Genomic DNA, 576,716 nt, shown 5'->3' on the forward strand with positions numbered 1-576,716 from the left:
GCCTGAAGTGTGGGAATCCATTGCAACTCAGACAGAAATCGTCCCGCCAGACAGAGCACCTGCTTCAAATCAGATTCGCCTTGGACCGCGTGGACCAATTTTGGAATCAACAAACAGGATGAAGCCCGCCCTAATGGCACAGACGCGCTATTTATATCTAAACAGAGCCTCAGACTTCGCCATTCTGGTGAGGCACTCTGTGTTCGTCCCTTCAGAGTTGCGTCCTTTGCTGAGTTAACCTCTTCTGCAAGAGACGCTGGTCTTCAAACTGCCGTGGAATCAGTGAGCACTAAGAGTCATTCCCAAAAACTCTGTACCAGAGAGCTTTCAGCTGCAGAGAATAGAGAGTTTATCCTCCAGAGTTACCACGCCCGAGAAGCGAACCCCATGGAGCGAGAAGAGCAATTCTTCCACTGTCGTGACCTCCAGGAGGAGTTTGAAGAAGTGCGCGCTTAGCAAAGGGCGTTAGAAGACCAAGTCCGCAACATGGACGCTAGGCATGCTGACCAAATCCGAACTCTGGAAACAAAGTTTGATGAGCAATACAGAATTCTTCATGACAAATACCGTGCTGAAATGAATTTCTTTCTTCATCGAGTTCACTCATTGCACGAGCAGTTCAACAACCTCAGTAACAGATGCGCTCATGCTGAAGAATCAATTACAGCCCTCAGACATATGATGGAGAATAAATTCAAAGAAGCTTCCTCCTCTTCCAGCGCCAAACCAAACGAGGCTGAACAAAACCTGGAGGACTCCACAGCGCGAAAGATCAGCCACATAGATATTGACTAGTTATGTGTTGCAGTTGCAAGTTTTGGTGTTTTCAGTATGTTCGAATCTATAGTAGTAAAAGATGTTACATAGATAGAAGCAATAGGATCAGGATCAAGGAACAGAACTATTTTGTATTTCCTTGGGTCTATAATGCTCTAGAAGCACTTCATGTATGGCAAGATGCCTCTCTCTTTTTTCAATCGAATATATAGCAACCGAATTTGTCAAAAAAAAAAATATTCGCCATGCCTGGTGAGAGATTCGCCAAAAAATTATATATACATATCATATTATTGATAAAATCGCCTTCCATTTTTCCTATATACCATGGAGATTCGCCCATTTATTATACATGTAAATTTAGGGTGGGTTCTTAAAATTTTCCCTATAGTGAACACATTCATAAGATTTTACAGCGCAGTGAACAGGTCAAAACAGGGGACCGATACCTTTACCAGTCATTCAAAGAAATTAGAGTGTATGGTTTAGAGTTTCCACCATACAAACTACTTAAGTATTTTCCAATGAGAATATTTTCCTTGGAGTACATATGAGAATATTTTCCTTGGAGTACATCACTTTAATAATTTAATAAATTGATAATCATATTAATAAAAATTAATTAATTTTATTTATCAAACAAATTAATTAATTTTATTAATCAAAGAAATTAATTAATTAAGTAATCAAATCAATGAATCAATTAAACCAATTATTGAAAATAATCAACGAAATTATAAACATAATAATTAATTCTATAAATAATAAAATTAATTAATTAAGTTATCCCTTTATCTTATTAATAAATTAATTAATTAATTTTTGCATTAAACTTATTAATAAAAAAAATATATAGTTATATATAAATATTGAAATTAATTAATTAATTAATTAATATTAAAAAAATAAAATAAAAATAATAATAATAATAATAAATAAATCTAGCAGGATAAGAACCGGCCTATTTCTTATTTCTTTTCTTTAATAACCCATATATATATATATATATATATATATATATATATATATATATATATATATATATATATATATATATAGCTCTTGATACATCATTAAGATTTGGAGAATATCTATTGACGCATCCCCTGATGATGGACTCACTTGGTAGTCTGAAACGTTGGGTACAAAAAACTCTATAGCAGGTCATTCCTACTCTTCTAAAAATAATTCATTCTGATAACATCCATTTCGTGGAAGCCAAGACGAAATCTCAATTCCGGATCAAAACACAAATGGGCCCTTTCATCTGCAACAGTAGAGAAGCAAGAGAGGACGTTGACCTCCTGCTGAAACAAATGAACTTCCCTCTCAAATTCACTTGGTTTTATGACCCCTTTGGGGTAATTTCCAAGTTAAGAGTGGAACAAAAATCCACACCCTATGTGCATACTCAGAGGCCATAAATAGAGAAATATATGAACCAGAACCCTTGGGTAGAAAATACATTGCAGAAGTCCGAGAAGCAGGTACTTTCCAGGACAGCTTCAGAGACTCCCATACCCAGAGAGAAGACAGATAAAAGACCAAGAGAGGATGATTCCCCATCAGTCACAGAAGTATCAGCCAAAGAATTCAAAATATACACTAAGAAGATTAAAATGGGCTCTAAAATAGAATTCCCATCACTGGACGACACACAAGGCACTATTGTGCTCTCAGGTTTGAAGACTTTTAAACTGGACAGTGGTACCACAGAGTCCCCATCATCCTCAGTTACTAAAGAGATTCTAGCCACTATCCCTCAGATACCATAAACATCCATGGAGTAGAGGCAGTTGGACATTTTTCAAAGATACAAGGAGATTAAGCAGAGAAATGAAGCCATTCATGATAACATATCTGCTCAATTTAGAAAGCAATCTTCCTCCATCCAGCACAGACTCATCTCAGCATATGATATAGAGAAGGGAAGGATGCATATGGCATTCTTGCAGGCCCAGGTCCCTCAACCAAAGTTAGCAGTAGATTTCAAACAAACCACTTTTGAATTTGAGGTAAAGGATATCCATCCTTTAGATCAAATAGATATGCACAGGCATGTATCAGAAATGGTGTATTCTAGTTTCACACAGACTGTTATCATTGCCTCAAAACTACAACTTACTTTGAATAATGTGCAGTCTCAGCTAAAATTGGAGAAAGTGTCCTCACTTGCCAAAGATACCAGAATCAAATACTTGGAAGAAATGGTGATTAACGCAGGCTTTGATCCAGACAATTCGAAATCCATGGAGGAGATAATCAGAAAGAAAAATGCTGACATAGCAGCATTAAAGAAGAAATTGAAGTTGCTAGCAACAGAATACCCCCAGGCCAAGGAACTTGGAGAGACAAAGCTACAAAAGGAAGAGATGCTGAAGCTTCTAGTGGAACAAGGTGCACAGATCAAATCAATGGAAGTAGAAATGGACAAACTAATAAAAGAAAAGGAATAGAGTTCACAACTTGTAGTTTTTCCTCTTGATGCAGTTCCCATTGCATCTCTACTACAAACAGGTGTCCCTATAACAACCACGATAGCAGGAACATCATCTTCTATCGTGCTTCCCACATCAGTTGTTGATGACTCAGTTAAGTTAGCTCAATCTATGGAAAACATGTCTATACAGGAAGAAGAGCTAAAGAAGCTGAAGCTAGAGGTAAAGATTTTACAGGAGCAGAGTACAAGGTTTGAAAATGCCTACATGACATAAACACAAAAGTCCTAGACATTGTCCCAAAGATTGTAGAAAATGGAAAAAGATTGTGCCATGGGCAATACATTGGCATAGGTAAAGGAAAATATCTGGAAAAGGATCAATGAAGACATGGAGGACATTTGGCCTTCAATCCAAATCATTTTTGAACAATGGGATCTGATTGAATGATCAAATGAAGCCATTGAGTAGGTCAGAAAGCGATTGGGAGATAAACCAAATGAAGCCAATGATCTTATAAAAATTCTCAACTCCATGAACAGTCAAGAATTGGAAGAGTCGGAAATTGAAGACAGGACTGAAACTGTTTTGGAAGTCGGGAAAGTGCTGACAAAAAGAAATCTTATGAGATAGCTTGAAGAGAAGGGTCGAATTATGAACACATGTATACAAAAATTATTTTCTAAGCTAGAGCCTCTCTACAAGAAAGGACTTCCAAACCTGTTAGTGATTAACGACAAGCTCAGCACGTGGTCAGATTACAGTGAGCAGATTATGACCAAGGCAAGAGATAGTTCAAATGTTATAGCCGGAAGACTCAATATGACAGGAAAGGAATTCCTGGAAGCATTGTCATATGATCTCAACATTCAGTATGCAATTCCAAATCTATTCATCACCCGGCCGACATTTTCCAAGTATACTAAAGTCGACGAAGTGTACAGAAAGTTGATGAAGATGAATATCCCAAGTGAACAACGTTGGGATAAACTTTGTGAGTTACTGGAGTAAAAGGTAGTTTCAGTGGCATAGCTCAGCGTTACAGCACATGCAAAATTTGAGCACTAGACAACTAACTATTCCACCATTTCAGACAGTTCGAATTTCCCTGATATTATTGTAATAAGTTAGATTGGTTCAGTTTTATTATCTTTAGATACATCCAAATCATTATGACGGTATATTTTTTGTAAATTAGTTATAAATACTTCATCTTCAGAAGTACCAAGCATTGGTTTTTGTACGAAGAAATCTATTATATATTGTTATGAAGCATCAGCAGATTTTCCAAGTAATACAGAAGCTCTTTCACAGGATTCATGTGTCAAGTTGTTGGAGAAGTATATCTATCTGTCTTATGTGTTTATACTTCTTTGTTTATAGCACATATTTTTTTTTCAAATCTGAATTATTCAATAGATAAATAAAGGGCAGAATTTGTTTAAATCTACACTCTGCACCCAGCTACGAATAATTTTTATGTTTTCTTCTGATCTTTGAATATAGATTTCAGGTAACAATTCTCTATATTTAAAAGTGAACCTTAATATGTTCTTCTTCTCCATTTCACAGACTTTAAATAATCCATTCGATTTGGTTGCCTTGCCCTGTGAGATCTATTTGTAGATACTATAGTTAATTTGTATTTTATGTAACATACTCCATAGCCCAATGGAAATGTAGTTATCAACCAACCATTCAAATACAAATCAAACCCCAAACTTCATAACTAGCCTAATATTCAATCAAACAAAGTTAAATCTTACAGAGAGAGCCCTCTCTGAAGCTAGCAGGGCTAGATCACAGATTCCAAAGTTGGTTTGTCATTACCTTGGTGATTTTCTTCTGCAACTTCAGCAAATTACTGAGTGCTAACATTCTAGCGACCATATTGGGGAATTAAAATAAAATCCTTCATTTCATCATCATAAGATTATTTCCCTAGTTTTTGCATCCTTATTTCAAGAAATCTAATGATCAAAACATTGGAAATAAAGGATTAGAGGTTATTTTTTTACTTTTAAAGATTTGGCTCCAAAAAGAATTTATACTCGAGCCAATCCTGATGCAGACCCACTTGAAATTTTAGACAATCCTGAAAGGATACTCAGAAGGAGAAGTTTAGTTGAAAGCCAGGGAAGCAATAGCCCCCTTTCAAGGGCCAATTCCTGAAAACCTCGACAACATTCAATATATTCAGTTCAACCTACCTTTCGAACATAGTCTTTTTAAAACTAAGTCTGAATCTTTTGTTGATCAGACAGTGGTTGATCAAGCCATTCTTCAACTCTATAAACCAATAATACCATTTGTTGAACCTTATTCGGATTAGCAAGCCCTTCAGGAGTTTGATAAATTGCAAGATCTTGTTTCGGCCCTTGATCAGGATGTACATCAAGCTTAAATACAGCAGATTGTTGAGCTTTCTTCTCTTACCATTGCAGCATCCGCTTGATCTTCCCAATCAGTTCATCCAACATCAGTTGGCCTTACCTCTTCTATAATTTCTATTGCTCATCCAGTAATATCATAAATAGTAACTCAATTAATTCCCACAAATCCTATATCTTCTCCTCCCTTAAGACCAAATATCATGGTTGCTCGCTATGCACCCCTGGTTTTACCTGCTCAATTGCATGATATGCCCCAAGACTATCAAACTAGGATTCCCCAATTTGATGGTAATATTGTTATCACTGCATAGTAGCACACAGATAGGATGAATAAGTTTTTTTATATTCATGAAGTAGATGAGAATGATGTAAAACTAAGGCTTTTTGCTTAGAGCTTAGGTGGATAAGTCAAAAAGTGGTTCAAAAACTTAGTAGCAGGTAGTATAACTGACCTTGTTGTTTTTCACCAATCTTTCCTAACTAGGTGGGAAATTAAAAAGAGTCCTCTGCAGATCCTTAATGAGTATAAAAACCTTAAAAGAGGACCCAATGAAACTATAGAAGAGTATTGTGACAAATTCAATAGGGTTTACAATGCAATTCCCCTTGCCATTAAACCACCCCCAGGCTTGGCTCTGATACATTTCCCAAAAGGATTCAATGTTGATATGGACTATCAACTGAGAGAAAGAGATCTCGTAACCTTAGAGGAAATGCAAGCAAACACACTTAAATTGGAGGCTAATTTATCAGCCAAGAAAGCTAAGTTGAAGGCTGAAAAAAGAGTAACAATAAAAGAGGAACCTCCATCTTTTGTTTCTGCTGATTATAAATTAGACAGTCTACTGAGAATAGTAGAGAAAATGATGGATAGAATTAGCATAGCTAATAGGCCTCGTCCGAGAGAAAATCAAACTGGGAAAATAAGGAATCCAAACTATCGAAGAAATCAACCCCAGATAAAACAAAGGGACCCAAAAGGTCCAGACCAGTAGGTAATACCTCCTTTTCAAGAAAATTATACATATGAGGAGGTTGAAGTAGCTGATGATACAGAGGACACTCAAATAAATCTCATGGGAGTAAATGATAATGACTATATTTTCCTGACTGAGGAAGAACAAGACATTTTCCTATTATCCCATAATGAAATAGAACGTGAAGAATCAGAGGATTACAAGAAAGGTTTTGAGAATGCCATTATGGAATTCCATAAGAAATACAACCTTAGGAGTAGGAAAACACCTGATACTCCACCAAAGAAACCAATTGAAACACCTGCCAAAAAGAATGTTGAGATTCTTACTAGAAAGAATCATAATGTTCTAATCCAAAAACAAAAAGAAAAAAAACAAAAAACAAAAAACAAAAACTTGATACTGCATCCAAAACAATTCAAACTAATGATCCCTCTACCATCCAACCAAGAGATATACCCCAAAAAGATATGGCTTATAAACAAGAATCTTCCAATTCAAATAAAGCACAGTCATCATTTAATATAGAAAATGAATTAGCAAAACTCAAAATCCCCATTCCTTTGACAGAATTGATGAATAAAAATACCTGTAGATCCTAGGTAATGAAAGCATTGAGCATAGGAGAAAATATTGATACAGTTAATGTATCATATGATCAACCTGAATTACTATTTGGCCTAGAAGTTGATGGCAAACTTCAAGAGGTAGATGTACCTCCCTTTTATATTAGCCTAACTATTCATGATAAAGTCTTACATAACTCTATGCTTGACTCATGGGCCTCCCACAATCTTATGCTGAAAGTAATTATGGATAAGATGGGATTAGATATTACCAGAAGGTATAAAGACCTGTATTCCTTTTATTCAAGTCAAGTTAAGTGCCTTGGACTTATAAAATATTTATGTGTAAATTTAGTCCAAATCCCTGCCAAAAGTGTACTTATGGACATATTCGTTGCTGATATCCCTCCCAAATATGGAATGTTTCTTTCCCATTCATGGGGAGCCAAACTCCAAGATATTTTACAAATGGATATGTCCTACGCAACAATCCATGTCTTTGGTCACAACAGAAGACTAAATAGAGAGAAACTCATGAAATTCATGGTCACCACTCAGGATAGGCCTAACAATTATCTTATATATTTTGTTCATTCTGATCTGGACTCATTTATTCTCTACAATGATGTAAGCACACAAGAATAAATTCTTAATCATGATATTTTTTTGTCTCAATGTCGATGGTCAAACATTAATCAGTGGGCGGGATAATTGAGATAAAGTTTTATGGAATTTGAGTTTTGATGGATCAATGAGTAAAGAAGAAGTTGGTGATGGTGTATGGGTTTCTAATTCATATACTCATCACTTAGAAGGTCACTCCTACAAATTGAATTTCCAATGTTCTAATAATGTTGTAGAGTACGAAGCCTTGATCTTAGGTTTACAGCTTTTGCATAAACTTGGTGGTAAACAGATTGCCATTCATGGAGATTCTGAGTTGGTTATAAAACAAATCAAAGGAGAATACTCTGCAAAACATCCTACGATGAGAGCCTATAGAAATGTTGTGTTAGGCTTTCTATATTTTTTTACTGAATATAGTATGTATGCGGTTTCAAGAGATCAAAACATACTGCCTAATGATCTTGCTACTACGGCAAGTACTTTTAAATTACCATTTCTTCCCACCCGTCCATATATTGTCGAAGTGAAAAATAGACCTATTGTACCTGATAACATTATATACTGGCAGCTTTTTGGACATGATGCTCAGATTGAAAACCTTTTGCAGTCTAAAGATGAATTTGAAGATGCTAATATAGATATGGAATTTGATGTAGAAGATATTATTGTACATAATAGTGTAAATAAATTAAAATTGCTTGAAATAGATGAAGAAAAGAAAGAAATAGATATTTTACAACTAAAATACAATATCCTACCTAGAGGGCTTGTTCCATTAGAAGATTTATTTGATTTCAATGATGTAGCTAAGAAGCCCAAAATTGAACCCACTGGAGTTGGTGTTGAGGAACATAATATTGGGACTGAACTTCAACCAAAAATGATCAAATTGTCCAAATCCTTACCCCCAGCTGAAAAGCTGAAGTACATTAAATTGTTCAAAGAATTCATTGATGTTTTTTCTTGGAGTTATGAGGACCTAAAATCCTATGACACCAGTATCATACAACACAAAATTCCCTTGAAAGAAGATCATAAACCCTTTAAACAAAAATTAAGGAGGATTAATCCAATGCTTATGCCTCTGGTTGAAAAAGAGGTAAAAAGAATGTATGATGCAAAAATCATAGTACCTTTGAGATATTCCAAATGGGTGTCCAATTTGGTTCCCACTCGGAAAAATACTGGTGAAATTAGGCTCTACATTGATTTCCGAAATTTAAATAAAGCCTCTCTAAAAGACAATTACCCTCTGCCCAAGATGGACCACATCCTATAGAAGGTGGTTGGATCCAGCAAGATTTCCTTGTTGGACGGATTTTCTGGTTATAACCAGGTCTTAGTACACCTAAACGATCAAGAGAAAACATCATTTACTACACCCTGGGGCACTTTCATGTATGTGAAAATGCCTTTTGGTCAAATGAATGTTGGAGCAACTTTTTAGAGAGCCATGGATTTTAGTTTTGCTAATGAAATGGGTCATTTCATATTTATATATCTGGATGACATCACTATTTTTTCAAAAACAGATGAAGAACACTTAAATCACCTGAGAAGAGTTTTTGAAAAATGTCAGAAATTTGGCATTTCCCTCAACCCCAAGAAAACATTATTCAGTTTGCAAGAAGGAAAATTGTTGGGACACATAATTTCGAAAGAAGGAATCAAGATAGATCCCAGTAGAATCGAAGCTATACTTAAAATTAATCCCCCCAAGAATATAAAGGAACTTCAATCTTTTAATGGACAGATAAATTTTCTAACGATATTAATCCTGAATTTAGCTGAACTTTTAAAGAATATTACCAATATGCTAAAGAAATATACTGAGGTGAAATGGAACATGGAAGCTAGACAATCATTTAACAGCGTGAAGCAGGCTTTAACTCGGGCACCTGTGTTAATAAGTCCAGATTTTACTAAAGATTTTCTAATTTTTTCATTTGCTTCAAAGCATACCATTGTCGCACTTCTCCTACAAAAGAACGATGAGTGCCATGAACATCCCATTGTTTTCTTTAGCAAAACTTTGAGATATGCAGCATTGAAATATGACATTATGGAAAAGCAAGCTTTTGCCCTGGTAAAGGCCATAAAAGATTTTAGAGTGTACATTCTTCATTCGCACATCACTTGTTTTGTTCCAAGTGCAGTAGTTAAAGATATACTGACTCAAAACGATCCAGATGGGAAAAGGGGTAAGTGGATTATTGTTATACTAGAATATGATATTGAAATCCAACCCACTAAACTCATCAAAGGTCAAGGGTTAGCAAAATTAATGACAAAATCTAACTTGCGTGGTTTAAGTATAAATTTTATGGCAATATTTAATGAACTAGATGAGTTGGCAACTCCATTGGTAGCAGAAGCTTTTGCTACCTCTCCCTGGTATGCAGACATTATTTATGTTCTACATAATTTACAAGCTCCTCCTAATTTAACTAAAACAAAGGCTAGATTTATTAAACTTAAAGTTGTTAAGTTTTGTATTTTGGATGAAAATCTTTATTGGAAATATGTTGGTGGTGTTTTACTAAACTGACTGTTGAAGAATGAAGAAGATAAATTCATGCAAGAGTTCCATGAAGGAGACTGCGGTGGACACCTGTATTGGAAGACTACTACAAATAATATTCTGAGGGCAGGTTTTTACTGGCCCACCCTATTTTTTGATATCCAAAAGAAAGTTACTTCATGCCACAAATGCCAAATATTCAAAGGTAAAAAGAAATTTTTCCTTTACCCTTGAGGCCTATATCTGTTGAAACCCCTTTCCAACAATGGGGCCTTGACTTCATAGGAGAAATCCACCCCACCTCATCTTCCCAACACAAGTGGATTCTGACAGTTCCTGATTACTTTACAAAATGGATAGAATCCATACCTACCAGACAAGCTTCTAATGCAGTCATCATAAAATTCTTGGAGAACAATATCCTGGCTAGATTTGGTTGCCCTAGGAAAATTATTACTGACAATGTTGTAGCTTTTAGGTCAAAAAGGATGGTATATTTTTGCAACAAATATCAGATAACATTGGGACATTCTATAGCCTATTACCCTCAGGGAAATGGACTAGCAGAATCCTCCAATAAAAGCTTAGTTAACATTATTAAAAATTTGTTGCGAGACAATAAAATATCATGGCACAGCAAGCTGGTTAATGCATTGTGGATAGACAGGCTTACTACCAAAAAGTCAATAGGCATGTCTCCATATCAGCTAGTTTATGGGATAGATGTTGTTTTTCCAACTTCGTTGGGAATTCCTGTTTTAAAGATGATGCAAGAATTGGAGGTGGAACCAACTGATTTACAAAGGAGAATAAACCAGAATATCCATTTGTATCAAACAAGAGAAGTAGTTCATAACAAAACTCAGTTGATCCAAGATAGCATCAAAAAACATTTGACCGAAGGACTAAAGTTGATGACTTTCATATCGGTAATCATGTTCTAAAATTGGATTTCAGAAGGGAATAAAAAGGAAAGCATGGTAAGTTCGACAACTTGTGGATGGTACCTTACATTATTGATTCTTACCGAGGTAACAGTGCATTTTTTCTGAAGAACACAAATGGAACAGAAATACCTAGAGGACCTGTTAATGGCAGAATGCTCAAGAATTATGTTTTTCAGGACTAACAAAGTGTTTTTATCACACCCATTTTTGGTACCATTTACTTTTGTACTGTCATGAGTGGGTAGCCTATGTCTAAAAGTTGAAGCCCGTGGAGAAGGCCCTTAGCTACTATTGAAAATGAGGATTCAAGGCTACTAGTTTACGATGTTCTTGACACTTCACTAGGAAGTGCCATCCCCAGTTGGAGCCACTATTAGGGTCCTATAATTTATAGGATCAAATGATCATTGAATAATTGCTCTCAGTATTTCATATTGTAAATAATATAGCTTTCTACAAATGATTTCCAAAAAAAATATAGAAAAATAAAAATGAAAAATGAAAAGAGGGTATAAATACAAAAAAAAGGAAAGAAATGATAAATGAACCCCACAAAAAAAAAATGAATAAATGTGAAAGTGGTGATGCTAGCTTAAGTGCCACTACTAGCCTTCTAACTTTGTAAAGAATAAATTTGTATAATTGTGTGCAGCTTGTTTAAAATGCCACAATCCCTTTCTGCTTAAGACATACAATTTAATCATGTTCAAGCTGATTTCAATTTATGTTAATTAGGTTAGAGTGAATAACTTAGCCAAACAGTGTTATCTTGGATAAGATTAGATAGGTAGAATAGGTGATTAAAGTTAGTCCAACTGTATAATCTGGATTACTGTAGTTGAGTAGATTAGTTTAGTGTTTGAAATAAATATTTTTAAATCTCTTTAGAATGAAAAATTTGACATGGTTTGTGCGTTTAAATGCACCCTCATTTTCTCTTGAAAAGCATTAAGATAGGAAAATAAAGGCTTTTGATATCATTGTCAAAAGTGGTTCATTCACCAAAGTATTGGACTTTGGGTTATAATACATATGCGCAAATATGTGGTGGGACCAACTGGTGTTAAACCCCGCCTTTTTTCACGACCCCCAAATCACCCATTGCATTGATTTGATGGCCCATGATTTATTTCGAAACCCCCCCCCCCTCCACTTACCGAATACCGTCTGCCCCGCCCTCCAAAAGTGGTATTGTTATCCTGCCTTAATTTGCCTTCTAGCCATGTGTCGCCTCCACGACCCATCGCACCTCCCATTCCCGTCACACCACCTGTCCCTACTCCCATCATTCCAGCCAACAATCCCACGCCACTCACCCACCAATCCCCAGCTTCCACATTTGCGACCGCTGCAACCTTCATAAATTTTCTTTCCGTTTTCCGAGTCAATTACAGAAATTAATGCCCTAATAAGACTGTTAATCCAACGGTTAAGGCTGGTTTGTGGCTAATAAAAATCAAATTCCCACCTGCAATCACACATTTTTTCTCTTTGCCTCAAGAACATCATTCTTACCTCTGTTGTGCTCTTATCTCACAGCGACATTTTCGTTGCTAGTTTTTGATAAATTTACAAAGGAATGCCACTCTAAGTTCCCGCCAATTATCCAACACATTGCCAAATCCTCCTGTTACACCCTTCCTCTGTTCATTATGCAACTACAATGGCACCTAAAGTCGCCCCTATAGTCAATCCTATGCTCACTCCCCCTATCGACTTAGACCATATTCCACTTGCACACAAAGGCTACAAGATTGTCGAACACAGTGTGAATTCGACCTCTTCGAATTACGTTGTTGGTTTCGGGATAATTTTCTTGATCAATCCGATGAGATACACCTCTCACAATCCAAACTTCCTCTATTTGTTGTCCCCTAGTCCTATCATTTTCCCGAATTCTTTCTAAGATGCCAAGCCTCTTACCTTTCAAGCAAGAGGGAAATTATTTCCCCAAATGGTGAAATTCTCTTCACCATCACAGCTGACAGCATAAATCAAATGTTGTAGGTTTTCCACTGTGATTCCCTCTCCCCTTTCTCCCTTGAATCTCTCAAAGAAATTTACCAAAAATTAACCTTCCCCGAGAGAGCTGCCATCTTTGAAATTTTCCTCCCTAGAGACTTTCAACTCCCTAAGAAAAATCCCCCACATCCTTCTTCTATGTTCCCTCAAATGACAAGACAAATTATCTTTGTCTTTTCATCCATTCTTGGTTACTATTTAGATGAGTAGGTAGATGAGTCTATTCTAGGCTTTCTATCCACCCTTTCTTCAGAAGAAGGAACATCAATCACCTTTGACTATGGTCATTTATTAGCAAATGTAATTCATGAATAATTCCTTCAGTTTTTAACTGAAGGAATGTTTAGATATTCTTAAATTCTTATGTACATGTTTATTTTCTTTCAAACATATAAGTTTCCATTCGCAAGGAAGAAGCTTGACCAACATGGAGAGTCGCAGTCAGTTGTCTTATGGACTTCCTTAGCCATAAGACAATCACAGGAATTCAGCTTCTCAAAGTTCATAGACTAGTTTGTGTATCCAACAACTTGTTTACTGAGTAGCCAGAAGGTTCCAAGGATTAGTGAAGTCATTCATAATATTTTACAGCTCAGTGAACAGGTCAAAATAGGGGACTAGTACCTTTACCAATCATTCACAAAAATTAGAGTGTATGGTTCAGAGCTGCCACCATACAAACTGCCTAAGTATTTGCCAATGAGAATATTTTCCTTGGAGTACATCAGGAAAATAATTTGTTCTGATAACATACATTTCATGGCAGCCAAGAAGAAATCTCAGTTTCGGATCAAAACACAAATAGGCCCTTTCATCTGCAACGATAGAGCAGCATGAGAGGAAGCAGACCTCCTGCTAAAAAAATGAACTTCCCTCTAAGTTTCACTTGGTCTTATGACCCCTTTGGGGTAATTTCCATGTTACGAGTGGAACAAAAAGCCACACCCTATGTGCATACTCAGAGGCCAGAAATAGAGAAATATATGAACCAGCACACTTGGGTAGAAAATACATTACAAGAGGCCGAGGAGCAGGTACTTTTGAGGACAACTTCAGAGACTCCCATACCTAGAGAGAAGACAGATAAAAGACCAAGAGAGGATGATTCCCCATCAGTCACAGAAGTCTCAGCCAAAGAATTCAAAATATACACTAAGAAGATTAGAACATGCTCTAAAATATACTTCCCATCACTAGAGGACACACAAGGCACTATTGTTCTCTTAAGTTTGAATACTTTTAAACTAGACAGTGGTACCACAGAGTCCCCGTCATCCTTTGTTACTAAAGATATTCCAGCCACCATCCCTTAGACACCAAAAACATCCACAGAGTAGAGGCAGTTGGACATTTTTTAGAGATACAAGGAGATTAAGAAAAGAAATGAAGCCATTCATGATCACATATCTGCTCAATCTGGAAGCAATCTTCCTCCATCCAGCACAGACTCATCTCAACATATGATACAGAGAAGGGAAGGATGCATATGGAATTCTTGCAGGCTCAGTTCCCTCAACCAAAGTTAGTAGCAGATTTCAAACAAGCCACTATTGAATTGGAGGCAAAGGATATCCATCCTTTAGATCAAATAGATATGCACAGGCAAGTAGGAGATATGGTGTATTCTAGTTTCACACCGACTGTTATCACTACCTCAAAACTACAACTTGCTTTGAATAATGTGCAGTCTCTGCTAAAATTGGAGAAAGTGTCCTCACTTGCCAAAGATACCAAAACCAAATACTTCGAAGAAATGGTGATCAAAGCAGGATTTGATCCATACAATTCGAAATCCATGGAGGAGATAATCAGAAAGAAAAATGCTAACATAGCAGCATTAAAGAAGCAATTGAAGCTGCTAGCAACAGAAGACCCCGAGGCCATGGAACTTGGAGAGACAGAGTTACAAAAGGAAGAGATGTTGAAGCTTCTAGTTGAACAAGGTGCACAGGTTAAAGCAATGGAAGAAGAAATGGGAAAACTAATAAAAGAAAAGGAACAGCGTTCACAACCTGCAATTGTTCTTCTTGATGTAGTTCCCATTGCATCTCTACTACAAACAGGTGTCCCTACAACAACCACGATAGCAGGAACATCATCCTCTATCGTGCTTCCCACATTAGTTGTTGATGACTCAGTTAAGTTAGCTCAATCTATTGAAATATATCCATACAGGAAGAAGAGCTAAAGAAGCTAAAGCTGGAGGTAAATATTTTACAGGAGCAGAGTACAAAGTTTGAAAATGCCTACATGACAGAAACACAGAAGTCCCAGACATTGTCCCAAAGATTACAAAAAATGGAAAAAGACTATTCCATTGGAAATACATTGGCACATGTAAAGGAAAATATCTGGAAAAGGATCAATGAAGACATGGAGGACATTTTGCCTTTAATCCAAATCATTTTTGAACAACAAGAGTTGATTGAACGACCAAATGAAGCCATTGAGCAGGTCAGAAAGCAACTAGGAGATGAACCAAATGAAGCCAGTGAGCTTATCAAACTTCTCAACTCCAAGAATAGTCATGAATTGGAAGAGTTGGAAATTGAAGACGGGACTAAAACTATTTTAGAAGTTAGGAATGTGTTGACTAAAAGAAATATTATGAGATAGCTTGAAGAGAAAGACCTAATTATGAACATAGGTATACAAAAAAAAATTCCAAGTTGGAGCCTCTCTACAAGAAAGGACTTCCGAACCTGTTAGTGATTAACGACAAGCACAGCACATGGTCAGATTACAGTGAGCAGATTATGACCAAGGCAAGAGATAGTTCAAACGTTACTACCGAAAGACTCAGTATGACAGGAAAGGCATTCTTTGAAGCATTGTCATACAATCTCTACATTCATTATGCAATTCCAAATCTGTTCATCACGTGGCTGACATTTTCTAGGTATACTGAAGTCCACGAAGTGTACAGAAAGTTGATGAAGATGAATATCCCAAGCGAATAGCGCTGGGATAAACTCTGTGAGTTACAGGAGTAAAAGGTAGTTTCGGTGGCACCGCTCAACGTTACAACACATGTAGTATTTGAGTGCTAGACAGCCAACTATTCCACCATTTCAGACAGTTCGAATTTCCCTGATATTATTGTAATAATTTAAATTGATTCAGTTTTATTATTTTTAGATACATCCTATTCATTTTGACAAGATATTTTTTGTAAATTAGTTATAAATACTTCATCTTCAGAAGTATCAAGGGTTGGTTTTTGTATGAAGAACTCTATTGTATATTTTTTTGAAGCATCAGTAGATTTTCCAAGTAATACATAAGCTCTTTCATAGGATTCATGTGTCAAGTTGTTGGTGAAGTACATCTATCTGTCTTATGTGTTTATACTTCTCTATTTATAGCACATATTTGTTTTTCAAATCTGAATTATTCAATAGATAAATAAAGGGCAGAATTTGTTTAAATATACACTCTGCACCCGGCTACGAATAATTTTTATGTTTTCTTCTTATCTTTGAATATAGAATTCAAGTAACAATGCTCTATATTTAAAAGTGAACCTTAATCTATTCTTCTTCTCCTTTTCACAGACTTTAAAGAATCCATTAGTTTTGGCTACCTTTCCCTGTGAGATCTATCTGTAGATACTATAGTTAATCTGTATTTTATGTAACATACTCCATATCCCAACGGAAATGTAGTTATAAACCAACCATTCAAATACAAATCACACCCCAAACTTCATAACTAGCCTAATATTCAATCAAAAAAAGCTAAATCTTACAGAGAAAGCCCTCTCTGAAGCTGGAAAGGCTAGATCCCAGCTTCCAAAGTTGGTTTGTGGTTACCTTGGTGATTTTCTTCTGCAAACTAAGAAAATTACTGAGTTCTAACAGGGAGAATGATGGTTTTCAAGAAGAACCTAGCTAGTTAGTGCAACAAAGAAATTCACCAAGGAAGGTGAACTCCTTCAACCATGTAGAAAATGATACGTGTGGGATTCTCTACCAAACTTGTGGAAGGATGTAGCTCTCTTTGTGAAAAAGTATTTGATATGCAAGGGTCTATATAAGGTACTCTTTTCCTATCACTTGAAATTTATATCACACTTATGCCATAATCATTTGTTAAACATTATGTATTTCTTGCTTAATTCACTTCAACGTATGACTCATGCTACAAAGGGTGTGAAGCACCCCATGATGACAAAATTGAACCATGGGTTAGCTGAGCTATTAATCCTCAATTCCCTAATGAATACTCAAAGGATATGGAAATAGTTCCTATAATTATTAGAAGAATCAGTGGAAAGGAAACAAGCTGAGCAAAGTGAACCTATGTTGAATGAAGAAGGGTATTGTGATCAGATGATGACCCTGAGGAATCTGAATGTGAACAGGAGCTGGGGGATCCCATTTCACCAACCTCGGAGGAGTGTGGTGCAGGTAAATTCTCAGTGTGGACACAAATAGTTCCTTTAGCTCGAGAGAGCGGGTCTAGCCACAAACAAACAATCTATGGAAAATATCCTTAAGCAAGAATCAATTAAGAGGGCCTACCTATTAGAACATTATTCCGCTTGGTGATGGTCCTGCTTCCTCACTGCATCTAACTTTCATTTCCTTCCTTCAAATACTTGAAACAAGCAAACAAAAACAACAACAAATGTGATAGCATGCAATATTGTATTCAGCCTACTTAATAGGTCAAGGAACATTAAGCCATAAATATGTAAAATGACACTTCATGTAGGAAATCAATCGATAGTTGCATTAATATAAATCAGAAAGAGATTACAACAGGTGCCTTGACATTGTTTGTATCCTCCGACGTATCCTGGTTCCCACACTTCTTCTAGCACTTCATGGATATCCCCAAAAGTGGAAGTTTTAAGGCCTCTTTCGCTCTAGTCTCAAACCAAACCAAAATCACACTATTCTCCCTCAAACACACACTAGAAAGCTACAAGCTATAAATGACTTGTTGGTTATTCAAACTAGCTCCAAAACTCCAACTAGATTTTTCTTAGGAAAAATAGAGTTTTATATAGCTTGGATGGATAGGAGATGGTTCCTCTCATAATGGGAGAAGGTCTTATCTCTTAAGGTTGTTTCATCCTAATAGGGGAAAGGAGCCCAAATTGATTTCCTCAGCTCTATGCGACCCAACCATCTACCAGGCTTCCATTATGGAGCTTCTAGACATGGAAGCTTCGGCTCCTTATTTAAAAAACCTTCTAAAAGAGGATCGACGCAACTGGAAAAGGGCTAGTTTTAACCTCTATAAATCGGCGCGATGAGAAAACTGTTCAGTAGCGTCGGTCATGTAAACTAGGATAGAAGAAAGATTCTTTGGAAATGGTGTAAAGGGGAATTATTCTACTCATGAAGAGGGACATACTGGGAGTTTCTTCATGATGGGAAAGAATGTCAAGTACACTGTAGAGGTCCTCCAGGATCGTAGACGAGGAGTACAGGGAAAGTGACAAAATTTTGTGTAACAGATGCCCCCTAAAATGTGAAAGCTGACTAGAGTGAGGGGTGAAATTCTTTACAAGTGGAAGTGGGGAACTGAAGTCCATCATCAAAAAACCTACAAGCAAGAATAGATACATATACATCATTGAAAACTATAAATAATGATACATGAATCATGGTATGGATGTAGCCATCCTGTTGGGTGTGGAGCCTGATTATCTTCTGTATTCAAAGGTTTCAGCTGGATGTATACCCCAGGAATACTGTACACCCCTCCACGCGGGAGGGTGCGGGGGGGGGGTAAATCCCCCCCGACTGGAGGGTTCAGGGGTAGCGCCCCCGAAGCTAAAAATAGATGTAAAATTGCCTTGTAAAAGTCTAGTAATTTCTAGTCAATCTGGGCCGTTCATTAGGCGGATGATCAGACGGTAGAAGTTGTGTTTAATTTAGGGTTTTTCGCCCTAGAAGGCAACCCCCTCACTATATATGAGGGAATTGTAATGCGTCTATGTATATCTATATTATGAGTGAGGAAGGGAGAGGAGATTGAGAGCGAAGAGGGTGTTACAGCAGATCTGTTGTAGGTTGTATCTCTTCAGTTTGCTGGATAATATAATAAAATAAGGACTGGTTGTTTCTCTGTGGATGTAGCCCAAACTGGGTGAACCACGTATATCTGTGTCTCTCTTGTTTTATCAATTTTTTGTGTTTATATTTCTGCAATATTTTATGTGTTCCATTGCTCTATAATATATAATTTTCTAACAACTGGTATCAAAACCGAAGGTCTATTTGGCTGATAAACTCGCAGGAGAGAAGGGTTTCTGGTTCAAGTGGGAGCAGTGGTGGAAGATGGTAGGTTTAGGGTCGAAAAAATCAATGGCCAAAACTACCAGCTGTGGAAGATGCAGATGGAAGATTATCTGTATCAGAGATATCTGTACCTACCATTGAGCGGAAATACAAAGAAGCCGACGAGTATGACAGACACAGAATGGGATATTCTGGACAGAAAGGCACTTGGAACAATACGGTTGTGCCTAGCGACACCGATAGCGTTTAATATTTCAAAGGAAACGACAACACAAGGTTTAATGTCAGCATTGGCCAAACTATATGAAAAACCCTCGGCCTCAAATAAGGTATTTCTTATGAAGCGTTTATTTAATATGAAGATGTCAGAAGGTGGATCTGTTGTAGACCATTTAAACGATTTTAATGCAGTTACAAGTCAGTTAAGTTCTGTAGGGGTAAATTTTGATGATGAAGTTAGGGCTCTGTTATTTCTGTGCTCATTGCCAGAAATTTGGAATGGTTTAGTTATGGCCATTAGTAACTCTGTCCCTGGATCTAGTACTTTAAAGTTTGATGATGTTGTCGGTGAAATCCTTAGCGAGGAAATGCGACGGAAAAGCTCCGGTGAGACATCAGGTAATGCTTTGACTGCAGAGACTAGGGGAAGAAAAATGGAAAGAGGAAAGAGCTCAGGATATCGCAATAAGTCAAGAAAAGGCAGATCCAAGTCCAAATCGGGGATAGTGCGCTCGAAATGCAGGAAGAAATGACACCTGAAGAAAGACTACAAGTCTCGAAATGGAAAAGAAGGAGACGCGCAACAAGAAAACAATCATGAAGTGAATGTAACAGGTGATGTGTTGCAAGATGCTTTGATTCTTTCATTAGAAAATATTATTAATGCCTGGGTGATAGATTCATGGGCCTCATTCCATGCCACACCTGATAAGAAACATTTTCATGATTATGTTCAAGGAGATTTTGGACAAGTTCGATTGGGTGATGATAAACCCTGTAAAATCATTGGAATGGGTACAGTTTTCATAAAACAACAAAATGGAAATCAGTGGCTATTGAAGAAGGTAAGGCATGTTCCAGATCTGAAGAAAAATCTGATTTCAACAGGGCAGTTGGGAGGTGAAGGTTGCGTAACTACTTTCACAGATAAAACCTGGAAGGTCATTAAAGGATCCCTGGTAATAGTGAAAGGAGAAAATGTTGGTACATTGTATTTATGCAATGCTATTTCTAATTCTGTTAATGCTTTAACCTCTACAGGAGAAGATACGACATTATGGCATCATAGGCTCGGGCACATGAGTGAGAAGGGGATGAATATTCTTCACTCAAGAAATTTGTTACCAGGTTTAAAGCATGTTGATTTAAAATTCTATGAGAATTGTGTTTATGGAAAACAGAAGAGAGTTGGATTCCTTAGAGTTGGGAAAGAAAAGAAGAGCGAAAAATTAGAGCTTGTGCATGCAGATGTATGGGACCTGCTCAGGTATCATCTCTTAGTGGCTCTCTTTATTATGTTACTTTTATTGATGATGCAACCACAAAAAACCTGGATTTATTGTATTCGAAATAAATCTGATGTATTTGATACTTTCAAGAAATGGAAAGCTTTGGTTGAAAATGAGACAGGGAAAAGGTTGAAGTGTCTTAGATCAGCTAATGGAGGTGAATATTGTAGCAAAGAGTTTGATAGGTATTTTTCAGAGAATGGAATTCACAGAGAGAAGACAGTTCCAGGAACACCACAAGAAAATGGTGTGTCAGAAAGGATGAACAGGACAATCATGGAGCGTGAAAGGTGCATGAGACAGGATTGCCTTTACAATTTTGGGCAGATGCTGTAGACACTGTTGTTTATCTAATAAACAGAGGGATTTCAAGTTCCTTGGATGGTGGTATTCCAAAGGATGCGTGGACAAGTATAAAGGTAAACTACTCATTTTAAAGACTTTTGGTTGTGAAGCCTTTGTCCACATTAATAAAGAAAATAGAACAAAGCTTGAGGCAAAATCAAAGAAATGTACCTTTATTGGATATGGTGTTAATGATTTTGGCTATCGCTTATATGATTATGAAAATCACAAAATCATTAGGAGCAGAGATGAAATATTCAATGAAAATGTTTTATATAAGGATCAGCTGCAGGAAAAGAAACAGGAAAAAGAAAACAGATAATACACAGTGCTTGACGATATCACAGGAAAAGTGATGGTGCCTGAAAATCATAACGATCAACAGCCAAAAAAACAACCACAATAGCAAAAAGCACTTCAAACACCTGAAAGTAGTGTTAGAAGATCTACCAAGATAAGTAGACCCCCTGAACAATACTCTCCTTCATTATATTATGTATTGTTGACTTATTTTGGTGAACCAGAATGTTATGAAGAAGCAGTGCAGATAGAAACCAGGAAGAAGTGGGAGCAAGCCATGAAAGAAGAGATGGACTCCTTAGCACATAACCAAACTTGGGACTTAGTCAGGTTGCTTGCAGGTAAAACAGCATTGCAGTTGAAATGGGTTTACAGGCTGAAGGAAGAAGATGGAGGAAAATAGAGGTACAAAGCTAGACTTGTAGTGAAGGGGTTTGCACAGAAGAAAGGTATTGATTTTGATGAAATATTTTCTCCTGTTGTTAAAATGACTTCAAACAGAACTATTTTAAGTCTAGTAGTAGTTGAAGATTTGCATCTTGAGCAGTTAGATGTAAAAACAGTCTTTCTCCATGGGGATTTGGAGGAAGAGATATATATGCAACAGCCACAAGGATATGACGTAAAAGGGAAGGAGAAACTAGTGTGCAGGTTGAAGAAGAGATTATATGGCTTAAAACAGGCTCCAAGGCAGTGGTATCTAAAATTTGAGAGGTTTATGTCTGAACAAGGTTATACTAGATGTCACTATGATCATTGTGTTTATCTCAAAAGGCAAAATGATATCAACTATATTATATTGTTATTGTATGTGGATGACATGCTTGTTGCAGGTTCTAACATGCAGGAAATAAATGTTCTCAAAAGGAAATTGGCAAACTCATTTGCAATGAAGGATTTGGGTGTTGCAAAACAAATCCTTAGTATGAGAATAACTAGAGACAGGAAGAATCGCAAATTAACATTGTCTCAAAGTGAGTACATAGAAAAGGTGTTGAAAAGGTTTAATATGCAGAATGCAAAACCAGTTGGTATACCTTTGGCTAGCCATTTCAAATTAATTAAGGAGGTGTGTCCCAAGACTCAGGAAGAAATGGCTCATATGTCTAAAGTTCCATATGCATCAGTAGTTGGAAGCTTAATGTATGCAATGGTCTGCACAAGGCCTGATATTGCACATGCAATGGGAGTTGTAAGTAGGTACATGAACAATCCAGGAAAAGAACATTGGATGGTGGTGAAGTGGATTCTCAAGTATTTGAGAGGTACCACAAATCAAGCATTATTCTTTGGTGGTTCAAACATTGCTCTACAGGGATATGTTGATGCAGATATGGCATGTGACAGAGATAATAGGAGGAGCACTATAGGATATGTATTTACTGTAGGTGGAATAGCTGTCAGTTGGGTTTCAAAAATCCAAAGTGTTGTTGCACTTTCAGTAACAGAAGCAGAGTATGATGTTGCTACAGAGGCTAGTAAAGAAATGATTTGGTTATGAAGGCTTCTGGATGAATTGGGTAAGAAGCAGGAGTTGGGCAGGTTATACAGTGACAGCCAGAGTGCCATACATCTTGCAAATAACTCTGCATTTCATTCCAAGACTAAACATATACAGCTCAAGTACCATTTCATACGGTCAGCATTAGAAGATGGACAGTTGAAGCTAGAAAAGATACACACTAGCCAGAATCTTGCAGATATGCTAACAAAAGTTGTAACCAGGCAGAAACTAAGAATCTACTCAGTTTCAATTGGTCTTCAAGTATGATGAAGAAGATGAGAAATAGCCAGGTCCAAAGTGGAATCATTGTCTAACAAATGAAGCAGCGGTGGAGTTGCTATAATCAGTCTCCAAGTGGGAGATTTTTGGGCGTGGAGCCTAATTATCTTCTGTATTCAAAGGTTTCAGCCGGATGTATACCCCAGGAAGACTATACACCCCTCCACGCGGGTGGGTGTGAGGGGGACTTGTCCCCCCCAGGGGGGGTTGGGGGCCAGCAGTCCCCTGGCGGGGTTCGGGGGCAGCGCCCCCGAAGCTAAAAATAGATGTTAAATTGCCTTGTAAAAGTCTAGTAATTTCTAGTCAATCTGGGCTGTTCATTAGGCAGATGATCTGATGGTAGAAGTTATGTTTAATTTAGGTTTTTTCGCCCTAGAAGGCAACGCCCTCACTATATATGAGGGAATTGTAATGCATCTATGTATATCTATATTCTGAGTGAGGAAGAGAGAGGAGATTGAGAGCGAAGAGGGTTTTATAGCAGATCTGTTGTAGGTTGTATCTCTTCAGTTTGCTGGATAATATAATAAAATAAGGATTGACTGTTTCTCCATGGATGTAGCCCAAACTGGGTGAAAGACGGTATATCTGTGTCTCTCTTGTTTTATGCATTTTCTGTGTTTATATTTCTGTAATATTTTATGTGTTCCATTGCTCTGTAATATATAATTTTCTAACACATCCAGAGAATGATCATGTGAATGGATCTAAGGCATGGGCGCAGCCATCTGGTAGAAAGGATCATAATTAAACCAAGGTATGGTCGCAGCCATCCAATAATGAGAAGGATCACATATAACAACTCATGGTATGGTCGCAACCATCCATCTGAAAGAAACATGTATATCAACATGACCATATCACATCGCCTCGCAACCTGGACTTGTGTAATCTTATCCCAGGCTCTTGCGCTCCAAACAACCCGATCAAAGTACAAATCCTAACATGTGAATAAATGTGTTGAAGTCGAACATGTTAGGAAGTCACTTGATTACCGATCAATGATGTGAACCGTTAACAAGTGCGAGAGAAACCACCAATAATAACAATAGCTCTCAAGGTACTGGCAGCACAGTTCACGGACTGTGAATAAAGGAACTGATGTCGAACTCCCGTAAAATCACCTGATCGAAAGCAAATGATGTGAACTTGTCGTCAAGTGCGAAGAAATTGTCATTAGGGCATGCAAGCTCTAAGGTATTGGAAGGGAGTCTCTCAGCCAGCTTCCTGGATAATGAGCTGAAGTAAACAGGAAGTGAACAAGTTGAAGGAGGGCCATGATGTATCCAACATCATTGACATGAGACAAATGGATGTGAATGATTTCAGATGATACAAAGAATCAGGAGTAAGTGTAACTACAGAGGGACTGACTCTTGAACATATCGGCGACACGATTCTAGAGTTTGGCAGCTGTTGGATCCATAGGATCGGTGGTCATGATGACGTGGCAGAGATCAAATGGAAGGAAAAAATGAGTGGCCCAACCCAAGAAGGTCAAATGAAAAGGAGGATATCCCAACCCGACACGAAGCAGAAAGTGTCATGTTCAAGAGTGAGCTGCCGACACGACTGATAGAATTTCCAAATTTTCCCCCACCATTTCTGGCAAGTACCCCAATTATTTTTTATCGCAAGCTTGAAGGGGATAGCATATGCTTGCACTGTAAGTTCATCCTTCGGATGAATATGACCTAGTAATTTTAATTAACCCTAGGAAGGAGAAGCTCACATTCGTCATGGCAACGAATCCAATGTCGTTTAATGTTTTAACGAGTCTGACAAAGGGGTAACTCGGTATCCTTTTGATGTTTAGAGACTTGTAAAAAGACATGGAAAAGAAAACTCCACATGGTCCCTTTTCATACATTTGTGTCTCTTGAGCCCGAAAATGTATAAAACTATACTTGAGAGAACCGCTTGGCCATTTCAGTCAAGGAGTACCCTTTTTCGTAAATAGTGCAACCTGACCCGAAAAAGGGGTAAATGTATACTAGGTGAACGACATTTCGCAGCCTTTAACGAGTTCAAAATGACAAGATCTTGGAAATATTTTCATGTTTAAAGAGTCGGAAAAGAGCTTGAAAGTGGACCCCCCATTTTTATTCTCTTTTACGAGTCAAAAAGGGAAAAATACTCGGAAATCTTTTAATCTTTTACGAGTCAAGAAAGAGCTTAAAGGTGACTCATCCTGGAGGAACAAGTGGTATTAAAGGGTAGCAACTGGTTCCAGCAATGGAGGAACTGCTCAAAACATGTAATGGTCAAGAGGTTTGCTAATAGAACTACTCATTACTGCAGTTCCTCAAGAAAGGTAAACACAACCAAGTGAAAGCATATGATTGGCCAAAGAGATGGTGGCGATGGAATGAAACAACCAAGGATCATCTAGCATAAACAAGCTGATAAAAACTGTAATCATGAGATGCTTGGATTTAGTTTCATGTTTACACAAGCTTGAAATGAAAAACTATGCTTGAGATAAGTTTGCATGCCCCTGACATAATGACTCAATTCGAGGTACATGCCCCCCAAGCTTCATTTCATTCAGCTAGGTGGATGGAATGAAGATTCAGTTTCGAGATCCAGGAAATACTCGACTGGGATTTTACGAGATCTTAATCAAAGACTTGATTTGGAAAAGGTAATTTTTTCATTTTTTAACAAGGTTGACATAGGAAAAGAACTATCCTCAGACATCTGTTTCATTTTTTAACGAGGTTGATACAGGAACAAACTATCCTCGGTCTCCTTGATTCATTTTTTAACGAGCTTGACAGAAGACAAGGAACCATGCTCCAACTCCTTGTTTCATTTTTTAATGAGGCTGACACAAGACTAGGAACTATCCTCATGACTCATAAGAGAACATGGCTCCCAAGAGGTCTTCACTAGATGGAAGAACCATGCTCTAAGAGGAATACATGTCATTTGGTACCAAATACAGATCAGGTTCCAATGCCCCCAGTACATAATGTAAAATAACGTCTATGTGATCATCAGCAAATGCGAAGATGGAACAAGTATGTGGTGGGGAAGGTACAGCTTGCAAACAAGAGTCCATATGATCCGGATTTAAACAGGAACGCAAAAAATTACAGAGATAACCATATACACAAAGATGCAGTGGAAATAATACTTCATTTCATTAATGGAAAATACTGAAATATGCTTACAACCAGAAATGGAAATAAACCAGCTAGGGCGATGGTAGCTTATCTCTGAGAAGAGATGTGATGGCTACATGCCTCTAAACTGTCTTACAATGAGGCTCGAAGGCCTATTTATTGTTGAGAGACAATGAAAAACCCTTAACATTCCAAAACCTAACCCTAGGAGATGAAACGCCAAACTGTGGGCCCCGTTTTGGGGTAAATTGGTACATCAACTTCCCGGGGTCGTAACTTTGGCATATGATCTATGTTTGACGCGTACAATAGTTCATTAGAAAGATCTATCCAAGCACTATCATTGTTGTAACAAGCAACATCGGTCCATTCCATGGACCCATGTTGCCCCCGGATTCCCCAAAAAACGTCGTTTAGGGCCTCAAAACGGCTCCGGAAGTTCAGGACCCGAAAAACTGCTAAAAATAGTAAGTTGTGCTACAATTAAGGAAACTGAAAATGCTGAGAAAGACAATGGTGGGGGTCTATGTGGACTTGGCAGGTGGCCACCAATATCCACCTGGATCATTCCTCCCCCCTTAGGAAGCAATGGTCCCCATTGCGTTGAGCTCCTCCATGAGATGGGGAAACTTCTGCTGAACTTGTTCCCTGGTGAGCCACTTGCCCTGCTGAAGGAGTTGGCCTGCTTTGACAACTCGATACAGTTGGATATTCTGTTGGCGAGTGTTCTTGATCTGTGTGTCCATGATCCGATCAGTTGCAGCTTGTTCCATGCAATCTGGATTTAATTCTGTGGGTTTGAGCTGTTCTGCAATGTCGGATGTGTCTAGCAATGGTGGAAAGTATGGCCGAAGGCAGTCCACATTGAACACTGGGTGCAGGCCAAGGAATGGGGGAATGCTGAGCTCAAATGCATTGTCTCCCATAGCCTTAGTGATGGTGTAAGGACCATATCGGAGTGGTCTCAATTTCCGATAGGCTCCAGTAAGGCGTTCCTTTTGCAAATGCAACCAGACTTTGTCACCCACCTGAAACTTGGGTGGCACCCGATGTTGATCATGTTGCTGCTTGTACTTGGCATTTGATTTCTCAAGAATGTCATGGACCTGCTGGTGAATATGTTGGATGTGCTCAATGAAGTTGGTGGCCTTATCTGTTTCGGACTGGACATGAGCTGAATTCATGTGAGTAGCTGCAAGTGGCATGGCCACATCAATGGGGCATAGTGGCTGGAATCCCAAACCCACCTGGAAAGGGCTATGGCCAGTGGAGCTGTGAAGAGCTCGGTTGTAGCTGTGCTGAACATAGGGGAGGCTCTCGTCCCATGTGCGTGGATTCTTTGAGTTATACATGCGCAGAATGTGCACAATCATCCTATTGACAACCTCTGTCTGGCCATCAGTTTGAGGATGGAAGGCTATGGACTTCGTGAGTTTGGTGTCCAGTCTTGACCAGAGACTGGACCAAAATGTGCTGAGAAACCGACTATCCCGATCTGAGATGATAGACTGTGGGATCCCAAAGTGCACCCACACTCGTTCAAAGAAGAGTTTAGCAGTGGCTTCTGCAGTGATATTCTTCTTGCAGGCCACCATAATGGCCATCTTCGAGAACCTGTCGATGACCACAAAAACACAGTCATTTCCATGCTTAATGGAAGGAAGGCCTGACATGTAATCCATGGAGATGGACTCCCAAGGTCGGCTAGGGGTAGGCAACGGGGTATAGAGGCCGTGCTTCTTAATGGTCGGTTTGGCAATGGCACAGGCAGTACATGATCGGATGTACTTCCCAACATCCTGTCGAAGATTCGGCCAATAGAAATAATTTTGCAGTACTGCCACTGTTTTCTCAACCCCGAAATGCCCAGCAGCCCGACTGTAGTGTGCTTCCCAAATCATCTTGGCACGCTCGCTTGAAGGAACACAAAGGTGACCGAGGTGGCATAATAGGGCATCCTAGAGGTGAAAATCTGCAACATGCCGACCCTCCAAGAGTGTCTGGTATGTGTGGCCGAATTTTGGGTCGCTTTTGTAGAGAAGTGGCCAATCAGAAGTCTCATGCCCACAAGAGTTGAGCACGGTGGTTAGCGCCATGATCGGTGGTCGACTGAGGCAATCTGCAACATTATTGGTGTTGTCCTTTTTATACTTGATATTGAAGTGAAACTGTTGCAGGTATGTAGACCACTTCTGATGGAGATCATTCTGCAATTTCCCTTGGGTCTATATGAACTGCAGGGGTCGGTGGTCTGTGTGGATGACCGTTTCCTTCCCCAAAATGTAATGCTTCCATTGTCGGCAGGCCTGTACAATGGAATACATCTCTTTATCATAAGTGGGGTACTTCCGGATTGTGTCTGAAAGTGTTTCACTGTGATATGCCACTGGATGTCCATGTTGAGTAAGGACTGCCCCAATAGCATAGTCAGAGGCATCTGTCTCAACCTCAAATGGTTGTTGTAAATCTGGTAACGCGAGCACTGGTGCCGTGTAGAGGCGATCCTTCAACTCCCTGAATGCCTTCTGTTGAGATTCAGACCAGAAGAATTTTGCTTTCGCCCCTCCCTTGGTGACTTGACTCAAGAGCCAAGAAATATGAGAAAACCCCAACACAAACCTGCGGTAGAAGTTGGCCAGACCTAGAAAGCTGCGGAGCTCTGTTAGAGTGGTTGGAGAGGGCCAATCCCGAATGACTTGGACCTTGGCTGGATCGACATGCACCCCCTGTTCATCAATGATGTATCCCATATACTGAACCTGGGTCATGCCAAAAGTGCATTTCTCCAAATTGGCACATAGCTTGTGTTGCCGCAACGTTTGGAGAACCTGCCGGATGTGGTGGAGGTGCTCTTCCCAACTCTGGCTGAAGATCAGAATTTCATCCAAGTATACTACTACAAAAGAGTTGGTGAATGGCCGCAAGATGTCTTCCATTAGCCTCATAAAGGTTGCAGGAGCATTCGTCAATCTGAAAGGCATGACCAACCATTCGAAGAGGCCCTCCTTGGATTTGAAGGCAGTCTTCCACACATCGGAGGGTTCGATTGGTACCTGGTGATATCCTGACTTCAGATCGATCTTGCTGAAATATTTCGCCCCCTTTAGTTGGTCTAGGAGGTAATCAATCCGCGGGATCGGGTACCTATTACGGATAGTGATCTTGTTCAGCGCCCGATAGTCAATACAGAGTCTCCACGTCCCATCCTTCTTCTGTACCAACACGATCGGGCTCCCACAGGGCGATGAACTCGGACGAATGTGACCTTTCTGCAGGAGCTCCTGAATCTGCCTCTTGATTTCATTGTTCTCCAGAACGGAGCACCGATAAATTGGTCCATTGGGTAGCGGCGCACCTGGGGTCAAATCGATGGAGTGCTTGACTTGACAGTGCAGAGGAACCCCTGCCAGGGAGGTGAAGATTTCCTCGTACTCCTCCACAATCTTGTCCATCTGTAGTTGTCGTGCAGAGGGACCTCGTTTGGAGGCCGCGGCCACTGTCTTCTTCTTTCCTTGAGGACGTATCATCAGGAAAACAAGTTTCCTGGTTTTGGAAATGATCTTACTGCATTGTTTTGCAGTAATCAAAGAGATGGCGGCAGGTGGTGCTACCTCTGGTATCCTGAACAACTTATTTCCCAATGTAATAATAACAGCACGGGGCCTTGATTCATATACAGCATGTCGCTTCCACAAGTATGGTTGTCCTAGTAATACATCACAAACTTCAAGGGGAGCAATGTCACACAATACCTCATCCGTGAAGGGCTTGATGTTGTATGGAAGGCGACACTGCTGGCTCACGCGAAGATCTCGTCCTTGGTGAAGCCACCCAATGGTGTATGGTTGTGGATGTGCTGTGGTCGATAAGCCCAACCGCTTCACGACCTCTGCCGAAATGAGGTTCTTTTGACTCCTGCTATCAACAATGAACTGTATCGGGGAGCCCTTTACCCACATCTGGGAGTGGAAGAGACGCTCCTCCTCCTCTGGATCTTCGAGTTCATTTTTCTGGATCTTTGCGGTAGCAACAGTGGCGCTGGGATCCGCATCAATGATCTGCTTCCCTTTTTCATACCCCTTATCGGGTTCGGACTCAGAGTCGGAACATGCATCTGATTCTGAAACCTTTAGCTCAGCCACCAGTGACTTCTTGGCCCGACACTCACTTGTGTTGTGAGTGGAGCTCTTATGGAACTCGCACCATTTTCCAGTGTCCTTTCTCGGCTTCGTGGTGCTGTTCTTTTCTTGCAGCTTCGGCTGGTTGTCTTGGGCTATCCCGCCTTGGCTTTGTCCTTTGTTCTGTGGTTTAGGGGCACCTTTCCCCTGCTTTGGATTCACAGATCCAAAGTCTCGCTTCTTTTGTTTAAACTTCTGCTTGACCTTGACGGCATATCGGTATGCTGTGCCGAGCGAGGGGATGTTTAGGAATTGTATTTCTTCCTGGATGTACTTGTGCAGGCAGCCACGGTATTTGAGTATCAAATGTTGCTCCAAATCCTTGATACCCAACTTTGTGCGAAGGGTATGGAAAAGATTGGTGAACTCCGGCACGTCTTGGTCCCTTCCCTGCCGCAGCGTGGTCCATTTTATGTATTCATCCTCATAGCTTCCGACAGGGTAGTACTGCTCCTTGATGGCATCCCGGAACGAATCCCAGGTGGGTGCGGCTGAAAATAGTGAGCCAGTACTTTCATCCTTCTACTCGCAGTAGGTTTCCCACCAGTCCTTGACGTGGGGGGCTGCTTTAAGAAGAGAAAAAACAATCTTTTCCCGACTCGAAAATTCATGAACAGAAAAATAACCCTCTAGCATATTTAACCATTTATCTACGGCATCTGCGTCTATCTGACCCTCGAATATGGGGATTTCAAAATTAACTTGTACCTTAAAGGGTGTGGCGTTTCCAGAGTAGCTGCTGGAAGCCGATGCGTCGCTTCTGGGTAGCCGCTGAAGGATCTGGGCAAAGTTGTCCATCATCGCATTCCGTTGTCGCTCGAGGGCTTCTTCGAGCAAGATTTTGATGGGATCTCCTGCCCCCTCGTCTTTCTTCTCGTCTTCCATGGGAGGCCATCGGGATTTGCGAGGCTAGTCTTGCAAAGGTTCAACCAGTTCAAGCCCTAACTCCTTATATCCCGACCTTGTTGGGGACATGCAAAGAAAAACAGAGAAAAAACAGAATATTGAAATCTAAAGGACCTTGGACTACCATCACATCTATATAGACGGTCTTTCCTCCCAAAGTAATAGATAATTTTGGAAGGATCCCTAAGGGTTGATTGGTTCCTCCATTGAAAGCCAACAGATTCTGGGTGGCAAGCACAAGCTGTGGGGAACCCAAAGCTTGCCAAGTAGTAAAATACATGATGCTAACAGACGCGCCTTCATCTAATATAGTGTCATGTACTACCATATTATAGGCTTGTACTGTGATTTGGAAAGGCACATAAGATGGAAGGCGGAAAGCAATCAATTTACTCCAATCAAAAGAAATGACAAAACTACTTGGTGGGGATATCATATGATTTCCCCATGCTCTGCAGGAATAGAAAAAGGACTCTCCTGAACAAACGGGATGGGAGGGTCACTCTTTGATTCATGAGAATCTGAGGAGATGAGAAGAACATGAGCAGTATGATCACCACTCTCTTCTGGAACAGAGTGAGCAACTGGTGGCGGAACCAAGTCGACACTCTTTTCGACCAATGGTTGGTTGGAAATAGACACAAGAGAGTCTCGCTCAGGAAGAGCAGGACGGGCAAGAGATGAATCCAAGTCAATCTCTTTACCAACTAGGAGAGGGTTAGAAGAAAGCCTCTGATAACCAACAGGAAGTTGGGGTTGAGGAGATGCAAGGTTTTCCAAAATTGTGGAAGATTTATCCATAAGAGGACAAAGGTGAAGAAGATGCTCCCCTTCACATAACCTACATGGGAATCTAATATTTCCCTTCTTCTCACCATCACTAACGAGGGTGCATCATTGACATGATCTCCAAAGGTCAATCGGGATGGTCGATCCAGATTTTGAGACCATACCTCTAAGACTCTAGGAATGCAAGGATGGTCTCGAAGGAGATGGTCACCCTTACACAACTTGCAAGGGAATTTGACCTCCCACAGAGGATTAGAAGGCTTTTTGATGTGAAGCGCATTTAGAACAATAGTTGCATGGTTGGCCTCTCACTTATCTGACTTCTTCTTCTTCGCCTTCTTCTTCTTCTTCTTAACCTCCTATTTACTAGATTTGAAACTTTCATTAGGCGAAGTAGAAGAGGAAGGTGAGGAAATAGGGGAAGAAGGTGATGGTCAACTTTAGAATCAACGTGATGTGATTCAAATGAAGAAGATGTTTTAACAGGAGTCGGGACACTCAAGACCACCGAGGTCTAAAATAACCAGACAGGTAAAGCAATGGTTAACCCAGGGAGGAACAACATTGCCATATAAGAAGCACAAGCCTTTTGAAAAGAAGGAAAAGGACCAGGATTCCCGTACGAGGGGAACCCTTGACTGGTAGACTCTGGGAATGTTTCCATTGGAATCGACTTTTAAAGAAACACTAAGGAAGATAACTTTAACCAGGAATATTTCGTGGGCAGTTAATTTTAAGACATTAAAACAAAACTTTGCCTTTCCATATTTTAAGAGTTGAGAAAAGGATGACAGGTGACTCTAGTCGCTTTCGGAATTAATGAGCTCGAAAGGACATGTGTTCGATGACCTTTTCAAATTTAAAGAGTCAGTAAAGATCAAAAATGACTACTCAGGGTACTCTAGGCATAAGGATTACCAAGTAACCATGAACTGTAGAATACCTCCCGGTGAACTGAGAAGTACGGGCAGGAAATATCCCCGAATGCTAGGTTCAGTGTATCATGTTTACAAGGTGGCAGACTCAGCTTCCTACAAATAAAGGATTGAAAACCTAGTGGGGTCTCTAGCACAAGTTCGTACTAGCGTTGTCTACTATCGAAGCAAATGACAGCGGTTAGGTTTTAAGACATCGGAACACGTCTCTAGCCTAGACCTCTAAATGTAATTGTTAAGTTTCAATGCTTCCTTAGGTTATTTAAATAAATTTTAATGGTTGATCTTGAATTAGGTTTCAATTACAAGGCCCTACCATTGTCAACTGAAGAAAAAAAAACAAAAACAAAAACAAAACAAAAAAACAAAAAACCAAACAACAAAAAAACCAAAAAAAAACTCGTACATGCAGCTATATGAGAAAAGAGATCTTTGTCTTCGATGAAATTTAACACTAATTGAGAGATAGGAAACACAAAAACAATGAAACAATCAAAGAATGAAATATTTCACTAATACATGTCCTAAATGCACTTAATCTTCCTTAACAACAAAATAAGTTCCATTTCATTTCCATGCCTATGATGATGCAATTCTAGCTTCTCAATAACGCTACTAATGCAATATTTTCACTTAAGTAAACTAGAATGATGTTCTTCTTTTCATAAAATGCAAAATGAATTTTTCACATAAAGCACTTTAATGAAAATTTTCACAGTTCCGAACAAACAAGCATCAACCAAATCCAAAGCATGATAAATGGAATTAAAAGCAACTTTTTCCCTGAATCGAACAAACCAAACACATAAATGCTTCAATCGACAAACCGAGAAATGTAATATATGCCGAAACAAGAAAAGAGACACTTGAAATAAGATAACAAACGAGACTCTTTCACTCATTCAATTGAAAATGAAGATGTTGCGACTGAAATATGGATTAAATGAAGTAGAAAATCAAAAACTTGATACAATGAGTAAACAAACAAATGAATGGTAATTGACCTAGATGCCCTAGGGTCATAGAAACCATCCAAAAAACTCAAAAAGTCAAGCAATGAAACTTCAAGCCAATCAATCAATCAAAAGCAGAAAATAAAGCATCCTAGTCACTTCTGGGCAGAAGAAGAGAGTCTGAGGGTCAAGACACACTAGCATTTGAATGGGAGAAATTATAATTTTTTCTTAACTCAGAGATCAGAGCGACTACCTAACTGAAAACTAGCGTCGATCGGCACGACTGGTTAGACTACAACCAGCACTGATGGGCTGATCGGCGCGATTGGCGAGGCTACAAGTAGCGTTGATCGAGGGATTCAAAGAAAAAATAAAAAAGAACTTCACACAGGGCTAGACTTAACACATCAAAGGGTGGGCTAAACCAAACAAGCACACAAACCAAGCTAATGAAGCTTTCCAGTCAGGGAGAACACAGGAAAAACGAGCTAAGAGGCAAAAATTAAGAGGGCAAGACACACTGGCTATGATCTAGGGTAAACCCTTATCTTCACCTACAAGAATCGGCGCGACTGCCTAACTGACAACACGTGCCAAAAGGAGGTTGGTGCGACTATTTTTCAGAAACTCACGCTGATCGGCGCAACTGTCAGAAAAATAAACGCACTGACCAAGGGTTCAAGGAAAAAAATAAAAATTTCCAAAGGCTAAGACTAGAGTTGTCACTGTAAATTTTAGGCTCAAAGCAGTAAACCAGGTAAAGCAAAGAACACTAAATGGAAATGGTGATACGAGAAAAGTTCACACAAAACCATAAAATGACAATCAATCAAACAGAGGGATTGGCTCCCCAATGGAGTCGCCAATTTCTGGTGCAAGTAAATTCTCAGTGCAGACTCAAACAACTCCTCTAGCCCGAGAGAGCAGGTCTAGCCACAAACAAACAATCTATGGAAAATCTCCTTAAGCTAGAATCAATTAAGAGGGCCTACCTCTTAGAACATTATTCTGCTTGGTGATGATCCTACTTCCTCACTCCAACTATCTTTTGTTTCCTTCCTTCGAATACCTGAAACAAGCAAACAACAACAACAAACGGGATAGCATGCAATATTATATTCAGCCTACTTAATAGGTCAAGGAACATTAAGCCATAAATATGTAAAATGACACTTCATGTAGGAAATCAATCGATAGTTTCATTAATATAAATCAGAAAGAGATTACAACCGGTGCCTTGACGTTGTTGGTCTCCTCCGACGTATCCGGGTTCCCACAATTCTGCTAACACTTCATGGATAGCCCCAAAAATGGAATTTTTAAGGCCTATTTCCCTCTAGTCTCAAAGCAAACCAAAATCACACTATTCTCCCTCAAACACACACTAGAAAGCTACAAGCTATAAATGACTTGTTGGTTATTCAAACTTGCTCCAAAACTCCAACTAGCTTTTGCTTGGGAAAAAGAGAGGTTTATATAGCTTGGATGGATGGGAGATGGTTCCTCTCATCATGGAAGAAGATCTTATCTCTTAAGGTTGTTCTATCCTAATAGGGGAAAGGAACCCAAACTGATTTCCTCAGCTCTATCCAGCCCAACCATCTACCAGACTTTCATTACGGAGCTTCTAGACATGGAAGCTTCGGCTCCTTATTTAAAAAACCTTCTGAAAGAGGATCAACGCGACTAGAAAAGGGATCAGTTGCTCTGATCGGCGTGAGGGCTAGTTTTAACCTCTGTAAGTCGGCACAGGGAGAAAATTGGTCAGTAGCGTTGGTCTTGTAAAATGGGATAGAAGAAAGATTCTTGGGAAATGGTGTAAAGGGGAATTATTCTGCTCATGAAGAGGGACATACTAAGAGTTTCTTCATGAGGGGAAAGCATGTTGGGTACACTGCAGAGGTCCTCCACGATCGTAGATGGGGAGTACAGGGACAGTGACAAAATGTTGTGTAACAAGGAGAATGATGGAAACAACGGGAGTAATCCTCTGGAGGAAAATCCTCAAGTGCTTGAAAATAGAGAGATATCGGTGGTAACACCAGCCACTTCTCGGAAGAGGAAGAAGTATGTCAAGTATTTTGTAGCATTCCTACCAAGAAGGAGAACAAGGTCAATGGGGCTTGAATTAGACAAAGCACCTCCTCTCACACCACCAGTATTGAGGCGACAAGATGTCAGGCATGTTACACAAGAACTAGGTGTCGGTAATACTAATTGAATTTATGAATAATTTGTTGAAGTCATTAATAATATAATGGACATTGTAGCTGCTCCACAAGAACCAGCTACAGTAGATAATGAAATTTGGCCACACAAGAACCCGACTTGAGTTGACATTATAGATGCTCCATAAGAACTAGCTACAGGGCACCTGATTAGCACAAAAATCAGTTAATCATATAGAAGAAAGTATAATTTGATGACATAGCTACAAGAAATAGTTATGGTGCAAGGTGGTGAAGAATGGGATGTTATAGCTACTCCATAAGGAATACCTACAATGGATAATAATGAAGGGTTTGACACACTGACTATTCCACAAGAACTAGCTATGGTGGAAGCTACTGAAGATTTGGATGTTGTAGTTATTCCACAAGAACCAGCTACAACTAAATTTAATGAGGAATTGGATACTATATTTTCTCCACAAGAATCAACTACAACAATAATTGATGAAAGATTTGATATCATAGTTTCTCCCAAGAACCAACTATAGTATAAATTGATGGATCAGATTTACGAGGATTTAGCATGAATGGTGGAAGTGATCATGTAGTTGGTACACAAGAACCAGTCACAAAGAAGGTGGTGTGCCAGACCTACAAAATTATGCAGTGGATGTGGAGGTTGATGTTGTAGTTGTGACACAAGGAGTAGCCATAGAGGAACTAATTGATGTTGAGGATGTTTTAAATAATGCAGAGAGGGATCCTAGTATGAAAATTTTCAGAAGCAGTGAAAAGAAACCCTTTGTCCTAATCATGCAAAGAGTGAAATTGAAGAAGGAGAATCAAAGATTGAAACGAATGATTAGGATATTGAGAATTCAACTGAAGTCAATGAAATCAATACTCTAGCCGAAAAGTCAAAAGTAAGGAAAATACTCCACCTCGCAAGTAGAAAGCCTTGAGCTCTACAGTTTAAGGAGGCATTTACACAAACATGAACAGAAGAGGAAGAGGCTGGGACTTCTGCTGTTGGATCTTCCTCCCCTATGTTCTTGCAGTAAGAGTGTGTTAAATGGAAAACACTAGTGGTGTCCTACCAGAATGGCATTGTTCTTTTGGAAGAGCATCAGTGAATCGTTAGGAACATGGAGAGGAAAAGAGAATATGATTTAACCATGTTTAAGGTGGAGAAAAGGCAATGGAATGAATATTTGGGGAAATTTTAGGTCGTTCGGGAATAAGTGGAAGAGTTAAAGAAAGAGAAGTAGCAGATAGGGATACTTGTTCAAGATTTGTTGAGGTGTCGCCCACCATCTCTAATCTATGCCATGTTCTTACAAAAACAATTCATTTCTTTTAAAATTAAATATGTTATTGAAGATAGGCCTTATCAGTTTCTGTATGTAAAATCCTTTTGGAGGGCCTTTTATGAAGCTGATACTGCTACACAGAATTCCATATGTGAGTTTTATTTACATGAACTTATTCTTCCTTACGAAAGAAATGTCAAACCTACCCCTTATATAGGAGACCTTTAGCTGAGGGCATTTGTATCTGACCTCATGCACCAAGTTAAATAGAAGATAAGAGAATATGGAACGAGCCCAAGCTACTTGTGAAATAAGAATTAGAGTAGAACATGTTTGTTCAAGTGAGCACATCAGAATCCAAGGTTGCATCACTAGGTCACCTGACTTCTCGAGGATGGTTGTGAGTCTTCATACATAGGTTATTGAAAAACGTTTATAGATTATTGATGGCATGGCCATTTATGCCCTACAAGGATCTGGCAGAAGATGGAAATTGTCTACATTAGCTATTTAAATGGGGGAACCTTTTGGATATTCAAACCTTCTTAGATCCATGGGGCACTTAAATAGATACTGACAATGCATAGAACAAAGGGGATCCCATTGGATAGGTTTGAAATTTCATTTTCCCTTGATCTCATTGCCCTTAGACAAGTATAAACGAATGTATGAGCTAAAGGAGATAAAGCAATTTCAGGGAGTAGAGGTTAGGATGGCAGCAAGGTTTAGAGCACTAGTAGAAGATACACAAGAAATATATTAGCTCGGTACTTTGCATGAAACATATTCATGGGAAAACAAGGACCTTAATTGAAGTTGGTTGCATCGATACATGCAACAAATAAATTTGGGGGAAGATGTTGAGCCCTTGAATTTTCCCCTTCATATCCATTTATCTTGAATTGAAACTATCTTAATCGTCCTTTGTCACTCTTTTTCTTTATATATTTTGTTTATCATCTATATTTTTTACTAAGGAACGACATTGTCTATAAATCATATTGTTCAAGTGATAATATAGGATTGTTAAGTAGTCTCCACCTACTTTTAGGTTACTCACGTGATGGTTTGGAAGGAATGCATTTGATTGGTTTCATATGCTTGGAGGATGGATACCATTACATGAGCTTTCTTGGCGTATTGTTACTTTCAATGTGTTACTTGTGTTGTCACTCAAAGCATTATGAGTTTTCAATTGTCCAAAGTGCCAAAGAGAGTAGAGAAGTTTGAAGCCATCTCCTGAGCCACAAAATCTCTTAAAGCTAAATTAGACCCTCTCCATTGGATAGTTCTCGAAATAAGCTTTCCAGTGGTAGGTGGAAATCCAAAAATGGATCTTTGAATCATAAGTTAGAGCAGATTTAAGATACCCTTTAATAGCTAGAAAATAAAGAGGAAAAGACCAAGGGGAGGCTAATCGCAATCGTGGTTTCCTAAGAGTAGCAGCGGGGAAAAGGACAGATCAACTTGCGATGAGCGATTACCGATATCGGTGATCGCGAATGATAGAGGTCTTTAGCCCATAATGTATCGCAGATTGGAGGTCCCAACAGTCAAGCATATTGACGATCGCACTTAGTAACGGCATGGCATTCGGCGCTTCATGTAGAAGAGCTCTGATATCAGCAAATCGAAGATCGGCAGGTCCAATGGTGTTGTGGGGAAAAATTCCTATGCAGGACGATCCTATCCACCTAAGATGTGACAGTGCCTTAGCAACAAACGAGTACAGCTATACTGGTTTCTTCCTTTATGAAATGTGAAAGAAGAGAGATCAATAGACTTACCGGTGTCTTCTGTTTGTCCCTCGATCCGATCTCCCTTCTCTTTGGGTGTTCACAGCTACTTGCCTTCTTGCTTATCCAGCTACAACTTCCTGCAAGATCACAAGAGAACAACTACTTGCGACAAGAGAACAGCTACTTGAGACAAGAGAAGAACACTACACAAAGACAGATATTCACATTCATAACTAGTTTAGGATTAGAAATAAACCAAATACACTAATACATTCATACATCAAAATACATCAGCATATAGGAGAAACCAAGATAGCTTTATTGATGAATAACAAGGTTCAGGAAGAGATACAACCCAGAGGGCTCCAATCCAGCATCTCCTTCCCAGCAAAATGGAATTCCTCTCTTTTCCCCCTTCAAAGCATTAACCACCCAATGATTCCAGTCTCAAACCAACAGCAATTCTTTGCAATAACAAAATTCCAACCCCCAGATCTCATGGAGGAGAGATCCATATATAGATGTTTTGAGAGAGGATGCATCAGCTTGAGATCTGACTAGTGTCCTCTCCCTCTATCAGTTCTTGAGTCCACTTGGAGGTTCTTGCTTCGACTTGGAGATTTGGAACCTCTTACTCATCACCAGTCGAATTCCCTGAGGCAAGTGTCATTTTGGAAGCTTCCTGGGTCTTGACACCTTGAGAAATGAGCCTGCCACTTGTCCACTCTCGTTCAGCAGAATTAGCCTTTGTTCCAGTTGACATTCAACGCAGGTAGCTAGTGTAGCCACTGAAATGATCCTGAATTGACTTGTTTCTGAGCAGTTTCAGGTGGAGAACTTTTGTGAATTGCTGTGGTTTGTTAGCCTTGTTCCTCCAGGGGTAGGAACAACATGTTTAGGGACTTTGGATCCCTTAGATTATGGACATTTCATGCTCAATGCTGTAAGGCACAAAAATGTCTATAACAGTTGCCCCCTAAAGTATGAGGCTGTTTATCGGGCGAAATGCTTTATCAGGGGGATCCGAAGTTCATCCAATGCTGGGAGGAGACCTGTAATACAATACAATACAATACATTATTTTTCATACTGCTTTCATGATCTAGCTGAGGCGGGCATTCCCATGCTCAGCTTCATAAATACATTTTTCTGTACATAGAACAGACAATCGTTTGATGGTAGACTGATAATTTTGATGAAATTATCATCCTTTGAGTAGAATGATTATCTGCTGCAATGATGTACATGTCAAATGTCTTTATCTTTCCTGAATATATATCGCAGCCCGGATGGATGAAACTAGATCCGGGGTCTTCAAACTCGTTCGATCTTCACTCTAAGTACAAGTCGATCCATGTGAGAAATGTTTTGAAGTCGAACATGGAAAGACATCGCTTGATTACCAGTTAATGATGTAAACCATTAACAAGCGCGAGAGGAATCACCGATAATGATAATGACCCTCAAGGTACTGCAGTACAATTCACGTGGTGTTAATAAAGGACTTGGTGTCGAACACCACGCAAAATCTTTCGGTCGAAGGTCATTGATGTATACCTGTCGTCGGAAGTGAGAAACTTGCCATTGTGGCATGCAAGCTTCAAAGTACTGAAGGGGTTGTTCCTAGATCAACTTCTTGGATAATGAGCTGATGTCGACAAGAAGCGATCCGTCACAGGAGGGCCTTAATGAATCCCACATCAGTGACACGGAACGGAGCTAATGATTTTAATGGAGGTGAAAACGATCTGTGACATATGATTCAGGGTGGCGGTCATGAATGGATGAAGGATAATGTATGGCAGTGGATGGGACACGGTTGACTCTTTCTGAACGACTTCTCTTGAACATATGGCGACACTGATGCGATGGATCGGTAGCATTACCCCAAATATGGATGGTATGGCGAGACCATGGTGATGTGACCGGTGAATGAAACAACCCAACCCGATTGTGGTACGGAGGAAAAGTGTCATGTTCAAGAGCGACTTGCTACCATCAAAGTTTTCTTTAGTTTCTCCCAATTTTTCCCCAGTCGTTGCTGACCAGTACCTCTTTATTTTTGTCAAGCTTGAGGAGGATAACATATGCTTGTTCTATAACCTGCCCTTCGGGCAAGCCCATCCTATGTTTTAACGAGCCTAGCGATAGTGAAACTCGTTCTCGTCTAAAGACAAGTTTGTCGCTATTTAATGATTTTAACGAGTCTAACGACAAGGATAACTCGGTCCTTTTCATTTTTAGAGAGTCTGAAAAGGTACATAAAGTCAACTCCAAAATTCCTTTTTCGTCATCTAATCCCTTAAGTCTGAAAAAGTATAAAACAATACAGAAGGGATGAGTTTTCGATAGTTTTAACGAGCCGAATAAAACAAGCGCTCGATCTTTTTGTGCAATAATCCCTCAGGTCCAAAAAGATTAAAATCTAGAGGAGGGATAGCTCTTCCGGTCGCTTTAACGAGCTGGAAGGCCAAAACTCGGCAATCTTTTCATATTTTACGAGTCAGTTGAAAAGAGCTTAAAGAAGACTCATCTTTTGAGGAACGAGTGATAAACAGGGATAGCAGCTGATTCCAGGTACAGGTTGGAATTTTCCAATCACGGCAGTGTCACAAGGATGGCTAGGTGAAATCACTCTTCGCAGCTGTTCCTCAAAATGGGTAAACAATCATATGGAGGTGAACGATCGGCCAAATGAAAAGTGGAGGTGACAGTGCAAACACGACCAAGGCTTTAACGGCTGATGATAGTACATTCACAGTGGTTATTTACCGGGATAGTTCATTTTTTAATGAGCTTAAATGCGGGTGGAAACATTTGCTCGGTCTTATGTTTATTTTTTAACAAGCATGAACTATGCGCTAAAACTGCTCGGATCTTGCGTTTATTTTTTAACGAGCATGAACTTTGTGCTAAAACTGCTCGATTACCCAGTCATATGATAAGAATGTCTCATGTAAGATTCCATTTTTTATGGAGCTTGCGCCTTACCAAAGCTATGCCCCGCATCCTTTCTTTATGCAAGTTAGGAAACGGCTAACCCAAAAAAAAGGTGAATAACTGCTCTTTGCTTGCACTCCAAAAGGTTTGCCTGCCCCCAGGTATAAAGTACGATTTCAAGATTACCCCAATTTACAGATAAAACATTTGTTTTACCGGGAGAGGCCTACCTCTTTTAGGCTACCCAAAGATTGTCTCGTTAATCTTTCAAACAAAACACTTCCTCGGCAGTGTCTACCGAAATAAACAAAGGTGAGTGACGAGACCCGCCCTCTCACATAACTTTGACAAGAGAATCTTATTCCAGAACAACCCCTCTTCCAACCACGGACGGGGTACGGACTAGTCATATTCTCCCGCGGAAACCTACCTTATACCCAAAGTTTTCCTGCCGAAGCAGGCCAGGACGCATGCCCCCTGGGTTCCAGTCATATCCTCCCGGATTACTCGTGCTCATCAGGAGGACAGACCGTGGGTTGAGACACTTCTTGCGTGAATGGACCATTTAGGGATGGTATATGACTATTTGCGATGCGTGATCCGGGAAATGAAAGTTGGTCCACGAGCTTGACCACTCTTCCTTCATGCGGAAAACACATTACTCTAAAGAGTGAGGAGACAATAGCTCCCATGCAATATATATAGTCTCGTCCAAGGAGTAGGTTATAATCCAAGGGTCCTTGAACGACCATCACGTTCATTTGAACGGTCTTCCCTTTCAATGTTATGGGCACATTGGGGAGGATCCCTAAAGGTCGACTGGTTCCTTTATCAAAACATAATAGATTTCTCATTTCAGGCAAAAGCGCTGGCGAACCAAGCGCTTTCCAAGCAATAGAGGAAAGGATACTCACAGATGCCCCCTCATCAATGATAGTGCCAGCCATTACCATTCTGTATATTTGAACGATAATTCTGAATGGTATGCTTGCTGGCAACCAGGGTCTGCCTAGTTGGTTCCAGTCAAAGGACGCAACCAGGTTGCTTGGTGGTGGGACCGAATAAACGGCCGGATATCGCTCTGACGAACTTCCTTCCTGCGATAAAGGAATGGGGTCATTGCCCCCTTGTTCATCAGAGTCAGTGTTGATGAAGAGAATTTGGACGGTGTCGTCTTTATTCTCCTCTGTGATGGTATCATTCGAAGATAGAGCCTCTGAAGGCGAAACCGGGTCAACTGCCGTATCAACCTTTTGACTTTCGTCAGGCATGGATCCAGACGGTTCATCTTCAATGATAGGTGCTTCGGCTGACCACCTGGGCGGGCCAGCCGGGTTCTCAACTAGTGAAGGACTTGGCAGGAGTTTTTGATATCCAGGAGGAAGTTGCGCTCGTAAAATCGGGCGATCTTCCAGAACTCTTTTAGCCTCGTCTAAGAAGGGACAACGGTGGATGGCGTGGTCGCCTTCACACAGTTTGCAGGGAAATCTAGATTTCCCTCTCTGTCCTGGGACTTCACTTTCACTAGTCGACGGTGAGCAATCAACATGGCTATCAGAGGTTGATGCTACCGAATTGTGCAAACGGGGAGACCAGGCCCTTAGTATTCGAGGGATACAGGGACAATCTCTGTGGAAGTGGTCTCCCTTACATATGACGCATGGCGATTTAGGCCTGGTCAGTGCTGTGTGTGGATTTTTGTCAGACGACTCTCGTTTGCCCCCAGTCGCCTTTGGCTCCTTCTTCTTCTTTTCTTTCTTCTTCTTCTCCTTCTTCTCCTTAGGAGCCTGGTTTTTGGTTTTACCAGTTCCGTCAAGTGAAGAGGAAGGAGGAGAGGAAGATGAAGTAGAAGGCTGGTGGGCGACTCTGGTCTGGTCTAACTGTTGACTCGACTGTTCAGGAATGGTGACGTTCTGAACGACATTGGTTGAAAAGAGCCAGACTGGCAGGCCAATTGTCAGTCCTGGAAGCGACAATGTGGCCATGTGGGGCGCACCAACATATCCCCAAGAGGAGAAGGGACTAGGATTTCCACCAAGGGGAATTCCTTGGTTGGTGTGCTCCATCTTTCAACCTAAAGATCAACGCAGGAATTAAAGGGTGATTGTTCCGTTTAAAATAAATTTTAACGACGCTTTAGACACAACTTGCTTTTTCAATTTTAAAGAGTCGAGAAAAAGCTAAAGATGACTCTAGTCTCCTTCGATGTTTTAACGAGCCCGAAGTGACAAATGCCCGGATGGACTTTTTCCATTATAGAGTCTGAAAAAGGCCAAAAGGAACTGCTCTGGAGTTCTAGGCAGAGGGTGTGCCAAACTTTTCGCAAAACCGCAGAATACTTTTTAGGGTACGGGCGGTCAATCTTCCTGAATGTTGTGTTCAGTGCATTGCGATCAGTAGGGCGGCCGACACGGCTTCCTAAGGATAAAGGTTTTATGCCTATAGGGGTCTCCCAATATATACGCGACAGTACGTGGGAGCACAATCCGTACTGGCGCTATCGTCCCTCAGGAGGAATCACCCACCTTCCATGAGATCGACAGTCACCAGGCTTAACGACGCCCGAACACATCTCTAGCCTAGACCTCTATGTTGTGCGTTATGTTGCAAAGCGTTGTTAAGTTCATTCAATTTATTTTAGGTTGATCTTTTTAAAGTTTGCCTTTCAAGGTTCACCACGAGATGTATGATACAAATTCCTAAATGCAGTCTAAAGATGATAAGCAAGCTTTATATCTTTTCAACTTTGAAAATCCTAGCTACTAAGGGAAAAGAAAGACACCATCTTTTCTCAAAGAGCAATCAGCACACTCTAATGCACTTTTCCTAAATCCAACATGCAAACTATCAAATGCAAAATGCACAATGCAGGTATTTGTTTTCCGCTCTCTTAGTATTGATGCCTACAAAGAAAGCTTTTTGTACAACTTTGAATTTGCTTTTAAATGATCAATACAAACAAGTTCACTTTTTCGAAATCAGAGAGGGTAGAAGAGATTACACTACTTAACGATTTTCGAAATGAATACTTGTTTTGACACTTAAAAGAGACAAATTCAAACCAATAAGCAAAAGTAAATGTATAATCAATCTGCAAACAGCCAATGAACTCTCTTCTAAGATCACAATCAATCAGATCTGAATCAAAGGCTACAGGATGACTATTTTACTCATGCAAAGGAAAACTGTAAATGACGCCACAAACACATAAAAACACTCACAGTCTTTTTGTACAAAAGGAGGCGGAATGTAAGCAGAGAAAAGGGGTTATTAGACTGGTACCTATGCTGGTTACAGGCTGCAAAAATCAGAGATCAAAACAAGGCAAAACAGAGCAGAGAACCCCAGCTGCACAAGAGCAAACTGGTTCAGCGCAGGTTCAACACAGGGGTTTTGACATTCAGCGCAGGTATCCTTCACGGGACCTGCGTTGAAATGCAGAATCCCTTCACTGGGTCTGCGCTGAAGGAGAAACTCTCGTTTCCCTCAGGTTCTGGGTCACAGATTGCTATTTAATTCACTGTTTTAGGCCAAATAAAAGCAACAAGCAAGGTGTAATCAAAGGGATGCTTTGAGAGGCTACTAAGATCTATCACAAGGATCATCAAATCATTTGTGAATCCATTTTTAAGATCATAGACAAGTCCAGCAATTGGATCAAAGCAGCAACTTTCTACTTTGCATCCGGGAAAGATACAGTTCGATTGTTGTTGTCAAGTCTATGATGCAAACAATGATAGAAACACAAATAAAATGACTAAACAAATCTCTCCCCAGCGGAGTCGCCAATTTGTTGTGGGGAAAAATGCCTATGCAGGACGATCCTATCCACCTAAGGTGTGACAGTGCCTTAGCAACAAACGAGTACAGCTATACTGGTTTCTTCCTTTATGAAATGTGAAAGAAGAGAGATCAATAGACTTACTGGTGTCTTCCGTTTGTCCCTCGATCCAATCTCCCTTCTCTTTGGGTGTTCACAACTACTTGCCTTCTTGCTTATCCAGCTACAACTTCCTGCAAGATCACAAGAGAACAGCTACTTGCGACAAGAGAACAGCTACTTGAGACAAGAGAAGAACACTACACAAAGACAGATATTCACATTCATAACTAGTTTAGGATTAGAAATAAACCAAATACACTAATACATTCATACATCAAAATACATCAGCATATAGGAGAAACCAAGATAGCTTTATTGATGAATAACAAGGTTCAGGAAGAGATACAACCCAGAGGGCTCCAATCCAGCATCTCCTTCCCAGCAAATGGAATTCCTCTCTTTTCCCCCTTCAAAGCATTAAGCACCCAATGATTCCAGTCTCAAACCAACAGCAATTCTTTGCAATAACAAAATTCCAGCCCCCAGATCTCATGGAGGAGAGATCCATATATAGATGTTTGGAGAGAGGATGAGTCAGCTTGAGATCTGACTAGTGTCCTCTCCCTCTATCAGTTCTTGAGTCCACTTGGAGGTTCTTGCTTCCACTTGGAGATTTGGAACCTCTTACTCATCACCAGTCGAATTCCCTGAGGCAAGTGTCATTTTGGAAGCTTCCTGGATCTTGACACCTTGAGAAATGAGCCTGCCACTTGTCCACTCTCGTTCAGCGCAGGTAGCCTTTGTTCCAGTTGACATTCAACGTAGGTAGCTAGTGTAGCCACTGAAATGATCCTGAATTAACTTGTTTCTGAGCAGTTTCAACTTAGGAACAACATGTTTAGGGACTTTGGATCCCTTAGATTATGGACATTTCATGCTCAATGCTGTAAGGCACAAAAATGTCTATAACAAATGGGCCATTCTTAAGGAATTGCAGAGGAATACATCGATAGTGTTAAAGCAGCAGATGAGTTCCCATGCCGATTTATAAAGGAAATCAAGTGCAAAACCAGAGGCAAGCTGGCCTTTTCTCTCTCCCCTAGGGGGGCCACATGGTGGAATACCATTGGTCCCAATGAATACACATGGAAGTTGACGTCAACATGATGTGGCAATACGAAGGACACGTGGCACGAATATTTGGAATTTTCAGGGATCCTATGGAGGCATATCTGGGTGACATGTGTCACCACTCAGGAAGTGCCACGTGGCACTGATGATGTCATCAATCTCGCGGATCGACGATCGGTGAAGGTAAAAGGTCGCAACTCAACTTAAAATTCTCCGATTGTGATTTGCAATAAAGGGGCCTCTGATAAGAGAGCTAGCCCACGATCACATGGATGGATGAAGGACTAAGGTCTAAGCACAAAAGGGGCCAATCCAGCACATCGGCAATCGCACAGGTCAAAGTTCCTCCTTCATAGAAGTCCCTTCCGACTTGTGATTGTGATACATGGTAACTCTCCCAGATGCGATATTTTATGTGACATGACTTATGGAAGTTTCACGTCTGGACAATCGGAAAGCTCTACAAAGTATGATAGGAAGGCCCTCTCCTATATTGCAATTGTGATATCCCAGGTGGGCCCATTCCCACAAATCGGCAATCAAAGGTGTCAAGGGGAGATATGAAAGGCGACCGCTAGAAACCACCTGTTATGCTCGTAACCTGCAAAGTAATACCCAAACACAGAATATGCGAAGAAAAGATACCCAGAACACAGAATAGCAATGATTTTATTATTCAGAGAGAAATGTTCATAGGCCTCTTTGAGGGGGCAACCTCCAATAGAGCAGAGCTCGATTACAAAAACAAGACACGATGCTCCTCGCAGGGAGTCTCTATCCTTTATATATGACTCATACATGCAATACCACGGGCCAATACCGTGGGTTTTATTAATACCATCTATCTAATACTACCGCCCATTTGCAACTAACTGTGGTCCCATCATTAATTGCGGGTTAACCACTTACAAATATTAATATGGGCTTTATTGACTCTTGACTATGACGTGATCCCATGACATAAATAAGGGGGTTAGGGTGGGACCCTAACACCACCAATATGTGGGATTCTATGCAACAAAGGAAAAATACCCCCGGAGGGGAGTCCAAAGGCCCTAGCGCCCGAGGACTAAGCACTTGGTCATAGCCCCTGGTCAGATGAGAAGAAAGGCAGAAAAAGGTTAAACCAAGGGAGGCTAAAGGAGATCGGGACTCACTGTTCTGTGATGCCTCTTAGCATAAATGTCCCAATGCAGCGATGCCCTGATAGCATGGTATAAAGCTTTAAAGGCAGATGAGTCGGCAGCTGAGATTTTGAATAGAAGTATGGGGTAGTGGCATGTCGATATGGGCTAATCCTATAGAAGCCCCTACAACATGAAACCAAGGACTACACGGGCCGCTGAAATGAATTCGATTGCTTCGTCACACGACTTCAGATAGTAAATGGAGGCATGGGGCTCCACCCCGATACACAGTGAAGGATAGTCAGGATATGATCCATTTCTACTCCGCGATAGGCACTCACAATCAACCCACTCCCAACTCCAGAGAATGAGTTATTCAAGCAATTAAGGTGAAAGCGACAAGGACCCACTGAGCAGCTAGAGGGACGCACGATGACAGAAACGTAGCCTAACGGGGGTTTTCATAGAAACAGCATAGGGATAATTCCTCCCATCATCTTTCAGTTTTCTTTATTTCTGATTATTCTGTAATTTCTGTTTATTTCCAAGAAGGGATCAAATCCTTATTGTAATCATTTTTGGCAGCAGAGCCTTGCACACTGAGACAACAAGTTTGTGAGACAACTGGAGCTCAGGCGAAGATATTTTTTGTAAATTGTTGATTCAAAGCTCCCTCTTCTCTGTATAAATAAGGGGGAGAAACACTTAATAGAGGTTCTGGAATTTCGCACCCGCCGGAGTCTGAATTCTAAGATGCGATTCTTGATTCTAAATTGCTTGTTCATGGGGGGACTTGGCTGATACACTATTGAATGTTATGGATTGGTTATTTGGACCCTCCAAATATTAATGAAACTATCCTGGTGATTCCAAGCAGATCAATGCGCAATATGTTTCCTCTTTGTAAATCTCATTTCATTTGTGTTTTCTTTTCTCTAAAATAGTGTAATGAAGCGATCGGTTTCTCTTTGATTCATGGATTTATCTAGGCTGCTAAATAAGAAAACAGTCCCTACGTTTAAGACATAGTTACTTCTATTAGTCTGTAACCTATAGTACCTGTACAAGATAGATTTACTAATGTCTTAAACCTACGGTACCTGTGTGAGCCCATATTTACTCATGTTGTTTGGCGATAATGGTACCCATGTTATATCTGGTATGAAACCTCAATAAGCACTCTGTTGTTTCTACCTTTCCACCTCCTCCCTCTTCCATATTTCTGTTGGAACATTGTTGCTTAGGATTATGTTCGATTACATCCCTACGCATCTATTTCCCTCTCCTCCTCTCCACCTTTACTACAAATTCAGTATTAAGTTGTCTCATTGTTGTGTGTCAGCCACCAGAACAAGACATTTCTCTTTGAGGTCGCCTCAATTTACCCCTTGCATTTGGATACATGTATTGGCTTGAGTATACCTTAATGAAGGCTTATTGAACCAAGCCCTTTTTATTATCTTTTAACTACGTGACAATTGGAGTGTTGCAAAAACCCCTCACTGATAATCTCTTATGCACTCCTCTATTCAAGATGTCCTAGGCACTGGTCTACAATCAACCCAGAGGCTATCTCTAGGAAGCTTTCTATGTCTCCTGAAGCACTTGTGCTACGGGTTCCATTAAAAGCGACAACATATTTCTGGCGTCGTTGTCGGGGAACAGATTAGAATATTTTTCCCTGGGTACGACAAACTTTGACATTCCCTCTGTTAGGTGAGCAAGGGAAGTGTGGGTTGAAGATATTTCACCTTGGCAACTCCATTGTTTCATTCTATGGTAAACATCCTGGCGACTCCACTATTCATTTCCCTATTTAATCGCTCTGGCTTTCAAGCAGTCTCATACTCGCTCTGATGCTAGAGCAGCCGAAAACTTTCCCTGCCTTAAACCCGAAATCACTTATCTAGGGAAGTTTTCAAAATGGTCATTCCTGGATTCCTGGCCAACAAATTTGCCCCACTAGATTTTTCTTCTATTGTTGGTTATCCCAATCATGTCCCTTCGTTTCATGAATGGTATCCCTATTTGCCTAGATTCAGTGGAAGCACAAATAGAAGGCCTGACCAACACCTCAAAGAATTTCACAAATACATGGAACAACAGGATATTTTTCTTGAAGATGTACAAATGTAATTATTCATGTATTATTTAGATGAGGATGCTAGAGTTTGGTACAAAACAATACCTCATGGCAGCATATCTTCCTTAAAACGTTTTCATATAGCATTCAATCACTATTGCAAAAGACTATATCCACTAAATGCTCTATTTGAAGATTGTTGTGCACATTTTAATGATGAAGACATTCCCGAGGTCGATGACCTCACTGAAGGTGTTTGTGGAGCTCCGCTCCAAGAAAAAATCTACTTGCATCAAGAAGCATCACCCAATGAGCAAGAAAGAGATGAAGGAAACATCATCGAGCTACAAATAAACCCTCAGAGGTCTTATTCGGCCAAATTTGATGTTTCTCCTTCCTATGATGTATATGACTCTGATGGAGAGTCAAGTGATGCAGAGCCACAACAATCCCAATCATGGGAAGCTGCACAAGGAGAGGAAGAGGTCAGCAAAGAGGCTTCAAGTTACAATGCACATCCTTCATCTGGAGATAGGATCAAAAACCTCCTTTGATTTATGATGCATATGATTCTTAGGAGGATGAGATGGTCAAGGATTGTCAAATGGATCTGTTTACCAGCAAGTGGGGAGAAAGCTTCTAACAACAAGTTTTGCTTAAAAAATCTAAGGTTGAGGAGATTGACAGTATTTGTAGCTGCCCTGACCAAGAAGATATTAGTCAATGGAATTTCTATGAAAAAGAGGCAGCTACAAATGTTTCTTGTCATTTTTATGACCTTATAGTTGATTACATGACCACATTCTTAGGTCAACAGCAGAGGTTATTCCTAGAGTATGCATCAAGTTCTTTGTTTGAATATTTTTTATTGTGCATGCTTATTTTAATTTTTAAATTTTAGCAGCATGAATGCATTAGGTCCAGAACCCAAATGCTGGCTTGGATCCATTGGAGGGTTGAATTCACTTAAGTGAATCGAGCCCTGTATATAAGTAGGAGTGTATATAAATAAGCTCACTAGTTGAGCATTTACTTTACATTTTTAGAATTTTTATTTCTGCATTCTAGGTTGATGAGGAAAGTACTCCCAACAAATGAAGTCCCATGGAGATTTTCTGGTTGTATAGATTCATTATATTTATAACTCCATGCCTAATGGTGAAGGATACTGGTCTGCAGGTTCTCAGCACCTTGCCAACAAGGCACTGTCCCCAATTGGAGCCAATGTTGTCACTCACTACATTATGAGTTTTCAGTTGTCCAAAGTGCCAAAGAGAGCAGAGAAGTTTGAAGCCATCTCTTGAGCCACAAAATCTCTCAAAGCTAAATCAGACCCTCTCCATTGGATAGTTCTCGAAATAATCTTTCCAACGGTAGGTGGAAATCCAAAAATGGATCTCTGGATCAGAAGTTAGAGCAGATTGAAGATACCCTTTGATAGCTAGAAAACAAAGAGGAAAAGACCAAGGGGAGGCTAATCACAATCGCAATTTCCTAAGAGCAGTGGTGGGGAAAGGAAAGAGAAACTTGCAATCAGTGATCACCAATATCATCAATCGCAAACGACAGAGGTCCTTACCCCATAGTGTATTGCAGATCGGAGGTCCCGGCAGTCAAGCATATCGGCGATCGGTGATCGCACTTAGTAATGGTATGGCATTCAGTGCTTCATGTAGCAAAGCTCCGATATCGGCAAATCGGCGATCGGCGGGTCCAACGGACCATTCTTAAGGAATTGCGGAGGAATACACCGATAGTATTAAAGTAACAGAGGAGTGTCTATGCTGATTTACAAAGGAAATCAAATGCAAAATAGAGGCAAGTGGGCCTTTTCTCTCTACCCCGGGGGGGCATGTGGTAGTATATCATTGGACTTAATGAATACATAAGGTAGTTGACATCAGCATGACGTGGCAATATGGAGGACACGTGGCACGAAGATTTGTATTTTCAGGGGTCCTATGGGGGCATATACTGGTGACATGTGTCACAACTTAGGAAGTGCCACGTGGCACTGATGATGTCATCAATCTCACAGATCAGTGATTGGAGAAGGTAAAAGGTCGCAACTCCAGTTAAAAGTCTTCGATTGTGATTTGTGATAAAGGGGGCTCCGATAAGGGGGCTGGCCCGCGATCACATGGAGGGTTGAAGGACCAAGGGCTAAGCACAAAAGGGGCCAATATCGTACATCGACAATCGCATAAGTCAAAGTTCCTCCTCCATCGGAGTCCCTTCCGACTTGCGATTGCGATATGCGGGAACTCTCTCGAATGGGATATTTTATGCGATATGGCTTATGGAAGTTTTGCATCTAGACAATCGAAAAGCTCTATGAAGTATGGTAGGAAGGCCCTCTCCTACATTGCAATTATGATATCCCGGGTGGGCCCATTCCCATAGATCGGTGATCACAAGTGTCAAGGGGAGATACCAAAGACGACTGCTAGAAACCACCGATATGTGGGATTCTATGCAACAAAGGAAAAGGACCCCCGGAGGGGAGTCCAAAGGCCCTAGTGCCCGAGGACTAAGCACCTGGTCATAGCCCCTGGTCAGATGAGAAAAAAGGAAGAAAGGGGCTAAACCAAGGGGGCCCAAAGGAGATCGGGACTCATTATTCTGTGATTCCTCTTAACGTAAAGGTCTCGATGTAGCGATGCCCCGATAGCATGGTACAGAGCTTTAAAGGAAAATGGGTCAACAACTAAGACTTTGAATAGAATTACGAGGTAATGACAGAGCGATATGGGCTAATCCTGCAGAAGCCCCTGCAACAAGAAACCAAGGACTACACAGGCCGCTGAAATGAATTTGATTGCTTCGCCGCACGACTTTAGATAGTAAATGGAGGCATGGGGCTCCACCCTGATACACAGTGAAGGACTGTTGGGACATGCTCCATTTCTACTCCGCGACAGGCACTCACAGTTGACCCACTCCCAACTTCGAAAAACGAGCTATTCAGGCAGGTAAGGCGAAAGTGACAAGGACCAGCTGAGAAGCTAGAGGGACACATGATGACAGAGACGTAGCCTGACTGGGGGTTTTCATAGAAATAGCAAAGGGATACTTCCTCCCATCATCTTTCAATTTTCTTTATTTCTGATTATTCTATAATTTCTTTTTATTTCCAAGAAGGGGTCAAATCCTGATTGTAATCATTTGGGCAGTAGAGCCTTGCAGAAGAGACAGCTAGTCTATGAGACAGTTGGAGCTCAAGCAAAGATATTTTTTCTAAACTGTTGATTCAAAGCCCCCCCTTCTCTGTGTAAATAAGGGGGAGAAACACTTAATAGAGGTTCTGGAATTTCACACCTGCGAGGGTCTGAATTCTGAGATGTCATTCTTGGTTCTAAATTGCTTGTTCATGGGGGGACTCGGCTTATACACTCCTGAATGTTATGGGCTAGTTATTTGGACCCTCCAAATATTAATGAAACTATCATGGTGATTCTAAGAAGATCAATGTGCAATATTTTTCCTCTTTATAAATCTCATTTCATTTGTGTTTTCTTTTCTCTGAAATAGTGCAATGAAGCGATCGGTTTCTCTCTGATTCATGGATTTATCTAGGCTACTAAATAAGCAAACAGTCCCTATGTTTAAGACAGAGTTACTTCTGTTAGTCTATAACCTACAGTACATGTACAATACAGATTTACTAATGTTATTTGATTAACATGTGGTACTTGTGCGAGCCCATATTTACTCATGTTGTTTGGCGATAATGGTACCCATGTTATATCTAGTATGAAACCTCAATAAGAACTTCATTGTTTCTACCTTTCCTCCACCTCCCTCTTCCATATTCTGTTGGAACATTGTTGCTTAGGATTTTGTTTGTTTATAGCCCTACGCATATATTTCCCTCCTTCCTCTCCTCCTCTCCACCTTTACTACAACTTCAGTATTAAGTTGTCTCATTGTTGTGTGTCGGCCATCAAAACAAGACATTTCTCTTTGATGTTTCCCTGATTTACCCCCTACCTTTGGATACATGTATTGTCTTAAGTCTACCTTAATGAAGGCCTATTGAACCAACCCCTTTTTATTATATTTTAACTACGTGACAATTGGAGTGCTGCAAAAAACCCTCACTAATAATCTCCTATGCACTCCTTTATTCAAGATGTCATAGGCATTGGTCTACAATCAACCCAAAGGTTGTCTCTAGGAAGCTTTCTATGTCTCCTGAAGCACTTGTGCTATAGGTGCCATTAAAAGTGACAACAACTTCTAAGGCCATGACATATCGTTCCTATAATCTCATTGGTGCTTGAACATCTGGTCTTTGACCAATGCTCAAGCGAGAAAGTAAAAAAAAACCATCCCAACAATAGACAAAATCTAAAGTTGTTATAATAATCTGGAACGCACTATAACAAATTTCTTTTTGAACCATTTATGTAACTGCATTGATATGTGCAACCATATTTTATCTTAATATGTACTATTTAGTTTTGATATTATGTTGGGTCACTACCCATTTGACTTGTATAAATCAAGGAGCCTTCGAGGTAGCTTGGTGATTGAACAATTAGTGAGGAGCAAGAGTTATTTCAGAGTGTAGTGAACCATTGTGCCACTCTTTTATATAATATAATATGTCATTTTCCATCTTCTAAAGTTTTAGTTTGTGAGTGATCCTTCACAACCCTGATTGGTGAAGGAGGGCCCCCTTCACTAGTCAGGTGTTGCAACTTTGTTTATTAGTTGTATTACTCCAGGTATTTCATAGTCTCTTTATGTTTTGATTATGTGTGAGTAGTTGTCATTTAAACAACAGTTGGTGTATGCACTTTTTTCCTGAAGTAGATTATGCTATATTGATTTATGGATGAATCGGTTATGTACTAATAATGGTAGGATGATTTCATTATTGAAATTGTTATGCTCCTATACCAATAGGTGTCATATATCATGATTGACTTGATGAGCTATGTAATATTTTCATACCTTTCCTTGTTGCAAAGGTTTTCCATATTTTCAAAAATCAAAAAATTTAAAAAATGTAAAGAGGGTATACCCTAAAAGAAAAATCAAAGGGTAAAAAGAATAAAAGATGTTCAAAAAATGAAAAGAAAATGAACCCCAACAAAAAGAAAAGACCATGAAAGTGTGCAAGTCTAAATGCCACTACTTTTTTGCTTTTGTATAATAAACAATTGTGTGCAGTTTGTCACTTATGCCACAATTTATGAATAGTCAAACAGTTTAAGCTTGGCTAGTTCATATTTCGATTTCATGTTTTAGAAATAGAGAATAAAGATCTGACCAAACAGTTTAATCTTGGCAGATCGGTAGATAGGTAGAGTGAAAAAGGAGCTCAATTGTTCAATCTGAGCCCTTGGATGTACTAAGGTTATATTTAGATAGATATCACTATGTAAAAGAAAAGAAAAGTTGAAAAGGGTTTGCCAGTCTAAGTGCACCCTAATAAAGAAGTAAAAATGCTAGGTTAAGTAGGTAGGGTAAGTAGATGATGGTTGCAGAATAAATATGTGGTGAATGATCAGTCTAAATGTGTAAATATTTTACTTTCATCACTTGGACAAAGCATGAATAACAATGAAGACAGCATATCAAGAAACAAAGTCAAATGAATTAACTCCCCCACTCATTTTCCCTAAAAATTTTACTAATTTCCCTTAAGTGTTAAAGGTATCTACAAACAAGTTAGAGGGGCTCAGAGCATTTCTCTGACTTTTGGAGGGACCGGACCCTCGGCCCAATAATTTGGAATACCTAAAGTACTTAAATCCCCTTCCTCAAGGATTACCCCTTCATAATTTCACTCACTCCCTTAAAACTTTTCATAAGTAAAATCCTATTTTACTTAGGAAAATTACAACATTTTCCATAAAAACTCTCTTTTACACTTTAGCCTAAGTTTTAAATACACACATCAAAATGTTTAGACTTAGCGCTTTTCATTTCATTATGTCATATTAATTACTAACTTATATTATATAGTAACTCCCTTATAAAAATTTACCCATTCTCGTATTGCTTTAACTATGCAAAAACCCCGAAATTTTATATATATCCCGCCCCTTTGGTTAAAATATAACCTTAATACATCATTAATTGGGATTAATTATTTAATTTGTAACTAATTAAGAGCCCCGACCCCCTCCACAATAAATAAGTATTAATTAACCCCCACAGTTAATTAATAACTTTCCCAACCAATCCCATTGCTCCCGATATGATTAAAAAGCTTTAATTACATTGGGCCCGCCCTCATTAAATTCTCGTCACCTCGCATCCCCATCAGCTGTCCGATCAAGCCTCCCAGATTTAACGATTGTCATGCATTTCGCACAGCCCTTCACGACCGAACGTTAGCGTGCGATCGCGGAGCGGTTTTGTGAACAGTACCCGTGCCACTCATCGCCCATCCTATGGAAGCGCTCGCTCAAGCCCGAATACCGCCCCCCCTCCATGAGTAGTGCGATGAAACCCGCTTACCACCTCCCATAAACGACAAAGCATCACATCCTCAAGTTGACGCCATTTTTCCATTGTTCATTCAAAGCTTACCCGCCAATATCAACCGTTTACCCGTTTAAACACAAAAACCCCAGTTTTGATCGTTTTCACCTGATTGTGCAGGTAAACCCTATGTAACCCTTTTGCACCACCTGAAGCCTCTGTTAGCTGATTCAAGCATGGTTTACCTCCCGAAAATCATTTTGGACTCACTCCACAGACCTCTCAAGCACAAATGAAACCTTTTCGACCTCCCCTGCGAACCAATGTTTTCTTAACAATTTGTTTTGTTTTACAGGTGATCAGAAGACCACATCCTTGGATAAACAGTCTTAATACTAGTCATAGGACCTGTTTACTCCAATATTGTTATCAAATCTATTCAAACATAGATGGAAAATAAAACATACAGTTAAAAGACAAGCAGAGGAAACATGGAATTAAAAGGATTTATTGTTGAAATAGACAGTAAAAACCTAAACTACACATTGAAGGTAAAAGAACACAGTAAAGAATAGTCAAAGTGTATTAGGACTAAAGAGTATCAGATTGAAGACCAAGTCAAGTAAATCAGCTATCATGAATATAAACAGCAGGGAAGACAGTTACAAAACAGAGTATACAAATTCATGTCAAAGTGAAGACAGATGAAAAAACAGAGCGGTAAAAGTAAAAAGTAAATAGTAAACAGTAAAAGTAAACATGAAGACATTAAGGGTTAAACAAATATGAAAACATTTTCACCAGCTACAATGAATTTTATCCAAATTAAAAGTGAAAAACAGTCAAAAGAAGTTCAAGGTTAAAAGATGAAATTAGAGCAAAAATGGTACATTCTTCAAAAATTTCTTGTTTAAGTCATAGTTTTTCATAAACTATTGTGGCCAATCCAAGACGTATTTCAAGAAACTGGAGGAGGTTTTTGTTCCTAATAGGCTTCTCTACAACAATCTCTCTCACTTTTTACACGGGTATTACCAAGAGGGAGATAAGGGCACGTCTTCACAATCTATTTTTCAGTTTGTGCAAAGTCCTGTTTTTGACATCTTTTTGCAGAGAATTTTGTGAACAGCTGGAAATGAATTTTGGGAAACTGAGAGAGGTTTATCTCAAAAACATTCCTATCTACAAAAACCTCTTTCACATTTTACATATCTATTACGGATTAAGATATACAAGCGTATCATTGGAACCTAAGTTTGCAGAATTTATGGGGCAGAATGCACAAAGGAAGGATGCAATTAGTGACTGGGATGCCTCATCATCAATTAAGAGTTGCTACCAAATTCGACTTTCTCTTATTCATCACCATAAATCCATAAACATAGTTCCAAATAGATTCATTATTTTGAATGTCCTTTATTTGATTTCTATTATTGTAAAACAGTTTGAGATATTTGTAAACCAATCTTGATATTTTTTCAAGATATTTCAGTTTAGAATTAGTATAAATACTTCTTCATTTGAAGTATTTTGGGTGGATTCTTAGACATTGCTGTAATATTGACTATATTGGAATAAAGTGTTGTTGGACCAACTTTTGTATGGCTTGTTGGATGAAGAATTGAAGCAAAGGACTTTTCACAGATTTCTTGAAGCAAACACCGGATCAATAAGTCCTCTATACCTTATGTTTTAAAGTTTTCCTTGTTTATTATATCATCTATGTTTCACATATGAATGGTAAATGAAAAAGAATAATTCAGAATATGCTTGATTGCACTCTATTTTCAATCATTATTATTCTCCATGTTTTCTTCTGAATTAGTATAAACAGTGAAATCTTAATTGCTCTTGTTTTCTAGTTCTTTCATTTTGATTATTTATTAAAGAATACTTAACTGCTCTTTAGTAGTAATCGTTCAAGTTCCCTCTTTAAATATGCTGAAGGATTCTTAACTGCCCTTCACCCATTTTAAGCCCATTCCATCTATTCCAAGTTGTTATTTGTTCCTTGTTTGACCATCTTGCCCTGTGAAACCATCTTTTGTTAAGAAACCAAGTCCAGTAAAGCCATCTTCTTTGACTCCATTAGCCCAATGGACTAAGCTACTCAGTTTTACCCCTTTGCTATTGAATCTCACCACCCAAACTCAAACAAAACTCCCAAACTTCACAACTAGCCTAATATCTTTCAAAACCAAGCTAAATCATAAAGAGAGAGCCCTCTCTGAGTACAGATTGGCTAGATTCTGTACTTAAAAGTAGGTTTGTGGTTACCTCGGACCCCTTTCCTCTTCCAACAACTTCAAGGAAAATCTGAGTGATAACATAGTGGCGACTCCACTGGGGATCTGAATAATTTGTTTGTTACTATTTTTTACTTTATAAACTACAAGACGGAGCCTGAAGTTAGCCAGGTAGCCTTTGAACTGCTCTTGCTTTGCAATTGCATATTAAATGAATGTTGCTTCAGTCTATCTCCGGTCTAGTTTATGGTTTGAACATTTGGTTTCAAACACTTGATGAGTTTCTCATATCAAATAAATCTTTAAGAAATTTTAAATCTCATATCTAAAGCCTCTTAAAGAAATCATAGAAGTTGTTTTGAAAATTCATAAAAAGCAAAATAATCATAAAATACTCAAAATTTGGCTTCCTGGAGAGCTAAATTTTTCTTCAGAATTGTTTTACAAGTTTAGATCTGATCTATGATGGTGGACAGGGATCAGACACACAAAGGTTAAAATCATCCACCTAGCGACCCCAAATTAATTCTACAATAAAGACTCCACTGGAGGAATGAACCTGAAAGAGCTGTGTGAAAAGATCAGGCTTTTAAATTGGATTGTTATCCAAGACATTATGTTCTTTCTCATTGATAAAATGTTTCAATGTATATTATATTTGAGAGATGATTTTAGATTAAATTTTTATTATTTTCCTTTGACAAATGTAGATATAAAGTCTCCTTACACATTTGAACAACAATCTTCTAATTCTTATGAAGATCATTTTCCAATTAAGGAGAATCAAAAAATTAAGACTAATCATACAATCCATGTACATATTCCAATACCTCATAAAGTTCCTGATAGATATAAGCCCCTTATGTTACCTGCTACACTCCATGTGTTCCCTAATGATTATCCTAAGTATCTCCCTAGGTTTGATGGAGAGAATGATATCACTACCCAAAAACATATTCAAACTTTTGAAGATTATCTTAACTTATTTGAAGTAGATGAAGAGGATGTCAGTATTAGGCTTTTTGCTCTTTCTTTGCAAGACAAAGTCAAGAGTTGGTTCAAAACCCTGCCTAAGGTAAGCATCTCAAATATCCAACAGTTTCTCAAACTCTTCCTTGATATATGGATAATCAAAGTCAATATTCTTGTAATCATAGAAGAATATAATCAGTTAAAAAGACATCCAGATGAAACAATACAACAATTTTCAGACAGATTTAATCAAGCCTATTATTCAATACCATTAAATATAAGACCTCCCCCTGGTTCAGCTCTTTTGCATTACCCAAGAGCATTTGATTCAGAGATAGAATTTCATCTAAGAGAAAGAAACCCATCAACAATGGAACAGATGTAGAACATGGCAATAGATGTAGAAGTTAATTTGCAAATTAGAAGAGAAAAATTGAAAGTAGAAAAAGAGGAAAAGCTCAACATTTTGATAAAGAAAATAGAGGAAATGATGCATCAGGTCACGATGAAAGTTGAATTTTTTGTTCAAAATCACCATGACATGTTTGTTTCACAAAAATAAGAGTTTGACATCCATGAACAAATCCATGTTAATTCCAACTACCATAGATCAGAAGATATATTCATAGAGCAATATGTGGAGGAGCAATCTCCTGATCTAATGTGTATGTTTGATGACATTACTTCTTTTGATGATTTTCCCAAATATGATCAGTATGATGATAATTATGATCTTCAAATCCAAACTAACTTTACAGAGCAATCAAAGGCTAGTTTGGGGAATAAGGAAGTTCAGGTTCAGCAGCTTGAAAATAGTGATCAACTTGTTCATTTCAGCTATGAGAATGAGGAGGAAAGTGCAGAAAATTTTGAAATCAGTGAAGGAACTTTACCATTTTGTTTTGATTCATTTCAGTTTATCAGAGATAACTATCATGCAATTAGAAATCAAATGTCAACAAGTCTTGATATTAACTATCTAGAGGGCAATAAAATCTTTGTTCAAGACTTCTCATATCTAGATTTGCAGCCCCAAAATGCCATTGAATGTCAAGTTGCAGAAGAAGACTTGGAAGCTGGAACATATGATCAAATGATCCAAGATGATTCCCTGCCTCTTTGTTTTGAATCATTTCAATTTTTAAAGGAAATGTGGTATAAAATTTTTAAAGAAAAGGAGGAGAAACTTGTAGAAATCTATGAAGTTCCATTTGAACCTATATGTAATAAGTTGCAACAATCCTTCCAAATTCTTTATGATCCAATAGTTGATAGGTTGAATGATGAATGCAATCATAATTTTTCTCCATTAACAGACTATGAGAGTCAAAATCAAGATGATAATGGTTTCACCAGACAGACATTACAATCAATAGAAATATCATCACAAAGAGCAGTTGAAAGCATGCAGGGTGATAAAGATAAAAGTGACATTTCAGTTTCATGGCATGGAGGCTATCCAGAACAATTACATAGTCGTTTGAATCAGCTCAAGAATAGTGTATATATTTTACAAGATCCTTTTGTACAGTTTCTAGATTTAACAATGGAGATCAAGAATTTCCTTATCTTCTCAAACGTTAACAAAGCTATATTTGATTTTAAGATCTCAATTTTAACCACCAACAAGAATAGGCAACAAAAGTCACCAATGTATATGATGCTTGAGTGGTTGCATTGGTTGTTTCATTTTACCTGAGCAACAGTCAAAAAGATGATTAGAGTAAGTAGGTAGGATTTCAGTTTGATTTAATTTAGTTTTAGTAGATCATGAAATAAATCCATAAAGATTTGAATCCAATCAAAAGGCCTTGAGATCTTGATGAGTTACTAATTTGGTTTGAAGGTTGCAACACCTTTTAGTTTCAAGTCAGATCTCAAGTTGTGCAGGAAAAGGTTAAGAAGATTTTGATAAAAGGACCAAGGCTAAAAATTCCTACCTAAGTGACAAGGTGCTCAAGTGGGATTCAAGAAGGAAGAATAAAGGTTTGGTGTTGATTGGATGGTAAGATTGTGAAGTTGAAGCCCGAAGAGAAGGCCCTAAGCTCCAGAAACATTACTGTCATACATACAAATAAAACAAAAAGAAGAAGAAGATTTCATAGCACAGTCAAAGTCATTCAGAGGCCATCTGATCTGTTGTTCTTGACTTTCCACCAGGAAAAGCCATCCCCAAGTGGAGCCAGTGTTATGCTCCTATACCAATAGGTGTCATATATCATGATTGACTTGATGAGCTATGTAATATGTTCATACCTTTCCTTGTTGCAAAGGTTTTCCATATTTTCAAAAATCAAAAAATTTAAAAAATGTAAAGAGGGTATACCCTAAAAGAAAAATCAAAGGGTAAAAAGAATAAAAGATGTTCAAAAAATGAAAAGAAAATGAACCCCAACAAAAAGAAAAGACCATGAAATTGTGCAAGTCTAAATGCCACTACTTTTTTGCTTTCGTATAATAAACAATTGTGTGTAGCTTGTCACTTATGCCACAATTTATGAATAGTCAAACAGCTTAAGCTTGGCTAGTTCATATTTCAATTTTATGTTTTAGAAATAGAGAATAAAGATTTGACCAAACAGTTTAATCTTGGTAAATCGGTAGATAGGTAGAGTGAAAAAGGAGCTCAAGTGTTCAATCTAAGCCCTTGGATGTAATAAGGTTAGGTTTAGATAGATATCACTATGTAAAAGAAAAGAAAAGTTGAAAAGGGTTTTCCAGTCTAAGTGCACCCTAATAAAGAAGTAAAAATGCTAGGTTAAGTAAGTAGGGTAAGTAGATGATGGTTGCAAAATAAATATGTGGTGAATGATCAGTCTAAATGTGTAAATATTTTACTTTCATCACTTGGACAAAGCATGAATAACAATGAAGACAGCATATCAAGAAAAAAATTCAAATGAATTAACTCCCCCATTCATTTTCCCTAAAAAATTTACTAATTTCCCTTAAGTGTTAAAGGTATCTACAAACAAGTTAGAGGGGCTCAGAGCATTTCTCTGACTTTTGGAGGGACCAGACCCTTGGCCGAATAATTTGGAATACCTAAAGTACTTAAATCCCCTTCCTCAACAATTACCCCTTCATAATGTCACTCACTCCCTTTATAAACCTTTTCCTAAGTAAAATCCTATTTTACTTAGGAAAATTACAACATTTCCATTAAAAACCCTCTTTTACACTTTAGCCTAAGTTATAAATACACACATTAAAATGTTTAGACTTAGCGCTTTTCATTTCATTATGTCATATTAATTACTAACTTATATTATATAGTAACTCCCTTATAAAAATTTACCCATTCCCGTATTGCTTTAACTATGCAAAAACCCCGAAATTCTATATATATCCCGCCCCTTTGGTTAAAATATAACCTTAATACATCATTAATTGGGATTAATTAGTTAATTTGTTACTAATTAAGAGCCCCGGCCCCCGCCACAATAAACAAGAATTAATTAACCCCCACGGTTAATTAATAACTTTCCCAACCAATCCCATTGCTCCCAATATGATTAAAAAGCTTTAATTACATTGGGCCTGCCCTCACTAAATTCCTGTCACCTCGCATCCCCGTTAGCTATTCGATCAATCCTCCCAGATCGACGGTTGTTGTGCATTTCGCATGGCCCTTCGCGACCAAACGTTAGTGTGCGATCGCAGAGTGGTTTTGTGAACAGTACCCACGCCACTCGTCGCCCATCTTATGGAAGCGCTCGCTCAAGCCCGAATACCGCCCCGCCTCTATGAGCGGTGTGATGAAACCCGCTTACCACCTCCTATAAATGACAAAACATCACATCATCAAGTTGACGCCATCTTTCCATTGTTCATTCAAAGCTTACCCGCCAATATCAATCGTTTACCTGTTTAAACACAAAAACCCCAGTTTTGTTCGTTTTCACCTGATTGTGTAGTAAAACCCTATGTAATCCGTCTGCACCACCTGAAGCCTCTGTTAACCGATTCAAGCATGGTTTACCTCCAAGAAATCATTTTGGACTCACTCCACAGACCTCTCAAGCACAAATGAAACCTTTTTGACCTCCCCTGCAAACCAATGTTTTCTTAACAATTTGTTTTGTTTTACAGGTGATCAGAAGACCACATCCTTGGATAAACAGTCTTAATACTAGTCATAAGACCTGTTTACTCCAAGATTGTTATCAAATCTATTCAAACAGAGATGGAAAATAAAACATACAGTTAAAAGACAAGCAGAGGAAACATGGAATTAAAAGGATTTACTGTTGAAATAGACAGTAAAAACCTAAACTACACATTGAAGGTAAAAGGACACAGTAAAGAATAGTCAAAGTGTATCAGGATTAAAGAGTATCAGATTGAAGACCAAGTCAAGTAAATCAGCTATCATGAAGATAAACAACAGGGAAGACAGTTACAAAACAGAGTATACAAATTCATGTCAAAGTGAAGACAGATGAAAAAACAGAGCGGTAAAAGTAAAAAGTAAACAGTAAATAGTAAAAGTAAACATGAAGACATTAAGGGTTAAACAAAGATGAAAACACTTTCACCAGCTACAATGAATTTTATCCAAAGTAAAATTGAAAAACAGTCAAAAGAAGTTCAAGGTTAAAAGATGAAATTAGAGCAAAAATGGTACATTCTTCAAAAATTTCTTGTTTAAGTCATAGTTTTACATAAACTATTGTGGCCAATCCAAGAAGTATTTCAAGAAAATGGAGGAGGTTCTTGTTCTTAACAGGCTCCTCTATAAAAACCTCTCACACTTTTTACACAGCTATTACCAAGCGGGAGATAAGGGCACGTCTTCACAACCTATTTTTCAGTTTGTGCAAAGTCTTGTTTTTTGACCTCTTTTTGCAGAGAATTTTGTGAATATATGGAGATGAATTTTGGGAAACTGAGAGAGGGTTATCTCAAAAACATTCCTATCTACAAAAACCTCTTTCACTTTTTACATATCTATTACGGATTAAGATATAAAAGCGTATCATTGGACCCTAAGTTTGCAGAATTTCTGGGGCAGAATGCTCAAAGGAAGGATGCAGTTAGTGACTGGGATGCCTCATCATCAATTAAGAGTTGCTACCAAATTCGAATTTCTCTTATTCATCACCTTAAATCCATAAACATAGTGCCAAATAGATTCATTAGTTTGAATGTCCTTTATTTGAGTTCTATTATTGTAAAACAGTTTGAAATATTTGTAAACCAATCTTGATATTTTTTTCAAGATATTTTAGTTTAGAATTAGTATAAATACTTCTTCATTTGAAGTATTTTGGGTGGATTCTTAGACATTGTTGTAATATTGACTATATTGGAATAAATTCCTCTATACCTTATGTTTTAAAGTTTTCCTTGTTTATTATATCATCTATGTTTCACATCTGAATGGTAAATGAAAAAGAATAATTCAAAATATGCTTAAATGCACTCTGTTTTCAATCGTTATTATTCTCCATGTTTTCTTCTGAATTAGTATAAACAGTGAAATCTTAATTGCTCCTGTTTTCTAGTTCTTTCATTTTTATTATTTATTAAATAATACTTAACTGCTCTTTAGTAGTAATCATTCAAGTTCCCTCTTTAAATATGCTAAAGGATTCTTAACTGCCCTTCACCCATTTTAAGCCCATTCCATCTATTCCAAGTTGTTATTTATTCCCTGTTTGACCATCTTGCCCTGTGAAACCATATTTTGTTAAGAACCAAGTCCAGTAAAGCCATCTTCTTTGACTCCATTAGCCCAATGGACTAAGCTACTCAGTTTTACCCCTTTGCTATTGAATCTCACCACCCAAACTCAAACAAAACTCCCAAACTTCACAACTAACCTAATATCTTTCAAAACCAAGCTAAATCGTAAAGAGAGAGCCCTCTCTAAGTACAGATTGGCTAGATTTTGTACTTAAAAGTAGGTTTGTGGTTACCTCGGACCCCTTTCCTCTTCCAACAACTTCAAGGAAAATCTGAGTGATAACAGAAACTTACTGGGTGGTTGGAGTATTCTTGTTTATAATCTAGTTCATTTCATATTCTCACAGAGTTGTCTCTTGTTACTTATGGCATGAACCAAGTGATGATTCGTTGATGATCTGTTCGTGTTACTCGTAGCATGACTTAGTGACATTTTTTATTCACTCGTATTACTTGCAGTTTATCTTGTTTTACAGAATGACTTGGTAATGGTTTACAACCTAGCTGCTACTTGCAGAAGGTTGTTTCAATAAGATAGGGCTTTACTTTTAGCATGATGATTTTTGTTTATATCTTTTTCTAGTAAGAATTTTGTGATTGGTTGAGCCTTTGATGCTTGGATTGAGTTGTTTTAAGTTCCTATCTTTGATTGTTTTAGTGTGGTTGGGTTTGCAAGTGTGAATTTATTAACTACAAGACCATTGAACAACCAACACTAGGAAGGAATCTCTCACCTGCATATATTTTGCACACAAACTTGAAATAGAAAGACGACCCCTAGTTTGATAATTAAATGTGAAATGTTACAGTTGTCATATATAGACGATTGTAACAACCAATAGTTGAGCAGACATAATTCTTTGGGGCATCCGGAGTGAGCTTGGGCAGTTGAGTGTTGGGCAGCGATCTTAGAGTTGTTTTGGATTAATTTTTTTTCTCATTATTCATGGAGAATATTCCATCAATGTGGCTGTTGAAAATAGAAACAAGAAATGTTAAAACTTGCATCTAGAAATTCCAATTTAATGTCCTTGAATTTAATTGTAAGTTAAAATTGTAATTATATTCTCATAGCAACTTGTAATAGTTAATTAAGTTAAATTGACTTAATTGACTTAGGAAATTCGATTTGGAAGTCTATCTAGAGTCATGTAGAGTGATCCCTAAATTTTAGGGGTCCATATTGAGTTATTTGGAGTTGTAATTAGACAACTCAGTCTAATTGAGTTATACTCACGTAAATTAGTTCTAAATTATTGGAGGAACTAGTAGAGGTCTAGTAGTGGAGTAGTGCACCAATGCATCATCAGTAACATACCATTTAACTGAATATTCACTCATAAATAACTCATGCATGTCAGTTTAGAGGAAGACCCAATTGAGACTAGAGTGCAGGGACAATGTACTATCAGTTGTATAATTTTCCAAGTTGTACAAATGGTGCATGCAACCAATTAAGGACCTAAGTTTGGATTGTGTAGTTATGGAGAGGGAATTTCCTCATTAAATAGAGGTTGGTTCCTTTAAGAATTGAACAAGGAAGTAGGGGCTTGTCAGGCAACAGAATTGGCTAAGTGTTGGCTTGAGATGGCTTGTGAGGTAGGGAGTTAGATCATGCGCGTGCATGTATTGTTCTATTGTGAACAAGCATTGTATTTTCTTCTCAGATATTCTGGTTAATGAAATATAAATTGCCAGGGTTTTGAGCCGTGGCTTTCCCCAAAGAAATATCATGTTATGTGTGATTGATATTCTTCCTCTTTCTGCTTATTGTTTTCATCGATCATTTTTTGTTTTCGCTGAGAAGAGTAGAGTAGATTCGTGTCTTGTGTTTTAGTATATTGCATGAGTTGTTGAATCTACAGAAAAAATCTACATGGTATCAGAGCTGAAGACACTATAGAAGAGGAGATTTCGAGTTTGTTGTGCATGTGAAAATTGAATTTGTAGTTCATACTTCAAAGTCAACAATATGGCTTTCTATGGTTTGAGACTTTAGTATGCCTTGGATGACAACTCAAATTACATAGCCTGGAAGGACAGAATGGAGGTAGTGCTGGAAGACAATGGCCTCAAGGAATTCATATATCATGACATTCCTAAACCTCTAGCATCGGATGCTAAAGATCTAGCTGAATGGAGAAAGTGTGTTGCAGAGGCAAGGTGGATTATCCTTGAGGGAGTTTGAGATCACATTGTCTCGAGTCTCCATGGCAAGGAAACTCCATACTCAATGTGGAAGGCATTGACGGACCTGTTTTAGAATAGTAGTGACTATAGGAAGTTGGCACTGAAGGACAAACTCAGAAAGATCAAGATGGAGAAGGGTGACTCAATTTTGAATCACTTGACCAAGCTCACCCATTGTCAGGATGAGCTTGGAAGTGTTGGGATTATTGTTATTAAGGACGATATGGTGAGCATAGCTCTTGTAGGACTTCCCAAGAGTTGGCACAGTTATCAAGACTCTGCCAATGGGAGGGAGAAGCTACCATATTGGGAACGGTTGTCGTTGGATTTGGTACAAGAAGAGATTCAGAGGAACACCAAAGATGGGAACTCTTCCAAAGAAGTGGAAGAGGACTTTTCATTAGTCAGCAAAGGAAAGAAATCCAAGGGAAAGAAGTCCCAAGTCAAGGCGGGTGGCAAGAAGATGGACTTTTCGAAATTCAAGTGTTTTCACTATCTCAAACACGGGGACTATGCCATGAATTCCCCACAAAAGAAAGCAAGCAAGAAGGATCCAACAGTAGCAGCAATAGGTGAAGCTATAGCTTCACAATTCAAACTTGATTTCTCTCTCATTGGATGCATGGCCAGCATTATAATGGGAAACGTATGGTATCTCGACAATGGCACCTCATTCCATATGAGAGGGAATAGAGATCTCTTCAGTGACTTTGAGGAGAAAGACATCAAGCAGAACATAGAGTTTGGAGATGAAGGGAGGTATAGCGCTACCGGGATAAGTACAGTTACCTTTCAGAGGGAGTCTGTCTCCCCTCTTAGAATCACATATGTGATGTATGTTCCAGGACTAAAGAAGAATCTTGTTTTTGTCACGGTATTGGAAGACTGTGGCTATGATGTGATTTTTAGTAAGGGAAAGGTTTTCCTTAGACACATCACCACGGGACAGGTGAAATAGATCGGTGTACGAGTCAAGAACCTGTATGATCTCGAGGTTGAAGATGCATGAAAATCCTTGAGGAGCAAGGCAATTGTTAGATACTTGGTGGTTTAGAGGGAGAGCGATATACTTCTCAACATGCAGCCCTAGAAGAAGCTTCATAAGCAATCTCATAAAGTTGTGGAGCAGCCACAACTAGAGAAGTAGAGAGGAGACCGAGTGGAGAGGTCTACTCAAGAAAAGAAGAAACAGCCTCAGAAGCAGACTCAAAAAGTTGTGGATTAGCCACAACTGGAGAAGCAGAGAGGAGATCGAATGGAGACATCCACTGAAGCAGAGACCTCTAGTAGGGGGAAATTTCAAGCCAAGTGGGTAGAGGGAGCACATCCAGCCATACTTCTAAGTGAGAGGTGGGGCAATGTGAAGTGATAGTCCAAAGAATGCATGAATTAGGTAGGGTCCATTGAGAGGTTTTGTCTCTTGGATCAATACCTTGCTATGGGAGACCATAGTACATAGTAGCAGGATGGATCAATGACGATTTATGCAGTCAGATATCAGAGTGACGGAGGCAACGGCTAGCATTAGTCCAATATTGGAGAGCACAGAGTAGATTTGACAACAGTGCAGATAGGGAGAGTCAGAACAAGCGTAGATTTTTCACTCGATAGAGGCAGAGCTAGTAGCAGTTAGAGACTTTGATAACATATGCATCATATTGATTCAGGTTGGATTCTTTTTGGTTGTAGATGTTGTAGTAGCAACAGAAACAGTGACAAGAGATGCATGCAGAACATTCCAAAGGTTCGGGATCGATATAGAGTTAAATTCCTTTCTTGTTGAGAGGGAGTGTGGAAAATAGCAATAAGAAATGTTAAAAATAGCATCTAGAAATTCCAATTTAATTTGTCCTTGAATTAAATTGTGAATTAAAAATTGTAATTCTATTCTCATAATAACTTGTAATAGTTAATTAAGTTAAATTGACTTAATTGACTTAGGAAATTCGAGTTGGAAGTCTATCTAGAGTCATGTAGAGTGATCCCTAAATTTTAGGGGTCCAGATTGAGTTATTTGGAGTTGTAATTAGATAACTCAGTCTAACTGAGTTATAGTCAGTTAAACTAGTTCTAAATTGTTTGAGGAACTAGTAGAGGTATATTAGTGGAGTAGTGCATCACTAGTAACACACCAATTAACTAAATATTCACTCATAAATAACTCATGCATGTCAGTTTAGAGGAAGACCCAGTTGAGACTAGAGTGCAGGGATAGTGTACTATCAGTTGTATAATTTTACGAGTTGTACAGATGGTTCATGCAATCAGTTGAGTACCTAAGTTTGGATCACACAGTTATGGTGATGGAATTTCCTCATTAAATAGAGGTTGATTGCTTTAGTAAATATGCATGGAAGTAGGGACTTGGCAGGAAGAAGAATTAGCTAAGTGTTGGCTCTAGTTGTCTTGTGAGGCAAAGAGTTAGATCATACTTGTGCAGGGATTGTTCTAGTGTGAACAAGCATTGTATTTTCTTCTTAGATATTTTGGTTAATGCAATATAAATAGTTGGGGTTTTGAGCAGTGGCTTTCCCCAGAGAAATATTGTGTTATGTGAGATTGATATTCTTCCTCTTTCTACTTATTGTTTTCATCGATCATTTTTTGTTTCCACTGAGAAGAGTAGAGTATATTATGTCTTATGTTTTAGTATATCACATGAGTTATTGAATCTACAGGGAAAAAAAAAAAAAATCTACGGCAACTAGATGTGGTAGTCCCAGATTTGGGACGACATACCCTCAGGTTACGACAGTGGGAAAATTTGATGACACAGGTCAGGGCAGGACCAGCCGGGTATATCTATGACGTTTGATTCATGGAGGTTTGGCGGACATAGATAGGATTGATTTACTATTATCTGTATGTTGGTATGAATTTTTGGTTTGATCCGGAGATGAAAGTCAGTCTGAAGATGTCATGGCAAGAACAAGGTATATCTCTATCTTTACCCTCAATCAATTGTATGCATTGTATTTCTTGTTACACACATTTACACATATGAATGTGGACTGGCTCTTTTCTGGGTGCTTGTGTAGATATTGATCCCCATCCACCAGTTCCATTTCCCCTGGGGTGAGATGTGTCGCAGGATGTAGCTGTGGAGGCAAAGTGTACGAGTGCAGAGAGATGCGTGAAAGTGCGTCATAATCATGAGGTGGGACCATCCCAACCTCCTCCTTTAGGGATGTCAGCAGTGGATTGATTAGTTGATCTATACCAGATATTGGGGGGTCTTATGGAGGATGTGGCCCTCATAGGATGGCATCTTCTAGGAAACTGACAGTTAGTGTACTATGTGTTCGTGCCAGCAGGAGTGCCCCTAGTGTGGTGGGATATTATACGTCGGGTGGCAATATCGGTTGAGGCATGGTGGAGTCAGAATCAGTAGAGGGAACAGCTGAGGCAGGATAGATCGCCTCTAGGAGATTGTGGTCTATGGGTTGAGCGTCAAACCATGTTTAGGATAGATCCTCTAGAGGAGGAGGAGAGAAGGATATGTTGGGTATATGTACTCTAGGGTGATAATCCCCTATATTTGTTATGCCAGCAATGGGGCTTCATGTGTATGGAGTCTCCATCCTAGGAGTTTTATATCATTCATAATGTACCATTTTGTTTTGAGACACACACATATATGTACAAGTGTGTGTGTGTGCGTGTGTACGCATGATTATTTTTTGGTGGCACATGTGTTGTTTGAATGATATGTGACTCATTGTCTTTATTTATAATGCTTTACTGGTTACATAGCTTTTCTTATTATCTTTATGCATGCAATATCATGACGTGTGGTACTATTATAGATACACACACATGTGTATTTATAGTAGATACAATTAACTATGTTGTAGCTTTTAGGGTGCTTCCTTTAAAATAAAGGAGAGATGCAACTCTATTACAAGATTAGCTAGGTAATCGACATATTGATTGTTCCTTCGATAGATGTGGACAAAGGTAACAGTGTCGAAGTGGCAACAAAGGGGTTGCACACAGAGGTATCGGCAGAAGAGATGTTGATCATGGACAAGGTAGATACCATTTAGTTGGGTGACCAAATGCTAGGATTCCAAATGAATGATTAGGAAATCAATACAAAGTTGGATAGTGTTAGCTAACAAACTGATGACAATGTCATATTCAATCTAATTGTCTTTTGTTGGTCTTAAGCATATACTGCCATAACATAAGAGATAACGTTATAGTGTGTAGATTTCCCAGGTGGATGAAGTTATATTAAAAATCCCTCGGTAGGTGCCATTAGAAAATCCAAAATAGAAGGATGTCATCTACAAGAAACAAGCAAAACATGATAAAAAGCACTAAACCAAAATAATGTAATGAAAGAAACTAAGTATAGGTGGTGATCGAAGTTTGTGAGTTCCATGGGAGGAAATGTTTCAAATACAACCCTTTCAACAGGTGGAGAAGAGACGCTCCATCGTAATTGGACAAGACATATTCCCCCTTGGGGATATATTTGTGGACAATGTATGGTCCATGCCATTAAGGTTCGAACTTGTCGGGGCCAACTTTTGATGTTGGTTTAAGATAGGCGAGAACAAGGTTTCCTTCATAAAATACACAAGAACAAACCTATTGGTCATACCGAGCCTTGGAACGATGCTTCATGGCTTCATTTTGTTGTAACGAAGCACGTTGGTTTTCATCCAAATTTTCCAAGGTAAGTAATCTTTGCTCAATGGGGGTTGTTTCTAGAAGAAGTTCAATTGCAAGTCATAGTGTTGGTATTTCACTTTCAATGGGAAAGGTAGCTTCAACACCATGAACCAAATGAAAAGGGGTGAAACACATGCTTTTTTTAATGGTAGTTTGGTATGCCCATAGAACGAATAAAATCATAAGATGCTAATTGGACCAATGTTTATACAAGAATGTTGTTCACTAAGTCAACCTGCCCATTCGATTATGGGTAGAGGGGAGTACCAAACTCGAGTTTGAATTTGAGTTAGTCTGATAGTTTTTCAAAGAATTCATTCTCAAAATGGTTTCCATTATCAGACATAAGTTCCTTCGAGACACTGAAGTGTGCAATGACATGGTTAAAGAAAAATTAGGTTGTCGTGTCACTAGAACAATTGAATGTTGGCATGGCTTCAACCCATTTGGTAAAGTAATCAACAACCACAATGATATACTTATGACTACCAACAAGTGTAGGGTTTCACTCCATAAAATCAATCCCCCATTTACAAAATGGTCTTGCAATGATGCTAGGGTGGACTAGTGCTACTAGTGAACACAATTTGCATGAAAAGGTTTGACAACTTGTGCAATATTTGATTGCTTCAATGCAAACTTTGAATAAGGTGGGCTAGAAGTAGCCAGCATGAATTATTTTTTGGGTGGTGGCCATGCCAAATATTTGGCCTCCGCGAGGATCATTATGACAATCATTAATAACATGCTCTACCTCTTGATGAGAGAGGCAACTTTTTAATATTGTATCCCCTTCTCCACAATATAAGGTATTGCCAACAAGGAGAAATTTAGGGGAACGATGACGAATTGTATGATGATCATCGTAGATAAAATGGGGTGCAAACTTGTGGGTGCACAAGTATGTCAAAATGTCCCCATACCATGGATCATCTGATGATATCTGAAAAATATGTTCATCAGGAAATTAGTCATTCAACGAAGGGTATGTACTGCTGCTAGGCAATGTGGTGATAAGCTCAGCAATAGAAAGAGCTTCCTTACTCTTAGGGGTTGTAAATTCCAAGTCATATTCTTGGAGGATAACAACCCATCGAATGAATTTTCCACTAAGTAGTCATCTTCCTAAGATGTATTGCATAGCATTTAAATTAGCAACGACTTTTGTGGTGCATAAAAGGATATAGTGGCGAAGCTTCTGGATAGATAATACACCAACCATAGCGAGCTTTTCTTCGTGGCTATATCACAGTTCCCATTTAGATAAGGTTCTGCTAATATAGTAAATGACATGTTTCATTTTGACATCATCTTCTTGAACTAAAACACTCATAATGACCCAATTAGAAGCGAACACATACAAAACAAAATCATGATGAAAATAAGAAGGAGAGATTAAAGGGGTAGAAACAATAGCTTACTTTAATGCATCAAATAATCATTGGTCAGTGTCGTCCCAATGGAAGGGGATATTTTGGCACAAAAACTGAAGAGATCCAAGCACCTAGGTTGCATAATTTAAGATAAATTGGCAAAGGAAATTGGCCTTTCTTGGGAGGCTTTGTAACTGTAGATGAGTTTGAGGTGGAGGTAGTTCAAGAATGGCTTGAAATTTTAATGGGTCTACCTAAATTCCATGTTGGGAAATAATAAATCCCAACAAACAACCGACAGGAACACAAAATATGCATTTAAGAGGATTTAACCGAACATTATATTGGCAACACCGAAGGAAGATAGTATGAAGATCTTCGATCTGGGTGTGAAAATGCTTTGAATATGTGGTAATATCATCAAGGAAGGCAATGATGATCTGAGCCAAATCATGAAAAATATAAGGCATAGCACGTTGAAAAGAAACGCCAACATTCTTGATCCCAAATGGCATAATGCAATAGGCAAAGCCACCCCAAGGTGTGGTAAAGGTTATTTTATATCGGTCACTAGGACATATACGAATTTGGGTGTATCCGAAGAAGCCATCCATGAGGGAGAGGAATTCATGGCCCACACATGTATAGACAACTTGGTCGATGAATTGTGCGGGGTAATTATCTTTGAGCAGGTTGTGTTGAGATCCTAAAAATCAAAGCAAACATTTATAGCATCTTGTTTTTTATTAAGGGTAATAGGGTTATAAACCCATGAAGTGTACTCAATAGAGTAAATAAAGTCAGTTAAATACAACTTATTAACCTTTTCTTTAATGGATGATGATTTTGTGGGGTTAATAGCCCATTTATTTTAGTGTAAGGGTTTATAATTTGACCAAATATCAATGTGATGCTCGACTATTAAGGGGTCAAGTCCTGGCATCTTTGAATACTTCCAAGCAAAGATGTCATGGAATTCTTGGAAGAGTATTATGTAACCGCTCACTTCATCGAGGGAGCAAGATGCTCTGGGGATAAAAAATCTTGGGACATCAACTGTCTATGAAATATAGACTTGAATAGTAGGGGAGATATTATCTAAATTTCCCTCTGCAAAAGCGTCAGGAGTAGGTGTTGGATTTTTAAACCAATCAACATGGCCTGGTGAAATAAAATATTTAGTTCCATAGCGCGTTGACTTCTATACCTATCAGCAGGGATGAATGGGTTGGGTAGAAACATGGGATGATGATGCATGTCATCCTAGGGATGGTCAGGTGTGGTGAGGGCCTCTGAAATATCTTCATTTGATGTGAATGTGGTTGAGGGATGAGGTTTTTTAAAAGGGGTACTAGGGACGACCATATCCTCTAATAACAATGATGGAAAATCAATTGTTGCTAAGAAAAATATAGAGTGATCATCATTTTCACTTGAATACAATGGATAACAATGTTCCACGGGAGCCTTTCCATGATCAAGTTTGAATGGTGCTTGAACTTTGTTTGTTAAGGGTGAAGAGGAATTACTTGGTTGCACCCTCGCATGGCTAGGCGAATGAGGGGGAGAATCACCCTTGGTCGAGAGAGTAAGGTGCTCAAAGTAGTATATCTATTTGGATCCATCAAAAGAGACGTAAAAGAGATCATCAGGGGGAGTGGGGGGGACTTTGTCTTCATCGGGCTCGTCATCAGAGAAGTAAAGGTTTTGCGTTCTTCCATGTCAAAAAAAGGGTGTAATCTTAGAATTTAGGAATCGGTTGGGGTCGAGGTTCACACAAAAATATGGGATGGCGTAGGCAGTCATAGATAGGGAAATTTTGTCTATAAGGGCTTATAGGCAACAATGGCAAGCTATAGTGGTTTCCCTATCCTCACCCTCTTGGGGGCATGAAAATGGAGGTTGTCCTTGCGGGGTCTGCAAATAAGTTGAGCAAGAGACACTAGTAAGGTTGTGTTGCAAAGGGAACTATTCTAGTGTATGCTCATTTTTATGGCATCTAGAACAAGTTGGAATAATACAAAAAGGAGTATGGGGTGCCTATATGCGTGGAAGCCCTCTGGTTGGTTACAGACTCATCTAGGACCACATCGGACTGCTATTAGAAGACGTGACCATGTTGCCCGTAGTATGGGAGGAGACCCAGGTGGACGTTGATGATTTAGGTAGTGGTGGTGATGGAAGAAGTGGAGTAGTAAAATGAGGTACATTGGAAGAGGATGGGCCTTCACTCTATGAAACCTAATCTTCTTATCAGATGGAAGAAATATAAATAATTTGGTTAACAAGATTGTTAGCCTGCAAACGATTATAGCATTGCAAAAGGGATTGCGTGGGTTGAGTTAGAGCAGGGAAAGTGTCATTATATCTTGGTAAATACAAAAAATGGTCAGTATAATGACCATATACACCACAAATGGAACAAGTATGGTTTGTATGTAACCCACGAATTTGTGAGCGGATTTGTAGGTGAGGACCAGATAGAATGGGAGGTAAGTTTAATGTCTACCGGATTATGGGTATCTCAGGACAGAGATTTGTGTTTTGTTCAATAACACCACAAGTGGCATATGAAAAACAAGTAGAAATAGATGGTCACAATAAAGTTTGTGTACTTCCGTTATTTGGAAATGGATCCTGGTTTTGGGGAGTCTTCCCTTGATTCCTTCGTATAGTGGCCACAGGAGTTGGGGAAGGAGGTTGAGATGGGTAAGGGCTCAAAGGTTGTGAAGTTGATGGTGTTTGGTATAGTTAAGAACCATATGCACGTATGGTTTTGACGAGTTTTCCAGAGGTGACACGTACCACACTAGAATTCCAAGAGTGATATCGGGGAGTGTAAGAGTAACAATAATCGGTATTTTACTCGACCTAGTATAGGACACAGAAAAGGAACTTGAAGGATGGGAGGATCATTAGTGTCGTGAGGAGGACTCGCAATAGGGGGAAATGGTGGGAGAAGGCTCTGGAGCCAAGGGAGTCTTATCGATGCATGAAGTACCATTCATATCAGTGGGAACTAGCATTGGACGTTCAGGAACGAAGGGATTTGCTAGGTTGTTTGAAGGAAATTCTATGGTAATGAATGAAGGATTGTCTATAGAAATGGGACTGCCATAAGGGGTTTTGAGATGGGGGATGTGTCTTCGATAGTTGTAAAATTATTCGATTCCAAGATTTTACATGTAACTTTTTAAGGGTTTGATGATATACGGTGAGGAGCATCTGGATAGACTTTTACTAAAGTAAAGTCTTTAAAAAGTCCAAGTCCAACATCCTAAATAGGTAAAGGAGTTGAGCATTGCCCGATTATGGGGAGAGTATTATCAGCATTGATGGAGGAACAAGGCCCATAGTAAGTGATTGGGACAACAGTGACAGCATGTCCACCAAGTGGAAACATCATGACGCGAAAGACAAAAGAAGCAACTACTTTCATTGGATACATGAAACTTCATCCCAGTATGATGTTACAATATAAGAGGGAATCAATTACCTTGATTTCTACAAGGGCTTTCTTCTTGGCCAGTTCAACTAGCGCATTTTGGTATACCTCATGTGGTTTAGATGGTCTTCCATTATATGCTCATCATGGAATATTTGAAGAATTCAGTTCAGGAGAACCTAGCTTCTTGCAAACATCTATTGACATAGCACATGTGCATGCACCTTCATCTACGATGCAATGATGGATGATAAGGTTATAGGTGGTAATGGATAACTGGAAACAAAATGCAGATGGTAAACATGGTTCAAAATTATCCAATTTGAATGTCATTAAGCATGAATCGCGAGGGTCAATCGTGCACAAAGTGTTCAACAATGATTTGCACTAAGTAGGGTGAGATTTAAGAACTTCAAGACAATACAATGTTACAGGTGATTGTGCCAAGTCATCAACAATGTTATATTGTTGAGCAACCCTGGCATGGGGGTTATGTGCAGTTCGTCAAATAGGAATTCTAGAAATTCACAATGCGGGGTTGGAGTACGATATTTGTAATCAGATATTCGTTTCGGGGATGGGGGTCTCTTTGTCAGGAGGGGGGGAGATGGTGAGTAATTCTAATTACGGGTTTGTAGCAAAACCTAATATGATTGCATGAAAATATTTTGATAAGATAGATCCATAGACTGATATATAGATGGTTCATCTTGGTTTTGGATCACGCCCTAAGACAGAAATGGATTATGCAAGATAGCAGTTGAGGGTTATGACTATGCCATAGGGGAGCGATTTGATATTGCCTGGCCTCTTGATGTTCTCAGATTTCAGGTAATTGAGGGAAATGGTGTGTATAATGTTCCATGGACCCACAAATTGTACAAGGAAAATTGGTCCTACGTCTTGATTGTCCCTATCCTCTTCCTTGTCCCTAATGATTATCAGTCGCGAGAGGAGAAGGGTATTTTGTAGGTTGATGGTTATCCACATTGGGCCAGTGTTGAGATTGTCCCTCTTGGGGAAGATTTTGGTTTCCTCCTATGTTTCCATTGCAATGTCATCTTCTCTTCTAATAATTAGAGGGATTCGCAAGGCTAAGTTGCTCAAAGGATTAAGCTTGAGCTTGAGGACTTGTCTAAGAAAAATTAACCCATGTATGGGGCTATGTAGGAGGTTGAGGAGGCCCTAAAAAAAGGGTAATATAGGTTAGACATGCAAGGGAAAGTCTAACCAATGCTTATCGCTCCATGAGTATGTGAAGCAACTAAAGTGGAAGTGACAGGAGGTTGTTAAGGTGGAGCACAAGAGGGGTGTGCTACGATAGTTTGTCTGGCCCTGTGAAGCAGGTGGAGTCACAGGGGTAGTGACAGAGCAAATGAGGCCATCAGTTGCATGAGACGTTCCAGGTATAATTTATTCAAGGGTATGGTGTCAAGATGCATCAAGGGGGATAGTGTATAAATAGTCCGACTGAGAGTAAATCATGTCGTATTGTTTTTCTTTAGTGATGGCCTCGTCTTCAGTAGTCGGCATGGTTGATGTGACATCTTTGGTGATTTGGGAGGAGGGATTTTAAAAACCAATCAAGGAGAAATGAATCATAAAGTTTGATTTTATAAATATTATGACGTCTTTTCCATTTGTGAATGTGATCTGAAATGTGGATGGTCATATTTGATGGAAATTCAAAATAATTCCAATCCCTACGTCATGGAAAATAGGTAATTGATAGTAGTTCAAAAACTCCAAAGCTAATGAATTAAATGTAGAGTGTGTTTCAACAGTTTTGTCAACATACCATTTGGTTGAATCATGAGTGAGGGTTCACTAAAACAAGCGAAGGCGAACATAATATTTTGTATAGGTGTTGTACAAACACCACAGATTAAAGGATATCATGTGATTTGCGACGTCTTCCTCGGGTTTAGCTTTAACTTTTGGGACGTCTACAAGAATTTTGGCTAGTATAACAAGCCAAATAACATCACAATGGATGGAATCATTGATGAGATTAGTCGGGTCTAGAAGGCTCAGACATGCCATAAAAGGTAAAATAGTAGGACCAGCAAGATTTTGCTATTGTCTAGCCATGTTGGTAAGCAGAGGCACTCCTAAAGGAGTTGATGTTAAGGTTGAAGGTAACTGAGGGGGAGTCCCTTGAATGGATCAAAGTAATGAAGCTGCATGTAAAGAGGATTAAGATATCAATGGCCTAGATGGTGATGGTTTAGTTACATTTTTATGAATTGGAAGGGGAGAAAATCCCCCTTCAATAGGAGGAAGACTTTGAAGTCTTCCGGACTACCATTTTGGGCCAATGTCCACAAAGATGAAAATTAAATTGAGTGCGGGGAGATGTCAAGAAGATGCAGTTACTTTTCCCAATTAATACACATGCTTTATTTTAAATGACAAGCAAAACATATGGAAGAAATGCAATTAAGATGTTATAAACAAGTGTCAAGTACTTTGAAATCCACACATATGCACAACAGGAAAAGAAACATTCCTAGACACCTACTCATCCTGTCTACTCAATGCAAGTCAGTGGAACCTTTCTGTAATCCACCATTGACGGGGGTCTCAATCACGTCAGATGGATGGTACTCACATACTCAGTGAAAACTATTTATAAAGATGGAGAGTAGGGAGTGTACTAGTGACCACCGAAATCTGATCTAGGTTTCGTTGATTCCCAAAATAGTCACCTATAGGATAAGATAATTTACCTAAGACTAGTCACCATGGCATCTTCACCAGACGGGCAAGAAGTATTTGGTCGTCGAAAGGTATGTGATCGAATAAAACCAAAGTGGTGGGTAGCCACTAAGTGAGCGCATTAACCAACATACCTCAAGTTTTACCTCTTGGTGACACGGCCTCACTTCTCCCGGGAAATATTTTATGCTTGGTGATGAAGGATTTTTTAATCCCCCTACTCAGTTGACTTATGTTTCAAATGTCAACAACAAAGGGGTATTATTTGTATGCCAATTGTGGAGGTTTAATGTTGGTGAATTAAGAAAATGGGTTGATTTTAAAGTCAATTTTGAATTAAGAAGTGCTGTGTGGGAAGTGTGATATGTCTTATAAAAGCAAGATCCTATAAGAAAAAAAAAAAAAGCAATGAGTTCTAAACAACTTTGTTGATACAAAAAATTGCTTAGTTGCTTTAAATAACACAAAAATTCTAACTACTTGAGGGGAGTCATGTCCAAACAAGAATATAGTGTTATTTTCCAAAGATCACTCATAAGAGTGCAGGGCAAAGAGCACATATGGTATTCTCCTTTGGAGCGAGACCTATTTTGTTTCTAAGGTGTATTAACTAGAATTATATGGTTGCTTGAAACAAATTATATACTTTGTTTAAAGAATAAAAGCAAAAGAGATCTAGTTAGGGTGGGATTGAACCGCCGATTAAGTAAAATTTATGAATCTAGCTATATTTTCCCCTACTTAGACTATCTGCGGTAAATTTATACTTAACACTTTATTGACTATGGTTGTTAACTTTATGGGTTGCAAAAAACAAAATGAAAGGAGTTTTGGGTCTCAAAGAGGGAAACAACCACTGTCAATGAGACTAAGTCAAATAGTACAGTTTTATCTCAATCGGGCAACTATTACAAGGATTATTTGTGCAATTTCACACAATTTCACACGACTATTCAAAGAAATTACACGCAGTTGCACAATAAGTGACACTTTTCTTGCATGGCAGACTTCCATGGTTAATCAAGCTCCACTTCATGCAAAAAGTTAGCAAAATAGCATATGGGAGAAACAGTGGGGTACTTGCAAACAAGTGTGAGAAAGAAAACTATAAAATATGGGAGGAAATGAGAAAGAAAGTAGATTCTAAAGCTAGCAGAGTCACCACTCTTGTTGGTAATTATTTCCCTCAAGCGCGTACAAAAAGTTGAAATAAACGCTTTGTTAATTGGTAAGATACAACAAGTTGATTATTAGTTAGAAATTAGATAAGATCCATAATCCATAAAACAGTAAAAACACAAATAGTTTCTACAAAGTAAATAGATAACAATATTATTTCATGAGGATAACCCAACAAAAAGACAAAAAAGTTTTGTAGTAAATAAGTTTTTTACCGTAACTTCACCTTGTTGTTTAACTGACTACAAGGGGAGAAACTCAGTCTCTCCCGAGGGATGGGCCTTTGTATCTCTTCTCTCCCTCTCAATCTTCCATTCTTCTACACAATATTATCAACATAATCTTTCCCTAAATGTCTCTTTGAATTTCTTAGCCTAGCTCTTATTTTATAGACCCCAATGGATGATATTTTCTAGAAAACCTTCGATAACCATTGTAGGTCACTTTTATGGAAAAAGTGGAGCTTTTGGGTCGATTTTTCCCCCACATAAAGGTGGGAAAACCAATGTGCGTGATAGGGCATTGTCAAATCCATCGGTTGGAGCATTAAAATGCAAAAACAACTATAACACGGCTTTTCTGCTGATATTTGCACAGTCGCACGAGTTTATTGAATAACATGCACACATACTTGTGTGCCTATTCAGAAAGTTGTGTGGTGAATGAAATTTTGTTTTCCTCATGTAAATCTTCATATTTTAGGAAGTTGTTTCACCTAATATTGTTTTCTCTAAAGTTTCAACCTGTTTTTGTCATGCCATTGTACTACTACTATCTATATGAAATTTTGGGATAACAAGGACTCCAGATCCAAGGTGCAATTATGAACCCCTCTATAACTCAGCCATAATCTTCTCTCAAAATATTCAAAAGACCCATTTTCTCTTTGGATCATATTTAATATTTGATATTTGGTATCCCTTGCTCTATAGTAATCCTGGTACTTGTTGTTGAAGGCTTGTTGCATTTTTTCCCATATGGTGATGTTATCTCCTTTTATGATCATGAACCATCGAAGGGTTGCATCCTTGAGGGTGGAAGGAAACAATTTGAGCTTCTAGTCATCAATTGTATAGACATAAGTCTTGCATACCACGACAAAATCAAACATGAAAGTGTTAGGATCCTATGTTTTTCATTCTAGCCTCTCTATATGTTTCTCTAATGGGAAATGTGAACAGTTATGGATGTATATCTTTAGCCATGGTGTTGGTAAGGTGTGGAGGTATTTCTCCTTTTTAAAACTCCTCAAAGATCCTCACTTACTCACAAAAAGGGCCTCAAAGGTCCTTTGGGTAGGGAAAGAGGCTCAAAGTCAGCTAAAAAAGGTTGGTTGCTAATGGAAGTGGGGGTTTTAGGAAGAAACATTCTTATTTTATCCCTAATTCTTTGAGGCATAAAGGAAAATAATGTGTTTTCTTTTTTTAGTAATTTCTAAAAAGAATATGTTAATGTGTTTTTTTCTTTTTACAAGAGATGAAATGAAAGAAACATCAAATCAACTAAAGAAAAAGGCAATACATACATTGACATCTCCTCAACAACAGTGCCAAAAAGTGATGTCCCTCATTTTGCAACAACAATGTTGCAACTCCAAAGGGTCTCATCTTTAATTGTCAACCTGGGGTTCATACAAATTTAAGAGGGGCCAACACTAAATGTGTAGCAGGAACTCTCTTCCTTTTGTTGATTTTTATGTAGGTGGAAATACTGAAATGAAATCTAGATGTATAAAGACCAAGTTGACTAATCTATGTTATAGGAAAATTGCAATTGCAGGAAATAACTTTCTAAAAGGAAAATGACATGCAAACATATGCTACTTGCAATAAAGGAATGTGCACTTCTACAGTATCTACAATTTAATGAAAGCACACTTGCAAAACTCTATTCTATCTTGCAAGGAAAGGCAAAAACACTACTGAAATGAAAGCCTGTAAATTGAAAACCTTGATTTAACAAAAAAAAAATCTAAAGTAAACTAATCAAAATCATTTACAAGGTCTCTATATCTTCAAGTTTCATTATCAGGGTTCCATGTGTTGTAATATAACAAAGAAGACAGATAATGAATTTATTGATAATATGAGTGAGTTTGAAAGGTCGGTTACAAATTGTTACAGGAGTCCTTGTTTTGCTGCAGGAGACAGTCCAACAAGTGGGTAACCAAGTGAAATGAAAGTTTCATAAGTAATGAAGCTAGAGAGGAGCTATAAAATGATAAAATAAACCTATTCAAAGCATCAAAAAATATGGTTGCAAGTTTGACCTGGAAAAACTCAAATCTATGTGTTTCATGTAGCTACAAATGAGGTTAGAGTGCAGGAAAACAGTAAATAGTAAATGAGTAGCAACAAAGGAAAAGAAGTAAATGCAAAGTTAAAATGTCATTTAACTAATGTAAACATTGCAACTATGATAACCAAGTGCTCAGATGACCTACAAGAAACGAATTATCGTGAAAACCTTGTAATTAACCATGCATGAGTGTTATAAACTAAAGTAACTTTCAGAAATGCCTTGTAAAAGTAGATTGATGCATAATATTAAAAGAAAATAGTACAATACGGATCAGGGGCACCTTGGGTACCCAAGGAATCTCAAAATCCTTATAAGAAAACCAAACTAGGAGCTAAAATAGGACACCATTTGCATTAACTGAAAAATTGCATGTACATTACAGAGTTACAAAACTTGCTTGGAAACACAAATCTAGACTTTTCTCCTATTCTTCACACTCTTCTTTACATGTATACTAGGTTACTTGAGCCTCTTGTTTATATAATGGGTAGTAAGCAACCTCCTTGAGGGGAGGACTATATTTCCCTCCAAAAATACCTAGAAAAGTTGATATTGCTCCCTAAGCTACCTCGTAACAGTGGGAAGGGGCATTAAATGCCCTCATATAGCCGAGTTGAGACTCTCATACAATAGGGAACAAGTCCCACAAATATCTCTCGCCAGATCTTATCTGTGTAAAATATCTTCAAATCTTGTACAACACACATGTTAAGGCATATCAAATACGAAAAACCTCATTAACTCTCCTAATAACTCATTAAGCTAGGTAAGTGTCTCATTAAGTGCAAAAGGTAGGTTTAATATAGCTTGTATGTGCCTAGGAGCGGTTAGATGGGCCTTATGTTTTACCTATTTAGGAGCTCTGTTAGTTATTTAATGTAAAGGGGTTCACTTTATAAGGTGCTATGGGTAGTTGGCACCAATTATTCATAGGGCCACAACTAGTTAGGGTTTTTTCTATTGAAAAGTTATTTGAAGAGATACGAGACTATGAAGTGTTTGCCTTGTGTTGTGTATTTGGAGCTCTACTCAAGGAAACATTTATTTGGATCATCCTAGGAGAGAGGTAGTTAATATTTGGTTGAATCACTCAAAACCTCTCAAAAAATAGATTAAATAGCTATGAAGCAAATGAGAAAACATGTCTCCTATCAAACGCACCACAAAAATTATCAATAACAACACAAAACTATTGAAAAATAATGATATACCACCTGATCATTCTAGGCCCATTAAATAAACTAATTGCATAGTGCATCAAAGAATAATTAATTCATTGCCCACACACACACATGCATGTGCATTCTCTCTCTTTCTCTACACACACTCACATGCATGTGCATTCTCTCTCTTTCTCTACACACACATACATGTGCACTCTCTCTCTCTGTCTCTCTCTCTCTACACACACACACATGCATGTGCATTCTCTCTCTTTCTCTACACACACACACATGCATGTGCATTCTCTCTCTCTCTCTCTGCACACACACACACATGCATGTGCATTGTCTCTCTTTCTCTACACACACACACATGCGTGCGCATTCTCTCTCTTTCTCTACACACACACATGCATGTGCATTCTCTCTCTCTCTCTCTCTCTGCACACATGCATGTGAATTCTCTCTCTTTCTCTACACACACACACATGCATGTGTAGTCAGAATCTGGTCGATTTTGTACTCATTTTACTTTGAATTTCGCAAGGATTTCACAGGTTCAGTCAGATTTGGGATTTTAGTAGCCCATTTTCATGTCACTCCTAGATGTGAGGTATAAGCATGTATTTTTCCATGTACTTGCCTTTCATTTTGTTGAGATAATATAGAGGCCTCTCCACTTTGAAGTTGGGTTGGGAGACGTAACTCACACATTGTGAATGAACTTCGATATCATATATTGGTGCATTGTATTTATTGTCTCCTTTTATGTTGCTTCTTCATTATGGTTTATGGTATTATATGCTCTTTTTAAGCAATTATGTTTAAAATAACTAAAGTAAAGATCCCAAATCATAAGAAGAATATCATCCTTGATTGGATTCAAGGATTTTGCAAGTTCCCTCTTGCAACTTTAGTCCTTCTTTGGAAATATTGTCTACTTCGATTTTTTTATCCCTATAAACATTAGCAAAAGAGATATGGTGAAAGCTAATTGCAAATTATTTATGTTAAGGAACAATCAATGTGGAATGAAATTTCTTAAGGTCAATTTTCCTTTCATCCATTGAATAATTCAAAGCAAATCTAAAAATTTGAATTTGTGTAACCCCTCTTTCTTAAAATATTATAAGAGCCATTTTGAGAGGCATAAGTTCATAGAAGTTATTTGTTGTAACCACTTCCATATTTAAAGGAGATGGCATGGTTAGGGAAAAGTTAAATAATCCTTCTTTCCCCACCTCTAGAGGGAGAACCTTGTGAGGCTCCATCAAAGAAATATAGGGTATTTCCTTATTTATATGATTTTTTGAAACTTGTTTGTGAGGAAGAGAAAATGAAGTTTGACGGAAAGTATGGATAATGTTAAGATATTGAGCAACATGTTTAAAAGGAAGGGTATCCACACCTTAGAAAAAGATAGGCATATATGGCCAACCATATTCCTTGAGCATGAGTGAGAGGGAGGGCTTTGTACCTCTGTGTGACCTTGTTTTGACAACATCATCTAAAATATTCTTCAATGGTGTCCCCTTTCCAAGCATTGTGAAGACTTTTTAATCCTTTTATTTCTTTCCAAACTTGTTTTGAGTATGAGAAAAATATGATGAGGTGGAAATTCGTTTATAAATCAGTTGTTTTGAAGCTTCTTTTCTATGGAATGTCCCAGGTTAGGGCCTTATTTTTTATAAGGAGCCACATAAAGCTTTAGATGCAATACACCTAAACTTTTGTATTTGCTTCCACCACCATATTATTGGGTTCTCCTTGCCTTCTTATGTAAGATCCTTCTAACCAACCATTGGTTTGTAGCCCCTAATTGTGTTTAGAGACTAGATAAGTTGATATTCCTTGTCCCTTCATTTGATAAAGAATTTTCTAAAGCTATCAATATAGGATTTCCAACTATCTGCATATTCTTCCTTGAGATCCAATTCCCTCTAGGGGAACCATTACTATTGTTGATTGCTTGCAAAGCGTCCCCTTGCTTATGTGCCTTACAGTATGGTAGTCTTTGAACCTTAGGTCTTATATGAGAGGAGTCAATAATTTGTAAGAGTCTTTTCTTCCAAATCCATGATTCCAATATTTCATGAAATTTGTCTCCCTTTCCAACATGCCAAACCACCAATTTTGCAATCGAGGGGAAAGTTGAGGTATTTTCTTTCCAAATGATTAAGGCATTCAACAATTTTTTGACTCAGTTCCTTCTCTAATTCTCTACAGAATTTGGGGTTAGGGATTTTTCCTTTATGTTCTACACCCATAATGTTAGGTCCCTATAATACTAGTGATTACCCCATTACTATTTTAGTTGTATCCCTTATTAATATTGTGTGCCCCTATTGTGCCCATATTGTTATTACTGTGCCCCATAGAATCCCTCTATTGTTATTTTTGTGGCTTTATATTATTATTGTTAGGTCGGCTGGGTTATATTGTGACTCCTTACACTCATATATATAGAAAGGAGGTTTTGTCATTTGAATCATCCAAGAATTGTTCATTTATGTAATGTAAAGGAGGTTGCCCCCTCGAAGAGGCTGAATTCTAAGGCGTTGATCTATCTTTTCTATCTTTTTGTGAGCTGGTTTCATAACATTTGGTATCAGAGCTTTGGATTCTAGGGTTTCGCTGCTCCAAATAGGTCATCGTGGCATTTTCGCTATAACTTTGTTTTTGCGATGTTTCAGAAGCTAAAAAAAAAAACCATTTGAGACGAAATCGTACTGAACCTTGGGTCTAAATTTCAGAGCTTTTTGCACTATATTTGCGGAGATATGATCTGAGGAAGTTGGTCTTTTTGCAGACTCCTGAATTACATTCCAAACAGGTGACCTGGGTAAAATCGTCATAACTTTCTCTCTGAGCATCGGATTGAAATTTCGTAAGAAGGTATAGAAAGAGGACGGACTGTAGTTTCTTGTGTATATTTTTCAGAGCCAAAGGTCGAAACAGTGACTCGTGGCACGTCGTACAAGTTCGCTCTATTGAACTAGTCTATAATTAGGTCACTGTGGGAGATTTGGCATAACTCTTCCCTGGAGAATCCAATTTGGATCAGACTGGTGGCATTGGAAAGAGGACACAGAGGGCTACCGCAGGTCACAATTTCAGAACTGGATGATCTAAAATTACAGAGATACATCAGATTCAATATCAAGCTCCTACAAAGTGAAAAAAGGTGTGTAGTTTTTTTTTAATTTTTGCATAAGCTTGGTTTGAAAAAATTAGTTTGAAGGAATTCAAAGGGCATAGTAAAGCATTATTATCGGTAATTGATGCCCCGAGGAAAGAAAATGCAAACACCTAGTAAGCAACCTGAAAGCTCTAGCATGACTCATGAAGAAGAGGAAGAAATGCAACATGATATATCAAAAGTACGAGACCAAGTGCAACAAGTGTCACTTGCACAAAAAGTAATAGAATCTCAGATGGATGGTTTAAAGAAAGATGTAGAAGCTAAGATGGATGGTTTAAAGAAAGGTGTAGAAGCTAAGATGGATTGTTTAAAGAAAGGCGTAGAAGCTAAGATGAATGACGTGGAAGCTAATTTGAAGACAGGCATGGAAGATTTGAAGACAGATTTGACAAAGTTTCTACAAGAAATGCTTACTAATGGTGAAAGGGTAGTAAAGGAAACTCATGATGAGAACAAAAGAAATGTTAATCATGATTTCATAGACTCTAATGTTGGACAGAAGACCCACCATATTCCAAAAATCGATATGAGGAAGTTTGATGGCAAGGATCCCGCAACATGGATATTACAGATGGAGCAATTTTTCGATCTCAATAATGTGCAAAACACACAAAAGGTACGTATTGCAACTTTATATTTGGAACCAAATCAGTTTGTATGGTATCAATGGCTTTGCTCTCGTAAACAAATTATCACTTGGGCAATTTTTACGAAAGAATTGACAGCACATTATGAGGAAACAAAAAGCAACACTTTTTTTAGCCAATTGATAACTCTTAAACAAAAGGGTTCAATAATGGAGCACATTGAGGAGTTCCAAAAATTGAACATAAGGGTAAAAAATATTCCAGAGGAGCATAGAATTGATGTGTTCATAGGGACTTTAAAGGATAATATCCAACATGATGTTTGCCTTTGGGAACCTGATTCATTAGAGAAGGCATTCAGGTTAGCAAGAAAAATGGAAAGCAAAATTATGGCAACCAGGAAGCATACCACTCACAACTATAAAGATGGAAGTGTTGTTGCCCCTAGTCTTCCACAACCTATAAGGTTAACACCACAGCAATTGGAAGAAAAAAGAGCAAAAGGGCTTTGTTACAGTTGTGATAGCAAATACACTAAAGGTCATAAGTGTGCTGAGAAGAAATTATTCTACATAGATTGTGAAGAGGAAGAAGAAAAGGAGCAAGAAAGGTCAAAAAAAGAGGATATACTCCAGGAACAAAGCCTAGATAAAGAAGAAATGAATCCGACCATATCTTGTAATGCATTGGCTGGAATTACCACTCCTCAAACCATCAAGATAGAAGGAGAAATCAAGAAGAAAAAGGTAATAGTGTTGATTGATTCAGGAAGTACCCACAATTTTATTCATTGTAAGCTAGCAAAAGAATTGAATTGCTTCCTATATCCAGCACCAGAGTGTCAAGTGATGGTTGCAAATGGAGGAACAATAAATTGCTCTGGAAAGTGCCATAATATCAAGCTATCCATGGGAGAATATGTATTGACTAGCCCAATGCTTTCCATTCCAATGGGAGGTGTTGATGTTGTACTAGGAGTCCAATGGCTACAATCCTTGGGTACAATAGCTTTTAATTTTCAAGAACTTTTCATGAAATTTTCTACGGAAGGAAAGGAAGTTGAATTAAGGGGTATTGCAGGGAAACCGGGAAAGATAATCAGCTCTAACGGTATGACAAAGCTTCTAAAAAAGGAACAAAGAGGTGTAATTGCACAATTATGTTCGCTAGATGTTTCCACATCGGAATCATCTATTTCTCCATATCTCCAAAAAGTCTTGGACAATCATTCCAAGATATTTGAGACTCCCAAAGGTCTCCCACCTATTTGTGATCATGATCATGCTATTCATCTGATTCCAGGAAGTGTTCCTCCAAACATCAGGGCGTACAGATATCCCTATGCCCAAAAGAGTGAAATTGAACGTATGGTTGCAGAAATGCTAGAGGCTAGTATAATTCAACCTAGTCAAAGTTCTTTCTCTACTCCAGTAGTATTGGTGCACAAGAAGGATGGATCATGGCGCATGTGTCCACATTATAGGGAGCTCAACAAGCTCACTATTAAAGATAAGTTTCCCATTCCGGTCATTGATGAATTACTGGATGAATTGCATGGATCAATTTACTTCACCAAGTTGGATCTTCGTTCAGGATATCATCAAATCAAAATGAAGACTGAAGACATTCTGAAAACAGCATTTAGAACTCATGAGGGTCATTATGAATTTTTGGTCATGCCTTTTGGCCTTACCAATGCACCTTCTACATTTCAAGGTTTGATGAATTCCATTTTCAAACCCTTCCTTAGAAAATTTGTGTTATTATTTTTTGATGATATACTAATCTACAGCAAGTCTTGGAAGGATCATGTTGAACGTGTTGACAGGGTGCTACAACTATTGGAGGAGAAACAGTTACATGCAAAAAGATCCAAATGTTTCTTTGGAGTACAAGAGGTGGAATATCTGGGTCATATTGTATCTCATGAAGGAGTTAAGGTAGACCCTAGCAAAATTAAAGCCATTAAGGAATGGAAAATCCCCACATCCATAAAGCATCTGCGAGGATTTCTCGGGTTGACAGGGTATTATCGCAAGTTTGTTAAGAATTATGGGAGAATAGCAGCACCTCTAACAACATTATTGAAGAAAGATGCATTTTCATGGACTCCAGAAGCAACAAAGGCCTTCGAACATCTTAAAGGGGCAATGTGCTAAGCACCGGTCTTAGCTACACTGCACTTCACAAAAACCTTTATTGTGGAATGTGATGCTTCAGGAAATGGAATTGGTGTTGTTTTAATGCAAGATGAAAGACCCATTGCTTTTGAAAGTCGTCCAATCAAGGGAAAGTTTTTACACAAAGCTATTTATGAGAAGGAAATGTTGGCAATACTACATGCACTTAAGAAATGGTGACCCTACCTAATGGAAAGACACTTCAAGGTAAAAACGGATCATGATAGCCTTAAATACTTTTTAGAACAAAGATTATCCTCTGAAGAGCAACAAAAGTGGGTCACAAAGATGTTGGGTTATGACTTTGAAATCATCTACAAAAAAGGGAAGCAAAATGTGGTGGCAGATGCACTCTCAAGAAAGGATGAGGATGTGGAAGCATTGTTGTGCGCCATTTCTATTATCCAACCAGATTGGATAAACGAAGCAAGGGAGGAATGGAAGAATGACGAAGAGGTGTGGGCACTTATTCGAAAGTTACAACAAGATTCCAGTACATCTGATACATTTAGCTGGCAAAATGATTCGTTATGGTACAAAGATCGCTTATACCTCTGTAAGAATTCCCAACTCAAACAAAAGATTCTTATGGAATTTCACACTTCTCCCTTAGGAAGGCACTCAGGATTTTTAAAAACTTACCACAGGGTTAAGAAGGAATTTTTTTGGGATGGCCTTAAATCGGATATTCAAAAGTTTGTGGCAGAATGTTTGGTTTGCCAACAAAATAAAGTTGAAACAATTAAGACCGCAGGTCTATTACAACCTTTATCCATTCCAAGCCAACATTGGGAGGAGGTTTCAATGGATTTTATCACAGGTTTACCCAAGTCTGAGGGAAAGTGTGTCATCATGGTGGTAGTTGACATACTTACCAAGTATGCACACTTTTGTGCATTATCACATCCATTTAAAGCCAGTAAAGTTTCTAATGCATTTATGGAAACAATTCAAAAGCTACATGGAAACCCAAAGATTATTGTAAGTGACAGAGATCCCATTTTCACTGGAAATTTTTGGACAGAATTATTTTCTTGTCTTGGTACTCAATTAGCTCATAGCTCATCTTATCATCCTCAATCTGATGGGCAAACTGAGATAGTAAACAAATGTTTGGAAGGATATCTTCGTTGCTTTGTATTTGATAAACAAACACAATGGGTCAAATGGTTGCCTCTGGCTGAATGGTGGTATAACACTTCCTTCCATACAGCAACAAAAATGACCCCATTTATGGCACTTTATGGATATCAGTCACCATCCATCACATCATATTTAAGAGAAAATTCTAAGGTTCAGGTAGTGGAACATCACATCGAACATCAACAACAAGTCCTCCAACTCTTAAAGGATAACCTCGTGTTGGCACAGAATAGAATGAAACAACAGGCAGATCAACATCGTAGCGAAAGAAGTTTTGATGTAGGTGATTAGGTATTCCTACGGCTACAACCATATAAACAAATGTCCCTCAAGCAAGCTAAGATGGATAATAAATTATCACCAAAATATTATGGTCCGTACAAGGTGTTGCAAAAGATTGGTATGATGGCATACAAATTGGAGCTTCCTGCAGCTTCTCGAGTGCACCCAGTTTTCCATGTTTCATGTTTAAAGAAGGTTATAGGCGACAAGCTCCCAGTTCAAACAATATTGCCAGAACTTGACGAGGAAGGAAAAATTATATTGGAACCGGAAGCATTCACAGAAACAAGAACTCGACAGCTACGAAATCGATCAATTTCGGAGTATCTCATCAAGTGGAAGAACTTATCCGCTGAAGATTCCACATGGGAGGATGAGAATTTTATACAGAAGCATCCAGAACTACTCAAGCGTTGAGGACAACACTTTTTTGAAGGAGAGGGGCATGTTAGGTCCCTATAATACTAGTGATTACCCCATTACTATTTTAGTTGTATCCCTTATTAATATTGTGTGCCCATATTGTTATTACTGTGCCCCATAGAATCCCTCTATTGTTATTTTTGTGGCTTTATATTATTATTGTTAGGTCGGCTGGGTTATATTGTGACTCCTTAGACTCCTATATATAGAAAGGAGGTTTTGTCATTTGAATCATCCAAGAATTGTTCATTTATGTAATATAAAGGAGGTTGCCCCCTCGAAGAGGCTAAATTCTAAGGCGTTGATCTATCTTTTCTATCTTTTTGTGAGTTGGTTTCATAACACATAAACAAGCACCTTGTGGGAACTTCCAAATGTTTTTTTGCAGCAAATGCCTTGGAGAAAATGAAGATATTTTTTAAGCCCAAACCTCCTCAACTTTTTGGAATTGCAATTTTCTCTAGGAGGTTAGATACATTCCTTTATTCTCTCTTCCTACAAACAAAATGAAATGATAATATAATTATCTAATCTACTTTAAGACACCTTTCAAGATCCAGGTGAGGGACATCTAGTAGATTGGGATAGCATTGAGGATTTATTTAACAAGAAGCAACATTTCACCATGGGAAAGTTGTCTATTGTGTCATGCATTGATATTTTTATTTTACCTTGGTAATTGCCCACCACCAATCACCTTAAAGATAGAGATAAGCTATTAAATAGAAACCTAAATATTGAAACCAACATCAAAGTCAATTACAAGATAGGAAAAATGTTGGGAGATATGTAATTTGTATGTCTTTGAGAGACCTGAGAATGAGATCATTAACTTGGTTAGATTAATCTTGGATTTTAGACATCTATGTTTTTAGACATTAGTGGCTCCATAAAATAATTCCATGATTTCTTTGAGCTTATCAACCATTCTCTTGGTTACATAATAAAGAATAAAGATTTCAACAAAGACCACGTCAGAGACATTATAAGAGTTTCTTACAAGAATGCCTTTGAAGCTGTGAATTTATACTTAGGATAGGGATATATTGAATCATTCTACTATGAAAAGAAAGAAGAATGGGGATAATGAGCATCCTTGTTTAATTCCTATTTTTGGTTTGAATAAGGGATAGGGTTACCCCATTGATAAGAACAATGAAAGAGACCAAACTAATGCAACTCATGGCCCACATAACAACTTGATGAATGAAGCCTAGATGGATGTGGAATAACCTTTAGAAGAGCCAACTCAATCCATCGAAAAATTTAGAGAGGTCTACTTTAACGGTGATTTCCCCTCAATTTATGAGTTTTTATTGAGTGGAGACCTTCTTGGGTAACACCAATTGGCTAATGGATTTGTTTCCTTTCTAGGATGCCAAATTGCTTAGGAGAGATCTCTTGAGAAATGATTCCTTTTAATCTTTTTGAGATAATCCTTGAGATTATTTTATAGATGGAAATAGGGTGAAAGTTTTCATAGCAAGAGATATTATCAACCTTAGGTGTAAGTGCTATAAAGGTGGAGTTGAACAATGCCAAATTTCTCCTACTGGTCCTTCAGGCATACATTATTCTTCTAAGATCTTGTAAAATTGTAACAACTAAGAAATGATTTACTGGGGAGGCCATTTGGCCCATGAATTTTTTCCTTGTGGAAGCCTTGAAGGTTTCTAAGGAGCTCATCTTTCCCCACATCTGCAATTTTAATAAATATAAGGAAGAATCTAGATAAATAAATAATTACTGCAATGACAGCTCTAAAGTAATCTTTGAATAAGGATTGGAATAAATAACCTTTCTCACATTTTGGTGGAATCAAATGGGAGTTGATTCATTAAGAGATTAATCGAAGGATTTCCAAGAGTCTTTGATCTTGAGTACAAAGTTTTCTTCTTTATCCATATAGGGTTCATTTTGAGGGGACTAGGTGGCTTCCCTTGGGCTAGGACCACCTATAGGATCACTAGCCTATGGTTAGAGTCTCCTCCCAAGAAAACCATTTGATAGATTCTAAGTGAATATTCAACGAAATATTTTGAAACTAAAAAGAAATCCAATATCTTTTCTATTCACCTCACTTGTCTTCATATTGGCCCATGTTGAGGTGAGTTTTGTTGGTTTTGTATCCAACAAACCCACCCTTTCTAAATTGCTTATGAAGAAATTAGAAATATTTTTCACTTCGAATATTGTCCCTTATTATCTCTAATTTGTAAAGGTAGAAGCTTAAATCTATTCCAATTACTACTAATATTTTATGGAGCTAAGGATTGTTAAAGATTTTTTCCTAATATGCAAAGGAAGGAGAGAGGTCACTAGCCATCATGTAAAAACCAAAGAGTTAGAAAGGGAATAACCATGTCTTCTGTAACCACCCCTTCCCACATTTACCCAATTTCACCAGCCTACCAGGGTAAACATGAGACAAAGAGTTATTATGATGTGAACCAACCTCTAGGCTCCAGTTAAGGAAGTGGGGCCTACAAACTGACCAAAACTAACAACTTGCAACATCCCTTAGGGCTACAAGACACTCAAGGGCACAAAGGACCACCCCATGTGACCAAACCTTGAGTTTGGGCTCTTTTCACTAACCTAGACTCCCAAATGCATGCATTACAAGGCATGGGTGCGGTTATAGGCCTCCAAATGCCTGCACAACACTACCTCCATACAGTTGTGACCCAACTTGCATAGTTTAGAGGGTTTGATCCAAAGATCTGAGCCACAATTCCAGGTCAGCCTCAAGACCACTTCCCACAACTGCCTGCGACTTTCTAGAATCATTATTGACATGAGGACAAAGATAAACATTCAACCTCAAATCAAAAACTTGACCTAGACTACCTAGAACAAGTTGAGAAATCTCAGGGTAGCAAGTTAGGTGATTTCTCTTACTTTGATAATTGCTTGTGATGTATTTTTCTTAACTTAATTAGCTTCTTCTTTCACTTCATTATATTTAGTGATATTTTCATCAAAAAACTATCAAATACCAAACCATAAAGAATATAAAAAATGGAACACAAGATATATACGATAAAATAGGGCCAAAACCTCTCCTCTTGAGAGGAAAATCCACAAGAATTCTTCTCTTCTTATAGAACTTCAACGAGCGAATTCCAAGACCTATGACCCTTGACCAAGACCCCTCCAAGACCAAGTCAAATTTTTCCTCCTTGATAATATTTCCTTCTGCCAAATTTGACCTCAACAACTTCTGCAATTTCATCCCCCCAGCAAATTCTTCTACAACTTCAACCTTCAGCAGTTTCTTCTGCAGAAACCCTAGGTGACACATGTGAGAAAATTCTAGTGATTTTTTCCTTCTTTCTCCTTCAGTTGAGATGAATCCTTCTTCTTATTAACTCATCTTACAATGGAGACTTTCTTTGACCCAAAACTCATCTCTCTTGTAGTGATTGCAATTTGGTACTTGTTGTTGCAAAAGAATGCCCTAATACCCTCTGTACGTGTGAGAAAGATGGCCCAAGATAGTCATAAATCTTGCTCTTCTTTTCTTATTCTTATCCTGATAGCCATAACATTGGATTTTTGACATATCGATCTTCTTCTTTTTCTGAGGACCAGACTTCCCAAACTTTCCTTTTCTCTTAGTCATGGCAACAAATGCTTGAACTTTCTCATTTGATCCTACATCGCATTTGCCTTCAACCTAGTTTCTTCAATTTTACGCAATGACCAAAGTTCATAGAATAGGATAGTTTCCTTATTTCCATAGATGCATGATACAAAGTTGCCCGATTCCTCTGGTAGTGCATTGAGCACAATTGTGGTCATCTCTCTATCAGACATTATTTCCCCCAATTCTTGCAGTTGATCCTGTATTTCTAACACCCTCATAAGATATGAGGCTATTCCTTCTTCTTTTGATACCTCCATTTTATATAGCTCAGTTCTTAAAGTATTACTTCTCCTGCAGTGCTTATGGAGAATAATTCTACCGACTTTTCATAGATTCCCTTTGATTTTTCCAATTTTGCTACAAAAGGGATGAGAGAATCCTTGATTGATTCTACAAGGATTCTTTGAGCCCTTATTTCCCCCTTCATATACTTTGCTATAGCTTGAGCTTCTTCCTTTGGTGGTTCAACAAATAAACCCTTAACATGACCAATGACTTCATTTTCTATGAAGATCAAATTTGTCCTCTTCTTCCATGCAAAAAAAATTGATGACACAGCCAAATTGTTGCTTTCCTTACAAAATGAATTCATTTTGATAGATTCAGACATATATATAAAGATACTTACTTGTCAAGTAAATATGCTTCTTTGATGATAATATCTTCAACTTGGTGCCTTTCTTGATGATGTTGATGGTAGAATATGTCTTCTTGATGAAGATGTATTCCTTCAAATATTCTTTGATAGTGATTCTTAACTCAAGGATAGGGAGATCACCTTGATTCCTTGATGATGATGGTAGTGATTCTTCTTGCTTCCCATGGATGTAGAGACTTCAGGATGCTTCAGTGTGTAGTCCTTATCTTGAGTGGATGTAGGGTCCTTGAGGTCTTCTTTTCCTTGTGATGGAGATTGTAATGTTTCAATCGTAGAACCCTTATTTGGATGAGATAGGGTTTTGAGGTTTATTTAGTTACTTCCTTCAAGATGATGAGTGGGTTAGTCCTTTTATGATTGATGCCCTTGTTGTTTCCTGGAAAATCTTCTCGTGCTTCAGCCCTTGAGTATCCTTCTTTAAGTTGCCTTTCTTTGATGTAGTCACCTTAGCTCTGGTACCATTTTAAGAAATCTAGGGGAAACAACTTAGGTGATTTCTCTTACTTTGATAACTGTTTGTGATGTATTTTTCTTAACTTAATTAGCTTATTCTTTCACTTGTTTATATTTATTGTTATTTTCATCAAGCAACTACCAAACCATAAAGAAAAATAAGACAAGAGGACACGGGATATAGGTCATCACCTAGGGCCAAAACCTCTCCTCTTGAGAGGAAAACCCACAAGAATTATTCTCTTCTTATAGAACTTCAATTGACAAATTCTAACACCTATGACCCTTGACCAATACCCCTCCAAAACCAATTCAAATATTTCCTCCTTGACAATCTTTCCTTCCAGCAATTTTGACCTCAACAACTTTTGAAATTTTGTCCCCCCAGCATATTATTCTACAACTTCGATCTCCCAGCAGATTCTTCTGCAACTTCGACCTCCAACAGTTTCTTCTGAAGAGACCCTAGGTGACACGTGTGAGAGAATGATAGTGATTATGTACTTCTTTCTCCTTCGCTTGAGATGAATCCTTCTTCTTATTAACTTGGCTTGCAATGGAGACTTTCTTTGACCCAAAACTCAGTTCTCTTGGAGTGACTACAATTCAGTACTTGTTGCTGCAGAAGAATTCCCTAATACCCTTCACACGTGTGAGAAAGATGGCCTAAAAATAGTCATAAATCTCTCTCCTCTTTTCTTCTTCTTGTCCTTCTCTTTTTTGCACCTTTTTCTTTTTCTTGATCGAACTTGTGTGTAATGAGTGAGTCCTCCAGGTGAGGTCAAAGTCTCCCTTATATATAGGTCTTTCTCTAGGTCAAATTGCTAAATTTAGGTTGACTTGTCTTCTTATAAAGGCCGACTTGTTCTTTGCACCATGATGAGGTCTTGGAGGGTATTTGACTCTAGATTTGACTCAAATAAATTTTGTTTATAATACATAACATACCCAAAAAGAGTCTTCCATACATGACAATGACTCAATTGACTTGTAGACACAATAATAATAAGCCCTAGAAGCACTCAATGGGTGCTTGACCTATAAATAAATTTCCCTTGAGCATGAAACCCATCCCTCAAGAATAAAAATACTAAATTTATTTTCCTCTTTACAATAAATAAATAAAATCACGATTACATATGTTATTATGAAGACCAAACCTAGTTACATATTTCAACAGAACACACTAGACATTTTGTCAAACACATGGAAAACATGTAAGGTACAGGTCATGAATGCATATATGATCATAATAGTCTAAGATTCATCTTAGAATCACTAAGAAGGCCCTATGCCATCTCCACATAGCTGCAACAACACTTATTAGTCCATACATTCATCAACCAATCAATAACTAAACCATTCATGAAAAGACTCATAAATAACGTACATCATGTAACCAACAAATAACCACTAAATTAACAATATAGAAATCATGGCAACTCAACCATAATATCACCAACATAATCACCACAAGTTTAAATGAATCATGATAGAATACTATATCTTATTTATATATGAAAATACCAACCAAGTTTGGGACTTCCACATACCACCCAGCCATAGAATGGGCTGAACCAAATCTCTCTTTCAGTTGATCACCCCCGCACCATATTCCAAGCATGAATGTTGGATCTCATGGAATAGCCAAAACAAAACCAAACCAGGGCTTCCAGAGGCCAAACCACCTCAACCCTCATCCACAATGATTCCACCTCCACGGTCAGACATCACTAACACCAACCAAATTGATCTCTACCCAAGTTGTCAAAGACTCCAGGAACTAGTAACTCAACCCACAACCTTTCAAGGCTCCTGAGTGTTTGTCCAACCGTTGTAGCGGCTACAAATACCCAACAAAATTTTGCCCATGCTTTGTTTTGGAGCCTCACAATAGCTCATCTTGCATTGATCTAGGTACTTGTGCTTTGATTGAGCCTCATCCTTTGCATCTTGGATTGTGTTTGCTTCAGCCCAAAAATTGTGCAAAAGCCTTTCTACTCAGAAGATGCTCAATGCGTGAACCACAGAGTTGCCCGGTTCTTCCCAGAACTGTGCAATATTTCCGGGAAATGCATGGAATTTTTCTCGAAAAAGAAAAAATCAAGAAGCATCCTTAGGAAGTATGGATCTATTATTAGTTTCTCGAAGGTGGCACGTTGTTATCTTTAGAAGTTTCTGCCAATTGCCGCTTTTGTCCTTCATCTCAGGCATGCACATCGTAAATTCCAATTTGCTCAATTCTATGTAATGGACACCTCTACAGCTCATTTGTACACTCAATCATCAATCTCTAGCATTCCCAAGGAGATGAAGGAACCTTTGGTGCAATCGTCGTCGCTTTGCCAGGTGAGTTTTGATTTTTTAGTCTTTTGTTGCCTTTTTTGTCGTTTTTTGTTGTTTATCTTGTGAGAGTGTTGTTTCACTTGTTTATTTTAAAGATTGTTGGTGTTTCAACTTGTTTTAGCTTGTAGAAGTGTTTTTTCAAGTACATTGTCTTTCCCAAGAGTTGTATGTGTTACCCTGTTTTTTCACCAACGGTCGTTTTTGTGGTGACTCTCTTCACATGCTTTGTTTTCCTTCAGTTTGATTGATTCCTAAAATTGTTTCACATGCATGCATCCACACTTAGTCAGATATGCACCCAGAAATCACATTTTCCTTCAAATTTGCTTGATTTTCACACTCCCCATGGGTAGATATGGGCTCCCCTTATCCTAATCTCACACTTCATTGCATGCATTACGCAATCTAGGAGCTCAAGGCCTCTGCCTTGGCTTCTGAAATTACGCAGAGCTTGTCCTCGCCTGGCTCCAACTATGCATTGTGCAGTTCCAAGAGCCAGTCTCCCAGCTTGGCCACTAAGACTGTGCAATGTGTAGTCTCTCCCAAGCCCTAGCCTAGATGGAATTGCGCATTGCACAGTTCCAGTCATCAAGCTTCCACACTAACTATTGGGACTGCGGAGTTCCCACAGTCATTCAGTCACCCCTGTCAGTCAAAATTGCGCAATACCTCTCATCATATGCCCTAATTACTACTTGATCATGTTGTGAAGTTAGATTTGTAAGAGTTAATGTTTGCTTGCCATGAGTGTCCTTTCTATCCCACAAGTACCACACTCGTGAAGCACTTCTCTCCAACAGTAATTGTACCATGGCACCAAAGAGAGTTGCTTCAAGAGAGACTATTAAAAGTAGCATTGGGAAAGCAGTTGAGCAAGCGCCAATCTACTCGCAAATATATGCAGACACTCAATTATTCATAGAAAATGAGTTAACACTAACATGGCAGCAAGTCCAACAGCAATAACAGAAGGAAATAATCCAGTACAAGATCCGGTAAAGAGGAAGTTGCTGACATAATAAAGGGAGAACAAAGCTGCAGAGTGAAAGTGGATTCAATATTCATGCAGGCAGCTTTGGCAGCAAAAGCAAAAGGAAGCAGAGGATACAGACAGCAGAACATAGGAAGAGAGAAAAGCAGAGCTTGCAAGTAAGCAGAACTGGGATCGCAGCAAGTAGAACAAGAACAGAAGGAAGGACGAGAGTTGAGGAGGAAAGAACAAGAGAGAAGAAAAAGCAAGAAGAAGAATAAAGGCAAGGCTCAATGATAGAGCAAACAACGCTAATATAGGTTGATGAACCGAAACAACCAACAACTGAAGAAGAGAGTGAACAGATGGAGGTTCCCTCACCAAAGCTAAACACAAGAACCAAGTTCGGCTAGAGATACATGACTATGTGGACTAGCTAAGACGAGAGGCCACCAGAGAAGACTTAGATCTGAATGCACACAACATACAATAGTACATCGATGGTTTAGTCAAGATTAACACCATGCTGCACTTGCTTCAAAACGAGTTGGATACAGGTTCCAAGACCATGTACCCGAATGCCATGGAGGCAAGATTCTGCTTTCAAAAAGACACCATCAAACAGTTTGGTGACATCATCATGCAACACAAATCTTGGCATCAATATGTGACTGAGAAGCACCAAGTGGACATTGTCGAGTTGGTCTTTCCCAAAAATTCAGAGTCATAGTGTTTTGTCTTGTTAGGTTGTCTCTAGCATATTTTCTCTTACATGGGTACATGTGGAAAATGCAATATTATTTGTAAATATGTTGTAAGTGAAATTCCAAGTGTCATTAGTCAAATGTGAAAGGTCATCATGTTATGTAATGAGTTATTTGTAAAGAAGTTGAAGAGTCATGAGGGTAGTCAAAGAGTCACAAAGGGGAATGTCAAGGGTCACCCTACCCTTTGTTATAAATAGAAGCTCATAACTCATAGAATGGACTTTTGGGAGCCAATCTTTTGGCTAGGCTTAGGCTTAGAAAAGGCTTGGGAGTATTGTGATGAGCCTTGACTTTTCCACAACGTAGAGTGAGTATACTTCTTTGGAGGAGCAGGTGTTCTTGACTGTAATGCTCCACTATTAGGGCTAGTGGTCATCAATGGTGTATGTATGGATGGAACTTTCACTTATAATAATAATATCATATCCAACACGCTTTCATGCATATGTCGTTATTGTAGTTGGACTACTTTGGTTGCTTTAGCAATGTATGTTGTTTAACTTACGCATCTGCTTATGAACTACTTTGTATGCAATTGTACAAATCATGTTGAATGTTTGTTGTTGGATTAACCCGTCACTTTAATTTGTGGACTATTTTGAATTTTAGCTTGTGATGTCATTCTGCTCATGTGTTCCTTTCAAGTTGCATACTATTACAGGCTTCTAAGGGGCGCACTTCCTTTTCCCCTCTGTGCGTTAGAACCTTCATACATCGCACTTGACTCTCCGTAGGGTAACATACTTGCTCTCACCCAAAGTTATCTTACTTACCTCTCTGCACTACCGTGGTCAAGGCATTACACTACCACTCACTATTGGGACTCCTACTCCAAACGATTTGAGGTCTAGTTAGGGCTTCTAATAGGGGAGATTCCATGAATGTTGGTGGTCCAACACCTTCAACATTTCTAGCACTAGAAGGAGGGCCAAATGACAAGCTAAGCCCTTGAAGTTTGTTTTGAATTTCTGCACATCTTTCATGACTTCTATCCAAATCACAACTCCAGTATGTTTCTCTAACTTTGTTGATTTCGATGTGTCAGTGAGTGTTATAGATGACTTGTCCAAATATAAGTTCAATGGTGATAACAGAACACCCTTGTTCAGGCACACAGTTTCCTTTGTTGGCTTCTATGACAGGCATGATGTCCCCTCAATGACATTGCCTGTGGGTTGTTCACTTTCACGTTCAAAGGGCGTGTAAAGCAATGGTGTCACACATTGCTCGCGACCTCTATACACTCTTTTGATCACATGTTCAGAGAATTATGTCATGCTTTCGTTCTTTATGACCATAAAGAACTTAATAAAAAAAATTGTGAAAATCATCAGACGAATCCCTTGAGCACTTTCATGACCGTTTTCTTCATTATTGTTATGAATTTCCTGAAGATGAAGTTGACTGGAAATTTTTGGAGGAAATATTTTAATATCTTGTTCACATTTCTGAGAATCCACATGAGTTAGAATCTTTCAAACCTCTCCCAACATACCTCAATGTTAGAGCTTCTAAATCTGAGATGGACAAGGTTGTTGTCCCAAGTGACCCTCCATCCCCTTCTCATCAAACAGCTCTAGCTCCACTAGTCGAGGTGGGAGAAGTTGAGAATCCACCTATTGATTTGTCACCATCTCCTCCTACCCCACTTACTCATGATTTCTGTGCAGATTTGGACTGTAAGCCCAATGGTTGTCGCATGGTCTCATCTCCTCAACCTCCATCCTTTGGTTCCTTTGATCCTCCATATTTTGGTGTGTTGTGTTCATCTGTCTCGGATATCAAATGTGATGTTGACGAGGATCAAGTTTTGGATGAAGTTGGTGTTGAACAGCCAATGTGTGCTATTATTTTTTATGAGTATGTATGGGATTAGGAACAAGAACCTGCGTTGAAGGATGACTTCCTTCTGTCTGCACCTCATCCACTTTATCCTAACGTCTTCCATGGTTCTGCCATTTCTGTTCCATCTTGTGAAAATTCATTTCCAGATTTTTCTACTTCCGATCATTCACAGAATATGTGGGATGTTGACCTTTCATTTGGTTGTGCAGAGGATAAATTTGTCTTCCTTGATCCACCCAATCTCTCATCTTACCTTTTTGAAAACACAGAGGGTGAAATTTCTTGTTTATTATCATCCCCTCTTTATGATTCGTCGGATCATGAGGATGTTGTTGTTCATCATATTGAAGTTTCTAATTGTGGTTGTCATGATCTTTTCATTCATTCATCCAATCACAATTCTAATTTTCCTACTACTGATCTTTCTAAGCCACCGATCTTTGATGATCCATCTTCTGATGAAGTGGAAACTCCTCAAGCTGTGGAGGCACTTCAACCTGAGCATATGGTTATGTCAGGTTCTCGTAGACTTGAGGTTAGTACCACTTCTAATCATAAATCTGCTGAAATTATACAGGCTCCTCATCACTTTGTTGTTCACATTGAAGATCAATCTCTTTCACAGTTTTCGCATCCTCCACCGGAATCACATGATCCTATCGCTCATGCATTGGAGGAGTCATACGTAGCAAACATTGTTGCAATACAAAAGTTTTCTTCTTTCATTATGTTTTCTCTTATTTCAAGTTTGAAGGTGTGTACATGATTGTCTTTCACGCACAATGTAACAGGACATAATGCTACATCCGCAGAGTGCCTTCCATGTGCTTTTCGTTTTTACTTTTCTTTGGATACATATAAGCTTTAAACGTTTTTGTATATTTCTTGTATGTTGGTTTGCTTGCATATCTTTCTTGTCAATGATGCTCTCACCTACATGGTCCAACCAATGCATTAATGACTTCATTGGAAGTGTCACTTCACGTGAGTTGGCCTATGCTATGCCTAGATTAGGAGTAGGAGTAGTGTTTGTTTTCTTGTTTGTTTCTTGATTTGCTTACTTTGTTTTGCTTTCTCTTGCTTCTTTCCTTTGTCATTTGCTTTTGCACCCGTAGGTACACATGCAACTGTGTTTGGCCTCTGGAGACAAGTAGGGTGAAATCCAAGAGGAGCTTGTGTATTCTCCCTCTTTATGAGAATCTTTCATTTCTTCTAGTCGATGATACCCTGATGGAAAATACATTCCTTTAAGAGGGAGTCATGGTGAAATCACGATGCTTGCACTCTAAGCTAGTACCACCCACTCTAATCAATTTTCTATATTCAGTTAACACTTGTCAAATCAGTCAAGTAGAGTAAGGAGAGGGGGAAAACCTTAAAAAGTATGATAGAGGTATATATAAGCATCCTTTTCTGAAGGGACAACCTCTTCTGCTCTCAATAAGTCGGGATCCCTCTTCCGCCTCATGAAATAAATAAGTGCCTATGCACAGTTCTTTGAAAAATGAAATAAAGGGTGAAAGAAGAGAAAGGATTCTTGCGCAAAGAGGTGAAGTAAGTAACTTTTCTGGGGTACTATCCAGCCTTGCTGGCAGCAGAGAAATGCTTGTGCTCCTGAAGTGACTCCACCAAGGTACTGTCCAGGCCTCCTGGCACCAGAGATGAAACTAAAACTCTGACAGACTATATTACTTGTGCATTTATGTACCCTCATCCCCAATCGAAAAAACTCAATTTAACTTGGATTGGTATGTGTGTTTTCAATTAAGAGAATGGTAAGGACTACATCTTTAACTCAATTTAGTGAATAAGCTATGACAATCGAAGAACTGAAAAATACTTCCAGAAGAGTTAGACTAGTTTTACACGAGACAAGGTCCACACAAAGAGCTACAATTCTACTAGTGCGTCACCAGTGTTGTAGCGGCTACAACCACCCTCCAAATTTTTTCCCATGCTTCGTTTTGGAGCCTCCCTTCTAAATTACAATAGCTCATCTTGCACTAATCTAGGTACTTGTGCTTAGATTGAGCCTCATCCTTTGCATCTTTGCTTACTTGGTTAACTGTCTAAACCACAATTCGATCTCTTGACTTGGTCTTGATCAGTTTTTGGCTTGCCTTAGAGAACTACGCAATCCTTGAGGGCAAATAGCCTTGCTCCAGGGAATTGCGCAGTCCAAGCTGACAGTGAGCCTTGATCTCAAGAATTGTGCAGCACTAGATGACAGTCATCTTTGAGTTGGGGAATTGCGCAGAACATGAGAGGCAGCCCAAAGGCACTCAGTACAGAAACCTACGCAGAAGTCTTTCTGCTCAGAAGTTGCTAAGTGCATGAACCAAAGAGTTGCCCGATTCTTCCCAAAACTACGCAATATCTCCAGGAAATGCATGGCAATTTTCCCGAAAAAGACAAAGCAAGAAGCATCCCTAGGAAGTATGGATCTATTATTAGCTTCCCGAATGTGGCACGTTGTTATCTTTAGAAGTTTATGCCAACTGTCGCTTTTGTCCTTGATCTCAGGCATGTGTGTCATAAATTCCAATTTTCTCAATTCTATGTAATGGATGCCTCCGGAGCTCATTTGTACACTCGAACATAAAGCTCTAGCATTCCCAAGGAGATCAAGGAACTTTCAGTGCGATTGTCGTCGCTTTTCCGGGTGAGTTTTGATTTTCTAGTCTTTTGTTGCTTTTTCTATTGTTTTTTGTTGTTTAGTTTGTGAGAGTGTTGTTTCACTTGTTTCTTTGAACAACTGTTGGTGTTTCAACTTCTTTTAGCTTGTATAAGTGTTTTTTCATGTTTTACATTTACTTTCCCAAGTGTCATATGTGTTAACCTGTTTTTGCACCAACGGTCATTGTTGTGGTGACTCTCTTCACATGCTTCATTTTCTTTTCACACTCCCCATGGGTAGATCTGGGCTCCCCTTGCCTGGATCTCACAGTTCATTGCATGGGAGCTCAAGGCCTATGCCCTGGCCTCTGGAATTGCGCAGAGCCTATCCTGGCCTAGCTTAACTGCACACTGTGTAGTTCCAGGAGCCAGTCTCCCAGCTTGGCCACTAAGACTGCGCAATGTGCACAAGTCTCCCAGCTTGGCCACTAAGACTGCGCAATGTGCACAAGTCTCCCAGCTTGGCCACTAAGACTGCGCAATGTGCACAAGTCTCCCAGCTTGGCCACTAAGACTGTGCAATGTGCAATCTCTGCCAGGCTCTAGCCCAGATAGAACTACACATTGTGCAATTCCAGTCATCAAGATTCCACGCTGATTGTTGGGACTGCGCAATGCGCAATTCCCATAGTGAGTCAGTCACTCCTGTCAATCAAAATTGCACAATCCCTCTCATAAGATGCCATGATTTTTGCTTGATCATGCTGTGAAGTTAGATTTGTAAGAACTAATACTTGTTTTCCATGAGAATCCTTTTTGTCCCATAGGTACCACACTCGTGAAGCACTTCTCTCCAGCAGTAATTGTACCATGACAACAAAGAGAGCTACTTCAAGAAACACCACTGAAAGCAGCACTGGGGAAGAAGTTGAGCAAGCACCAGTTTACTTGCCAATATATGCGGACACTCAACTATTCATAGAAAAGGAGTCAACACTAACATGGCAGCAAGTCCAGCAACAGTGGCAGAAGGTAGCAATCCAGTACAAGATCAAGGAAAGAGGAAGTTGTTGACATAATAAAGGGAGAACAAAGCTGCAGGGTGAAAGTAGATTCAATCTTCATGCAAGCAGCTTTGGCAGTAGGAGCGAAAGGAAGCATAGGACACAGATAGAAAAATAGAGGAAGAGAGAAAGCAAAGCTTACAAGTAGCATAATTGAGATCGTAGCAAGCAGAACAAGAACCGAAGGAAGGACGGGAGCTCAGGAAGAAAGAACAAGAGAGAAGCAGAAGCAGGAAGAAGTACAAATGCAAGGCGCAATGACAGAGCAAAAAGCGCCAATACAGGTTGATGAGCTGGAACAACCAGTAGCTAAGGAAGAGAGTGAACAAATGCAGGTTCCCTCACCAATGCTAAACACAAGAACCAAGTTTGACTAGAAATCAATGAGTACGTTGAGCAGCTAAGACGAGAAGCCACCAGAGAAGACTTGGATCTGAACGCACACAACATGCAATAATACATCGGTGGTCTGATCAAGGTTAACACCATGTTGCACTTGCTTCAGAACGAGTTGGATACTGGTTCCAAGACCATGTACCCAGATGCCATGGAGGCAAGATTCACCATTAGAAAGACACCATTAAGTAGTTTGGGGACATCATCATGCAACACCAAGCTTGGCATCAATATGTGACCGAGAAGCACCAAGTGGAGGTTGTTGAGTTGGTCTTTCCCCAAACTTCAAAGTCACATTGTTTTGTCTTGTTAGGTTGTCACTAGCCTATTTTATTTCACATGGGTACATGTGGAAAATGTAATATTATTTTTAAATATGTTGTAAGTGAAATTCCAAGTGTCATTAATGGAATGTGAAAGGTCATCATGTTATGTTGAACTATTTCTAAATAAGTTGAAGAGTCATGGGGGTAGTCAATGAGTCACAAAGGGGAATGTCAAGGGTCACCTCACCCTTTGATATAAATAGAATCTCATAACTCATAGAATGGGCTTTTGGGAGCCAAGCTTTTGGCTAGGCTTAGGCTTAGAAAAGGCTTGGGAGTATTGTGACGAGCCTTAGCTTCTCCACAGTGTAGAGCGAGTATACTTCTTTGGAGGAGTAGGTGTTCTTGACTGTAATGTTCCACTATTAGGGCCAGTGGTTGTCAATGGTGTATGTATGGATGGAACTTTCACTTATAATAATAATATCAGAGCCAGCACGCTTTCATGCATATGTTGTTATTATAGTTGGACTATTCTAATTGCTTAGCAATGCATATTGTTTAACTTGCACATTTGTTTATGAACCACTTTGTATTCAATTGTAAGAATCATGTTGAATGTTTGTTGTTGGATTAACCCGTCACTTTAATTTGTGGACTATTCCGCATTTTAGCTTGTGATGTCATTATGTTCATGTGTTCCTTTCAAGTTGCGTACTATTACAATATTCTAAGGGGTGCACTTCCTTTTCCCCTCTGTGTGTTAGAAACTTCATGCATCGCACTTGAACCTTTGCAGTTTCACACACTTGATCTCACCCAAAGTTATCTTACTTACCTCTACGTGTTACCATGGTCAAGGCATTACACTACCACCCACTGTTGGGACTCCTACTCCAAATGGTTTAAGGTCTAGTTGGGACTTCTTATCGGGGAGATCCCATGAATGTTGGCAGGTAAAGCACCGTCAACACCAACCCAACTCTAGGAATTAGTAACTCAACCCACCAAGGGCTCTAGAGAATTTTCCCCAACCTAGGCTCTAGGACTTGTAACTCAACCCAAGTTGTTCCAAGGCTTCCAGAGACTTTGTTCCAACCCAGAACCATATGGAACTTGAGCACCAATAGAAAAAAAACAAGTGGAAAACCCTCAACACCATGGATATCTAGGAATGGTAAGGCGAGGCTAAAACCATTGTCACTCCAGGCAAATCTCCATGCCAATGACAACATACAACCAGAAAATCACATGCATATACCATGCATAAAAAGCCAGTAAGGAAATCCCACATGCAACATATTACCTGCAAAGCAATCAAGTTGTAGTTGTTGATCCAATTATTCCCTTACGCTTTCCTGATTTCCTTTTCCTTCTTTATCCAAATCCATTGTATGCCAAAGTGCTCCAAGAATTCTCTAAGTGTGCAAGTGTGTGAGAGAATGGGACAATGAAATGGGAGCTCCAAAACTAAACTAACAAAATCTCGCACTGATAAAAGCTAGCAACTAATTCTCTGAAGTATTTTTATCGTTGAGGCCTCTATTTTCTTCATTTTCCTTCATTTTTCCTCTAATTCCCTTGCATGGAAATATGTGTCTCTTCGCCTTGATTTTTTCATATTTTCATTTATTTTAATAAATAAAATGTCAATCAATGCCACTTCGCCTTTGCCAATGCCTTTTCCAATTTCCTTAGCCATAAATAAACTGAAAGTGATCCCCATTATAATGTTTTCCTACCATTCAGCTTGGAACACGTTTCCTATGACCTTGGTCTTTTTTTTTACATGGAAAAACAACTAGGGGTTGTTACATCTTCCACATCATAACATTTCTACTAATTCTTCTCAAAGCATAAATAAGGCTAAAATCTCACCCCTTTAAGAGATTGGATAAATCTTGAACTACCTTTTCCCAATATGTCATCATTTCTTGTAAGAGGGTGACATAGGGATCATGGATCTCAATTAACCTTTTTAAAGCCAATTTCTTAGAGGAATTGAGATATCTTTGTAGCTCAAGGTTAATAAAATCATTTGAAAGCATCCATGGGGAAATTTCCTCCAAGGTCCCCAATAAAAGATTGTTGTCATCCATTTGTAACTTCAAATTTTACTCGCTTCTAAGCAAAATAAAGGAAATATTTCCTGCTTGTTTATACTAATTTAAAGCCTTTCTCTTGTGGTTGTCTCAATCCTCCCTAATTTCCCCTTAAGATAATAGTTGGTCCCATATTCATAGGTATTAGGTTACATGTGGTAGCCTTAGAGGTTTGGGAATCACCAAAAATTTTAGACCCAATATCTTCTAAAAGATGGAATAGGGAAATTTGGAGGCTTGGGCTTTACACTATGGGTTACTCCTACCACATCAAAGGGAATGAGAGGAGGGCGTTAGGGGATAAAGATCCATAAAATGCTAGGCAAGAAATCACTAAGTAAATATTAGGTTTTTTCCCCAATCGTAGCTCTTCAGACTAAAAAAAAGTGGTTAGACAAATTTATATATTTGCGAGGAAGAGTTGAATATTGCTTACATGAGATAGAAAATTGATCGTACCTTTGAAGATGATCCAAGGGGTTCTCTTGATACTAGGCTTGTATCTCTTTTACTTTTGTAGTTGATGTTGAAGTTCCTCTAAAAGACACTTTATAAGGATCCTTAAAGGAATCATTCTTGGGAAGGGACTGGATGGAGTCTTTTTGGCCTTGGGGAACTTTATGGACCCAAATTTTCTTTTTGAACCAAAGAGAGCAATCCTTAACCAAATTTCCATAGTCATGGCACTTGCCACACTTAAAAGGGATCCCTTCATAGTTGAGCCCTTGGTAGAAAGTTGTAGGGCCCTTTTGAATTATGATGGAATTGACCAATACTTTAGATAGGCCAAGTCCCACTAGTATGCTAGCCATCCAAATATAATTAAAGTCATGGAATCAGGTACTTGTCTATTACATAATACCTAAAAAATTCCCAATTTATTTGAAAAGTTATTGAGACCACAAAATTAAGGGGAATCATGGCATCCTTACTTAAATTGAAGTGAATTCAGGGTCAGTTGAACAAGCATCAAAGTCCAAATTATGTTTTTTAAGTTATAGTAAATGCAAACCCCCACTTCCACTTGCTTTGAAGTATCTTGCCTACGTGCTTTACAATCTTAGATGTCAAAACTATGTAATCCTTCACAAGAACCATGCGTCATCATGAGTATTACAAAAAGCACCCAAAGTTTCCTTTGACCAAGACTTTTAGGAGTCCCCTCTGCTCAAGAAATGATGAACTAGCATATAGTCCTCTAATTTCTTAATTTTGTGTAGCTTGATATTGTCACCAAGATGAAAGTTCATAGCTTTTGTTTCATGTTTGATACATTTCCTTCATTTTTAAGGGTTCCCTTATCCTCCCATTTCCAACCCTTCTTATTTTAAAGCATTAGAATTAGAGGAGGAAATGATGATCACAAGTTCGGTAGCTAATAACTTATTAACAAAACCTTGATTGTGATTAAAACATTCATCATTATTCCTTCCACCAAACTCTATGCCAAGTGAACCATATATCAAATCCAATGGTATTAGATCAATTGAAGTGAATGCATGAGGTAAATACCCCTGTGTTAGATTTAAAGTGATCTATATTGGATCATTATATTAATTGTCATCCATATTCATGTTATTAGAGTGGAAAAATTGGAGGAGTCAAATCACAGGACCATTTTTACCGATGGGTCCCAATTTGGTGAATCAGGGTCTAAAACCTTTCAGAAGTAGTTTGAGGCATCAAGTGATGTTTTTTGGGTTAAAAATTTATTGTTTAAGTGTGACACTTTCCAATGTTATTCTACACATATATACCTTTCCAATGGCAAGTATCAACAAAATCGAAGTCTATATGCAAAATTTATGCCACCCAAAAGTTGACCTTTCTATTTTGACCACCATGATTTGAGAGGGTGCCATGTCAGTCCCCATTATTCATGGAAAAGGGCTAGTCACATGATCATGATGAAGAAGACTCTAGAATATTCAATATTGTAACTCTAGTTAAGAGTTGAAGGAGTCAAACTTAACCACTAGTAGGCTATCAGGTTATGTTATAACAGGGCACTATGAGGAAAAGGGCTTCCATTATATTCGAGTGAATTTTGTTCCATGTATGAACAAAGTAGTTGAGAGTGGATAGAGTGAGAGACCATACAAAGAGGATTTGTGTATTGTATCAGTCCATAAGATATAAGCCTCACTCCTTTGTACTTGCATTCATTTCCACTGTGAGAAAGATAAAGCACAACAACCTCAACCTCCAACTAGGTTTTCTCCTATAAGCATTTCCCATATCATATATTTTGTTCATTATGGTTTGTAAGATTTATTTCGTTCTTCTCTACTTTCCATGTTTTATCTATTGAATTCATAAGCATAACACATTAATTAACAAACCCATATATATAAGGAAATATTAGCCTTCATAGTGTAGATTTCAGATTTTTCAAATATATTTTAGGAGATCTATTGTGACAAATTATGGAGTGGAATATTAATGAAATTTTACGGATCATATTGGAATTAGAGTGGGATTCTTAGGGTATATTGTGGGGAGTTGTAGGGGATCTAGATTAGTTAATTTGAAAGTCATAAAACCCCAACCACAACTAACGAATCTATTAATAACCCTTAAGATCCCGTAGAAAAGAGGTTTGCACGACTAGAAAAATAAGTCACAAATATAAATAGTAATGTGAGCCTCCTCATGGTGGCCCTGACCAATAAGATTGGGATATTTGAAAAATATGGAGGTTCTAACATGGAGGTTTGATTAGAGGGGAGATGTAGGGATCAAGAAAAACCACAGAGAGAGCCTAAGAAGGAACCTAAAAAGAAACAACCTATTTTGAGTGTTGTGAAACATTCATTGCCCATGTTCAAGATTGGAGCGATGGTTAACATCAAGCCATACTAAGGTGATATTGACGGTTTGAATGAAAATCATTGGTCACAACAATTATAGTTCTATTTTAGTGTTCAACACATAGAGGAAGAATATAAAATTTCATTTGCTTGGCTAAAATTATAGGGCCATGCCTTGACCTAGTGAGAACGCCACACAAAAACCTTGAGGTTGGAGGGAGATCCTTCAGTGACTAAATGGGAGGATTTAAAAACTCTCATAAAGTCACAATTTTACCCTATTGGGTATATACAGGACTAATGTATCTGACAATATTACTTCCAGCAGAGACAATGACAAAGTGTATAGGAGTACACCACATAATTTAGAAAGATGGCCATAATGTTGGGTATCTCCCCAATGAACCAAAATGTACTCCTCAAGTATTTGTGGGTAACGACAACCATCTATAGAAGCAAGTGATCCTGTTCAAACCCAGAATGATGCATGAGTCTCTTATACACGTACAATACTTGGAGAACATAGACCAAAAGAAAGGGAAAGCAAGTGGGTCAAAGCAGAAAGAGCATTGAGAAGCTTCTAAGGAGGGGAAGAAGAAGTGGAAAGGAGGAACGAACAAAAATACAAAAACCATGACACACCAGTGCAAAGATCCCAACAACCATTCAACCATTATAACGTTGATGGCCATACAAAGAAGAAGTCTTGGATGTTGCATCCAGAGCTCAACTTGAAGAGCTAAAAAAAAGATGCTAAGAATAAAAATCTCATGGCCACAAATTTGAGCAACCACGTGAAAACCAATTTACACATGGATGAGAACATTGTTTGTACAACAGAGTCGAAGGGGGTGAATCTAAGTAGAAATCAATAACATGAGGAGAATGAAATTACCAGAGAAAACTGATGCTTTATTTAACTCAGGATCATGGGTGAATCTCATATCAATAGGTATGGTCAAGAAACTAGGATTGGAGACTCATGCCCATCCTGGCCCATGTCCATTAGGATGGGTCAACAAGGAGGTAGAGATAAATTCAACCAAACAATGTAGAATCGAATTTGTTATTAGTGTTGAATTTATTGATGAGTAGAATTGGATGTAGTTCCACCATATGTATGTGGTGTTGTATTTGGGAATGCCTGTGTACATTCGGGATGTAATCTTCACATGGGGAGCCAACCAATACTACCTCATAAAGGATGGAAAATCGTTCATCATAAATATGCATAAGGGCAAGTCAAATATCTCAATGGTAGGTGCCAACCAGGCCAAAAAAAGATCAATTCTAGAAAAAAATATGTTTTGTTATTTTAAAGATAAATTTAGTCTGTAGGGGAGTCCATGAGAGCTAATTCATTCCTAAAGGGGTGCACTAAGGAACAAAAGCAACAACTATAAGAGTTCCTACAGGTGTACAATAGTGTATTATAAGAGTCTAATGAGCTACCACCCAATAAGGAAATGGAGCACGAGATTCAGCTATTGTCAAAACTCTTTGTTGCCAAACATTGGGTTGTATAGGAAATCCATTGTAGAGTAAAATGATGTGAAGAAACAATGCAACAATTACTAGAACAAGGTGTCATTCAATTAAGTATCCCACCATGTGGGTCACCCATTATCATTGTGCCATATACAGACGGGACTTGGAAAATGTGGGTTTATTACATGGCATTAAGCAATATTGCGCTCAAGAATAGGTACCCCTTTCCCAGAATAGATGGTTTGTCACATCAGTTGCAACAAGCCAAATACTTCACTAATTTGTACTTAAAGTCAAGATATCACTAAGTTTGAGTCAAAGAAGAATATACCTATGAGACCGCCTTTAAAACTAGGCAAGGTTTGTATGAGTCGCCAGTCATGTCATTTTGCCTATGCAATGCACTAGCTACATTCATGAGGTTAATGAATGATATATTTGATATAGATTCTCCCAGCTACAAGAATTAACCAAGATCTATTACTTCTATGATTTTAGAAGAATTTCATGTAAAAGAGTATGAAAAATCACATGAGAAGAGAAAACATAAAGGCAACCATCAAATCAAAGAACACACACAACTTAATAACAGAGCTCACCCAGCGTGGGTTACGTCTCCGGGCCTGGTGTCAAGAGTGGGGAGGTCGCTTCATTAATTGCTACAAGATGATGATGAATACATGATGTGTTCATAATCAATACAAGGAAGGACTCCCTCAACTAGAGTGGCATGTCTCTCCATGAGACATTCTTATATAAGAACTCTCACTCATAAAATCTCTCCTTCAACATGACAAAATATCAAACTCCCACATGAAATGGCATACAAGGATCTTCTAACAAAATTGCAAACAAGAATCTCAACATCAAATCATCATCTTAGCAAAAATCAAAAGACACGGCATCAATGCATCTTATACCTCCACTTCCAGGGATGGCCTGATAATGCACACCTCCGCTGAAAAAACAGACTACGTGATTGAATTCCTAGCAAAAAATCATGAAATGTGATTGTACACTTGACCCCTTTCTAACTCGATCAAATTTGAGCTCCCTCAAAATCTCAAAGGTTCCTCAATGATTCTCTTATGCGGGATGACAAAAATTTGGTTGCTCATATGAAGAAATTGATGTCACCATCTGATCCAGGTCCGGGTGTGACGAAGGACCCTTCCGAGACCTTTTACTTTCATGATGTGTTAAATTGCTTTTTAAAAGAACATGAATGAATACATCTGCATGCAGAAAAGAAGAGGAACATAATAATCATCAACACATGAAAACATAAGGATTGATAACAGAGTTTGTCCAGGAGGGACTACATCTCCGGGCCCCAGTGTCAAGATGGTGTAGGCCGCTGCATTAAGTGCCGTTAATAAAGGTGATGTACACAAGAGATGATGTCGCAATAATACCAGGAAAGATGCCCTCACGCAGGAGTGGCTCTAAGAGATGTTCCATAACTAGAACTCTCAATCAAAAGACTCCTATCAGTATGACACAAAAATATGCATGATGAACATCCCGCTAACATGGCATAAAAGGGATTTCAAAAACAAAACATGCATGATGACAGCAAGAGTATCCCAACAACATACAACAAGGGATCTCAAAGCATAACATGAAGAGTTATGACAGCAAGTACATCACATAGAAGATTCCCCATCAAATCAAGCAAGGAATCATGACAGCATGTAATAAAGAAGATCCTGCATCAACGTCAATCAAGGATCCATGCAGCATAATACATAAAGAAGAAATACATGAACAATAATCATATACCTCACACCACAGGCCATCTGAAGAAGTGGATGTTCATATCTTTAGCAAAACAATCCATGTGAACAACGTTGTTCACATTGTCGATGCGTAGGCAGGGCCTATTACCAATCTGGACTTTGGCTCCCCTTGCATCAATCGTTTTCTCGCTTATCACAATCAGTAATCAGGGGCATCTGAAACATAAGCTATCAATGTGCTGAAGCTTGCTCGGCCATCGATTTCACGCATCGATCGCAAGAAGAAGACTATTCTGGACTTCTCGACAATGTAGCTCTCTAGCTATCTGGTTTTATAGCGTGCTGGCTATGTCGCTGTAGTTTTGCGGCTCTGCCTGACCCTCTGGTTCTTTGGCTACCTTCTTGCGCTGCCTCAATCAAGCTCTATGGCTTTGCGGCTCTGCGATGCTCTACTTTCAAGCTTCTCTGAGTAACTAGCGGGCACTGTCCAGCTATCTCTGTCTTAGTCTGGCCCTCTCATTCCACGGCTCTCCGTCAGCTGCAGCCTCCTCATTGGCTCTCTGGCACTTCAGGCTCTCGGGCTCTCTGGCACTTCTCCAGCCTCATCTCTCTGTCACTCATCGTGTTTATAACATGTTTTTGGGACAAGGCCTCTTAAAAATCGGAGGTCTGTTGTTTAGAATAGAAGTCGTTTGCATAGAAGGATCGACGGGCACAACAAAAACCTCGGAATAGCCTTTTACCGTTAAAATAGACAATACACGCGGAAGCACTGAAAAACTGAAAACTGGACTTCAAATTTCATCAAATCGGGTCCATGAACCCATCTGATCCACACTATATCGCAATCTCATATCGCTGAGGTCAATGGCCCTATATATCGAGGGATCGTCGATCATCAATACGTTGATTAGATCTGGACCTTTGATCTATTCCTTGATCGAATGGTCTAGATTGCATCGCATCACCCCTTGGTATCTGGAATCGTCGATCTCCAATATTTCGATCGCTGATCTGTCGATCGTCGATCTGCCGATCACCGATATGCCGATATGCTGATATACCAATCGCCGATTGTCGATATGCCGATCGCCAGTATCGCCAACTAAATCTGGACTATTGATCTACTTTTGATCTGACGGCTGAGATCGCATCACATATAGCAATCGCTGCAGCCCGGGGGTTCTGCCTTTGGCATCCGTCGACGCCAATTTCCAATGCAAATCGCCGACACCGATCGCTGATGTCGATCGCATGACTTAAGCCCTGATATCGCTAATAGCATGCCTCCAACTCTGATTAATCGGAGATCGCTGATTGGGGGTTCTAAAGGCCCAGCCTTAAGTCCGCCCTTTGGACTCCTCTGATTGCGATTTGCCTTATAAGGCTTTAAAACCCATTTTTAGAGGAAATGCCTCCTTTTTCAAAGGAACCAAGGCAAACTCTTCCTGCCATAACTTCATCATGCGGAATCAGATTGGAGTGTCGTTCACACCATTGGAATTAGGGCAACGAGCACTTCGATCTGATCCTAAGTCGACATCATTCTGAACACTTTTATTTTCGAGCGTTCATAAACCTTCTTTGTCCTGTGTGCCTTTCTAGAGCCACTTGGATCACCATCATGTTCCTTGCCAAAAAATATTATAAAGTCGGCCTAATTCTAAAACTGTTATTTTCGAGCCTCCAAGGAATATTTCAAATTCCATACGGATTCCTGCATCAAGATTCCAACTTCATGGTACTGCCCTCAGCATTCTACTCCTGAAAAATTTGTTGCTCAGATCAGAAAACCGATCACGCCATCATACTCTTGGAAAAATTCTAATCGGTATGAGTATAAACTTGGCATATTTCTACCACTGTCAAAAATCAGCTCCAAAGGAATCTCCAAGATTCTCCATAAGATTTTGCATAGGAATATTCTATGGAATATACCCTCCTCGAACTGTATGCCACGCGGTTCCTCTTTTCTAGTCTAAGCATGGTTGCATCTCTGCTGCTTGGTCGAATGGTAAACTTGGGTTTTTTATAAAATTTTGGGAGTTATTATCAAAGCCTGATGGGTTGCCATTATGGTTGACCCACAATTCGTAAGCGTTTGGCAGGGGAAGGTCCCGTGGTCGACCCTCCATATGGCAGTTGTTTGTTTTTGTTAAGTGGAAGTGAGGTCACCGCAATGGGCCGACCGACGTGGGTTCAACTCCCGCCAACCTCCATGTGTATGGTGGTCGTTGATAACTGGGTCATGTGCCTTTAATAATTTTTTTAATAATTTTTTTATTTTAAATAAACCATTCAAAAACCATCCACCGATTTTTAAGGGTCACTAGAAATTTTAAGTAGGCGATAATTTCTCCCTTTCTAACTGCCAGAAACCATCGTCGTTAAGTGTCATTTTGTTACCTGTTTAACTTTCATCAAATTTAGCAAGTCCACTAGTTTTAGATAGGCTCCAAATTTAGTTGGCACTCTGCCAAATTTAGCTAGTGGGCCAAGTTGACCAAAACATTGACTGGTCATAAATTTTGCATACGAACTCGGATTGAGGTGTCGTTTATGCCATTGGAAAGATTGTGAATAACTATTTGATTTGATCATGGTTTTTTTGCAATCAAAGGACTTTGATTTTTGGGTTTTTCCAAAGCCACCTTTGATTTTTGAGCCTTTCTAGAGCCACCTGGATCAATATTGCACCCTTTTATAGTTTCATTTGTTATTTTTCACTTGGATGATATGCTAGTATACAATTCTACCTTGGAGGAACACATATCACATTTGATGTAGGTGCCATAGACATTGAAGAGGAATCAATTGTTGAAAAATATCAAGAAGTGTGAGTTTGCACAACAATATTTAGTGTATCTAGGATATTTGAAAGGTAGAGGAGAGCTAAATATGTATACTACTAAGATGGAGGCCATCATGAAATGGACAATACTCAATAATGTATGAGGTTAATTTTTTTATTGGGGCAACGCAATGCTTGAAGAAATTCATAGCCTTGTTTTCAATAATAACAACACTACTCCACACCATAACAATGAGTGGCAAGAGTATCTAGTGGGGAATGGGTCAACAAAGGGCCTTTGAGGAGTTCAAGAAGAATATTAGTCAAGCAATAGTTCTAGCATTAGGAAACATGTAGCAACCCTTCAAGGTGGACACTTATGTGAGTGGGTATGCTACAGGAGCAGTGTTGATGTAGGGAGGAAGGCTGATATGCTACAATTATGAAATATTTCATGGGGTGGTTCTTAACTACCATACCTATGATAAGAATTTTTATGCCTTAGTGTAATTCGCGAAGAAATGGAAACACTATCTTATGGGAAAGGATATAATAATCCACACATCACTAGCCACTACACTACTTGCATGTCCAAAGTAAGCTAAAGCAGATCACGCATTACAAGTGGATGGGGTTTTTACAACAATTTAATTTTATGGTCAAGTACAAGAAAGGAAACACAAACATGCTTTCAAGGCCACCTACATCAAAGATCACAACTTTGGGAACACTTATTCATATGTATCCTTTCATCCATGATGCATACAGAGAGGCATATACAGAGGATGAGGGCTTCAAGGAAGTGTTTCAACAGTTGCAAATCCATAGTGATGCGCACGATGATGACAACATAGTTTAATACCATCTCCATAATGGATTACTCTACAGATTAGATAATTTATGTGTTCCTAAAGGTGAGTAGTTGTAGTTGATTGGAGAGGTTCACATCTCCAAGGTTGTAAGGTGCTTCGGTGCAGGGAAGACAATGCCTAACTTGTAAAGGTATATGTATTGGCCCAAGATGTAAGAAGAGGTAGCCAGGTTCATAAGAGGATGATGCTTTGTTGTACAAGCAAGCTTAGTAACAAGACTTATACCCACCCATTATTTGTACCCACTCATCATTGGGAAACATAATCATGGACTTTGTGAGAGGTTTACCAACAATTAGGAAGCGACATGACTACTCATTCATTGTAGTTGACGTACTCAACAAGATGTGTGCTCTAATGCCTTTTAAAAATATCATTGTGGGCAAGAAGTAGTGAACTTGTTCTTTGGATAGGTCTAAGTGCACTTCGAATACCAAGGAGCATCATTTCATATAGGAACATGGGATTTGTTAATGTATTTTGGACTACATTGTGGGAGAAGATGGATACGAAGTTAAATAGGTCTACAACACTCTATCCACAAACATATTGGAAAATAGTAGTCAACAAGACATTATAGCAACTTTTGAGGGGTTATAATTAGAATCATCCAAATTTGTGGGATGAAAATCTAGGATATATATAACAATTTTATAACAAAGCATTACACGCTTATATTGGTCAATCCCCATTTGAAACCTATTTTGGATATTTTCCACCTTCAACTTTGGATATTTCATATGGGCAACAAGGAGGGGTGAGGGAGGATCTCACCTAAGATGCTTTAAAGGAAGAAAAAATTGTTGAGAATATAAGGTAGATCCATATACAGGTACAAGACATGCAACAATAGTCATAGGAAAAATATAAGGTCAAGCATGATTAACAAAAAACAAGAAGTCATTCATGGTGGGTGTCAGGTCTTAAACTTAGGTGCGCCTTTAACCAAGGTGTGTGCCATGGGTGACATCTCCACTGCACGATTTGCAATGAAGATATCATAAGAAATGTGACAAAAGAGGATGTTGGGTGAGACCACACTAATGCAAAGTGTCGAAAATTTGACACTTGGGGTTTCCATTATGCACCTATGGACAACTTAGTGGCATGGTATATATGGATGACCGAGCACTTGACTTGGCCTAATGATGGGTGAGGAGGCCCAAGGTGACACCATGAGAAGCAACATGTGCACATGAAGACATGGACCAAAATGACCCTAGACGAGTGACGAAGAAGTGTATAAGGTTGACACGAGATGAGTTGGACCGAAGTGGGGACGCCCTAGTGGAACACTGGTGGGTTGAGTCCCCGTGATGAGTGAGTTGAAATTTGATGTCACTTGGACGTGCGAGCCAAAATTTGATTCGTTGAGATGACTTGGGTGGGACGTGCCTAAGGCACCTTGGACAAGATGGATCGAAGGTATTGACTGAGACGAGATGGGTAGACTAAGGGTGTGGGCGAGTTAACTAGAGAAACATTTGGTGCCAAACAAAATGAAATTTGAGCTCAGTTGCAGAACAAGTGTCGACCCCACCAAGTCGACCTACACAATGAGAAAAAATGAACCACATGAGGGAGACCTCATTTCATATAAGTATGCACATGATGGAATGAAGGAGAGACAAATAAGACGAGGACAAAGATCAATAAAAAACATAACCGAATAGGTCAAGGAAGGATTGAATGAAATGAGGAGAGCTTGCATAAGTTGTTTGAATCAGGACAAGTTGTGAGATGAGAAGGGAGTAGAGAGTGAGCGTTAGGGCCTAGAATAGGGTAGGGCCTGAGTACGAGGATGGGCAAACTATGGCAACTGACCGAAGGGTGGAGAAGACTTGTGAAGGAAGAGGGGGAGACTCGTAGTAGGGTGGTAGGGTGGCCCAATGGGGTCATTAGATTTTTTTGTCTGGATTTCCTTGTATATTGTGTAGTTTTGGCTTCAAGTTTTAGTTGAGCCAAGCCATTATCTTGGGTATTTGATGCATATATACTTTTATAATAAAATAAGAAGGTTGGAGGGCCGTTTCCCTTAAAAATTTGCATGCTTATGATGATAATGTTATCTTGCATATCATGTTCATGATTTTTGTTAATGGAAGATGATGTGTCAAACATATTAAAGATCTATGTTTGATGGATTTCACACATTGTTACAGATCCATTTGGGCACATCAATCCCAACATCCAGATCAATGTTTTAGGGCTCATCAAACCCTAATTTCTTTTGCTTCATGCCCTAAACAAGTCACCCCTTTGAATGCCTCCTTCCCAAACAGTTTCATGGCTTGAAGACATCCAGAAATAGCCTCTAGAGGGACCAGCGCAGGTAAGCCCTTGTTAAGGTGCGCTGCAGAGCAGTTAATTCCACTGCCAGGGTGATCTACAGAGCACTTAGGCTTCCTTTCACCTGCGCTGGGCGAGAATGAGCGAAATTCACATAGGGTTTGGGGAATATTCTTATCTTTTGGAGTCATCTAGAAGGTTCCCTCCCTTATCAACTCCTATGAGCTCGAAAATGGATGAGGAATGAGTTAAGTTGCATCCTGTCCTCTCATCCCTTCCTCCATGGAACTAATTCTAAGTATGGAAGGCCATTCAATGCAACCATTTGTGACAAAACCTCCTTCATCTTCCTATAAATTGACCACTCATCTAAGTGATCAGGGGGCTAGACTATGTTGAATTGTAAGGAGATAATGTTGCTATGAGATTTGGCTTTGAAGCAAGTATTGTACTGCTACAAGTTTGTCATGCTTTTGATGTGATGTGGATGGGATCCAAACTAAAGGAATGGCTTTGAATCAGACACCAATGGTTGTGATTCCTTATTCTATCTAATAAAGTGTTTGAACCTTTCTCCCATATGTTTGTATTATTTCATAATGCTTAAATGTGTGAATTGTATCTGATTCCTTTCACTAATATTCAGTAGATCGTGTGCTTTGATCGGTTCTTTGTTTTTTGTTGTGTTTACAGGGTACTTCTCAAGCGTATTAAGTACGGGAATGAGCGACAAGATCGATACAAGGGAGATGAGAGGAAAGCGAAACTACAAGTAGGTATTCTCATCTTCTCATCTTATCCATTGCTTATAGGAAAAGTCTAAAACACTTTAAATTGTTGTTCTAGATACAACTACTTATCTATGGAATTAGTATTTATCCATAGACACCAAATTCTCCAAAACAAATTAGCTACTCCACTGGGGAAATATCCTCTTTCCTAGTAGTTTATCCACCTCCTAGGACATCCTTGCAGACCTTATTTGTGTTCATAGGTTGTAATTCAGCTCTTTGCATTGAAAAACTAGTCAAAATTGTGTCAAATTGCCTCTTGAAATGGCTTACAGTCACCAGCGCAGGCTTGTGAGGGACACAGTGTGCTACAGAGCACCCCTGGCTTAGGGACAGTGCTCTGAAGCGCACTGTCTCCCACTCTGGGCTGCACTGATCCTCCTAGGGTTAGTTTCCCACCTTTGGAAAGTGTTTTTGCCAACTTTTCTCTATTTGTTTGTTTGCTGACTGATCAATGAATGTCATGTCTCAGAAAATAAGTTTCTATCTCCAGGTCTAGCCCAACTTTGATTTGATTTATTAATGTTTCTTAATGTTTTCTTTGTCATTATCGATCGATAGTCAAAGTTAGAATATACTTTATTAATCTTCATTCGAAAGAAAGTGTCATAAAGTCTTCTCTTCCTTCAAATTAGAACTGTCGTAAAAGTATTCGTTCTTATGAAAGATTGATTGATTGTATGTGCATATTTCCTTTTGTTCATATTCACATTAAGGAAATCAAAAATAAATACATGCATGTTGCATTGAAAAATTTTGTGTGTGCTCATAGGAATAGTGTAGGGAAATTGCATTAGATTGTGCTCTTTTCTCTTTGATCGAAAGAAATCTGATTGCTCTATCCCTAAGTAGTTAGGATTTTCATCGTTAAATTGAATGGAAAGAATGCTTATCATGATAGTTGCATTCCTAGGAATTTCAGAATACATCACGTGGTGAACTTGAAAGGCAAATTCCTAAGCAAGATCAACTTAAAATTAACATCAATTTACCTAATGGAGCATTGTCATTAACGAGAACATTTAGTGGTCCTAGTCTAGATATGTGTTTCGGTGTCGTAAAACAAAGCAGCTGTCATTAACTTGTCTACAATACATCCTGAGTGTGATACCTCATTCCACGTACGTAAGCATATCACAGCTCGTCCACTTACCTTCGGGTATATAGGGCGGTGTTACAGTACGTAAAGTACATGGGAATGCTCTCACTGTGCGGTTTTGCATTAGACAACGCTTATATGAACTGGGCCTCCACGTACCTTCGAGTATATATGGGAGGAAAACACTAGGTTGCTATCCATCCTTAGCTAACCGAGTCAGCCGCCTTGTACACTGTGATACACCGAACACAGCATTCGGGGAGATTTCCTACCTGTACTTCTCAGTTCACCAAGAGGTATTTTGCATGTCACAGTTGCTTGGTAAACCTTTTGCCTAGATTATCCTTCTTTTGTTTTGTTATGTTACTTTGACTAAAATAAAATTAATTGACCGTGGATAACATCCTCCACACTCACTCTTTAATTGATCTTAGGTTGAAACATATGGCGACAAATTTGGAGTCCACCGATCAAGGAATTCCTTTTGATGGGAATCCTAGTCCTTTTCCTCCTTTTGAAAATATTGGTGCTCCTTATATGGCTACATTATCCCTACCGGGACTTACCATTGGCTTTCCAGTATGGTTGTTTTCAACCTCGTTGGTTCAAAATATCGTGATTTCTTCGCAATCGAGTACACCTCCAACTCGACAAAATCAACCTCCAGTTGATCCTAAAGTTGACTCTTTTCCTCCTTCCTCAGTTGTTTCTTCCTCCCCTTCTTCCTCCTCGCCTAGTGAAAGTATTGGTACTAGTAACCAGGTGGCTAAGAAGAAGAAGAAGAAGCAAATTCAGTAGAGGGGAAACCAAGCAATCAGTGCTTTGAATACAACATCTGATGAGAAACCGTTCGTCAAGCCTCACAAAGTTCGATATCCATGTAAACTTTGTGTGGGAGACCATCTTCTTCGAGATTGTCCTGATATTCCTCAAATCTTAGAATAATGGTCTTCTCGTTCACATCATCTTGTGTCATCAACTTCTCAAGATCATGCTGGTGACACACCATCAACTAGTGGTAGTAAAGTTCATGGAAATAAGGGTAGAATTAAGTTTCCTTGTAGGCTATGTGAAGGGAATCACCCCATTCACCTTTGTCCCTATCTGGATGAAGCCAAAAAAGTGTTGGATAATCGTCCTGCTTCACCGCAGCGACTTCCATCTGGTTACAGGATCCCTTAATCCTTCACTAGTTGATGAATTGACTGACTCAATTCAACCGTCGATCAAACCCACTCTCTCTAAAAGTGAATCCTATGAGTTTATACCCGACCTAAATCAACAGGTCAAGGAAACAATTGACCCAATTTCACCTTCAGTTAATCATACCTTTCTCGAAGAGAGTGAATATGATAACACTCAGGTTCTTTTTGTTTCTACATATTCCAAGGAGCTTGGGGCAATCCTCCTATTCGATCAAGGCAGGAAGAAAATCCTCTCATTCTCGTAACACAAGGGGATAATTCTCCCATTCTTATGGTACCCCCTCCAAGTAGTCTAGTCACTTCCTTTGATTGGAATTGACTGGCATGATTTCATCTTTCTTCTTATGTGCCTTTCCAAATCATAGTACATGTTTGTAATATGATTGTATCTGGCACTATTATAGATGAAGGTACATCTGTGAGTATCCTTTCCTCAACTACTTGGCAAGCGCTCGGTTCACCGCCACTTGTGCCTGTTACCCAGAATCTATTGGCTTTTAATAGAGGAACCAGTCAACCATTAGGGATCCTTCCTCAATTACCTATTACTTTGGGAGGAAAAATCATTTATCTAAATGTGATGGTAGTCCCAGGCCCTTTAGATTACAACTTACTTCTTGGGTGCGACTATTTTTATGACATGGGAGCTATTGTTTCAACACTCTTTCGGGTGATGTGTTTCCCGCATGAAGGCAAAATTGTCACTATTGACCAACTTTCATTTCCTGGTCCAAATATGGCTTCCAGTCAACCATCTTCCTTAAATGGTGCTTTTTTACCAATGGTATTGTCACCGCCATGGGTTAATTATGTGGCAACCCGTTTCGTGCCTACATCAACGGACGATCAATTCCGTGATGTTGTATATCATGTACTAGGGGCATTGGAACCAGATCTCTCCTTCCAATGCATTGTTCTCCCCTCAGATGAGAACCTCTTATGAGTCGTGATCGGGAATATGAGGAGAGTTCATTGTCTTGTGTCAACCTCGTTAAAAAAATGAAACAAGGAACATGAGGATAGTTCTTTTACTGTGTCAACCTCATTAAAAAATGAAACAGCTCCTGCAAGGACAGTTCCTAGTCTTGTTCATCCTCATTAAAAAATGAAACAAGGGTCTATGAGGATAGTTCCTTGTCTGGTGTCAACCTCGTTAAAAAATGAAACAAGAAATATGAGGATAGTTCTTTTATTGTGTCAACCTCGTTAAAAAATGAAACAGGTTCACGAGGATAGTTCTTTTATTGTGTCAACCTTGTTAAAAAATGAAACAGGTCCATGAGGATAGTTCTTTACTGTGTCAACCTCGATAAAAAAAATGAAACAGGACCATGAGCATAGTTCCTTGTCTTGTGTCAAGCTCGTTAAAAAATGAAATAAGGAATATGAGGATAGTTCCTGGTCTTATGTCAACCTCATAAAAAAATGAAACAAGGAGTATGCACATAGTTCCTTGTCTTGTGTCAAGCTCGTTAAAAAATGAAACAAGGAATCTGAGCAGAGTTCCTTGTCTTGTGTCAAGCTCATTAAAAATGAAACAAGGTCCCAAGTTCCAAGTCGAGTCTTTGATTAGATCTCGTAAAATCCCAATCGGGTCTTTCACTTGATCTCGTAAGTGAACCTTCATTCCATCTACCTCATAGTCACGACTAGTCTACTGAGGTGAATGTAATGAAGCTTGGGGAGCATGCACCTAATGGTAAAGTTAATTTTCCCTGTAGGTTTTGTGAAGGGAATCACCCCATTCACCTTTGTCCCTATCTAGACGAAGCTAAAAAGGCGTTGGATAACCCTCCTGCTTCACTGCAGTGACTTCCATCTGGTTACAGGAGACTCTCCCTTTCATCATGCTAGGGGCATGTAAACCAATCTCAAACATAATTCTTTTTCATTTTAAGCTTGTGTAAAAATGAAATTGAATCCAAGCATAGTTGTTCATTTCAAGCTTATGTAAACATGAAACAGAATCCAAGCATAGTTCCATATGGTTCAAGCTTGTGTAAGAATGAACCAATTTCCATTTTAACCCTCGTGATTGCCATTTTATAAACCTCTTTCATCAGATGAGCCTTGGTTGCTTTCATCCCATCGCCACCATCTCTTTGGCCAATCATATGCTTTCACTTGGTTGTTTTACCCTTTCTGAGGAACAGTTGCAATGAGTGGTCTTATTAGCCAGCCTCTTCACATAAATCAACATGTTTTGAGAAGTTCCAACATCACCGGAACCAGATGCTATCCTAAACACCACTTGTTCCTCAAAGTGGAGTCCTCTTTAATCTCTTTTCAGACTCTCTAAATATGAAAAGATTGTCGAGCGCTTGTCCTTTTCATCTCGTTAACGGATTGGAAATGACATCTCTCTCGTATTGTTTTATGCTTTTTCGGGCTTGAGAGACTAATTTGCGAAAAAGAACTTGTGGATTTTTCTTTTTGTCCCTTTTCAAACTCTATAAACATGAAAAGGACCGATTTATCTTTGTCGTTAAACTCGTTAAAACATCAAATAGCGACAAATTTTTCCATCTAGACAAGACCGAGTTTCACCTTCGCTAGACTCGTTAAAACATCAAATAGCGACAAATTTGTCCATCTAGACAAGACCGATTTTCACCTTCGCTAGACTCGTTAAAACATCAAATAGTGATGGATTCACCCAAAGAGTGAAATTAACAAACGAGAATATGTTATCCTCCTCAATCTTGATAAAAATAAAGAGGTACTGGTCGGCAATGACTGGGGAAAATGGGAAAAAGGGGAAAACCACTTTATGGTAGCAAGTCGCTCTTGAACATGACACTTTCACTCCATCACCGTGACTATCTGGGTTGGGTTATTAGCTTGATTGTTATCACTCCATTGGTCTATCATGCCATCCATCACTTTTTTTTGGGTCAATTCTACCAATTCATTTCAGTATCGCCAACATGTTCAAGAGAAGTCATCCAGTCAAAATTCATCCTTTGCAATACCATAAACCTTCATTTTTATGACCGCCATTCCTGAACCTTGTGTCATCAGTCAAATTCCATCTCTAAAACACTACACTCATTTCTTGTCGTTGATGTGGGATACATCGAGGCCCTCCTGCGACGAGTCGCTTCTTGTCGACATCAACTAGCTATCCAAGAAGTTGACTTAGAAACACCCTTCCAGTACCTTGAGGCTTGCATGCATCAATGCCACGTTTCTCACTTCCGACGATAGGCATACATCAATGGCCTTCGACCGAAAGACTTTGTATGGTATTCGACATCAAATCATCCATTCACACCATGTAGAATGTACTGCAATACCTTGAGGATAATTTTCATTATCAGTGATTTCTCTCGCATCTGTTATCAACTTACATCATTGGTTGGTAATCAGATGGTGTCTTCCCATGTTTGACTTTAGATCACATATTCACATGGTTAGAATCATACTTAAGCAAACGATTGAATGAGATAGAAGACCCCGGATCTAGTTTCATCCATTCAGGCTGCGATTTCGGGAGTACTAAATCATATGTACAATGGCTTTACATTGATGGTCATTTCGATCATGGGTCTTGTTGTGCTCTACAAAAACCCCCCATTTCATATCATCTTTATTCACAAAACTATAATATGAAACGGGTCCCTTTTTATTTTAATTGGTATCAACTTTGTATTATTCAAAAAGGTCCGAAAACAAAATGAAAACATTACAAAACCTTTTTGACAAACCAATCATTTGGTCTTATAATATAAATGATTAATCTTTTATCATTGCAATAAAGCGATCGCAAGATCGCATATCACAATGACAAAGGAGGCATAACTTAAAGACCCATTGGTTTTCTCCGACGCGACAACATGCAATAGGCTATCGGATATCGGCAATAATAAGTTTCCATAACAAAAGTGCCTTTCGCTCCGATGCGATGCGATCAAGTGCCTTTCGCTCCAATGCGATGCGATCAAGTCCCTTTCGTTCCGATGCGATGTGATATCGCTATCGGCGATCGGGGATGTACCATGCATGCTTTTCAAAGTGCCCATTTAATACTCCCGATGCGATGCGATATCGCTATCGGCGATCGGGGATTCCAAAAGGAACCAATATAACGATTTAAGTTTTCCCCCGACGCCCGATTGCGATAAAGCCAAAAGCACGAACTTCAAGAATTGTTAAAGCGGGGATATTACGATTAATTCGTATTAAAGGCCTTATCTTCCAAACAGTCATTCACCTGCGCTCAACCGCCAAAACATCCAAGGCACGCTTAAACAAATCATTCGGCCAATAAAATGATATGATGGGCATTTAAAGGATTGGCAGGTTTTAACGGCCATTTAATGAAATAGTAAGCTTAAAAATCTTTTCACAGATTGTATCCGCGGCCACTTTAAGTTAATCCTTCATTGTGCATTGATCAATATATCTCGCTCATATTTGATTTTCGCTACCAGTTCTCTGTGTTATGCTTATTTTCACTCCTGTTGAGAACTCTTCCGAAGTAATAGATTCAAGCAGAATGGGGAAGAAGTCTAAGAAAACTGCAATCGCTTCCGCTTCACCAGCCCCAGGACAACCCGTCGCTGATCCAGGAACTAAAAAGAAAGGATTGATATCTGATACTACATGTTCAGGACTCAGCAGAACTACTTGGAAAAGTACCTATAATTTGATTGAGGCCGAAGAACCAAAGGTGACAGCAGTACAAGCCACAGCAGATACCAATCGAAAATCTGATGGTACTTTAAAGGACTTAGCCGACTCTTTCCTTCATCAGATAGCGGCTCGGGAACAAATTCTCCCATATACGGATGTAGTGAGGTGGGCAATTGAGGAAATCCCAATCACAGACAAAACCTTCTGCACCAGAGATGGGAGAATCTTCGGTTCATTTCAGGCTAATGATTTGAGGCAAATGTATCATTTGCCTGCGCCAGAGAAGAAGTACAACAAGGCATTTCTGGAGAAATTCCGAAATGAGAACGAAACTGAATCTGAACCCATTCGGGATTGGAGGCAAAATCCGGCAAAACACAAGCATGAAACTTTTGGTAAGTACTATGTTGATTCCCTATGTTCTCCTTATTGTTATGCTGGGATAATGATGTGTAGATTGTGGGGGTTGCACGATTCCGCTAATTTCACTATAGAAATGGTTCCCTTGATGGAAGCGGTGTGTAATAGTGAAATAATGGATTGGGCAACTATACTGTCAGATAAGCTAGCAACAGCAGTTCTTGATTTTAGAACTAAAACCCGCATCACCGAAAGGCTTATTCCCCCATTCTACTACAGTGCTTATATACTAGATACCCTGTGTTTTAATTCTAAATTTCCCGTGCTCGGCTGGAGGTGGACTGCACAAGACTCCATGCCTATTCACATATACCATCAGAAATTGTGGAAAACTTCCTATAAGCACCATTTATACCAATTCTGCAATGGCTTTATGTTACCCATTCATTACTCTATTTTTGATAAACCTGCCCCCAAGATTTCTTATCAAGCAGGGATTGATTTGACATTAATAGGAAGATGGTTCGGAGAGGAAAAATTTACTTATATAAGAATTTTCGGCAGCCAAGCCGAACCTCATGTCCTTCCTTTGTACATACCTGATAAACTGCTGGCAAGGGAGATAGCCTATCAGATTATCTCCGAAGGAGTTACACAAACTCTAAAGAAAAATAAGAAGCAGTTATGGCCCTCTTTTCCTCTGAGATGTGGTGTCTACACTTTGCATGATTTCAAACATGCAGAGAAAGAAGCTACAAAGATGAATTCATTAACTCTAGCAACTCTCCCTAATAGGCGATTTGATCCCAACAAATTCGCTTATAATGCACTTGAACAGGCCAAATTGACAAATTTTGACCATAAAGAGGATAAGTTTGATGACCTGTTCTCCTCAGATGAATCAATGTACCAAGTTAGATCGCTGGCCATAATGGAATACAAAGATGAAGGGTTAGTTGAATTCAACAGACTTAGAGAACAGAGGTTGCAAACTCTACCTCTAGATCTGTTAGCAACAACCCCAGCAACAGAATCAAGCGAGCCTGAACAGCGACATACTAAGGAACCTCCGGTTACATCAAAAGAACAGGAGAAAGTGCAAGAGGAAACCCAGATGAAAGAGCAGGAACAGAGCAGCATAGAGGTGAATGTAGATACTCAAATTGACCCGAAATTGCTCCAGGAATGGCAGCAATTCGATTCAATTATCAGTAATCTTGAATGCTCTAAAGATACCGAGACATCAAAAGTAGCAGATACACAGGAGACCACTTCAACACAGGTTCCAAGTGGAACCAGTGGCGTACCCAGTTTGAAAGAAGTAGAGATAATCCCAAAGGATCCCTCCGATCAAATTATTTTACAGATAGAAGAAATTTCTCCCTTGGATGTCTTCTATAGCCCAAGACACAAAGCTGTGGTAAAACGACAGAGGAAGAGGAGAAGGACTAATCAACCTTCCCTATTCCCAGAACAAACGGTGATGGGCAATGTGGTTTGGAAGGAGGAATTTGACCCCTCTGACGACCTAACAAAACTATTACAATATGCTAGAGCCTATTCGGCAGCAACAATAGACAAGGCATCAGAGGTGAGTCTTTTATTAAAAACAAAAGACCAGGAGATCTTTTCATTGCAAGCACAACTAACAGAAGCACAGCAGAAGGCGGAGCAGGCAGAACGACAATTGTTAACACAACAGCAAATAAATAATCAATTAACTCAACAATTGCAGGAAGAGAAAAAGAGGATTGATCACAGTGCGGTCCAAAAGCAGAAAGAGTTGTCTGAGGCATTGGCACAACTGAAGGCAGCGAATGAACAAATGCTGAAGTCAAAAGATGAGCAGATTGCTCAAATATCAGCCCAGATAGAGAAGACAAAGGATCTTCCACAGATAGCCGAATTCAAAGTAGAGGCACTACAGATAAATAAGGCATTGATAACACAGATAAAGCTTTTATGTGAACAAATCGCTCAGGCAGAACCATTATGCGATTTGGCGACATCGATAAGTAAAAAAACAAAAAGAGCTAGAACAGACTTGGATCAAGCCGATGAAACATTAACTAATTTTCTTGAGTGGCAAGATATCGATCAGGGACAGGCGGCTAATTTACCAAAGATTTTAGAATCACATAAGGAAATATTATTTACAGAATGGCAGTCCCAATTAATGAAAGCAGAGAGAGCAGTTTCAAGATGCAAATCAACCACAAGTAATTTGGTTGAATTGATTAATAATACTCTCTACTTGTCTAACATGATTTCCCAATGCACTCCAGGTAAATTGACAGCGGCGAAAACATTGGAGCAGTCATGTTATCCGGATCTAGAGAAAAATGGGAGATTAATCGCAGGAATTAACAGTTTAACATGGGATGCCTATTGGTTCTTCTTAATCAAACCACACAGCCAGAGAGTCGCCCTCAAATGCCTTACAGATGCAATCAGATATATTATTCTCGATATCCAAGATGCCACCTACGCCGCCCAACTCAACTCTCGCCTCAACAGACCGCCCAAAGTGGAGCCAATGCTTGCAATATGTCAGCTCAGGTTTAAAGGCAAACAGCCTACATGATGATTCATGTCGTCGACTGCCAGATTGCTGAGAAGAAGATATTCAAGATCGTTTGATACCAATTAAATAGGATTTCAGTTTCATAGATAGTTAGCTTAATTTAGTATTTATAGACCCTTTCATGTATTTGGAAAGGGTCGTAAGTTTTGTACATGACTTAAAGCCTAAAGTTGCACTACTGTACTTCAGGCATATTCTTTTATAAAACTGGACCAATTATTCTGATTTTGGCAAGGAAGCTTTTATGCGAATGTGCACTATTGTCTTTGTTTGAAAGTATTTCTGAGTCGGAAGAAGAATCTCAAATAGCGATTGATATTGGGAATGACTCGTAGCTCATATGGTACTATTATCTATGTCTGAATTCATTCTTTTTATATGAATTGTCATTTGATCGCCTTTGCTATTATCGGATATATGTATGTGTTTTAACAGCATTTCTTTATTCCCTCCACTATTGGATGTTTATAGTATGCTTTTATCTTGATCATACATGTATCGATGATATAAATGATAAGTGTAGCAATATTGCGTTAATCACTTTGTTTAACTATTTGAGCAAAGTAATCCTTGAATGAATAAATGTCTATGTCTATTAGATAGAGTCATCTATATGCCTGTCAATAGACATTGATCATCAAGCGCTACATTTCAAAGTACAATAGTTCCCGGGATTAGTAGTAGTTCTTTTATTTTGTTGATAGATTAAGTTATTCGCCTATCATTAGATTAGACAATCAATCATTTATCCACCCTTTTTATTCATCACTGGGAAACTGGTCCCATTATCCCCAGTCAGAGCCACCATTCCAAACGGAAAAGGAGTTGTACTAAGGTCCGGACCGAGTGGTTATCCCCCAATGTTGATACAACGATTTTCGGGGCATCAACAGGTCTATATCTGTAGACGATTGTTTTTGTACATGTAATGAAAGTTTATAAGCTGAGCATGGGTATGCCTTCCCTTAGCAATTCATGAAAAATCAAATATCATGATATATGTATTGTAATTGATGTAGGTCACCTTCCACTTCGATACCTCCTCATCACATCGTAAAGCATTTCATTCGACATTGGCATTTTTCCAACTTCATGCTTTAGGGGGCAGCTGCTACAGATCCATTTGGGCACATCAATCCCGACATCCATATTAGTGTTTTAGGGCTCATCAAACCCTAATTTTAGTTGCTTCATGCCCTAAACAAGTCACCCCTTTGAATGCCTCCTTCCCAGACAGTTTCATGACTTGAATACATCCAGAAATAGCCTCTAAAGGGACCAACGCAGGTAAGCCCTTGTTAAGGTGCGCTGCAGAGTAGTTAAGTCCACTGCCAGAGTGCTCTGCAGAGCACTTAGGCTTTCTTTCACCTATGCTGGGCGAGAACGAGTGAAATTCACATAGGCTTTGGGGAATATTCTTATCTTTTGGAGTCATCTAGAAGGTTCCCTCACTTATCAACTCCTATGAGCTCGAAAATGGATGAGGAATGAGTTAAGGTGCATCCTGTCCTCTCATCCCTTCCTCCATGGAACTAATTCTAGGTATGGAAGGCCATTCAGTGCCACCATTTATGACAAAACCTCCTTCATCTTCCTATAAATTGACCACTCATCTAAGTGATTAGGGGCTCGATTATGTTGAATTATAAGGAGATAATGCTGCTATGATATTTGGCTTTGAAGCAAGTATTGTAATGCTACAAGTTTTTCATGCTTTTGATGTGATGTGGATGGGATCCAAGCTGGAGGAATGGCTTTGAATCAAACACCATTGGTTGTAATTCCTTCTTCTATCTCATAAAGTGTTTGAACCTTTCTCCCATATGTTTGTATTGTTTCATAATGCTTATACGTGTGAATTGTATCTGATTCCTTTCACTTATATTCAATAGATTGTGTGCTTTGATCGGTTCTTTGTTTTCTGTTGTGTTTACAGGGTACTTTTCAAGCGTATTAAGTACGGGAAGGAGCGACAGGATCGATACAAGGGAGACGAGAGGAAAATGGAACTACAAGTAGGTCTTCTCATCTTCTCATCTTATCTATTGCTTATAGGAAAAGTCTAAAACACTTTAAACTATTGTTCTAGACACAACTACTTATCTAGGGAATTAGTATTTATCCGTAAATACCAAATTCTCCAAAACACACATAATAAAAATATAAAGAACAACACATGTAATTACATTATGAGGTGTCATATAAGTGAATTAACACTATACTACACTAGGCAGTTATGAAACACATCAATGCCACATGTTCAAGGGATCACATCAAACCCAAAAGGTGTCTTGTGGCCATAGGAGGCCTTAGGGGTTGCGACAGTTGGTATCAAAGATGATACCCCACTCTATACCAAGAAGAGGCAGAGGAGCTAGCAACATTGCTCTTTTACCACCTAGAGTTGGTATCAAAGCAGGATGTCTCAAATTAGGTCATACTAAAGGAAGTGAGGCAGAGGAAGTGATGAGGTTCATCAATAAGTACATCATAAGGGTCACAATGCCATCCTACAGCATTAAAAACATCTCTTTCTCACATTTATTTACAAATTTTATTATATTATGCTTAGTGTGAGGGGTAAAAGATGTGTTGTTATGTCATGTGGCCTAATATGTTTTAAATGCAGGAATTGGAGCAATTTTGAGATAATTTGAATGTAGGAGCTCAGAGTAGACAACAAGGAGAGATTCTAGGAGATTGTCCACCTCCTTAACTCCTTCAATCAGTAAAAGATCACCACTTTATCTCTCATCAACTCGAGGTCATTGGTAGCCAAGCAGGACAAGGTCATTGGAAGCCAAGCCAGTGCAGTTCAAGGAAGATCTAGATCCACCTTTCTCGAGTTTGGGAGACAAACATCTCTATTTTCTAGGGAGTTGTTGGTAGCTACCCTTTTGTATAAATAAACATGCCAAGGAACTCATTAGGATTCGAATTTTGGTTGTAGCTAAGAGGCTATTGAGCTCAAGCACTTGTGACTACTATTTTTTATTATTATGTGATGTATTTGACATTTCTGCAATGATAATGAAAAGTTTCTTATTGATCCATCACTGAGTTAGTCCAAAGGGCTGAAGCTCTTGGGTTTGGGCCCAACCCCAGTAGCTTAGGTCCCTCTTATGTATTGATATTTCTTTTAGCTTAGAATGTTTGATTAATTGTTGCATCTTAGTAGAATATAGTTCCTCAAAAAGTTTGTGATTGTGGCCTCTATCTCATCTCTCTCATGGGAGCATGATTAGAGGACTCCACCATCACAACCCAAAAACATTATGTGATTTCTTGTTTATGATTTCTTGGAAAAGTCTACATTTGTTATCTTGATTTACATATGATTGTTGTAGCATAGAAGTTAATTCATTACATAGATAAGAGTTCTTAGCATCATTTAGATAGTTTCCAAATTCAACTCATATTTTCCACCATTGGTTGTAATATTTTGTAAATGAAAAGAAGAACATGTGCATGTGATGTTGTAGGACTGTTGGACCTATAGGCAAGGGATATTTTCATCATCTCCATCTAGGACTTATCCACTCTCTTTTGATGAATGCCAACCGATGTTCTTAATCTCTATTTTTAGGTCGCGGTGAGTAGCCTCCTAGGCCAAAACTAGCCTTCCTAAAGTGTTGAGCTTGGCTAGGGGTGTTTCTCACCTTCCACCCATCCACCAAAACCTTCATCCATCTTTGTTTTGGAGAATTTAGTATCTACGGATAAATCCTAATTCCCTAGATAAGTAGTTGTATCTAGAACAAAAGTTTAAATTGCTTTAGACTTTTCCTATAAGCAATAGATAAGATGAGAAGATGGAAGGCCTACTTGTAGTTCTGCTTTCCTCTCGTCTCCCTTGTATCGATTCCATTGCTCCTTCTCGTACTTAATCTACTGGAGAAGTACCTTGTAAACACAACAGAAGACAAAAGCCGATCAAAGCATACGATCTATTGAATATAAGTGAAAGGAATCCGATACAATTCACACACATAAGCATTATGAAACAATACAAACATATGGGAAAAAGGTTCAAACACTTAGATAGAATAAGGAATTACAACTATTGGTATCTGATTTAAAGCCATTCCTCCAGCTTGGATCCCATCCACATCACATCAAAAGCATGACAAACTTGTAGCATCACAATAGTTGCTTCAAAGCCAAATCTCATAGCAGCATTATCTCCTTACAATTCAACATAGTGCAGCCCCCTAATCACTTAGATGAGTGGTCAATTTATAGGAAGATGAAGGAGGATTTGTCATTAATGGTGGCATTGAATGGCCTCCCATACTTAGAATTAGTTCCATGGAGGAAGGGATGAGAGGATAGGATGCACCTTAACTCGTTCCTCATCCATTTTTGAGCTCATACGAGTTGATAAGAGAGGGAAACTTCTAGATGACTCCAAAAGATAAGAATATTCCCCAAACCCTATGTGAATTTCGCTCATTCTAGCCCAGTGCAGGTGAAAGGAAGCCTAAGTGCTCTGCAGAGCACCCTAGCAGTGGACTTAACTGCTCTGTAGCGCACCTTCATAAGGGCTTACCTACGCTAGTGCCTATAGAAGCTATTTCTGGATGTCTTCAAGTCATGAAATTGTCTGGGAAGGAGGCATTCAAAGGGATGACTTGTTTAGGGCATGAATCAACTGAAATTAGGGTTTGATGAGCCCTAAAACACTGATCTGAATGTTGGGATTTGATGTGCCCAAATGGATTTGTAACAGTTGCCCCCTAAAGCATGAAGTCGAAAAAATGCCAATCTCAAATGAAATGCTTTATGATGTGATGAGGAGGTATCAAAGTGGAAGATGACCTGCATAAATTTCAATACATATATCATGATATTTGATTTTACATGAATTGCTGAGGGAAGGCATACCCATGCTCAGCTTATAAACTTTCATTACATGTACATAAATAGTCGTCTACAAATATAGACCCATGATCGGAATGACCATCAATGTAAAGCCATTGTACATATGATTTAGTACTCCCAAAATCGTAGCACGGATGGATGAAACTAGATTTGGGGTCTTCAATCTCGTTCAACCGTTCGCTCAAGTACGAGTCTAACCATGTGAATATGTAATCTGAAGTCGAACGTGGGAAGACACCATATAATTACCAACCAATGATGTAAGTTGTTAACAGATGCGAGAGAAATCACCAATAATGATAATGATCCTCAAGGTACTGCAGTACATTCTGCATGGTGTGAATGGATGATTTGATGTCGAACACCATACAAAGTCTTTCGGTCGAAGGCCATTGATGCATGCCTGTCGCCAGAAGCGAGAAACCTGCCATTGATGTATGCAAACTTCAAGGTATTGAATGGGTGTTTGTAAGTCAACTTCTTGGATAATGAGCTGATGTCAACAAGAAGCAACTCGTCGCAGGAGGGCCTTGATGTATCTCACATCGATGACACGAAAAGACTGTAGTGATTCTAGAGATGGAATTCGACTGATGACACAAGATTCAGGAATGGTGATCATGAAAATGAAGGTTTATGGTATTGCAAAAGATGAATTTTGACTGGATGACTTCTCTTGAACATGTCGGCAACACTAAAGTGAATTGGTAGCATTGACCCAAAACGAAGTGATAGATGGCATGATAGACCAACGGTGTGATAACCATCAAGCTAATAACCCAACCCAAATAGTCACGGTGATGGAGTGAAAGTGTCATGTTCAAGAACGACCTGCTACCGTAAAGTGGTTTTCCCCTTTTTCTCATTTTCCCCAGTCATTGTTGACCAGTACCTCTTTATTTTTATCAAGCTTGAGGAGGATAACATATGCTTGTTTGTATAGTTTCACCCTTCGGGTGAATCCATCACTATTTGATGTTTTAACGAGTCTAGCGAAGGTGAAACTCAGTCTTGTCTAGATGGACAAGTTTGTCATTATTTGATGTTTTAATGAGTTTAATGACAAAGATAACTCGGTCCTTTTCATGTTTAGAGAGTTTGAAAAGGGACAAAAAGAAAACTCCACAAGTTCTTTTTCATAAATTAATCTCTCAAGCCCGAAAAAATGTAAAATAATACAAGAGAGATATCAATTCCAATCCGTTAACGAGCTGGAAAGGACAAGCGCTCGACAATATTTTCATATTTAGAGAGTCTGAAAAGAGCTTAAAGAGGACTCCAAGGGGGTTCCTTTTTCATTTTTAACAGAGCTCGAAAAAGAGATAAAAGTGTGCTCTGTGGTCAAAGGTACAACTTACAATCGAGCACGTTGAATTCTGTAAATCAGTTGCAAAACCTGCTCAAGGCATCACCAAATGGATTAAAAATATATGTTTCATAGGCAAAAATAGGTAAGTACTAATGTTTAATCGATTAATGAACATGAAATAAACATAAAACAAGTTTTTACCATGACATTTTACCATTTGGAACTTACCATTCAGTTTTGTGCTCTGAGCTTAGTTTTTACCTCGATCTTCACCAGCTGATTGTGAAAGATTCTGCGGACCATTTCTTGAGCCGTCCAGACTAGGTAGGAGCTAAACCTCTCTACTTTCTTTTCAAGTCATTCTTTTTTCATTTCATGCAAATTTTAGGGTTTTTTTTGGGCCCTTAGGGTTTCATTTTTTTGCCCTGGGATCAGCGCAAGCTTTCACATCGAAAATTGCACTGAAGATCATCTAGATAGAAGGTTGCATGGTCTATAGCGCATTGTCTCTGTGTCTAGGCTGCGCTAGGCACATTTCCCAAGTTTGTTTTAGTTGTTTGATCCAAAATTTGCCCTGTTTTTTGCATGGAAAGGATCCTAATTTAGCTTATGATTGTGTTTTAGACTTTCATCGGATCAGCATGTTGATTACATGGCAAGAAAGAGAGCATGAAGAACAAGATATGGTTTCCCTAAACAACCTGGGTACAGTTGAGGCCCTCAAAAAATGTGGGCTACTCAAATACTTTAAGTTGTCCAGAATGAGGCAACAAATAGAGCTACTGCAGTTCCTTGTTCGTGCATGGGATCCGACAGATTAGACTTTTCACATTAGGGACAAGATGGTTCCTATTACCATTGAGGATATTTACTTTCTTACCGAACTGTCGAGGCGAGATGCCTCCATCTCACTTTTTGGATTTCCCCATGGAGGTGAATCGGTGAGAGATTATATCAGACAGTTTTGTCGTCCAGGTACACAACCTAGCAAGGATGGGAAAATAAATATCAGGGATGTAGGTGATTTGCCTTTAAGAATGATCCTCTTCACAATCGCAAAATTGGTTGGCAGTGTGACACTCCATCTGGCGAACAGATCTTATATGCAGTATGCACTGGAGTGTCTAGAACCAAAAGTTTTCAACTGGTGCGAGGTTGTGCTTTCTTTGCTGAAAGAACAACTGACTAAGGTAAAAAGCGGTAAGATGAAGAATTTCTGCTATGGTTCAATCTTAATTTCTTTTGCCTTAGAAAGAATCCCATTGATGCAACCACAACATGTTTCACTGGGTGTGGCTAGTCCTAGAGATCCACGTATGCAGAGGTGGGTAGAATTGATGGCTCGACATGCGGGTCAGTCAACAATCATTTTCTCCCCTGCATTTTTCAGCTGGCTTGAGCAACAATATCTTGTTATCGAGAAGCATCCATACTAAGGGATGGATTTCCGTGGAGATCCAAATTTTATTTTACCAGTTGGAGCACAATGGGGTGCTATAGGTAAGTTGTTTGACCAAAGTGTTTTTTGTTTTTTCAAGCTTCTACATGTTTTTTGTGTTTTTAATGTTTCCAAGACTAAACTAAAATTACTCTTATGCATGCAGATGTGGGTATTGTTCGACCTGCGGGACACCAACAGGTTGCAGGTGGGCCAGCATAAAGAAACATCAGGAGAGTAGTTCTCTAGGACTTGGATTTGGCTGAAACCTTAGCAGAGTTGCAGGATCATATAGAGGGATTAACCCTTGGTATTCCAGATATTCGGATCGAGGAGTTACCTATGAGGTTGCAGCGCCACACTATTGGTGTTCCTAACTGTTGGGAGAGACTTTTGCGCATGATAGCACAGGCTATGACTTGTTACCATGAGCACCACTAGATCTACTTAGGATGTTGTGTATGCATTTTTGAGTTTTCGGGTCAGATGACCAAATGTGTCTTGGGCACAAATTTTGTAAAAACACCTATCTATTTTACTTTCAGAGTTTTCTATGGTTATATGCAATCCTATTCAATTGATGATTTGAATTAAAAATACTACTTTTACATGTGTTGCAAATGTCTATTTAACACATAATTTGCTAGAGAGTCAGTCAATGTGTTAAGATTTCTGAAAATATGTTGATATTGAATGTGTTCAAAACGTCTTTCCAAAATACGAACTCTAAGGAACATATTAAAAATTGTTGGATTTCAGACAGCATAAATGTCTATTAGTTGTAGTACAACAGGTTGTGAGTCCAGCCTAACGATGATTCAGCGAATGCCAAGTGAAATGGCATCAAAGAGTAGTTCAATCAACGCGCTATAATCAGCGATATTGTTTGTCGATCGACCGATACAAATCTCTTGGAAACTCACTAACTCGCTACTTGGAGCAAAAATAGCCCATGCTGCAGAAGGCAAATTATGCATACTACGACTAGCACCATCGGCATAACCAACAACAGGTTCTGAAGACTCCAACATCTGCAAAAAATGCAACGCAAATTACTAACTAGATAAAAATCTCTAAAAGAAACACAGACTCATGCAATGAAAGCATATATACAGTGAGTTTTACTACACTTAATCAAGCATAGTAATGTTTGAGGTACAGCCCGTTTCAGGGCTGCGACAATGAAATCCCATCATAATCTACTAACTCATAAGTACCTTTTTCTAGAACACGCTTGACAACATAAGGACCCATCCACATCGGTTTCGAATTTTCCTGCTCCAAGTTTATCAAGTATCCTTCTGAGAAGATACGAGGCTTGCCATTTCTATCATATTGCTCCTTAATACATTTCTTATGCACTTCGTTAGCCAATGCGACATCACGACGGGTTTCATCTAGATGGATTAATTCCAAGAAACACGCTTCTTCTTCAGAAGTGTCAGGTAACAAGTCAATCACGAGTTTGAGTGATGAAATTTCGCATTGTATCGGTAAGATTGCTTCCAAACCATACACCAACTAAAAGGGTGTGAATCTAGTTGCATTTCTCACCGAGGTTCGATATGCCCACAAGGCAGAGTACAGGATTAAGTGCCAGTTTCTTTTATGAACCCCTATCATTCTTTGCAACATCCGCTTCAGGACTTTGTTGATGGCCTCAACTTGTCCATTCGCTTGTGGGTAATAAGGGGTAGAACTATCATGTGACAATCCCAACTTAGCAGTCAATTCAGCCATCATGTGATTGCGAAAATGCGACCCATGATCTGTAACTATGGCTTGTGGTACACCAAACCGGGCAACCACATGGTTAAAAAAGAAAAGAGCAGTCGTTTTGCCACTGTTGTTCAATGTTGGCATCGCCTCGGCCCATTTGGTAAAATAGTCAACGGCGACTATAATATACCCATGCCCCCCAGCCGAGGTGGGGTTAAATGTGATAAATTCTATGCCCCATTTGCCGAATGGGCCAACAGCAACGACTGGATGCAGTGGTGCAAGTGGTAATCTGGTTTTTCGGTCATATATCTGGCATGCATGACAGCTTCTGACAGCAATAATACAATCTTTAAATATAGTTGGCCAGAAGTAACCAGCACGGAGAATTCTCTGTGCGGTTGCATATCCAGATAAGTGTCCACCATAGGCACCTGAATGGCAATCATTCAATGCTTTCTCGGCTTCCTCATGCGTGAGGCACCTCCATAAAACCGTATCGATACCACGACGGTAAAGTGTGTCGCCAATGATCAGATAATCTTTGGCTTGGTAACGAATACGTCGTTGTTGCAAGCGAGAGGTATCTTGCCGGAAATTTTGGGTCTGGAGATAGATCAGTATATCTCCATACCATGCGTCAGATGACGAAATTAGAAACAGAGACTCATCTAATATTGATGGTTCAGATGTTGAATCAATGGAGGTCGAGGGAAGGTCACATAGTAACTCAGTGAAAACTAGAGATTTCTTTGATTTGGACTTGATGAATTCCAAATCAAACTCCTGTAAAATAACTATCCATTTTGAGTATTTGGCCCCCAGCAATTGATGTGACAAAATGTATGTCATAGGGTTGCAATCTGAAATGAAAATTGTTTTACGTAACACGATATAATGGAGAAATCTTTGCACAGTTGCCAAAGCTAGTTTTTCGACATAAGAGTACTTACTTTCTGTGTCGTTGAGATTACGGCTCAAGTAATAAATCAGATGTTCAATCCCATTTTCTTCCTGGACTAAAACCATGCCAATGGTTGTATCTGTAGTAGCGAGATACAAGTAATAATCATTTTGGTAATTTGGAGAATACATTAATGAAGCTCTAATCAAGGTATCTTTAAGAGCGTCAAAGGAAGCTTGCGCGACCTGATCCCAATGAAAGGGTATCTCCTTTTTCAAAAGACGCGTAAAACCTTTAGCCATCTCAACATAATTAGGAATGAACCTCCTCAGAAAGTTTGCTTTCCCTTGGAGTCTCTATAACTGTAAAAGATTTGAAGGTGGAGGCAAATCCAGAATTGCCTGAACCTTTAATGGATCGAGTCAAATCCCCTCTCTAGACACTACAAATCCAAGCAATCGACCAAAACCAACGCAAAACACACACTTGTGTGGATTGAGTCATATCTTGTAGTGTCAACACCATAAAAATATTGCTCTCAAATGTTGCGGGTGATCAGTCCGCTTTCGTGAATGAGCAGGAAAATCGTCAAGGTAAGGTTGAACAATGTGCTTGATGTCATGGAAAGCATAATTCATTACCCTCTGAAAAGTGGCTCCAGCATTCTTTAAACCAAATGGGAGTTTTCTATAGGCGAATGTGCCCCATGGACAAATAAAAGTTGTTTTCAATTGGTCCTGTGGGCATATATTGATTTGATTGTAGTCGGAAAAACCATCCATAAACGAAAATATTTCACATCCGACACATTCATCAATAATTTGGTCGGTAAAGGGAGTAGGATAATTGTCTTTTAGACATGCCTGATTTACATCCCTATAATCGACGCACACTCGTATTGTTCCTTGTTTCTTCATGACAGGAATAATATTGGAAACCCAGTCAGTAAGAGGAACAGGGTAAATGAAACCAGCCCGCAAAAGTTTTTCAACTTCTGCTTTAATTGCAGTGGCTTTCTTTGGATGAACAGGTCGAAGCCATTGTCGAACTGGCTTGACATCAGGGTACATTTTGATTTCGTGTTCAACAATACTTGAGTCAATGCCTGGCATCTCCTCATAATACCATGCAAAGATATCTCTAAATTCATGAAAGAGAGTACAATAATTATCAAGTTCCAATGGAGAACAAGATTTGCCGACATGAATATTCTCTACAATATTAGGCTTGGTCGAAATATTAATAGAAATTGTTTCTTCAATATTTGACAGGTTTTGCTCAGATTCTATTGTGTCTATGAAAATTGAATTCGATAGGAAATCAACGACTGACGGGTGATATAGTTCATTTGAATAATCTTCGATGTTATCTGGAATATGGGAATGATGATGATAATCTTCCCAAGGTTCTTCTCCTATCATCATTGATTGGATGATTCCTTCATCCATAGAATGTATACGTGAAAAAGGATCCGAAGAAGTACCATATTCTAACGAACGGTCTACCCATACAATTGTTGAGTGCGAATTTGGGTTTGCCGCACAAGCCCAAAAAATTGATTGTTATGATGATTCAATGAGGCTTAACGACATCACCTCAATAGTACTATCAACTTCAACATTGTCGGTAATCCTCCTTAAATTAGATGAGGTGGAGGAAATCATATTACAAGTCTCTATTCTTGCCACTTCCGCCAAATCAGATGGTGACGGTAGGGTGAATGTACCCATTAGGGAAGGATCTTTAAAGAGACCTACTCCAACACTTTGAAGTGACAGCGGGGGTCCGTGTACCAATGGAATGCTTCCCGTAGCCTGTGAATTATTGGCAAAGAAGGCTAGCTAATCAATGATTGTGATTCCACCCTTAAAAGGGAATGCAATAGTACGAAAGTAAGTGGAAACCATAGCAGCCATAGCGTATACCCACGGCCTTCCCAGTAAAATGTTGTAATCGAGGGGTCCGTCAACTACCTCAACTTCAACAGTAACTATTTTTCCCCCTAGTTCGATTTGCAGGTTACTCAAAATCTCACAAGGAGTATATGTTCTTCCATCAAAAGCTTTCAACGTGGTTGGTGATCGTGACAACGGCGGTGAACCAAGTGTTTTCTAGTAGCTCATTAACATAATGCAAGTAGATGCCCCCTCATCAATAATAGTTCGGTGAACATTCTTATTGAGAGCTTTTACTTGAATTAGGAAGGCTAACTGCGTCGGTAACTGTGGTGTATATCCCGCATGGTTAAAAACCACAAGATTAGAATCCGTAGGATCTACCCCACCTATTGCTGACAGTAAAGCCTGCTTTTGGGAGGGATAGTTTTGCAACACCTCAAGTGTCGACATAACAGAAGGTGATTGAGCAAGATCTTCCACTATGTTATAATTTTGAGTTGCTCGAACCCGAGGGTTAAATGTTGATTTATGCATGACTCCCTTTGGAGGTTTATTGTCAATTCTGGTGCAATAGGTGGAACATTTTCAGATGAAGTCGAAGTCGAAGGATGAGGTTAATCAGTGGCCTGATTATTTGATGATGACGGTGGATTTCCATAACTGTTTGTTTCTCGTTGACACCAAAACTTCGTTTTGTGGCTTTGTGATAGATAACATGAGTACTTGGGATGTGGAAGCATGGTCTGTTGCAACCAAATGAGTCTCCAGGTTTGGAAACGGATCAGTGAACACTATCGATGTGTTTGAAGTCTTTAAAAGTTTAGAGACCTTGGAGCGGTGTGGACAATATCTTGTAAAATTCTTGTCATTACAGATTAAACATGGATAATGAGGTTTCCTTGCCAAAGCAAAAGAATCAGATGATTTCTCTGGAGGAGAATTATCTTGTTTCTTCTTATTTTCCCCTTTTTCTTGCTTCCTGGTTGCTTTGGATTTTTGCCTTTGTCAGATGACACGACATAATTTTGGAAGCAAGAGTATTTATTGATGCATTAGTAGTTTGATTGGTAACAGCAAGGGTTTGACCAAATGGCCTTCCCGCTGTTTTCATGCTCAAAGAACCGATCACACCATCGTCGCCATGAGAGTCCTTACTCGATGGAGGAGGAGGAATAGTGAAAGCTGGTCGGGGTGCATTGGGAATTTTATCATAAAGCGTGCTGGATTGTGTGTAAATCAAATGCAAGTATTGGGCATGAGTAATTACTTGCTCTTCTGTGACAACTCCACCTTTTGCCACATCCTCGATGATTGATGGCAACAAGGATTTTATGAACCACTTAGCTAACAGTTCATCGGGAACAAATGTCTTAACCATTCGACAATGATGCCGCCACTCATGAATATGATCTGATATATGGGTAGCAGTCGTCTGTTTAAAGTTGGTTAGGAGTTCCGTTCCAGTCTTGTGCCTAATGGGTAACTAGAAATGGGTCAAAAATGTAGTGGCTAAAGTGGTGAAATTGTCGAAAGAAGCTCTTGGTAACTCAATGTACCATTTAGCAGTCGGACCAGTAAGTGTTCTTTGGAAAAGACGAAGTCTAACTGAATCATCATTTAAGGAGTTTGATGAACACCACAAATGAAAGTTCATGACATGATTTAATGGGTCTTCTCTAGGATTTCCGTTAAATTTCGGAATGTCAGATGGTAACTTATGCGGAATTATCGGCCACCAAGGTGCATATAAGATTGGATCATTAGTGAGTCGATTTAAATCTGGTAATTCTAAAGTTGCTACAAATGGCAACTATCGATTCAAGTCAGGTTGAGCATACCCAGGATATGATGGAATTGCTTGAGCAATAGGTCTTTACATACCAACATAGGGCATCTGCATTTGGTAACCTTGGTATGGTTATTGTTGAACAAAACCTGCATAAGGTGGTTGTTGATAACCAGGTTGAATATGCGGTTGTCCATAACCTGCAAAGCCTTGTTGACCAGGACCTTGGTAAGCTTGACATTGACCAAACCCAGGTTGAGCTTGCTGGACAAGTCCAAATTGGGGTTGGATTTGCTGGAATTGGGGTTGTTGAAATTTAGGCTGCCACGGTTGTTGAGTCAACTGTTGTTGTTGTTGATACAACTTTTGTTGATTTAACAGTTGTTGTTGCCCAACAATGAAACATTGGCTAGGTTGTGAATAAACTATACCAGTGTAAGCTTGGGTCAGTCCAGATAAGGGTATACTAACCTGTGGTTGTTGTTGAAATTCAGAAACAAGTGGTTATTGTACGACAACTTGAGGAATTTGAACTTCTTGACCTGAAACTTGTGGTTGCAAGGTAGAAGGATCAGTTTGTACCTGTTGAGATACAACAGTTTGAACTTTTGACTATGTTACAGTAATAACAACAGGTGTAGTAGGAATAGCTGACACAGTTTGCATTTGTTGCGTTGGATACACAAGTCTGGGTTGAACTGGCATTGTTGGTTGCCATTGACAAACTCTAATTCCAGATTGACTTGAATACTGCGGGATATTACCATATGATGGTCCTCTGGAATAAGGAGGATACGATGAATAAGCATATTGCTCTCCATATGGTGGCAATCCAGTATTTAATGGATACATAAGTCTTTGTTGACCAGATTTCCCAGCTTGATATTGATATGCAGGATCAAACTGTTGAGTTCCTGTTAGAGAAGAACCAGGTAGAATTCTGGTTGAGGACATGGGTGATGACCATGGTGTAGAAGCAACCCCTGAGTGGGTTCTAGATAAAGATTGGTAACCAACCAGGACGGACGGTTCACCATACAGGTGTGACTCAGGTGTGGTAGAAAACATCGAAGAGGTTGCAACAAAAGATTTTGTGCAGCTGCATCAGATGATACAGTCTGAGATGTTGACAGTTGTTCAACCATAGTTAACTGACCCAAAAGTTGTCCTAAAGAATCGACGGGTACTTGAAAATAAGCAGGATCAAACAGAGCAGTAAAATGAGGAGTATGAGGATAAAGATAAAGCCTAGCTCCAAAGTGGAAAGGGGTTCCTGGTGTAGAATCTTCTTCCAATTCTTCCTCTATAGCAATTAGACCTGGTGGAAGAACTTCACCATCAGGTCCGTAAAATATTTCTGGTGTTGATAAAGTTGAGGTTTCAATAGTTACTGATGTCTGAGGGGTAACCAGTTGATCGTCCTCTGGTAAAGTAACAACTTCTGAATGTTCAATTTCGAAGTCCAAATGTTCAGGTAAATGAACAACAGTTTCAGTAAGAGGTTCCTGAACAACTTCAGGTTCAGATGTAACTTCCGTTTGAACTGGGATAGGTTCTGGATTAACTTCTGGTTGAACTGATTCAAGTTCAGAAGTACTTTCTTGTTGAGCAACTTCAAGTTGAGGATCAACTTGTTGTTGAACAACCTCGGTTACTATTTCACTAGGATCAGTGCTAACGTCCTCAGGTAATTGTGAAACTTCTTCTTTAGGAACTGATGTACCAAAAATAGTTGGAGTAACTCGAGTCTCAGTACTTACCGAAATAGATGATTCAAGTAATTCCAATGAAGAACTAGGAGTTCTTGATGTACTAGACTCAGTTAAGCGAGACCGCTTTTTCCGAATAGGTGTCACTTCGGGTGGCAAAGGCAGTTTGCTCGTTGTTCTCCGTGAACGACAGGATAAGGATTGATGTTCCTCCATGATTTCTAATTAATTTTATTATCAAAAAAGAAATAAAAAAAGGGGTATACTAGGCAAAAGGTTTACTAAGCAACTGTGAACTGCAGAATACCTCCTAGCGAATTAAGAAGTACGAGCAGGCAATCTCCCCGAATGCTGTGTTCGGTGTATCGCAGTTTACAAGGCGGTTAACTCAGTTACTTAAGTATGGATAGCAACCTAGAGTTGTCCTCCCATATATACCGGAAGGTATGTCGAGACCCAGTTCGTATAAGCATTGTCTAATGCAAAACCGCACAGTGAGAGCATTCCCATATACTTTACGTACTGTAACACCACCCTATATACCCGAAGGTACGTGGACGAGCTATGATATACTCACATACGTGGAATGAGGTATCACAGTCAGGATGTATTGCAGACAAGTTAGCGACAACTGCTTTGTTTTACAATGTCGAAACACGTATCTAGCCTAGAACCACTAAATGTTCTCGTTAATGACAATGCTCCATTAGGTAAATTGATGTTAATTTTAGGTTGATCTTGCTTAGGAATTTGCCTTTCAAGTTTCACCACGTGATGTAAGTTTGCAATTTCTAAAATGCAACTAATATGATAAGCATTGTTTCCACTCAATTTAACAATGAAAAACCTTAACTAGTAGGGTTAGAGAAATTAGATTTTTGACAAAGAGCAAAGAGCACATCTAATGCAATTTCCCTAGATATTCCTATGAGCACACACAAACTTTTTCAATGCAACATGCATGTATTTCTTTTCGATTTCCTTAATGTGAATATGAACAAAAGGAAATATGCACATACAATCAATCAATCTTTCATAAGAACGAAGACTTTTACGACAGTTCTAATTCGAAGGAAGAGAAGACTTTACAACACTTTATTTTGAATGAAGATTAATCAATTATATCCTAACTTTGACTATTGATTGATAATGACAAAGAAAACATGAAGAAACATTAATCAATCCAATCAAAGTTGGGCTAGACCAGGAGATAACAACTCATTTTCTGAGACATCTCATTCATTGATCAATCAACAAACAATCAAACAGAGAAAATTTGGCAAAAACTCTTTCCAAAGGTGGGAAACTGATCCTAGGAGGATTAGCGCAGCCCAGAGTGGGAGACAATGCACTTCAAAGCATTGTCCCTAAGCCATGGATGCTCTGCAGTGCATTGTGTCCCTCACAAGCCTGCGGTGGTGACAGTAAGCCATTTCAAGAGGCAACTTGACACAGTTTTGACCAATTTTTCAATGTAAACAGCTGAATTACAATCTATGAAAACAAATAAGGTCTACAAGGATGTCTTAGGAGGTGGATAATCTACTAGGAAAGAGGATCCTTCCCCATGAAATCGCCAATTTGTTTTGGAGAATTTAGTATCTATGGATAAATACTAATTCCCTAGATAAGTAGTTGTATCTAGAACAACAGTTTAAAGGCCTACCTGTAGTTCCGCTTTCCTCTCGTCTCCCTTGTATCGATTCCATCGCTACTTCCCGTACTTAATGCACTTGAGAAGTACCTTGTAAACACAACAGAAGACAAAAATTGACCAAAGCATGCGATCTATTGAATATAAGTGAAAAGAATCAAATACAATTCACACACATAAGCATTATGAAACAATACAAACATATGGGAAAAAGGTTCAAACACTTTATTAGATAGAAGAAGGAACTACAACCATTGGTGTCTGATTCAAATCCATTCCTCCAGCTTGGTTCCCACCCACATCACATCAAAAGTATGACAAACTTGTAGCATCACAATACTTGCTTCAAAGCCAAATCTCATAGCAGCATTATCTCCTTACAATTCAACATAGTCCAGCCCCCTAATCACTTAGATGAGTGGTTAATTTATAGGAAGATGAAGGAGGTTTTATCAGTTCCATGGAGGAAGGGATGAGAGGATAAGATGCACCTTAACTCATCCTCATCCATTTTCAAGCTCATAGGAGTTGATAAGTGAGGGAAACTTCTAGATGACACCAAAAGATTAGAATATTCCCCAAACCCTATGTGAATTTCGCTCATTCTCGCCCAGCGTAGGTGAAAGGAAGCCTAAGTGCTCTGCAGAGCACCCTGGCAGTGGACTTAACTGCTCTGCACCTCACCTTCATAAGGGCTTACTAGCGCTGGTCCCTCTGGAGGCTATTTCTAGATGTCTTCAAGTCATGAAACTATTCGGGAAGGAGGCATTCAAAGGGGTGACTTGTTTAGGGCATGAAGCAACTGAAAATAGGGTTTGATGAGCCCTAAAACACTGATATGAATGTTGGGATTTGATGTGCCCAAATGGATATGTAACAATCTTGACATCCTTTGATTCCATCATTATAACTTTCCAAACCCTCTCAGCACACTTCCTGTAGCATTTCAGGACTTCCTGTAGCAATATAGGAATCCTATGGCAACTTCCTGTTGCAGCCTATTTTGACCTGTAATGCTAGTGTAGCTTAGTATAGGAGTAGGTTAACCCCACAACTTGGACTCCATGATCAGAGGTGCCACCTAGGCCATTCCCTCCATTCCTTTTCCTTTACTGCAAGAGAAAATAACATTAATTTCTTCATCGTTGATTTGGCAATTAGGGCATTACTTAATCTGCAAGTGTGAAATATCTAAATGATGCATGAATTCTTGAGTTTTGAGTTGGTAGAATGATCTTATTTTTTCAAGCAAATTTGATAGCTAGAAGGTTGATTGCAATTAGTGTAGTTTCCTTTATGCAGGTAGCATAATTCTTTCATGGATTGATTTAGTAGCATTTACAAGTTGACAACATTTACAAGTTAGAGTTGAAAAGCATTTACTTTTTCTACACTAGGATGAGCTTTTGATTTATGCTTTTGAATGGTCTTGGAGCCCTAATGATCAAATGACCTAATTGAGGGTGCCATGAGTAGAATTCCATCTACTGTGTAAATAGAAACGTCACCTCGAAGTTTGTATGAACCCCGAGTTGATAAATAGGGTTGAGGAGCCTTTGGGAGATGCAACACTCTTGGTGCAATACCAGCGCTCACCACTTTTTGGCGTTGTTGTCACCATGGCTGAAAATAGGAATGAGGAGGTTTTCCCCATTAGAGAAACTATTGGAGAGGTTTCCCTTCCCCACTTCCATGGCTTAACCTCTGAGGACCCTAAGACTTTTATGTTGAGTTTGTTGTTGTCTGTAGGACTTATGACTATACCTCTAATGACCAGAATCTAAAGTTATTCCCATCTACCCTTAGGGATGCAACCTTGTGCTGGTTTATGGGTCTACCTGAGAATAACATCACTACATGGGCTAAGATGCAGCAAGCCTTTAACAAAAAGTACAAGGACTATTGTAAGTCCAAAGAAACGAAAGAGGAAACATTTAGAATGACTGTTGGGCCTAATGAATCCCTAGAGGTCTATGAGGAAAGATTCCAGCTCAATTATAGGAGGGTCAGATGCACACTTGATCCTGAATTACTCAAGTTAGTCCTTCTCCGAGTAATCAAGGAGGACATGCTAGAAACCCTCTACATACTGTATGGCGAAGACATCTATCAGTTATCCTATGAAGACATCAAAACAATGTTCAAAAACCATTCTAGGGTTGCTAGGAAGAAGGGTAGGGCTAGTCAAGCTTTGGTCAGTTCCTCTCCCTCCACATCATCCATCAAGAATGAAATTGGAAACATGTTGGAGGACTTTAAAAGTGAAATGCTACATACCTTTGCTTTGCAAATGGATACCATGAAGATCAAAAGGAGACAAGAGGAATCAAAAAGGGACTTAGTTATCTTTTGCCCTAAATGCACTAGAAGGCACCCCATAAATGAATATCCATTAAATGTTATAGAGGTCTTCTCAGTCTGTGAGGAAAACCATGCCACATATAAGTGTCCTTCTTTTCCTGGATTGAAAGTTGTATACCAAGGGGTAGAAGGTGGGGTTGAGAAACTTTGTTTCATCAATCAAAGGAGGCCTCAAGGACCTCAACCATACCAATAGGACATGCAAGGTGCATCCTGCTCTTATTACCATCCCAACCAGAATGCACCCTTTCCACCTTGGTACTCTTCCACTCATCCATCATGGTCCACACCTTCATCTTGGCCTTATGCACCTCAGTATCCTCCCCAACCTGTCAATCATTCATTTCATCCATATGCTCCTCTACATCCTAAGTGGAATAACCCATCACAAAGGTGGAGGCCTCAACTCAACCAACCTCCTGCTTTATTGCCTCCACCTCCATATCAACCATAACTCACTCATCCTTCTCCACCCAAGCAACCTCAGATGCTTGCTCAACCCAATCTGAACCCGAATAACAAGCAGGCACAAGAGGTAAATAGTGGAGGGATATCTTACCCTACCTATGCTGTGGAGATTCAAGAAATCAACCTCAGGTCTGGAAGAGTGCTCCCAGATAACCAACCTCCATCTCCACCTGAGAAGCTTGAAGAGGAAAAGGAAGAGAGTAACCCTCAAATAAATCCAACTCCTTTTCTTAAGAGATTGATCCATTCTAATCAGCACACCCCATAAGAGACTGAACTTCTGGGAGAATTGAATAATTTGTGTGTTAAAATTCCCCTCCTTTAAGCTATCAAGGATGTTCCCATCTACAATAATCTTATCAAAGAGAAATGTTTCAAACATCCTAGGAGGATGAAGAAAAACACCCCCACCATCAATGTTATTGGCTAATTATCAGATTTGATGCTAGGAGAGTGACTTGCGCAAAATATCTAGACCCTGTAAGTCTTGTGGTAGATGTACACATCGATGGAATAATTGTCCCTCACACCTTGATTGATATTTGGGCTGTCGCCAATGTGATGACTAAAGAAAACATGTTAAAGCTAAACCTCCAAGGATCCTTGAGAAATACCACTATAGTGTTGCAACTTGCAAATAGGTCTACAGTGGCTCTTGAGGGAGTTGTTGATGATGTAATGGTCTCTATTGACTCATGGGAGTATCCTACTGACTTTCTGGTTCTCTAGCCAAAAACCAAATTCAATGGGTATCCTCTCAGCCTTGGACGACCATGGCTAGCCATTATTGACTTTTACATAAGTAGCAAGGTCAGGAACATGACCATTAAGAATGGGAATTTGTCCAAACAATTGGTATTGTACCCTCCTGCTCAGCCATCCATCGAGCATGACTTACCCCTATGGTTGGAGGAGGAGGAGGAAAATGAATTGTATCATACAACATCCCATCAAATTTGTACCCTAGATGTTGTTATAGGAGGGGGGCAACCTGATGAAGATGACCTCGTTGACCAAATCCTCCAGAACCAACCCCCTAATACCTTGCATCTTGATGAGCTTGTGAAGGAATCTAAGGGTAATCCTTAAACTCAGTTATGCGTAGTTGATCCAGGTGGATTTTGGTGGACACCCACCTATCCCACCTGGACCCCCATAACTGTCTCTTTCAGTTTTTCAGTTTCCTTAATTGTAGCACAGTTTACTATTTTTAGCAGTTTTTCAAGTCCTAAACTTCTAGAGCCATTTTGAGGCCCTAAACGACGTTTTTTTTGGCAATCTACTACTAGTGATTTCTTACTAAAATCATCTTTTTCATCGTATTCCTCGAAGAGATCTTTCCAACGGGGTATCATGCACGTCAAACGGAGATAATATGACCAAGTCACGACCCCAGGAAGTTGGTTTTCCAACTAACCCCAACGGGGCCCATAAATTCTTGGTGTTACATCTCCTTGGGTTAGGGTTTTGGTTGTTTAAGGTTTTCTCTTATTGTTCAATAATAAAAAGGCCCTTGAGCCTCATTGTAACACAGTTCAGAGGCATGTAGTAGCAACATCTCTTCTCAGAGATAAGCTACCATCACCCGAGCTAGTTTATTTGCATTTTTGTTTGTAAGCATATTTTAGTATTTTAAATTTATGAAATGAAGTATTATTTCTGTTGCACCTCTGTATTTATGGTTATTTATGTACTTTATTGCGTTCCTGTTTAAATTTGGATCACTAGTCGACCCAAGTCATGCATATGTCAAACTTGTATAATTTAGTCCATCTAGAACCTTCAAGATTAACCCCTCTCTCTCAACCAACCAAGAAGAGAAGCTGTGCAAAATGTTGAGAGAGCACTTAGATTCTTTTGCTTGGAGCTCTAAAGAAATGAAAGGGGTGCATACTTCACTTTGTACTCATCACATCTACATCGAGGAGGGTTGCAAACATGTGCGCCAACCTCAGAGAATAATGAAGCCAACCCTCAAGGACATAGTAAAGGAAGAGTTACAAAAGTTGTTGGATGTAGGGTTCATATACCCCATCTCAGGTAGTGAGTGGGTGTTCCCTCTAGTTTTGGTCCCAAAGAAGAATGTGGAGGATCTGTGTGGATTACAAAGAGTTGAAAAAGGCCACTAAGAAAGACCATTTCCCTTTACCTTTCATTGGTCAAGTTTTAGATGGTCTTGCAGGGAAGAAGTTATTCTCTTTCCTCGATGGATTTAGTGGTTATAATCAGATCCAGATCAGCCCTAAGGACTAAGGAAAAATTACATTCACTTGTCCCTAGGGTACCTTTTTTATAGGGTCCTTCCTTTCGGATTATGTCATGCCTCATCCACTTTTCAAAGGGTAGTTCTGAGCATCTTTGTTGAGCTGGTCCATGACTCTGTAGAGATCTAGATGGATGATTTCACTTCCTATTGGTGTGACTTCTTGGAAGCTCTCTCTAACCTGGGGAAAGTCCTGAAGAAGTGCATTGAAATGAACCTCTCGTTTAGTCCTAAGAAGTGTGAATTCTTCATGAATGTGGGGACTGTCCTTGGCCATTCAATATCTCAGGAGGGAATACAAGTGGACCCAAACAAAATTGACATCATAAAAAGGGTCCCTACTCTTCAAAAGGAGAGGGATGTTATAATTTTATTGGGATTAGCTAGATATTATAGGAGGTTTATCAAGGACTTTAGCAAAGTAGCCTCACCATTATTTGGATTGCTGGCCAAGGACTCAAAATTCTACCGCTAAGAGGCCCTAGAGATCTTGAAAGACAAATTAACCATTACACCCATACTTAGAGGCCCAAATTGGAATATTCCTTTCCATATCCATGTTGATACATCTGACAAAGTTATGGGGGCAGCTTTAGGCCAAATATATGGTAAGTTACCTTACGCCATTTACTTCATTAGTAAAAAATTGTCTAAGGCTGGATTGAACTAAATTGTAACTGAGAAAGAACTCCTAGCTATTGTACACTCTTTGAACAAGTTCAGAGACTATATCACTGGATACCAAACTTTTGTGCATAATGAACATGCAACTATCAAATATTTGATGAACAAGCCTAATGTGAATGCTAGAATCATTAGATGGTTGCTATTGTTAAACGAGTTTGATTTAACTATCATTGAAAAGCCAAGAAGAAAATGTCGCTGCAGATTTTCTGTATAGACTTGCTTTACCTGCAAGCGATGAAGGGATGGTTTATGATAAACTTATAGATGAGAACTTATTTGTTATATAAGTGCTCTATCCATGGTTTGTTGACATAGCCAACTACCTAGTTGCTGCAAAATTTCCTCCAAATCTGTCATCCATGGAGAAGAGCATAATTGTAAGGAACAGCGCCCCTTTCACTTGGATTGGGGGAAATCTCTTCAAGCTAGGACCAGATAAAATCTTGAGGGGATGTGTTAAGGAATAGGAAGTCTTTAACATCCTCTCAGCCTGTCATGATGGGCCCTGTGGAGGTCATTTTGCTACGAAGAGAACAACTTTCAAAGCTCTACAAGCTGGCTATTACTGGCCCACTCTCCACCAAGATGCAAGAAGGTATACCAACAAATGTGATCAGTACCATAGGATGGGGAAACCCACACCTAAGAATGAAATTTACCTACAACCAAAGGTGGCTTTGGAGCCATTTGACAAGTGGGGAATGGCTTTAATTGGGCTAATTAATCCACCATGAGGGCAAAAAAAGTACATCATTGTGTGCACTGATTATTTGACAAAGTGGGCTGAGACAAAGGTTGTCAAGGCAGCAACAAAGGAGAAAGTGGTTGAGTTCTTAAGGGAGAATGTGTTCTACAAATTTGGGTACCCCAGAGAGATAGTCATCGATCAGGGAGCTCAATTCACATCACATCTAATCGAGAATTTGTTAAGGCAGCATCATATCAAGCACAAAAAATCTACTGCATATCATCCTCAAGCCAATGGACAAGTAGAGGTCACAAATAGGGCATTAGAGGGCATCCTCACCAAGGTTGTGAGCAACAACAAGAGGGATTGGGCAGATAAATTAGTGGAGGCCACTTGGGCCTATAACACAACTTGGAAAACAACTACTGGTTTTACCCCATATGATTTGGTCTATGGAAAGAAAGCTCTACTCTCTATTGAGTTTGAGTATAATACTTTGAGAATGGTATCCCAATTGGATTTAGATGTCACCAAATCACAACAAGAGAGGTTGCTCTAGTTAAATGGCTTGGATGAGTTCAGAATGTAGGCCCTCCTACACACCGAAGTTATCCAATTGCAGAGGAAGGTCTGGCATGATAGGCATATCAAGGACAAATTTTTTCAGGAAGGGGATTGGGCCTTACTATATGACTCTAGGTTCAAGGATTTCAAAGGAAAATTGATGACAAGATGGTTAGGCCCATACCTGATAGAGAAATGCCATGACAATGGAGTTGTTCAAATCAGGACCATTGATGAGGAAGGAATTCCCTTGCTTGTCAATGGATATAGATTGAAGGTGTACATAAAGCCTATGTCTAAGGAAGAATTCATCAACACCATCAACAAAGAGGTTAATGTGATTGGAAGTGTCATAAATTCTAAGACACAACATTCCTAGATACTATTTTTTGTAAAAAAAAAAAAAAAATGCATGAATGAAAACCTTTATGAGGCATCTTAGGCCAACTCTTGGGTTGAAAACCTCCCTAAGGCATCCCAAGAGTAAGGAAAAAGGAAAAAATAAAGATCCTAGGGTGAAAACCTCTCTTGAGGAGCTCATGGCAGGCATACAGGTTGAAAACCTCTCCTAAGGTAGCTTGTGTGTCTCAAAAATAAAAACAAACAAACAAACAAAGAAAAAACAAAGGAGAATCTCAAGGCATGGGTCCACAACATGTATGTTAATTATTTTTGTCATTTTGCAGGTTTGAGGATAGCCACGAATTCCAGAGCTACAGGGCCAACATCCTCAAGATTCTCTCCACTTCTCCCTCCATCCACTCCATATCCTCCATCCAAACCCATGTCCTCACCACTCTCCATCATCCCAGTAGCTCAAAAATCAAATTTCATCCCCTCTCTGGATTGCTATAGGAAGACTATAATTGTTATAGGAAGATCCTATAACACTACAGGAGGACCCCAAAAAACTACAGGAAGAGGATCTGAATGAAAATACCACCAAGCATGACCTTGCCAAAGGTAAATAGGGTTCTCCCACCTTGATCCACCATCCATCCATCATTCATACATCCTAGTTCACAAGAAAAGTCAATATCTTTCAAAACCAACCCTCCACTCTGTCTCATCCTGAAAATTTCTTGAAAAACATAGAGCACATCCTCTCCATTTTCACAAACCTACACTACTCAATCAGAGCCCTAGCATCATCCTCCAAACCCTCTACACCCTTTCTCATCACTCCCATGCAGTTAAAATACCTTGGAAGGGAAGAAAAGGGTTGCTACAGGAAGATAACCTCCTCCTGTAGCAGCCTATGTAACCATTTCAGAAAATTCATTATCCTAGTTTTTTCCTTTCCCATCAAGTAGAGGGGGTGATACCAACTCATGAGGTACTCTGTAGTAACCATACCACTCCAAGAAAGACTCTCCACTAGCAATAGCAACACCTGGGACATCAACAAAGGACCTGCACACATAGCAACAACAACAGTCAAATACCATGAGGAGTAGAGAAGATATACACATGAGAAAAAAACACAACAAGACAACTCCCTTGGTGACAATACAAAGGTCTATCACTCTAGCATGCACACCCTTGCATCAGTCAATCACGAGGTAGGCACAAGTATGGAAACCTCTCATCTCCTCCCTATGTGTAAATAATGAAAAATGTATGAATGTTGAGAAGAGGTATTTTTATAAGCTGGAGGTGGCCAGTTAACTTGGCCACCCTCGGTCAGTAAACAAAAAGTGATTATGAGCCCTCATGCAACGTGGAGGTGTCACATCAGTCAAGATTAGATCACAGAGAGTGGGTGGTGATTACGAGGGACAAGGGAATGATTACTCCAGGTGGGGACAACGGTCCAAAAGAGGAAACCTCATGCCTCTGCCAAGTCATCACAATACTCTAAGCCCTAGACAAAAGTGGAATATAATGTACTGAGGCTCAAATTCTCTTGCATCTATGCTCATTTCAAAAATAGTTAAGGTGAGGATGAGTTTGGGGAGCCATTGAGGAGAGCCAAACCTTGCTCTGCCATTTCTACATGAGGAAGCTACAAGAAGCTACAGGAAGCTACAGGAAGCCTGCAAATGCTACAGTAGCCCGAGAGATTGCTACAGGAAGCCTGCAAATGCTACAGTAGCCCGAGAAATTGCTACAGGAAGCCTCAAAGGGTGAAAGAATGCTTCCAAGGGTTGATTTTGTTTCCAATTATCCTTATCCCAGGCCATGTGGTAAAAAGTAAGTGCACCCTCTCATTCATCTGTCCATAACTTGTATGTTGGTGCACCCTGAATTCTAGAGGAAAATATCAAACATTTTGTGGATTGGAAGAACTTGTCTAGCTATTTAATAGAGGGATTATAACAAATTGGCATCAACTAGAAATTTCAACCCTCTACATCCATTGAATTACACATTAGAGCTATTTCAGGAAGCATCTCTTATTTTCCTAGTTAAAAACAAAGGAAAGAGATGGGAGGGGGATTCAATAGAAGGGAGCCTGCAAACACTAAAAGAATTCATCTTCACCCTCTTGTATTAGACATTTTTCAAAAACATGACACTATATATGGATTTTCCATGGCCCTAAACTCTCAGACAGGAGTCAGTGCCATCACTGTGGTGAGTGGATTAGCTATCTCAATCAGTCTTGAGCTAACTAGTAGGGTGACAAACCTTCCCATAGGAGTCCAATGGAAAAGAGAAGACAAAACCTCCAGTGCCATTTCCAACAAGAACTTCTTCACTATTGATGAAAAATTGATGCAGGAGCATTCAAACGAAGGAAAATCATTGTATTTTAGTAGACGTAGAGGGGTCATATGTTTTAAGGAAGTTGGTTTCCTAAGTATCAAATTAATGTAATATTTAGGCTTTTAAGTGATTAGAATAGGAATTAATTCAATGTGTGAGGATGTTTGTAAATGCTCTCGAATAAAGGAGAACATGAGTGATTAATAATGACAAGAGAGTTAGAAGTCAATTATAACTCTAAAGGTAGTTTCATGATTCGAGGAACCAGAGAGAGTTCTTAGGAATTAATTGAAGTTAGAAGTGGACAGAGGACATTTAGGAGTCAGTTCAGTAAATCTAGGATTTGAACTAGAATTAGTTCAACAGAACCTGTCTGGTATAAATGCAAGCCTACGGGTAGAGTAAAGGAGGAGGCCAATGATATTGAAGATTAGGCCTGTGTGAGATAGAGAGTCTCGAATGTAATAATTTGTTTATACTTATATATACAGAGGTTTATTCCCTAACTGTGTAATTGTGTGAAACAAGTATTTATGAATGAATTATATGTGAATTCGTAGGTTCTGTAACAGGGGTTGTAGGCAGAATTCTAAAGGAGACGCAGAGGAGCAGAATGATTCATAAGAATCATAAAGGGATCTTTGAATCTAGTTGAAGATCAAAGAGGAGCTCTGGAGAAGTAGCGAAGTGAGAATTCGCAAAGGTTAAGCTCAGAGAAAAGGCTGAGCAGTGGAAGAGCGGAAGCCGAAGCCCTAAAGGAAAACCCAAAACCACAAGGAAAAACATTGAATGACGAATTAAAGTTAAAGAAAAGGAATGAGAGGAGAAGTGAAGAGGTAGTACATAGGAACCGTTAGATCTCAAAGATCAAAGGTCATCGCATGAAGGAGCACGCGGAAGATAACTCGCGAAGAAGCAGTTTTTATATAGGAAAGTGGATTTCGGGTGGAAGAAGGACCGTAATGTAGAAATTTTGAATAATTTAACACATATTCAATGGAGATTATCCTGATCATGTACTATTGCGGAAAACATACACAATACATAAGCTCCTCTACATTGATCATCAATATAGCAGCATCAATAACAATAAAAAATCAAGAGCATTCACACATTAACACAGTATGTATCCCGAGGAAAGCATCTCGCTAAAAACCCCAACTATCTGTATATTAATGATTGAGTCATGTAACATTGCACAGCATAATACTTCTCACAAGTATCTCCACCTCTGTTACACACAATACAGCTCAAGTCTGATCTCCAAATCTCTTCCACTGCTTGCCTGCCTCCACTACTCAATACCTGCTCAAGAACTGATGAGAATGGCTCACCAAACTCGTTTTTCACCTGCAAAATAGTCACTCACACTTTGTTGGACGTGAGCACAAGCTATAATGTGGGCAAATACGTGGTCAAACTCATTGGCATACTCAATCCCTTGATTGTGCAAGATCTGGTGCACAACTATAGTCACAATTGATAGCAATCTGATTCTCTACCACCTGTCCCTATTGAACTGAACATGCACTGACATGCAACTGAGTTAACTAATGTATTCATTAGTTGTATTATGAGTTAATAACTTGTGAATTAATTAATAACTAATTCACCCAACTCATCTCTAGTCTATTTGTCAGTTAGACTAAATACAACCAGTTTAACAAAGCTAAACTGAACACAACTCCATCAACTCCACAATCAACTCCACCAAACTCAACTGATTGAGTTCTAACTGAAGTCATGCATGCAACAACTCAACTGACTCATAAGAAAAGCGTATTTCCTTCTGACAGCTGCATGTGCCACCTCTGTAGCTCAAACTGAAGTGCTCCAAGAGAATAAGATTAAGTTTATAGTCCAAATATTAATGTGAGATAATAATATTTGACTTTTCTATTTTTTACTTTGATCACTCACACTGTGATCACTCACACTTTCATCAAAAATAGAAGTCCATCTATTTTTTCCCAACTTGATCAATCATCCATAAACAGCAACCTGCAATCCATAGACATGATCCATATGTCTAAAAATAGACATAGTCTAAACATAGACTTGCGCCAAAAATAGCCTGCGGGCCCACTTAGTGAAGGCGACTCTTTTCACTAAGCTCCATCATCTTGTTGCAATCTCAACACTCCCTCTCGACAAGATATGGATTATCAGCAACCCCTATCCTGCCTCGGTGGTACTCGAATTTGCTCCTGGTGAGAGCCTTCGTCAGAATATCAGCATCCTGATCCTCCGTTGGAATGTACGAAAGTAACATGATCCTCCGCTGCACACAATCTCTTATATGATAGTACCTGATGTCAATATGTTTAGATCTATCATGAAATACAGGATTAGCCGAGAGTTTAATGCAACTCTGGTTATCACAGTAAATCACAGTAGGATCCAAATGAGAACCGAACAAACCAACCAGGATCTTCCTCATCCATATAGCCTCGCATGCAGCCAAACTTGCTGCCATATACTCAGCCTCCGCTGAACTGAGTGCCACGGATCTCTGCTTCCTGCGATACCAAGAAACTGTTGTCGATCCGATACTGAAGACCCCTCCTGATGTGCTCTTTCTGTCTGTTGGGCTACCTACCCAATCTGCATCCGTGAAGCCACATAGCTTCACCTCATCCTCCTGTCTGTACCACAAACCATATCCCGATGTGCCTCTCAAGTAGCGCAATACATGCTTGCCCACCTTCCAGAAGAGCTTGGTAGGCTTAACCATAGCTTGTGAAAGCTGGTTAACTGCATAGCATATATCAGGTCGTGTATTGACCAAATACATCAGCGACCCCACCAACTGTCGATAAACAGTGGCATCCACTTCTTCTCCCGAAGTGGCATCCTCCTTCCTCCAACCTCCAGGAAGAGGAGTATCAACAGGCTTGCAGCCATGCATGTTGAACTTCTCCAGTATCTCCCGAGCATACTTGCCCTGAGAAACAAACAGTCCACCACTGCGCTACCATATTTCCAATCCCAGGAAATAGTGCAGGAGGCCCAAATCCTTCATCTCAAACTCTGTAGCAAGATCCTTCTTGCATGACAGTATCAACAGCTCATCACCTGTTAGAATCAAATCATCAACATACAGTACAATGATAAGCAACTTACCCTCCACCACAATCTGGTATAGGTTCAGATCCGCCTCGCTCTTGGAGAATCCAAGTCCTATGAAATAGTTGTCTATCCGTGTGTACCAAGCACGTGGTGCTTGCTTCAACCAATACAGCGCTCTCTTGAGCCTGCACACATGCGACTCGCTGCTGAAGACTTCAAAGCCTTCGGGTTGCTCAATGTACACCTCCTCCTCAATGACTCCGTTGAGGAACGCAGTCTTCACATCCATCTGATGAATGCGCCATCCCATCTGCGCTGAGAGAGCAAGAATCGTCCGTATGGAAGAAAACCTTGCGACAGGTGCAAAGGTCTCCTCATAATCGATCCCCTCAATCTGTGAAAAGCCTCGGGCAACAAATCTTGCCTTGTACTTCTCCACACTCCCGTCAGCTGCCTGCTTAACATTGTAGATCCATCTCGAACCCACCACTGATTTCCCTTTCGGTCTAGGAACAATCTCCCATGCACTGTTTCTAACAATAGAATCATACTATTCCACCATGGCGTCTACCCATGCGAGATCCTCCACAGCTTCCTCGAAAGAGGATGGCTCAGTCACAACACACTTGCTCATAAGAGCCATGTATCCAGTGTACCGATCAGGTGACTGTCTCTGCCTACGGTGGGCTGTAGGTGGTCCTACAACTTTCTCTGCATCTTGAGCCAGTCGCTCAGCTTCTGTCAAGCGCTTTCGCCCTCTGATGGTTGGCGCTGCATGAGTGGTCTCTTCCACTCCATGAACCTCGTCCTGTGGCTGATCCACATCCTGAAGCTTATCCTTAGGAACTAATAGCTCCTCATCTGCATGCAAGTGTAGCTCCCTCTCAAGCGAACACTTCATGGCTTTCTCCTCCTGAAATTTTATATCCCGTCGCACAACAGTTTTACCACTGTCTGGCAAATACACACGATAGTTGTGGGGCGTATCAGTATACCCCACAAATATCCCAACCTCTACGGTCGGCTCCAACTTCTTCCTGGCATCCTTCGTCACATGCATGTAAACGTTAGCACCAAAAATCCTCAAATGAGAAAGATCAGGCTTCTTACCAGAATAAGCCTCCTCGGGTGTACTCATGCCAAGTATCCTATGAGGACAACGGTTCTGCACATAAACTGCTATATTGCATGCTTCCGCCCACAAGTGAAGGGGTAGGCCCTGATCATGCAACATTGCCCGTGTAGCACCCATAATCGTTCTGTTCTTCCGCTCAGCTACCCCGTTCTGCTGTGGGTTATGGGGAGCTATGAGCTCTCTACGAATCCCTTCTGTCTTGCAGAAATCCTTGAACTCGTCCGAGATGTATTCACCACCATTATCGCTCCTAAGAGCCTTCACCTTCTTCCCCGACTCCTTCTTGACCAGTGCTTTGAATTCACAGAACTTTGAATATGTCTCGCTCTTCTTCTGCATGAAGAAGATCCAGCACTTACGAGAGAAATCATCAACAAAAATCACATAATACCTGTGTTTTGTTGTCGAAGCAACTGAGAAAGGTCCACACACGTCTGTGTGAATTCTCTCAAGGATCGTCGTGGCGCGCCTATCCTTCTCATGAAAGGTGGCTTTCACAAACTTCCCCAAAGTACACCCCTTGCACTGATCTGACTGCGCAAGTGTGCCTTTAGGAAGCCCTGCAGTGATCTGCTGCAGTATCTTCAAGGCTCCATGGTGAAGGTGACCCAATCTCCTGTGCCACAACTTGCCATCATCCCGGCTCACCAATCCTTCTGCCTTGCCTGCCATTGCTGCGCATCCATCTACATGCAACTGATAAAGGTTCCTCACACGAACCCCTATCTTCCGGGTCTCACTAGTTGTCTTGCTGCGCAGGAAGGCCTTTCCCTCTCTGAAAACAACATCATACCCCTTGTCTTCTAACATCGCCACTGAGATGAGATTCTTCTTCAATCCTGGAACATGCATGACTTCCTTCAATACAAAGGGTTTACTAGACTCCCTCTCAAAGGAAATGGTACCGATACCGGTCGCACTGTATCTACCATCATCGCCCATCTCGATGTGCACTCCAAGATCCTTGTCCTCCAGATCAGAGAACAAATCTCTATCTCCCGTCATGTGAAAAGACGCACCACTGTCCAAGAACCACACTGATCCCATCACACTTGAAACCAAGCATGCGATCAATGAAAAATCAAGCTCAAACTGAGAAGCTAAGGCCTCTCCCCCTGCAGATCCAGCAGCTTGCTTGTTCTTCTTCTTCTGCGGACAATTTGTGGCATAGTGTCCGTGCTGGTGACAGTGAAAACACTTCACCTTGGACATATCCTGCTTCCTGCCTTTCGCACCAGACTGAGAAGCTTTCTTGCTCTTCCCTTTCTTTGCTTTGGCAGCCAAAGCACAATTCTCTTCATCAGCTCCCTTTGACGAAGATTCGTCCCTGGTACTCCGCCTGATCTCCTCCTGCACAAGATCTGACCATAGTCTTTCCCATCCTGGCAACTTCTCCCGACCATTGACAGAGTCCTGATAGGAATGCCAACTCTTCGGAAGACCAAGGAGAGCCAAGCTCACCAAGTCCTCATCATCGACAGTAACCCCCACACTTCCCAGCTCATCTCGACACTGATTGAACTTCGTGAGATACTTGGGAATACTGTCACCCTTCTCGCATTTGATGTTTCTAAGTTTATCTTTGAGCGCCAGCTTCCTCTAATCGCTCTTGCTTTGGAATAATTCTGTTAATGATTTCCACATCAAATATGGAGTAGCCTTTCCATGGAGGCTGGACACAATGTGATCCTTCACGCCCTCCAACAGAATCCTTCGACATTTTGCGGTCTTCTTTTGCCAAACTTCCGCCTCAGCAGCATCAGTAGGCTTTGGGATATCCGTATCTATGAACTCCTTCAGCCCATTATCATTCAATACTGCCTCCATCCTGTCCTTCCATGCAATATAGTTTGAGCTACCCTCAAGAGCATACTCCAATCGCAATCCGTTGAAAGACATTGCTGCGTTGTCACCAAGAAAACACTGCTGCAAATTCGAATTCCACCAGCAACCAACTCAACCGCCTCGGATCTAAGATTCGTGAGAACACAATATTTCTCGTACAGAGATTGACTGTATGGGCATTCACCGGATATCTCACCTTCCAAAGGAAGGATGAATCCAGAGGCTACCTGGCCCGATTACAGACTCTGCCTGAAGAAATAGAATGTAAACACTTCCTGAATAGTAGATCTGATGATCAACAGCTCCGATACCATGTAGAAATTTTGAATAATTTAACACATATTCAATGGAGATTATCCTGATCATGTACTATTGCGGAAAACATACACAATACATAAGCTCCTCTACGTTGATCATCAATATAGCAGCATCAATAACAATAAAACATCAAGAGCATTCACACATTAACACAGTATGTATCCCGGGGAAAGCATCTCGCTAAAAACCCCAACTATCTTTATATTAATGATTGAGTCATGTAACATTACACAGCATAATACTTCTCACAAGTATCTCCACCTCTGTTACACACAATACAGCTCAGATCTGATCTCCAAATCTCTTCCACTGCTTGCCTGCCTCCACTACTCAATACCTGCTCAAGAACTGATGAGAATGGCTCACCAAACTCGTTTTTCACCTGCAAAATAGTCACTCACACTTTGTTGGACGTGAGCACAAGCTATAATGTGGGCAAATACGTGGGCAAACTCATTGGCATACTCAATCCCTTGATTGTGCAAGATCTGGTGCACAACTATAGTCACAACTAATAGCAATCTGATTCTCTACCACCTGTCCCTGTTGAACTAAACATGCACTGACATGCAACTGAGTTAATTGATGTATTCATTAGTTTTATTATGAGTTAATAACTTGTGAATTAATTAATAACTAATTCACCCAACTCATCTCTAGTCTATTTGTCAGTTAGACTAAATACAACCAGTTTAACAAAGCTAAACTGAACACAACTCCATCAACTCCACAATCAACTCCACCAAACTCAACTGATTGAGTTCTAACTGAAGTCATGCATGCAACAACTCAACTGACTCATAAGAAAAGCGTATTTCCTTCTGACAGCTGCATGTGCCACCTCTGTAGCTCAAACTGAAGTGCTCCAAGAGAATAAGATTAAGTTTATAGTCCAAATATTATTGTGAGATAATAATATTTGACTTTTCTATTTTTGACTTTGATCACTCACACTGTGATCACTCACATTGTGAACACTCACACTTTCATAAAAAATAGAAGTCCATCTATTTTTTCCCAGCTTGATCAATCATCCATAAACAGCAACCTGCAATCCATAGACATGATCCATATGTCTAAAAATAGACATAGTCTAAAAATAGACTTGCGCCAAAAATAGCCTGCGGGCCCACTTAGTGAAGGCGACTCTTTTCACTAAGCTCCATCATCTTGTTGCAATCTCAACACGTAAGCGGTATTCTTTCGTTTGGCTCTGCTTCCATTCATAACCCGACACATAACGCGACACGTAGCAGAGTAGTGGAGAGGGGAAACCGCTTTATTGGGCGGTTAAACCCCATGCTTGTTATCCACCTGAAATCGGGGTGAATCGTCGAATATATTAAGGATAGATCAATGGCGGAGGTTATAACGCAAGTTGTTTGATCATTGATCAGAGTTTGAATGGAGAGCGCAATGGAAAGGTGATGGATGAGTGTGGACCCAATGACAATTATGAATGTGGGTTTATAATGTTTGAAGTCTGGCCTATGTGTTTCGCTCGGGTTATTCCTTTGTATTCCGATATAATTGAAGTCCCGCGGTTAAAGGTAAGTTATGCGTTAAAATATATGTAACCAAGGTTTAAAGAGAGAAAGGTTATATATATATGGTTAAGGGGTAACAAAGGTTTAGAAGGGTGAATAAGTCCCGATATTAACATTAATGAAGGTTATGAGGGGTTTTAAAGTCCTGATAGGAAGGACTTAATGAAAGGCTTTAATAGAGTCTTATGTGAAGGCTTGAGGGTTGATTGAGGTCCCGATAAGTGGATATTACCTAAGGGTTAGACTATGTTGGTTAGCCTGTAAATTATTACGATTGATGGTTGAAGATTTGACTCCTTGGTGAGTTAAATTTCTGGGACAAATGTACTTATGCATTTTACATGCATACTGTGGGTGTAAGTGAGGGTAACCCTAGCATCATTTGGTATCATAGCAGAATTGTAATTGAAACAATTGGTGTTAAAACAGAATAAAGAAACTCTATGTGAAAGAATTGAGAACAAAGTTATGTTTCAAAGATGTTTATGCAGGCAAGGAAGGATGAGATTCTAATCTGACAAAAAGTAGGCACATAGAGGTGATGTGTAGCAGAACTTGCAGATGTAAGAAATAGAGGACAATCCATTCAAGGTACAGGTAGAATGGTGAAACAAGATCATGCTGAGATCTTGAAGGTGAGGTGATATGTTCTGTTTTGATTTTAGAATGTGTGTTTATACATTGATATGCAGGTGACAGCATAAGAAGGTGTGAAGGTTGCAGCAATCTAGAGCAAGAAGTTCTCAATTGGTTCCAAAGGAAAGAACCAGAGAGATGCTAAAAGACTGAGCTCAAAGGAGAGAAGCTTAGTGAGGAATATGTATCAAGAAGGAGACTTGTTACTACAAAGGGATTGTTGCAGATCATAAAGGCAATTCCACAGAGGATGTGGGTAGAATTGCTAGGGTAATGAAGGAAGCTGGTAAGACGTTCTAAGTGAAAGGAGAGGTGGTCAGAACTAAGTATTTCATTGTGATTGAAATGCAAGAGGATAGTTGTGTTCTTGAGAAGTGCAGATGAGTTGAAGCCTGGAAGGAGAAGAGAGAAGTGCTCAAAGGAGGTTCCAGAGATAGAGAACCAAGGGCTTGCCAAAAGACCAAGTACAGAGGAAAGCCTGGTGAGGTAAGTTGCAACAAGGAGGACTTGTTGTTGTAGAGACTTTAATGCAGCTCATAGTGAGTGAGTGAGGAGCTCATGAAGATAGAGAAGAAGAAGATGGCTATTGATAGTCATAGTAGAGGTTCTGAGGAAGACCACAATAGAAGGAAGATGAAGAAAGAGGATGCCAAGGCAAATGGCAAGAGGATGAGTCAAGAGGAAATTGACAAAGAGATTACAGAGTTAAAAGAACAACTCGATGCATTAAGGAGAATAATTGAGGAAAGCCATAGACTAGGTTGGGTCTTGAGGAAGAAGCTAGTGAAGTGGCATAAGTTGCAGAGAAGGCTACAGTAGAGGCAAGTAAGGTGGCTGATGGAAGAACTCAAAGAAGCTAAGTTGGAAATGAAAATGGAAGTGTCCATTTGTGAAGCAGAACAAGGTGAAGTTCTGAGAGAAGATGAAGACTTGAAGACTGAAACTTCAAGTGAGGCCAAAGGGTCACATGGTTTTAAATCTGGCAATTTGCATATGTTTGCAGGTGCAACATGTGAAGGACAATTTGCTGATATTGTCATAAAGGAGGAAGAAGACAAGCAGAATCTAAATTGTGTTCTAAAAGAAGATGATATAGATAGGTCTCATATACAGTTGGAGAAAGATACCAAGCAAGCAAGTGAAGGGCTTGAGGAGATTGAAGAGGAGACGGTCGAAGAATTTCTGAGTCATAAAGAGAACTTGGAACACCAAGGAGATATGGTAGCTGAAACATCAAGTGAAACCACAAGATCTTATGTTTTTAAAACTGATAGTTTGTGTATGATGGCAGGTATTGCAGAAGAAATACAACCTTTTGAAGATATCTTCAGAGTAGATGAAGATCTAGAAGTAAAAGGTGACAAAGAAAACTTCTCAGAAGAAGAAGAATTTGACTACATACAGAAGAAAAAGTCTATGGATGAGTCTATAGAAGCTGTCATAGAGATGAGGAATCAGGATCTTATTCTGATGAAGAATGAAGGAATATTGTCTCAGAAAGGTAATCAAATGAGTTTGATTAATGATTTTGATGAAGAACAAATGCAGGAGAATATTAATGCAGATGGTGAGACAAGGGTAGCTCTTGGAGAAGGTAAACAACAAGAGATTAAAGGCAAACTTGAAGAAGAGACTATGTTAGCTGAAAACATAGTAAAGGATCATCAGTTCACCATGATGATAGGCATAGTGGAAATAACCATGGAAACTGTTGAGACAGTCAGAAAAAGAGAAGGACATCTACTGAAAGATGTTAAGAAGGAAGAAACCTATGCAAAGGATTTAACCTTGGGAAAAAGGACATCTGATGATTTATCAATAACAAAGGAAGGTATGGAAAATTGTGTGAAATTTCCAAATTCTACTCCAATTGAAATTATTGAGTTATATAGAAAATTAGACTTTCAAAGAAGGGAGTTGGAAAAACAAAGGATAGATGTTCAAGATAGATTGCTGAAAAAGGAAGACAAAAAAATTGTCATGAATGACAATCATAAGAAAAAGGAGATGGTAATGAAAGTTCAACAAATTGACACTGCAAAAGAAGGAGTTCACTACAGTGGACAAGAGCAGGAAGACATCATTAGAGCAGATGATGTGGAGGAGAGACTAGTTGATAGTCTCATGAGTTCTTTTGAGAATTCAAAACAGCATACTGATGTGCTGACAAAGGAGAAAGAAATAGAGCAGCAAACTGAATTGTTGCCAAAGGAAGATAAGGCACATAAGCCTTATGTTTTGTATTTTAACAAGTATTTTGTGAGTACAGGTTTTGTTACAGATGCTGAAGGAAATTTGGGACGGATGAGCAGCCAAATAAAGATGAAAGAAGAAGATTTTGAGGAAAAATTCAATCCATGGAACAGAGGTTCTCAATTGCTAGAGAGAATGCTGGAAAGTCATGATTCAGTGCAGACAGAAATAATCATGAAAGAGGGTAAGGATGAAAGGGTGGCAGCAAGAATAATAGAACAAGTAAGAATGAGAGGAAGAGTAAGAGTAAGTGATAGAATTCAACAACTCCAAGAAGAACAACAACAGATTGAAGAGTTGGTGGACAACAGAAACAACTTGAAACAAAGAGAAAGAGGCAGAAGTAAGTGGCAAAGTATAGACCAGTCCAAGGATGTACTGGGGATGGAGATTGAAGGATTATGACAGCTAATGATGAAACAGGGCATAGGGAGGAAAACGATAGCAGCAGGAAATATGATCAATCAGAATTTGAACTTGATTGACAAGGAGAGGAAGATGAAACAGAAAATAGCAGACATACAACAACAACAAATGTGCAGAGCTTTCAGACAGTTACAAACTAAAGTTTGGGACCCTAGAGGTTTTCTATCAACACATAAAGACACATGATCAGGAGATCATGAATATTTTCTACTTTGGGAGTCTAATGCGGGAGCATTCAACCAAAGGAAAATCATTGTATTTTAGTAGACATAGGGGGGTCATGTGTTTTAAGGAAGTTGGTTTCTTAAGTCTCAAATTAATGTAATATTTAGGCTTTTAAGTGATTAGAATAGGAATTAATTAGATGTGTGAGGATGTTTGTAAATGCTCTCGAATAAAGGAGAACATGAGTGGTTAATAATGACAAGAGAGTTAGAAGTCAATTATAACTCTAAAGGTAGTTTCATGATTCGAGGAACTAGAGAGAGTTCTTAGGAATTAATTGAAGTTAGAAGTGGACATAGAGGACATTTAGGAGTCAGTTCAGTAGATCTAGGATTTGAACCAGAATTAGTTCAACAAAACCTTTCTGGTATAAATGTAAGCCTACGGGCAGAGTAAAAGAGGAGGCCACTGATATTGAAGATCAGGCCTGTGAGAGACAGAGTCTCGAATGTAATCATTTGTTTATACTTATATATACAGAGGTTTATTCCCTAACTGTGTAATTGTGTGAAACGAGTATTTATGAATGAATTATATGTGAATTCATAGGTTCTGTAGCAGGGATTGCAGGCAGAATTCTGAAGGAGACGCAAAGGAGCAGAATGATTCAGAGGAATCCTAAAGGGATCTTTGAATCCAGTTGAAGATCAAAGTGGAGCTCTGGAGAAGTAGCGAAGTGAGAATTCGCAAAGGTTAATCTCAGAGAAAAGGTTGAGCAGCGGAAGAGCAGAAGCTGAAACCCTGAAGGAAAACCCAAAACCACAAGGAAAAACACTGAATGACGAATTAAAGTTAAAGAAAAGGAACGAGCGGAGAAGTGAAGCGATAGTACATAGGAACCGTTAGATCTCAAAGATCAACGGTCATCGCATGAAGGAACACGCGGAAGATAACTCGCGAAGAAGTCGTTTTTAAATAAGAAAGTGGATTTCGGGCGGAAGAAGGACCGTAAGTGGTATTCTTCCATTTGGCTCCAATTCCATTCATAACCTGACACGTAGCAGAGTAGTGGAGAGGGGAAACCACTTTATCAAGTGGCTAAACCCCATGCTTGTTATCTGCCCGAAATCGGGTTGAACCGTCGGATCTATTAAGGATAGATCAATGACGAAGGTTATAACGCAAGTTGTTTGGTCGTTGATCGGAGTTTGAATGACAGCGCAATGGAAAGGCGATGGATGAGTGCAGACCCGACGACAATTATGAATGCGGGTTTATAATGTTTGAAGTTTGGCCTATGTGTTTCACTCGGGTTATTCCTTTGTATTCAGATATAATTGAAGTCTCACGGTTAAAGGTAAGTTATGTGTTAAAATATATGTCACCAAGGTTTAAAGAGAGAAAGGTTATATATATGTGGTTAAGGGGTAACAAAGGTTTAGAAGGGTGAATAAGTCCCGATATTAACATTATGAAGGTTATGAGGGGTTTTAAAGTCTCGATAGGAAGAACTTAATGAAAGGCTTTAATAAAGTCTTATGTGAAGGCTTGAGGGTTGATTAAGGTCTCGATAAGTGGATATTACCTAAGGGTTAGACTATGTTGGTTAGTCTATAAATTATTACCATTGATGGTTGAAGATTTGACTCCTTGGTGAGTTAAATTTTTGGGACAAATGTACTTATGCATTTTGCATGCATATTGTGGGTGTAAGGGGGTAACCCTGGCATCAAACACCTATTCAAGCAATAATTGAGTTAGGAGGGAAAGCCTACCCTATCCATGGGATGAGATGGCCTACCATATCCTAAAATATATCTCTTGTGAAGGAAGGTTGAGTGTAGTCTATGGCTACCATTTTAGATTACTCCATGAACTAAGGTTTCAAGCAGAATTTCCCCTAGCCCAAAGACTCAGTGTACCATATTTCCTCCTACAATCCATTAGGGACATGAGCCAAAAGGTGAGAGAGGGCAAGCACCAACACCTAGGCCACCATGGCCTCATCAAAATGATAGTGGTAGATGCTTTGAATAAACTAAGGATCCCAGTCCTTTGGTCCAAATTCATGGATATGGACAGAGAGACCTTCATTGACACTCAAACCCTCACACCAGGTGAGACCCCAACCTCTAGTGTTGGAGGAAGAGAGGGGAAAGAAGAAGAAGAAGAGGTAGAGGAAGAAGAGGAAAGAGAGGGAGAAGGAGAGGCAGAAGAGGGAAGAGAGGGAGAAGGAGAGGCAGAAGAGGAAAGAGAGGGAGAAGGAGAGGCAGAAGAGGAAAGAGAGACAGAGGCAAAGAAAATAGAGGAAGACCCAGAGGCAGAAGTAGAGAAAGAGCAAGATGAAGAAGAAGAAGAGGAGCAACAGGAAAAACCAAGCCCTGAGAAAACTATTGCATCTAGAGAAGAAGGGGTATCCCCAGAACAAACAAGTTTGTCTCCAGGACCCAGTGAAAAATAGGTAGCTGCCACCTTAGCTACCTTGAGCACACCAGTCAAACCCAAAAGGAAAAGGTAAGGCAAACTCCCCTCTACTTTAAAACCAGGAAAAGCACCAAGATTAAGCAAGGAAAGCCTTAAACTCCCACAAAGGCCCCTATCACAATTGAAGAGTCCCCAAGTAAAAAAGAGGAGGTATGTCGCACTAAAAGGAAAGTTGAGGATGTCACTGTCCTTGTAATCCCCGTCTACAATCCTAGAGGACCTCTACAGTGTACCCGACATGCTTTCCTATCGTGAAGAAACTCCCATTGTGTCCCTCTTCATGAGCAGAACAATTTCCTTTTGCATCATTTCCCAAAAATATCTTGTTTATCCCAGTTTATAAGATCGGTACTAATGACCCATGTCCTCCTTGCGCCAATATGCATGGATTACAATTGTCCCTAGCACCAATCGGATTGACTGAGCCCTTTCTTAGTTGCATTGATCCTCTTTTGGAAGGGTTTTTAAATATGGAGCCGAAGCTTCCATCTCTAGAAGCTTCGTAACGGAATTTTGGTAAATGGTTAGCCCAGATGGAGTCGAGGAGGTCAATCTGGGCTCCTTTCTACTATTAGGATGGAACTAATCCAAGAGATAGGGCCTTCTCCCATGAGAAGAGGAACCATCTCCTCTCCATCCAAGATATATAAACCTCTCTTCTTCCCAAGCACAAGTTAGTCCTAATTAAGTTCTCGCCGAAGTTTTGATTTTGGAGTAATCAGCAAGTTACCCGTAGTTTTTAGCTCTCTAGTTCGTGTTTAAGGGAGAACTGTGAGTTTGGTTTGGTGTGAAGACTAAAGGGAAGAGCCTTGAGACTACCATTGTTCGGGCTATCCATGAGATGTTAGTAGAAGCGTGTGGGAACCCGAATATGTCAGAGGAGAACAACAACGTCAAGGCATTAGTCGTAATCTCTTCTTGAACTAATATAGATGCAACTATCGATTGATTTCCTAGATGAAATGTCATCTCACATATTTATGGCTTAATGTTTCTTGACTTATTAAGTAGGCTGAATGCAATTTGTATGTTATCATGTTTGTTGTTTGTTGTTGTTTACTTGTTTCAGGTGTTCGAAGGAAGGAAACGAAAGATAGTTGGAGCAAGGAAGTAAGATCATCACCAAGCGAAATAGCGTACTAAGAGGTAGGCCCTCTTATTTGATTCTAGCTTAAGGAGATCTTCCATAGATTGTTTATTTGTGGCTAGACCCACTCTCTCGAGCTAGAGGAATTGTTTGTGTCCGCACTTAGAATTTACCTGCACCACAAATTGTCGACTCCGCTAGGGAGCCAATCCTTCTGTTTGATTGATTGTTATTTTATGCTTTTGTGTGAAATTTTCTAGTATCACCATTTCCCTTTAGTGTTCTCTGCTTTTCCTGGTTTACTGCTATGGGCCTGAAATTTACAGTGGCAAGTCTGGTCTTAGCCTTTGAATTTATTTATTTTTCCTTGAATCCTCAGTCAGCGTGTTTATTTTTCTGACAGTTGCGCCGATCAGCGCAAGTTTCTCAAAAACAGTCGCGTCGACCCCCTTTTGGTCCGTGTTGTCAGTTAGGCCGTCGCACTGATTCCTATAGGTGACTATCAGGGTTTACCCTAGATCATAGCCAATGTGTCTTGCCCTACTGATTTGAGTCTCTCAGCTTATTTTGACTATGTTCTCCTTGGCTGGAAAGATTAATTAGCTTGGTTTGTGTGCTTGCTTGGTTTAGCCTACCCTCTCATCGGTTAATTCTAGCCCTATGTGAAGTTATTTTTTATTTTTTCATTGAATCCTTCGATCAGCGCTACCTGTAGCTTGGCCAGTCGCACTGATCAACCCATCAGCGTTAGTTGTAGTCTGGCCAGTCATGCCGATCGGCGCTAGTTGTCAGTTAGGCAGCCACTCCGGTCTCTGAGTTAAGAAAAAAAAACTAAATTTCTCGCATTCTAGTGCCAGTGTGTCTTGACCCTCAGACTCTCTTCTTCCGCCCATAAGTGACTAGGATGCTTTGTTTGCTATTTTTTATTGATTGATTGGATTGAAGTTTCATTGCTTTATTTTTTGAGTTTTTTGGATGGTTTCTATGACCCTAGGGCATCTAGGTCAATTACCATTCATTTGTTTGTTTACTCATTATGTCAATTTTCTGATTTGCTGCTTCATTTAATCCATCTTTCAGTCGCAACATCTTCATTGCTTCATTTTCAATTGAATGAGTGAAAGAGTCTCGTTTGTTCTCTTATTTCAAGAGTCTCTTTTCTCATTCCGAGCATAGATTACATTGCTTGGTTTTTCAATTGAAACATTTGGGTGTTTGGTTTGTATGATTCAGGGAAGAAGTTGCTTTTAGTTTCATTCATCATGCTTTGGATTTGATTGATGCTTGTTTTTTCGAAAGTGTGAAAATTTTCATTCAAAGTGATTTATGTGAAAGATGCATTTTGCATTTTTATGAAAAGAAGAACATCATTCTAGTTTACTTAAGCGAAAATATTGCATTAGTAGCGTCATTAAGAAGCTAGAATTGCATCATCATAAGCATTGGGAAATGAAATGGAACTTCTTTCGTTGTTAAGGGAAGATTAAGTGCATTTAGGGCATGTATTGGTCAAAGTTTTCGGTCTTTGATTGTTGTGTTGATTGTGTGCTCTCTATCCCTAAATTAGTGTTAACTTCCATCGAAGAAAGATATCTTTTCTCATATAGCTGCATGTAGGAGTTTTGTTAGATGACAACGGTAAGGCCTTGTAATTGAAACCTAATTCAAGATCAACCATTAAAATTTATTAGATTAACCTAAGGAAGCATTAAAACTTAGCGCTCACATTTAGTGGTCTAGGCTAGAGACGTGTTCCAGCATCTTTAAACCTAGTAACTGTCGTTTGCTTCGGCATTAGACAGTGCTAGTACACACATGTGCTCCCTGTACCATCAAGTATATAAAGGGATACCCCACTAGGTTTGCGATCCTTTACCCATTGGAAGTCGAGTCTTCCACCTTGTAAACATGATACACTGAACACAACATTCGGGGAGATTGTCTGGCCGTACTTCTCGGTTCGATGGGAGGTATTCTGCAGTTCACGATCACCTGGTAATCCTTATTGCTAGAGTAACCTGAGTAGTCATTTTTTATCTTTACTGACTCCTTAAAGAAAAGATCATTGAGCACTTGTCCTTTCGAGCTCGTTAACTCTGAAAGCAACTAGAGTCATATTTCGTCCTTTTCTCGACTCTTAAAACATGAAAAGGAAAAGTTTTGTTTCAGTGTTCTAAAATTAACTTCCCATGAAATATTCCTAGTTAAAGTTATGTTTCTTAGTAATTCTTTAGGGTCAATTCCAATGGCAACATTTCCAGAATATACCAGTCAAGGATTCCCCTCGAATAGGAATCTTGGTCCTTTTCCTTCTTTTGGAAACGTTGGTGCTCCTTATATGGCAACGTTGTCCCTTCCTGGGTTAACCATTGGTCTACCTGTCTGGTTGTTTTCGACCTTAGTGGTCCCGACTCCTGTCTAAATGTCTCCTTCATTCGAATCAGGTCACGATGATTCTAAGGTTGACCCCTCGCCTTCTTCCCCCATTTCTTCACCCTCCTCTTCTACTTCGCCTAGTGAAAGTTTCAAATCTAGTAACCAGGAAGCTAAGAAGAAGAAGAAGAAGAAGTCAGATAACCGAGAGGCCAAACATGTAGCTATTCCTCTAAATGCACTTCCTATTGACAAGCCTTATGATCCTCCACGGAAGGTCAGACTCCCTTGCAAGCTGTGTAAGGGTGACCATCTCCTTTGAGATTGTCCTGGTGTCCCCAGAGTCTTAGACGCATGGTCTCAAGACCTGAATCAACCATCCCCATTGACCTTTGGAGATCATGTCACTGCTACACCTTCAATTAACGATGGTAAGAAGAAAGGAAAGATTAGATTCCGCTATAGGTTATGTGAAGGGAAGCATCTTCTTCATCTTTGTCCTCTTATGGATAAAGTGATGAGCCCCTAATTGGGTAACTTATTGGGCTCATTTTGCCTAATTGTTCTTGATCAATCCACCATTTTTCATAGATTATGCATGTTTTTTGAGTATGTTTATGTTATTTTAACGAATAAGGGTGGTCACTTTACCAAGGAGGCTAATACGTGGTTATTTTAGGTTTTTTGGACAAATTTTGGAGCAAATCCAAGCAATTATGAGCCAAGTGGCAGCCAAGCATGAGGGAGCAAGGGTGAGGATTCGTAGGGAGGTTGTCTCTTGCATTAAATGGCCCATCCTCGAAATCTCCACCCTCAACTCGGAGCTCAGCAGGCCACCAAAATGAATCCTAAAGGCAGCCGAGCAGCTTTGAGAAAAGTGACTGTTTACTGGCAGTTTGAACAGCCGAGTCCCTTGAGTAAAGGAGGGCTACTAGGACACTCGTAGTGCATAAATAGGAAGGCCTCAGCCTTCGTAGTTTACTTTTGGAACTGTTGGGTTTTGCACCATGTGCTATCATTATCTCAGCTCATTTTTATAGCTACTGCTATATAACTTTCTTGTGACATGATTATTTTTGGATAATGAAAAGCAGCTCTATTTGGCATCAGCTCTGAGTTCTTCATAGGAGCCTGTAGCTCTTGGGGTTGGGCCCAACCCAAGTACCAAGGCTTCATTTATGTATTGTTATTTGTTTTTATGTCTTTGCAAAATAATTTATGTTAAGTAGATTAAAATCCTGTTGATTACCTAGGTCATTGCTGATTAGCAATAACGCTGCAACTCCTGGGACTCCCTTCTTTACTTTTATCAACCCGGTAATTCGTAACAAACTTGCAAGCGACGGTGCTGTATGCACAAGTACTAGCTCTTGCCGCGGCTGTCACTTGGTAAGCTGGCACAAGTCCGCTAGGAGCTTAAGCCAACTTCTATGAGCTCTTAGAAGAAGCTTTTTAACTGATGGACGAAAGCTAACTCAAAGAAGGCTAATCTACTTGCAGAAAGAAACTGGAAAGCTGAAAGGAAACGCAAACCCTAACAAACCCTAATTTTACCATCTAGCCCTACTTATGCAAGAAAGAGGATGCAAGCTACTGAAAGAGATGCCATTGACTTCTAGGAAGGTAAAATGCATGTGTCTAAGCTACTTCTACAGTAACATCTGAAAAGAAACATCTTTTTGTATTTTTGAATAAGTTGTCAGAATTATCATGCATGTGCTTTGACTATTTTGACTGTGCAGAGGTGGATTGGCAAGAGGAAATGCTTGCAGATGGTTGGGAAGGTTCAAAGAGGGCCTAAGGGGTCCCTAACACCCTTCCAGAGAGTTTCACAAAGTTTGGCTATCAAGAAACCGCGTTCATGAGCTTCTACAGGAAGTCTGCAGGGGTTCTACAAGATGTTCTGTATTTTCTACAGGATGTTCAGAAATGGGATTTTGGAGGGTGGATGGAGGGAGAAAGGTGGAGAAGTGAGTATGGAGATAGGATAAGGGTGTGAGGGGGTCTAGGACTTGGTGGATGGAGCTGAGGAGAGATGAAGATGGCTGGATTTCTTCAAGGGGAATGTGAAGCAATGTTGCACAAAAATTAGGGTTATGTGAGCAAATGGCAAACGTAAGGCAAGAATCCGCGTTAGGGGATGGAGCAGATGGGATTGATGTAGTATGGGCAGATAGAGAAGTGGTACGGGTGCTCTGCAAGTTGTTTCTTCAACTGAACCAACGAAGACTTGGAAAATCAGAGACCTAGTTACGTTAACCTAATCTGATCTAGCTAACAGTAAAGAGAATGAACAAAAGTTTATTTGTAATGAAATCATGTATACTAACTATGCAACGCAGCAATCAAGAATCTGAACATGTAACCAACTTCTGCAAATAAAGATCGAACACTAATGATTGCATGGCAAAGCAAAGACAATTTTTTTGGTGGCAGCAAGGTCACCTTGATCCCAGCTCCTGATCCCACTGAGGGAGTGGTGAAATCAGAGGTGCTTGATGGCCTTTTCTGAATATCTTCCCTGTGAATAACTTATCAACTCAGTCTGAACATAAAAAGCCTTTCTAATCATCAACAATTGTTAGCCTTTCTCTTTTCAATAACAATGACCTATGTAATCAGCAAGATTTTAATCTACTTAACATAAAGCTTCCAAAGTTTTGGAAAACCTTACAGCTCCTCAACCCCAACTTCATGTTGGTTATCAAAGGCTTTCTTCTAACCCTCTCCTAGTTGGTAAAGAGATTGACTTGGATTCATCTCTTGCCCATCCTGCTCTTCCTGAGCATCACTCTCTTGTGTCTATTCCTGACCGACCATTGGTCGAAAAGAGTGTCGACTTGGCTCCGCCTTCAGTTGCTCACTCTATTCCTGAAGAGAGTGGTGATCATACTGCTCATGTTCTTCTCGTCTCCTCAGATTCTCATGAATCGAAGAGTGACCCTCCCATCCCAGTTGTTCAGGAGAGTCCTTCTCCTATTCTTGCAGAGCATGGGGGAAATCATATGATACCCCCACAAAGTAGTTCTGTCGTTTCTTTTGATTGGATTAAATTGACTGCTTTCCGCCTTCCATCTTATGTGCCTTTCCAGATCACAGTACAAGCCTATAATATGGTAGTACATGGCACTATATTAGATGAAGGCGCGTCTATTAGCATCATGTCTTCAACTACTTGGCAAGCTTTGGGTTCCCCACAGCTTGTACCTGTCACTCTGAATATGTTGGCTTTCAACAGAGAAACCAGTCAGCCCTTAGGGATCCTTTCGAAGTTTCCTATTACTTTGGGAGAAAAGATCATCTATATAGATGTGATGGTAGTCCAAGGTCCCTTAGATTTCAATCTTCTCCTTGGACGCAACTATGTTTATGTCATGGGAGCTCTTGTTTCTTCACTTTTCTGTGTGGTTTTTTTTTCCCACGCGAAGGGAGAATTGTGACTATTGATCAACTATCATTCATTGGTCACCAAGCGCCTCCTTTGCAACCATCGTCCCCTATTGGCTCTTGTTTGCAAGCAGTACCTTCCCCACCACAGGTCAATTATGTGGCTACACGTTCCATCTCCACATCTGTTGATGATCACACAGATGGTATTGTACATTATGTACTGGGGGCATTGGAACTCGACCTATCTTTGGTACCAAATGACATGTATTCCTTGCAAAGCGTGGTTCTTCCGTCTAGTGAAGACCTCTTGGGAGCCATGTTCTCTTATGGGTCATGAACAGACATTGTGAGGATAGTTCCTGGTCTTGTGTCAACCTCGTTGAAAAATGAAACAAGGAGTTGTGAGGATAGTTCCTGGTCTTGTGTCAACCTCGTAAAAAAAATGAAACAAGGAGTCATGAGGATGGTTCTTAGTCTTGTGTCAACCTCGTTAAAAAATGAAACAAGGAGTCATGAGGTTAGTTCTTAATCTTGTGTCAACCTCGTTAAAAAATGAAACAAAGGGTGTGAGCATAGTTCTTTGTCTTGTGTCAATCTCGTTAAAAAATGAAACAAGGGTCTCAAGGATAGTTCTTTTACTATGTCAACCTCATTAAAAAATGAAGCACTTCCCTTTTCCAAATCGAGTCTTTGATTAAGATCTCGTAAAATCCCAGTCGAGTCTTTCCAAGATCTCGAAAGTGAACCTTCATTCCATTCACCTAGTTGAATGAAATGAAGCTTGGGGGGCATGTACCTCGATTGAGTCATTATGTTGGGGGCATGCAAACTTATAGAAAGCATAGTTTTTCGTTTCAAGCTTGTGTAAACATGAAACCAAATCCAAGCAGAGTTCTCCATGGTTCAAGATTGTGTAAAAATGAACCCATGCCCAATTTACATCTCGTGATTGTCATTTTCATCAGCTAATTTCTACTAGATGAACCTTGGTTGTTTCATTCCATCACCACCATCTCTTTGGCCGATCATATTCTTTCACTTGGTTTTTTTCCTTTCCTAAGGGACCGCAACGATGAGTGGTTTTATTAGCCAGCCTCTTAACCATTACATGTTTTGAGCAGTTCCACCATTGCCGGAACCAGTTGCTACCCTTTATACCACTCATTCCTCTAGGACGAGTCACCTTTAAGCTCTTTTCTGACTCGTAAAAGCTAAAAAGATTGCTGAGTATTTTTCCCTTTTTGACTCATAAAAGAGAATAAAATAGGGGGATCTGCTTTCAAGCTCTTTTCTAACTCTTTAAACACGAAAATATTGCCGAGCTCTTATCATTTTGAACTCGTTAAAAGCTGTGAAACGTCATGCGCCCAGTATACGTTTACCCCTTTTTCGGGCTAGGATGCACTATTTACGAAAAAGGTACTCCTTGACTGAAATGGTCAAGCGGTTCTCTCAAGTATCGTTTGCTACCTTTTCGAGCTCGAGAGACACAAATGTACAAAAAGGGACCATGTGGAGTTTTATTTTCCATGTCTTTTTCAAACTCTCTAAACATGAAAAAGATACCGAGTTACCCCTTTGTCGGACTCGTTAAAACATTAAACGACACCGAATTCGTCGCCATGACGAATGTGAGCTTCTCCTTCCCAGTGCTCGTTAAACTTACTAGGTTGGATTCGTCCGAAGGATGAACTTACATTGTGAGCACATGCTATCCCCTTCAAGCTTGTGACCAAAAATAATTTGGGTACCTGCCAGAAATGGTGGGGGGAAATTGGAAATTTTATCAATTTTGTCGGCAGCTCACTCTTGAACATGACACTTTTTGTTTCGTGTCAGGTTGGGATATCCTCCTTTCATCATTGGCCTTCTTCGATTGGGCCGTTCATTTTTGCCTTCCAATTTATCTCTGCCACGTCATCATGACCACCAATCCTATGGATCCAAAAGCTGCCAAACTTCGAAATCGTGTCGCCAATATGTTCAAGAGTCTGTCCCTTTGCAGTTACACTTACTCTTGATTCTCTGTATCATATGACATCATTTGCATCCCTTTGTCTCGTGTCGATGATGTGGGACACATCATGGCCCTCCTTCGACATGATCACTTCCTGTCGACTTCAGCTCATTACCCAGGAGGCTGACCGAGAGACCCCCTTCTAGTACCTTAGAGCTTGCATGTCCTAACGACAAGTTCTTCGCACTCAATGACAAGTTCACATCATTGGCTTTCGATTGGGTGATTTCACGGGTGTTCGACATTAGTTCTTTTATTCACATTCTGTGAACTGTGCTGCCAGTACCTTGAGAGCCATTGTCATTATTGGTGGTTTCTCTCGCGCTTTTTAATGGTTCACATCATTGACCGGTACTCAAGTGACTTCTTAGCATGTTCGACTTCAACACATTCATTCACATGTTAGGATTTGTACTTTGATCGGGTTGTTTGGAGCGCAAGACCTTGGGCTAAGATTACACAAGTCCAGGTTGCGAGGTGATGTGACATGGTCATATCAAAATACATGTCTCTTTTAGATGGATGGCTGCAAAGATACCATGAATTGTTATACGCGATCCTTCTCATTATTGGATTGCTGCGACCATACCTTGGTTTCGTTATGATCCTTTCTGCTAGATGGTTGCACCCATGCCTTGGATCCATTTACATGATCATTCTCTGGATGGCTGCATCCATACCACGATTCATGTATTATTATTTAGAGTTTTCAATGATGTATATGTATCTATGCTTGCTTGCAGGGTTTCCGATGATGGACTTTGGTTCCCCGTCTCCACTTATAAAGCATTTCACCCCTTACTCTAGCTCGACCTTCACGCTTTAGGGGGAATCTATTACACAACATTTTTTCAATGTCCCTGTACTCCCTGTCTACGATCCTGGAGGACCTCTACAATGTACCCGACATGCTTTCCTATCATGAAGAAACTCCCATCGTGTCCCTCTTCATGAGCAGAACAATTCCCTTTTGCATCATTTCCCAAAAATCTTTTGTTTATCCCAGTTTACAAGACCATAACTAATGACCTGTGTCCTTCTCGCGCCAATATGCAGGGATTAGAACTGTCCCTAGCGCCAATCAGATCAACTGAGCCCTTTCTCAGTCACGCTGATCCTCTTTTGGAAGGTTTTTTAAATATGGAGCCGAAGCTTCCATCTCTAGAAGCTTTGTAATGGAAGTCTGGTAAATGGCTAGGCTGGATGGAGTCGAGGAGGTCAATCTGGGCTCCTTTCCCCTATTAGGAAGGAACTAATCCAAGAGATAACGCCTTCTCCCATGAGAAGAGGAACCATCTCCTCTCCATCCAAGCTATATAAACCTCTCTTCTTCCCAAGCACAAGTTAGTCCTAATTAAGTTCTAGCTGAAGTTTTGATTTTGGAGTAATCAACAAGTTACCCATAGTTTGCAGCTCTCTAGTTTGTTTTTAATGGAGAATTGTGAGTTTGGTTTGGTGTGAAGACTAAAAGGAAGAGCCTTGAGACTACCATTATTGGGGCTATCCATGAGATGCTAGCAAAAGTGTGTGGGAACCCGAATATGTCGGAGGAGAACAACAACGTCAAGACTTCAATTGTAATCTCTTCTTGAACTAATATAGATGCAACTATTGATTGATTTCCTACGTGAAATATCATCTCACTTATTTATGGCTTAATGTTTCTTGACTTATTAAGTAGGATGAATGCAATTTGTATGTTATCATGTTTGTTGTTTGTTGTTGTTTACTTGTTTCAGGTGTTCGAAGGAAGGAAATGAAAGATAGCTGGAGCAAGGAAGCAAGATCGTCACCAAGTGGAATACTGTACTAAGAGGTAGGCCCTCTTATTTGATTCTAGCTTAAGGAGATCTTCCATAGATTGCTTGTTTGCGGGTAGACCCGCTCTCTCGAGCAAGAGGAATTGTTTATGTCCGCACTTAGAATTTATTTGCACCACAATCACCTCTCAAGAAACCATATCAAATACTCCTATAACATATGTAAGGAGGCCCACTACTAGATCAACCTCCTTTAAACAACCCAAGACACCTACCACACTCCAACAAAAAGGAAAAGGGAAGCTATAGGAAAAACAGAGCGTGCTACAAGAAGAACAAAAGGTGCTACAGGAAGAGAAAAATGATCAAAAGGAGGAGACAGCTTCCCCAAAAAAATTTGAGAAGGATTTCCTAGAGCTATAGGAGCCTAGTCCACAGCCTAGTTTGAGCTCTTATTATAAATTCATTGAAGGAGGGAGAGTTATTCCCTGAAAGTTTGCAATCCCACTTTTCTTTAAACTTGAGGCAGAAAGAGGAAGGACCCACATATGGATGCAGATTGCTAAATCCAAAAAGGTGGAATATGTGGGCCTCATGGAAGAGAAGGTCCTTGAAATGGGCAAGGAGTTAAGTGAGTTAATGGAGAAAGAGTCCACAATGAGAGAAAAGTTGCAGGCATAAAATAGATGGTTGAGGAAGAAATTGCAAGAGAAGGAAACCCAATTGGCCACAATGGCAAGCCTCTCCATGGAGGCACTACAATGCAAACAACCATCCAAGTATTATGCACTCTTTCTCAAAGAGCAGTGGATGTAATTCCAAATCAAGACCTTATCACAACATGGATCCATGCCATTTCAGGACTACAAACAATTCATTGAATTATTTGACCAAAGCACCATATAAAGCAGAGCCAAATGGTTGAAATCTACATGCATAACCTCACCTTGACTGATATGAATGTTTGGGATCCCAATGAAAAGTTGGGGAACCTGCAACTAATGGCCCTTGCATCTTGGATGACTCGTGAGGAGGCCAGAGCTGAGGAGGTAAAGAAAGTGACAACAAAGGAAGAAAAATAACCACTTTATATCAGGGCAGAGCAGATAAGCCCAATGGTTGTAATTAGTACTCACAACATCATCTCCAATGATGTTGATCTAGCACCTAGATACCTTTCCACCCAAGAGTAGGCCATCTCACATTTTGAAGACACACTAAGGCTGTTAGGGACAGAAAGCTAGCAAGCATGCCAGAGAAGATGGAATGCCTTACCCCACAATCTCTAGATTAGGGAGTATCACTCTCCTGAAAGGTTGAGGAATGCATTGGAAAGGACACCCATGTACAAAAGGCTCATGCAAATATTAAAAGTCAACTGGATTGGACTCAAGCTCAATCCACCTTTGTTGTTGGGTCTACAGGAAGGAAGGAATGAAGAAGAGGAAAGGAAGCAGTGGACAAACATAGAGAAGGATGTAGGCTTCTATCCTCAAGAAGGCACACCATCTACAGAACCTTGGGATGTCAGAGAGGCCACCAGGGCCATGAAAGACATGGACATAAATGACTGAGTTGCTCAGAGGATGAGCAACAGTTTTAGTAGGGGGCGATGACGAGGCTCATCAATAGGTATATCATAAGGGTCACAATGCCATCCTCCAGCTTTAAAATCATCTCTTTCTCACATTTATTTACAGATTTTATTATATTATGCTTAGTGTGAGGGGTAAAACATGTGTTGCTATGTAATGTGGCCTAGTATGTTTTAAATGCAAGAATTGGAGCAATTTTGAGATAATTTGAATGCAAGAGCTCAAAGTAGACAACAAACATAGATTCTAGGAGGTTGTCCACCTCATGAACTCTTTCAATCAATGAAAAATCACCACTTTATCTCTCATCAACTCGTGGTCATTGGAAGCCAAGTAGGACAAGGTCATTGGCAGCCAAGCCAGTGCGGTTCAAGGAAGATCTAGAACCTTTCTCGAGGTGGGGAGACAAACATCTCTATTTTCCAGGGATATGTTGTTAGATACCTTTTTGTATAAATAAACATGCCAAGGAACTCATTAAGATTCGAATTTGGTTGTAGCTAAGAGGCTATTGGACTCAAGCACTTGTGACTGTTATTTTTTATTATTATGTGATGTATTTGATATTTTTGCAATGATAATGACAAGTCTCTTATTGATCCATCACTCAGTTAGTCCATAGGGTTGAAGCTCTAGGGTTTGGCCCCAACCCCAGTAGCTTAGGTCCCTCTTATGTATTGATATTTCTTTTAGCATAGAATGTTTTATTAATTGTTGCATCTTAGAAGAATATAGTTCCTACAAAAGTCTGTGACTATGGCCTCTATCTCATCTCTCTCATGGGAGCATGATTAGAGGACTCCACTGTTATAGCTCTGATACCACTTGTTGTAGATCTAATCCCAAAGATATTATACGAGAATAGAAATAAACCCAAGAATAACAAGATCAAATATAGATAAATGCTTCTTTATTATCAAACCCTTAAGGTAGGGCAACACCATACATTCACTCCTTAAGGAAGGAGAACACTCCACAAGCCATATGCCTGTTCATACAATAATCCTTCACTCTCTTCACTTGGAGTCTCTAGCCTCTATATAGGCCTCATACATACAATACCATGGGTCATTACCATGGTTCCCTCATACCATCAACTAATACCATGGGCCCCTTACATTATTATTAACTACTTGTGGTCCCTTACATGATATGGGTTAACCACCTTATTTATTACTATTTCCCATCCCATTATTACATTATTACCTTGGGTACCTCCCTTGGTACCCCATATTATCCCCCTAGGTATATAACATTCCACCCCCCTAAGCATGTTTCGTGCCCGAAACATGGGAAGAACACAAATAATAAGATCTACTCAAAAGAGTAGTCCACTGGTACCATGCACGTGCATCTAGCCATCCAAGAGAAAGGTGAACCCTCGATCTCGCTGGTGCCTCGCTCGCTTGAGATGGAAGTTGACCGTGGCAGCTCTTCTGTGCTGATGTGTAGAAGGTGGATCTTCGCTCCTCGCTATCCATCATACAGGGGTTGTTGTCCTTGTGGCTAATTGGTTGCCATCTTGTTGGTTGTTTTCTTGCGAGATGATGTGGGTGATGATATGTTGAAGTTTTAACCCACGGTGTCTTTTTCTTTAATTCTCCCTACTGTGGTGCTTGTTGTGGTGTCTTCTTTTCCAATATGACTTCAACCACTGAGCCCTCCTCTGATGTATCATCACCTGTAACCTTTTCTTCTTCAGCCTCTGTTTGTGTTTGATTGTTGATCATCAAAGGCTCATCATCTGATAGGTCAGTCCCTGGAACATCTTCTGCTTCCGCCTCCATGTACTCTACCTGTTTATTGATGGAAATATCCTGTAATGTAATTTTCTTCTTTTTATACCAGAGCTTCAGGAATTTCTTCTGCACATTAATATTGATTGTACCCGCAGATTCCATCCAAGGATATCCCAAAACAACATCCATATTATCCATATCTGAAGCATAAAAATCACCATGAAACACATACTTATCCATAGAAAGCTTCAAATCCTTATAAATTTGAACATCCTCATCATCAACCTGTGTATTTTCAATTTGTTTTGCTGGAACTTGCAATTTTTTTGCCAAATTGACATTTATGAGATTTTGCTTGCAACTCGGATTTATAGACACAATAATTTTCTCCTTCTGAATCAATCCATGAACCTGCAATAAAGAGACACCAGTAGAAAATAACCCCTTACATGTCTCATTCTTTTTTCTAGCACGAGACCATTTGTCCATAAGGAGTTTTTCAAATTCTTCATCCGAAAATTTGGACAACTGTTTGATGCCAAGTGAGTTCCACCATATGGCAGCCTCTTCTTTCAAATTAAGCCATAAGAAACTTTTCCAATATTTCGGATGGTTTTTCTTAAAATCTTTTATGAATTCTTCAATAGTAGGACCATCATCTTTTCCTGTAAAATATAGAATCGCCATGAAGAGGGTTTGAGAAAAAATTCGCTTACTTGGCGAAAATTTGAAATTGTCACAGTTTAGTCAATATTGCTCAGAATCCCTATTATGACCTATTTTTAGAAATGGAACAATCATTCTGCATCTACCCATGTGATAGAAATCTTGATCCAGGCACTAGAATTCCAGATCTGCGCTGCAAATCTCCCGCCGACACCAAAATTTCTGCAAAATGAGTTGATTTTAAATCAGCGATATCTCCCTCATCCGGACTCCGATTCGACTGATTTTTTTTTTTGAAATCGACTATTTTTTCACATAGAATCCAGATCTACAATTATATTTTGCAGAGTTTGCACCAGGACGTCCAGATCTGTGCCGCAACCTCGCTGCCCTGAAAATTGTCTACAACCCCACTGATTTTTAAATCAGCGATATCTCCTTCATCCGGACTCCGATTCAACCGATTTTTTTTTTAATTGGGTATTTTTTCACAAATAATCCAGATCTGCAATTAGATTTAGCAGATATTGCACTAAAACGTACAGATCTGATCTGCAAACTCGCCGCCCCCGAAACCTTGCAAAAAATAAAAAAAAATTCTCCACGGTTTGCCCAAGAAAGTGCTCTGATACCACTTGTTATGGATCTAACCCAGAAATATTATAGATCTGATATGAAAATATAAGACAATGCAAATAAACCCAGAAATAATATGAAATGATTCTTTATTATCAAACCCTTAAGGTAGGGCAACACCATACATTCACTCCTTAAGAAAGGAGAACACTCCACAAGCCATATGCTTGTTCATACAATAATCCTTCACTCTCTTCACTTGGAGTCTCTAGCCTCTATATAGGCCTCATACATATAATACCATGGGTCATTACCATGGTTCCCTCATACCATCAACTAATACCATGGGCCCCTTACATTATTATTAACTACTTGTGGTCCCTTACATGATATGGGTTAACCACATTATTTATTATTATTGCCCATCCCATTATTACATTATTACCTTAGGTACCTCCATTGGTACCCCATATTATCCCCCTAGGTATATAACATCCACCATCAAAACTCAAAAACATTATGTGATTTATTGGAAAATTCTACATTTGTTATCTTTCTTTACATATGATTGCTATGGCATAGAAGTTAATTCATTGCATAGATTAGAGTTCTTAAAATTAGTTAGATACTTTCCAAATTCAACTCATCTTTTCCACCATTGGTTGTAATATTTTGTAAATGAAAAGAAGAACAGGTGCATGTGATGTTGCAGGACTGTTGGACTTGCAGGCAAGGGATATTTTCACCATCTCCATCCAGGACTTATCCACTCTCTTTTGATGAATTCTAACCGATGTTCTAGATCTATGTTTTTAGGTCACCATGAGCAGCCTCCTAGTCCAAAATTGGCCTTCCTGAAGTGTTGAGCTTGGCTAGGGGTGTTGGTCACCTTCCACCCATCCACCACAACCTTCATCCATCTTGCCATCCCTTGATTCCATCATTCTTACCTTCCAAACCCTCTCGGCACCCTTCCTGTAGCATTTCAGGACTTCCTGTAGTAATACAGGAATCCTGCAGCAACTTCTGTAGCAGCCTATTTTGCCCTTGTTTTGACCTGTAATATGAGTGTAGCTTAGTATAGGTGTAGGTTGACCCCCCATCTTGGACTCCGTGATCAGAGGTAACACCTAGGCCATTCCCTCCATTCCTTATCCTTTACTACAAGAGAAAATAACATTAGCTTCTTCATCACAGATTTGGCAATTAGGGCATTACTTAATATGCATGTGTGAAATAGATAAATGATGCATGAATTCTGTAGGTTTTAACCTAGTACAAAAATTACCTACATATGAACTCTAGAAAATAGAAAATAAACAATGGCGAGAGCATAAAACATAAAACAAATATACACAAAGATTTTCTCCTAGATCCCAAAACCCAGACTACCAGATTGATTTTTCATTATATTCCTTTTTATGCTACAATACATATATATACATGTCGAAGCATCCATAAACCCTAGATTAGAACATAATCACAGTTCCCTTGACCGGATCTACAAAATACCATGGACAGGAAACCATTATGCCCAAAACCATGTGCGAAATCCATGCACAAAACCATAGGTAGGTCAGCCCACCTAATATAGGGTAAAAAACAATCCTGGGTTGCTGCGTCGACACAACATACATGGGGTTCTACTGCCCCCCCGCGTGGGGTATCCAATGAAAGAATATAACACACACCCAAAATTCTCCCACTTGTTGTTTTCTTTCCACGAGAGAGCATAGCCATTGGTCCAACCCTGCAACGCCCATCGTTTCTCTACACCAAGAGAACTTCTCAGTGCTTACAAACTTTGTCGACGCATCTACAATATTCTTCAAAGTGTCCACCTTTACCAACAACACCTTTTTATCCTCAACCATATCCCTCACAAAGTGATATTGAACATCAATGTGCTTTGTATTTGAATGATAAGCAGGGTTCTTTGCCAAGAAAATTGCACTTTGGCTATCATAGTCTATCCTTATAGCTCGTTGTACTAACCCCATACTTGAACACAATCTTTGCAACCAAACTGCTTCCTTACTTGCATGAGTGGTTGCCATGTATTCTACCTCTGTAGTTGAAAGTGCCACTACATATTGTCTCTTACTCATCCAACTGACTGCACCTCCAAATAGGTTAAACACATACCCACTTGTAGATCTTCTCTGATCCAAATCTTCAGTCTAGTCTGCATCAACAAAGCCATAGATATCCAAAATTCTTTCTAATCTTGGTCTTCTTTGGTAGCACAAACCATAATCACTAGTGCCGCACAAATACTTGAAAACCCGCTTCACTATTGTCCAATGCTCCTTCCCTCGTTTTGACCTAAACCTGCTCAATACTCGCATTGCATGTGCAATGTCTGGTCTAGTATAGGCCATTGCATACATTAGCCTACCAACTGCACTTGCATATGGAACACGGGACATGTCCTCTTCCTCTTCTTGTGTCTTGGGACACTGTTCAACATATAACTTTACACCTACAGGAATAGGAACCTTCACCAGTTTACTATCCTGCATATTAAACCTCTGCAGTATTGTCTCAACATACTTCCTTTGGTTTAACCAGAGCTTCCTCTTAGCCCAATCTCATTTAATTTCCATGCCCAAAATATAGTTTGCAGCACCAAGATCTTTCATGTCGAATTTGGAGGACAATTGGGTCTTCAAATCCTGGATAATTTCTTTGTCATTTCCAACCAACAAAATATCATCCAAATACAAGACCAGACAAATAACACGGTCATTGTTTAATTTAAAATATACATAATGATTTGCTTTTATCTGGTGAAGCCAAGTCCCCGTATAAATGTATCAAATTTCTAATACCACATCCTTGGTGACTGTTTTAACCCATATAGAGACTTTTTTAACTTGCATACTAGTTCTTTCTTACCCTTCACCGCAAAGCCTTCAGGTTGCTTCATGTGGATCTCTTCTTCTAGATCCCTGTGGAGAAATGTTGTCTTCACATCCATCTGTTCTACTTCAAAATCAAAAGCAACAACAACAGATAAAATTAATCTAATAGAAGCTACCTTAGCAACAGGAGAAAAAATATCACCAAAATCAATTCCCGACACCTGGGAATAACCTTTTGCTACCAACCGAGCTTTGTATTTCTCCATCTTGCCTTTTGCATTAATATTCTTATTAAACACCCATTTGTTGCCAATGAGTTTCCTTCCAACCGACAACTCCACCAGATCTCAAGCCTCATTTTTGTGCAAAGATACCATTTCATCAACCATGGCATCTTTCCAGAGTTTGCCATCCTTTGAATCTACTGCTTCCCTCACAGCTCTGGGATCATCATCAGTAATAGATAAAGAAAAATTTTAACAGAAAGCAGGTGGACTATACCTTTCTGGGCTGCCTTCTTTCTTGAACTGATCTTCCCACAGCTGGAGTTTCTGGCTCTTCATCTTCTGATTCCTCTTCTGCCGTAGAGTCTGATTCTTCCTCCTTTAGATCAAACTCTATCTTCTCATGTTCCTTTGGTAGGAATTCATGTTTAATAACATATTTCACCTCTCTAAACACCACATCTCGGCTGTACACAACCTTCCTTGTTTTTGGGTTCCAAATCTTATAACCTTTTAAACCATCCTTATACCCAATAAATATGCACCTTTCAGATTTACTATCCAACTTTGTTCTTTTCTCCTTTGGAACGTGTACATATGCATCACATCCAAATACCCTCAGATGTGAAAGAGAAGGTTTCTTACCAGTCCATACCTCTTGTGCAGTCTTATCCTCCGACACCGATGAAGGTGATATGTTGACCAGGTAACATGCAATCTCCACCACCTATGCCCATAATTCTTGTCCTAACCCGACACCATTGAGCATGCTTCTTGCCTTTTCATCAATGTCATATTCATTATTTTTGCAACTCCATTTTGCTGAGTTGTGTATGGAGTAGTCTTCTATCATGCTATACCACACTTCTTACAGAACTTTTCAAATTCCTTCTTGCAAAACTCTCCCCCGTTATCTGTCCTCGGCAACTTTATCTTCTTCTTTGTATGGTTTTCCACCAGAGCCTTAAATTCTTTAAACCTGTCAAAGACTTCAAATTTCTTCGTGAGGAAATATATACATGTATTCCTTGAGAAGTCATCTATAAATGATACATAGTACACAGACTTACCCAGTGATGGAACCGACACAGATCCAAACACATCACTGTGCACAAGCTCTAATATTTGTTTCACCCTCTTAGCACCAAAGGGGAAACTCACCCGATTCTACTTCCCATATACACAATTTTCACATAAATCAAAATCCAAAGAGCAATTAAACATACCTTCTACCATACCATTACCATGAAATATTCGAAGGCCCTTCTCTCCAATATGTCCAATCCTTTGATGCCATAGCATGGTCTTTTCTCCAGAGACCACTAGATTTTCTACTCCACTTTCAGGAACCACATAACTGTTGCACCCATCAATAACAGTGCTACCCATCAATAAAATTCCAATCTGAACTCCCCACATCAATACCAGTGCTCCTTGCACCATCTTATAGGTATCTTTCTCGAACACTTTTTTTACACCTGCATCATCCAGCTTGCTAACAGAAATCAAAATTCTAGCCAATGCAGGAATATGCAGAACACCCATAAGTGTTCTAATCCTTCCACCTTGCAACTTCAACTTGACTTTTCCGCGACCAATGATTCTAGCCTTCCTATCATCCCCTAAGAAGACATTACCACCATCATATTTCTCATACTCGCAGAACCACTCCATGCACCTAAGTCAATCAACCATGCCTTGTGATCTACATGTGTACTTGAAGAAGAAGACAAGTACACATCCCCACCTTCATCTAGGGTGGTTTTCGCCTTTGTAGAAGGAGCATAATCAGATCCCTTTCCTTTCTCAAGAGCTTTAGATTTATAGTCCTTTTTGAAGTGCCTTTCCTTTCCGCATTTCCAAGACACATTTATAGGTTTTCCTGGAGATTTATATCTCCCTCTAGATTTAGATCTCCCACTCGAGGACTTATTTTTGTTTCTGTTCTGGGACCGTCCTCGTACAGAAAAGGCATCACCATTCTGGACCTCCATATTTTTCTGTCTCATCTTCTTCGACAGAAAGGATGAGACTATTTCATCAAACTGCAAGGTAGTTGCATTGCTACCTATTGCAACAACCAAACTAATCCATGAATCTGGTAGAGAACATAATAAATTGATGCACTTATCTTCGTCTGAAATTTTAATATCAACAGATAATAACTGACTTACCACAGTATTAAAGGCATTCAGATGCTCTGTCACCGAGTCTCCATCTTTCATCCTCAGGTTATACATCTTTTTTCTATAGGAATAGTTTATTCACCAGAGACTTAGATTGGTACAAAATTCCTAACTTGTCCCACAAAGTCTTCGCCGAAGCTTCCCCTGATACATTCAACAATACTGAATTTCAGACACACAATTGTATTGTGCTCTTTGCCTTATGATCCTACTTCGCCAGTCTTCAGTTGACATTGTCATTGTTTTAGTACCCGTATCTATTGTGATCCACTGATCTTTATCCACTAGCAGATCCTCCATCTTGAGTTTCCACAACTCAAAACTCTGACCATTAAATTTATCGATCTCTATCTTTCCACTACTCACCATCTTCTTTTACCACAAGAATCGATCCCGCGGATCTCCCAAAAAACAACTCTGATACCAAATGTAGGCTTTAACCCCATACAAAAATTACCTACATACAAATTCTAAAAAATAGAAAATAAACAATGGCGAGAGCATAAAACATAAAACATATATACACAGAGATTTTCCCCTGAATCCCAAAATCGGGACTACCAGATTGATTTTTCATTATATTCCTTTCAATGTTACAATACATATATATACATGCTGAAGCATCCATAAACCCCAATCCATTAACCCTGGATTATAACATAACCATAGTTCCCTTGACTGGATCTACAAAATACCATGGACAAAAAACCATCATGCCCAAAACCATGTGTGAAGTCCTTGCACATAACCATAGGTAGGTCCAACCACCTAATATAGCGTTCAAAAAAAAAAAAATCTCGGGGGAACCCCGTGTGTAGATTTTCCCGTAGTTTTCACAAGCTCATGCAATGTACTAAAGCAAAGGACAAGAATCTACTTCTACTCTTCATAGTAGAAGCACAATAATTGACAAGAAGAAGAGAATCCAATACACATAACACAATAAATATACGGGGAAAGCCACGGCTCAAAAACCCACTATTTGTATTGCATATATCAGAAAATCGAGATGAGATTACAATGCTTGTTCTCACAAGAACAATCCCAACACTTAGTAAAATCAATCTCCAACTCACAAGCAAACTCTTGGCCAACACTTAGCCAATTCTTCTTCTCTCCAAGTCCCTATTTCCTTACGCAATTCCTATGGTTGATTAGCCCATCTTAACAGGAAATCAATGCATCCAAAATTGCGAAATCCCTTATGGGTTCAATTCTTGATTGCATGCGCCATCTGTACATCTCATAAAATTCTACAACAAATAGTACATTGTCCCTACGCTCTAGTCTCAACTGGGTCTTTCTCAGAATCAACATGCATGATTTTCTCATGAGGGAATCTTTAGTTAACTGGAGTAGCAATAGTTAATGCATTATTGCACCAATTGACTATTAACTCACTATTAGTTCCTCAAACAGTTTGGAACTAATTTAAATGGACTTAACTCAGTAAACTGAGTTAACTTATTAAAACTCATACTTAACTCATCCTATACCCCTATAATATAGGGAGAACATATACATGACTTCATAAAGACTTCCAACTCGAAATTCCTAAGCTAATTAAACTTAATTAACTATTTACAAGTAGCTATGAGAATAGAATTCGATTTTAATTCATAGTTTATTCAACGACAAATTAAACTGGAATTTCTTGCTATCATTTCTCAACACTCCCTCTCAACAAGAAAGGGATTATCAGCTACCCCAATCCTGTCTCTATGAAACTTGAATTTACATCTTGACAATGCATTTGTCAAGATGTCAACAACTTGCTCCTCCATGGGAATGTAATCTAACAACATGATCTGCCTCAATACACAATCTCTAAGATGATGATATCAGATATCAATATGCTTGGACCGATCATGAAAAACTGGATTTTCAAAGAGTTTGATACAACTCTGATTATCACAGTAAATCGCAGTAGGATCCATCTGCTAACCAAACAAACCAACCAGGATCTTCCTCATCTAGATAGCCTCACATGTTGCCTGAACTACATCCATGTACTCTACCTTTGCCGAACTGAGTGTAACCGATCTCTGTTTCCTACTATCAAGAAACTGCCGCTGACCCAATACTGAACATCCCTCCCGATGTGCTCTTCTTATCGGATGGACTCCCTGGCCAATCTGCATCGGTGAAGCCTTGAAGCTTCACTCCCTCTGTCTGTCTGTATCGTAACCCAAATTGAGTAGTGCCCCTAAGGTATCTCAACACAAGCTTTGCCACATTCCAATACAGCTTGGTAGGCCTAACCATCGCTTGACTAAGCTGGTTAACTGCATAGCACATATCCAGCTGTGTGTTCACCAAGTACATGAGTGAACCCACAAGCTGCATGTAAACAATAGCTTCCACTAGTTCCCCTAAAGTAGCATCCTCCTTCCTCCAGTTACCAGCTAGAGGAGTCTCCATGGGTTTACTGCTCTCCATGCAGAATCTCCTGAGTATCTCATTGGCATACTTGCCCTGAGATACAAACAACTCCCCATCTCCCTACCATACCTCCATGCCAAGAAAGTAATGCATGAGCCCCATGTCCTTCATCTCAAACTCTCTTGCAAGGTCCTCCTTGAAATATTTGAACAACTTCTCATCACTTGTTAGTATGAGATCATCAACATAAAGTACAATGAAAAAACATCTTACCTTCCACCATTTTGTGGTACAAGTTCTTATCTCCTTCACTCTTCGTGAATCCCAACCCAGTGAAGTAGCTATCTATCTTGGTGTACCAAGCACGGGGTGCTTGCTTCAACCCATACAATGCTCTGTTGAGTTGGCACATATGTGACTCACAGTCAAAGGTTTCAAAACCTTTGGGTTGCTCTATGTACACTTGTTCCTCAATCATGCCATTGAGGAAGGTTGTCTTTACATCCATTTGATGGATCTTCCAACCCATTTATGTTGATAGTGCCAATATAGATCTGATTGACGAGTACCTTGCAACAGGAGCAAAGGTCTCATCGTAGTCAATCCCCTCTACCTGTGAAAATCCACGGGGCACAAATATGGCCTTATGCTTCTCCACACTACCACTTGCTTTACTTTGTAAATCCAATGGGAGCTCACTACTGACTTGTCCTCCAGTCTCGGGACCGCATCCCAAACACTGTTTCGAACTATGGAGTCATACTCCTCCACCATCACATCAACCCAAATTGGCTGCCGCACTACTTCCTGAAAGGAAGATGGCTCTATCACAACACATGCACCCATAAGATCCATGTATCGAGTGTACCTCTCATGTGACCTCCTTTGCCTATGCTAAGAAGTGGGTGCTCCCACATTCTTTTGTGCATCATCCAACAATCTGTCAACCTCTCTAGTGCAGTTTCTTCCCTCTCGAGAAGACTCTACCTGAGTGGATGTCTCCACTCCCAGAACCTTTGCATGTGGCTACTCCACATCAATCTGAGGCTCCTCAACCTTAGGAGCTAAAAGCTCCTCATCCGCATGTAGCTCAATCTCCCTCTCAAGGGAAACTTGCATGGCCTTCTCCTCATCAAACTTGATATCCCTGCGAACCACTATCATCCAATTGGTCAACATGTACACCCGATAGTTGTGAGGTGTATCAATGTACCCCACAAATATCCCCAACTCTGTTGTCGGCTCAAGCCTCTTCCATGCATATTTGGTCACATGGAAATATATCACTAACCCAAAAATCCTGAAGTGACTAACATCTGGCCTCTTACTGGAATAAGCCTCGTATGGTATCTTCATCTCAAGTATTTGATGTGGCTACGATTCTGAACATAAACCGTTCTGTTTCATGCCTCACCCACAAGTGTAGTGGTAGGCCCTAATCATGCAACATTGCCCTCGTTGCCCCTACTATGCTTTTGTTCTTCTTCTTAGAAACCCCATTCTGTTGAGGATTATGGGGTGCCGTCAACTCTCGTTTAATCCCTTCTACTACACAAAAGTTCTTAAACTCATTTAAGACATACTCACCACCATTATCACTCCGTAGAGCTTTAACCTTCTTGCCTAACTCTTTCTCCACCAATGCTTTGAACTCACAAAACTTTGTGAAAGTTTGATCCCTTTTTTGCATGAAAAATATCCAGCATTTACGAGAATAGTCATCAACAAATATAACATAATACCTGTGTTTGGCCGTGGATGCCGTCGAGAATGGTCCACACACATCTGAATGGGCTCTCTCTAGAATAGACTCTGCTTGACTGTCTCTATCTCCAAAGGAATACTTGGTGTATTTTCCCAAATTACACCCCTTACATGTATCAACTTGCTCAAGCGTACCTTTGGGAAGACTGATAGAGATCTATTGCAATATCTTCAAAGCCCCATGATGCAAGTGACCCAATTGCTTGTGCCACAACTCGCCAACGTCTCGAATCTACATATTTTCTGCTTTTTAACTCAAAGCAACACACTCCTCTACCTCTAACTTATAGATATTATTCACACAAATACCTATCTTCTTTACTTGACCTGTGGTTATGTGTTGAAGGAACGCATTTCCTTTCAAGAAGATCACATCATAGCCTCTATCCTCGAGCATGGCAACGGATACCAAGTTCTTCTTAAGCCCGGGTACATACATAACATTCTTCAAGGTGAGTTGAGCCCCATGCTCCCTTTGAAAAGAAATCATGCCCAATCCAATAACACTATACTTCCCGTCATCACCCATCTTGATATGCATTTGGAGATCTTTCTCCTCCAAGTCACTGAATAACTCTTCGTCGCAAGTCATGTGAAATGAAGCTCCATTTTCTAAGTACCATACATTTCCAAACATTTATGACACCATGCATGCAATGATGGAAAAGTCTAATTCGAATTGAGAGGCCAAAGCCTCACCCACTGCTCCTCCTGAGGACTTCTCCTTAGACTTCTTGAGTGGACAATTTGTGGCAAAATGTCCCATCTTATGACAATGAAAGCATTTAACTTTCATCATATCTTTCTTCTTACCTCCATGATAAGAATCCAATTTGGAATGGGAATCTTTCCCTTTCCCCTTCCTTGCCTTAATCGCTAAGGCACAATTCTCTTCATCATCAGTCTTTGATGAAGAGCCATCCCTGGTGTTCCTCCTGAAATCCTCCTGCATCAAATCCAATCATAGTCGTTCACAATATTGCAATTTCTCCCAACCATTGACAGAGTTCTGATAACTATGCCAACTCTTTGGGAGTCTTAGAAGAGAAAGACTCACCATATCCTCCTCGGCAACCGTGATTCCAACACTTCCAAGTTCATCACGACATTGAGTGAACTTGGTCAAGTATTTGGAAATAGTCTCGCCTTTCTCCATTTTGATTTTTCGAAGTTTGTCCTTCAGTGCCAATTTCCTTTGGTCACTACTGTTCTGATACAAATCCATCAATGTTTTCCACATAACATGTAGATTTTCCTTGCCATGGAGACTCGAGACGATGTGGTCTCGAACTCCCTCAGGGATTATCCGCCTTGCTTTCGCCACACACTTCTTCCATTTGGCCAAGTCCTATGCATCCGATGCTGCTCGCTTGGGGACTTCTTGATTAATGAATTACTTCAAGCCATTATCTTCTAGCACAACCTCTATCCTTTCCCTCCACGCTATAAAATTCGAGCTGCCTTCCAAGGCTTACTCGAGCCGCAAACCGTAGAATGCCATCTGTCGATCCTCAAGTATGAAATGCAAATTTGAATTTCATCTGTAACCCTGAACTTGAAAACTTCAAAATCTCCTCTAGTATATTGTTCTCATCTCCTATACCATGTAGAGTCTCCTATAGATTCACAAGCTCATGCAATGTACTAAAGCAAGAGACAAGAATCTACTTCTACTCTTTACAGCAGAAGCACATAAAGATCGAGCAAAACAATAATCGACAAGAGGAAGAGAATCAAATACACATAACACAATAAATATATGAGGAAAGCCACAGCTCAAAACCCCACTATTTGTATTGCATATATAAAAAATTCAAGATGAGATTACAATGCTTGTTCTCACAAGAACAATCCCAGCACTCAGTAAAATCAATCTCCAACTCACAAGCAAACTCTTGGCCAACACTTAGCCAATTCTCTTGCTCTCCAAGTCCCTATTTCCTTGCACAATTCCTATGGCTGATTAGCCCATCTTAAAGGGAAATCAGTGCATCCAAAACTGCGCAATCCCTTCTAGGTTCAGTTCCTGATTGCATGCACCATCTGTACAACTCAGAAAATTCTACAACAAATAGTACATTGTCCCTACACTCTAGTCTCAACCGGGCTTTTCTCAAATCGACATGCATGAGTTTCTAACGAGGGAATCTTCAGTTAACTGGAGTAGTACTAGTTAATGCATTAGTGCACCAACTGATTTTTAACTCACTATTAGTTCCTTAAATAGTTTGGAACTAATTTAATTGGACTTAACTAAGTAAATTGAGTTAACTAATTATAACTCATACTTAACTCATCCTAGACCCCTATAATATAGGGAGAACATATACATGACTTCAGAAAGACTTCTAACTTGAAATTCCTAAGCTAATTAAGTTAATTAAACACAATTAACTATTTACAAGTAGTTATGAGATATAATTCGATTTTAATTGAAGGACAAATTAAATTGGAATTTCTTGTTGCCATTCTCAACACTGTGCAGTGGGGCTATCACCCCCGACAAGGAGGGCAACCACCCCCCCGTGACCCCCCTGCTGCACCCGGTGCAACATACATGGGGTTCTACTGCATCCCCCCCCCCACGCGTGGGGTAGTCGTGGAAAGAATATAACACACACCCAACAAATTCTTGAGTTGTGAGTTGGTAGAATAATCTTTTGCTTTCAAGTGAATTTGATAGCTAGAAGTTTGATTGCAATTCGTGTAGTTTCCTTTCTGCAGGTAGCATAATTCTTGTGTTCTTTCATGGATTGATTCAGTAGCATTTATGAGTAGACAACATTTACAAGTTAGAGTTGAAAAACATTTACTTTTTTTGCAATAGGACTAGCTTTTGAATTATGCTTTCAGTAGTTAATCTCACCTAGTTTAGTAGAAGAATGGTCTTGGAGCCCTAATGATCAAATGACCTAGTTGAGGGTGGCATGAGTATAATTCCATCTAATATGTATATAAGATTGTCACCTCGAAGTTTGTACGAACCCCGAGTCGATAAAATAGAGTTGAGGAGCCTCTGGGAGTTGCAACACTCTTGGTGTGATACCAAGGCCCACCAGGAAGATTGTAGAGACAATTGCTTTCTATTGAAAGTTATTAGGGGAAGGGGCTTTTGTAATCAATTCACAGGTAGGCATAGGGCTTTTGGCTTTTGGCTCTTGGTGCGGGCTAAAGATGGATGGTCCATTAAGGGTTTCCCATGAAAGGTCATCATGGGAGAAGGATGTAAATAAATGCTTGATAAGTATCCAAAGTATTGTGGGAAGATAGTCCAAGCATTTGGACAAATTAAAAGAATTAGCATCGGACATCCAGGTGACTAGCCTTTGAAAAGAGGAGAGAAATCCTTTCTAGAATCTGTGTCATGTATGATGTGGATGGAAAGCAACAAGAAGGAAGCAACTAGGAAGTGGAAGAAGAAGAAGAAGGCACGAGTCTTGCCTCCATTGTATAATAATGCAAATATGTTATGGGCATATATGGTTTCTAGTTGACACTGGGTAGGTTGAAGAATATGGGATGCTCTAACAAAGAAGTTGAAGGAGTTAATAAATATCTTAAAGAAGGTTACTCTTTTGACACAATGACAACTCAGAGCATCAGAGGAGTGTTTTGAGCCCCATTTCACCAGAATAATACATATGAGGCATGTGGTGTCCCCCTCTGAGGATAGCGAAAGGAGAGGGACATCACAACCAATGAAGATTCCTGGAGGCAAGACATTAAGAAGCAACATAGGTGTTGAGAAAGGCAAGTAAACAAAAGCACGAAGAAGGACCAAATGATAGGAGGAGGTACATCATCATTGAGTGGGAGTGATGGTCATATTAACTACCCTGCTAGTCTAGAAGATGGGGGAGCTCAATGGGCAGGCCATGTGTTAAGGGCAAGTCCTGAATATTGAGTAGATGTAGGGTTAGTAATTCAACATTGATAATCAAAGGTAGCTTTCTACTCACAAGCAAACCACAGTTATAGGGTACCTAGGGTGGTACCCCTACATCATGATGATAAGTTGGGTGACCTAAGCCAAAAGATGAGAAGTTGCCTTAGAGAGCACATATATTTGAGATTGTAGTTAGAGATATCATCTGAGGAGGCTTCATCATCATGATAGTGATATCCGATGGGAGATAACCAAAGGGTTGTGGTTGGACTATTGCAAGGATGGCAATGACTTTGAGTGGAGGAGGATGTGAGGCCCTATAGTTGGGTGTGCACCAAGGGTGACATCTCCATTGCATGACTTGTGATGAAGATATCACAAGGAATGTGATGAAAGAGGATGTTGGGTGAGAGCGCACCAACGCTAGGTGTTGAAAAACCAACAATTGGGTTTCCATTAGGCACATGTGAGCATCTTGTTGGCATGGTAAATGTGCGTGACTAAGCACCCAACTTGCCTAATGTTGGGTGAGGAGGCCTAAGACGACACAATGAGGAGTAGCATGGATACCCCAGGACATGGACCAAAACGCTCCTAGACAAGTGACCAAGAAGTGGACAAGGTCAACCTGGGACAAGTTGGACCAAAGTGGGGACACCCTAGTGGAATGGTTGTGGGTTAAGTCCCCAAGATGAGTGAGCCAAAATTTGGCATTTGTAAAGATGAAACGGGGGAGACGTGCTAGAGGCACCCAAGACGAGACAGACCAAGGCATCAACCAAGACGAGACGAGGGACTAAGGGTGCGAACAAGTAAGTTAGAACAAAATTTGGTGCCCAATGGAATGAAATTTGAGGTCATTTTTGCAACGAGTGTCGACCCGACTGAGCTAACCTACACATTGGGCATAAATGAAATGCAAGAGGGAGACCTTGTTCTTTAGAAGTATGTGCAAGATGGAACGAAGGAGAGATGAATTAGACAAGGATGAAGATCAATAAAAAAAACAGAGTTGAATGGGTCAAAGAAGGATTGAACGAAATAAAGAGCGATCACATACATTGTTTGAAGAAGGGCAAGTTGTGAGACGAGAAGAGAGCCGAGAGTGAGCGCTTATACTTACTATAGGGTAAGGCCTGAGGACAAGGACTAGCTAATCGAGCTAAATGACCAAAGGGTGGAGATGACTTGTGAAGGAATAAGGGGCAACTTGCAGTAAGGTGGTAGGGTGGCCCAATGGGGTCATTAGATTTTTGTGGTTGGATTTGTTTGTATACTTTGTAGTTTTTGCTTTAAGTTATGGTTGATATGAGCCATTGTTTTGTACAATTGATGTACATATGCTTTTTAAATAAAAGCAAAAGGTTAGAGGATCATTTCCATTGAAATTGTGCATGGAGATGATGATAATGTTATCTTGCATATGATATTCACGATTTATGTTAATGGAAGATGATGAGATAATGTTATTATTGTCCTATATTTGATGGATTTTGCACATTAATAAAAATACAAAGAACAACATGGGTAATTACATCGTGAGGCGTAATCTGGCTGAAGTAACATTGTACTACACTAGTCAGTTCCATGCACTCGGGGGATTGTGGTGTGCCCAAAAGGTATCTTGTGATCGTAAGAAGCCTTGGGGTCATGACAGTGGGAGACATTGTATGGTTACAATTGAAGAAGAAGAGGTTACAAGGTCTTGGTGAGAAAATCAACAATCTATGATATGGTCCCTTTGAGACACCAAAAAAGGTAGGAGATGGTGCCTATAGACTCAATCTACCCCCATACATGCACATTTACTCAGTGGTGAATATAGAGAATTTGAAACTCTATGAGCCTTCCATGTTGGATCAGGAAGAGGAACGAGTCCTACATTTTGTAGACAATTTGGTACTAGATGTTGAAGCAAAGATGACAAAGGATATAACTTTGTAGAAGAGTTATAAAATAATAAGACAAGAGAAACATGACCTTTGACAGATTGCGTTGAAAGGATAACTCAAAAAAGGCTAAATGGTACTCACATGAGAAAGTAGAGGAAAATTTTCCTCACCTCATTTGGTAAAACATTTTGGGAACCAAAGCCTCCCAAATTAGGAATATATGATTGAAATTGGACCATTATATTATTTTTAATTTGTCTTGATAATTTCAGAGTGGAAAATTTGGAGGAATAAACTCACATGACCATTTTTACTGACAGGTCCTAGTTTGGAGAATTTGGGTTTTAAACTTTCTAGAAGAAGTTTGAAGCATCAAATGACTTTTTTGGGGTTAAAACTCTGCCACTTTGGCATGACAACCCCTAATGCCATTCTACACATAAATACCTTTCCAATGATGCAAGAATCACTTCAAGCGAAGTATGTATAAAAAAGTTATGCCACTTAGAAGTTTATATTCTTGTTTTAACCACAGTGATTTAAGAGGATGCCACATCAACCCCCATTATTCATGGAAAAGGGGCTAGTTGCATGATCATGATGAAGAAGACTCTAGAAGAGTTGATATTGTAACTCTACTTAAAACTTAAATGAGTCAAACTTAACCACTACTAGGCTATCGGGTTATGTTATAATAGAGCCACTAGGAGGAAAAGGGGTTCCATTATATTTGAATGCATTTTGTTCCATAGAAGAACAAACTAACTTAGAGAGAGAGAGAGAGAGAGGTATTTTGTTCCATAGAAGAACAAACTAACTTAGAGAGAGAGAGAGAGAGAGAGAGAGAATATAGAGATTTTTTGTATTGTAGCGGTTCACGGGTCATAGGTCTCACTCCTTTGCGCTTGCAGAGAGAGAGAGAGAGAGAGAATGAGAATATAGAGATTTTTTGTATTGTAGCGGTTCACGGGTCATAGGTCTCACTCCTTTGCGCTTGCATCCATTCCATTAAGAGAAATAGAGAGCATAACAACCATCTTCCAGCTTGGCTTTCTCCTGTAACTGTTTCCCAGCTTGCCTTTCTCCTGTAACGGTTTCCCAGATCATATCTCATGTTCATTGTGGTTTGTGAGTTTTATTTCGTTGTTCTCTATTTTCCGTATTTTATCTATTGCATGCACATGCATAAATAGTAAGCAATGAACCCAAAATTCTAAGGAACTATCAATCTTCATATTGTAGATTTCAGAATTTTCAAATGTATTTTAATAGATGTGTTGTGACGAACTATCTAATGGAATATCCACAGTTGTTTTCAAATCTCTAGTGGCATCCTTGCCCAAATTGAAGTGAAGTCAAGGTGGGTCCAACATGCACCAAAGTCCAAATGCCATTTGTTAAGGTATAATGCCTACAAATCCCACTTCCACCTGCTTTGAAGTATCTTGTCTATGTCCTTTGCAATCTTAAATGTCCAAACTTGGTAATCCTTCACAAGAACCATGTTTCATGGTGAATATTCAAGTAAGCCACCCAAAATTTCCATCAACGAATATTTTAGGGAGTCCCCTCTCACTTAATAAATGATTAGCTAATAATAGTCCTCCAATTTCTTAATCTTGTGTAGCTTGATATTGACACCAAGATGCAAGTTGACAACTTTTGTTTTGTGTTGATACATTTCCTTCTTATTCGAGCATTCCTCGGTCCTCCAATTCCCAAGCCTTCTTATTTGAGTTGATAACTTATCGATGGTGCCTTGATCGTGATTAAAACATTCATCTTTATCCCTTTACCAAATTTTAGGCCAAGTGAACCATACATCAAATCTAATGGTTTTAGATCAGTGGAAGTGAATGCATGGGGTAAATACGTTTGTATTAGATTTAAAGACCCAAATTATTTTGTATGTAGGGAAAAATCCTCCAAGCCCAAGAGATCTTCAAAACAATACTCACTTGACCACGATCTATGTTAGACTTAAATGTCACACAAGGATGATGTGACTGTAGTAAGCATCTCACCACACAAGGATGCCAAATCAAATATTTGGCTACTAGCACATGCCCTTTTCAATTCTCCTAAAAATGTTATAATGTCATCCACCAAGGACCCGATCCTTATCGTCAAGGGTCAGATTGGGGGAATGTTTAAGATATGTAAAATTATCCATTGGATCAAACTAGATTTATATCTCTCTAATGGATCATTCGAGAAATTGACAAGATCTAATGCCATTATCTAATGCTAATATAGTTATACCACAAGCTCCTATTGCAAGAACCCTATATCGAAAACCTTGGCTTGATCACCATGGAGGAAGTCTAACTTACAACTTTAAAAACCAAAATTTTGCATAGAAGTGTGTCATGTGACTTGTGTTTTTGGAGCCATTGAATAAGGTCTACATAGTTGTAAAGACAAATTTTAATCATGGTTCCTAGTAAGATGGTTTTCATCCTTACACCTTTGCTTTCAAAGATAGAACAATCACACATGACTACTTTTGTTCTTCTCATCCTTAAGAATAAATCATTACTTCTCTAGATGCTTCATCGTGAACTTTTAGTTTTGGTTTTAGATTTAATGATCATGATTTGCTTTGCTTGTAACAATTTATGTGCATACAAACACTAGTGAGTTAAATTTTGAGTGGCCTCACTCTATCAAGGGTTTGAGCATTTCCAACATTGTGCTAAGGCTCACCCCTCTTTCTATGTACACTTTGGCCTAGCCTCATGGGGGTGGGGAAAGATAATATGCAAAGCATATTACACTTAAGGTGGATAGATTGTCCATCCAGTGTCACTACCCACTTCTACCAAGGCTAGGCTTAATGGGAGCAACAATAAAGGTGGCAACAAATCAGATGGATGAGGGAGCGGGTGAGGGGAAATATTGGGAAAAACATAATATTATTAATAGGTCGATTCCCCACCTTCAACTCTCTTATGCATTATTAGTGCCATAATGGTTAATAAAAGAGGGTTAACATCAATGACATATGCCCCCTTTAACATTTATTGATTTAAGAGAGTTTCAAGAGACAATTATTTGAAAGGTGCTTCTCCGCCATTATCCATATTGTTTTCAGGTTCTCCCTAAATATATAATATATACTTTGTAAAATCCATGGATCCCTTAAGGATGTGGTAAATTAATCAACAATCTCAATCTCGAGAGGAAGGAATTTGATCCATTGACTAGGTAGTTTCATAGCAAAGACAACATAATGCACCCTTGTTTGGCGAATTCTTCTTTAAGGTTAAAAGTATACACTAAAGGCTATAAAATGTATGCTTTGATTTGCAAATGCAAATTATGGTCACCATACAAATCCCCAATGCATTGAAGTAAGAACCGCTAACACTATATTACAAGGCAAGCTTATACTATGAAGATATTGTTTTAATCACCATTCAAAGAATCAAGAAGGTCGTAAAGGAGGAATCATGGTTTTGGGGTAGACTTCAAGTATTTTTTTTTTAAACTTTGGTCCCCTTATTTTAACCATGCATTGATATTTACCACTATAAGCTCAGTTTGAGTTGGATTGTTAAACCCCACCATCTATTTGTGGCACGAGGAGATCTTGCAAGCAAATGCTAACTTCTGTGGGAATTTCATTAAGATGGATCCTAGTGAAGAGGATAAAGGTGCTTTTTCTTTTGTGAGGATTTCCATAGAGTTGGATTGGTGCAAATCTCCCTTAGATAAGATTATTATGCACCATGGAGATTTGAATTGGATTTAGTAGTTTGATTTAAAAAAACATTGCTTACATATGGAACTTTGTTTAGAAGCAAGTTGTTTGAAGGAATTTTGTTAAAAAAGGATAAGTAACAAGGTTAAGGGCATTGCCATTTTTTTAAAGGATAAGTAAGAAGGTTTAGGGCATTAACTATCCTTTAAAAGTAACAAGGTCGAGGACATTAATGATTCCGTAAAACTAACAAGGTTGAGGGTATTGCCTATCCTTTAAAGTCATGATGGATTCCAACAATTGAACCCATGGAAAAGGGGGCAAATAAACACTTATGAGATAGTTGTAATGAGTACTAGTTGACCCACAATTCTAATGAGCAAAAATGATCACCCTAAAGATGCTCATTTGCAAAATTCTATAATCTAATGAAGGAGATTTCAACAAAAAGAAAAAAGAAAAAAAAAGACTTAACTTTGATTAAATTAGCAAAGAAGAAGACTTCTTAATGTTAAAATATGAACTTTAAACCCTAAAAATACAAAACTTAAAATAGAAGATAACAAAGCAAAAGATTTCTAACATTAAAATACTAACTTCCAACCCCAAAAAATATAACTAAAAAAAATGTAATGAAAAACAAAGTTAAAACATTTTAATCTTTATTACCTACATTTATAATTAACCACATTAAATTTAATAAAATTTTGTCTTCTAACAAGTTACTCTCTTAAAAATCAAATAAATCTAAAATTAAAATGTTATATATTTTATTAGATAATTGTTATTTCCTTTTTCCTATTAACAGAAAAAATACATTGAAAAAGATCAATATCACATACAATTTGCATAATCATTTTTCTCAAATAACTGAACTGAACTTACAATTAACCCCAACACCAAGAAATCAATTTTAGCTCACAGAAAACCGTAGCAATTTTAACTTGAGAGAAGACCTGCTCCTTAACCTTGTTGAACAATTTTTCGAAAAAATAGTTTTTTAAGTTTTGTTTTCATATATTATACTTTAATATCACCCGACCTTTACCCTTAACTATACCCATGCTCTCAATCGTGAACCAATCCATCTCTCAAATTCAATCCTCCATTGCATTTCATATCCTGTAATCTTCACATATTTTTTTCAAGGGTTTTGTGTGTTTCTACGCGCAGTGGTCGTCATGCCTTACGTTCCACCTCACCAAAGAAATGGAGCAGCAGCAGCTGCTGCGCCATCTTCTTCTGCTTTCGGTAACGCTGGTAGAGCTGCTGATCTAGGCGCCCACAGGCCAGCGGATGGATATTACAATTACAGTGCAGGGAAGAGCTTCGGAAATAATAAAGATTACGGTACCAGCTTTGGAAATTCGAATAGGCGAGGTTCGAATCCCCGGGAGGACGGCACTTGCAACGGCGCCGGTTTCCCACACAGGCGGCCCGATGCCCGCGGCTCCGCTGTTCCCGAACCCGTCTTCTCCCAATGGCAGCCTTCTGAGCGCATTCGCCGTCTTCAAAACGATCAGGTATGCTTAATATCGGTAGCCTCATTATCGCAGAGATTTAAAGAGGAACAATGCTGCTAGAATTTGCATTGCTAAATGCATTATTCCAAAACACCCCCAAGCTTAATCTTTAACGCATTTCAGTCTATTTCAGCCGGGAGCAGGTCCTGGGTTCGATTCCCAGCCTGTCCATTACCAACAGATTTTCGACAACAGTAGTTGCACTGTTCTCAGATTATTACTGTACCCTCATTCCTGTCTTTTTCTCTTGGCTCTGTGCCCCAGATATATGTTTTAGTAATTTCGAAAGCTCTCATTTTCATCTCTCTTTAACCTCTGGATTTTGTTTTAAACAAGAATTTGTTGGTGGCAGCATTTTTATTACCAATATTTCATCTACTACGAGCCAGAAATGCAGCGAAAGTTGCTGCACTGCTATATTTTCTTTGTAATACTACAGCCTGGCTGTAATACGATGAATAACTACAAGTCCTTCTGCCACTAAAGTTTTCTTTCATGAAACATTTAGATAAAGGGTACTTTGTGATCTGAGACGATCTCTTGAGTCATAACGAGTGGTTATTTATCTGACGAGTAAAATTAAGTCTTAGGCACCTTGCGAAGTACTGTATAGATGGAGAAAGATAACAAAGCGTGCATACCAACATTAGTTTTTTGTCTTCTTTGAGAAAACGGGTATTTTCAGTTGGTATAAGACTTGCAGAGGCAGAGTTTTTACTTTTATCATCTCAAAAATGCTCTAGGGAAACAGATACTGATATACGATTTCTTATTCATGCTTCTTTTGATCCATTTGTAACATTTATCCTCGTCATTAAATCAATATATCACATGTGGAATGTCACATTCCAAACGCAGTCCTTCGCATCACATCGGCTAAGGTTGGTTATTCATGGCCAAAAAACAGCTAAAATAAAGAGCACAAACAAGAAAATGTTGACAAAAAGCAAAATTAGCCTATTGATATTTTTTATCTGATTGCTCAAAGTTTTCTAATAAGAGGTTTACATAATGTTCTGCCCTGCATTTAGCATGGGACTGGCAGAGGTCTACATTAACGTTGGATCCTCCAAGCATTGAGAGGCCTCAAAATCTTCTTGGTGCAGACCTCAATGTATTTACACTTAGAAGTCTTTGATGGTGCAAAAACTTGAGGTTTGCACCTAGAGATTTTTGATTCCTCTCGATGCTTGATAGATTTGTCGTTAAGATGGATTTATGCTGGTTGGAGTCACACACAATCATGCCAAAATACAAGATTATGAAATATGTTGATAATGGCATCAATGACATCATCCTGCAACACTAATAGGCTGTTGCAATCAGGGTTTGTTTGAACTAATTATTGTTTCTTATTGCTAATTTAGGATTCATTTGGGAATTGTTTGGGTTAATTAGGGTTCTTCGTATAGTTAGTGTTTACTTATGTCTTTGAGTTAATTAGGTTTCCTTAGCATGTAATTAGGGTTTAGATAAGGTTTCCTTAGGTTTATTAATGTATAATTAGGTTATATTAAGGGTTTATTAAGGTTAATTAGCATCAAATTAGGGTTTACATAAGGTTTGTTTAGGTAAATTCTAGTTTGGCTGGGTTAAATGAAGGTTTATGAAGTTATAACTAGGATTAAGTTGGATTTCTTTATTAATTAGCCTCTATAAAGGTATAATTAAGGTTCCATTTGGTTTAAGTAGGGTTTTTATATTGTCAAACAAGGGCCTATATATGATAATTTGAGTTTGTTTATGTCAAATGGGGTTTATCAATGTCTAGGCTCTAATTAGGGTTTATCTTCCATTTACTTGAGTTAAGTAGGGTTGAGAAGGACCTATAGGGTTTCTTAGTCTCAAATTAGGGTTTAGTTAAGGATTTCTTAGTGGTAACTTATGGGTCAATTAAGGCTTGTTTGAATTAAATAAAGGTTGTTTACATTACATAGGTTTTTATCATCATATAATTGCCATAAGAGTTTAATTTGGGTATTTTTGAATTTTTTTGGGTGTAAGCTAGCCAATCATTTTGTATTAGATCATAAAAAAAACGCAAGAACATGAAATAGTTCTCTATGTTTACTGGTCCACCATAAGGGAAATCAGAGCAATAACATATTATTACTATTTTGGACTATTGAAAGAGTCTGAAACTAATGTAAAGACAAAATAGTTATTGTCTTTCTAGCCTACTATGTGCAGATATAGTATAAAATAAATTTATCCTATTGACCTGTGATTTCAAAAAGTGACTAAGTGGTATGCCTAATAAATTCATGAAAATATTATTAAGTAGGGGAGTCCACTTGAATTGTTATGGGTAGATTGGTATCCTCTTCTGAATATGCGAACTCCAAATCTACAAGCTTCTTGGCAATCTTTGTTAGTTTAGTGTCCAACTTCCTGGTTTGCTTCTAAGTTTATCTATGCAAAGGAGGATTTTTCTGTTGTTCCTTGGACCTTTCCATGAGTACCTTTCCCATGATTGACCTTTCCATGAGTACTAGATTAGGTGATTTCTCTTTCTTTGATAATTGCTTGTGATGTTCTTTTACTTGATGTACTTGTTATTAACTTCTGTTATGCAACCAACTCACAAAATAGAAGAAAAGATAGAGCAATGACTTCAAAATCAGTCTCTTTCGAGGGGGAAACCTAGTTTACATTACACAAATGAACAATTCTTGGATGATTCAAATGACAAGACATCCTTTCTATATATAGGAGTCTAAGGGGTCACAATATAGTCAAAGCCGACATATCAATAATAATGTAAGGGCACAACAATAACAATACTGGGCTTTTATGGGGCACAGTAATAACAATATGGGGACAACATGGGTACAACAATAACAATAGGGGGTTATAATGACAATAATAATAAGGGAATACACTAGTATTATAGGGACCTAGCATGCCCCTCTCCTTCAGAAAAGTGTTGTCCTCAACGCTTGAGTAGTTCTGGATGCTTATGTATAAAATTCTCATCCTCCCATGTGGAATCTTCAGCGGGTAAGTTCTTCCACTTGATGAGATACTCTGAAATTGATCGATTTCGTCGCTGTCGAGTTCTTGTTTTTGTGACTGCTTCAGGTTCTAATATGATTTTTCCTTCCTTGTTAAGTTCTAGCAATATTGTTTGAACTGGGAGCTTGTCACCTATGACCTTCTTTAAGCATGAAACATGGAAAATTGGGTGCATTCGAGAAGCTGTAGGAGGCTCTAATTTGTATGCCATAGTACCAATCTTTTGCAACACCTTGTACGGACCATAATACTTTGGTGATAATTTATTATCCTTCTTAGCTTGCTTGAAGGACATTTGTTTGTATGGTTGTAGCTGTAGTGTTGAAGTTTTTAAGACTACTTAGTTAGAAACCCTCCATGCACTTTATCTGATTTATTCCTACTTACTTGTTATTTTACTTAACAAGTTATTTACAATGTAAATGCTGAAAATAAACACAAGTGCATGCTCAACATATTGCAGAGCAACAACTAAAGGAAACAGAAACAATCACACCATATGACACCCAATTTTTGGACTAATGTCCCCGAAAAAACCCAATGTGGGAAAACCGGTGCAGCTATCTGAGGGTTTTCTTATTAAGCAATATCAGAGTACAATCTGGGTGCCGAAACTGGCCTACCTAACAGAGAATTTCCTTGGCAGCAATACCTCTCAGGTTCTGACAAATCTCCTCGCTGAAACCCCGGATAATCCTTTCGGTAGCTACTCAGCACCAATCTGCCTCAGAAACCCCAGTGTCAGCCTCTCTCTGGACTGCGTCAGGCCTTCTCTGCCCAGCGCTGGCCCTGCGTCACCTCGGATGGGTCTGGGTCAGCCTTAGGAGGCCTTGTGTCAGCCCTCTGGCCCTCTGCGTCAGCAACGCTAGTCTCTCTAAGGCTCTGCGCAGCTCTCGGTTGCCTCTGTGGCCCTGCGTGAGCATGTCTGGCTCTGCATCACTCTCCCCGGTTACTGCGTTGCTCTTTCGACACTATCTCTGCCTCTCTGTCTCTTTGTACTCAATGCCCCTCAGCTGCATCTCCTGATCACTAATTCTATCTCTCTTAGCAAACCCTGCTCTAGAGAATAGAATGACTAATCACTCTGGTGTGTTTTCCAAGTGACCCTCAAGCCTCTTCTTATACTTTTCCTGTTGACATATCAACGACCGAGATTAAGTCCCTAATCAACGACTAAGATTAGATTTGGCTTGATCCATGTCTTTTTGACCATTCTAACACAGTTTCATATTAATTCCCATTAATATTTTATTTTCCCTAAGTTTAGACTTAGGGACTCCATTAAAAATATTAATTATTTTAACATCTCCTGAACTGTTTAGAATCTGCCCAAACCCTTTCTGGGTATTGGAGATCTCATGTGCCCCAACCTCTCCACCAAATTTTGTGGCTAGAGCACATCTGATGCTACCCCAAATCAACACGTGGAAATAACCAGTCACCTACATCAAAACTTCTTTCGCTGCGATGTTGATTTGCTTGTTGTTTCATTCTATTCTGTGCCAAAGTGAGGTTATCCTTTAAGAGTTGTAAAACTTCTTGTTGATGCTCAATGTGATCTTCCACTGCTTGAACCTTAGAATTTTCTCTTAAATATGATGTGATGGACGGTGGATGATATCCATAAAGTGCCATAAATGGGGTCATTTTTGCTGCAGTATGGAAGGAAGTGTTATACCACCATTGAGCCAGAGGCAACCATTTGATCCATTGTGTCTGTTTATCAGATACAAAGCAACGAAGATATCCTTCCAAACATTTGTTCACTATCTCAGTTTGCCCATCAGATTGAGGATGATAAGATGAGCTATGAGCTAACTGAATACCTAGACAAGTAAATAATTTTGTCCAAAAATTTCCAGTGAAAATGGGATCTTTGGCGCTTACAATAATCATTGGGTTTCCATGAAGCTTTTGAATTGTTTCCATAAATGCAGTAGCAACTATACTGACTTTAAAGGCATGAGATAATGCACAAAAGTGTGCATACTTGGTAAGTCTATCAACTAGCACCTTGATGACACTCTTTCCTTCGGACTTGGGTAAACCTGTGATAAAATCCATTGAAACCTCCTCCCAACGTTGACTTGGAATGGATAAAGGTTGTAATAGACATGGGGTCTTAATTGTTTCAACTTTATTTTGTTGGCAAACCAAACATTCTGCCGCAAACTTTTGAATATCAGATTTAAGGCCATCCCAAAAAAATTCCTTCTGAACCTCGTGGTGAGTTTTTAAAAATACTAAGTGCCCTCCTAAGGGAGAGGTGTGCAATTCCATAAGAATCTTTTGTTTGAGTTGGGAATTCTTACAAAGGTATAAGCGATCTTTGTACCATAACAAATCATTTTTCTAGCTAAATGTATCAGATGTACTGGGGTCTTGTTGTATCTTTTGAATGAGTGCTCACAATTCTTTGTCATTCTTCCATTCATCCCTTGCTTCATTTATCCAATTTGGTTGGATAATAGAAATGGTGCAAAGCAATGCTTCCACATCCTCATCCTTTCTTGAGAGTGCATCTGCAACAACATTTTGCTTCCCTTTTTTGTAAATGATTTCAAAGTCATAACCCAACATCTTTGTGACCCATTTTTGCTGCTCTTTTGAAGATAATCTTTGTTCTAAAAAGTATTTAAGACTATCATGATCTGTTTTTACCTTGAAGTGTCTTCCCATTAGGTAAGGTTGCCATTTCTTAAGTGCATGTAGTATTGCCAACATTTCCTTCTCATAAATAGCTTTGTGTAAATATTTTCCTTTGATTGGACGACTTTCGAAAGCAATGGGTCTTTCTTCTTGCATTAAAACAACACCAATTCCATTTCCTGAGGCATCACATTCCATAATAAAGGTTTTTGTAAAGTCTGGCGTAGCTAAGATTTCGGCTTACTGCTTCAGGACTGCAATTTCGGTGTTTACTGCAGAAACCCTAGTTTGGCACATGTGAGAAAATGATGGTAAGAGATGACTCCTTTTTCCTTCGCTTGGGGAGCTGCATCTTCCTTAGGAACTCAACTTGCAAGATGATCCTTTTAATACCTGATTTCGGCTTGCTAGTATGATTGTAATTTTTCGGCCTTGCTGCAATAAGTGTTGCCTTAGTCCTTTCGCACGTGTGGGAGATCCGGACCTAAAACAATCCCTTTTAAATTTAGTTTTGGCTTCCTTTTATCTGTCTTTTCTTCGCTAGGTATGAGGCTTCTCTTGTGCTTTAACGAACTAGGATGGATGCCTTCTTCATATGAGGTCGAGCTCTTATATATAGGCTAGTTGAGGAGGTTGAACAACCCTTTCATAAGGCCGACTTGTCACTTTGTAGGTCGACTTGTTTTTCCTTGAAGGCCAACTTGTTGATGGCAAGGTTGAATTGTCTTGGAGGGAGTCTTATGACATTTTTTGGTTTACAATAATTCTCTTGACATGATACAATATGCCTAATGGGGTCTTTTACATATTATAATGACTCTTTGACTCCTAGATTTTATGACAAAGCCCTAGAAGCACTTAATGGGTGCTTGACCTATAAATAAAAATGATTTTGAACATGAAACCCATGCTATAAAATAATAATAATTTTTCTTTTTCTCTTTACATAAAATCATAAAATCATACATGAAATCATGATTACATTAGACATTATGAAGATCGAACCTAGTTATATTTTCCAACACTCCCTCTTAAGTAGGGAGGTATTCATAATCCATACAGGACATTCTCATACTGAAGAATTCTCATAAGAAGAATCAGATTGGTAAGCCATCTCTTAAGCAATTTATTCAGCTTATATCAGTTCATCTCATCATATTAACCAACATTGTCATATAGCAAGGCCTTGACTAACAACTCTACTCTCCACAAGAATAGAGCACATTGTTGAGGAGACAATGACTAGTAAACACCTTCATCATTGTCTCTCAAGGAACATACCCCATCCAGATGTTCACAAGGTACGTCCTTCTAGGACCATTCCCATCTTGGATTAACACATCCTCATGGAATTTCCTCTTTGACTACTCTTGCCTATTGGATGCCCTACTTCATCCTCAAAGAGTATTAAAATCAATCTCATATGCTTACCCAATCCTCCATTCTTTCTTCATAACATGAAGACAAGAATGATGTATCTATCTCTCCCTCTCAACTACGGAGGATCTACTAATTCTTTTAAAAGGAATATACCCAAGCTCCCTCTTAATAATGGACTTGCCCAAGCTCCCTCTTAACAAGGGACTTGTTACCAACAACAACTCTCTTCGATGGAGATCATGGTACTATTAGCTGCTTGTAGGGCTCCTCCTTTTGGCATCATGTCATGAACTTCAACTTCTTCATCATGGAGCCTTCTTTTGTAGGGCATCGACCATCTTCTTCATCACTTCCCTTCAACGAAACATCATGTTGAACCAATAGTCATGTCATCCTTCTCTTCATCGGAAAGTGATCTTCTAGTCCACATCTGGCTATCCTTCATACAACTACCTCTTCCAAGTCATGTTTCTTTCAGGATCTTCCATCCAATCCCATGAGAACTAGTACAACCTTCTTTTGGTAGCCTTGTTTCAACCCAACCAGACATTTTCAGAAATCAAATTGCACACCAAATCAAAGTTACCTCTTTATGATGGCCTCTTGTCATGATATCCACTTCATGCATCATCAACATTGTATAAATCCATCTCCAAGACATACATTACCAAGGTTCTCCTTCTACAACATACATATCAGGGTCTTCATACCTTCTCCATGGAGATGTCATATTTAATCCTTCTAGTTATTAGATGTTGATCACTTATCTTATCTTATGTGACTATAGATACATCTTCACAAACTCTTCTTTCACCTTTCTTCACATATTGCTTCCTCGGGGTTGTCTATACACAGTTCCTTCATTATGGGAACCATAGTTGCCAACCACCTTTTATTCTCCATGAGGTCACATTATGTTGATTTCATCTTGTCAATATGTAGAAGAGTTAAAGGCACATTGTCTATGTTGAGAAATCAATGCTTATAGAAATTAGGGTTTGATTCCTCTTTCTGGATAATTACTTGTGAATTATGTTGGCTTCTTTTACTTCTTTATTAGTTTGTCTTTCATCAAGCAATTACCAAATTATATGTATATGAAGACCACAAGAACAAGAAACACAAGATGTAGGCGCTCAGCCAGGGCAAAACCCCTTCAAGGGAAAAACCCAGTCCAACTCTTCCACTAGTAGATTCAAATCAATATGAGACTCTCCAAGACCTCTTAGACCTAGACAAAGACCTCCTCCAACCACCAAGTCAACTCTTCTCTTTAATAGATGATCCTTGTCAAAGTCTCCAAGTAACAACTCCCCAACAACAACTTCAGTCCAGAATTTCAGCCCCCAACAACAGAACTTTGGCCCCTAGCAATAGAATTTCAGACCTACAATAGACACAGAATTTCGGCCCCTTCAACTGCCTATAAACTTCGCACGTATGAGAGATAGATAGCCCAGAAACTTGGATTAGGTCTTCCCAACAAATTTCATCCTTCTCTAGCTACTTCACTCTCTTTTTTGCCTCTCTTCCTTGAAGAAGGAACTTGTTGAGTGAATGCTCCAAATAGGTCGAATTGCCTCTCTATATATAGCCTTTTTTTTTCGGGTCGAATTGCCCTAATGTAGGCTGACTTCATGGGGACAGGGCTGACCTGGTGTGGAGGCGACAAATAACCTTTTGACTCAAAAATAATTCTTTTTACATGATACAAAAGCCGAAGAAGGGTCTAATAAAAATGACAATGACTCTAATGACCTAAGAGAAAACCTAAAAGCCTTCAATGGAGGCTTTAACCTAGAAAATATTGACCCAAGCATGAAACCCATGCTTTAATAAGTCATTTTCTTTGATAATATTTTTTTCTTTTGACAAGTACAATTATGAAGACACTAGTTACATTCTTCAACACTCCCTCTTAACTAATGAGGGTATTCATAATTACCTACATATAAGAGTACATGGAAGATCTCAAAATGAAATGAATTATGAAGAGTTATAGCACACTTAGTGCTACAGATTAGATACCTGACCAGGGTACTCTAATCGGGTGGGACTAAGATGGACTCAAGTTTTAGCCACTCTAGATACCATCAAGGTTTTAAGCTCTACCATCAACCCAAGGATCTAGGTGCGTATCCAAAGTCGGAGCTCCATGACCAATGCCACCCTCCCTACTTCGGGATATAGACATCAACACATTCGCTGGCCAAATATCCTCCCTAGCATCTTGCCATAAGATGCTTCATCTCTCCCTATCAATTGAATCTGTAACATCAACCAACCCAAGCATGCTTCTAAAATATTCAAACTTCTTATTCAAAAGAGATTTCGTTAGCACATCATCTACCTTTTCATCTGTTAGAATATATTGTAGCTTCACCACCCCTTCTTGTACAAAACTCCTAATGTAGTGGTACTTGTTGATATGCTTCGTACTTGCATGGAATACAGGTGTCAGGGTCTTCAAACATCTTGATGCTGCTTTGATTATCACAATTTATCACTGTAGGATCCAAAGGCTTTCCAAACAAATCTGACAAGAGTTTTCTTAACCAAACAACTTCCTTTCCTACTTCACATGCAACAACATATTTTGCTTTAGCGTTACTTAACACAACAGGATCTTGTTTTCTACTCATCCATGAAATAATTACAGATCCCAAACTAAAACATCCACCGGTAGTGCTTCTTCCATCAGTGTCATTGCCACCCCAATCGGAATCGGTAAAATCTGTTAACTTGACTTCCTTTCCATCATACTTCAGGCAATGATGTATTGTACCACGTAGGTATCCCAAAATATGCTTGGCGGCTATCCAATGGTCATGTCGAGGCTCCAACTGAAATTGACTTGACCCAAATATATCTCACTGGGTTTCTGCTAGACTTCCAAGCCAGGTAATAGTGCATGAGTCCCAAATCTTTCATCTCGAATTCAGCTGCCAACATTTTCTTTCATTCTAGTATTCTGCGCTCCACACTTGTAATAAACAAATCATCCACATATAGTAGTATAATGACTGGTTCATTCTTCACCACCTTAATGTAGAGGTTTGCATCAACAAAACTTTTGACGAACCCAATTCTTAAGAGATATGCATCCATCCTTGCATACCATGCCCTAGGAGCTTGCTTCAAGCCATATAGGGCTTTCTTGAGTTTGGAAACATGTGTATCTCTGCTATTTATTTTGAAGCCTTCTGGTTTAATGTATACTTCTTCATCAATGGTTCCATTTAGAAATGCTATTTTGACATCCATTTGATGGATATTCCATCCCATAGTAGTAGCTAGCGAAACCAAAGATCTTATAGTAGTATACCTAGCAGTAGGAGCAAAGGTTTCTTCATAGTCTATACCTTCCTTTATGAGAAACCCCTTACAACGAATCTAGGTTTGTATTTGTCTATGCTTCCATCAACAACATGTTTGATTTTGTAAATCCATTTTGAGGTGACAATCAATTTGTCACTTGGTCTAGGAACAATTTCCCAGAGCCCATTCTTCATGATGGATTGATATTCTTCTTGCATTGCCTTCTTCCATTCTTCTTGATGAGTAGCTTCTTCAATTGTTGTTTGCTCAACTTTTATCAAATTTGTCATGTATGCTGCATATCTTGAATATCTCTTTGGTCTTTTGCTTTCTCTAAAAGTTCTTTTAGTAGCTCAATATCCTTCAACATCTTCAAGTGTAACTTTTAACCAATTTGGCCTCTTCTTTGTTTTGGGAATGATTACAGGTCGAACAGACTCACTTGGTCCTTCTTCTTCTTCTTCTTGGTTTGTAGTTATCTTGTCACGATGCACTTCTTCTTCAAATAGTGGTGCATTTTCATCATCGGATTTGATTGGTATATCCTTGGATCATTTGTAGGCATGTTTTTCATCAAATATAACATCCCCGCTAACTTGAATTTGTCTTCCTTTCTTGATGTAGATTCTATAAGCCTTTGAAGAAAGATTGTAACCAACGAAGATCTCTTTTATGCTTGTAGAATCCAATTTCTTTTGCTTGTCTTTTGGAACATGGATGTATGTGGGACACCCAAAGATTCAGAGATGGTCTATGCATAGCTTCTTCCTTGTGAATGCTTCTTCTGGTGTCATATTATCAAGGATTCTATGAGGACTTCTATTTTGTATATATACTGTTGTCATTGTTGCTTCTCCCCATAGAAACTTTGGTAGATTTTGATCAAATATCATAGTTCGTATACATTCTTCAATTTTTCTATTTTTCCTTTCTGCAACTCCATTTTGCTTGGGGTTGTAGGGAACAATGAGCTCCCTCTTAATACCTGCTTCTTTACAATATGCAATTAGTTCTTTTGAAGTGTATTCCCCTCCATTGTTGGATCTCAATGTCTTTATTTTTATTTCAGTTAAGGTTTCCACTTTTGATCTAAATTCCTTGAATTTTTCAAAACTTTGTCCTTCGTCTTGAGAAGATAGAGCCATATCTTTCTAGAATAATCATCAACGAAGGTCACATAATAAAGATGGCCTCTAAGAGATTTGTTAGACATTAGCCCACACATATTGGAATGAATGAGGTCTAATATCTCCTTAGACCTTGTATCACTACTTGTAAAAGGTTCCCTTGTATTCTTTCCCAAAGCACATACCTTACATACTCCTTCATGATATTCCTTAATGTTGGGGATGCCTTTTACCATTTGACTAAGTGAGAGTATTATCTTGTAATGAATATGCCCATATCTTCTATGCCATAGTTCGATAGGATTGATCTCCATGTGAACTAGGGCTTGAGGAGATGGTGTTATGACTCTATATAGCCTTCCTTCACGAACTCCATTAACTTTTGGCTTTTCAATTCTTGAGTCCTTTCCCCAAACCAAAACTTCACCATCTACAAAAGGCAACCCTATCTCTTTTATCTTCTGAAGAAGAAATGGAAAGTAAATTCTTTTTCAAACTTGGGACATAGAGTATGTTGTTGAGGTGTAGTTTTGCTCCACTTTCCAGCTTCAGTGATGTAGATCCAAGGCCCTTGACTACATAACTGTTGTTGTCTCCTAGCACCGCTGCATGTGATGAGGCTTCACTATCAATGATCCATGCATTGTCATCATCAAGAGTGCTTGTAAGTGTATCCACGAATCCTTCACTTTTGACTTTCCTAGATAGATTGTAGATGATTCTTCTAATCCAACTTCCGATAATTCTTACAATATTGAATCCCATCTTCAAGTAACTTGCCATAGAGGGAGTAACCTTTTCTTCCAAGCCAACAAAGTGATCTTCAACCTTCTTCGACCTTAGCTTTGATACCATGTTGAGAAATCAATGCTTATAGGAATTAGGGTTTGATTCCTCTTTCTTGATAATTACTTGTGAATTATGTTGGCTTCTTTTACTTCTTTATTAGTTTATCTTTCATCAAGAAATTACCAAATTATATGTATATGAAGACCACAAGAACAAGAGACACAAGATGTAGGCGCTCAGCCAGGGCAAAACCCCTTCAAGGGGAAAACCCAGTCCAACTCTTCCACTAGTAGATTCAAATCAAGATGAGACTCTCCAAGACTTCTTAGACCTAGACAAAGACCTCTTCCAACCACCAAGTTAACTCTTCCCTTCAATAGATGAACCTTGTTAAAGTCTCCAAGTAACAGCTCCCCAGCGACAACTTTAATCCAAAATTTCAGCCCCCAATAGCAGAACTTTGGTCTGCAACAATAGAATTTCGACGCTATAGTAGACACAAAATTTCGGCCCCATCAATTGCCCAAAAACTTTGCACATGTGAGAGATAGATAGCCCAAAAACTCGGATTAGGTCTTCCCAACAAATTTCGTCCTTCTCCAGCTACTTCGCTCTCTTTTCTGCCTCTTTTCCTTGAAGATCGAACTTGTTGAGTGAATGCTCCAAATAGATTGAACTGCCTCTCTATATATAGCCTTTCTGCTGGGTTGAATTGCCCTTAATGTAGGCCGACTTCATGGGGATAGGGCCGACTTGGTGTGGAGGTGACAAATAACCTTTTTGACTCAAAATAATTCTTTTTACATGATACAAAAGCCCAAGAAGGGTCTAATAAAAATGACAATGATTCTAATGACTCAAGACAAAACCTAGAAGCCTTCAATGGAGGATTTAACCTAGAAAACATTGACCCAAGCATGAAACTCATGCTTTAGTAAGTCATTTTCTTTAATAATAATTTTTCTTTTGACAAGTACAATTATGAAGATTGACACTAGTTACATTCTTCAGCGGTCTACACGCCTTCATGTATCATTCTTATGGAAGAGTTTCTTCTTCATGCTCATGAGATAGAGCATTCTAACCATTCTATTTGTAACCATATGATGACATGACTATTATCAAATATATACATACCTCTTCCTTCATGTGGTCATTTAGACTTTCTTTTTGCAGCGTTTTTTCTCGTTTGAAGATGAAAGTACTTCAACCAAATTGACACGCTGCACATCTTCGTCATCATACCTTTATTCTTCTAAACTGTGGATCCCACGTAAGGTGGAATGTAGACTATTTGCGAGACACTTGCTTCTTCCAATTAGAGGTGAATCTTTTAGCAAAGATTCCAATGGAGGATCTTGACGATCCTCATTCTGCAAATGCTTCTTTCTAATGATGATGTTGTATGATGATCTTCTTTATCTCCTATCTTGCTAGATGACTTTCTCCAACCATATAAACCGCTTCTTTGGTTATCTTTATACGCTTCCAATGAAGATGTCATGAGCTCTATCATGTAATATTACTGCTTCAACCATATAGACTTCTACTTCAACTATCCTTCCATGCCTCTATGATGATGTCATCTTAATTTTTGCTATAAAGCATCCTCTCATACTAGTGATGCTTTCCATCATGACTTCTATCTTCAATAAATTGAAAAGAACTAAGTATATGATGTTATCTCAGTCATTGTAGAGGTCTTTCACCTCTTCCTTCTTTGTCTTCTTCTTTTCAGGTTCTTCCACTTCTTGAATGACACAGGCTTCATTTCTTTCCTTTCTCTTCTTGTTGTCCTTCTTGAGTTTAGGACAATTCCTTTTGAAGTGCCCATACTCATTACATTCATAGCATTGGATTTTAGACATGTCAATGTTTGTTTGAAACTTCTTTCGAGGCTCAAACTTCCCAAATTTCCTTTCTTCTTTGTCGATGTTGCATATGCTTGAGTTTGTTCATTTGATCCAACGTCGTTTTTCGCCTTTAATCTAGAATCTTCAATCTTGCATAATGAACACAAATCACTAAATGGAGTGGTTTCCTTCTTCCCATAGATGCTTGATACGAAATTCCCCCATTCCTCTGGTAATGCATTGAGCAGTAGGATGGTCATCTCTAGATCAGACATGGTTTCTCCAAGTTCTTGTAGTTGGTCTTTAATTTGAGATACCTTCATGAAATATGAAGCTATCCCTTCTTCCCTTGAGACTTTCATCTTGTATAGTTCCATTCTTAACGATATAATTTCTCCTGTAGTGCTTATAGAAAATAATTCCACCAATTTGTCATAGATTGTTAGGGTCCAACCCTAACCCCCTTATTTATGTAATAATGTCGAGTCATAGTTATAGTTAGTTAAAGAGTCAATAAAGCCCATACTAAAAATTGTAAGTGGTTGACCTGCATTTAAAGAAGGGACCACAATTAGTTGCAAATGGGCCATGGTATTAGATAGATGGTATTAATAAGAACCATGGTATTGCATGTAGGAATCCTATATAAAGGATAGAGACTCCCCTTGAGGAGCATCGTGTCTTATTTTGTAATTGAGCCCAACTCTATTGGAGGTTGCTCCCTCGAAGAGGCAAGTGAACATTGCTTTCCTTTTTGAATAATAAAATACATGTTGTTATTTCTTATTGTTCTGTGTTTTGGGTATATTTCTTCGCATATTTGGTATTCTGGTATCTTTTCGCAGGTCAAGAGCATAACATAGATTTCTTTAGATGTCTTCAACTTTGCCACATAGGCAATGAGGGAATCCTTGATTGACTCAAGAAGGATTCTTTGTGACCTTATTTCTCCTTTCATGTACTTTGATAGTGCTTGAGATTACTCTTGAGGTGGTTTGGTGATTGATCGCTTAACATATTCAATAACTTCATTCTCCATGAGAATTAAATCAATTCTCTTCTTCCATGCAAGGTAGTTCGAGGTCCCAACCAATTTATTGTTCTCCTTGCAGAATGAAGTCATTTGGTTTGTAGATTGAGGCATAAAGTATAAGGTACTTGTTAAATGAAGATACCTCCTTTGATGATGATATCTTCAACTGATGTCTTCTTAATGACGATGACTTTCGCTACTCCTTTGATGTTGACAATTGAAGATGCCTTTTGATGATGATCACTTTCTTGATGATCTTCTTTCTTTAAAAGACAATGTTTTTTCTTCAAGATGGGGAGAGATAATCTTCTTCAAGGATGAATGAGAGGTGATCCTTTCTTCAATGAGAGGGAGATCACTTTGATGATGAAGTGCTCTTTCTTGCTTCCTTTGGTTGATGGTTGTAGAATGTGTAAGCTTCACAAGAATGCTTCAAGTGTAGAGTCCTTCTTTGAATGGAGGTAGGGTCTTTGAGGTCTTCTTTTCCTTTCAAGAGTTTCTTCCTTCAAGATGATGTGTAGACTAGTCCTCCTTGATGTGCTTCTAATGTTCGGCCCAAATGTATCCTTCTTCAATGCAGAGATCTTCAAGCTGCCTCTTATTGTTGTTGTTGTCACCTTAGCTTTTATCCCATGTTGAGAAATCCAGGGCAGCTAGATTAGGTGATTTCTCTTACTTTGATAACTGCTTGTGATGTACTTTTACTTAACTTGATGTACTTGTTATTAACTTCTTCTTATTATTATGTTCTTATCATCAAACAACTACCAAACTATGAAGATCAAAGAGACAAGAGGACACAAAATGTAGGCTGCTAGCCAGGGCCAAAACCTCTCCTCTTGAGAGGAAAACCCACAAGAATTCTTCTCTTCTTATAGAATCTTCAAATGACGAATTCCAAGACCTATGACCCTTGACAAAGACCCCTCCAAGACCAAGTCAACCTCTTCTTTGATGAGCTTCTCTTCCACAAAGTCAACGCTAGTCAAACTTGCTCCAATACTTAAGATTTCGACCCTTCTTCAGAATTTGGACTTATTACTTTAGGACTGCAATTTTGGCTTCTACTATAGAAACCCTAGTTTGACAAGTGTGAGAAAGTGATGGTAAGATATGACTCTTTCTTCCTTTGCTTGGGGAGCTGCTTCTTCCTTAAGAACTCAGCTTGCAAGATCATCCTTTTAATACTTGACTTCGGCTTCCTAGTACGACTGTAATTTTTTGGCCTTGCTGCAATAAGTGTTGCCTTAGTCCTTTCGCACCTGTGGGAGATCCGGCCCTAAAACGGCCCGTTTCAAATTCAATTTTTTCTTCCTTTTATCTCTCTTTTCTTCGCTAGGTATGAGGCTTCTCTCGTGCTTCAATGAACTTGGATGGATGCCAACTTGTCATTTTCATGAGGTCGACTTGTGACTTCTAGATTGAAGATTGATAATTTGTGCCAACTGTTGAAAAGTCGATGAACTAGACTTGTGCAAGAATGAGGTAAAATCAAAAAAGTTACGTATACTTCTTTACTATGCATATAATGATTGCAACTAACTTTTAGCATGCATGTAAATTTTGCAATTACATACATTGTATGATCTCTAGGGTTTGCATTAAGGAATGACAAAAGAAATATTTCGGGTTTACAAAACTTAGAACTTGAGTTAGAAAACCGTAACCCTAATTGTTTCCTATAAGGAAACTCTAGCTCTTGAAAATGGCTTCTAGGGTTTGTAGGACTAAATACTAAAACCCTTAAAGTGCACTTTTCATGGATCCAAAGAATCCCTAGTTTGAAAAAATTAACAACATGTTCTTGCCTCTGTATATTTTGGTTGGTTGTAGTTGTTGGTAAGAATTGCAGGCATAAAGTTTCAGAAGCAAAGATGATAAGGCAAAGTGTTTTGATAATAATTGGACTTGGCACTCGTAGAACAATTAAATCTTTACAAGAAAGAAATATGGTAAAAGTTGTAGAAGTATGTATAATTGTTGTATATTCTATAGCTCTTAATGGCCATTTAAAAGTAAAAGGTCTAGAGTTTGGTAATATGCTAGGTTCTGTAAATAGACGAATTACAAGATATCATCATTAGGGCTTTGCAACATGATAGAAGAATTTTGCAGTACATGGATTCTAGGTTTACATAGAATTTCCAATTCCTAACATAATTTATCTTGAAGATCCTATAACATTTAGGGTTTTACAACTAACTCTCCAAATGTGGTTGTAGAATTTTTTAGATTGTAAGTGACAGGTCTTGGCATCTAGGGTTTGTAAACCTTAGCAAGGTGTGGAATAAAATGAAAAACCCTAGGAATAGAAACCCTAGCTGATTGTTTCCACTGTGAAAAGAAAAAGGAACCTAGTTTTTAAGAATGACAGGTATTATATCTTGATGATGCGAAGACGAGGTTTGATGAAAAAAGGGGTCCAAGAGTAAGAGGGAGTCAATCTTCCTCCAGAGATAAGTATTTAACATCTTGATTATTACTATTGTTATTGCCTTTATATTTTGTCTCTTTGTTCTTTCATAAGTCTTCTAACCAATGTTGCAGTTATCGTTATCAAGATATTATCGGCGAGGGGAAAAAATGGAAAAAATTGGGAAAAAATTGAGATTTTTTTTTTTTTTTTTTTCAATTTTTTTAATATCTAAAGCATCTACAACATAAAATAAATACATTGACACATAAATATGATAAAAAAACTAATATATAAGATGTGTAATATCATTTCTAGTGCTACATCACACATAACAGTGAATCATGTCCTGAATAGTAAGTCCTGACTCCTGAGTCCCAACTCAGCCTCAAAATATCAACAAAAAATATAATAATGTATCTCATATCATGAGTCATAATGTCATATACAATGAAATGAACCAAATAACTAAAGTCTAATACTATTGATTTCCTCTGCCCCTCTTGCGAGAAAATGCAATAGCTTTCCCTTTCCCTCTAGATGTAGATGTCGATGGAGTTGGCAGTGGACTTTGCTGTGCTCTAGAAGCTGAAGAACTAGAAGCTACAGGAGGTAGACCACATTTTCTACTGGTGACAGGGGTAGCCTGGGTAGGTTGTGTCACCTCCTCCCCCTGTTGCGCCTCCTCCTCTTTTTTTTTTTCAAAGATTTTTCCCCAAAAATCGCGATTTTTTCAAGTTATCACGATTTTTTCGCGATTTTTTGTGAAAAAAATTAACGTAAAAATCGGGCGATAATATCGCCAAACTCAAAAAATTGCCATTTGCCGATATTATCGCAATTTTCACAATATTGCTTCTAACCAAGGTTATCGGTCAAGGCAAGTTCTATCTTAAATTTGACTAAGCAAATGAAAGGCTTGAAGGGACATGGCATAATATGAAGACTTAGGAGGAGGGAGTAGTATGATGGCAAAGGGTTCACTAACCTCAGATATAAAGAGGGAGCTATAAAAACCACGATGATTGCAACATTGAAGCTTGCTGATTGGTCCAAGATCGATGATTGAAAGCTGAAACTGAACCTTGTTGCAACATGAAGATAGAACATGCAAAAGAATGTTGACTTCAGAGGTTGATTGGTCCAAGATTGATGATTGAAAGCTGAAACTGAACCTTGTTGCAACACGAAGATAGAACATGCAAAAGAATGTTGACTTTAGAGGGAGCAAGAAGCAAAATTTGACATGACACTCTAACTAGATGATATTATAATTTGGCGACTTTGATATTAATAATCTTGGGATATGAGTTGGCTCCTTGGTAGGACATATTACTATAGTGTGTGAAGAGGTTGGAAGGAAAGTTTGCTTAATGATGTTGTACCTATAACTGTGTAGTTTGATTATGGAACACATAATACTTTTGATGGCTCAGACAAGCATGAGAGAAGAATTGATATTGGAAAGCTGAGGCAAAACTCAGTTATGAAGGAAGAAAACATGTGCTAGTAGCTGTGAGGAAGCTTGTCTCTTTGAAGACAACAAATAAACCAGTTAATGATAAAGTTGTATGATGATTGACGAAATTCAAAAAGATCAAAGTTTGATATGACATGATGTTGCTAGGAGTTGAGAAACCTTGTCATGAAGATGAAATGTAAAAGAAGGTCGAAGCTCAGATATTATGTATTACGAAATAGATGCCTTTGTAGCTACCACGAAGATCTCCACAAAAGAACAAGTAGCCGGTGCATTGATGAAGTATGAGACCTGTTGTTGCACGAAGTGTACACCTAAGGCGCGACGCTCAGAGTAGGGGCTATCACCCTGATCCCTACTCACTCCGTTCTAGCTCTCTCCTAGATAAGCTAAGGGGGGTAGTCCCTAAAGATAGATGAAAGGGGGGAAAACTTGTTGAAGCAACAAGTCCTAGGAGATCAAAGGGGAAGATCACTACCTCTCTAGACAACTTGAATTATAATGAATTAGCAAGTGTTCTAATAAATGAGCAAAACATATCTTAACAAGATGAAGCAAATGAGGCAACAACGAGATCAACAAATATAGACCAGTGCCTAATGAATAATGTTCAAAGTAAATTACACCACTTGCACAAATATGAAGAGCTTCAAGTTACTAGATAAGCAGAGTTGCAAGATGGATATTAGACAACCAGAAATATGAGCAGTAAACAGTTTAAGAGCAATTTGCAAGTATGATAGATATGAATCTACACCCAAAAAATATTCATTCCAATTGCAAGAATCACAAGATCATGGATAATCAAAACACTTTAATAGCAGCGATCCCTGATTACTTAAATGTACTTCACTTAGCAATTATGGCAATTTAGAGCAAAAATCTTTTCTTTTAGAACAAAACTATAAGTAAACTAGATGAGATTGCTAACAGTGAACTTGTGTAATTGTGAGGTGCAATTAGATTTTAATCATGCAACTATGCAATGCAACAACGATATGCAATTAGAAAAGAGAGGAACGAGAGATGGTTAGTGAAGGTTATCCTTGATTGAATCACAAGAGAGAAACCAAGACAATGCCTTCTAATGCCTTTTTCTTATCAAACTGATGTCCAAATGCCAAAAAATAACCAACTGTAAAATGCATCAGTTCTCCAATATACCACTGTCAACAAAAGATAAGCTCATTGTAGCCCGATGTTAGTGTATATTAACCCACTTAATAGAAGAGCCCAAAACTACTACCAGCCCGCTATCTTAGATTAATGACAATGACCAATCTTAATGCCAGATTTCAGGAATGCTGCTGCTAGGATCAAATCAGACCACTGATTAGATAGAATCAGTCACCTGTAACTTATAATCAGTCACCAATTATAACATAGTCACATAGGATCAATCATTAGAGATGCCAAAAGGAGAGTCAAAATGCTTGATATGTCAATGCTAACTGCCTCTGCAAAACAAAAATATCAGTCCTAAAATCTGCTTACAATTAGGAGGTAAATAAGCCAAAATCCCACACCTATACTCCCAAATATGAGTTGAATTTTAATTAAAGTTTCAAAGCAAATTTGTCTGGTCTCTTTCAGAATCTGTAGCAAAAATATTTAAGTGATTGCAGGCCTAATAAATCCCTTCACACCAGCTACTACAAGCAAGCCCCTAGACTCACGGCTAAAGGGAAATAGGTCACCCAAGTAGCCTCTTTCAGCCCTGCTAAAGAAACACTGGCAGATCTGCAAATTTTAAGATGGAAACAAGTGGAAAACTCTCTTAAGATCAATTTGAAACCTCCACAATTTTTCAAGGGTTAGATAATGATATTTATGCTCTTAGCAGATTATGATCTAGGAGGATACTAAGGCTCTCGGCCTAGAGGAGGAAAAGCTTCAAAAAGAAAAAATATAATATTGATTTGGTGCCCAGAAAATGCGTTGAAGTGGTATGCCTGCAAAAAATTCTTCAAAAAATCCTGTCGAGAGACACAGTTAGATGAGACAGAAAATTTACACAAGAAAAAGTAGACCCTCGCAAAGATCTGATGCAAATTGAAACAGCTAGCAGTAAATTTCAAAAGAAACTATACCAGACCTTGGAAATCTCACTGCCAAGTTGATTAGTCACACAGAAACCCTCTTCCAGATAAAAAAGAAAAACTAAAATTTTTATTAAAGATTACTTGAGATAAATTTTACTTATTCCAAGCTGCTTATTTGTCAAATTCTCTTGTAATACCCTCTAAACTATCTGCTTCAAATCTGAGCGCGTATATCAGACTTCAAGGCCTGGGGATTCCTTTCAAGTGACGGCATGTCACGAACAAACTTTAAGGGAAAAGCCTTAGCCATGAAAACCAGTGATGAAATCTTCCAACAGTGGAATTATATCCCTGCAAATGATAACTGTTAGGCTAAAATTTTTGATACAAGTGATTAATTTCAAAGGGAAGTTTTCCAGCCAAAATCTCAGAGATAAAACCCTTCCAAAAGTGAGAATAAGCCTTTGTCAAAAATTCAGATTTAGAGGCTCAAAATATTTGCAGAAAATCTCCAAGGGTAGCGAAAAACATTCTGAAGAATTTCAGGAGTTAAATGAGGCCAAACCCTTTGAGAGAAATCTGATTTTGAAAGGATGGACACTCAAAACTCTAGATGACCTTCAAAATCTGTTGCAAACTTTCCAATTTCTAGCTGTCTAAATCCAAACCGTGAGGCTAGGTGAGTGCTAAGCGGGCTAAGCCCTCCTTCTTCGCTGGATTCCTTTCACAATTGAACCTGCAAAACTTTGAAACCTACACTTTCTAAACCTGCAAAGAAGACAAAGGTAGCCTCATGAAAATATGAGAGTAAGGATCGTATGAAGTTTATATATTCACAATCATTTGCCAAGTTTAAAAGAAATAAAAGAAATATTTACAAAAATTAAAAATAAAATAAAAAAAACCAAGAAATTATATATACAAGAAGGAATTAAAATGCAATGGGTTATTGAAATAATACAAGGTTAAAGGTTAATATATATAGATACAAATTAGAGAAACTCTTTTCAAGTTTTGAATGTGGGCAAAAAAAAATAAAATAAAAATTAAAAGTTAAATCTAATAAAAAAAATTTAAAACTACAAAATTAAAACTTAAATCAAATAAATATTTACAAATTCTGAAATGTAAAAAATTATTTACAAAATAAATCTTAAAAAAAATATTTAAGAATATGCTAAAAGCCCCAAAACATAAAAGATTAAAACAAAATCCAAAACCCCCAAAGTAAAGGTCTATCAGATTTGGGGAGTATGAGTCCAACTCCTCTCCCAGATCCGATAATTTAAAGCTCTCAATAGCCAGATCTATCAATTTTTCCATTGATATTTAAAAAATAAATTTGAAAAGTTTGGAGAGGTATTAGCCCAAAAACACTTTGTAGAAAAATAGATTATTGGATAATCTTGGAGTTTTAATTTGGAAGGCTTTCTAAGCAAGATACCTGTGCAATAAATTGACCTACAAGAGTTATTAACTAGTAGCTTATAAATAAAATTAACAAAAATTTAAACATGTTACCATAAGATACTAGAGAGGAACACTACTATCAAGTAAGATCCCAAGGACTTTGTGTTGTATTATTCTAGAAAAATTTACACGATTCAATGATCGGATAAAAAGACAGACTGACATTGACTTTTAATTTATAGGTAAAATCTTCAACGACTAGTTGGCTTGATCCCTATCAAATTAATCTCAACTGTTCATAAAGATTTAATTAATCTTTAATCATCACTGTCGAAATTATTAAATTTTGAGGAAAAATTGAGTTTATCACGATTTTTAATTAATTCAAAATTAATTATTTTGAGTTAATTTCCTCAAAATTTTGACTTCAAATTAACCACCAAGGCCCAAGAGTCCAAAATTTCTTGTTTTCCTCAATATTCCTTTGGTTGAGACCTCTAAAAATTAACTTCTTCAACACCTACGAATATCACCATTGGAGAATTTAATTTTACCCAGGACACAAAATTAATTAAATTTTTGGCTTAAGATTTTAATTTAATTTTGACAGAAAATTTAATTATTTTTCCAACTCTCGAATACTTTAGCCATGGTGTCTAATTATGAAGGACCATGCATTAAATATTTTTTACATGAAGATTTTACAATTTAATACATGAAGGGGGAAACCCCTATTTGTTATAGACCTTCAACATTTATCAATTTCTGTGATACAAAATATGATCTAGTAGACCAAGTAACTTGTAATAAAATAATTGAGCCAATTAGCTAGGATTATTCTCAAATTACTTTTACAAAGACTTGATAAAAAACACTAAGACTCACTTAATATCTTGATGACAAAATCCACCCTAGCTTTGGGGTGAGGTTGGAGGGAAAAACTCTGATGCTCATTTGTGTCTAGAGACACAGATGAGTCAGTGAGACAAAAAACCTCCTAAGGTAGAAATCGTTATCAAAGTACTATGCTTACCTAGGTTGTTACATACATGATGGTCTTACTAAGATCACTTACATTATAACCATGTAGAATGGGTTTACATCTTTAACAAACTTGTTGGCTGATGATGAAATGCGAAAGGCGCGAACACTCGAATCATGATAGATCCCTTTTGTGAAAAAAGGGGTGTATTGCTATGGGGTCGTTGACATAGAGTGGTCAAAAAGACCAACTAGGGATTGTGATGATGTCTCCCTGATTGAGAGGGGGTAAGAAATCTCCTTCATATTTGAGGAGTAAGGCCCTCCTCCTTGGTTGAGAGGGAGTTACGGTGGACACCATACTCTCCATATGTGTCATGCACTAGTCCAGGACTAACCACCATACTGTTGTGCACCGAGTTCTCCACCACTCCACTAAAACTCCCATCCTACCTTGTCACCAAACTAGTCAAGACCACATATCCATGTTCTCTGTTGAACCTTTTGCTCCATGTCTAGGAAACACTGTTGCTTTTTGCGGCAATCTCACAGCATCCTCCTAGAGCTGACACCTTGTGCACACTCTGATCTAGCTGCGCTTCAAAGTAGCTTTGATACCATGTTGGAATTTCCTTGCATCCTAGGTCTGATCTATGACTTGGCAAAGCACATAAATTCACTACAGAGGCCTAACTTAAACAACTTTACACAGCAAAATATAACAATAAATAGATCAACAATAGTACACAAGATTTATGGCCCAAAATCACATTCCTTATTTGTTTATTAATAAGAAAACCTTAGGGCTCTCGTACCATGGATCACGGCCCTTTACAAACCTTGATACAATGCTATAGTACACAGTTTGTCCTTTGACTGTAACCCTATGGCCGAGGCCTAGTCCATTAGGTCCTCATTTTCCCAACAATATAAATACAAAATACAATCAACACAATACACAACTCACCTGGGCCTGCTCCTTTTAGTCCACAGTACACTAGTACTCTTGTTGTCCTTGCTGTAGCACCTTTCCTTTGCTGCTATAGACTTCTGTCCACAAAGATCAACTCCTTTAGACCTCTATACAACTGCTTCTCACTAGTGGGCCGCTCCCTTTAGCCACTGTTCATGTCAACTACTTCATCAACTGTCCTTGGCAGCTCCTTTGCCTAGTTGTACACTGCTGTAGGCCTCAACCTGCCTTAACCAGACCACAGTCCAACCCACACTAGGGCTCAGACCTATCTCATCTGCCTGTGGCCTTGCCCTCAAATCAATAACAAATCACTCCTACAGCTTTGCGGTCACACCATTTACTTTGGCCTGCCCTAACTAGGGCTTCTAGGCAACTATACAACCTCGATCAAGTACAAACAGATTTGCGGCTACTTCTGCTTGACCTCGACTGTCCTTAACAGGCTCCTTGCTGCCCTTTTACTGTGGTCCTATAACCTCGGCCTGCACCACTCTTCAAACAAATTCTCGGCGCTACCTCAGAACCATAAATCAATCCTTCTTCTACTTGTGGGTGGCCCTTACCAGGCTGACACTGCTACAAACCTACCTATGGTCTTCTCCACTGGACCTTCAACGGATTCCTGAGGTGCTCGGCCTACCAAAATAAGTGTGCGGTCTGATGTCTAGCAGCGTCTAATCTCCCAGCCTTACTTAGCCTTCCTCCCACAGAAATAACTCCTAAACTCGGCTCCTAGTCTTGGCTGCAGCTCTCCTCTCTAAGGCTATCTGCGGTTAGGTCCTTTAGCCTTCTTTCTCCACAAGCTCAAAGACCTCCTCAAACTTGTGATTAGGCCTCTCCATTGGCCTTCTATTTATACCTTTGTGTGAGTGTCTTGGGGGTCTTCTTTGCCCTTCAAGAAACCCTCACTTAACCACTTAACATCAAATTAGAATTTAATATTAATTAACTTGGGTTCCAAGCTCACAACATTGGGTCCAAAACCCCAACACTTGGGTACTTTGCCCAACAAACTCCTTTTTGTGGGTTTTCTCCACTAGGAAATACCCTCCAAGCTTCCCAAATTTCAACAACACATTGTTTGGTTTCTGTGAAGATTCTTGTGTGGGATCTGCTTTCCCTTTGTCAGTCCTCTTAGAGATAACTGCACACTTTTTTTAACGTGCTGATTCCTGCAATCAATTTTCAGCTTCATTTCCTTTACCTGCTGCACTGATTGGTCATTCTGCATGGGTCTAAGATTTCTCTTTTAAAGTTTAAACCCTTAAAGTAATTATAAAGTAATACATGTACTTCTATTACAGTAACTGTCCATTTTTATGTTTCATATTATCCTATGTTTCACAAGTTTCTGGTATGTGGGTACTTCGCGTACAGGGGAACAAATATCTGGCATGGCTAGAAGCTTTGCCCAAATTTACAGGAAACGTGAAGTTGGGAGCGGCAATAATATAATATATTAGAATTTAATATATATTAAAAATAAAAATAAAATAATTAGTTTATTTCCGTCTCGCAGATTCTAAAACTTAACAATCAAATTCCATCCTGCAGATTCCATCTTGCAAAAAAATATGTAAAAGGTTGAACTTTGAAACACTGCCAAAAAAATTCAAAATATCAATCCATCAACAAATTTGCCAATCAAATTCCTTCCCAGCAAAGAAACATGCGGAGCTCCCAAACTGGAAAAAATGCTGTTATTACTCTATTATTATGTGATTTCATGCAACGCTATATTATATTCAACTTCAAAATTCAAGTTTGGAAATTCATAAAATGACGCTACTCTTTCTCTTCCTGACCATCACTGTAATTTATTGAATCTTATCATTAAAGCTTCAAGATAGGCTTCAAGAGAGCAGGCTTATTTGCAATTGTTGAACTTCAAGATTTGCAGCAGAAGCTGCCAAGGAATGAGTGGCAACTGTCTATATTTTGTTGAAACCTTTGCTACATCTCCACGTCTCAGTCGCTTTACAAAGCTCATGCAGTTGAGCCTCCTGACCTGGTATGTATCACTTAGCGAATAAACAAATTGCACCTTCCCTGCTCAAAATAGGGATCCAAAATGTCAAAATCCGCTGTAGTGAGGCTCCCGAAAAGCTCCAAAGGGAATGTGTCGTACCAGCTCCCAAGTTCCTAGGAGCGCGGGAGCATGGGGTATGTGCTCTCCAATGGCTGGGAGCGGTACCCGTGTAACTATGATATTAACTCATATACATAAAGATGTCTTTTGTAAACTGGGCCATGCAACTAGTTTCATATTCCTTTGGTTTCTCTGGCATTTTCATGTGAAATGTACAGCAATAATTTTGATGATTGGTTTTTTTGGCTTTATGGTGTGTCTTAATTTCAACGACCAATTTGTCTACGGAAGTTATATTCTATGAGCCTGTATCACAGAAAAGGCTGAACCATAGTCTTATTATTCCAGGGTTGTATTGCTCATCATGCAATAAATATTTCCTAGAAAATGTTTTACACACTTTTATTCTGAACTTTGCAGTTACAGAAATCCTTGGCTTCAAATTAGCTATATTAAGGCATTGACTTGGTAATTGATGGATGTTTGAGGGCCCTTGTAGTATGATTGTTGTAGCCAAATATTCCTCACAGTCTTGTCAGGATCTGCAGATGCATATATTGCCTAAGAAGAGTTCCTAGCTGTGCAATGAGACTTCTAATTTAAAAGTATAACTTATTTTGGTTTTCATTTTAATTTTTGCTATGTGGCTCTTCATTAGGCTAATGGGAAATCTATCTGCATAAATTATATTCTGTGATCCTGTATGACAGGAAGGGCTGAACCATATTGGGCATCATGCAATATTGGGGATGTTCATGCTCTTTTCCTTTCAAGTAGCTGCATTGGGGCATTGATCAATAAATAATGGATGTTTGAGGGCTCATGTAGTTGATGTTTTTTCTGAACATTCCGAAAACAGTGTTGCCAGGATAATGTATATAATATATATTGAGCCCAAGAAGAATTTATTGGCTGCATACTAAGGCTTCCAATATAAAAGTCTATATCCAACATATTTTATTTTCGTTTCTTGAATTTCATATTTGTAGTTCTGAAATCTGGTTATTTTTATTTGCAACAGATTGAAGAGGTTATGGCTAGGCTGAATGTTGATGTCCACATAACCCCAGGCACCCCTCCTGCCCCTTCACCTGTGGAGTCATTTGAGGATATGGTTTGTATTGATATTTTATTTAAGCATTTTCTAGTTCATGCTCGACAGTTTTTGAACATTTTTTGTTTTCATTGCATTACTTTTCTTGTTATAATAATCATTTATTTTTTTCCAGTGTTTAAATCCAAGCATCATGAAAGATATCATTTTCCATGATTACTCTACCCCAACTCCTATTCAAGCTCAAGCCATGCCAGTTGCTCTTAGTGGAAGAGACCTCCTTGGTTGCGCAGAGACAGGGAGTGGGAAAACTGCAGCATTCTCTATTCCCATGATTCAGGTTGAAACTTCATCTCTCTCTGTGGTGAATAATTTTTTTGTTTTGTTTTATCTAGTTTCTGAAAATAATATTATTTTTTCCAAAATCATTTGGTATGAACTTTGTTATAAAATGGGTGGTTATGCTGTTTCTGGATACATTTTCTATTTCATGCAATCATTTAAATTGGGCTGTGTTAATTATTTGCATCCTTCCATAGCACTGTTTGGCGCAACCACCTATTCGGCATGGGGATGGACCTTTGGGTTTAGTCCTGGCACCAACTCGAGAGCTTGCTCAGCAGATTGAAAAAGAGGTATTGCCATGGTAGAAAAAAGTATCAGCTGTGATTCAATTTCAAGAAAACAAGAAAAATTGGGTCAGGTTCTTAGTGCTAGTGGATATGTGCATCTGAATAATTATTTTCTTAAAAGCAAAATTGGAAATAATGTAAAAATGTTTTTCCTGCATCAAAATTTGCATATTGTATGTTGTTAGATAAGTCATTTTATGGTGTCTTTCATTCTTGATTGTCTATGGTCTGTTCAGCTAGAGAGGATCAATAAAATTCTTAGATCTTTCTTAGTTTTCTGAATCTCTATCTATACACATTTTTGAAAGTGATCTGCTCTAGAGTTTAAACATGTAATGTATCCCATTAATTAAAAATAAAAAGTTATATATATGACCAAAATTAAGATAACAGAAGCTATGTTACCGGATCCGGCACTCCATGGTCTAGGATCCACGGATCTGATCCGGATCCGGATCCGGATCCGCCTAGATCCTTCCAAGAACCGGCAACGTGGCAGATCACTGTTGGCCGGAAACGCATCCCTGAATTTGGAAACGGATCTTGCAAAATCGGAAACAGTTCCTGTGATATTTCCGGATTTCAAATTTTTTGCAGCGTGGTTTTTAGTTTGTAGACTTCAGTTTTAGGTTTTTATTTGGCTTTATGTCGATCATTGTCTTTTTCACTGTTTGTCGGCACACATTGACATTTTTATAGCAACAGAGAAGGACAGCGAGACAACACCAGTTTTCATTTTGGCAGATGGATAGCATAAATTTGTCTGCTGGCTGTGGCATTTGTTGAAAAGATAGCGCCTGGAAAGACAGTGCCCGGATAGTGAGCATGAGCACACTATTCACCGGCGGCACACTATAGCGAGCATGAGCATTTGTCTGCCACACACTATTCACCAGGCAGCGATCGCTCTTCATAGAGTGTTGAGCAACAGTGATGCGCAACAGACTCAGGACTATTCACCAGGCAGCGACTAATTGTTTTAATTTTCTGAGGACAATTCACCAGGCAACAATTCACAGTTTGATAATTTTTTAATGTTAAATTAAATTTTTTAATCGAGTCTGAACTCATTCATTTTTTAATTTTTTTCACGTTAAATAAACATTGAATAGTAAACTGTCTCCGCTTTGGGTCCGGAACAGACCTCTTGTTCCCCCATGTCCAATCCACAGAATAGTAAATACTGGTGGTCGTGGTCCCGACTCCCAATGGCGTTAGTTAATTAAAAATTTCGCGTCTAATTTTAAAGACTTCAACTCAGCGTCTAATTTTATCATTTTGATTTTTTTGTCTATTCTTCAAAGTTCACATTTGACTCTGTTTTTATTCTCAATGAGGGTTTTGGGCTGTCGAATGTTTTAGTGCAATTAGTGACCAAAATTTGGGATCTTTTGAAAACAAAATAAAATCCATTAGAATTCTGAAAAAATGAAGATTAGATATTAAAATTTTAAAAATATTATTATATTTTTTGTATGGGATCAAGTCACATAAATTAATGTGGCTATTTAAATTTTAAAAAATATCTAGCCACACTGCGATATAAATATGTGGCTTTTTTATAAATATCTAGTCACATAAATTAATGTGGTTATTAAAATTTAAAAAATATTATTATATTTTTTGTACTTGACGTATTAAAATTTAAAAAATATTATTATATTTTTTGTACTTGACGTATCCTTGCCGTATCCGGATCCTGGATTATAAAAAAACTAGCGAATCCGGATCCGAATCCGTATCCGTATCCGAATCCTGGTAACTTAGAACAGAAGACAATATGACAGGTCTTGATTCAATTTTTTTTTGCTATGGTCTCATTTTTCTGTTTCAATCTCAACCCTTTAGTCTACCTCAAGCAAATAGGAATTTCCATTTGTTTTGTCCTTTAACCATCTCAAACTTTCTTTCTAAGCCACCGTCATCTTCTATTCATTAAGAGCTTTCCAATGATACAAAATTTATCAGATTCCGAGTTCCGGACATAAAGTTATGGCCCTCAGTGTTTTTGCCATTTTGTGCCATGTCAGTGTCCGTACAATTGACATGTGACAGACATTTCCACTTGTCACTTTTGCCCTGTGCCATGTTTACAAGGCAGACACATTGGCTTGCCAAGTCATATCTAGATCCAAACTTCCATTTTCCTTCGTTGCAACTATTCTCCATTCTTCTGGATTCCAGATCTGGGCTATTGCGCTTAGTAAACTGGTCAAACATCTGGATTTTTGGATCCCCAGATATCCAGATGCCACCCAACATGTTATTACTGATTGTTCTTCCATTTCAGCGGCAACACTTCTCTGTGGCCACATTTTCAGTGACATGCCAGTGTGAGGCAATCTTCGGATTTTCGGATATCCAAGCCATTCGATATCTGGAAAATCCCATAAATGCTATTTTTACAAAATTCTGGATTCCATATTTCCGCTCTCCATGTCACTTGGCACAATAGATGCCATGTTAACTGCCACGTCAACTTGCCACGTCATCCAAACTTGTCCATACTGCTACATCAGTAGTGACATGTTAACAGTCATGTCACCTGCATTTGTCCACCTACACGGTTTGGAGTTCGTTCCACATGGGATTCATGTAACCAGCACATGGTCTGTCTAGTTGGCATGTGGATCCAGGGTTATGATGTCATCTTCAACATAAGGAAGGATTACCTCTGTTGTCGTTCTGTATTTTTGAGGTTGAGGGAGTAAACACATAGGACAACATCAAAACCACTTTGGAAGTTGGGATCTAGCCTTGCCAGCTTCAGAGAGGGATCTCTCTGTAAAATTTAGCTTTGTTTTATGTGAATTTTAGGTTAGTTATGACTATACTGATTGTTTTGTTTGAAAGGTTTGGTTGATTTAAGTGCTATAATTCCATTGGGATATGGAGTTATAGATTAAATTGGATTTGGCATCAAATTTTTAAAGGAGTTTTCATAGGGAAAGCTAGGTTGCACTATTTGGATCTTTTCAGAAATTAAATGGATTGTGAAATAGCAGAAGTGTAAGGTTTAGTAGAAATTAAGGAGCAATTAAGAATTCCTTAATTTGACTTCAATGGAAAACATGAAAATTATTAACAATCAGAATAGGGTGTTCTAAATAACAAATCCTATTCATCACAGTTTCTGTCAAATAATTCAGATATTCAGAATAACAGAGAGAAAAACAATGTTTAAACAAATAAACAGAAGGAACACATCACCATTTGGTACACCACATGAATCCTATGAAAGGTCCTTGTATTATTGATGCTCTAGCACTTTGAAAAATTACAATATGCAGAGGAAATTATATTAAAAAATCAACCCTTAATACTTCAAACAGTGAAATATTTATATTGATAATTACAAAATCGCTGTCAAACCGATAGTGTATTATTAGCCTAATTACAAACAATACAATTCATTCCTGGCAGAAAAATAGGCCATGTAGACATCTGGAAGGCAAGGTGGCTCTCTTTTGGTGGATTCAGTTGCTGAGTCAATTTGAAACTATGCTGCGTTGGTGTGCTGACTGTCGTGCTGGCTAATGTGCTGGCTGCTGTCTTATTGCACCCGAATTACTGTTCAATCTAGTAAATCACATAGCTATTCCCATCTCTTTTCATCTGATATGGTCAATTTTATTACCCTCTAGTAAATCTCATCTACCTCTGTGTATTTGGCAAAAGTCGGCTTCACAGTGAAAATGTGTTTTACCTCATTCTGTATGTAGAAATCATTTGACATGGTTTTCAAAAACGCCTTTGATGTCATACTGCCCTTAATCCCACTGACCTTGATGCTGCTTCTGGCCATTTTTTTCATCTTCAGGACATAGTCTTCTTGAGTGATCAATTTATCATTTATTACATAAATGATAGGCAACCCTTTTTGGATCAATGCTTCAATTCTGTTAGAAAACCTGTTTACCTGCAGCTCCAATGTTTCACATTTTTCTTCACTAATCAATAAGGTTCCTCTTAGTCAAGACTTTCTTGACTTCCAAAATAGTGGCAGTCCTGTCACTTCAAGCTCATATTTGGACTTAGAGTTCAAGAATCTGATAATGTTGGAGGCTTCTGTGGGCATGTCTCCAAACTTCTCCCTTCCCTGAACAATGGCTTTTGTAGCTTTTTCTATTAATGCCTTTTGTTGAAAGATGATTTGGATAGATGGCCAAATCTCATTCATAGAATCTAGAATATTCATCCAAATGGTTTCCTTGGCTTGGGCCAAGGTCTGACCAATTGAAGTGTCCCTTTCTACCCTCTAGAACTTTTCCAACAATCTCTGTGCTTTCTGCATTTCAGTAACCCGAGAAGCTTCAGCTTTGGCCTTTTGTACTTCTAAAGCTTTGAGTTGATCCTGCAAAGTCTTGATTTCTTTAGACTAGAGGGACATGTTCTCCAGTGTCTTTGTCACCTGTTCAACACTTGCAATATGAGTGGAAGAAGCAGCTACAGTGGCTGTTCTTGTTGCTGGAAGCTGAGAAATAGGTATGGCATCTAGGGGGACAATAGCCATCTTCTGACTCTGTTCTTTCTCCTTTATCATCTTCTCCATCTCGACCTCCATCTGTCTAATCTATATGTTCTGCTCTATAATCAACTTCATCATGTTTGCCTTCTGTGCTTCATTTTCTTCAATGTCCTTAGTCAATGGGTCCTCTGTGGCTGGCAGCTTGAGTTGCTTTCTCAAGGCTGCAATGTCCAGATTCTTCTTTTTGATAATCTCCTTTGTAGCATTGACATCTTTAGGGTCATACCCTATCTTTACCACCAAATCCTCCAAAGACTTGATCCTGTTATCTTTTGCCAAGGAGGACACCTTCTCCATTTTCAACTGAGATTGAACATTAGCAAATGAAACCTGCAACTTGGATAATGACATAGCAGTGTTAGTTAATGTAGAAGATATCATCTCACTAGTTTGCTTGTGCATCTCCATTTGATCAATGGGATGAATGTCTTTGGTGCTGAACTCAAAGGTAGTGCTCTTGTAGTTTGTTGCTGTTTTTGTCTGTGGAATTTGGGCCTCAAGGAAGGCCATCTGCATCTTTCCATGCTCTGTGTCAAACATTGACAACAATCTGCTCTGTGAGTTGGAGGTCTGTTTCCAAAACTGATTGTAGGTACTATTTTTAAGAATCTCATTTTTAAGCTTAATCTCCCTGTACCTATCAAAAATTGTCTTCTCTTTCTCTCCTTGGACATTCTAGGATTCTAATTCTGTTTCCTTGTGACCTTGTGATGATGAAGGTCTAGTAGGAGATGTTGCAAATTTGTTGCTTGCAGGTGGTGAGTCTGTAATTATGATGGCAACCTGCTCTTTTGTCTCTTTGTCCACCTCTGTCCTAGGAGTCAATTTTGTCCTCTTCCTGTAACTGATCCTAAACTCTCTGACCTCACTTCTAGTTGTTGATAAAGATCTCTCCTCCCTCTGTCTTTTGCGTGATTTCTCTTGAGGAGTGGGAGTCTGCAAACTAGAAGTAGAAAAGAGTTGTTTTTCAACTTCCTGCAAAGTGTTTTCTGTCCATTCCAGTTGATTGGCATACTTCTCTATTTCAGGCCTTGAAGTATGGATGTAAGGAGTACTTTTATTCTCCACTTTGAGCTTTGAAATAATGCCACAAGGGTCATAAGACCAAGTAAAACTTAGATTGAACTTCATTTCTTTAAGCATCTTATCTGCTTCTTCACCTGCTGTCCTAGTATTACATATAAATGGGCCCACCTGTGTCTTTATCTCGAACTGTGATTTACTCTTGGCCACTACAAAATGAATGTCATCAGAATTCAACATTTGTCTAATATACTCCAGGGCAAAAATCCTTATTGGGAGGTATTTAGGGAGTTTGTAGGGTGTCAATTCACAACCATAAACCCTGATCTTGGTGTAGTTTTGGTATAAATACCAATGTTTTAAAACTCCGACTCGGCTGAGGGTTGACTCTGACTCTGACTCCGACTTGGTATCGACTCGGCCGGCTCGATTTCAATGACTCGGTCATTGTAAAAAGCACATTAAATATTTATTTTTTATAAAAACACATAATTTTAGAGATTTTCATTCATGTTTCCAAACACACAGCATTAGAATATAGATAAAAGACAACATATGATCAAAGTAGGCTCATGAATATTATATTAAAATGGCATCCAGTGCACTGTCCAATACATACATGATGATGATATAGAGATCAAAACAAAAACACATAACTAAAGAGGCTAGAAATGGCCTCTACAACAAAAGTCTGTGATCAGTACTACTGGCTACTGCTAGAGTTGCCAACATCATCTGGATCAGTGTTACTTGGGAGCGGGAGCAAAAGCGGGGAGCGGGAGCGACATTTTCGGAAGCTCCGGTTTGGGAGCGAATCCTGGGGGAGTTCGACAACCAACGTCACTAACATCAAGGTACATAGAGGGATTGGTGCTCTTGATTACATATGAGTTCCATACCCTAATACATGACAAAATTCAATGGAAACATTGCAATCCCCCAATCCTGAAATCCTGAAAAACCGATAAGTCTGCTGAATTTTGAATGAAATCTAAAATTCTACTTTCTCCATATAAAATCCAATGAGGTCGGAACCACTCTCAAACATCCCGAGTCATTTCATGGTAATGTTAAAAATTTAAGTAAAAGGATGAAAATGAAGATTAAGGAGAATGTCACTTTTACTTTAAGAATTTAACATTACCATGAATAGCATAGCTTTAGTAGGGCAATATGATCAAATACTAGGGTTTGGGAGAGGGGAATGGACCCCAAAGACCAACAAACTAATTCATAAACCCCTTTGGAGTCCCCCACACTTAGAAAAAAAAAAAAAGGCGTGCTTTTATGGTTCACTGGCCACTGTCAGCTACCCGGCCGAGTAGTTACGGATCCGCCCGAGTCGGCCGAGTTATGATTGACTCGGTCGGGTCAGTCATAATTCGGCCGACCGAACCGAATTTTCTGTTGGGTTGAATTTTTTTTTCCGGCTTGGACCAACTCGGCCGAGTCGGTTCCGAGCCGGCCGGATCTTAAAACAATGATAAATACCAATCTCCAGTTTTTGCCTGATCTGTTAGTTGCAAAATTATCTTGATTTCTTCACTGATTCTGCGCTGTATGGAATTGTTAAGGATGTTCATTGCTGGGTGAACAAAATCCTCAATGAATTGCTTATAAGAGAACTCCCATTGCTCTTTCATGACCAATGATGTCCAAAAGATCACTGGCTGTTGGTTTCCTGCATCATCAAGCTTCTGCATTGCAAAATTGAACTTATGTGCCTGATAGTAAAGGAACATATAGATTAAAATGGAGGTGTAATTAAACACCTGTTTTGTGGGAAACTTTATAAATTGTTCATGAATGCTGTTAGCCAAGAATTGACTGAAATTGAACACAATGGATGGCTTACTGTCTGTGGAAAATATGGAGAGGAAACCTAAAATGGGTTCATCTACCCACTGATCAAAATAATAACCCAAAATATAGGAAATCATGGATATAATTTGCTTGGTTTGATCAGGGAAGATGGAGGATTCTTTTTGGGTAACTTGGCATTCTCAGGTAATAAGATCTTGAAAATTTTGGCTCTGGTAGTGAAATCCATCTTCTGATAAAGCTGGTTGAGGGCTTCTAAGGAGAAAGGAGTAGTATTTTCCATAGGGATGCAAGCATCATTTGGTCAATGGACTGGGCAGTTATGGTAAAAAGGATGTCACCTGATGGGGCTATGATAGCTCTTTGGGCAGGGACATAGCATCCCTGACATTTTTTGGTAAACTCAGGGGCTTGGAAGGTCAAGGGGAAGGTGTAGTGGGGAAGATTGTACTCCCAGAGCCCAATTTCATTAGTTTTATCTGCATGCTTATCTTCCAGCCAGCCATATGATTCCAAAAAATCACAGTTACACTGGGTTTCATTAATCCTATAATCCTTGTCGACTAAAGGGATGTGATCTAAATCTACAGAGGGAGGGATTAATGGATTAACAGGCTTATCTTGGGTTTTGCTTTTGGGAGGCATGACTATATTAGTGAAAAATAAGAGGAATTGAGTGAAAGACAAGAAGGAATTAACAGAGGAGCTTACCAGGAAACAATTTGGGTAACGAATTGTCAGGTGAAAGAAACAGAGGACTGTCAATAACAAAAAGTAATAGTAGAAGGGACGAAAACGATGGTTTCAAAGGGTTTTAACGCTGTGAAAGTCTCGTTGAAAAGGGCGCGGAACCGTTATGTTCGAATGGTTACTCGGGAACTGAATTGAATGCTGAACGATGATTTTTGCCAGGAACGCATTTAAGTGGACAACGGCTAGGTGAGGTGGCGGGAGGAGAGTGGTGGAGGAGTTGTGGTGGGGGCGCGGTAAAAGGGGACGGTGGTTTTAGAGGGCGTAGAGAATGGTAAGTGGTTTCGGCCGGGGGGGGGGCGAAATTGTGAGGAGCTGCCACGTAAGTTATGGGGCTCGGCAGGGAAACAACCTTTTCGGACCCCCCTGGTGGTAAACGCAGGATGGAGAAGGGCGGGGCTAAGAATGATATGGGCTGTGGATGCTGAGTGGGAATAGATCTCGATGCTTCGAGACCACTGTCTTTTAACCACATACGACAGAGAAACTTTGTCGCTATGCGCTTTATGATTTTGCCTTCCTGACTTAGGATAAAGGTGGATAATGAAATATATATAAAAAACACTTTATCCCATCATGCATATTTTGCCCTTTTACCATATCATTAAAACTTTGGATAAAAATGACATAGGCAAATATTTATAAAAACCACTAATTTACCTACCCATAACTAAACTAACATTTTATTTTTCTATACGGTGCACTTAGACTAGCAAACACACCTTATTTTCTTTTATACAGAATAAAAAACTATCTAAATTCTATCCTTTATTTCTCCTATTGATTCAGATTAAACAATTGAATCAATGTCATTTTCTATCTAACCACTGATTTACCCAGATTAAACTGTTGGGCAAATCTTTATTCTCTAACCTAACTTACAGAAATTAAAGAATTTAAACCATGATTACATTATATGATTAAACAAAATAGCTAGTGATTGTGGCATTTTGAGCACGCTGCACACAATCTTTATTTTACAATGATGAAGGAAACTATCTATCAATAGTGACATTTAGATTTGCAACACTTTTAGTATTATTCCTCTTTTTTTTTTGTTTTTCTTTTGATGGGGTTCTATTTTTCATTCTTTTTGAATATTTTAGTTTTTTTCTCTTTTATGTTATTTATACCCTCTTTACATTTTTTTATTCTATTTTTTCTTTTATTTGGAAATCATTGGCAGATTGACAAGTATTTACAAAATAAGATTCCTGGGATACAATACTCAAATACTTTTAGATCCTATAAATTATAGGACCCTAACAACCTTAGCACTTAGCTTCTGGATCCATGAAGCAGATTGGTGTGAGGATGAAGAATCTTTACAAGTTGTAGGTTGAGACATGCACAACCTTGAGCAAAAAGGCAGGATGTGCATAGAGCAAAGATATGGGGGGGACTTTGGCACAGGTGCATGGGACACTTGCATCATGGGGCCTCGAAGATCCTTCAGTAGATAGCCAACGACTACCACAGCGCGTGTTTGATTAGGCTGATGTGTGCAAGGGGTGCACACTTGCCAAGTATGCCAAGTCATCTTATCAGGGCTGAGACAATAGAGACAAAGGAATTTTGGAGTTGGTACATTCAGACGTATGTGTGCCCTTTTCTTCTCCATCTCTCATGAGACACAAGTACTATGTCACTTTCATAGATGATTATTCGTGGAAAACATGGATCTTCTTTATGAAGGAGGAGGTCTTCTAGAAGTTCATGGCGTTTAAGGCCTTGGTAGAAAACCTGACCGATTTTCGATCTCCGATAAGATGTGATCTTCGACTCCGATCTCTGACTTCGATCTTCGATGTGCGATATGGACCTCCGATCTTCGATGTGCGATATGGACCTCCGATCTCTGATATGCAATATGGACCTCTGATCTCCAACTTTCGATATGCAGACTCGACTTGATTTAAGTTAACGATTTAATTATTAAATCACATCCTCCACTTTATTGGAATTTTTGAATGGCACCTCCAATAAGACCCTCCGATTGCCAATTGCCGATATTGGTCGTGGACCCGATTGGTTTTATCACACTGGTTTTAATATAATATCACGTTCGCCTAGTCGGAACTTTCCTATATTGCAAGATTTGAAGGTTGTGTCAAGTTAAAGCCTTTGATACAAATCCCCGATATCCATGTTGTCCCAATGTATAGGAGTAAAGTGATGATGTGGCATGTGGGGACCTCTCGACATCCATTATAATATGGTTTCACATTATTTGTTTGATTAAAAGCTATGGCCCCTCTTATCTTGCTATTATAATATGGTTTTCATAACAATGAAACTATGTTATATTTGGTCGATTATCCTATCTTGCTATTATAATATGGTTTTCGTAACAATGAAACTATGTTATATTTGGTCGATTATTAACAAGACCTCTTCCGACATCTATTTAATATATTTTCAATTTCCCACTTCATGCACAAGTCGACCTCTCCTCTAATAAATGTGTCTTTTCGTTTACTAGCGAAACTCGTATAAACGCAAGTCAAATACTTCATTTCAAGCGTTGATTTGGTGAAGATCTATCACAGAGAAAAATACACAGTTCACAACTCGTGAACTAGGAACATCGAGAAGGAATTGAAGAATTAAATTGTTTGGGGATATCTGTTCTAGAGCTCGGAAATCAGATTTGTAGAAATCCTGTGGCTCGGATCGGGGAACATTTCAGTTTCGGTAAAGCCCAGATCTGTGGGACATTTCAGTTTTGGTGGAGTGCGGATTCGTGGGTAGTGCAGTCCTGGTGGAGCCTAGATCTTAATATAAAAGTGTGAAGGACTATGATCTCTTAAGACTACCGGAGGAGGCTTAGTGATAAAAAGGGTGAAGTAATATTCAAACTATCTGTGGAGGGGAAATAGCTTAAAGGCTCGGAGTTACAGTCACCTGTGGAGCTCGGACTACACATCGGATCCATGATTACTTTAAGGACAATCACCTTTGTTTATTGTGAGCTCGGACTATACTACATGGTACAGTAAATAGAGAGCTGGGAATTGTGCAGACCTCGGACCAGTAAACAGTTTGAGAGACTCAGATTAACAGTGTCAATTGTGGAGGGCTCAGATAGACATCCTTTGGAGTTAACTCAAGACAGTCGTCTTGAAAGAAGGCTCAGACCTGTTGCTTTGAAGAAACTCATATTACAGTAGTAGCATTTAGAAACATCTTGTTTTTGAAAGATTGTGACGACTTCCTTGGAGAGTTGTTGAAGAAACCCTTGAAGAGGCTTAGAGCAGGTGCAGAACTTGGGTTGCCTATTGAAGACATCTTGAAGGTCTTGGATATATTATTGGAGACTATGATGCATTGAAGTAATCATGAGGTGACTTTGGAGATAATTGTTTGTGTACCATGAAGAGCAGTGGTGACACCTTCTAAGAAGACAAGGTTGGTGCCTTGGAAGATAGGGTTGGAGCCCTAGAGGATAGGAGTCCTCAAGAGACTAGGTTGGAGCCTGTACCAAAGATAGGGTTAGAGCCCTAGAGGATAGGAGTGCTCAAGACACTAGGTTGGAGATTGTACCAGAGATAGGGTTGGAGCCTCAAAGTGACAAGGTTGGAGCCTTGGAAAGTCCAAGTTGGTGCTTGGCAAAATACAGGTTGGAGCCTGGAAGATTGAAGATTGGTGTCTTCATCTAGGGTTGGAGCCCTACACATTATTGTATTGGATTTATTGTAAAGAGGATTGGAGTCCTCGTCATTGATTAATAAAATTATTATTCTATCATTGTTCATTTTGTGTTCTAATTATAAGTGATCTTAACTGGTAAAAATAACAATTGAAAAGAAATACTAATTCATCCCCCTCTCAGTATTTCCAACACGATATGAAGCTGGGAACAAGGACAAAGCAAGAGCGAAGGTCTAGGAAGCAATGAGAAATCAAAAAGAAGAAAGAAAGTTTGTTTTGGGCTCTATTCTGTCACACGTGCAAAGGTTAGGATTTTTCTGCAACTCCTGGAAGGCTGAAAATTGCAGGTCAAAGCTGGGGGCCAAAGTTGAAGTTGGAAGCTGGTTGAACCAGAATTCATCCTTGTTGATTTGGTTGATCTCTGACCTAATTGGAAGGGCTTCTTCGAGGGTAGAATTGGTGCTTGGAGGAGGACTTGATCTAGGGTTTTGGGTCTTGATTTTCTCATTTGAAGCAGATTCTATAGGAAGAGGAGATTCTTTCTGGGGTTTCCCCTTGGAGGGGTTTTGCCTTAGCTAGGAGCCTAATTCTTGTGTCCATTGTCTTTACTGTTTTTGCTATTGATAATTGTTTGATGAAAAGATTTAATAAAGAAACATAAGAAGATAACTTTATAACTAAAGTTCACAATCAATTATTAAGGTTAATGAGAATTTGAATTAACAACTGCCATATTGCATTTTCCAACGGAATGCACTAAAGAAAAGATAATAACTTATTTGAGAGTGTTATTGTTAATACATTAAGGTTGTAAGTTGAGGGTTTGGGTTAGACCTCAAGTAAAAATCAATGAAAATACCTATATTTAGAGGAGATAAAGATGAAGATGAAAATGCTCCTATGGAATGGTTTTGTATTGCAAAGAAAACAACTCAAGTCTTGTGTTTGCAAAAAAGATATTTTGAAGGCAAATCTAGGGATTGGTGTTATAGTTTAGATAAGGATACCACATGCTTTAATTCAGAAGATTTTGAAAAAGTCTTCGTTAATAGATTGATAAATGATATAAAAATGAAGGAGATGCATGAAATTCAAGTTGAATTAAATGTGTAAAAGATAAAAATTTCCAAATTGTAGAAGAATTATGAATAGCTATGTAAATTTCTTTAAGTAAATATGTGTTTGCAAAAAAGATATGTTGAAGGCAAATCTAGGGATTCATGGTATAGTCTAGATAAATACGTCATAGGTTTTAAGTGGGAAGAGTTTGAAAATATATTTACTAATAAATGGATAAATGATACAAAAATGAAGGAGATGCATGCGATTCAATTTGAATTAAATGTATAAAAAGAAAATGTTTACAAATTGCAAAAGGATAACAGAGTCCACATGGTTAGTGTAATAGAGAGTCCACATGTGCAATGTGTGAATAGGTATATCCATAGTTTTAAAAACCGGAACCAGTGACCGGACCGGTCCACCTATCAAATCGGGTTTCAAATCGGAACTGGTCAAACCGAGACTGGTCACATCTCAATGAACCAGTGTTTAAAAAAATACATGAAATACTTAGTTTTTAATGAAAAAAACTATTTTAAGATTTAAAACCATGATTTCAAACTAATAGAGATAAAATATGCAAAGTTTGCTCATCTATATACCAGGTAAAGGTGAATATATGAAATTGGCACTGAGTGCAATACATATCAGCAACATAATACATAATCAATGAGGTTCTAAGTGACCTCTAGAGTCCAAAAACAATGTTATAAGCTATGGGTCACTGGCCTACTACAAGTCTACATATCAGTGATCAACATGATCATGATCAAACTCATCACCACTACTAGACAAGGGATCATCAACATGAGCTACATAAATAATCTGACTGGAGTGTTTGAGGACTCCTAAAACTCCTTTGCAACCTTAACAGTAGTGGTAGTAATAGCAACAAAAATAGACATCAAAACTACAAATCATTGATCAACATGATCACTCATGAAACTCATCATTGATTCAACGCTACTAAAAATGGGATCATTAGCAAGAGATACATAAACATCATCTCGCTCAAAGTCTTCAGACTTGGATTGCTCAACTTGCCCCATGGATTAGGCCCCTCCCGGCAGATATTGTCTATTGTACCCCACCCCGAAGAAAAGATGTGAGCTGTGCCCCATGATAGAAATTGAAGTTTAACATGCATAACTAGTGATTTTGGTTTGAGTGAAGGGTTCATCTCCTCAGACTTATAATGTGGTAGAAAAATCTTAGCATCCCTAACCAATTATTTTTCTTTGAGTGAAGGTTACATTATTGTTAAGGCCATGGTAGAGGAGTTCAACAATCAATACCACCAACATCAATAAAGTTCAAAAATCAATGCCACCAACATCAAGGTCCTTAAAGGGCTTCATGCTCTTGATCAAATGCCAATCTCATACCCTCATGCATGATAGAATCAAATGGAAACATTGCAAACTCCCAAGCCATGAAATCCTGAAAACCATTAAGTTTGCTGAATTTTGAGTGAACTCTAAAATTCTAGTTTCTCCATATGAAATCCAATGAGGTCAAAACCACTCTCAAACATCGCAAGTCATTTCATGGTAATGTTAAAAAATTAAGAAAAAGGATGAAAATGAAAAATAAAGGAAATGTCACTTTTACTTTAAGAATTTAACATTACCATTTGGATTTGATTGCTAGGGTTGATATGTGTGAGGCAAATGAGAGGGGAGGTATGCTTTTCTTAGACGGGTTGTTTTTGGAGGGAAACAACTCCAAATTTCCCTCAAAACAACATCAAAACTCAGAAAATTGCATTATGTGGGGTCTGTAGCTGGCCTGGCAATAAACCAACCGGTTTATGAAGGAACCGATCGGTTTTTGTGGTTTTTTGGCGAAATAGGCCCATAAACTGAGTTTTTTGTCTTGTTTGACCCGGTCACCCAATGAACCGACCGGTTTTTGGTTCAAGCCAATTGATTTTTAAAACTATGGGTATATCTAGAGATCCTGTGGTCATTCTTGAAGGGACATGTGATTTGTAGGTATGAATGTATTGGGGTATTTAGAGGAGGTTCTTTTTTTTTCCCAGGAAAAAATTGTAATTTTATTACATGTTGCATATGTTGAGGCACATTACATCGACAAGTCCATGACTGCTGATCAAAGGTTCATATAAAAACAAACTAATATACAGATGGAGAGAAAAGTCATGCTTTTCTCCCTTTCTTTTTCTCTACCTTGCGCCACTCCCCTTGTGACGATAATGAAGAAACAAGAGCAAGTTGATTGCCAGCATCTGAGGTGTCTGAAGTATGTAGGCGTTTGATTCCACTGGTATCCATTGCTTCTGGAATCTTTGCTAGATAGCTCTGTGGTTCAATTGGATCTTGTGGGTTATTCTCTTGTAATTCTGGTTCTTTGGCTGTCTGATTGTTCTCATTGGGTGTGGGTTCTTCCTCTGCTTCTTCCTCCTCCTCATCAGACTCATGTGGGGGAAATTGCCATCCTTTGGGCTGTTTCCCAGTCTTCTTCTTTCTTTGGGTGTCTTTCTTGGCTTCAAGGCACATATTTTGTAGGTGTCCTATTTGCCGGCAGATTCTGCATCTGAAGGTTGTGTTTTCATAATCTAAAATCTGTGTCCAGTTCCGCTGGTTGTGAATCAGTTGTATTCGATCCGGTAAGCCTTTGCTGAGATCTACTTCCACACAAATTCGTGCGAATGTGAAGACTCTTTCCTCCAATCTTTGGGTGTCCGTTTTGATGTATCTCCCAATGATGTTCCCAATACCAACAAGGACTCGATTGTCCCAGAAATGTAGAGGGAGGTTGTGCAAACGAACCCATACCGACATCCTGGAAACGACCATGGTATTTGCATCAAATTTCGGAAACCAAGGTGTGATGAAGAGGCTCGTCGATCCTAGAACCATGGTCCTTCCTGAAGGATAATGTCTCTTGCATCCGATGTTGGGAATTTGACAATGAAGAACCCCTTGGAGCAGAGGTGAATTTCACAATGAACAGTCCAGTTAGTGAAAATCCAATGAAAAAGCTCTGTTGGTTTTGGCCAGAAATAGTTGAATCGACATATAATGGCTTGTGATTCAAATGTAGCACAATGCTCATCTGTTTCTGGAATGTCTATATTTAGTTCTGGAGTGTAGTTCAGTTGCTCGAATATATGGACTGGGTTTAGTACCTACTTGCTTTGATGGTGCTGTAGCTGTGTTTTTTCCTTGTAGGATATTCTTGAAGGAAAGACCTCCATTTATTTGCTTCTGTTTTGATTCTGTGCTTTTTGATGTACTGCTCCCAATCCCTCCTCCTGCATTTTTTATTTTATTGGAGGTCGCAGCGCCACCTCGCAGTCTCAGATTGAGTGTTATAGAAGAAGCTGATATGATATTGTAGTCCATCAGGGTCCGGTTATCTTGCAATGCTCTGCCCCCAAAGATCAAATGTTGTAAATACACAGGGTATCCATTATTTTGTGAGATGATTTGCTTCAAATGCATCACACTGTCTGATGCATAAACCCAAACTAATAAAGACATCCATGTAGGGATGTTTATAAAATTTGAAAACGAAATGATTTTACCAAATGCAGGGGATCTATATCCATCATGTTGCCGCTTAGCCGTTCTGCTACAGGTGATCCACTTTGCGATGAGGTTTGTTTGGAGTGATTGTTGAAGGGGTTCATAACAAGAGTCATCCCAACTATGCCCAATCTTAGCAGATGCTTCAGATCTCTCTTTTGAGAGCGAATATGGGTGTGGATCTGCTGGAACAGTAGGCTTTTGTCCTTATTTTCTTCAGAGCCTATTGCCTCTGTGCCCGGCAGACCCTGCACTGATATTTGGTTATCCCGTTCTGTGACTTCTTGCAGGCTCGTTTGTTGTAAACACCCAACCTCCATTCCAATGTCGGCATGCCAGTAGTACTATAAATCTGGGAGTATCGAGGGATTTTTGTTCGCGATCGCTCTGACCAGAGTGGTTCTGTGACCGCAGAGGAGTCTTGGGATGCTGTTTCAAAGCAATGGATAGTCCAGGTCCTGAGATATCCTAGCTGCCGCCGCCTTTCTCAAATGCTCCAAACCCATCCGCAAGGGTTTTGTCAACCAAGTCCTAAGCTTGTTTGCTTTGGTTGCCCCAAGGATGAAGGCTGCCGCAGGGTCCTGTTCACCTTCCTCTGGATGCTCCGGGTACCATGCGATCCAGAATCTAGGTTGCCCTCACATCATAGGCGGCTCAACATATGCCCATCCAGAGTTGTGTACTCGCCAGAGGCCAGGTGCTACAACTTTGTAGTCACCATACACACCCTCCATGGCCCTGTTCATGGCCTCCGATCGTAATTCCCGCAAACCCCGCCTGTGAAACCCTAACACATACGCACTCCATTTCCTTTGTCAAATCTTGCCACCCGAAAAATCTACGTTTGGAGGTTCTTTTATTATTTGAATAGCTATTGTGTAACTCATCTCTGTTATCTATCTTGGAATTGTGCTTCATATTCACAATTGTGTAAATGGTGTGTACATTGGTTTATTATGATATTTTAAGGTTTTGGTACATAACAAATCCTATATAAGAAGAGGGAAAATAGAGTAAATGAAATGCAATTATATTGTTTCATTGGCTTCCACTTATGAAGTAGTGAGTGTGGCTCACCACAAAAGAGTGCAACCAATAACATTTAGATTGGATTCCTTTGGCTAAGAGGACACTAGTGGTTGTATATAATTTGGTAAAGACACCTTGGACTTGCATCATGCCCCAAAAGCTATCGTGTGTGTTGGTACATCCACAAGGACGAGCGCAAGAACAAGCACAAGCATGTAATTGCTAGGACTTATACAATGGTGGGGACAATATTAGGGCCTCACTGTCACTGACCCAACATGCCATCCTTGACGAAATTAAATTATATTAATGTCTCATCAATGGACAAAATAGGTCAATGGTACTAGAAAGTACAATATACCAAAACTGGAATCAAGGGCAGTGCAAAAAACATTTTGGATGTGTACAACAAATCCCAAATCTAAAGGAACAATAAGAAATTCTACACATCGCAGGGAGTCAACTATAACTTACAAGGTTAAAGTGGTAGTGAGATAGGTTGAAGTAAGAAGAGGGTTAGTCAATCTTGTCATGTGAGCCAGGAATTGTAATGTCCACCTCAAGAACTTGTTTACTAATGCTTGTTGGAGAATGGCTTGGATTGATGGGCTTTGGGGAATGATTCGTGATGGGCCTTAGTTATTTGTGTTGGAGGCAAGAGTGGAAATTGAGGTAAAGTTTGAAACTTAGGGTGAAATCTCTTCTAAAACCTAAGGGTGAAGAACTAATGGTAGTGGAGAGGAAGTTGGTTATCTATTCATGCGTTGAAGTATGATGTTGGTGTGACTACCCATTGGCTTGAATTAGAGGTTGGGTGGAGTGCATAAAGGGACAAAGCTTGATGAAGTTGGGACCATAGGTCTAAGTAGTAACTAGTGGCATTGTCAACCATTGTATATGTATTGATGTAGAGTTGGCCATCAACCATTGTGAAGATACTAATGCTATTTCGAAGCCCATCGTTAACCACTGGGAAGATATTAATGCAATGAACATCACAAATTACTTTGAAGGCACTGGTGCAAAGCTTGAAGATGTCTTCTAGGAGTGGCATGGGCCAAGAGAGCTAGGTTAGACTATCTTGAGGGGAAGCTAAGCTCTCCTCCTTGGAGCTTTCTTAGCATCTAAGGTCACAAGTGCCTAATAAAGGAAAGAAATCTAGGTATGGATGATTGATTGCTTGATTTGACATGGGGATTGTCTCCACCCTTAAACTGTGCATTTGAATGAGTATTTCTATGTAACCTTTCTATATATTCGTTTGAGAATGGGGGCACTACCTCAATTGATCTACTTCCCACTATGTGTATGATAAGTATATTTACTTGGCACTTGATACCTTCATGAATAGATCAAAAGGGAGATCTAATCCACCTAGTATATTTGGATTTGAGGGAGTTTTTCATCATCCATTGTCTAAGAGTAACTGTTTTTTGAGATAGAGTTAAACACTTCTAGTTAAGACAATAGAAAAATGTAGCAAGGCACTCTCTTGATCTTCACATAAACAATGAAATTTCCCTCAAACCACATAGTAGGTGGGTAATTTAAAAATGAAATGGTCTTTCATAACTACCACTCGAAGGGTACAAAGCTAATATAGATCCTATTTGCACATGGGATGTGGTGATATTAATGAACTTGCAAGTGGTGGGAGAAAACTCTCTACTAATCAAGGGGAATCCTTGTGCCATGTGCCCATTGTTGTTGAAGAGAATTTGTGTGAATAATAAGATCATTGACCATTTATAAGAAATGCTCATAGTAGAAGGCAATCACAAGTCCAAGAAGTTGATGAAGGTGATCCAAGTAACTTGCATTCCTATAAACGTCTTTCATAGTTGCCTTATCAATCTTTTCTTCAAGTGGGGAATGTGGTAGGGGCATCCAAGGATTACTTGTAGGGAAGGAGATGTTCAATGGAGATTCGAATGTACAGAAGTAGTAACAACTCCAAAAACCACCACCTTTGTCACCTTGAGAGACTCACATATGTGATATCCCAAGGAGCAAAATGTTAAATTCATTTACCTCTCTTGTCCAAAGGTTGAGACATCTAAAGGTTGAAGTTTGTGAAGAAATGAGTAAGATTGAAAATGCTCTCAAAATGAACTGGTTGGGTGCCCAACATGGTTTTGGATAGTTGTTTGAGAAACAATCCATTCGCAATGAACTATATGTTGGTGGTTTGAACTTTGGATTATCTCTGCTTGCATTCGATTAATAGGCTATTGTTTGGGGCCCAAGCATCTAAACCATAGAGAATAGGGTTTTGTAATAGTATCGAATTTGTGCATCTTCAAAGGAACAACTCTAGAGTGTATATGGAAAAACAAATGCTAAAGGATAAATAGAGTTACAGACCCCTGGGATGCGAGCCTTAAGTTGAATGCTTAAGAAAGTGTAGGGACATTAATAACTTCTAGCTCCCCTTGAAGAGGAAATACAAATTTGAGTGACTTCTCTTAGATGTGTTGAAACCAAAACCTTCCTCTTGCTAAGGTTAACCACATGCAATTAAAGTGCACAAAAATTAGTAAGGGCGTCCAACTATCTTTGTAATCTCCCCTTTATGATGACCATGATCCAAATAATTACAACACTATATTGTGGGAATACATTGTTTGTTACAAGCATAATTTTTTTGATGCCAAGTCGATTGAAACAACAGAACTTCATGCAAAAGGCCAATCAGTGTTCGAGCATACAAATAGATAGGAGGTGATATATTTTTTCAAAGAGCTATTATTGAGGAAGAAAATGTTGCATAATATAGTCTTTTTTGTTGTTGTATACTTTTACAAAGCCTTTGACATGCTTCCAATGGATTTAGTATTCAAAGGGCTTGGGATTTGGTTATTCCCAATGAGATCATTATTTTAGTATTGATCTGATATATGAGTTTTGTTGGACAAGTACACATTCCCATAGATTATATAACTAACATTTATAACACTGTTGGTATGAAGCAAGGTTGTCCACTATCACATACACTCTTTGGCCTTTACATTGATGACTTAAGAACATTGCTTGACAATGCCATGTACAAATGATGGTTGTAAGCATTTTGGCATCATTGATGTATTTTGCGTATGATGCATTTTTAATTTAGACAATTACAAGCTTTTAGAAGCATAATGGTTCCTTGAGAACATTTAGTGATAGAAAGTTAGAAGACTTAGATTGGGGAATGTCTCAAGAGGTTGAAGCATAAGAGTTTGATGTGGACCTAACAAATGTGAACTTGAAAAATACTTGAAATAGAACCCATTGGGTAAAAATTTGAAGAAACCTTAAATGTTAAATTAAATAGATTTTCCATGCCATTAGAAATCCTCTTTAAAGTCTTGAAAACAATCATAAATGTATGTGTTGTTAAATATGCAAAATGTGAAAATATACATAATTTCTTCAAAACCTCATATGTACAAACTCTTGAATCTATAAATTTGTAACAACATGGATAATGGATTTGGGCATAAATATTCTCACTCATATAGAACTCGTGTCTTACTGTAGAAATTATTATTCAAACCCTAGGCCTCCTTTCATTACACAAGTACAACAAATTCAAGATAAACCCTAAAAACTAGCCTTCCAAGCATCTTGTCCATCCTAGGTTTGCATCTCACAAACCTCAGGTGTTTTTCTCTTGCATAACAAAAACAAGGAGAAATCTAAGCAATATTATAATGGAATATTAGTAGTACATGAACATAAATTCCATTTCTTCTCCAAACTATGCATCACACCAAGCTTCAAGTCTCATCTACTCCTCTAGCACTCCATGTTCTTGCTCTTGGGCTTGTGTTATGAAAGCCCTATGATGTAAGCATTTTGGACAAATGATGGTTGTAAGCATTTTGACAACATTGATGTATTTTGCATATGATGCTATCTTAATTTAGACAATTACTAATTTTTAGAAGCATAATGGTTCCTTGAGAACATTTAGTGACAAAAAGTTAGAAGACTTAGATCGGGGAATGTCTCAGCAGGTTGAAGCATAAGAGTTTGATGTGGACCTAACAAATGTGAACTTGACAAATACTTGAAATCGAACCCATTGGTTAAAAATTTGAAGAAACCTTAAATGTTAAATTAAATAGATTTTCCATGCCATTAGAAATCCTCTATAAAGTCTTGAAAACAATCATAAATGTATGTGAAGTTAAATATGAAAATGTGAAAATATACATAATTTCTCAAAAACCTCGTATGTACAAACTCTTGAATCTATATATTTGTAATAACATGGATAATGGATTTGGGCATAAATATTCTCACTCATATAGCACTCATGTCTTACTGTAGGCATTATTATTCAAGCCCTAGGCCTTCTTTCATTACACAAGTACAATAACTTCAAGATAAACCCTAAACACTAGCCTTCCAAGCATCTTGTCCATCCTAGGTTTGCCTCTCATAAACCTTAGGTGTTCTTCTCTTGCATAACAAAAGCACAAATAAATCTAAGTAATATTATAATGGAATATTAGTAGTACATGATCATAATCTCCATGTCTTCTCCAAACTAGGCATCACACCAAGCTTCAAGTCTTATCTACTCCTCTAGCACTCCATGTTCTTGCTCTTGGGCTTGTATCATGAAAGCCCTATGATTCCTTCTCTTGCTCAATACAAGTGGTAATACTCAAGATCATACTTATCATTTGCATCCTTGGTCATGTCTCCTTTAGGATTTACATCACAATTGCTAGATTTCCCTCTTTTGCATCACAAAAGCACCAAGTCCTCTCCAAAAATTACGAAGATAGAACAATCATTACATACATAGAAAAACAACATCATCCCTTTATATAGAATAGATGAGGAGGCGAGCACTAAATATGGACTTTGCCCATGAGTAACCCTAGACTAAGTTTAAAAGCAGGCCCACATGGAGCTCTTGTCTAAACAATGATGTAGAAGTGTCACACTCTAGAGTTTATCCAACCCTCAAGATGATGTGCCTTACAAGCATGATGTCCTTGGGCCCAACTTTTCTCCTTTCTAGATATGTGCTTTCCAATTGGGTGTTAGCCAAGCACTCCTCCTCTAAGTTTCTAACTTTGTGCCATGTGGTTCTTTGCACCCAACACTTTTGAACGTGTGTGCCAAGGTAGTTACTTGCTCTTAGGTCTTTGCGCTCTTCATCCTAGTGCCTAGTACTTCTTAATAAGATAGCCAAGTCCCATCTTCCTCAACATGCATGTTGCCTCCAAAAGAAGTGCATGTCATCTAGCATATTTTTTGGAAACAAACATTCACCTATAGTAAGCTTTCCATATACAAGGGGCTCAGGTTTCTCCAAGCGTCCTGCATCACATGAAGTGCACCCGTATCACGGTGCAAACACTTGTGGAGGAACACAAAAGCTAACACTCCCTCTTTGAGAGGACAGTATTTTCACCAACACTAAGCTTCTCGCTCTAAATCTCAATTGGACCCACCTTTTGCAAACATGAATCTGCTGTAGTCTTAGAATCAATCATTGATCGTACCACATGTTTTGGAACAAACCAATATATTATAATTGCATTTGGAACATTTGAATTGTTGAAAAGTGTAACTAGATTTGGTCTTCATATGTACTCTTGATTCTTGTCTATTGTAAAATGAAAAAGAAAAATTATTATTATTATTTTTGTAGCATGGGTTTCACTCTCAAGGTCATTATATTTTAGGCCAAAGCACCCATTGAGAGCTTCTAGGTTTTTGTTATTGAGTCAAGAAGTCGAAGAGTCATTGTCAAATATGTAAGATCCCATTGGGAATTTTGTATCATGTCAAAATAATTATTTTTTGAGTCAAACTGTCAAAAATACCCCTCCAAGACCAAGTCGGCCTGACACCTAAGAAGTCGGCCTCATTAAGTCATGTCATCCTCCTTGGAAGCTTATATATAAGAGAGCATTTGACCTCCTATGGATTGACTCACTCATTCACTCACCTACCAAGCAAAAAAGATGAAGAAGAAGGCAAGCGAAGGAAGAAGGAAGTCGAAAGTTTTGGGTTGTTTCTCTCTCTATCTCTCTCACATGTGCGAAGGTAAGGCTAGGGTTTTGTAGCTACAAGGTCGAAGTTTTCAAGTTGCAGAAAGAAGGTCGAAATTGGTGGAAGAAAGGTCTATTTGGTCACCTACTAGCCCTAGAAGAGGAAGCAACCCAAGCAAAGGAGCAAGGAAGCCTTGGAAGCCCTAATTTCTCTCACACGTGTGGAAGCAACAACTGTTGCAAGGGCCGAAAATTTCAGACCTATAGTAGAGGCCGAAATTTTGTAGCTGGGGTTTGAAGTTGTGTAGCTTGAAGAGGTTCGACTTGGATAGAAGAAGCACATCATCAAGAAGGTCTGGCTTGGTCTTGGAAGGGTATTTATTGGTCTTGGTCTAGATGTCTTGGAATTCATCATTTGAAGAATCTATAAGAAAAGAAGAGATTTGTGGGTTTTCCTCTTAAGAGGAGAGGTTTTGGCCTTGGATTGCAGCCTAAATCTTGTGTCCTTCTGTACTATTGATCTTCATGTTTTTGGTAGTTGTTTGAAGATAAGAACAACATAATAAAAAAAGGAGCTAATAATCAAGAAAAGGTAAGAATACATCACGAGCAGTTATCAAGTCTAAACGAAATCACCCTAATTGTAGCCTTATTGATTTCTCAACATGGTATTAGAGCTAAGGATGACAAAGGACATGATGAAGATTACTACATCCTTGAAGAAATCATTGAAGTTCTCATTGAGGCAGCGTTCTATGATGGCAAGACACCTCAAGCAAGGCATCAAAGCATTCAAGAATCTCCTATCATCAATCAAGAATTCTATGATGAAGACGTCTTCTACAAATGACGAAGGATTATTCTCAACACTTATAGGTACTTTTGAAGATGAAAATATTTGGTAGTTGACAGTGGAGCATATAGACATATGATAGGTGAACATAAACAATTAAAGACTCTATCAAGAGGAAAATCTTCTTATTTGGTCGAACTTGGAGACAAAAAGAGTTATGCAGTAAGAGGAATTGGATCAACTTCGTTGCAACTCAAAGATCGAGGAAACATACATCTCAACAACATTCTATTCATTCCAGGTTTGAAGAGAAAATTACTTTCTATTTCATGCTTAGAAGATAAAGGAGATAAAATTGCTTTTAAAGATGGAAAAGTTATGGCGCGAGAATCGGGATAAGGGCTCTAGCATCAACAATGCAAAAATTATTGGGATTCGTGAAGGAAGACTCTAAAGATTACTTACCCCTCTCTCAAGCCTTGTTTCACGTTGAAGTCAGTCCATGTGAGCTTTGGCATAGAAGGTTTGGACACCTTCATTATAAAAGAAGGGCACCAAATTGAAGTTAGCAGAGATGTGATCTTTGATGAAAGTATCACATATAATAAATCCAAAGATCTCCCGTTTGATTCCGATGATGAAGAACTACCTATATTTGAACAATCTCCAAGGGAAGAAGAAGATTCCAATCATGAAGAAGAAGGTCCCAGTGAACATGTGCAACATGTCATAATCCCTTAAAATCGAAAGGGACCAAATTGGTTAAAGTCTACTCTTCAAGAAGTTGAAGGACATACTGCAACAAAAGGTACATTCAGGGAAAGCAAGAAGCCTAAAAGGTATTCTAGGTATGCAGCCTATATGACAGTTAACTGAAGCAGAACCATCCACCTTTGAAGAAGCTGTCAATCATCAAGAATGGAAAGATGCTATGAATGAAGAATATCAATCTATAATGAAAAATGGAATTTGGGAAATCGTTCCAAGGTAGAATGATAAATGTGTGGTAACTTCCAAGTGGCTCTACAAGATTAAGCATGGAACAGATGGAAGCATTGACAAGTACAATGCAAGGTTTGTGGCTAGGGGTTTCTCTCAACAAGAAGGCATCGATTATGAAGAGACATTTGTACCTACAACTATAAGATCGTTGGTCTCTTTGGCAACATGTATGGGATGGAACATCCATCAAATGGATGTCAAAACAACATTTTTGAATGGTACGATTGATGAAGAAGTGTATATTGAAAAACCCTTGGGATTTGAAGTGAAAGATAGAGAAACTCACGTTTGCATATTAAAGAAGGCACTTTATGGCCTCAAGCAAGCTCCAAGGGCCTGGTATGCTAGGATGGACACATATCTACAAATATTGGGCTTTTCAAAGAGTTCTGTTGATCCAAACCTATATATCAAAGTAGTGAAGGATGAACTTGTCATCATTCTTCTATATGTGGATGATATTTTCATAATAGGTGTGGAAGGTCGTATTCAAGAATGCAAGAGACAATTGGCAGCAAAATTTGATATGAAGGATCTAGTGTTGATGCACTATTACTTGGAGTTGGAAGTTTGGCAAGAACTTGGTGAAATATATCTAGGTCAAGGAAAGTATGTGAAAGATGCTGCAAAGGTTTGGCATGATGGAATGCAAAGCTATGACAACCCCCATGGTCGCAAATTTGAAGAGATTGAGAAGATCGGATTCAAGTCTTGTGGATCCTACAAGTTATAGACAATTGGTTGGTTCTCTGATGGATCTTGTGAACACATGTCCAAATATTTGTTTGCAGGGAATATTCTCAGTGAATTTCGGGTGGAGCCGAAACATGACCACTGGATAGCAACCAAGCATATATTGAGATATCTGTGAGGGACAATACATTATTGCCTGAAGTATGATAAAAGGAATGATATCCAATTAATAGAATACACAAATTTTCATTGGGGAGGCAGTGAGACAGATGGAAGAAGCACTACCAGAGGTTGTTTTAGCTTGGGATCCTTTATGATCCCATAAATGAGTAGAAAGCAATAATCAATTTCTTTGAGTAGTGCTGAAGTGAAATACATTGCAACATGTAAAGTTAGTAGAGAAGCTGTCTGGTTGAGGAAGTTGCTATCTGATTTGTTTGAAGGACCGATGGACCCTACTGTTATACATTGTGACAACACCAGTTGCATCAAATTATCTGAAGACCTCGTATTTCATGGAAAGATGAAGCACATAAACAACAAGTATCATTACATACGAAAGTTGGTGCAAGATGGGGTGTTGCAACTACATTATATCTCAACCAATGAGTAGGTAGCTAATATTTTGACAAATCTCTTCCTAATAAGAAGCTTGTGTATTTGTGAGACACGCTTGGATTGGTTGATATCTTCTCCCTTGTTGAGAGGGAGAGATAGACACATCGTTCTTGTCTTCACTTTGTGAAGGAAGAGTGGAGGATTAGGTAAGCATTTGGTTTCTGATACTCTTTGAGGATGAGGTAGGGCATCCAATAGGTAAGAGTAGTTGAAGGGGAGATTCCTTGAGGATGTGTTAATCCAAGACAGGAATGGTCCTAGAAGGGCATACCTTGTGAACATCTAGATGGGGTATGTGTCTTGCGAGACAATGATGATGGTGTCTAAGTTTGTCTCCCCAACATTGTGCTCTATTCTATGGAGAGATAGAGCTGTTAGTCAAGGCATTGCTATGTGACAATGCTGGTTGGTATGATGAGATGCAATGAGATAAGCTGAAATAATAGCTTATGAGATGGCTTACCAATCCGACTCTTCTTATGAGATCTCTTTAGTATGAGAATGTCCATGTACCATTATGAATACCTCCCTAGTTAAGAGGGAGTGTTGAAAAGTGTAACTAGGTTCAGTCTTCATATGTACTCTTGATTCTTGTATATTGTAAAATGAAAAAGAAAAATTATTATTATTATTTTTGTAGCATGGGTTTCATGCTCAAGGTCATTTTATTTTAGGTCAAAGCACCCATTGAGTGCTTCTAGGTTTTTTTTATTGAGTCAAGAAGTCAAAGAGTCATTGTCAAATATGTAAGACCCCATTGGGAATTTTGTATCATGTCAAAAGAATTATTTTTTGAGTCAAAGTGTCAAAAATACCCCTCCAAGACCAAGTTGGCTTGACAACTAAGAAATCAACCTCATTAAGACATGTTGTCTTCCTTGGAAGCCCTAATTTTTCTCACACGTGTGGAAGCAACAACTGTTGTAGGAGTCGAAAATTTCAGACCTACAGTAGAGGCCGAAATTCTGTAGCTAGGGGTTGAAGTTGTGCAACTAGAAGAGATTTGACTTGTTTTGAATTAGACTGAAGAAGCACATCATTAAGAAGGTCTGGCTTGGTCTTGGAAGGGTATTGGTCTTAGTCTAGAGGTCTTGGAATTCTTCATTTGAAGAATCTATAAGAAGAGAAGAGATTTGTGGGTTTTCCTCTCAAGAGGAGAGATTTTGGCCTTGGCTTGCAACCTACATCTTGCGTCCTTGTGTACTATTGATCTTCATGTTTTTGGTAGTTGTTTGATGATAAGAACAACATAATAATAAAAGGAGCTAATAATCAAGAAAAAGTAAAAATACATCACAAGCAATTATCTAGTCTAAGAGAAATCACCCTAATTTGTAGCCCTATTGATTTATCAACATGAACAACATTTACCACCTGCAAATCTGGAGGAGCATAACCCTAGAGCAACTATAACTTGCCAATCTCCATCATCTCTCAAGTCAACTTCATGGGGCGAAATGTTTCTTAAACCACATCATGAGACATTCAGGACTTCATGGAGAAATAATCGCATCTCCATACTAGACCAAGATAAGCAGATCAGATCTATCCGAAACTCAAAATTCCACACAAATCTCATTGATCATATACTAAGCTTGTGGTACATGGAGCAACTTACCAACAACATCCATTGACTGACAAGAATGGGTATGGATGTCAAACTTTTGACAACTGGAGCAACACTGTCAACAAGGTCAACGCCCTCTTTCTCAGAGAAGTCTCTAGTAATTGGAGCAAGAGTCTCACTAAGATCAACTTCCTCTTTTTGAGAGATTCCTCTGGTAATTGGACCAAGAGTCCCACCGAGGTCAACTCCCTCTTTCTGGGAGTACCCAACAACCTTCTTGTTGTACTCTTCTATAATCCCATCAATTACAAGTTCGGAACCAATCACTGATTACACAATAGGTTTCAAACCTATCTCTCAAGGAATGAAACTAGATCTCCCTTCAATGCGTCACAATCACCAAGGCTGAACAAGTTTGTGGTTCCTGTAAATCCCTGGATCACAACTCAACCAAAAATAGATAAGCCAACAAATCCAACTTACCACAGGAATAAGACAGCTACTCATGACCACCAAAATCAACAACCTATCAGAGGCTCAGCATGCATGTCACATGATGAAATCTACTCCAATCACTGGCATCCGCTAAATAAATCAGCCACCTATACCAGGTCCTCTTGCGCATCACACCTGAAATTAAATCAACAAACCGGCCAACACATAATGTAGGTTGATCACAGGTGACCACCTATCCTGGGTGCAAATACCACTCCAATCCCTGGAATAACTAGGGAAACAACCCAGCAAACACTTCAAGAGTAAAAGTGTCTCTCACAAACATACTAGGGTTCCACACTCAACAATCTATCACAGGTCAAGTGCCCCTCATAGGCATTGAAAAACTTAAATATCCAATGACCTCTTCACCAAGAGAGCAATCTCAGTGGAATCAACTTTGATACCATGTGAAAATTTAAAAAATCTGCACTTGAAAACACTGTCAAAATCTCACATCATTTATTTGAGGTTACCCAGATTGTTTCCTGTGATCATTCAGCTTTATGACTGAATCTGAAATATAAATTACAGCAGCATATATTTGCAAATTTACTAGGCAAAACAAGAAAGAAAACACCAAAACAATGCTTATGAAGGGAAGAAGATTCTCAGCCCAAAGGGCACAATACTCTTCACAGATCAAGTTTGGGAAATACTTTATAACAACATATTTAGTACAGCCCAGAATTTGCGCTTTTAGTTCCTTCTTAGGCTGTTAAAAACTTAAATCACTAGGCAATCTGCTAACTCTTCATGATAAATTAGCATACAAGACAGCCCTAGAGACTAGTCATTAACATGATAGAGGTGAGTTTGAGTTTTAAATCTTCAATGCACATTTTTTGGAAAATATATGTACACTTCATATTACAATATGATGAAGATACAAGTACATCCAGTAACTCATAACAAGCTGGTACAACATGTCCTATCTTCTTATAACAAACTAGGAAACTCCAATTGCCTCCAAACCTTAGCTAGGGCATCTACCATCAACATCAATTATCAAACCTTAACTAGCTAACATGACCTAGCAAGGCATCACACCAATCTACTCCTAGCCACTCTAAAGGGTCAACAACAACCTAGCTATGTAAAACATGGCCTTTCCCCAAGTGCCAAGCCTTAGAGTATTTTACTCCACTAGTGCTTATGTTTTAGTATTTTACTCCAGGTTTCACAGTACTAAAACCCGAGGCCTTCTTGCATTACATAAGTACAAAAGATCAAAGTCAAACCATGAAACCAACCTTCTAAGCTTCTTGGCCATCCAAGGGTTTGCATTAGGAAAATTCAAACCCTAAGTCTTTATTTCTTGTATAACACAAGAACCAAGACCTCTAAACAATATTTTAATGAAATATCAAGAGTAAATCAACACAAGCTCCAAGCCTTATCCAAAAACTAAGCATCGCATTGATATCTAAGACTCCTTTATTCCTCTAGTGATTTATGTTATTGTTCTAGGGTCTATATCACACAAACCTTAGGTCCTTTTCTCTTGACAATGCAAATGCTAAGACTCAAGTTCATCCTCAGTGCTAGCATCCATTTGTATACCTCCTTCAGGGTTTACATCACAAGCCCTAGGTCTTCCTCTCTTGCATCACAGAAGCACCAGCACCTCTCCAAGACAGTTACAAAGGTAGATTTATGAGTACATACATACGAAGACATTCTCCTTTATATAGAATAAGAGAGTGAGGCCAATATAAAAGTTAAAGCATGGACATTGTCCACAAGTAACCCTGGACTAAGTCTATAAGGCAAACCCACATGGAGTGATCCACTAAACAAGGATGTACAAGTGTCACACTAGTGTTTGTGCAACCACCAAGAAGATGTGCCCTCCAAGCATTATGTCCTTGGGCCCAACTTTCCTGTTGGATATGTGCCCTCCAATTATGTGTTAGATAAACACTTAAAATCCAAGGTGTAGTGTTCTTTTGGACAAGTGTCTTCATGCGAAGTGCTTCTCGTCTAACTATGTGCCATGTGACCCTCTATGCCCAATGCTCCAAAGCATGTGTTCTGAGGTAGTTACTTGCATCTAGGGCTTTGTGCCTTTCCTCCTACTACCTAATGCTCTTCATTAAGGTAGAAGGTGCCATGGCTACATCCTCCTCAACATGTGCACCATGTAGAAGATGCCAATGAGACATGTTGTCTCTCAGACACTCTCTAGAGGAAAAGTCGTAACCTTGTTCAAGGGGAAACACCTAAGGACACTATCAAGTGGTCATTACATGTCACTTAGTGACTCCCTTCACTCTTTAGGCTTGGCAAAATTCCAAACGAAGGGGGGATTTCGGTAACTAATCCTAAGCCTATTGTCGATATGGGGGAGAATTCTATTATAGGATTAATTTACTCAACCATTAATTCATGTAGTGGTGCAAGTCCTAAAAGTTTTGGTAACACAAAACTTACCTGAAAACAATGTTTATACCCTAAGGGTTGGCAGTGAATCGTGATCAACAAAATATTTGATGCTCACATGATATGAGTTTGAATGTCGGTGAACTTGTTGAAAATAAATAAATGTTTGATAGTTCCATAATTCCAATTTTGATCATGATTCATTTGAATTTCAACTTATTCTACTAAACATGTAATGAACCATATAAAGTAAGATGGAAAAAATCTTCATGAAATTAACATAATCATGTAGTAGGAATCCAATTTTCTACAAAATGTGAATTCCTTAGAAACATAATATTTAGTGAAAATGTAGTAAACTTGAATGGTACAACTTGGTACATTTTACCATTGGTTCACAGTAAGGAATGCATACATAGTGAGTGAAGTAAGTAATATTTGTGCTGCCGATTTCACGTTTGCATAAACTATCCCAAAGGTGATTTATTCCAGAATTGTGAAACTTTAGTGGGATGCCGTGCATCACATTAGTTGCTAAGTGCTTGTTCCGGTACCATATAAACCCCTAAAAATGTTTGAAATAGTACCGAAATCACTTCAATGTTGTCAACCGATGTGCAAATTTTAATGTTTATGACCTCGAAGTTCCCCATACCATAAGTGAAATCAATGAAAAGGTTATTCAACACTTAAGCATAGATAGTAAATAAATTCTAGAGACAAAACAATGAGAACCTAAACATGGTGACACAAAGTTATAATTAGTGAATGTTATGCATTGTGCCTCCCGACATCATTGTCATTTCCAGTGCGTTTGTATTTCAGAAACCATTAACTAAGATCACATTGTTATTGGAAATTCAGTTGAATTAATTGGCACTTCATTGTAAGGACAAATATCAAATTTACACCACCCCAAAAATATCCACAAATATATCCTTTTTACGTAATTCCTTTCCATTATTGGGTTACTCTGGTTACTACTAGTGATTAGATGTGCCAAAAGAATCTCACAAAGTTTAAAATTTCATTGATACCATAGTTAAACATGTTGTGTGAAGAGAACATTAGCTCAAAATGGAAATTGTTTCACCTTAAATGCCGTTGGAAAACAAACGTTGAAGCAAATAAATACTCACGGGGATTCAACATGCATTCACCATATTTAGGTTTAGGTCATGTACGAGTTAATTAAACTTTGTTAGATACAAACATTTGATATAACAATTTGAGAGAAGATATAAGGGGAACTAATTGGGAATTTTGCAGAAAACCGAAATCAAATCATGACTAGTGCTTGGTAGAATTGAAAATCGTTCTATACTTAAAATAATTGATCTAGTACTAAGAATTTTATAAAGCCAGAATGTATAAATAATGAAGTTTTGGTTTAAAATGTAAAGATACGTTGACTTTACTTTGGTTTCAAATTTGCACCAAATATTCAGATCTTATTATGAATTGTTGTTGAGTTGAATTTGTTGGAAACTTGATTATACTGAGAAAGGGGTGAATCATTATGGTGCATTCATGGTCATCTATTTTCAATTTTTACTATTCTTTTAAAAACCGTCAAGTTTGAACCAGAGCCCACTGGGTCAAATCGACAAAAAAAACCCCGTTTGATGACCCTTCATTTCATTCAAAAAAGAGACGGCCGGTTTGTGGTCAAATCGGTCGGTTGCGTCCTAAACTGGCCGGTTAGCTGCCACGGCCGCGGAGGACCTACGCAACGCTGTTTTCCAAGTGTTTAGGGTGTTTTGGAAGGAAAGTAAGGGTTCTTTCCCTCCAAAAACACCCTTTCCAAGCCTTTAAAAAGCCCTTCTCCCTCTCATTTGTCTCACACATCTCATTTGGAGTATTTGTGAGTTTGATTGGGAGCTTGGAGAGTGTTGAGTTTTTGTTGGAGTAGTCATCTTGGAGGCTTGGAGTTGGAGTTGGAGCTATTTTGGAGCTATCAGTGGAGTTGGCATCTTCAAGAGGAGGCTAAGGAAGCTAGTTTGCATTTCTAGGTAAGGATTTTCACTTGAAAATTCCTCATTTGACTGTTGTCCATGTATTAAATTTTTTTATGTGTTCTAAACTTCTAACTTCTATCATCTATGCTATCAAATCTCTAGTTCTATGCTATCAAATTTTGTAGGCTACATGTGCATTTGTTTTCCTAAATTTAGCTTTGGTTTTCCATGTTTCTTAGCTGCAATTTTTTTTTAAATGGCAGATTTCTTTGCAAATTTTAATTATTTCAAGCCAACATGGCTCCAAAAGGCAAGGACAGTGCATGGGCTCATTATGATGTGATTGATGGAAAAATGATATGCAAATTATGCCATAAACCTATTGGAGGTGGGGGTATTCTCAGATTGAAACAACACTTGGCTGGGGTAAGAGGCCAAGTAAAGCCATGTGATGCACCAAATGAAGTGTTAGGTCCTATTAGGGCAAAATACCTTTCCAAGCTTGAAAAGTTTCATGAGGATAAGGCTAGGGAGAAGGCCATCCAAGATGACATTGCAAGGAAGAGGGAATTATTAGAAGCCATGAAAGAGAGTGGGTATGATGATTATGAGATTCAAGACTCCTCTTCTATCCCTTCCACCAATGACCCCTTTCACTATGTTCATCCTTCTTTTGGCCAACTATCAAAAGGAACAAAGAGAACAAACATCTAGAGTTATTTCTCATCCTCTGCCAACATTGCCTCTTCTAATCCCACTTCCTCCCAGCCAAATCGTCAACCCACTTTGGATCAACATTGGAAAAAACAATGCAAAGAAACTTCTCATCAATACATTGCTAGATGGTGGTATGATGCAGATATCCCATTTAATGTTGCTCGCTCACCTTATTACCAAGCTATGTGGGACTTTGTTATAGCTGCAGGAAAGGGCCTCAAAGGCCCTAGTATGCATGACTTGAGGGGAGCTCTTTTGCAAAAGAGATTTCTTCCATTGATGAGTATTTGGCTGAGTATAAAGATTCATGGCTCAAAATAGGTTGTTCCATCATGTCAAATGGATGGACCGATGGAAAGAATCACACTATCATTAATTTCCTTATTTCTTGCCCTTAAGGAACCATGTTTTTGAGATTAGTTGATGCATCTGATAAGGTGAAGGATGCAACCCTTATATTTGAGCTTTTGGATGACATTATTCAAGAAGTTGGGAAGCAGAATGTTGTGCAGGTCATCACCGATAATGCCTCAAACTATGTTCTTGCTGGAAAGATGTTTGAGTCCAAATATAGGACCATATTTTGGACTCCATGTGTTGCACATTGCATAGACTTCATGCTTGACGACATAAAAGTGGAGTGGGTAAAAAACATTGTAGAGCATGCCAAGTGCATTACAAAATACATTTATAACCACTCGTGGGTATTGAACCTAATGAGGAAAAAAACTGGGGGCAAAGAGCTTGTTAGGCCTGGAATTACGAGATTTGCAACTCACTTCCTCATGTTGCAATGTCTCAATGCTCAACATAAAAACCTGCAGAAAATGTTTTCTTTTGATGATTAGATTGAATCTCGGTGGGCTCGTAGACAAGATGGCAAAGACACCAAAAAGAAAGTGTTTGACAATTATTTTTGGAAAAGGTCTGCAGAGCTTGTGAAAATTACTGAGCCCCTTGTTAAGGTGCTAAGGATGGTGGATGGGGAATAATTGGCCATGGGGTACATTTATGAGGCTATGGATCAGGCAAAGGAGCAGATACAGGTAATTTACAAGGATAGGTTAGCTAAATATGGCCGTATATGGGAGATCATTGATAACAAATGGAACAATCAACTCCATCGTCCTATACATGCAATTGGGTATTTTTTGAACCCAAAGTATCATTATAAAGCTCGGCTAGGAGATCTGCATGATGGGAAGGTCAGAGTTGGATTGATTGATTGCTTGGAGTGCATGGTCCCTAGCCATGCATACAAGTTGGAAATACATAGACAACTTACTCTTTTTAGTATGGCAGCTGGTACGTTTGGCAAAAACTTGGTAAAGACGGTAAGAGATATGGATCAACTAGGTAAGCAATTCCAATTTCCAATTTGTTTTTCTTTTCAAGTTACAGATTTACAATTCAAATTATCTATAAATACTTGTAATTTGTAAATAAGTAATGAAATGAACTAAGTTACTAATCAATGTCTTTTCTTTGCAGCACATTGGTGGGAGTCATTTAGCGGCCAGTGTCCTCAATTGCAAAAGTTTGCAATTAGAGTCCTCAGCCAAACTTGTAGTGCTTCAGGTTGTGAGCGCAATTGGTCTGTTTTTGAGCGCATACACACCAAGAAGAGAAACCATTTGGAACAAAAACGGTTAAATGATTTTGTCTTCGTGCAATACAACCTTCGACTAAGGAAGAACCAAATGATGATCAAAACACCTGATGAAGATCCCATCGTGTTGGACGATATTGATCCAACATCAGAATGGGTGGAGGAGACTGAAGATCCTGTGTTTGATGCTGATTTTTATATTGACATGGCATTAGCGGGGGATGAAGCAGATTTGGTGGCGCCATCAGAACTAGGATTAGTAGCGGCATCAAGGAAAGACAAACAACCAATGGAAGGCACTAGTCGTGCAGCTCGACCAACTCGTGCTTCCATTAGGTCCACTTCTATTGTTATTGGTGGCATTGCTACCGAGGTTGCAGATGAGGCTGAGGCATCTTCAAACTCTGAACCAAATGATGTCTATGTAGCTCCTGATGATGATCCTATGTCTAGTAGTGGTGATGAATTTGATGATTGATCATGTGTAGACTTGTAGTAGGCCAATGGTCTCATAGCTTGTAGCATTGTTTTTGGACTTTATAGGCCATTTAGAGCCTCATTGCTTTTGTATTTTGTCGATGATATGTATTGCACTCAATTCCATTTTGATATATTCACCTTTACATGGTATATAAATGAGCAAACTTTGCATATTTTGTATCTATTGGCTTGGAATCATTAGACCCGACTAGTCCCGGTTCGATTGGTCCTGGTTCGATCGGTTCCGGTTCGAAACCTGGTTCATTAGGTGGACCGGTCTGGTCACTGGTTCCGGTTTTTAAAACATTGATATAAACAACATTAAACCACAACATAAGAAACAACACAAGAGCCTCACATGTAAACACCAAATATAAGTGGAAACCCATAAAGGGAAAAACCACGACTTTTTGTTGTGATGTAAATGCAAGCAGCCACTTCCTTTTTACATTAGTTTTTGTAGGCACCCACCTACAGGAGGCTTCAACCTCTCTTTTATTTTGCAAGCTGCAACTTGCTGGGAGCACTCACTCCCTCTTCTTATAGGCTCTAATCTATTCTTTTTCAGGCTACTACCTGAAGGGAGACACCAATCCCTTGATATATTAAAGTTTATTTTGTTGGCTTACCTGGTCTTTAGTTCTAAATTCTTCCTTCTCGTTGATTCTGTTCTGTATTCTGCCTCTGCCCTCTTTACAACTGCTTATCTCCTCAGCTCCTCTTCTTGAATTTTGCTTCACATCTACTCCTCTTCCTCTTTCTCTCTTTGCTAGGTAATTCATGAACTAGTTCTCACAAAAAAATCAATCAACATTTCTGCTATCCAAAAGCACATATTTTTATATGCATAACTCGCTCACTGTTTGTATTCCAATACAAAAATTTGAAGTGAAAGGTTGTCATTTTGTGGTCCATCCATTCATTTCATATTCTTTCAAATTTTGTTAAAGATTAAAACAAAATAAATAGTCCTCCAAATATTATTAAAAGATTAACATCAATGAACTACAATGAGTGGATAAGCTAGGGATAAAACAATGCTAAGACAACTGCCAGACAATATAACTCCATTTGGAAAACATGAGGTTCCTTGGATCACTCCATTGTTACAACATGGAGGATGTTTAATCTGTACAACAATGAGAACTAACATAACAATACCTTGTGATTATACTTGCAATTTCCATGGTATATTTGCTGTCAATTCCATGGTACAACATCTTCCTGCACCTATGCACCTCGTGTTTGCTAATAGGAGTGGGTGCTTGCATTTGCATTTCAGTGAAGACTCATTTACATTTGCCTTGTCTTCTACCACCTCATAATCATAATTATTCTAAACATGGTTTGAATTCTGACACTGCCTATTTATACTATTTCGCCATTGCAACTGCTTCACAATACAACAATGACTTCCAAGTAGTTTGACCAGCCTTTGACATCAATGATGACATCACCAACATAATGTAAATTTTAATTGCCATTAGGTGTATGTAATTGAATTGTGAAAACTAAACCCAAGCACCTATATTTGAAATCAATCAATCTTGAGTTTCAGGGATCAAACCCTACATTGATTTCTTTCCTCTAGCAAAATTGAAGGTTTAAATTTTTTTAAAGACCTTGGCTAAGTGGAACAAGTTCTTTAAGAAATGAAACCTAGAGATTCAAACTTGCTCTAAGAGAATTAAATGAAAATAAAACAATTAAATTGATTGAAGTTTGGCCTACCATTGGGCCATAGATTCTGTTTCTTCCCTTGAGAATGCTTCCTTGTAGATGTGGGGAAGTTGTTATCACATCGTTATGAACATAATATATATTTAGTAGTTAATAAATAATTAGTATATTGAAGAGACATGTCTTAAAGGACATGACCGCTCATGAAGGGACACTTGCGTAGGTATATAAGTGTGCCCTCATTTGTAACCATATATCATATCTCTTGTACATTCAAACATTTATATATAAATATATTATTTGTCCTTTAATGGATATTTATATATTCCAGATATTCTGAATATTCCACTGAGTACGAACTTTGTTCATTACATTGGTATCAGAGCCATGTTGTTAGATCACCAAGCCTTTGGTTGGGCTTTAGCCACATTCTCAAAATTTTTGGAGTTTCTCTAATTTTGGCGTTTGTGACCAACGATAAAAAATAGGGCATTTTGGCACTTCAAAAAAAAAACAAAGAAAAAAAGAGAAAAAAAGGATTATATATATATTAAAAAAAGATTTTTAAAAACAAAAAAATAATTTTTTTAATAAAATATTAAGTTACATATTTAAAAAAATTTGTAAAGAAAAAACAAATATTTTTTTAATTAAAAATAAATAATAATTATAAAAATAAAAAAATAAAAAATTAAATAAATGAAAGCGGCCACATCGTATGTAATGAACAAGGTTTGTACGCTTAGAGGAATGCTCTGATACCAATGTAACGAACAAGGTTTGTACGCTCAGAGGAATACTTTGAAACCAATGTAACAAACAAAAATCGTATACGCAACAATAATCTTCAAAATGCTTTGAAGACAAAGACATCCATTGTATGACAAGTAATTGTATATTGATTATATAGAGGAATTGATGAGATGATTACAAATGAGGGTGAGGGTTTGTTTATATACCCTAGGCAGGTACCTCTTCACCATCCTTAGGGACATACCTCTTCATTAACTAATTACTAGTTAAACAGTCATTATTTATTATTATTGTTATTTACATTATTTGTATTATTTTATATATATTTTATTCATAACATCGCCTTTCCCTTCAAATAGCTTTGTCCTCAAAGCTTATTGTTGACAAGGCATGTCATTTGTTTCTTTGTCTTGTAAACTATTTGCATCTTCGGTATTTTCCGAGTTGTCATTTTCGTTGACACAAGATGATAAGATCCTTGGAGTGATAAATAAAATTGTCGAATTGAGAAGGGATCTGACCATCCTAAGTTAATCTTCTATGGAATCTTGTGGTGACTGGAAACTCGTGATGAATTGTTATCACATGAGTGGATTATATAAGCTTCAGTACTCATTGGAACATAAGTTTGTTGTTTATGTTCTGAGTGATACTGGTATGTAGACTTTTTTCTTGTGATTCAGGTGTTGATAAGGATTTCTTCTGTTTTGACTTTCCCTCATCGTGTGTGTGGCAATTTCTTGATTTACTTCAGGTACTGATGTTGCTGAATTGGTTACAAAATATTCACTTGGAATTTCCATCGTCTGAACTGCAACATATGAATATGTTTTTCCTTCAATTGGTTTGTCATTTTCTTGAGTTGTGATATTGATTGGATCGATGTTCTTATCATTTTCTTTAATTTGGACTGAAGACTTTGACATTTCTTTCGTGATAAGTTCTTCTAATTTGTTTTTCAATGATTTCTTCTCATCCTTAAGTTTCTTAATTTCAGTGAGTAGATTTTGATTATGATTTCTGAGACGTAAGAGTTTCTCATTTCCTGAGTCAACTTTATTTTGGTATTCAAGCTTCTCATCTTTTAAACACTTGATTTGTTCTAATAACCTTTGGTTAAGGTTTTTTAAGCATAAACTTTCCTCTTCTTTTTTTGATAAAATTTCATTGAGTTTCTTTTCAAAAATTTCCTTTTCTTGTTCTAACCGGTGCTTCTTAACTTTACATTTTCTGACTTGTGCAAGTAGTTTTTGATTATGTTCCTTCAAACATGAATTTTCCTTGTTTTTGTTGGATATGACTTCTTCAAGGTCTTTCTGCTTCTTTGATATCGTTTCTGGATTCTCTTGAAACATTAGTTTCAAAATATCCTTAAGATCTTTTGATGAAGGCATTATCAATTCTGATTTCGTTGTCATGTATTGGAATGTGACCATCTTCTTCTTGTAAGGGAACATCAAGTTTTTTTTTTTTTTTTGTGTTTAAGATGAACTTACCTATTTCCTTGAACCAATGTCGATCGAGAATTATGTGGACTTCTTTGTCAAACATAGTTACGATACAAAATTGAGATATGTACTCATAATGATCAATTGTCACTTGTAAATCATTAATTTCATACTATTTTTCGCCAAAAATACCTTTTCTTTCGCCTATATTTGGCTCTAGAACTAATAGTTGATTTGCCAAATTAATATTGATGTAATTATTCTCGGTGCTTGTATTAATAGCGATACTAATCTCTTTCCCTTGGATACACCTCTTTAATGTAAATAATCTAAAATCTACAATTGGAATACCTTTATAGGAGAATCTTCCTTCCACCATTTTTGATTTTTTTTTAATTAAATTTAGCGTTGGACTTGTTATTTTTAATTGTTTTTGTAACTTATAAATACCCTTGGAATTATATTTATTTAAATAATCCTTTTTATTTAAAACCTCAAACTTTCTTTATACTTTTTCCTTCAATAATTCTCTTTACTTTATATGGCCTTTTTTAAAATTATAATTATATATATATATATATTTTTTTTTTTTTTAATTTTTTTTCTAATAATATATATTTCTCTCTGTTTTGCCCTTTTAATTTTAATTATGTCCCTTATTCCTTTTTTAGTGTGTGTGTGTGTATATATATACACCAACCTATTAACTTTTTTATATATATTAAAAAAAGTTAAACCATTAATTTTTAAGCCTTTGAGATCTATGACGTTAACTCGTCTGTGTACCCTTGGCGTCAATGTTGATAACCAAAAAATAACTATTAATTGTCCACCGATAGGTTTTTGGTTGTGACTTTTGAGATTTCTTATGTTAATCTATCAACGTACTGTCAACTTTAATAAATCGTTCGCTCCTTGTAAGAAAAAAATAATTGAACCAATTTTGTTTTAGCCGATTATTCACTACTTGGTGGTGGCATCGACAAGACCCCAATTCTTCCACCTGATTTCTCCACGATTTGGCAGTGGCATCGATGGGATAGGTTCAATTTTTTTTTTTCTGTTGCAAGGGTTCGAGCTACAAGATTTGGAATCTTGTTGCAATGTCTTAAATGAATGATCTTCCCTTCGAATGCGGTTGGGGCAACGTGACTATTTGCGTGCGATGTTAATGGGTTTGTGTCCGGTTCGGCGGTTGCTGCGCGGTGGAAGGTGGTTGACGGTTTGCGTTGGTGGCGACTGTTGTCTGTTTCCTACAACTATAGGTGGCAGACAGTCAGGTGACTTCTACGGCGGTTTGTTGTGGAGGTTGAGCCAGAACTACGACTGTCCCTTTTTTTAAACTTTATATATGTGTTTTCAAATATATATATATATATATATATATATATTTTAATATATATTTTACATCTACTGCTTTTTTTTTTAATATGATTATATATATATATATATATATATATATTTTTTTTTTAAATTTTTGGACTATGTAGGGAAACACTTGATCACAACGACAACAAAGTTGACGGATGGGTTGATGGCCAAAGGCCAGATCAGACTGGCTTTGTGCAGCAGTTGAGCGGCCAGAGGATCGAACAACTCCGATATCAATATAACGAACAAGGTTTGTATACTCAAAGGAATACTTTGATACCAATATAACAAAAAAGGTTTGTACGCTCAAAGGAATACTCTGATACCAATCTAACGAACAAAAGTCGTATACGCAACATTAATCTTCAAAATACTTCGAAGACAAAGACATCCATTGTAGGACAAGTAATTGTATATTGATTATATAAAAGAATTGATGAGATGATTACAAATGAGGGTGAGGGCCTGCTTGTATACCCTAGGCAGGTACCTCTTCATTAACTAATTACTAGTTAATTAATCAATATTTGTTATTATTGTTGTTTACATTACTTGTATTATTTTATATATATATTTTATTCATAGAGCCGGCACCACCGTGACACTTGCTAGTTGCTGTTGTAGCACAACCACACTATTCATGATTGCAGCGGCTACCCATTGCCACTCGAGCTGTGGCAAGTTGTCTGACCCTGTCGGTTTGTAACATCCAATTGTGTATGTCGCTCGGGCATGGTCGCCTTACAACGACCATTCTATTGGGCTTGGCTTGCTACAATGGCTTACATAGTTTTAGTACTTTGAAACTATGAAATTTTACTTCTAAATCATGTCCGTGGGAAACAACATAACCATTTGAAGTGTTGCATCATACATCACAACTGTTGAAACACAATGCCAATAATTGTAGTTTCTCTAGATCATAGTCGTAGGAGAAATTGAGTTGGGAATGCGTAAAAAACCATGGAAATATTGGTTTTAATATTTTGACGCATTTGAATTTAAATATTCACCGATTAAGAACTTGAGGTAAATGCCAATTTGGACATTATTTGAATTTTAATATTCACTGATTATTCAGACAACGAGCTTAATCTTTTGGAGATAGCAAAAAAAAACTTAATTTGAAGACAACACGGGGCATACCATGCAATTTTCGGTCCTCTGATTCATTCGTGGTCAGCATGGTTGGATCCATTGCCACTGTTCCTACGTATTGGCATGACCCCTCATAACACATCAAACAATTTATTAAATTAATCCAACAATAAATCAATTAGTTTGAGGGTTATATAAAAGTAACAAGGGATATTATGTTGACCTTATGTGACTTGAAGGTGAAAAAAAGAGTGAAAAAAGGTATTTTCTAAAATAGAAAAAGGGGTGATATATATTATATAGAATTTTATGTAAGTCTATAATATACATAAAAAGGTGATTAAATGTAAAGATAGTAGATACCTTTTATAATTATGTTTAATAAAATTTTCCTTTTATTAAAGTGCAAAAGAATACGAGGAAAAATGGTCAAATTAAATATGACTATTAAATTTCTTTGATTAAAGTATAAAAGGGTATTATTTTAAAGATTGGAAAGGGCTACCTTTAAAGTTTAAACTTTAAACCCTAAGGTCATCTCGAAAAAGAAAAATCGAAAATTCGAAAATGAAGGGAGGTTTTCCTTTAAAATTGTCCAATTGTAAATTTCAGATTATTTACTTTAAAAGGGAGTATCGAAGGAAAAGAGCTAATATCGTTATAACCACAAAGAAAATTACATTAATATTAAATATTAAATTGACAAATCAATTATCAATTCTAGAACGAAATATAGATGAAAAGGAAGACGATTATTCGTAATAGACAATATGAAATTAAGGAATTACAAGTAATAATTGATGATTATGAATGTGTATCTCAATTCAATGTAGCAATTATGTTTAATGAAGAGATCGACATAATTCTTGGTTTACGTTGGTTTGAAAAACTAGGTATTTTCATGTTATACATGGAGGATTTTTTTTTTTAATGTTTTGTTATAAGAAGAAGATGATCACATTCCGAGACATGACAATGAAATCAAAATTGATAATACCTTCATCATAAGACTTTAAAGATATTTTAAAACCGATGCATTAAGAGAATAAAAAAAAAAATACCAAAGAAGCATAATGAACTTGAAGGAGTCATCTCCATTAAAAAAACAAAGAAATTTCTTGTTTAAAAGATGACACTCAGAAGCTATTTGCACAAGTCAAGAAGTGTAAAGCTACGAAGCACAAATTAGAACAAGAAAATGAAGCTCTCGAGAAGAAACTCAATGGAAGTTTATCAAAAACTAAAAGAAAAGGAACAAACATTGATTCTGAGAATATCATGATTCAAATAGATCCCAATCAAATTAAAGTGAAGACATACTCAAATGTTGTAGTTCAATTGAAGAAAATCGCAGGAGACAATCCAACGATTAACTAAGTACCATTCGTGCATGAAAGAAATCAAATACCTCAAATAAATCACAATATTGCCACACACAGGATAAGGAACTCCTTATCGACACCCAAATCATAAATGCAAACATCTCAGCAAGTTTGCATATTTTTATCATTCAGACAAAAAACAACTGACTTGTGTTCCCAAGAATATCAATGTCACCACAATCTAGTCTTATGATAACTATTCATCCCAAGTTTATGGTAATTGGAAGATTTCACAAAAGATTAATTTGGGATGGTTAGATCATTTTACAGTATGACAATTCTATACCACACTCAGAAGTTCATATCATCTTTTATTGTCGAAGATGTCAATTTCGAGAATTGAGAAAGACGAGATGACATTACAAAACATAAAAAGATATCAAGCATTGCCATCAATAAGCTTTGAGGACAAATCTTTTCTAAAGGGGAAAGCAATGTTATGAACATAATATATATCTAATAACTAATAAATAATTAGTATATTGAAGTGACATGTCTTAAATGACATGACCATTCATCAAGGGGCACCTGCCTAGGTATACAAGCGGGCTTCATTTGTAACCAAATATCTCTTGTATATTCAAACATTTATATATAAAAATATTATTTGTCCTATAATGGATATTTACCTATGTTGCACGGGTTAATATTTTAATTTTTGAAAAATTGAATCATTACATTAACATATAAATTCTATGGTTTTTTTTAGGCTTGTGGCTACATTAAAGTATAAATTATGGCTGCTGGCAGCATATATTTCACTGCTGTCCCACCAAAATAAAGTTGAAAATGTTGAGTCTTTGAGAACTCATAATACTTTAGGATTTTTGAGCGTACTCCCTAGTTTGTAGGAAACTTGGCTAGTGTATCTCAGTCAGCTGTGTGTGACAAAATCTGTCCCATATCATGATTCATGTTAATATGTAAACAATGAACAGTTTTTTGGTGATAAATTTTGAAATTTCAATGTCAATGTTGAATGTTCAATGATGTGCATGTTTAAATGATTATCATTAAAGTTTTCTTGTTTAAAGTTGAAAAAATATACAAATTCAAATTTCATGTATATTATTAATTATTAATTTATAATTTATAAAATATAATTATTAAAATTTAATATTATTATATTACCCGACGAACCCACGCACTCTGTTTCCAAAAACGTTGTCCCCGTCCCCGAACCCACGTTTCCTGGCAACATAGATATTTACATATTCATGGTATTTTGAATATTCTGTTGAGTACGAACTTTGTTCATTACAAAATTTGTCTGCCACTTAGTGTTAAATCTCATTGAAGTGAATAACTTAAGTTAAGCAAGGGCTTCTGTAGACAATTACGAAGTAATAAGACAAAAGAGGAGAATATATTCTTCTCAAATTCAATCATAGATTTATCAAAAGAAAATTTAGAAATGACAAATGGTAGAAGAAATCATTCCCTTTGGGTGTGTCCACTCTTGCCACAACTTTTTACTGCTTCAAGATTGTACAAGCCAAATTGATCTCCTTTAAGAAATATGTAACATTTGCACAATGAAAAGACTTAAGACTAGAGGCCGAATAATTGGCAAGCTTCTTCTTTATTGTCCAACAAGAAAGATAAGCTAGAGCAACCTTTTTTATGGGAGAAGAAGTGTTAGAAAACTATCATACAAAATGCTTGGTAAAACCACATGCCTAAAACAAGCGGTCTTATAATCAATTCCTAACTTGCCTTGAACCACGTGTGAAGAGTACTTTACTAGATGATATCGACTTTGAGTTAGTTTGATTTGGGCAAACAAGTGGAGTGCTCCACTAAATGGTCAATAAAACCCCATAGTTGAGGGTAAAAAGGGGTTCAAACCACAAAGACCCTCATAAATACGTCAAGATTGGTCCACATTTGTTGGAGATTAAAGAGATAAGTACACCCTATTTCTAGAAGGGTATAAATCTAATGGTGTTAACATGTTCAAACAAGTCATAAAAATCCCTCTAGGAACCTCTAGAAAAATGTGACAAAATAGTGAGTGGAGTCTAGTTGTGTTCACACATGGGCATGTGACACGCTAGCTCAATAATACATCAACAATGTCCCCAAGTTTGAAATAGGCTCAAGGAAAGAGGGATGCCCATCACATATGCTAGATAGCAAAGTGTAATGTAGCAAATACGCTATGTAATGTCATAAGCTGATGTGGACACCTTGATGTGGTCTCCATGTTGTCATGGATCCCAATGCATTATACATGTCCCGAGGCACAATGCACAAACTCTAATGTCTATTGCCCCAACCTATCATGATGAATGATAACTCCAACAAGTTATTAGGCACCAAAACATAGATAATCCCTTGTAACATAGATAATGTAAGTTAATCTTACTAAGTAAGCCACGTTGTTACAACTTTATCCCTTTTACATTTATTTTGAGTAGGACATAAGGTATTTCCTAAGTTTGTTGGTTAAGAATAAGTAAAGGTGATGTAATTTGTGGAAGGGGACTAGGGAAAACCTATGAAAAACCTTCAAAGTTCAATGATGTGTTAGGTTTGTATTTGATATAACTAACCCTTTTTTCGGCTAGGACTATTCAATTTTATTTGTTGCAAACCTTTGAAAGGGAACCTTTTTTTATTTGATTTTGCTTTTTCAACACCTTTTTCTTGCCTTTTTTGTATTATTTTTCTTTGATTTCTAGTCCTTTTCCCTTTAGATAGGGATTTAACTCTAGGACTTAGGGAGTGGGCCTTTTATTGAAATAGTACAACTTTATTTTTATTTGCTCTTTATCTCTTGTTGACCACTACGTATCAATGACCCATAGCAGTACACCCCTTTTTTTTTGCAAAAGGGATAGCGCTTGATCGATGTGTCCGTGCCGTCCAACTATCATCATTAGCCTGATTTCCATATGTTATGTGAACCCATTCTGCATGTGTATAATGTAAATAATCTCAGCAGACCTGTGCCATGTATGTAACGACTGAGGTAAACCTACCTTTCTAGTGATGATCTCCATTCTAGAGGTTTTTCTTCGCATTGATTTATTTTCAGATGATCGACAGAGTTTTCCCCTCCAGTCTTACCCCAAAGATGGAATGGATTTTGTCGCTAGGATCTTAGGCGAGTTCTAGTGTTCTAGATCGAGTCTATGTAAAAGTAGTTTGGGAATAATCCTAACTATTTGGTTAGATTATTTTATTACAAATTACTTGGTCTGCTGGATTATATTTGTGTCATAGAAATGAGTAATCTGTGAGAGTCTATTACAAATGGGTTTTCTCCCTTATGATGTAAAAATATGTAAATCATGATGTAAAGTGTCTTGAGGGTTGGAAAAATAATTTATCCCCTCATAGGTTAATTAATTAAAATTTCTGGCCCAAAATTAATTAAAATCCTAAGCCATAAATTTAATTAATTCCAAGTCTTAGGTAAATTTAAATTCTCCAAAGGCAAAATTCGTCGGTCCTAAAAAATTAAATTTTAAAAGGTCCTAGGACTAAGGTAAATTAATTATTTTGATAAATTTTAAACCTTTGATGTCTAGGGGTTAAGTCAAAGTCAAATTTTTGGGGAAATTAACTCAAAATTTCTATTTTTGAGTTAATTAAAATGCATTTAAATAAAAATTTCGAATTTCCTCAAAATTTAAATATTTCGACGGATGAGATTAAAATAAATTTTGATCTTCATCAACGGTCAAGATTACTTTGATGATGATCACTCGAACTAGCCGTTGGAGGATTTATCTTTAAATAGGAGGTCATTTGTCAGTCGATCTATCCCATCTTTGAGTCTTGTGCTTAGCAAGAAGCTCTGATGTAATCTTTTTTCTGGATAATAAAGAAAGACTTTGGGGTTAAATTCTGCTGGTGTTACTCTTCATCACTTATGGGCAATGAGGGCTGGAAAAGGGCACAGGTTGAGCTATTTGTGGCAACAAAGGGAAACGACTGGTCTGAGGCAGCAAAAGGGATGGTTTTTGTCTCTAGTGATCGCATATGATCGAATTTAGGGCAATGAGTGACCTAAGGGGGCCACACTCAGGGTTAAAAGGGTGCGGGTGACTGACGCTGAGACAACGAATGCATTACAAAGGTACTAAAGTAGCAAAATTACGTTTAGTAACCAATCTGATGCAATATGGGTTGATCTAATTCTAGGATAGTTTGTGTGACCAGATGTTGAGTAACAAAATCAAGGATAGTTTTAGTGTGTAAACATAGAAACTAGTTTGCATTGTGAGACCCACTGGGGATTTGTAAATCTTTGTGCTAGATAATAGGTCTGTTGTTTACTCGTCAAATTAACCCTAATTTACAGTAGTTGCTGAAGAACCAATGGTTGTTCGAGTATCTCATTATACTATTTCTACATTTAAAAAAATGTCATTATTGTTTTATAGATTGATGGATAGTATACTGCTGTTATGTAATACAATTCTTTCATAGTTTATCGAAAAACCTAGCTTAGAATTGCATCCTAGGGGTAATTTCCCAAAGAGGGATATCTTAGTGGTATGAAAGCTATGCATCCTACTAGCGTGGGAGCATATGATTTGTGGGTGCTTTCGAAGGATAGGGAAAACTCTATAGTCAGGAAAAAGACAAGTCCCAACAATTTAGTCATGGTGGACAAGAAAGAGCAACTACTAGAAATTAACCCCTTTGACATGTTGGGGGAGCTAGCAAGAGGGAAACAACAGATAGCTCAATAGATGGCACAAGGGCAACAACAAAGGTCTTAATTGATGGTACAAGGGTAGCAACAAATGGCCCAATTTTTTACCCAGATTTTGGCAAATATGAATTATGTAGGTAGCAATGCTGCTAATGGATTTAATGGAGGCAGTAGGAGTTTGACAGGGGGATACAACATCCATAACCTTGGTCCTTTTAACATCTTTGCACAAACTAACATAGCGACAACCATTAGGAGGACCCCTTGATCTCTACTATCGCAGTTTCTAGATGGTCAAGGATGTTAAGAAATCAAGTGTAGCTAGATTAGGATGATTTCTCTTACTTTGATAACTGCTTGTGATGTTATTTTACTTAACTTGAAGTATTTGTGGTTAGCTTCTTCTTATCTTGAATATTATAGTGTTCTTTATAATCAAACAACTACCAAACAATGAAGATCAATGAGACAAGAGGACACAAGATATAGGCTGCAAGCCAGGGCCAAAACCTCTCCTCTCCTTTTGATGAGCTTATCCTTCGCAAAGTTAAGCCAAGTCAACCTGCTTCAAGTCTTCAAATTTCGGCCTCTGCTTTAGATTTTTGGTCATTGCTTTAGGACTCCAATTTTCGGCCTCTACTGCAGAAACCCTAGTTCACATGTGTGGATGAAATATGGTGAATTTAGCCTTCTTTCTCCTTCACTCAAGGCACTTCTTTCTTCTTGGAATTTCAGCTTGCAAACTTGGTCTCTTTTAACACAAAACTCGGCTTCTTTAGGTGACCGCAATTTGATCCTTTTTGCAACAAACATTAGCCCTAGTTCCTTTGCACGTGTGGGATATTGCAACTCTAAGAATCAGACTTTTAGACTTCAATTTCTCTTCTTCTTGATCTCCTCTTCTTCGCTAGTTATTCCTTACCTTTCTTGTGCTTCTACGAACTTCGTGGATGAGTTTTTGATGAGGTCAAGATCTCCCTTATAGATAGGTTTCTTATGGATTTCGAATAACGCTTATGAGGCCGACTTGTCATCCCTTGAAGGCCAACTTGTTACAGCTAGGTTGACTTGATCTTGGAGGGTCTTTATGATTCAAATTGACTTACATAAATTTTCTTTACATGATACAAAGTGCCCAATGGGGTCTTTCATAAATGACAATGACTCAATTGACTTTTTGACTCTATGACAAACCTTGAGCATAAAAGACATGCTACAAAAAAATAATAATAATAATTTCATTTTACAATATACAATAATCATGATTACATTTCATATTTATGAAGACCGAACCTAGTTACATACTTCAACAAAGCAACAACAAACCAAGGTCCTACAAAACATAACGAAGATTTTTAAGAATATTTTCGGGAGTATGCATCACTAGGGGAGGATGTTCAAGCAGCTATGACTTTTAGAGAGTTTAGCAACATTAAGTACAAAAATAGACCCAGGGATCATAAAAGGGGCACGCAATAGAACTACGATCTATTCAAGCAAGGTTGGGAAATTGTTCATCACCTCCTTCGATGGGTCATCCAAATACTCGACAAGGTCATGGATACAAAAGTTAGACACATATTGCCAACTTAACCCAATGTTGGAAGCTGAGGCCATCAAATTCGCCACCTTGCATTCGGAATGAGAAGCTCATGAATGGTGGTACCACAGGTTGTAAGGAGAAACTCATGAATGGTGATACCATAGATTGGTCACTCTGGGACATTCTAGTATTACTTACATGCACTTAACACAAAGATTGATAGATCGGTTTGATAGAAAGGATCTAGAAATACACTTTAGGGAGCTAGCACAACTCAAGCAGACTAGCACACCAGATGTCTACACCTTAGAATTTCAGCAAGTAGCTGTTATGGTGATAGGCATATCTAAATAGAGACTGATCATGCTCTTCACATAAGGTTTAGCCAAACCACTACGTGGTTGTGTCAAGGCCTTGAAGCCCACCAACATACTGTTGAAAAATGTAACTAGGTTCGGTCTTCATACTCGAAGTCTTGATGATGAAATCTAGGGTTTATGACAAAACCCTGGCATATAGATGAAGTATAAAAGTATGTGCCTCTTGTAAACTTAACTAAGTTTAGGTATTTGATGTCTAATGACGAATGCTTCCATTATTATATGATTATGATATAGTTAACTTCATGCTTTTATATGTATCTATTTGGTTGTACTTGCTATCTAAGTTGTGCAGGTACATAATCTTCAAGGTGATGAAGATGTTTGTAAGTAAAGTTGATTTGATAAGCATGATGAAGATGATGGTCATGATGACTCTGATAAGAAGGATGGAAGCCATGAAAGATTCTCCGATGTCGTAGAAAAGAAGTTGATCTCCCTAAGTTAAGAGGGAGTGTGGATGCAAGAAATCTCCTTAGTTAAGAGGGAGGGCATATCATAGTCATGATGGATACCTTGAAAGAAGAAATTGGAGAATGCATTTTGAGGGGCTGTTGAGATAAGGATCTAATTGTATAATATGTTGCTGCATGTGAAGTAGGAAAGGAAGAGGTATGTTTGAGGAATCTTTTGTTAAGATTCGTTTGAAAGTCCTGCTGTGATAAGTTGAGAAGCAACATCAAGTTGTCCGAAAGACCCGAGAAGTTTGTGTTTACTTATGTACATTTGAAAGTTTGCTACTGATTGGGGTTGTGTTTGTACAGGTAAATCTCTTAAGAGGTTTAATAGCATGCTGATTACACGAGAGAGATTTGTTATCAATCTATTTGATCGGGGAGGATTTGCTACCGATTGGAATAATCAGGAGCGTTAAGGCTTTGTGTGTAAGACACATTGCCTGGGAGGACATCTGACCGACACTTTGTGTTGATGTCTGGATCCCAAAGTAGGGAGGGTGGCATTGGTCATAGAGCTCTGACCTCGGATACGCACCTGGATCCTTGGGTTGATGGTTAGCAAGTAAGCCTGATGGTACCTAGAAAGGCTGAAAGCTTTAGTCCATCTTAGTCCCACCCGGATATATTGCCCTGGTCAAGAACCTAGTCCGTGGCACTGTAAGTGCCTAATATGTTGGAGGACCTTGGATAGATTGACCTGGTAAGGAATCTAGTCCATGGCATTTTGGTGCCTAAACTCTTCATAGTTCATATGTTTTGAGATCTTCCATGTACTTGTATATGTAAGTATGAATACCTCCCTAGTTAAGAGGGAGTGTTGAAAAATGTAATTAGGTTCAGTCTTCATAAAATGTATTTGAGTCACAATGAAATGTATTTATCAGAAAAATGAAAAAGATATTTTTATTATTATTATTATGACTTATTAAAGCACAGGTTTTATGCTTGGGTCATCATGTTTTAGGTCAAAGTCCCCATTGAGGACTTCTAGGATTTATTCTGAGTCATTAGAGTCATTGTCCATTTAAAGAGACCCTTCTTGGGCTTTTGAATCATGTAAAAATAATTAATATTGAGTCAAATATGATATTTGTTCACTCCACACCAAGTCGGCCTCAAGGAGATCAAGTCGGCTTCCAGAAAGGCAATTCGACCTCACTAGAAGGCTATATATACAGAGCAGTTCGAATTCATTTGGAGCAAGTACTCTCTCTCACACAAGTTCGATATCCAGAAGAAAGGTGGAAAAGTGCGAAGTAAGAAAGGAGGGCTAAAGGAGTGCGAAGTTGGAGAAAGAAGAATAAGAAGAGAAAATCGAAATTTTGGGCTATCTCTCTCTCTCTCTCTCTCTCTCTCTCGTGTGGATTCCTATAGGAGATTGAAGTCTCTCTTGTCAGGTCGAAGCTGCTGCTGCCAGTTGCTGGGTCGAAGCTACTGCTGCAAGTTGGTGCTGCTAGGTCAAATTTGCTATTGAAGAGTTATCAGCTGCAAGAAGGAAGAAAGGGCTGACTTGGTGTGGAGGAAGTCTAGGTCTAGGTCAAGAGTCTTGGATTATCTCAAGAAGTTATTTAGGAAGAATTGTTGACTGGGTTTTCCCCTGGATAAGGGTTTTTCCCTAGCTGTCTGCCTATATCTGGTGTCTATGATCTTTATGCTATTGTTTTGGTAATTGCTTGATGAACTAAAAGATAAAAAAACATAAAGATAAGAAAGTCACAAGTAATTATCTATATAAAGAAAATCTTTCTACCTTTCTGATTTTTTAACATAAACAAGATGCCATCACTGGGACACGAGACGTTGAAGGTGCAACACATAAAGTTAAATTTCCATCCAAATCACTCTTCACTCAGAAAATATAGATAAGAAGCCATTTCAGAGAGAGTGGGTTGGGAAGGATAGGTTGGATGACGAGACTCAAAGCAAGCTAAGAAGGAAGAAACTCTGCTTCAGTTGTAGGGAACCATGGGAACCCGATTACAGATGTTTGGGCAAGGGAAAGGTCCACTATATTGAGGTGATTTCAGGCAATGATGATGAAGAAGATACAATGCCAACACCAAGCAATGAGCCTAACAATTTAGAGGGGGAGCAATCCCATGAGGAAGCTAAAGGGGATGAGAGACCTTGTATGTGGATTAAGGGAAGGACAGGTTGGATGACGAGACTTAAAGCAAGCTAAGAAGGAAGAAACTCTGCTTCAGTTGCAGGGAACCATGGGAACCCGGTTACAGATGTTTGGGCAAGGGAAAGGTCCACTATATTGAGGCGATTTCAGACAACGACGATGAAGAGGATAAAATGCCAACACCAAGCAATAAGCCTAACATTTTAGAGGGGGGGCTGTCCCATAAGGAAGCTAAAGGGGATGAGAGACCTTGTACGTGGATTAAGGGTGGTACTATTGTTACTTTTTTTGGAGTCCCTAGATATTACACCTTTTGCATGAAGGGGGGTCATACAGGGGCAACAAATCACAACTTTGGTTGATGGTGGGGCAACTCATAATTTCATTGTGTTGGAAAATGTAAATAGTTTTGGTCTTCATAATTGTCATTGTATTCATGTCATTATGTATATCTTATGTAACAAGTAAAAGAAGAAAGAAAAATATTATTTTGAAGCATGGGTTTCATGCTCCATTTAAATGGTCAACTAGGTCAAGCATGCATTTCATGCTCCTAGGATTTGTCAAGTCACAAGAATAATTGTCATGAGTCAAGAGAGTCAATATCATTTGTATAAGACCCATTTGGGCAAGTTGTAACATGTAAAAGAATTTATTTTTGAGTCTAGAAAGTCAAAATGACCTCCAAGACCAAGTCAACCCTACTAGTGAAAAGTCGGCCTTAGAGAGGGCTATTCGACCTCATGAGAAGCATATATATAGAAGGATCTTTGACCTCATTAACACACACTTTAGTAGTTCGATCTCAAGTAAGAAGAAGGAGAAAAGAAGAGTGAAAGTAAAAGAAGGAAGTCAAAATCAAGGAAGAAGCAAGAATTTGTTTTTTCAACCTCTTTCTCTCCCACACGTGTGAAATTAGGGTTTCTTGGAAGATGTTGTAGGGGCCGAGATTTTTTGAAATCACTGTAAGTCTGAAATTTTGTGGCTGAGAGTCGAAAATATGAGTTTGAAGCAGATTTGAAGGGTTTGACTTAAGTTGAATTTGACTGGTTGAAGGAGGATTTCTTGGAGGGCTAACTTGGTGCTTGAAGAAGGTCTTGGCTTTGGCCTTTGAGTCTTGGATTTCTCATTTGATCTGATTCTTTAAGAAGAGGAGATTCTTTCTGGGGTTTCCCCTTGGAGCGGTTTTGCCTTGGCTTGGAGGCTACATTTTGTGTCGATTGTCTTCATTGATCTTCGTGGTTTATGATCTTGATAATAGTTTGATGAAAATAATTTAATAAAGAATAATAAGAAATTAACATAAGTTCACAAGCTTTTATCAAGGATAAGGATAATTGTTTAAATAACTGCCCTACTAGATTTTCCAACACATTGATGCAGCTTTGGTGGCAAGGAGAGGTATTCCCGCATAAGAGTTTTGAGGGCTTTATTGTTGTGGTGGCTAATGGGTACAAAATGATATGTACACAAAGGATTCCACGCTTGAATGTGACACTTGGCAATTACACATTCACTGATGACTTCTATGTAGTAGATCTTGCAGACACCAATGTTGTATTGGGGGTACAATGGTTATATTCGTTGGGGAAGTTCTCAATGAACTATGAAATAATGGAGATGGAATTCAGGGCCTAAAATGATAGTAAGGTAGTATTGAGAGGTATATCCGATGGCGATCCTCAAACTGTATCAGCTAAGAGAATGGAGGCTATATTCAACTATGGAGATATAACTTGCGCAATAGAATGTCTAACTACGAATTAGAAGTCCTCACATAGCAACCAACAATATCAGGTAGATATCCAATTATTGCTGAATAAGTGTGACCAGGATTTTGGAGAGATTCCCCCACGAAGACCTCCTCACAAGGGTTTTGGGCACACCATAGGGCTAGAGGAGGGGTTCAAACCATTGATCACAACACTTTACAGATATTCGAAGAAATTTAAGGATGAGATAGAAAAGGCCATCAAGAAACTTCTAACCATGGGCCACATTGGTCCGAATTCGATCCCATTCGCCTCTTCAATGGTTTTGGTGAAGAAAAAAGATGGTACTTAGAGGATGTTGACTACTGCGCCTTGAACAAGAAGACCATCAAAAACAAGTATCCCATCCCTAGGATCGATAAGCTATTGGATGAGTTGCATGGAGCAACATATTTCTCGAAGATTGATCTTCAATTAGGCTATCGTCAGATTTGAGTTCGAGAGGAGGATGTGCATAAGACAACCTTCAGATGCCACTATGGGCATTTTGAATTTTTGGTCATGCCATTTGGGTTGACCATTGCACTGACCACCTTTTGTCACGCATGAACCACATCTTCAACAAACAATTGAGGAAGTTTTCATTAGTATTCTTTAATGACCTCCTCATATGCAACAAAAAATGAGAAGAGCATTTGGGACATTTGGATGAAATTTTGAGTATTATGGAGCAGTCACTTTATGCCAAGGCATCAAAGGGAGACCTCCTCACAAGGGTTTTGGGCACACCATAGGGCTAGAGGAGGGGTTCAAACCATTGATCACCACACTTTACAGATATTCGAAGAAATTTAAGGATGAGATAGAAAAAGCCATCAAGAAACTGCTAACCATGGGCCACATTGGTCCAAATTCGAACCCATTCGCCTCTTCAATGGTTTTGGTGAAGAAAAAAGATGGTACTTAGAGGATGTTGATCACTGAGCCTTGAACAAGAAGACCATCAAAAACAAGTATCCCTTCCCTAGGATCGATGAGCTATTGGATGAGTTGCATGGAGCAACATATTTCTCGAAGATTGATCTTCGATTAGGCTATCATCAGATTTGAGTTTGAGAGGAGGATGTGCATAAGACAACCTTTAGATGCCTCTATGGGCATTTTGAATTTTTGGTCATGCCATTTGGGTTGACCATTGCATTGACCACCTTCTGTCGCGCATGAACCACATCTTCAACAAACAATTGAGGAAGTTTTCATTAGTATTCTTTGATGACCTCCTCATATGTAACAAAAAATGAGAAGAGCATTTGGGACATTTGGATGAAATTTTGAGTATTATGGAGCAGTCACTTTATGCAAAGGCATCAAAATGTGAATAGGGGATGACCAAGATCCTTTATTTAGGTCATGTGATAATTGCGCATGGGGTACAGATACATTAGGAGAGGATACATGCCATATCAGATTGGCCCACACCCAGGAACCTTACCGAGTTGTGGGGATTCTTTGGGATTTGCAACTATTATAGGTGGTTCGTCAAGAGATTCTCTTAGTTAGGCACACCATTGATAGACTTGACGAAGAAAGGGGCATTTAGGTGGACAAAGGAGTTTGAGAGGGCATTTAACAAGCTCAAAGAGTTGATGAGCTCAAGCTCGGTTTTGGCACTTCTCAACTTCAACCAGGCCTTCATATTGGAGTGTGATGCTTTGGTTGAGGGGATAAGAGCTGTGTTGATGTAGAATAAACACTCGATAGCCCTTGAAATTTGGAAACTTAGAGATCCAGAGAAGCTCTATTCCATCTACGACAAAGAGATGCTACTCGTTATGCATGCTTTGATGAAGTTCAGATAGTACTTTGGTAGGGCGCAAGTTTGTGGTCAGAAGAGATCACAACTTACGACACTTCCTGGAGCAAAAGGACCTGAATGAAAGACAACATAAATGGGTAAGTAAGATTTAGGCCTATGATTTTGATATTGAGTATGTGAAGGGCAAGAAGAACGTTGTGGCTGATGCACTTTCTAGGAAACTAGTTGCATGTTCACTCATGGAGATCACAGGAGATTGGAAAGCCCACCTCTTGGTAGAATATTCCAAAAACAAGTTTGCTTGTGAGTTAATGGACGATCTCATCCAGGATGATAGGTACAAAATAATAGATGAGGTCATTTTCTATAAAGGCAGGTTATATTTGGTCCTTGAATCCACACTCAAGGAGAAGATCTTGAAGGCCACACATGACACACCACTAGTAGGACACCAAGGGTTCTTCAAAACTTACAGGCAGATCAGAGAAAGGTTTTCTTGGAAAGGCCTCAAGGATGATGTGTTGATGCACATAAGGGAGTGCATGACTTGTCAACAGAACAAGCTCGAGCATACTCCTCCTGCAGGATTACTACAAACCTTGCCAATTCCAGAGTAGAAGTGGTAGAGTGTATTGATGGATTTCATCACATGTTTATCCAATGTACAAGGAAAGGATTGCATCTACATGATATTTGATAGGTTGAGCAAGTTTGCACATTTCTTTGCGATTTCAACCAATTATAAGGCAACACAAGTGGTAGAATTATTTTTTAGGGAGGTGTTTAGACTGCACGGGCTACCTAAAAATACAGTTAGTGATCGGGATAGCAAGTTTATCAGTGCATTTTGGCAGGAGCTGTTCAGATTGGTGGGCACGGAGTTGACTCCTAGTTCCAGTTACCACCCTCAAATGGATGGCCAGATAGAGATTATGAATAAATGGTTTGAGGGGTATCTACGTAACTATGTGTTAGCCTTCAGGACAACAAATGGCATGGATCAAGTGGTTACATCTTGGGGAGCATTGCTACAACACCACTTATCATCTATCTATTGGGATGACCCCATTCAGGGCACTGTATGGGTACAATGCTCCATCATCTGTCGATTTGACATTTGGGGATAACGAGGCTCCAAAAGAGATTGGATATAGGAAAGCCAAAAAATCCTTAAGATCCTTAAGTAGAATCTGCAGGCCGCCTAGTACCAATAGAAGACGTTTGTGGATAGGAATAGATTCTAGAATAGACTCTAGAGTGCAACTTTGAATTAGGAGATTTAGTTTTCCTAAGATTGGAGCCATATAGATAGTCTTCACTTAGGAAAAGTGGGGCAAGGAAACTAAAACCAAGATTTAATGGGCGTTACAAGAAATAATCAGACCAATTGGTGAAGTAGCTTATGAGTTGGAGTTGCCAGAGGGGAGCAAAATCCACAATGTCTTCTATGTATCACACCTCAAGAACGCAGTGGGTCAACTTACTACTTCAGCTGTGCTAACCCCCGTTGGATGAGGAGGGGCAGTTAGAATTGATCCCGGAAACTATCATGGCTGTTTGAGAGAGGAGATTGAGGGGCAAAATGATCTCATAATATCTTATTAGGTGGAACGTTTTGCTAGAAGAAGATGCCACGTGGGAAGGAGAACAGACCTTGCAGCTCCCGAATCTGCAATTGCTTGATGACAAGCAATGTCGGGAAGGGGGGACTGTAATGTCCTCTTCAAATTAATTGCCCAAGGGAGGACGTGGTAGCCTATTTAACCCTGTAGGCTGTAGTCATTTAAAAAATGGGGAAATCATTATTTAATGTTAGTTAGGTAAGACTAGATAATAAAAGCTAAATTTGGGGCAATGGAGGGAAACTTGCAATAAAAGATAAATTTGGGGCAAATGTAGGGAAACTTGCTAGTCACTCAAAATTGGATTTCTGAGGAAAAGCCCCAAAAAGAATCTATAAAAGGGAGGAGAGTCATTATGATCATGATGGTTTATCGATTGTTATTGTTTCTGATTTTGGGCTGAGGCTCTTGGAAGGTTTTAAGATCCCTTTTTTACGATTGGTTTCGGTGGTGAAAGATTCCACCCTAGCCACATGACTGAATTCTGGCTATACGATCATCTTTTTGTGGGAGCGAACTATCTTTCTGAGGCAAGTGCCAGCTGGAATCTTAATTCTGTGGTAACAAGGGGTGGAACCAAATCCTTCCGAGGCAGCGGACCACTTTTTGAGGCAGCAAAAAGGCTGGGACTCATTGCTCAGGGGCAGCGAGAGCTGGGAAAGGGCACAGGTCACTGAACTATCTGTGGCAGTGAAGGGCAGTGGCTGGTCTGAGGCAGCATAAGCGCTGGTTGTCATCTCATGTGACAGCATAAGTTCGAATTCACAGCAGCAGGAGACCTAAATGGGCTATGCTCAGGGTTTAATGGGTGCGGCTGACTAAGGCAGCGAAGGCATTACAGAGTTACAGAAGCAGCAAAATTAGGTCCAACACCAACTGTGATGCGGTATCGGTTGATCTAAGGCTAGGATAGTTTGTGTGACCAGTTGTTGAGTAACAAAACCAGGGATAGCTTCAGTTTGTAAGCATAAAAACTAGTTTGTATTGTGAGACCTATTGGGGATCTGTGAATCTTTGTGCTACATAATATGTCTGCTGTTAATTTACAGTAGTTGCTGAAGAACCAATGGTTGTTTGACTATCTCATTATACTATTTGTGCATTAAAAAAAAGGTCATTACTGTTATATAGTTTGATGGACATTGCACTGCTGTTATGAAATACAATTTTTTCATGGTTTATTGAAAACCCTAGATTAGAATTGCATCCTAAGGGTAATTTCACCAAGAAGGATATCTTAGGGATATGTCATCATGCACCCCACATCATGTGAAGTGCATCTGCAACATTGTTTTCTCCCATATGGCTTTGTCCTTTGCATTTTCCCCGACAACCTTGCTAGAGGGGGCTTCTTTCTTCTTCATTTCTTTGTTTTCGTTGGTGTCATTGATCAAGCCTAATAGCATAGTAGTCAACCCCATTCACTCAATTTGGGCCTCGATAACTTGGTTGGATATATAAACCACTTGATATTGGTTGTCTTTCATAGCACATTTGATCATACTTTGATGACACCGATGTTTGAGAGATCCTCGTCAGGTCTGGGATCTAAGTTTGGCATGTCATTAATCACCCCAAGTTTTAGGGGGTCAAGACTCCCTTCTTCTTTGCCAAATTTTGAATAGCTTCTCTCAAGAGCTCGCTTCGTTCATTCACCATTTTACACATGGGTTTAGAGCGAGAGGGAAAGAATGTATTTGTTGCCTTGCTTTTTTTCTCGTGAACGAAATGATTTTAGAGAAAATAGAAAAGAGACTGGGAAAAGGGATTTATATGCTTCTGGTGGCACTTAAACACAATCGCAACAAAACCAATACCTCCCATGATACCAAATATGGTCTCAATCTGGAGTTGAAACTTGATTGAAACCTGATTTAGACATTAATTTAAAGATGGTTCCATTGGATTTACGATTTAATACAAAATCATCCACCAGCCGAGAATCTGTATTATGATGAGTTCTTCGTGATGCCTGTCTTTTTCCATTCTTTTCATCCCATAAATGGTGATATCGCCAACAACCTTTCTTCTGCAACTTTCAGACTCTTTGATGATGACAATGGCCGTCAGGAACTTCATTTTTTCAAGTAGGAGTTCATTTACCATGATTGTCTCATCGTTTCAATTGAATGCTGTGTGTGTGGTATGCCTCTTTTGCCCTCTTGACATTTCTCCATAGGATTTTCTCAATTCATTGACGTGCACCAGACTGATATGAGACCATCTGTCATTCAAAATGGGTAAGAGGTGATATGGGCATGAGAATGGCTTTGCCTTGTCCACATTGAATTTGACCCATGTAATATTTGCAATATTCTCTAACATTATTACTAAGCTATGGGTTGCACAAGGGGTCAAAAAAGTAGAGGGGTGCTTCAAGTCAAACAACATGCCCTTCTGTTACCTCCATAACAATCTTCTTATATTGTCTGAACTTTGAAGCATCAACAAATTTAAGAAACAAGGCTCCTGCAGGACAAGAGAAGGAAATTTATGATGTTTTACTTTCCGCTCTAGTTTCTGTTCCTTAGAATCTATCATTGGGACCATTTAAAGTTCTGGATTCCCTGGAATCTGTGGGTTGCACGCAAGATTACTTGGGAGCGGGAGCGACATTTTCAGAAGCTCCCGGTTCGGGAACGAATGTGTATATATATATATATATATATATATATATTTATTTATTTATATTGTGATGCATATATGTCAACAAAAGCATGTAGAATGATGAATTATATATAAAAAGCATAAAAAATATGAAAGAGTCAACAGTTATAAAAACTACTAGAAACTAGAAAAGACAAGTAAATCTATTATCTATTGCTAATGCTTGGGCCTCTTTCCGCCACGAGAAATGTCTAATTTTTTAGTCTTGTTGGAAAATCATGATCTTTGTCATTAATATCACCCTCTAAGCATTAATAGCCAGAGGTATCTTTGTCATTGCCTCTGGATCTATGTAGGGATCCTTGTCATTAATATCACCCTCTAAGCATTAACATAAGATAGAAAAAACATAGCATGTCAAGTCAAGATTTTGTTTGAGTGATGGGTACATTTTTAGTAGGGTCATGATAGAGGAGTTCGACAACCAATTTTACTAAAAACGAGTTCCATAGAGGGATTGGTGCTCTTGATTAAAAACGAGTTCCATAGTGGTACATAGAGGGATTGGTGCTCTTGAATAAAAACGAGTTCCATACCCTAATACATGACAAAATCCAATGGAAACATTGCAAGTCACCCAATCCTAAAATCTTGAAAAACTGATAAGTCTGATGGATTTTGAATGAGATATAAAATTCTACTTTCTCCATATGAAATCCAATGAGGTCAGAACCACTCTCAAACATCCCGAGTCATTTCATGGTAATGTTAAAAATTTAAGTAAAAGTGATACCTTAATCTTCAATTAAGTAAAAATTTAAGTATAAGTAAAATAAAAGGACGAAAATGTGTAAAAGTAAAATAAAAGGATGAAAATTTAAGTAAAAGTAAAATAAAAGGACGAAAATGAAGATTAATGAGAATGTCACTTTTACTTTAAGAATCTAACATTACCATGAATCGCATATCACTACTAGGGCCATAGGCTTGATCATTAGGCTGCCTCAGTAAAAAATTATTTGTTTCTTTGAAAAAAAATTGCATTTGAATGTTACTGCAAAATTTTTTTTGCAAAAAAGGCTAGGGAGCGAAAATTTTGCTCCCGGGATTGCTCCTGAAATTCACTCCCTGCGGGAGCGATTTCAGGAGCGTGCTCCCGGGGTCACTCCCAAAGGGAGTGCGCTCCTGGAGCGGGATCGAGGAGAGGGGTGGGGGGGAGCCGCTCCCCTGCAACCCTGGTTGCACGTGATGGTTCTTCTGCTCCTTTCTATAGTGACTAAGAATCAAGATATGAGACTCACTGTAATGCATAGTGAATATAAAGCTAATGAGCCTTGATATTTTGTTTGAGCAAGTGAGAAAGGAAAGAAGGGGGTGAACATTGGAGACAATGGAACTGAAGTTTTGATTTGATAGATGAAGTAATGTTGTCTACAAGGTAGTGATAAGGGAAAGAGGTGAGGGAATGTTCAAATTGATTGAGCTCTATGCTCAACTTTTGAAACCACAACCTTCCATATTGTTTTGATATCAATGTTTCTTTGGAAGATTTGATATCAAATCCTTCCAATGCTTTTAACTTGACCCTGCTGAGTCTTCTTCTCTATGGTTGTAGTCCAATGTTCATGGATAGTAGCCCTCATTCAGTTTGTAGAAGCTTGCTTATTTAATGGACTGTTAGGTACATGTGTGGATTTTCAGAGTAAAAATGCTAAGCAAAGGTTTGGTTTGAATGTCAATGGTTGGTCAAGATTTTATTTGTTGTGATTTTCTCCTTTTTCTGACATTAAAGCAAGGCAATTGTGTAGGCGAATCCTTCATGGTTCCAGCCTTTGAGGCATGGAACTTCAAGATTCTCAAACAGATTGATTGCAATGGACTAAAACCTTCCAAAAACTCAAAATATGAGATCTACCTTTCAAAAATTCCATCTTCATTACATCGATACCATTTCGTTGCCACTTCATGAAGATATCTGTTGGGTAAAGAAATTTATTTGTGTACAACTCCTTTTAAAGCATGTCATAGGATGGTTTTTTAAAGTATTTAATTGACTTTTTTTCACGGGGGGATATGTTTTGTCTGGTATGGTTCCAGAAAAATAGCTTGAAGTGTTGAGGCGATTAAAAATCTGCACTTATGCCATAATCATGTTGGGGAAGTGCTGATTTTATGTTATAAAAATTCCTTTGCTTTTCAGGTTAAGGCTTTTAGCAGATCATTAGAGTCATTCAGGACTGCCATTGTTGTTGGAGGAACAAACATTGCTGAGCAGGTACAAAACAGCTGGATCCATCTATAAAGAGATTTCTGGTTTTTAATTTCTTAGTTTTCATATTTGTATGAGTCTTCTCATCTGTAATTGGATGCCATTGAAAAATTGCTTGAAGCTCATTATATAGTATGTTCAAAAGGTAAAAACATCAAGAAAATTATAAATATGATAAAGCAAAAAGGAAATATGTTGTAGTTATTATATCTGTGTTTCCTATTCTCTCCTCTTTTTTCTTTTTCTTTTCTGTTAATATTAAATTTTTTGGCCTTGGAAATCTGTTATTTTCCAGAGATCAGAGCTGAGAGCTGGAGTAGAAATTGTTGTTGCCACACCTGGAAGATTTATAGATCATCTACAACAAGGAAACAGCTCTCTTTCCAGGATCTCATTTGTTGTATTGGACGAGGCCGATAGAATGTTAGATATGGGTTTTGAACCCCAGATAAGAGAGGTGACTTCACATTCCAAGATGCTCTGTTGGATTTAATTTAGTGGGAATCTAAAAATTAATGACCTCATTTGTCTCTGCACTTGGTACATACGGTAGGTTTTCAGAAAGCTAAAGAAGTTTACATTTGGAAGGAAAAATTGTGTGAATATATTATGAAATTCTGATTTAGATTAACTAGGCTTGGTATAGGGAGGAAGATAGTGATACATATGCTAAGAACACGATGAATTATTATTAACCTTACGTTTACACAGGTATTTGGGCACTAGCTTAAGATTTATTTCCAGATCCTAATCTGTTACATGGATTGGTTTTCTAATTATATTGTGAAGGATGAGATTAGAAACAAATAATTGTTGTTTTCCAAGAAGCCTTTACTAGAATTTTGAGCACTTGTTGCTCCTTTATTATGTTCTTTGATTGGCCTCAAATCTAAACTGCATGCACCTCTCCATAAATGGTATCCAAAAATACAATCAGGTCTTGTAAAAGATGACTTTCAGGAAACATAAAAAATTAAGATTGCAAATATTGAAATCAAGAAATTGCAAGAAATACTATCTAACTATGCCCTTTAGGAGTTATTGTCCTCCCATGCTTGTTTTGGATGCTACATTGAATCTACAACTATGGGGCAACTTGCTCCTACTGGTAATCGATGCTTCTGCTACATGTGATGTGTCCTTTAGATGTACCCAATACCTATATATAAGTTACTTGTTCTAGAACCTGTTGTGCAATCTACCCTTGAATAATAAAAGATTGTGACCATGTGCAACATTGAAAAGCACTCCATGAACTGTCAATGTCGAAGGATGGATTGACTAGCCAGTCCATCCCATGATGTACCTGTTAACAGTAGATTCAACTTTACAAATCTGTGTTAATCTACAATACACATTCATGGATATCATTCATTGTGAGGTCATGGTTACAGAGTTCACCATTTGGCATCTATGGTTCTTTGAGTGCCTTTCAAATTTGGCACATGGTTGCATGTCTTTATTATTCAGAGATAGATGGCTGGACAAGGTTTTGACATGTTATTTTTATAGAGTTAGATGCAAAGGACACATCATGGGCACATGTGGAGATGTGATGGAATGGCAGTAGGCGCTCCATACTTATAGATTTAGTGTTGTATTTAGAGTAAGTATGGATGATCAAAGACTCCTAAGGGGTGTGATCAAGGTGAGTTTGTGATGTCATCTTTTGCATGATCCATTCATAGTTTTGGACACCCTTCAGGGAGATATCCACGGGGTTCTGTTTTTAGGCAAATCTGAGAACAAGTTATATTTAGTAGTTTTTGGAGAATGGTCTGATTGCTGATCTGATGTCATATTTGAGGATGCAATTGGAGGATTTTGAGAACTTTTAATTTTCAATGGCCTTTTACTTGGCATAGTCTATATTTAGCTTGGTGGGCCCGTGTGGAGATATTGTCTACTTTGGATAGTGTTAAGCCTTTGGAGGCTTTTGGTGTGATCTCCTTGATGATCCCTTATTTGACCTTGGCTTGAAATTTGACTTTGTGGTAGAGTAACCTATAAGGGACACATCCTTTTGGATCGATTGCTTGTGCTATTTTTGAGTTCACACATGCTATTCTTGTCCTTGAGATGGGATAAGATAAAATGTTGCGGCTTACTTTGGTAAGATGTTTGCTATTTAATATTTTTTTTGTTTATCCCATTCCTAAGTTAAGCCTATCCACTTTACTATTTTGGAATCCCTAAGTTTGTGGTTCTGAATTTAATCTTGTTGATTTATTTTCTATGTTGCTTAGGGACCCATCCTCCTCAAGAAAACACCGTACCCTTCGTTCTGATATTTTGCGGACGTGGGGAACTCTAGGAAACATCCTTGAACTGTTGGGGACTCAGGGACTTGCTGGTCATTCCTAAGATGTTTCTGGCAGATTTCAGGGATGTTTCAGATAGATTTTGGGGATGTTTTGGGCAGATTTCAGGGATGCTTCGGGCAAATTTCAGAGATATTCCAAGCATGTATCTTCATATTTGACAATGGACAATTTTCCATCTATTTTTCTATATTACACTAAATCTAAAAATTAAATCGACGTTGTAATTGAAAATATGGGTTTTGTATGATGGGTTTCAATTTGGGTTTCTGGTGATTTAACTATTGTCTTTTTAGCAACCACATTACAACAAACAAAGGCTCCATGTCAAAAAGGTAAGAACTGCAACATTTCGAAGGGCTGATCCTTGTGGTTATTGGTCTTGTTTTTCTAATTTTTGGGGTCATTTTAACTTTTACATATTGTACAGGGGTTTCTAGGTTTCATTCAAGTCAAGTTCTTCCACAATCCCAACCTCTAACATTGTGAAAACATTCAGATAGTGATGACTTGGATTGTGTACTAAATGTTTACGTGGATTCTTATTTAATTGCCTTCTTAATCTGAAATATGAATCTAATCTCTTTATAGAACCAAAGTTGTAGTGGCTTCAAGTTTGGAAAAAGTCGGCAAAAAGTCGGGATTAAATCCCAAAAACCCGATTTTTTCAGCAAAACGATTAAATCGGCCGACTTTTTGCAGACTTTTTCACTGCCGAAAAAATCGCGATTTAATCGAATTAATCCCGATTTTATCGGGAGTCGACCGAAAAAGTCGGCCATCTTGAGAGTTGAGACTCAGACAAGACTCAAGATTCAGGAGTTGATTCACTATTTTGATATGTGATGTAGCACTAGACTTCATATACATATTATATATTAGCTTTCTTTACATGTTTATGTGGAAATGCATTTATTTGATGTTGTGGATACTCTAGATGCTAAAAAAAATAAAAATAAATGAATATTTTTGTGTTTTTTTAATTTTGCCGACTTTTTCAAAAAACTCCCGACTTTAACGAGTTTTTCAACTTTTGGACCCTTGCCGATTTAATCCCGACTTCGACTTTTTCCATATTGGTTTCAACACAATGGTAAAAATCTGCAGAACCTATTGAGAAGGGAATGCCTTTCAAGTTTTAGCAAATCATCATTAACAAGAAATACAAGGGAGAAAAGCTGCTATAGAGATAGTTATTTGTCTCATAGACACTTCATTGAGCTTATTGCAAATTGAAAATAGTTACATTCAAATTTCCTAATGGTAAATTGCATTTTGCTTATGTCTTAGGGCCAATAATAGAATGTCAATTGGCCCTTTTTCTAATTGCATTTTTTTTCCAAAATTGGCAATCGTAAGGGTTGTCTCCAATACACTATATATATATATATATTTGCTGTCCCCAAATCTCTGTCCCTTTGAAAATCTGGGGTTATACTCTAGCTGTCCCTAGCGTGCATCCTCCTGTCCCTGTTGTTCCTTTGGCCTGAAAACTACCACAACATAGCTTATTCGCTCATGGAGGTTCAACCAATTGTACAGTGGATATTTTTTGAGGTATTATTACATGCAACTATTACTGGAGAGGAGGATTGATATACTTGGAGTGGATTATTCTTATGCTTTCTCTCCCTCATTTATCTTTCATTCTAGTTCTATATATTGTATTAAGCAGGGAGAAGAAGGGTTTGACTTTCTTGTGTGAGATCTTGAGCTTGTGCTTCCCCCTTTTCTTTGCTTATTCTTCCTAGAGAGGTTGAGACTATTGCTAGCACGGAGTACCAGTGGCGGTGATTTGTTTTGTTGGATCGTGACAATTACTTTAGTAGGGCCATGCAGTATTGCTGTCCAAACTTGTCAGAACTTTGTCCAATCTACAACTTTCGATATTAAAAACACAGATTTTATTGGCAAATTCTACATGTTCTTTGTGTGTGGAACTTCTATATTCTTGGGCTTTCATGTGTTTTTAATCTTGATCTTGACAAGGTCTGAGGGATAGGCTTCAAATTATTTTCTGCCCTATTCACCTTTTATCTTTTCCATCTCTTTGACTCCATTAAAAGGCACTGGTTTACTTAATATTAACTCTTGATTTTTCACTTAAACCAAACTTCCATATCAAAATATTGAATAATGTGCTTCTTAGGCATATTTAAGTGGGCATTTAGGTCATTTTAATTTTGTTATGGGTGAATTACAGAGAGATCAGCTGGCTGCAATTTCAATTTTATCGTATAAATATAGAAAAACCTTTCATTTTTCTTATCTTCTGTGCATTCAAAAATCTGGGAAACATAAAATAAATTCAAAAATTACTAAAAACAGCAGCATTTAATTCAGTAGACTGTAGGACAGTCATAATTTGTCTCTGTACTTTTTATGCACATAGAAAAGTGTATTTTTGTCGTATAGTTGTATTAGGTTTCATGCCCGGCTTCATCTTAATTTTCTGCATAGATTTCTGTGCCCTTTTAGCAAAACAGTCAATTTACAGCTTGCTGTAAATTCTGTTTCACAAGATTATGAGCTTTTTTCCACTGGAAAAATCCGTAATTTCCATTATATTAAGAAAATTACATATAGTAGATGCAGTTTGCATATGCTGTAGTGTTCATACAAAATCCACCACGCAGGGTGATTTATCAGAGTATAAACAAAAATATGAGATAGGTCATATATAAGTCTGGCTGTATAGCCTGTTCGAGATCACGCAGGATCTATTTGCAAAAGTATGATATCCATATCTATGTACAGTTTTCAACAAAGACAAAAAACTATATTACTGCCGGCTACCGGGACTGTTGTCCCGCTGTTCTCTCTGATCTATGTACGGCCTGTGGAAATATCTGTATTCTTCAGTCCCCTGCTGCTCCACAATTAGCCATTCTCCTCTGGGAAGTATCGCGGCCTCCTTGGATAATTTGTCAGCCTCGCTGTTATGTTCTCTGTATATGTGAAGACAGGAGAAATGATTAAATGCTGCCTTGAGTGTATGTGCATCATATAATATATTGCTGAGTGTGTGTGTATGACATATAGTGGCATTATTGATCCAATTAACAACAGTCTTTGAGTCCCCGAAAATATTAAGATTTGTATACTGATGTGTCAAAGAGTAATGCATTAGATTTCGAATGGCCAAGAGCTCTGCATAATTATTTGATCCTCTGCCGAATCCCATTTTCACAAAGAATCTATGGTGTTCATTTATATGCAGCACAAATCCACCCCCACAGCCAGTTTGATTTGCAGCCCCGTCGAAAAAGGCCCAAGGAGTCGATTTATCGATAATGGGCTGTGGCTGAATCGTCCTGGTTCGAGAGGGAGGGGGGTCAGGTAGTTCTTGATACGCGGCAATGATGTTTGCTTCTGTTCGGGGCCAACACACAGCCTGTTCTTCGAATATATATCGATTCCGCGCTAACCAAATATGCCAGGTTGCCACGAGGGGAAGGTTAAGCAGCTTGGAGCCCGGGTGGCAGCGATTCCAGGCTGACCACGCACAAGTAATGTCATCCCCACTCCAGTTCCCAGTAAAGCCAATATGAGAGGAGATGTTATTCCATAGAGCGCGAATGGCTGGGCAAAGTAGGAAAAGGTGGACCGAAGTCTCAGATGCCGCTTTGCAGAAAGAACACCAGGATGGTCCGTAGATGGATCTGTGAGTAAGATGTTCGCCCGTGGGAATAATATCTTTGAGGACACACCAGAAAAATAGTCTGGTGCGTGGGGGGGCATTCAGCTTCCAAATGTCACGCCACCACGATGGAGATGGTTCAGGTTTTCTGTGTATAATAAGAGCGCTGTACCCAATCTTAGGTGCGTAGATACCATTGTCCGCCTTACACCAAACAAGTTCGTCCGGTCCTTGTTTAATGCGAATATGGGATTCGTTTAATGCAAGAACATAATCACGCCATTCCTGATGCCACTGAGGAGGAAGGTCAAGTTGTTGAGCCGATTTCCATGCTTGTGTGAAAATGTCTGTACGCTGTTGATCAGCAATATGTGCAAAATTCCGGATGTCACGGTCATGTAGAAATGAAATGAGTTCTCTGTTGAGGATGTGTCTGCCCCCACTATCAATCCATGGATCCAGGCCAATCCTGCCCAGCGTTCCATCATTTATTCTCCAGACTAGATTATCTCGGATGAGGGGAAGGGAGTGAATCAGAGCCTTCCATATTGATGAACATCCCTTCGTTGTCCAGGATGGTAATCTAGCCCAATCCAAAATACTCTGAGGCCAAATGTATTTGTGATAGGATACTTGAGCCCATAGGTTTTGACTGGTTAGTAGCGACCAACCCATCTTAGCAGCAAGAGCCATAGCGAAGTCGGGTAGGTCTTTGAGACCCCAGCCACCCCATTTTTTGGGCAAGGTGATTTTCTTCCAGCTTATCCATGCAAATATTCTTTTGTCATGATTTCCATTCCAGAGGTATCGATTGCACAGTTGTTTCAATCGGCCCAGAATATTCCTCGGTATCCACGCAAGTGCCATCCAGAAGACCGGGGTAGCCTCTAAGACGGACTTAATGAGTACCAATCTGCCAGCCCTTGATAGGTATCTGAAGCTCCAGCCAGTGAGTCTTTTTTCCAATTTAGCGACCAACCACACCCAATCAGCAATTCTTTGACAGGTAGGTTTTAGTCTGAATCCCAAATATTTGAGTCCTCTATCCAGGGGGAGAACATTATAGGGAAATACCTGAAGAGCTAGCTGGGATTCCTGTACCGAAGTGCGGGAGCAAGTGATAGAGGATTTTGTCTGATTTGGAAGCATACCCGTAGCAGCAGAAAAAAGTAGAAGGATCTTTGAAAATGACCTAGAGTCTCGAACACTGCCATCAAGTAGGATAAGTACATCGTCCACGAAGAGCAGATGTGTGAGGAAACATAAATCGGATATGCGAAGGCCCCGAACATCTCCAGATCTCTTTGCAGAGTCTATGAGACGACTTAGGCCTTCCATGACCAGCAAGAAGAGCAGAGGAGAGAGGGGGCAACCCTGTCTCAGGCCCCTTTCGGAATGAAAAAAGGGTGAGGCCGATCCATTTATGAGAATACTGAAAGTAGGGGAGGAGATACAGGCCATGATCCATGAGATGTAGGAGTGAGGAAATCCCAGGTGGATTAGGATCATTTTGATATAGAGCCAGCTGACCCTGTCAAATGCTTTTGAGAGATCAATTTTGAGGAGGATACCTTTTAGGTGCTTGGACCATATAGAGTGTATAGCTTCTTGAGCCAGGCCTATGGCCTCATGAATCTGTCTAGATTCAAGGAAAGCAAATTGTTGTGGGGCAATGGACCTGGAGAGGATTGGTCTGAGACGATTGGCAATAGTCTTAGAAATGATTTTGTAGAGGCAATTGCACAAAGAGATAGGCCTGTAGTCATCAAAGGATTCAGGGGCATCAGTTTTAGGAATGAGAGCAATGAAGGTAGAATTGATGGCATGGTAGATGGATCCCGTAGTTCTGCTCTCCTCCACCACACTCAGAAGGTCCTGCCCCAGAACATCATAGAAGGCTAAATAAAATTCAATGGTCCATCCATCCGGGCCAGGGCTCTTATCTTTTTTGAACCACTTCAATACTCCTTCAAGCTCCCCTGTCGTAACCGGATCATTTAGAGCCTCCACATCCTCTTCCTCAACAAATCTCGGGAAGTGATTTGCCACATTGATGATATCAGGTAGATTAACTTCACGGGGACACTTGTAGAGGTCCCTGAAGTGGGAGATGCCCAGGTGAGCGAGCTTGTTGAAAGAGTCTGCCATTTCTCCTTCTGGTGTGGGGAGCTTCCAGATAGTATTTGATACTTTCCTGCCCTTGGCGAAGCTATGGAAGAACTTCGTGTTATCATCCCCAGCTTGTATCCATAATGCCCTACTCCTTAATCTTATGGATTCCTCTCTCTCTTTGAGAATCTTAGCTTTTTGATTCTCCAATTCAATCAGCCTGCATTTGTCTGCTGCTGTGATGAAACCCAACCCCCTTTCATCGGTGAGAGAGCATAATTCAGCTTCTATATGGGTTAGTTGAGCGGTGTCTCGAGCCTGTTTCTCCTTTGCCCAGACAATAGATAGATGCTTAATATCCGAGAGATTTCTGCAGAATCCTTTAGCAAGTGATTCTGATCCATTGATAGGGTGAGAGGACCAGTAATCAGTTATCATCTTGATATATGATGGGTCCTTCAGCCAAGTATGATTAAATTTGAAAGGTGCTTTGGGCTTCTTGAAGGGACCCTGAATCTCCAGGTATATTGGTGAGTGATCCGACCATCCTCCCGAGCCAACCCATTGTTTGTAATGTTGCAGTCGCTGAAGAAGAGCATCCTTCATAAGGAATCTGTCAAGTCTACGGGCTAGTGCAGCGTCCCCCACCCGCCTGTTCCTCCAAGTGGGAAGTATTTTCTGCATGGGGATATCCACAAAGTTTGATTGATCAAGTAGACTGGTCATGAAGTCAGTAATGGAGTCAATTTGTGCCGCCGATCCCCATGACTCCCTGAAACCCAAAGAGAAATTAAGGTCTCCTCCGATAACAACCCGGTCTTCGCTCATAATGGTAAGATGTAGAAGTTTCTGCCAGTACGATTCTCTCTGGTTGCAGGGGGCATATACATTGACTATGCGGAGGTTCATGCCTAGTTCAGCAGAGAATATGTCAAGCCCCAGATATCCTAATCCCCCCCAAGACGATTCCACTTTAATAGAGCGTGGGTTAACTCCAATGGCCAGACCACCAGAACGGCCGACAGCATCGAGGGCAGTGTAGGTCCAGCCAGGAGTCATGGCTTGCATGGCTCGAGTAATCTGATCTGCAGAACAGAGGGTCTCTTGAAGCATGATAATATCAATAGGATCAGATTCTATGAGCCGCTTCATGGCTAGTTTCTTGGAGGAACTAGCCAATCCTCTGCAATTGAAGGATAGGCACTTCATGGGGGAACACCTCTCGGGGTGTGTCCTGCTCTAAGGACCCCGTCAATGGTGGATTGACGACCTGATACAACCTCTGCCCCTGCTTGCTTAATAGCCTTGGAAAGATGAGATTTTCTACCCCTGGTAGGCAAGGTCCCAACCTCTGGCACCGCAATGCCCAGGCCCGAAGGTCTGATGGGCGGCTCTTTGGCATGAGATCTGGAGCGGAGGAAATATGTATGAGGAGGGGAGGGTTCCGAGGGCGATTGGGGGGAACTAGCCAGGGGGGAGGAAGGGGCAGTTGTAGGTTCTGTGGTGCAAATGAGGGGGGGGGATGTTAATGCACAATGAACCATGGAGGTCTGAAAGGTGGAGCCACATTCATTCATAACATCAAAAGAAGAAAGTATAGGGAGTGTAGGAGTACCCGAGACCGTACCAGCTTCAGCTGCCGAGCGAGCCCTGGTCCTTGGCGGAGAGGGTTGCCGCCTAAGTCACCAGGTTCGAGTTCGAGGACCATGAAATTCGAATAAAGTTCGGCAACTCAAATTTTGTCGATAAAATTCGACATAAAATTCGATATATAGAAATTCGAAAAAAAAAATGTATATTAAAGATAGATATATCATATGCATATGAGAAATGGTATGGCAACTTCAAATGCATTTAGTATAGCTGTTTCTGTTCTATTTTACAATAACTGACATATAAAACTTGACATATAAAACATAAAAACATAAAAGATATAAAACATAAAAGATTTAAAACAGATCATTAATATGACATGATCATTAAAACAGATCATAAAAGATTAATATGACATGACTTTATTAAATTATGCCTACAGTCACTTTATTATCTAATACTATCACCTAATAAATACATGATATGACCATTTGATATTTAACTGATTGGTTTTTAATAGCAAATTATAAGTTTACAAAATTTGAAATAAGAAAATTATTATCTAGTTATGTATTAGTTAATATTTTACTAGAAAATAATGTTTTAATATATATTTACGATAAATCATAAGTAAATAAATGCATAATTTTGACCGATCAAAAGACAAAAGAACACTCCAATCACAAGGTGATATCGAGCATGAAGATATGAATCCAAGCCATGTCAGGAAGGAAAAACTTTTATTATTGAAATGTGATGAGTAGATGAAAAATTATAAGAAAATGAAGTATAATTTAAAAAATGATAAAAGAACAAAAAAATTGGTTTATGAAGCTAGTGATATTTATAATATTTAATTTATCAATTTTTATTAATATTAATAAATTTGTTAATATATTTATAATAACCTTAAATATATTAATACCAAAATATAGCATATATATATATATAACGGATATTAATTTTGTTATTATATAAATGTTTAATCAGGTAAAAGTTAGTATCTCATAGTAACTTTGTACAGTAAAAACGCTATACAGTGTAATATGTGAAAACTAAATTATGTACAGTATAGTATAACATGTCAATTTTGAAGGCTATGCGGAAGTTACACAGTCTCGTATGAACTTGGTACAGTATAAACTCTATACAGTCTAATATAAACGCTGTACAGTTTAATATGACAAAAATAAACGATGTACAGTATAGTATGATGTGTGAATTTTAACAGGCATGTGAAATTTGAAAGTTATTATAAGTTTTGCTCAACAATATGTTAAATATATTAATTTTGTATAAATATTTAATTTTATTTAAACACAGTAAATTTATATTTGTATTAGATTATTTGTGCGTATGGCATCTGGAGCAGTGCTGAGTGACGAGTTTGGATCGGCGGCGGCAATGAAACAATGAAACCTAGGTCCCAAACAGGAACAACAAAACCCGCGGGTGCGCGAAAAAAAAACGAATTTAATGAGCTGCAGGCGAATTTCAACGATTATAAACGAATTTCATTCGATTTTATTCGGCAGAAAATAAAATTCAACATGAAATTCGAGTTCGCCGAATTTAATGGCGAACTCGAACGAATATGTTCGTTTGCCCTTTAAAATCGCCGAATTTCGAATTTAATGCTTCAAAATCGGCGAATCTGGTGACTTAGGTTGCCGCAGTCCAGGATCGACCGCAGGTGAGGTTGTCGCTGGGGGCAGTCCCGAAGAGGTAGGTCGAGAAGTAATAGGAGATGTCGTTCTGGATGGAGCCGGTGTAATCCTCGGAGATTCCTCTGCTTTCTTGATGAGTGGACAATCTTTGATGAGGTGCCCAACTTTGTGACATCGCCTACAACGGAAGGGGACTCCTTCATAATCAAGGATCTGCACCCTGATACATCTTCCCCACTGTAGTGTGATCTGTTCTTCAAGTCCATCACGGGTGTCTAAATGAACCAGTATTCGCGCTAGGGTTCGGTTCCTTGATTCAACAAATGTGCGATCATAATCCAGGTAGGTACCCAGAGCATTCCCGATCCTAATGAAGACTTCTTCAGCCCAAAACTGCAGTGGGAGGCCAGGCAGGCGCACCCATATCGGTCCGGCTCCGATCTGTTCGCGTTCTGGATCAAAAAGGGGGCTCCATCTTTTGAGGAGGACCGGGGCCATCTCAATATGCCAGTATCTGGCCAGAACCAGATTTGTGTGACTTTCCTTAGAGAAATGAAGGGAAAACCATCCTCTGGGGAGGACATGGACCACAGGAAGGTCGAATAGAACACCACCCCATATTTCCTTCACCCATTGTGTGAGCCGTTTCGCCGAGTATGCCCTACCCCGGACATGCCCTACCAGTACTGTGTTAGCCATGTCCATGAGGTCGCTCAGAGTCGTGGATTCGTCGAACCTGATAGTGATGTCCTTAGACGTAGCCTTGATGCACTTGGTCTTTTTCTTGCTGGTGCGAGGTGCCGACGGGTGGTCCACCAAGGGATTTGTAATACCCTCCAGAGAAGAGGGTTTTGTGGGCTTGACTTTAACGGCAGGTGTTTCAAAGCAGCCGGAAGGGCGGGCTCCCGAAGATGATGGTATTGCAGCAGAGGGTACCGGCGGGATGGGTGATGGCGCCGAAAGGAGAGGGTAGGAGAGCGGATCAAATGAGGGCGAAGGGGGAGTGTGTGTAGCCAGAAAATGGAGTGAGCCCGGCGAGAGCGGGGGTACCTCAAAATTCGGGGAGTCGATAGGGTTCGTACCTGCAATAGACTGAGATGGGCAGTGACCGGGCAGCGAGACGGTGGGCGGGTACTGAGGCAGATCCGGTGCAGCCGCTGATGTAGAAGGTGCGGTCTGAGAGCTAGCAGCGAAACTAGGGTTACCAAATATAACCTTGTCCGGTGAAGGTTCCTCCGAGTAGTCCACCGCCTCTAGCTCCATATTGTCGGCCATAACTGTCTCCTGAACGGTAACCGAAAGCGACGGGTGGAGAATCCAATGGTGGAGTCGATGCTAGAGTGTCCCAGAGCAGTGACCGCGACGGTGATGCTGAGGGCAATACCTGTAGAAACCCTAGCCGCGACGGTGCTGCAGTCAATCCCAGTGAAACCCTTAGCCGAGACCTTCACGTGCGCGCGCCATTAGAGCTCCCTCCCTTCTATATATATATATCCAAGATTATGAGCTTATTTACTTATTGCTGTTTTTTCCAGTTTTGTGCACAGATTTGCTAGGGCAATGAGCTGTAAGTTTGGTTTAAGTGTTACTGATTGCTTATTGCATCGTAGTTGGACTCCTAAAGTCATCTAGGGATTCCCTCATTTTGGTTGGTAAGCACTAACCTGAAGTGTAGGGAAATAGTACGTAGTGGTAGTGTTCTATTTCCAGTAATAATACGTAGTGGTAGTGTTCTATTTCCAGTAATTTTGGATTGTCATGGTTTCAACTTTCAAGTGATAATAATACCCCAAAACAAACTTTATTAAGCACTTTGATTGGATTTTTATGAAATCTAATTTGGTTGCTAACAATGCCTATTGTGTATAGATGATTTTTATTAAGCACTCTTTGTAATTTTGTCCATCTTGGCTCTTGGAACATTTGATGTGTATCAAAGGAAGTTTATGTAGCAACCGTTGATTACAGAATTTATTCCCTTCCAAATTTGAGAAGTGTTACCTCCCCAACACACATTTAATGATAAAATCCCCAATCCACAAGGTGTGCTAGCTGAAGGGGTGTTGCCGCCTAAATCCACAGTTGGGATATCATGGAGGAAATCTTTAACTCCATTTGGTGTGGCCTTGGGGGCAAGTTTCAAGTTGAACAACTGTCACTCAAATTTCAACTCCTCTGTCTCCTTACTCCTAGTGAAGCCAAGTGGGGTGGATCCTACAAAGAAACTAAGACTCTACTAATCTATGTTGAACAAGTGAAGTTCTAGGAGTTAATTACAATGACTGAGATGCATCCAATTTTCAATATGTAAATTGCAGCAAATGAATTCAAGGCATGTGCATCAATTTCATGGGCATAATAATCATAAGCTTTCACAAGTAAATATATTGCAATAATAAACAAGATGAAACAAATGTAGACCAGTGCCCAATGTAAAGTACTTACAAAATAAAATATTCCAAGTAAAGACAATGACATAGAAAGTAAATTGCTTGGAAATAAAATGATGATTGCCCAAAATGTAAATGCTTTGAAAGTAAAAATAATTGTGTGAATGAGAAGCTACTTGAAAAGAAAATGTCTTGGAAACATAAAAGACAAAACATTGAAAGCAAAGGCAAATGATCAGTATGAGATTGCAGAAATCAAAATGTTTTGGAATGTGTCTTGGTTCATTTTAGATTAAATTAGGTTGTCGCTTGAAATTAAGTTAATTTCAAAAGACCAAGACTAATCTAATGTTTAGCTTTCTCTTTAGGCCTTATCCTCGTTGGCTTAAGAAAACTGCAGGGAGGTCCAAAGGAGGAAGCTCAGGCTCCATGCGCTCCCCAAACTCTCACAAGTAGTCCACTTGCAAGTAGATCCAACGTTGGGTAACCCAACTTGATTTAGCAAGTCAAGTGTTTACCAATCGCCCCCAATCCTAGAATAAGAAGACATAAGAGGGAAATGGTCCCTAATCAGTCTATTGAGCCAGCAAATGGCTGGAGGTTAATTTACTTCTTGAGAGGAAAGAAATCTAACTAATACAATTAAATCAAAAGAAAAATTGCAATTAATCTAATGAGCTTCAAATGGAATGTGAACTGAATCAGGAAAAGTGGCTTGCTCAAATGAAAAGCAATTGCTATTCTAGATTGCAATTAGAACAAATTAATGAAGAAAACTTGAAACTAGATTAGATTGCATTATATTGCATGAAATAAAAGGAAAACTAAGCTAGATGCAAAATGTGATTACCTACTCTATGTTAATTTTATCGATGGCAAGAAAAATGAAACTACTCAAGCACAACCACAAGACAATTCCCCAAATGGGGAAGAGGGATGTTTAGGGGGGAGAAATCCCCTAACTCCCAAAAGGAATCAGCACTTTATTGATTTAGATTGCAATGCTTGATTAGATCCTTCACAAAAGTAAGAGATAAAAATCAAGAGGAAATAGGAGCTCCTTTGCCACAAAAAGGAGGAGAATCAATTTAAGAAAGTTACAAGGGTCCTTTGAAGGATCCAGTGTTGCGGGGGAGCGCTCCCCCCGATCCCGCTCCCAATGCATGCTCCGCGCGGGAGCGACTCGGGAGCGGGCTCCCTAAAATTTTTTTCGCTCTCTACCTTTTCGGGAGCGTTTTGCCTTTTTTGCAATTTTTTTTTAAAGAAACAAATAATTTTTGAGTGGGGCAGCTTAATGATCAAGTCTAGGCCCTAGTATTGATATGCTATTCATGGTAATGTTAAATTCTTAAAGTAAAAGTGACATTCTCCTTAATCTTCATTTTCATCCTTTTACTTAAATTTTTAACATTACCATGAAATGACTCAGGATGTTTGAGAGTGGTTTCGGCTTCATTGGATTTCATATGGAGAAAGTAGAATTTTAGATTTCATTCAAAATCCAGTAGACTTATCAGTTTTTCAGGATTTCAGGATTGGGGGATTGCAATGTTTCCATTGAATTTTGTCATGTATTAGGGTATGGAACTCGTATTTAATCAAGAGCACCAATCCCTCTATGTACCTTGATGTTAGTGACATTGGTTGTCGAACTCCTCTATCATGACCCTCCTAAAAATGTACGCATCACTCAAACAAAATCTTGACTTGACATGCTATGCTTTTTCTATCTTATGTTAATGCTTAGAGGGTGATATTAATGACAAAGATTCCTATACAGAGACAGAGGTAATGACAAAAATACCTCTGGATATTAATGCTTAGAGGGTGATATTAATGACAAAGATCCTAATTTTCCAACAAGACTAAAAAATTAGACATTTCTCGTGGTGGCAAGAGGCCCAAGCATAAGAAATAGATAATAGATTTACTTCTCTTTTCTAGTTTCTAGTAGCTTTTATAACTATTGACTCTTTCATATTTATTATGATATTTTTTTTAAACAATATATGACAATTTAAGTTTGAAGTTGGCAATTATAACTCATTAGTAATGAATTATGAATATGATGCTTAATGAAAGTTGAAAGTTGTTTCATTTCATCTCATTTTATAACATTTCATTTCATGTTAGATATTATTTGTTGTAATGGTTACACTTAGCTTACAAGTACAACTTTGGTGATCAATGATGATAAATGTTATATATTGAATTTTGAAAGCTTGAAACTTTAAGATTGATGAATCATGAGACTCAATATGTTGTATGTTACTATGTTACTAACTTGTGGACGTGGTTGATGAAGATTATAACTTCTAGATGATTGTTGTTATATGGTTCAATCTATGTTTTTTTATGTTTTTTATATCTAATTCATTATTCTACATGTTTTTGTTGACATATATGTATCAAAATATAAAAAGTATAAAAAATATATATATTCTATAAAAAACGCTCCAGAATTCGCTCCCAAACTGGGAGCTTCTGAAAATGTCGATCCCGCTCCCATTTTCGCTCCTGCTCCCCGCTTTCGCTCCCGCTCGCAAGTAACACTAGAAGGATCAAAGGATGATAGATCCCCTTTTTGAGAGGTTACAAGGTAGAAATGTTGGTTTTTGACAAGAATTGGTTATAGGTAATCTTTCGGTGCTCCAATCCTTCAAATCTGGGCAAAAGCCACCAGTGTTTCCCCTTGTGCTGTCACGGGTTTGCAAAAATCAGCGAGGTAATTATGATAGAAAGTGCTCAAAAGATGATTAGAACTACCTAAGACTACTATCACACGATAAGAAAAAAATTCTAAGTTAAAAGGATTAAACTTCTATGCTACTTGACCAAGAGAAAGCCAAGGAAAGCTTGTCTTTTTCTTGGTTAATCTACTGCCGTTTGGACAACAGCAGATTAATCATTAATCAGCCTTAGATCCATATCTTCAATGAAGAGCACAAGTGAAAAAGATCAAGGAATATTTTAGATTTAAATGAAGGAAAGAAGGAGTCTTGGGGCTCCTTAAATCCCTCTCAATGTCCTGTTTTGCAGGTCCTTGGACAGTACTTTGGAGATGCTTGGATTGGTGAAATAAAGTGCTCCTTAGTGTCTTGATGGTGGCTGATCTAGCCGAGGATATGGCCAACTTCAAGGTGGGAGATAGCCTATAAAACACTATGGATCTTGCCCACAAACCATTAGTAATATAGGTGTGACTTTACAAAAAAGAAGTTGAAATATGCTATTCACAAGTACATAAAGCAACTAAATCTATTTTGCAAATCAACAAGAGAAACAGTAAGTACTTACTACTCTCTCCTTGGACAACACTGTCCCTATCAAAGGCCAACACTTGTAAGATTTAGAGCAATAAAAACATGAACAAACACAGGGCTACCTCCACATATGATAAGGCAAGAACAACATTCCGTGACCTCCAAAGTCTTCTTTATTGATCAAGAAAATATCACAGTACAAAAATGGTATAAGTCACCCAGCTCAAGTCTTTTAACCATGGGAAACAATGAGCAAATGGGTTATATTTATAGGAGAAATGGGAGACAATACCAAGAAGAGAGCTAAACAAGTGGCCAAGAGGAGGAGATCCCTAGGCAGCTTGAATCCTCCAAATGTAGACACACTGTTGAGTGATTGCCTGTAGTGTCCTGTGCACCGGCTGTAGGTGCAATCAAGAGGAACAATGTAGGACATGTGTAGTAACAGCTGCCATTAGATCCCACGAATTGCTCCATGTGTGGGGTAAAGGTGTGGAGAAACTCCACTTCTAACTCGTCCTTCAAAACTGATGTCAAGCAGGTGTCTCTTTCTCTGCTGCGTGGGAGTCTCCTTGACTGCTTGCGTGATCTCTAATTGGCTGTAAGGGACTGCATGGGAGCTGTTGTAGGGGTAGCATATTAAAGGGATGCCAAGTGTGATCAAAGGGAGAGTTAACTCCCTCCTCCTTGTGCCACCTTAACCCAACAAACTCATACTACTGGAGGAGACTAAACTCGGGCCCCTCTTTTGGTGGGATTTTGTTTATTTTTGCGTAGCCGCGGGTGGTATTCCCCAGCTACACAAGTTAAACTCAAAAGAAATAAAATAAAATTTAATTTTAATTTTAATTTAAGTTAAAATTAAAATAAAGAAAATTAAATTAAATTTACAAAGTGATGTGTCTCTTTGGGGCAATCTAATATTAGTATATAAAGACACCTGAACTTCTAATTTATACACACTTATTGTTAGTTTTTGGATATTGTGGTAGCATTGGACATGTGTTCTAGTCTCTGAGGTGTCAGAGAGGCTAAGGAACATGAGATCTCCAATATCCCGAAATGTTTTCGCGATATATGGCTCCGAAGCACCTTAATTAAATTAATTGACTGAATAATTAAAATTTCCCAAGTCTAACTTTGGAAAATTGGTTTTTTAAAGTATATTAATTAAGGAAATTGACTTTTGCTCTAGAGACATCTCAAAAGTAATTTGACAGAGTTTAAGCTGATTTGAGCCATCGATCATGACTAGATCTTGGTCGTTGGTGCTCCCTCGAGAATTATATGAGCAAGTCGATGGGGCTTGGAGAAGAGACATCAAATGAGCAAGAGAGCAAGGCAGTGTAAGTTACCCAGTGTGCAGTATTCAGCGAGTGAGGAGCTCGAGCTAGAGAAGCATCAGTGAGAGAGGGTTTCAGCAGAAATTGGAGAGATATTTCCACAAATTTCCAGAGTCAGAAGGAAGGTTGACTTCTTGTGCAGGAAAGCTATACCAGTGGGTGCGAGTTCTCCAGTGCACAAATCTGGGCAACAGATCGTATTTCCAGTTTTCAGGGATCAAATTCAGAGGATAGAGCGAGTTGCGTAGTGCAAGGGCAAGATCACCAAAGGAGTGCAGGGTCAGCTGAATCTCAGTTTCTAGCTAGTGCATAATTCTCACAATGATGTTTTTTGTGCACATTTATTGGAGGAGGCCGACATTGATTTTTCAAGAGAAACAAAGTGTTTCCAGGTCAATCTGCTAGTTGGAGTGTTGGAGAAAATTTTCTGAAGCTTTATCAGTGTTTTGGCAAGCAAATCCATGTACTCTCTAATTTGCTGAAGATAATAAAATATAAACCCTCATATGCTGCACCAGTTTTTCCTTCAGGGTTTTTCCGGGGACATTAGTCCAAATATTGGTGCCATGTTGTGTGTGTGTGTTAAACTCACATGGACAGCAAGACACATATGAAAGATAAATCAGTGAGTTCCATTTTTTATTAACATAAGATACACATTTATTGTACAATAGGTGACTCTTGGGATTCAGATCCCAAGGTCTCTTGGACTGCTTTTGTCCATTCGAATTCCACACTAACCCTTTAGGATTAGGTGTCCAACATTCCCCCCCTTAATCCGAAGGGTTATGTATGAGTCCAAGAAGAGAGCTGTAATAAAAAATGTGCAAAAATGCATGGCAGCACTAGGCTGAATGTGCTCTATGAAATGTTGGTAAAAAAGGGCGGTGGTTTAAGGATGACCACCAACACTGGAACGCTTAGTGCAGTTCCCGGAACTCTTCCAAAACTGGCAAGAAACTGTAGTTTTCTGCTAGAGGAAGTGTTCTCAATCTGTGATGGTTTAAGGATGACCAAAAACTCTGGAATGCTTAATGCAATTCCTGAACTCTTCCAAATCTGGCAAGAAGCTGGTGTCTTCTGCTAGAGGAAGTGTTCTCAATCTGTGTTCCTGGAATTCTTCCAAAACTGGCAAGAAGCTGAAGTCTTCTGCTAGAGGAAGTGTCCCAGATTGCCAACTGAAGGCATGTTCAGGCATCTTTGTCTCTGGCTACAACTCTGAAACTGGTGTGGCAGGTTGTGGCTCAGGCTCGCTTGATGTGACTTTGAAGCTTGTAGATGACCATCATTTCCCCCCCTGTCAGGTACAAGGTGAGAAGATGGAGAAGACTCAACTGCAAGACTGTTCAATATTCTGGAACAAGTTCTGACATGTGTTTGGAATATCTTCTTGGCTGTTGATGCCCATTGCCAAGAAGCGATCCATCCAAGATGAATCTTTGTTCTTGCAAGACGTTTGTTTTTGAAGCATCTGTGTGAAGAATGGCTGGTTTTATGACAGTGCTCACATGGATGAAGATCAAAACAGTGATCTTTCAGATGGCCAACTCGGTCACAGTGTTGGCATTTCACGATCTGTTGTTTTTGTTGTTGCTGTAGAAGAGGGGCAGAGTCTGGAACAACTGAAGCTGCACTGTCATGAGGAGCAGCTGAACTGTCATAAATGAATCCAGCACTCTGAAACTGAATGGGTTTGGCATAGTCTGGAATATGAAAGGACAAGTCCTTGTCATATCCAAGACCAGTTTTGTGCTTATTGTGGACAAGCTGTTCCCAAGGTCTGATGATGGGCTTGGGAAGTGCAGATTGAGTTTCTGCATCTGCATGTACACTTGTTGCTTTATTGGGTATTGAATCTAAATGAACTTGAACAATATTGACTTGTTGTTTATGGGAGTCTGCTTCATTGTTCTGAATAGAAACAGGTTCAGAATGATGACTCCACTGCTGTAATTCTTCCTGCTGTAGCTTTGTTTCCAGCTGCAAAAACTCAATATTTTCTTGTACATTATACAAACAGGTTCTAATATCAACCAGAGAAACTTTGCTTATTCTCACTGTATCATGATCTGAGGAATGTATGAGAGTTTTTAAGAACTCTAATATTTCAGTAATTTGAGTCATTTCTTGATATCTTTACTAAACAGAAAAAATATATCTAGATGCAAAAGTTCAGCAAATCTCTCTCTGAAAATTAGCCCAAGCAGAACAAAAGCTTCTTCCTTCCCTTCAAATTTACAAAATCAATAGGTTTTCTCTCTCAACAGCAAAACTCTTCTCATGGCAGCCAAAGTTTAACCCATCCGCTCTCAGTTCAAAAATGCAACAGACTGTCCAATATTAAATGCCAACCACAGGGTCGAAGATTTCTCCTTAGATTTGGGCCACAAAATTGCTTCAGACTGTGTCAATGTGTCTCTGAAATGGGAGGCAAATGATGTCTCTGACCTTAATCACCCACAATATATTTCTGAAATGAAGGACCGAAAGCCGCTTGAGTTTTTTTTTTTTTTTTTAATCACAGATACCTTAGTCAATGCCTCAGACCTGCAAGTTTGTCTAGAGTTTTTAGCAGAAATATGTACCAAAGGAGGGCCGCAGACATATACTTCGAATCTACTTTAAAATGTCAAACAATGGTATTGAAGCACAGCCATAGTTTTGAGCTTCCAGATCTGTGCTTTTAGCCTCAGAAGAACACTACAAATTCTCAACAATTTCTTCCACAAAAAAATGCACACTATCAATGCAATTGAAAAAATGCGCAAGGATTATATCAGTTCACTTCACTGTGTTATTATTTCAATTCCCGCAATTTCACCTGAGCATTTATAAGCATAAATTTGTCTTGAATTTCCAGTTAGCAAACACAAAGAAAGATCCCGGGAATTCAGTGGAAATCTCGTTGAAATCCTCTCGCTCGATTGCTGTTCCATAGATCTTTTCATACCGCCTTCATTTTCACTTTAAAACTATCAATACTGTACATGGCATTGGTGTGAACACGGGTTTCTGAAAATTGAAAATTGAGACCAGCACAAAACTGATTACCATATAATACTCAAACGCTGGTCAATGCGCATATACCCACAGCGTTAATGCGTATATAACGATGGTCAATGTGAATATAACCACAGCGTTAAAATGCGCATATACCCACAGCGCTTCCCGGCTAGTGCACCACGTTAATACATAAACAGTTTGAATATTATACACAGGCTCTCTTCAAACCGCATGCAACAACTCATAATAAAACAAATCTTACATTGATGCAGAGCATTATGCTGTCCCGCATGGCAGGAGGGCCGTAGAATCGATACGAGAATGGCAATGGGCTTCAAGATTTTGCGAAGGACTTCACAGCTATGTTCTCGGTTTCTTCATTCGTACTCTCGTGGATACTGCGCAGAACCTTCACGTCTTCTTTCAGCTGCGGATAGCGAGGGACGGTCGGTTTCTGGGTCCCAGCGTTTTCTCTATTCGAAATCTACGATAGACATGATCAGCTCATCATTAGGATATGCAAAACTTTCTTCCTCGATATCGTGGCGAAATATGGCCACAGATACTGCAAAAGTTGAAGAACCTCCAAAAGAACAACCAGTTCAAGGCTCCACAAGGATGGAGATCAAGGAGATGAATCTCGTGGGACCACTTCCAAAGGCAGGCCAGTCCGAGAAGGACCTGTCACTTGGATGAGTTTGGTGCTCTTGATCATCACAGGGGTTGGATTGAATATCTACTTTGATCGCGAGAAGAAGCGTCGCATTGAAGAAATAAAGAATGTACCTGTCTTTATATCAGTGGATCCAGAGAGGGATACTGTTGAGCAAGTCCGTGAATATGTCAAAGAATTCCATCCAAATCTGGTGGGTTTAACATTTCATTTTATGTTCATTTTTTTTTTATGAAAGAAGCAGGTGTATATACAGATGTCCTTGAAACAATAGACAAATCTATTCAAGGTCACATATTTCTGGAGAATGCGTGGGTGAAAACCACCATTAGAATTATTCGGCGATGGTTCAGAACCCAACCATCGTTAAACCTTCGATGGTCTCATGGAAAACAGAGAAATTTCTAGAACTTTGAATAGAACTTTGCTAGATCTGAAAACGCAAACTTCAACCCAAACTACGCTTTCATTTTATTCTCTGCGGCATGCAAAACTGGAAACGCAAACACCTTTGATACTTAAAGCGAGATTTACACAGCAATTAAGGAGTGAACGTTCATAAAAAAATGCACAGCCCAGGGCTTTATTCAGGGATGACAAGTCTTTATACGAGTGACTAACCGACTCGAATTGCGGGAGTGTAGAACAGCGTGCCACAATTGTAAGCAAGAAGAAATTCAGTGGACGGCGTAGACGTGGATCATCTGGTCGAGATGCTGAAGAGGAAAATCAAAATACAGAGGCACAGCAACGGTTACGCCAACTTTTGCAGATCAGTAACCGCGGGTACTGAGTGTTTCTGAGAGTAACGTGCTGCAGGTCGGCATCAATTCTCCTGCAGCGAATTCAGGTATGCGCAGAGCATGTCAGACAGAGCAGTGCAGGACCAACGTTTAGGCACCAGTTTAATTTTGGAATATGAACAGATGCGTTGGCAGTGCTCACGGCAGAGGAGCGCAGTCTCAGGATAGTGCGCAGTCTAAGGACAGAGGCAGAAACGCTCAGGTATGAGCAGCTCAGACACAGAATTATGGGCAGAGGATGCACATAACAGGCCACAGAAAAACAAGCGGCTCTGATACCATGTTAAACTCACATGGACAGCAAGACACATATGAAAGATAAATCAGTGAGTTCCATTTTTTATTAACATAAGATACACATTTATAGTACAATAGGTGACTCTTGGGATTCAGATCCCAAGGTCTCTTGGACTGCTTTTGTCCATTCGAATTCCACACTAACCCTTTAGGATTAGGTGTCCAACAGTGTGCTTCTATTTCTTAGTTCCTGATTTATTTTCTGCAACATTTATTTTAATTGTGAAGATTGCAGTAGTAAGCTATTCGTTATTTGCCGTTAATTAAATAATAAAAGGCAAATAAACTGCATCAGTTAGAAGAATAATGTTAATTTTTCTTAGGGAATATTGTTTTTTGCTTTAGATAATGGGATTTTTATACTTTTCATCATTTACATATGCATTCACCCCATAACATCATCACATCATTAGCAATTATGTATAAAGAACAATATCATCTACAATGCAACGGAATGATATAAGGAACTTCAGAAGAAAAGCATGCACAAATAGAGACACCATGATTTGGTTGGAGACCAAGGCAAAACTTTACAAGGGGGAAAACCCAGAATTCAATTCTTCTTCTTCTATTTAGATATTTATCTATTGCTCACCTGAGATACAAAGTATAACATCATGAGACATCGTCAATCATATAAGGCCACCTAGGGCCAGTCAATTCACAACTTCGTTTGTGAACTAACTTCTGATAACCAGATGAGTCCAAGAAGACTTCTGCCATAATACTGAAAGTAACAATATCATAGGAGTAAGACCACTGCCATCGAAAAAGGTCACTGCCATATGAATTATATCATGATCACTATCTCATGTCTTTATAGAAGATCTCTGCAATCTGTCCTGTAGAATACTACTGTCCATTGAATCATAAAAGATCACTGCCCTATGTGAATCAAGATTTCAACCATTCACAACAAGATGAACCATGCATAAGAGATAAAGAGCCATCAAATGGAGCGAGAGTGATATTAAAGATTCTATATAACATGGCTATGTCACTGATGCAATAAACTATATTTCTGACAAGAGCAAGGTCAACAATGTACCACTACGGAAATACCACTGTAGGAGTACCACAGTAAATTGATGTATAACTATCACAATGAGCCACTGTTGTTTCAACCAATGTTGTGTTACTATACTGAAGATTTGATATCAATGAGTTAGATGCAAGATCATATATCATGCGACAACCATATAAGATGATGCCATGAATGCTCCTGGACTGACCATAGAGTAATGATGCCACATGAATATATAAGACAAAGATTCGATGCCATACGTACTGTATGATGATGCCAACAATATCACAGAGGAATAATGCCATACATAATATGTATCAATGCCAAAAATGTGAGACCATGATCATTATAGAGATGTGAGATTAAGTGAGATCATATCCAGAATGGAGATGCGAGATAGTATAGGCTTGTGTTGAGTGAGAGAGAGATTACAGACCTGTGGTGAGCAAGAAAGTATTAACCTGAGGCATATGTGAGTTCTCTAGCAGAATGCGAGTCCAGTAGCCATGCGAAAGTCCTGTAGCATATTTGCAACTCGCATAGGATAGTTCTACAATTTCGCATAGGAATAGGTTTGCAACTTGCATATGAATAGTTATGCGACTTCGCATCACAAGTTTGCGAATTCATATCACAAGATGGGGTCTGTTGACATAACTCACTTCCATCAAATTGCAGTAAAGAGTGCAACGATAGTAGCCCCAATGAAGCCCTAATAAATCAAACAAGAAACCCTCAGATATAACCCAGAGAGGATGCCCAAAAAACTGCCTCAAATGATTCGAACAACTCAGAAGTAATGATCCGAAAATCACAAAGAAGAATATGCTATCTGAAGTTGCCCTTTGAGATCAATACAATAGGGTATTTATAATTGTTTGAGGGTCCGAAAAGACATCTATTTACTGAGCCGATTCGAATTTGAAAATTTGAATTTTATTAAACAATTTTCCCTCCAAGATTTAAGGCCGACTTGGTGTAAAATTATAATTAATTCCTTTCAATAAATATATATTCATTTTCTTTGTTTGCTCAATTAGGAGGGAGGACTAGGGGATTTCTCCCTAGCTGCCAAAATTAACAAATAGTTTCCATTTTATTGCAATCGTGGTTTTTTCACAATTATCACTCACACATTTCTCTCTCTCGCACATGGAAGCAAATCTAAGGAAGAGGCCAACATTTTCTAAAAAAATGAATTTTTCAGCGAGTATTTACTTAATGATGTTCATATATCATTGGAAGTAATTACCAAATGGAGAAAATTGTGTATGGTATTAGAGCTTTGGTTGAGAAATGCCTCAACAGACTGTTAAATGTTTTGGGGTTGTTACAATATTTACGTACAACATATTTACTTTTTACTCTTATCTAATTTTATATTAATAATTCCATAAATTGGGCAATAATTCCTGGTAAATATGTCTAATTACAGAAATATAAAGAAATGTATTGCAGATTTATGTTTTACATATACCTAAATTTATGCAAGAATCACATACATTATGGAAGAACAAATTTAACAAAGTCAAACACTATGTGGGTGGATTTATAGCCTAATTCGAATAGAATAAAATACAAATTTTAATATGAGGAGAGATTTAACCTCATAGCACCAATGAGTAAATGGTTATATAATATGTTTGGGGCGAATAACAACATAGATCCACTAGTGTTCATAAGAAATTAACTTGGGAGATTTAAAGGGCATCTCAGAGGATTCTCCCAAGATCGAGCAATCATCTAAGATCTACTAAGAAGTCTGGACCATGCTCGTGCCACTTGAAGTTGGATCAATTTGTAGCTTGGCTAAGATGAAGTACTAAACTGGAAAACCCTCTGAACCAGGAACTAGTTGAAACTAGATTGGAATTGGTAAAAGAATCAGACCAAAAACACGTAAATATTCAAAATTTAAAGAAAAACATATATATTCATGTGCATCCATATGAATCCAAACCATTTATTCACAAATAAGGAAACATTCTCATTTGTATAGCATGTAAGGGTGCACATAACCATTATAGCATCGATTGCAGTCCATCTCTGAACCGAAAACACATCAACAAATAGGCTCTTGTTGGCTTCTAGCATCCAAAAAACACTCATGCTACAACAAATACCTACCTATCATTAAAATCATTGCCTATAATGGGATCTTTGTCATCGATATAGAAAAAAACGTAGCATTTCAAGTCAAGATTTTGTTTGACTGATGGGTACAATTTTAGTAGGGCCATGATAGAGGAGTTTGATAACCAATGCCACTAACATCAAGGTACATAGAGAGTTTGGTGCTCTTGCTTAAACACTAGTTCCATACCCTTGTGCATGACAAAATCTGATGGAAACGTTGCAATCCCCCCAATCTTGAAAACTGTTAAGTTTGTTGGATTTTGAGTGAGATATAAAATTCCACTTTCTCCATATGAAATCCAATTAACAATTTAAGTAAAAGGATGAAAATGAAAGATAAAGGAGAATGTCACTTTTACTCTAAGAATTTAACATTACCATGAATTGCATAGCAAAACTGTTAAAATTGGAAACTAGGGCCAAATTCCACCTTGGGACAATTCATTTGATGGAGATGATGATTGCATTGGATTCCTCTTTTCGAGAGGTCCAAGATTGATATAAAGATCATCTCATTCGGACAAGCAGAGGTGTGATTTTGAATTTATGCCCATACAGCTGCAAATTGATCAGGCTGGCTTCATCATTATGTAAGCTCAAGAAACCTAATGGATGTGTCTTTTCACCCACAACAAATTGTATAAATACAAGAGACTTCTCACCTCATTTGGACATTCATCACTCACACATTCTTCTCTCTATCTTCATCAGATTGGTTCGTACAACTATTGGGCAACCTCTCTCTCTCTCACACGTGTGGCTAGGAGGACAAAATTTTTGGGAAGAATTACAGGCCGAAATTTCGGACTCAGAAACAGGTTGACCAACATTGACCAAGGGATTGCTGACCAATTTTGATTGCTTTTTGGGGATCAAAGGTTCGATTTTTCTAGGCCGCATTGCTAGGCACAAAAACCGAGAAATTCTGGGCTGTTCGACCTACATTGACTGTTGTTTGACCGCAAAAAATTACAAAAGTATTCTCTCTCATTTGACTGAGTTTGACTGAGCTATTTTGGGTTGAATTTGACCTCCTGATCAGGCCGAGTTTGACCAAGGAAGACCGAGCTACTTTAAGGAAGATTTGCTGCTGGTTTGACCAGTGTTCAATTTTTTGTTAGGACTGAAATTTGACTGTAGAAATTTTCAGGGCTGTTTTGAATTTATATTGGGCAAGTTAATTTGACTTTGTACTCTCTCTCTCTGCTGAACTTTTGATTTAAAAATAAGAAGAATTGATCAAAGGGTTTTTCCCTACATTGGGTTTTTTTCCCTGGCATCCACCAAATATGTTGTCCTCTTGTCTTGGCTTGTCTTCTGCAGTTTGTTTTATGTTCTATCTGCTTTTATTGTCAATGTGATTATTGTGATTGCTATTGGAAATTGGAAATTTCTATTGGGCCACTAAGGAACATTGAAGTAAATTGTGCTAATCATAGAACATACCATTGTTAACTAAAATTTACAAATACCAATGCCATAGGCTTGAATATTAGGTTGCCTCACTCAAATTCTTGTTTTTTCTTAAAAAATATTGCATTTGGAACATCCCTAGTTCCCTAGGTTTTAGGATTACCAATGATAGAAAAATAAGGCTTTGAGATGATATGAAAGAGACAACTCTAGCAAAAAAATGTTTTCCTTTTTGTAGTATAATGATAATAAGATGGTGATGGAGGATAGGAGACTGGTGCATATCTAATTATGGGCTAATGGAGTCAAGAGGGAAAGCTAAAGAGATTAATTAATGAATGCTTAAGACACACAAAGCTGTTTTACATGCCACAATCAGCTTTAAATTGTTGTTAAATGATGAAAACATGTACTTGGAGGGGTTCTTAAAGGTTCCACACTTGAACAATATTATAAGAGTGAGTCCTACAGTAAAGTATTGTTCCAACAACAACTCTCAACAAGATGAACCTTTCCACAAATGGTAAATGAACCGTTCTTTATGTCTTTTCATAACAAGGTCTTTGCAAGCAATTCCTAGTATTCACTGACAACAATTACAAATAAAATATAGCTTCATATATGATAAGCAAAATCTCTTGAACTTAAATTAAGCGTCCAAGAAAAAGACATTCAACAAAGCTCCAAGAGGAGGGGCTCTTCACAAATCAACTATGACTACAAATGGAGAGTGCTAGTCTTTTCATAGGCTTGTACTGCCATCCCCTTTTACATCAAAATATGATTTCTTTTCCTAGATCTTCTAATCTCTACTAGAAAAACAATATAATAATGCCAACTCATAACCAACTCATGTGACAAGTCAAATGATAATAAAATAATGAATTGGTTATCCCAACTGTACAAGTTTCCAACAAAATTGAAAATAGCTCCTTGAAGGTGGGACGTCTCCATTAAAGTGGGCTTAAGACATGGCATACTCCAACATCCTCCATAAAAACCTCTAAGAGAAGTCGCTTCATTAATAGATCTTGTATAAATGTGCGAAAAATAACCTCCAAGTGGCATGCGATACATGGAATGGCCCCTCATAAGAATTTTTAAAACTCCATCACTTTGTCAATTTTGTTGGAATTTCTATTATGACCACATTTTGGAAATCTTGTGGCCACTTTGCATCTAATTGCAATAATCTGGTAGAAATATACACACCCTATTAAAAAGTAACTGCTCTTGAAGCTAGGATGTACTCAACATATGTAATTAAACCCTATATCTAGGTTCCAAACCTCCTAGATCTCCTCCAATGTGAAATATTCTTATCTATGGCATGAAAACAAGTGTAATGATCAAGGAAAACCCTAGAATAATTGATATGTGTCTCTCTAAGGCAAGATGTTCTCCTCCAATCATAAATAAATGTGCAACAAGGGTTCCATAATGTGATGTCTTCAAGAATAAGCGTAAATACCAATGCAAGCAACGTGGCCTCAAATGGCGAACATTCTCCTTAAATCAAGTGCCCAACAAGTGGACCCATGAACCTAGGTCTCAAGTCTATGAAGAACACACATGGAATGTCATCAATGATTAACTAACTCCATGAGGAAAAGGTGGTGGCCCCTTATCAACCGATAAAATAAGACCATCCCTCTAACATGTGTGCAAGGTACTGTTCCAAGGATGGCATGTGTGAGTACTACTCCATGCGAAGGTGTGTAGGGTGTCCTCTTAAGGTAGGTCACTCATCAATAAGGCATAGCAAAATTGTGCAATATGTCACTCAAGCTCAAGATCAAGGATGTAACATCCCTCCATAAGTGTACCAAGGGCTAGCTCCATAATGCAAGGGATCAATCCATCATGAGATAATGTGCAATATGTTAGTTCCAAGCCATATATCATCAGTAATCCAAATGCCAAGTCATCCACACTCTCAAGAAGAGAAATATCTCACCAAAAGATGCCTGAAATGATGGTAACTATGTACATGCCTCCATTTTTGAGCTAAATAGGGGGACTAATCCATGTAAGACCATGATGCACCTCATAAGTAATCCATCCATGTGTGAAAAATATCCATAAGAGCTCATACCCACTTGTCAAAGTAATAAACCATATACTAAAGAGGGGGGATATATACTGAGCGCTCTATGGCATGGTGAAAGGATGCTAATATAATGTTAGTGTAACCCCAAAGTACTAGGGCATTCTTCCCATAGGGTCACATATAGGGAAAATTGTAAGAATGGAAACTTATCTTAAAGTGTAGAAATCTTGATGAATCTTACTACTTAATATGCACACACTAAAATGTTTCGCGATATTTTTGTAAAAATATTTAATTTTTTAAAGATTTTATTAAGCTTCTATACAAATTTGGTGATTTTGAAGGTAAAATAATATTATGTTTTAACCTGTAGAATTTGGGCAAATCATTTTTAGAAAAAATTAAAATTGGTGAATATTATGCTTGGGAAATAACATGGAAAATTAGCCCATGGGCGAAATTTAGACCCTAAAGTTTTTCATGGTCACGTATTTGTTGAAATATTGGCTGCGGTTGGTATTTAAGTCAACAAAGGCAAGGGGAAACAATTTAGTATTTTATTTTTCATGTATGCTCCAAATCTGATTGGTTGGCCTTGCCAATTGGAGGGGTTTGACTCTTGGTCAAAGCTCACAAGATAAAACACATAAATTGACAAGAAGACCTCCTCATTTGGATCATCATTTAGATCTGCCCAAGAGAAGAAGATTTCTGTTCACACGTGCAAAGGAGAGGGAATACACTTTGACCAACAAAGTTTGACCAACTTTTCATTTGTTTGACCAATGTTGACTTTGACTATTTTCTAGGTTGCATTGACTGAATCTTTGATTGGTTTATTGGAGTGAATATTCTGGCATCATTAACTGAAGGTTGATATATTTTTTGGACATAAATTTTGTCATTGATTTTTTTGTTTTGACTAGCTTTGACCACATGTCAAATTGGGTAGTTTGACCGAATCTTTCAATGGAGCAACAGGGCCGAAATTTGGCCCCTTTGACCTTAGTTGACCAAGAGCAGTAGAAGGCCGAATTTGAACATCTTTTACCGGATTTGACTTGTTAGAAGAAGTTTGACTTTATCTCTCTTTTGACTTGGTTTGAATTGGAATATGGTATGGTCAATGGGATGATATTTTGATTGGAAAATGTGATGTACATTATTGATTGAATTGGACAATTTCTCCTTAAAAAAAGATTTGTTGGGTTTTTCACTAGTTTGGATTTTCCCAGGATAAATTTTTGTCTCTTGTGCATCATTGTTTTATTGTGATCTCTATTGCCCTACTGTATTTATGGTTGAATTTTTTTGAAGTGTAATTGCTTTATGATGTGGAATGTGCTAAAGAAGTAATTGTATCATTGGAAGTAATTATCCGGATCCGGCAGAAAATTTGTGCTCGTCTTAATTGCACTATAAAATCAACATGGTATCAAAGGTTTGGTGAAGGAAAAAAGGCATCAAGATCACTCTTGAAGATATCTACTTCTGCAATTTGATTGCTTGACCTGATATATGACCATGGGTTCCTATACTAAGATAGGAAACAAGTTGGAAGGTGCTACAATCTTCAGGGCATAGAAGACAAGGACTAATCTTATTCTTGTAAAGAATGATGTTTTAGAGCATGTGAAAGGAAAGGTTACTGAACCACAAGATAATGAAGGAAAAGCAATGTACAAGAAGAATGAAATCACAACCATGAGGATTATTATTGAATCCATCAGAGATCATTTGATTCCATATGTTTTAGGTTTGGATTCTTGAAAGAAGATGTATGATGCCCTAGTTGGATTGTATACCATCAATAACATTATTTAGAAAATGACTTTGAGAAATTCCTCCAAGTGGAAAATAACAGCTAGTTGGCTTGATCCCTGTCAAAATAATCTCGACCGTTGATAAATCTTTGATCAACTTTTAATCTCGGTTGTCGAAAATACTTATTTTTGAGGAATTTTCGAATTTCTCATTAAAACCATTTTTTATTAGTTCAAAAATAATTATTTTGAACTAATTTCCTCAAAAATTTAACTTTGACTTAACCATCAAGGTCCAAGGGTCCAATTTTTTTTGAAATTTCCAATATTCCCTTGGTGGGGGACCTCCAAAAATTAACTTCTTTTAGACCCAAGAATTTTTCCACTTGGAGAAATTAATTTATCTAACATTTAAATTTTGACTCTAAATTAATTAATTTTCTGGCTTAGGATTTAATTTTATTTTTGCCAGAAAAATTAATTAATTTACACTTGAGGGGATTAATTAATTTTCCACCCTCAAATATTTTAGCCAGAGTGTCTAAATATGAGGGACCATGCACTAAAATATTTTTTACATAAGATTTTACAAATTCAACCCTTAAAAGGGGAATACCTGTTCGTTATAGATCTTCACAAAACTTACCCAATTCTGCGACACAATATGATCTAGTAGACCAAGTGATTTGTAATAAAATAATTTAGCCAATTAGTTTAAATTATTCCCAAACCACTTTTACAATAGACTTGACTAAAACACTAGGACTCACCTAAGACTCCGACAATAAATTCTACCTTAGCTTTGGGGTGAGGCTGGAGGGAAAAACTTTGTTGATCATTCTTGTTTAAAAATACAAATAATTAGTGAGACGAAAAACCTCCTATGATGAAATTCATCGCCAAAATCTTAGGCTTACCTAGGTTGTTACATAATTCAACAACTGTACTAGCATCATTTACATTACAAATTTGCAGAGTGGTTTTACAATGACATGATAGACTACTGACTCATGATTCTGACTTTGAAAAATTTCTTTCAAGTCTTTGGATCCTGCTTCCTTAGAATGCTGGAAAAATGGGTGCAACATAGCCCACTCTAAAGATGGCAGATGAAGGAGAAATTTTGCAAGGTTTTAGAGGAATTCAGGAAGACGAACTCCTCCCTCTCAAGGAAAGAAGGATATGTCGAAAATCAATGTTTTCTTTGCAACAAGTATGGCCACTATCAAGACAAGTGTCTTGAAAGAAATAAAAATAGGAAGAGGAAGGGCGGACATCATGCCTCAGCTGTAGATAATGATGATGATGAGCATCCGCATAAGAAGAAATCCAAGAATGATACTATGAAATCATTAGTAGATGATGATAAGGACGAGGATATGTTTTACTAGGTTGATAAGATTGCAAATTGTTGAATTTAGGAAACAGTGGTATGTTCTATGCTTTAGAGCATTTTTACTTCAATTTTTGTATTAGCCCAATATCCATATCCTGATTAGCAATCACATCAACATGATAGTAAAATGCAGATAGAACATAAGCATAAACATAAACAGTAGACGACAAGCCAAGACAAAAGGACACAAGATGTGGCACCAGCCAGGGACAAACCCCAATGTGGGGAAACCCTTGATCAATTTTTCTTATATATATTCTTCAATAGTTCAATAGAGAGAGAGAGAGATAGAGTACAATGATTTAAAGTCAATACTGATTTGCCAAATAGGAGATCTGACATCAAAGTTCTTAACCATGAAGTTGACTCAATGAAATTGCAATTCTGGCACCAAGGGCTGAAGATTTCTATATTGCAATTTTGAATACTTGTCATTGTTGTTCATGGACTGAGTTTTGATTACTGGTTAGGGCTTCTACTGAAACTTACAGCAGCCCACTAAGCCAACCAAAACTCACATAATTTGTTGTGGCTTTCTTCCCTTGATCACATCTGGGAACTCACTCTCCTAGATGACTACTCATGCACTCCTTTTAAGCTTGTTTAGACTTCTAAACCACTGCTATAGGATGAAATTGCAATTCTGGCACCAAGGGATGAAGATTTCTGTACTGCAATTCTGAATACTTGTCATTGTTGTTCATGGACTGAGTTTTGATTACTGGTTAGGGCTTCTACTGAAACCTACAGCAGCCCACTAACCCAACCAAAACTCACATAATCTGTTGCGGCTTCCTTCCCTTTATCACATCTGGGAACTCGCTCTCCTAGATGACTACTCCTGCACTCCTTTTAAGCTTGTTTAGACCTCTAAACAACTGCTACAGGACTGCGGCAAGTTCACCATAGGTATGTCCCCTATTTGGAAGAATTCCCAGCCATAACTATCCCAGAACAACCCTCTTTTATTGCGGCCTCCCTTTTATAAGCTCCTATCCTCCACGCTGATTGACCTGGGCACTTCTTGCCCTCAAACAGACCCACACAACCCTGCAATAAGGTGATTAAGGCTTGTGGCCTACCCACATCTCCTTTCTATGCTGCGACCTACATGAGACAATGGATACTCACCTACAAATATGCCCCAACAAATTTGCAGTTATACCTCTCCTTCTCGGCCTTCCTGTAGGTGCAACTGCCCTTCAAACAATCATGAGAAGGCTCCAACCACAACCTCTCTACCTCATTGAAGTACCTTTCTTCCTACAACCCAAACAGAAGTATGAATGCCCTAATCCGAGTTTCTCCAACGAGCTCCTTTTTCTCCCTTGCGTTACTACTAATGGATGAGTACTTGGATGTGTCAAATGAGGGAGAAAGCACTATCAGAAACACAGAAGACTCACGAAAAGAGCTTTTATCGTTGCATTAACAAACATAGAAATTTATACACACGGATAGCCATAAATTCTCAAGCAATCTGCCGACTAGCATTTATGGTTCAACAACAATGGCCGACTACCGCCGCTTGCTGCCAACTAACATTGATGACTCGCCGACTATCGCCGTCATATGGTCAGGCGTGATTAATGTTCTAACACCTCTCCTTAATCATGGCGACCTAAACTTTAACTTCCCTGCGAGTCTAAGTCTCAACTAGGCTTACAACAAAACATTTCATTTTTGCCTTCTTATTAAAGGGTCCATGCTTGTTCATTTTCCTTTGCTGGTGCAGTTTCATCTTCACCTTTCTGGGTTTCCTTATGAAATTCCTTTGCTCCTTGCTTACATACTTATCGTCGATTGGGATGCAATGCAAGATCCCGAACAAGGTAATCTAATTCAAGTTCTCCCCACTTTCCATGAGGAACCAGCAAACGAGCCATCAAAATGTAGTCATTTTTGAACATGAGCGGCCTCCGAAGAACATCCATGGTAGTATCCTCCACAGTAGCAGTCATCTTGAAAGCAGATCCAATAAAACTTCTAACAATTGGGTTTTTACTCTGAGTGATTTCTTCAACAACATGATCCTCAACAACATGAGTGATTTCTTCAACAACATGATCTTCAACAACATGAGTGATTTCTTCAACAACATGATACTGTTTGTCAATGAACTCAAAAATACTGCTAATCCAAAATGGGTTCCTGAGAAAATTATCATTGTCAAAAAAGTCTAAAAAGATAGACATATCAGCGAGGCTTAAATTTTCCTTAAACTCTGGCGAGCTTTGACTTTAGAATAGCACCACTCTTGGAATAGCACCTCTCGGCTCTGCCTCTCACTTCTTATCCTTGACCACTGGTTTTAGCTTTACAATTACCATGTGCAAAAGAGACACACCTTGCAAGAACTTGTTAGAAATCCGAGTTTTATCCCGCTGTTCCTCTTCTAATATCAAATCAGGATTATGGAAAAGACTAATTTCATTCCTTAAATTGCCTCATACATGACAGCAAACGATACTATAAAAATCAACACATTTACTACAGAAATTGCACAGTTGGACAGACTTACTCTGCTTCCAGAAATTACACTGCTGAACACACAACACTTAAAACTTGAAACTTAGAACTTCAGAACACTTTTCTTTTAACACAGCTACAGATGCTGTGATCCACTACAGGCACAAATATCAGAGAGCATACGGATTTTACTTTCCACGCTACGCCAAGCCATACGGATTTTACTCCACACAACGGATGGCTTTTACTTCATAGTTCACCAAGCCTCAGCAGGTACAAGCTTCACTATGATCTGCACTACACTGGCCACATACAAATTCGGTGTTCCAACAATGGCTCTTGCAAACAGAAACCCAACCACGGTCAAGATTCAATAGCTCTCTCCTCCTTTCGTGGCTAGAACAAGGAAATCACATTCGACAGTATCTTCTGCACGCAGCAGCTTCAGTCAATTCGCCCTTCACCAGAGCCTTCACCTCTTAAATGGGTTTCCACAACAAACTCGGTCGCACCGCACTATACTTCGGTCCACGACTCTCCAACACCGAGGCTCTCTAATCAGCGCCAATAGCAGGGCTCACTACCCACAACAGTTCTTTAAGCCACACTAGATCCTTCAGGATCGCACTCTCCACCACCAGCACGCCGTTCTTTGTTCACACAGTAGACACAGCGGAAACCCTCAGCTCTGATACCATGACAGAAAGAGAAGAGACTCAAGCACATAACACAGATTAATGGCTGCTCAGATTCGCTCTAGACAATGACAGTGTCCATAGGTAATGGCAACTCCACGACTCTGCAATCTTCCACTCTCTCAACAAGACTGCGAATCTCAACGAAAATTATCTCTTATGCTCCCACGCTCTCACACATAAACTAATAACTCGCTGCAAAAAAAAACATGCTCCCAACTATATGAGCACACAGCTCCACCACACGCACAGCTCCCAACTCGATTTCTTGACCCGCTCTGTGACCTCACAGCTCACCTTCAACGCTTAGACAGGCAGCGAGCGGACACTGCTCTACTTCAATGGCTCCAACGGCCTTCAAACAGCAACACACTCCTGAGCACTCGACTAAGTCGCCCTCGCTCACGGCTCACACCCTTGGCTCGCACCTATATATATACCAATCGGTGGGGGTCAAGAGACGTGACTATTGGATTAGGTGAGCCGACATATAGAAGAGGTAAACCTTGATAATTTCACCATAATCAAAATAAATTCATAACTTCATTTGTACATGTCGGAATAGGATGATCTTTAGATCAATCCTACACCTCTCGAAGAGAGGAATCCAAGAAAATGATCAGCTGTCATAAATAAAGTGACCCCATGTGGAGTTTGGCCCTAGTTGCCAATTTTAACACAAATAAATTTCTGTGATTTCTACAAGCAGTAAAGGAGCAAGAGGGAGTTGAAAATTCCCTAGAATCCTCAAGAGATAAGTACTCTATATATGTCTTCCTTGATTATTATTGTTTTGATTTGTTAGCCTCTTGTCGTTGTTTCTTTTGTTGGGTTATAATCATTTCTTCCATGGCCTCCTAGTGAGGATTATAACTATATCGTGAAGACTTCCAAGGTTCTGGCAACATATGGAAAATTTGGAGGAACGAAGCAAAGTTTGTGGCAGGAGTATTCTCCCCTGAGTAATTCATGTTCAAGAGGGAGAAATTGTATTGATATCTAGAATCATACTGAAAGGTCTCCTAGTTTAGATGAAGCAGGCAGGCAAGCAAGTTGAAGGGTATCATTGTACCAAGATCCGTGGAAAGTCAGTGATGACTTCAAGGTGGATTTACAAGATCTAGCATTTGGTAAATGGCATAGAGAAGTACAAAGCGAGGATTCTCCTAGGAAGAGGGAGAGGACTATGAGAAGACATTTGATCTAGTTGTCAGACTAAAGAAAGCTTTGTACAAACCTCGGGATTGGTATGGATATCTGATAAATCTTGGTTGATCTCATTTTTGATTAAAGTGGAAGATACCACTTGTTTGAAGGGGGCATTGATGTTATAGCATCAAGGGGAGGATAATCTCCCTTAGGTGATGGGTTTTGACTTGGAAACCATGGTTTATGGTTGGGCCCTAGGGAGATTGGCCCAGCGAGCATCAAGGTCTAGATTGCTCCCGCGGTAAATGGGGTTCTGACCATGTTGCCATGGGGTTTGGCTAGTGGGTTGAGCTTGTGCCTTATAACATCGGGTAAGCATTTTTACCATTCAATAACATGTGATGACACGTGGAATGACTCCAAGTGGTGACTTGGTAGATTGGTGTGGTTTCACGATGGGTTAGGTGGGTTCTTGACATGACTCCAAGTAACTTGGTAGATTGGTGACCCAAGGACTAATGGGTAGCTTTTTCCTTTATTGATGCTAATGCATGGATGCTTTCAAATCTTCTCTTGGAATGGAGAAATTTTATTCATCATATGTACATCTCAATGTGGAAAAAGTTGAGCTCGGGAATAAATTGACAAGTGTACAAAAATTGAAAAAGTCGTTAAAATCAGGAGAAAATTTAAAAACTCGGCAAAAATGCATTGCCGTATAAATATGAAAAGAACGCTAATATATAAGATGTATAAGAAGCCTAGTGCTACATCACATATCAACAATGAATCAAGTCCTAAATCTCAAGTCTTGACTTAGTCTCAAGAGTCGAAATATCACATGTCAACAGTGAATCAAGTCCTAATATTCATTTTTTTTTTTCAACATCTAAAGTATCCACAACATCAAATAAATGCATTGCTACATAAATATGAAAAGAAAGCTAATATATAAGATGTATAAGAAGCCTAGTGCTACATCACATATCAAGAGTGAAAATATCAACAAAAAATATAATAAATGTATATCATCATTATGAGTCATCTACATGTCATAAACTAATCAGTCACTGAGTTCTTCTGCCCCTTTTACATGAATAGGGAATGACTTTGCCTTTTCCTCTAGAGGAAGAAGACCCTTCCCCTGGGGCTACAAACGGGCTACAGAACTGCTAAATCTCCTCCTCTTGGGCAGTGACAAACACCACCTCTCCACATGCATGAATCACAAAGGTTAGAGTGCAAAATGAGTGGAAAAATCGACCTTTTCCTAACTTATATGCGACTCGACACCTAACTCACAAGTTTTTGGATCGACTCCTGATTTTATCTCTAGTTTTATGATTAAGTCCTGAGTTTTTCATTTTTGAAAAAATCATGAAAAACTTGGCCGATAACATTGGTGAGTTGAAAAAATTGCGAGTTCTCGATGTTATCGTGATTTTATCGGGACTCTTTCCACAGAGGAACATATGTGGAAGTCAAGGAGAAATACCTCCCTGACTAAGAGGGCGTGTTGAAATATTGTAGCTGTGGTCCATATTTAAGTCAACAAAGTCAAAGGGAAACAAATTAATATTTTATTCTTCATGTAGTCTCCAAATCTGATAGGTCAACCCCACCAATTGGAGGGGTTTGACTCTTAGTCAAAACACAAGATAAAACACACATAAATTGATAAGAAGACGTCCTCATTTGGATTTGTCCAAGAGAAGAAGATTTTGTTCATATGTGCGAAGAAGAAAGAAGACACTTTGGCCTGTGAAGTTTGACCAACTTTTCATCTGTTTGACCAACATTGACATTGACTATTTTCTGGGTTGCGTTGACTGAATCTTTGATTGGTTTATTGGAGTGAATATTTTGTCATCTTTGACTAAAGGTTGACCCATTTTTGGATTGAAATTCTAGCATTGACTTTTTTGTTTTGACTAGCTTTGACCACGGGTCAAACTGGGAAGTTTGACCGAATCTTTCTGTGGAGCAGCAGGGCTGAAATTTGGCCCCTTTGACCTTAGTTGACTAGGAGCAACAAATGGTTGAATTTACGCTTCTTTGACCAGATTTGACTTTTGAGAAGAAGTTTGACTTTCTCTCTCTTTTGACTTGGAATATGGTATGGTCATGTTGAGAAATCTAGGGCATTCAAAGTTAACAATTTCTGTGCTTGATAATTGCTTGTGATATACTTTTACTTCTTAGCTTATGATCTTTTCTTCATTAGCTTATTAATGTGTTCTCTTCATCAAGACAATTACCAATATGCACAATAAAAGACAAGTGACATAGTATATAGGCTTCTCAGCCAGGGCCAAAACCTCTCACCTCTTGAGAGGAAAACCCGATCAAAATTCTTCTTCTAGATCTTCAATTGATAAGTACCAAGACCATGACACAAACCCTTGACTCTAGTATCCTCCCAAGAACCTTGTCACTAACCTTGATGCTCTGCCTCTTCCTTCCTTTTCCTTTCTTCTTGATCTTGAACTTCTCTCCTCGGCTCCTTCTAGAGAAACTCAGTCTCTATCCTTCTCACTGCTCCTTCTCGACTTCCCCTAGAGAATCTCGATCTCTAGGTCTTTACTGGTTTCCTCTAGAGAAACTCGATCTCTAGATCTCTACTTCGACCTTCCCAGAAGAATCCTTCCTTGTTGCCCCAGAAGAAACCCTTCTTTGTACTGCCCAGAAGATACCCTTTTTCATATTGCCCCAGAAGACACCCTTCTTTGCACTGCTCCAGAAGAAACCATAACTTCGCATTCCTCAGAAGAAACTCCTTCGTATTGCCCAGAAGAAACTTTATCTTTGATCTATCTTCTTCGCACTTTTATTTCGTACTTCTCTTGACCCTCTCTTCGTACTTCTGCTTCTCTGAATTCAAGTCGAGTTGCTTGATCGAATTGTGTTCTTCAAGTGAGGCTGAGTAGGCTATATATACACTTCTTCATATGACCTTTAGGCCGACATGATTGTTGGAGTTAGGTTGACTTCATCTAGAGAGTTCCTTTATCGTTTGTAGGCCGACTTGAAGAGGATAGATGACAAGTTCTTGGAGGATACTTTACATAGATAATATTGACCTTTTACAAAGTGTAACATGACTTCATTACATGACAATGACTAACATTTTATGACTAGATGACAAATAAATCCTAAAGACTCTCAATGGGAGTCTTGACTCAAAAACAAAATCCCTTGCTCATGAAACCTATGAAGCAAGTCAATATAATAAATTTTTTTCATCTTTTCATCACATTACATAAAATCATAATAACATGTCATTATGAAGACTGAACCTAGTTACGCTTTTCAACAGGTCAATGGTATGATATTTTGACTGGAAAATCAGATGTACATTACTGATTGAATTGGACAATTTCTCGTAACAAAAGATTTGCTGGGTTTTTCCCTAGTTTGGGTTTTCCCTGGATAAATTTTTCTCTCTTGTGCATCATTGTTTTACTGTGATCTCTATTGCCCCACTGTATTTATGGTTGAAATTTTCTAAGTGTAATTGCTTTATGATCTGGAATGTGCTAAAGAAGTAATTGTATTATTGAAAGTAATTATATGGCAAAAAATTTGTGCTTGTCTTAATTGCACTATAAAATCAACAATATTAACATCTATCACCATCTAATGATCATAGGGGCGCCATAACCAGGTCTATTCACATGAAAGGAAAGTAATCACTGAGACAACCCAACTATCAATATCATCAAGATATCCTCCTCATCATGTGAAAGCACAAATCCTAGGCCATCAACATGTAAATCTGTCTTTGTGTTTGTTACCCACCATTTTGTGGGTGATATCCCTAGGACAAATTTTTTCTCCAAGATGGTCCTCAATTGGCAGCTAGCAACCCCTTGCAGCCACCAACTAGCTCGTTGGGTCATTTCTCCGCCGCCTGAGCCAGCGATGTGGTCCCTCACCCATCTGCCATGATCGTATGTTTGAAGGTGGGCCTCTCGAACCTAAAGGTATGCCTTGTCATTTGGTAATTGAGTATTATAGTTTGCTTATCATGGACACTTCTGGGCATGGATTAATGGGGGGATTCGGCGGAAAGAATGGGCTAGGTCTGTGCTATTGTCCCCTAGCCCCCTTTTGGATGTTAACCTTGGATTCTAGTCCCATGAGTTCTCTTTTACTGACCCTTTGGCTTTAGGGATGGTACTTCATGGGAAACTTGGATTTTGGTTGCGTTGTCATATGGTAATTGAGTATTGTAGTTTGCTTATCATGGACACTTCTGGGCATGGATTAATGGGGGGATTCGGCGGAAAGAATGGGCTAGGTTTGTGCTATTATCCTCTAGCCCCCTTTTGGATGTTAACCTTGAATTCTAGCCCCGTGGGATCTCTTTTACTGACCCTTTGGCTTTAGGGATGGTACTTCATGAGAAACCCTGATTTTGGTTGCGTGGTCCACCTCCCTTATCCACATATATCACTCCCCTTCCGCTCATTATAACTGCATTCATCATTCCTCTCTCCTAGGTCCACATCCCTCCACTGGGTCCACATGGGGTTAGCCTTGCCCTTCCCTTGCCCACACCTTGGGTCAGGCTTGGAATGATGCACCGAAGGATGATGAGCTAAAAAGAAAAGTAAAAACATAATTGGCCACATTCAATAGGAAATGTACCACAAAATGCAAAAGATGGGCAGGACAAACAAATTTAGCACGTGGGCAAAAGCCAACACTTAAGCTCTACCCCATCATCATGGCCATCACCCTGGTTCCTACAGGCTCTATGAGCCTCCTTCATCATATAGGAACCCATGATTGTCCCAACCCCTGGTGGGCAATGAACCGCCCTACCTTAAAAGGGGGTATCCACTGCTATATCTCACACATCATGCTCTTACCCCTTGAGCCCTGAGCAGTTAATTAAAGAAAAATCATAAAAGGCAAAAGGCATATAAAGAAGGGTGGAAAAATAAAGGCTGGGGCATCTCATGTATCACGATTGCTCCCTCCTATACATTATATACCAAAGTGTGGGCTTCCTCTTTACTCGCTACCCTTGTACCCCAACATGTGGCCTAGGGCTGCCCTTTTCATTCCCTACTCCATTCATCTCTTTATCGCATGCCACTACCTTTGAAGCATGTACCTTGGACCTACTATCCCCTTTAGAAGTAGAAACCACCTAATAGGATACTTGGTTAACCCCATTTGGAGCTTGGAGACATTAACACATCCCAAAGCCCATTATGGAAGGGCATGCCATTATGAAGTCCCCACCTATTGTCCATTGTTTATAAGGTCTTTTACTTGATTTACTTGATGACTTGTTGTATTGGAAGGCTAGGGGATGCATTGGATCTTATGCAGGATCACAGGTGGTCTCCATCTTGGGTTTGGTCTCCCTATATGGGGTCCTAACCCTCCAGAGGGCTACATTGGCACATTTAGGGTGTGCATTGAGAGCCATGGGCCTCCACAATAGTAGAAAACACTCCATGGATCCCTAGAGATGTTCAAAGATTGCTCGAGATTCACCTATTGGACGAGGAAGATGCACTTGGTTCACCTTTGCCTAGCCAACACCACAGTTGCACCATGCACTTGGCAGATGACCCAGGACTTGCATGCTGATGTGGCATCATGTACACCATCATATGAGCCCTTACAGATGGTCTACAAGCATCCTTGACTTACTTGGAGGCCCATGAGGTCATTTGTGTGCCCTCACAGCCATTGGGAGCACCACATGTTTATTATGTGGAGAACAAGGGGCCAACCCCTTGTCCATTACTTTTGGAAGTCCTATTCATCATTATGGCAGTTATGGACTTCATCAGGCTTCTTAGAGAGCCCAACAATATGCATTATTGATCATTCAACCTCTTGAGAGGCTTGTTATTTTGTTTATGAGCTAGTTTGGTGGGCTTGTCATCAAAAGTTAGTTATTTGCAGATTATTGTTATTTTAGGGGCTAATGTAGGCTCAAATAACTAAATTGAACTCCTTAGAAATGTATAAATACAAATGATGAGAGCTCATTTCTCATCATCCCTTGGATGAGATCATTCTTTCTCTCTTGAGAATTCCACATTTCTTTCTTGGAGGACAAATTGGAGCATGGATGAATTTTGATGTTTGAATTGGATTTTCTTATCTTAGAGCTTTTCTATTGGCAAATGTATTGATCGTGTGATTTTCGCTATTTTAGGGCTAATTGGTGCATGCATTTATTGCTTCATTGTGGAATTATGTTTCTATATAACATATCTCTATGTATGGACCATGTTTGTTGAATGAATTGTCCTAGAGATCGAAGTTATCTTGATAAGCCATCTTCGTTTGCAAGCGAAGTATAAGTGCTTTAAGGTCACTTTCTTTTTTTCCCTAACATTTGACAAAGTTGCCCTTAGAGCCTCCTTGAGCTAGGAACGAGATCGTTATTCATAATTCTTCCTGAATTCATATCCCCAAAAGGAGGTAGGCAAACCTTTTTCTTCACCTTTTTTCCCTCTTTTCTAGGTCTAGCCACGTTGGGCCACCTAGGGCATCACTTTCCTGACAAAGTAGCCATAGGAAAAGTTTGATCTCCTAGCCTCTACTGTGCTGGTGTGTCCTCTAGGTCTCCTCCAAATTTGAAGAATTTCCGACAGTGGGATTGTGAGATATCCCAAGCCCTAACTCTAAGATCAAACTTTGCCCTGGTGTTCCATAGGCTAGTACCTCATAGGATCAATTTGACACCTTTGAGTGGAAATTCTTGTTTTGGTTAAGATCATCATTGGTTGCTAAACTCATTCCCCTTAACCTAACTTGGGTCCACTTGGTCTTGTGTGGTCCCATACATTTGAAAAGTCAATTCTTCAAGAACCCATTGGGAAACCAAGTTCAATAAGGATTTTAGGGATTGGGAAACTCCTTTGCAAGGCATATTCCTTACCTAGCCCTTAAATCCTCACTCCTTCTCCTAGGAAGCTTTGTACCTTGCTTGAAAAGCAAGCAAACTCCATCCTTAACCTCCTTCTAGGAAAAGGATCATTAAGGTCACTTCACATCCATTTGTTGATTCATCTTTCACAAGTGACTTTCTATATATCGGGTCTCCTCCCATCGGTGAAAGTTTGTAAAGAGTAGGGAGTCTTAGCTGAAGTGACAGTGGGCTAAGTCTCCATTGTTGCCCTTGATCTAGTAGTTGTCCCTTTAGGAGTCCCTTTTGGGTCCCCTGCTAGTTTGAGCGGTAAAAGTGTTAAAAATCACAACTGTAGTGAAAATATTCACTAGTGTAGGCCTCATGAAATATAAGGGGTAACAATTAGTTCCAACTTGGGGGCATGTACTCTTCTTGGGAATGCATGAGAACCTTCAATTCTGTTGCATGTACCTACTCAGAATGACAATGAAGACATGAAGTAAAAATATGTGGTGAGATGCAAGTTCATTACATTAATATTCACTCAAAATTGGCTTTTATAAAATAAGGCATAAGCCAATAGTGCCAAGGACAACATGAAATGAAATCCAATGCTTTTATGTTGACCTTATTCTTTCTATTTTAATGCTCAAGGGAGCTTATTTTTTCTGCTACTTACACTAGCATATGAAAAATCATAAATGAGTATGATAGGTGAAATTATAAATCCAATGCAATCCCCTAAGCGATTCATCAATGCCATGAAATACTCCTTTTGTGTTTTGTCACCAACCAAAACAAGGAAACATTGAATGCCAAAAAGCTGCATGGTGGAATCTCCATGAGATGAGGGCTGGAATTTGAAATGAAGATCACCAAGGACATCAAAATCATGCCAAGAAGGGCATGCACCATCCAAGCTTGGATAGGACTAATGCGAACATGATTATGGTAAAACAAACCCCCCTCATCTTCTACAATATCATCACTGCTTCCCTTAAGGAAGGAAGGCTTAGGGGGCTCTACAAAACAACTCAAAATGTCATGGCTATCCTCCAAATAAGATGTATATGAGATATGAAACAACATTCCAGTATTAAAATTTTTTTTGGAGCTGAATTTTCTGCAATACAACTCAAAATGAAGTGTTTGCTGCCCCATACAATTTCCAGCATCAGAAGTGTATTTTATAACATGAAAATACATGCAAAAGATGAGAAGAAGTTGAAGGAATAGGTGGGTGGAAATTTCTTTACTTATCCCATGGTTGATTTATGCAATTTCCAGCTCTAAGCATGCTTCTTAGCCGATTTTTTACACAGCTCCATAAAAATTTAGAGAGGTTTGTGGCTGGAAATTTTATGAAATGTTATCATCACAAATCTACTCTAGAAAGTGAGAAAAATATATATTAAACAATGAAGAATATGGCTGGAAATTATCATAGAAGTGATGCCTCAAATCTGTCTTAGAAATGAAAATAAAATTTGGAAAACTCGTAGTGACTTTGCATATAATGGCATTGATCTAGTGGAATTCTGGGCACATTCTCAAAAGATAACTTCTACTGAAGCTAGAATGTCCTTAAACTATGCAATGGAACCCTAAGTATGGGAGGTTCCAAACCCTATATCTAGGTATTTATTCCATATTTCAAGGATGTTTTTGCTTTAGGAGCAATTATCTTTTGTCAGAGTGCCTATATCTTTGCTAGATCAATGCCATTAGATGAAGAGTGACAGTGGGATTTCCAAATTGTTGTCATAATAGAAATTCTGAGAAAAATTGAGGGAGTTTGGTGTTTCCGTAACTGTCGCGAGGGACAATTTCGAGTATTGCATGGCAATTTTAGGTAGTTATTTGCACATTTATTGAGGATCTATAAATGGAGTGATTTTTCTTGGAGGATTTTGTGGAGGATGTTGAAGTATGCCATGTCTTATGCTCCCTTTGTTGGTGACGTCCCACCTTTTGGAAATTGTTTTGTTGGAGATTGTACACTTGTTGACTATGAAGATTTGTTTGCTCTCTTCATTGTTTCTCATGGTTAGATTTTGGAGTTTTTTCCTCCTTGGAGTTTAATGGGTATATCTTTCTTGGAGCATATGTGATGTGTAAGGGTTTCTTTGCTATTAAGGCATGGCGATTATTCTAATGCTTTCTCTTGTTGCATATGATTGTAGAGCTGCTAGTACTTGCTATTATTTGGCCATTGGTGAAGGATACAATTATCATTTTATTTGACAGTAATGGGAATATTTGTATTAATTGCAAATCTGTGCTTGTATCGTAGCTTGTACATCGGGAGTTACATTATGATTTTCTACCATCTTGAGTGTCATGTACAAACTCCTAAACCAAAATTATCCTCTGAAGAGGAATACAACCGGTACTAAGCGTATAAGGGTCTTTGGAGGTGAATACTTTCCAATAGAGCCCAAAAATTAAACAAAACTTGCAGTACATTAGCCCTTTAAAATATAATCCTTGATTACAACATATTTCATAGGATTCATGCTTAATACACTATGGGATGGAGGATTGCCTTAATTGACCATTAACCTTCAACTCTGCAAACTTCAAATTGGAACCTTGGTTGCACATTGATCTGCTCCTGGATATTGTCCCTTAAATTGTGCTTTTAAGTTTTAACTCATCCTTGAGATATATTTTGATACATTCTTAATCCAGTTTAGGAGGTTATCCAAAACTTTGTCTCTACAGGGAGATCCTTTGACCAAACACTGAATTGTTAAAAAGGAGTCACCCAACATAATGAGAGAACATACATGAAATTATTTGGCAAGAAGAATGCCTTGGAGTAAACGATAGAATTCTGCATGATTATTTGTCATCTTCCTCGAGCTCCATGAATACTCTAAAACTTTGATTTCTCCAAGGCCATAAAGAACCTCTCCCCTTCCTGCCACCCCTGAAGGATACAATTATCATATTGGAAGGGTTTTCTGTGAGGAATTTCACACTCTTTGACCCTTTGTTGCCTTCGCTATGGATATTTTCTAGCATGTTACATCTACATGAGCAGTTGCTAGGTTAATACTACATGGTAAGATGCACCTCATTGGCAAAGATTTGATGTGGGACTTGAAATCCCTCTTAATATTCCTTTACTATTTCTCTTCAACAATGTTAAGTTCTTGTGCCATGCAAATTGTAGGCCTTTTAGTCTTCACCCTCAATTGAGCTTGCCCTCATAGATTGTTTTCTTGACTGCATTTGCTCTTGTTACATTGGCACCAATATCTTGATCCCTTCACCATTCTTTTACTTCTTTAAAACAACAAAATGCCACTGTTTTGCTAGAGCTAGCTTTTTATCATCATCTTTGAATTTCATTGTTATAGTTTTAATAATCATAATTGCTAGGGATAACCCCCTTGAGTTGGAGAAGAGCCAACCAAAAGGTGAGAGGATAGGTTGCTTAGGTGATAGTGGTGACCGTCCTAGTAGTTCCCCCTTGGGCTGCACCTTGTGGATTAGGTAGATAACAAGAAGTATTAGTTCTAGTATAAGTCACAAGGAAACATTTGAAGAGAGACTAGTTAACTAAAAAGCTAATATCATTTTATGTAGATAAGGGTTAGTCAATTGGTTGGCATTTTTAACTAGACTTGCAAGTTCTTTACAGTTAAATGGAATGTGAAACTGTGCTGAGATACTCATACTGTTGGTGCATATTCTAGTGTGAGTTATTGTAATGCAACTAGAGAGTTAGGGTACAATTTGCTACAATATTGCTAAAATGGGGCTTCAACCCAACTATATTTTGAGTTAGATTGGTCCAAATTAGATTGGCTTGATCAATTTTTTAAGAGGAATCCAATCGTGATTATATTTCTCCATTTTTTGGTTGTAACTTGTAAGTATTAATATTAGAATATTTAGACACTTAGGAGTTAGTTAAGTTCAACTTACTATAATGTGTCTTTAGGTAAAGTGTGTTTATTTATTGTGATTTTGTAATTATCTTTTCCGACAGTCACGGTAATGTTCTAGACAAAAGGTGATCTGATGGTTCGTCTTCTCTTTGATACTAATCACACATGATTCATGGTTGAACACTTGAGTGGTCCATGATCTCTGTTTAAAGATCATGGAGGGTCATTTGCGAATGATTATTTGTTGAGAGATGCTTGTGTAAATTATTTTCTTTTGAATTAATATAGTGCCTCAAGTGGCTGGATTGGCTAGGGCCATGGACTATTTTCTTCTTTGAACTTTTTAACCATGTAAGCACTAATGTACTGATCTTTTGATCTATGGGTGTGAGTGGTTACCTTAAGTTGTTCTACTAGTGTGGATATACCTGGTATATTGAACAATTAAGACATAATTGGATAATATAAGGTCTATGATTGTTTACATTAGTTTCAAGGTCTTCCGATGGTTATATAATAGTTAATGTGTACATACGTGTTGTATGTAACTGATTTACGCATGGCTTAATCCTTGACATACAGATGGATTAGTATTTTCATGTTTGAGTTTAGGTGGACATTAAAAGCCTAGCTTAGAATTTGTTCTCCTTTTTGTTATGTGAAAATCTGATGTAGTTGAGTTGTTATCTGTTTTAAGAAGATAAATTGACGTGTGTATTAGTTTGGTTTAGTGAGCATATTGTATCAATTCCTTTCATAGTGGTTTTCTTGAGCACACAACCGACATGAATATTATATTTGATTTTCAAAACATTTGTAGTACCATTGATATTTATATTGTGTTAACACATGAAAACCAAATTAAACTTCATAATCTTGTTTCCAAACTATTTGATCTAAGAAGCAACATATAAAACAAAATAATTGAATGTTCTTTGTTAAACTCTGTTGAAATTCGACATCTCAAGGATGAATTTCCTTAAATAAAATTTTAAATTTGACAATTCTGGAGTGACTTTCTAAAAGTAGAAAGTCATGTCTAGCATCTCAAGTATGACTTTCCAAAAATAGTAAATCACCTTGTATCAATTGGTAATCAAGTATAGTTGATGGAAAATCACTCAACTTATCATTAATCAATCCTTATAGTTCAATTTTGACTTAATTATCAATATAATCATTATCCTTGTGATACTATGATATTATTATTATAAAATAAATTCAAATCACCTTACCTTCATACTTCACACCCTTTTCCTTAATGTCTCACATGACTCTACATTACATTCTCTCTTTCTCTCTCATTAAAGTCTTGGCATATTCCTCTTCCATACTCATTGAAGGCATGTTATAAAAGATTCCTCTTACGCACTCTTTAAAGCATATGTTATGCTCTCTCTTAAATGCATAAGTTACAAAGACATGCGTATCTCTCCTTAAATGTCATTTGTTACCCTTTCTCATTAATGACATGAGTTACACTTCCTAAAAGGGCATGAGTTACACTTCTCGAGTGTTAATTTTAGTTAACAATGGTATGTTCTATGCTTAACACAATTACTTCTATGTTCCTTTAGTAGCCCAATGGCAATTTCCAATTTAGTTTTCCAATAGAAATCACATTAACCATAAATCACATTGACAGTAACTGTAGATAGAACATAAAATAAAATGCAAAAGACAAGGCAAGACAAGAGGACACTAGATTTGGAGGATTCCAGGTTCTTCTTATTATTATATCAAATGTCTCGCAGAGAGAGAGAGTACAAAAATTCAAGTGGAAGTCAAACTTGACTTGTCAAATCATTGTCTGATATAAGCGGAGTCAAATTTGCAATCTGTCCTTAGTCAACAATAGTCAAACAACAATAGCATGTGCCCTAACCAAACTATGGTCAAGGGTCAAAGAAGTCCCTTTGCAGCTCAGTCAAAGGTCATCTAATTCAGCCTCCTTAGCTGGTCAAACAACAATCAAAATAGTTCACTTTTGAGCAATCAAACCTAGTCAATGCATAGAAAAGGCTTGCGGTCAAAGTCTGCAATTGGTCTGTGGTCAAAGTTCGCGATTGGCATGTGGTCAAATTGCCCAGACCTCCTCGATTTTTGTGCCCAACAATGCGACCTAGAGAAACAAAAATAATCCTAAGAAAAATCACAGTCGAACTTAGTCAAATACTCCTTGGTCAACGCTGGTCAAACCCCTGCAATAGTCCTGAAATTCAGCGGTGCAATCTACCCTGAAAATTTGTCCTCCTTGCCACACATGTGAGAGAGAAAACCTGCGCAATAGCTGTACGAACCAATGAGAGAAGGAGAGAGAAGAAATGTGTGAGTGATGATGATGCCAAATGAGGTGAGGGGTCACTTGTATTTATACAAGTCATTGAGGGTGAAGTGACATGTCTCTTGGGCTTCATGAGTGTTAATTTTAGATAACAATGGTTTGTTCTATGCTTTAGTACAATTTACTTCAATGTTCCTTTAGCAGCGCAGTGACAATTTCCAATTATATCTAGTAGCAATCACATTAACTTAAACACATTGATAGTAAATGCAGATAGAACATAAATACATGTGCAGAAGACCATGCCAAGACAAGAGGACACAAGATGTGGCGGATGCCAGGGACAAACCTCAATGTGGGGAAACCCTTTGATCAAATCTTCTTATTATTCTTCAATAGTTCAACAGAGAGTGAGAGTACAAATATCAAAATTACATGCCCAAAACAGTCCTACCAAATCAATAGTCAATGCAGCCCTAACCAGAAAGTCAACGGTTGTCAAAGCTGCCCCAAAGGGTCCTCCAAGCAACTCGATTAACAACAGAAGAATGTGCCTGACCAAGGGATTCAAAGTCAACCCAAAATTAGCTCGGTCAACCTAGTCAAATTCTGTTGTAATTTTGCGGTCAAACCAGAAAGTCAATGCAACAGTCAACTTGGCCAAATAGTCCCAAACCACCTCAAAAATCGTGCCAAAGAATGCAACCTGCAAAAATTGAAATTCTACCCACAAAACTGAAGTCAAAGCTGGTCAAATACTCCAAGTCAATGCTGGTCAATGTTGAAGTTTCTAATTTTCCTTGGTTAGAAACCCTTCATGCACTTTAAATAAACAAGTTGATGATTTAATTCTACCTACTTGTTATTTTTCTTTAACAAGTTGTTTACAAAGTAAACACTGAAAATAAACACCAGTGCATGCTCAACATATTACAGATCATCAACTAAAAGAAACAAGAACAAACACACCACATGACACCATTATTTTTGGACCAATGTCCCTGGAAAAACCCAATGCGGGAAAACCGGTGCAGCTATTCGAGGGTTTTCTTATTAAGCAATATCAGAGTACAATCTGGGTGCCGAAACTGGCCTACCCAACAGAGAATTTCCTTGGCAGTAATACCTCTCAGTTTCTAACAAATCTCCTGGCTGAAACCCTGGATAATCCTTTCGGCAGCTACTCAGCTCCAATCTGCCCCAGAAACCCCCAACGTGAGCCTCTCTCTCGACTGTGTCAGCCCCTCTCTGCCCAGTGCTGGCCCTGCGTCACACCCCAGATGGGTCTGCGTCAGTCTTAGGAGGCCTTGCGTCAGCCCTTTGGCCCTCTGCGTCAGAAACGTTGGCCTCTTTGAGGCTCTGCGCAGCTCTCGGTTGCCTCTGCGTCTCCCTGCATGAGTCTTGGCTAGCTCTACGTCACTCTCCACAGCTACTGCACTGCTCTCCCGACACCATCTTTGCCTCTCTGTGTCTCTGTGCTCAATGCCCCTCAGCTGCTCTCCCGACCACTGATTCTATCTCTCTTAGCAAACCCTGCTAAAGAATAGAATGACTGATCACCTGGTGTACTCTTCAAGTGACCCTCAAGCCTTCTCTTATACTTTTCCTATTGACATCTCAACGGGGGAGATTAACTCCTTAATCAACGACTAAGATTAGATCTGGTTTGATCCATGTCTTTTGGACCACTCTAAAACAGATTCATATTAATACACATTAATATTTTATTTTCCCAAGTTTAGACTTAGGGACTCCATTAAAAATATTAATTATTTTAATATCCCCTGATTTGTTTAGAATCTGCCCAAACCCTTTCTGGGTATTGGAGATCTCATGTGCCCTAACCCCTCCACCAAATTTCGTGGCTAGAGCACATCCGATGCTACCCCAAATCAACACTTCCTCTTAGCGAGGACTGTGTTCTAGCAATACTCCTCATTGAGTATTACTTTGATCATCCGACATCGGTACCTGTGCTGATGCTAGGCCATCTTGCCCAACATCCTTTGCACTGCTGTCCATGGTTCTGCCACTGCCACTGCTGCATCTGTACGACAGCTCCCTCTGCATCCGTGTTGCTGCTGGTCCTTCCTCCCAGCACTGCATCTGCACTGCACCTCCTCTCATCATCTTGCATCGTGCTGCCCACTGCTGCACTGCAACTCAGTTATTGAGAAGTAAGTATCTGATCTCCCAGCTGACCTCCTTGTTGGGCTAGAAACACCCACTGATGCTGAAGCTTCCTCTACCGCTGACAAGTGCTCCCTCTTTGACCTCTGCGCTGCTGCAACAACTCTCCTGCATCTCGCACCGTTGCACACCTCTCTGTTCCTTCCTGCACGGGTGCAACACATCTATGCCTCTCGCACTGCTGCAACCTACTAGCTCTGCGCTGTCTCGAGACTCTTGCACTGTAGCACTCTCTGTTGCTCCATCCGCATTCGTCTCTACCCACTCAGCCAGTCCCGCTACTCGTCTTCGGGGCTCTCGTAGCAAGGTCTAATCCAAGAGGTTGGGTACCTCAAGAATCTTGCCCCTCATGGCCTGTAGTCCTCCTGACTACAGTTCGATGTGTCCCCACTTCCGCTCAAGTGGTGCGTGTGCACTCATGGCATAGTTATCGTCTGTCAAAACTTCCTTCTCTGCCTGTGCTGGCACTGCCTTAGTCTTGGAAGACTCTCCCTTACTCTTCTTCCTTCGACACTGGGTCACATAATGACCTATCTCCCCATAGTGGAAGCACTTGATCTTGGAGAGATCTTTCTTCTTTCGCTTCTCCTGCTTTCCCTCAGATGCTAGGGCCACATCCTCCTCCTCTTGCTGAACTTTGATCCCTTTGCTGCTGCTACCTGTCTTTAACTGCCATCTGATCTCTTCCTGGCGAAGAGCTGCCCACATCTCGTCCCAAGGTAAGAGAGTTCCTCTGCCTAGGATACTCTGGACAAACACTTCCCAATCTTCTGAGACAAGTTTCAGGGCTGTCCTCACCATAAGCTCCTGATCCAGTGTTGCTCCTATAGCAGTGAACTGGTCTCAGATCTCATTCAGTCCTCCGAGGAAGGTGTCAATCGATTGACCCTTCTTCATCTAATACGACCTCATCTGGTTCTTGAGCATCATTCTTCTCTGCACAGAAGTATGCTGGTACAGGTTCTTGAGAGCCTCCCACATCTCAACTGCCGTTTCCTTCTCTGCTATATGTGGTACCACATGATCCTTGACCCCGTCAAGGATAATGCACTTGGCCCTTGCCATCGCTTCTTCGTACTTGTCGTTATCATTGGGGTCGATTGGGATAGCTATAACCTTCAAGATGAAGTTCTTGACAAGATTTCTGTCAAGCACTAATAAGATTCTGGCCTTCCAGACTGCGAAGTTCGATGCTCCGTCCAGTCTATCCTGGTCTCTTACCCCGTGAAGTGCCATGACGCTCCTCTAGTTCCGTCCTGGAAGTTCTGTGTTCGACTCCTCTGATTCTCTACTTCCCGTCTAGAAGTTCTCTTCTAGACTCCCTCTGAGTCTTGATTTCCCTTCTGGAAATCCTTCTGCCGCTTGTCGAGATGCCCCCTACTCTAATCATCTTGTGCAACTGCACTGCTGATCCAGGTTGCTCGGCTAGATACCTTCGGTAACAACTCCTCTGGCCTTGCTTTGTCAGGTACTGTTCTGACTACAGTGCCTCACCAGCTCCACTCTGCAATATTTTTGCAGCCTTCTAGACTCCAGCAATTGCCTCTTTGTGAACTGCGTCAGCCCCCCTCTGCCCCACGCTGGCTCTGCGTCACCCCAGATGAGTCTGCATCAGCCTTGGGATGCCCTGCGTCAGCAATGCTGGCCTCTCTTAGGCTCTGCGCAGTTCCCGACTTCCTCTGCGTGGCTTTGGCTTTGGCTGGCTCTGCGTCACACTTCCTTGGCTTCTGCGTTGCTAGAAACAACGTCTGTCACTTCGGGACAACTGTTTTTTGCTGCTATTGCTTCGCTCAGCTGATGTCTTTTAGTCCTCCTGTGATCTGCAATCACGCTCTGATACCATGTTGAAGTTTCTGATTTTCCTTAGTTAGAAACCCTTCATGCACTTTTTCTGATTTATTCCTACCTACTTGTTATTTTTCTTTAACAAGTTGTTTACAAAGTAAATACTGAAAATAAACACCAGTGCATGCTCAACATATTACAGATCAGCAACTAAAAGAAATAAGAACAAACACACCACATGACACCATTATTTTTGGACCAATGTCCTTGGAAAAACCCAATGCGGGAAAACCGGTGCAACTATCTGAGGGTTTTCTTATTAAGCAATATCAGAGTACAATTTGGGTGCCAAAACTGGCCTACCCAACAGAGAATTTTCTTGGCAGTAATACCTCTCAGTTTCTGACAAATCTCTTGGCTGAAACCCCGGATAATCCTTTTGGTAGCTACTCAGCTCCAATCTGCCCCAAAAACCCCAACGTCAACCTTTCTCTGGACTACGTCAACCCCTCTCTGCCCAACGTTGGCCCTACGTCACCCCAGATGGGTTTGCGTCAACCTTAGGAGTCCCTGCGTCAACACTCTGGCCCTCTGCGTCAGCAATGCTGGCCTCTCTGAGTCTCTGCGCAGCTCCCTGCTGCCTCTGCGTGGCCTTGCATGAGCCTTGGATGGCTCTGCGTCACTCTCCCAGGCTATTGCGCTGCTCTCCTAGCATTATCTCTGCCTCTCTATCTCTCTGTATTCAATGCCCCTCAGCTGCTCTCCCGACCACTGATTCTATCTCTCTTAGCAAACCCCGCTCTAGAGAATAGAATCACTGATCATTTGGTGTACTCTCTAAGTGACCCTTAAGCCTCCTCTTATACTTTTCCTGTTGACATCTCAACAGCCGATATTAAGTCCCTAATCAACGACTAAGATTAGATGTGGCTTGATCCATGTCTTTTGGACCACTCTAACACAGATTCATATTAATGCACATTAATATTTTATTTTCCCAAGCTTAGACTTAGGGACTCCATTAAAAATATTAATTATTTTAATATCTTCTGATCTGTTTAGAATCTGCCTAAACCGTTTCTAGGTATTGGAGATCTCATGTGCCCTAACCTCTCCACCAAATTTCGTGGCTAGAGCACATCCGATGCTATCCCAAATCAACAGTCAACGCATGCTCTAATCTCTGAAATTTCAGCCTCTAAAACCAGTGCAGAAATTTGTCCTCTTCCACACGTGCGAAGTAGAGAGTCTCCAAGTTGTACAAGCCAATCAAGAGAGGAGAGAGAAGATGATGTGATGAGTTGATGATGTCCAAATAAGAGAAGAGTCACTTCTATTTATACACTTCGTTGAGGGTGAGGAGACACATCCATTGGGCTTCATGGGCCTACATTTGACTGAGGTCGACCTTGACAGTTTGTCCATGAGAAAGAATAAATTCAAAATTCCATTTCTGTTTGTTAGAGTGAGATGATCTTTATATCAAAATTGTACCTCTCGGAAAGAGGAATCCAATGCAATAATCATCTCCATCATATGAGCTATCCTAAGGTGGAAGTTGGCGCTAGTTGCCAATTTTAACACTTCTTATCAACTAGGGAGAATTCCACCTGCCAATCCATTTGTCATCATGCCATCCTATCATCCTGAACCATCCCTGTCATCACTGCCCTGCTCTGCTTTGCTGAACCAGGAAGTAATAATGAAGAAGTGATCGAGAGTGAGTCATAAGATCATACCACTCTCCACTGACAAAAGTCAGTCCTTGATCCCAGATCAAGTTGTTGAACACGGAGCATCCTAGTTATAGGGAGTAGGACAATACACGATGCGTCCATCGGTAGTGCTATGGTCCTTAACCATCTTTTCCCAACTCATTGGCTAGATGAGAGGTACTTCCCATGAGTCATGGACACTATGGGTAGGATCTGTGTTGGGGCATCAACAGGAGAAGGTGAACCACTCATCTTGCTCTTATGCCATAGGAGAAGGTGAACCACTCATCCTATGCATATGTCAATCATAGGGGAAGGTGAACCACTCACCCTACATGCATGTGTTTGGGTAGGGGAAGGTGAACCAGTCACCCTACACACGTGTCAACCATAATGGGGTATCACAGGGTAAGGTGAACCACTCACCCTGTATCCAGTGCACTACTAGGGGAAGGTGAACCACTCACCCTATGGTCGCTCATAGCTCCAAAAAGTACCCCAAGCCCGTAGGAACTCCCAGAGCTTTGCATTCAACTCATACGGGACCTCATAGGAGGGTCGTTCCACGACTCCAAGTCTTTCTCGGAAGGTTAAGAATTTGACCTTCCCCAAGGCTTTGTAAGAATGTTTGCAACATTCTCATTCGTCTTGATGTGTTGGAGCCTAACTGCTCCCCGTTGTACCATATCCCGGATAAAGTGGTACCTAATATCAATGTGCTTGGAGCAGTCGTGGAACACTCGATTCTCTGATAGGTGAATCCCACTCTAGTTGTCACAAGAGATCACGTGGTATCTAACACGTGCTCAAATAACTCACTGAAGAGCTTCCTCAACCAAACTGCTTCACAACAGGCCATACTTGTAGCAATGTATTCAACCTCGACAATGCTTAGTGCAACCGATTTTTGCTTCCTGCTCATCCAAGATATTGAAGTAGACTCCAAAGAGAAGCAACACCCAGATGTGCTCTTATGATCCACCACACTGCCAACCCAATTAGCATCTTGTGTATCCATGTAGCCTCAAATTCTCGACAGTGTATTTTAGTCCATAGTGGATTGTGCCCCGAAGATATATCAAGAGATTCTTAGCAGCAATCCAGTGAATGTGATGAGGCTCGACTATATATTAACTCATCGTATTCACAACAAAGCATATGTCAGGACGGGAGTTGACCAAGAACATTAGGGCCCCCACAAGTTGACAATACTTGGTAGGGTTCGCCAATTTGGGCCCAACAACACTTCGACATAACTTCTTAAAGTTGAGTTCCATTGGAGTAGTCACGGACTTGCAGTCCACCACCCCACATCTCTCAAGTAGCTTCACAATGTATTTTCCTTGAGAAAGGAAAATCTCACTTGGCTTTTGCCAGACATCCAACCCTAGGAAATAATGCATCAGTCCTAGGTCCTTAATCTTGAACTCGGAAGCCAACTCCCTCTTGCATTGATGAATGAGAGGGTCAACACATGTCAGAAAGAGATCATCCACATAAAGGACTAGAATGAGAGGTCTGTCCTTCTCAACCTTGAAGTATAGGTTCGGGTTAGCATCGCTCCTTGTAAATCCCAACTTCATTAGATAGCTATCGATCCTCTCATACCAAGCCCTAGGGGTTTGCTTCAACCCATAGAAGGCTTTCTTCAACCTGCATACATGTTTTTTCACGATCTTGAACCTCGAACCCCTCAGGTTGTTCCTCATAGACTTCCTCTTTAAGTGAACCATGCAAGAAGGCAATTTTGACACCCATTTGGTTTAGGCTCCATCCTTGTGAGGCAACAAGGGCTATGATCGAACGAATGGTGGTATGTCGGGCAACTGGTGCAAATATCTCATCCTAGTCTACTTCTTCCTTTTGAGAGAAGCCTCGAGCTATAAATCTAGCCTTGAATTTCTTAGCACTCCCATCAACTCCATGTTTGATCTTGTAGAGCCATTTCGAAGTGACCACTCACTTGTCCTTGGGTCTAGGAACCACGTCCCATACATCATTCTTCATGATCGACTCATACTCCTCGTTCATTGCATCCTTCCAAACTTGTTGCTTCATGGCTTCTTCAAATGTGCAAGGCTCAGATTGTACAATGGTACTCATGGTAGCTAAGTACACTTGGTACCTATTTGACTTTTTGCTTTCATGAAATGTACCCTTCGGTGCAATATATTTCTAAGCATCTTCAAGATTATCTTTGAGCCACAAAGGCCTTTTTCTTGAAGTAGAGGGCTCACAAGGAGGTGGATCAATGGGATTCATTGAACCTTCAACATCCGGCATCGACTCATCAGACAGAGGTTCATCCTGCTTTTCTGTATCAACATCATCATTGTCCTTCCTAGAAATAGGAAGAGCTCAGAGCTTTCTAAGAGCATAATCTTCATCGAAAGTGACATCATGACTTAATTCCACTTCCCTTTGACCAGGCACATAGATTATATATGCCTTCAAAGTTTCACTGTAGCCCACAAACATTCCTTTCTTTCCAAATGCATCTAGTTTGTTTCTTTTCTCTTTCGGCACATGAAAATATACAGGACAACCAAAAATTCTAAAATGAGAAACATCAAGTTTCTTACTGGTGAATACTTCTTCAGGTGTCTTGAAGTCCAAAGCTTGACGTGGGCATCGATTTTGGACATACGCAACGGTGTTGGTAGCTTCTCCCCATAAGAACTTCGGAGGACCTTGATCATGAAGCATAACATAGGTAGCTTCTATGATAGTGCGATTCTTCCTTTCGGCAACACCATTTTGGTCCGGAGTATATGCAGTAGTGGTCTCCCTCTTAATGCCAACTTCTCTACAATAGTCTTTGAACTCATTTGACTCATATTCGGTCCCATTATCAGTCCTCAATATTTTGCAATGTTCCACCAAGGTTCTGGGACGATGGGGCGTGGGAGCGAGGGGGCGTGGGAGCGGCCTATGCAAAAGCTCCCCACCATTTTTTAGGAAACGTGGGAGAGCGACAGGGTCCTAAAAACTTATAAATATAAAATATAATTTATTAATTGAGTCCACTATGACAATTTGGTTTGAATTGAAAAGCTGCAGAGCATGATCATTGATATGAATATCATTTGACATTATCTAAATTTATAATATCATATAAAATAATAAATTTAAAATTCTAATTTATAATCATACATCAATGATCATACATTATGATTAAAGTTTAAAGTTTAAACCATATTGATGTTCCACTTCCTACTATGAACATTGAATATTGAACATCGAATATTCAATATTGACATAAAATTATAAAAGTAAAGTTTGATACATCATACATCAAGAGTCCAAATTTTATAGAATTATAAAAGATTAAAGTCAAGTCTGATACATCAAGAGTCAAAATTTTGTAGAGTGAGAATCTGAATAACTGATAACACATATGATAAGAACTGAGAACATCAACATATCAAAAGATAAACAAGCATAATGCAAAATATGCCTCAAGGTAATGCCCCAAGGTAATGCTCAAGAGTCAAGCCTCAAGGTAATGCCCCGCTAGTCTCTGCATCCAGTTGTTGCATGAATAAATCAGGATCAATCATATCACCATCTGAATCTGAATCATTAGCATTCTCAAACATGCTAAGTGGCACACCAACCAACCCCATCTGTCTCTCATCAAGTCTCTCCTCCATATCTACCTGTGCATCATCCTCTGGATCAACATCCCATCGTGTTGCTGGTCCCTTCAAATACTCAGGTGTCTTCCTATGCTCAAGACGTAGGGCACTGTGCACAACAACTAACTTCTCCGCTCTTCTAGAGGTAAGCTTGTTCCTCTTGATAGAGTGGATGAAGCTATATGTGGACCAATTCCTCTCTGCTGCAGAGGAACTAGCAATCTGAGACAACAAACGCATGGCTAGATCTTTGAGCTCTGGAGCACCATCCCCATGCATCCTCCACCAACCAATCGGGTCATCTTGGGCTAGATCTATGCGATCTGCCCGAGCACCACGTGTGTTGAAGGGGCCACTAAGAGATGCAAACTGAACAAACTATCTTCGAAATTTTGACCCCTCCTCCTCACTGTACATCTTTGCAATTGCATCTAGGAAGCCTTTCTTTACCTCTGGATCATCAATAGGAGGCACCCTCCCAGGTCTCTCAACATACCATTTTGGGTTTAATGCATATGCTGCCATGTGCAAAGGTGTGTTCATGCGATCCCACCTACGCTGAATGATGGGTCGAATCTGGGAAGTATAGAACTCTAGTGAGGGCTCCCTCTGCTGAATGGCTACCTTCACACGACCCAACATGCTATCAAAGGTCTCATAAATTTCTCCAAGACCTAGGAGCATTTGAATCAATGTAACGAATGACCTCCACAATAGGGCCTAAGAATGACACCAAATAAGAACAATCTGCCCACCAATCATTGTCCAACCCCTGAACCCTGACCTTCTTCCCAGTGTCTGTCTTTGATTCTGACCACCTTCCCCACTCTGAACTCACAACCAAGAATTGTAGAGGTGCTTGTACCTCTATCATTCTCTCCAATAAGAGAAAATAGCTAGCATATCTAGTATCAGTGGGCTTGAGGAATTCCTTCCTCGTGTGAGCCCTGTACATAGCCAAGGAGGTGTGGTGGTTGCAGATAAACATCTGCACATCTCTTGCCGCTGACACCAAGTCTGATATCCACTGAATCTTGCCAATGTCCTTCAGTGCATTATTGAGTGCATGCACACAACAAGGAGTCCAAAAAATGTGTTGATACCTGTTTTGAATCAATAACCCAGCTGATCTACAAATTGCTGCTGCATCTGTCACAACCTGCACCACACTATCAGGCCCAACATCCTCTATAGCTTCTTGAAGAATCTCAAATTGGAAAGATGCATCCTTGTGCTTTCCAGAACAGTCAATAGCTTTAAGAAAGAATGGACCTTCTGAAGATGTCACTATGATGTTGATTAGTGGGCATTTTCGAATGTCAGTCCATCCATCCATAACAATAGAGCAACCAAACCTCAACCATGTTTGTCTCATTCTCTCTTTTTGCACATTAATTTTGGACAATTGTCTATCCAAAATTGTTGTTCGTAGTTTATGTTCTCCAGGTGGTACATATGAAAGCCCTATTTTTGCAATTGCTTGGACCATTTCCTTGTAATAAGGAGAACGAACAACATGGAAGGGAATCCCATTAGCAAAAAGAAATTTGCCAATTGCATCATCTGTGTCATCTCGATCTAGAATGTTGTACATCCCAGACACTGTACCAGTACCACCCATTGCAGAAGAACGAGATGCACCAGTGGAAACCTTTGTCTTTTTTGATGAAGCACTGGATGGAGGAATATTTGTAGATGGATCAACATGTCTACTAGAGAACAATCCTTTTCCAGTGGCTGCCCTTTCTAGCCTCCAAAGTTGCTCTCTTAGAGCTGAATCCAGGTTCTTTGAGGGACACATATTCACTCCTTTACCTGTAATAGCCAAAATGTGTTGCTTCACCTTGGCATAACTGCCAACAAAGTGATGCTCACAAATATTGCAGACCCAATCACGTGAGGCACCACCAATTTTTGGATTCTTTTTCGGTAGTCTAGTTGCATAGATTAGAAGTGGTTTTAGAGGATTAAATGTCCCCTTTGCAAATTTTTCCAGCTCTCTTGGCGGGCCTCCAGAATCTACACCATGCCTATTCTGGTATCTTGCCCCTCTGTGACCGCTTTCAACTTCTTGTGCATCATGTGGCTCACTACAGTGGTAGCTATTGTCACTGTTCTCACTGTTCCTAGAAGAAGTTTGACTCTGACTCATAGTTGTAACTTTGTAAGTTGAAAGTTGAATGACAAGTCAAAATGTAAGTTGCAGCCTGTAGGTTGCAACCTGAAATGAAAAAAAAAAATAAAAAAATTAGAAACATTACAGCTACAGCACATGCCACACACATTGAAGTTTTCAAGTTTTGAACACTGATTTTTTTTTAATTTACAAGAAAAAAATTAAAATAGAAATTAAATTTTAATACAGTCAAAAATTATAAACAAAAACAGTTTCAATTTTTTTTTTACAAAAACAGTTTCAATTTTTTTTTTTTTAAACACAGTGAACAGTGAACACTCAAGAGTCAACATAATGATAAAAAAAGAAATGAAAAAAAATCCTTTGCTCCTAATGTTAAAACTGTTTCTATAATCTATTCACTCAACTAATAGTCTAGACTCTAATACCTTCTGCGTTTAGGAAAGAAAAGGATATAATTTAAAATTTTAAACCTATGCTCAATTGTTCTGTAGTCTGCACATAAATGATAAATCTCTCAGCTCTGTCAACGTGCCCTGAATTAGTTACAAACTTTGCTTCAGATCTCTGAAGATGCCACTATTTTGCTCTAAAAGGGAGACCGAGAATCATGACAAGGTCTATTGATAGCAAGTGAATTCAAATGTATAGAAGACCTCGACCATTACAAACTTCCTCTTGCATAGTTTTGTATTGAAGATCAGATCCTAAAGATGTAAGTGATATGCCCAAAATAATAAAATATACAGACCTTCAACCTCCTTTAAGGCTTTAAAATTAAAACTAGTAACATAATGACTGGCTGGTAAGTTACATCCCATTGAAATCTTGGTTTATAGAGCTGTGTTTTTAATACGAATGCATTTCATCCATGAAATTGAACAGCTTCCGACAAAAGGCTGTCATATGAAAAGTTTTAACTTAAATATATGCCCTTGGTACTAGTTTAGATAGGTTCTAAATAACAATATCGCGTAAGGATCTACAGGAGTCTGGAGTTTATACAAACAAGCCAGCAAGTATACATAGGTCCCCATCTTTTGTATTGTTAAAACTTTAAGTTACTATAGCGAAGTTCTAGAGCGAGGGAATTTATTTTTCATGGATTCCACAATAGTACTTGCAAAGGGTCATTACAATATATACACATTGAGAAGCTGCATTCAACTCACACTCTTCAGCACAGTCAAGTTTGGTTGACACTGCTCTGAGACAGACGCTGTGATGATTGCCCAAACTTCATTCAAACGCCCAATGATTCGGAAAGGGCTGTTGTACCATGCAATAATAAAACCTGCAGAATATATTTAAAATAAAGACAAGGCCATCATATGAAAACCAGTGTCGCCGTAGACAAGGCCGTCATATGAAAACCTGCAGAATATATTTAAAATTTTAAATTTATAAGTGAAACATGGAAACCTGGTTTCTTTCGAGAAAGTTGCATTCATACTGAAATTAAAATATTTTGACACAAGGTTAGTTGGCGTGACTTCTATGTTTCGGATCTCATCGCAAGAGTAAAATCAAAATGTCAAAGCAGGGGTGCTCCATGGAACCATGGTGACTCCACGTAAGAACTGATGGCTGGAAGAAAATATCAAAACATGGAACCTCCATCTGTAGTTTAGTTACGATAGCATTGTCGCTTAAAAAAAAAGCCGTCTAGACACACCAAACAATGCGCACTATTGATCTGTTGGAGACTTATAAGTTATATCACATTTGAACCCCATCACATGGGCAAATTTGGAAGGGTAGTGTTTGCCATGCATTCAGAAGAATTTGGGCTTGGAAACACCGAAACAATGAACACGTCTTCAATGAACAACAGTTCATATACACAAACATATCCAAACACATTCTTTAGATGCACTCTAAACGCAGTTATGCAGTGGCAAATGCTCATGAAATGAACTGTTACTAACCTGTTAGGCTGTAGTAGTTCGCTCCTCGCATGATGCTCGAAGGGAGGTGCTGCTCGCACGATGCTCGATGGGAGCTGCTGCTTGTAGGACGTCGACAAGAGGGAGGGAGGAGTTCTGGAATGATGAATCTGAACAGTGAAATCGAACGCTGTGAGTGGAGTGCTCAGCAAACTTGCAAAGGCTGTGAGTGTGTTGTTCATGGTTCAGGCTGCCGTTTTTATAACATGAAACAACGATTTTCCAAAACCCTATGTGTTAATTAACTGTTAATTAAAGATTAGGTTCAGCGTTTAGTTAATTAAAATGGTTTTTAATGCATTAAAGGTGTGCCACGTCCCCCCTCGCCCCCCCGTCGTCCCCCTCGCCCCTCCACGTGCCCCTTTTTGGAAACGCCCCCTCAGGAAAGGGAAACGCCCCCCTGGCATGTCCCCCTGAGTTTCCTCATTTTTGGGAGCGTGGGGAAACGTCCCCTACTCGTTCCCAAGTCCCCGGAGCGCAGGGGAGCGAGGAAACTAGACCCTTGGGGGGTGGGGGGGGTGGGGGGGGCGAGTCCCTGTGGAACACTGATATTTTGATCTTTTTCCTTGTTTGATTCTCGACCAAGGCTTTGAAAGAGCGGAACCATTTGAATACTTCATCCTTCTTCTTTAAGAAATAGATCCATGTTTTGCGAGAGAAGTCATCCACAAAAATAGCATAGTACAAATATCCACCCAAAGATGTCACGGGCAACATACCTGATAGATCAGAATGGACCAATTGAAGAATATCGGTGGTTTGAGTTTCACTTGAGGGGAATGGTCCCTGTGTATTTTTTCCAGCTTCACATCCCTGACAAACACCTTCATGATTCAAGTTGAATTCGGGCATACTTGTGACCATCTTCCTTACATCGGTTAAGGCTTTGAAATGAAAGTGAGCAAATCTTCGGTGCCATAATTCGGATTGAAGAGAAGTATCACAAGTCATTGCTTCCAACGAATTTCCTCCAACCTGATAGAGACCTTTAACCCTTAATCCAAGAGTGAATGCTTCTATTGGATTCCTTTGCCAAACACAAACCTTCCTATCAATGAATGTCACATTAAATCCTTTGTCTTCCATCGCAGAAATAAAGACCAAATTCTTTTTCAGATCTGGTACATATAGTTCTTCTTGTAAGTGGAGGGTTTGACCTTGATTTAAGTGAAGAGTAACAGTCCCAATTCCTTTCACGGGATAAGTGGCATTATCCCCAAGTATAATATCCATATTTGTCTTCTTTTCAACCAAGTTTGAGAGAGCTTCTTTGTACCCAGTGAAGTGCCTTGAGGCACCACTATCAATCAACCAATGGTCCAATGTATCTAGAGGAGAGGCGGTGGAGAGGGCAAAAATAAGATAAAATTCTTTTTGCTTTACAACATTAACTTCTTCATACCTGGAGTTTCTCGACTTCTTGGGAGGATGACCATTTCCATTTTGAGTAGCGAGAGCATTCCTCTTTCCTTTGTTGTTGAACCTGTTGTTCCTTTGATTGCCATTGCCCTTGAAGTTGTTGTTATTGTTGTCATCATCTCTTGGAGTATCCTTCTTGTGAGGACACTCTCTAGTGAAGTGGCCAAACCTGTTGCAATTGAAGCACCTTCCTTTTCTTCCTTCTTTGAATCCCGGCTTGAACCCTTGTCCTTGATTCCTTGGACCAACATTGTTCCTTCTCTTAGAATGAGTGGAGAAGGCGGTAGGATTGTTTCCATTTGAGGGCTTGTCTCTTTCCATCATCCTTATTTCTTCTTGAGTGCATCTAGCCAATAATTCATCAAATCTCAGAATCCTGTCATTGTTGAGGATGGTAGTGTTAAACACATCCCAATCTCTTGTAAGGCCCCCAAGTGCAATAAGAGAGAGTTCTCTGTCACCAGTGACTTCACCAATAGATAAGAGATCATTCTTGATCTCGGTAATCCTCATGAAGTAGGATTGGATGGATTCTCCTCTATCCATCTTGATATCTTTCAACTTGTTCTTGAGAAAGGGAATTTGATTTGCATTATTTACTTTACACATCCCAGCCAACTTTTCATACATCTCCTTAGATGCTTCCAAATTAGAAATATAGGCAACCAAAGGCTTATGAATAGAATCAACAATAATCTTCTTAGCTTTAACCTCACCTTTCTTGTACTTTGTTTGTGCAGCAACGGATGCATTTGAAGGAGGCTTTGCTATTCTTCCTTTGACATAGTCCATGGCATCATTCTATTCCAATGTCAAATCCAAAGTCATCTTCCATGCATGATAGTCAGATTTGTCCTTGAGCTTGTCCTCGGATTTGAAGAAAGATGTAGTCGTCATTGGGACTAGTTCCAAGTCCTTGTCCAACAACTTCCCTTAGTGATTGCTTTGCTTCACTCTTGCTTGGGCTTTGTCTTCACCTGAGCTCTGATACCATGTTAATTTTAGATAACATTGGTATGTTCTATGTTTTAGTACAATTTACTTCAATGTTCCTTTAGCAGCGCAATGACAATTTCCAATTATATCCAGTAGCAATCACATTAACTTAAACACATTGATAGTAAATGTAGATAGAACATAAAAACATGTGCAGAAGACAAGCCAAGACAAGAGGACACAAGATGTGGCGGATGCCAGGGACAAACCCCAATGTGGGGAAACCCTTTGATCAAATCTTCTTATTATTCTTCAATAGTTCAACAGAGAGAGGGAGAGTTCAAATATCAAAATTACATGCCCAAAACAATCCCGCCAAATCAACAGTGAAACTAGCAGTCAATGCAACCCTAAGTAGAAAGTCAACGGTGGTAAAAGCTGCCCCAAAAGGTCCTCCAAGAAGATCGGTTAACAATAGAAGAATGTGGCCTGCCAAGGGAGTCAAAGTCAACCCAAAATTAACTCGGTCAACCTAGTCAAAGTCTTGTAATTCTACGGTCAAACTAGAAAGTCAACGTCACAGTGAACTCGGTCAAACAGTCCCCAAACACCTTGAAAATTGTGCAAAAGAATGTGGGCTGCAGAAATCAAAATTCTGCCCACAAAACTGAAGTCAACGCTGGTAAATACTCCAAGTCAATGCTGGTCAATGCATGCCCTACTCTCTGAAATTTCAGCCTCAAGAAACAGTCCAGAAATCTGTCCTCTTCCACACATGCGAAGTAGAGAGCCTCCAAGTTGTACGAACCAATCAAGAGAGGAGAGAGAAGATGATGTGATGAGTTGACGATGTCCAAATGAGAGAAGGGTCACTTATATTTATACACTTCGTTGAGGGTGGGGAGACACATCCATTGGGCTTCATGAGCCTACATTTCATTGAGGCTGACCTTGACAATTTGTCCATGAGAGAATAAATTCAAAATTCCATTTTTGCTTGTCAAAATGATATTATATTTATTTCAAAATTGTACCTCTCGAAAGAGGAATCCAATGCAATAATCATCTCCATCATATGAGCTGTCATAAGGTGGAAGTTGGCCCTAGTTTTCAATTTTAACAATGAACCTACATGATGATGTGGCCAACCTGAACAATTTACACGTGTGCGCATAAATTCAAAAACACATTTCTGCTTATCCAAATTTGATGATCTTTAGATCAATTTTGGTCCTTTCGAAAAGCGGAATTCAATGCAATCATTATCTCCATCAAATGAGCTATCTAAAGTGGAATTTGGCCCTTGTTACCAAATTTAACATCAAGGCATGTGAGATTCCTCCATTGAAGGCATGCGTTGCCTCTCTCCTTAATGGCTTAAGTTACTCTTCCCTATTTGACATATGAGTTACTCATAGGCATGCTCTTTATTTATGGCATGAATTCGTTGATCCTCCTATATATATGTGCCTCATATCTTCTCCCCTCACTACTTGTGCATTGTGAAAGAGGGATTCGAAATTGAGAGAGAGAGTTGGAGAGACTTGAAGAAGATTGCGATGAAGAGAGGCTTGGAGAGTAAGAGTAGAACTTGAAGGTTGATTCAGTGTTTCCATCAGCTGCTGCTATCAATGATCTTCATGCTGCAACTTGTTCAGATTTAGGTGAACCTACTCATTCTCTTGATCTCTCGTTGTACTTTGTATCTCTGCTGAATAATTGATATCTAATAGCAGAAGAATCTGGTTGGGTTTTCCCCTTGTGGGTTTTGCCGTGGTCATTGGACCTAAATTCTTTGTGTCTCATTCTGTTCTTGGCTGTCTTCCATTGTGCATTTCGTTTATGTTCTATCTACAATTGTTTAACTAATGTTGCAGCATAAAAAAGTTCTGTAATAAGTGATTGTTACAACATAAAACATCATATTTTATCAAAGTTTGATAGACCAATGCTGTTCTTAATGGATGGTAATGTGATTATCATCATCATCACTATCCTTGCTATTTCTATTTCAAGTTCCATGGAGAAGCAGATTTAGTTGTCAAAATAATCCCACATAATTTGTAGAAATGGATTTTCATGCATGAACCCTCGTGCAGTTTTTTGTGCAGGAACATTTTAAGGATGGTGATTTATCTTAAAATTTAGAAATCTTGGCGAGTCTTAGTAGTCCCTAATATACAAACTATAAAATGTTTGGCAATGTTTTTGTATAAGTATTCAAATTTCTAACAATAATATATAAGTCTCTATAAGTTTTTTTGCGATTTTTAAGGTAAATTGAATTTATACTATAAAATGTGGGTGAATCATTAAAAAAAAAAATGGAAATTGGTGAATCTTTCTTTTGGGAAAACATGGAAAATTAGGCCACCTGCTAATATTAGCCCCTAAAGTTTTCCCTGTAAATTATATGGTCTTGAATATTATTACTTGTAATGTTGTAAAATTGTGAATTGAATGATAGAACAATGGATAAGTAGATATACAAGAGAGCTTTCTGGGTAGCAAGAACTAAAAGCAGTTTTTCATCGATTTCTTCAAATTCAGTCTATATATTGACATGCATATACACGATATAAAGTCTAGCTCAGTGTTCTTTTGCTATCAAACCCAACAGTATGCAATTTAATTAAACATATTAAGATAACACTTTGCAAGAGACATATGTGGTCGGGAAGAAGGCATGCTACATATGCATAGCTCTTTTGCAGATTGTCTCTGAATTTGAACTCATATTCCCTATGCTAATTTTCCAATGCCATATTTTCTGTGAATAAGATCCCCTAATAATAAGTTCACTTCAGTATTTAGCACAAGTTTGCTATTCTCTGCAGTTCATATGCCGGTTCTCAAGGTTCTGCTTCTAAATGGATGTCCCATCTAATGTTCAGTTGCACTGATGTAACTTCAAGATATCTGCTTTGTTAGTATGCTTGTGTTTAAGGGTTATTTAAGTGTCTGTTCCATCCACTTCTCTTGATTCCTCATAAGTCTTAAATCAATGCTGTCTAGTTATGTACTTTACTACTCCCTTGAATAAATTCTAATTATAATATGAGATTGCATTGTATTACTTTTTGTCTCACAAAGACTGAGCTGTGTCATTTTGGAAGGATAGTTTTTTTGTGTTGTCTAAGCACATACATGTGCTACTTGCTGCTGCAGGTCATGCGGAATCTTCCTAAAAGGCACCAGACATTATTATTCAGTGCCACAATGCCAGAGGAGATTGAAGCACTTGCTCAGGTATTTATGACAATTGTTTTTATGATTTCTTTGTTATGTAATTTGAATTTGCTTCGCTTTTATTTCTTGTTATGTAATGTGAATTTGCTTTGCTTTTGTTTCTTGTAATGTAATTGAATTTGCTCTGGATTGAATATTTATATTAAAAAATGTCTTAAAAAATTGTATGCATAAGAATATAAGTACTTTTAGATTGTGAGTTAATGTGCAGTTCAAGTTTTCTGCCATGATATGGATTTTTCTTGAAGGAAAAGATAACGTATCATATATCAACAGTACCCGCAATAGTGAAAATGGGTACCAAAAAATGGCAAGGAGGTTGGTTGAGTTGTCATGGTGGCATCTAGAGTAAACTTGAGCTCTGTCTCATCTGAAATCTGGAGAAGTGTGGATCTTTGCTTTCCACTTGTTGCCCTTAGCTGAAATGATAATTAGAAAGAAAGAGGTTATTCTCGTGATAATTTTTAATGGGGTTGGTGTATGCAGACACTGCAATATATGCTTGGAAATATTTGTTATTGTTGGAAACATAATCGTCTTGGGTTATCTAAACATGGCTCATTCACTTGAATGGAAGGTGAACAGCCTCAAGTGAAGGCCAACAGTCATAAGAAGTCCAAGATATCTCTTGGAATATGAAACCATGGGTCAGAGAATTGTGTATAGTATGTATATATTGTGAATAATATGCAACACATGATTTATCTATCCGTTAGGGTTGGTGTGGAGGAATGCAAGCCATCATGGGGAGTCCAAGGGACCTTTGGAAGGATAATCCAAGGGTCATTTGTAATTGTATTTATATGTATATCTCGTTAATATTATGCATCTAACGCTTATCTTTAATATTTGGTCTGCCCATTTTGATAGTTATAAAGAGAGTGAAGCAGTCATGGTTGGAATAATGAAAGAAAGTGGAGAGTGGAGCTGATCTCATGGTATATAGGACACTGTAAAATGAGATATTCATTTGGTTTGGTCTCCTGCAAGTGGCACATTTGGGAAATCCTATCCTATTTCTTGATGTAGTGATCGACGTCCCACTCACAACCAGTGAGAACCCACCCAGAATTTGTTGAGAAATCAAGGGCAACTAGATAAGGTGATTTCTCTTTCTTTGATAACTGCTTGTGATGTGTCTTTACTTAACTTTATTAGCTTCTTCTTTTTCTTCATTATAAGTGTTTTTCTTTTCATCAGATAACTACCAAACCATAAAGAACAATAAAACAGGAGGACACAAGATGTAGGTGATGAACCAGGGCCAAAACCTCTCCACTTGAGAGGAAAACCCACAATAATTCTTCTCTTCTTATAGAACTTCAATTGACGAATTCCAAGACCTATGACCCTTGACCAAGACCTTTCGAGACCAAGTCAAATCCTTACTTTTTGACGAACTTAACTTCCAACGATTCTTGAGCAACTTCTGTAATTTCGACCTCTAGCAAATTCTTCTACAACTTCAACCCCCAACAGAAGTTTTGCAACTTCGAACCCCCAACAGAACTTTCTACAACTTCGACCTCTAGTAAATTCTTCTGCAGAAACCCTAGCCTTGGCACGTGTGGAGATTATGATGGTTTCTTGCTCCTTTTCTCTTCGACTTCTACAACTCAGCCTCTTCTGCTACAATTAGTGCCCTAATCCTTTCGCACGTGTGAAGAGAAGTAGCCCAAAACCAATCCAGAAATCTTGTCCTTTTCTTCTTTCTTCGTCCTTCTTTCCTTCACACCTTTCTCTCTCTTGTGATCGAACTTGAGTGAATGAGAAAAGTGCCTAGTGAGGTCGAAGTCTCTCTTATATATAGGCCTTCTGCTAGGTCGAATTGCACCCTTTAGGTCGACTTGTCCACTTGAGTAGGCTGACTTGATCTTTGCAACATGACGAGGTCTTGGAGGGTCTTTTGACTTGATTTTGACTCAAATAAATTCCTTTTACAATATGTAACATGCCCAAGAAGGGTCTTTCATACATGACAATGACTCTCTTGACTTGTAGACTCAATGACAAGCCCTAGAAGCTCTCAATGGGAGCTTGACCTATAAAATAAATTTCCTTGAGCATGAAACCCATGCCTCAAGAATAACAATAATAAATTTATTTTTTCTCATTACATGAAATACATAGAATCATGAATACATATGTCATTATGAAGACTGAACCTAGTTACATATTTCAACACTCCCTCTTAACTAGGGAGGTATTCATAATCCATACAAGGTACTTGGACATTCTCAATCTGAAGAATTTTCATAAGAAGAGTCGGATTGGTAAGCCATCTATTTGCATCATACCAACCAACATTGTCACATAGCAAGGCCTTGACTAACAACTCTATCTCTCCACAAGATTAGAGTAGAATGTTGGCGAGACCAATGACTCGTAAACACCATCGTCATTGTCTCTCAAGGTACATACTCCACCTGGGTGTTCATAGGGTATGTCCTTCCAGGACTATTCTTATCTTGGATTCCTAGTCCTCAAAGTTAATCAGTCCTTTTCGACTACTCTTATCTTGGATGCCCTACCACATCGTCAAAGAGTATTAGATGCCAAATGCTTACCCCCTCCATTCTTTCTTCATGATATGTCTACCTCTCTTCATGGCCTTCACTCAGACTTATGACTGTTAGTTCTGGTCTAGTGCATGACACATGAAGTAGAGAATCATATCTGTCACTCCCTCTTAACCAGGGAGGACCAACCCATTCCTATAAAAGGAATGTACCCAAGCTCCCTCTTAACCAGGGACTTGTTTCCCACAACAACTCTTTGGTGGAGATCATGGTACCTTCAGTTGCTAGTAGAGATCCTCCTTTTGATGTCATGAATTTCATCTTCTTCATTATGGAGCCTTTATCTTTCGTAGGGCATCGACCATCCATCACTTTCACGAACCAAATTGGTCATGTCATCCTTTTCTTCATCAGAAAGTGATCTTCTAGTCCACATTTGGATTTTCTTCATACAACTACCTCTTCCAAGTCATGTTTCCTTTAGGATCTTTCATCCAACCACATGAGTGCTAGTTGTAGGTGACATCTACAACTCTCTTTCGGTAGCCCTGTATCAACCCATCCAGATGTTGCTCAAAAATTAAAAATGAACATCAAATCAAAGTTACCTTTTGTGATGGTCTTTCATCATGACATCTTGCTTGCTTGTAACATCACCATCCTGCACATTTATAAACACATCTCCAAGACTTTACGAACTTTATCAGGGTCTTCATACCTTCTAGGGAGATGTCACATCTAATTCTTCTAGTCATTGGATGTTGATTTCCTTTTCTTATGTGACCATGGTTGCATCTTTCACGATCTCTTCTTTCTGTCTTCAGATATTGCTCCCCTAGGAACTTTCATCCATGGTTCCTTCATTTTTATCAACTACCTCGTATTCCATATGAGGACATATTATGCTGATTTCATCTTGTCAATATCTGAATCATGCCTTCATCCATCTTTCCAAAGGAAGAAATCCCTTTTCTTTGATCATGCTCATGAGGTAGAGCATTTGCCCATACTGTTTGCAACTATATGATGACATGACTTAATTATTGAACATATACATACCGCTTTTCTTCTTTTGGTCATCTAGACTTCATTCGACAACTTCCTTTCCTTGATTGAAAGTACTTCAACCATCTTGACATGCTGCGCTCCTTTGTCACCATACCATTATCCTTCTAAATAATGGATTCTGCACAAGGTGAAATGATTAGTGAGACACTTGCTTCTTCCAAGAGAGGTGAATCTTCTAATGAAGATTCTAACGGAGATCATTGACTATCCTCATCTTGCAAATGCTCCTTCCTAATGATGATGCATGATGATTTCTTTTTACCATGCTAGATGACTTTCTTTCAACTATATAAACTATCTATTATTGTGGTTACCAAGAGCTGCTTCTTTTTATGATGACTGCTACATCCATGTAGACTTCTACTTCAAATATCTTTCAAGCTTTTATAAGGATGTCACGAGCTCTTGCTTCAATCGTATGCTTCTAAAATGATGCCATCTCCTAATATGATGCATCCTATCATTCTTATAATGCTTTCTACCATGATAGCTATTTTTCATGAAAACTGAAAAAGAACACAGTGAAGGAGATTATCTCAGTCATAGTAGAGATCTCTCACTTCCTCTTTGATTTCTTTTTCTTAGGTTCTTCCACTATTTTGGTGATGTGGGCTTCATTCATTTTCTTGTTGTCCTTCTTGAGTTTAGGATAATTTCTCTTGTAGTGCCCATATTCCTAACAACCATAGCATTGGATCTTTGACATATCGATCTTCTTTTTTTATTAGGACTAAACTTCCCAAAATTTCCTTTTCTCTTTAGCTATGGCAGTGAATGATTGACCTTGTTCGCTTGGTCCTACATAACTTTTTGTTGTTAACCTAGTTTCTTCAATCCTACACAATGACCAGAGTTCATTGAATGGGGTGGCTTGCTTCTTTCCATAGATGCTTGATATGAAGTTGCCCCATTCATCAGGTAGTGCATTGAGCAACACGGTGGTCATTTATCAGACATTATTTCCTCCAACTCTTGCAGTTGGTTTTGTATTTCTAACACTCTCATAAAGTATGAGGCTATTCTTTCTTCCTTTGATATCTTCATCTTGTAGAGCTCGATTCTCAATGATATTACTTCTCCTACAGTACTTATGGAGAATAATTCTACCAGTTTGTCATAGAAGAATCCTTGATTGATTCTATAAGGATCCTTTGAGCCCTAATTTCCCCCTTCATGTATTTTGTTAGAGCTTGAACTTCTTCTTTTGGTGGTTCGACAATTAAACCCTTAACATGATCAATGACTTCATTTTCTATGAGGATCAAATCTGTCCTCTTTTTCCATGCAAGATAGTTTGTTGACCCAACCAATTTGTTGCTTTCTTTGCAAAATGAAGTCATTTTGATAGCAGATTCAAACATAAATATAGAGATACTTGTCAAGTGAAGATGCTTCCTGATAGTGATATCTTCAACTTGATGCATTTCTTGATAATGTGGATGATAAAAGATGTCTTCCTTCAAAAGTGATCCTTCAAAGAGAGGGAGATCACCTTGATTCCTTGATGATGATGATAACACCTCTTCTTGCTTCCCTTGGATGTAGAGACTTCAAGATGCTTCAATGTGTAGTCCTTCTTTGAGTGGAGGTAGGGTCCTTGAGATCTTCTTTGTGTGAGCTTCTTAAGAATGCTTCAAGTGTAGAACCTTTCTTTGGATGAGCTAGGGTTTTGAGGTCTTCTTCTCTTTGAGATGTGATGATCCTTGAAATGTGATGAATGGTCCTCCTTGATGATCCTTAGATTGTTTTGGCCCTTAAGTATCCCTTCTTGATGGTTCGATGTCCTCTTTGATACCTTGACCTTTCTTGATACTCCTTTTGATGGTCCTTCTTCAAGTTGCCTTTCCTTGATGTAGTCACCTTATCTCCAATACCATGTTGAGAAATCAAGGGAAACTAGATAAGGTGATTTCTCTTTCTTTGATAACTACTTGTGATGTGTTTTTACTTAATTAACTTCTTCTTTTTTCTTGATTATATTTGTTGTTCTTTTCATCAAACAACTACGAAACCATAAAGAACAATAAGACAAGAGGACACAATATGTAGGCGATCATCCAGGGCCAAAACCTCTCCACTTGAGAGGAAAACTAACAAGAATTCTGCTCTTCTTATAAAACTTCAATTGACGAATTCCAAGACCTATTACCCTTGACCAAGGCCCTCCAAGACCAAGTCAAATCCTTCCTTGGCGAACTTTCCTTCCAACAATTCCTCAACAACCTTTGTAATTTCGACCTCTAGCAAATTCTTCTCCAACTTCGACCCCCAACAAAATCTTCTGTAACTTCGACGCCCCAACAAAATCTTCTGCAACTTCGACCTCTAGTAAATTCTTTTGTAGAAATCCTAGCCTTGTCATGTGTGGTGATTATGATATTTTCTTCCTCCTTTCCTCTTCGCTTAAGTTGATTCTCTCTCCTAGAGAACTTGACTTGCAAAGTGTCCTTGATGATGCCCTAACTCGACTTCTACAACTCGATATCTTTTGTTGCAATAAGTGCCCTACTCCTTTCGCACGTGTGGAGAGAAGTAGCCCAAAACCAATTATGAAATCTTATCCTTTTTTTCTTTCTTCGTCCTTCTTTCCTTCACACCTTTCTCTCTCTTGTGATCGAACTTGAGTGAATGAGCTGAATGCCTAAAGGGAGGTCGAAGTCTTTCTTATATACAGGCCTTCTGCTAGGTCAAATTGCACCCTTTAGGTTGACTTGTCCACTTGAGTAGGCCGATTTGATCTTTGCAACATGGAGAGGTCTTGGAGGGTTTTTTGACTTGATTGTGACTCAAATAAATTCCTTTTACAATATGTCACATGCCCAAGAAGGGTCTTCCATACATGACAATGACTCTCTTGACTTGTAGACTCAATGACAAGCCCTAAAAGCTCTCAATGGGAGTTTGACCTATAAAATAAATTTCCTTGAACATGAAACCCATGCCTCAAGAATAACATTAATAAATTTATTTTTTTCTCATTACATCAAATACATAGAATCATGAATACATATGTCATTATGAAGACCGAACCTAGTTACATATTTCAATAGAATTGGCCAAGGGGATGCTAGTTTACTTGTTGTTTGGAGAATGTTTGACTCTTGCTGTGAGAGGAACACATTGTTGGGAGAGAGTTTCATGAGGGTGAAATTTCTCGTAGCCCCTTTTCTTTTCTTTTGGTCACTTGGAGTTACTTTGAAGTTTGATCCATATTGGATAATTATATTGTTTGTCATCCATCTCGATGCTTTCAAAGTGGAAAAATTCAAGGAATCAACTCACATGACCATTTTTATCGACGAGACCTAGTTTGGCCAATTGGGCTCTGAAACCTTTGGAGAGATGTTTGAGGCATTAAATGACATTTTTTTTGGGGTAAAACTTTGTCGCTTTAGCCACACACTTTTTTTTTTCCTATTCTACACACAAAGACTTTTCCAATGGCGAAAAAATCACCTCAATTAGAGTTTGTATGCAATATTTATGCCACTCGAAAGTTGATTTTCTTGTTTCGATCACCATAATTTGGGAGGATGCCACGTCAACCTCAATTACTCAAGGATAAGGGGTCAGCCATGTGATCATGATGAAGAAGACTCCAAAAGTGTCAATATTGTAACTCTAGTTAAGAGTTAAAGGAGTCAAACCTAACCACTAGTAGGTTCTCGGGTTGTGTTATAATTTTTTTCTTGGAGGAAAAGGGGTTCCATTCTTATTGAGTGTGTTTTGTTTTGCAGATGGACAAAGTAGTCAAGAGGGATAGAAAAGGAGCACACAAAGAAGATTTGTGCATTGTAGTAGCCCACGGGCCACATGCCTTACTTCTTTGTACTTGCAACCATTTTCTATTCAGAGGAAGAGAGCATAGTTACCTCACGTTCAACTTGGTTTTTCTCGGAAGGGTTTCCCAAGATATATCTTGTGTCAATTTGTGGTTTGTGCGTTTTTATTTCACTGTTCTCTATTGTATGCATAATTATAGTTTGCATGCATACACAATAACAACCATTTACAAATCCATAAATCTAAAGAGAAATAAATCCTCATAGTGTGGATTTTGGATTTTTAAGTATAATTTATTAGATTTGTTGTGACGAACTATCCAATGGAACATCCACAATAGTTTAAACAACCATTTACAAATCCATAAATCTAAAGAGAAATAAATCCTCATAGTGTGGATTTTGGATTTTTAAGTATAATTTATTAGATTTGTTGTGACGAACTATCCAATGGAACATCCACAATAGTTTACGAGTCATATTGGTATCAGAGCAGGTTTCTTTGGGTATATTGTGGGAAGTTCTAGGGGATCCATATCAATCAAGTTGTAAATCACAAAACCCTAGTCATGACCGATGAATCGGTGAATAACCCTATTGATCTCACAAAGGAGAAGTTTTCACCGTCGGAAGCACAAGTTGCATATATAAACTGCAATGTGAGCCTCTTCAAAGATGGGGGTTCTAATGCAAAGGTTCGATCAAAGGGGAGATTGGGAGAGCATGAAAAAAATAGAGGAGGCAAAGGAACTCGAAAAAGATCAACCTAGTTTGAGTGCTGTGAACCATTCACAGTCTTTGTTCAAAATGGAAGTGAAAGTTGACATCAAGCTGTATCAAGGTGAGATTGATACTTTGAAGCTATGTTAGGTCCCTATAATACTAGTGTAGCCTCCATATTATTATTGTTGTACCCCATAGGAGCCCACTACTGTTATTTGTTGATTTGGGGTAGCATTGGATGTGCTCTAGCCACGAAAATTGGTGGAGAGGCTAAAGCAAATGATATCTCCAAGACCCAGAAATGGTTTGGGCAAAATCTAACCAGTTTGGGAGATATTAAAATAATTAATATTTTTAATAGAGTCCCCATGTCTAAACTTAGGGAAAATAAAATATTAATGTGAATTAATATAAATCTGATTTAGAATGGTCCAAAAGTCATGGATCAAGCCAGATCTAATCTTAGCCGTTGATTAGGGACTTAATCTCTGCTGTTGAATTGTCAACGAGAAAAGTATAAGAAGAGGCTTGAGGGTCAGTTGGAGAACACATTGAGTTGATCAAGAATTCGATTTTCTGGGGCAGGGCTTGATGAGGAAATTGAAGGAGTGATCAGAGTTGCAACTGAGGGGCAGTGAATACAATAGCAGAGAGGTAGAGATATCACCAGGAGCATCAACGCAAAAGCAGGGAGAGGGTTGACGCAGAGCCAGCTAGAGGCCACACAGAAGCAGCCAGGAGCTGCATAGAGCCTGAGGACGGCTAGCGTGGGAGACACAGAGGCTCCAGAGGCTGACGCAGAGCCCCGAGAGGTTGGCGCTAGGCCAAATAGGCTGACGCTGGGCCAGAGAGGATGACGCAGACGCTGGGCCAGAGAGGATGACGTAGACGCTAGAGGCTGACGCTGGGAGATTTCGTGGGACATATTGGAGTTGATATCTGTCTCCGACTGAGAGGTACTACTGCCAAGGGCATTCTTTGTTGGGTGAGCCATTTCTGGCACCCAGATTGTATTATGAAACTGCTTAATAATAAAACCCTTTGATAGCTGCACTGATTTTCCTGCATTGGGTTTTTCCGGGGACATTAGTCCAAAAATAACTGTGTCACTTGTGTGCTTGTTTCTTTCAGTTGATGATCTGTATGTGTTGATACTGTACTTGTATTTAGTTTCAGTATTTACATGGTAAATAACTTGTTAAGTAAATGAACAAGTAGGAAGAAATAAATTAGATAGTACAGGAAGAATTTCTAGCAAATAGACTTAGAAATTCCAACATTATTGTTGAACCCTTACATTATTATTGTTATGTAGGCCCTAATTATATTTTGACCCTTTAGACTGCTATATATACAAAGGAAGTCTTGTCATTTGAATCATCCAAAAATTGTTCATTTATGTGATGTAAAGGGAGGTTTCCCCTCCAAAGTGGCTTATTATCCAGTTGTTGATCTATCTTTTCTTATGTTTCTGTGCTATTTTTGATTTGGATACATAACATTTTGGTATCAGAGCAATGCTTCCACAACCTCATTCTTTCTTGAGAGTATCTCATTAAGTAGAAGAACTTACGTGCTGAAGATTCCACATGGGAGGATGAGTATTTCATACAAAAGCATCCGTAACTACTCAAGCATTGAGTACAACACTTTTTTGAAGGAGAGGGGCATGTTAGGTCCCTATAATACTAGTGTAGCCCCCATATTATTATTGTTGTGGCTCATAGGAGCCCACTATTGTTATTGTTGAAACTTTACATTATTACTGTTATGTAGGCCTTAATTATATTTTGACTCTTTAGACTCCTATATTTACCACGGAGGTCTTGTCATTTGAATCATCCAAGAATTGTTCATTTATGTGATGTAAAATGAGGTTTACCCCTCTAAGTGGCTTATTATCTAGTTGTTGATCTGTGTTTTCTTATGTTTCTATGCTATTATTGATCTGGATACATAACAAGCTAAATCACTGGTTGCAACAATTAGAAGTTTATTTTAGTGTTCATCATATAAAGGAAGAATAAAAGATTTCATTTGCGTGGTTGAAATTACAAGGCCATGCCCTGACTTGGTGGGAAAGCCACACTAAAACCTCGAGGTTGGAGGGAGAACAGGGTGTCATTCGACCGAGTACATCACCATATGGGTCACCCATCATCATTGTGTCAAAGAAGGATGGGACTTGGTGAATGTGATAAATTACAAGGCGTAGAACAAAATTATGCTCAAGAATAGGTACCGCTTGCCTAGAATAGATGATATGCTAGATTAGTTGCGGCAAGCGAAATATTTACCAAGTTGGACTTAAAGTCTGCATACTACCAGCTTTAAGTCAGAGAAGAACATAGCTAGAAGACTACCTTCAAATCTAGGCAAGGGTTGTATGAGTGGTTAGTCATGCCATTTGGCCTCTGTAATGCACAAACTATGTTTACAAGGTTAATGAATGATATAATGCACCATTTTATAGATTTATTTATTATTGTCTAATTGGATGATATACTGGTATACAATGCTACTTGTGAGGAACAACTCTTATTTGAGGAAGGTGCTGGAGACATTAAAGAAGCACCAATTGCTAGCAAATCTCAAGGAGTGTGAGTTTCACAACAGTCTTTGGTGTTTTGGGGTATGTGATAGGTGGAGGAGAGTTGAAAATTGTTAAAATCGGGAAGCTATTGGACGAGTTCCCATAAGCCCCAAAGAAGTCCAAAGTTTTATTCAATTAAAGGAAAATTTCATTAAAATTTATTTGGGCAAATATATTTAATATTATTTTTAAATGAAATTTAAATTTAGATTGCCCTCCAATTTCTATAAGTCGGCTTGGCTTTATTGTATCTCACCAAATCGATCATGTGAAAATCTATATAAACAAGTGATATGGGCATTTGATATCAAGAGCATATGAAAACCCTGTGGTTAAGTTTCTTGCATCAAGCTTTATTTGTTGGTTCGTTGACTTTTACCAAAGGTTCGTGCTCTCTGTAATTGCTCAGTCAATGTGACCCTGATCTCATGTTGCTTGTATTAAACCATTAGAGGCATGACTTTAATTCTGGGCATCACATTTGGTTTACATTCACAACGTATTGCAACATTAGCATCGCTTCATTTCAATGACGAGCGAGGACCAGGATTTCCAATTCCTCGACGCAAATGTGTTCCATGCGGCTGTTTGACGTTTGTGTTCGCTTCATATAGGAGTTGATAAGGGAAACACATTTGGCATCGTGTATCAAATATTGTCTCATGGTATCACATGGCATTGAGTTCTGTTTTGACACTCGCTCTATAGCACAATGAGCTCTGTTATGACTCTTGCACATATTTGAGCATCTCATGGCATCACATAGCATACCTTGAACATCTTATGGCATCGCATGGTATTACAGTGGATCTAAATCCTTGTGGCATATTCTTTGAATATTTGTGGCTTGAAATATATACATGTATATAGTGGCCTCATGTCTTAAATATAAAACTGTGTTATGTTATATATGAGATATTGTTGCACAATGGAACAACGACATTGGAACTGTTTAGCTCTGTTATATAGTGTGGCTTTCTATTGAAAATTATTTGGCATATTTTATGGTTTGTATTCTTGTGACCCTTGATGTGAGATTGTAAACAATATATGAGTGGATAGTGATCTACATTACAATAGACTATATAGAATGATAATAGTAATCTCCTATATAGTAGCTGACAAAAATCGTGATGTAGTGACCTTGCTTCATTATGATAATAACCATGCTCTATAAATACAAAATTTGATGTAACGGTGAGATAGTGAAGACATGATCTTGTTGAGATAGTACATCCTTCGATATAACAATGATGTATGAGTATGTGTTGACAGTGATTTATAATTCTCTTCAGGTAACAGTCTTGTGTCAGTATGACAATGATGACATGACCTTCGTGATGTTGTAGTATGACAATGTGATGACAATGATTTAAAGTGACCTAGCCCTTAACCATGATGCACATGGGTGTGCTCTCATGTTTTTCATTGCATACAATACAGGATTAGATGGCATAAGCTTTCTTGGCCCAGGGAGGCTTGATGTAATAATATCTCTCACTTTGGATGTACTTTGTATTTTAGTTGAACATTTGATGAAATCTAATAGAAGAAGGAGAATTGATTTCGGGTTTACCCCCTTGTGGAGTTTTGCCCTGGTCTTCGACCAAATCCCGTTGTCTCTATGTGTGCTTTCTTTTCTCTTGTTGTTCCTTTATGTTCCGCTGCATTATTGTTGATATTGTTCTTTCTACATAATTGCATATGATATAATGGTGTTATGATGTTGTGGGGTGAATTCAATGTATATGTGAATGATGAAAAGATATAATGCAATTATCTAAAGCAAAGAACAATATAGCCCTCAGAAAAATTAACAAAAATAGATATTGCTAAGATGGAAGCCACCATGAAGTGGTTGGTGCTTGTTGAAAATTGACAACTCATGGATGAATTTCTTTAAATAAAATTTCATTTCTGACAATTCTGGAGTGACTTTCTAAAACTAGAAAGCCATGTCTTGCATCTCAAGCATGACTTTCCAAAATTAGTAAATCACCTTGCATCAATTGGTAATCAAGTATAGATGTTGGAAAATCACTTGACTTATCATTAATCAATCTTAATAGTTCAATTGATTCAATATTATCATTACCTTTATTATTATCCTAATGATACTATGACATTATAATTATTAAAAGGAATTTCAAGTTACCTTACCTTCATCACTTAATCAGTTCATACCTCTGTCTCACATAGCACATTGTAACTCTCTCTCTCTCTCTCTTAATGGATACATTTCACTCTCATTAAAGTCTTGTCATAAAAGATTCTCTTACGCTTTCATTAATGCATACATTATTCTCTCTCTTATGCACTCATTAAGACATGGCAGATTCATCTTACTCACAATGAAAGTGTGTCATAAAAAGATTCCTCTTACACCTCCTTGATGGCATGAGTTACAAAGTCATGTGTACCTCCTTAATGGCACGCGTTACTAAGGCATGTGTACCTCCCTAAATGACATATGTAACTCCTCAAGGCATGCATATTGCTCTTTCTTTATAACCAGAATTTGTTGCTCCTCCTTTATATGTATCTCATATCATCTCATTCTCACTACTTGTGCGTTGTGAAAGAAGGATTCAAACTTGGGAGAGAGAGTTGGAGAGACTTGAAGAAGATTGTGAGAGAGATAGACTTGGAGAGTAAGAGCAAAATTTGAAGGTTGATTTAGTGTTTGCATCAGCTGCTACTACTAGTGACCTTCATGCTATAGTTTGTTCAGATTTGGGTGAACTTACTTATTCTCTTGATCTCTCATTGTACTTTGTATCTTTGCTGAACAATTGATTGCGTTGAGAGGCGCTCTCCAACCCAGTATGGTAGTGATGTTGTAATTTAATGTTTAACATTTTGACTAAGTCAAATTACATAAAAATAAAAATAAAATAAAATAAAATAAAAAGATTAATGTAATGTAATGTAAACATTTTAACCTGGTAAAAAAAAATAAAAATAAAGAAAGAAATAAAATTAGTAAAATAAAAATAACATTATAAAAATAAAATAAAAATAAAAATAAAAATGGTCCATGGTATTGACAACCCATGGTATTCATGTGGAATGTAGCCTATTTAAAGGGAGAAATTAAACCAACCTAGATCCATCTTAACTCTGGATCTAGCAAGTGTCGAGAGGGATCAAATATCTTGGTACACAAATTTCTTTTAGAGTGAAAAGAGATTTGATCCCTTTTGGTGCTTGGCAGATCCGAAGTTAAGATGGATCTAGGCTGGTATCTAATAAAAGAAGAATTTGGTTTGGTTTTCCCCTTGTGTTTTGCCCTGGTCATTGGATGTAAATTCTTTGTCTTATCTTGTTCTTGACTGTCTTCAATTCTGCATTTGGTTTATGTTCTATCTACAATTGGTTAACTAATATTGCAACAAAAAGGAAGTTTTGGAATAAGTGATTGTTACAACATAGAACATGAGAATTTTAACTGTGCCTACTAATGTTTTTGAGATCAAGAGTTTCATTGGGGCAACATAGTACTTGAGGAAATTCATAGCTTCATTTTCAGCAATAGCAGCACCACTCTACACCATAATAGCAAGTAGCAAGTGTTTCCAGTAGGGAAAGTGTTATCAGAGGGCCTTTGAGGAGTTAAAGAAGAAGATCAGTGAAGCACCAGTTCTAGTATTACCGAACTTGTAGTAACCCTTTGAAGTGGAGATAGATGTGAGTGGGTATGCCATGGGAGCAGTCTTGATGCAGGGAGGAAGGCTTGTATGCCACTATTCTGAAGTATTTCATGGGGCAATTCTTAACTACCCTACCTACATTAAGGAGCTCTATTGTTTGGTGCAAGCTGTCAAGAAGTGGAAACACTATCTGATTGGAAAGGAGACAATAATCCACATGGATCACTAGCCACTAAAATACTTGCAGGTCCAAAGTAAGCTATAGTAGATTGGGCATTACAAATGGATGGGGTTTCTACATCAGTTTCATTTAGTGATCAAGAATAAGAAGGGAAACACAAACAAGTTGGGTGACATGCTTTCAAGCCAACCACATTAGAGATCACAACTTTGGGATCTCTGATGTACATGGAACCATTCACCCTTGTTGATACAAAGATGCATTCGGAGGATGAGGACTTCAAAGAGGTGTTTTAGGAGTTGCAGAGCCAGAGTCATGTGAACGATGGTGTCAACACCGTTGACTACCATCTGCAGGACGAGTTACTCTACAAGATGGATAAGTTATTTGTTCCCAAAGGTGAACAATTGCAACTAATTAGAGAGGCTCACACCTCCGAGGTTGTTGGGCACTTTGGTGTAGGGAAGATAATGGTCAATTTGCAGAGGTATGTATATTGGCCCAAGATGTAAGAGAAGGTAGCTAGGTTCATAAGAGGATGCTTGCTTTATTGTACCAAGCCTAGTAACATGAAACATGGTCTATATCATTCCTTACCTATATGTAATATCCCATTTATAAATTTCTTGGGATTTTGCTTATAAGAAAATTATCTCACAAACTTTAATTTGAATATCTATCAAAATTACACATTAGCACCAACACAAGAAGAAAAATTTGGAGTAAAACTCAGATGTGCTACAAATAACATGAGAAATAGAGAATAATGCAACGTATTTATTTACTATAGCAATTCATACAAAGCTCTTGATACAAAATAGCTGCAGTGATGGCCACCAAAAGATCTGTTGCAATACTAAATCAGACCTCCAAAATAAATTGAACAGCTAAATACACTTGTGAATTCTGAATGATCAGAATTCACCCAGGGATGAGATGGGTTTTTGTCCATTCTCACCAAATCACTGTCCTAGGGCTACTGAAGCAAAGAACTCGGTTCTCCAACACTTACCAAAGACAAATACACAAATCCAAGATGTCCCAAATGATCCCACCTTCCTCCTTTTAAAGGTTCAATAGATAGATCTCTTATTTTAGTATTATTCTATAAGCTCCCCCTTGACTACATTTAAGTGACTTCTAATTTAATTTAATTTTACTTAAGTAACTTTTGGCCCTTTTTTCAATTAATCATTTTCCCCTTCTTTTATTTAATTATGTGACTAATGAAGGCCACTTTTAATCCAAGAAAATGGTAAATCGCTCACCATACTTTATTTGGCCACTGGAAGTCACTTCTCATCATCCCATCTTGTAGACCTTTTCGTTCTGATTTCAACGAGCTATTACAATAAGGTGTTCCATCAAATATTCCTCTTGGAATGTCACCTTAAGCGTAATTAATTAAGTTAGGCTCAATAATAACTTCTTTTTACAGGAATTATCCGAATGCAATGGAGCTGTGTGGAATCGACAGGACCTAGTTAGGCAAATAAGGGTTTGAAACCTGAGCAATTTGAGGCATTAAACAACATTTTTTAGGGATAAAACTTCGCTACTTTAGCACCACATTTTTTATACCTATTCTACACACAGGGACCTTTCTAATGGTACAAGTATCACCTCAATAAGAGCCAGTATGCAAAAGTTAAGCCACTCAGAAATTGACCTTCCAGTTTCGACCACTATAATTTGAGAGGATTCAAAGTCAGTGCCCATTAATCAAGGAAAAGGGGCTAGTCACGTGATCATGATGAAGAAGACTCTAAAAGAGTCAATATTGTAATTCTAGTTAAGAGTAAGGAGTCAAACTTAACCACTAGTAGGCTATTGGGCTGTGTTATAACTGGACCACTAGGAGGAAAAGGGGTTCCATTCTTTTTGAGCGCATTTGTTCCAAAGCCGAGCAAAGTTGCCAAGAGGGATATGGAGAGAGCACATAAAAGGATTTGTACACTGTAGTATCACATGGGCCATAGGCCTTACTTCCTTGTACTTGCAGTTATTTTCTATTCAGAGGAAGAGAGCAGAGCGACCTCACTTCCACTTGGTTTTCCTCTCGAAAGGGCTTCCCAAGATATATCTTATGTCAATTGTGGTTTGTGAGTTTTTATTTCACTATTCTCTTTTTCTGCATAATTATAATTTGCATGCATATGCAATAAACAATAATTTATAGATCCAAAATTCTAAAGAGAAATAAACCCTCAGTGTAGATTTTGGATTTTTTAGTATAATTTGTCAGATTTGTTTTGACAAACTGTCCAGTGGAATATCCAAGGCAGTTTATGGACCATACTTGGATTAGGAGGGCGCACAACTAAAGTTGCATTAAATATGTGGTATTTCATAAAAATATATGGAGTGGGTGCTAGGCACGTGTAAGCTTGTACCTAACTTGGCTTATGTGGGGTGCGCTACTTGCACTAGTTGACTTAGTTACTTGGAGTAGCATGTTTGGCATGAGTTGTCATGTAACCACCTACCTCTACCACATGTGAGGTACATGGGTTGGTTAGAGTTAAAGTGGACCTTGTTAAGGTGGAGAGCTTCATTTGTGGACCCATTCTCTTAGGTTGTCCCTGTCTATCCTTTTTTACTTGTAATTCCTACTTCCCTAATTATTTAAAACTGAGGGGGTGGAATTTACTTCCAAGTATGAGTGCTGGAGTGAAGAGTGGTCTGATGTAATAACTAGGGTGTTCTATTTAATTCTAATTTGCATGAAACATAGAAACGTCTGAAAATGGGTATGGCTGGAAACATGACCCCCCAAAAATGGAAAAGTCAGGTGCAACGTCAATCACACAAACAAGTATATATATATCCTTGTGAGAGAATGGGTTGTTAACTTATTTGTGTATAGCAAGAAAAAAAGAATGAGACACATAAACAGCATTTTAGAAGGGAAAGTTGAAAACTAAGTCTATATAAACTCTCATAGATGATTACATAATGCAAAATCTAAAGTTATTCTTTATAGATGAGGCTATACATCGAAGATTTCTAAATCAGCTTTTATACATGTCAATATGTGCTGAAACGAAATAAAATATGAGCTAAAGACATACAATTACATATCGTATTAATCCTCATCATCATTTTCATCTTCAGCAGAACTAAAGCGTGGATTAATTAGAGATAAATTAGTTTGTGGAGTGATTAAAGATAAATTTTAGTGGTATATTTTTTTTTTGGCCATAGTAAGGGCCCCACCCTTCTTGGTTGCTTGAGTAAGCCTGCACAAGCAAAAACAGTTGTGAAAATGGGGCAGATTTGGGTTGAAATGCCGCTGAAATGTTTCGGCGGCATTTCCAAATTAGGAAATTCAATACAAGCATTTCAGCATTTCCTGTATGGATACACCAGGTTTGGAGGTGTTTCCCGCGACATAAATTTAATGTGTTTTGCTTAATAAGTTTATGATAAGCTGGTTGGTTTTGTATTGTAAGCTTGGGAGAAGCTGATATTTGTTTATGTAATATTGTTTTCTGCTGTTTGAGAAAGATATGTGGTTGGTGGTGCATATTGAGTATGCTGATCTATTTTTTTCCAGATCTGATTTCTATTTACAGCATGGATGGGAAATTGACCATTAAGAATGGACATTTGTCTAAACAATTGGTAATGTATCCTCATGCTCAGCCATCTATTGAGCATGACTTACCATTATGGCTATAAGAGGATGAAGATGGCTGATTCTGAGCTGTTTTAACTTGCTAATCTGAAATTTTCAGATCTGATTTATATTCTAGTCAACGCTGGGCTGGTGTGAGCTGATTAAGTAGTCATATGTGATTTTCAGACTTCTCTTTTCTTAGATATATCAGTTGGTTTTCTACTATAATGATCAAATCTCTTGATATATGGTGTCTACACTCTTGAATCTTGGGTACAGTGTTTTGATTTGTGGCGAATTTATGCAGATATGAAGATTTTGTAGATGTTTCAGAAGTTTTCAGATTCAGCCATAGAGTTGAAGTTGTAGGAGTGCAGATGTGTTGTCATGAGGTGAAAATCCAACATGGTATAAGCATAGTTTAAAAAGCCGGCCAGCTTGAACCAGAAACCAGTCAAACCGTCCGGTTCATTGGGTGACTGGGTCAAACCGCACAAAAAACCCGGTTTATTGGCCTATTTCGCCAAAAAACCACAAAACTGGCCCAAACCAGCCGGATTAGGAAGGAACCAAAATTGGCTGGTTCCTTCATAAAATGGCCGGTTTATTGCCAGGCCAGCTACAGACCCCACATAATGCAATTTTCTGAGTTTTGATGCTGTTTTGAGGGAAATTTGGAGTTGTTTCCCTCCAAAAGAAACCCGTCTAAGAAAAGCATGCCTCCCCTCTCATTTGCCTCACACATGTCAACCCTAGCAACTCTAGCAATCAATGCCAAATGGTAATGTTAAATTCTTAAAGTAAATTCTTATTTTTCATTTTCATCCTTTTATTTTAATTTTTAACATTACCATGAAATGATTCAGGGTGTTTGAGAATGGTTTTGACCTCATTGGATTTCATATGGAGAAACTAGAATTTTAGAGTTCACTCAAAATTCAGCAGACTTAATGGTTTTCAGGATTTCATGGTTTGGGGGTTTGCAATGTTTCCATTTGATTCTATCATGCATGAGGGTATGAGATTGGTGTTTGATCAAGAGCATGAAGCCCTTTGAGGACCTTGATGTTGGTGGCATTGATTTTTGAACTTTGTTGATGTTGGTGGTATTGATTGTTGAACTCCTCTACCATGGCCTTAACAATAATGTACCCTTCACTCAAAGGAAAATAATTGGTTAGGGATGCTAAGCGTTTTCTACCACATTATAAGGCTGAGGAGATGAACCCTTCACTCGAACCAAAATCACTAGTTAGGCATGTTAAACTTCAATTTCTATCATATTATAAGGTTGAGCAATCCAAGTCTGAAGACTTTGAGCGAGATGATTTTTATGTATCTCTTGCTGATGATCCCATTTTAAGTAGAGCTGAATCAATGATGAGTTTCATGCGTGATCATGTTGATCAGTGATTTGTAGTTTTGATGTCTATTTTTGTTGCTACTACTACCACTACTGTTAAGGTTGCAAAGGAGTTTCAGGAGTCCTCAAACACTCTGCTGGATTATTTATGTAGCTCATGTTGATGATCCCTCGTCTAGTAGTGGTGATGAGTTTGATCATGATCATGAGTGATCATGCTGATCACTGATATGTAGACTTGTAGTAGGCCAGTGACCCCATAGCTTATAACATTTTTTTTGGACTCTAGAGGCCATTTAGAGCCTCGCTGATTATGTATTATGTTGCTGATATGTATTGCACTCGGTGCCAATTTGATATATTCACCTTTACCTGGTATATAGATAAACAAACTTTGCATATTTTATCTTTATTGGTTTGAAATCATGGTTTGAAATCTTAAAAATAATTGTTTTCATTAAAAACTAAGTATTTCATGTATTTTTATAAAGACTGGTTCATTGTTATCTGACCAGTCCCAGTTTGAAACCTGGTTTGATAGGTGGACCAGTCCGGTCACCCATTCCGGTTTTTAAAACTATGGGTATAAGCGCTGTACTACTGAAATTTTCTGTCCATTTTATGGGGAATTCTACTACTTATAAGTTATGAGAGGGAGCTGAGGAAGGAGGATTTTGGTGTGTGTGATGCCTAAAAAGTTTCTATGGTTGCTGGCTGTATTCAGTAGTTCCTATGAGCTAATTTGGCCTTTAGTGAGTATTTTTGTTTATTTGTTTGTTAGATAATGTAAGTCCTTGGATGACTGGCATGCCTACAGCCTTTAGTGATACAAATATTATTATTATTATTTTTTTTTTCTAATGTTTAATATCTAATATTAAATAATTAGAAGATTACTTGCCTCAACAACTCTCTCGAAGCCTAGTTACAAGTTATAAATTTTCCCCCATATGTCCATATTTGCTTCTATCTTCAATGCAATTTACAAACTTAAAATGTTGCTTTCTCTGATACCATATTGAGTTTTTAAAGGATGCAGATATAAGAGAGAGAGAGCAATACAAATACTGTAAACATCTTATCAAATGGAGAATTTTTATACCATCCCCATAGAGGTACATCCCATATATTGAATTTGTCATCTTTTGTGTCTGCTTGAATCAGTTACTATTCTAGCCTCTAGGTTTGTTTCGGCATGAATTGTCCAAGTGATTTGGGAATTGGGGAATTGGACTGATTCAGGAGGCAGGGAATTTGAGTAGTTCAGGAACTTGGGAATTTAGAGAGTTGGATTGATTTGGGAGTTTGGGAATCTGGGAATTAAGGAATACTACTCTTATGAGGGTGATGAGACACCTTGATGGAGTGTTTGCATGATTTTGAACTGTGGAGGAGTGAAGTTACTTAAGAAATAAATTTTCATTTTGTGATATTGTTTTTGGTAGCATTAAGAGGGGTTGTTGGAGTATTGGAGCATAATGCTCCAATATTATATACAATTCAATGAAATTTAATGTGAAAGTCATGTTAAGATGAGTGACTAATAAAAATATTAATTAGATATTAATAAATGAGGTAGTTAGGTTGTATGGATGGTACAACTACCTAGCAAATGAAATAAAAAAGGGGTCAATGCCATTGCACCAAATGATTTCATTTTAATCAAAGCATATATTTAACATTAGTCTGTTTCTAGCCATGTCTCAAGTAGCAAGCTTGTGTTTTGTCCTCTAGGGAAACTAAACACTGGGACCTCACCAAATAACCAAACCTACAATATAACTTATGGTAATGATGCCTAATTACTAATTTCAAAGCTGACTTTAATGACAATATGTAAAATCCTAAGGAAACCACCCAAATGGTCACTAAATTTCTGTGTTCTTCAGTGATATTTACAGTGAGATAATTTGTCAAACATGCAAACACACATTGCTGTAGGTGAGTTTCACAAATTTTGTTTCCAGAATGGTTTATACACTGTTTGATATGTGCTGCACAGACTTCGAAATGAACTTACGATGCTTATATCAAACCCAGAAATGACTCCACAGCTGTTATATAACAGTATATGGATAGCAGTAATACATACAGCCTTTCTATTTCTTGAAATATAAATGTACAGAGAACAGATGAGAGCAATATAACCTGATAATTACTCCAGTGAATAGTTCTGAGCACAGTACATTATTTGATGGAGGATTTCGGCTTCCAGTTGCCAATAATAAACCCATGAATTATTTCTTGAGACTCCTAATCAATGTTGCACGAAGCGGAAGCGAAGCGGAAGCGTTTTTTGGAAGCGGGGACGCCGAAGCGTCATTTTCCAAAAATCTAGGAAGCGAAGCGTCCGCGGAAGCGTCTGCTATATATATATATTTATATATTTTTGCATTTATACTCAAAACAAACATCCCAAATACCAAATTAATTGTAGAAGACATGAAAACATGCACATTTTTGCATAAATCAAGATAGATATGGCATCCATTGTACATTAATGATTAATTATTCAAGCATCAACCATTTAGAATCTAGATTCTTCTCCTCTTCTCTAGCCTTTGCCTCTACCTCGATTGTCTAGGGATATTAGTCAACATTGCCCAATTTTGATCAAACTACCTAACTCAAGACTTAAAATATGGTAGAAAAAGCTTAAGATGCTTGATCGATGATTTTGACTTGATTGAAAGGTAATTTTTTGCTAAGGGCGTGCCGCGTGACAAAGGAGTTCAACAATTAACACCACCAACACTAGGGTACATATAGGGCTTGGTGCTCTTGATTAAACGCTAATCACATACCTTCATACTTGATATAATCTAATGAAATGCCACAATCCCATTGATCTTGAATTCCTGAAAACTGTTAAGTCTGCTGAATTTTGAATAGGATATGAAATTCTATTTTCTCCATATGAAGTCCAATGAGGGTAGAACCACTCTCAAACATCCTGAGTCATTTCATGGTAATGTTAAAAATTTAAGTAAAATGATGAAAATGAAAAATAAAGGAGAATGTCACTTTTACTTTAAGAATTTAACATTACCATGAGGGAGCATATGCTATATTTATATTTTTTTTTGCCTTCATTCGTCACCCTAACCCAAGGTGGACCCACCCCCAACAAGCAAACTCACCAAAAATAAAAATAAAATAGAAAAAAAAACGATTTTCTAAACGCTTTTCCGGAAGCTTTTCCAGAAGCGTACGCTTCCCCCTCCGAAGCGCCACGCTTCCGACGCCCGAAGCGCCGTACGAAGCGCTCTTCGGCGCTTCGGAAGCGCCACGCTTCCGACGCCCGAAGCGCCGTACGAAGCGCTCTTCGGCGCTTCGGAAGCGCCACGCTTCCGAAAAGTCCAGGAAGCGGCAAAAAATGCCGAAGCGGCGCTTCCGAATTCGGAAGCGCCGCTTCCGACCAAGCTTCCTAGGCGCTTCCGTACGGGACGCGCTTCGGGGCTTGGAACCGTGGGGGGGGGGGGGGGGGCGCTTCGTGCAACACTGCTCCTAATGACCATGATTATTTGATGGAGGATTTCAGCTTCCAGTTGCCAATAATAAACCCACGAATTATTTCTTGAGACTCCTAATGACCATGATACTTTACAGGATCCTCCTCTGGAAGCTTCAGCGTCTATCCCTCTTTACCTGCGGCCATACCAGCTATCATTACACTTCAATGCAGCTCAGAAAGTGGGTATTGGGGACTGTTACACGCACAGCAAAGGTAATACTAGGTTCTGGTCTGCAACAGCCCAGCAAACTTGTCCTTTGATGCAATACACAGCCCAACTCTGAGTACAAAACGCAGTCCTCTTTAAGTCCAGAAATTGTGGCCTGTGTGGGTGTGGGTTTGACCAGAATGAAAGCTAGAACTCGGTCGCTAGTCTATGCTCCCTTTCAGCTTTTAGGCCAACCTTTATAGCACAACGCGTCCTCCTCACTTGGCAGAGAACCCATCAAGTATCACCAAGGAACTCGACCCAAGATATTTTAGCGAGCAATGGCACTTTGACTCTTCAAATAATACTCAAATTTTTACTCTTTAGCAGTGTGGAGTCTAGACACTAAATCAACATCCTGTGATGAGCTTGAAACTAAGATTCTTCATGGGTTCCTCCAACCTGTCAAGATAAAATAGAAAATACCCAATAAGAACATAAAATCAACTGATAACGCCTGAATACCTCAATATTTCTCGAAAAGGTGGTTCTCCATAGAAGCTCAGTGGTGAAATCTGTGTGATTCCACTCTCGATTCCAAACTAGGGTGTCGAAGTCTGGTATGGTGGCTAGGGTTCCAAAACCCCAAGCTTCTCCTTGAAACTCTCTTCAATAGCTCTTTCTCCAAAAACTCACAATGCACGAATGAGGAGAGTCTCATTTTCCTTATTTTATGAGTTTAGGGTTGCCTTTTCACCTTCCCTTTTTATTAAATTCACTTTAGTATATTTCACTTTATAAAGTTAAAGTGGCTTCTTACTTGCCTAGGAAATATCACCCTTTCTCCTTTTTGGACTTTATAATGTTTTCCTTAGGCAATTTAAGTCCCCTTTATTAAATATTTCCCCGCTTTAGCCTATGGGAACCACTTTAGGCTCGTAGACTTTGTCATAAGCTTTGTAAGTGGTTGGGGACATTACAATCATCCCTGCTCAAGATTGCTTGTTGTCAAGCAATTTCAATTCAGGTTGTTTGAGCACCTGTTCACCCTCCCAAGTAGCTTCTTCTACTGGTAACTATTTCCATTTTACCAAGTACTCCTTGATTGCTCTATTTCGCTGCCGCAACTTCCTTTCCCTTGTATCTAGGATCTTCTCGGGAACTAAGACCTATTCTCCATCCTCATCCAACAGTGAAAGCTTTGTGGAAATAAAAACATGCTGCCTCAAGGCCTTTTTGAGGCATGAGACATGAAAGGTGTTGTGAATTTTACATCCCTCAAGAAGCTCAAGTTTGTAGGCCACCTCTCCTACAGTTCTCTAAATCTTGAATGGCCCGTAGAACCTGGGTTTTAACTTTTTCACCCCTTTGGTTTTCAGTGAAGATTGTCTATAGGGCTGAAGACGAAGGTATACCATATCTACCACTTCAAAGCTGCGCTCCACCCTGTGTCTGTCTACATACAATTTTTGTTGGTTCTGAGCCACATGTAGATTGTCCTTGAGGACTTTTAAAATGTCCTGACTCTCTTAGATCCAGTCTTTGGCCAGTGGTGCCCGGCTGTTGCCAAAGACCCTGATTGGAAAAGTTTGGGCATCATATCCATATAATGCTTTGAAGGGAGTCATGCCAATGGACATGTGGAAAGTGGTATTGTAGCAATGTTCCCCCAGATGCAACCACTTCACCCATGTCTTTTGTTGGCCGGTCATGTAATTCCTGAGATAGCCTTCCAGCCACTTGTTGACTATCTTTGTCTGCCCATCAGTTTGTGGGTGGTAGCTAGTGCTTAGAGTTAGCTTAGTCCCCACAAGTCTGAAAAGCTCCTGCCAGAAGCCACCCATGAACCTGCTATCTCTATCACTGACAATGTTTTTCGACAACCCATGCAATCTGAAAACCTCCTTGAAAAATAGCTTGGCCACCTGTGAAGCTGAATATTTTGATGATATGGCAAAGAAATGGGCAAATTTTGTGAGCTGATCTACCACATATATGCAATCTTTGCCCTACATCGGAGGTAAGCCAGTGATAAAGTCCATGGAAACACTCTCCTACTTTTGCTCTGGGATGGGGAGGGGCTGCAACAAACCTTCTGGATGGGTGTGCTTTGTCTTGTTTTGCTGGCAAGTGTTGCACTCCCTCACAAATCTCAACACATCCGTCTTGAGGCCTTTCTAGGTGAACCTCTCCCTGACCTTCCTATAGGTCTTTAGATATCCCGGATGTCCTGCTAAGGGTGAGCTGTGAGTTGCCTGCATGATTCTCTCTTTGAGTTTTGATTCTGGTACAAGATAGATCCGGTCCTTATAGTAGATAATGTCATTCATAACTCGATACTTATCATCACGGATCAATCCTTCTAGAATCTCGCAAGCGAATTTATTCTTTGAATACTCCACCAGCAGTAGCAACTTCCAATCTTCCATCATCTCTATGAGTGAGAAAGTGGGTGGCATCCTCGATAGAGCATCAACCACTATGTTTTTCTTTCCCTTGACGTACTTTATTTCAAAGTTGTAGTCCTGCAACTTGCTTATCCACTTTTACTGCCTCTCACTCAGTTCCTTCTGCTCCATGATGAACTTCAGGTTGTTATGGTTTGTTTTTATCTTAAATCCGCATCCCACCAGATACTGCCTAAATTTGGCCAATGCATGCATTATGGCCAACAATTCCTTGTCATAAATCGAATAGTGCATCTCACATTTTCTAAGCTTGCGACTCTCGAATGCTATGGGGTGCTGATTCTGCATAAGGACTGCTGTCCCCGAATCATGCATTCCAACACAAATGGATAGGTGAAATCAGGTAAAACAAGCACAGGGAAAGTGCTCATCACCTACTTTATCCTCTTGAATGTTTCTTGTGCTTGCTCTGACCAGTTGAAGGCTCCCTTTTTAGTGAGATTTGTAAGAGGCGTTGTTAACTGTGAAAACCCTTTAACAAATTTCTTGTAATAAGTGCAAAGACCAAGGAACCTCTTCAACTTTGTGAATTTTTTTGGGGTGGGCCATTCAATGATTGCCCAGATTTTCTCCTGATGCACCTATACCCAATCGTGACCCAATCACATGCCCTAGATGGAGCATCTCTGTCATACCAAACTCACACTTGGATTCGTTTGCATATAATTCCTTCTCCTCCAGAATTTCCAACACCTTGTCCAACTGCCTCAAGTGGTCTTCCCATGTCTTGCTGTATACCAAAATGTCATCGAAGAAGACCAACAAGTACTTCTGCAACTGCTTATTGAACACATGGTTCATATAGGACTGGAAAGTCGCGAGAGCATGTGTTAGCCCAAATGGCATCCGCATAACCAAAAACTCGTAGTGCTCATAGTGGCACCTGAAAGCTGTCTTCGGGATCTCCTGCTCCCGAACCTAGATCTGATGATAGCTAAAACGAAGATCAATCTTCGAAAAATATTTAGCCCTTTCAACTCATCCATCAATTCATTGATCTTAGGAATAGGGTACCGGTTCTTGATTGTTTTCTTATTGAGAGCCCGGTAGTCTATACACATCCTCAAGGTGTCGTCCTCCTTCTTAGCCATCACTACCGCAGAAGTGAACAAACTAGCGCTCGACCGGATATGGTCCAACCCAATGTTTTAAAACTCCGACTCCGACTCCGACTCGGCTGAGGGTCGACTCCGACTCCGACTCCGACTCGGTATCGACTCGGCCGGCTCGATTTCAATGACTCGGTCGTTGTAAAAAATACATTAAATATTTATTTTTTATAAAAACACATAATTTTAAAGATTTTCATTCATGTTTCCAAACACACAGCATTAGAATATAGATAGAAGACAACATATTATCAAAGTAGGCTCATGAATATATCCATTATATCAAAATGGCACCCAGTGCATTGTCCAATACATACACGATGATGATATAGAGATCAAAACAAAAACAAATAACCAAGGAGGCTATAAATGGCCTCTACAACAAAACTCTGTGACCAGTACTACTGGCTACTGCTAGAGTTGCCAACATCATCTGGCTCAGTGTTACTTGGGAGCGGGAGCGAAAGTGGGGAGCAAGAGCGAAAACGGGAGCTGGAGCGACATTTTCAGAAGCTCCTGGTTTGGGAGCGAATCCTGGAGAAGTTCGACAACCAATGTCACTAACATCAAGGTACAAAGAGGGATTGGTGCTCTTGGTTAAATACGAGTTCCATACCCTAATACAGGACAAAATTCAATGGAAACATTGCAATCCTCCAATCCTGAAATCCTGAAAATCTGATAAGTCTGTTGAATTTTGAATGAAATCTAAAATTCTACTTTCTCCATATGAAATCCAATGAGGCCGGAACCACTCTCAAACATCCTGAGTCATTTCATGGTAATGTTAAAAATTTAAGTAAAAGGATGAAAATGAAAATTAAGGAGAATGTCACTTTTACTTTAAGAATTTAACATTACCATGAAATTTGAGTAGCATATCAATACTAGGAGAGGTGAATGGACCCCAAATAGCACTTAACCAATTTAGAAAACACCTTGGAGTCCCCAACAATCAGCTAAATGTTAAAAGTTCAAAAAAAATTAGAAAATTCGTTGTTTTTTGGGGGGACTGGCTAGATTTAATGACTCGGCCGAGTAGATGTGGAAACGGCCAGGTTGACCGAGTCATGATTGACTTGGCCGAGTCATGCAATAACTCGGCCGAGTTAGTCATGACTCGGCCTCCCGAACTGGTTTTTCTGCCGGGTCATAAAATTCTTCAATGACTCGGATCAACTCGGCCGTTTCGGATTCGATTCGGCCGAATTTTAAAACTATGGCCCAACCCAATGTTTTAAAACTCCGACTCCGACTCCGACTCCGACTCGGCCGAGGGTCGACTTCGACTCCGACTCCGACTCGGTATCGACTCGGCCGGCTCGATTTCAATGACTCGGTCGTTGTAAAAAATACATTAAATATTTATTTTTTATAAAAACACATAATTTTAAAGATTTTCATTCATGTTTCCAAACACACAGCATTAGAATATAGATAGAAGACAACATATTATCAAAGTAGGCTCATGAATATATCCATTATATCAAAATGGCACCCAGTGCATTGTCCAATACATACACGATGATGATATAGAGATCAAAACAAAAACAAATAACCAAGGAGGCTATAAATGGCCTCTACAACAAAACTCTGTGACCAGTACTACTAGCTACTGCTAGAGTTGCCAACATCATCTGGCTCAGTGTTACTTGGGAGCGGGAGCGAAAGTGGGGAGCAAGAGCGAAAACGGGAGCTGGAGCGACATTTTCAGAAGCTCCTGGTTTGGGAGCGAATCCTGGAGAAGTTCGACAACCAATGTCACTAACATCAAGATACAAAGAGGGATTGGTGCTCTTGGTTAAATACGAGTTCCATACCCTAATACAGGACAAAATCCAATGGAAACATTGCAATCCTCCAATCCTGAAATCCTGAAAATCTGATAAGTCTGTTGAATTTTGAATGAAATCTAAAATTCTACTTTCTCCATATGAAATCCAATGAGGCCGGAACCACTCTCAAACATCCTGAGTCATTTCATGGTAATGTTAAAAATTTAAGTAAAAGGATGAAAATGAAGATTAAGGAGAATGTCACTTTTACTTTAAGAATTTAACATTACCATGAAATTTGAGTAGCATATCAATACTAGGAGAGGTGAATGGACCCCAAATAGAACTTAACCAATTTAGAAAACACCTTGGAGTCCCCAACAATCAGCTAAATGTTAAAAGTTCAAAAAAAATTAGAAAATTCGTTGTTTTTTGGGGGGACTGGCTAGATTTAATGACTCGGCCGAGTAGATGTGGAAACGGCCAGGTTGACCGAGTCATGATTGACTCGGCCTCCCGAACTGGTTTTTCTGCCGGGTCATAAAATTCTTCAATGACTCGGATCAACTCGGCCGTTTCGGATTCGCTTCGGCCGAATTTTAAAACTATGGTCCAACCCAATGTTTTAAAACTCCGACTCCGACTCCGACTCCGACTCGGCCGAAGGTCGACTTCGACTCCGACTCCGACTCGGTATCGACTCGGCCGAAGGTCGACTTCGACTCCGACTCCGACTCGGTATCGACTCGGCCGGCTCGATTTCAATGACTCGGTCGTTGTAAAAAATACATTAATTATTTATTTTTTATAAAAACACATAATTTTAAAGATTTTCATTCATGTTTCCAAACACACAACATTAGAATATAGATAGAAGACAACATATTATCAAAGTAGGCTCATGAATATATCCATTATATCAAAATGGCACCCAGTGCATTGTCCAATACATACACGATGATGATATAGAGATCAAAACAAAAACAAATAACCAAGGAGGCTATAAATGGCCTCTACAACAAAACTCTGTGACCAGTACTACTAGCTACTGCTAGAGTTGCCAACATCATCTGGCTCAGTGTTACTTGGGAGCGGGAGCGAAAGTGGGGAGCAAGAGCGAAAACGGGAGCTGGAGCGACATTTTCAGAAGCTCCTGGTTTGGGAGCGAATCTTGGAGAAGTTCGACAACCAATGTCACTAACATCAAGGTACAAAGAGGGATTGGTGCTCTTGGTTAAATACGAGTTCCATACCCTAATACAGGACAAAATTCAATGGAAACATTGCAATCCTCCAATCCTGAAATCCTGAAAATCTGATAAGTCTGTTGAATTTTGAATGAAATCTAAAATTCTACTTTCTCCATATGAAATCCAATGAGGCCGGAACCACTCTCAAACATCCTGAGTCATTTCATGGTAATGTTAAAAATTTAAGTAAAAGGATGAAAATGAAGATTAAGGAGAATGTCACTTTTACTTTAAGAATTTAACATTACCATGAAATTTGAGTAGCATATCAATACTAGGAGAGGTGAATGGACCCCAAATAGCACTTAACCAATTTAGAAAACACCTTGGAGTCCCCAACAATCAGCTAAATGTTAAAAAGTTAAAAAAAAATTAGAAAAATCGTTGTTTTTTGGGGGGACTGGCTAGATTTAATGACTCGGCCGAGTAGATGTGGAAACGGCCGGGTTGACCGAGTCATGATTGACTCGGCCGAGTCATGCAATAACTCGGCCGAGTCAGTCATGACTCGGCTTCCCGAACTGGCAGAAACTCCCGAACTGGTTTTTCTGCCGGGTCATAAAATTCTTCAATGACTCGGATCAACTCGGCCGTTTCGGATTCGATTCGGCCGAATTTTAAAACTATGGTCCAACCCAATGTTTTAAAACTCCGACTCCGACTCTGACTCGGCCGAGGGTCGACTCCGACTCCGACTCCGACTCGGTATCGACTCGGCCGGCTCGATTTCAATGACTCGGTCGTTGTAAAATATACATTAAATATTTTTTTTTTTATAAAAACACATAATTTTAAAGATTTTCATTCATGTTTCCAAACACACAGCATTAGAATATAGATAGAAGACAACATATTATCAAGGTAGGCTCATGAATATATCCATTATATTAAAATGGCACCCAGTGCATTGTCCAATACATACACGATGATGATATAGAGATCAAAACAAAAACAAATAACCAAGGAGGCTATAAATGGCCTCTACAACAAAACTCTGTGACCAGTACTACTAGCTACTGCTAGAGTTGCCAACATCATCTGGCTCAATGTTTCTTGGGAGCGGGAGCGAAAGTGGGGAGCAAGAGCGAAAACGGGAGCTGGAGCGACATTTTCAGAAGCTCCTGGTTTGGGAGCGAATCCTGGAGAAGTTCGACAACCAGTGTCACTAACATCAAGGTACAAAGAGGGATTGGTGCTCTTGGTTAAATACAAGTTCCATACCCTAATACAGGACAAAATTCAATGGAATTTTGAATGAAATCTAAAATTCTACTTTCTCCATATGAAATCCAATGAGGCCGGAACCACTCTCAAACATCCTGAGTCATTTCATGATAATGTTAAAAATTTAAGTAAAAGGATGAAAATGAAGATTAAGGAGAATGTCACTTTTACTTTAAGAATTTAACATTACCATGAAATTTGAGTAGCATATCAATACTAGGAGAGGTGAATGGACCCCAAATAGCACTTAACCAATTTAGAAAACACCTTGGAGTCCCCAACAATCAGCTAAATGTTAAAAAGTTCAAAAAAAATTAGAAAATTCGTTGTTTTTTGGGGGGACTGGCTAGATTTAATGACTCGGCCGAGTAGATGTGGAAACGGCCGGGTTGACCGAGTCATGATTGACTCGGCCGAGTCATGCAATAACTCGGCCGAGTCAGTCATGACTCGGCCTCCCGAACTGGTTTTTCTGCCGGGTCATAAAATTCTTCAATGACTCGGATCAACTCGGTTGTTTCGGATTCGATTCGGCCGAATTTTAAAACTATGGTCCAACCCAATGTTTTAAAACTCCGACTCCGACTCCGACTCCGACTCGGCCGAGGGTCGACTTCGACTCCGACTCCGACTCGGTATCGACTCGGCCGGCTCGATTTCAATGACTCGGTCGTTGTAAAAAATACATTAAATATTTATTTTTTATAAAAACACATAATTTTAAAGATTTTCATTCATGTTTCCAAACACACAACATTAGAATATAGATAGAAGACAACATATTATCAAAGTAGGCTCATGAATATATCCATTATATCAAAATGGCACCCAGTGCATTGTCCAATACATACACGATGATGATATAGAGATCAAAACAAAAACAAATAACCAAGGAGGCTATAAATGGCCTCTACAACAAAACTCTGTGACCAGTACTACTAGCTACTGCTAGAGTTGCCAACATCATCTGGCTCAGTGTTACTTGGGAGCGGGAGCGAAAGTGGGGAGCAAGAGCGAAAACGGGAGCTGGAGCGACATTTTCAGAAGCTCCTGGTTTGGGAGCGAATCCTGGAGAAGTTCGACAACCAATGTCACTAACATCAAGGTACAAAGAGGGATTGGTGTTCTTGGTTAAATACGAGTTCCATACCCTAATACAGGACAAAATTCAATGGAAACATTGCAATCCTCCAATCCTGAAATCCTGAAAATCTGATAAGTCTGTTGAATTTTGAATGAAATCTAAAATTCTACTTTCTCCATATGAAATCCAATGAGGCTGGAACCACTCTCCAACATCCTGAGTCATTTCATGGTAATGTTAAAAATTTAAGTAAAAGGATGAAAATGAAGATTAAGGAGAATGTCACTTTTACTTTAAGAATTTAACATTACCATGAAATTTGAGTAGCATATCAATACTAGGAGAGGTGAATGGACCCCAAATAGCACTTAACCAATTTAGAAAACACCTTGGAGTCCCCAACAATCAGCTAAATGTTAAAAAGTTCAAACAAAATTAGAAAATTCGTTGTTTTTTGGGGGGACTGGCTAGATTTAATGACTCGACCGAGTAGATGTGGAAACGGCCGGGTTGACCGAGTCATGATTGACTCGGCCGAGTCATGCAATAACTCGGCCGAGTCAGTCATGACTCGGCCTCCCGAACTGGTTTTTCTGCCGGGTCATAAAATTCTTCAATGACTCGGATCAACTCGGCCGTTTCGGATTCGATTCGGCCGAATTTTAAAACTATGGTCCAACCTCAATAGCTCCTTTATGGTCTTTACTATTTCATCTTTATAAATCTTGGGATGCTGATGAGGATTGGTTATTATTGCCTGCACCTGCACACCATCCTCAAGTTCTATGACATGTTCAAACTTCAAAGCCTTTATTTGGTGGCCTACCTGGAGGAATATCAACAAAAACTTTATGATGTTTACGAAGCAATACTTGTATGTCATTTGAGTGTTGTCATGGCTGCTCTAGTTGCCTGTTGTCTGTAATAAGGCACTCCACTACCCACTTCATATCACCTCGCCTCAATACAACCTCTATGTGGTTGGTTGATACAAGCTTTGGTGGGTATTTATGCATGGCTCTTAAAACTACCCTCCTGCCATCTACTGGGTTGTTGAAATCCATCCCCATGTTCCGCTGGTATGTGGTGTGCTTCTCGATGTAGTATAGCCACTGACACCCCAACACCACATTAGTGTCCAACACATCCACCACGAAGAACTCATTTGTTGATTTTTAATGTACCTTGGACATGTGGTTTCCCATGGGTTAGTCTCTACCTAGGGAAAAGTGTCCAAAATAATTCTTTTCTTGAGTGTGACTTTATAAAGTGAAAATGACTTTATAAGTGGTAAAGTCAATGTTAAATTATAAAGTTCAAAGTGACTTTAGACATAAAGTACAATGTGGGTACTTTAGTTAATGGGTGAGTTAAAATTTAGAAAGTGAGAATTAAATGCACATTTATTGTCATCCCTTGATCTAAATGAATTTGAGCCATTAGATCTTAGGGTTGCTCAAAAGTCATTTAGGGAAACAAAAGGGGGAAAAGAAAAGAGAGACTGCATTCATTCTTCATGAGCAGATTGGAGAAAGGAGGCTGAGAGCTAGAGAAAAATTCTGGAGGAGAAATTTGTTGCAGCACGCTGAAGGAGTGATTTTTGGGCAAAGCTGGGCATGGAAATCAAGGCATAGAAGACAACAGAAGGTACAGTATGAACAACATTGAATGTTGTGAGCTGCACGCCGTTCGAGAGAAGTTTTGATTTTTTTTTGAAAAAAAATACTTACAGTCTGTACAGTCTGTACACTACAGTCCATACATATGTATCCGTACAGTACATATTTTCAGCTTCAAGTGGGCACGAAAATCGAGGCAAAGTGGGCACGATTTTCAAGGAGTTTTTCGCTAAAGAGATAAGGTGTATTTTGCTGTTTTGTTTTGTCTACAAATGTATTTTTCCTGAACTTGAAAGATAAATAAATTTGAAAAGCTTTCTAACAGGTTTTCCCCGGAGAAGATTGAAGGGGTTTTGCCTAGGTCTAAGTTGACCAAAAATTTGTGTGTATTTTTATTGTGTGTCGCTGGTTTGGTTATGTCCATATTTATTTTCAGCATGTGTTGACAATCCCATTTGTTTTAATCTGAAAATTTCATTTCTAGAATTCTATATGTTGAATGTATGTTAATGGGAAAGGGCATTTAACTGAATGAGAGTGATAAGGTGAAATTAAAACGGGGTTGGGATTGCTGGAAACTTTTTTTTAGTCATCAAATTTCAACATCATTTGTCACTGTATAGTTCCCCATGGTGAGCTGTAGTTTGGGAATGTACCTATTGTAGTCCATTTGATGTTTCCTTGGTATGACAACTGTAAAACCTTTGAACTCTGCAGTAGGAACTCCCCTCCGTTCCACCAACTTTGCATCTATGAAGTTGTGAGAAGCTCCACCGTCAACTAGTACTATCACCTTGTGCCCGACTATAACCCCTCTAACTTTGAAAGTGTGATATCTAGGGAATCTTGACATAGAGGCAAAAATAAGAGCTTTATCCTCTGCGTGCAAGGACTCACCTCCAACAGTTGGGTGCATCTGCCCCAGTACCTGTCCTTCGCTGGTCCATGCAGTCCTTGTACCTTCTCCTCATCCCCATCATCACTATCATTCTCTTTGTACACCTCAATGTAGTGGGCCTTGCCTGCTTTGTTTTTGCCAGCACACTTGTGCCGCGGTGCCCATGGTTCTCGACAGTTGAAACAAAGTTTCTTCTTGCTCAACTCTTCCGGGTTTCGTCATCCATCTTTTGATTCCTGGTCCACTCCTTTTGAGAGGGCTCGACTTCTTTACCCTTTTGAGGGAAAGACGGTTTAGGAGTGAATCTATTTTTGGAAGCGACATCTTGTAAGCCCCTGGATTTTTTGTTTTCCGCACAAAGTGTGGTGGGTTTAAAACTCTTGACCCATCCACATAGAGGTTCTGCCAACCCCTCTACAAATAGCATCACCAATCTTGCCTCTGAAATATTTGTGACCATGACCGCCAACCTCTAAAACTTTGCATTATAAGCCTTCAGACTACTTGTTTGCTTGAGCTGTGCCAACTCTCTAAAATGAATCTCCAGATCCTTCCTGTCAAAGCACTCAATAAGCCTCTGAGTGAACCTCTGTGTATGAGGTGATGCTGCTATGCCCCAACGTCACCAACCCATGGTACCACCACTCATGGGCTTCGCCATCCAAATGTAGTGTGGTTGGCTTAATAGCCTCCTCGGTCATCTGATGTAACTGGAAATATATATCTAGCTTTTGAACCCATGAACAAGTTGGACACTTGGTTGACCCGTCAAAGTAGGGGATGGTCACCGTCCCCAAAGTTTTCTGTAGCTCTTGATTCTGCTTTGAAACCTTCTGAAATGGTTTGGGTATACTTTTCAGTTGAAGATGGCAGAAACTAGTGAAGGTTATAGTAGCGCGGAAATCCCTCCTTGTTGAAAAGTGTAGCTAGGTTCGGTCTTCATAATGACATGTAAATATGATTTTATGTAATGAGATGTAAATAAGAAAAATAAATTTACTATATTGACTTTGCGTCATGGGTTTCATGAGCAAGGGATTTTGTTTTGAGCCAAGGTTCCCATTGAGAGTCTTTAGGATTTATTTGTCATCTAGTCATAAAATGTTAGTGTCATTGTCATGTAATGAAGTCATGTTACGCTTTTTAAAAGAGTCAATCTTGTCTATGTACATTGTAAAGTATCCTCCAAGACCTTATCACCTATCCTCTTCAAGTCATTCTACAACGATGGAAGAAACTGTTAGATGAAGTCGACCTAACCTCAAGTGAACATGTCGACCTAATGGACATGTGTGGAGGTGTATAAATAGCTCAACTCTGCCTCACTTGAAGATACACAATTCGATCAAGAAACTCGATTGATTTCAACAAGAAGAAGTGTGAAGTAAAGGGCTAAACGGAAGTGCGAAGTAGAGGTCGAAAAGAAGTGCGAAGAAGTAAGGGAAGGTTTCTTATGGGGCAGTGCGAAGGAAGTTTCTTTTGGGCAGTGCGAAGATAGGTGTCTTCTGGGGCAACAAAGTTTCTTTTGGGCAAGCAAGGGAGAACGATTCTTCTGGGGGGTCGAGATAGGAATCTAGAGACCGAGTTTCTCTAGAGGACGTCAAGAAGGAGCAATGTGAAGAATAGAGACCGAGTTTCTCTAGGAGGAGCCGAGGAGAGCAGTTCTAGATTAAGAAGAAAGTTGAGGAAGAGAAGAGGCAGAGCATTAAGGTTAGTGACAAGGTTCTTGGGAGGATATTAGAGTCAAGCGTTTGTGTCATGGTCTTGGTACTTATCAGTTGAAGATCTAGAAGAAGAATTTTGATCGGGTTTTCCTCTCAAGAGGTGAGAGGTTTGGCCTTGGCTGACAAGCCTACATACTGTGTCACTTGTCTTTTACTGTGCATATTGGTAATTGTTTGGATGAGAAGAACACATTAATAAGCTAACAAAGAGAAGACTATAAGTTAAGAAGTAAAAGTATATCACAAGCAATTATCAAGTAGAGAAATCTGGTGACTCTGGATGCCCTAGATTTCTCAACATGGTATCAGAGCTTAGGTGCTAAAAACAAGAAGGGGCAGTGAAAAGCAAGTAGACACACGAGAACCAAACTTCAAAGAAAGGCATCAAAGCAAGTCAAAGGTTATCAAAGCAAAAAGATCAAGATCTACATCGAAGAAGCCCTAGATCAAAGAAATATACTCTAGCGAGAATCTTGAAGTTATCTTCAAGAGGGAAGCAGGAAGAAAGACTGAAACCATAGCAACACTTCAAGAAGATTATCACTCATACTTCACCAAGGAAGTGGAAGCTCCTCAAATATAAGGAAAATTAGATTGAAAGACAATCTTCTCTGTATTGAAGCAAAAGTCTCATATAAGGCAGTCCTCCCTCACCAAAGATTCGAAGTAAGAAGCAACAAGTTCGTCATCAAGTTGAAGATTCTATTTTCACAAGTAAGTGCCTTTTTATTATAATCCAATCTAGTAAAAATGACTTCATGTTTCAAGGAGAACCAAAAGTTGGTTGGGAAATCAAACATCCTTGAATGGAAAATACGAATAGACATGGTCCTTGAAGTAAATGAAGTCTTTGATCATGTTCATGGAAAAGTCTTCAAGACATCCAAAGAACAAGCATTATCTGAGTACATGGAAAGGGATCTAAAGGCTCAAAAGATTCTCAAGGAATCCATCAAAGGTCCTCACCTTTCCTATGTAGCCAGGCTGGAGACATCTGAAGAAATTTATGATAAACTGGTAGCACTTTTCTCTGAAAGAACGATAGGAAATACCATATCACTTAGATCTGATCTATACAAATTGAAGGTGTCACAGGATGAAGGGATATTGTTATGTCTTTCAAAAGCATCTCAAATAAAAGGGTTGTTCGAATATTAGATCTACTAAACTGGCTATCTATCTAAGAAACCAACAATATATCAACATATAAATAATAACAAAAATAGAACAAGGAAAAAGAATACAACAGAGATACGTGGTTCACCCAATTGGGCTACGTTCACTGGAAGGTTGTCTTCTATTATCTCCAGAAATCTCCTACAATCTTACAAAGAGAGCAACTACAAATAACCCGATACAAATAGCAGTATGTTGTGAGCACAGGATAAGATGTGATGGTATCACAAAAATGGTATTTGTTAAGAGGCTCCCTTGACCCTACTATATAGCCAAGATGTGGAGGAATTACTCTCACATATTAAATGTGGGATAATATAATTCTCCAAAATAACACCTCTTTATATAATAAATGGATACAAGAGTATACTATGCCATAATACATATGGGATATAATGTATCATTGTTTTACATAAGATTGTGGACAACTTCCAACATAATACGAATGCATTATTACCTTCCAAGTGATCCAAGATCTTTTATTTATAGATTCATCAGAATTACATGTAACAGAGCTTATTAACCATGGAACTTAAAAGCACATAAAACAGTGCGGAAATAATAAGATAAGCATGAAACCATGACACAAAGATTTGATTACAAAGTTCATCCAATTTTGACTACATCTCTGGGCCTTGCTCAATAGTGGGGAGGGCATAAAGGGCATAAAAAGAGATAAAAGTACAAGCAACATTCATTTACATTCCTTATACCTCCAAGTTGGATGGTGGATGAAGAATGGAGAGCCTAGCTTCAGAAACAGATAGTACCACTGAAATCTTGGCGAAAAATCATGCAAAATCGCCTATCTGAACACCTAGTTCAGAGAAATGAAGCTTCTGCACCCTCTCAGAACCTCCCTGTTGCTCAAGGCGAGGTTCCAACCTGCTGCCAGGTCGGGTTACTGCTATACACAATAGTTTATGAGCTTCTATGCTAGTCTCCCCCTTTTTCTTGTGCGGACAGTCCATTATATATGCTGGTGGCTAACTCCTCAACCCCGTCAGTTTCAACAAATGACAAGTATAGTAGGCAGTCGGTTTCCATACCTGGAATCTCAGACTTGGAATAGTATGAGGCTAATAACCTGTTTAAATATAGAAAAACTTTCATAACCTCTTAACCACACATTACCTTAACCTGACGGCTTTAACACAAAGAATCGATGTTTAAATCGGCGGACAGTGCCGTGCCTTTACATTAAGCGATGAATGAAAGGCGATGAAATGATGAGCGATCTGTGATAACACTCCGACTCAACGACAATTATCAACCGCAATACATAATATATATCAGATCCAATAGAATCATCACAAATCGCAATCGGCGGAGCCAAGGGTGTCTTACGGTTTATGAATGCGGCGTGTGCGATATGTGATTGTGATATTGCAATCGCAATCCTGACTGTCGGGGGTCGATTCTATAATGCCTTCCCTTTGTGATGTGCGATTTATTAGAATAATGCTATTTAGTGTTTAATGCTCATTCTTATTAGCTGTTTCTATTTTTATCTTTTTAGCAGTTTCTTAGAAGAAACTGGTTGTTTCTATTTTCTAATAGAAACTTGATGTTTCTATTTCTGTAAATATCTTTGTATTACTTATTGAGCTTCATTTGCTCATGTAAATCAATTCAATTCATTCATTGATTATGGTATTAGAGCCAAAGGTCTCGAGTTCGAAACACACTGGGCTCGCGTTGGGGGGGAGATTGTTGGCTCCCCGTTAATGGCGGTGTAGAAGGTCACGCTCCCCGTGTGTTTCATGGCATGTGCTTAACACTAGCGATGTGTCTGTTTACTAACACCTGCGGGTTTTGGTGTAACGACAATAGTGACTCCAACAAGTGGTATCAGAGCTTAGGTATTTTTTGAAATAATTTTTCATTATCTGAAAATTTTTGCTTCATTTCGAAATAGCTCTCTAGGAGTTTGGAATTTTTTCTGGGTGTCATAAATTCTAGGCTGCAAGAGTTTTTCTGATTAGCGCAGTAATCGAAGGATTTTTCCGCTCCTATCTCCAGTACTTGAAGGATAAGTCGTGGGGATCGAACCTGGGAGTTTCATTGTTTACTGTATAGGCGGTATTCCTTCTTTCCTCAACTCTATATCAAATCTCGATTTTTTTTTTTCCACAAGAGTGCACCCATCTTCTAGTTGTTTCCCCGCAAATATTAAATCGCTGTTGATTTGGAGGGATAGCTTACGGGATGACTATTCACATTATCAACGTATCAACGTGTCGTTGCATCGAGAGTGATAGTCTTCGCAAATATCACTGAATGCGTTTTGAATTTAGTTAGCTTCAAAGGCGAAACGCCTGCGGGGAAACGCTGTACAAGAGGCGGAGAGCTGCAATTTCCATGCGCATAGAACCCTCAGTCCGCCATTATCATCTAAAATTCTTCTTTTCAGTAGCGGGAAGAACGAATTGGTCATTCCGTGTGACCAGACGCTGGAGGGTATAGGAGAGCACGGAGAGGATTCGAGGTAGCTGCGACTCGGACGGGCATTCATATCCCTCCTCTTTCTCCTCGACCCCGAGTCACCTGTCCTCCGTGGCCGCTCACTCTCAGCGAATCACCATCTTTCGAATAGCTGGAACCAGTCAACACGCAGGCACGCTCAATACTTCTACCTTTACGCAGATATTTGAAACGCCAGAACGCCACTCGATTCTGTTCTCCAATTGATCCCTGGAGACGCCCGACACTGTCCGTAACAGTTAGCTCAGGTTGCACTGAGATTTGAACTTGGGTTACTAGTTTCAGAATCCAATATCTAGTCAGCATTTTTTTTTTTACGTAACAGTCAGCGGTCAATTTGGCATTTTTCTGGTCCCAGTATTAAAGCAGCATTGAACGTGTTCCGGTGTTTAAGCAAGAATTTTGTTCCATGGGCAGCTTGTGAGTTTTTACCAAGGTATTCTATTTTTTTCGATTTTTTTTTTTTTATATTTATTTATTTATTTATCTTTATTATTATTTTTTTCTCCGATTCCAGATTTGTTGTGGGTTTTGTGATATCTCAACTGGGTAGCCGTCATAATTTTTTGGGTGCATCGTTTTGGTAGCAGATTTAAATTTTGTTTTTAGCACCTGTCAGATTTTGTCTGGTTCAGTGGACATCTGTATTGAAATCCGTGCTAGACTTCCTTGTTGTTTTCCGTGTCTTGGGAAACGTGTAGATGGCCTCACTAGCAAATCTGATGTTGGAAGGCAGTCAGCACTTTAATGGCACCAATTATAACATCTGGAAACAGAGAATGTTGACCATTTTTGAATATAGGCGTCTTGACGAGCTTGTTTTGGGCATAGAGCTCAGACCTGGTACAACTGGTACTGATCAAGATAAGTTTGATGATCGAAATTGAGAGGCTATTATGCTTCTCAAACTCTCTGTGACTGATGATCAGTTACCATAGATTCCTTCCGGCAAGACAGCTGCCGACATCTGGCAACATTTGAAGGAATTGCACGAGACATCCGACAAGAGAAGAGCTTTCTTTCTCAAGAATCAGCTGTTCTCCATCATGATGGACGAACATATGTCTCTACAGGAACATCTTTATAGGATTAAAGACATTCAAGATCAGCTCGAAACCATTGGTCGGACCATGGAGGAAGAAGATATGGTAGTCATCACTCTGTAAAGTCTACCAAAATCTTATGAGCACTTCATAGAAACACTCAACATTACCTCCACTAATGTTGATCTGAAGTTTCCGGAGTTATGCACCAAACTCATGCAGCAGGATTGTTGGAAACAACAGTTTGGTAGTGGTGCTTCATCAGCCTCTTCAGAAAATGCTTTTGCTGCCAAATATCAGTCCTCTCAGTGCTTTCAGCAGAAAGGTTCTTCTCAGTTTTTTGATCCTGCTAGAAAGAAAAATGTGCAGTGTAATTACTGTCACAAATTCGGCCACATGAAGAAAGATTGCCGACAGAGGATTGCTTCTGAACAGAAGAAACAGGGAGGGCCCCATCAGACAGCGAATGTTGCAGAACATTCCGAGCAGACAGAATCTACCTTTTACGCCTTTATGGCTAAAAGGTCTTCAGTTCATGTCCCGTCTTCGGCCTGGTACATTGACTCTGGTGCATCGCGCCATTTCTCTCACAGGCGTGACTGGTTTATTGACTTCTCACCTTTCAGTGGTTCAGTCGTATTCGACGGAGGTGAAGAGTATGCTATTTAGTGTTTAATGCTCATTCTTATTAACTGTTTCTATTTTTATCTTTTTAGCAGTTTCTTAGAAGAAACTGGTTGTTTCTATTTTCTAATAGAAACTTGATGTTTCTATTTCTATAAATATCTCTGTATTACTTATTGAGCTTCATTTGCTCATGTAAATCAATTCAATTCATTCATTGATTACGATTGCGATCATCGCATCGCACTGCGACTTTGCTTTGGGGCCGATTCTAACCTGATAGTGCTAGGGCCAATTTCGTTAACTGCGGACCTCTTCCTTTTGCGATCAGCGAAATGCAGGGCCAATGGCGGCCTGCCACTTGGCGCTCCCCCCATTCGCTGAGAGTTCTGCCACGTCATCTGTTTTTGCCACCTGTCCAAGTCAAACCTGAACTTTGAATTGCTTTAACTTCTTCATATGAGCTCAGATTTGAGTGTCGTTCACATTGTTAGAATCAGGATGACGAGCGCTTCAATTCGATGCTAAGTTTATCCAGATTCTGTCATTTTGAGTTTTGAGCCTTTTTACCATGCCACTGGTACTTTTTAAAGATCCACCTAGATCACCAAGGAATATAAAACACCCCCCTTAATAATGGCTAGGAGAAGGGCCCATCCTAACACTAAGGAAGGAAGGAGTCATTACTGCTCCCCCTTGATGACAACTTCCCTCATCCCAAGCAAAGAACGAAGATGCACATACTTTGCTTTTGTCAAGGATTTGGTGAAGATATCGGCTGCCTGCTGCTCGGTAGGACAATACTCCAGAGAAAGAATACCATCGGTGACAAGACCTCGAATATAATGAGCATCAAGGTCGAGATGCTTCGTCTTGGAGTGATATATCGGATTATAAGCAAGCTGAATTGCACCCTGATTGTCACATTTCAACATAGTGGACAATTTCGGAACTAGATCAAGCTCGGTAAGAACATGTCGTAACCAAATGACTTCTTTAGTTGCTTCTTTGGTTGCTCTATACTCTGCTTCACATGAAGATAAAGAAAGAGTCTTTATCTTCTTGTTGGACCAATAGATTGGGCTTGAACCAAGTTGAAATATGTAACTAGCAATTGACCATTGATGAGAACTGTCACTTGCCCAATCAAAATCTGTATAACCATAGACTAAAACTATAGCACTGCTCGAATAAAATACACCATAATGCAATGTCCCTATTAGGTCCCTATAGCTGGTTTCATAACAGTTCCCTGTAAATATCGCAAAATTCTCTTGGCTGCCTGCCAATGACTTTCACGAGGTTGCTGCATGAATCGAGAAACCATATTGACTGCAAAAGAGAGATCTGGTCTGCTGTGAGTTAAATATATCAAACTGCCAACGAGCTGACGATAAAGAGTAGCATCAACCAGTGGAGTGGTACACTCAATAGTTAACTTTACACTAGATTGAAATGGCGTAGGAGCAGGTTTATAATCACTCATATGGAAACGAGCCAATAAATCTGTTGCATACTTAGGCTGAGAGAGAAAAATACCATCGGCCATATGCTAGATCTGAAGACCCAAGAAATAGTGCAATGTATCGAGATCTGTCATCTCAAACTGCTTTTGAAGAGCAATTTTCATATCTTGAATTAATACAAGCTGGCTGCCAGTGATAATTAGATCATCCACATATAAAACAATAATGAGGACATTATCACCAAAGTTCTTAACATACAGATTTGGATCAGATATACAACGCTTAAAACCATTATTCAAGAAATATGCATCAATTTTATCATACCAAGCCCTAGATGCTTGTTTGAGACCATATAAAGATTTGTGTAATTTGCATACTAAACTTGAGGATTTGGCAAAAATAAAACCAGGAGGCTGTTGCATATAAATTTCTTTAGTAAGATCACCATTTAAAAAGGCACTTTTCACATCCATTTTATGAATTTCCCACTTATAAGATGCAGCAAGTGACAAAATGGTTCTTATCGTGTTCATTTTAGCAACATGAGCAAAAAGTTCGTTATAATCAATACCTTCAAGTTGATTAAAACCTTTTGCAACTAATCTAGCTTTATGCTTTTTGATCTGTCCTTCTGTAGTGAACTTAGTTTTATAAACCCATTTACAACCAACTAAATTCTTTCCTAAAGGAAGAGGAACAAGAGACCAAGTCTTGTTTCTCAAAAGAGATTCATATTCAGCAAACATAGCTTGTTCCCAATGAGGCTTACCCTTAGCTTGAGCATAAGTAGTAGGATCATCTGTGGCCAAAACTTTGGTCATAAGAGCAAAGTTAGATCTAGTTCAACGAGTGTCAGAAGGATTTCCGACCTCACTACCTGCAGATTCAAGAGTTTTCCAAGCCCAAACAGGAAGAGTAGAAGGAACAAGAGTCACTTCAGGAGCTTCATGAGTTTCAGGTGGAATACTTGAGGGAGAGGAAGAATCAAGATCAATAAGAGGCACAAAACTGGAAGGAGGAGTAACAAGAATAGGAGTAACAAGTGGTATTGGTAAATTCAGGGTAACATGAGATTCTACAGACTCAGGTGGGGAAGAGACTTCATGAAATTGAACATCCCTTCTGATTATGACACTTTGATTAGAAGGATCAAACAACCTGTAAGCCTTGGAATTCTCATCATAACCAATGAAGATACACTTGTGAGATTTGGGTTCTAACTTTTTCCATTTTTCATCAGGAATATGAGCCCAACATTCACAACCAAACACCTTAAAATTACTAATATCCGGTTTACGTCCATTCCATTTTTCCTTAGGGGTAACATGCTTAACAAATTTAGTAGGAACTCTATTTAAAATAAAATTATCACAACAGATGGCTTCAGCCCAAAATTTCTTATGCAATCCTTTAGAATAAAGCATACATCTAGCCATTTCAACTAAAGTTCTGTTTTTCCTTTTAGCAACACCAATTTGGTGAGGTGTGTAAAGAACAGTCTTTTGATGTTGAATACCATGTTAAGATAAATATGCATCAAATTCTTGCTTATTCTTGTTTAATACTCTTAGTAGATGCATTTTCAACCATGGATTTAAATTTTTGAAATTTTACAATTTTTTCACTTTTATTTTTCAAAAAATAAACCCAAGATTTTCTACTGAAGTCATCAATAAATGTAAGAAAATAAACTGCATGAGATATTGAAGGAACTTCAAGAGAACCACAGATATCACTATGAATTAATTGCAAAGGTGCTTTAGCACGTCGGGCTTGACCTTTATCAAACATTTATCTATGATGTTTACCAAGAACACATCCTTCACAAACACCAGTAGTAGAAGAAATATTAGGCAAACCATGAATCGTTTTAGTTAGCATTTGTATTTTACCATAATTCAAGTGACCCAATCTTTCATGCCATAATTGAATTAGTTCATCAACATGAGCAACATAGGAATAAAAGGGTTGTCTCGTAGTTGATTTAAAACCAACAAATTTATATAAACCAACTGTATGATCAACAAGACCAGAAGAGACTACTTTGTAATTTCAGTTGATATCTTTAAGAACATATTTATCAGGCCAAGCTTCAAATTTAAAACCTTTCTGACATGCATGATAAATAGAAAGTAAGTTGATGGGCATGTTTTGAACATGAAAAACATCTTCCAATTGACCATTAGCAACATTAATATTACCAAAACCAATTACGGAAAGTTGTTTACCATCACCAATAGAAACTTTCTGAGATGAGTGCTTATTAGTGTCATAAGATGTAAATAAAGAAGCATTACCAGTCATATGTTTAGAAGCACCAGAATCCATTATCCATTCCACATTAGAAGAAGAATTACTAGACGAAACAATAGATGCACATAAAGCTACTTGAGATTCATTAGAAATTTTCTTCTTTTCAGGATGGTTAGTTTTACCACAATGCTTACAAGGATCATACACTTTCTTCCTCTTACTAGTTTCATGATTTGTGTGAGAAGCATGGCCATTATTATTAGTATGTTTAGAAGTGTGTGAATAAGAACCTTTAGCATTATTAAAACTTTTCTTAGGATTCTTATTATGTCCCATAAGAGTTTTATTAGGTGAGACTTGTCTTGAAGCAATCAACATTTCTTGCTCATTTATCAACCCTTTATAGAAATCATCAAAAGTAGGTTTCGTGGTACTTTGAGACAATTCAAGACTCCTATTCCTAGTTTGGATGAACGTGTCAAAACAAGATGGCAATTTTTGTTCTACAAAAATGATAAGAGCGATGTCTGTCTTCTTGTAATCTTTACCACAATTATTTAACTTTTCATTTAAGGTTTTCAATTCAGCAAGATATAATTCTACTCTATCAAAATTAGTAGGATCTAGCTCATGAATCTTCTTTTCAAGGTAATAAGCAGAAACATCATCAAATTTATCAAATAAAGAAGCAAGAATTATCCATACCTCAACCGGGTTGTCTTCTGCCTCAATACTCACCTGAAGACTATCTAAAACCGTTTGACCAATGAGCCCTCTTGCTTGATCACACTTTTCTTCCCATTTAATCAAGGCTTGAGCATCTGTAGGTTTCTTGTGTTCACCATTAACCAACCTCCATAGATTCTTACTCCTGAGAACATCAATCATTTTCCTTTTCCATGCAAGATAGTTAGAACCGACAAGTTCAGGAACAAAAGCTACTTCTGAAGTCATAATGATAGAAATTTTGACAAGAAATATAAACCCAAATGCAAGAAATGACAAGAGAAAAAGTGGATAGAAAACTGTAAATTTCTGTAGTTCGTTCTACCGTCACCAAAAAACCTGAAAAAACTGTCAATTTTAAATCAGTGATAATTTTGCTTTCGATACTCTGTTTCAGTTTTTTTTTTTTTTGAAATTGGGTAGCTCGGCGAGAGGAACCAAAATATCTACTCTGTTTTGGGAAATTCTGCATAGAAGGTAACAGATCTGACAAAAAATGTCGGGTGTCAAAACAAAAAACACTCAATAATGCTCCAAATGCTCATTATAACCAGTTTTCAGAAATGGCGCAGCCACTCTGCATCCACTTATGTAGCCGAAATTCTGATCTGAACCCTTGGTCCGCCAATCTTTCGCCCTGCAAAAAAGGACCAAAAAACTGGACGAAAATCACAGATCTTACAACTGGAAGATAGATCTCCTTGAGGAGAATCCAAAAACCATATAGATCTTACAGAAAAATAATCAAGAGCCCCTTGAAAAAAAAATCTGCAAAAAACTACATAACAAAGTCAGGGTTATGAGAAAAAAAACTCAAATATGTAGAATCATGCCCAGATCTGAAGAGAAGCCTAATGGTGACCATATAGAAAGCAAATCTACAAAAAATAATGAGTGCCCAGATAACAAAAAATGAAGATACACATTGATGGTTAAATTCAAAGAAGATGCTAGATCATAGTAGCCATGGCTCTGATACCATGTTAGAATATTAGATCTATTAAACTAGCTATCTATCTAAGAAACCAACAATATATCAACATATAAATAAGAACAGAAAGAGAACAAGGAAAAAGAATACAACAGATATACGTGGTTCACCCAATTGGGCTACATCCATGGGAAGGTTGTCTTCTATTATCTCCAGAAATCTCCTACAATCTTACAAAGAGAGCAACTACAAATAACCAGATACAAATAGCAGTACGCTGTGAGCACATGATAAGATGTGATGGTATCACAAAATTGGTATGTGTTAAGAGGCTTCCTTGACCCTATTATATACCGAGAGATGTGGAGGAATTACTCTCACATGTTAAATGTGGGATAATATAATTCTCCTAAACAACACCTCTTTATATAATAAATGAATACAAGAGTATACTATGCCATAATAAATATGGGATATAATGTATTACTCTTTTACATAAGATTGTGGATAACTTCCAACATAATACAAAGACATTATTACCTTCCAAGGAATATAATATATTCCAACAAGGGCAATTGCAGGATCTGGCAGAGATGGTATTTGAGAAAGAAATAATTTTTGTTATTCTAAACACACTAACTAATGAACAAGGTAACATCATATCTACTGATGAAGAGGAAGCTATCCCATTCATCAAATTATGATCTCTCTCCAAGGTAGAAGAGGACAGGATGAAGAAAGAAAGTGATAAAAGATCAGATAGAAGGGAACAATTAGTGACAAGACGAAAAGGAAAATTTGGAAAGTTTGGTACTCCAAAGAAAAAGAAGAACATGGCTAAGGAAAGATGCTATGGTTGTCAAAATCTTGGGCACTATAGAAAAGACTGTCCTAAACGTAAGAGGGACAGGGAAGAAGACTATTCTACTAAGGAAGTGAAAGAACCTAAGACAAAGAGGCTTAAGAAAGAAGAAGCGAAAAGATCTCTACTATGACTGAGATGATCTTCTTCACTAGAAGGTACTTTTCACTTGTAAGTTATAAATAGGATGCAATGTAAATAAAATAGAATGCATCAGATTAGAAATAGCACCGTGATAGAAGCATTAGAAGTAAGAGCTCGTGACATGGGAAGCAAAAAATATGTTTGGTACAAATTCCACTGATTACAAAGAATGGGAGCTCTTGGAAAAACCTCATTAATACTTATAGAAAGAAATAGAGGTCATCATCGACTGGGATCACCATAGTCAATAAAGAAAACATCTGTCGGGTGAGGATATGAAACATTCTCAACTTTCTCTGATGGAATCCTCATCAAAGGATTCATCAATCTAGAAAGGAAGCAAATGTTTCATCAGAAATTCCAACTCATGGGCTTCAAGGGATGATGACATAATAGGAAAGCATGATAAAGTTCTTTCAATTGAAGCCGCTAAAGGAAGTCAGGATGACCGAAAGGAAGATGAGGTATGTATGCTTACATAGGATATTATGAAAGTCATGTCATATGGTTGCAGATAATATGGATCACTATCTTGGGAAATATGATCAAGAGAAGAAGGAATTTCCTCCTCCGAAAGATTGCAGAAAAAGCATAAATCACACTAGATGAAATCAACATAATATGTTCTCATATGAATCATAAGGAAGCTGACTACAATTAAGGAACTCTGATTGGAAGCTCATGGGAATGAAATGTGTGAGAAAAGATAGGAAGAGATCGTGATAATATGCAACGAAGGTAGAAGGCATTCAACATCCGAAGTCCAAGAAAATTTGACTAGAAGATCTCCTAGAAGGATGTGAAGACTCTGATGGAAGTCGGAAAAAGATAGAGACCCTTGACAATGGATATCAGTGGGAGATGTGTCAATTTGCATGCAGGATGTTGATACCTATAGGAAGATGTCATGGTGAAAGATCATCAAAAAGGTAATTTTGATTTAAAGTGTTCATTTATTTTTGAACTAATATCTGGATGGGCTTATGTAGGACTGCCAAAGGGAAATCTGTGGATGACTTCCAAGCAGACCATATAGAAGGATGTAATGTCCTTCTGAAAAATATGTCATGGAGCAAAGCCAGATGGAAAATTTGATGGATCACTTTTTGATGAGTTAAGGACATGACTAACTCATGGATAAAAGTGATGGATGATCCGTGTCCTATGTAGAAGTTCCCAAAGATGAAGACTCCTTAATGAAGAAAAAATTCATGACATCGAAGGAAGGAGCTCTTCAAGCAGATGGTTGTTTCAAGATCTCCACACGAGGAGTTGCGATAGGTCAGTGGTTAAGAGGGAGCCTGAAAAGAAGTTTCTTACTCGGAAGAAACTTGGAAAATTCCTAAGCAGGGAGCTTAGGTATATTCCTTTGTGATAGGAATGAGTACAATAGGGAGCTTAGGTATATTCCTTTGTGATAGGAATGAGTACATTCCTTTAATGGAATATGTCCTCCTGGTTTGAAAGGGAGAGATAGACATGTCGTTCTGGTCTTAACTTGGGAAGATAGAATGGAGGATTGTGTAATCCTTTGGCATCTGATACTCTTTGGGGATGAAATAGGGCATCTCGTGAAAGAGTAGTCATGGAGGACTGATATTCCTTGAGAACTGGGGAGTCCAAGATAAGAATAGTCCTCATGGAACATATCATGAGAGAACCCAGGTGGGGTATGTTCTGAGAGAGACAATGATGATGGTGTCTATAAATCATTGGTCTCGCCAACATTGAGCTCAGATCTTGTGGAGAGATGGAGCTGTTAGTCAAGGCCTTACTATGTAACACTAATGGTTGATGTGATGCTATACAAATGAGTTACAAATCCAAATTCTTCTTATGAGAGATTCTTCAGATTGAGAAAGTCCAAGTACCATTATGAATACCTCCATAGTTAAGAGGGAGTGTTGAAAAGTGTAAGTAGGGTCGGTCTTCATAATGACATGTAAATATGATTTTATGTAATGAGATGTAAATATGGAAAATAAATTTATTATATTGACTTGCTTCATGGGTTTCATGAGGAAGAGATATTGTTTTGAGTCAAGACTCCCATTGAGAGTCTTTATGATTTATTTGTCATCTAGTCATAAAATGTTAGAGTCATTGTCATGTAATGAAGTCATGTTACACTTTGTAAAAGAGTCAATCTTGTCTATGTAAAGTATCCTCCAGGACCTTGTCACCTATCGTCTTCAAGTCGACCTACAACGAAGGGAGAAACTGCTAGATGAAGTCGGCCTAACCTCAAGTGAACATATCGGCCTAAAGGACATGTGTGGAGGTGTATAAATAGCCCAACTCTGTCTCACTTGAAGATACGCAATTCGATCAAGAAACTGGACTTGATTTTGACAAGCAAAAGTGCAAAGTAAAGGGCTAAACAGAAGTGCGAAGTAGAGGTTGAAAAGAAGTGCGAAGAAGTAAGGGAAGGTTTCTTCTGGGGCAGTGCGAAGGAAGTTTCTTCTGGGCAGTGTGAAGATAGGTTTCTTCTGGGGCAATGAAGTTTCTTTTGGGCAGTGTGAAGATAGGTTTCTTCTAGGGCAGCGAAGTTTCTTCCGGACAAGCAAGGGAGAAGGATTCTTCTGGGAGGCCGAGTTTCTCTAGAGGAGACCAGTGAAGACCTAGAGATCGAGATTCTCTAGAGGAAGTCAAGAAGGAGCAATGTTAAGGATAGAGACCGAGTTTCTCTAGAAGGAGCCGAGGAGAGCAGTTCGAGATCAAGAAGAAAGTCGAGGAAGGGAAGAGGTAGGGCATCAAGGTTAGTGACAAGGTTCTTGGGAGGATACTAGAGTCAAGGGTTTGTGTCATGGTCTTGGTACTTATCAATTGAAGATCTAGAAGAAGAATTTTGATCAGGTTTTCCTCTCAAGAGGTGGGAGGTTTTGGCCCTCGCTGACAAGCCTACATACTGTGTCACTTGTCTTTTATTGTGCACATTGGTAATTGTTTTGATGACAAGAACACATTAATAAGCTAACAAAGAGAAGACTATAAGTTAAGAAGTAAAAGTATATCACAAGCAATTATCAAGCAGAGAAATTTGGTGACTCTGAATGCCCTAGATTTCTCAACACTCCCCAGTGCTTGGTACTGCTCTATGTAATCTGCCTAAGGGATTCCAAAATCAGCTTGCTTTGTTAAGTCCTCTGCTGTCTCTTGTACAAACTGAGGCATATTGGGTCTGGGCATTTTATTAGCAGTGCGTGACTGGTCATGCACATGAGTACAGGCCTGACTGTCCTCAGCAATGTTGGACCCTTCCCCATTCAAAGGTTCCTTCCCAGTGGAAGTCCTTGTGTTTGTCATGCCTTTCATCAAGTCCACCATCTTTTTTTGGCCCTTGGCCAAGTCATTTATAGCCCTTAGCAAGCTGTTAAAAGCCTGTTCCTCCTTATATCCCATATCTGGCCTTTCAAACTCAGGTGTTTTCTCTACCCTCTTGCCCTTTTCTGGTGTCTCTTCACTCTCCGTATCAGGGATATCTTCCTCTGTAAGTGTGTTTCCTCCTATATGTTATCCTTGTATAGGGGTTTTCTTCTATCATGAAAGCACTGTCAGTCTGCAACTAAGTCTTCAAACTGATAACCCACGTCTGAGACAAGTCTAAGGCTCTGATAACACTGTAAAATCCCAACTAGGTAAACCTCCCAAATGGTCACTAAATTTCTAGGTTCAGTGATATTTACAGTGAGACAATTTGTCAAACATCAAACACACATTGCCATAGGTGAGTTTGACAAATTTTGTTTCCAAAATGGTTTACGCTGTTTGATATGTGCTGCACAAACTTCGAAATGAACTTATGATGCTTATATCTAACCCAGAAATGACTACACAGCTGTTATATAACAGTATATGGATAACAGTAATACATACAACCTTTCTCTTTCTTGAAATATAAATGTACAGAGAACAAATGAGAGCAATATAACCTGATAATTACTCCAGCGAATAGTTCTGAGCAGAGCACATTATCTGATGGAGGATTTCAGCTTCCAGTTGCTAATAATAAACCCACGAATTATTTCTTGAGACTCCCATGACCATGATACACAACAGGATCCTCCTCTGGAAGCTTCAGCACCTATCCCTTCCTACCAGTGGCCATACCAGCTATCATTAATCTTCAGTGCAGTTCAGAAAGTAGGTATTGGGGTCTGTTACATGCACAACAAAGGTAATACTTGGTTCTGGTCTGGAACAGCCCAGCAAACTCGTCCTTTGATGCAATGCACAGCCTAACTCTGAGTACAAAATGCAGTCCTCTTTAAATCCCGAAATCGTGGCCTCTGTGGGTGTGGGTTTGACCAGAAAAAAAGTTAGAACTCCACATTTAGTCTATTCTCTCTTTCAACATTTAGATCAGCCTTTATAGTACAACTCATCCTCCTCACTTCACAGAGAGCCCTTCAAGTATCACCAAGCAACTCGACCCAAGAGATTTCAGCAGGCAATGGTACTTTGACTCGTCAAATAATACTCAGAAATTCGTACTCTTCATTAGTGTAGAGTCTAGACACTAAATCGACCTCCTATGATGAGCTTGAAACTTAGATTCTTCATGGGTCCTCCAACCTGTCAAGATAAAATAGAAAATACCCAATAAGAACATAAAATCCACTGATAATGCCGGAATACCTCAATATTTCTGGAAAAGTATGTTCTCCATTGAAGCCCAGTGGTGAAATATGTGTGATTCGATTCACAAATCCAAACTAGGGTGTCTAGTTTTAACACCGAAGTCTACTATGGCGGTTAGGGTTCCAAAACCCCAAGCTTCTCCTTCAAACTCTCTTCAAGAGATCTTTCTCCAAAAACTGACACTGCACGAATGAGGAGAGTCTCCTCATTTTGCTTCTTTTATGAGTTTAGGGTTTTCTTTTCACCTTCCCTTTTTATTAAATTCACTTTTATAAAGTCACTTTATCATACTTCATTTTATAAAGTTAAAGTGACTTCTTAGTTGGCTAGGAAATATCACCCTTTCTCGTTTTTGGACTTTATAATGTTTTCCTTAGGCTCTTTAAGTCCCTTTTATTAAATATTTCCCCGCTTTAGCCTATGGGAACTACTTTAGGCTAGCGGACTTTGTCATAAGCTTCCTAAGTGGCCGGGTACATTATACAATAGATAAAAGTAAGGAAACTTTTAGAAATAGAAAAACCTTAAAAACATCTCATTTGATATAAGTAAGAGTTTTCTTTTAGTGATTTCTGAATCTTCTAGCTTGGTACTCTCTCTTTCTGTGCTAGATATCGAGGAACGTAGAAGTGGAAACACTGTTGAAATATGTAACTAGGTTCAGTCTTCATAAATGTATTTGAGTCACAATGAAATGTACTTATCAAAAGAATGAAGAAAATATTATTATTATTATTATTATGACTTATTAAAGCATGGGTTTCATGCTTGGGTCATCTTGTTTTAGGTCAAAGTCCCCATTGAGGACTTCTAGGATTTATTCTGAGTCATTAGAGTCATTTTCCATTAAAAGAGACCCTTCTTGGGCTTTTGAATCATGTAAAAAGAATTATTTTTTGAGATAAAAATGAATTTTGTCACCTCCATGTCAAGTCGGCCTCAAAGAGAACAAGTCGGCTTCATGATGACAATTTGACCTCACTGTAAGGCTATATATACAAGGCAGTTCGAATTCATTTGGAGCAATTCATTCTCTCTCATAGTTCGATATCCTGAAGCTGGAAGCTGAGAAATGCGAAGTTGAAAAAGAGTCAGAAAGAGGCTAGAAAGGAGTGCGAGTTTTTGGAGGAAGAAAGAAGACACCAAGATCGAAATTTTGGACCATCTATCTCTCACTTCTAAGGAGTATCTAGGGAGATTGAAGTTTTCCTTTGTCAAGTCCAAGCTGCTGCTGCTGATTGCTGGGTTGAAGTTGCTCTTGCAAGTTGATGCTGCTAGGTCGAAGTTGCTATTGAAGGGTTATCATCTGCAAGAAGGATTGAGGGCTGACTTGGTGTGGAGGAAGTCTTTGTCTAGGTCAAGAGTCTTGGATTATCTTGAGAAACTATTGAAGGAAGAATTGTTGACTGGGTTTTCCCATAGATAGGGATTTTGCCCTGGCTGTCTGCCTACATCTATTGTCCTTGTGCTATTGTTTTGGTAATTGCTTGATGAACTAAAAGATAAAAGAAGAACATAAAGATAAAAGAATCACAAGTAATTATCTATATAAGAAAATCTTTCTGCCTTTCTGATCTTCTAACAAATACTTCTTCCAATCCACTGTTGAACATGCATCTGGTTCTATTTCTCTCAATGAAGAATATGAGATGAATGACTGTAAGGCTTTACCTAATGTTGTATATCGACACATATAACCTTATATATCAAGGGTGACTTTGGATGTATAGCCTTATTTATAAAGGTTTTTGTAACAAACAAAGTTCGTATACGCAGCAGACTACTTCAGAAGATCTGAAATATATAAACATCCATGATAGGAGAATAATATATTATAGAAGAATATTTGAACACTATTGAGATGTTTGAGTTACAAATGAGGGTCTGCTTTATATACCCAGGTAGGTACCCTGTCATGAATGGTCATGTCCTTAGGGACATGCCTTTTGATTAACTAATTACTATTTAAATAACTATTTCTTATTAGTATTATATTTATATTTTATTCATAACATTGTCTTCCTCTTCAAAAAGCTTTGTCCTCGAAGCTTATTGTTGACAAGGCGTATCATCTGTTTCTTTTTCTTTTAATCTTTTCACATATTTAAGAACTTTTCGAATTCTTGGAGTTGTCATCTTCGTTGATACAAGATGATAGGATCTTTTAAGAGATAAACAAAACTGTTGCACTGAGAAGGGATCTGACCATCCTAAATCAATCTTTTGTGGAATCTTGCGGTTACTAAAAACTTGAGATGGATTTTTATCACAAGATTGAATTATGGTGACATCAACGTTCTTAGGAACATAAGTCACTTGTTTTTGGTTGAGGTATCAGCTTTTATAATTTGGATGGTGATGAGGAGTTCTTGTGATGTGATCTCTCAATTTGTTTGTGGTAATTTCGTGGTTTATTGAAGGAATTTGATTTCTTTTAGGTACAAAAGTCACTTGATTAATTGTGAAATCTTCACTTGAAATTTCCATTGCTTGAACTACAACTTCTGAGTACATCTTCGCTTCAACTGGTTTATCCTCTTTTTGAATTGTGATATTGACTGGATCAACGTTCGTTCTCTTATCTTTAACTTGGACTGTTACGATTGATAATTTCGATACTTCTTCTTGAGCAAGTTGTTTTAACTTGTCTTTTAGCGACTTTTTGTCACTTTTAAGCTTCTTTATTTGCGTAAGAAGGTTTTGATTATGATTCTTTAGATGTGAAAGTTATTTTTCTGAATTGATGGCTTTAGCCTTAATATCCTTCTCTTCATTTTTTAAACTTTTGATTTGTTCTAATAATTTTTTATTAAGGTTCTTTAAACGTAAGTTTTCCTCTTTTTGTTCGGATTGGTGCTTCTTGAGTTCCTTCTTTGTGACCTTAGTCTTCTTGACTTGTGCAATTAACTTTTCAACGTGGTCCCTGAGGCGAGAAATTTCTTTGTTCTTTTCCATTACTTCTTTGTAATTCATATCTGCAAGATCTTCATATTCTTGTTGCAACGCTTTCTTGTTTTGCCGAAGTTTGGTTATTTTGTCTTTCTCTTGATCTTCCAACTGCACTTTCTCGGTACACTGGATTACATCATTTTATAGGAGTGATGATGGGTGTTCCACTTGCAATTTGTTGTCGCTTAAATATTGCCATTAATTGTTCTATATCTCTTGCGATTGATTGCTTTTGTGCATCACTTAGAGATTCGACTAAGGTAAAAATTTTGTAACATTTTCTGCAAACCACATTTTTATTTTTGAATGACTCTTGACAATTAGAATATCCTTTTGAACAAAAAGGACATTTTGAAAAGAAACCACTATTCTTTGTGGAAATCATCTTTTTACCTTCTTTTTATTTTTCTCCTTCAAAGATTGAATCCCTTTTGTCTTTATTGATAATTTTATTAAATAACACTTTGAATAAAGCTTGGGATTTTTATAAGATACCCACTTCTTCAATATATACACATATATAAAATAAGTCTCTCTTTTTTCTTTAATTTAATTAAATACTCCCTTTTTCTTTTAAAAGAATGTCAAATAACTTTTCACTTTATCTAAATGAAGTGTATCTTGGACACTTAACCTTTCTAATGTCTTAGATTTTCAACTTTTAATTGAATTTTATTTGCACTTTACCTTTCTCTTTTAATTAATCAACAACCAAGAGGTGTTGTATGCAATGTTGCACGAAGCAGGGATGTTTTTTGGAAGCGGGGACGTGGAAGCGTCATTTTCCAAAAATATAGGAAGCGAAGCGTCTTTATTTTTTTTATTTTTAGTTTTTTGCATTTATACTCAAAACAAACATCTCAAATACCAAATTAGTTGTAGAAGACATGAAAACATGCATATTTTTGCATAAATCAAGATAGATATAACATCCATTGTGCATTAATGATTAATTATTCGAGCATCAACCATTTAGATGCATCAACCATCTAGAATCTAGATTCTTCTCCTCTTGTCTAGCCTTTGCCTCTACCTCGATTGTCTAGGGATATTAGTCAACATTGCCCAATTTTGATCAAACTACCTAATTCAAGACTTAAAATATGGTAGAAAAAGCTTAAGATGCTTGATCGATGATTTTGACTTTGATTGAAAGGTAATTTTTTGCTAAGGGCGTGCCGCGTGACAAAGGAGTTCAACAATTAACACCACCAACACTAGGGTACATATAGGGCTTGGTGCTCTTGATTAAACGCTAGTCGCATACCTTCATACTTGATATATTCTAATGAAATGCCACAATCCCATTGATCTTGAATTCCTGAAAACTGTTAAGTCTGCTGAATTTTGAATAGGATATGAAATTCTATTTTCTCCATATGAAGTCCAATGAGGGTAGAACCACTCTCAAACATCCTGAGTCATCTCATGGTAATGTTAAAAATTTAAGTAAAAGGATGAAAATGAAAAATAAAGGAGAATGTCACTTTTACTTAATATGCGCAGGCAGGTACCCTGTCATGAATGGTCATGTCCTTAGGGACATGCCTCTTGATTAACTAATTACTATTCAATTAACTATTCCTTATTATTATTATATTTATATTTTATTCATAACAGTTTTTTTTGTTTGGATTTTCAAATTTTGCATAGTGTAATGATCCAAGGGAAATAATATTGACATGGATTTCCTACTAAATTGATGTGTATGTTTATCATTTAAGTATTCTTGCTGATTTTATTCTTTCTTTCAAGATATTGTACTATTTATATGAAAGTTCTAATTTTTTAAGTTATATTTTATCTGTTATTTAAATTTTAATACCACACTTCTCAGTTGCTAAATTTTAGGGGATCACATTTCCAGTGTGTACGTGTTTAGCAAATTGTACATAATTCCTTGTCTCATGCAACTTAACTCTGATGTCTTTTTATTTTCTTAGATTTCTCAGTCAGAATATTATGCACAAGCAAAAATCTCATTCATTACTTGAACCAATTATAAGTTGTGCTTTTTTTTTTAAATTGTACATAATTCCTTGTCTCATGCAACTTAACTCTGATGTCTTTTTATTTTCTTAGATTTCTCAATCAGAATATTATGCACAAGCAAAAATCTCATTCATTACTTGAACCAATTATAAGTTGTGCTTTCTTTTTTTCTAAATCTTTGGAGTTGTTGTCAGTGAGAATGTGGGGTTGCAAGTGAAGCTTCCATCGTCCTACACATGTTTACTTTTGCACAGTCCCGAATAGACAATTTCAATAATTTGAAAGTCTAGGGAGTTAATACCATGTTTGAGAAACTCTTCCTGAAGGTCTTCCTGGTCTGCTGCTTTACTAGTATTATAGACCTGACAACTCTGCTCATGTCTTGAAGGGAAAATAAATAGCAGGATGGTTAGTAAAGGATATTGTAAATTTGTCACTGATATGAATTTTGTCGCATTGGTTTGTATATTTGGAAATGCACTGGGTGGTAATAGATATGTGGTTTTCAGGAGTTGACTTCCTGTTAGTTAAGCATATAAATATCATGATGTAACTAATAGAAATAGATTATACAAGACCATCAATAATAACTATCAGCAAGAGAGTGGTTATTTTTCTACTATACAGGTTGCTAACCACTGTTCATCCTTGTGGTCTGTGCAATTTAAATGCACATATTTCAGCCTTGAATAATTTTTCTAGTAGTATCTGTTGTAGACGAGACAATGTTGCTGACCTCTAACACTTGTACCATGAAGCTTTCAACGTAGCAAGAGCGATCACTTATTTTTCTACTATTCAGGTTGCTAACCATTGTTGATCCTTCTAGTCTGTGCAATTTAAATGCACATATTTCACCCTTGAATAATTTTCCTAGTAGTATCTGTTATGGCCCAGACAATGTTGGTGAGATCTAACACTTTCAATGAGCTTTTAGATATGAAATTTTGCAGTGTGGATTCATTACATTGTATATTATGTCATGTTGTAGCTTTTTGATAACATTGCTGATACTCTGAACCTCATGTAACTGAAACCAAAATAATCTTTAATAAAAAATGAAAAATAGATTATAATTTGTCTTGCCATCTGAAGATTGAGCTGTTTTTTTTCCCTTGGAATATGTAGAAAATTTAAGGTGACTGTAGCCCCTTTGGTTTCAGTTTATTTTGCACGTCATTGTTTAATGCTCAACCCCATGTTTCATTTAAAACATTGAATATAAAATTGCAACCAAAACACTTCTAGGCTATCACTACTACACTTTTACACTTTCAGCTGATAACAAATTTCACACAAGCATGCACATAAATTGAACACTGATATTTTTGGTCAATCTCTGGCCCTGGAAAAACTCACAAGGGGAAAACCAGTCTAGAAGAGGATTTTTATTTGCTTATCTCAGAGAAAATATTACACAGCATTCATTACACAGGGTTCTTATCTCTCCCTGCTGATATCTAGGAAATCGTGCTGCTGTCCTTGAGATTTATGCACAGTTCAGCAATCACTGCTCCAGAACTGCGTGCCACTGACAGCCCTTTCTCTGCTACGACTTTGGAGCCTCAAATCTGACATTTCTCCTCAAACTGTGGGCCTGTCAGACCAGCATTAAATGTAGTCTGACCCTCCTTGAAATCCCTGCTGCCAACCTCAGAAAAACACGCTGATACTGCCTTGAATTCAGCGTTCAGCTTCCTATATTTTCAGGCCTTTGCTACAGCAGTTTATACCATTGATTTTTGGGCACTCGTCCTCTCAGACCCCTGAAATTTGCTCTGCCGGTAGAGGAATCTCTCCTCAAATTTCTCACTGACAGACCTCAGTCCTCCCTTTTTTTTGGTCGATCAGACCTCTGAAAAGTGATGAAGCTGCCTCGAATTGTGTGCTGGAACCTCTGCTTTTTTCTAGGAATGCGTGCCACTATCTCTGCCTGGAAATACATGCCAGACTCCCAGGAATTCGGGCCTCTGTTGCAGCCTTCAGAATCAGTCTGTTAGGTGGTCTTCTTGCTGTAGTATCTCTCCTTGGCAAGTCTCTATCTCAGCTATCACAGCCTCCTCTTGTTCTCAGCAGAAGCTATCTCGCCCTATTTGCTACCTCACCCTCTTTGCTACCTCAGCATCCTCTAGAAGCTATCTCAGCCTTCTCTTGAAGCTATCTCATCCTCCTCTTCTCCTCTCCTCTTCACCAACCTTGCACTTGAAGAATGAATGAGCTCCCTTTGCCTTTTCTCCCCTTTTAGTCTTCATAATGAAGTGAAGCCCTAACCCTATGATCAATGGCTGAGATTAGATCTCAGCTCTCCTTGATCAAGGGTGGAGATCTAATCTCCCATTGACCCCCTTTTCATGTCTCCCCCTTCATTAATGACTTCCGTAGCCACTTTAATGTTGTTTTTGTACATTGTACCTCTTTTCTCGTAAAGTCACTTTAAAAACATAAAGTAACTTTAATATAATAAAGCACTAAATATTTTTTGAACTTTATAAAATGACTAAAAGTCACGTGACTTTAATAACTCATAAAGTCACTTACTAAAAAGGTGTCTCATATGTTTTCCTAGTCCAAAAGCAAAAAGCACTAGAAAACACCTTCTTGGTACCCTTTTTCTAAAGTCACTTACTAAAAAGGTGTCTCATATGTTTTCCTAGTCCAAAAGCAAAAAGCACTAGAAAACACCTTCTTGGTACCCTTTTTCTCAACAGAATATTTGTTAAAGATGCACATAACACATGGAGAATACTGAGAGAGAGAGAGATTTGATGTGTATAAGTCAATACAAAGAAATGTCTCGTGGAAGAGGCATAGGTTATTAAAACGTGCACATAACTATGAGTGACATGTTCAATAATTAACATGTAGGTCACTTTATTATGTCACTGACTCACCACTTTATTAACATAACATAATATAAAGTTCCTATCCATAATTTTAAATCCTAAGCTATGTAAGGCATGATATCACCATTATGAAGCTCTAATATGTTATGACTTTAATAGCATAACATAATTTAAAGTCCCTATTCATAATTAACCATGTAAATTAACCATGGTCTTTTCCTCCTCCTTGAGAATGCTAACAGCTCATTTGAAATTTTAATGCTAACTGAAAGCCTCTCGAGCTAGCTTTGTACCACATGGGATGGGGATTCTCTCTTATGAAGTCTGAACTTTTTGCAATCCTGTTAGAAGTTCTTACTTTGGTCACTTTTTCTACACGTTAGAAATTGTGAGTCCTTAAATTTTAGGTACAAATTTTAAGTTGCATGTCATTCCTCCTTTTTTTCCATTCTATGCCTTTGTTCTTTTCATTTGTGCTAAATGAACTTGAGCATTAGTGAGTGAAATACTTGATGAAAACTTATAATATTGACTTAAATATCCTGCTTTCTGTTTAGGAATATCTGAATAAGCCAGTGCAAGTAAAGGTGGGAAAAGTAAGCAGTCCAACAGCAAATGTTTCTCAGGTCCTAGAGAAGGTTACTGAAGAAGAAAAGGTAAACGATATGCATCTTTTAGTGATTTTACATTATATCCACTTTTTCACTCTTCTAAATATATAATGTGTCCTATTTGTTTCACAGTAGAGTTTTGTTTGCTGTTCTTATGGGGTAAGTTAGGTAGTTATTTTGTGGTTTTATGCTTTAGCTTTCAATTTTTGTCTATAGGAGTTTACAAATTCATGTTGAATACAATATTTGCCTTCAGATTATGTTTGATCATGTGATGAAGACAAATATAATAATATTTGATTTGGTCCAATCCTGAGTACTAGTTAACCTGGTTGCTTGGCAGCCATTCTTCTTTTAGCAGCATGCATCAGTGGTACCTGTAGCATTGGTTCGTCTGCACAGTAGAGATGGAGTTGGGATGGAGGCGTAGTTTTAGAATGGACTGTGAGTCAGGTGCATGCATGCTGGCACATGCAAGCATACATGTGCCCTCATCAGTTCCTGTCTCATTGCTACAAGCATGCATGTGCCCTCTTCAGTTCGTCTCTTATTGCTCACAGTTCAGTGTCTCTTTTAGGTGCTACTTTTATCCTTTAATTTCTGTTCTTAATTTGGAGGAAATGTGCATGGAAGATGAGGATTCCAGTTTTAAACTAGGGTGGAATATTGTAGGAGTTTGGCACCCCTTTCTAGGCAATCTTTGCATGTAGCCTGCACACAGTTTCCTTGAATAGAATTAGGGTTTGATTCAGTTTAGTAGAGTGCACTACTAGAGATGTTTTCATGCATTGTAATCACAACCTCCTCCTCTAAAAGAAGACTGGGTTTGTTGTTCATTCAATTTACCAGTGAATCGTGATTATGTGCACTGTTTTTCTCTCCCGGTTGATAAAGATAAAACAGATATGATTTTCTGAGTTGCCGTTAGTACTTTCAAGATTTCATAGAGCTTATGTGTTTTCAGATGTAGAGTACAGAAGTAGTTTTGTGAGTTAAGTTTTTTGGCCTTCTAGGGTTAAGAGTTTGCAGCTCTGTTTACCATGCACTGAAATTTTAACATGGTATTAGAGCACATTTCTTTAAACCTTTCAAGAGTCCGTGTATGGATAGTGTTATCACAGAACCATAGGAAAGTGGATGACTCAGTAAACCTGCAGTGAGAAATCAGTGTTAACATATAGAAGAATTTGCCCAACTTCTCACCTGCAAATCTCCTATCCATTTGTGTTGGTGCTCTTCCGAGCCCTAGTCAAAACATGACTGTTATCTCAATCCTTCAGTGGCTTGTCTTCACTCTTTTTTTTGAAACTTGCACTGGTTGTCAAACATTATTTTGCATTATCCAAGAAGTTCAATACACGATAGAGACAAATACAAAATGGGTCCAATGATATCCCTTGCATATAGTATAGAAGCTAGAATAGAGGAAGCATGGTTGAAAAAAATTCCAACCCCACACCCTTAGCGCCTTCCTCCTTTTATCAGTTTTCCTAGTGCACATTAGTCATGCATGGAATCTTCCTTAACCAATGTGCATTGATGTGTTGAGTGTAGATCTTCCCCTAATGTGCTTGAACCAAGTGAAGATGTGTTTTGTTGACTAATGAATAAGTCGAGTGAAGTGTCATGCACGTGGAGACACTTGTTTAATTGATGAAGAACTTTGGTGGATTGGCCATGTGCCTAGTCCAAGAGGAGTTGTAGTACCCATTTGCTTTATTGACTAGATGAGAGATTGAGTGCAGTAAAGCATGTGCTCTAGTCCTCTAGAGAAGTGCTTGATTTGATTGGATGAGGGAGTGTAGTGAGGTAGCCATGCGACTTATTCCAAGTGGAGTCATCCTCTCATGTGCTTACTTAACCCAATGAAAGAGTGTTGTGGAGATGGTTGTGTGCTTTAGTCCATTATGGATACCCTTTAGTTCAATAATGCCGAATTGGAGTGAAGTGTTTCCTTAACTGATGCATGCATCCATTTAATTCAAAGAAGCATTAAGTGTACCGAACATTTCTTCTCGTTAACTCAATCCTAGACTAATGCATACATCCTAGCTGCCTTTAGTTAACCCATGCATGCGCCTAGTTGACTTGAGCACACACCTAGTCTCATGCATGCACCTTGATCCTGCCACTTGTCAACTCTACAAGATGCCACATGTCATTCCTAAAATTGCTACATGTCACCACTTGGAGCCACCACATGTCACCACATGGAGCTACCATGTGTTTCTCTGCATGGTTTATTGCTAAAATGGATGTTCTTTGCATGTCAATGAAATTATGCTCATTGGACTTGGTTTTCTGCAAAGAGTTTGAATATGTACTCATTGACACGCAAGCCTCTAAACTGGAATTACTAACAATAGAAAATATCATGCATGCTATTTGGAAAATTCTCATTGGAATAAGGAGTTCACAAGGACTCAAATATGTGATCGTCACTGCCATCCAGGCTTTCGTACTCTTTTTCCTAAAGTATAGGAGAACTACTAAAGATAACAATCCTCTCCAATATTGACAAAAGACTTATGAAATGTCTTTCACTCTGAATTTGGATCATATCACTTAAGCATCCTCCACTTGAACTCAGTGGGGACAACCTTTGACTCATGCAAAGATGTTTTTGGAAATAACTTTGAACACCGGCCTAATGAAGTATATTGGCCTTTTACACTCTAGCTTGCAAAGGAGCAAATCTAGGGGTTAACAAATAGTAGGGCTTCTTCTTGGCATATGGAGTTTAGACATTTTGAGGGGTTGGATGCATGAGATTTATGCTTGAGAGATCCTTATGAACCTGCAATGCGTAGTGTTAGGTTGTTGATCTATTTTGTCTAGTAGTGTGTTCTAGGAGTTGTAGTATGACTACCTTTAATGTTAGATGCTAAAACAAATTGGAAGGCCCTTTTAACATCATTACGTGGAAGTGTTAGGTGCAAATGCTTTTGGAGGAGCATGAGATTTGGCATCCTGTGAATAAAAAGGTTATACTTCCTACAAATGTTGCTTTGTTGGAAGTCTAAGGCCAAGCAAGTCTTACTTGGATGGGTGAAGGATCACTTGATGCCTCACATTGCTAGAAAGATAACTAATAAGTAGATGTTTAATGCTCTAGTCATTATGTCTCATAGTGAGAACATCAATCAAAAGATGATTTTGAAAAATAAACTTAGAGCCACACGATTGAGCAAGATAGATATTGTTGCCAAGTATTTGTTGAAGATTATTGAACTTTGTGATTGTAATGTCCCCGAGGGATTAATTGGCCCAAGGGACAAAGTAGCCTATCCATCCCTATAGGATATAGTCCTTGATAAACGGGAAAACCCCAAAATACCCAATGTTTGGGTCACGAAGGGTAAGTTTTGGGGCAACTGGGGCAATAATGCCCAAAGTTGGGTTTTAGTGTGAACCTCACTCGATTAATTAAAGAGACAAATCCCCTCATTGAAATCTATAAAGACAAGAGGATTAGATTCATTTGATCATCAATTGGGTTGGATCAATTTGTCTCTGTTTTTGTTTGAGCCTGAGGCTCTAAGGGTAGATTTTATCTTGTTTTGGCCCGGCATACTCTTTGAAGCAAATTTGAATCTGTTATTGCCAAGAAGCAACTCTTTGTGGTATTTTTTCTTATCAAAGTCAGCGAAGGTATTTCTAAGACTGAGCAAGTCTTGCATAGAGGGACTCTTGAAGCAAACTCCCTAGCATATAATAATCTTACTATAAGGATGCAGGATTAAATGAATTATTCTTGGCGTTGAGAATTAACCCTTTGTAGCTGAGCGAAGCCTGGGAAATCAAGGGAGGGTTTGGTCGGAACAATCCTACCATGAAAAGATAAGATCAAGGTTGGATTCCATTTGCGGTAAACATATCGCAAGTTAGCAAGGATTATGTCGGTTGTCTCCAAATTGCAATTCAAGGGTGTCAAGTAAGACAAACCCACAAAGCTTCTTTAGTGACAGAGTGGGACCCATCACAATGTGCAACCACATAAAGGATTTGGTGGCTTTGGAAGAGTTCAAACAAAAAACCAGTTAAAATGTGTAACCGCAGAAGGAATTGTTAGCTACAACTAGAGTTAAAACATGAATCTCGTAACAATTTGTAGCCGTAGGAAGTTTGGTAATGGTAGAAGAGAAGGAGGATCACAAATTATCTTCCTACATGTGCACTAAGTAATAGATGATCTTTGAGGGAGTAGCAGATCTGTGTGGTATGAAAGTGGTGAGGGCGACCCTTGAGCACAAAATTTTTCCCAAGTGGTTTGGATAGCAGAACGTCCACTGGGTAGCTTATCTTGCAAGTGGATTAAGGAATGCCGTCCACTGGGTAGTGTTAGCTCTGCTGTTTATTTCAACATTTGAAGGTCAAATGCAGGCCTGATCGGGTTGTCTATGATCAAAAAGGGATTTGCAGCAGCCATCCCGCCCTTTCCCCTTCACTCTGTGTACGCTCTTATAAACTCCGCTACTTCCGTTTTGCCTCTAAAACCCTGTGTAAGCCCCTTTTCCATCAAGCCCCTCAGCGCTAAGGTTTCAAACCCATATAACCGCGCGCCTTCGCAAAAAGCGCTTCCCGCAAATTCTTTCCCTGTCACATCAGTCAAAAAGCATGTGAAGTTAATCCCCGCCGTCCGATCCCCCACCTCGCGATCCAACGGCATACGCTACTCCCGACCCCGCGAACTGCTCGCGCGTTAACCCGTGGGTAAAGCGGTTTCCCCCCCGTCACATCTGCCACGCGTCACCCGCTGATTGCGATCGCGCTCCTTTGTACGAATACCACCCACCTCCGAAAAACGGTGCGGGGAATACCGCTCGCCACCGAAACCACCTTCCCCGTGCATTAAACCCTACGCACCTTTCCCGCCCGATGACCGTCTGATCTGCCATGTCCAGATCTAACGGCTCACGACTGTCCACTCCCGCTTCCGCCCGATTCCTCCTGCAAAATCATCTCCACTGTCTATCTGTGCGATCCGACGGCCAACCCTGCTCCGCTGACCAGATCTTCCATCCGCCATGCAGTACACCACCTTTGATTGTTCTGTAAGGATGAAGGCGATCACCTACCATTACCCAGAGCATTCCATATTCAACCACTGCATTCAGAACAGAATGGCTAAGAAAGGAAAAGATCAGCCTCGAGCATGTAAACACAATCAACAGTTATGGAACTTCTTCTATACAGCACTCCACTTGCTCGAGAAGGATAGCAGAGTATCTCAAAAGGCCAATTTTGTTCATTAAAGCACACAGTTTGCAACAGAGACCCATATTAGATAGTTAATGTGGTTGGTGGCCCATTATGACCCCTCCACGCATAGAATAGCAGAGCATTTTTGTAATCAAACTCTATATATACCCAGAAACAAGATGTAATGAGGGATGATGGTTGTTGTTTTGATGTAAGGTTAAACTTCTGGAGACTATAACTACTGTGATACTTGCAGCGTCTGGTCTTCATTTTAAGCTAAAACAAGCTTCTTTTGCTGTTAATTGCTCACTTTCCATTTCTACTTTGTTCTAGGTTGTGCTTGTTATGTATTTTTCATGTGCTCTTGATGTTTAGCATTAGAGGTGCTGTCATCCCACCTCTGTGTTAGAATCCAGTATGTATCATTGAATGTGCTATGCAGGTTTCTGTTTACTTAGTGCCAGAGAGCTGTCATCCTGTCTGTGCATTAGGAAATAGATTTGCAGACCTCTTTATTGGTTGCAGCCAGCCATCACATGGTCTTGTGCATCTGCTAGTGTGGTCAGTATCCACCTAATCCTAAAACTGTGAGTAATTGGTGGTCTAAAGCCTTGTAGTCTGGGGGTGTTCATCCATGTCTGGAGTTAAGCATAGTAGAAGTGGTTATCTGGCTTGAATATGCATCATTCCTTCCATTCATCCATCTCCAACATTTTGTTGAGTTTGTAATGTTCCCAAGCATCTTTGAGATACAACCTAGGAGAGTTTCTTGGGGTGATAACATTAATTGGCGCCGTTGTTGGGGAGAGGAGATTGAAGCTCAGCTTCCCTGGGAGACGACACAGTTCTAGATTTTTGATGATAGACAAAGCCTGGGCACATTTCTGGTTGTAATCATCTATCTGGCGACTCAACTGGAGGAAGACCAACCTTTGGCGACTCCACAATATAGTCCTGGCTCAGTTTGTGAGACATACTCGAAGAAATCCTCAGAAATCACCAGCTGAACCAGTGCTTGACCCTGAGAAGATTGTTAAGCAGAAGAAAACATCACGGAAAGGAGCATCAGGATCAGGTAAGCCTAAGAAACCTTATGTATCTCTGCAAGAGAAGGTTATAGCTGAGGATATACAGTTTGAAGATTTAGAGCCCAGTGTTGTTAGTAAAGAAATTCGTTCAGAGATTAATATAGCTCCTTGTTCAGTTAATTCCCCTTTGTATCTCAGTCCAAAGAAGGTCTCCTACACAGTCCATCATATTCCTTCATTTCTGTCATCTATTTCATTACTTCCTACCATTCAATCTACCAGTATCATTCCTCCTACCCCAGTCATGGCAGGCCAGTAAGCACCCACGAAGATAGAAAGAATTGTCGCTGCTAGATATGGACCTCTGGTCTTGCGTGTTCCTTTGAACGCTATGCTTGCAAGAGAATATCAAAAATATATGTCTAAATTCACTGGTACAGAGGGAGTAACTGCTGAAGAACACCTTGAGTCTTTTTATAGCTATGCAGATAACCTAGATATCAATGAAAATGATGTGTGGATGAGAGTTTTTGTCCAGAGCCTTGATGGAGAGGCCAGAAAGTGGTTCAGAGAACTAGCCCCTAGATCTATTACTGATATTGAAGCCTTAGATGATGCATTTTTGAATCACTGGGGAGATAAAAAAGACTTGCTATATTACCATACTGAGTTTGGTAACCTGAAGAGAGAAAATGGGGAATCTTTGCCCGATTTTAATAAAAGATTCAATCGTATGTATGGTAAGATACCAACTGAGGTAAAGCCAACCCCTACCTAGCTAAACTCACTTATGCCAATGCTTTTGACTCTAATTTTTGCCTATTATTAAGAGAAAGAAGATGTGCTACTCTGGCAGACATGCAGGATGCAACCCTAGAAGTAGAGTGTAATATCATGGCTGCAGAAAAGCTCAAAAGTCAAGCTGACAGAAGGAGGCAGAGAGGTCAGGCTTCTACTTCCTCTGCATCATCTTCCGATCCCAAATTTGATAAAATGACTAGAATGATAGAGTCATTGGCTGCTAAGATATCTAAGCTGGAGGTTGAGCAGAACTCAGGAAAGACAAGGCAGCAGAACACATTTGCTCCAAGAAACCCAAATCCTTTCAGAAGAGAAAATGAGCAATTACAAATCATTCAGAGGGGTGAAGAACCCAAAGAAGAACAAAAAGTTAAGGCTCCTTTCCAGAATGTAGTCATGGAGGAGGAACAGTTTGAAGATGAGGATGAAATTCACTGCATGGAAGATAAAGGCAGTGCTGCATTTTTGACATTGGCTGCATATGAAGAATCATTGCTGCAAGAACAAGACAGTTAGGAGTGGGACAGAGAAGCAGTTCTACAAACTGAGGAGTAGCGGAGATATAATCTGAGGTCAAATGCAAAAAATGTCAAGGAGAGTCCTGCCCAAAGAGCTGCTGTCCAAACAGAGTCACAAAATATCAGACAGAGAAGACCAACAACTGATCCAGTCATCCTTAAAGCACCAGTTCAAGAGGTAAAAGGTTCTGACAAGCTACCTTCCTCTTTCAGCTTAGAGTCAGAAGTCTAGAAGTTAAAAATATCTATGCCTCTGGTAGAGTTGGTAAAGAGTGAAGTGTTTAGAAAGCCTATCCTTGAAGCTCTTGAGCTGGAAACCACACAAACCTCCACTGACTCTGTCAATTTGCAAGATGACAAGCCTGCAATTGTGCTTAGCCCCATGATTGAACCTGCTGATAATAATTCTCCATCATTTTATGTCTCCTTGACCATTCATGACAAAATCCTCCACAATTGCCTGCTAGACACAGGGGCCAGCCACAATTTGATGCCTAAAGTTGTCATGGAAGAGTTAGGCCTTGATATCACTAGACCATATCATGATTTATTCTCTTTTGATTCAAGGAAAGTGAAATGCCTAGGATTAATCAAAGACCTGGCCATTACCTTAACTCAGCTGCCCATGAAGAGTATGATGATGGATATTGTGGTAGCAGATGTCCCTCCTAAGTTTGGCATGCTGCTGTCTAGAGGATGGATTAAGAGATTAGGTGGGACATTACAAAATGATCTATCTTATGCCACTGTCCTAGTTTTTGGAGGAGAAAGCAAGAGATTGTACAGGGAAGCACAACTGGCATACATCATTAGTGATGAGAAGAATCCTACTAATCATCCCATATATGCTGTGGACACTGATTTTGGAGCATGTATTCTCCAAATAGAAGAATCTCAGAAGGCCTCAATGCAACTCAGGAAACAAACAGTTCAGGCCGAGAAAGAGCAAGGAAGTCAGGTTTGGGAAATGTTCTTTGATGGAGCATGTTCCAGGGAGACTGCAGGAGCAGGGGTGGTGCTGGTATCTCCAGAGCAAGAAAGCACACATCTGTCTTTTAAGCTGGCTTTTCAAGTCACCAACAATATAGCAGAGTATGAGGCTCTGATATTGGGCCTTAACGCAACAAAAGACAGAGGAATCAGGAACCTAAAGGTGTTTGGAGATGCTGATTTGATCATTCAGCAAGTAAACAGAACATTTCAAGCAAAGCACCCAAGGCTGAAAGCATACAGAGATGAGGTATGGAGACTCAAATATTCCTTTGATAATTTCTGTATTTCATATATCCCTAGAGCCAAAAATCAGCTTGCTGATTCCCTTGCTGTGTCTGCTAGCATGTTTATCCCTCCCATGCCTCCCAAACTAGTTTATGAAGTCCAAATGAAATATAGGCCATCCTTGCCTGATAATGTCCGCCATTGGAAAGTTTTTGAGGATGATGATGAAATAAATAGGTTCTTGCAAGTCATTGATGAATTTTTTGAAATGCAAATTGACCAAGAAAATGAAGCCTTGAAAGAAAGTCCCCAATCCCAAATTAGAAACAAAATTGGTAAAGATAGCATTGTCCAGCTTCCGAGCAATCATATTCCTAAGGGTTTAATTCCTTTAGAAAGACTGTTTGACCAGAATGATGTGCCTTACAAGGCTGCCCAAAAAGAAGATCAATTTGCAGTCTGTAAGCATGATATAGGGAGTCCAGGTCAGCCAAGATATGTAAATCTTTTCACCCATCTGTCTGCTGCCCAAAATGCTGAATACTTCAATTTAATGAAGCAATTTGCTGATGTGTTTGCCTAGGAATATAATGACCTGAAAACGTATGATAAGAAGATAATCCAGCGTAAAATCCCTCTAGAGAAAGACACCATACCTTTCAAACAGAAGTTGAGACCAATAAACCCTTTGCTCCTTCCTTTGATTGAAAAAGAAATTAAAAAGTTGCTGGCTGCCAAAATCATAGTCCCTCTTAGATATTCCAAGTGGGTAGCCAACCTAGTAGTGGTAAGGAAGAAAAGTGGAGAAATCAGACTCTGTGTTGATTTCAGAAACTTAAACAAGTGCTCCAAGAAAGACAATTATCCCTTGTCGAAAATGGAGCATTTGTTGTAGAAGGTCTCAGGAGCCAAAGTGATGTCTTTCTTGGACGGATTTTCAGGGTTTAATCAGATTGCTCTGCATCCAGATGACCAAGAGAAGATTGCATTCACCACTCCTTGGGGCACTTTTATGTATGCCAAGATGCCTTTTGGATTGATGAGTGCTGGAGCCACCTTTCAGAGAGCTATGGATATAGCATTAGTGGGAGAGAAGGAAAAATTTGTCCTTATCTACCTTAATGACATAACAGTGTACTCCAGCAGCCATCAAAACCATTTGCGGCATTTGAAAAAGGTGTTTCCGAAGTGCAGGAGGTTTGGGATTTCAGTCAATCCTAAGAAGTCACAGTTTGCTTTAGAAGAAGGCAAGCTGTTGGGACATGTTGTTTCTGCTGCAGGTGTCTGAATTGACCCAGAAAGAGTAAAAGCAATACAAACCCTGTTTGTCCCGAGATCAAAGAAGGACATCCAGTCCTTTCTGGGCAAGATTAATTTCGTAAGGAGGTTTATACCAAATTTTGCAGAACTGGTGAAGTATATTACCTTCATGTTGAAGAAAGGGTCAGAAATCAAATGGACTGATTCGGCAAGAAAATCCTTTGAGTCCATTAAGAAGGCTATTATGGAGGCTCCCACTTTAATAAGTCCAGATTACAGCAAGGAGTTCCATATATTTTCTTTTGCCTCTATTGACACCATTGCAGCAGTGTTATTGCAAGAAGATGAAGAAGGCTCAGAGCATCCGGTGGCATTTTTCAGCAAAAACTTAAGAGATGCTGAACTGAGGTATGACATTATTGAAAAGCAAGCATATGCTCTTATCAAATCCTTGAAAGCTTTCAGAGTTTACATTCTGCATTCCAAGATAATTGCATATGTACCCTCTGCTGCAATAAAAGATGTCTTAACACAACCTGATGTTGATGGAAGAAGGGCTAAATGGATTGCAAAGTTGATTGAATTTAATATAGAGCTAAAGCCCACCAAACTCGTCAAAGGTCAGGGTTTTGCCAGATTGTTGGCTGAAGAAAATTGCAGATCATTGGATATTGATTTCTTGTGCACAATTGCAGAAATTGGTCAGATAGATGAAGAAGAGGAAGCAGCTGAACCAGAGGGAAAATAGTCAGTGGCTGAAAATCTAGCTTCTTGTGATTGATATTCTGCAATAGTTAAATTCTTGCTGAAGCTAGAAATCCCTCCAGGCTCAAGCACAAGTAAAGCTAGAACTATTAAGCTTAGGGCAGCTAAATATTGCATTAATAAAAATCTGCTCTATTGGAGGGATCCATCTAGAATGCTTTTGAGGTGTTTGGACAAAGAACAATCAATGGAGGTTATGTAGCAGTTTCATTCTAGCATGTGTGGAGGACACCATTATTGGAAAACCACTGCCCATAAGATCCTTAGAGCTGGGTACTATTGGCCCACCTTGTTTTCTGATGTGTTTTCATGTGTTAAATCTTGTGACAGGTGCCAAAGATTTGAAGGGAAACAACAGTTGAAGTCCCTGCCCTTAAAACCAATACATGCAAAAGGACCTTTCCAGCAGTGGGGCTTGGATTTCATTGGAGAAATCAATTCACATTCCAGTGGCCAGCACAGATGGATACTAGTAGCCACTGATTATTTTACTAAGTGGATTGAAGCAATCCCTACTAAGAAGGCTGATCATAATGTGGTTATGAAGTTTTTAATTGAAAGTATCTTTACCAGATTTGACTTTCCACATAAATTAGTCAGAGATAATGCAGCAGCCTTCAGGGAAAAAGAATTGGTGGATATGTGTGATCCAGTGGGTATTAAACTGGTTCATTCCACCTCATATTATCCTCAAGGAAACGGTCTAGCAGAATCCTCTAATAAAACCTGATAAGGATAATTAAGAAGCTGCTGGAGGACAATAAAAAGTATTGGGATTCTAAGATCAAATATGCACTGTGGGCTGACAGAGTAACCGTTAAGAAATCCATAGGGAATTCTCCTTTCAAGCTGGTATATGGCACTGAAGTTGTATTCCCAATTCAGTTAACTCTCCCTGTGGCAAAATTCCTTCAAGAAGAGAAGAACGAGGAAGAAGACATGGCAAAAAGGATCACTAATTTAGCAGAGGTACACCAAATCAGGGAACAACTCTAACCCCTAGGGTTCATTGTAAAACCCTAGCCTTTCGATGCTTAGGGTATGTCAATGTTAATAATGAAACCCTAGTCTACTTAGGGGTTGTTGATAGAGTCTAGAACATATAGTGAAGTTTAGGGTTTTGATAATGTCATGGTAAACGCTGTAGTCCCTTAGGGTTTGCTGTTAATGTCTAGGTTATATAATGAAATCCTAGATCTTTAGGCTTTAGTGAATTATGGTTTATGAACAAATCCCTTGTAATAACTAAAGTAAGATCCTAGGAATGAAACCATAAGTTTATATTAGTCAGTATGATCGAAACCCTAGTCTGATTAAAATTGTTGTATATCTAACTTCGATGTATTGATGTTTGTATCTTGGGTTTACCTAGTAGATATTGATATGAGATGTTAGTGCATGATAATGAAATCCTAGATATGTATATGTGAGTATGCTAACTTGATTGTTGATTAATGAAATCTAGGGTTTGTAACAAAATCCTAGTAGAATCTGTTATGAATTCTAGGACATAATATTGAAAACCTAGATTTATAGTGCTATGATTGGATTGATATTGATTTGCTTTAAGTATTGATAATGGAGTCTAGGGATTGTGACAAAACCCTAGCAAGTTGTTGAAGTCTAGAATATAAAAGATGTGACCGTTGTTAATTATGAACCTAACTAGGTTTAGGTATTTGATGTCTAAAGCTTGAATGTTTGATGCTTCCATTGTAATGACATGATTTTGATGTAGTTAACTTCATGCTTCTATATATTTGTATTTGGTTGTACTTGCTATTAAAGTTTTGAAGGTACATAATCTTCAAGATGTTGAAGATGTTCGTAATTGTACACGATAATAATGATGAGCATGATGAAGGAAGCTATTATCAAGATAACATTGTTGTGATGAGGAAGAAATGAAGCCATGAAAAGATGAAGTTTCTCTGATGTTATGAAGCTGTTGATCTCCTTATGTTGAGAGGGAACTTGGATGAAAGAAAGTGCATCTCTATCCAGTTGAGAGGGAGGGCATATGATGACAGTCATAGAAAATACCTCGAAGAAATGAATGAATAAAAGTACTTCAGACAGATGTTCATAATTCATGAAGTTTCTAACAAAAGACTTGAGAAATACTAAGGCTGTATTTGGTGCCCCTGAAGAAGTGAAAAGAGAAAGCTTCCGACAAGTTGTATCTAGATAACTTGATGTTAATATGAGTAGCATCAAGATGATTGAGGACCCCGAAGGTTTGTGTTTACTTGTATACATTTGAAGGGTTATTACTGGTTGGGGTTGTGATTATGCAGGATCTCTCCATAAAAGGGTTGAATGTTTGAAGCATGCTTGGATTGGTGGATATATCTGATTAGGAGAGATAAAACATCTTGTGGCAACAAGATGCTTGGGAGGACATCTGGCCGACCTATGTGTTGATGTCTAGATCCCGAAGTAGGGAAGTTAGCGTTGGTCATGGAGCTCTAACCTTGGATACACACCTAGATCCCTGGGTTGGTGTTAGAGCTTAAAATCCTGATGGTACCTAGAGTGGCTAAAGCTTGAGTACACCTTAGTCCCACCTGATTAGAGTACCTTGGTCAGGTATCTAATCTGTAGCACTGCGTGTGCTGTAATTCTTCATAGAGCATATCATTTTGAGATCTTCCATGTACCTCTGTATATATGTAATTATGAATACCTCCCTAGTTAAGAGGGAGTGTTGAAGAATATAACTAGTGTCGGTCTTCATAATTGTGTTTGAGTCATGTATTTGTCAAAAGAAAGAAAAACAAATTATTGTAAAAAGAAATTGACTTATTAAAGCATGGGTTTCATGCTTGGGTCAATGGTTAATATGTAAAAGCCTCCATTGCATGCTTTTAGGGTCTGTGTCAAGAGTCCTTGCCCTTGTCATAATGTAATAGACCCGTCTTGGGTTTCTTGAGTCAAGAAATAAATTTATTTTATTGTAAATTAGGTCATTTAGGCCTCCTCCACCAAGTCGGTCTCAACCTAGATAAGTTGGCCTTATCAAGGGAATTTGACCTCACAGATTCCCTATATATTGGTAACTATTCGACCTCATTTGGAGCACCAATCAAGAAGTTGAATCTGTGGTAGCTGGAAGCAATAAAAGGGTGCAAAATTCAAGGAAGGAGGAGGAAAACCTAGCGAAGGAGAAGGAAGTCTTTGTCAAGCAAAAATAAATTGAGTTTTCTCTCTTTGTCTCACACATGTTGTAGGAGGGAAGAAATTGTAGGACTAAGGCTTGGCTGAAATTTTGAAGCAGTAGGGCCAAAATTTTGTTTTGATGTAGTGCTGATGCAATATTGTTGCAGTTGATCTTTGAAGTTTGGAAGGACAGTTTGAGGGTTGACTTGGTTGAGTGAGGAAGGTCTTTTGGTCAAGACTGAGGTCTTGGTCTATCTCACTTTGAATTTGCTAGTGGAAGAGTTTGACTGGGTTTTCCCTTATAGAGGGGTTTTAGCCCTGGTTGAGTGCCTATATCTTGTGTCATTGATCTTCATGTTTTGATTTGATGATTGCTTGATGAAAAAAAGATAAAAGAAGAACATAAAGAGAAGTTAATAAGACTACAAGAATATCACAAGTAATTATCAATATAAGAAAATATTTCTGATTTTCTAACACACTATAGTGTACTGTGATATTTAGAGATGCATCAGGTTTAGTGAGAATCTAGTGTTTCATGATCTTTACAAGAACATCTTTATTTGGTATCATTTTCTTAGAGGCACTGTTTAGACATGACTAGGAGCAATGGTCCTTGAATATGTTCCTTCAATTTTGCAAGTGCCAAATATTTTAATGAAGCCTTTGGCTAATTTGTAGTTTGAGATGTGAGGGAATGATTAGGCTTGGTGCAGATCACCTTATTCACAAAGAGGGAGTGTTAAAGAGTTATCTAGTTGCTTGGAAGCTATTTTCACTTTAGGAACACACTTCAACAATACCCATAAGATCATTTCCTGTGCACTGCACCGATAGAATTGGGATAAAGTCTTACATTAGAATGGTATGTTAATGAGGTGCATGCATGCTGACTACAATAGGCATGCAACTTCCTTGGTTCTTGTTTGATCTTTGACAGTTCAATGCCTATTTTAACCACTACTATCTTTTTACTTGCTGTTTTTAATTTCGAGGAAAAACACATGTAGATGAGGTCCCCCATTTTAGACTAGGGCACCACTAATTCACTCTTCTAGCCATACAAATTTCCTCAACCTATTTTTCTGCTTTTCTTTAAATTGCTTCAAGCAATTATATCCTTTTCAATATTGATTCTTTTAGCATGTAACACCTTTCCATATCAGTGTTCCAAAGCAGCTAGTGACTTAGGAAAATTCAATTATAAATTGAAAATTAGGGTTAGGGTTCTGAATTCTTTGATACGTAATTTTGGGATGGATGCCACACCCATACTAGATTCTTCAGCCAATTATGGTTGAATGCATGGTTCTTTTAACTTTGATTTTGCCCATACATTTATATCTGTTTTCCCCTTACACTTCTGTATGTGACTCCAAGGTTGCCCAAATTTTTAGGAATGGTTTTGTGTCTGGTAGGTTATGGTGTCATTAGATATCTTTTATCTAGGATGCTTGTTTTCCCCATTGCATTTATATATGTTTTCCCCAATGTTAGGTGAGCAATTGAAAGAAAGACAAATCATAGAGGTAATTGGTATAGTAAAGAGAGCACATTAACTACTGCCATCCGAACACTAGGAAAAAACAAACATTTTTTATTTCTTAATAATTTTGTTAAGGTAATTGCAATAAAAATCATGCATTAAGTGCATATGTGGAGTAGATTTAGTCTTACAAATTTGGATCTGTAGGAAATATCAACTATCCTGTATGGCATCCACAACCAATAATTTGCCCTTCTATGGGATTTCTTTAGATAAATTGGGAATCTATTATTGCTTCTATAACTATTCTTCTATTGCTTTTGTTGGGACGATTGTCAAGATTAATGTTTCTTGGTACATGTTATCATTTACTCTTATCCTTTTTGGATGAAAGGAATTGGTTTTTGCCTGTTTTGAGACTTTGGGTTGGTTAATGTCTTGCTATGTTGTAACTTTAGTTGTGGGGTGTTTCTTCATTCTTCCTGAAAATTGCCAGAGATAGCAAGATTGGCTCGTTTGGACTGGTTCGAATTTTTTGGGAACCTACCCCGAACCATAATTGAACCAGCTAAACCATACAATCAGTTCAACTTCAACTGGTTCCTCTAGTGGTGTTATTGTGTCATGGGGGCACGCCTCCCATGTACTCGAGAAGAATCAAGGCTCATGTCCAAAGGAACGATTTAGAGATTTGACGAAGGTGACTCTCAAGCATGTGCAACATGTTTCAAGAAGGCTGGAAGAAGAAAGAAGTTTGGATTCTAAAAAAGAAATGAGGGAAGAAACCCTAAAGGAAGAAGAGCTACTCCTCAAGGAAAGAGAGACATGTCAAAAGTTCAATGCTATCATTGTCATAGATTTGGTCATTATGGAAGAAATTGCCTTGAACGATCGAATGATAGAAGAAAGAAAGGGAAAGCAACATGCTTCCACAACAAACATGGGTGAACTTCCAAAGAAACTTAAGACTGAAGATCCAGGTACTAAAGATTTCTTTTATTTCTTCGCCCTTATAGGTTCTATTGCAAATAGCGGTGATTTGTGGCTAGTAGATAGTGGTGCGTCAAGGCACATGACCAGAGATCATGACAACCTCACAAGCCTAATGGAAATAAGATTATCTCAAAAGGTAGAACTTGGAGACAAAAACAATTATGCAGTAAAAGGCATTGGAAAGACTTCTATTGAGCTGGAATTAGGTGAAAACTTTCATCTTAACAACATATTATATGTACTAAGTTTGAAAAAGAATTTGGTTTCTATTTCATTCTTGGAAGATAATGGAGATGGAGTAGCAATTGTTGATAGCAAAGTTCTTGTTTGGCCCAAAGGCTTCAATATAGATTCTACTAGAGTAATTGGAGATCGTGAAGGAAGGTTGTATAGACTTCTGAAACAACCTACTCAAGCTCATGTACATAATGATATTAATTCACGTGAGCTTTGGCATAGGAGATATGCACATCTTCACTATAGAGCTTTTCCCGCTTTAAAACAAATGGTTTCAGGTGTTCCAGATTTGCAAGTAGAACATGAAGAAGGTTGTAAAGGATGTGCGCTTGGGAAAAATGTCAAGAAACCTTTTCTAAGCAACGAAAGTAGATCTAACGAAATTCTAGATCTAGTCCATTCTAATGTATGTGGTCCGATGCCAGCGAAATCTCTTGGAGGCTCTTTATATTATGTAATCTTTATTGATGATTTCTCTTGCAAGACGTGGATTTACTTCATGAAGACGAAGGATGAAGTCTTTGACAAGTTCCAGGAATTTAAGGCTGAAGTAGAAAACTTGAAGGGAAAGAAGATCAAGATATTGAGATCTGATAATGGAGGAGAATATACCTCCAAGGAGCTCGTTTCCTTTTGTAAAGAAGTTGAGATTAAGAGGGAGTTGATAGTCCCTTACAATCCACAACAAAAAGGAGTTATTGAAAGAAAGAACAGAACCATCGAAGAATTTGTAAGGCAATGATGTACGACCAAGATTTACCAATGTTTCTATGGAGTGGTGCATCTATGATAGTTAAATACATTCAAAAGACAAGTCCTCATCGAATTTTGGAAGACAAGACACTTGAAGAAGTGTTTATTTGGTTGTTCATTTGAGAATATTTGGTTGCTTGTTTATATTAATGTACCTAAAGATAAGAGAAAGAAGTTAGAGCCCATTGGAAAGAAAGGAATATTTTTTGGATATAGTGAGTCATCAAAGGCATATAGAATCTATGCTTCAAGACAAAAACAAGTTGAAGTTATGAGGGGTGTGATCTTTTATGAGAATTTGGCCTATTGGAAATCCAAAGAAGTTCCAATGGACTTGGATGAGGACGAAAAACATGAAGCTCCCAAGGAAGAAGACTCAGGTCCCGTTCAACATCCTATTGATCATCAAGAAGAGCTAAAAAGGCCCAGCGATCCAATGGGCCTAGTTGTTGTCCCCGAAATCAGGAAGAGACCATCATGGCTTAGATCCACTTTGTAGGAAGCAGAAGGGCATGCAACACCACGTGGCACCTTAAGAGAAAGCAAGAGACCAAAGAGGTATTCTGGTTATGCAACTTTGATGACCAAGCTTATTGATTTTGAACCTTTCACCTATGAAGAAGCAACTAGCCAACAAGTTTGGAAGGATGCGATGCTGGAAGAATACCAATCGATTATGAAGAATGATGTAAGGGAAATTGTGCCGATACCTGAAGGAAAGTCCATTGTAACCTCCAAATGGATATACAAGATCAAGTATGCAGTGGATGGTAGTATTGGCAAATTCAAGGCACTATTTGTGGCTAGAGGGTTCTTCCTGAAAGAGGGAGAGGACTATGATGAGACCTTTGCATGGTTGCTAGGTACACTACTATTAGATCTATTATTTCAATTGCTTCTTCTATGGGTTGGAACTTACGTGGAATGGATGTAAACACTAGTTTCCTCAACAATGTGATTGAGGAGGAAGTGTACATAGAGAAACCTCAAGGTTTTGAGGTTCATGGAAAAGAGTCTCACGTTTGCAGATTGAAGAAAGCCTTGTGTGGACTTAAGTGATGCTGATCCAAACCTATACTTCAAGGTTGAGAAGAATGAACTTGTGATCCTGCTATTGTATGTTGATGACCTATTTCTGACAGGTGTGGAGCATCTCATTATTTGGCGTAAGAGGGAGTTAGCTTCTGAATTCGATATGAAGGATCTTGGGTTGATGTACGACTATTTGGGGCTAGAACTGTGGTAGAAGCTAAGTGAAGTCTTTCTTGGTCAAGGAAAATATATTATCAAGATATTGCAGAAGTTTGGAATGATGGACTGTAAATCAATGTCGACTCCCATGGTGACAAATCTGAGAAAGCTCAGCGAATGAGTCAGATTTGGTAGATCCATCCATGTACCGAAAGTTGATTGGCTCTGATGTATTTAATTAATACCATGCTAGGCATTTGCTTTGCAGTGAGCACGTTGAGCCAGTTCCAGGTGGAACCAAGACATGATCATTGGATTGCAACAAAGCACATATTGAGATATTTGCATGATATGATTGATTATGGTTTGAGATATGTCTCAAATGGTGATATACAATTGCAAGGCTATATAGATGCAGATTGGGCAGGGAGTGCTGAAGATAGAAAGAGTACATTCGAAGGTTGCTTTAGTTTGGGCTCCACTACGATTTCGTGGATGAGCGGGAAGCAGGCATTTGTTGCACTCAGTCCTATTGAGGCAGAATATATTGCAACCAACTTAGTGAGTTGTGAAGCAGTTTTGCTTTAGAAGTTACCAACAGGATTGTTTGATCATGTTCTAGAGTTGATTATGATATATTGTGATAATCAAAGCTGTGTGATGTTGACAGAGAATCCATTTTTCGATGATAGGTCGAAGAACATTGAGATCAAGTACCACTTCATTCGTGATATGGTGCAAAAGGGAGCAGTGAAGCTCTAGTATGTCTCTACTGATTAGTAGATTGCTAATATTCTTACAAAGCCTTTGTTTAGAGTGAAGTTTGTATACTTTAGGGACACACTTGGACTTGTTGAGAATGGATCTCTCATTAAGAGTAAGTGTTGATGAGAGAGCATCGTGGATTGACATTCTTCTTGTGTCATATATGACCAAAATTAGGGAAAATGGTCCCACAGAGGACAATCATTCTTGTTGTATCAAGTATATTAATCAGAATTAGGAAGAATGGTCCTTGAGGCCCATAATTACTTAGATAGAGTGTGGCCTTTCAACATCAAGATCATTTAGCATCAGGCCCAAAATTACTCAAATAGAGTGTGGCCTTTGGGGATTCACCATGTGTTAGGTACTGACCAGAATGATGGTGAACCAAGACTAGTATGTATACCGTGTGTCAAATAGACCAAAATTATAGTGACTAGTTGATGCTAATAATGTACCATATGTTGGGAGTATTGACCAAAATTATGGTGAGAATACACCATGTGTCAAAGGTACCAACCAAAATTATGGTAGCCTATTGATGGTGTTGATTTACCGTGTGTCAAAGTTGTTTGGCCAGAATTATGGTAGCTAAATGCTGATGATACTATTGATGATTTGTTGTAACCTTAGAGAATTTTGTCAATGTGAAGAACATCTGTCTAGTCATTATTAATACTTCCCTAGCTAAGAGGGGGTGTTGAATTTTGTAGCTATGGTTGGTATTCATAATTTATATTTTAGCCCCTATAATGTATAATGTAAATGTAAGACATGTTCTTCATGTCATTTTTATTGATTAGCCTTTGAAAGAATTATTATAAGACATGTTCTTCATGTCGGATCTAAAAGAGAAAAAATTGAAATTTGAATTTTGAATTTTTGGCTCCAAACTAGTCAAGTCGGCTCTAGTGAAGAGACACCCATTAGTGAAGACAAAACACTATAAAAAGGCATTCAACCTCCACAAGACCACCATTCGATCTCACACAAGAAAGACAGTTTCTGGGCATCCAAGTGGAGGAGGACAAGAAGGACAAATTCATCTCTAGCATCTCTCTCTCTCTCTCGAACTCACACGTGTGAATTTTTGGGTAGTTTCTGGGCGAACCGAAATTCTAGGCAGGTCAAGTTTTATGGGCATATTCTGGAGGCTGAAATTCAGCCTAGGGCAGATCAGAGAGGGCCAAAGTTTGAAGGGCAGAAGTTTGACTTGACTTGACTTGACTAGAGCACTGCTTGACCAGGTTATTTGTTGATCAATTTGATCTCATAGTTGACTAGCAGCATTAGATGTATCTCTTGTTGAACCGAAGAATTTCTGTAAAGTAAAGGTGGTTGGGTTTTTCCTTCAAGTGGGCTTTACCAGGGTAAATCTTGTGCTCTCTTTGTGCATTGTGATCTCTACTATTGTTTTGATTTTATGGTTGAATTTCTGAAGTGTAATTGCTTAATGATAAACTAGAATTGTTAAAAGATATATATCATTAGAAATAATTATCAGTATTTCAGAAATTTGTGCTTGTATCTATTGCAGTTGAAAAATCAACACTTTCTTGCCTTTGGATATATTTCACTTGGTGTCTGTGCTGCCTTTCCTTGCTGTCCTGACCTAGTCGACCTATTTCTTGCCTTGTAGAAAGGTTTTTCTCCTCTGCTTGAATTGGCTTTTACTTTATTCCAAATGGCGTTTACTCAATTCAAATTATCCTCCAATGTGGCTGCTGTTTCCAAGGGTATCACTGAAAATTGTTGCTGTTTTATTTCCTTTTCCATGAAAAGAAACAGCCTTCAATGCTGTTTCTCCAAAGCACAAAGTATCCTTTATGTATACTCAATATCTGGCTTTTCTTGGGTCTTATATCTTTAAGGTTACCGCAGAGCTTATGCATGCTAACTTTCTAAGGAAAATTGAAGGCAAGATTAGGACGTTGAAGTTGATTAACTATAAATGCTACTCTTTTCCAAGCAGATCACCCTTCATCATTCCATCTTCAAGCAATTCTCCCCCCTGTGGAATATGTGCAGATGGGGATGACTAGCATTCTACAATCTTCACTGATATCTTCCTTTTACTATTCTTTGCTGTCTTTTCCTCCATGGTAGAGTGAATCATGATACAAATTCTCTTGATGTCCACAGCTAAGGCACTTCGAATTTATTCTTCTAAAGTTGTTGTTAGGAGCATCCCACATGGCTGTCTTTGATTGCATATCACCAAATTGTTTAACAATAGAATCTTTTCCTGAGTGTGACACGTGTAAGGGGATTTCCCTTTAAACGGAAATGACTATATATATATTTCGCACACTACTCATAAAACTAGTTTAAGCTGTTAGAGCATGGTTGGGTATGAAAAAAGTTATTAACTCATGTCAATGGTCCAATGGTCTCAACAACTACCAAAAAATTTTAAGGTGTTCTTCTCCAACAACCATAGCATAATTGCTATGATCCGAGTGAAAACAGTTTTATTGGACTTGCTTTTTCACCAAAATCAAGTAGTAGTCAAATCTAATGCATGGGCCCCTGATGGTCCAAATATTGAAAAAGCGGACCTCCCAAAAATATCAGTTGCCCGGAAACTGAGGCGCAACTGAATATAAAAGGTCGTCTGATTGACGGTTATGCCACAAAGCATCTGGAAATAGATCAGTATGACTGTGCCTCACTGGACCTTAAACTTGCTACGGAGGGTAACAGGACTAAGGACAAACGAACATGTCAGGTACAACCAGTGAAGAGGGAGTGTTTATTTGATCAGTCAAGAGAAATATATCTTTGCTGCATATATTTATAAATCAATAAAAGGAAAGAGGAAGAAAGAGAGGAGCCAGCTAAACTTATATTAGTACATGGAAAGAAGGAGAAAGTGCTGTATACTTTTGAGGTGTTGTCTCGAACCCCAGGAATTCACATGTTACTGGAGAAATGCTCTAACAGAACATAAAGATATAATTTTCTGTCTACTTTTGAGTTCTTCTCTCTAAATCTCAGAAAGGGGCACACCATTGGAGAAATGTATCTGGCAGAACAGATGGAATATATTTTGCTAGGATGATCATATAGTATACGTAAATTCAAGTACAAATGAGTACATTCATTCTTGGTGTTGGATTTTTTTTCTTTTTTCTTTTCCCTTTGCCTTAGCATAGAGATCAATGGTTTCATGGATAACCTTCTTGATTTTTCTTTTCCCTGTGATCAGACTGATCGTCTCTTGGCTTTACTTGTGGAGGAATCATCCCAAGCAGAGAAGTCTGGACAACCTCTTCCTCTGACCATTGTTTTTGTTGAACGAAAGGTATTTGTTATTGTTTTTCCAATGCCTGCACAGATAACATCAGACTTTGTTATTTGTTACTTTGGATCTGGGATTATTTTTTCATGCAGTTTGATTCTATTTATTTGCCCTTTATGGATTTTAATTTATTGGATCTGACTGTAGACAAGGTGTGACGAAGTTTCAGATGCATTAGTTGCGCAAGGTCTCCATGCAGTTGCACTGCATGGTGGTCGAAGTCAAGTGGAAAGAGAAGCTGCTTTACGTGAGTTTCGTAGTGGCTCCACTAATATTCTGGTGAGGTTAAGCTTGCTGTTTTTCTGTTTAATGGTATAGATGATTGAATCTTTGTTTCTTATCTTTTCCAACACACTTTTCTCTTGTTGGGGGTGCTCAATAACAAAAACTAATTTCCATGTTTATTTAATTATTATAAAATTCGTAGGTCGCTACAGACGTGGCCTCTCGAGGTTTGGATGTGACTGGTGTTTCCCATGTTGTTAACCTTGATCTTCCCAAGGTTTGTTATAGTCCCATCTAGTAGGATTTCTTAATATGAAGTAATGGGGCCATCTGGACATTATTTTGTTTGTACACATTGAGCTTTATACGTACTTCAATATTTTTTAACCAACATGACAGGCTATGGAGGATTATGTGCATCGTATTGGAAGAACGGGCCGTGCAGGGACCAGTGGCCGAGCAACTTCCTTTTACACAGAGCGGGATATGGTATAATTCTTTGTTGCAGGTGTTTCGATTCTAACTGCTTTTTCAATTCTTTGGCTTCAAAATTTCCCAGTTACCTTTGTACCTTTTAATAATGAAATGAATGTTACAGTTCCTGGTTGCTCATATTCGGAAGGCAATAGCAGATGCAGAAGCTGGAAACACCATGGCATTTGCAACTGGAAAGGTCTGTTTTCCGCTAAATACTGAACTGAATTGTTAGCTTGTGAAAATTATTCATAATTTAGAATAAATATTTGTGCCTTTGAAATGATATGGCTATTTGTGGTTTTCTTTCTTTCTGAGATCATTGAGGATTTGGCGTAGCTTTTCTTTTTAGTATCTTTGCTTTTTGTTGCATATTTGGCGATTGTGGTTTTTCTTTTCATATTTTATTTTATTTTTTATTTCTTCCTGCTTAGACAATAATTATACTTTTTGAAAGAGCATAATAAATCCTTTTCTTTGAAAAAATTGCTTAGGCTGCAAGGAGAAAGGAGAGGGAACAGGCAGCAGCGTTTCGGGAAGGAAGACTAGCTCCTACTGGAACAGGTGTCCTTGGATCCACCACCATTCGTGTTGAAGACAAATATAAGTACATGTTGGCACAGGCAAATCTCAAGCAAGAAGGTGCTGCAGATAATGCCTGGGATGATTGATTTCTTCTTTTTATATTCTTTAATCACTTTGGAGGTATGGAGGAAATATCGAAGGACTGCATTCTTGACTTCTCTTTCGACAGGAGGTGGATGAAGATTTAAAGTGCTTGCCATGAGCATTCAGTGTGCGGGTGCCCTGGTTTTGTGTCAACTTGATGCGCTGTGAATTCAGCATACCATATATCCATGGGAAAACATGTGGAGGTGGCATTGTACAAATTGTGTACACGGCAGTATCTATGATGTGGTTCTATCACAAGGGAAGCATTGTATCTGCAACTGACCATTTAAATTACTGATCAAGAAAGATTAGTTGCAGGCCTATTAACAAAAACTCATACTTTATTTACTGGATAGCTCTGACCAACAGATTCAAGTTTTCGTTTTTCTAAAGCAATAATTAATCTTCCTCGCTGCAGTAATTGGTTGTCAATTATAGCTATGAATGGTACAGATTGGCAAGCTTTTGTGCTAAATTACTTGTTGACACTCAGTATCGTAAGTACACAGTCTATTCTGTATAGTGAGTACGGAGTATAGTGAAATGCTGTAGGTCTGTGACATGTTGGTCCCAATTGTGATAATAGTCTTTTATTGTGCGCAAAGTGAGTTAAATTTTGTTTGATTTTTGTTGATTCTCTGAGGAATGGCCATGTGCTAATGTTAAACGTTGACAAACTTCCTTCTCAATCCTTCGAAGGGGTTACACTTATTTCATCTGTGGGATTCTAGCTGTAGACATAAGAGATGGACATACGATTTGACTGTTAGCATTGTTCAGAGATGAAAAAGAATTAACGAATCCATCAATTTCTTAGGAGGTTTGTCAGAGAGATAAATGATAGTAAGTTGATAATCGATCAGTTTCCAGATAGGCGCTGTGTAAACTTCCTTCAGTCCTGTTAAATTTCATTTTTTTTCTTTTAGGCTGCTGTAAGTTTTATTTGGAGCATGCTTACATGCTGTTGTGTCCCTTAATTGATGTTTCTCTATGTATTTTATAAGCCACATGAAAGCTATTTACAAAAATGTCATGAAGTAATTTTATAAACTTTGGATGGGGTAGTCTTATAATCTTTGGATAGGAATGATAGACATTGGAATAAATAAATGGCCACCGTCATTAAATTGCTTGACATGTCTATTGTGGATGTTTAGATTTCAATGCCTTTCAAAGATGAGATGAGTTATTGTGCATGCATGCACGATTCTCTTTATTATCATTATTTTATTCAATCTAAGCTGAGCCTAAGCCAAGGACAGCCCACATATTGGATGGAAGAATGATCTGCCCAACTTAATTTTATTCTCAGATTTAGGCTCAGCTTAGGCCGGGGCCAGTACATATATTGGATGGAAGAATGAGCTGCCGAACTGTTAGATGTTGTCACCAGGGTTGCGTGAGACTTGGGTGAGCCTAGATTTTTTTTGAGACAGTTTTTATTCCCCACAATTATATATGAAATATTTTCGTTTATAACTTATTCAGTCTCCTACATGTTGAGTGATGAAAATATATATATATATATATATATATATGTGAAATAATTTTGTTTATCGCTTATTCAATCTCCTACATGTTGATGTGATGAAAAAAATTACGTCGTTGTTCAGTTTTAATGTTTGCTTTATATTGGCATCCATTGTTAAACGGTAAATGTATCTCTTTGATATGCAACCAACTTTATTTCATGTTTTTAAATAGATACAGACCAGCCACCTCAAGTGGATTTTCCGAATGAAATAATCAGACCTGTTCGCATAAACTGCGAGCTTCACAAACCGAATGGTCTTCAACAGAGCCGTCTTGGTCAGCACATGGAAACATTTGATCCTCTGCTTGTGTTGACATATATAATCATCTCTCTGCAAATGTGGGATCTCAAATCTTGGGTGTCATGTACTTGGTGTTGTCTTCTTTGCTTTTATTGCCGGGAAAAGAATATTGCTGACATTGTGTATCTTTTATGTCCCAACATGATATGAAAGGTTCAGCTGACTGATACTTGAATTCGAGTACCAAATGCTTATTGGATTGATTATCTTGTCAATCTTTTTAATGCTACAACTCCTGGGCGTATTTTAAATTATTGAAAGACCGGTTAAACATACTAAGATATGAATTGCATTGGCACGGTCAAAACCAATGTTTTCTTTGCATCAACATAGTGTTGGTAAGATCTCGTGAGATTTTCCTTCATATGGGTGGAAAGAAAGATAATTCACTTCATGTTGCACTTGAGAAAATACAATGTGCAAATCTCCTAAAATGGTTGGTAGGTTTGGTTCTCAAGAATATATTTTAATTTCTTTAATTGATTATGTATGTCGTTGTGCTGATTATCAGGGAAAATATTAGTGTACCTTTCTTTATGTTTGAGCAATATTTTCAATTAGGAATGCACCAACAAGAAAACCAATTTGTTTTGTGTGCAACAAGAAAAATCTGGTTTAATTTTGGTTCAATTGGTTGAGTTAAGCTTTGTGCCAATCATTGACAAAACTTTGCTTGTGCCTTCCTTTTCGTTTAACGATATTTTCAATTTTGAGCGCACCAACAAGAAAGCTAACCACATTGCCTTTGAGCCTTGTTCTAATCATTGGGAACATTTTTTCCTGTACCATCCTCTATGTTTGAATAATAATTTCAATTTTTAATGCATTAACGAAGAAAACAAATCCAATTGACTTTTTCCAGCATTTTGTCAGTCATTAGGGAAAACTTTTCCTATACCTTGTAGGTTTGAACAATATTGTCACTTTTGAGTCCACCAAAAAGAAAATAAAATCTAACCCCATTGACTTTGAGATGAGCTCCAATATTTGGAGAAAGTTGATTCTTTATAGTATTAAGGGTTGACTTTTTCAGCCATTTTTCAATCATTAGGGAAAACCAATATTTTCACTTTTGAGTTCACAAACAAGAAAAAAAATCTAACCCCATTGACTTTGAAGGAGAAAGTTGTTTCTTTATAGTAGCAAGGGCTTTATTTGAGACTGATTTGTGTCTTTTTGTCTTCTGCTAAACATTGCTGCAGAATTGTAAGCAGTTGGTGTGGGTCTACCATGCCACAATGAGAATGAGTGTTATGCTTAAGCTTTGAACTTTGTTAGCTCAAGATTAAAATAAAAATGCTATGCTTTGTTAAGTATTTTGCAAACTTGCTCAATTTTTGGTGATTTATGTTGTGATTTGAAGCAATGTTGCAGTTATTGTTATTGGGAAGGGAAAAAATCGGGAAAAAAATGGAAAAAATTGTAAAAATCGGAAATAATCGGGAAAAAATTGTAAAATACAAAAATATTCATTTTTTCCAATTTTTTTAATATCTAAAGCATCTACAACATAAAATAAATACATTGACACATAAATATGATAAAAGAACTAATATATAAGATGTGTAATTGCATTTCTAGTGCTACATCACACATAATAGTGAATCATGTCCTGAATAGTATGTCTCGACTCCTGAGTCCCAACTCAGCCTCAAAATATCAACAAAAAATATAATAATGTATTTCATATCATGAGTCATAATGTCATATACAATGAAATGAACCAAATAACTAAAGTCTAATACCACTGATTTCCTTGCCCCTCTTGCGAGAAAATGCAATAGCTTTCCCTTTCCCTCTAGATGTAGATGTCGGTGGAGTTGGCTGTGGACTCTGCTCTGCTCTAGAAGCTGAAGAACTAGGAGCTACAGGAGGTAGACCACGTCCTCTACTAGTGACTGGGGTAGCCTGGGTAGGTTGTGTCACCTCTTCCTCTTGTTGCTCCTCCTCCTCATCAAAAAACAAGAAGTAAAGTAAAAAAAAAAGACTTGAAAAAAAATTATTTTATTTTTTTTTCAAGATTTTTTCAAATTATCGTGATTTTTTTTTTTTTTTCAAGATTTTTTCAAATTATCGTGATTTTTTTCGCGATTTTTTGCAAAAATAAAAATTTAACGTAAAAATCGGGCGATAATATTGCCAATTTCGAAAAATCGCAATTTTCGATATTATCGCGATTTTCGCAACACTGATTTGAAGAGTTACTTATTATGAACTAGGTACATTTTAGATGAAATGGAGTTATATTTTTTTCCTTGTATATAGAGTGTGGGCTTGGTGTATGGTGCAAGAAATTGTTGATGTAACAATTCGATATTATGTTTCGTAGCAACATATTAAAACATTTTTAACTAGCATTGTTCAACATTGATGTAAATTAAAGAATACAAAAAAGTAAGATATGGCAAACTTATTACCATTGAGACAGAGATATAAGTTATGTACCCATTTTCTTGATATATAATCTTTCTTATCATGATCTACTTTGTTTATATGATGACTGTAACAAGTATGTAGCTATATGTTCCATTGTCAATAAACAACATTAGTGATAGCTTATTGGTATATTGCACCAAATTCAACAAAATGGGTGCTTATGTTTTGACCTTATGTAAGAGACATTCACACCTAAAAAGAAAATTCAGTATTCAGAAATAAGAAACTAGAGAACCCTAATAGGAATAATGTAAAAGGAAATAATATGTTAATTTTAAAGTAAGGCAGTGTTTTCCTTCTCCCAGAATATCATTCTAGTTTGATTCATGGTTGGATTTTGGCCTACCAATAATTGACCTAAAGCAAATATCATAAGATAAGATTTTGAACCTCTGCAAATAACATAAGATAAGATTTTGAACCTCTGCAAATATCAGATTCAATGAATAGTTTAATTAGATTTTAAACAAATTTTTGTATGGATAAGGGAATTTGGACTAAATATTCCCTTTATCAACTCTAAAACCTTTTACTATAGGCCTTGTCAATTAAGTCTTAGCTTTAGTTCATAATTTGATATATTTATGGCTGATATAGAATGGTCTCATCTAAATCATGAACTTTGAGAGTGATTGTTGAGCTAGGGATGGGTCATTAGTCAATGGGTTAAAGTAGCCACAATGAAAGATTAATGAGGACATTTATGAGCAAATGAATTAGATTCTAGTTGAAATTATTAAATTAATGCAAAAATGGTTCAAGGTCACTGAAAAATGGCTAGAAAAGGCTAAAAAAGAAAAGTAAAATTTGGTGGAATGAAAAAAAATAACACTTTTGGTTTGGAAATTGATTGCTTGAAATAATTAGATCGACTTATTTGAGCCAATTCCTACACCAATGGATGAAATATTTGATATCACTCTATCTTAAGGATAAGAAAGTGAAGATACAAAGCTTCAGTAGGCTTCCATAATTATACCAAGACATAATTTAGTTTGATGAGCCAAACATATTGGAGGATATGATTTAGGATGCTAAATACTACGAGTAGTCAAGGCATCGAATAGGGCCTTGTAAGATTTGTAAGAAGAAGGAAAAACCAAAGTGTAACTTGAAGGGATTCATTTCAACCAAAGATAAGCACTTAGAAAGAAGTGAAAATTATAGTGCAATAGAAAAATTTGTGCATCAATAGAACCATCCCTCCTAAAGTGGAAATAAAACAATAAAATTAGCAAAGAAAAGGTGGAGGAACATGAGAAATGGCCACTAAAGTGTTGGGGTTGCTAAGAAGAGCACATACTAAGATACTTTCCACACAGGTAGTATGGCCATAAAAGGCTTATAATGTTTAAGAGGCCACTGCTATTAATGGTGTGGCTAGAAGCATACGTCAAATCTATGTAGCCATGGAGTGTCACTAGGAAAACCACTAGGTCTTTGTGGTGGAAATGGAAGGTCAAATTGTCAACAGACCCATTTCAATTTTAAATGACCTTGGCTTTAACCTTAGCTATATATTGCACCATGAATTCTTGAAGAATGCATTTTATAGAGGAAAAAACACACAATATCGTCGCTAGTTCAATTAACTATTGGCACAAAAAGGAAGGTTGCCAAAATTGTTACAATGTGCCAGTTTGAGATGTTGGAAACACTGAGAGGGGGGGTGAATTAATGTTTATTTTCAATTGTTACTTTTACCAGTTAGATCACTTATATTTAGAACACAAAATGAACAATAAGAATAAATGATTTTATTAATTTCTTTAATAAATCAAGTACAATATATGTAGGGCTCCAACCCTAGATGAAGACATTGATCTTCAACCTCCCAAGCTCCAACCTGTATTTGCCAACCACTGACTTGGGCCTCCAAGGCTCCAACCTTGTCAATTTTGAGGCACCAACCTCAAGCTCTCCAACCCTATATCTTGTTCAGGTTTCAACCTAGTTTCTTAAGGACTTCGATCCTATAGGGCTTCGACCCTATCTTCCAAGACTCTGATCTTATTACTTTGAGGTCTAACCTCTAGGGCTCCAACCCTATCTCTGGTATAGGCACCAACCTTTTTAGGACACCTATCCTCTAGGGCTCCAACCCACAACTTCAATTCGTCAATATAAGATTACTAGTTCTTCACAACTCCCAATGTCATCTACAACGAGCCCTACCAATCTGTTCACCTTCAGCACTGCCCTCAAATCACATCAATGACAACTTTCTTATGAAGGTGTCTCCACTACTCTTCATATCACCCAAACACTTTCTCCAAAGTCACCTCATGATGATTTCAACAATACATATGTGGTCTTCACTAATGTCTCCAAGATTAGCTTCCACAAAGGTCTGTCCACCACAAGTCTGCTTCAAAGTGTGCTCCAAAGAGTCTGCTTTAGCCCTGCTCCTTCAATAGTCAAGAATGTCATCTACTCCAACAAGCCTACAATGTCTTCAAGAGTGCTGTAAACACTTTCAACAAGCAACTCAACAATGTCAAGACAACCTTCTAGTTTTGCAATCCAGGCTTCCAAGCTGCGATATTCATATACCACCGAGCTGCCACAATGATACTCTTTCTGGCTGCTACAATCTAAGCTGCAATGCCTCATATATCTCTGCTCACAGTGGTATTTCTGAGCTGCTACAACTGTCATACTACCTTTTAAGTGCGAGCTGCTATGTAGGGTCTGAACTATATATAGTGTGGCTGCCTTCACACAGTACCGGGCTTGTAAATAGGAGTTTCGAACCACAGATGATTATCCGTGCTCACACAGTCAAACAGTCCCAGTTGCTCCCTCTTATGATGTCACTGTAATATGCTCCGAACTGTGCCTTCTTACAATAATCTGTGCCCCCATGCTTGAGCTGTAATCCGAGCTACTTTCAATAGGATTGGACCCTTTAATTGCTGCACCAATGTCACTTTTAATAGGACTGCACTAACGTCACTAGGACTGCACCAACGTCACTGTAATTACATTCACATAATTACCCAAACATATATTTGGCTATCCTTATCTTCAAGAATACTCCTCGCTGTCCTTATTGTCTACGACCAAATTATGAACTTCAAACCAGAAAATAATGGCTAAAGAATGAGCTTGAATCCCTAATAAATAGTGGTTTTCGTACAACAAAACGAAAGGACACGTATAAGGAGGTAGGCCTACTTGTGTCCTTGTGTAAGTCGGCTCAATATCAGGAAAACATTTTTTAACTTGAAAATTCGATATCTCACAAACTACTAGGAGTTTCAGGACAAATAAGGGTTCATTAGAAAGGGAAAAATATACTCTATAAGATGGTATAAGTATCATTGTGTAAGTCGGCTCAATATCAGAAAAACATTTTTTAACTTGAAAATTCAATATCTCACAAACTACTGGGAGTTTTAGGACAAATAAGGGTTCATTAGAAAGGGAAAAATATACTCTATAAGATGGTATAGGTATCATTGTGGAAATATGCCTCCAAGGTGTCAAAACGTATTTTTCTTTGTGACTGCGCTTGAAGTTTTAGTGCAGAAGGTGATTAAGACAACAAGGGCTTCTTCTTTGTCACCAAGTGTTTTTAAGTGAGGCCTCTTTTTGTTATGTCTTTAATCATCATGTCATCAAGTGATTTCCAATTCCTTCATTGTCCATGTCATCAAATGTAATGTCACCATATATGTCATTATGATAGTGCAGTGATATGTCATTAACCATATGCAGCATTCATCAATTTGTTAGAGCAAGGGCTAGATCATCACAAGGAGAGCTTCTTCATTAAGAGTCACTATGAGCATCAATAAGGACTTTTTCATCAAGAGTAAGGACATCATCATGATTTCTAGGGCTTCTTCATCAAGAGCAAGGATACAAGAGGTTATATTGTCTTCATGGTTAGTTCAAGGACATCTAGGACAATATGAACAATAAATATCTAGGACAAGATTTCTTCACATCATAATGACATCATTAATAGTTTGACATCTTCATTAATGGCATCCTTATCAAACAAGAGGGACTTGTCATCATGAGCAAGGACATCATCATAATATGCTTGAGGTTATACAAGAGGTTACATTGTCTTCATGGTTAGTTCAAGGACATCTAGGACATTATGAACAATAGGTATCTAGGACAAGACTTCTTCACAAGAGGGACTTGTCATCATGAGCAGGGACATCATCAATATGCTTGAGGTTATGATATGACAAGAATATTTGCCATCCCAATAGTACCATATTGACATCAATGACAACCTTGATTAACAATCTCCCCCTTTGTCATTAATGACAATATTCTTGCCCTTCAACATTCTCTCCCCCTTTGACGTCAATGGCAAATGGGGTGCCCAAGTACTCCCCTTGTCAAGCTGCTTCTTTTCATCATATTTTCTTTATCAATAGTAATTCTTCATAGGTATGTTACTCCCGCTGTCATGGTGCTCTTCCTTCTGGAAATGTGGTCCATGATAGATGTGTTTACATTTCTTCATGTGATGAACCAACTCCCCCTGCCTGTATAAACTCCTTTAGCTTCTTATGAAAAATTGCTGCCTTGTGATCAAGTGGAATAAATTTTCAACAATAGTCCATCGGATGAGTAAGGGATCATGCTCTTCAATAGAGTTGCTCCCGAGAGATGATCTATGATTGTTCATGTGTAATTCATCAAGAATTTCATAGGGCTCATTCATGGATAACTTCTGCAAGAATGATCACAAGCTCCCCCTAATTGTATGCATGGTCTTCTTTTTGGCAGAGTCTCATCAATCACTTGGAATATCACATTTGTCAAGGATGTCTTCAACAAATCAACATGTATTGTTGGCTAGAGTGTCCAAAAGACTTTCGGATCCAATTTGCTTCTTTTTCCATATTTGCGTAACTTTCTTTTCTGGCTTGGTTGTCATAGTTCTAGCTTGTGTAGGGACCCAAGTCATGTTACAATCACGTGCCATATGTCCAATGTTATGGAAATTGAAGCACTCCATCTTGTTCATGAATGAGAAATCATGATTTGTTCTTGTAAAATTGATTCTAGGAGATTGACAGGGACCATTATATTTGCCTTTGTGATATGCCCTACAATCTTTTGGCATGTGCCCAAAGTTTGTACACGAATAACAATAACCAAGAAATATACTTTCGTACCTGGGAGATGAAGATTTCATTGATGTACTTCTAAAGTCTTTTTGCCTTGGGATTCTTTGATGATATTCATTGCCTTTTGTATTCCTGACACCATCTGCAAGTCTTCTTCGAGTAGGATTTCTTCTAATGTTGTCTTAATTCTTCTCCTTGCCTTTGTTGGAACTGAGAACATCAACATTTATTCTAGGCTTCCTCACATCCTTGATGTTTGAAGCATTATCATTCTTGCTTGAGGATTCACTTGCATAGCCAAGACCTGATTTATCAAGGGGAGACCTTTGATGACTTAGGATGTCATCTAGGGTTTGAGAACTTTTCAAGTTCTTATTCAACAAGTGAACTTCCTTTTTAAGAAAGACAATTTCTTCCTTCATTTCCTTGCATTCTTCATCCTTCTTTGATAGAATGATCTCTATTTCTTCGTTCATCTTGGTTGCTTCACATGATTGGGCTTTAAGAGAAGTGATTTCTAATTTTAACTTGGTGATGTCATCATTCTTTTCTTCTAGTTGGCATGTCATGGTGTTTGTCTCCTTTTCTGCTTCATTGACTTGTCCTTTTATGAATTCCAAAGGTTCCATCACCTTCTCAGCTCCTTTTGCTTGTTTTCTTGCTTCTTCTAGTTGAGATCTAAGGGAGGAGACCTTTTCCATGTATTGACCAATCTTTGCTTCAAGTTTGTTCAAGCTCTTAAGTCTTTTTTGAAGGTGGCTTGACAAAGTTTCTTCCCTTTTCTTTGCCTTATCCAATTCATTTGTCATGGATATGACTTCTTCATGATGCTTTCTTTTGTTTTGATGAAATTTCTCCTTAAGTTTGGTGAGCTCCTCACCTCTTTCTTGTACTTGAAGCTTGAAAAGGTCAACTTCCTTCCTTGTCTTGTCCTGGTCACCATCTTGTGCTTTCTTCTTAAGTTCCTCATTTTCCTTTTTCAAACTGTTATTCTCTTCCATGGCAGCTATAAGTTTAGTCAGAAGATCTTCTTCAACGTCTTCTTTGCTTTCTTCTTCTTCTAGGTCTTCTTTGGCCTTGATGTCATCATTCTTATTTTTAGCTTCATTGATGGGTTCTAGATTTCTTTCTTGCTTTCCATCATCTTCTTGACTAGAGGTCATGGTCAATGCTCCTTTTGAGAAAAGGTCATGAAGTTTGTGCCATATATCTTCTGCTGATGAACATTTTTCCAAATTGGCCTTTGTAGAATTTGGTAGCCCATTCAAAATTGTCCTCATTGCTCTTGTATTGTACTCCTTGGATTCATCGTCCATTGTGCTATCAGTAATCACTAATTCCCATACTCCAACATCTTGAGCCATTAATAAATTTCTCATTCTTACCTTAGCTTTGCCATTTGTGTTATAAGGATCAACCATCAAGCTGCTAGGCTTTGAGTGAAGGTACTAGTTCTAATACCAATTGTTGGAAATACTAAGAGGGGGGGTGAATCAGTGTTTATTTTCAATTGTTACTTTTACCAATTAGATCACTTATATTTAGAACAAAAAATGAACAATAAAAATAAATGCTTTTATTAATTTTTTCAATAAATCAAGTACAATATATGTAAGGCTCCAACCCTAGACGAAGACACCGATCTTCAATCTCGCAAGCTCCAACTTGTATCTGCCAAGCATCGACTTGGAATTCCAAGGCTCCAACCTTGTCAATTTTGAGGCACCAACCTCAAGGGCTCCAACCCTATATCTAGTTCAGGCTCTGACCTAGTTCCTTGAGGACTTCGATCCTCTAGGGCTTCGACCCTATCTTCCAAGATTCTGATCTTGTTACTTTGAGGCTCCAACCTCTAGGGCTCCAACCCTATCTCTGGTATAGGTACCAACCTGATCTTTTTGAGGACACCTATCCTCTAGGGCTCCAACCCACAACTTCAATTTGTCAATATAAGATTACTAGTTCTTCACGGCTCCCAATATCATCTGCAATGAGCCCTACCAATCTCTTCACCTTCAACACTGCCCTCAAATCACATCAATGAAAACTTTCTTATGAAGGTGTCTCCATTACTCTTCATATCACCCAAACACTTTCTCCCAGGTCAGCTCAAATGAAAACTTTCTTATGAAGGTGTCTCCATTACTCTTCATATCACCCAAACACTTTCTCCCAGGTCAGCTCATGATGACTTCAACAATGCATATGAGGTCTTCACCAATGTCTCCAAGATCAGCTTCCACAAAGGCCTGTCTGCCACAAGTCTGCTTCAAAGCATGCTCCAAAGATAAAGCTTTAAGAGTCTGCTTTAGGCTTGCTCCTTCAATAGTCAAGAATGTCAGCTACTCCAACAAGTCTACAATGTCTTCAAGATCGCTGTAAGCACTTTCGACAAACAACTCACCAATGTCAAGACAACCTTCTAGTTCTGCAATCTAGGCTTCCAAGCTGCTATATTCATATACCACCAAGATGCCACAGTGATACTCTTTCTGGCTGCTAAAATCTGAGCTACAATGCCTCATATATCTCTGCCACAGTGGTATTTCTGAGCTGCTACAACTGTCATACTACGTTTGAAGTGCGAGCTGCTGTGTAGAGTCTGAACTATATATAGGGTGGATGTCTTCACACAGTACCGAGCTTGTAAATAGGAGTTTCGAACCACATATGACTGTCCGTGCTCACACTCCAGCCCTTAATTACTCCATGCCACCACCTGTTCAAGGAGGTTGGGCATGCAGCCTACAACAATCCACAAAACAGCCTCTCGGCCCTCTCAAACAGTCCCAGCTGCTCCCTCTTATGTTGTCACTGTAATGTGCTCAGAACTGTGCCTTCTTACAGTAATCTGTGCCCCCATGCCTGAGCTGTAATCCAAGCTACTTTCAATAGGATTGGACCCTTTAATTGTTGCACCAATGTCACTTGCAATAGGACTGCACCAATGTCACTTTTAATAGGACTGCACCAACGTCACTGTAATTACATTCACAGAATTACCCAAACAGATATTTCGATATCCTTATCTTCAAGAATACTCCTCGTTGTCCTTACTGTCTACCACCAAATTATGAACTTTAGACCAAAAAATAATGGCTAAAGAATGAGCTTGAATCCCTAATAAATAGTGGTTTTCGCACAACAAAACGAAAGGACACGTCTAAAGAGGTAGGCCGATTTGTGTCCTTCTGTAAGTTGGCTCGATATCAGAAATATATTTTTTAACTTGAAAATTTGATATCTCACAAGCTAATAGGAGTTTTGGGACAAATAAAGGCTCATTAGAAAGGGAAAAATATACTCTATAAGATGGTATATGTATCATTGTGGAAATATGCCTCCAAGGTGTCAAAAAATATTTTTCTTTGTGACTGCGCTTGATTTTTTAGTGCAGAAGGTGATTAGGACAGCAAGGGCTTCTTCTTTGTCACCAATTGTTTTTAAGTGAGGTCTCCTCTTGTTATGTCTTTAATCATGATGTTGTCAAGTGATCTCCAATTTCTTCATTGTCCATGTCATCAAATGTAATGTCACCATATATGCCATTATGATAGTGCAGTTATATGTCATTAACCATATGCAACATTCATCAATTTGTTAGAGCAAGGGCTAGATCATCACAAGGAGAGCTTCTTCATCAAGAGTCACTATGAGCATAAATAAGGATTTCTTCATCAAGAGTAAGGACATCATCATGATTTCTAGGGCTTCTTCATCAAGAGCAAGGATACAAGAGGTTATAGTGTCTTCATGGTTAGTTCAAGGACATCTAGGACATTATGAACAATAGGTATCTAGGACAAGACTTCTTCACATCATAATGGCATCATTAATAGTTTGACATCTTCATTAATGACATCCTTATCAAACAAGAGGGACTTGTCATCATAAGCAAGGACATGATCATAATATGCATGAGGTTATGATATCACAAGAATATTTGCCATCCCAATAGTACCATATTGACATCAATGACAACCTTGATTAACATGAGATGAGTGATTTGTGTGCTCAACCCACTTTCAAGAAGATACCTTTGAGGTTGTATGACATGTTGATTGGCATGGGTTGGATATAAATGTATAGGTGAAAATTGGATTGCTACAATAAAACCTTGGAATGCACAATTGATGAAGGACAATAGAGGATCCTCCAAAGAGTGCATAAGCCCAACCATACAATTAAAAAAATGTTGTGGAAATGAGTGTGCTCTATATGTGATACATATGACAAATTCAATTTAAGCTAATGAGATGAAAATTGAATATCATCTACTATTGAAAGAGGACAAATATGTATTTCTAGAGGAAACGCTGAGATTATCTCCCAAGAGAGATACTAAATTTTCAATAGAACTCATGATAGGTGTTGTGATGGTTTCTACAACACCTTATAGGATGAGTACAATTGAGCTAATTACATGAGCTAGTGGAGTTGAAGAGATAGTTAAAATAAATTTGGATAAAGGGTGTATCAGGCATAATACGTCCCAGTGGGGAGTACCAACACTTTGTTAAAAACAAGGATGATACTCTCATATGTGTATTGATTATATACAATTGAACAAGATGAGTATTAAAAATAAGAATCCATTGTCTAGGATTGATGATCTTTTTGATCAACTAAGAGGAGCTACAATATTTTCTAAAATAAATTCGAGGTCTAGGTTTCATGAGGTTAGGATTGAGGATTAATACATCAATAATACTACATTTAGGACAAGATGTGGAAATTATGAGTTTGTAGTGGTGCCATTTGGGCTCACCAATGAACTGGGTACATTTATTTTCTTAATGACATCTTATTGTATTCAAAAATGAAAGAGGGGCATGAAGAGCACCATAAGATGGTATTGAAAGTGTTAATAAAGAACGAGCTATATGCCAAATTTAGTAAATGAGAATTTTTCCAAAGGCAAGTTCACAATTTGGGTCATGTCATTTTTGAATAAGGAATTGTGGGATACCCTGAGAATATCAACATAATCGTGGATTGGTCTACACCTTGGAAAGTGACAAAAGTGAGATCCTTTATAGGATTGGTAGGATATTACATAAGATTTATCTAGGGATTTTCCAAGATTGGCTATCTAATCTCTTCTATACAATTAAAGGGAGTGAAATGTATCTGTTTAGTTGAAAGTGAAACAAATTTGCAACAAATAAAACATCTTTTTACTAATGGCCTGATATTGAAGATTATAGATCCAAGCAAGGAACTTTAGTTTGTACAAATCCTTGCAAGGAAGGACTTGGCAGAGTCCTCATGCAACATGGTCATGTAATTAGTTGAGTCCAAAAAATTAAATGATCATGGAAATCATTATGTAACCCATGATTTAGAGCTTGTAACCATTGTGCGCTTTAAATATGAGACACCATTTGATTGAGAAAAAAATTGTACTAATTATAGACCATAGTAGGTTGAAGTACTTGTTTGATCAATCCTAATTGAATGCTATGTAAGCTAGATGTATGGAACTTATCAATTAATTTGTTTTTTGAATTGCACATATTAAAAGAAAGAATTTTCGGCAGACACACGTAGCTAGAGCATGCAAACCAATCATAATCAACATATGTAAAGCCAATATCAAAGACATGATCAAAGGTGCCTTTAGGGTGATGAATATTTTAAAAATGTACAGGAATGCTTAGAGCACAAGTCTAAAGGGAAAAAATGTGAAGGATATCAACTAATTGGGGATAACTTACTACTACAGAAAGGATGATTATATTTATCAAATTCAATATATTTTAGGAAGCTCATAATGAATAAGATGCATAAGAAACCTTACTTAGGCCACCTAGGGCACCAAAATATGATAACAACCACCAGGAAATTTTATATTTGGCTTAGAATGGAGAAAGAGATTACCAAATACGTTGCAAGATGTTTGGAATGCTAGAGAGTTAAAGTGGATCATAAACACCCAACATGATTATTACAACCAATACTAATTCTTGAATGTAAGTGAGAAGTCATCTCTAAGGACTTCATCATTGGACTACCAAGAAATTTTAAGCAAATGATGCGATAGTGGTAGTGTTGGATAAATTGAGTAATGAAATTCACTTTATTCTTGTGAAATCCACCAATAAAGCAATTGATATTGCAAATGTTTTTATGAAATAATTTTTAATATTTTTTTTTTGGTTGATAAGAGGGTGAATCCTGAAGATCACTCTTACCCTGTGGCTGAGAGGCCATGACTTAGGGGCATCTAAGCTGTCAAAGTCACCCGGGGATCGCACTCGACCTGAGCAGCACCAGTGGAAACCATGCTGGATTTTTGGTATCGGCGAGACTAGAACTGGTGACCTTTGCTTACAGAGCACCTTAACAGCGCGATCCTTCACCGACTGTTCTAAATCTCTTTGATTAATTTTTAATATTACATGGCTTTCCTAAGGCAATTATATTTGATGGGGATGCCATGTTTACCTCAAATTTTTGGAAGTCTTTCCTTGTAAGTTTTGGGATGAAATTAACATTTGGTACAATATATGTTATGCATCATTTGAAGAAGTGGGAATATTACCTACTATTAGTAGAGTTTTCCTATAATAATGGCTACCAAGAGTCAATACAAATGAGTATCTTTGAGGCACTATATGGTAGAAAGTGTAATATCCAAATAAGTTAAGATAATCCAGTGGATCAAATCACCGTTGGACCATAATTGCTAAAAGAAATGGAGAAAAAAGTGACAAGGATTAAGAAGAATCTAAAAGTGGCATAAGATTGACATAAAAGATATGCAGATCAAAATATAACTCACAAGGAATCTTTATATCTCTATTTCATTCCCAAGAGAATTTCATTAAAAATGGGAACAAATTCTAATATGGAACCATGTTATTGTGGACCTTTTGAGATTCTTGAAAGAGCGAGACTCATATTGAATTTCATTACCTCCTAAAATGCAGGACCATAATATATTTCATGTATCATTTCTTAAGATGTATATGATGCTAATAATTTTATTGATTAGGCTACGATTTACGCGGAATCTGAAGGATAATTTCAAAGAGAACTTCACTTCATTCTTGATAGCAAGGAGACGTTGATCCAAAACAAAGCCATCACACATGTCAAGGTGCAATGGAAGAACTTTGTAGTAGATGAGGTTACTTGGGAATTGAGGGATGGCATGAACGTGGCATACCCTTTTTTGTTATATGTGCATAGTTTCTACTACATATAGTATAACGCAAAAGGATGATGTTCCTTTAAGGGTAGGGGTTATAACACCCCACCTTGAATACGTTGTAATTCTAAAGTTGTCAGTATAGATATTTTGGTATGCTCATGATTGATGCCAATATGTTATACCTTTAAAAATATTGCTAATAGTTGAAGGAAAAGGGGAGACTACACAAAATTTAATTCCAAGATAGGGAAGCTATAAGGGGGAATTGGGAAATTCCTTATCAATGGAAATATCTAACCCAAAATTAAATTTCTGGTTTCCCTTATTCCCATCAATCATTTGAATAAAGGGATTGGTAGTTGCACTACCAGTTTCTTATGGTTATGAGAATATATGGAAGTAGTATGAGACTAGCTTAGAGGTATAGGAAAAGTACCCTTTTGGAATTTCTAAATTAACCATGTAGTCTAGATAATGGACTATGAAAGCTCATCTAGATAGTGCAGTTGGAGGGAAGGAACCCATGTCTGCGGAGATAGAAATTGAGAAAGAGAAACTTGTGGGAAGAGATAGAGACACAGGGGGCTATGATACTCATATTCTAAATGACAATGCGTGCAAAGAAACCTTGTACACGAAAACCATATGTGATAAACTCATTAGAGAAATTTTGAGATTTGAAATGGGCCTCCTAAGGAGTATTATAAAATAATAGTGGAAATAATAAAATAAGATTAGATTACATCATCAAATATTAGAGCTAAAAAGAAAAAACTTATTTTATAACACATATCCCTATGATTTTACTCAAATTTCAAGAAAGAGCACTCGTTGGATGCGAAATTTAATTCCTCATCCAAAGAGTACCCATGTTGCATACTTTCTATGGACCATGTTACACGAAAAATGAGAAATTCATGACTCACATGATTAACATCACGTTTTTCATGTATTTCTCATTTTCTATGTAGCGAGGTCCATCAAAAGTGTGCAACATGGGTACTCCTTGAATAAGGAATTAGATTCTACATCCAATGGGTGCTCCCACTCGAAATTTGACTAAACCCGTAAGGAGATATATTCAAAATACGAGTTGAAAAAACATATTTTTTATTTTTTAATCTTTTTACATTTTTACTCCAAATTTGGTGAATCATCCCCCATGGTTGACATCACCATATTAGATCCTATTTGTTTTTATAAAGTTGATTTTGGTTGTACATTTTTGTTTTGAGGCCCATTTTTGACCTCAAAATCTCTCTAATGTGCGAATCCCATGTTTTTGTTAGAGAACGTCTTCAACTTGAGCTAGAAAGGAAGGGCCATGCATTTTCTAGGTATTTTGTTTGGAAAACAATGAGAATCATTAAGAAAGGGAAGATTTCATGGGGCTACTAGGAAATAAAAGACCCCCTTAGTGCTATGGAATTGATTTGCGGTAACATGTGAATAATTGAAAACCCCACCTCAATGGTTTGATAGACAACTTTCCAATACCTATGCATGAAGGAGAGTTTCATTCATATCCCTACCCTATAATTAGCCTTTTGGTTGAAGGGTGAGTCTCCATCTCATGGAATAAAATCGAGCTCGGGTGGGACACATCTATAAGAAAATCACAATGCATTTGAGCCTATCGTTAGGTGGGGAGTGGCCTTCCCTACTTCAATTTATGTAAATTTTAAACCAATTTAGATTAGTATATTTCTCTTTCTAAAATGAAATATTGACACACACACACATGTTTAAATTTTGATGGATGATGTTGTGATGGGTCGCTGAATGAGTGTATAGCTAAATTAAAGCCTTATGCAATTGTGCTTGGTCAATGATTTCAATTCCAATAAGAATGAGTTTTATATTTAAAATGATATTCAAAGCATGTCTACGTATGATATCATGGATGTATAATACATTTTTTAATGGGATTTGATTTTAGAAAGGTCAGAGGAAATTAGAGGGTCTCAGAACATTAAGCTAGGTTCATACTAATACTTGGGAAATAACTTTTAATATGTGAATAAGGATGGATTGTCTAAATAAGTTAAGAAACTTATTATAGAATTAAAATCTTGTGTAAAATATTAATCCTAGTATATAGTAAAAGGTTTAATTTTTGGGTGAAGACTTAGAGGAGGATATTATTGCAAAACATCTAATATAAGGCATTAGAGACTTCAGTGATGAACTTGTGAACTACTAGAAATATGTTGAAAGGCTTAAATGGGCTTGGATGGCCTTTAAAATGAATGTAAGTGTTAATACCTTTGTGGATAGGTTTGCAGTTTAGTAGCTAGAATTTGGCCTTGTATGATGATTGGAAGACTTGAAGGTCTTCTTGTGCATGTACATTCAAAGGATTGTGATCCTCATGAGGATAGGTCTTGATGCTTGTTGGATTCAAAATAATACTGATATGTGGGGTGAATTAGTATAATGAAAATTTTTACTTGTTGAAACATTCAAACATAATAAAACATCAATTTCATAAATTAAAAAAGTAACATAATATGTGTGTGTGTATGTGGAAACCCTTATGGGAGGAAACCACAAAAAATATTTATGTGAAACATCTTATAAGCACCAACCTACAAGAGACACCAATCCCCCCTACTGCCTTGTAGGCACCGAGCTACAAGAGACACCAATCTTTCTACTACTTTGTAGGCACCAACCTATAGGAAACAAAAATCCCCTCTACTGCTTTGTAGGGACCAACCTATAGGAGACACCAATCCCCTCTATTACTTTGGTAGGAACTGACCTACAAGAGACACCAATCCCCTCTGTGACTTTTTAGGAACCAACCTATAGAAGAGACCAATCCTCTCTGCTTCTTTGCAGGTTCCAACCTACTTCATTAAGTCTTCTTGCTTCTTCATGATTTTTGTTAGTTGATTCTACTTTCACCAAGTCTGCTTGCTGCTACTTCCTTCACCAAGTATGCTAGTTGCTTCTACCTTCACTAGGTGTAGTTGTTGCTTCTTCCTTCACTAAGGTTATTTCTTCCAATTTATTTATTTATTTTTTAATTTGGCTTCTTTCCAAGAAAAAAACTTGCACAAAATGCCACATATCCAAATTTTCAACTATGGTTCTCAAACTTAGAGAATTCTTCTTTGTATCCTCGATATTTCTCAATCAGGAACATCTCACAAAGAAATAGAAAAAATTCCAAGCTAACCTATTTGAATCATTTTTCAAAAGCATTCATGAACAATAAATTTATCAGATACCATGAAAAAATGTATGAAATTTCTATTATGGGTACCTTGATATCTCTTCTTTGTCTCATCCATACTTCATAACCTGAAACATCTAAGAAAGAAAGTTATAGCAAAAATTCCAAAGTTGACTTATTTGAAGCATGTTTTAGGAGCATTTAGGAACACTAAATTCCTCATAACATATATCCAAAATTATATGTAATAAGGTTTGAAAATTTTCCTACTGGTACATTGATATTTCCTCTCTGTCTCCTCCATATTTCATCATTTGAAACATATTATAAAGAAAGTTATCATAGAAATCTGAAGCTGCCCTGTTGTAAGCATGTTTAAAGTTTTGAGAACATATCTCTAAAATTCTAGTGAAAGAAGGTATAAAATTTATACAAGTACATTGATATCTCTTCTATGTCTTATCCATATTTCATAGTTTAAAACATCACAAAAAGAAAGTTAGAGTTAAAATACGAGGATGGCCTTTTTGAATCATGTTTTAGGATCATTCAAGAATACTAACTTCCTTAGATTATATCTTTGAAATTATAGTGAAACAAAGTTTGAAATTATCACCACTATTACATGAAGATATTCCATTTGTATCATTCGAGTTTCATCTCCTAGAACATTCACAAGAAAGTTTATATTGAAAATTCCAGGATGACTCATTCACCCCATAAATTACATTTTTTCTTCCACCTTTAACCTCCAAGAATCACCCCAAAATTAATCCTTAAGTCCTCTTGTGAATATCATATATATTTTTTCTTGGATACACATCAAATGAACTCATTTATACTTTATTTATAGTGTTCCTACGTTCACTTATTGGGCCAACTTGTAAAAATGACTGGGTCGACTTGCTTGTACTTTGTTTGGGTCATCTTGACAAAATTCTTCATTATCTTCTCATTTTTATGGATTTAGAGGGGGTCCCATATACCATTGGAAAGGTATCGTAATGGTATTTCCAACCATATATTATATACTCCAATTTGATCTAGGAAATTTGAGTGAAAATTCATTCAAAGATAGGGTATCCAAACTAGGCATCAAAAGCCTTAAAACAATATTCCCAACAATCTTAATTTTCCAATCTTTATCTTGGACATATGTAGTCTCCCCTTATCTTTGGCATAAATGAAAATGATATTTCCAAAAAAATCCTCTTTTTTATTGATGGAAACCCTTATTCAATTCTACAATAATACTAAAGAACTCTCGTTGTTTGCTAATTCTCCTTGTGCCCACATATTCTCCCCATTTGACATCAATGTCAAAGGGATGCCCCCACTGAGCTTGTGCTTATCCTTGTTTAAAACTCTTATTTAGTTTACAAATTTTCCTAGTGATTGCAACTACTCCCCCCTTTTGCTATCTCTTCTTATGTTTGCATATTGTTTTTACTTATGGCTGTGATTTTTCCTCTGATATGTCAATGATAAAACAATTAATTTTTTTGATTGCTTACTTTTGCTTTGTTTGCAACTAGGCTCCCTATGTAAAGGTTATGTGATTCAGATTGGACCATTATATTGTTTTCATCCATATCAAGGCTTTAAAAGTGGAAAAATTGGAGGAATAAGCTCACATGACCATTTTTCCCAGCGGGATCCAATTTAGCAAATTGGGGTTTGAAAAAAATCTAGAAGTAGTTTGAGGCATCAAATGGTCTTTTTGGGGGTAAATTTTTTCTACTTAAGTTCCAAGCCTTTTTTTGATATTCTACGTGTAGATTCATTTCCAATGGCACACGAATATCCTCAATCAGAGTCCATATGCAAAGTTATGCCACTCGGAAGTTGACCTTCCTATTTTGATCACCATAATTCAAGAGGATGCCATGCCAGCCCAAGTAATTCATGAAAAATGGGATAGTAATGAGATCATGATGAATAAGACTCTAGAAATGTCAATATTGTAACTCTAGTTAAGAGTTGAAGGATTCAAACCTACTCACAAGTAGGCTATCAGGTTGTGTTATAATTAGGCCAATAGGAGGAAAAGGGGTTCCACTCGACTTTAGTGCATTTTGATCCATAGATGACCATAATATCCAAGAATGAATAGGGAGAGTAAAAATAGAGAATATTTGTCCATTTTAGAATTCCACAGGCCATAAGCCTCACTTCTTTCTACTTGCATCCATATTCCATTGAAAGAAAGAGAGAAAAACAACCTCATCTTCTAGATGGGTTTTCTCCCGAAAGGGTTTCCCATGTTATATATTGTGTTAATTTGTGGTTTGTGAGTTTTATTTCACTGTTCTCTATTTTATGCATAATTATAATTTGCATGCATATGCAATAAATAATACTTTACATATACATAAATCTATGGATTTTAGGCATAATTTTATCAAATTTGTTGTGATGATTATCTAGTGGAATATCTACAACAATTTACAGATCACTATGTATATTTATTCATGTATGCAACATTTATTATTCTACAACTCTACTCTTGACACTGCTTCCCCTTTATTTGAACTTCCTTTTACTTTTTCCTTTTGGGACTACTAGCCATGGGCTTATGCTTCCTTTTGTCTACAATTTAACTCCTTTCACTGCAAATTTATTATTTTCTTGTAAGGGGATGCTCCTGTTGAACTGATGCTTATCCTTATTTATAACTCTACCATTTTGCTAATATCAAGGGAACAATGTTGCTCCCTATTGTAGCATCTATTTTCACTTGAGGTTACTTGATAATATTTAAAAAGAAAAATAAAAAATAAATAAAAAACACAAAATCAAATATTATGTATGTAATTATTCAAAAAATAAAAACAAAAGACAATGGGCCCGACCCATTGTCTAAAGGTCATGTAGGTTCAAGAGGCGCGATCAAGCGATAGCTTGATAAGTATGTTGAGGTGTGCTGCGGGGAAGCAATGAGCACGAACATTAATTAAAGTTCAACCCCCGCAGTTGACCGTGACATTAGCATGGTTGACCGTAATGTGTGGCCTGAAATTATTGCGGGGGTTCAACCTCGTTGAAGCTACTGTACGTTCTTTACCCCTGCGAATGTGAGAAACTCGTGAGAAGATCTGGGCTGTCTGATCAACAGGTCACAAATCCGACGGTAATCGCACGATTAACTAGAACATGGTTTATTTCGGAAATCGGACGCGATGATGTATGAAATACAGTTTAATTCGCTGAAGTCCACATCAATCTGATTCGAATTGGATCCATAAAGAATTGTCAAGGAACAATGATTGTATCAGGTCGAGAAAAACACTAAAGAATTTAGAACCGCAATAAAAAAAACACCCTGAACCAGTGGTAATGGTAGCCAGCGTGGAACGACGAGGACCTCGGTCAAAGCGCACTGACCGAGGCCCATGGAGACTGCGCGGGAGGTCAAAGTAGCCCCTGGGAGCCCCAGATCGGGAAAAAGAGGTGATTTTTGATGCGCGCGCATCGCCGGGTGAACAGGGCCGAAATGGAGGAAGCTCGAGCACTCGGTTGCGTCGGGAGCTGGAGAACCGCGGGCGGAAAGCAAAAAGCACTAAAAGGACAAAGGGGAGACCCGCGCTCTAGAAACTGGCGGTATTGATTGGGGTGCCCTCAAATGGTAAGTGGTTTTGGACGAGAGCGGAGCGATCCCATTCATCGATCGATGCGTGGCAAGTGGAGGTGAGAGAAAATCGTCGTTGATCACGCGCTATCAGTCGAGCAAGTCAACCGCGTGAAACATGCGTATGGCGTCAGATCTGGAGGGCCCAGATCGGACGGTTGAGATTGCGCCCGATGGAGGAAGTGGAATCGACAAAGGAATGAGTTGTGTTTTAGAAGGATTTGGAGTCCGTTTTGACTGCCACGGTGGAGAAAGACTTCATCCACGACGTAACTGAAGAAATGAACCGATGAAGCAGGCTAGCGCCTTTAGAGGAGTAAATTTGGCCACTCCCTGAGCGCTAATGATGACGCCGAGCTAGGGAACTCCAAGCGCAGCTACAGAAGGCGAATCGACAGAGGCAGAAGAGGAACCGAACAGTATTGGAACGGATGGCCTAAAAGCCATGAATAGAGACAGAAGACAGTCACTCAGTCAGAGAGAGAGACAGAGAACCCTGAGAGACAGAGAAAGAGACCAGAATCCCGAGAGGAGGATGGAACACAGAGAAAGAAGACATTAAGGCAAAAGCAGAAAGAGGATAGAGGGCCGAGCTGGCCAGAGGCAACGTCGAGCTCTAGAGGCTTGAGAGATCCGAGCCATCCTAGAGATGATTTTTCCGGGCTGAGAACCACATTGGGCTCTCCACTATAGACCAGAAGGTCACAGAGCTGGTAGGAAGAAGAAGTGTGTCTACTCAAGTGGCTTGGGGAATCCAAGAACCACCCTGCCAAGCAAACCTGCTTCAGGAGAACTCACATTGAGTCCCTATATTGTAATTCTTTGCTTAAAGACACAATAAAATAAGGCCACCACTGAAAGCTGGACCGGAGATGTAGCCCTGGAGGATAGGGTGAACTCGTTATTAAATTTCTTGTGTTCTTGTATTGCTTACTGTATTTCTCTGTTGTCTTTCCATTTAATTGTCTGTGTATTGGCAATATGATCGATCCGTTGCTTCAATAACACAGAACACACACCAGCACATGAGTTTGTAATACCTTTATTTAATAAATCTTTAACTGGTGTCACTCATAGGGTGAATATCAGATCAAGTGGTATCAGAGCTCAAGGCTGTAAGGTTAGACAAGCTCGTGTTGGTTTAGTTGTGAATGCTCACTAGATCAAAGCTCAAATTAGGAGAAGGAGAGTTGGTGGAAGCTAATCCTGAAATTGGGAGAGTCTATCCTCGAAAGACAATGTCAGAAGAAGGTTCTGTGGGGCCAGACCCTCAATTCATAGAGAGTTTCCTAGATATAAAGTCTATGGTAGAAGAAATGTATAGGGACTTTAGAAAGCATAAGGTTGAGGATTCGTCAGGTTCTAAACAAGATAAAGATGAAGATGAGTCTCACTTCCATGACCACTCTAAAGGAAAGGGGAAAGAGGAAAGCTTTCTCACACCTCCTAACAGCCTTGTGCATAATAAGAAAGCATCTTTGATCAAGCTAGATGTTAAATTTGATTTGCTTATATTTGATGGAGAGCTAAATGCTGAAAAGTTGGACAATTGAATTAGACAAATTGATGTGTATTGCAGGGTACAGAACATAGACTCCAAAAAGAGTAAGATTCAGCTGGCAAGCCTATGCCTAGGAGGCATTGCCTTGGTTTGGTGGGAAGGTAGAACCCAAGCTGACATGAAAAGACATGGTAAGACCATCTCTGTTTGGAGTGAATTTGTTTCTGCAATCAAAAAGCAATTCTATCCATTGGCCTACATGCAACAAGCCATGATGAGTTGGCAAACTCTTCGGCAGTTGAAAGGGCAAAGTGTGCAAGGGTATACTCAAGAATTTAGAAAGAGAGCATTGATGTTGGGTATCTCGTTAGACTCACCAGAGACTCTTTTGAAGTACATTGGTGGTCTACATAGCTACATGAGGCATACCATCCTCATGTTTAATCCCACTAGTATAGATGAGGTATCTGTACAAGCTACTCATCTAGAAGCTAGAGGAAAGAATGGAAATCCAGAAGTTGGGGGACCATCCCAACCCACTGTAAGCAAGAGCAAGGAGAAAAGAAAGCAGAAGTGGAAAGCAAGGAAGGCTAAAACTGCACAGAAAAGCAAAGCTTCATGCATTCACTGTAAAAAGGATGGGTATGATGATGATCATTGTTGGATTCTGCATCTAGAGCTGAGACCTAAGAAGTCTGAGGGTAAGAAGAAGAAGACTACTACAACTATTCAGAAAGATTTGGGGTTAGACTCAGGAGATGAAACAACCATAGTAGCCACAGGTATAAAAGGTAAGAATTCTGAAGCATCTACTAGTAATTCTGCTCAATCTGTTATTGATGAAGAAAATGAGAGAAAAAGACATGAGCTTTTCCATATTCGAGTTATTTCCAAAAATCAAAAGATTGATACCTTGTTTGATAGTGGCTCACAAGTAAATCTAATTTCTGAAGCAATTGTAAAGAAATTGGGATTAGCAACTACACCTTATAAGAAACCATACCCATTAGGATGGTTGAATGAAAAAGCACAACTACAAGTGACTAGACAGTGCAAACTCAAGTTTTCTTTTGGGTCAGCATTTGTAGATGAGATTGCGTTAGACATAATTCATTTGGATATATGTGGAATTGTTTTAGGAAGTCCTTACTTGTATGATAGAAAGGCTATTTTCTATAGAGCTGAGAACAAGTATCTACTTGTTAAATATGGAATCAAATACTTTGTAAGAGCTCATAAGCTCAAGAATAACTATACTCTCATAAACTCAGGGCAGATGAAAAGAATGATAAATTCATGCAAACAATTCTTATTGATGGTTGTAAAGGAAAAGAAACTTGATAAAACCAATGTATTTGAGGGCTGTAATGCTAAACAACAAGCTGATATAGAAAAGGTTGTTTTAGAGTATGATGTCTTATTTCAAGAACCTAAAGGTCTACCACCCAAAAAGGGAATAGTACATGATATTATTTTGTAGCAAGATGTTCCATTGCTTAACATTGGGATGTACAAGTTGTCTGCTTTAGAGAATGCTGAAATCAAGAAGCAGGTGCAGGAGTTGCTTGAGAAAGGGTTCATCGGGCCTAGCACATCACCATGTGGGTCACCAATCGTTTTGGTGAGAAATAAAGATGGCTCGTGGGGAATGTGCATTGATTATTGAGCACTGAATAAGATAACAATAAAAAATCGTTATCCCCTTCCTCGCATAGTTGATCTTTTAGATCAATTAAAGGAAGCTATTTATTTCATCAAGCTGGATTTGCGCAGTAGATACCATCAGGTCAGAGTTGTAGAGCATAATGCATGGAAGACTGCTTTGAAAACAAATCAGGGATTGTATGAATGGCTGGTTATGCCTTTTGGCTTGACCAATGCTCCTGCTACTTTCTTGAGATTAATTAATGATGTACTCAGATCTTTTCTTGATGATTTTGCTATTGTGTATCTGGATGAAATTCTGACTTTTAGTAAAACGTGGGAAGAACATTTAAAGCATGTTAAGCAGACATTAGATGTTTTCAAAAGAGAAAAACTTTATGTTAAACTCTCAAAATGTGAATTTGGCAAAACATCTCTAAACTACTTGGATCATATAGTAGGGGGAGGTGAATTGAAAATAGATCCCTCTGAAGTGGCAGTCATTGTGAACTGGCCTAAACCCAAGTTTGCTATAGAAGTAAGAAGCTTCTTAGGAGCAACACAATATTGGAGGAAGTTCATTTCTAACTTTTCCTCAATTGCAGCTCCCTTACATGCTTTAACAGGATTGAATAAGGTGTTTCAGTGGGGAGGCAAACATTAGAAAGCCTTTGACACCTTGAAAGAAAATATTAGTACAACACCTGTACTAGCACTGCCAGATCTGCAAAGACCATTTGAGATCCAAACTGATGCCAGTGAGTATGCCATGGCAGCAGTGTTGACACAACACGGTAAATCCATATGTTATCATTCTGAGACTTTTAATCCTGCAGTAGTTAACTATCCTACATATGATAAAGAATCGTATGCATTAGTTTAGAGTGTGAAAAAGTGGAAACATTACTTAATGGGAAAAAAGATAGTAATACATACTGATCATCAACCACTTCAATATCTACACTCCCAAACTAAGTTGCAACAATCAAGACATTACAGATGGATGGGTTTTCTACAATAGTTTCATTTAGTCATCAAATATAAAAAGGGCATACATAACAAGGTTGCAGACATGTTATCTAGACCCGTTATAAATGCATCTACCATACTTAAGCATAATTTTGTGCTACATGAAAGCTACATAGAACAATATGCTCAGGATATGGACTTTAAAGAAGTATATGCAACTTTGAGTCAAGGCAAAAGAGTAGAAGAATTGGACTATCATGTGAAGGATCGACTCTTGTACCATTGTGGGAAACTCTGCATTCCACAAACTGAGAGAGTAAAGCTAATTAGGGAAGCACACACTTCTTTGATATTAGGTCAATTTGGAGTAAGTAAAACAGTTGCACAGCTGCAAAGGTTCTGCTATTGGCCGAAAATGAATGAGACAGTTTCTAGATATGTAAGAGGGTGTGCTATGTGTGCTAAAAGCAAGCCCAGCAACAGAAAACTAGGCTTGTACACTCCATTGCCAGTTCCTTCTCACCCTTGGGAAAGTGTTTCCATGGATTTTGTTGGAGGACTGCCTAAATCTAGGAAAGGTCATGATTATCTATATGTTGTTGTGGATAGGTTCAACAAAATGTGTATTTTGATACCTTGTAGTAAACAAATTACAACTGAACAGATTGCAAAATTGTTCTTTGAACATGTATGGGTTCATTTTGGATTACCCACTTCCATTGTATCTGATCGAGACACCCGATTTGTGGGGAAGTTTTGGTCGAGTCTGTGGGAACTGATGGACACCAAACTAAAGAAAAGCACAACTTTTCATCCACAAACAGATGGCCAGACAGAAGTAGTAAATAGGATAGTGATCCAGTTACAAAGAGGATATTGCAATAAACATCCTAACCTTTGGGATGAACACTTGTGTTATGTGCAACATGATTACAACAGAGCAAAGCATTCTTCTACACAGAGATCTCCTTTTGAGACCTGTTTTGGTTTCACACCAAGGTCTCCCTTGGATTTTGTCTTTGGTAAAGATACCATGGTTGATGGACACAATGATGTGGAAAAGGCAACTAGGTTCATTGAACAAATCCAGGAGATCCACCAGGCAGTACAGGAACAACTGGAAAAGAGCCAAGCCAAGTACAAGGCTAGGCATGACAAGCATCGAATGGAGCATAGTTTTTAGGTTGGAGACCAAGTCTGGCTGTATATTAGCAAGGATAGGATGCAAGGTGAAGGTAAAAAGCTAAAGCCTATCAGGTATGGACCTTTTAGGATACTTGAGAAGATTGGTGAAAATTCTTTTCACCTTGATCTACCAGCTTACATGCACATCTACTTAGTCGTAAATGCAGATTGCTTGAGATTGTTTGAACGTTCAATGATTGAGGACCCTGAAGAGCAGAGTCAATTGCCTTCTATTAATGACCTGCTACTTGAATATCTCAATGAGTTACAGGAAGACACAGTGCTGGACAGGAAGGTGAGGAAAACGCGTAGGGGAGATGTTGAGTACCTCAGGATTGGGCTCAAAGGTTCAAGGCCGAGCATTGCAAAGTGGATTGAGATTGGACAAGTGAGAAAGCAGTTCCCTCACTTAGTCGATGCTTGAAAACCAACTTTTGGTGGTCCAAAAGCTTTTTCAGTGGGAAGGCCATGATCTGAATTGGATTCATAAAGAACTGTCAAGGAACCATGACTGTATCAGGTCGGAACAAACACTCAAGAATTCAGAACCGTGATAAAAAAACACCCTGAACCAGTGGCAATGGCAGCCAGCATGGAACGACGAGGACCTCGGTCAAAGTGCACTGACTGAGGCCCATGGAGACTGCGCAGGAGGTCAAAGTAGCCCCTGGAAGCCTCGGATTGAGAAAAAGAGGTGCTTTTTGATGTGCGATTAGCGCTTAGCATTGCTGGGCAAATAGGGCCAAAATGGAGGAAGCCCGAGCACTCGGTCACATCGGGAGCTGGAGAATCGTGGGTGGAAAACAAAAAGCGCTAAAAGGACAAAGGCGGGACCCACGCTCTAGAAACTGGCGGTATTGATTGGGGCGCCATTAAACGGTAAGTGGTTTTGGACGAGAGTGGAGCGATCCCATTCATCGATCAACGCATGGCAAGCGAAGGTGAGAGAAAACCGCCGTTGATCGCACGCTATCGGTCGAGCAAGTCAACCACGTGAAATGTGTGTATGGCGTCGGATCTAGAGGGCCCAGATCAAAAGGCTGAGATTGCCCCCAATGGAGGAAGTGAAATCGACGAAGGAATGAGCCGTGTTTTAGAAAGATTTGGAGTCCATTTTGACCGCTACGGTGGAGAAAGGCTTCATCCATGATGTAACTGAAGAAATGAACCGACGAAGCAGGCTGGCCCCTTTAGAGGAGGACATGTGGCCACTCCTTGAGCGCTGATGATGACGCCGAGCCAGGGAACTCCAAGCACAGCTGTAGAAGGCGAATTGATAGAGGTGGAAGAGGAACCGAACAGTCTTGGAACTAATGGCCTAAAAGCCATGAACAGAGACAGAAGACAGTCACTTAGTCAGAGAGAGGGACATAGAACCCCGAGAGTTAGAGAAAGAGACCAGAATCTTGAAAGGAGGATGGAACATAGAGAAAGAAGACAGTAAGGCAAAAGTAGAAAGAGGACAGAGGGCCAAGCTGACTAGAGGCAGTGTCGAGCACCAGAGGCTTGAGAGATCCAAGCCATCCCAGAGGGGATCTATCTGGGCTGAGCACCACATTGGGCTCTCCACTGTAGACTAGAAGGTCACAGAGATGGTAGGAAGAAGAAGTCTGTGTACTCAAGTGGCTTAGGGAATCCATGAACCACGCTGCCAAGTAAACCTGCTTCAGGAGAACTCACATTGAGTCCCAGTATTGTAATTCACTACTTAAAGACACAATAAAATAAGGCCACCACTGAAAGCTGGACTAGAGATGTAGCCTTGGAGGATAGGGTGAACTCCTTATTAAATTGCTTGTGTTCTTGTATTGCTTACTGTATTTATCTGCTATCTTTCCATTTAATTGTCTGTGTATTAGCATTTTGATCGATCTGTTGCTTCAATAACACAGAACACACACCATCACATGAGTCTGTAATACCTTTATTCAATAAATCTTTAACTGATGTCACTCATAGGGTGAATATCAGACCACAATCGCAGCCGTTCATCGAAAGAGATGGGATCTGACGAATATCGGGTCAAAAAGTAATCAGGTTTTATCTTTAAAATCAGACCTGATAAATCATCAATTGGCAGTTTTATTTCCTATCGGGTTCATATGGGAGTCAAAGGGGCATTGAAAAAGTAGACGTGATAAGGTTTAGTTCAACAGGTTTAAATTTTTGTTGAGTTCTGAAGGATCAGACCATTTATTGAATGTGTGATCGGACAGTGATCGCGCACAGCTTAGGTAGACATGATAATTTTACAAACCAGAGTCTAAATCCTTTTTAGTTCTGTGGTTTCTTAGTGTTTCCGCCAATCAGAGCACTCCCGATATATATGTGGGCCCAAGTTCACGCACAGAGTTCTTGTAAAGTTGCAGTTTGCTGTGTTAAAATAGTCTAACTGTCATCAGGACATCTACAAGGTCACAACTTGCAAAATAAAACTCAGACCATATACTCGAGCCACCGATTCGAACAACGAATAGCCATTACCTACTAATTTTTGTTACTTCCTGTTATTTTATTTTCTTGAGAATGAGGTGTCTTTTACCCTCTATGTAATATTCTGTAATAACTTTTACTTTAGACAGTTAGGAGAATAGTTAAGTAGTTTGATAGTTTTGGTGATTACCAACTATCTCATAATGTATAAAAAGAGGAAAATTTACAGAGAAGAGGTTCAAACTTTGGAGAACCTGGAGACTAGGCCACTGTATTCTTGATAAAACTATTGATTAATGAAAGAATCAGAAGTTTTCCACACATTGTTGGGTATGATTTTGTGACTTCTCTGTTATGTGTCATTAAATGTTTTCTTCCTTTAAGTATGGTAATGAAGCTGTAGGTCTTTATTTTCTTATGTAAATGAAGTTAAAATCCCTTAAAAGAGCGCTCCTATACTTGAAGTTCCCACCTCTGCAATTCTTCTAAGTTACAGATAGTAGTTTCTGTGTAAGACAACATATTATCTTTAACTTCTCCAAGTGTCACAGATAGTAGATTCTGTGTAAAACAACATATTTTCTATGACTTCTTCAAGCTTTCTTCATTCATCATTTATATTCAACAATCAAATGGCATTATGAGATTTTCATGTCACCTAAGTATTGAGGGTTTAAAACCAAGTCTTTCAGGTCCTTCATTTGAGAATACAAGATACAATTAAGTGACAAACAAGTGACAATAATTATAAACATTAATGTCTTAAGCACAATTTCTACACAACCAGGAAGTTGATTTCTTAAGGGACAACACTCCCCATGAACTTTTGTACTTTTTTCTAATTGAAATACATAATTTACTTCACTTTTTGTTGTTTATTCATATACAACATTTCCATTTGACAATTCTTCTCTTGTATCTCACTTTCAAAAGTTCCCATCTTCTGAATGTGGCCTAAGGCATTGAAGTATCTTGTGTATATATTACTAATAATATGGGAGAGATATTACTCCAAAATTTTGTCTTAGAAAACCTCCCTGGGAAAAGGTTTTCTAAATATATCTACAACTTGTTTCTTGATAGTAATGTATTCTAGCTAAACACTTTGTTTAACTACCTACTCTCTTAAAAAGTGATACTTGATGGGAATGCGTTTTGTCTTTGAATGCATCACATGGTTCTTTGAAATGTTGATTGAACTTGTATTATCATAGAAAATTGATATTTGCTAATCATAATCTACTCTCATATCCTTTGAAGTATTTTTCATCCATAGAACTTGAGTGAAACATGCTATTGTTGCAATATATTTAGCTTTAGCGGTGGATAGATTCAGGTTTGTTTCTCGCTCAACCATGATACCAAAAAATTTCCTAGAAATAATGCCTCTCCACTTGTACTTTTCCTATCATCTACATTTCCTGCCCAATCCACATCTATATATGATGTTAAAGTAAATTCTTTGCTTCTTGAATACCATAGGCTAAAGTACAAAGTTCCCTTCAAGTATCTAAATATTTTCTTAACTGCTTGCACATGAGTCTTCTTTGGTGCAGATTGAGATCTTGAAACCAATCCTACCACTTGCATAATATCTTGTCTTGATTTTTGTAAAATATATTAAGATATGAATCATTTACCTATACACAATTTTATTTGCATAAGGGGATTCATCATCTTTTCTCAACTTGCATCATGTGACAATGGGTTTTCTAGTAGGTGCACAATTTTCCATCCCAAATTTCTTAATCTTTTCCTTAATGTATTTAGTTTGGGAGATGAATATTCCTTTACTAGATTGAACAACCCGAAGACCTAGAAACACTGGCAATTCACCCAACATGGATATTTCAAATTATTTCTACATTTCTTCTGCAAACCTCTTGCTCATTGTGTAGACACCACTTCCAAAAATAATATCATCTACATATACTACAACGATTAACAAATTTTCATTATCTATTTTGATATAGAGGTTGTTGTTTGCTTCTCCTCTTTTGAATCATTATTGTTGCATATACTTATCAAGTCTTGAGTACCAAGCCTTGAGAGCTTTCTTTAGACCATAAAATATTTCTTCAATATACACACATCTTTTTCATTTTCTGACTATTTTTATCCTTTTGGTTGTTCAACATATATGTCTTCTTCCAAGTCACCATTCAAGAAGGATGGATTGACATCCATTCGATAGTATTTAAACTTTCTACAACAAGCGAATGCCAAAACCATTATGATGGATTCAATTCTAGCTATTGGAGAAAAAGTTTCTTCAAAATCAACACTTTCCATTTGTGCATAACCTTTGTAGACCAATCTAGCTTTATTCCTCACCACCTATCCATCCTCATTTAGTTTATTCCTAAAAACCCACTTAGTGCCAATTGCATTCTTTTCCTTTGGTATAGGAACAATTTCCCATGTATTATTTTTCTCAATCTAATCTAGCTCTTCATCCATAGCATTGGTCCAAATTTTATCTTCACTAGCTTCAACAAAGTTCTTGGGTTATATTTTGGGGAACAAGGCAAATTTGGCATGCCCTAGTGTGCTTATTAATTTCCTTCTAGTCTGAACTATTGACTCCTTATCACCAAGGATTTGATATTTTGGATGAAACTTTTGAACATATCTTGATGGAGTCTTTGGATGTGGAAGTTCTGCCTCTTCCTCTTCTTCCTCTTATTCTTCTTGTTTTTCCTATTCATGTTCTTTGTTGATTATCTTCAACAATTCTTCATTTCTTTTCCATTTTTTTTTAGGATTTAATGATTCATATACTCTTACATCAATGTTATCTACCACTTTGTGAAGTATATTTTTGTAACATATGTAGCCCTTGCTTCTAGGTGCATAACCGAGGAAAATTCCTTCATTTGTTAAGAAAACAAACTTGCATATGATTGTGTTCATTTATCTTCAAGTAGCATTTTATTCCAAATACCTTGATGTTTTTAACTGTATTTGGTATGCCCTTCCATAATTCGTAAGGAGTCTTGTTTATAATTACTCTAATTTGAGCTTTGTTCAAAATGTAGATTGCAGTATAGACTTCCTTTCCCCAAAATAATTTTGGTAGATTGGCTTCATAAATAATTCTTCTTGCCATTTCATGGATAGTTCTATTCTTTTGTTGATTGAGTCCATTTTGTTGCAGAGTCCTTGTCACTGAAAACTATCTTCTAATCACACGATTTAAAAAAAAATCATTGAATTCATCAAAGGTAAAATCACCTCCTCCACATGATATTAAACACCTTCTTTTAGGTTAGTCTCATTTTCAATTAGCTTTGAAAGATTTAATTTTTTCAAATGCTTCAGATTTATATTTAAGGAAATTAACCCATTTCTTTCAAAGCATAAAATATCTCTGACCTTTTAATGTTTGCATCCTTGTTATCCCACAAAAATACATATGAATAATTTCCAATCGCTTTGATGATGAATATTCTTTTGTCTTGAACCTGGTCCTGGTATGTTTTCCATGTTGACATGGCTTACAAATAGTATCATTTAGATTTGAGATCTTTGGCATGTGTCTTTGCTTCTATTTTTCTGAGTTTTACTAGGTTTTCAAAGCTAATGTGACCCACCCTTTTATTCCATATCCATTTCTCATCCAATTTCCCCATGTAGCATTTTTCTTTTGCTCCATATAATGTATATACATTACTTGTGGTTTTAGTTTCCTTTTCTACCACCTGTTCTAGAATATTATTTTCTTATTTCACATCCTTTAGAATGGAATGTTAGACCATATCCTTGATCCCACATTTTAATAACACTTATGAGATTATGTTTTAGACTGTCAACATAAAAAAAAACATTTTGAGCTTTAGTTTTTTCCTTTAGGATAATTGTTCCTATTGCATCAAAATATAGCAGGTCTTGTGAGGGGAGCCCACAAGGTAATAACTAGACCAAGGGGAAACAATATGAGGTGTGGCTCACTATCACCATAACCACTACCTCCTACTCTTTTTTCAACTTTCACCACTAGGGAGGCTTCCCCATTGTATGTCACCTAGAAGGATATGTAAAGTACAAGGGATAAGGTGACAAGACAGGCTTATGGAGGACACATCTATCTAAAAATAAGGCTTAGTAATGACAATAAGGCAAATTTCATATTCTAATATGCCCAATTAGGGCACAAAATAACATAGGGATTGAGAAATAACATGGAAGAAGGATCAATCTAGAGTCATAAGGCCAAGAAAAGGCTTCCAAACAATGTATACCTTTGGCCTATGGAATAAGAAGCCCTCAATAATCCCAATTGAAGCCTAGGGAAAACTAGTGATCTTTAAGGGAAACTTTACCTAGGGAAAAACACTTTGGCCCTAATATGGATGGATTATCCAATAAAAGGAATTGATTTTGTGGAAATCACCTTTTGTACAAGTGTTGAATCCTCCCAAATGACAATGACTTCAAACCTAGTTGATACCTTCTTAGTGACTTATCCTTGAAGGGTTGAAATCTGATTTAGGAAGATAGAATGAGATTTTAGTGTAAGTTTTATGGATGATTAACAAAGTGGCCAAGGACAATTCCTGGTCCTTGGATGATGGAGTCTATGGGAGTGTAATATTTTCTAGATCTTGGCAAGGAGTAAGGGAATAATGAAACCCTAGATTTCAAAACCCTAACTATCACTTTTGTGTGGGAGAAAATTTATTTGGGAGAGTTAGTTGAAAGGTTTAGCAATGGGTTTTCCATTCACATTCTATAAGTGAGTGCAATATTATCATCTAGAATCCATAAAATGATCTTCAACAATAACTAACATAATAGAAATCCTAGATAATTAACCATTCCATATATTAGACACAAAAAAAATATTTATAAAATCCAAGGCACACTTGTAAGATAGAATGCATGATCAAGCCTTTATTTCTATAAAATGACATATTGATCCAGGTGGATCTTCAGATACAATGGCATGGAAACTCAGAAATCAAAGTGATTGGAATAAAGTCAACTTGTGACCAGAATGTAGATCTCGTCTTCCTGATTCCAACGGTGCAAACTGTACTTCAATCCGAGTCCAAATGATGAAGTTATTGCAAAAATAAGGCTCTTCAATCCTTAAGAAAAAGAGGAATTTCCTTTGGAAATGGGTCTTAAATCCTTAAAGGCAAATCGCAATCAGAGGTCGCATGAGGGCGGACTTAAGCATTGGGGCCATGGAATGCCTGATCGTTAATCTTCGATCAGATCGGATCAGCGAATCGGAGGCAATTGCAATCATCGATTCAATATATATATATATATATATATATATATATATATATATATATTGGCGATAGGGCAGTTGGATTGGCGATACACTGATCAGTGGAACCGTTATTGGGGCATCGGAACATTACATATGAGAGGGACCAACACGATTAGTCGACGGCGATACCGGCGATCGGCATTTGACGGTTGGCCCTTCCCCGTGAATAGGACCATGGACTAGCGATATGCCGATCCGCGGCCTCAGCGCGGACCTGATACATACTATAAGCCCGATTTAATAATATTTGAGGCCCGGGCATATGGTTTTTAGACAGATTTGCAGTGTTTTTTGAGGTTTTGAAGCCTTATCAAAGCAATGATAAACATGCCATTTTCAGGAATGGTTGCACCCGCCGATGCTTCCACTCTACCAACCTCTCTTATTAACCAGGCAAGCCCCGTCTTAAATGGAATCTTGTCCAAGAAACCATTATATAAAGGGATCAATGGAAGAGCACGGAAGGAGGCATTTTTATGGTTGCAACATGCTATTTCGCAGAGGCCGAGAGCAATTATTGATTTGTTTTGAACAATTACACAATTCCAGTCCATTCTACAGCTGCAGGAAGCTTTGGTGTTGCACACCACTCCATCTCAGGCATACATTTCATAGCCATCAGGCAGATTGGAGGTATAAGGCTCTTTATGGACAGATTGATGAATGTAATTTTGTTTATTCATGCCATTTAATAAGAAAGGCCTCCCCATTGTTGAGCTGGGCCCAAAGATGTAGTCCAAATTGGACGAACTCCATTATCAAGCCTTGGTGTTCACTTTTGTGCCTTTTTATGTGTTTTATTCTTCTTTTCGTATGTGCACATTTATGTGTTAAGCTGCAATTCTATACGCAATTCTTTTCTATGCATCTATAAGTGAAAACATCTTGGATCAAGTGGTATCAGAGCAGGGCTTTTTAGATGTGAATTGCATGTTTGTATGCTAACAAGAAGCAAGCTTCAAAAAGGCGAAGGGAATCTAGAACCTTTTGATCCAGAGGTAGGGCGTGCACCTCAAAGAAGAAACATGGCTGAAGAGGAAGCTCGTATTGAAGAGGAGCGAAATTTTAGAAAGACTTTCTATTCAATGGCAAAAAATATCAGTCAGCTGGTTATAAGACTAGAAAAAGATGAAGAGAGGAATCCAGAAGGACAAGGTTCAGCACATGGGAATGATGGAGAAGAACCCCCTCCTTCTCCTTCTGGTGGTGAAGGTTCTTCTTCCCCTCACCACCATAATCAGAGAAATCCAAAGGATGCATCGAAGAAACCTTTTTTTAAATTAGATGTTAAATTTGATCTTCCTATGTTTAATGGTGAAAGTAGCACAGAAAAGCTTAACAATTGGATCAAGCAAATTGAGGTTTATTGCAGGATTCAACAAATCATAGAGGATGAGGCAAAAATCCAGTTGGCCTCTCTATGGCTGGGCAGCACAACTCTCATTTGGTGGGAGAGTAAATTGCAGAGCAATAAAAATGTGGGTAAGCTCTTTTCCTCATGGTCTGCTTTTACTTCTGCGTTAAAGGAACAATTTTATCCCTTAGGATACAAACAAAAAGCTTTGATGAATTGGCAATATTTAAGGCAAGGCAAAGGGCAAGATGTTCAGAGTTTTACAGAAGAATTTAGGAAGCAAGCACTGAATTTGGGTATTGCATTAGATACACCTAAAGTTGTAACTAAGTATATTGGTTCACTGCATAGTTATATTCGGCATTCATTATTGTTGTTTGAACCAACCACTATTGACGCAGCTAGTGTGAAAGCAATTCATATTGAAAACAGGGGCAAGAATGAAAGCGAGGACCAATCTAGAAAACCACTGTTCAAACCTCCCAATGGCAAATCCAAAGCGAAATGGAAAGGGAAGAAGAAGAAAACAGCAACAACCAAAGAGGGAGAGTGGCCTTATTGCAATCACTACAATAAAGAAGGCCACGATGATGATCACTGTTGGAAGCAACACCCAGAAAGGTGTCCAAAGAAGTATGGAGGAAAAGGGAAGCAGAAAATAGTGGCAGCGGCACAACAAGACCTTGGATCAGATTCGGGAGATGAAACACTGGTCACAGCAGCGGGAACAGAAGGTATCCTTACACCTCCTATTGATTCTAAATCACAAGGAAGCACCAGTTCTGTAGATGAGTCCATTTCAAATGATAGAAAAAGGATTGAATTATTTCATATCAGAGTTGTAGTAAATCATATCAAAGTAGAAACTCTGTTTTATATGGGGTCCCAAGCAAATTTAATTACAGAATCCTTGGTGAAGAAGCTTGGCTTAGAAACAAAACCGCACCCAAAGCCTTACCCGCTAGGATGCATACATGATAAAGCTAAATTAAATGTAACCCAACACTGCAAGGTAAAATTTGTGATTGCTTCTAAGCTGGTGGATGAAGTAGAGATGGATGTTATACCGCTGGACATTTGTGGCATGGTATTGGGGAGCCCCTACCTGTATGACAGAAAAGATGTATTTTTCCGCCATGAGAATAAATACCACATCACTAAGGATGGGATAGAGTACATAGTGTGGGCTCATCAAAACAAAATTAACGCCAACCTCGTAAGCGTTGGGCAGATGAAATGGCTGGTGAACTCCAGCAAAACATGCATGCTTATAGTCATCAGAGAAAAGGAGGCCAAATTTGCAGATGCGTTCCAAGGCTGCGATGGTAAGAATAAACAAGAATTGATGGATTTAATTGTTGATTATAATGCATTGTTTCAGGAGCCGCGGGGACTACCTCCACAGAGGGAGATCCAACACGAGATCCACCTGTTGCATGACGCCCCTCTGTTGAATATTGGCATGTACAGAATGTCAACAATAAAAATGGAGGAGATCAAGCATCAAGTGCAGGAATTGCTGGACCAAGGTGTGATCAGGCCGAGCTCCTCTCCATGTGGGTCGCCGATTGTTCTAGTGCCAAAGAAGGACAACAGCTGGAGGATGTGCGTGGACTACCGCACGCTCAACAAAATATCAGTAAAAAATCACTATCCCCTCCCACGCATAGATGATTTATTGGATCAATTAAATTTTTTTGTATATTTTACAAAATTGAATCTGTGCAGTGGCTATCACCAGGTTCGAATTGCGGAGCAGGACGTGTGTAAAACTGCTTTCAAAACCAAGCAGGGGATGTTCGAATGGATGGTAATGCCATTCGGGCTTTGCAACACTCCAGCCACCTTTATGTGGGTTATGAATCATATATTTCAGCGTTTCATTGATGAGTTTGTTCTTGTATATTTAGATGATATATCAGTTTTCAGCAAGAGTTGGTTTGAACATATGAGTCATGTAAAGAAAGTGTTTGATGTGCTAAGGAAAGAAAAACTCTTTGTAAAATTGTCAAAGTGTGAGTTCGGGAAAACCTCTTTGGGTTACCTAGGTCATATTGTTGGTCATGGTTAGTTAAAAATTGATCGTGCTAAAGTCGAAGCAATTGTAAATTGGCCTAAGCCTACTAGTGTAACTGAGGTGCGTAGCTTTCTAGGTGCAGTTCAGTATTGGAGGAGATTTATTGCTAATTTCTCTGTTATTGCAGCAGCTTTGCACACATTGACAATTGTGAAACAGGTCTTCCAATGGGGGGAAAGACAGCAGAAGTCCTTCGAAATATTGAAGGAGAAAATTAGCACCGTGCCAGTCTTAGCCTTACCCGATCTCCAACAGTCATTTGAGATCCAAACTGATGCCATCAGTTATGCCATGGGAGCTATACTGATGCAGCAAAAAAAGCTAGTTTGTTACCATTATGAGAAGTTTTCTCAAGCTGTGACAAACTATCCCACCTATGACAAGGAGCTTTATGCCTTGATGCAGAGTGTGAAAAAGTGGAAACACTACCTGATCAGCAAGGAGACCATCATCCATACAGATCATCAGCCCTTGCAATACCTTTAGTCACAAACCAAGTTGCAGCAAACTCATCATTTCAAGTGGATGGGCTTTCTTCAACAGTTTCATCTGGTAATAAAGTATAAGAAGGGAACTAGCAATAAAGTGGCCGATATGCTATCTCGCCCTCCTATTTTTGCTTATGTTATTTTGCATAATGCTTCTTTGTCTTTTGAAAGTTATGCTGAACAATATGCTAACAATGTTGACTTTAGGGAGGTTTATGCAAAACTAACCCATGGTTCACAGGTGGAAAACTATCACTTGCAAGGGAAATTGTTGTATCACCTTGGTAAATTATGTATTCCCACAGGAGAAAGAGTGCATGTAATTCGAGAGGCCCACACCTCTCTTGTGTCTGGACACTTTGGTGTCAAGAAGACTTTAAGTCATGTACAAATATTTTGCTTTTGACCTCATATGAAAAACATTGTGACTCACTATGTAAAGGGTTGTGTGATGTGTTATGTTTGAAAGCCCTCTAATAGAAAACTTGGGCTCTACACACCACTCCCTATTCTGAGTCGTCCATGGAAAGTGCATAAATGGACTTTGTAGGAGGTTTACCTTTGCTAGGAAGGGTCACGACTATTTGTATGTCGTCGTTGACCGCTTTAGCAAAATGTGTATTCTTATGCCTTGTAAAAAGCAGATTACTGCAGAGCAGATTGCTTCTCTTTTCTTTCAGTATGTTTGGGTCCACTTTGGATTACCCACATCGATTGTTTCAGATCAAGACTCTCGATTCCTTGGGAAGTTCTGGACCAACTTGTGAAGGATGATGGACACCAAACTGAAAAGAAGCAAGACATTTCACCCGCAAACTGACTGGTAGACAGAGGTTGTTAACCGTACCGTAGTACACCTGTTACGAGGTTATTTTGGGAAACATCCCAAGTTGTGGGATGAACATCTCCCCTATATACAACATTCCTATAACCGAGTAGTGAATTCATCGACACAATGTTCACCATTCAATACATGCTTTGGTTACCTGCCAAAGGACCCTTTAGACATGGTCTTTGGAAGGGAGGATGGCTCTAGTGGATGTAATGATAAAGACAAAGCTCAACAGTTCATTCAGAGAATCCAAATGATTCACCAAGCAGTGCAAGAGAAGTTGGAAAAGAGTTAAGCCCGTTACAAGACTCGACATGATAAACACCGAGTTGACCATCAATTCCAAGTGGGTGACAAGGTGTGGTTCCACATCAGCAAAGACAGGATAAAGGGTGAAGGAAAGAAGTTGCGGCCAATCCAGTATGGACCATTCACCATATTGGAGAAGATTGGGAACAATGCCTTTCGTCTTGACTTGTTGGTTTATATGCAGATATACTTAGTAGTGAATGTGGAGAACCTGAAGTTGTATGAACCTCCTTTGATCATGGACACTGATGAGGTGGGCATAGTTCCTACTGTTGATGATTTTGCACCTGAATATCTCGATGAGTTTCTTGAAGACATCATCCTCGACAGAAGAACCAGGACTTCACAGCGAGGAGATGTAGAATACCTTCGAGTTGGATTCAAGGGAATGCATCCCAACAAGGCTAGATGGCTAGAGAAAGAGAAAGTGAGGGCACAGTACCCTCACTTTCCAATTGACTAATGAAAAGCTTTTGGTGGTCCAAAAGCTCCTCAATGGGGAGGATTGATCCAAGTGGATCTTCAGATACAATGGCATGGAAACTCAGAAATCAAAGTGATCGGAATAAAGTCAACTCAAGACTACAATGTAGATCTTGTCTTCCTGATTCCAACATCGCAAATGATACTTCAATCCGAGTCTGGATGATGAAGTTATTGCAAAAAGAAGGGCTCTTCAATCCTTAAGAAAAAGAGGAATTTCCTTTAGAAATGGGTCTTAAAGCCTTAAAGGCAAATCGCAATCGGAGGTCGCATGAGGGCGAACTTAAGCATTGGGGCCATGGAACCCTCGATTACCGATCTCCGATCAGATCGGATCGGCGAATCGGAGGCAATTGCAATTGGCGGTTCAATATATATATTTACTTATATCGGCGATAGGGCAGTTGGATCGGCGATACACCGATCGACAAAACCGTTATCGGGGCATCAGAACATTACATATGAGCGGGACCGACACCAATATCGGTGATCAGCGGTTGACCCTTCCCCATGAACAGGACCATGGACCAGCGATATGCCAATCCGCAACCTTAGTGCGGACCCGATATAGACTATAAGCCCGATTTAATAATATTTGAGGCCCGGGCATATGGTTTTTAGACATATTTGCAATGTTTTTCGAGGTTTTGAAGCCTTATCAAAGCAACGATAAACATGCCATTTTCAGGAATGGTTGCACCTATTGATGCTTCCACTCTACCAACCTCTCTTATTAACCAGGCAAGCCTCGTTTTAAATGGGATCTTGTCCAAGAAACCATTATATAAAGGGATCAATGGAAGAGCACGGAAGGAGGCGTTTTTATGGTTGTAGCACGCTATTTCGCAGAGGCCGAGAGAAATTATTGATCTGTTTTGAATAGTTACATAATTCTAGTCCATTCTATAATTGCGGGAAGCTTTGGTGTTGCACACCACTCCATCTCAAGCATTCATTTCATAGCCATCAGGAAGATTGGAGGTATAAGCCTCTTTATGGATAGATTGATGAATGTAATTCTGTTTATTCATGCCATTTAATAAGAAAGGCCTCCCCATTGTTGAGCTGGGCCTGGAGACGTAGTCCAAATTGGATGAACTCCGTTATCAAGCCTTGGTGTTCTCTTTTGTGCCTTTTTATGTGTTTTCTTCTTCTTTTCATATGTGCACATGTATGTGTTAAGTTGCAATTCTATACACAATTCTTTTCTATACATCTATAAGTGAGAAAATCATGGATCACATATCCAAAGGAAAAGAAATATCCCCAATAGCAAAATTCACCATAGATTCACATCTCCACAAGATACAAGTTAGGTTGAAATTCTTTAAGAGGGCTAAAAATAGTCAAAAGTGATGATGAACAATGAAATAATCCAACTCTCTACTTATATGAGGATAAGGACTAACAATTTTGCCTAATAAAGCCCCTAAAATAAGTTTGATCCTTGAATTTACCTGGGTTACAAGCCAACCCATTAGCTAACAACAAAATGAGCCTAATTTTCTCACGTGTGTGTTGTAGCTTCCATTAGAGAAATTTTGAGGTAAAAAATGGGCCTCAAAACAAAAATGTACAACCAAAATCAACTTTATAAGAACCAATAGGATTGAACATGATGATGTTAACCATGGGGGATGATTCACCATTTTTGGAATAAGAAGGTAAATATATAAAAACAAATAAAATTAAAAACTACTTTTTCAACTAGTATTTTAAACTTATCTCCCCATAATTTTACTCAAATTTCGAGTGAGAGCACTCGTTCGATGAAAAATATAAATATAACTCATTGTCCAAGGAGTACCCATGTTTCATACTTTCGATGGACCCTACTACACGAAAAAATGAGAAATACATGAAAAAAATGTGATTGCAATCATGTTTTTTCATGTATTTCTCATTTTCATGTAGCAGGGTGCATTGAAAGTATGCAACATGGGTATTGCTTTGTTATCACCTAAAAAATGATTACCTAGCCATTTCTTCCTAGGTCAATCGAAATAAACCATGTAGGATTAATTTTACCATGGTAAATTCACTTTCACCGTAGGAAATAATTTAGTAAATCACTTTTATTATATTATTTCGTATTAAAATTCAAAAATCCCATGAGAATAATTGAATAAATCATTATTTATTTATTTTTCTCTATAAATAATTATTTGATAATTATTTCTTAGCGTCTTTGACTTAATCACATTGGAATAATTAAATAAGTCACTATTTATTTATGATTCCCTTTTCTTATTTTTGGAATAACTGTTAAACCATTATTTAATAATTACTTCAAATTCACACTTTTCTTAATTCTCACAAAGTGATTAATAAGTCATTTTCATTGTTAATTACTTTAACCATTTTCTAAATAAAGATATTTGATCATTTTGAATATCTTTTACTTCTTCGAAAAATATAATAAAGTATTCCTAACAACTAGATTTTGATTTGGTCAATAATATTTTATTATTTTCCAATTCCTAATTTAGCTCAATACTTTGTTATAAATAAGAGGGTTTTCCATTCATTCTTCACCATGATCATTATCATCGTCACCATTATCATCTCACAACATTTGAGCTCCCACTTGAGTTCCATCTTGCTTTTGGGTTTTCTGCATATTTGAGAGAGAAAAACAAGATTGTTGAAGCACAAGGACATCAAAAGGACCCATCCCACAGAGGGGGATCTATAGACCCATGTTGTAAATCTTCCTCACCAGGTGTTTTAATAAAATTATTATTCATTTAAAGTCTTCCATTGGGTTATTTCACTTTTCTTTACTGCTGTTATATGTTTTGGGCTTGCATCATATATTTTCTTGCAGGATTTTATAAATTTTCTTGCAGATTTGAAGCATAAAAGCAACCACATTCTATTGTTAGCATCACTAGTAACTAGTGACTTAAGTGAAGCATTTTTGGTACACTTTTTTTGAAATATTTATAATAAAAAATGATGAATCCACTGGTGTAGTAATTCAGAACATTGTTGACTATTGTTTCAACTCTCTTCAGTGTTTTTCCAGCTATTTTTAGCCTCTCAATTTAAATTTTCAGATCTCCTTTGTTTTTTGTAAAAATTTCTATTTCTGTTGAGGTTCAGCATCTTTTCGAGATCACAGGTACTAGTCGAGCAGGAGACAACACAATCTAGGTGAGATTTGTCGAGTAAGAGTTGCAGGAACAGAACACCATTTTCAACCTATTTTCTGCGTCCCAACACAATTTTCAACCCATTATCTGCATTCAGACGCTCTTTTTAGGTCAGTTTTTGCATTCTGTCATTTTCATTTTTTTTCTTCTGAATTTTCTAGTTTTGCTGACTTTGTTGCATGTGTATTGGGAAGGGTTTTTGTCCTATCCTCAGTCACCCATAGGCCTACATTCTCTCTGTAAGTTCTCATTGAGGAAGGAAAAATCCCCCTAGGGTTTAGAGTACATCTCCATCATTTAGGAAGAGACTTGCTGAGTTGAGGAGTGTATGGCACAAAACTTTCAACCATTGGTTTTTAGGGTTTTGTCTATTATTTTACAATCCTTTTGGATAGGTTTTTTTCATCATTTTACTCCCATTAGAGTTTAATTTTTCCTTCCCCCTTAAGATCCCCCTGTGTATCCTATGTTTTTGGAGCTTCTTACCTATCCTTTTCTAGCATTTTCACTTTATTTTTACTGGTTGTTTGCACCATTTTCAACAACCTAGTGCCTTTATATCCTAGTCCCTTATACATTAGACCTTTTGGCCATTTGTGTGTCTTTGAGTAGCTTGTTTTCCACCTTTTTATTTGTTGGTTTTTTCCCTCTTTGGGTGGGTGTTTGTGTGCTTGAATTGTTTGTTTATTTTGTTGTCCATTTTCAACCTTACTTACAATTTTTTAGCACTTTCTTTTCAACAAAACCTGGCATCATAAAACATGCTCAATTAACTCATACATTGACCAAAATTTTCACACTCATGTGCACACCCTAAGCGAACATGAGCTTGGTTAACACCGCCAAGCCACATAATAATAACTTAACACACATATATTAATCCCACTTTGGAACCAGGGCCAAACAATATATGTAGTTAGGTGTAGGTTAGTGGGATAGGCTTCCAATAATACCCATAAATCACTTACATTAAGGCATAGCTTTTTCACATATTAGGGAGATTAAAATCCTTCACCATCCCATGGTCTAAATAGAGAGTGCATCAGAAACCTGATTCAGAGGGGTTTAGGCTAGGTCATTGTGCAAGAAGTTCTCTATGGGCCTACCCAACCTGTGGTAGGGAATCTCATGCTTTGGTTGACCACCAAGAAGCTCAAGACTCGACCACCCCCATGGGATGAAGGTAACCATAGTGACTAATCATAGGAAACCACCCTATAGGACTAGGTCTAGGAAAAAATTTGTTCTCTACCCCACATTTCTCTAGACAACTCTACTTGTGGGGATCAAATTCTGTCGAGTAAGAAGTCTTTTGGAAGGCCATATGAAACCATAGATTTAGGAATTGCTTAAGGATTTAGATCACCTATAGGATAGAGGTCATTTTTCTTTGATAGGATGTGTTTACTTGAATTAGAGTAGCATATTAATATAGTTAGTTTACACTTTTCGCCATTGCATTAGGTGTTTTCTTACTGTTTGTTGCTCTTTTTCTCCTATCATCATCCTTTAGTATATTGAGTCATCTTTTTCTTGAAGACTTCGTGGCCTTCAACCCAAATTTCCTTTAGGACAACTTACTTCTCCCCATCGAGTTCGATTTCATCCTCCTAGTCCTCCATTGAGTCCCTATACTGACTTTGATTCTTTTGATTCTTCCATTTCTTCCTTTGATTATGCGTCCTCCCAACCCCATACCACTACCATGTCAGGCACCAACATGGGTGTGGGAAACCAAGGTGGTAACCAAGGTAACGCCATAGGTGGAACCTCTACTGGTATGTTCACTAACCTCCCATTGATCCCCTATATGGTTGGTTTGAGCCTTCTTGATTTTATCCAGGTCATCAACGATCCTCTTCTCCATGACCCCACTTGGCCTATTATGCCTACCAAGATTCTTTTCAACATTCCCAAGTTTGAAGATAATCCTGGAGAAGACCCCATAAATCATGTTCACTCTTTCCATATGTGTTGTTCATCAAATTCCATCACTGAAGCCTCCATTTGTTTTCGCCTTTTACATCACACCCTGATTAGAGCTGCTACCAAATGGTATGTGGACTAGTTGCATGCCTCCAATTCCACCTTAGTGACTTTGCCAAATCTTTTTTTTCCTATTTCCAGCTACCTCCCCAATATGACATAGGTACTGAACTTTTGACATCTTTTTGTCAAACCTCTTCCACCCACCTTTTTACCCATGTTCAAGAATGGCGCAAAAGGAGGAACATGTGTAGAGCCCCTGAGTTTGAAGACCATGTCTATATGGATTGATTTTTTAGAATGATTTTGGCTCCCATAGGTAAATATGTTGCCTCTCAGTTCCCCCAGCCTGAGGAAGAAGCACTCTAGATTGCCTTGAAATATGATATGATTTATGCACAATCAGGTTATGTTTATACTGTCCTACCTAACCTACCTCAACTTGGTGTTTCTAATGCACTAGGGGCCTCTCATGGCGTTGATGGTATCATTGGATCTATCTCACACCCTCAACTGTCACCATATCCTCAATCTTCTATGAGTTATGGTCAACCCTAGGGGGGATCAATTCCGCTTACACCGATACCCCTCCCGATCCTTCATGTGTCAACCTTTACCAAGGTACCATCACATCATATGCATATTCCCATCCACATAAACAAATACCTAGTCTAGCTATTGCTCAACCAGGTTATTAAAGTGTTTCCGTGAATCCTTACTATCCTTATGCACCGCCTAGCACTCCAGCCCCACCGACACCAACACCTCAACCTCCCATGTTTCCCTCTACCTCTGCCACCCTAGCAACCACCTCCTCAAGGTCAAGTGTACGGCCAAAAAAGTAATACTAATCCCCCCAACCCCAAGAGAAGGAATAAGGGGAAGGGTAACCAGAACTAGCCATCTCAAGGTAACCAAGGCAACCAAGGCCCACTACCTAATGGCCCCAAGGGTGACCAACCTAATCCTGCAACCCAATAACAGGGAAGAAAACCCAAGAAAAATAAGGCTCTTTGAACAAATAAACCTTATGTCTGTTGCAGAGTATTTGGCCATCATACTCATGAATTTGCCCTTTTGCCTTAAATGCACCAAGCATGGGAAGATGAAGTAGCTACTTCTCAAGGATCTCAACCCATTTCTCCACCACCTCCCCCTCTTGCTTCATCACAACCAACTGTGCTTACAAATCCTTTTCCTCATCAAGGATATGTAGTTGCCTAACCCACACAGAATAATTCAAGCCCCAACCTTCACAACCTAGAAAAATCAATGACTAGATCCTCATGATGAATTTCGATGAAGTCAACACTGAACAAGTCAACCTCAAGACTCGGTTGCGCCAATATGACAAGCCCCCCATAAAGTCAACGACTGAATCCCAACCCAAAGTTTCCACTAAGCCAATGTCATCACCAAATGGTACTTTACAGATCCCCCTACCTAAGGTAGAGGTTCCCCCCAAGATCCCCAAAGGTCCATTACTTTGAAACACTACTTCTTCTAAAGCCTCCCACACCTATAGTATAGTAGATGACTTGGCACAGTCTCCTGCTTCCATGTCAATGCTGGAAGTACTCTAGATGTGCCCATCCCAACGATAAACTATACTATTTTATTTTTGTGATATGGATCCCTTTGATGATCGTATGAATGTCTTTGATGTTGATAAAGTGGAATATCCCCCCTTTCCTTCTTCTGTTTCCTTTCAAATACTGATCTCCATAAAAACTGCCACTGTCCAACGGTGTATAATAAATGAAGAAGCCTCCACCTGTGTGATGACCGCTAGTGTTTTGAAGCAACTTGGTTCCATTGATTTGTCCCTATCCAATATCACTCTCCTTTCTTGGGACGGTTACCACTTGCAGCCCCTTAGTTTATATCGCAACTGTCCCATTACTGTTGCTGAAAAGACTGTCTTGATTGATATCGAAGTCATTGATGCCCCATTAGATTATAACATCTTGTGGGTCATAATTACACCTATGCCATGTTTGTTGTCGCATCTGTTATATTTTGCAAGATGTTCTTTCCTCACCATGGAAATATCATCACTATCGGTCAATTGAATTACTATGACCCTTAGTCTCAAACATATCCTCAAACCACTATCTCATCAATGATTGGAAATAATACTATCCCTTCCTTAATCGGTGTTTCTCTCAGAGTCTACAAAGGATCCACGCTGCTTGGGGATTATTATGGACCACTACCTTCTCAGCCTATATCTTCGAGCATTTGCATCCTTAAAGCATCATAGGCAGTAGGAAAGTGGTCTAGTATGCCTTCTTAGCGGCCAACCCATTCGCAACCTCCTGCTCCAAACTCAATTCAACCTTTAGGTACAATTTGTCCTAGCTAGTTTCCTTCCGTTAGTATCTCTCCCAGTCCTTTTCAACCAGGAATCATTCCCCCAGGTCATTAGCCTTATGGTTAGATACTTTTATTATTGCTTCCACCATGAATCTTTTCTACCCTTATAATGGCTATGTTGAGTCTTCTTAACATCACCTTGGGGATCCTGGTCTAGGAAATTGATCCTCTCGTAAACACTCCTCCAAATCAACTCAAACCTTACACAAATTTCACTGAACATTCAACCTGTTGTTCCTTCTCCTTCCTTAGCTTCGGTTCCACAACAACCTCAATAGGAAGCCACTCCTATTGTGAAAGAATCTGGTGAAGGGGGCAAAGCCCTAAAGAAGGGAAGCAAAGACAAGACACCCCAATCAAATCTCACTCCTCATAAACTACCAAAGCCTACTCCCCCATGTGATTTATATGATGTCATTGGGCATGCCACCAATAATTGTCCTGAATCCCCTCATATCAAGATTGTGGTCTCCAATACCTTTCCTGACTCTAACATTCCTGAGGTCCATGTCACCTTACCCAAGCCAACTAAGAAAATAAATCCTTACGCAAATAAACCTTGTGCTAAGTGTGATAACTATGGCCATTATTCCCATCATTTTCCTCATCTCGAAGATTTTCGGGATACATTTCAAGTGCTGCATGAGTTAGATGTTGCTCGAAGTGACTCCACTTTTTCTCTACCTGTGGGTTCTAGCCTCGCTGCTTTTCTTGAACAAGAGGCTTCTCAACCCACGATTGTGATTCACCCTCCTGATGTCGAGATGACAGATAGTTTAGCCCCTATTCTCTACCTATCATCATCCATGGGATCGATATATTGGAACTCTCTTGGAGTTTCCCTTTGCGATTCTGTCGAACCATATTCAGTGAACACTTTGGTATCAACATTGGTATATGTCACACATACTAATCATTCATCTCCATTTCCACACGATGCATATGTGAACCATATATTCCATGATGTTGATTGGTTCAAAAAATCTTTCTTCGAATCCAAGAATTCAAACCACGTCCACCTTGTGGCCATCACATTGCCTCACAATGTTTGAGTAAGGGGGCATCTACTTTTGGGAGTCCAAGAGAAGCAATTCTCTCCAACCCTCATAGTGAATACAGTAGTGTTGGCTCTAGTACCACTATTCTTCCCCATGCTAAAGAGCCTATAGATTCCCACATCACTCCAGATCACCATCGAGATGATCCAATTAATAATTCCTACATTTTACATTAGAAATCCAACCCCTTAGACAATATTGTTGGTCAACTACAATGTCGTTTAGGTGAGTCTCAATTCATTGTATCCAATGCCACTCTTTGGTATAGTGACACAATGTATACGAACCGAAACATTCAGTCCATTTGACTCATATATATAGTGCCAAGAGATTGGTAATCCATAATTTCCTTTGTCATACTGCACCCATCACACATTCTTCCCACAAGAAGACATCCATAAACAAAAAATGGTGAACCACATCATTAAAATGTGTTTAGATTCCATTATTATAAATACATTCAACATGTCCACAACATGCTACCACAATACATACAAAAATGGGGGGCAAATATGCCCCTCCATCTCCTCATCCTTCTCTAAAGGATCTCATGAAAATAGGGTCGAATGATTGATTTCCTTATTTGAGCACTTGGAACACAATGACACTCCACATACTCATCTAGCTAGGGGCATCATTCCCACCTTTTCATACCTGATCAGTCCCCTCCATCACATATGCTGGGGGAATATCTTGTGCTTGGGGACATGATGGCCTCCCTGGCCACTTTCTCACTCGATCATTATTAGTCTCAACCTAGACCAAAATGATCTAGGTATGGTCGATTATCCTTTCATTCCTTGGATAGTTTGTCCTACTGGCCTCTCCAATGAGCCATATTCACATCACATATCGTAGATGCTTGATACCATATCTTCAAATATTCTACTCTATGTGATATCAAATTTACCACCCAGTCCCCATGTTTGACTTGGTGGGAGGGGATGATTCTAGACCTCCTATAGTATTTCATTACCTCATTTTTCTTTCCTTAATTCTTCACTAGGAACCATCCTTCCAAGAAGTATTAATGCCAATTTAGATAATTAAGGCCACCTACTTGAAAGTCATAGATACGAATTCTGAGGGTTGGTTTGTGTGCTATGAGCTCACCAAGATTTAGGGCATTCTCCTCCTCTCCAAATTCTCTAACAACTCACTATACGAATGAATTGGATTTGGGGGCAAGAAGCCCTTTTATAGGAAAAAAACTAGTTTTTTTGTTTCCATTGTGACCAAACCATAACTCGGTTTGATGAACCATTAGCACTAATGGAAATCTATTACCGAGCTCTATAATGGGTCTCTTTTTGTTTTTGGTAATTTGACACTTCACATGGAAGCCATTTTATCCATGAGGTCTCACTTTCCCGCCTATTAAAATCAAATTTCTTCATATAAGCCACATGTACTCCAACACCAATTTTCCTTTGCACTTGTTGACTTATGTGTTGATTTTTGTCATGAGTAACCATTATTTACTCATGTTTTTATGGTCCCCTCTAGGCCTCTCCCATGTGGAAACATCATCAAGTCACCCTTGTCCAGAGCATCATAAATCAGTCACCCTTGTTCAGAGCATCAGAGATGAGTCACCCTTGCATCCATGGAGTATGTTCCAAGTCCCCTTGAGTCTTGTTATATTATATCATCCATATTTGTGTCTCATTCATCCCATTTTGTTCATATTTTGCCTCCAACTATACTGTCCCGTCTTTGAAAAACCTCCGACTGAGTAATTGACCATCCCCTCTGGAATTGAGTCAGTCATTGCCAGGTTAACCATGCATGTCATGCTTTAACAAGGAAAATCGTGCCTTTGTTGAGGAATCCTCATTGCCTCAACTCTGGCGGGCCCTCTTCTATCGAATCCAACACATTTATTCCACGAGAGTGGTTTAGAGGGTGGTGTACCTTGGTTCCATCCTTCACGATTATTCGTTGCCTTTGATCAAGCATAGGGAATCATAATTTCCCTTTAACTTGGTTGTTTCTCACGTGTTCGACTCCAACTCATTATCGCACGATCGATAATCATACACTTGATGGTCCAGTGATCCAACATATGGTACTAGCATTTCCAAGGTATGTGTGAGATGTTCCAAACATCATGAGAGGGTGGCCCTTCAGGTGTCCCTCCACATTCTCGGATGATAGCAAATTATGATCCAACCTGAGAAACAGTTCTGTAGATTTGAATGAATCGGTTCCTGCCGCTTGCAGCGTCCATAACATGCATGTATCCCTCAAATGACCCATGCAGATCTTCAAATCCCTTTCCTATTTAGTAGGAACTATTTGGTTGTGATTCCTCCTGACCATGTCAGCGTGAGGGGCATTATGTCTCATGTACTCAGATGTTATTGTATTCAGTGATGGGCTATGTTTTTCCAAGCATATTATGTATATGGGACTCATTATATCATTGTATCACTTTTTGACCCATCAATGCCAGCATATATTGTATCATGTATCATTTACTTTGTAGCTCAGACCTATGCTGCTAGGTAAAAAATTATTATTTGTACTTAGTAATCTCAACGGGTATGGGTATGCCTCCCCCACCTCATTTGAGATCATATACTCGAAAATGAAAGGAGACTTATATCAATTTAGTAGGTCATGCCCTATCCATTATTAGTCCTTCATTGTCTTTCTTTAGCTCTTTATCTCTCTCTCTCTCTCTCTCTCTGACTCCCCTTTGGTGTCTCATGAAAGTGTAACCTACAACGTCTTTCGGTCATACGATTTTGTCCTGGCACTCTTACGTTGGGGGACATCTGTTATCACCAAAAAAATGATCACCTAGCCATTTCTTCCTAGGTCGATCGAAACACACCATGTAAGATTAATTTTACCATGGTAAATTCACTTTCGCCATAGGAAATAATTTAATAAACCACTTTTATTTAATTATTTCTGATTAAAATTCAACCCATGAGAATAATTGAAAAATCATTATTTGTTTAATTTTCTCTAGAAGTAATTACTAAATCATTATTTTATAATTATTTCTTAGCTTATTTGAATTAATCACCTTGGAATACTTAAATAAATCACTATTTATTTATTATTCCCTATTCTTATTTTTGGAATTGTTAAACCATTATTTAATAATTATTTCAAAATTCACACTTTTCTTAATTCTCACAAAGTGAATAATAAATCATTTTATTCGTTAATTACTTGAACCATTTTCTAAATAAAGATATTTGACAACTTTGAATATCTTTTCCCTCTCCAAAAAATATAATAAAGTATTCCTAACGACTAGATTTTGATTTGATCAATAATATTCTATTATTATCCAATTCCTAATTTAGCTCACTAATCTTTTTTTATAAATAAGAGGGTTTTCCATTCATTCTTCACCATGATAATTATCATCCTCACCATTATCATCTCACAACATTTGAGCCTCCACTTGATTTCCATCTTGATTTTGGGTTTTCTGCATATTTAAGAGAGAAAAACAAGATCATTAAATCACAAGGACATCAAAAGGACCCATCCCATGGAGGGAGATATATACCCATGTTGTAAATCTTCCTCACCAGGTGTTTTAATAAAATTATTATTTATTTAATGTCCTTGATTGGGTTATTTCACTTTTCTTTACTACTTCTATATGTTTTGGGCTTGCATCATATATTTTCTTGCAAGGTTTTATAATTTTCCTTGCAGATATGAAGCATAAAAACAACCACATTCTGTTCTCAGGGTCACTAGTCACCAATGACTTAAGTGAAGAATTTTTGGTACACTTTTCCAAAATATTTATGCTAACACCTTGGATGAGGAATTAATTTCTGCATCCAACGAGTGCTCTCACTAGAAATTTGAGTAAAAATGTGGGGAGATAAGTTGAAAATACGAGTAGAAAAAATAGCTTTTCTTTTTTCCCTCCATAGTTTGATGAGGTAATCCAATATTATTTTATTATTTCCACTATTATTTTAAAATATTCCTTAGGAGGCTAATTTTAAACCTCAAAATTTCTCTAATGCTTTTATTACTGACTTTATGCTTAATTTAGGCTCCAAATGCCATGCAGGGGTGAAATGAGGTGTCCAAATGTGTGTAGATTCCCGTGTAATCCAATATTTGAGGTTTCTCCCTTAGATTCATCTCAATATCTTTCGTGGGGTACTAAGATCCAACTGGGGTTCCATAAAGTGGTCTCCATGGGTCTGCATCTATTAAACATGGCCTCCTCTCCAGCATCAGGGATTCTTATAGTGCAACAATCCCTCACTAGTCTCTCTGTGTGGGACCAACCTAATTTGGGCTCTGAATCAGCTCCTACCCATAAAGGCTTTTCAAAGCTATGATGGGGGGATGCTGGGTCCAATGGTTTCATCCCAAATAATCCTCAAATATTGGTCAAAGTCAACCAACGTCCTAGCTCCCGGAGGTGCTCTGGGACATGTATCATCTAATAGTGCTATTAGGAGGTTGAAAAGTATTAACACTTCACTTATTTGGGCCAATATACTCCTCTTATGGGATTGGGTACCTATGGAGTGTTTTCCTAAGGCTTGGGCTACTGAACCACCTAATAAGAACAACATGGATTTTATTGAAAAAAACCAATCATTAGGAACCAATATCAATACATCTAAGTGAACTAAACTCGAATATCAGGGGAAATTTAATACTTAAAACAATGATCCCTTTTCAAAATTAGGACCAAGTATTTGCAAAGGTGTTTTCTCCCTTGGTATCAGTGGTGAATGGTCAACCCAAATAGGTGCTTCCAACCCCTAATGGGAGGTGAAATTTTCTTGTCCTCCCCTCAATCCATAGGTGTTAGTATATAATAATGCAATGATGGAGGGGAAGAGGTTTCATGTCCAAGTTCCATTGTTAAAGGGACCGAATTATGGGTGTCTCCACATCCTAAGTGTATGCATGTGTTGGGCTAATTTATTAACACAAATTAACACATGTATTTCATTATCAATCTAGGTTTGTAAAACTTGGAGGCATGTCCAAAATGTATGGATATCAGATGTAGCCAAGATTAGAAGATAAAATATGAAGAAATAAGAAAATATATTTTATAAATATAAATCTAATTAAATAATTTCTAATTCACTGATGCAATATATGTAAGATGAAGTGGCTCCTAACTTAGGAGATCCATTTGTGTCCTTCTTCTACAATATTACTTAATGAATAGAAATAAAAAACCATTAATTGGCAACAGCTTAAGATGCACAAATAAATAATGAAAGAGGCTCATAACTTAAGAGATCCTTGATATTCCTCATCACCAATTCATTCATCATAATGCTATTGTTAGAAAACTGGAATTGTATAAAACTACTTGAAAGCAAGAAAAATGAACTCTAGTTTTTATTTATTAAGCCAATAGAAGGAGGGTTCAAATTGAACACTGGATTGTCCCTTCATATGAATATGATAAATAAACCAAGATTCATCAGAAAACATAAATCATCATACATCAAATCAAGTAAGCAAATCTGAAGCAAAACAAGTAAACAAATTTGAAGCAACTAGTTTATGAAAATAAATCTAGTTTAATTATGAAGTGTACTTAACTTGGAGTGGGGGCCCTCCACCCTTGCTTTGCACACTTGAAGAGATTATCAACTAATACAAATTCAGTCAATCATCCACACCATTGAACAAAAAAATGAAGGTAGAACAGGTTCCTCAAATTAACTTCAAATATTCAAATGTCTCAACATAAAATTATACAAAGTCTATATACATAAGCCTTCAAAGTTTTGGCTTAAATAGGAGATTATGAAACAAATTGATCTAAAGTATCTATAAAAACTATATCCATTCATATCCACCTATCCAAGTCTAACTCATCCAACCTATCACTAAAAATATGGAAAATCCCATGAAATCATAAAACTGCCCTATTTCCTAGGGATTTTCTGAATGACTGGTCCTGTTTGACCAGCTTTGACCGAGCCTGATTAAGCTTGGTTTGACCAACCAATAGGAGTTGGTTTAGTCCTAGTTCCCAAGCTTTCCATAAATGTATCTAGCTCATGCCCAAGTGTTCTACAAATATGACATCCATATAACTATTACAGGGATTTCTGATTCTGTCAAAAAATGCACTTGAAATTCAATTTTCATAAAAACTTCTAAAAATTGCAAAATTGAATTTAAATACCTAAATATGCATAAATACATCAAAATGAGGTGGATGTGATGGTAAATGGATGGCAAATATAGAAACTAAGTATGTTTTCTTAAGAAAAACTAGCCCAAAAATGAGGGCCAACAACATGTGAGGAGGGATCATTCGTGAATGCATGAGCTATCCACTTGGCCTTATTTTTCCACCCATGTTGTGCACTTTTACTTCTTCTTGAATATTCCTCGTATTAGCACTTATAGCTCAAGGGTTAGAGCTTACATTTTATGATCTAGGAATTTTATTACCCCTTAAGATGAGTCAGTTTATATGTATCAGGGTTGGGACATGAAAAGATTCCTTTTTAATGTAATGGAGCATGAAATGCTCAAGAACTAGGTGTACCATATGAGGTAGGTAGAGCTCATGCTGGGATTTTTCCCACATGCTAATCTTTATGTCCCAACCATATTTTTCATTTTTGTTTTCTTTATTTTGTTTCAAGGTGGCCATGATATGTTCTTTATTTTCTTTTAGTTGCATCAACCTCCTAGGGAAATGTTTCTTATCCCTACTCAAGGTATGTGAACTTATGAGTTCCAAATCCCTAAGAGCCAATCAAAATTTGTACCCAAATAATGGAGGTGAGATATGGGGCTTGTAATGTGACACGAAAATTATTAAGTATGGTATAGGGGAATGGAACACACTATCCTAATCATGGATTTCCAAGTAGTGTCCTTCCTATAACCCAAAGGGCCTTAAGGGAGGTCGTGGTGGAATAGGGTTAAAGATTACCCCCCCTGGTAAGGTGAGAGAACAAATTTATGGTAAAGGTCTATAAATTTTCCACATCACCTTGTTATCTAGGCTAGATGGCCAAAACAAACAAATATAAGCACGCGATTGCAAAATTATCAAAGTACCTTTTGAATAGTAGCCCACCTTCATCCAAGTGTCTATACCGGATGGTGAGATGCACATGGATGATGAAAATGGTGGACACACATGGACTATCATCATCTAATGGTGGCTGGTAGGGGTTGTTGGCTATCTAGTTTACCGACTGGCTATCAAATGTAGGAGAAAAATTTCCTCCTATGGGTTTACACATTTTGGTGGGTAAAGTCTTGTTAGTGTGAAAATTATTAGAATGTGTACCAAAAATACTTCACTTAAGTTGCTGGTGACAAGCAACCCTAAAAAAATAATATGGCTATTAATATGCTTCAGATCTGCAACAAAATGTTAAAAAAACCTGCAAAAAGATAACATGCAAATAGAAACATATAACAACAAAATAGAGTGAAACAACCTAATGGAATGATATTACTTTTATTATTATAACTGGAACTATTTACACTTGATAAGGAGAATTAATTAGACTCGTGTCAATAAATCCTCATCCGTGGGATGATTCCTTCTGAAGCCCTGTGCTTTAGCTGTAGGTTCAAATTTCTCTCTCTCTCAAATGGTATGCAATGGGAAAAAGATGGAAATGAAGGCTTGAACTTAGAAATGGGAGCTAACATGTCACATGATGATAATGGGGACAATGAGAATGTGTTACACAGTAATTTGTCACTCTCCTGTCACTCCCTGTTCCTGATCCAAAAGAACCCTAGTAGTGACTACTGTGTTATACTTTCACCATGAAACCTATTCTCTTGCATCCCTTGAAGTTTGAAGAAAGTAGTCCCCACTCCCTTCAGAACATTTCCAGGGAATCCTTCTTAAACCCCAGTTTTTAAGATCAACGCTCTTTCCCAGCGTCTCACCTGTGCCGATGGAAGAGTTTTACATTGTGACCTGCGCCGATCAGCACTACTGTTAGCTCAATACCCACATTGGTCTACTTATGGAAAGTTTTTAATAAAAGGAAACAAAGTTTCACGCCTAGAAACTTCTAGTGGTGATGTGTTTGATGTTTGTTTGGTTAGATAAGGGCCGAGAACTCCATATAAGGTTCTTTTCCCCTTAAAATTGGACCTTCCCAAGGAGATAATACCTTCTTCCCCCTTGAGTGGATCTCATTCTTATCCTCCTCTCCCTATATAAACCACTTCCTCTTACCCTTTTTTGTTACACACAATACAACACCTAGTGAAGCTGTAAAATTATGAAATCTTTAGCTTTTGATAGAAGAAGATTAGTCTTAGATGACACAAGACTAGTCTTTGGTAGCTAAAGTATGAGGAAAGAGAGTTAGAGCTTAAAATCCATTTCATGTCAAGCTAGGGGAGGAAAAGAGTGCTGAAAAGGCATGTAGCAGGACTTGGATACCGCAAAGGAGATCTCCAACGTCAAGGCTTCAGTTGTATTTCCCTTTGAAGTTTATTTTAATACAACTAATGGTTTATTTCCTATATCATGTGTAATATTACATTTGATAGCTTATAACTCCTTGACCTTTTAAGTAGATTGGATTCAATTTTATGCTATCACGTTTGCTATTGTTTCTTTCATGTTTATTTTAGGTACTTGAATGGAAGGAACGAAAGGAAGCCGGAGCAAGGAAGCAAGATCACAATAAAGTAGATTAGCGTTATAAGAGGTAGGCCCCCTTATTCGATTCTAATCTAAGGAAATTTACATTAGATTGTCTTGTTTGTGGCTAGACCCACCCTCTTGGGCTAGAGGGATCATCTCTGTTCACAGAGAGGATATTCCTACACCACATATTGGTGACTTCGCTGGGGACATACATCTCCTTTTCATCACTCCATTTTTTTTCTACTTGTGTGTCTAGTTTGCTTATTTATGGTCTTCTGGATCTATATTGATCTATTTGAAGGCATACAGACACTAGCCCACCCTCTGATGTGTTAATTTTGGCCCTGTGTGAAGTTATTTTTAATTTTTTCTTTGAATCCCTCGATGAACGCTATTTTTGGCCAAATAGTCACGCCGATCAGGCCTATCAATGCTAGTTTTAGCCTGATAGTCGCGTCGGTTGTGCCGATCAATGCTAGTTTCAGCCCAAAAGTCATGCCGGTCTTTGAGTTAAGAAAAAATCAAAGTTTCTTCCCATTCCAGTGCTAGTGTGTCTTGACCCTCAGACTCTCTTCTTTTGCCCATAAGTGACTAGGATGCTTTGTTTGCTTGTTTTGATTGATTGATTGGATTGAAGTTTCATTGCTTGATTTTTTGAGTTTTTGGCTAGTTTCTATGACCCTAGGACATCTAGGTCAATTTCCATTCATTTTTTAATTCACTCATTGTTTCAAGTTTCTAATTTGTTGCTTCATTTATCCCGTCTTTTAGTCCTAGCCTCTTCATTGCTTCAGTTCCGATCAAATGAGTTGAAGAGTCTCATTTTCTCTCTTATTTCGAGTGTCTCTTTTCTCTTTTCGAGCATAGATTACATTGCTTGGTTTGTCGATTGAAGCATTTATGTGTTTGGTTTGTTTTATTCAGGGAAGAAGTTGCTTTTAGTTTCATTTATCATGCTTTTGATTTGATTTATGCTTGTTTGTTCAGAATTGTAAAATTTTCATTAAAGTGCTTTATGTGAAAGATTCATTTTTCATTTTATGAAAAGAAGAACATCATTCTAGTTTACTTAAGTGAAAATATTGCATTGATAGAGTTATTAAGAAGCTATAATTGCATCATCATAAGCATTGGAAATGAAATGAAACTTCTTTTGTTGTTAAGGGAAGATTAAGTGCATTTAGGACATGTATTAGTGAAAGATTTCATTCTTTGATTGTTGCATTGATTGTGTGCTCTCTATTCCTCAATTAGCATTAACTTTCATCGAAGAAAAATTTCTTTTCTCATACAACTACATATAGGAGTTTTCAGATGATAGTGATAGGGCCTTGAAATTGAAACCTAAGTCAAGATCAACTGTTAAAATTTATTGAATTAACCTAAGGAAGCATTGAAACTTAATGCTTACATTTAGAGGTCTAGGCTAGAGACATGTTCCGGTGTCTTTAAACCTAGCAATTGTCGTTCACCTCAGCATTAGAAAACACGAGTATGGACTTATGCTTCCCATACCATCATGTATATAAAGATAGACCCCACTAGGTTTGAAATCCTTTATCCGTAGGAAGACGAGTCTACTTCCTTGTAAATGTGATACACTGAACACAACATTCGAGGAGATTGCCTGCTCGTACTTTTCGGTTCGCCTGGAGGTATTCTGCAGTTCATGGTTACCTGGTAATCCCTTTTGCCTATATTATCTTGAGTAGTCATTTTGGTATTTTTGACTCTTTAAATTTAAAAGATCACCGAGCACTTGTCCTTTCGAGCTTGTTAACTCTGAAAGTGACTAGATTCACCTTTCACCCTTTTCTCGACTCTTAAAATATGAAAAGGAAAAGTTTTTTTTCAGTGTCTTAAAATTAACTACCCATGAAATATTATTGGTTAAAGTTATCTTCCTTAGTGTTTCTTTAGGGCCAATTCCAATGGAAACATTTCCAGAGTCCACAAGTCAAGAATTCCCCTCGGATGGGAATTCTAGTCCTTTTCCTTCTTTTGGAAACACTGGTGCTCCTTATATGGCAATGTTGTCCCTCCCTAGGTTAACCATTGGTTTACCTATCTGGTTATTTTCGACCTCGGTGGTCCCGAGTGTCCCAACTCCTGCCTAGCCATCTCCTTCATTTGAACCACATCACGTTGATTCTAAGGTTGACCTCTCACCTTCTTCCCCTATTTCTTCATCTTCCTCTTCTACTTCGCCTGGTGAAAGTTTGAAATCCAGTAACCAAGAGGCTAAGAAGAAGAAGAAGAAGACGAAGAAGAAGAAGTCATATAAGCGAGAGGCCAATCGTGCAGCTATTACTCCAAATGCACCTCCTGTAGACAAGCCTTCCGATCCTCCATGGAAGGTCAGATTCCCTTGCAAGCTATGTATGGGTGACGATCTCCTTCGAGACTGTCCCGACATTCCCAGAGCCTTAGAGGTATGGTCTCAAGACTTGAATCGACCATCCCTATCGACCTTGGAGATCATGTCGATGCTACACCTTTAGCTAATGATGGTAATAAGAAGGGAAATATTAGATTCCCCTGTAGGTTATTAGATTCCTCTTATGGATAAAGCTTCCAAAGTTTTGGAAAACCTTAAAGCTCCTCAAGCCCAACTCCTTGTTGGTTATCAGAGGCTTTCTTCTGACCCTCTCCTCATTGGTAAATATATTTACTTGTATTCATCTCTTGCCCGGCCTGCTCTTCCTAAGCATGACTCTCTTCTGTCTATTCCCTACCAACCATTGGTAAAAAAGAGTGTTGACTTGGCTCTGCCTTTAGTTGTTCACTCTGTTCCCGAAGATAGTGATGATCATACTACTCATGTTCTTCTCATCTCCTTAGATTCTTATGAATCGAAGAGTGACCCTCCCATCTTGGTTGTTCAGGAGAGTCCTTCTCCTATTCCTGTAGAGCATGGGGGGAATCATAGGATACCCTCACCAAGTAGTTTTGTCGTTTTTTTTTATTGGAGTCAATTGGCTGCATTCCATCTTCTATCTTATATACCTTTCCAGATCATAGTACAAGCCTATAATATGGCAGTACATGGCACTATATTAGATGAAGGCACATCTTTTAGCATCATGTCTTCTACTACTTGGCAATCTTTGGGTTCCCCACAGCTTGTTCCTGTCACCCATAATCTATTGGCTTTCAATGGAAAAACCAATCAACCCTTAGGGATCCTTCCGAAGTTCCCTATTACTTTGGGAGGAAAAACTGTTGATATAGACGTGATGGTAGTCCAAGGTCCCTTAGATTTCAATCTTCTCCTTGGATGTGACTATGTTTATGTCATGGGAGCTCTTGTTTCTTCACTTTTCTATGTGGTTTGTTTTCCACATGAAGGGATAATAGTGACCATTGACCAATTGTCATTCATTGGTCACTCGGTGCCTCCTATGCAACCATCATCCCCTATTAGTTCTTGTTTACAAGCAGTATGCTCCTAGTCACAGGTCAATTATGTGGCTACCCATTCCGTATCCACATCTGCTGTTGATCACGCAGATGGCATGGTACATTATGGATGGGGTGCATTGGAACCTGATTTGTCATTTGTACCAGTTGACATGTGTTCTATAGGTTTTAACACCGAACAAAAATTACCTGCATAAGAATTCTAAAACACAAAAAATAAACAATGCGAGAGCATAACACATAAAACACATATACACAGAGATTTTCCCCTGAATCCCAAAGCTGGGACTACCAGCTTGATTTTTCATTATGTTCCTTTCAATGTTACAATACATATTTATACATGCCGAAGCATCCAATACCATGGACCGAAAACCATCGTGTCCAAAACCATGGATCGAAAACCATTGCGTCCAAAACCATGTGTGAAAATCATGCACAAAACCATAGGTAGGTCCACCCAACCTAATATAGGGTTCGAAATTTTTTTTCCTGTGGCGATGCCTTGGACCCTGTAGAGGGGGGTTACCTGCACCCGTCAAACCCCTTGTGACCCCCCTGCTATGCAATCGGTGTAATGAAGGGGAGGCTCTGCCCCCCCTCTAACCCCCTAGTTAACTACGTGGGCTAGTTGTGGAAAGAATATAACACAACCCAACATTCTCCCACTTGTTGTTTTCTTTCCACAGGAGGCCACAAGAGAGCTTAGTCATTTATCTAGCCTTGAAATGCCCATTGTTTCTCTATACCAAGAGAACTTCTCAGAAACTTCTTAGAGCTCACAAATTTTGTCAATGCATTTGTAGTATTCTTCAAAGTGTCCACCTTTACCAGCAACACCTTTTTGTCTTCTATCATATCCCTCACAAAGTGATACTGAACATCAATGTGCTTTGTCTTTGAATGATATGCAGGGTTCTTTGCTAAGAGAATTGCACTTTGACTGTCACAGTCTATCCTTATAGCTCCCTGTACTAACCCCATACTTGAACACAATCTCTGCAACCAAACTGCTTCCTTGCTTGCATGAGTGGTTGCACTGTATTCTACCTCTATAGTTGATAGTGCCACTACAGATTATTTCTTACTCATCCAACTGAATGCACCTCAAAATAGGTTAAACAGATACCCACTTGTAGAGCTTCTTTGATCCAGATCTCCAGCCCAGTTTGCATCAACAAAGCCATGAATATCCAACACTCTATCGAATCCTGGTCTTCCTTGGTAGCACAAACCACAATCACTAGTGCCACGCAAATACCTGAAAACCCGTTTCACTGCTGTCCAGTGCTCCTTCCCTGGTTTTGACATAAACCTGCTCAATACTCCCACTGCATGTGCAATGTTTGGTCTAGTACAAACCATTGCATACATCAGGCTACCGACTGCACTTGCATATGGAACACGGGACATGTCCTCTTCCTCTTCTTGTGTCTTGGGACATTGTTCAGCGGATAATCTCACACCTACAAGAATAGGAACCTTCACCAGTTTACTATCTTGCATATTAAACCTCTACAGTATTGTCTCAACATACTTCCTCCGGTTTAACCAGAGCTTCCTCTTTTCCCGGTCTCTTTTAATTTCCATGCAAAAGTATAGTTTTCAGCACCAAGATCTTTCATGTCGAATTTGGAGGAAAATTGGGTCTTCAAATCCTGCATAATTTCTTTGTCATTTCCAACCAGCAACATATCATCCACATGCAAGACCAAATAAATAACACGGTCACCAATTAATTTAAAATACACACAGTGATCTTCTTTGTTTTTAGTGAAGTCAAGTCCCCGTATAAATGTATCAAATTTTTGATAACACATCCTTGGTGGCTGTTTTAACCCATACAGAGACTTCTTTAACTTGCATACCAGTTCTTTCTTACCCTTCACTGCAAAGCCTTTAGGTTGCTTCATGTGGATCTCCTCTTCTAGATCCCCGTGAAGAAATTCTGTCTTCACATCCATTTGTTCTACCTCAAAATCAAAAGTAGTAGCAATAGATAAAAGTAATCTAATAAAAGCTACCTTAACAACAGGAGAAAAAATATCACCAAAATCAATTCCAGGCACTTGGGAATAACCTTTTTCTGTCAATCGAGCTTTGTATTTCTCCACCTTTCCTTCTGCATTTGTCTTCTTCTTGAACACCCATTTGCTACCAATGGGTTTCCTTCTAGCTAGAAACTCCGCCAGATCCCAAGCCTCATTTTTGTGCAAAGATGCCATTTCATCAACCATGACCTCTTTCAAGAGTTTTCCATCCTCTGAATCTACTGCTTTCTTCACAGTTCTAGGATCATCATCAGTAATATATAAAGCAAAATTTGAACAGAAAACGGATGGACTATACCTTTCTAGCTGCCTTCTTTCTTGAATTGATCTTCTCACACCTGGAATTTGTGGCTCTTCATCTTCTGATTCCTCCTCTACTGTAGAGTCTGATTCTTCCTCCTTTAGCTCAAACTCTATCTTTTTAGGTTCCTTTGGTTGGAGATCATGTTTAATAACATCTTTCACCTTTCTGAACACCACATCTCAGCTATACACAACCTTCCTTGTTACTGGGTTCCAAAGCTTATAACCCTTTAAACCATCCTTATACCTAATAAAGATGCACTTTTTAGATTTACTATCCAACTTGATTTGTTTCTCCTTTGGAACATGTACATATGCATCACATCCAAAACCCTTAGATGTGAAAGAGAGGGTTTCTTACCAGTCCATACCTCTTGTGGAGTCTTATCCTCCAATGCTGATGAAGGTGATCTATTGACCAAGTAACATGCTGTCTCCACCGCCTCTGCCCAGAATTCTTGTCCTAACTCGACACCATTGAGCATGCTTCTTGCCCTTTCCATCAACGTCTTGTTCATTCTTTCTGCAACTCCATTTTGCTCATGTGTGTATGGAGTAGTCTTCTGCCGTGCTATACCACACTTCTTACAAAACTCTTCAAATTCCTTACTGCAAAACTCTCCACCGTTATCTGTCCTCAACACCTTTATCTTCTTCTCTGCTTGGTTTTCCACTAGAGCCTTACATTCTTTAAACCTGTCAAAGACTTTAGATTTCTTCTTAAGGAAATATATCCATGTATTCCTTGAGAAGTCATCTATAAATGATACATAGTACACAAACTTACCTAGTGATGGAACCTTCACAGGTCCAAACACATCATTGTGCACAAGTTCTAATATATGTTTCGCCCTCTTACCACCAGAGGGGAAACTCACTCGATTCTACTTCCCATATACATAATTTTCACAGAAATCAAAATCCAGAGAGATATTACTCATACCTTCTACCATACCTTTACCATGAAGTATTTGAAGGCCCTTCTCTCCAATATGTCCAAGCCTTTGATGCCACAACATGGTCTTCTCTCCAAAGACCACTAGATTTTCTGCTCCTCTTTAAGGAACCACAGAACTATTGCACCCATCAACAATAGTGCTACCTTGTAGCTTGTACAGAGTTTCAATCCGAACTCCCCACATCAATACTAGTGCTCCCAAAACCATCTTGCAGGTATCCTTCTCGAACACTGTTTTTACACCTGCATCATCCAGCTTGCTTACGGAAATCAGATTTCTGGTCAATGTAGGAATATGCAAAACACCCGGAAGTGTTCTAACCCTTCCACCTTGCAACTTCAAATTTACTTTTCCATGACCAACGATTCTAGCCTTCCTGTCATCCCCCAAGAAGACATCACCACCATCATATTTCTCATACTCGCAGAACCACTCTCTATGGGGAGTGAAGTGAAAGGATGCACCTGAGTCAATCAACCATGCCTCTTGATATACATGTGTACTTGAAGAAACCAAGTACACATCCACACCTTCATCTGAGGTGGTTTTCGCCTCTGTAGAAGGAGCATCATCAGATTCCTTTACTTTGTTAGGAGCTTTAGATTTACATTCCCTTTTGTAGTGCCCTTCCTTTCTGCATTTCCAGTAAACCACCTTTACAGGTTTTTCTGGAGATTTAGATCTCCCTCTAGATTTAGATCTCCCATTCAATGACTTATTTTTGTTTCTGTTCTGGGACCATCCTCGTACAAAAAAGGCATCACCATTCTGGCTCTCCATATTTTTCATCTCATCTCCTTTGTCAGCAAGGATGAGACTATTTCATCAAATTGCAAGGTGGTTGCATTGCTACCTATTGCAATAACTAGACAATCCCACGACTCTGGTAGAGAACAAAACAAACTAATGCACTTATCTTCATCTGAAATTTTAATATCAACAGATAATAACTGACTTACCACAATATTAAATTCATTCAGATGCTCTGTCACCGAGTCTCCATCTTTCATCCTTAGGTTATACAATTTTTTCCGCAGGAAAATTTTATTCACTAGAGACTTAGATTGATACAAATTCCCTGACTTGTCCCACAAAGCCTTCGTTGTAGCTTCCCCTGATACATTCAACAATATTGAATTTGAGACACACAATCGTATTGTTCTTTTTGCATTCTGATCCAACTTCTTCCATTCTTCATCGGACACTCCCATTGGTTTAGTACCTGGATCTACCACAATCCACTGATCTTTATCCACCAACAGATCCTCCATCTTGAGTTTCCACAACTCAAAACTCTGACCATTTAATTTCTCGATCTCTATCTTTCCACTACTCACCATCTTCTTTCACCACCAGAATCGATCTCGTAGATCTCCCACTGAATAAGGTCTACCATAGGCTCGAGCGAAACCCCTCAGCAACAAAGGCGTCCCCTTGAAGCCAAAACAACTCTGATACCAAATGTAGATTTTAACCCCGTACATAAATTACCTACATACGAATTCTAAAACAAAAAAATAAACAATGCGAGAGCATAACACATAAAACACATATACACAGAGATTTTCCCCTGGATCCCAAAACCGAGACTACCAGCTTGATTTTTCATTATGTTCCTTTCAATGTTACAAAACATATTTATACATGCCGAAGCATCCAATACCATGGATAAAAAACCATCGCGTCCAAAACCATGTGCAAAAATAATGCACAAAACCATAGGTAGGTCCGCCCAACCTAATATAGGGTCAAAAAAAAATTTCCCAGGGCGCTAGTCCAGACCCTGTAGAGGGGGGTTACCTGCAACCCTCAAACCCCCTGTGATCCCCCCGCTACGCAATCGATGCAACGAAGGGGAGGCTCTTCCCCCCCTCTAAGCCCCCCGGTTAACTATGTGGGCTAGTCATGGAAATAATATAACACAACCCAACATGTTCCTCCCAGAGCATAGTTCTCCCATCCAGTGAGGCCCTCTTGGGGGCCATGCTCTTGTATGGTCCATGATAAGCTGTTACGAGAATAGTTCTTTTTCTGTGTCAACCTCGTTAAAAAATGAAACAACGTGTGAGGATTGTATTTTCCTGTATCAACCTCATTAAAAAATGAAACAAGGGGTTAGAGCAGAGTTCCTTGTCTTGTGTGAAGCTCCTTAAAAAATGAAACAAGGAGTCTTGAGGATAGTTATTTTACTGTGTCAACCACATTAAAAAAATGAAACACCTCCCTTTTCCAAATCGAGTCTTTGATTAAGATCTCGTAAAATCCAAGTCGAGTCTTTCCTAGATCTCGAAAGTGAACCTTCATTCATGTACCTCGAATTGAGTCATTATGCTGGGGGCATGCAAACTTAACTCAAGCATAGTTTGTCTTTGTTTCAAGCTTGTGTAAAATTGAAATTGAACTCAAGCATAGTTTTTTGTTTCAAGCTTGTGTAAACATGAAACCAAATTCAAGCAGGGTTCTCCATGGTTCAAGCCTGTGTAAAAATGAACCCATGCCTATTTTACATCTCATGATTGCCATTTTTTATTGGCTAATTTCCGCAACATGAGCCTTGGTTGTCTCATTCCATCGCCACCATCTCTTTGGCCAATCATTTTCTTTCACTTGGTTGTTTTTCCCTTTCTTGAGGACCCACAACGATGAATGGTTTTACCAGCACCCCTCTTTACCATTACATGTGTTGAGTAGTTCCATCATTGCCAGAAGCAATTGCTACCCTTTATACCACTCATTCCTCTAGGACGAGTCACCTTTAAGCTCTTTTCCAACTAGTAAAAAATGAAAATATTGCCGAGTATTTTTCCCTTTTAGACTCGTTAAAGCAAATAAAAGTAGGGAGTCATCTTTGAGCTCTTTTCTGACTCTCAAAATATGAAAAGATTACCGAGATCTTATCATTTTGAACTCGTTAAAGGCTGTGAAACATCATTTACCCAGTATATGTTTAACCCTTTTTCGGGCTGGGATAAAACTATTTACGAAAAAGGTATACCTTAGTCAAACATGACTAGGAGGTTCTCTTGAATATTGTTTTCTACCTTTTTGGGTTCGAGAGACAAATTTATGAAAAGGGATCCTTTTGGAGTTTTATTTTCCGTGTCTTTTTCAAACTCTTGAAACACGAAAAAGATATTGAGTTTTTCCTTTGTCGAACTCGTTAAAATTTGATAACATTAGATTCGTTGCCATGACGGACATCGAGCTTCTCCTTCCTAGGGCTCGTTAATCTTACTAGGTCAGATCTATCTGAAGGATGGACTTACATTACAAGCATATGCTATCTTCGTCAAGCTTGTGTAAAAATAACTGGGGTACTTTCTAGAAACGGTGGGGGAAAATTGGAAGTATTTCATCAGTTGTATTCTTCACTTGAGGAAGCATGTCACTCTTGAACATTGACACTCATTTGCTGTTCGTGTTGGGTTTTGGGACATCCTCACTCTATCACTTGCCTCCCTAGGTTTTGGGTGATCCATTTTAAACCTTTCATATGATCTCTGCCACATCACCATGACCTCTGATCCTATTATGTCAAATTCTATCAAAATCTAGATTTGTGTCATCCACATGTTCAAGAGAAGTCTTCCTACCTGTACATTTTCTGATCATATGTCACCATCTTGGGTTACTCTCATTCATTGTGTTTCCCATTTCATGTCAATGATGAAGCATTCATTATGACCTTCCTTCAACATATCACTTCCTGTCGACTTCAACTCATTATCCAGGAAGTTGATCTAGAAACTCCCTTCCAGTACCTTAGAGCTTGCATGCCTCAATGGAAAGTTCTTTGCACTCAATGACAGGGTCTCATCATTGGCCTTCGATCGAATGATTTCATGAATGTTTGACTTCAGTTCCTTATTCACACTTCATGAATCATATTGATAGTACCTTGAGAGCCATTGTCATTATGGGTGGTTTCTCTCGCGCTTGTTAACGGTTCACATCATTGGCCGATAATTAAGTGATTTTCTAGCATGTTCAACTTCAACACGTCTATTCACATGTTAGAATTTGTACTTTGATTGGATCGTGTTGGAGTGCAAGACCCTGGGCTTAGATCAAAAAAGTCCAGGTTGCGAGAAGTGATGAGTCATTCATGATTATATACATGATTCTTTAGACGGATGGCTGTGACCATGCCATGGGCATCATTTTGATCCTACTTAGTCGAATGGATGTGACCATACCGTGGGTCTATTCATTTTGATCCTCTCTATGTGGATGGACGCGCCCATGCCGTGGATCTATTTTATATGATCCCTTCAGTCAGATGGCTACGTCCATGCCGAGGATCCATGCACATGATCCTTTTCTTGATGGATAATTTCTCCTATACCATGGATTCATGTATTGTTATATGCCTCTCATGTTTATCAGGCATGACTATCAGATTTCAGATATGTACATGTATATTTGAGTTGCAGGTCTTCCAATGCTAGTATTCCAAGTCCTCACTCCATCTTAAATCATTTCAGCCGTCACTTTCAACTTTGACTTCATGCTTTAGGGGGCATCTGTTACATAGTAATTTGTCACTCTCCTGTCACTCCCTATTCCTGATCCCGGAGAACCCTAGTAGTGACTACTATGTTATACTTTCACCATGAAACCTATGCTATTGCATCCCTTGAAGTTTGAAGAAAACAATCCCCACTTCCTTCAGAACATTTCCAGAGAATCCTTCTTAAAACCTAGTTTTTAAGATCAACGCTCTTTCCCAGCATCTCACCCAGCCGATGGCAGAGTTTTACACTATGACCTACGCTGATCAATGCTACTATTAGTGCAATACCCACGCTAGTATACTTTAGGAAAGGTTTTATAAAAGGAAATGGAGTTTCACGTCTAGAAACTTCTAGTGGTGATGTGTTAGATGTTCGTTTGGTTGGATAAGGGCCGAGAACTCCATATAAGGTTCTTTACCCCTTAAAAGTGGACCTTCCCAAGGAGATAATACCTTCTTCCCCCTTGAGTGGATCTCATTCTTATCCTCCTCTCCCTATATAAACCACTTCCTCTTACCCTTTTTGGTTACACATAATACAACACATAGTGAAGCCGCAAGATTATGAAATATTTAGCTTTTGATAGAAGAAGATTAGTCTTAGATGACAAAAGACTAGTCTTTGGTAGCTAAAGTATGAGGAAAGAGAGTTAGAGCTTGGAAGCCATTTCATGTCAAGCTAGGGGAGTAAAAGAGTGTTGAAAAGGTGTGTAGCAGGGCTTGGATACCGCAAAGGATATATCCAACTTCAAGGCTTCGATTGTATTTCCCTTTGAAGTTTATTTTAATACAACTAATGGTTTATTTCCTATATCGTGTGTAATATTACATTTGATAGCTTAAAACTCCTTGAAATTTTAAGTAGTTTGGATTCAATTTTATGCTATGACATTTGTTGTTGTTTCTTGCATGTTTGTTTCAGGTACTTGAACGGAAGGAACAAAAGGAAGCTGGAGCAAGGAATCAAGATCACCATCAAGTGGATTAGCATTATAAGAGGTAGGCCCCCTTATTCGATTCTAATCTACGAAAATTTACATTAGATTGTCTTGTTTGTGGCTAGACCCACCCTCTTGGGCTAGAGGGATTGTCTCTGTCCGTAGAGAGGATATTCCTACACCACAAAATGGTCATGGTGACTAATGAGGAGAAAACTTCTCTATTGATAACAAAATTTTGAGATAGATCTAGATTTAAAAAATAATAAAATATTATTGATTAAATCAAAATCTAGCTGTTGTGAATATTTTATTATATTTTTGAGAGGGAAAGATTATTTGAAATGATAAAATATCTTTATTTATAAAGTGGTTAAATTAATTAACAAATAAAAAATGATTTATTACTTACTTTATGGGGATAAAGTCAAAACAAATTTGAAATAATCATTAAATAATGGTTTAATAATTATTTCATGAGAGAAAATAGGGGATAAATGTGGAATAATAAATAAATAATGATTTATTTAATTATTCCAGAGTGGTTAAGTAAAAAATGGTTAGAAATAATCATTAAATAATGATTTAATAATTATTTCAAGAGAATAATAAATAAATAATGATTTATTTAATTATTTAGAGAGAATAATAAACAAATAATGAATCATTTAATTATTCTAAAGGGATTTTTTGGATTTTAATGAGAAAAAATGTAGGAAAATGGTTCACTAAATTATTTCCTAAGGTGAAAGTGGGTTTTAATGTGTAAAAACCTCCTACATGGTGTATTTTGATCAACCTAGTAGGAGATGGCTAGGTAATCATTTTTTGGGTGATAACATATCTGGCTCTTTTAAGAGTTTCCAGATGATAGCCATTGATGCCAACAATATCGATTATTTTGTATGGGCCAATTTATAGATTATCAATCTTCTTATGCATGCCAATATTATCTCTCCTTTTATCCAACAAAACAACCATGGTTTTAGGTTCAAAAAAATAGGGTTCAACCTATCAATCAAAAGTGTTCCAAAAATTCTCTGGGTTCTTACCAACTTAGTCAAGGGACTTACGTCAGGGCTGATGCATCTCATTGACTTGGTTAATTATTGATTGTATGGAATCTTAGTAGTTAAGGAATGCCTTGAGGAACTCTAGCATCAGTAACTTCAATTGGATGGGTATTTTTTTTCTGCCCCGTATACAAGTTGGAAAGGACTATATCCTATGGAGGCTTTCACAGTTGTATGGTAAGCTCATAAAGCATATTTAATATTACTATCCCAACTTCTCTTATTTTAACTGACTATCTTCTTCATATTTTTCATGAGGTTCTTATTACTTGACTTAACTTGGAAATTTATTTGAGGATAATAATGATAATTGTTGGCGTAAAAATATTAATAGATTTGAGACCCCGGGTTCAGGCACAGGGGCCAACAATGTTCCACTGTAGTCTAGCACAACGCCAACATTTTCACCTTATCTAGGGTGAATAAGGAGTCTCACTCGAGGTGTGCCGTAACCCTAGTCAAATGGGGGGTGGGAGTCCGATATCAGGGTGGAGTCACATGAGGGATGCAAGAGTCAAAAAGCCCCATACTATATCAATTAGACATCTAATCGCAATAGATCATGAACATACAAAGGAGAAATAAAATACATATATGATCATATTAAAAATTTTAAGAAACCATGTAACCATCCACACACTATACAAATATCCCAACAAACTCCATTTTATATTAATCCATGTAGCAATATGATATTACATCCGACTCGAGACCCTCATGTCCACATCACAAAACTACCATGAGATATCAATACACAACCACATTAACCAAGACAATAGACACAGTGTGGCTCAAACATCTCCGCAACAACATTTCAATACTCTCCTCCTCCTCTCCTTTTCCGCACGTCCTTCTTTATATTTATGCACCTGCTTGGACTGCTAGTTCTCTCTTGGAGGCTCAACCTTCTTCCTCATTTAACTTCTTCTATTGACCGGATGTTAGTATTCTTCTCTGCTCAGCTTTGGATGCCTTCTTCCACCGTTCCTTCGCAACTGTTAGTTCTTACTCAGTTTCTTCCTCCTTTTCGACTGTCTCCCTCATATCTTGCCAACGACTATCTCTGAAAAATGTCATCAACCTTCTAGGTTGTCATCTAAGTTCTTTAGTTCCCCAAAAATAAGGACCCAACAAGAATAATGGGCCAAAAAAATGCCATACTTGCAACACATGGATGCAAGGGCCATGTAATTGAATTATTTGGTCTTATCAGTCACAATTTCAGAAGGGATGCTAAATATTGTGAATGCGGTCTTCAAGGAATTCAATCACCACTTTATCATTCACTTTATTAGTGGATATGGCCTCAACCCATTTATTCAGATAACCAATGGTAGTAATGATTCATTTGTGACCATTACTAGATTTGTCTTTGAACTCTCCTAGAAAATCAAGGCCCCATTGTTGGAATGTAGATTCATTGACAACATTTTTTAGTGGTAGGAAAGGTAGTTGCTACTTAACTATAAATAACATGCATGGTTGGATGATCATAAAAAATATCAAGGTATTAGCAAAAATATTGGGCCAATAGTAACCCGCCTAGAGTATTTTGTGTGTAGTAGTTCTAGTAGCATAATGCTCACCACAAAACTCGTGTGAAATTATTTAATAAGTTTCTCAACTTCGTCTTTGTTTACACACCAGAGGATAACTCCATCAAGGCTCATCTAACCAAGACCATATTGAGTAAAACAATATTTGGTGACTTTTAGTCTAAAATCTCTCCTTTTTTGATCTATCAATCTAGGAGAGGCAGAAAAATTCTTAAGATAATATATCACATCGGAATATCGTTCATCTTCATCTAATTCTTGTGTGTGTCACACTTTTTTCCCCTCCTCTTATATGGAAAACTTTGTCATTTTATTCAGTTAGCATTTGAGTGAGGCCTTGGCCTTTGATGATCTTCTCATATTGGACCTCCAAGTTCATACTTTTGGATTTTAGAGACCCATTTTTCCCTCAATCCTAAACTATCATATTGAGTCAACACATATTTTACAACTTGTAAAGGAACAAAGTCCTAGATCTTATTATATCCCAAATATGTTCAAAAATATTTTATGGACTTGAATAAAGCACAATCCTTGTTTTTCAGCAATAATGTACCTAAGTTGAGGATCCCATAGGTATTTACTCATGAATGCTATCGACTTCTCATTCCCCTTTTCATTCTTTTCCATTAATATCCTGACAATTGTGTCTTCAGAGGAAATGAGTAAATGATAAAATATTTGGAGTAATTAGTGATAAATAAGATAGGGGTTGACATTATTATTTGTTTGATTTCAAAATATTTAGCCCTCTTTTCATCCCAAACATATGGAACATCCTTCTTCAATAAGTCATTAATAGGCTTAACTATTTTGACAAAATTGGGGATAAATCTTCTTATGAAGTTAATTTTACCAAAGAATGACCTCAAGGAATTTTTGTCCTCATGGGGAGAAATATTATTGATAGACTTGATTCTTTTAGGACCAATGCTACTTTCCTCTTTAGAAACAACATATCCTAACAACTTAGCTTGGTAAATTCCAAATATTAATTTTTTTGGGTTCAATGATATGTTATATTCCCTACACCTTTTGGATGCTTTCCTCAAGTGCTTGGAATGGTTATGTATCTCCTTATATGCCATATTAAAGTCATCTTGATATATCTCCATGATTTTACCTATAAGGCCATGAAAGGAAAAATCCATTTCTGTTTGGAAATTGGAACCAACATTTAATAATCCAAATGGAATTCTAAGGTATTTGTAAGTTCACTAATTGGTTTTAAAAGAGGTCATAATTTGATCCTCTTCTTTCACTACCACCTAATTATATCCATAAAATCCATCAAGCATAGACATAATCGTATACCCAGTGATTCGCTGCAAGAGGTTTTCCTTATTTGGTAAGGGATAATTATCTTTGAGGCACAATCGGTTGAGGTCTTTGAAATACACACACATACTTATGTTTTTGGTATTTTTTTGAGTGACCATAGGATTGGATACCCATGAGGAGTGCCTAGCAGGAGCAATGATTCCAACATTTGACATCTTTTGAAGCTCTTCTTTAACCAAACGGGCCAATTTTGGTTTTATATTCCATATATTTTGTCTCATAGGATTAGCCCATTCTTCAAGAGGATGATGTGTTAGACAAATCTACGAGTATATGATTTTAGGTCTTGATATTACCAAGCAAAAACATCCTTGAATTCTCACAGAAATTCTACTAACTTAGCCCTTTCATATTTTCATATCCCCTTCCCTATTTTGAAAATTTGGGGAGAGGATTCAGAGTCTAAGTTGATCTATATGACATCATGTGATTCTTCTATTTTCTCTTTAAGTTTACTCCTATCATTTTGATAAATTCCTTATATATGGATAACTCCTTTTCTTCATTTTTAGGATCATCTTGGTGTCATTTTGGAGAAAACCCACTATTTCTTTGTCATTCTCAAAGACATGCCAATGCTCTTGATTATTAGGTATAACAAGAATAAATATGAATTCCATAATAAAATATCCTAACTAGGTAATCTCATCATTAGGGTATTGCAATTTTGATGAAAAAACTGCTAAGGAGTCAATCATGACATTTTCTTTTCTTGGGATAGGTTCAATGCCAAATGTTTCAAATCCTTCTATTGTGTGTAGTATGTGGTTCTTGTACTTCTTGATTTTCTCATTTTTGGCATTGAAAGATCGCTTGACCTAGGATACAATCAGGTTAGATTCCCTATGAAATTTAAATGTTGTATTTCTTTTCCTAAGGTTATATCTAGATCCAAATCTAGGGATTCATATTCAACCACATTTTTTATGCAATCAAATTGTAACGTATAGGAAAACATATGTGTGTCTCAAAGGGTAATGTAAAAAAAATGCTTGCACCTGAACCCGTCTTGGATCATGCCCCATAAATAAACATAGTAGATACTCCTCCAACTTTTGGCTCAGGGGTAGAATCCTTTTAAGATATCCTCCATTCCCCACATCCATAGTCTTCTTCAATAGTTACACCAAGGAACTCTATCAAAGGTCAAGTGGATGGTTTTCTATATATAATTGAACACGAATTTTATTCCATAAGAATTCTAATGTGGGAAATATCCATTTGGATGGTTCCCCCAATCATAAATTTCCATTTCCTAGACAACACTAATCCCAAAGTGTTATGAATATCAATGATGACTATGTCCATGGTGATTTTTTTAGGGTATGCTTCAAAGTTGATTGACAAATTTTCTATGACCTCATACACCTTAACTCCTTTAGACTCCTCCCCACATATATTCTTGTAATTTATTGAGATTTCCAGGCCTAAATTATTTCATTATTTTTAATGGGATTATGTTAGTTGCTGAACCAGAATCAAGCATGTAATCATGAAGGAGGAAATCATTTATTTCTATAGTAATAAAGAATGGAGGATTCCCTCCATAAAATTGTCTAGTGTATAAGACAATTGGTGGATCAATGTTGATTTACTCATAGTTTTTATGCGAGGGCATTTCCTTTTCAACTTGTTATTCTCCTATATGGCTAATATGAGATATCATAATTTTATAATTCTGCAATGTAGTGGCCATTAGACTCGAAACATTTTTCAATATTCTTGATAAGGTAATCATTATTGGGAACTAAGGGCTCCTCAAGCTTGACTTGTTCCAATTCTAGAATTTCGATGTCCTTACGAGCTACATCTTGTGTGTGAAGAATAATCTTAGGTTTCTTGTTCCTATTTAGATATGCCATTTCCCCAACCAAGCCTTGGAGGTATGTTGATAGGACTAGTTCATTATGGGGTTTCAACTTTTCAAGGATCAAGGCTACTATGCTATTGAATCTTTGATTGAACTCTCTAATGGTTTCACTGTTATTTTTCTGTACTAGGAGGAAATCCTTGTATAGCTCAATAATTCCTATTTCATCTATCCACTTAAAGGAGAAAGCCTTGACAAAGTCATTCCATGAGCCACTAGATTTCTCAGGAACGATCATGCACCATTTTTGAGCATAGCCCTTTAGTGATAAGGAAAATCAAGTCATGACCACATCCTCTTTAATTTCTTTGCTAAGGTTAGTAGAGAAAGCCCTTTCAAACTCATCATTATGCTTCTTTGGGTATTTATACTTTGTACCATATGATAGGGGTATCCACTCATAATTTGTGGGCAAAGAGTGGGGTGACCCTAATAAAGTTTCATAATTCAAAGGGCTCATGGAATATTGAATCCAAGATCTAACCCTCCTCATCCTTATCCTATCCATAAAATGACTACTAGGAGACTCATCGTTCCTTCAATAATAAGTTAAAAGGGTTTGAGTAGCTACTTCGATGGAAGAAATTTTTTGGAGTCACTAGAAGAGAATCTATATCATTTTCATAAATAGTATCTTCAAAGAAGGTGAAGCTTAATATTAAAACTAGAAGGAGGTTGACTCAAATCCTCCCTGTGAATGGTGCCAAAATTGTTGCCTTAAAAACTATCAGGTTTTGTGAGGGGAGCTCACAAGGCAAGAACTAGACCTAGGTACAACAATATGAGGTGTGCTCCACTATCACCACAACCACTACCTCCTGCTCTTTTTTGGACTTTCACAACTAGGGAGGCTTTGCTATTGTATTCCACTTAGAAGGATATGTCAAGTACAAGGGATAAGGTGACAAGAGATGCTCATCGAGGACAAATCTACCTAATAACAAGGCTTAATAAGCATAATAGGGAAATTCACATCCTCCAATATGCCTAATTAGGGCACAAATTGACCTAGGGATTGAGAAATAACAAGGAATAAGGATAAATCTAGAGTCACAAGGCCAAGAAAAGGCTTCCAAAAAATGTATACCTTTGGATTATGGAACAAGAATCCTTCAATAAGCCCTAAGTTGAAGCCTAGGGAAAACAAGGACTTTTCTAGGGGAAAATATATTTAGGGAAAAATACTTTGGCCCTAATATTGATGGATTAACCACTAAAAGGTGTTGATTTTGATCCAATCACCTTTCCTTCAAGTGTTAAATCCTCCTAAAGGCCAACAGCTTTAAACCTAGTTGAGATTCATGCCATATCCCTAGCTAGTGGTTTAACCTTGAAGGGATAAAATCAGATTTAAGAAGAGAAAATGAGATTTTAGTGTAAGTTTCATGGATGACAAACAAATTGACCAAGGCCAATATCTAGTCCTTTGGTTATGGAGTCTATGAGAGTGTAAGATTTGCTAGATCTTAGCAAGGAGTAAGGGAATTATGAAACCCTATATTTCAAAACCCTAGCTATCACTTTTGTGAGGGAGAAAATCAATTGGGAGAGCTAGTTGAAAGTTTCAACAATGGGATTTCCATTCAAATTATATAAGAAAGTAATGCATAATATCATCTAGAATCCATATAATTATTTTCAATAATAACTAGCACAATAAAACCCCTATATCATTAACCATTCCATACATTAGAGACAAAAATAAAATATTCATTATATCCAAGGTACACTTATGAAATAGAATGCATGAAAAAGCCTTTATTTATCCAAAATGACACCTCTAAATCCAAAGAAATAGGTCTAATAGAAACATTCATAGTAGATTCACATCTCCACAAGATATAAGCTAGGCCAAAATTCTCTAAGAGGTTCGAAAACATTCAGAAGTGATGTTGCGCAATGAAATGAACCTATTATCTAGTTATATGAGGATTAGGACTAGAAATTATGACTAATAAAGCCCCTAAAACAAGTTTAATCCTTGAATTTTCTTGAGTTACAAGCCAACCCATTAGCTAACGATAAAATGAGCTTAATTTTCCCACATATGTGACTTGTAGCTTCCTTTATTGCTAAATTCATGCCTAATTTAGGCTCCAAATGCCATGTCAAGATGTAATGAGGTGTCCAAATGTGTGTAGATTCCCGTGAGATCCAAAATTGGAGGGTTAGCCCTCAAATTAACCTCAATATCCTGTGTGATCCCAAGATCCATTTAGGGTTCCATAAAGTGTGTGAATGAGTCTCCATTTGTGAAAGAAGTCCTCCTTCTCTCCAATGTTAGGGTTTCCTCCGGTGCAACAAGTCCTCCCTAGTCTCTCAATGTGAGACCATCCTCATCTAGGCTTTGAATCAACTCCTGCCCATCAAGTTGTGCTGAGGAAAAACTATGGGGTGCTGGGTCCATTGGTGTCAACCTAAATAATCCTTAAGTTTGGGTCAAATTTAATCAATGTCCCTAGTCTTGGAGGTTCTCTAGGAAATGTGTGATATGATAGTGCTATTAGGAGGCTAAAAAATCTCAATAATTCACTTCTTTGGGCCAATGTTCTCCTATAAGGGGCCTGTATATCTATGGAGTGGGTGCCCAAGGACTGGGATACTAAACCACCTAATAAGAATAACATGGATTCTAGTGAATGAAACCAACTATTAGGGACCGAGATCAATAATTCATCTAAGTGATCCAAACTTGAATGTTAAGGGAAATTTAATACTTCAAAAAAGGTTCCCTTTCCAAAATCAGGATCAATTCCTCACAAATATGTTTTCTCCCTTGGTAGGAGTGGCTAGTCATCAAACCTATTAGGTTATTCCAACCCCTAAGGGGAGGTGACATTTCCTTGGTCCACCCCTCAATTGATATATTTTATTATATAATAATGTAGTGATGGAGGGGAAGAGGCTTCATGGCCAAGTGCCAATGTCAAAGGGATCAAATGATGGGTGTGTCTATATTCTGTGTATGGATGTGAGGAGAGAACATTCATGGATGCATGAGTTACCAACTTAGATTAATTTTTAGACCCCTCTTATGCACCTTTTACCTTTTTTTATATAATTCATTGTATTACCACTTAAATATCAAGGACTAGAGCTTGATTTTTATAATCTAGTAGTTTTACATCCCTTAATATGAGTCAATTTATTTCTCATTAGGGTTGGGACATGCAAGGGTTCCTTTTTTATGTAATGGAACATCATGTGCTCAAGAATTGGGTCATGGCCATATGAGGGAGATAGAGCTCATGCTAGGCTTTTTCCCACGTGCTAATCTTTATGTCCCAACCATATTTTTCATTTTGTTTCATTGTGTCCATGATATGATTTTTCTTTTATCTTAGCTCTGTCAACCTGTTGAAAATGTAATAATGGTCGGTCTTCATACTTGTTATTGTATTTCATAATTATGTATTTATTGTAAAATTGAAAAAGAAGAAAAATAAAATTATATTGAAGCATGGATTTCATGCTCCTTTTATTTTTTTATTAGGTCGAAGCCTCCATTGATGGATTCTAGGGTTTTCTTGAGTGATAAGAGTCATTTTCACATCTATTTGAGCCTTCTTAGACTTTTGTATCATGTACAGAAAATTATTTTTGAGTAAAAACAATTATTTTACACCTCCTCACCAAGCGGCCTTGCCTTGATGAAGTCGTTCCAGTTTTGGGCTATTTGACCATATGAAAGCAATATATATAGAAGGGGATTTCGATCTATTTGTCATCCATCCATCAACAAGTTTGATCTGTAGTGGAAAGAAGACAAAAAGAATATCGAAGTCTAGAGGAAGGAACAAAACGTCAAGAAGAAGTGAAAAAGATAATTTTTGAGCATCTCTCTCTCACACGTGTGAGTTTTCTAGGGTTTATGGGAAAATTTTAGGGGCCAAAATTTTTGCAGTTACCGCAGGTCCAAATTTCTGAATTATAGGGGGCCACATACCATTTGGAGCAAATTTGAAGGGTGTTGACCTTTGTTGACTTTGGAAAAATTTGTCTACTTGGAAGGAGGGATGACTTGGTGATTGGAAGAAGTATTTTCTTGGTCAAAAGGTCCTATATTGTATCACTTTGAATTTGTTCTATTATAGAAGAAGAGTTTTACTAGAATTTCCCCTAGGAGAGGGGTTTTTCCTTGGTTGAGTTCCTACATCTTGTGTCTCTTGTTCTTGTGATCTTCATATATTTTGATTTGGTAATTTCTTGATGAAAGATAACATATTAAAGAAATAATAATCCAACTCATATCACAAGTAATTATCAAGGAAAGAGGAATCAAAACCCCAATAGCTACATGCATTGATTTCTCAACATGCCATCAAAGCTAAGGTGAAGGAAGGATTGTTTGAAGATCACTTTGTTGGCTATCATTTGAAGCAAGGAAAAGAACTCTTGTAAGGAATATCTCTCTCATCAATCGAAAACTATTTGAAGATGGGACTTAAGACCCTTAAAAATATCTTGAAAGTTGCAAGAAGCTTTGGTGTCAAGATCATCTACAATCTATCTAGGAGAGTCAAATTTGGAGGATTCTTGGTTTCACTTATAGGTACATTTGATGATGACAATGCTTGGATAATTGATAGTGAAGCCTCAAGACACATGACAGGAGAAAGTGGACAACTTCAAACCAGATCAAAAGGATCATCATCTCATTCAATGGAGCTTGGAGACAACAATAGATATGCAGTCAAAGGCCTTGGATCTACTTCATTGGAACTAGAAAATGCTGGAAAAATTAATCTTAACAACATTCTCTACATCATAGGTTTGAAAAAAGAATTTACTTTCTATTTCTTACCTATAAGATAAAGGATGTAGAATTTACTTTACAAATGGAAAAGTTCTTGTTTGGGGAAGCGAATCTAGTATTGAAAAGGCAAGGGATATTGAGATTTGTGAGGGGAGGTTGTATAGAATTCTAACACCTCCTCCTCAAGCTCTTGTTCACATGGAAATTAGTCCCTTTGAGATTGGAAAACTTCATTATAAAATATTACCCTCCCTTAGTCAAATGGTAAAATGCATCCCTAGCTTGAAGGAGGACCATGAAGGAGTACGTAAGGGATCTGCTTTGGGAAAGAATACAAGGAATCCATTTACAAGTAGTGACATAATGTATAAGGAAGTATTATATCTCATTCATTTTGATGTATGTGGATAAATGGTAGATAAATCACTTGGATTCCATCTATATTATGTGACCTCCAATATTGATGATCACTCTAGGAAACTTGGATTTATCTTCTCAAATTTAAGGTTGAAGTATTTGAAAAGTCTAAAGATTTTAAACCAGAAGTGGAGAACTTAATAGAAGGGAATATAAAGACCCTTATATTCGACAATGGTGGTGAGTATACTTCTAGGGAACTCATAGACTTTCGAAGGGAAATTGGTATTAAGAGGGAGCTCATAGTTCCCTATAATCCTGAACAAAATGGAGTAGTAGAAAGAAATAATAGGACCATTGAAGAATGTATTAGAACCATGCTATATGACCAATACCTTCCAAAATTATTATGGGGAGAAGCAACAAAGACAACAATATACATACAAAATAGAATTCCTCATTGAATTCTTGAAAATATGGCATCGGAAGAAGCATGCTGAGGGAAAAAGCCATATGTAGATCATCTCCGTATCTTTGGATGCCCTACCTACATTCATATTCCTAAGGATAAGAGACTGAAGTTAGATTTCACTAGTATAAATGGTATCTTTGTCGATTATAGCCTTTCATCAAAAGATTATATAATCTATATAAAAGAAGATCATAGAATTGAAGTTAGTAGAGATGTTATCTATGATGAAAGCTTTGCATACAAGAAATTCAAGGAAAGTCTCATTAAGTTTAATGAAGAAGATATACCACTCTTTGAAGAATAAGAGAAACATCACAAAGCTCCTACAAATCAAGAAGAAGAAGGACCAAGTGAACCCATTCAGTCTACAATCATTCCCAAAGTAAAAAAGATGCCAAATTTGTTCAAAGACACACTTGAAGATGTCAAGGGACATGAAGTAGTGAAAGGTACATTCAGAAAAAGTAAGAAACCAAAAATATACTCCAAATATAAAACATATATGGAGAAATTGATTGAAGAAGAACCAATATCATTTGAAAAAGATACTAATCATGGTGAATGGAAGAAATCCATGCAAGAAGAATATCAATCAATAATGAAGAATGGGGTTTGGGAAATCATTCCTAGTGTTGAGAAATCTAGGGAAAAGAGATGGGGAGATTTCTCTAGCAATAGTAACTGATTGTGAAGATTTTTTAGTTTTCTTAATTAAGTTCTTATTTACTTGATTACTATTATGTGTTATTTTTCATTAAAAAAACTACCAAACCATAAAGAACAATGAGACAAAATACACTGGATGTAGGCTATTAGCTAGGGCCAAAACTTCTCCAAGCTTGAGAGGAAAACCCATCGAATTCTTCTTCTTATAAAATCTTCAACTGATGAATTCAAAGACCAATATTGAAGAAACAAAAATGTAGCTTGTTGATTTTAAATGTTAAAATACACAAATGTATTTATAAATAATATTTTATTAATAATATGGAATGTACAAAGATGTTGAATGTTACAATAAGGCTGTGCTTATATACCTAGGTAGGTGTCCTTTCATGATTGGGAATGTCTTTTTGACATGCATTTTCACTTAACTAATGACTATTTAACATAATCATTATTTTGATTATTTATTATTTACATTTATTTATATTTATTTTATTTTATATAATTTATATTCGTAACATTGCCCCTTCCTTCAAAATATTTGTCCTCAAATGCTATCATTGATAGTTTTCTTCACCTTAATCCTGAACAATTTTCTTCCCTTTTCTCACATCATTTTTGATAAATGTTGCTGGTCACTAGTACCCCTTTTCTTCAGTGTACTCATGTCATTTTTTTTAATTAACTATTTTTTTTAAGTAAATGTATAAAAATTTATTATAAAGTGACCTTAAAATTTTGTAAAGTGACTTCAATAATTTTCATAAATCAAATTTATGATTTTAAATTCTTTTTATTTATATTTATGAGTGGTCGTGTCGGTCAAGTGAAATCAACCATGGTTAGGTATGAGAATGTAAGGAAACAATGCTTGCACGACTCCACTGTGATTAATTATATGTACATTGGATGCCATTAACAAGTGGATTAAGTTGATTAAACCTGGTTGAAAGGCCGCATCATTTATATTGCCACTTGATCGATTTTGATAAAAATATCTGGAAGGGAAATCACGAATTTGAGGACACATTTGGTATTGCATAGACAACAACATAGTTGGACACCCTGCCTACTGGAAGCTTTCAAAAAGGCTTCAACTATATTACAAGTTTCCATCCACTTGGCTAATTACCATTGCAGATAACTGTTGTGGATCCCCAACCAGAACACACCATGCAACACCCAAGGAAAGGGGAGGTAACACAACTACTTCACTGGCTTATGAAACCTCATCTATGAAAACCATGTCAAAACGATGAGGTAGATGTTGAAATAAATTATGAACACTACTTGAAATAGTGAATACAATCTTAGCCTAATTAGAAAAAATTTCCTCGAGATTTACTCGAGCTTCTTCCATAACAAATTTACTACCTGGATGGAAGCGACTTTCCAAAATAAAAAGATGAGATAACTCAACTAATACTTTATCCCATTCTTCTACTACTGCTGTAATATTTTACAAAATTGCATCACGACTTTGATCACGTGCAACAAGAACTTCAAGATTAACCCAAAATGTTCCTTGCGCATGGCCAACAAAAACTGTTGGACTCAAGTCCCTCTGAAGAGAAAGGATTTACTAAGCTAAGCATCCCTCTCTAGCGCATAGATTTTGCATATGCCCTATTACTTCCTCATGTCCCTTGCGTAAGAGGTGATCAGCCCTCCGCTCCACGGATACTCCCTGTGAAACATGATTTTGTGATTCCACACCGACCCTAGGAACATCAGGATGGTAAATCTTCATTTCTCCATCAATAAAACCATGATCAAGGACACGCTACAAAAACTCATATGTAGCAACGTTCGACGAAGCAAAAAAAACATTCTTGGTTCAGGACAAATTTTATGTAGCATAGGAAACATATTTTGATCCATATTCCCCAAAACATCATCAATGGATCTAGTGCTAGTACCCCCAAAACTACTCAAATTATCACTGGCTTGCCTGTAGATTTTAGGTGCAAGTTTCTCAAGAAATGCACCATAATAGTGTTTATATTGCACAAGATGAATTAAATTTAACATCCCCCACACCGTATGTGTCATTCTAGTCCCTGGAGACCCTTGTACCAAAGTGAAAGTCCAAGGCTCCTTCCACCTAGCAGACCTATGTGTCTTTCTAGTCCCTGGAGGCCCTTGTACCAAAGTGAAAGTCCAAGGCTCCTTCCACCTAGCAGACCTAACTCCATTCATACCAACATTAGTATGCATAGCAGCCCAATGAATAGTTGCAAGCTGTGGAGTATTAAATGTCCTATGAATATGTTCTGTAGAATTTGATGTAAAACATTTAGGCATTGCTAGAGGGTTTCTCCTCATATTTAGGAAAGTGCTCCGGGCTAGGCTCTAAAATTTCTCTTTGCATCTGGGTATTAAGACGTCAAAAAGCATGTAAAGCCACATATTCCCTTTGAGTTGTGGCAAGGGATCCAAGGACTATTAGGTACCAAGCTAGGTTCTTTTGATGTTTCATTAGAATAGGATCATTATTTGATTTGCTACTAGTTTCATGAGTCTCTTGATCAATCCCTGATTCATTAAGATCATTGTGATTTTGTTCTTCATCCTCCCTTGTCTGTTGCAAATCAACTGTACTAGAATTTGAGTTAAATAGATAAGAACCCACAATTTCGTGGCTTGCAATATCAATTTTGTCATCTTCTTCAACAGTCTTATCTATGTCACCTTGAGGAACACGTTCAACAACATTTCTTTAGTTCGAAGTAAATGTATTCTTCCTTTAGACATGTTGTAATTTCAGCACATGATTTTTTTAATTGTTGAAACGATTCTCGAATTTCACTTAATTGCTCAATGAATTCAGGACGTAAACTTAATGGCATATTGTGCAACAGATAACGTCCAAAGGCTCACATGGATCTGATACCATTGAAGAAAAAATCCTGTAGCTTGTTGACTTTAAATGTTAAAATGCACAAATGTATTTATAAATAATATTTTATTAATAATATGAAATGTGCAAGGATGTTGAATGTTATAATGAGGCCCTTCTTATATACCTAGGTAGGTGTCCCTTCATGATTGGGCATGCCTTTTAGACATGCCTTTTCACTTAACTAATGACTATTTAGCATAATCATTATTTTGATTATTTATTATTTACATTTATTTTATTTTATATAGTTTATATTCGTAACAAAGACCCTTGATTGAAAACCCCTCTAAGACCAAGTCAACCTTTGCTTGAAGATGCTGCAACTTCTCCTTCTTTCTCCAACCTCGATCTTGCAACTCAAGTATGAAGTTTTCAACCTCTATCTCTACAATTTTCAACTGTTTGTAGATTACTACAATTTCCCACGTGTGACCAAATAAGGGCTACTTAAACCCTCCTTCTCTTTCTCTTGACTAGGGCTGACTTCTTTGTGACTTTGACCTTCAGTATAGCTCTCCTTCTTTCCTTGTTTCAACCTTCTTCTGATTTGGACTCACAGCAGGTAGGGAACCCTAGTTTCCCTCACATGTGTGAACAAAATTACCCAAAACAGACTTGCAATACCTTCACTCTTTCTTCGACCTTAATCTCCTCCTCTTCGCTTGGATGTAGGGCATATTTTTCGTGCTTATTATTGAACTTATTTTGTATTATCTTATATTCCTTGAATGAGGTCGAGTTCCCTATATATAGGATTCCTCCCCATGCTTGTAGGTTGACTTGACTAGATCCTAGGTCAACATGTCATCTTGGAGTAGGCTTATTTCTTCATTTGACGGCCAACTTGCTAGAAGTTCTTGGACTTGGTCTTGGAGGGTATTTTGAATCTTAGAATGACTTAAATACATATGTAACATGCCCAATAAGGGTCTCTTGTACATGGAAAAGACTCAATTGATTTTATGACTTAATGACCAATCCTAATAACTCACAATGGGAGCTAGATCTATAAAAATAAAATTTCTTGAGCATGAAACTTGTGTCTCAAGAATAAAATAATTTTATTTTTATTCTTTACATGAATTACATAAAATCATGATTACACATGTCATTATGAAGAACGAACCTAGTTACATATTTCAACACTTCCTCTTAACTAGGGAGGTATTCATAATTCATATAAGGTACTTGAACATTCTCAATTTGAAGAATTATCATTAGAAGATTCAGATTGGCAACTCATCTATTTAGCATCATATCATCCAACATTGTCACATAGCAAGGCCTTGACTAATCGCTCTATCTCTCCACAAGATTAGAGAAAAACGTTGGCAAGACTAATGATTTATAGACATGCTCATCATTATCTCTCTCGGAACATACCCCACCCAGGTTTTCTCAAAATATGTTCCACTAGGACTATTCTTATCTTGGATTCCCAGTCCTCAAAGAATACCATTCCTCTACGACTACTATTATCTTGGATGCCCTACCACATCCTTAAAGAGTATCAAATTCCAGATGCTTACCCAATCCTCCATTCTTTTCTTCACAAGTGAAGATAAGAATGATGTGTCTATCTCTCTCTCAATTAGGGAGGATACCCATTCCAATGAAGGAATGTACCCATTCCTTTGTAAGGAATTTACCCAAGCTCCCTCTTAACCAAGGACTTGTCCAAGCTCCCTCTTGACCAGGGACTTGTTTCCAGCAACTCTCTAGGTGGAGATCATGGGACAACCAACTTCTTGTAGAACTTCCTCCTTTGATGTCATGAATTTATTCTTTGATATGGAGTCCACATATTTTGGGACTTCTTCGTAGGGAAAAAACCATCCATCAATTTCATTCATGAATCATGTCAGTCATGTCATCCTTATTTCATCAGAAAGTGATTCATTAGTCCATATATGGCCTTACTTCATACCTTGCTACCTTATTCATGTCATGTTTTCCTTTAGGATCTTTCATCCTACCACATGAATATCAGTTGTGGATGAAATCTACAAATTTTATCTTTAGTCACCCTGCATTAGCCCATCTCGATATTGTTCAAAATTAGAAAATGAACATTAAATAAAAATTACCTTTGTGATGGTCTTTCATCGTGACATCTCCTTGTTTGCATCAACATCCTACATACATATTGACACATCTCCAAAAACATATATAATATCAAGGGTATCTTTCTTTTGTAGACTTTATTAGGATCTACATATCTTTCCCATGGAGATACCATAGTCAAGTATTTTAGTCCTTGGATGTTGATTTCCTTCTCCATAGTAGAATTTTTCATGATCTCTTCCATTATTTATTCACACATTTTCTCCTAGGGACTTCCAATCATAGTTCCTTCAACTTTGTCAACCTCCTCATATTTCATATGAGGACATATTATGTTGATTTCATCTAGTAAATGTGTGAACCATGCCTTCATGCATCCTTCCAAAGGAGGATATCCTTTCTTTTGGTCATGCTCTAGAGGTAGAGCATTCATTCATGATATCTAAAACCATATGACATGACTTAATTAAATATATGCATACATACCTCATCTCTTCCTTTAGGTCATCTAGAATTCCTTCAACAACTTCATTGATTGAAATATTTTCAAGCACCTTGATCTGATTCTCTTCTTATAACATCATACCTTTATTCTCTGAATCCCATACAAGGTGGACTTCTTGGCAAGACACTTGCTTCTTTCAATAGGTTAACCTTCCAATGAAGACTCCAACGGAGGATCTTGATCATCCTTATCTAGCAAATTCTCTTCTTGAATGATGTATGATGGGATTTATACTATATGACTTTCTTCTTCTTCTCATAAGTAATAATTATGCTTCTAATGAGGTTACCAAGAGCTACATCCTTCTATAGGTGACTGCCATATACTTATTTTTCAACTATCATTCATGTTTATCTAATATGATGTCACGATCTCTTGCTTTCAATCATATACTTCTATGATGACATGATGTATCCTATCATGCTTCTCAGTGATTCCTACCATGATAGTTATACAACGAAAAACTTGAGAATATAACCTTGAAAAGAACAAGGCGAGGAATACTATATCAATCCCAGTAGATATCTTTTACTTCCTCTTTCTTGGATTTATTCTTTTCATCTTCCTCCATTTCTTCAGTGATATGGGATTCTTCCCTTCCTCTTTTTCTCTTTTACTTCTTGATATTGGGACAAGCTCTCTTGTAGTGCCCATATTATTTAAATCCATAGCATTGAACCTTTTCCATATTCTTCTTTCTTTTCCGAGGACCAAATTTCCAAAAATTTCCTTTTCTCTTTGACATAGAAACATATGCTTGATTTTGCTCATTTGATCCTACATCAGATTTTTCCTTCAACCTGGTTTCTTCAATTTTTCATAGTGACCATGTATATTTGAATGAGTAGCTTCCTTTTTCCCATAAATTCTTGATGTAAAGTTACCACATTCCTCTGGTAGTGCATTTAGTACTATGGTAGTCATTTCCTTGTCAGACATTATTTCTCCCAAATCTTGTAGTTGGTCCCTTACTTCAGATACCCTCACAAAGTATGATCTATTCCTTCTTCTTTTTATATATTCATCTCGTAGAGTTCTTGCCTTAATGAAATTACTTCTCCTACAATTCTTACAAAGAAAAATTATACAAGTTTGCCATATATATCTTTTGATGTTTCTAATTTAGATACATAGGAAAAGGGGGGATCCTTGATGGATTCTATGAGAATCCTTTGAGCCCTTACTCCCCCTTTCATATACCTTGTGTTGAATAATGTAACTAGGTTCGATCTTCATAAATGTATTTAAGTCACAATATATTGTATTTTTCAAAAGAAAGAAAATGAAATTTTATTATTATTAAAATTGAATTATTAAAGCATGGGTTTCATGCTTGGCTCAATTGTTTTTATGTTAAAGCCTCCATTGTAGGATTCTAGGGTTTATGTCAAGTGTCCTTTCTATGTCATAATGTAAAGAACCCTTCTTGGGAAATATTTGTCAGGAAATAATTTTTTTTGTATTAAAATAAGCCTTCTAGGCCTCCTCCACCAAGTCGGCCTCAAACTAGACAATTTAGCCTAAAATTGGGTACCATAATCACTATATAAAGGTAACAAGTCAACCTCATTTGGGACTCACTCACAACAAGTTCGATCTTCAACTTTCGGGGTTAGAAAAAGTGTGAATTTCAAGAAGAAGAGGAAGAAGGATAACTAAGGAGAAGAATGACTCTCACAAGCATAATAAGTCAAAATTTTCCCTCTCTTTCCTAAACGTGTGAAGCTGTGCAACTGTTGGAAGGGGGGCCAAAATTCTGCAATTACTGGGAGGCCGAAATTTTACTGCTCGGGGTCGAAATTCTACAACTGGGAAGTCAAAGTGTTGGATTGTTGATGGGTTAAAGATGCTGGATAAGAAGAGACTACTACATAATCCTGGAAGGTTGACTTGGTGAGGGAGGAAGGTCTATTAGTCTAGGGTCTTGGTCCATCTCAATATGAATTACTGAAGGAAGACTTCTTGAATGGGTTTTCCCCTATATAGGGGTTTTATCCCTAGATTTCTGCCTACATCTGGTGTCCCTGATATTCATGTTTGGATTTTGATAATTTCTTGATGAAACAAAGATAAAATAAGAACATAAGAAAGCTAATAATAACATAAGAATATCAAAAGTAATTATCAACATAAGAAAATCTTTCTGCCTTTCCAATTTTCTAACATGGTATCAGAGCTAAGGTAAAAGAAGGAAGAGAAAGGTAGGATGGAGATCTATTGAAGAAAATAATCAAGGAAAGGTCATTAAAGAGGATTATATAAGTGGATAAGTCTACCGTCTACACGGACAATGAAAAAATCAATGAATGAAGAGAAAAAACTAGAAGGAGCCTCCAACTACAGGGCTTGGAAAAATAGAATAGATCTCATTCCCGAAAAGAATAGTCTTAGATCTTGTTCAAGGAAGAGTCAAGAAGCTTACTGATGAATCAAGTAATGCAAATAAAGTGAAGTTTAGAGAACTTGAAACCGTGACTATGAATCCAATAGTGGATGGAGGTAAGGATAACTTAATTCCATACATATCCAACACAAATTCTGCTCAAGAAATGTATGAGACTCTCTCCAAGTTATTCTAAATCAGGAACATTGGTCAAATACGAAGCCTCAAGAATGAATTAAGAATTGTCAAGATGAAAAATGATGATACTGTTTCATCATACTTTATAAGGATATCTATAATCAGGGATGAAGTCCAAGAAATAGATGAAGTTGTCCCGGAAAAGGAGATAGTAATTACTGCCCTTCTAAGACTACCTAAATCTTGGAGTGCCTTTGCATCAGGACTCAACAATTGGAAGGATATGCCAACATTTGAACAAATGTGGAATGCATGTAGCCAAGAAGAAGCCAGGATATAAATGGTAAACAAAAAAAAGGAGAATGAAGAAGAAAAAATCTTGAATTCTTACTCTGCTCATCACAAAAAGGGAACCTTCAAGAAGTTCAAAGGACTAAAGAAGAAAATGGACCTATCCAAGGTTGCATGTTACAATTTCCACAAGTTGGGACGTTACCAAAGTCATTGTCATGAGAATCAAAGAAATAAGAAAAGAAATAGGGATCAAGCAAATGTTGCTGATGAATGACCACCAAAGAAGAACAAGACTGAAGAAGAATCAGAAGTCAAGGACTTATACTACAAAGTCCTCCCTTGGTATTCTATTCTAAGTTTAGAATTGTTTTCCTTTATGTTTTGATCTCTAGAATTTGTAGGTCTAATAGGTCTTGTTAGAACACCTTTTATATTGATAAAGTTGTAGGTATCCCTCAAGATTAGATTAAGTGGGAACCCTCACCATTTTAACAAAGACAAGTATCTTACTCATTTTCTTATCTTTTATGTTTGGTTTCCCTCTCTCATTAAGATGTGTTTGTATGCTACTAACCTTTCTCTTAATATTTTTACTTGCTTAGGAAAGCTTGCTAATTGCTCAAGGATTGTGGAGAATACTTCAAAGGATAGACTTGAATCATGGAAGAAGGTATGCCCTTCAAGAATTGTTTTCATACAAGGTTTGTTAAGGAACAACTCAAGGTATGTCTTAAAACTATAAGTTTTGTTATAAATTTCTCTTCATATAAGGGTACAATCATTCTTCTTTTAAAGTTTTCTCTATGTTACAAACATCATTATGTCTAGGGTTTTGAATTGTAAGATATTATTGTCTGGGTGATTAATCATTAGATTGAATCTACCCTCATTATATTTTGATCATTCATATAGAACCCTAAAAGGTTCTCTATAAAATTCAGAAATTCTCTACACAACCTCGCTCCTCTGAGACCATGTAGAAAATCTGTATGTAGGTTAACCCGATAATGCAATATAGATCAAAGAAAAATACTATAACCTACTTCTACTATCAATTTGTGGAAGCTTAAAGATAGAGCTGAACAATATAACCAGAAGAAGAAGAATCAATCACACAATACACATGAAAATACTTTGGGGAAAGCCTCAGCTAAAAATCCCACTATCTGTATTATCATACAAGGTGGAAATACATAGGAATTATACAAAGCCTTAGCTCTCACAGCTAGCTAGATCTTAGTACAATCCTCACATATGCTCACAGGCAATCCTGGCTTCTCTCAAGCCTTCCTCTCTACCCTCCAAGCTCCTATTTCCTTGCGCTGTTCCTCTGGGATGATTCTCACCTCACTAAGTGGAACACTTTTGATCTCACACATTATCAAAACTGCGCAATCCTTAAGGAATGATACCTTGATTGCATGCATGAGTTTCCTTTATAAGAAAACACATGCAATTGATAGTACACTGTCCTTATCTTTAATCTCAACTGGGTCTTTCTCATAATAGATATGCATGAGTTTTTGATGAGGGAATCTTCAGTTAACTGGAGTACACTAGTTGAGTGCAAGCATGCATAAACTGAACGTTAACTCTCTATTAGTTCCTCAAACAGTTTGGAACTAATTTAACTGGACTTAACTCAATAAACCGAGTTAACTAATTACAACTCAAATATAACTCAATCTTATCTCCTTAATTTAAGGGATAACTGTTGCATGACTTCATAAATACTTCTAACTTGAATTTCTCCAACTAATTAAGTCAAAATAACTTAATTAATTATTTCCAAGTAGCTGTTAAGACTAAATTGGATTTTAATTCACAATTTAATTCAAGGAAAAATTAAATTGGAATACTCTTGTTTCCACATTTCAACACTCCCTCTCAACAATAAAGGGATTATCTGCCACCCCGATCCTGTCTTTATGGAACTCGAATTTACACTTTGACAATGCCTTTGTCAAAATGTCAGCATCTTGCTCCTTTGTCAAAATATACTGCAACAACATGATCCTCCTGGCTACATAGTGTCTGAGATGATGATACTGGATGTCGATGTGCTTGGACCTATCATGAAATACTGGATTCTCAGAGAGTTTGATACAACTCTGATTATCACAATAGATCACAGTTGGATCCATCCTCTGATCAAACAAACCAACTAGGATCTTCTGCATCCAGATGGCCTCACATGCTGCCTGACTTGCAGCCATGTATTCTACCTTGTTATAGCTCCATTTACCACCCTTGGTATTTTTGATGCTTGGTTTATGGCCTAGGGCAACCCCTCCTTCCAGACTTGGTCCAAATATTTTAAAAACAATGTTTTATTCCCTGTACGCTACTTTTCCCTGAGATAAAAGCGTGTACACGTGGGTTAGTCAATACCCAACCCATGTATATATGTTAAAACACTTAGAAAAAATTAAATTTCCTTAATTATGGGCGGAGTTCACGGGTTTTACCTGTTAATTACCTCCTAGTTCCCGTGGCCCAACTATTTCCCAACTAAAAAACTAATTGGTAGAAGTATAAATAGACTTCTATGGGAAGGCCTTAAGGAGGAGAAGAGATAGAATTATTATACTGAGATTATCCCTGACTGAGTCTGAAGTATCCCTATGCTTCAAGCACTTCCCCAAATTTTAGGAAACCCTTGTTTCCTTAAGTGTTGATATTCTCCCACTTGCTTGAGATATCATGGTATTGGTTATGAAAGGAGGCTATTGAAGACTAGCATTGGATGGATCTGGAGGAAGTTTCTTCTTGGAGTCGGAAGAAGAAGACTCAGGTGAATTCTCTCCATGCTAGTTATAGCTTTCTATAATAAAAAGAAGCACTGTCTTGTTTCTGAGATTAACTTCGTTTATGCATCATGTTGGCTTATATGGGTTTGACCCAGGCTCGGAAGAATTATTTAGCCAAACAAATCCCGCAGCTACCAGCCCTTTCGGCAACAGCCCGCGAAGTGCAGATTGAGGTCTCACTCGAGGTAGTAGGGGAGGGTACTGGAAGCAGGTTTCTGCACCCTAGGGATGTCTTGGATGTGGTTTGGGGCTTGCGCATTGTTTTGTAGCCTCACGCTACACCAGATCCGCGCAGATCAGAATACCCTTATCGCACTTATTACAGATTGAATCACTTATTACTGATTTGATCTAGTTAGAATGGTCTTTAAGCAAACATTGATTATTTTTGGTTACTTCGCGCACCAAGATTAATCCAGTTCATAGGAATTCAACCGTAGCAAATGCATAAATCATAACAATACATTTATCGTAAAAGAGTACAGTCGCAATCAACACAGAATTCAGAAGAAACTTATCTTTATTATCAATCTTATGCAATACATCCAGATCCACCCTACGAACTCAGCTGCAGGGGTCCGCACACATAGCTGTAGACTTTCCAGGCCTCTATGCACACAACTGTAGAGCCTCTACCTTCTACCCTACTCCCTCGACTTGGACTTACAACTGCTCTCAGACTATTCACCCATTACATCATAGAATCAAAAATCCAAAAACCAAACTTCCTTTCCCTCATAGAGCCTTGCTTTATTTATACTTTCCCTTGGCCCACGATCCCACTGCGAGCCGACTCTATTACTATTTCTTTACAATATTTTCGGGTGGACTACCCTTTGACTCAACCTCCTATAGCTCGCACTCCGCGCTTTCCGTGGAGTCTTTTACCCTAATATTACCCAAAATTCCGAGCTTCGCACCCCATACTCATTCTACGAGGCTTTCGCTACGCAACAATCCCCCAACACAATCATCATGACTCGCCCGAGTCACTGAGCTGGTGCGTCCATCTTTGCGTGGAGATCAGTCAACAACTTCCATGCATCGCTGGTACTAGTAGAAAATTCTTCCGTCATGCGATGCATTTGTTCCACCTATGGTGCCGATATTTTTGCCCCTATCTCGGCTGTCTCCATCCTAGCACATTCGGCCTTCATGTGTGCTACCTTATGCTCTATGGTGGTTGAAATTGCAAATGCCTCGTCCAACCATGGCTTGATACGAGCTTTCACCACAACTTCCTTCTATCTCGTGACTTCTGCTTGGATTTTCATGTCCTGCACCTCCCTCATCTTAGCCAATTGTTGCGGGATAGCAACAGTCTACACGGTTCCCTGGAGCTGATCGTAGGTGTGTTGAAGTTCCCGGGTCTCTGCTTCCAACCTGCAGAGTGTGGGATCTTCCTGAAGGACAGTGAGCATATCAATTGACTGAGTTAGCAACTTGGTACATTCTTTGAGTGACTGTGCAAGCATTACGCGCCCCATATCAATAATGTTCTTGCGCTATACTACGACCTCTGGGGGCATTGGTGGTGGGACCTGCAATTTCAACTTGGCGATCTGCGCAGTGAGTTCAAGCTGCAGCTGTGCGGCCTCCTCTTTTGTCCTTCGGAACTCCATAGCCAACGTATGAAGTTGTGCTTCAACAGGCAAGTCCCCTGTAATATCTAACACCTGAGCACTCAAACAGGCTTCGACTACTACCTTTTCCATCTACTGTTTTTGTGTGACTACTTCATCGCGTTGGAGCTGTAGCTATTCAATATTAATTTTTTGCTCTTGGAGTATCTGGTCGACGCGGCCAGCCCTTGTGCGAAGTTCGATTATGATGCTGTTGTGGAGTTGTTGCAAACTATCGTGTGGGAGTGCAGCCACGTTCAGTCCCAATCCAGTAAGGTGTTCTAGTATTGCTCATTCTTCTGGTTGGTTGGTGACCAACGTGCCTGCCGGGATCGGAGTAGACTGAGCAACCTAGGCTCTGAGTAATGGTTCTATAGTTGTCATATCGGAGGCTTCTGTAGAAATGCTAGGGCCTACCTGTGTAATTCTTGATCCCAATTCGCGTAACTATGTCCGGAGCTCCCCCAACACAATGTGCTGTTTCGACATAGCCTCATTGACTGCCTCCCAAGTAGCTTCGCGAACAATGTTTTCGATGTCATTTAGATTGCCCTCTGTTAGGGTGGTAACTTCACTGTTAGGCTTAGATGCTTTTGCTTTCTTTCGTGCCTTTGGTTGCTCTGGTGTGGCTGAGCGCTTTAGTGGGGTACCCATTGCGGCCAGCTGAGTGGTTTCCTTCTGAGTGCCTTTGTCCTTTGCTGGTGTCTGCGCGCCTGGTACTGTTTTGTCCATTGCTGCAAGTTTTGCCTCTTGCGTTGCCTTAACCTCTGCAGCATATTGTTCATTCTTCTTTTGTTGTGTGGTGTGCTTGGCTGCCTCTTTTTGTTTCTGAATCACAGCCTCGTCTCGTTCCACTGCCGCGGGTCCTCACCAAGCTACGGGCCAAGCCTCGACAATCTTGTGAACAACATCATTAGTGACAATGAACTAGAGAGGGGTCCATGTCTGGGTTGGGTCCTTTTGCGCCCGGATGTAGATGTGATGCATATCTACTTTTAATTCCACAATGTGCTTCATACTCTCATAAACTTCATTTGTTAAGCATGGTAATGTATTGATCCACTGACGCACAGTCATGTCCATTAATACCCAAAAGATCTTAATTCCCTGAATTTTGCTTGCGTCCTTGGTCACCCAGAGGGACACATATTGTGTGGCTTCCGACCATTCTGGGGTTAAAACAGGAAACTGGCTGTCGTCAGGCAACTCAGTAGTGACCAGCATGAGGGACAGTAGCAACCACGCATAATAGAACAGTTTGCCTTCTTCCTGGACTTCGTGACAATTGGCTAGAAATTATTCACAAAGAAACTGTGACCAATTGAATCGTACACCAATAGCACATTCTTCAGCCAGTGCGATAACTACGGCGGAGACCTCAGAGCTCCGACATTTCCTCATTACTTTTCCTGCCAGCAACTAAGTGGCCACCCGGACTGCGTTGTCGGAGATACTGTCAATGATGTACCCTTGCGTTCCCTTGGCGAGCTTATACATCTTCTTTAGTTGTTCTATCATTCCCACATCGTTACTTTTGGTTGTAATTTCCTGAGGGTTCCGTCTAGTGCAAGGTAGATGCGAGACCTGGTGAACAAGTTCTGCTGTGATACAGACGGGTTTACCGACCCATAGTGTATCTTCGTGCACTAGATAGAGCAACTGCTTGATGACTAACATAGTAATAGGGGGCTGGAGAAAGTGTGGAATTGCCAGGAGACAAAGTAATCCAGCTTCGTCCACCTTTCGCAGCCACTCCTTTGGCTGTAGAGTGGTCACCATGCCTTCTATCGTATGGTCCATTAAGGCATCCGTCACTAGATGGGGAAATTTTGTTGGGTCCCTATAATACTAGTGATTACCCCATTACTATTGTAGTTATACCCCTTATTAATATTGTTGTGCCCCTAGTGCCCCCATATTGTTATTACTGTGCCCCATAGAATCCCTCTATTGTTATTTTTGTGGCTTTATATTATTATTGTTAGGTCGGCTGGATTATATTGTGACTCCTTAGACTCCTATATATAGAAAGGAGGTTTTGTCATTTGAATCATCCAAGAATTGTTCATTTATGTAATGTAAAGGAGGTTTCCCCCTTGAAGAGGCTGAATTCTAAGGCGTTGATCTATCTTTTCTATCTTTTCTTGAGCTGGTTTCATAACATTTGGTATCAGAGCTTTGGATTCTAGGGTTTCGCTGCTCCAAACAGGTCATCGTGGCATTTTCGCTATAAATTTTTTTCTGTGACATTTCAGAAGTCACAAAAAAAACCCATTTGAGAAGAAATTATGCTGAACCTTGGGTCAAAATTTCAGAGCTTTTCGCGCTATATTTGCGGAGATATGATATGAGGAAGTTGGTCTTTTTGCAGACTCCTGAATTACATTCCAAACAGGTGACCCGAGGAAAATCGTCATAACTTTCTCTCTGGGGATTGGATTGAAATTTCATAAGAAGGTACAGAAAGAGGATGGAATGTAGTTTCTTGTATGCAGTTTTCAGATCCAAAGGTCGAAACAGTGACTCGTGGCACGTTGTACAAGTTCGCTCTACTGAACTAGTCTATAATCAAGTCACTATGGGAGATTTCACATAACTCTTCCTTGGAGAATCCAATTTGGGTTAGACTTGTGGCATTGGAAAGAGGACACAGAGGGCTACTACAGGTCACAAATTTAGAACTAGATGATTAGAAAGTATAGAGATACATCAGAGGCAATATCGAGCTCCTACAAAGTGAAAAAAGGTGTGTAGATTTTCTTAAATTTTTGCTTAAGCTTGGTTTGAAAATTTATTTTGAAGGAATTCAAAGGGCATAGTAGAGCATTATTATCAGTAACTAATGTCTCGAGGAAAGAAAATGCAAACACCTAGTAAGGAACCTGAAAGCTCTAGCATGACTCATGAAGAAGAGGAAGAAATGTAACATGATATATCAAAATTACAAGACCAAGTGCAACAACTGTCCCTTACACAAAAAGGAACAGAATCTAAGATGGATGGTTTAAAGAAAGATGTAGAAGCTAAGATGGATAGTTTAAAGAAAGGTGTAGAAGCTAAGATGTATTGTTTAAAGAAAGGCGTAGAAGCTAAGATGATTGACGTGGAAGCTAAGATGGATGATTTGAAGATAGATTTGAAGACAAACATGGACGAATTGAAGATAAATATGAATAAGTTGCTACAAGAAATGGGCACTAAGGTGAAAGGGTACTAAAGGAAACTCATGATGAAAATAAAAGAAATGTTAATCATGATTCCATAGACGCTAATGTTGGATCGAAGACTCACCATATTCCAAAAATCGATATGAGGAAGTTTGATGGCAAGGATCCTACCACATGGATATTACAGATGGAGCAATTCTTCGATCTCAATAATGTGCAAAACACACAAAAGGTACGTATGGCAACTTTATATTTGGAACCAAATCAGTTTGTATGGTATCAATGGCTTTGCTCTCGTAAACAATTTATCACTTGGGCAATTTTTACGGAAGAATTGATAGCACATTATGAGGATACAAAAAGCAACACTTTTTTTAGCCAATTGATAAGTCTCAAACAAAAGGGTTCAATAATGGAGCACATTGAGGAGTTCCAAAAATTGAACATAAGGGTAAAAGATATTCCAGAGGAGCATAGGATTGATGTGTTCATAGGGTCTTTAAAGGATAATATCCAACATGATGTTCGCCTTTGGGAACCTGATTCATTAGAGAAGGCATTCAGGTTAGCAAGAAAAATGGAAAGCAAAATTATGGCAACTAGGAAGCATACCACTCACAACTATAAAGACGGAAGTGTTGTTGCCCATAGTCTTCCACAACCTATAAGGTTGACACCACAAAAATTGGAAGAAAAAAGAGCAAAAGGGCTTTGTTACAGTTGTGATAGCAAATACACTAAAGGTCATAAGTGTGCTGAGAAGAAATTATTCTACATAGATTGTGAAGAGGAAGAAGAAAAGGAGCAAGAAAGGTCAAAAGAAGAGGATATACTCCAGGAACAAAGCCTAGATGAAGAACAAATAAATCCGACCATATCTTGTAATGCATTGGCAGGAATTACCACTCCTCAAACCATCAAGATAGAAGGACAAATCAAGAAGAAAAAGGTAATAGTGTTGATTGATTCAGGAAGCACCCACAATTTTATTCATTGTAAGGTAGCAAAAGAATTGAATTGCTTCCTATATCCAGCACCAGAGTGTCAAGTGATGATTGCAAATGGAGGAACAATAAATTGCTCTGGAAAGTGCCATAATATCAAGCTATCCATGGGAGAATATGTATTGACTAGCCCAATGCTTTCCATTCCAATGGGAGGTGCTGATGTTGTACTAGGAGTCCAATGGCTACAATCCCTGGGTACAATAGCTTTTAATTTTCAAGAAATTTTCATGAAATTTTCTACGGAAGGAAAGGAAGTTGAATTAAGGGGTATTGCAGGGAAACCAGGAAAGATAATCAGCTCTAATGGTATGACAAAGCTTCTAAAAAAGGAGCAAAGAGGTGTAATTGCACAATTATGTTCGCTAGATGTTTCCACATCAGAATCATCTATTTCTCCAGATCTCCAAAAAGTCCTGGACAATCATTCCAAGGTATTTGAGACTCCCAAAGGTCTCCCACCTATGCGTGATCATGATCATGCTATTCATCTGATTCCAGGAAGTGTTCCTCCAAACATCAGGCCGTACAGATATCCCTATGTCCAAAAGAGTGAAATTGAACGTATGGTTGCAGAAATGCTAGAGGCTGGTATAATTCAACCGAGTCAAAGTTCTTTCTCTGCTCCAGTAGTATTGGTGCACAAGAAGGATGGATCATGGCGCATGTGTCCGGATTATAGGGAGCTCAACAAGCTCACTATTAAAGATAAGTTCCCCATTCCTGTCATTGATGAATTACTGGATGAATTGCATGGATCAATTTACTTCACCAAGTTGGATCTTCATTCAGGATATCATCAAATCAAAATGAAGATTGAAGACATTCCGAAAACATCATTTAGAACTCATGAGGGTCATTATGAATTTTTGGTCATGCCTTTTGGCCTTACCAATGCACCTTCAACATTTCAAGGTTTGATGAATTCAATTTTCAAACCATTCCTTAGAAAATTTGTGTTAGTATTTTTTGATGATATACTAATCTACAGCAAGTCTTGGAAGGATCATGTTGAACATGTTGACAGGGTGCTACAACTATTGGAGGAGAAACAATTATATGCAAAAAGATCCAAATGTTTCTTTGGAGTCCAGGAGGTGGAATATTTGGGTCATATTGTATCTCATGAAGGAGTTAAGGTAGACCCTAGCAAAATTAAAGCCATTAAGGAATGGAAAATCCCCACATCCATAAAGCATCTGCGAGGATTTCTCGGGTTGACAGGGTATTATCGCAAGTTTGTTAAGAATTATGGGAGAATAGCAGCACCTCTAACAACATTATTGAAGAAAGATGCATTTTCATGGACTCCGGAAGCAACAAAGGCCTTTGAACATCTTAAAGAGGCAATGTGCCAAGCACCGGTCTTAGCTACACCGGACTTCACAAAAACCTTTATTGTGGAATGTGATGCTTCAGGAAATGGAATTGGTGTCGTTCTAATGCAAGATGAAAGACCCATTGCTTTTGAAAGTCGTCCAATCAAGGGAAAGTTTTTAAGCAAAGCTATTTATGAGAAGGAAATGTTGGCAATACTCCATGCACTTAAGAAATGGCGACCCTACCTAATGGGAAGACACTTCAAGGTAAAAACGGATCATGATAGCCTTAAATACTTTTTAGAACAAAGATTATCCTCTGAAGAGCAACAAAAGTGGGTCACAAAGATGTTGGGTTATGACTTTGAAATCATCTACAAAAAAGGGAAGCAAAATGTGGTGGCAGATGCACTCTCAAGAAAGGATGAGGATGTGGAAGCATTGTTGTGCGCCATTTCTATTATCCAACCAGATTGGATAAACGAAGCAAGGGAGGAATGGAAGAATGATGAAGAAGTGTGGGCACTTATTCGAAAGTTACAACAAGATTCCAGTACGTCTGATACATTTAGCTGGAAAAATGATTCGTTATGGTACAAAGATCGCTTATACCTCTGTAAGAATTCCCAGCTAAAACAAAAGATTCTTATGGAATTGCACACTTCTCCCTTAGGAGGGCACTCAGGATTTTTAAAAACTTACCACAGGGTTAAGAAGGAATTTTTTTGGGATGGCCTTAAATCAGATATTCAAAAGTTTGTGGCGGAATGTTTGGTTTGCCAACAAAATAAAGTTGAAACAATTAAGACACCGGGTCTATTACAACCTTTATCCATTCCAAGCCAACGTTGGGAGGAGGTTTCAATGGATTTTATCACAGGTTTACCCAAGTCTGAGGGAAAGAGTGTCATCATGGTGGTAGTTGACAGACTTACCAAGTATGCACACTTTTGTGCATTATCACATCCATTTAAAGCCAGTACAGTTTCTACTGCATTTATGGAAACAATTCAAAAGCTACATGGAAACCCAAAGATTATTGTAAGTGACAGAGATCCCATTTTCACTGGAAATTTTTGGACAGAATTATTTTCTTGTCTTGGTACTCAGTTAGCTCATAGCTCATCTTATCATCCTCAATCTGATGGGCAAACTGAGATAGTAAACAAATGTTTGGAAGGATATCTTCGTTGCTTTGTATCTGATAAATAGACACAATGGGTCAAATGGTTGCCTCTGGCTGAATGGTGGTATAACACTTCCTTCCATACAACAACAAAAATGACCCCATTTATGGCACTTTATGGGTATCAACCACCATCCATCACATCATATTTAAGAGAAAATTCTAAGGTTCAGGCAGTGGAACATCACATCAAACATCAACAACAAGTCCTCCAACTCTTAAAGGATAACCTCGTGTTGGCACAAAATAGAATGAAACAACAGGCAGATCAACATCGCATTGAAAGAAGTTTTGATGTAGGTGATTGGGTATTCCTATGGCTACAACCATATAAGCAAATGTCCCTCAAGCAAGCTAAGAAGGATAATAAATTATCACCAAAGTATTATGGTCCGTACAAGGTGTTGCAAAAGATTGGTACTATGGCATACAAATTGGAGCTTCCTGCAGCTTCTCGATTGCACCCAGTTTTCCATGTTTCATGTTTAAAGAAGGTTATAGGTGACAAACTCCCAGTTCAAACAATATTTCCAGAACTTGACGAGGAAGGAAAAATTATATTGGAACCGGAAGCAGTCATAGAAACAAGAACTCGACAGCTACAAAATCGTTCAATTTCAGAGTATCTTATCAAGTGGAAGAACTTATCCGCTGAAGATTCCACATGGGAGGATGAGAATTTTATGCAGAAGTATCCAAAACTACTCAAGCGTTGAGGACAACACTTTCTTGAAGGAGAGGGGCATGTTGGGTCCCTATAATACTAGTGATTACCCCATTACTATTGTAGTTATACCCCTTATTAATATTGTTGTGCCCCTATTGCCCCCATATTGTTATTACTGTGCCCCATAGAATCCCTCTATTGTTATTTTTGTGGCTTTATATTATTATTGTTAGGTCGGCTAGATTATATTGTGACTCCTTAGACTCCTATATATAGAAAGGAGGTTTTGTCATTTGAATCATCCAAGAATTGTTCATTTATGTAATGTAAAGGAGGTTGCCCCCCTTGAAGAGGCTGAATTCTAAGGCGTTGATCTATCTTTTCTATCTTTTCTTGAGCTGGTTTCATAACAAATTTTGTTCGATCTGCAAGGTCGCAATCATTGAATTTCATCGTGGCGACACAACCAACCACCGAATTTTCTACTGGGACGTCTTTTGGGAGAGAGAGGGTAGTGATTATATTGCTGAATTAGTCTAGGTTTGTGGGTACCTTGTTTGTCCCCTTAATTGGAGGCATATACTTGGGTCATCGCATCGACTGTATAGGGTCTTCCTCAGAGATGTCCTCTTCGATCCACATGGGAGACTCTTCTGTTTCTTCCTCACTATCGATGATAACAGTTTTACCCTTTTCCTTCATTGTGGACTTGCCAACCTGCAGGTGTCGTGGTGATCGCCGAACTGATTCTGGAAGTGGAGGTTTCTTCTTGGTCTTTAGCGCCTGTGGGGATTTAGAGTGTTCTGCTTCCTGTGGTGACTCTAGCTGTGGACTATCGATGGTAGGCCTTTGAGCTTTCAAGATGACATCTTTGTATTGCTGTGGCAATGCCAGAATCCACAGATTTTTTTCAACTTCCTCATTGCTCATGACGTAGGTAATATGGGCCGATTTTCTTGCCAGATAGTATGACATGGTGGTGTGACCTTTGCACTATTTATATATCGATTGAACTCGAAAACTGGTGGCTTGTTCTTATGATAGCTCATAAATGCGATTTGGATGGTTATGCTTTTGCCTTAATGGCCTGCCACTTGCTTCAAGGTGCTTTAAATGCACCATCATACCATGAGCAATATCTTTAATGGTCACTTTCCATCTTTCCTTTGTTGCAGTGAATCCCCAAGGTTGCAGATGCAGCTTTTGCAAGGGGCTGGTGGTCATATCACGCCATTTTACAACAGCTTGGTTTATAGTCACGCACCCTCTTCCAACTGCTTGGGGTGCTGGGACTGAACCCTTGATGGATAGTCAGAAGGGTGAACCCTTCCCACGGGTCCCCCAGTTCCTCATTGACCCGGGTCGTGAGCACCCTAGATGTCCTCCTACTTCTGTCATGAAATTAAGGTGTGCGTGCCCCTGCGGCTTCTTGTGCAGCCATATCAAGGTAGGGAAGCCAGCCATGTTGGTTTCCTTGGTCCATTCCTTTTTGTCATCTAGGGTTGCCACTTCTTATTGAAGTTTCTCAATGGCCTTATCCAACTTCATACTATGGTCATGGATTCAGGCCTCAGTTTGTTCCAACTCATCAAGTCATTGTTTTGCATGCCAAATGGCAGCCCACAATTGCTGAACCGTGTCGCAGACGCCATCTCTGGTGGGAGAAGCTATGCCTATAGTGTTTGATTGGGCCGTATGGGGGAGGTTCCCTCTAGCCTGATGATCTTGTGGTCCACTGTGGTCTGTTTGAAGTGTCGGTCATCTGCCATACACCCGTATTCTTCGTGCTATCATTTTGTGCCAACTTAACCGCCACACATATCTTCCAATTCGGAGTCGAAACTTTCTCGTGTATCTGAGCTTCCCCGATCCTTCTATCGGGGTGCGCGCCCTGTCTGCCGATGCACTGGGCAGTTCCTGTACTACACATGTGAGTTGGTCTTCAGTGGTCACGTCCTGCTCTTTCGGGTGGTGTCTTTCCTCACATCGTGCTGATTGAGTCACCCTATTATAGTTGAGTGTTGTAACTCCCTACAATTGATTCTGCTAGCGCTTCGCTTCCTCCTCAGAATCGATAGTGCAGATACTCTCACGTTCCCATGAGGTTCTTCCATTGTCATTGTAATGCATCTGACCGAGGTCCTACGCTATTATCTGATAAAGGCAATCCAGTTCATCATTATTTTCCTTGTCATGGATGGGTTCTGTGTAACTCTCCCCTTCTGTTGGGTCCAACGGAACTACTACGTGAAGTGACTTCTTTTCAAAAGTCATTGTGCTTCTTTTCAAGTTGATGATTCCTTTCATGTCAATGGCCCAATAAATCCTGAGCAAAGTAGGGTAAGGATTGCTATCATCAATAAGCTCTATGACTACGAAGTTGGTCTAGGTCGTTACACCATCGATATCCACCGTCACCCCTTGCAATCGGCCCATTGGTAAGATTTTTTGCTAGTTAGCCATCCGTAGTTGAATCGGGGACCATTGTAGTACGGGCTTGCCTATACACTCCCAAGTTTTCTTAGGTAGTATATTTGCATTTGAGCCTAAATCCAGGATGACTTGATCCATCTCATAATCTCCTATTTGCGTCGTCATTCTCATTTCTCGTCCAGTGCGTAGAGGATGTCATCCTATCCTCCGGACCACCTAGGGTTTGTTGAATTCAGCACTCTTGGTATTCAACTCCTGTAGCCCTTGGACAGCCTTTTGATTCCATAGTAATTTCATGCATGCGTCAAGAAAGGAGGTGATCATGTAGGGGTCCATTTTGGCTTCTGTTTGGTCCTTCTCACCTGAGGTAGCGTCTTTCACGAAGCTCAGTGGATCTTCGTTTGGCCCCACCCTTCCTTGCTTTAGTTCAACAGTACGGTTCCCCATAGGCGGGTTGCCTCGCTCCCTTCCTCTATTCCCTCCTTTCGTTGCGCCGTTCCCCATGTTTATACTAGTGTCCTCTTCGCGGGGTTCCGCACACATCATCTGGACATTCTAGGTTGGCGGAGGTTGAAGCACCCATTTCTCGTTTAATTGGGAAAGCAAGGTTGGAAAATCTACTAATTCGTGATCGAATTGTTCGTAATAAGGACATGCGATCCTAGTTGGGTTAATGCACTCGCGAGCATAGTGTCCTTGTTCACAACAATTATAACAAGTTATCTGTCCACGATCTCGGCGGGGTCCCCATTTCCTTCCCCGACCTCGTCCTTGAAATCCTCCCCATGTTTCAGCTTGTACCCTATAGGCTGGGGTCCGTTCCATCATTAAGTCGTAACTTTGACACGTTCACTCATCGTGTCCTACTAATCGACAAAAATTGCAATATAGCTGTTGTGAGGTCTAGGTATACATCTGTAATAGATGGTAGTTATTTGTTGCATGTTTCCATCCCACCTGGAAAATCACACACCAGAGCGTAGGTGTGGCATTTTTTCCTGTCTGGACTTCCACTTTTAATGGCATCAGGCCTCCTCCTACCAGATAGTTTGCGAAGACCGGGCAATGGTCTTTTTCATGTGCGTGGCTTTTACATTTAATACACCGTGCCTTCGGTTGTACCCCTGATCAAGGCATTCTTCCTTGCTTCAAGCTTTGTACTTCCAAACTTAAGTTTTGAAGTTGTGCGTGGAGTTGTTGAACTCCCAACCCTGGGTCCGGAATCGGGGTCGCGTATAACCTCATAGCTGTCTCTAGTGCCTCGGCCTGGGTTGAGATCTTCTGTTGTGATAGAGCCATCCTTAGATGGGGTGTTAATGACGCCACAAACCACGCGCAATGCTGTCCATCGGTCAACGTCATATTAGCTTCATGAATAGTACTCTTTAATCTTTGGTCCAGATCCCACGGGGTTTCACCAGGCAGCATTGCTATTTCCTTGAACCCAATGATCGATTGGTTCTCAGACTTTGGTCAGCCAAACTCCTTATTAAGCGCATCTTGTATAGTTGCTAGTCCTTCATTCGGATGGTCGGTTGAGTGTTTTATGTACCATGTCAGTGCACAGTCCTGGAGTGCATTGACCAGCGTAGCCTTTTTGATGTTTTCATCCATTATACCTTGCGCATCCCATATGGAGTTTATCACAAACCAAAACTAGCTTGGATCTTCATTCCCTATACCTTGAAAGGTTGGTAACTTGACTGCAGCTGCCATCCCTGTTCTAGGAGGTGGTGGAAGAGGTGGTGAGGGTTGAGGTGGTGTGGGCGGATCCGATGTGGGTGATGGGGGTTGTTACACAGTAATTTGTCACCATTGGTCACCGTCCCTGTTACCCCTTTCCCGCACTTTGGAGGACTCATTCCGGGACTTGTGAGCAGTGACATAACTTGAAAACACTTACATTATGTTCCCCTAAGTATGGACTTCATATGCATTGAAGACATCTCCTGCAAAATATCCTTAAAAATTCCCCTTTTTCCATTAGCGCGGATCCACAGTGTATCACCCACGCCAATGAAGGAAATTCTCCAAAAAGGGCGCACTCATTGGCGCTCTGTCTCAGAGTCTTACCCGCGCCAACCATGTTTGGAAAAGTTTGTTCACAAACGCACGGCCGAGAGTTTTTTCCTTTCGACTCATATGGCTTTTCAGGGATAATGTCAATCTCATGGAGGTCGAGAATTATCATCCACAATAGCTTTTCAAGGATAATGCTTATCCCATGAATGTCTGGATTCATTGTATCTCTTCCTCCTCCTCCATCTATAAAAGCTTGTTCTGGTGCATTTGACAAGCTAATTTTGAGTATAGGGAGAATGATACTATCAGAAGTCTGAGAGATTGTTGTTGAGTCTTCTTTGCATTCATAGTCAAAGAGAGAGAGAGGCTTGTTCCTGATCTCGACAAGCTTTGCAAGACATGTGTAGCTGATCACCTAGCCAAAGGAGGATTTGACGTCAGAACTTCGGTTGTATACTCCTTTGTTGATTATCAATAATAGATGACTATCATTATGGTTCCATTCTTGCTGTTCATTATAATGATGATTGAATTATATCTTTTTTGACCGATATATAATTGCATCTATTGGATTTTATGCTTGTATTCGTATCGTTCTTTGCATGTGCAGGTGTCCATTCACGGAGATCGTGAGGATCGTGACCGGCCGGAGCAAAGGAACGGGAGCGTCAACTCTCCTACAACACTAGCGTTGGAATCCAAGTAGGTTCTCGTAACCCACTTTTAATTTGCAATTAGGAACCTACATGATAGTATTGTTTGATTGTTGCTAGACCCATTTTGGGCTAGTGGGATCGCCTCTGTCCGCAGAGGGGATTTACCTAACCAACAGGGGTGATGGCATAGATGGAGGTGGTATCAGTGGAAGGCATTCTATAATCAACCAGACTGCACTTCTAGGCGAGAACCTAGCGAGATCTTCCTTGCTTTCCCACGAGATAGAAATCAGAGGACTATTCCCTGCTCCTCCCATTCCTCAGTAACCTCTTCCACTCCATGTTACCCCATATATTAATGTATGCGCATTATCTATTTTTCACACAACACCATCTTAATCCAAGTGTTTAATGACTTGATGTAACAACCTTGTGGTCCTTGGAGAAATTGTCTTTCTGCTTCGTTGTAGCTTACAATGGTATCTATTGCAAATTCAGTGATAAATCCTCCAATGATTCAATCTACCTAGTGATCTACTGCACATGTGAGTTTGTCTTCAATGGCTTCTAGTTTATGCACCAATTCTGGGGTCCACACTATCGGCTGGTCTAATCTACACCTTCCCATGCTATCAACTAACTTTGCGATCCACTCATGCAATTCTATCGGGAATGTTACGAAGAAGATCTCATGTATGTCCGTGAGGATATAGCAATCCAACCATTGTTCTTCTGATATCTGCGAGTTCTTGTTTTCCTATACTGCGAACTCGTGGAGCTTCAAATCCCACCAATCTTCGAGCTATTTCTTCGTAGGATTCCAGTGTTCCCATATTAGACACCCCTTAGGTAGATCCTGGTCCCGGCAACGGAACCATTTGTTGGCTTATATGGGTTTGACCCAGGTTTGGAAGAATTATTTAGCCAAACAAATCCCGTAGCTACCAGCCCTTTCGGCAACAGCCCGCGAAGCGCGGACTAAGGTCTCACCCGAGGTAGTAGGGGAGGGTGCTGGAACTAGGTTTCCGCACCCTGGGGATGTCTTGGATGTGGTTTGGGGCTCGCGCATTGTTCTGCAGCATCGCACTATGCCAGATCTGCACAGATCGGAATACCCTTATCACACTTATTACAGATTGAATCACTTATTATTGATTTGATCTAGTTAGAATGGTCTTTAAGCAAACATTTATTACTTTTGGTTACTTCCCGCACAAAGATTAATCCAGTTCACAGGAATTCAACCATAGAAAATGCAGAAATCATAACAGTACATTTATCATAAAAGATTACAGTCGCAATCAACCCAGAATTTAGAAGAAACTTATCTTTATCATCAATCTTCCACAATACATCCAGATCCACCTTACGCACTCAGGTGCAGGGGTCCGCACACACAACTGCAAACTTTCTAGGCCTCTGCGCACATAGCTGCAGAGCCTCTACCTTCTACCCTACTCCCTCGACTTGGACTTACATCTGCTCTCAGACTATTCACCCATTACATCATAGAATCAAAAATCCAAAAACTGAACTGCCTTTCCCTCATAGAGCCTCACTCTATTTATACTTTCCCTTGGCCCACGATCCCACCGTGGGCCGACTTTATTACTATTTATTTACAATATTTCCGGGCGGACTACCCTTTGACTCAACCTCCTATAGCTCGCACTCCGTGCTTTCCGTGGAGTCTTTTACCCTAATATTACCCAAAATTCCAGGCTTCGTACCCCATACTCGTTCCGCAGGGCTTTCGCTACCCAACACATCAGATACTATTGTAATTCATGTATGAATGTTATTTTGATGTATAACTAATCATTTGCTTATATGATATAAAGTTAGTTTCATTAAAATGCTTTATCTATATGCTGCTATGTATGTTCGAATTGGTTGATTTGCATATTCGAAGATCATCAGGAGTTGCAGAGGGTCTGAACCCTGCTAGAACTACCCAAATGAAGGACATCCAGGTATGGTCGCTATCGCATAATTTGTTTATATAAGCATGTTGCCTGAGTTGTATGAGTGTTTCTTACTATAGTTTGCTCTTGCTTTGTTGGGCTTCCAACCCAAAGCCCTAGGGTACTTATTGCTGTAACAGAATTGGCGACTCCACTGGGGATAACAATCTTGTTATTCCTAGTTTGGGTTGTTCAGTGTCAATCAGGGCTCAGTTATTGGTTTGCTTGCTGTGACACTATTGTTTGATCCAGTAGAATCTCAGACCTTGAGTCTAATCTTTTTGATCTGGCTTTATTTTTTATTTTTCTTGCAAAGCTTAGTATACACACTTTTGTCTGTTTATAGTAGCGTACACACACTTGTTTCTGTGAAGTTAACCTGCATATACGCGAGTTTCCTTTATTAGAAGCGCGTGTACATGACTCTGTGCTTGAACATAGTCACGTATACCATCTCTTGCATTGTTTTTTCAAATCTCTTTGCCCAAAAAGATTTGTTTCTTGGTTTGTTTGGTCTCTGAGTGGTCAATTTCTGTCTTTAGAATTTTATTATTCAGTGAGCTTGTTGTTTTGAATTCTCTTCCACTTTGAAAAGTTTTGGCCTAGGTTTGCTTTTGAGTGATTTTTGTGATTTGTGTTTTGACACATAAGACTTCTTATAAAGGTTCTTGATTGTTCTGGTCCTCCAGAACAACAAATTGTTTTCAATCTTAGTGTCAAGCTTGATTATTGGTCTAATTGCTTTGCTTTCCATCATTTCGTGTCCTTACACCTTTTCTTGCTCTTTGAAAGTTTCTTTTTGACAAATTTGAAAGTGTTTCTTTCCTGACTTCTTGGTTAGTTTGTCAAAGCTCTTTGCTGCCTTTTGGGTCGTTTAGTACAAGTTGAAGCCATTTTTGTGAAAGTTTTCATTCGTTGTCAAATTTGTGACTTGCAAAGCTTCCTTGTGCTCTTCTTTCGGTCTTTGAGTCTTTGGTGGAATTTAGAGTGCTTTCAAAAGGTTGCTTTCATTGCTTCTTGAAAAAGAAAGGTTCTTAAAAAACATTGTTTTTGTCTTCTTTTTCCAAGTTTGATTTTGGTTTCTTTTGATTTTTTGAAAGTGAATTGTGATCTTTTTGGATTTGTCCTTCTTGTTTGGAGAATATTTTGTATTCAAAATTTGTATTATTTTCAAACACTTAAGTTGGCTTATTAATAAGTTATAAACAATTGCTTTCGTTCTTTTTAAAGTAATCTAGGATCTTGCATTTTCATGTACACCTTGCATTAGGGTAGTTTTGCATTATTAAAGCATCAATAGTCTTTTTAGTTTTTGTGAGTGTGAAGTGTGCTTTAAGAAAAGAAAAGAAAAAGTTTTTGCTTTATAGAAGTTTTGTAGAACCCAAGTAGAAATTTCTTTTCATCAAAGAACAAACAATTGCATTCATATAAGTTAGTTTTTCATTAATTTCTTTTGCGTCATACAAACACCATTGGTTTATTTCCATTTATCCTTTTAAAATCAAGTGCTTAATAAAATAAACTAGAAATTTTTGTATTTTCATTAGAATACACCAACAAGTTTAGGTTTATTTAGGGCCTTGGATTAGGTGAGAGGAGAGTAAACTCTCCAAAGTCTCTCTAAATTGTAAAACATAGAAGTGTGATTAAAGAGCGAAATCCAATAGCATTAGGGAGACTAGGAAAGCTCTGTGACTGGGAGTAAAGCACAAGGATTCGTGAAGATGAGGATGAGAGATACCCCCTCTCTTACTTGTCAGATCCTACCTCATGACTATTCTGCCCGACTTCTGATACGAGTTGGTGTCCATAGTTGCCTATCCTAGGAATCCACACAGGTGGCTATGGAGGGGAATCCCATGGCACCTGAGGTTGACGTTGCATCACATTCAACAGTACTTCTAGAGGGCACCCTTGCGAAGATTGGGATTGCACTGGCAAAGGATGTTGTCTAGAGGTCAGTGTAACTACCTTTGATACCTTCACTAGTAGGTCTGGGGTGTAATTACCCTAGTCTATTTTCGGAAGGCCCTTATTATTAACTTTCTTGTATTTTGGTGTCCGGTCCTAATCACCCGGAGTGGAAATACTTGGAAGTTGTTTGATTGCTGATATCTTTAGGGATATTTTAGTGAGTGTTCTGTGATCCTAGTTGGCCTAGATTTTCAATTTTCTTGAGTCTTTAAGTAGATTTTGTAAAATAATTCAAAGTGGCTGGCCGACCATCTCGACGGTCTCAGAGACTTCATGGGCTTTCACCTACGAGTCCAGAGCCTTCTCCTAGAAGGCATAGGAGCGATTCTGCTAGTGGTTTCCAACCAGTGGCAGCAAGCGCATCGAAGATTGATCCTCTGCTTGGAGGCATTAGTTCACAAGATAGACCTAGTCCTAGCATAGAGTTAGAGAGGAACACACCAGTTCTTTCTCGAGTAATCTTCCAGTCGGAAGATAGCATTGAAGTAGAAGAGCTTTCAGAGTTGGTTGCGGCTTTGAATTCTCCTCTTCCTCCTGATCATCTAGATGTTTTGTTATACGTTGGAACTCTGACTCACAGGCCTTTGAGCCCAGGTCCACATACATCTATCCCTTCGATGACCACTACTGGAAGCATGGCATCCATGATGAGTGTTGTGAGCATGCAGACTCCCATATCTATCTAAGGGGGAGGAACTATTTCCATCCCTTCTAACACTCCCAGCACATCCTTATTTGGGTCTACTTCCATTCCATCAATGAGTGGAAGTTCTCAAGCTAATGCATCCAGTTTTGGATTTTTCCCTTTTGGAATGCCCTCTCAAGGTATTCCTTCAGTTCCTTTGAATATACCATCAACTGCCTCTACGTCCATGATGAGTGGATCAGCTTCTTTTCAGGGTTTCCCATTTGGAAGTGGTCATATACCACATTCCAATCCGACAGTAGGGTCTATGCCTTTTCCTTTTACAAGTCAAGGTAGTAACCCCTTTCAGAGTTGGACAAACCCTGCGGTTAGTGGGATAGGAGTTGGGAATCAGTTTTTCAGCCAACAAGGGAATGTGCCGTATTCCTCGGTTAATTCATTTCAAATTTTTTCACCCTTTGCTAACGCTTGGAACCCTTATTAGGGGTTATCAGCTCCTTTCAATACTTTGTTAGGGGGTAACTTCACCGATTACGGAGGATTTTCGGCAGGAGTTGGTTAAACTCTGAATTTTGTTGGACCACAAGGATCACCCTTTGGTTCAGTAGGTTCTACGAGTTACTTCAGGCAACTTGGTGCCTTTCAAAATCCAGGTCATTCTTTTTAGACCTATGGGAACCCCGCCCAGTCCAGATGGAATTCCCAAGGTCCTCCACGACTTCCTTTTCTGGCCACGCTTAATTTTCTAGATTTGACTAAGTTTACGAATGATCCAATTAGGTATAATTCAGCTTGGCCTCCGGTCCCAACTAAAATTCCATCGGATATTCCAAAATTTGAAGGGAAGAATGGTGAAGACCCAGAAGACCATGTGACCACTTTCCACTTATGGTGCTCATCCAATTCCCTAATAGATGATTCGATCAGGTTGAGTTTATTTCAGCGCACCCTAACAGGGAATGTGGCCAAATGGTATATAGAGTTTCCAGGGGGTACCTTTACTTCTTTCGCTGATTTGGCTAATATTTTCTTGAACCATTTTTAGTTGCCTATCCGCTATGAAGCTGGAATTGAGCTTTTGGCCAATTTTCATCAAGACATGGAAACACACATTTCAGATCATATCCAGGAATGGAGACGGAGAAAGAGGTTTATCAAATCTGAAATTCCAATATAGTTCTATCTCAAATGGTTTCTCAAATATTTACAACCTGAGATCTCCAAGGATGTTTCTCTTTCTAGTGTTTATTCGGAAGAGCAGGCTATTTTTCGAGCCCAACAATTAGAATTGATATATTCTTAGTCTGGGACTCTTCAAGAAATCCTACCTAACGCTTCTAGATCCAAGGTTGATTTAGCCAAACCGAAGCCAAGACCTTATGTCAATGGTATAGTTGGATCAATTGACGCAAATACAGTGAACCTTTTGAACCAATTGCAGCAGTTTTTTTTACAAACTGCTTCTTCTAACCAGGCAACACCATCTACACCTTCGCCTTCCCAACCTACCTCCATTAACGCCGTCTAGGCTTCTAACCCCAAAGGAAATCAACAATTCGATGGGAAGAAGAAGGGACGAGGTAAGAAGAAGAACTGGGAAGGGAAGGGTAATGCAAACAAGCCCGATAATGGTGTCGGAGTGGATAGAAAAGAGTATAAGAAAAAGGTTAAATTTCCATGCAAGTTATGCAATGGAGATCATTTGACTCACCTCTGCCCCAAGATTCAGGATGCTCAACGCTTGTTAGTGCAGCAAGGGTCATGTAGCTCCCAAGTTGTCATGACTAACCGTTTTCCCCAAGGGCAAAAATTACTTGCTGGTGCGAACTCGAATGCCGGTACCTCTGCAGGGAGCAACCAGGAAGGAGAAAATTCCTCAAATGTGTATATGATGAACTCTCATGTCAACATTGCCACACGAGCACGTGATTATGGTGAAATGGAAACATATAAGGGTAAATCTATTCTCGAAACCATAGACCTGCTTCATATTGAGCGGCCCTCTGTTGAGTCTCTACCTTGGATACCGAAAGGTTCCACAAAGTGCTCGAGTATTAACCTTAATGCTAGGGCCGTCCAGAACTACTTGAGTGTAGAAGATTTGGCTCAAATTCCTTGCACTATGTCTGCATTGGAGGTACTCCAGTCGTGTCCTGCTCAGAGAAGTGCTTTGCTTTCAATGATCGGGGCAGTAGATCTAAAAAATTCTTTAGTGCTCACTTTTGATATGCTGAATGTAAAAAAGAGACTTCCTCACAATATGGCTTTCTAGATAAATTCTAATTACCGAAAAACCAATATTTTTCAGATAGTTATAGATGAGGGAGCTTCCACACGCGTAATGTCTATGTCATGTTGGAAGGCCATTGGATCACCTTCAGTTGTTCCTTCGACTCTCTTAACAACATTTGATGGTCATTCTCATAGGCCACACGGAATTATCCTGGCTTTTCCTATATGTGTTGGAGGAAAGGTCGTTAATATTGAGGTAGAAATCGTTGATGCCAACTTGGATTACAACCTCCTCTTAGGAAGGAATTGGATTTATGAGATGGATGCCATAGTTTCATCTCTATTCCACATCCTCTGTTTTCCTCATGAGGGGAGAATTGTTAAAATTGATCAGTTATATTATTCTCCGGGTGACTCTCGAGCAACTTCGGATTCTACCGTTCCATTGGTTGATAATCCCTGTCAACCTATAGAGAATTTAGGAGTTGGCATGTACTCTTCCTTGATGGGTATATTTGATCTTCCCCCTCCTATAGCTAGAATCAATGCAATTTCATCCTCCAAAGGGCCTTCATGGAAAGAGTTCTTTCGAACTCATTATTTTTCAGACCCTTGGACCTTACCTTCATCTACGACCACATTAGATGGAGGCCAGGTTGGTGGAATGGAATTTCCTATGTCTGCAGCAGAACTTAGTTATCAATCTATCATTAACTCTACAGACAACCATCCCACTCCTTTTTCAGAGGAGGAGCTAGATGGTGATGTGGCTCTAGCTTGGACCCTTGACTCTACTTTTGCTCTCGATTGCTTAGATACAGTTCTACCATCTGAAAAAGAAATTTTAGAAGCAATGATGGGTGTAGATCGACCTTGGCAAGATTTACATCATCACTCGTATTTTCTTCCTCCATTGCATGAAGTTGAATCTAGGTTCTCCAATCTACTTACTAGTGATGTTTGTACAGTTTCAGACCCTTTAGCACCAACACATTTATTTACCGAAGGTAATATGTCGATTATCTCAAAAACTGTACCTATAAACATCTCTAGGAATCCTGACATTATAGAAAATGTCTTCATTGGATCTGATTTCTCCCCTGAAGAGATTCAAATTTACACCAACCTCTTTAAAGAGTTTCGAGATGTGTTCGCTTGGCCTTATGAGGAAATGCCTGGTATTGATCCATCTATAGTCCAGCATGAGATCAAGACGTATGAAAACGCTAAGCCTATTCGGCAGAAGCTTTGACCGGTCAATCCTAGGAAAGCAGCAACTATTAAAGCTGAAGTTGAAAAGTTGCTTAAGGCGGGTTTCATATACCCCATTCCTCTAACGGAGTGGGTTTCTAATCCAGTCCCGGTAGATAAAAAACAAGGAATGATCTGAGTGTGCATTGACTTTAGGGATTTGAACAAATCTTGTTTGAAAGACAATTAGCCCACACCGTTTATTGATCAAATAGTTGATGAGTGTGCGGGTAATGAAATTTTTTTGTTCATGGACGTATTCTCTGGTTATAATCAAATTTCTATCTGTCCAGAGGACCAACATAAGACAACTTTTATTTGTCCCTAGGGTACCTTTGCATACAAAAAGATGCCTTTTGGTCTTAAAAATGCTAGAGCTACGTTTCAGCAGGCCATGTCTTATGATTTCCATGACATCAAACATGTCATCGAAGCATACTTGGATGATTTAGCTACTTGTTCTTGAAAGAGAATCGATCATCCCAGCCACCTTTGGTTAGTTTTTGAGAGATGTCGATTTTACAAAATCCAGTTGAATTCGAATAAGTGCATTTTCGTGGTCACATCTGGTTGGTTGTTAGGATTCATCGTATCAATTGAAGGGATTTGAGTAGATCCCTTCAAGGTTGAGGCAATAATTCAGTTGCCTCCCCCATCTTCAATCTGTCAACTTCAAAGTCTCCAAGGAAAGGCAAATTTCTTGAGAAGATTTATAGCAAACTACACTGAAATAGCTAAAGGATTTATGCATTTGCTGAATAAAGGAGTTCCATTTTTATGGGACAAATTTGTGCAATGATTTTTTGATGCCTTGAAGCAGGCGTTAATCTCTGCCCCATTGTTGAGTCCACCAGATTATGGTAGAGATTTCCTTTTGTATCTCGCAACGACATAATCAACCATAGGTATGGTTCTGGTTCAGGAGGATGATGCTCTCACTGAGCATGTGATTTACTACTTGATTCAAGGCTTAGTAGGTCCTGAACTATGCTATTCTCCTATTGAGAAATTGGCCTTGGTAGCTGTCCATGTTGTCCAGCGGCTTTGTCATTATATTTTGCTAAGCAAAATGTTTGTCTTAGCGACTGTGAATCCTTTTTCAGTTTATCCTTAGTAGGCGAGTGATTGGGGGCAAATACAATCGATGGATTGTTATTTTGCAAGAATTTGATCTCGAGTTCTTGTCAGCCAAGTTTAAGAAGTCATTGGTTTTCGTGGAATTAATTTCCAAGTTGCCTTGTGAAGAAGACGTTGTTTATGAGGAAAATTTCCCAGATGAACATTTGTTCCTCATTTCTTCACAAGATCCCTGGTATGGAGATATCATGATATATCTCCAAACTTCGAAGCTCCCACCTGCTTCCTCCACGGATGAGCGTTGAAAGTTACGTCATCTTGCTAAAAACTATGTTATCATTAGTGATACAATATATCACCGAGGGGTTGATTCAATCCTTAGGCGTTGCTTAAATTTAGAGGAAACAGAGTATGTACTCAATGATTGCCACAGTGGAGCTTGTGGTGGTCATCTATGAGGGCTTGCAACAACCCAGAAAATTTTGCGTGCCAACTACTTTTGGCCTTCAATTTTCAAAGATTGTATTGAAGCAGTCAAACGTTGCCACCCTTGTCAAGTCTATACTCGAAAGATGCACGCGCATCCAACTCCTCTTTTTCCTATTATCACTGTCAGACCTTTTACGAAGTGGGGCATTGACTTTACCACTTGTAATCCACCTTCAGTGGAAAATCACAAATATATCATAGTGGTCCTAGACTGCTTTACGAAGTGGGCTAAGGCCATGCCTACTTACAAAAATGATAGTGAGACAATAACATTGTTTCTCTTCAATCAAATTATTTCATGTTTTGGTATCCTGAGAGAGATTGTCACTGACCATGGCAGTCACTTCCAAAACCAACTGATGACCAAATTGGCTAATAAGTTGGGCTTCTGGCAGGAGCATTCGTCTCCGTATTATCCTCAGGCCAATGGGCAAGTCGAAGCCATGAATAAGTCCCTCAAGATGATCCTGCAAAGGACAATTGACAAAAATTGCTCCAATTGGCACATCATGTTGTACCCTGCTCTCTGGGCGTACCAAACCTCGGTGAAGACTGCCACTAGTTTTACACCTTTTCAGTTAGTTTACAGGTTGGAATCTATTTTTCCTATTGAATGTGAAATTCCATCCCTTAAGCTAGTTGTAGAGATTCTTCCAGAGACGTCTAGTCTCGAAGAACGCCTCGTTCATTTGGAATATCTTGATGAGCAACATTGAGATGTTGCTATAATAAACGAGGCCCATAAGAAAAGGGTTAAAACTCAATATGATAAAGCTGTCTGTCCTCGGGTGTTTTCTGAAGGTGACCTTGTCTTAGTCTATGACCAAGATAAAAACGCCTTGGGGGCAGGAAAATTCAAGTCTATGTGGTATGGTCCCTTTATAGTAAAATGAGTCTTGGGAAAAGGGGCTTGTGAATTAGTCAATTTTGAAGGGAAAAAGTTGGCTGAGCCCCGAAATGGGCTCTACCTTAAGAAGTATTTTTCTTAGGTTCCAGCTGAGCAATTGCTTGTTTGTATATATTGTATTTTTGTGCATATTTGTTGGGAATTTTGTGATATCGACATTTTTTTGATCTTCTTTGGCAGGTGTTGATGGATGACTTGAAATATTTCGGATTTGCCGATGGTGCTAGTCGGCACACTTGGAATCTTGCTTCCACAGCTTGGGTGATTTATTATCCATCTGGTCAGTTGATGGTGTCAAGGGGAGTATGTATTGGTCCTGCTTCAAATAACATCACTGAATATACTGCCGTTATTAATTTACTATCCGAAGCAATTTCTTATGGAATTGATTCGTTGGTGGTTTATCTTGACTCACAGCTGGTAGTGTCACAATTAAATAATATTTATCGGGTTTGGGATCCTTATTTATATCGCCAATTTTTGAGAGTGAGAGTGTTGCAACGATCATTTGTTTATATTACATATGTGCACATTCCATGATCTGAAAATTCATTAGCAGATTCTATAGCGAATCAAGCATTAGATTGGCATATCAATCATTCATCAAATTAAACAAACATAAAAAATTTGGATCTATATATATATATCATAAAACTACTTGTGTATACATAAAGTGTTCAAAAAATAATATACAAAATTGGGACTAAATTCCCATAATCATGTCCAGTCTGTCTATCAACCCGGCTCAAGATGAACAACTAAGAAGTTAACTACTGCATTGGCCACGCGTCAAAGTATGCGGACCCAGTCCTGTGGTACTCCTACCACACAACACTGCATATCCTCAGGTAGGTCCTCTATGGCTATCAGAGGTACCTGGTAAATCAATATCACCAAGTTTCTTTGGACTGCATATAGGACCCTCTCTGTCTCAGTTGTTGCCTCTTCGACACCTCTTCCATGACGCTTGTGCCTCGGCAATCCATCTGGTCTCACTGGAACCACATCTAGAGTATGATCATTTTGTCAGTTTTTTATCCCATCAAAAATATTTCTAAGTTCATTTCATATTTAAAAAGGAAAAAAATCTTAAAAATTTACAAAAACTTAAAAAATTGTTACCTATGTCTCCCCATGCTGCATTTGGTAGTAGCACCAAGTTTGGATCTCCTAAGAAATCCATACTAGCATATGGGTAGTCTTCGACTGTGATGATCTGTTGGTCCTACCAGGTGAAAAACTCATCATCGAAAGTTGTCCTCGGCACATCCCTGCCTCCAAGGTGTTTCATCAAGTCAGCCCATCTACCCATCCGTGGATCTCGCAGGCTGCTGATGGAGACAAATACCTTGGGCTGTAGCCCAGGTACCTTCTTGAAGAAGAAGGAGCATAAAATAGTCCAATATCCAAAGTTCTTTGTCTGACCTTTCTAAATGGAGATCAGCTGGTTCTTCATGTTGGCTAGAAGAGGTGTGCACCAATTGAAAACTGTGGTTAGGCATTCCACTGCCAGGCTCATGGACACTCGTGAAGCCTGATGTAGTGAAGCTGATCCGTTTACCCTCACAATGGTAAATAGAAGAATCCTCAGAGATAAACTATCCATGTGTTTGATTAGAATCTTACTTCCAATATTTTCTGGATGCCCAGGACAATATATATGTACATAGTCTTCTACTGAGAGACTACTCCTTGTCCTGTCGATCGAATGCACAACCTCCCTCTTTGGGAGAGACCTGTAATAAAATAGATGTCTTCCACCTCAATCCTTAGAGGCATCTAATCTATCATGAAGGAATCATACTCTACACTCTAGTATTGGATCGGTAATTCGAGTAGGCGTGCATTGGCTTTCATGTTCGGCATTTTGAAGAATTTCAACAAGCCACACCCTCTCAATGCATCTAGTGCATTTTGGTCGTTCATTAACTCATTGTCAATTGTGGTATTCTCTCTCTCTATCTCTCTCTCTCCATGTGATGGTCATCCTGAAAAAAAATGAGTTTCAACCGTTAGCTTTTGTGTTTGAATTTCAACTCACGTACATGCAGGTTCCCTTTACACACAATTGCGTGTAGGGATGTCGTGTACGCGGGTTGGTCACAACCAACCCGTGTGTACATAGAGTTGGATTTTTTGACATGAATTCCCACGTCAAATCTTAATGAAAACTTCTAAAAACAATCATAAAACATTGCAAGCATGATTTGAGGGTTACTTGGTAACTTTGGTGCGATTTGAACGGTCGAATTCTTTAGAGGCAAGTTTTCTCCTTTTTTGATCCACATATTTTTTCCAAATAGAAATGAAAAATTTGTGAGTCTAAAAGTCAATATATAGCTTTGAAATTTGAAAATTTATTCTCAAAACTTGATTTTTCGTCTCATGAATTTTTTGACTTGTGGGCTTGGATTGTCAAGAATTGGTTATTGTTTCAGGATGTTTTGGACACTTCTTCGAGATCTTATTTTGGTCCCATGACCGTTGACCCGTCATGGCAGGTATCGTTCACTCATTGGAATATAGGTTAGGGAAAACCATTTTTTCCATTGCATCTTGCATACTAGCCTCCATTCAGAAATACATTTGCCATAGGGTCGACCCCATCGTGTCTTGGTTAGCAAACCATGTTCACTCACCGATTTTTAAATCATGATGCGATGGTAGAGCCATCCTTTACATGGGCATCGTAGTTAGAACCTCACCGACATTAGTTTCCCATGCTATTATACTGAGTAGGCTCGGGAGTCCTCTTTAGTCACACCATGACTTGTGCGTTGAAGACACATTCTCCTTGATTCTACGCTTATTTCTGGCCTTATACCCTAGAGGTTCCTTTGTGTTGAGTTGTACTACTGCATTGCATTTTGACTATTTGTACCTTTTGGCCTTGAGCCGGCTTCACTTGGACTCGTGTTTAAGCCACTTATTTGACCAGTCTTCTGCAAAATCAACCATGCAATCACTTACCTTCTGCAACTTGACACATTCTTTGACCCGTGGAAGGAAAATCCCTTTGAGTGTCCTTGACTAGTTCGGCCTCCCTGCATTAAGCATAGGATTGTTCTCATCCCAGGAAATAGATCATTTGTTTCTCTGACACTCGTTCTTTCCACTGTACTATAACATTCTTTTATTCTTTT

General features: G+C 38.6%; 1 protein-coding gene and 1 pseudogene across 1 annotated transcript; both read left to right on the top strand.

The window, feature by feature from the left end:
• The first annotated feature begins 208,750 nt into the window (after positions 1-208,750).
• On the top strand, positions 208,751-455,130 carry LOC149158326 (DEAD-box ATP-dependent RNA helicase 20-like). The gene is made up of 14 exons (XM_089436196.1): positions 208,751-209,222; positions 236,799-236,891; positions 237,007-237,171; positions 237,371-237,466; positions 300,056-300,130; positions 300,420-300,581; positions 369,322-369,402; positions 430,405-430,503; positions 453,043-453,138; positions 453,283-453,414; positions 453,563-453,637; positions 453,760-453,849; positions 453,959-454,033; positions 454,329-455,130. The coding sequence occupies exons 1-14, from the start codon at positions 208,881-208,883 to the stop codon at positions 454,503-454,505; spliced, it is 1,758 nt and encodes a 585-aa protein (XP_089292322.1). The 5' UTR covers positions 208,751-208,880; the 3' UTR covers positions 454,506-455,130.
• On the top strand, positions 321,766-323,137 carry LOC149158327 (uncharacterized; annotated as a pseudogene).
• Positions 455,131-576,716: the final 121,586 nt, after the last annotated feature.

Source organism: Pinus tabuliformis, chromosome 5_2 (assembly GCF_031772625.1).
Source record: "Pinus tabuliformis cultivar Carrire ecotype Pingquan chromosome 5_2, CPIR1, whole genome shotgun sequence".
Lineage (NCBI taxonomy): Eukaryota > Viridiplantae > Streptophyta > Pinopsida > Pinales > Pinaceae > Pinus > Pinus tabuliformis.

Bases quoted from the DNA above. Each gene is read 5' to 3' on its own strand.
- LOC149158326 (XM_089436196.1), top strand. From the start codon at position 208,881: ATGCCTTACGTTCCACCTCACCAAAGAAATGGAGCAGCAGCAGCTGCT. The intron at 237,467-300,055 runs GTATTGCCATGG...TTTGCTTTTCAG, and splicing joins CTCAGCAGATTGAAAAAGAG to GTTAAGGCTTTTAGCAGATC. The intron at 454,034-454,328 runs GTCTGTTTTCCG...AAAATTGCTTAG, and splicing joins TGGCATTTGCAACTGGAAAG to GCTGCAAGGAGAAAGGAGAG.